Raw genomic sequence first — 484,339 nt, 5'->3', positions numbered from 1 at the left:
AGGACATTCTATATGCCTCAGTCAGCCTCCTCCACTGGGCCTGGCTCAACCTCTTGCCCCTGGTAATGTTCAATCATTACTTGATGGTGAACCCACCAGCTTGTAATCTCTTCTCTCCCTCGCTTTTTACAAGGTGTGGGCACCAGGATTCAGCTGAATGAGATTCCTACAACAGCAAGAGGGGTGTTATTATTTTGTTCCAAAGATCTTTACAAGTGTAAGGCATGTCTAAAGAGGCTATAAATCATATATATTATCCATAACTCAAGCTGATCAAAATAGACCTCGTCACAGTGATGCGGCAAAATCTGGTACAAGCCGCTTTTCCGCTGCCTCCAAACCAATTACACATTCCGAGCAGATGAAAATCTGCCTGGATTCCCTCCCGAATAGGATTAAGGCCCTGTCCGCAATCACATTAATCACAATCTGTCCGTGATTAGACATCGGATAATCCCATTGGACAAAAGGTGACAACCCAGATTCTATTATCTCACTTATTATCTATTTTTGGAAGTTGCTGGTAACTCTAGCCTCCAGAAGATGTTTTCCAGTGAAAGAGGATCCTCTGTAGGTTCTTTTGAAAAAATTGTTGCTTGATAGGCTTTGACTAGAGCCAGACATTCGGTGTCATTTTATATTTCCTATTTTGTTGCAAGGTGTTGAATAGACAAAATAGGACATGAGTCTGTGGTCCTTGTTAGGAGAAAAAAAACCACACATATTTAGCCTCTTATGAATCTATGTTGGAAAGAATAAAAGATATCCTTCAAAACCTTTAAAAGATTATGACAATAACTTTATGAGGAAGCATTCTGACATTTGAGAATATATGAGAAATCGTTTTCCGTGTGTTTTACTATCATAACAGTAAGCAGCTATGATTGACAAAGGGGCTGTAACCAGCCCCCCAAAGTCTGCAAAACCTAAACTGACACACATCTGTGTAGGATGGAGGAGCTTATTACAGTATTCCGTTTTCCTGCTGGGGAAATAAGTTGAAAAATAGGCATCGTTAACATTCAAGTCAAACTGAACTCTCACAGGTGATAGTTCCTCTCATTTGCATCTAGAAATACTGCTAAAGGGAAATGCTAGGACCACATGGGGAGTCCTGGCAACTCTGATTCCACACCCACCTGCCCCGACTCGTGGGCCCTGGAGTGGTGTCGCACAGCAGAAAAAACCTGAAGTCACTTCCACACCAGGAGGATACAAGTCACAAAGCAGGATTGTTCCCTACAATACTGGTGTCTGTATCTCACCACAGGTGGATTTTTCAGTATCTTTAACAAGAAAGTTACCAGTGAGTGCTATTCTTTTCCTCTTTCCTCAAGATTACAAGCAGAAATTCTTCCCTTCACCCATGTCAGTGGCTGAGAGTAACTGATCATCATCCACGCCCTCCTCCAAACCAGTCTTCCTCCTGACCTGCCCATCTCTAGGGAGGAGAGAGAAGCGGCCATAAAGACCACATGCACACCTTCTTCCTTTGCACACACACCCCCCCCTCCAGCCCCCAACTCACATCCCTGTGACCTCCTGCCTCGCTGTGCTCATCCGTGTGTTAATCTTTCCACAGCACAGCCATGTCCATGCCATTTTCCCTTCTGAATCTCTTCAGCACCACAGCAGGATCGCAGAGGTTCCCCTTTGCCAAGAGAATTCCCTCAGAATCCTCAGCCTGGCATTTGAGGCTTCCCATGGTCTGACCAAACTTCCCTTTCAGTTTTTTGCTCATACTGTGCCCTCCATGACAGTCCAGCTGCATGGACCTGCCTGGGATGGCTACGGGGTGGCTATGGGGTCTTCCCTCTCTCTATGGCTTTGCTTGTGTCACTGCCCATATTCATTTCTTCCTCCAGCCTCTCCCAGCGGCTCACATTTCCCCCAAAATGCACTTGACTCACATATCTCATCCTTCTGTCTGTGAGACCATTCCCTCTTCCGAGCAGACTTTCCTGCTCCTTTTCTGCCTAGAAGACTCACACTCATCCTACAGGGCATAGATGAGACGCTCTGGGCTCCAGGAAGCCTTTCCAACCATCCCAGTCTGGGCCCCCTCCTATGTGTTCCTGTTACAGCTCTAGGTCACGGCTCTATTGTAGCCCCCTTCACAGTGCTGACCCTAAGCCACAGGTAAACAAAGCCAGACACCAGGTAAAGTGGCAAGGACAGATTTTAATCAGTAATACACTACTGCAAGAGGGAAAAGAGTTCTGCGTGAACTGAACTCAACTTCAATTTGTACAGAGGTCACCGGGCCTTTTAAAGGGAGAATAAGGGAGTAGGGAGGGGGTGAGTGGGGGCTCAGTAGAGTTAGGCAAATGAAAATTGCAAAAAGCAGGGAGCAGGGGTGGTCCATGAGAAACCCATCTGAGTTTGCTAACTGGTGCTTATGCCACAGGGGCCCTATCTTCAGGTGCTGGCTGGAACAAAGAGTAAATTCTTTTGGCAGCCTTGAGTTTTCTCAAGGAGGCATTTTAAGAGGGGCAAGGGTCATCCTATGGATGCAGCTTTGAGCTGTTAGAAACTATGTTAGCGTTTGGTTCAAGTCTTCATGGGCCAAGGTTCAGCCCTGGTTGAGAAGAGGGCTCAGAGGAGCCTGGCTAGAGTTTGTCAAGGAGAGAATCTTTGTCACCTGCCACCATCTTCTTCTCCTCCCCACTGGGCTGCCTGTTTCAGTGGAGGGCACCCTGTCCATCCAGGGCCTTAGCCCAAAGCCCATCCCCATTTGGCGAGAGGCTGGCCTCTCTGCAAAACAATCATCCAGTCCTGGTTTGGTGAATCTCTTCCCTTTGGAGCTCATTCTCCCTCCCCCGCACCCCCCCCCATTTCTTTCTCATTTTGCCCATTACCCGGATCTCAGCAAGGGAGTGACAGTTCTAGAAGAAAACTGAACACTGGAAAGTAGGCCCTGCCCTGTGAGGCTGCAAACTGGCAGAAGCTAGCCAGGAACACCCTGGGCCAGACTGCTCAGAACCACTCCCAGGCCACGCTGAGCCGGCTGGGGTGCCCCCTCCTGGAAAGATAGGAAAAATGCAAGTGTTCCAGGAGCCACCAGGCACAGCTCCTTCCTACAGCCCCCTCCCCTCCCAAGATCTAGGTTTGGTGGGCTATCCCGGCAGCTACCTTCAGGGTGTGATTTAGAAAGAAACAAAGGCTCCCACATGTTTTTTTAAAAGTGTTCATTTTTCTCATCCTTCTTGACGATCCTATTGATCCCGCAAGGACAAGAGTGCTACAGACTGTAGATTTCTTAATACAGAATGACCTTGGTGCAGGTCCACTATAAACAAAGTAACAAATGAACAAACAAGACCATTCCCATCTGGATAGACTCAAGTAGCACAAGTTCATAACTAGTCTCGTGGACTAGTGGGTTTGAGTCTAAGTCCCACCTTTTACTAGTTGTATTAACTTGTGAAGGTTATTGGTTTATTCATCTCTGAGAGGCTGAAAGATAATAATAGCACCTGCCTCACTGCCTCAGAGGCAGGGTGGGCTTCATGGGCGTGCAACCTGTGCAGTCCACAGGGCCCTGGGCTTCAGAAGTGCCCCACACTTGGTTTAATTCTCTGCCATCACTGTTTGAAATTCTTAATTTTTGAGCAAGGGGCCCCACATTTTCATTTTGCACTAATATCCGCAAATTACATAGCCCATCCTGCTCAGGGAGTCGTTGGGAACTTTAAATGAGACCACCTACGACTGCTTAGCCCAGGGCCTGGCCTACAGCTAGTGCTCAGTGAATTTTAGAAAGAGAGAAAGGGGCTCAGGAAGGAGGGAGAGGGGCCCAGCAGTGCCACTGGGTACCTGTTTGCTCAAAGGGAGTCGAGTGAGGGGCAGGCAAGAGAGCCTCGGGAGAGAGCAGGGGCTTGGATATCAGACCTGGCGCCTGAGCCTGACTTGCCAAGTTTCTTCCTCTTCCCAGGCCTTAGCTGTTTTCTCTGAAACATAGTGCCCAGCCCCCACCCCTAAATCGAGCTCTCAGGAGCCTATGGCAGGTGATGATGTGAATGCTGAGGCCCTTTCTGGCCTGTTCTACACAAGGTCTCCAACTGCCTTTGGAGAAAAGTAGAGTCCTGTGGGTGTGGGGTGGGAGGAAAAGGGAGGCTGGAGCCAGAGGAGAGGCCTGGTCCTCAGGTGGGCAATGACAGAATCCCATCCCCAGGGACTCCTGCAGGAAGAGCCCTGGTCTGGGTCAGGGGACCTGGCTTCTAGCTCCTTCTCTGTCACTTACATGCTGGGTGACAGGTCCTTGGGTGTCGGTTTCCTTTCTGATACTCATGGTGAAGATTAATGCTCCTACCACTGGCAACAGCTTCCTCTGTGTTGCGTGGGCTTTGTGTCTATGGCACCCCTTTTGTGAGCCATCAGGAGGCAAGGGTGTGTGATGATTCCACAAGCAGGCTCTGGAGGCAGAGAGCCTGGTTCGAATCCTGACTCCACCAGCTATGTAACCTGGGACAAATTACTTAACCTCTCCAAGCCTCAGTTTCCTCATCTGTGAAATAGGGATAATTTTAACAATAGTAACACCTTCTGGAATTGTTGTGAGGATAAGGGCAGTCATGTGTGTGAAGATGGCCCCAAGTGAGAGTCCAGTGTGTTAACCATTACGATGATGATACGGAAGATGTAGGGGGTGCCCAGCATTCCTCCTCACATATGGGATTCCACGAAAAACAGGAGAAAAACACCTCCGTGCAGGTGATGGTCTCCCAAGTGGGTAGGAACGGGCAGGCAGTTAGTGGGGAAGTCGAATGTGTGTGCATGTGTGTGTGCATGTGTGGGCCCGGAGGAGGCGTCTGGGCCCCCCAAGTGGGGATCTGTGCTGCACGGGCAGGCAGGGAGAGGATGACCATCTCTTTGGGCTGCAGTTTCTTCTCTGTCAAACAAGGGCCTGGAAGAGAAAGTCTCCAAAGCCTCTTCCAGTTTTCTGGTTCTAGAGTTCTAGAAGGAAAGAAGAAAAAAGGAAGGCTGGGAGGACTGATTAAGCAAAATGGTAAAATAATAAAGGCCGGTCTGTTTCTGGTGACCAGGCCTGCCTTGGTGATCCTCTCCCAGCCCCAGGCCCCCAAGCCTCATGCTCCCTGCTCTTTCTCTCAGGTCTTGTTTCCGGAGCAGGAGCTGCTATCACTATAGTGTGAATGACTACGTGTTCTTCCGTTCTTTCTCAAGGATCTCTGCACAGTAAGCCTATCTTTTAGGGGAATTGTGAGCAGAGTTTTAAGCAGCAGTGATGGGGTGGGGGAGATTTAGGGAGAAGGAATCCAAAGAGACTTCTCTGTGCTTCTGAGATCTTCCCAGGAGAAGGGGCATGGCTGGGGCTAGTTTTATGGATAATGCAGAGCTATGGAGCTCAAGCTGCCATTCCCAGTAAGGGCAGAGGGCACTCTAAAGCCCAGGAAAGGAGGCATCCAGGTCTCCCGTGGGCTGCAGCCTGGGACCCTGGGACGTGGAGAGCAATGTGGCCCCTTCCTTCCCCAGAAGGGGACCTTGGGAGCGGCCAGGAGGCAAAGAACCTGGGCAGGGCCAGATCAGTGGCACCCGTGGCTGTGCTGGGGGGAGAGGTTTTCTCTTCTCCCACACCAGGGCTGGTCTCCCAGGGGTGGCTGTGACCTGGGAGACCCACATGGAGGGATCTTGAAACGGGTCCCTGGTTTTACAGCTCCAGGGAGGTGAAGGGGGTGAGTGGTGGAAGCACACCCATGTGGGTCTTCAATGGCACCATAAGAGACAGAAGAGAGATGGAGCCAGGCAGACCTGGCTTTAAATGCCAGCTGACTGACCCTGTGACCAGAGGCAATCACGTCACCGCACTAAGCCTCAGTTGCCTCAGGGATTGAATGAGTCTAATACTACCCACCTTATAACATTGCTGTAAAGACCTGATAGGATAATAATAGGGGCTTTGGACATGGTGGGGACTGAACAAATATTAATTCTTGACCTGGGGCTTCCTGGCCTCCACGGAGAGGTGACCCTCTCCCCCATCCTCCCTAATACAGCCTTATAGGATTGGTTTTTCTGGGCAGTAAGGAGGAGTTTCCCTTTTTGGTGGGAGGGGGTTAAAGGCTGGCTGGAGCCACCCCCTCTGGCCTGCTGCACCCCTGAGTTATTAATTCACTTGCTCCTGGCCTGTGCAGGAAGTCAGGCCAGGCCCAGGGTGGCCTGAGGGGGAGGCCAACGCCAGGCACACCTCCTTGCTCAACAGGAGGAGAGCACACTCACCACATGCCCCTCCTTCCAAGGCTTTGCACACACATCATCATCAACATACACAGACATCAGCTGTACCCAAACTCCACACTCAGACCACACTTTCTGATCGTCCATCCCCACAGCAGATGCACAGAGCAAGCACACATGGAAATACACAAAGAAATCATCAGATGACACACACGGAGATATACTTAGACCTGTCCACCCCCAGACACACGCAGGCACCACATACTGAAAAGGCACAGCGTTACACAGCGCCTCCCAACACAAAGACACAGCCATAATGATAATTATCATAGGTAACACGGATTGTGCACTTTCTGTGCGCCAGCTATTGTTCTAGGCCTTTTTCAGAGAATAGTTTAATCTTACAATAGTAGAGGTAGCTACTTTGTTTAGCCCCCATTTTACAGACAAGGAAACTGAAAGACAGAGAAGTAAAACATGATGCCTGAGGTCCCAGAGCGGCTTGGCACAGCCGCCCCCTCGCTCCTCAACCTCCTGTATTTACGCAGACGCACTCATTCAAACGCAGCATTCTCCCCACCCCTGACCTGCTTCACACACTCAGGGTGAGAGCTGTTTGGGACACTAATGGCCAAAGATGCAAGAAATGGCCTGTTGGCGGAGCAGTTGGTAAGCTGTGCGGACGAACCGGACCAGTGAGAAGACTAGACGTTCCAAAGGTGGTGGCGGTGGTCAAAAGCCTTAGGATACAAAAGGGACCGAGTAGTGATCTTGGGGTGCACTGAGGACCTAGCCCCAGCTCTACGCAAAGCCTTTCCCTTCGCTCTTGGCTGCACCCATTTCCCCCCCGAGCAGCCCAGAGCCTGAGGCCGAGCAGCCTCAGGCTTTTAGCAGAAGGGCCGCCGCGCCCGAACGCGCCCTCAGGCGGACCGGCCCGCGGAGACCTGGGCCCGGGTCTGAGATGACGGGCGGAGACATTTTATCCGCAGGCACTCACCCGCGCCCCACCCAGGCGCGCACCAAGTCCTTGGTACATCTTTTAATGGGAAAACAACAGCAGCCGCCATGGTCGGATAAATGTTATTTATAATTCATGGGCCAGTATTTGAACCCTTTCAAACAAAACCCAAAGCGATTTCTTTGAAAGAAACAAATGCCTGGATTCTGCTCAGAAATCGCGGGTTTTCTAAGGACCGAGAAGCCGCTGCACAGATAGTAAATTACTCCGTGTGCTACATTTGTTTCTGATTATTTGGGTTGCAGTTGGTTTGTGAAATGAAACACAAGAGTTTATAAAAATCGTTTATTCTGGAAGTGGGACACAAATTCGACCCAGCATTGTTCCTAGAAGGAGCTGTGCTATTCGGGTGGAGAAGGAATGGAGCGAGTTCGTGTCAAATTACCCACCCCCCACCCCCCCAATTCAAGTCAAGTCTCGAATCAGGATTCGGTGAGCGTCTTCGGATTCTGCGTTCTGGAACTACCCACCTAATGCTCCAACTTGGAGAAGTTTTCCACAGGCAGGCGGGTGGGGGAAGTCTAAAAAGAGTTTATCCAACCCCCCGGTGGTCGTCTCCTAACCTTTCTAGCTTGGACCCAGAAAACAAAGGCGCACGAGAGGAGAAAGGTGACCGACTGGACCGTGATGGTCACGTCCAAACGGACACCCTTTTCCCCCAGCTCTGGTCCCAAGAGAGTGAATTTTTAATTTTTTAATTTTTAAAACAAGAGAGCTTTTAAAGGAGAGGCCCCCCGGCACTCCCCAGGTATCCATCACCCCGCTCGGGCGCGCCTGGACAGACCGCCCCGCAAGTCCAAGAGAAAGCTGAGAGCTGCAGCGGCCCCGGAGCCAGCTTGGCGGTGACGCAAGGTCCAGCCGGGATTACCCGACCCGGGGCCAGGGAGAGGATTCTTGTAGATTTCAGGGGAGGGGGCTGCGCTCCATTGTTCACTCCGGGCCTATCAGGGTTTGCCCATTTCCTTCCAGCCAATCCCCCGTCACCCCCTCCTTCCACCCAACCCACCCTGCTCGTCAGCCCCCAGGTCCCCATCACCTCCCCCGCATCCCCAGCGGTTCGGGAGAAGCTTCGTGACGCCACAGGTCCCGCCCCCAGCTCCGGCCCCGGGCGAGTGCGTGCTGACGTCATGCTGCGTGCGGGCCGGTGCGGAATCGCTCCTTCAACTCCGCGGGGCAGGAGGAGTTAGTTAGCAAAGAGCCAGGCTGGGCGCGCGACCCTCGTCCTTCTGCCACTGGCCGCACACTTGGCGCACATCTTTTTTCTGCATGGTGGATATTATTTTTCGTTGTCCTTTTCTGGGTGCTATGGGGGATCATTCCAAGAGTAAGTCTTTCTCTCTGTGTGTGGGTGTGTGTGTGTGTTTAATATGCAATATTTCTAATACAGAAGAATGTTTAGCGGATTCTACAAGTGGCTTCTGTTTGACAGGATAGTGGGAGAGAGAAAACAAAACGAATGCATTTGTCCTGCAGGACCGCTTATCCTTTGGAATCCTGTTGTTTTAATTTATAATTAAACACTCTTTCTCAAGCCTGCTAGGCTGACCCCAGGCTGTGAAATCTGCTTCTGTTTTGCGCTAAGGCAGTTAGGTTTGATTTAGGGATGTGGGGTTTTTTGGTTTGCTTGCTTGCCTTTCGGTCTTTCAAATAAAGGAGATTTCTCTAGCTTGATCTGGGATATTTAAACTAAGAGATATCGGAGAGGATGAGCGGAGACTCCGCTGAAAGCTGGTGTGTCTGTGTTAGGGTGGGAGGGAGCCGCTGGGAGAGGGATTGTGCGGACGGAAATGCCGGAACATCACCGTTCAGTATTGATGCGGTGGCGTCCGCAGTGCTTAAATGTCTATTTACTCTTTTTTCGCACCTACATGTTAGCTTTTAGTTACAAGATATATCGATAAAACCACTGTGTCCACGTGAATGTAATAGCGAAAAATTTTTTTTGAGGGGTGGGGGACAAAAAACCTTTGCAAATTCAGAAGATTTTGTTTTTTCGTTTCCAATTGTCTGGATCTCTTTAGAAAGCGCACTTCCTTTGCCTTGTGGTCGCAGTTCTTGAAAGAGAGCGAGAGAGCGGTTGGGTTGGGTTGGGGCTGGAGCGGCCGAGGCCGGCTGGGGTCCGGGCAGACAGGCCTGACGCGGGCCCCGCGTCCTTCCCCGGCAGAGAAGCCCGGGACCGCCATGTGCGTGGGCTGCGGGAGTCAGATCCACGACCAGTTTATCCTGCGGGTGTCGCCCGACCTCGAGTGGCACGCCGCCTGCCTCAAGTGCGCCGAGTGCAGCCAGTACCTGGACGAGACGTGCACGTGCTTCGTGAGAGACGGGAAGACCTACTGCAAGCGGGACTACGTCAGGTGAGGCCCGCGGGAGCCGGGGCTCGGGGATGGCGGCCCGCCTGCGCGCCCCGGCCCGGGAGAAGGCCGCCTCCACCCCGAACGCGTGCCGCCGCGCGCCTCGGGGCCGGGAAGTCCCCGAGGGCCGGTCCCCGCCGCCTCCCGTGGGCCGCAAAGCGTCCTGGGCGCGCTTGCCCCTAGCCGATTAGCCCAGGAGGCGAGGCCGGCCGCAGGCCCGCGCTGACACCGCCCGCGCCTTGGGCCCGCAGGCTGTTCGGCATCAAGTGCGCCAAGTGCCAGGTGGGCTTCAGCAGCAGCGATCTGGTGATGCGGGCGCGGGACAGCGTGTACCACATCGAGTGCTTCCGCTGCTCCGTGTGCAGCCGCCAGCTGCTGCCCGGCGATGAGTTCTCGCTGCGGGAGCACGAGCTGCTCTGCCGCGCCGACCACGGCCTCCTGCTCGAGCGCGCCGCGGCCAGCAGCCCGCGCAGCCCCGGCCCGCTCCCTGGCGCCCGCGGCCTGCATCTACCAGGTAAGGCGCGCGCCGGTGTGAGTGCGTGTGTGTGTAGGGGGGTGCTTGTGCTCCGACGAAAAGTTGTCACTCGTGTGTGGTTGGGTTTGTCAGGATTGTGTGTTTCTGTGTGAGTGCAGACCTGTGTGCTAGGAACCCGGCTGAGAGTGTGTGTGTGCGCCCTGGGAAAAACTGTGGATCAACGTGAGCCAGGATTGAGTGTGTTTGAGTGTGTATGAGTGTCTGAGCGTGAGGGAAGTGTGGAGAATTGTGTTCCCCGCGGTCGGGAGTAGGTGGGACACGGCACTTGGAGCAGGAGGGTGAATGACAGCAGGGAATCTGAAGTGGTGCCTGACTGGGGAACTTGTACTGGGAATTTCAAGCAGGATGTGTGATGGCCAGAGAGGCAAGATAGGTTTGCCTGGGGGTATTGTGTATGGGTGTAAGGAATACAGCTCCCATCCTAGAGCTGGGCCTGGGCTCAGCAGCCAGGAGCCCACTGGTAAAGACGGCTCTTGAAGGCCAACCACCCAACAAAGAGCGGGTGTCTGTGTTTGTGTTTTGAGGCCCAGTTTGGTGAACAACTTAGCCAAGTGCTTCTTGGTGGGGAGGGAGTGGAGGCACAGTGGACTCCGGGATCAGAGAAAACACTTCAGAGGATGCTCTGGTCCTAATCAGGGGCTGCTCAAACATGGGGTCTGAGTGTGTGGTTAGGGAGTAGGGTTGGTGCCCCAGGCCTGGCGGCTCTGGCAGGCAGACGCAGACCTGAAGCACCAGTCTCTAGACCAGGCCGAGCCTCTGGGTGCTGTGTGGTCTTGTAGTGCTCCTGCCCTCTCTGGTTCTCCGTTTCCTCCCCTATAGAATGAGGAAATTGGGCTGGATGGGCTATTTGTAAATATTTATCCAGACCTAGAAATGCCTGGAAGGGGATATAAATTTAAACAGTGCAGCGTATAGCGCTGGGTACGTAGACCTGGTTAGGATAGGGGTGTGAAAGAGGATGAAGCTGGTGTTGAGTGCACGCAGGTCTCGGATCTCCGAGGGGCTCCCTTTTGTTTGTTGCGGGCTGCGGGCAGGTCGCGGGAATCAGGCTATATTTACCCGGGGTTGAGAGAACCCAAGACCAAGGGAGGAGAGTGCTAGCGGCTTCTGGGCCGAAAATCCTGGAGCCTTAAGGGAGGAGACCTGGGGGCTGAGGCCCGAGGGCTGGCAGGAAAGAACCGTTCCGGTCTCTGGGGGCCCATCCGCGCCCCAGGCCCGGTCTTTGAGACACATGGTGCGGCCTTGTCCGAGTGGCCTCCGAACGAGGGGGAAGGGCTCTCGCGGGCCCCCGGGAGCGGGAGACAAGCCCCCCAATCCCGAAGCAGCGCGGCGCTCCGGGTCTGCGTCGGTTCCCTTCCCCCTCCAGAGTCCGGGGCGCGCCTCCTTCCTCTTCCTCTGAAACTCCGACTTCTTCCGGAGGGCTTCCCTAGTCCCGCGGGGCCCAAGCGGGCATTCCTAGGGTCCGGTCAGCCGGGAGCCGCTACTCCTGTCCCGCAGCGGCCTAGCGCGGATCTCCCACGCGCCGCTTGCGCTTCGGGGAGATCGCCGCCGGGCAGGCCGCTTGGGGAACTAGGGAGGGACGAGAACGCACGCCTCTCTCCGGGTAGGGCGAACAGATGGAAAGGGAGACGAACAACAAAACGAAATAAACGGAATAAAAGAGAAACGAAATCGGGCCTCGGAGGGCTCGGCCGCCGCGGGGCGGGGCACTGGGCGGGTGGGTGGCGGCCCCTCGCTCACCTCTCGACCCCTTGTCATCGCAGACCCCGGGTCGGGCCGGCAGCCGTCGCTGCGCCCGCACGTGCACAAGCAGACGGAGAAGACAACCCGCGTGCGGACCGTGCTCAACGAGAAGCAGCTGCACACTCTGCGGACCTGCTACGCCGCCAACCCGCGGCCGGACGCGCTCATGAAGGAGCAGCTGGTGGAGATGACCGGCCTGAGCCCGCGGGTCATCCGCGTTTGGTTCCAGAACAAGCGTTGCAAGGACAAGAAGAAATCCATCCTCATGAAACAGCTGCAGCAGCAGCAGCACAACGACAAGACGGTGAGGGACGGGGCACCGGATGAGCCGGTCGGGTGGAGCCTCGGGTGCGCGCCGCGGCAGCTGCATGCCCTCTTCTGGGGGGGCTCTGAGGAGATTCAGGGGGAACTGGACTTTCCAAACAGCGTGTGTTTGTGCTGGCAGAGCAAGGCTTACCTTGAGGTTTAAGGTTCCTTCATTACTGTATCTGACGTCGAGTCTTCTTGTCCCAGCGGCAGACCTGAGTTGGTCGCCCGTGGCGCAGCTCGCAGCGCCCGCAAGTTGGGGCGGGTTGTGTCGTTCTCTTGGCATGACTTGGTTTGAGCATTTTCCTCTGCATACCTAGAGACGGATGGGAACGCAGGCCTCCGTGTTCCCTTGCCCTGTTGGCTCTCAGCACTGAGGCTGGCCTGGCCTGTGGTGGCGGGTTTTCGGGCTTCGGGGCATTCCCAGTGGAGGAGGAGGGCTTACGCGGGTGCGGTCGAGTGTGCGCCTCCCCCAAACCGCTTCAGGCCCCAAATGATACCCCAGGGCCTGGGGCCCCAGTCTCAAAGCTGGTGGGAAACGCAAGACCTACTCGAGCGTCCCTCACCCCCACTTCTGCTTGTCCCGCAGAGCCTCCAGGGACTGACAGGGACACCCCTGGTGGCGGGCAGCCCCATCCGCCACGAGAGCGCCGTGCAGGGCAGCGCAGTCGAGGTTCAGACGTACCAGCCGCCGTGGAAAGCTCTCAGCGAGTTTGCCCTCCAGAGTGACCTCGACCAACCCGCCTTCCAGCAGCTGGTGAGGCTCTGCCCTACCGGCCCCGACCTCAGGGCTCCAGGGGCGGTGGGATTTAGCTACTTAGCCACAGTGGGAAGGGGGAGACTTTACATGGGCTGAGGGGCTGGGGACAGCCCTAGGCGAGGGTGGGTGGGTGGTAGGGGGTGCTGCAACTGTACACAGCCCATAACTTGCTCTAAACCAGGTATCCCTGGATTAAAGCGCTCGCAGGAGAGGTCGAGGGATTAACCGACCCTCGCCCCCGCTCTAATACCCCTGCGTGTGCTTGGGGACCTGGCCGACTTCTCTCCCAAGGGCTTGCTCCCAGCCAGCGACACGTCCCCATAGGACAGCCGACTGGGAGCACGCGGTAGGGGAGCACCAGCTCAGGCGCGTCTTCACCTGCTCCTTCCTGTCTCCGCCGCCCCAGGTATCCTTCTCCGAGTCCGGCTCTCTAGGCAACTCCTCCGGCAGCGACGTGACCTCCCTGTCCTCGCAGCTCCCGGACACCCCTAACAGCATGGTGCCGAGTCCCGTGGAGACGTGAGGGGGACCCCTCCCCGCCAGCCAGCGGACCTCGCATGCTCCCTGCATGAGACTCACCCATGCTCAGGCCATTCCAGCTCTGAAAACTCTCTCGCCTTTGTCATTATTATTGTTGTTATTTAAAGTAAGAGGACTGAGAGAAGCGGTCAGACAGCCAAAAGCGCCAGGACGCACCCTGCTTTTACCAGACCGGAGAGCCCAGCTCCGAGGACTTTTATTTTTTCAAAACCAGAATTTGGGATTTACTAGCGTTAGCTCTGCCCTCTCTTCTCCCTCGCTACGCGCCCCCCCCGTGCCCACCCCGGCGTGGAGAGCATGGGGGGCCCGGCCCGCGCCCCCGCCGGCCCCGCGCTCCCGGGCGGCTTCGCCGGGGCTCTAGTGGGGCAGAGGACGGGGACAAGCCAAAGGAACAGACACTCAATCCCCCAAAGCGCATGATTGCCGGAAAAAAGTAGAAACGAGACTTTCTTTGAAAATGTTTTAAATTATCAGTCGACGGAGGACAGAGTGTGTGAGCCTTTGCCGAACAAAACGTAAGTTATTGTTATTTATTGTGAGAATAGCCAGTTCATAGTGGGACGAATATTTTGATCTTAATAAAAAAAAATAATAAGCCGATGCGACGCTGCTCCTGTGTGCTGTTGGCGCAGCGGGAGGGCCGGCCGCACGGAGGTTGGGGTGGGGGCTTGTTTCCACGACAACGAGGCCCAGCGGAGTCTGCGGCCCGCGCCCCCGTGCAGGGCCCTGCGCTCGTGCCCGCGCCTCGCGCGCCTCCGGCCCGCCTGCTCCCGCTCGGCCCGGGCGGGCCGGGCGGGGATTGGGCGCCGCGCGGGGGGCGGGGCGGGGTCCGTGCGCCCCGCGCGGCCCCGCGAGGCGCGAGAGCACCGCGGCCGTCCCGGAGGCCGGCGCGCTGCTGGGGGCCGCCCGCCGCTCCCCCGGCGCCTCGCGGCAGGAGCCCGCCAGACGCGTGGTGCGACCGGGTTTGGGCGGGAAACCTGCGATGTCGCATGAAGGCCGTTCGGCGGACTCCAGCCAGTGGTCAGGCTCACGAGGGCGAGTCTCCGTCCCTCTTAGCCTTGCCTCAGCTCCTGGAGCCGCACCCCGCCTGGCGCCCCCCAAGGTCCGGCCTCTACCCCTCGCTCCATTTTCGCCGGTGCACTCGGCCCTCCCGGCGCTTCTTGTCCCGTCGGCCGGGAGGCCCGAACCCCTATCCCGGGGGCCTCGTCCGCCTGCCACCCCGGCTCTGCTGCCGAGCAGCGAGGCCAGCCCGCGCGCCCGGGGCGCACAGAGGGCCGACCCCGGCCGGATCCGGCGGCCGTGACAGCACGTCCTCCGCGCTGTCCCCAGAGTGGATGCGCGACGTGATCAATCTCGCTGCATTTATTAATTCCCCCGTCTAGACAGAGGAGAAGGCCGGGCGGCGGCTCCTTATCTGCATTTGGCATCACCTGCAAGCGATACACTGAAAGAGCCGCAACAAGCCCCCGCTAGGATCGCGGCTGCTGGGGAAAATAAGTCCACCCAGAACCAGTCTGGCGTGTCCTTGGTTTATTTTCTTTACAGACCCGAAATGCAGGGGGCGGGGGATGGCCCTGGTGGGAGGGGGCTGGGAATGGCCCCTGGATATGCCGTGCCCAGGTCACTTGGTGTGACATTTCAAACCCCTGCGACTTGTTTTCTTGAAAACTGGCTTTAGAGATCGCAGGAAATAACCGAGAGATACTGAATCTCCAGCAGGGCCCCGGGCAAGCACAGAAAACGCGAGGCTCAGGTTTACCCTTCACAAATATTTAACCCTTTGGCAGCCTGGGACAGTTCTCTTCCCAGACCAGCCCTCGCTTGGTGAACTCACGAAGCTGCCAGCCTACTAGTCAATCCACTACTCTCGAAGAATCTCCGGCATGGGGTTTCCATTTCCTTGTCGCTCGAGTTAAATGACCTACAAATATATCCTTCTTTGTCCAGGATTTACTTTCAAAGAGGGCAGTGCCCTGAGTAGGGGATAGTTGCCATCTTAGCTCAGGTAGAATCTGGTGAGGAAAACTGTGTCTGAGGGGCAGCTGTGGTCGCTGGGTAGAGTAGATGTCTTCTGTTAAGAAGCCATGGCTGCTTGGATGGCCAGAGGCCACTGTAGGGTTTTCAGCAGAGCTGATGGCAGGATTCTGTCCCCTCATAACCCCTCCCCCCCATTAGAGAAAGAAAGCTGGAAGACTGACTGGCAATTATTGAAAGAAAATGGGAGGAGGTGGGAAAATTGAGCCACATTTATATTTTACCTCCTGAAAGTCAAGGTGATGCTAGCACAAAAATTAAAGAGAACATTCCATTTCTTTGGGATTTAGGAAACGGTGCCGCAAACTTAGAGATAAGGGAAGAGATATGTAGGGTTAATGAGGACCAGCTTTACCACTCAAGTGCCCAGAAACGGTTTTAATAATCAGAGTTAGGTTCGGGGAGGCTGCGTTCCCTTAACGTAGACCATTCCCTCCCAAACAGAAATATAGGTATTTCCTTTTACCTTCTGGCTGACCATGGGATGGGGGCTAACCTTCCAAAAAATCTTACTCTCAAAAACTTTTGATTTATCCAGAATATTGGGTTTTGTCATTTTTAAGAAGGAAATAACAGGTTGTTGAATAAAGAATTTCATTAATGGTTGTTGTTAACTCTGCATTTTTCCTTTTGACAGACTGCAGAATTTTAATGCTACGAATGGAAACATCTGCCTATCTAATTACAGTCATCTCTTCCCTTATCATCCACAGATCAAAAATCTAATTCCTCTTTTTGATATTTATGGGAGTGTGTCTGTTTTTGGAATATTGGGAAATTACCCAGAGAAAAGTGGTGACTGTGTATCAGGATGCCTGCCTCTATCTGTATTACTGTAGAAAACATCACAAGCTCTTCTCTTGTAGTTTGCAACTAGCCACCCAAAGAGGTGCATCATTTTCCTTGTGGGTTTCAAAGGGCTTGACTTTGAAGCCTTATTACAATGGTCCCTGGTGAGGTGTCAGATCTACAGTTGGTTAGTTACATTAATAAATATCAGTTTTTACTGGATCGCAGATCACCTTTAACCATCTTCTGTAATACAGTTGGGATTTCCTTGTAAATTAAATTACCTGTAACAATTACAAGTGTTGTATTTTATGCTTACTGAACTTTTATAGTGAGATACCCAATTGTGTAGTAAAAGTCAGTTCAATGAAAGAGGCCATAGGTGGAAAATGGGAGTTAGTTATTTAACTAGATTCACTTTAGAATAAGATTTTCTCAGAAGATTTATCTAATAATTTGGATAGCTCTGTGTAATTGAGGCAGGAAAGGGATTCCCAGAGATGGAAAAGTTTATGGCTATTATACCACAAAATTTAATACATATTGAAAGGCTGTATAGTTCTGGGAAATTCAGAGTCCCTTTTCCCAATGAGCTTTAGTATTTAATGGGTTGTGGGACAGAAATCAGACTTTCAGTTTTGAATACAGAATAGCTTAAAGCTTAGTTTTGTCAGAGCTGCAAATACTGGGTTTAAATGAGGCATTGTCTAAAAGATTGTTCCCTAGAAAATGTGAGATTCTGCCACTGCTTCCTAGGGGGGGGCATAAATTGCCACGCATTTAGCTGTGTTTTCCCATACAAGTGTTCACCAAAGAGAGCAAGAGAATTAGCTGAATAGCAGCATGCTGGAGAGAGGAAACAATGAATGAATGATAAACTATTTGCAGAGAAGTTCCCAATGGAGTTGTGATAAAAGCAGGAAATTCACAGAGTTTATTAAGCTGATGTAGGGAAGATTAGAGGCTTTTAAATATGGGTCTGATTGATGTAAAGGTAAACTTTCTTCAAGATACTGGGATTCAGTGCAATAATGAGGATTGTGTGACCAATTATAGAGTAGCACCTTGTTGATGGAGACTGTGCATGGAAGATGCAGATAAATGGAGCTAGACTGAGAGGAGTGTGTAATGGGAGAGAGGGCACAAAGAAACACTCCACTGGGAGCCAGACGTGGAGTTGGGTGGGAAGTAGCTCAATTCATAAAGAATGTTTGGGGCCCCACAGCAATCATGCCAGAGAGGCGGGAGTGCTAGGTGAGTTCAGCCTTCGGATCAGGGCACCTCCTGGTCAGGAAGGTCAGCAGCCAGCTGGAGAGTGGGTCAGGGAGTGAGCGGAGGGGTAGGAGTTCAGGAAGGCTGCGAGTTTCCCGATTTTATAATAAACAGAATATTTAAGGGGGTGGTTTGAGTACAGAAAGCAGGAGACCCCTGTGTTGGGGGCATGGGAGCAGGGAGAGGGAAGTGGAAGAATAGAGGTGGCGAGGGGTAATCCTTTCCCAGATTATTGAGACCCAAGAATTTAGAAAGTGTGGCAAGGAGCTCTGGAAGAAATGCCCCAGGTGGTTTGCCCAGACGCACTGGGAAAGGACGGAAAAAATAGCAGGGGAGGCGTGGTCCGGACCTAGGCTCAACAAAGGCCAGGTTCAGGGGTCGAGGTCACAGCGCCCCCGACTGCCTGAGGGAGAGAGAGGCTCCGGAACTCGGCAGGAGGCGGCTCCAGCATCCTGTTTGTTGGGCGTCCGGGGTGACGAGCCCTGCAGAGCTCCCGGGAAAGCGAGCTGCCGCCTGGAGCAGGAAATTCGGTTGGGCAACGACATTGGGCGTTCAAATGTCGCTGCTCCCGGACCTCGGGCAGCTTTTCCTATTTGGCTCAAATTGTGGGCTCTAAGCCCGGGAGAAACTGTTGCTCTGGCCCCGTCTGTGCCCAGTCGCATCGTCAGCTTTACAGGCCGGACCCAACAGAGGCCTTTTGCCTCGGCCCAGCGTGGTCCACCTGTGGCCCCTGAGCCCCGGGAGACTCAGGATGCGACCCCCGCCCCAGGAGAAAGCCAGTGGGTGGCACTCGTCCCCGCAAATTGGAGCAAGATGTGCCGGCGCTCACCTGCGCGCGGCGCTCTCCCCATCCGCGGAGACTTTAGAAGTAAAAGCCAGGGGAGTTAGAGCCTAAATCAGTCTGGGCGAGCGGAACGCACATTAAAGGAGAGAACTGGAGACCTACAGACACCGCGCGCGTCGGGAGTCACCGAGGCTCCCCAGCCGGGTGGAGCCGGGGATTGTCTTTGTCACCCCTTCTCCCCTCCTGGACGAGGGGGGAAAATGAGACCATTCAATTAAATGTTTGTGAATTCTGGTATGGTTTCTGGGAGGTCAATCCCAGCTATCTCAATTATTTATGGCTTTTTGGCAAAGTTCCGACCAGATAAAAAGTATATTCTATAGTGGAGCGTCTTGCAGGAAATCTTATAAATATTTGATTATTCCTTTCAGCTACAGGGATTCTGCGTCCACACCGCAAGACGCTCGGGGCAAGCGGGATTCGGGAACTCTCTCCCGGTTGGGGCGCCCGGGGCGACTGCTGGTCGCCGAAGGAGCCGGCACAGACACCTGCCTCCTTCCCTCCGTCACCTCGGGCCGCCAAGGAGCGGGGCCGTCGTCCGGGAGGAGGGTGAGGGCGCCGGGGCCCGGCCCTTCGGCCTTCCGGGGCGCGGCGCACAGCCCGGCCGCGCGGCTCCAGGTGTTTCTGCGCGCGCCGCGCCGGGAGTCCTGGGTCCTGCGCCCGGGCCCCCGGCCGAGTCACCGGCTGAGCCCTGGGTGCGGGCTCCGCCGAGGCGGGAGGGGCTACCAGAGCGCTGGTCCCACTGGCTTTGGAGCTGGCGGTCCCCGCCCGCCAGGCCGGGCGAGACTCGCGGGTCGGGGCCCCAGCCAGGCTGGGACCCCGCCGCCCGAGCGTGCGGAAGACGCCAGGGTCCCGCGGGTGCGGGAGCACGGAGCGCACAGGGATGCGTTCGCCTTTTTTTCTTTTTGAAATTTATTTTCTCTCGATTTGCAAAGAAGTAAAAACAGCATATATATAACTCGGCAGCTTTGTGAGGCTCCAAAAAGAAGTGTCCTGAACATTAGGTAGGTAAGTTTGCTTTTAAAAAACAGATGAAACTTGTATTCCCGCCCCCACCCTTGGTCTTGAATCTGATACATATTCAGACCAATTTTTTCCAACCAGATCTTTTTTCTTGGTAATGTTTGATCCTTATCCGACAAGAATTATTACCGATGTCACTCAGTGAACGGCTTAGCACTGACCATCCGCTTAAGGTGGAGAAACGATGAGAACAAGATAGGAAAAGGTCAGCATCTCCCGGGCAGGCACTTCTCATGTTCACCGTGAGCCGTGCACAGGAGTGGTTTAAAACTTTTATTCAGAGCCATTGTGCCCTTCTGTTTTACTTTTACTTCAGCGTTTCTTCATTTTACAATTATTTGAGAAAATACTTTAAGGTGATTCACTATGGTTGATCTTTTTGGGTCACTAATTTTTATTCTGGAGAATAATTTCAGTTCAGCAATGCTACAGGAGGCTCTCAGAATTGTCTGCTCTGAAAGTTTAGGCAGTCCAACCAATACAATGCTCTAAATTCATTTCAAATAGCCCCCAAAACATATTACGTACTAGAATGTAAAAGTGTTGTAAACATCTTTACTCCAAATCTTAAAAAGGGAGATTTATAGCAGGTTAACTTTAATTAAGTCCTTAATTAAGATACTTCTGGAGTTGGAGTTAACATTTTGCTTTCAAAGTTGTATTGTCTTAACAAGAAAAGTCACCACTGCAAACAGAATAAGTTATTTTATTACAAGAACAAAACAAATTGCTAATTTTATGCCTAATTTCACCCATATTACAAATGCAAAGTATATATTATCATAGAATGGAAGTTACCAAACTCCAAAATATTGTGCATAAATGAAATGAACTCAACTTGCAGAATTAGAAAGAACATAAAAGTATCTACAGTCATTATAAATAGTGCAAAGTATATACCGTATCTACAGTGCCAGGGGGAAAGTATAAACATGTGAAAATGAGTTTCTTAAGAAACGGTTAGAATGTTTGTTTGAACAATTTAAAATATTAATGAGAGTACTCAAATACAAAATGGACCAAAACATTTATTTTTTCTCTTTCTTTAAGAAAAACTGTCGAGCTTCTTCCCAGGCCTGCTGAGGAAATCTGTTAGCCAGCTCAAGATAGTCTTGGGAACCAAGGCATTTTCCTGAGAGAAAAAAAAGAAAAGAGTTAAATTAAAATGAGTTAAGTTCTTCAAAGTTTAAGAAATTAAAATTATTTTGATATCTGAGTACAAAATGGAGACGTACACTTCAAATAAATCATGATACGAGTTGATGTAAACAAGGTAATTGATGTATCTGTATCTATAGTATAAAATACATATTTTAATCACAATCTATTCTGTGCTTCTAACATATTCAGACATTAACCCCTATGTAAAACATTACACAAAAAAATTGGTTTTGGACTCTAGAGTAAGAAAATAGGGGAAAATAAGTATGTTGAACAAAATAAAATGACAGTCATATATTCCATCCTTAAGTTAGCCTTGAAAGGGTAAATCTGTAAACTTCACATTTGTTTTCTAAAATATTCTATTTAATTTAAAACATGATTTTAGTTTAAATGTAACTTTAAGAATGCTCAAATCTGGCATTCAGGAGGAACAATTAGGAGCTTTATTGGCTATCGATGTAGGCAAAGCAAACACATAGCTGGGCAGTCACGAGTGTCGAGTATTTGAAAACCAGAATTCTTCCTCCGCAATAAGAATATGCTGCTACCAGGAGCTGCTCTTTAACACTTAGAATTTAGAGGTTCACCTGGGCAATGAACTCAAAATGTCTTGCAACATTTTATGGGGACTTACTCTAAGCAAAAGGGGAACAGATGTCTAAGGTGCAAACTGGCAACTTAATGAGGCATTGTCATTTTTTTTAAGCAAGTAAGCATATTATGAGCTGTCACCAATATAGTGATGACTCTTTCTGAGCAAAGCAGAGACCAATTCCCCATTTGCTATTTTGTGGATTAAGCTACTGTAATGGAGGAAAGCACGAAAGTCAGAGAAGACGGTCCCTAGGAAAAGAAAGAAGGTGGAAACTCCCACAAGCCTTGGCCCCAGGACTCTGCCTGCCAGATACGCAGCAAATGGTGACTCATCCTTACGGTCAGGAGAAAGAGAAAGAAAAAAACAATGTCTATACGTCTTACTGGCAAAAAAAGTGCTGTATAATTAAAAATAAATACATTAGAAGAAGATTTTTCTAGGTGTTTTCACATATTAAAAATTTTAAAAATTGTTTTGTAAGAAATAACAAATTATGCTGATTTCTCCCAAGTAGCCTCCAATAGCTTTAAAAAAAAAAAAAAAGAGGCTTTGACTGAGGGCAGAACTGAACTTGCACACTAATTCTGGCTTAGACAAATGGTACTGACTATGATGTTGACTTGAATTTCTAAAAAGGAGCATAGCTTTCTGTTTACTTCTCTGAGTACCTGAGTCAATAAAACATGACAATTTTTCATGATTATTGTTACAGCTTTAGTTATATTCTCTTCTATGTACTTTTTAACACCTGCTCACTATAGATAACTATTTTTTGAAGGTTTTTAAAAAAATTTATTATTTTATTTTTTTTTTGCTGAGGAAGATTTGCCCTGAGCTAACATCTTGTTCCCAATCTTCCTCTATTTTGTACGTGAGCTGCCACCACAGCATGGCCACTGAGTGGTGTAGGTCTGTGCCTGGGAACTGAACCCAGGCTACCAAGGTGGAGCATACCGAACTCAACCACTAGGCCACAGGGGCTCGCCCTAGATAACTTTTTTTTGGTGCATGTGTGACAGAGTCCAAAGCGAGCCCCACCCCGCCCCAAAAAAGTAAGGGCTACTTGGTGGGTGCCCCACAGGGTCCTGCTGCCTCTAACTGGCCACTTTAAAGATCATCAAACTAATGGAAGAATTGGGGAAATCTGGATTAGGGTCTCATTAATCAGAGATGCTGTCATGCAGCCAGACAAAGAGCAACTTGTACTTCTCAATTACAGTCAGGGTAGCAGAATATTTAAAAAAATAAAAATGCACTTTAAAATTCTACATTTCCAGCTCTGATCACAAGAAACACCTCAGTAGGAATGCTATAGGAAAAAAAAGCTTGTAAATTTTTTGGCCTCTGAATTCTGCTAATCTGATGGCTTTCTTCTCCATGTAAAACAATTTTACATTTTTCCTTTTCAATTAAAAATATCAAGTACTTGAATTAGGGGTAAAATATGGGCTACTATTATTGGTAATTTTATTCTGAACATGGACAGGGAACCAAACCTATGTGATTTCAGCATTTATGTGAATAATGTAGGCCAATATTAATGATCTGATTGTCTCCTGTATTACAAAGTGGCTCTTTAGTAATTAGTCACCATTTATTAGATCTTGCATGAGATGAGTATAAATTACACAAAGATGTTTTGTGCTTTTCTTTTACTTCCATAGATTTCTCTTATATTCTGATGTACTCATGCTTGATGACAAAATTGATTTTTTACTCACTGAAATATACTTGGTATCCGAATTTCAAATATTTTAGGTGATGTAATAAACTGATTTCTCTAACAGTTCCAGAGGGTGGAGTGAGAACTCGTCCATTCAGCTAACAAACACAAGATATTTAAAATCAACAGAGACGTACCTTTGGGCTGATAAGACTGGTTATCTGCCTGACCTGGAGTCTGTGCAAAATCCTGTGTGAGATGAAAAAAGTGTTTTTATACCAGTGCTAGGAACAGAGAATTTTGCTGAGGGCAGCTTTAAAAATGCTTCTGAATTCTGCAACAACTATTTTTGCATGAATATTCTGGAGCCCAAATATAAAAGCTGAAGAAACTGATGTTATGTAGTTTAGGTTCTCACAAATTAAAAATAAATAGTGATGACTCTTAAATCTTGCAAAGTATCACCAGGGGCCAGGTTGCTGCCTACTGTGGAAATTACAACTTTATTTTACATCTAACAAACTAAACGCTTTAGCCAAATTTATTGTCTTAGACTATTGACAGATTTTTAACATTTTTAAAAGCATAACTATAAAAGCCCTTATGTATTCTGCAGCTAAATCTTAAAGTCTGGTAATTTTACTTTTAGATGGAAAGTGAAAAATGTCTTATATAATGTGTAAATTTTCAGAAACCTATGACCAACTACCAGCTCATATTTTTAATATCATTTTCTAATGACTATTAATATTCTAACACATGCAGACCTTGAAGAACCATTTTATAAACTAAAATCCAATGTATATTCATTCCCTTGAGCACAATTATTTATAGAAAAAAAACACGATTTAAGTCCACTAATCTAACATGCTACCTCAAATAAGCATTACAAGAAATTTCTGTAGCATTTACAAAATTTGTGTGTTAAAATGTATGTTAAATGTGTTACATTTACCTTAAATTACATTTAAATGTGTGTTAAATGTAATACAAAAGAGTAGGTTTAGACGTACTTTGAGAGCAATACCAGATGAAAACAGTAATATATATGATCTTTACTTTAGATTCTGATATCGTTTGTATTTTTATAAATTGTTTTCCAAGCAGTTGAAAATGTAAGGGACTAAGTTGGTACAGATGCAGAGCTGTCTGTGCTCAGCTATCACTGTCTTGGTTGAGGTGCCTCTGCACATCGCCGCACTGGCAGTCTCTAGCCCCCTTTTCTGCCTTACTTTTCTCCACAGCACTTAAACCATCTGACATGCTATTTGTTTTACTTATTTATCTGTTTTTGGTTTCACCCACTTTAGTGAAAGATCTATAAAGGCAGGAATTTTTATCTGTTTTATTGATTGCTGTATCCTCAGTGCCTAGAGCAGTGCCCAGCATACTGCAGGCACTCAAAAATTACCTGTTGAATGAAAGAATGAATAATCTGAATTGAAAAAGATCACAGTCTTAATAAAGTTTTATATAACCACCATATCAACATTTAGGATTCTTCATATATTTTTAGAGCCTTAGGAGTAAATTAAATAGAAAATACATTATAAATAATTTTAAGATTTTAATTTAACAAGACATTTTTTGAAAATCCATACCCTACCTGTAGATCCGAATAACTCTGAAAATTTTTTCGGAAAATGGAACCCAGACTCAAACAGGACAATTACGCTGAAAATAAAACTTTCTAAACATAATTGATATAGTTGTGTTTATTCGTTGATCACTGAATAGAGGATAGTTTAAAAAATGTAAACCACTAAGTGCTAAGGTGAGAAAGGTTTGGGGGACTCTTTAGCCATCTCAACCAGCGGGGCAGGCAACACCACACCCTTTTAGCAGTGATATAGGGATATTAGCCAGAGTTAGGAACAGTCCTAATACAGAGATCTGCTTTCTGTTTCATTATTATGAACAGAAAAAACGTTGTCTATCAGTCACGTGTGTCATGGAGCAAAAACACATTGGTTTTATGGTGCAACATTTGAAAGAAAATGGAAGATTTTCAGCAAATAATGATCTACAACAACAGGAAAAAAAAATCATAGGGTTAGCTAATTATTAGCAAATGTTAAAGAGTAGTCAACTTGATTTTTCTACTGTCAGTTGACTGAGTTAATTTAGATATGAAAATATTGCTTTGCTACAGCATTATTCTGATTCCAGTCCTACCGAATTTAACTGGATCAGAAAAATATAAGGCCGTACTTAAAAGTTTTAGATGTTTTAAAAAAGCAATATGACAGGTTTTTATTACACATATACACAGACATATGTGTGTATATATATATGAATCATATTTGTTTAAAAATTTACAAATAAACTGGTTTCAATTGATCTTTCTTCAGCAATCATTATCTATTCCCTATAGCTATTTTAAAAGCAAGATGAGGGGCCGGCCCCATGGCTTAGCAGGTAAGTGCACGCGCTCTGCTGCTGGTGGCCTGTGGTTCAGATCCCAGGCGCGCACCAATGCACCGCTTGTCCAGCCATGCTGAGGCGGCATTCCACATACAGCAGCTAGAAGGATGTGCAACTATGACATACAACTATCTACTGGGGCTTTGGGGAAAAAAAGGAGGAGGATTGGCAATAGATGTTAGCTCAGAGCCGGTCTTCCTCAGCAAAAAAGAGGAGGATTGGCACGGATGTTAGCTCAGGGCTGATCTTCCTCACACACACACACAAAAAAACCAAGATGAATGTAACGGTTAAAGACTTAAAGAAGTCTGGCAGTCTTTTAAAAACATTTCCTTAGTGCGTGTTTACCATTTCATTAACTGGAAAAATATCCTTTTCTTGAAATCCTCCAAGTAGAAATTATACAACACATCAACCCCAGTTTTACTATCCTGATATTTTAGAAATTAATTTTCAAGCACAGAAATATCCGAAGTTTTTAAAAGGTACTGTGGATGGCAAGAGTAAACAGCTGGTTCACTTTTAGTCTTCAATCACATCAGCTCACACATAAAGCCTGAGAATCAGGCGTAACACAGAAGGTACCTGAATGAACGTGGCCAGCAAAACACAGCTCATCTCTTGCTCCAGAATGACCTTGTTCTGAGGGTTGTTGTAACAAGCAGCGATGAGCGAAGGGAACAGCACTTTGATCAGCCGTGGGTCACTGAAATACTGGAAGGGCAACTGGCAGAGCTTCTGCAGCACCGTGGGGTGACGGCCAGACTGTACAATTACCTGAAACAGAGGAGGAACCCTGGGTCAACTGGCAAAAAGCCCCAGCCTACCCTTCACACCCCTCACCACCCCCCAGCACAGTGTCAGTAAGAACCAGGGAAAACACGCTGAAGAAGTGTAAGGAGCAAAAAAAAAAAAAAAAGACTCCTAACTCCTTACCAGAGCTTAATTTAAGTGATATTTGAAAGCAGGAGAAAATAAATGAATCTCATTTCCTAACTTACGGAAAGGACTCCAAAAGTTCTGCAGCCATTTAAAAATTATTATAATCCGTGATAAAGGGTACAGCTACCATGGAGTGAGGATGCCTATGAAATGGATTCAGGATACACACTGCTTTAACAAAGTGTACCCCACCCCCCCCTTACAAGAGTAGCCATATTCCTTAAAACCTGCAAAGAGCTCACTCACAAGAAAGATACCCGCTCCTCCAGCCCTGCCCATGGCCATCTTCCCCTAACCTAGCTCATGAAATAAACTGAATGTAAATAGATCTATTCTGTATGCAGACAAGCCCTGGAAAGAAAAGGGGATTGTGAGGGGAATGGGAACAGTTTCAGCAAGCACAGGCTCCAAAGATCCTTCCTCCAATCCATACTCCTTATCTGTGCTTCCATCAGTGCCATTGAATCTAAAAGTAGAATTGTTTAGATAAATGAGACCGTTGTCTTGAAGCAATCTAGGTTTACAACTGTGTACATTTTAAGAAATGGGGCAATGCAATTAATGGGCTTGCAGGGAAGCCCTCCTAATTTACTCCCTAGGCCTACATGATAAACTAAGAAATGTCAAAGTCAGATCTGTTTCAAGTAACCCCGATTAGACGGTTCTAATATGAAAGAGCTGGGTGACCCAAAGCCCACTTCTTAGTATAGGAGGAAGCTCACGGAAGGTTAGGAACACTGTAAAATCTAAGGTCAGGACTGTAAATTGTACTTGGAAAAACACAATTTTACAGGTACACACCCAGACAGGACTGCATTCAAATTAAAACCAGAAGGAAAGAATGAAACAGCAGAGGCAGGAGAAACATAAATTACAGGGATTTACAAGTTTTCAAAGTACTTTTAACAATACTTTAAGAACATACTCTCAGATGATAATGCAGTTTGGTTTAAGAACAAAATCAACAAAGTAATAGTTCACATATTTTAGTTCAATAGCTAAAATGACATCAAAAACCTTTAGAGAATGTTGATAGGGACTTGTTAATACTTTCAAATCCAGCAGGAATTTTAAAGACTCACAGTGTGACAATTCAGCACATGGCTATGTGCTGCCATTTCTGACACTGGCTGAGAAAAATATGCCCTATCATCTACTTTATTGATAAAGCATTTACTTAAATCTTTATTTTAGTTATTACCTACAAATTTTGTAGCACAGCCAAATGATCACCACTTTAAAATTTATAATGATACTGTTATTAGAAGTCTCTTTCCCCTCTTTGGACAAAAATTAAGAACAAGTTTTTCTTTGGAACTTCATTGTTAAAATGCTATTATTGGAAGATTCGCTAATTGAAAAGATGTTAAACTGGCCAGTATGGCTGGCATAGGCACAATGTTAACTCAAAGACAACTCCTCGTTCCCAGTAAATGAGCACACAACATGAGAGCTTAACTGGAACTTATTCCATCTGGACTCTGGACCCTTACTGGGGTGAAGCAGTGCCCCTAGGGGCCTGTTAGTCCCCTCCAGGAACAGAGCTGGCTGTCAGTTGCCTGTTGAAGAAGTGAGTTTACAGAGGTCACCAGCAGTGCAGTGAGATGATCTGTCCGAGGCCACTACTTTTAAGTACCTGGGCTGCAGAAGACACAAATGGAGGTAGGCAGTTTGGTTACCTTGGGACAAGGAGTTCTACCCATAGGACCACCTATGACAGAACTTAACCAGGTAACAGGTAAGGGTCCACCAGGGGTGGTGAGAGCTGTGAGCTTAGCTGTGAGCCAGAGTGGGACAGAGGGGTGGCAGCTTGATGTCATGAGCATAGCTGAATGGTCAGCTGAGTGGAAGCAAGGCTAGGATGCAAACAGCCTGACCTTGATGCTCAGGGCCTTGGGCACTAGGAAAGAGTTGCCTGAGAGGCTTCTGACAGATAGGGGGTGAGGGCAGGGCTCAGTTTTATTTCATCTAGTCATTCACTCGCAGGCCTCAGAGTGGTCAAATATCACTTCGGACTGCTCAAGCCTTCCAAAATCAGTAGAGAGTCACCACAGGACATGAAAGTCTTGCTGAACAAAAGGAATATACACAATTAAGGGAAATCTCAGATTTACAATATGATGTTTTCTCTCTATTTGCCTTCCTGACGGAGCTGTAACTAAATCAATAACTGCTGGTCTGTCACCTTTGTCCGGACAAAAGGCTGCCGCTAAGGCCTAAGGTGCGTACCACCCTGAGCTTGGCTAGGCCAGCTGCCCCTCCTTTCAGGGCACACAGGCCAACATAGACATAAAGGGACTTCCCACAGAGCCCCTTTCCAGAGCACTGCACCAAGGGGAGGGAGATGCCTGGCTCTAGATTTCTTTGGTGGCCATAATCATCAGAGATAGCAGGTGGGCAGCTGGTATGGCCCCAATAATGAGAAATCTCCTCTCAGGTGTGATGTCCACTTACAGATGCAGAGCAGGGCTCCAAGGAAACCAAGGGAACTTCTAGCAACATTCAGATAAAAAGAGATTGAAACTGAACCTTCCACTTTCTCTTAGGTCCAATTCTAAAATAGGTATTAACTAAAGAACTAAGAGATCTGGCTTCCTGCCTTTACTCTAGTCACCAACTAGTTGTGCGACCCTGAGCAAATTGCTCAATTGCTCTGGGTTTTAAGGTGGTGAATTAAAAAAAAAAAAAAAACAACTTTGTACTGAAGTATAACACACACACACCCCTTAAGCAATTAAGTGAATAGCTCAATTTTCACAAAGTGAACATACCTGTGTCACCAGTACCCAACTAAAGAAAGAGAACATGACCAAGGGTGTTGGATCTTTAAAGATATTCTTTTTCACTGAAAATAAGATTCCTACATTTTGAACTTAAGACAAATCATATAGGAAATATTTGACTGTATTCGAATATAAGAGAGAGTATGTCAAGACCTTCTTGGATCCATTCTTGATCATTCTCTGGAGAGAGGACCACGGGCAGCAAGGCCCTTCCTTTGGTCTTCTAAGCAGAGGCCAGTGGGCATAATTCCACAATCACTGAAGAAGGGCACCTTTTACCCAAATGCCCTGGTACTCACCACTTTTTTCTTTAGTATCATTGGTGAGGGGTTAGGGGAGGAGGGGAGGGAGGGAAGGAAAAGGGAGGGAGAGGGAGAGGGAGAGGGAAAGACTCCCATTTCTTCTTTTTGAAACTATCAACAGTTCTGGGAAGAAGGGGCTTTAGAAAAAGGAAAGTTGCATGTTGCCAATGTGTGCTATAGCCTGGTAGAAAGAGAGCCAGGAGGATCTGAATGCTGGCATTAAAAAGGAATCTAGAAAAAAAAAAAAGAATCTGGAGTGGACAAGTGGACATGCTGATTCTTTCATCTGCTGACCCCTGACCACCCACTAGGCCTTCTGGCTCCAATCTTTGTGCTTTCTATCAAGTGAAGTATAACTTGGTAAGCATAAATTGTACCAAGAGAGAGAGCCAAAAGAGAGCTCTAAATTCAGCAGACATTTACTGAGTGCTTCCTGTGCCAAGTGCTATAGAAGACACAGAGAGGAATCATGCTTTAGCTCTCAGGGAGATGAGGTATGTACACAAATGACAATAATACAAAGGAGCCTAGCTCATCAGAGAGGGAAGAATAAAGTACTAGGGGACCCCACGGGAGGGAGAGATTACTCCTTACTTAGGTGAATGTGGAAGGCTGCACTGAGAAGGTGGGTTGGACTTTCAAGGCTGGATAAAATCTGGGCACCTGGCAAAAGTACGTGGAGGAATTTTAGGCAGCGAGAAGAGGCTCCTAGATTCAATATCAGCCTGTCTTAGTCTGCTCAGGCTGCTATAACAAAATACCATACGCTGGGTGGCTTAAACAACAAAAATTTATTTTCTCACCATTCTGGACCCTGGAAGTCTGAGATCAGGGTGCCAGCATGGTTGGGTTCTGGAAAGAGCTCTCTTCCTGGTTTTCAGATTGACACCTCACTGTGTTCACGGCCTTTCCTCAGTGAGTGTGCATGGAAAGAGAGATCTCTCTCTCTTTCTCTTCTCGTAAGGCCACCAATCCTATTGCATTAGGCCCTCACCCTTATGACCCATTTAACCTTAATTACTTCCTAAAAGCCCTATGTCCAAGTACAGTCACATTGGGGGTTAGGGTTCAACATATGAATTTTGGAGGGACACATTTCAGTCCATAGCACAGCTCTGATTCCTCATTGCGCCCAGCCAGAATGTTTTCTTAGAAAGGCTATCCTCACTAACCAGGTGTATTTCAGAGTTGACTGGGTCAACTGTCTCTCAGTGGCCATAAGCCGTGAATCTGCAGGTTCAAGGATGCTTGGAGTTAGGTAGCCCTGGGCTCTAGGACTGGCTCTGGTCAGTTAACCAATCTGAGCCTCAGGGTCCTTTCTATAAAACAGTGGTAGATGGCAGCCTTCAGGGTTTAGATGAGGATCAAATGAGAAAGCGTCTATGACCACAATGTAAACACCAATGTTAGTTATAAGCATTCGGGTAGCTCCCCAGCTCTGCTGCTGAGTCTTCTGCCAGATCTAGCTTCCATACACTTGCAGGACCAGAACTCCCCTCCCAGTGTGAGGTCTAATGAACACTTTCCATCGTCCCATCCCTATCTCGCCATAAGGGCTGCTCATTAGAACAGGGGGTCTGGCAGCAGCAGGCCCTACTCTGGCTGGGACTTATCAGCAAGCTTCATGCCATCTGGGAAGCCATTGCTGTGGCCTCTCCCTGGCCCTCCCTGCACAGGAGAGAGCTATGCAAACAGTGCTGGGGATACTCGCCAGGATCTTGTGGCGGCGGCGTAGGAAGTGCATTCTGACAGCTCTGAAAAGAAAATCCCAGCAGAGGCACGATCCAAGAAACACAGGTAAGTGGCAGAGAGAAACAGAGGCTTAGCTTACTCTATGTGTGTTTTAAGGCTGTTGTGCTAGACTTGTCAATCTGAAAACAGCAGGAAGGCCCAAAGCTAACAGGCTGGTGTTGTGGGCTCCTGATTCAGACCCAGGATGAGCTTCCCTCAGCACTTAAGGAAATCCTTAAGCCCAGGAAGTCTTCCCAGGCAGCACAGCCAGAGACAGCCTCTCCTTGTCAACCCAAAGACGTGGCAGCAGCTATTACATATTTAAGTGTGTGTAGCTTAATAACCAGTTCCAGAAGGGCAGTGTCCTTTACTATTGTGTCCTCCATTGCTCTGCTGGAGGGCTAGGCACATCAAAGTTACTGGAATGAATGAATCAAAGTGACAGAGGGTCCCTAGTTAACAAACTCATCTGTGCCTTGCCTTGGGGAAGTATCACACCACCTCTCTTCTCATGAGGTACAGTTACCATTTTCTCACTTGGAGGTCTCAAAATGGTCTCCACATCATGTTGCCCTAGGTCTGCATATCTAGTCCCTTGCTATAGACTGAATGTTTGTGTTCCCCCTCAATTCACATGTTAAAATCCTAACCCCCAATGTGATAGCATCAGGAGGTGGGGCCCTTGGGAGGTGATTAGGTCATGAGAGTGGAGCCCTCATGAATGGGACTAGTGCTGTTATAAAAGAAACCCCACAGAGCTCTCTAGTTCTCTTTCTGCCATGTGAGGATACAATGAGAAGCTGGGGTCTGAAACCTGGAAGAGGGCTCTCCCCAGAACCTGAACAGGCTGGCACCCTGATCTCGGACTTCCAGCCTCCAGAACTGTGAAACACTTTGGAACTGTAGAACTTTGTTATTGCAGTCCAAGCTGACTAAGACATCCCTAAAGAATGGATTTTGTGATAAGCTGTCTCTTACCCTAGAAGGAAGTTGGGCTTGGGATCCTGAGGGTCCTGGGCCAACTCAGGGCTCTCTGGCCTGGTTATAAGGAGAGGTCTGGAAAAGATCTTCCCCCTTCGTGGGTGGTAGGTGACACTGGTCTCTCACTTGGTTTGAAGGAGTCTAAAGTCTTCTAGAACAATGCATTGCCAGAACCTCAGCAACACCTAACACAGCAGAAAGCCTGTCACTGGCAGAGACAGTACTCAATAGTCTGTAAGGTCCCTCTACCTACATTATTCGAGGCTCTAAACACCCTCTGAGGTGAGCAGACAGGGATGACTATACTCTTGTATAAGAAGAAATCTAATGCTCAGAAAGTTTAAGAGACTTGCCCCAGGTCTCCCAGCCAGTCACTGGTGGAGCTGGACCTGGAAAATTCTTACGACTCTGAGTGCTGGCTTCTCTCTCACCTCTCAGGCCCATCCAGGGTATCAGATTTACGAGGCTGCCCCTTCCTGGGCAGAGGGGCTCTCTGTCGCTGGGCCTGAGCTCATTCTCATGACTGGCTGCCAGCCAGCTTCTCGCACGACTTTGCCAGCCCAGATGAAGATGAGTATGACATACTTCCATTCTAAACAGACTAAACCAACCGACATACACAGATTAAACCAACACAAAAGGTCTTTCTTCAAAAACCTATATTCTACTTGGCTAGGTATCAAATAACCAGTTCTTAGTTATGTGTCGGGCTGTGCCAAGCGTTTGTCTCAAACTATCAGTCATAAGAACTTGAAAGAGAAGAACGGTTGGTGATGGGGCTAGATTTTCAGGAGTGAACTGTTGGAACATGTGACTGAAATGAGCACCGTCTTGTGATGGTCTTGCAGTCGGCTGCCTTCTGGGTTTTGAGTGTCTGCAAATCTGGTTTTATATTTTTGAAACAAATGCTATCATGTATAATATATTTATAACGTTAATCCCTGGTATGACCTGAATAGTTTTTCCCAACAGGTAAATTAAAGAAGAAAAAAAGGAAAGTGGAGGTTGGGTACTGAATAGTTATAAGTCTGGTCTAGAAATGCAGTAGGCCTGGGGAGAGTTTGCAGGTTTCACATCTGTAAAATGACAACTGCTGTACTCACTTCATCCCAAGGAGAGTGGCTAGGAAGGCCTGTGGAGAGTCTATTATGTTATATAAATGGAAAACTTCCATTCTCCTCACTCAGAGGGCCCCTTTCCTCCAACTGTGACCACCTGGAATGCAGCCAAGAACCAGGAAGTGAGCAAGCAGGCTGCTGAGCAGACAAATTAGTCCATTCATCAAATATTCAATGAGCATCAACTCTGGCAAGTGCGGCATGAGGCACTGGGAATGGGATACTGAACAAGTCAGCAACATCCCTACCCTCACAGGGTGCCCAGTCTTTCCACAAAACTCATGTCAATTACTCACAGAAAAGTTCTGCAAGCTCCACTTCAGTACACCAAGTCACATTGCAGAAGCCAGTCTAATAAAAGTGGTTTTCCAGCCTACAGTAGGTGGTAATCAGCAAATTAGAAGGAGACTGCTGCAGACAGGTAAATTGACAACAGGACGAAGCATCAGCTGACACTAATAAGTGAAGGGGTGGGAATTAAAATTTTTTCAAGAAGAAACGAGAATTCAAAAAGTTGCCTGGAACCATTTAGTGTAAAAGTAAATATCTCTACCCTTTTCAATTGGTCTTGACAGCATTACTGTTGTAGTAAAATATCTTACTAATTATAACCCATTACTTTTACTTAGTACCCTACAATTTAAAAATTTTCTTCCACATATATGATAATCTTTATGTGCCTAATACTAGAGTAGGCACTCATTTCTTAAGGCATCAAAAAACATATAATATATTAAGTATAATTTAACAAGGCAGGAAACTGTAATATTTAAAAAATGATCACAAATAGTTAATGTTAAATAAACATCATGTTTTAAAGGTAAGTTTGGTCATCTGCAAAATTCACTTATATGGGAACAGCCCATTCCCTGACCATACCAAAACCATAACACCAAATAATAGAAATAAACTAAAAAAGGTTTTGTAGCAGTTTCTTGCTCCCTCTCCAAATCTATCCATCCATCCATCCTTCTACTGTAGACGCAACCATGGTGTCCTATAGTAAAGTCTCCAGCTCTCTAGAACTCACCTACATTCAAGAAAACAAAACAGAAAATGGTCAAGTTCTGTTTTACCTACTCATACTCTGTGAATGCTGCTGATTCTGTGAAGATCTAAGAGTGATCCTGAATACCCCCCTTAGTTAGGAGGAACTCTATTAGTGGTTTTAGAAAGCTCTGCATTTTATTTTATTTTTTTTTCTCAGAATGCCCTCTGGCAAGTTTCTAACTACTTATGTCCCTGGGACCCCAGCTCTGTGTCTGCCACGGACCTGAAGACAGAACCACACATGGCCCTGCCCAGCTCCAGATGCATGAGCAGTTGTTTAGGCTAAGACAGACAGATGTGAGACAGTTTTCAACAGTCTCAAGGCTGTAAGCTCTGTGGGGACAGGGGCTATGTCACTTTTATTCCCTGCTGTATCCCTAGTATATGGCATAGTGCCTAGCACAGTGCCTGACAAATAACAGGTGCTCAATAACTATCTGGGGAATGAATGAATGAGGACTGAGCTTTGGTTCCCAAACCTGACTCCAGGGGGCCTATACCTACCAGTGAAGGCCCTTACTCATCCAAGGGCCTTCACTGCCCTCAGATGAGACTGTCTTTGGATTTGCAAGAACAGCTGAGTGGGTACTTTAGCCAGCCCCTATCAAATCCAACAGCCTCTTGGCACAAGGGTACAGGGAGTAGGGGTAGGGTGGGGCAGGGGCAGCTTCTTTCAGCAAGCCTTGTGAGCTAGTCTGTCAAACCTAAGGCTAAACCAGCTCCATTGGTCAGTGTGGTAGGGTGAGTGGAGCCAGACACAAATGGATACAAATAGTTAACTCTCAGCAATACAAATTCTTTATGCCTAAGAATTCTTGTTTTGTTTTTTTCCTTTTCTTGTCAGAGACCAGATATCCTCAACAGAGGGGCAAAAACAGGCATCTAGACATCTAAATTTCATTAAAAGAGACAGCCGAGAGAGTCTGTAAATCATTGGAACAAAGAATATTTTTGTAGCAGAGCAGAAACAAAGCAGTTATTGCATTCCTCCCCTCAAAACTGGTCCTGCTACAATGCTAGGGTGAAGAGGTGGCCAGCCCAGCGCACAGGCCAAGCCTCTCTGTCCACATTGCTCTTGACAAGTCTCATCACACCTGAAGCCTGGACTCAGGACAGAACAATATGACAGGAGGGGACTTCAGGCCAGTGACCTCTACAAATCATACAAAGAAAATGGCATGCCCCAAACACACACACTTTGTTTCTCTAATCTGATGCTTTGTGGGAAGAGTAGGGAGGGTGTAGAAGTGGCTTTATTTAAATATTACGGGCGAAAAATTTGAAGAGTCTGTCCACATACGTGATCAAATCAAATTCAGAGCACAGAAACACAAAGATTCCCTTGGCTCACACTGCAAATTCCTCTCCTCCCCAACTTGCTTCTGCCATAAGATAGACTTCCAGGCTGAGATTAAATGCAGAGATCTTGGCAGACTGTGGGGGAGATAGGCCCTTTAAGTAATAGTCGTCTTCCTGGTGGTCTCAGGGATTCACTGCTGTCTAGCACCAGCAGAGCGTCAAGGAGGAAGGAGAGAGAGGGAAGAAAGAAAGCAGGGAGGAAAGCAGCCAGGGTGACGAGGAGAGTTTAAAGCCAGTAGTTGGGGGCTTGGCCTCTCACAGGCTCCTGAAACCAAATGATCCTAGAGAAACAAGGGCTTTCCTCATGTAGTAAGGGGTGAATGGCTGTCTGCTGTGTTCCTCTGGGGAAACTGGGTGAGAAGGTCCCTGACTTGCTGTTCTCTGCTTCCTGTGGGTAACAGGCTGTGTGCTGCGTACCACTAGCAGAGGGATGCAAAAGAGGCTTCTGAGCAGGCCTCCTCCTCAAACATCATTCTGCTCCAGCAGGAGTGAATAATGCTTCAGAACCAGGGGCACCTGCTCACAGACATAGGGCTCCAGGATGGATGTCCTAATGCCTATATTCCCATTCTCCACATACTGGAGTGGACTTTGAGACATAGGTCGAGGATGTCATCCTTTGCTAGTAACGTATAGGGCTCCTCATCATCTCCCAGAGGATAAATCCCCAAGTTCTTGGCCTAGCACATAGGTCCCTTCGTGACCTGGGCTCAGTCTGCTTCTTCACTCTTAGCTCTTGTTCTTTCCCCCACCTCCTAAGTTCCAGTCAGAAGGAACAGCTTGCAGTTCCCTGAACCTGCAAGGCTACTTCACATGTCAGTACCTCTGCTCATGGTCTTTCCTATGCCTAGAATGTTTTTCCTACCTTGCCACTCAGTAACTATCTGCTCTACTTTCAGATATCAGCTCAAGCACTGCCTCCACTGTGAAATATTTCCAAGAGGAACCTCCAGCACAGATCCAGGTTTATTTACTGTCTGTCTCTCCATTACCTCCTAGAACGTCAGCAACTTGAGGGCAGGGACTTTGTCTGTTTTGTTTCCCACGGTATCCTAGGTGTCTAGAACGGTGCCTGGACCATTGCGGGCACTTGTTGAATGTTTGTTGAAGGAAGGAATGAGTCTCAGCACTGACAGCACCGCTTCTAGGCTGTGGGTTCCACAAGGACAAGATCCGGGTTGTACTCATTTCTGTATCTCTCTCCCCGCACGTGGCTTGACACATAGCGAGCATTTAGTGAAAGTTGATAAAGGAGAGAAGGAATGAGTGATGAATGCTCATATGGACACAAACCTCATGATACTGGCATTTCCCCAAGAATAAGTCACCTCCAGCTTTCTGTTCTGTGTTAGAGCTTCTTTTTCCTTCTTTCACATTGTCTATTCTGTGAGAAGAGTTACCTTTTAAATGAAGCATGTTCTAAATTCCCTTCAAACACATCTTGCAGCACAAGAAGGTTGGGCTAGATTATCTCAAACACTTGGCTAACCCTAAAAGTTACAGATTCTATAATTTGTTAAGGACTATACCCAAAAGTGCTGTTTCCAGCTTGAGAAAGAACATTTGAGAAAGAACCTTGTCTAAACAGCACAGACCTTGGAAATTATACAGACTCACCATATCATCATAAATTTGAGGGACTACTTTATTTTGGATTTTCTGTTTATTTGTATTATGTGTGTCACATAATAGGGGAGGCCAGGAGGAAGAAGGCTGGTCACAGAAAGGCCTAGATAAAGTGCCAGGAGGCCTTGTCCCAGTGACCTTAAGCAAGTCCTTCTCCTCTCTAGCAATGAAAGGAGTTGGACTAGATGATCTCTGAAGGCCTGTGAGCTTGCAGAAATAATGTAATCCTGTGCTATGAGCATTCACACAGATAAGCACCTTATGCTGCCTATACCTGGACAGATATTACATTTAAATATGGGGGAAAAAAAGAGCTTAGAATATTTTTTTCTTAAGAATGAATGAAAAAAGACACCATACAAAATATGCCACCCCCAAATTCTCAACTAGCAGCTATTCTGACTTTCTAATCCAGCTTCTTTAAGAAAAGAGAACTTTTAATTACACACACAGAGTCCTGGAAAGATTATGTCCATTACAGACTAACAGGATATGTGTGTGCGCGGGTAGGTAGGTGAGTAGGTGGATAGACAGTACTTACTAATGCCTTAAAACACAAATATTCCTAGTGGTCTTTGGACCTTTCCTGTGAGGAGAACTTGGGTCAAACCTTCCTCACCGTGGAGCCTTAGTGTGGTGTGAGAACAGTGGGATTAATAAACGCAGAGCATAGGCTGACAGATTTTCTGGCCACATCCTAACAACAGCCAGAGAGCATGGATGCATTCCATGGAGCATTTACGGGCTCACTAGCACTAGTCTATGACAATTTTATTTAATCATAAAATTATAATAGTAGTCAAATCTTTTTGTAGTTTCAGTTTACTGCTTTCTCAAGTGAAATAAATGGTCTCTCAGATTTCTTTTGCTTTCATCTCTCTGCTCTAAGTACAGTAGGATAAGGTTCCAATTAAGGCCCATTAAATGTTCACATTGATTCATGTGAGCCATTTTCCAGTTTCTTTTCCTAACACAATCTCAGTGCACCTCTGAGTTATCTCTGTGGTGTGTTTCCAGTTTAGCAGTTGCCCATACAGCAGAGAATTATTTGGGTGCAAGGGCTCCCTTCCTCCTACTTCTGCAGCCCAAGGTGGTGAATGGATATTCTCCTTCACTGCCTTCCAGACAAGCATATGTTTATCACCTGTCAAGTATGTTCAGCTGAACTAGGCATGCCCCTTGGGAAGGGGAGGTGGCAGCTGGCCAGAGCCAGACTGACCCTCCCAACCCCCCTTGGCAGCTGTGCCAGAGGAGCGCGTTGAGTGGCAGCTCAAATACCACTACAGGAGGACCCCCTGATGCTTCTACATCTTTTGGGTCCACAGAGGAATCCTGTAGACAGGGGACACACAGAGCTTTCTCCAGTTTCTCAACAGGTGGGGAAACACACTCTGACAGCGGAGATGGCCTATTTTAGGTGCTATCAAGTGTCAGAGCGGACTGAGTGGAACTCCAGGGCTTTTCCCATTAAGAGAAGGAAATTTGGAGGCAGACAATGATAATTTCAATAACATCACAGTTAACATTTCTTCTGGCCCAGGGAATGTGCTAATCATTATGTGCATGATCTAATTTAAGTTGCCCAACAACTCCATGAGGTGTCATCAATGTTATCCCTATTTTATAGATGAGGAAACTGGCCTGAGGAAGGCAAGTGGTTTGCGCAGGATCACAGAGCTAGTAAGTGGTACAGCAGGCACCAGAACTTAGGTCGCCTTGCTCCAGAGCCCATGTACCTCTCATTGAGCTATCAAAACATACTCCCAATGCCTCAAAGCAGAGGCCAGCCCATTGACTGCTGCTGTGACAGGACTCCCACATACCAGGTTCTCTGATGAGGTGTGTGGCATCTAAAGGTGCATGATCCCAACGGAACTACATGTGAAGAGATTTCAGAAAATTATTTTAAAATGCTCTCAGGAAACTCGCTATTAAAATGAGTGATATTGTGATTTTGGGGTGTTTAAGTGTAGATTTTCCCACAGTGTATTTTCTTAGAGTGGGATATACTTGTCAAAAAGCATTTTTTTTTTAAACCAAATCATAATAAGTCAGAGTAGATTTGCTGTGACAATGCCACCAACTTGGTAAGCAAAGACCCCAAAGGCATCCACTCTCATAGCTGATTGTCAAATAAGCTTTGGACCTGCGCAATAAGAATGACATTTAATCTTCACAACAACTCTACCAGTTAGGACTTCTTGTCTCTCTGTTATAGCTGGGGAAAGTGACACTCAGGATGACCTGCCCAAGTTTATCACCCAAGTGAGAAGAGGGGCTAGGACATGAACCTAAGCCTGCCTCCACAGATTTCTCTCACACACCGTTGTTTCCTCAAATACAGGATTTGCCAAACCTTAAACACAGTAGTTTCCTTTGGATCTCAGAATGACTAGCTCCAGCAAAAACAAAATTAAGAAGTTTCTTTTAGAATAGATTCAAAGATAAATAACTTGGAGTGCCAAAGAAATGGTTCTTAAATTTTCAGCTAAAAGTCAGTTCAGGAAGTTTGGTCAGTAAAATAGAAGTGCTGTATCTTTCAAAATCTGGGGCCATTTTAACCTTTTCAGCAGTATTATGCTTAAGGAGAGATGTATCATCTCACCACCCAATCATTCACTCAACAAATATTTATTAGGTAATTGCTACGTGCCAGGCGCTGTTGTAGGCAGTAGAGACAGACTCTGCTCTCAAGGTTCTTACATTCTAGTGGGATGGGGTGGGGGTGGAGAGACAGACAAAATCAACAAATGTCAGGGGGGTAAGAAGTGTATGAAGAAAAATAAAGCAAAGTAAAGGGAAACAGTAACTATGGGGCTGATACACAATTTTAGATACTGTAGGGTCAGGGAAGGTCACTTTGATAACACGACATCTGAGAATAAAACCTTTGGAAGCCCCCCCAAAACATGCTGATTTCTGAGGGAAAAGATTTCCAAGTAGAAAGCAGCAAGGGCAAAGGTTTGAGGTGGGAGGTGTGCAAGGTGTGTGTGTGGAATGGTAAGGAGACCAGTGTGGCTAGAGTGGAATATTTGTGATTACTGTACTTAGAAATGAAAATGAGGAGCCGGCCCCGTGGCTTAGTGGTTAAGTGCACGTGCTCCGCTACTGGCGGCCTGGGTTCGGATCCCAGGTGTGCAGCGACGCACTGCTTGTCCGGCAATGCTGAGGCGGCGTCCCACATACAGCAACTAGAAGGATGTGCAACTATAATATACAACTATCTACTGGCGCTTTGGGGAGAAAAAGGGAAAAAAAAAGGAGGAGGATTGGCAACAGATGTTAGCTCAGGGCCGGTCTTCTTCAGCAAAAAGAAGAGGATTGGCATGGATGTTAGCTCAGGGCTGATCCTCCTCCAAAAAAAAAGAAATGAAAATGATTAAATTTATCTACTTATGTTGCTCTGGGCATGACTTCCCACTTCATCTTAGAATTATATATTCATCCTCTATCAGAGCCAGAAGGGCCCTTCAGAGCATCCAGACTAACTCTTAATGTAGACAGGAAAGCCCAGAGAAGGGCAGTGACTTACCCAGGGTCACACAGCTGTGCAGCTGTGAAAGGACTCACCAATCCTGACTGCTGCACCAAGATTTATTCCATGGTGATGGGTTTTTTGTGACTAATGAGGGTCTTACATAAATTTTCCTATCTCAGGAGAGGTGTTTTTCTCTGTGATTACAGATGAAGTCTTTATAGTCTACCTCAGTGATTTTCATCTTTGAACTTTGGTCAGAGGATCTGGGTTTGGGTACCCTGGGAAGAAGGTGCTGACAGATTACTGTCTGACTTCCCCGTGTGTGTCTTCTGCTGCTGTGCCCAGTCTTGGGATGGAGCTCAGAAGGGAATGATTAACTTCATGTCACCTTGTGGCTAAACTAAGCCCTCAAAATGACCCTACCTGTGCTCTTGGTCTCATAGCCACTGCTGAAGGAGCTTAGTGGATTCCCAACTTTTTATAGCCCAGCTGAGATGAAGCTATGGCTAGCTTTCAACTTCAAAGTTTTAATGTTAGGTTTCATGACAGTTATTTTACTGGAAGGTTCTGAATCTGAGTTCCCCAAAAATGAGACACTGAGAAGACCGGGAAAGGAAGGATAGTTTATCTGTACAATCCCATTTTTTTGTGATCACTATGCCATAACTATGAGTTTAGCCTACTGCTGAATCAGGTGTATCATTCAGTGCCTTGAAGATGATGATAATAGGACAAGCAGGTATAGCAACAGCTGTCTTTCATGAGCATTCACTATGAGTAGGGCCCTATATTGTCTCTCTTAATTCATGAAACAACCTGGGAAGTAGTGGTATCATGACCTCCATTTTCACAGAGGAGGAAACTGAGGCTTAGCATTCAGTAATTTGACCAACGACACAGTGCTAGGAAAGAGCTGAACAGGGATTTCAAAGCCAGCTGACGTGAGAGCCTATGCTCTTATCCTCTGTGACATCTGACTTTTAGTACCATCAGAGACCAAGTTCAAAATCTCAACTGCAGGGCCGGCCCTGTGGCTTAGCGGTTAAGTGCGCGCGCTCCGCTACTGGTGGCCCGGGTTCGGATCCGGGCGCGCACCAATGCACCGCTTCTCCGGCCACGCTGAGGCCGCGTCCCACATACAGCAACTAGAAGAATGTGCAACTATGACATACAACTATCTACTGGGGCTTTGGGGGGAAAAAAAAGGAGGAGGATTGGCAATAGATGTTCGCTCAGAGTCAGTCTTCCTCAGCAAAAAAAGGAGGATTAGTACGGATGTTAGCTCAGGGCTGATCTTCCTCACAAAAAAAAAAAAATCTCAACCGCAGACTGATTCAAGATGTGAATCTATTCAGGTGCCACCTTAACTACTGCTGCACCAATCACAAGCAGGAGGATCTGTGGGAATTATAGCGAGTCACGGATCAGGAAGCAAGTCCGTACAGAAGCCACTGGGTCAAGCAAGGAGTTCCTTATAATTTCTCAGGTGGTTTGTGGAGTAAGGAAGGTAGCTGGTGTAAGCATGTGATACTTCAAACTACCCTTGTGTTGTAAAATTCACCACAGATGAGGAAAGTAAGAGATGTCTTTTATCTGGATTCTGTGAAATTGGTGACTTTTAATACAATTGACCAAAATTGCTAACTGGCAAATTTCTCCATTCTAATACCAGCCAGGTCACTCATTGGAAGTCTTAAAATCAATGTTTAGAAAGAAGTTATTTTTAATTAGGAAATTTATTGTTCTACTTTTGGGGAAAAAAACCCACATTTTTCTTTGGTACTGTAATATTGACAGTAACTCCAAAATGGTTATATTGTTGAAATTCTTATGCTCTTCCTTAGACTTGATACATTTTTATTTTATGAAAGGAACTGTATCTGTCACACAAAGAAAGAAAATACAGAAAGCTGAATGCTTGTGTGACAGCTAAAGAACCAGCTGCCAACACTGGGAGAACAGAAAGGCCTTGAATGCTGGAGCGGCCACTCCCAGCCCACCACAGCAGACTCCATTCACGGACTTGGATGGGGCAGGGGGAGTTTACCAAATGGGTGTGACCTAGACCATCTGCCTTTGAGAAAAACAAAGAGCAAAGTAAGAATGTTTGAGCAGGAATTAGGCCACCTCTGAAAGTTCTAAAAGCTGGAATGAGGCTCTGGAAAACTGCCACTCTTAAAACACAAATCTGCTTCCCTCACCTACAGATGGTATACAACTAGGAAAATGCCCTGTTTTTGTTTGCAGGGAAACTTCTGAGGCGAGTACAACAGATACATTTTAGGAACTTTTAGTCCATTAACATTTGGGTTTTCTTACTAAGTCATCAAATCACAAAAGACCTGAAAAATGCGTGTCACCCAGCTCAGGCGGAATCTAGTTTCAGAGCCTCACTGTCCAGCTTGCTCCCCTGTTCTGATCTCCCCAGCAGCGTTAAGGCACCTTTGTACAGTGCAGAGCAGATGATGACATGATCTGCATGGACGTCTCTACAGAGAAGCTGGGTGGGGAGGGTGGGCCAAAGGGATCCTTCCTTTCAACAATCACAGGAGACTCCACCTCTCATAGCTGGAATCTAGGGGGTCTTTCCAAATAAACAAGTCAGTCACTAACTAAAATGAATATGCAAAAGTGCTTATTCCCAATACAGTAATATGCAGACTGTCAAATCATCTGTCATTCGAGTTAATTTAATTATCAGGCCACATTTAATTATCCAATATAAAATGTAAATAAAGTGAAGGGCTGACAGCACACACTAATTATGTTTATTATAATAATTAAATGGGAAGGAATTTAGAAAGAGTCATGAAAGTGCCATAAAATACAAGGAAGTTTTTGATTTAAAAAAACAACGTTTTAATTAGAAACTACAACCCTATAGGAAACAGATGATTCGTTCTATCAACGATGGGGCATTACTTTTATCATCTAGGTTTCTCTTCTGAAGTCATCCTTGGTATCATGGGGCTCAGTCCTTTCAGTTAATAGACTAAATGGTGGCAAATAAAAAGTGCTAACCCTTTATGCAAAGCAGTTACCTAATAAAACAGCTTTAGGCGGCATCAGGAGTTCAGGATCTCGTCTTATGAAGATACAAGCTGTTTCCCCAGTAGAAAATAAAGGATCCCCTTCGGACAAACAGGCCCTGCAAATTAGCATGACTTCTGACTAATGATATGGAAACATTAAATGAATTGAGCATCATAATTTCTCCTCTGAAATTCCTCTAATTTAGAGAAAGTGGCATCAGGTTAAATAAATTCACTTTCATAAGAACAGAAGTGAGGTGGAAAGGGCACTAGCTGGACTGCCAATTGTGAGGCTGGGCCCTGCCAGTTCTTGCTTGGCAATTCCTTTTCCTTCTCTGAGCCTCAGTTTCTCCATCTATAATTAGAGGGAGCTGGACTAGATATCTCAGAGCCCTTCCAGGCTGAAGGCTCCATGAATCTGATTGAAGATGGGATGAGAGCTTAAAACTGCACTTACCACATCCCCTCAGCAAACACCCACTTGGCAAATTACTGGGTTTTGCAGGGAGCAGAGAAAGAATTTAATAAAACAAGTTTTTAGAATGAAAACAAACAATCTGCTTTTTAGTTATAGAGAACTCCTCAATTCTACTGGAATATGAGCAATTATCATCTCAGCAAGCTTGAGGCTATTTCCCCTACCCTGCCCTTGCCATGCAGCCTGATGGCCAGGGAGCCCAGCCACGAGCTGGTGAGCACAGCCCTTTGGCGCAGGTGAAACAACTGGGGCCAGAGATAGCATCCGAGAACAAGCACCAGACATCTCACCTGTAAGTCTCTGCTTCTGAGTGAGTGTCTGTCAATGGATCCCCTCTATTAGTATAAGGGAGCCAAGGTATATTCAGCTTTTAAGGATGAGCTGCCATGGAGTGGGCAGGCAGCTCATGAAGCCATCTGGTGCTGACAGAATCTGGAGTAGGGCAAGGGGGATGTGAAAAACCACTAAACATCCCCATGAGATCAGAATGCTGTTCTGTCTGTGGTGTCAATCTCAGCTTTTAAAACATCACAGACTCATGGAGCTCACAGGGGATCATGTAGTACAATCCACTTCTTTTTTTAAAATTGTTTATTGTGGTAAAATATATATAACATATAACTTGCCATTTTAACCATTTTTAAGCCTACAATCCACTGGCATTAAGTACATTCACAATATTGTGCGACCATCACCACTATCCATTTCCAGAACCAATCTACCTCTTTGTGTAGTCAAAAATGCTCAAGCCTCAAGAGGAAAGTGATTTATCTAAGATCAAATGGCTGGTGGCAGAGCTGGGGTTAGAACCCAGGCCTTTTATTTGCTAGATTGTGGTCCATTTTGTGCTCATAAAACATACTCGTTTACGCTTTCCCAGGATCTTTACAAGTCTCCCTGAGTAAGGCACACAAGTATGTCCCAGAAGCTTCCCAGTCAGCATTCAGAGTTGCAGAATGGCAGCTTCTCAATGTACTGTCTTGGCAAATGGGCATCCTCTTCCATACCCGCCATCCCTGCTCAAGACACACTTCAGAGATCACTGGTAGATGGGGCCTGTCACATATCTCATTTTCTTAAGCAATGTGAAATGAATGGAAAAGTACACTGAGTTGGGCTTTGCAAGACCTGGGTTCTAGTCCTAGTCATTTAGCGATTCTTGATGTCATTTCAGGGAGCTTACTTCACTCTCTGAATCCCAATTCCTCACCTGTCTGTGAGGTGGGAATAATTCCTGTGCTTAGAGCCTCACTGAAGTGCTAAAGAGGTCCAAGAGACAACAGATGGGAAGAACAGTATAAAGAATTCTACAAATATCAGAGGTTATGCTTAGAAACAGCATCTCCATAAGGTGCAGTGTCTCAGTGTATAACAATTACTATGATTTCTATCAATTTCTGATTTCTTCTCTACTTTTTATTATATTCTTTCTTCTTATAGATTGTTGCATTTCAGCAATCGCTTCAGGGCTGAATCGACTTCTCCGATCTTCCCCCAAATCAGAAGTGGATGTCCAGTTTAGCATTCAAGCCTTCTGGGAGGCAAGGTATCGTAGTAGAAGGTCTGGCTTTTTTCACTTTTCTAATTTCTTCCTCATAGTGACCTTACTTCTCAACAACTATCTCCAAACATCACTGCATCTTCTTCTTCCCCAACTGACAAGCCATAGGGTCTCTGTCTCCTGCTTGTATTGCTTAACACTCTCTCTGCCCATTAATCTGCCTTTTTCTTGCCCCAACATGCCCAGTCATTACTTTGCCATCAGGTGCAAGTCAGTTCTAACATGCCATCTCCAAATACCAGTTCCCTCGACCTCATTTTCCATTCGCTCTGGTGAGCCTAGAGATACTTAGAGCGTGTGTTTTATCTACAAGAAAGGATTAGTCTGTGATCCGGCATCAGCAGAAAAACTCTCTGAAATCCCACGCAATTCTGAGTTCAGTAAATTCATCACAACAGAGTTAGTTTAAGCAAAGAGGTTCAAACCATCCCTAAATATGGAGGTGCTAAAGAAACTGAACTTTTGGCTGTAGAACTGAACATAGCAAAATATTATCATACACATATATTACTCACCTCTTTACAAGTGCAGTAGATAGTGTCATGATATATGGTAAACAACTTGAGTAAAAAACAGGAAATCGTTAGGTAAACCATGGGCTGTCTACACAAGATAATGCCATGCAGCCATTAAAAATGATATTCACAAAGAATGATTCTCATATAATGTTAAATATACAAAGCAGGACATAGCCGTATGTACAGTATGATCTCAGCTACGTAAAAATTTCATAGAGGGGTGGGGGGTAGGCGAAACAGGTGAAGGTGGTCAAAACGTACAAACTTTCAGTTATAAGATAAATAAGTTCTAGGGGCCGGCCCCATGGCGTAGCGGTTAAGTGCGCATGCTCCGCTGCTGGCGGCCCAGGTTCGGATCCCGGGCGTGCACCGACACACTGCTTGTCAGGCCATCCTGTGGTGGTGTCCCACATAAAGTGGAGGAGGATGGGCACGGATGTTGGCTCAGGGCCAGTCTTCCTCAACAAAAAGAGGAGGATTGACATCAGATGTTAGCTCAGGGTTGATCTTCCTCACACACACACAAACACACTAAATAAATAAATTAATTAATTAAAAAGAAAAAAAGATATGTTCTGGGGACGTAATGTACAGCATGGCGACTAAAGTTAACAATACTGTATTGTATATTTGAAAGTTGCTAAGAGAGTAGATCTTAAAAAGTTCTCATCACAAGAAAAAAATTTGTAACTATGTGAGGTGATGGCTGTTAACTAAACTTATGGTGGTAATCATTTCGCAAATATATACATATGTCATCATGTTGTATGCTTAAAACTAATACAATGTTATATGTCAATTATATCTCAATAAAACTGGAAAAAATACTCATAGAAAAGACACTGCAAGGGAACCTGCCAAAATGGTAACAGAGGCTATCTCAGATGGTGAGATCAGGAATAACTGGGATTCCATCTTCTTTACACTTGCCTGTCTTTTTCACAATAAGTAAGAAACACTTTTGTATCAGAAAACTAAAAACAAATTTTTAAAGGGAAATAAAATGCAATTTAGTAGGTGGAATGGATACACATGAAGAAAAGAAAACCACACAGGAGATTTCCCTCAACTTTCCTTCCCTGAACAGCTTGTCAGAAACTCATGAACCTACTGGGCCTGGTCCATGAAAAGAACAAAGCATCAGTACCTGGGGGTGCTGACAAGGTGAGAGCACTGCCTGAGCGCTGCCGTGGTTGGAGGTGAGAAAGATCTGCCCTCCTGGCAACAGGGTCTGCGAAAGGGGAACTTTTCCATGTATGACACTTGTTCTGGTAAGGATCCACATTTTGTTTTTTTTTGAAGAGGAAGATTGGCCCTGAGCTAACATCTATTGCCCATCTTCCTCCTTTTTCCCTTTTTCTCCCCAAAGCCCCAGTAGACAGCTGTATGTCATAATTGTACATCCTTCTAGTTGCTCTATGTGGGACGCCATCTCAGCACGGCTTGATGAGTGGTGTGTAGGTCCGCGCCCAGGATTTGAACCCACGAACCCCGGGCCGCCGAAGCGGAGTGCCCAAACCTAACAGGTACACCACCAGGCTGGCCCCTGTATTTTCTATTTTTTAATCAGGGAAAGCTTTCTAGAATAGACTGCATGTTCCTCAACCTTCTTAAAGGGAATGCACAGAACATACATTTTGCCTCCAGGCTCATTCAGGGTCAGCACTGGAGGCATCAAGAATCATCTGGGAAATAAAATACAGGGCTTAGTGTCCCTTTGAACCCAGACGGCTGCAATTTCTGAGTTCTTGGGCCTGCCTTATTTTTTTCTATCTTCTTTCTCTCATCAGGTAGGCAGTTTTATTTTTTTTATATTTTTTAATTTTTTTAAATTTTAATTTTTTAAATGGACTTTATTTATTTATTTATTTTTTTGTGAGGAAGGTCAGCCCTGAGCTAACATCCGTGCTAATCCTCCTCTTTTTGCTGAGGAAGACCGGCTCTGCGCTAACATCTACTGCCAATCCTCCTCCATTTTTTCTTCCCCAAAGCCCCAGTAGATAGTTGTATGTCATAGCTGCACATCCTTCCAGTTGCTGTATGTGGGACGTGGCCTCAGCATGGCCGGAGAAGCCGTGGGTCGGTGCGCGCCCGGGATGCGAACCCGGGATGCCAGTAGCAGAGCACGTGCACTTAACCGCTAAGCCACGGGGCCAGCCCAGGTAGGCAGTTTTAGCTTTTAGTGTGCAGGTTCTCACCTTGTACTTGGCTCTGGCACTAAACCATCTCCTGTCCTTCTCCTGCCCTGGTCTAGTTTGCTGTAGGCTAATGAACCTGGTAAGCACACTTGTTAAAGATTTGCCTAAAATAAAAATTAGTAAGCTTAGAGCGAGGGTTAAAGGTTGTTCAGAGGCCTTTTTCTCAGCTATAATCCGTAAAATTAAGGTTGTTGAGTAGGAGGCTTTATACAGATGAGGTTGCCAGGAATTACTATTTGATATGTTAGTTATGCCATAACTCTGGTTTTAAAAATAGAGAGAGGGGCTGGCCCAGCGGCGTAGTGGTTAAGTTTGTGCACTCCACTTTGGCGGCCTGGGGTTAGTGGGTTTGGAGCCCGGTCACGGACCTACACACACATCAAGCCATGCTGTGGTGGCATCCCATATACAAAACAGAGGAAGATCAGCACAGATGTTAGCTCAGGGACAATATTCCTCAAGCAAAAGAGGAAGATTGGCAACAGATGTTAGGTCAGGGACAATCTTCTTCACCAAAAAAAAGAGAGAGAGAAATAAGGTGCTTTATTATTACTATTTTTTTTTTTTTACAAAACCTGTAACAGATTTCCTAACTTCTTAAAGCAGCAGAAAGGAAATTTTGCTCAGAAACCTGATAATCAAAATAGTTAAAAGCAAAACTACTCTGGGTGACTCAATGGGGAGAGGCCCAAGTTCTGCCTTCTCAGGCTCCCCTCCAATACCATCTGGCAGCCTCCAAGAATCTAGGCAGAAGTCAAGGGCCAAGAGCAGTTTCATAAAGCACCAAACTCTAATACTATTTGCAAAGTGGCCCAAATTGAAAGATGCAACCCACCTCATCCAAACAAAAAAATATATGGATAGAGCAGTGGAATCTATGTGGTAAGGGAGTAGATGCTTCTGTGTGGCTTAAAAAGAATATTTTATTAAAAATATTTTATTTTTATAGCTCTAAGAGGAGGCCCTAGTGCTAATCTAGTGCTGATCAAATCTCTTTGGAGAGAAGAAGTCAGAGACATATCCCTGGAGCCCAGTTAAAGGGCCTCACACAGGACAGATGGGTTCCAGCAGGCTAGCCTGCCTTGTCTCACTCCAATACTCACACTCTCAGTGCTGAGGGAGCAGTCTAAGGAACTTTCCAGGGCCTCTTACCTGGTTATCTGGGTGGTTGACAGTGAAGTAGCCCACACAGACGATGATCTCATGAAGAAGGCTTTCACAGGAGACCTGGCTGCAGTGGCCCAGTAGGGAGCTGGCGATGTGCCGGAATGCAAGGGACAAGCCCTCTGCCCCTACAATAGACTGACAAAGACAAGGAGCAGTTAGAACTCCCCAGCCCAGGGAGAGCCAGGGCTGCAAATCATAAAGCAAGACTGGGCCCTGTGCACTTTCTGCCATGATGCCAGAAAAGCATATGAAATTTCTAGAGCACTAGGCTTAACAGTTCATTGAGGGGATTCTTGCTGTAATAAATGACCATAATAAATGCAACGTTTAACCTGCAACGGGACAGAAAATAGAGCATAGCAGACAAAATGCTTGTACTACAAAGATGAAGACATTATCCACCTAAAGCATGCTTATTTATTCCATTTTTAATATGTTATTTTTTCTCATTATACAAATAGTCTCACGGCAGAAAATTTGGAAAAATATAAAAATACTAAAATTCACCTGTAAATCCACCATTTCGCTAACTTCTAATACTTTTTTTTTCTGAAGGAGAAAATATTTTCTTGTACACAGGGATACAAATACAATTCTAATTATTTACTTATGTTTAAATAGAAAAGAAATATAGATAACAACTAGTTATTATTCAAATAGCTCTATAAACCCAAGGCTCCCAGAAGAACACAAAAAAACCCAACCACCACCCCTCTTCAAAAAACACAAAAAACCATGAAGCCCCCTTAGCTATGAGTCTTCTGGGATCCTTTCTCCAGACAGGCAAAGGGCTGTCAGTGGTGGGCGACGCAGGAGGAGAGCCTGAGTCTGTCTGTGCAGCCTGAAGCTTCTATTTAATAAACATGTCAAACAGACAGAGCGACAGGAGGGCAAAGGGGAGAGGCGAAGCCCACAGAATATACTCGCAGCCCACACTGGAATCAAACACCACTGCTGGCCTGTGGGAAAAGGAAGCATTTTAAACCCATCTCTTGATTTGAGGTCTTGGCGGGCTTGAACAGGTCAGATATGTTGCAGCTTGGAAGTTGCAATGAATTCACTTTGCCTAACAGCGGGTACAACACAGTCCTTTTAGCAAGTATTACTGAAACAAAATTACTGCTAAATTTTAAGAGTGCCTTCTGTCTCGGTTTCATTGCCCTGAGACAAAATGTTTTTCAAGCCCCAAAGAGACTTTAGGAGGGCTTTGCTCCTTTAAATCAAGTAGTGACACCTTCTCAGCTCAGCCCTTATTTAATTAGTTGCGTCCAGCATGCTGTGACCCAGTGCCCTCTGTTTAACCTTCACTGATAAGAGCAGGTCAAAGGGCATGTAAGTTTGAGTATAAAAATTAAACCAATTTTTCAAGGAAACTATATTTCCTTTTTAGCTGGAATTAATTGCCAAGGCAGTACATTGATTTGTTTCTTGAGACCACCTTCAATTGTAAAGACTGTCAAAGTGTATGCAATATACAATATCCGGGATCTCAAGGCCATCTGTGCCAATATGAATTCAGAGTAAAATCAGACTCTTTGTTGAAGTGAAAAAAATATTTTGACAGCCTTATTAGTATATGATGAAATGGAACCAGCTAAGAAAATATTCTAATGGATAACCTTTTGTTACTACTACATGATGAGTTCTCACACAAAACAAGCACACAGGTTTATTATGGCTTCGAAGAAGGGTGAGGGAGCACTGGGAACGCTGCATTCAAAAGTTAGCTTTCTGACTCAACATCTGCAAGGTGGTTCCGGTAAATTCTTCATTTTCAGGACCTGAGTCAGTCCACATTTCTTGAGGGCCTATTATGTGCTAGCTAGCACAGTGCTTTTATGTGATCTCATTTAATCCTCAGACAAGTGAGGTAGGTGTTTTTAATCTCTATTCTACAGATAAGAAACTGAGTTTTAAGGGTTCAAATGACTTGTCTAAGGTCATACAACTTGGTAGTATGATGGCTCAAAGTCATGTCAGTCTGAACACAGATTCAGACGTCTGATGAGGATGCCTTTCTGTAACAGTTCTCCATTCTTGTGATGCACTGGGACTCAAACCATCAACAACATGTCTTACATCTAGTCTGACTCTTCAGCAGGTCAGACCACTTATCTCATTTCAATTTTCTTCCTCAGTTCCTTTGATCCTCCCAGGCAATTCATAAATTGTCTCCCAGATTTTTCTGAGGTCAGACCCATGCTGAACCTAAAATCTCTTTTCCTGTCCTTTATAAACATAGTTCCTGAAATCTCACTTTGGACATGTAAGTTGTTTTGATGATCTAGAACATGAGTTTCCCTGGCCACATCTATCATATGTCATAAAAATAGTACTTTTCTCCCAAACTCACTCATTGCTTTACAATGCAAATATTGTTATCTGTATTGTATTTACTTGAGCGTTACGTGCTTGATCAGATGTCCCTCTACACCAACGATGTCTGTGTGGACAGATGTTTTGCTTTAGCTTGCTAAACAGAGAGTGGTGGCTAAAAAAACAGACTATAAATCTTTGACAGTCCTCCCACTGAGAGGTGGGGCCTTTGTCTTCTCCCTTGAATGTCAAAGCTTATGACTGATTTAACCAATGGAATATGGCTGATAGGTAACTAATATGACTTCTGAGACCAGATCATAAAAAGCCATGCAGCTTCTGTCTGGTTCTCTTGGAATACTTGTTTTCTAGAAGCTTCTTCTTAGGACCCTCTCATTCAGAACCCAGACCCAAGATGTTTTGAGAAGCCCAAGTCACACAGAGAAGCCATATGTAGAGTCTTTGGCCAACAGTCCTTGGTGAACCTAGTCTTTGAGTCGTCCCAGGCATCAAACATGAGAGCGAAGGAGCCTCCAGATAATTTCAGCTCCCAGCTACTTGAGTCAACCTGCCTCTCCTCTCCCCTCCTCCAGTCATTTGAGCCTCTCAGCTGAAGCCCTACATCAGGGAGCAAGCCACTCCACTGTGATGAGCTCTGTCTGAATTCTGGACCCAGAGAATCTGTGATCATAATAAAATGGTTGTTTATCCCACTAAGTTTTTTTTGCTGAGGAAGATTGGCCCTGAGCTAACATCTGTTGCCAATCTTTCTCTTTTTTGCTTAAGGAAGATTTGCTCTGAGCTAACATCTGTGCCAATTTTCCTCTATCTTGTATGTGGGTTGCTGCCACAGAATGGCCACTAATGAGCGGTGTAGGTCCACACCTGGGAACTGAACCTGGGCTGCCAAAGCAGAGCACGCTGAACTTAACCACTAGGCAATGGAGCCAGCCCCAGTTTGTTTGTTTTTTAAATGCATAAAAGTAACTGGAACAATAAGGTAATCATTGGCAGATGTATTAAAAGACTTGATACTAGAAATTCTGGGCATTTGGATCCCGATACATGCTGATGAGGAGTAAGAGAAAAACATGTACAGGACCGTGGGCACCAAAAAGATGGCAGCCAGGAGGAAGGTCCTTGGGGCCCATGCACTGGTTGAGGAGAAAAGGGTACCTGGGAACAACATCTGAGGAGAGAATGAGAAACAGTGATGGCAAAATTGACTAAAATAAAAGAAGACAGGAAAGTCAGAACAGAGACAAAAAAAGAAGAAAAAATAGGAAGGAAAGAATTAAGAGAAATATGGAGCTATGTGAAAAACAGAGAAGAAAGAAGCAAACATACTGGAGAACTGTTAAGAACCAGCCAAAAAAGGACATTCCACTTGGGAGGCAGGGCATTTGATTCTAAGAACGGCTTCAACACTTTTGAGACACCCTGGTGTTTTTCCTGCTGTTTTTGGCAAGTGGCTCAAGTAGGGGATACATTTCAGGCTGGATATGGCAAGGGGCTGTAGAGAAAAAATCTTGGTTTTTATCTTAGTTTGGCATAAAGGGCTCCAGAGATAAGCTTTTGGTTTTTCTAACATGACTGGCCATTGTGCCTAAAGGCCACTAGGGAGTAGGGCTGGTTGGAGTTTAGTGGTGCTCCTTTTGAGTGAGGCCACACAGGCCGAGAGCTCATAGGAGGGGTGTGTGGAAAGCAGGCACCTGGAGTTCCCTGACATTCAGAGTAACTGATGCAATGGCAGACTTAATATAGATGCTTGTTTATGGTGTGGAGTACCCCACTGCAGTATAAATCCTGGTCAGAAGACCCATGAAATTAGAAGCTAAGAGAGTTTTTCCATATTTGCTTTTCATAATCCCTGGTGACAAAGGAAATCATTTTAGTTGGACCTAGCTGTTGGGTAGAAGATTGGTCTCTATATTCTGGGGACATAAAATTAGCATCTCCTGATTTCCAAGCTATTTCCTGATAGAAAACAATGGGCTTGGGTCTTCATAAAACAGAGATGTTATGTTTAACCCAGAGGCAAGAACCACTGACATTTTCTGGAGCAGATATCTCCTGTTTTAGGTGTGGCTGTAAATTCTCAAAAGTTTACATATTGTGTAGTTACTACCTAAGGCTAGTTCAATTGCTTTGGAAACTGAAAAGCATTTACCCTAAGAAAGAGCTTTCTGTTCTTGTGATGGATAAACTAACCCTACAAAGTTGAAAGATACTGAATTCAATGATACAACTTACTCACTAATTTCCTGTTGTGAATAGAATGACAGGAAGACAAGAATTGCACATCTGTCATCAGCTACAAAACAGAAGCATTTCTTCCATCTTGGAATAGCCAAAGACCACCATTTTCATACATTTGTATCTCTATAATCTTTTTCCCTCTGAGCAAAGCAATTCATCTAAATTATGGGTTCATTATCTGCCAAGTTTGTTCCTTTTTTAATGAAATCACTTGACAGTTAATAAACTGAAAGAGAAAGTCTACTCCTTGGGGCTTGCTCTGCTCCAAAGGTTCAGTGTTTTTGAAAATTAAATTTCCTACTTGAAAAAAAATCTGTTTCTAAGCTTACAGTCTGGTGTTATAACATAAAGCAATTTTTCTTTCTTTAGCTATAAAAACTTAATTTATAGGGGTTTGCACATTTAACTATACATGCACTTTACATTGGACACAAATCAGTTAAATCATCTATAGAAAGTCATATCAATCAAAACAATTTATCTAATTTTGGTTCTGTTTAAATAAGAAACCATTACTTTCCTTAATATTTAAAAGTTGATGGGATGATAATGCCTTTCTCTAAAGAATCAAGACAGAAGATTTATAAGTAGCAGAGTGGCACAGACTTTGGAGTTAGAGAATCACGGTACCAATCCTGGCTCAGCCATGTGTAACCTTGGGCAAATTACTTAATGGCCAGCTTTTCCGTCTGTAAAATGGGTATAATAATATTTTGCAGGGTAGTCATGAGAATAAATGAGAAAGCATATGTAGAGCATCTAATATAGCTGCCAGAAGATAGTAGCTTAAAAACCGGTATGTATTATAATTTCCTTTATTGTAGTTTATTCCTTATGCCCCAATCCAGGAGAAGAATCTCACAGCATATCTACACTAAAGCATTAACTCTCATTTGGTTAACACTAACACTAACCACTGCTTGGTACCTGAAAAGCAGGCAGATCAAGAGCTGCAAAGCTGTTGAAGAAACGTAAACTCTGAATGGCCACTTGGACTGTGTTCTGGGCGTGACTCTCCTTGGGACTGGCAGTGCTGGGGTCCGAGATGGTGCCGTGGAAGAGGACACAGTACAGCATGTGCAGAACTCCAGCCAGGTCTGTGGCCTGAAGAGCAGCTGTCAGTCCTGTGGGATCCTGGCGATTATTGTCAAATACGCTGTATGACCTGACAAAGCAACATGCAACTCTTTAAATCTACTTAAAGGATGTTAGCATTTTTATAGGTCAAATGGAACAAGACAAGCAGACCGTTAAAAGCAAACCACCTGAGTTGTATAATAAGGTAATGAGAAACCTCAAGGAATAAATGCAGCCCTCCCCCACACAAGTGCACTGTGGCTTGTCCTTTTCTCCCACTGGGAGACCAGGCTGCCGCAGCAGTGACAAATGAGCGCTCCGCAGCCAGTGCTGAGGCTGCCACCGCCATCCCCACCCTTTGCAGCCTAGGCCGCCACTCTGCTTAGATTCTAGGTCTGGGCAAACTAGACAGAGTCCATAGATTCAGAGATCAAAAACACCATAGCTTCCTTTCTGGATACACAAAGGAAATCTCAGCGGAGGAAGCTACTAGGAAAGCATGAGACCTCAAAAATCCAGTCATGTGTTGGTATACTGTGGTAGAGAGACACTTCGACTGCTTTTGAAGGCACAGTTTGGTTCCACCAAGGATTATTGGCAGGACAGATTGTGGGGCCAGACTCCCAAGGACAAGCAAGTGCTGGATTAGCTGTATACAAATCACCACGAAGTCAGCTTAGCAACTGTGGCAGGCGGTGCTACGGAGGAGCAAAAAGCAATGGCAGTGGCAAAAGAATTCCTAAAATCAATAGTAAAGTCAGCAACGGTTTGCTAAATCCACCTCACTCCTGAACTCAGGTATACATGAAGCATCTACTGACCAAGAGGCTGCAGTTTTAGTAAATGCGGCTGCCAAGCATTCATTCACCCTTTTTTCCTAGAAACTGCACCCAGATTTCTCTCTGAGGAACCACTCTCCCTTTCTCATAGCCAAGGTACTTCAGGTGGGGCCTCCTCCATCACTCCGGCTCAAGGGTGCGCAGGCCTAAGGTAAGCTGCACATTTTATTTCTCTGGCTATTCAGCACGGTTCAGGGACGGCACATGTCACAGTCAGAGCTAATGGAATGGAGGGAGATTTTTTTGCTGAAATACTTGGAAAGAAGCCTTCACTTTTTCTCCACTGGGTTTGAATCTGAGAAAATGTAATGTCTACAGCTGCTGCAGCCACTTGTTTGTTCTAACCACTAGACAAATCCTCAGGTCTCTCAGAGCTGCTCCAAGTGGGCCAGTTGTCCTCCTTCGTGGGACACAGCTTTCTCTCAGGAAGGGAAGTTACAAGTCCTTGCTTAGTGTCTCCTTTAATCTGGTATGATCTACACAACACTGAGCAGGAGTGTCTTTATGTTTCTAGCTTGGGATGATACTCTTCCCTATTTTTTTTTAAATAATTTTATTTTATTATTTTATTATTATTTTTTTTGTGAGCAAGATCGGCCCTGAGCTAACATCTGCCAATCCTCCTTTTTTTGCTGAGGAAGACTGGCCCTGGGTTAACATCCATGCCCATCTTCCTTTACTTTATATGGGACGCCCCCACAGCATGGCTTGACAAGCGGTGCGCTGCTGCGCGCCCGGGATCCGAACCGGCGAACCCCGATCCGTCGCTGCAGAGCACACGCACTTAACCTCTTGCGCTACCAGGCCAGCCTCACTCTTCCCTATTTTTAACACTAATACAGGTTTTCTCCTCTCTTTTTTTTTTTGTTGTTATTCCTCTCAGCTGGAATCTGGAATGAGAGAGAGGTATTAAAGATCTATGCTTGTCTCATTAACTTGCCTAGAAGCACTCAAGAGACACCACTAATTAGATACAAATTTGGAAGTGCTGGCTGGCAAGTTTCTAGTATCTTGTCTTGTTTTCTAATTCACAAGTTATTTTTTCCAAAGGGATTATTTTTTTCATTTTAATTTGCTAGTTGCATCAATACAGAGTTTTATTAATAACCATGGTAAGTGTTTATTTCCTGAATGTGCACTATTTCTGATACTGCTAAGAATGTGAGATGACATTGTATACCTTGTTCTCAAGAAAGCAGCTCTCTTATGAAATATTGTCATCTCATTTATATGGCAGGATCTGCTAAGTACATTCACATCTTGCACCTCATCTCATTCTTAGTTTTTCATAGTTGGTAGAGAAGGTGTTGTTTTCCTCATTGCACACATGAAGAAACAGATCTAGAGAGATTAGGTGAGATGTTTTAGGTCATATAAATTTGTCAGTGGCAAAGGCAGGGGCACCACCAACGACCTCTGACTCTTTAAGGGCAGTGCTTTGTTCAAGGACCAAAACATCCAGGCCAAACAGGAGGTGATCCCTTCTTTTCTCTCCATGCTTTCTCTTAAGTCAAATTTTGGGATTAACTGAATTCTGTTAAACAAAGTACATAGAGACTATACTGTAATCTTGTATCATCATGGATAGATACTTTTTGTCTCACGGTACTCAATAAAAACAAAAAGTTAAGATATGACATTTATTTGCTTATAGGCACATCTGAACCTTTACACAAACTGTTAGCTAATGTCAGTTGGCCCTTCTTCCTTCCATTATAGCCATAAGAGTTAGGGGTCAGGCTCTGACTAGAGACGTGAGTTGAGATTAATGTGTCTGAGTTTATTATATAGGTTTCAAAAAGGGGTCTGTGCTTGTTTAACACTGACTGCCTTTCAGAACCAATGACAAGTCAGAAGACATTTTTCCCTAAAGCTAATTTCGAATAGTCTTTCAGAACCTTGGGGATGAGTGACATCATTGCTAGTGACAACAGTTTTACTGCTCTGGGATTCAGAAGGCTGACCTACTCCCCTACTGTCTGTGTTGTTTTAAACTAATTATCAGCATATTCAAATGCAGATATTCAGGAATATAGCTTTATCATTTAAAACACTTTGTAATACTTAATCTTTCTAAGCACTTATTAAATGACATAAATTCACTGCTATTAATATTACTCAAAAGAATAAAAGCAAAAAAAAAAAAAGTAAGTGAAAGTCATCAAAATCGTTCCTCATTTCTCTACCCCACTCCATTATTTAGGAAAATACTAATCATAGATTATAAAACAACACATTCCAGGGTCTTTTGCAATATTCTCCTGATGAAATAAACATGTTTCAGAAAAATCAATTAAATAAGCATTCAAGAACTCATATGTGGAACTGGTTCAAAATGCATATAATATTGCTTCATGGAAAAGACTATTTATTCATTTTAAAGAGAGCCCACAGAATATATGGGGCAGAGACATGGGGAGAGGCCTTGTCTGCTGCATTTGGCTTCCACAGGACTAAAGCAGACCTGAAGGGACTTCACAGAATGTTTACTTTTGATTTAGTCTGAAATACAGATAATTTGTCCATGAACAGGCTACTGGCTCCTGTTGGCCTTAACTGTCAGTTATAATTACTTTAAGTCTAACTGCTTATAATAAACAAGTAAAAGGCCTTATTCATATCAGGCACGGGTTATAGTTTTCTTTTAAAAAGATATGAAAAATCAGATCTGAAATTTTGCATATTACACTCTGGGATCTTCTCAATTTCACCAGATTTTAAAGTGGTTTTGTTTGGTCTCTAGGACTAGAGATCTCAGTGGTATATTCATCTCTGTTCATTAAAAGTTAGATTCAATTAGGAAAAACGACAACTGGGCCATCAACACTCCTGCACAGCATCTGAAAACCCTACTTTGCCTTAAAGGAGAGTATAACTGGGCAAAAAAGAGCAGTGATTTGTGTGAGCATGAATCAAGTGCCACCCATTCCATCTTTGGTATTTTGGACCACTTATGTACGAGGCCTTAGCTGGCCTCAAAAAGCAGCTGGGCCAGCCCCAGGCTCTACAGCCTCATGTTCCCTGTTTGTTCCTGGCTTGTTTGCTCCAGTCTCCCCGGTCCCCAGATTTCTGGCTTGGTAACATCCGCCCTGATCTCCTTCAGTGCTGGTGATCTTCCAGACTGCTCTCCTAGCTTCTTGGATTTTGGTTTCGTTAATTCCTTGAGTTCTGGAATCCCTAAGGCATCTTGTGAGAACCTCCCATTTTAGCCCCTGAACCCAGAGAACTCCACTCAAAGGTCTGTATAGTGTTGGGAGTGGGTGGGATTAAATTACTGTTTTTACCAATGATGGATGTGAACTTCACTGTTCAAGGAGAAGTAAATTATTTCTTAGAGGTATTCCAGCTGTGGGCTCTTACATACTGGGCTATTCTGGGAAAGCTCACCTGCATCCAGTGATATATCATCTCTCATCAGGCTTTGTGGTGAGCACAAGGGGCATGATGATCTGTCAGGTACTCGCTACTTAAAAAGCCAAAGTACCTGTGCTCCAGGAAGAGTGACCACCTGTGATGTGCAAAGTCAAGGAAGACCTGTCTTAGAGGAGGTTACAGTCTAATTAGGGACAGGTGGGTATATCATTTCCTATTGCTGCTGGAATAAATTATCACAAGCTAGTTGCTCAAAACAATACAAATTTATTCTCTCATAGTTGTGGGGGTCAGAAATCCAAAACAGGCCTTACTGGGCTAAAATCAGGTCACCAGAGCTATGTTCCTTCTGGAGGCTGGGGAAAATTCGTTTCCTTGCCTTTTACAGCTTCTAGAGTAAGATGGTATTCCTTGGCTTGTGGCCCCTTCCTCCATCTGCAAAGCCAGCAGCATAGCATCTTCAAATCCCTCTCTAATGCTGACTTACCTGCTTCCTTCTTTCACTTACAAGGACCTTTGTGATTACATTGGGCCCATCTGAATAATCCAGGATAATCTTCCCATCTCAAGATCCTTAACTTAATCATTTCTGCAAAATCTCCTTTGCCATGTGAGGTAACACGTTTATAGGTTCTGAGGATTAAGGTATAGATATCTTTCGGAGGGGCATTATTCTTTTTTTTCCTCAAATTTTTTTTATTGTGGTAAAATACACACAATATAAAATTTACCATTTTAACTATTTTTAAGTGTAGAGTTCAGCGGTATTAAATACATTCATAATGTTGTGCAACCATCACCATCAACCATCTCCAAACTCTTTCCTCATGTAAAACTGAAACTCTATACTCATTAAACAATAACTCCTCATTCCCCCCTCACCCCCCAGCAACCACCATTCTACTTTCTGTCTCCATGATTTTGACTACTCTAAGTACCTCATATAAGTGGAATCATCATATAGTATTTGTCTTTTTGTGACTGGTTTATTTCACTTAGCATAACGTCCTCCAGTTTCATCCATGTTGTAGCATGTGTCAGAATTTCCTTCCTTTTTAAGGCTGAATAATATTCCATTGTATGTATGTACCACATTTTGTTTATCCATTCATCCACAGATGGACACTTGGGTTGCTTCTACATTTTAGTTACTGTGAATAATGCTGATATGGGTGTGCAAATATTTCTTCGAAACCCTGTTTTCAATTCTTTTGAGTATATACCCAGAAGTGGAATTGCTGGACCATATGGTAATTCTATTTTTGATTTTTTGAGGAACTGCCATAATGTTTTCCACAGCAGGTGTACCATTTTACATTCCCACCAACAATGCACGAGGATTCTAATTTCTCCAATTCCTCACCAACACCTGTTATTTTCTAATTTTTAACTAGCAGTCATCCTAATGAGTGTGAGGTGGTATCTCAGTGTAGTTTTAATTTGCATTTCCCTATGATCAATGATGTTAAGCATCTTTTCACATGCTTATAGGCCATTTGTATATTTTTGGAGAAATATCTATTCAAGTCCTTTGCTCGTTTTTTAATGGGTTTTTTTGTTGTTGAGTTTTAGGAGTTTTTCATAGTTTCTGGATATTAATCCCTTAAAAGATATATGATTTGCAAATATTTTCTCCCATTCTCTGGGTTGCTTCTCTACTCTGTTGATATTGTCTTTTGATGCAAAAATTAAAAAAATTTCCAATTTGTCTACTTGTTCTTTTACTGCTTGTGCCTCTGGTGTCATATGCAAGAAATCACTGCCAAATCCAATGTTGTGAAGCTTGTGCCCCTATATTTTCCTCTAAAAGTTTAATAGTTTTAGGTTTTACATTTAGGTCTTTGATCTCTTTTGAGTTACAGTGTAGGTGAGTGTCCAGCTTCATTCCCTTGCTTGTGGACATCCAGTTTCCCTAGCACCATTTGTTGAAGAGACTGTCCTTTCCCATTCAAGTCTTGGCACCCTTGTCAAAAATCACTAGACCATATATGTGAGGGTTTATTTCTGGGCTCTCTATCCTATTCCACTGTTACATGTGTCTGTCTTTATGCGAGTACCACACTATTTTGATTACTGTAGCTTTGTAGTAAGTTTTGAAATCAGGAAGTGTGAGTCCTCCAGCTTTGTTCTTCTTTTTCAAGATTGTTTTAGTTATTTGGGGTCTCCTGAGATTCCATATGAATTTTAGGATGGTTTTTTCTATTTCCGCAAAAAAAAAAAAGTCATTGGGATTTTGATAGAGATTGGAAGAAATCTATAGATTGCTTTGGGTAGTAATGACATCTTAACGATAATGAGTCTTCCAATCCATGAACATGAGATGTGTTTCCACTTATTTATGCCTTCTTTAATTTCTTTAGGCAACGTTTTGTACTTTTCATTGTACAAGTATTTCATCTTCTTGGTTAGGTTAATTCCTAAGTAATTTATTCTTTTTGATGTTATTGTAAATGGAATTGTTTTCATAATTTCCTTTTCAGATTGTTCATTCTTAGTGTATAGAAATGCAACTTATTTTTGTGAGTTGACTTTGTATTGTTACCCTGTCAAATTCATTTATTAGTTTTTAATAGCTTTTTGTGGAATCTTTAGGGTTTTCTACATACAAGCATACCTCAGAGACATTTTGGGTTTGGCTCCAGACCACTGCAATAAAGCAAATATCACAATAAAGCAAGTCACATGAACTTTTTGGTTTCCCAGTGCATATAAATGTTATGTTTATACTGTAGTCTATTAAGTATGCAATAGCACAACATCTTAAAAAAATGTACAGACCTTAATTAAAAAATACTTTAGAGCCAGCCCTGATGGCCTAGTGCTTAAAGTTCGGCGTGCTCTGCTTCGGCGGCCTGGGTTTGGTTCCCAGGCAGGGAGCCACACCACACGTCTTGTCAGAGGCCATGCTGTGGTGGAGGCTCACAGAGAAGAACTAGAAGGACTTACAACTAGAATATACAACTATGTATTGGGGCTTTGGGGAGGAAAAAAATAGAGAGTAGGAAGACTGGCAACAGATGTTAGCTTATGGTGAATCTTCCTCAGCAAAAAAAAAAAACTCCAAAACTTTATTGCTAAAAAATGCGAACCATCTTCTGAGGCTTCAGCAAGTCATAACCTTTTTGCTAGTGGAGGGTCTTGTAAAGAATGCAATATCTGTGAAGTGCAATAAAGTGAAGTGCAATTAAACAAGGTATGCCTGTATAAAATCTTATCATCTACAAACAGAGATAATTTTACTTCTTCCCTTCCAATTTGGATGACTTTTCTTTCTTTTTCTTGCCGAATTGCTTTGGCTAAAACTTGTAGTAATGTTAAACAGAAATGATGGAAGTGGGCATCCTTGTTCCTGAGAGGAAAAGCTTTCATTCTTTCACCATTGAGCATGATGTTCCCCATAGGTTTTTCATATATGGCTTTTATTATGTGGAGGTAGTTTCCTTCTATTCCTAGTTTTTTGAGTGTTTTTATCATGAAACGGTATTTAATTCTGTCAAATGCTTTTTTTGTATCAATTGAGATGATTGTGTGTTTTTTCCCTTCATTCTGTTACTGCAATTAACGTTCACATGCTGAATCATTCTTACATTCCAGAAATAAATCCCACTTGATCCTGGTGCATAATCCTTTTAGTATGCTGCTGAATTCAGGTTGCTAGTATTTTGTTGAGGATTTTTACATCATTGTTCATAAGGGATATCAGTCTGTAATTTTCTCTCTTATAGTGCCTTTGGCTTTGATATCAGGGTAATGATGGCCTCAGAACAAGTTAAGGAAGTGTTCTCTCTTATTCAATTTTTGGGAAAAGTTTGAGAAGGACTGGTGTTAGCTCTTCTTTAAATGTCTGGTAGAATTCACCACTGAAGCCATTAGGTCCAGGGCTTTCCTCTGTTTGGAGATTTTAAATTACTGATTCAATCTCCTTACTAGTTATAGGTCTATTCAGATTTTTTATTTCTTTGTGATTTAGTCTTGGTAGGTATTGTGCTTCTAGGAATTTGTTCATTTCATCTAGGTTATCCAATTTGTTGGTGTACACTGTTAATAGTACTCTCTTATAATCCTTTTAATTTCTGTAGAATCAGTAGTAATGTCCCCACTTTTGTTTCTTTTCTTCTCCCAGCTTTAAGGTACGATTGACAAATAAAATTGTCACCTATTTAAAGTATACAACATGATGATTTGATATACGTACACATTGTAAAATGATTCCCACAATCAAGTTAACACATCCATTACCTCACAGTTAATTTTTTTTTTTGGTAGAATGCTTAAAAATCTACTCTCAGTAAATTTCAAGTATATAATACTGTGTTACAACTGTAAAAAATATGGAACACTTCAAGAATTTATGGGTCATTCTTGCATAGGGCCCATGTTAATCTTCTCTGTAGCATTCTAATTTTAGTATATGTGCTGCCAAGGTGAACACCCCATTTTCATTTCTGATTTTAGTAATCTGAGTCTTCTCTCTTTTTTTCTTAGTTCATCTAGCTGAAGGTTTGTCAATTCTGTTGACCTTTTCAAAGAACCAACATTTGGTTTCATTGATTTTCTCTACTTTTATTTTATTCTTTATTTCATTGATCTCTGGTATAATCTTTATTATTTCTTTCCTTCCCTAGCTTTGGGTTTAGTTTGTTCTTCTTTTCCCAGTTCCTTAAATTGTACAGTTAGGTTGCTGATTTGACATATTTCTTGTTTTTTAATGTAAATGTTTACAGCTATACACTTCCCCCTTAGCAGTGCTTTTACCATGTCCTGTAAGTTTTGATATGTTTTTTTTTGGTTTCATTTATCTCTAAGTTTTCAAATTTCTGTTGTGATTTCTTCCTTGATCCATTTGTTCTTAAGAGTGTGGTGTTTAATTTCCATGAATTTGTGAATTTTCTAGTTTTACTTCGGTTATTTATTTCTAATTTCATCCTGTTATGGTTGGAGAGGATACTTTGTATGATATCTTTCTTTTTTTTTTTTTTTGTGAGGAAGATCAGCCCTGAGCTAACATCCGTGCTAATCCTCCTCTTTTTGATGAGGAAGACCGGCTCTGAGCTAACATCTATTGCCAATCCTCCTCCTTTTTTTCCCCCAAAGCCCCAGTAGATAGCTGTATGTCATAGTTGCACATCCTTCTAGTTGCTGTATGTGGGACGCGGCCTCAGCATGGCCAGAGAAGCGGTGCCTCGGTGCGCGCCCAGCATCCGAACCTGGGCTGCCAGTAGTGGAGCACGCGCACTTAACCGCTCAGCCACGGGGCCGGCCCGATATCTAGCTTTTTAAATCTACTGAGACTTAATCTGTGGCCTAACATCTAGTCTATCCTGGAAAATGTCCCATGTGCACTTGAGAAGAATATGTATTTTGTTGTTGCTGGGTAGAGTGTTCAGGAGCGGCATTATTCTGCCTACCACAGTGGGGATATTCATTCATGATTCATTTATTCAACAAATATTTACTGAGGACCTACTTTGTGGCAAGCACTGATCTAGGCACTGGGATTCAGCAGTAAAATCTATGCCCTTTTCCTCATAAAGCTTACATTTTAGTATGGGAAGATATAACAAACAAACAAGTAAATATAATACATAATATATAGTATGTCAGGTATGCTAAGTGCTATAGAGGAGCAGGGGATATAGCTGGGGAATGAAGAAGTAGGTGTGTGTGTGCAATACTCTTTTATATAGGGTAGTTGGGGAAGCCCTACCTAAGGTGTTATTTAAGCAGAATTCTACAGAAAGTGAGGAAGGAAGCCATGTGGATATCTGGGGCAAGGGTGTTTTAGACAGAGGAGTAGCAAGTCCCAAGGCTTGGAGCTGGGAGCACACATGACATGTTCAAGAAACAGCAAGAAAGCCAGTGTGGCTATAGCAGGTTGAGTGACTGGAAGAATAATAGGAGATGAGGTCAGAGAGGGAACAGGAAGATCAGGTAGGGTCTTATAGACCACTGTAAGGACACTGGAAGGATTTTACTGAATGAGATGAAAAGCCACTGTAAGGTTTTGAGCAGAGGAGGCATGTAATCTGACTTAGGTTTAAAAATAATCACTATAGATAACTGGTTGAAAAGTTTTTAGAAGAGCCAAGGTGAAAGCAGGGAGGCCAATTAGGAGGCTGTTTCAATCATCTAAGTGAGAGATCATGGTGGATGAACCAGGATGGTAGCCATGGATGTGGTGAGAAGTGGTTGGATTCTGAAAATATTCATAAGGAAAAGACAACAGGATTTCCTGATAGATTGAACGTGGGTGTGAGGGAAGGAGGAGTAAAAAATGGCTCAGTGGTTTTTGGCCTGGGTAATCAGAAGAATGGGGCTGCCATTTATAGAAATGGAAAAGAGCATGGATAGAGCATGTCTGGGGAGGAAAACCAGGAGCTCAGTTTTAAACTTGTTAAATTCAAGATGCCTATTAGACCATCTAAGTGGAGATGCTGGATTGGAAATTGGATAAGATGAGATTCACAAGCGTAGAGATTTTTGTCTGTTTTGTCCCCAGGGCTTAGAACAGTGTCTGACACATGGTAGCCACTAAATAAACATCTGTTGAATGACTGAATAAATATACAAGTGTGAGTTCAGAGGGGTGGTCTGGGCTTGAAATATTTGGGAGTCATCAACACATAGATGGTATTTAAAGCCAGGAGCTAATCTAGTGAATGAACACAGATAGTAGCCTGAGGATTGAGCCTTGGGATACTCCAACATTTAGAAGTTGGGGAGATGAGAAGAAATTGGCAAAGGAAACTGAAAAACAGAAACCAGTGGGGTAGGAGGAAAACCAGGGAAGTGTGGTGTCCTAGAAACAAAATGAAGATCAATTTCAAAGAAGAAGAAGTAATCAATAAAAAAGTTTAATTAAAAATAAATGAGGACTGGCATGGCCCGCTGGCATAGTGGTTAAGTTTGCATGATCTACTTTAGCGGCCCGGGGTTCGCAGGCTTGGATCCCTGGCGCAGACCTACGCACCACTCATTAAGTCATTCTGTGGCAGGCATCCTACATATAAAGTAGAGGAAGATGGGAACAGATGTTAGCCCAGGGCCAATCTTCCTCAGCAAAACAAGGAGGACTGGCAACAGATGTTAGCTCAGGGCTCATCTTCCTCACACACACAAAAATAAATAAATAAATAAAGACTAAAAAAAGGATGAAATTTATAGAACTGACCGTTAAATCCTATTTTTAGATTATAAAAACTAACTGCATATGTTTAGGATGGGAAGAGGGTGAGTGACAGGGGACTGAAATACAGCTTTCAACGATAAGTGGGGAAAAAGACTTAGCAAATTAGCTGCCTTACACTTCAAATGAGGAAACAGTGTTGCTTGATTACCAATGAATATAATTCAATTTTGACTGAATTAACAGGAGTATGATGTACACAACCAGAAAGATTTAGTCCTACTCCACCACACTGTACGACTACTCTAGAAGTACTGGGTCCAGCACTGGGTGCCGCACTACATTCAGGACACTGATGTATCAGAAACTTCCCAAGGAAAGTGATTTGTGTGGTAAAAGTATCTGGAAACAACGTCACCTGAGGAATATTTGAAGGAATTGGGAAATTTATCTCAGAACTGGAGGACATACAGGTTATCTTCAAACAGAAAAGGTATTACACTGTTACTTATGACCCCAGAGGAAGGACATTACCTGAACGCAGATATTAGACAAACTTACGAAAATTTCTCTAAAATTAAAACACCAAAAAGTTAAATGGGCTGCTGGTGAGGTATTACATTCTTCCCTATCCTGGAATAAGTGGAGGATCACAACCACTGAAGTGGCAGAGGGCACTCAAAACTCAGCTTGGCATGGGACAGGATGATGTCCAAGATTCTGTTCAATCCTGAGATGTTGTAACAGATGTGAATCTACTTTGAAAATTATAGTCTCCTACACACACACACACACCCCGACCCTATATTTTATGTATACAATAGATGTTAAAAATAGCTTGTTTAATGCACATCTAATTTGGAGCCCTGTTGAAGGGAATGGGGATGACTTAGTGTAGATGTGAGAGCAGGAGAAAACTCAAGGTAGAAAAGATGTATGTGTAAGCACTATGTGATAGTCTGGACATTTTTTTAGAGAAGAGGAAAGAAAAATATAGGGACAATTCAAGAGTGAGAATATTAGACAGAGTGAGGCTGGCTTATACTTTGGAGGATTTTCAAAATACCTGATTATGAGTTTCAATTGAACTCACAGAGAAATTTTTTTTTTTTTTTGTGAGGAAGATCAGCCCTGAGCTAACATCCATGCCAATCCTCCTCTTTTTGCTGAGGAAGACTGGCCCTGAGCTAACATCTATTGCCAATCCTCCTCCTTTTTTTTTTTCTCTTTTTCTCCCCAAAGCCCCAGTAGATAGCTGTATGTCATAGTTGCACATCCTTCTAGTTGCTGTATGTGGGATGCCACCTCAGCATGGCCAGACAAGTGGTGCGTCGGTGCGCGCCCGGGATCCAAACCCGGGCCGCCAGTAGCAGTGCGTGTGCACTTAACCACTAAGCCACGGGGCCGGCTCATCAAAGAGAAACTTTTCAGAAGGAAACCTTTCTGGGAAGAGAAGTGATAGATGATGAAAAGAGATAGACATCCTTGCTGTTTGGGATCAACAACCTGGAATAGGCTGAAGAAAGAGGAAGACCAAGAGGACACCAATGAGAATGGAAGATAAAGAGTGAGGCACTAAGAAACTCTGGGCTCTAGCAGAGGTCTAAATGGAGGCTCAAGAATGTAGAAGATAAAGAGGTGACGGGCTCAAGACAGTCTGGGGACAACGAAAGGTGAACAGAAAAAAGGGCAGGGAGGAGCCCATGAGGTGAGAATGCAGGCAGCTCTGGGTGACTGACAACAGGATATAGTCCTAGATCTTGGAATTGCAGACTAGGGCTGCTGTCCAAGAATGCCTCTCAGATGGACACTTCTGACCTCTGTGGCTTTGGTTTTCTCATACTCACTGCAAACAACAAAGGGGCCTGTGCTGATTTTGGCTAGTGTAGCTGATATTTTGGGCTTCTCTTATCTTTAGGATTTGGCAGTTCAGGTGAAGGATCTCTGCCAGAGGCTCTGCTGTATTGCCAAGTACAGGCAACTGCTTCTGCTGGGTGAGTAATTGGGAGGAAAACACTGTCATATCAGGGGCTGCATGGTGACTGCAGTACCCTCCTAACCTATTTTTCTTGCTTCCATTCTTGCTCCTCTAATCCATTTTACACAGAGTAAACAGAAGCTTTTTTACTTTTTAAGTAATCAGATCATACCACCCTCCTGCTTAAAATCCTCTGTGGCCTCTCATCACACTTAGAATAAAACCCAAACTTCCACTCTCTCTGTCCTCATCTCTTGGTCCTTACTTCTCTGACTTCATCTCCCAGCATTTTCTTTCTTGCTCATTCACATTCCAGTGTACTGCCTTCTCTGTTTCTGGAACACACCCCCTTCAGATATTTGGGAGTCATCAACTTGCTATATAATCTTTACATGGTGGGCTCCTTCTCAGCTTCAGTGTTTTCTCCCCAGAGGCCTTCCCTGACCACTCCATCTACAGAAGCCCCTGCCCAAGTCACTCTGCTATATCACCCTGCTTTATTTTCTCATATCACTATCACTAGCTAAAATTATCTTATTTGTTTATTGGTTTATTGTCTTTTTCTCCTGTTAGACTGCAAGCTCCATAAGAGCAGGTGTTTTGTTCACCGTTGTATCCCCAATACCTTGACAAGTGTCTACCAGATAGCAAGTGCTTAATAAATATTAATGAATAAAGATTTGCCAAAGCCATGGAAGGAAGGGAGGGAGAACTCATCTCAGCAAAGCATGCCAAAGGAAAGAGGGCCTTGGACATCCCTTTCTTACCTAAAAAGCAGAAAAACATGAGATGTGCCCAGCGCTTCATCCTATGTGAAGAGTAGGCCCAAGAAATGGGGCCCTGGCATAGGTCAATGGTACACACTGGTATCTGCTAACTGCCAATCAACAGCTATTTTCTGAGTTCTTATTTTGTTTCTAGCCTGATGCTAGGTGCTTGAGGGGGAGGTGCTAGGATATTTCGTCTCTTTCTTTAGAGAAATCTTTTCATTTGAAGACATAAAACATACACACAGGACAAGGAAACTAGTAAATTAGAAGTAGACAACTATCAAGTAAGAGGTATACATAGTAGGTGCCACCTCATAATCCTGAGGCAAGCAACCCTTTGACTGAATTGGATAGGACTGGATTGGAATCTGCCTGACAGAAGTTATAGATAACTAAGGTTTTGGGTCTTAAAATCTGATCAGATGACTAGAATTATGAACAGAATAAAATAGGAGGAACAGCCAACTTTGGATGAAAGCCAATTAGCTTAGAATCTGGCATATTAAATACAAGTTTCTGGTAGAAATTGCTAGTAGGAATTCCAAGAAGAAATGTCCATCAGGGCCTTGTTATGAATATGGTTTCTGCCTTAACTTTACTTACTTCTGGCTTGACTTACTTTTTCCTACATATTTTCTTTTGTTCTAATTTTTTCATCTTTTTAAAAATAAAAAATGTATATACTCTGTAAGCCATCTCAAATCTTTTTGCAACAAGGTGGGGTATAATAAATATATATTTAAAAAAGGACCTTAGACAAGAGGTCAGGGTGACAGATGTGTTAGTCCCCATTTGCCCCTGTCCTGTCTAACCCTGTGAGGGAAGAATTATCAAATTCACTTTTATAATGTGAGGAAAATAGGCTTTGAGAAGCCAAAGAATCTGCCCACTGCTCACAGAACTAGGAGGGCAGAAACCGCATCCACATTTTTCTTTTTTTTCGTGAGGAAGATCAGCCCTGAGCTAACATCCATGCCAATCCTCCTCTTTTTTTTGCTGAGGAAGACCGGCCCTGAGCTAACATCTATTGCCAATCCTCCTCCTTTTTGCCCCCTCCTCTTCTCCCCAAGGCCCCAGTAGATAGTTGTATGTCATAGTTGCACATCCTTCTAGTTGCTGTATGTGGGACGCGGCCACAGCATGGCCGGACAAGTGGTGTGTTGGTGCACGCCCGGGATCCAAACCCGGGCCGCCAGTAGTGCAGCGCGTGCACTTAACCACTAAGCCACAGGGCCGGCCCCACATTTTTCTGACTCCCAAACCTGTGCTCTTCAACACAACACTACATAAGGGTTTTCCTCTTGAGATTCTGCCCCCCAAAGTCCTAGAACCAGTGAGAGTCCAGCTGCAAGTGTATCCTGGACATACTCTGTTGCCCTAAGCCTGGTGAGCCTGCACCTGTATTGACTGTTTTCCTTCATCACACCCTAACCCCTCTGGGAGTGGTAAGTCAGTGAAGCTGTTCCTAAACTTTGGCCCTGTGGGCTAGAGCCCAAACAGCTCCTTCTCTCTGGCATAGTGCCTACCACATAGCAGACACACAATCTGAATTATAGCAATGAAATGGTCATCTTTCTATCCCTATAAGTCAACTAAGGCTTTATTACCACCTGGGATGAATCTTTTTTTTAAAATTATTTTATTGAGGTCATAATGATTTATAACATTGTGTAATTTTAGGTGTACATTATTATATATCAGTTTCTGTACAGACTGCATCGTGCTCACCACCAAAAGTCTAGTTTTTATCCATCATCATACATATGTGCCCCTTTACCCCTTTTGCCAACCCCTCCACCCTCTTCCCCTCTGGTAACCACTAATTTATTCTCTTTATCCATGTTCCATGTTGTGATGAATCTTTCAGAAATCTCTATACTAGCATTTACCCACTTCTGAATACAGAGACAGCCCAGAGGTTCCTGCTCCTGTATGCTCTCACCTCCCAGATCTGAAGGATGCGGACAGTCACCCTTCCTTATCAGTCTAGAGGCTGTTGTGCTCCCTTGCACAGTGTGGGCAGCACTGGCTGGGAGGTAACTTATAAGGAGCACTTACCCCGGGCACATAAAAGGTGCTCAACAAATGTTACTTCCTTTGGTTCCACTTGCTTAATCCTATTACAGTTACTTCATTCCCTATCTCCCAATACCAGCAGGTCTTTTGTCCAAGGACAGTAGCTAATGACAACAAAAGATTTAGGAGTTAACAGAGACGATGCCAAGAGACAAATATGAGACTGCAGAGAGAATAGAAGACAGATAACAGGATACCAGGAACACATTTATCTTTAGGGTAGGTTGGAATGTGGTGGATTGTATTTTTCAAACATAACCATAGCAATATTTCTGGTCCAGTATGCTCTTCTAGAACTTTTATATTTCCTATGAAGAGGTAAAGGCTATTTCACCTCCCTTTGAAGCTGGGCAGGATTTTGTGACTGCCTTAACAAACAGAATTCAGTCAAAGTGATGTTGCACAACTCCTGAGGCTAGGTCATAAAAGGTGATGTGGTTTCCACCTGGCTCTCTTACTTGTCAGGAGGCTCCTTCTTGGAACCTGCCACTATGCTGTGAGGAAGCCCAAATCAGCCTATGCAGAAAGACTACATGGAAAGGTCCCCAGCTAACAGCCAGCATGAACCACAGACATGTGTGAACAAGCACTCAGATGACTCCAACCTCCAGCCTTCAAGTCTTTCCACTGAGGCCCAGACATCGTGGAACAAAGATAAGCCATTCTCTCTGTATCTTGACAGAATTCCTGACACATAGAATCTGAGAGATTAGTAAATTGTTTTTTTATGGCATTAAGTTTTGGGGTAATATGTTACATAACCATCGTAACTGGAACAAGAAGAAAAGCAAAAGAGAATATATGGTAGGATGAGACCAGTGAAGTTCAGGGAGAAGAGCAAAGTTAGAATAGTCTGTGTGTTGCCAAGGAGCAAGTAGGACTATGTGACAGTAGGGAGACAGATTACAGTTAGGTATACGGAGAGACTTTTTAAGCATTAAAACTGATTAATGACAGAATAGGCTCCTTTAGTAAGTAATGAGTTCCCTGTCAATGGAGATATTCAAATATAGACTGGATTAGGTTATTGAAGAGATTCAAACCTGAATGGAAGACTGGATTACGGTGACTGTAAGGTTCCTTCCAGTCAACAGAATGTGACAGCAGATTAGATCCGGGGTATAAGGAAGAAAGATGAATAGAGATGATGATGTTTGGAGCCTGATACCTGGGAGACTGGTGATACTATACATAAAAAGAGAGACTATGAGAGGATTTAAAAAAATTCTTTTCCATTCCTTTTCCCTCTTTCCCAGATGACTGTTAATGGTCCCTTCCACTTTCTTCCTCCTCTCTAATAGATTCTTCACAGGATACCTGATTAATGCTCCCAAAATGTGGTTCTTAGCATGTCACTTCCCCCATCAAAGGTTTTTAATGACACCATTGCCACCATCACATCTCAGCAAATCATTTACATAGTTCACACAGTATTTTTACATTTATTATCTCATTTGAACCTCATAACAATCTGCAAGGCACTCAAATCACCACTACACACATCTCAAAATCCAGGGAAAGTAGTCTATTCATTCTTCATATTTTTCTGCTTGATGTCTTTGCTTATGCTATTTGTCTACCTTTTCCTCAACTCTGAATGTTCTAACTCTATCTTTCAAGGCCCACGCTAAGTTTTAGTTGTTCTAGAAAGCAGCTAATTTCTACAACTAAGAGTGATCTCTCCCTCCTATGAATTCCATCGATGATGATGTGATAATAGTAGCCAATATTTATTAAGCATTTACTACGTACCAGGCAATGTGCTAAGTGCTTTTCGCGTATTATCTTCTCTCCTCTGTATCACTCTTTGCCTTACACCATGGATATTTGTATATGCATCTTCTTTCCTCTACTAGCTTACCAGGCTTTGACGTCTGAGTCATTTCTGCTTTCTCCCAAGCCTAGCACAGGGCCTGGCACAGAGCAAGTGCTACATAAATATTTGTTTAATGAATGAATGAATACTTCAGGCAGGCAGAGTTAAAGTTTACCTTTGCTTGAACAAATGGTTTTCAAGCACCCTTAAACACTTGAGAAACACTCATCTATATCCACATAATTAATGGGCTAAATTACAAATCATTCTTATCTTTTTATGACACAGATTCTCAGGGATCTTGGCCAGTACCCATTTTGCTGGTGTAGTTTATAGATGAAAATGAAACCCACAAATACATGTAACAACAAACTTTTCTGTGTAAAAATATTCTAAAATTCAGAATAGTCATCTCCAACCAATCAGAATTAGCTAGGTTTTACAAGCTCCGATCTTTCTTCTGTGCAATCATAAGAATTGTAAATTCTTTTACTGTGGGCCTGCTTCTTGGCCCTCTCGCTATAGTGCCTAGTACAGCTTTGAATCTAGTAAATGACCGCTGATTAAGTGAAAGCCCCGTGTTAGCTGTAATTTATAATCACTCATTACTGTTTTGATCCTATTAGTTTGGCTAAGGAGCCAGCACCTTAAGGGGGCCTCAGTGAATTGTTGCCCTGAGATCTGAAAACTCTCCTTTTCTCTTTACTTCTTGTAGGACCAAGAATGGAAAACTGGTAAAAGTAAAGGCCAAGGAAATAGGCATTTCTGAAAGTCCTATTACAGATTGTTGAATTTTGTTTAAGTGATTAAGAATTATAGTTTGTGAACAATTCTCTTATTAAAATTCTGGAGTAATCCTAACATAAAATTAATCCTTTCACCAGAGATTACCATTTCAATTTTTACTTAAAGAAATGCAAGTTCATTGTTCAAAACCAAGCCTGGTACAAAAATGATCAGAGGCAAAGACTGACAGCATAAATTGTGACACCCAAATTGTCTTTCAGAAAACCTAGGTAAAAATTAGAAGATTAAAGGTACAATAGGAGAGCAGTGCAAAGGCAGACCTGCTGTAATCACCATCACAAAGGGCAGGCCACCGCAGACTGCAAAGTGTTTACTCAAAGCCCTGCGCTATCAATTAGTGTACTTAATTATCTCAGGGTCTGCCAACTCACAAGAGGCAATTTTTGAAGGCCTCTCTGGCTCCTCTTTGTCTTTTATTCCTGCTGGTCACAAAAGGACTTCGAAGACAAGCGTTCCTGGACTCTCTGGCTCTGGCTGGCTTCTCTTGATAGCCCAAACAGGCATTATGTGAATTACTCCAATATAACAACAACCATACTACCTTTCTCCCCAGATATGGCTGTGACCTTGCACAGAAACTCTATTTAACACACGTAACAAAGTGCTTTCAACAAGTCACTGTAGTTTATAGTTTAGAAATATAATTTCCACAAAGAAATGGGAAGTAGTATGAAATGGTGTGTAAATATCAGAGGTAAACAAATCTGAAGAGGTAGAAAAAACTCCCTGGATTCTTGTGGTTTGGTGGTGTTCAGGAAATGTTGGAAGACTGAAGGGTGAGAGGAAGAACAGTAATCAGGGGTCATTTTTCTCTTCTCTTTCAGAGAAGCAGCCAAGATACTGCTAATTCTGATACTGCTAAGAATTTCCTAGGTAAATTAAGCCAGGAAACCACCTGGACCTTTTTTCTAGAATAATCTGCATTTGCAGTAAGACCTACTAATAGTAATTTGCTGAGCAATTGAGGTTGGAGAAGGAAATTATATTGGGAAAAAATGGATTAAGAATTCTTAAAAACCACCATGAGTTAATCATTCATTTATTTAAAATCCAATTGTATAGGTACATGGAAACAATTATACTTCATTTTATATAAATATATATAAACCATGGTTTTATATATAAACTTTATATATATATATACACTTTGGTCTACTTGGATAACCCTTAGGCATGTATAGGACCAAACTCATACGTCCGCTATGGAAAACTGCTTATATTCCCTAATTTGGAGACTATATAATCTACCATTCAAAAATGTCAAGTCGGAAACCGGGGAGTCATTCTAGATTCCTCCTGTCCTTCTACCTCCTCCTCATCAAGCTCTATGCCACCTCCCTTACATATACTCTGTCTCCCCTTAATGTATTTGCTCCTCTCTATTTCCCATTGTCCCCACAGGCCCCCAACATTTCTCACTTAGATCATGCAAGAGCCTCTTTACTATTTCTTCTGCCTCTGTGCTCATGCCATTCCAGTCACTTCCACACTTTCCAGGAGTGATCATTCTATAACAGAAATTTGATCCTGTTACTCCCTCTTAAACAACTTGCGTGGCTTTCCACAACTCTAGTGTAGCACATTGAGCTCTTGTCTCCCTTTCAGACTCCCAAGAGCTAACATTTATGGAGCTCCTTTAATACTTCATCTCCTGCCAATCTTCACAGTCACCCTATTGAACAGCTACATCACACTGAACATGAGACAATGTCTTGTATATCCATATCTGTTAGTTTGGGGTTGCCCCCAAAGCAGACTCTGAAATAAGGATCTGGGTGCAAGTAGGTTATTTGTGAGGAAGGAGAGAAGGGAAAGAGGGAAGGCAGAAAAGCCAATCAAGGATGTATTAATGAACAGGTTACCACTGGGCTCCCTCTGAGAGAGTGTACAGAACACACTTCAGGATTGTCCCACTGAAGGTTAGGGGAGCTGGGATATTATCCACTAATTTATTGTTGGAGGGTATTAACACTCCTGCACTTCTAACAAATAGCTACTTGTCCGGAGAATATCCTCAGGCACAGAAATACAGGTAGCCACTGGCAGGTGGGCCAAAGGCACCAATAACATCTGCTATATCATACAGTGCACATATTATGCCCTTTTTCTCAACTGTATTCTTCCCTCCACTTGTCTTCCTGGATCCTTTAAGATTTAGTCCATTGAAGCCCTTCTTGACCTCCTCTGGGACTGCTTTACTTCCTTCTCTGTGCACATTCTCTTCCGCTGCAGCTATTATGCTGTAGCTATTAGTTTACAAGTCTGACCCCACACCAGACTCTGGGCTCCCTGAGGGCAGTATCTTTAGTGCTTAGTGTTGTGTCTGGCACAGGGCAGATGCCCAGTCAATGTCTACCGGACAAGGACATGACTGTGTGTGTTAACGAGAAGAGGATCTTGTTTTCTATCTATGTAATTGAGAAAATCTTCAAAGAAATTAAATATATGCTCCTATATTTTGAATAATATAAAGTCAAATGTGTAGAAGGGAGCACTGAGGTAGGAATCTTGGGTCCTAATTCAAGTTAGTTTGGCTCAGTTGCTTTCTCTATAAAAATGAGTGGCTGTGAATGACCTTTAAGCTTCTTTCAAGTTCCACAGATTTCAAGTGAGTGAATCTGTGTGCAAGTGAAAGCTAAAGCCCACAAACTGTATAACAATCACATATGGAAATGCTTATGTGTGTGATATTCATCTGGATTCAAGGAAAGAGTACAGGTGACAGACTTGAGATGCTGGCAGGTTTATAATGCTGTGTATACAAAAGAGCCAGTGTCAGAAGGGATCTCTTGGGTGAGAGGATACCTCCCAGGGAGCAGCGTGGCTACTGCACAGGAACCAGCTGGGCGGCATGGCAGCGTCCAAGCTGGCAGGTGCCAATGCCCCAGATGAGCCCTGCTACTGCTGCCGGTCTCTCTCTAGTGTGGCACCAGCCGATGTTACTTAGCACAGACCCATAAACAGCTACTTCCTTACTTCTCATCTAATCCCTCAAGGTAGGCTCCGTCTGCATTTCCAGAAGGAACAGACTAACTGGAACACTGAATACAGGCCACGCTTGGCTTCCCTGACACTCAGACAGTCTTAATCTTCCTAGAAAGACTGGGAGTGGAGGGATTGGGTGACTGGGAGTGGAGGGACTGGGTAACAGTAAGAAAGAATAGGTGGGTTTAGGGGTCCTACACATAACAGACTAAAAAATGTTGAGGATGTTCATTTTAGAAAACAAATTTTCTCATTTAAAATATTCTGAATATAGTCACTGCATTCTGTGTACATTGCATATGGATGGATATTTCTTTAAGCAGTTAGACTTTAGAAGTTTCAAATAATTAGTTTTCTTCTTGACACATCCCTAAAAAAATACATAATTTGTACATAGTGCTGTTTAGAATTGTAAGAAAATTATTTCACTGAACAGCCTCAATATGCCTGAGGGATATGTCATATTCCTACCAGGAGCACTGTGTCACTACTGCAAATGATTCTTACGTGGTAGAAGGGGAGAGAAAAGAACACGAGGGTTCTGCCCCTCCTAGAAAATTATTGTTTTTGAGGACAGTCCACGGGCTGGAGTTGGGGGTCTAAAGAGCCAACCAGGGCAGTAGAGTCCCTAGCACATTGGTTATAATCGTATGCATGGGTCATGTGTGACTTCAGGGAGCTACTGTTTTTGCACGGCTGCTTTCCCTTATTCATGGAGGAAGCTTGGAAGAGAGACAAAGGGGAAAATAAACAAACCTAGGAGGCTGTAATTGAAAGATGTGAACATGATCATGGGCACTGTGAGGCTGTGCTGTATTGCACTGAGGCCCTGGCTGAGGGGCTAGGCTTTGTCACTGACTTAAGGAGAATCACTTAATTCCTCTGCATCACAGTGGAAGAGACACTGGATGACCTCTAAGGTCTCTTCCAGCAATGATAGTTATCTTTATGACACCAAGAAAGAAGACTCTGACAGGAGCAGGTAGGCAGGGAAAATGAGAAATATAAGACAAGTCTCAATATGGGAAACCAATAAGGACAGAGGTAGGGCAAAGAGGAAAAGAGGCCTAATGACCACCTGCATCCCTAGGAAATGACCCCAAGATGGGCAAAATTCAAGAGATGTTTCAAAAGTTGAGTCCAGACTGACATCAAATAGAGGCCTTACCTTCCGGTGACAGCAAAGCACAGGGTGCACATTCCGTGTAAGAGTCCTGTGGCATACTGCAGAAATGTAGCCATCTTGGGGTTCTCGTCCACCGGGCCTTGCACCGAGAGGAAGCAGCCACAAAGCTTATCAATCAGACCTATGTTCACCACGTAGCTAGATGTAGGGAGAAATGTGTGTTATCAACCTGCATGGGCTGGCAACATCTTCACTTTCAAAGAGAAATCTTATCAAACACAGGCTGAGACCTCTCAAACAAGCAAACACAACATAGGTTTGAGTAAAGCATCTCAAGTAACAATTTCCTTAGATCTAGTCCCGAATAATCAGCTATTTTTGTGATTCTCTTCTCTTTTGGTTATTCTGATGCTATTTTTCAAGAAAGATGAATGAAAATGATTATTTGATCATTCTTACTGGTCTAAAGAGTCTAACAACAGTTGAAATGATCTATCATGACCTCTGCACTCTTGAAAAGCAGCACTTCTTAAAGTACTAGGGAGCCATATTCACCAGAATGCAGGGATTCAGAAGATAAGATGATGCTACCAGACACTCCTGTTATAACTTGAATGCCAACTGTAGGTTCTCTATTTTTTAAAACTCTATCACCACTAAGAGTATAACAAACAGTGAGAATCTAATTGCTTTCTGTTATGAAAAGTACCAGCCCTGACAATAACACTTAAGAAGTTACTTTCATCTTTTCAGTCCATTAAACAGTTTTCCAGAGCTGTTTATTAAACTGGACCAATAATAGTAGCAGCTCTTTTATTAGTCTGCAAAGTAGCAATCATTGCAAAGAATATTTTAAGACTATAAATGACCTTGTAGATAAATCAGCCTTAGAGATTTTATACTGATTCAGTGCTACTGCATTTACATGTATGAAAAGAGGAGGACTTCGAATACAGCGGTTCTGAAAATCAACATGTTAACTTGCAACAATACGTGCAAAAGAACTGATGCTTCTGCTCATAAGTGCACTAAATCCCCATCACTATTCATTTACCAATACACTTTTTTTTGTAAAAGGAAGGAAAATCTGATGAATAATTCTTATTTGGAGCCTCTTCCAAGTTTACTGCTTAGAAGGTACAAAATAATGCCCCCTTTTCTCCTTTTACATTAGGAAATGTATTCACCTGGGTTACTGAGCATCTCCTACAGTTTTAAAATTGGGAAGTATGAAATGATGACCACCAGCCCTATTCTCATTACTTACAATGAAGGAAACTGACAGATTGACATATGCACATACTGAGGATCTCATTATAATCTGATTTAACAGAATCAGACTAAAAAATTGGCTCATATTTGCATAGAACTTTTCAATTTAGAAAGTGTTTTTACATTAACTATCCCAATGAATTATCCTAACAATCTCATGAGGGAGCAGATAGCGACTTTTGGTTTTTGTCTACCCAGCATATTTTCCTTTCCTATTCCATGTGGTCCTAGTGGGGCTGTTAAATGTTGTACCCTCCTGCGAAAGCAGGAGTGAGCGTGTGCTCTAGAATAGTTAAAGTATTCATCACCTTGGCCATAACAACAAGTTTCAGGATGGGTATATGACCTAAGTAGGACCAACCAGCATCTTCTGTGGGACTAATATACGACCATAGGAAGAATCCCTTTCCACTGGGGGTATCTAAACTGAGAGATATGAGTCGGGGGCTTGCTGGTAGCCAACTTACTTGTTACATGGTGAATGTATAGAATGAAGCCAAGAAGAGACAAGTAGCAGTGAGAAAAGAGACAAAGCCCAGATGGTGTAATTGGAGCCTTAGTATCTAGCTCCAAACCTCAACCTTTCCAGTTATATAAGCCATTTTACTATCCTTTTTTTGCTTAAGTTATTTCCAGTTAGGTTTCTAAAAGAGTTCTAACCATAGAAAGTGGAAAATTATTTTTTCTGATTATAAAAGTAATAAAGGCTCATTATGGAAATTTAAATAGTATGGAAAAGCAGAAAAAGTTGGCCATAATTTCACCAAAGACAACCACAGTTTGGTATGTTTCATGTTTTTCTTTTTTTTTGTCTTTGCTGAGGAAGATTTGCCCTGAGCTAACATCCATTGCCTATCTTCCTCTTTTTGTATGTGAGTTGCCACCACAGCATGGACACTAACAGATGAGTGGTGTAGGTCCGCACCTGGGAACCAAACCTGGGCTGCCAAAGTGGAGTGCGCTGAACTTAACTACTAGGCCACCAGAGCTGGCCCTGTTTCATGTTTTTCTATTTGATTCTTTCTCCACATGATTGATATTACACTGAATTTCATTCATCTGACTATTTTAGGCTCCTTCTATAACATGAAAATATCTTTGTAAGGATTATATTTTAATTCTTTAAAAACTATATTATTGAAAAGTTTTAACATAAACCAAAAATAGAATAGAATAACAACTCCCCATGTATTTATCATTCAGCCCTGACCACCATCAACCACGGCCAATCCTATCCACCCACACCTACCTTGCATAATGTTTAAGCAAATCCAAGACATTATATCATTTCATTCATAAATGTTTCAGTTTGTATCTCTAAAACATAAGGACTTTTAAAAAACATAACCACAATACCATTATTACATCTGAAAATAACAATAATTCCTTAATATCATCAAATAATTAGTATTCAAATTTCCAAATATACCATAAATGTCTTAACATTTTTAATAGTTTTTTAAAAATTAGGATCCAAATAAGAACCACATGTTATGATTGGTTGATGTATCTTTTTAAGTCTCTTCTTAATCTGCAGGTTGACCCTCCATCTTTTTTTTCCTTTGCAAATTTATTTGTTGTTTACACAGTTTCTCACAATCTAAATTTTGCTGGTTATATCTCTGTGGTGTCATTTAATATATATTTTTGAACTATGTATTTCCTATAAAATGATCTAGATTCTAGAGGTCTGATTGCATACATAAACATTACTTTTTAATGGGTGAATAATATTCTACCAGTGGAATAGTTTTTGAACTTTTGGTAGTTTTCACTATTCACCATTATAAACTATGTTGTGATGAACATTTTGTATAGAAATCCTTGCCATATTTCAGATTACTTTCCAGAAATGAAATTACTGAGTCAAAGAGTATGCAAATTTTTCGAGTTCTTGATATGGATAGCCCCATGACATTCCAAAAACCTTGAATCAACTTACAGTCCCACCAGTAGGTATGAGAAAACCAAATTCACTATGTGGGCGTTGATATAACCATCCCCATTTGACAGACGAGGAAACTGAGGCTCAGGGAGGGTGAAGCACTAGCCCAAGCAGGAGAGAGGGAATATCCTAAGATCTTCTGACTCCTGATAAGAGTGTCCTTTCCACTAAATACACTCCTTCTCTGTGGTGCTTTTTTGGTCCTTACTGAGGTCTGAGTTTTTTAAACAAGGATGGAAAATTTTTTCTGAGACCATTCCTGAGACTAATCGTGACCACACAAAGCTTCAAAACCACCCAGTCTCAAGATGAAAATGGCTTAAATGGGTTTCCTGTACTGGCCTTGAAATAGCCAGAAAGGAGGAAAGATTCCAAAATGAGTAAAGAGATAAAAAGTATAGAAAAACCAAACCAAACCAAAATGACCTCTGTTGAGCAGATGGTCCTTTCTGAGTATGGTCTCTTTTGGTTATTGGGGACCATCTATGGTGCCTACCAATGAGTCAGACTAACGTTTTTCTAAACTGCTGGGGTCTTGAATCACTGCACTGGCAATCTTTAGATGACTGCCTAAGAAGATGCTGAAACTAAATAGCTCCAAAAGGTCAAGGCAGAGAAAGTCATTTTGCCAACTTCATAGCTTTGAGGGAAGAATGTAGAATCTTCTAATGGATATTGGTATCAGTGGCAACATATCTTTTACATTGCAACTGTTAGGTTGAAATTATAATGTTGAGACTGTTACCATATCCAGAATGAAAAGCTTTAATGTAGAAAACCTCGTGGTCTTCTTGGAATGTGCATCCTGGGAAACATGCTGCTGTGAATGCTCCAGTAAACAGGCCTCCTCATTGCTTTACCTTTCGAGATTTAAAATGAGTCCCTCTGTAGCTTTTTGCGATTGGAATTTATAAACTGAAAGGGATATACAGGGATATATAAAGTGATACATAAAGAGTTATTGCCTCTTCTTTGTCTATTCTCGTCCAGCCACTCATTCTCACCTCAACAGAAATATTGTTCCATAGGGTTCTACCTTTGAACTAGGTTTAGTAAACTCATGAAATCCCACGGTTTCAATTATCCTCGCTATGTTAATAACTCCTAATTATCCCCAAGGCTACTTCTTTCCTAAAGTTCTAGTTTCTGGATATTTTCTCTTGGGGGTCCTAAGACATCCCTCCGTGGATAAGTTCAAACAAAAACTCATTATCTCTTCTCCTGACATCTCCTCCTCTGAATATTGCTTAACTGAATGTCACCATTTATCCCATAAATAACGCAAGAAGTTTGGGGCTAACTATTTGTAACCATGCATTCATCCATTCAATTATTTCTAACTATGACACTGATGCTAACCTCAAGGACCTCATGAGGTAGAGACTGACACATAATAATCTCTGTAAGAGGTATGTTCAAAGTATTACTACAATTTAGCAGGAGGGTCTAATTTTGGCTCAATGGGTCAGGGATAGTTTTTTGGAGGTCTTCAAATCTTTAAGTGCATTCACCAGTATTTTGGAGGTTGACAGACAGGATTTGGAGCATGTATTTTTGATGGGTGGCGATCTAGCCAATGAAGTATGGTCCTGGAAGCAATATCTGTGATAGTGGGAGTTTCTGATCCCTGGGCCAGGCTAAGGCAGTGAGCTACTGGACTGAACAATTCCCATGGTTCAGCACAATTCCTGATTTTGATAGATATAGTAGCTCTTGATTGTGAGAGATATTACAGCTATTCAGTTACGTAGCGTTCTTCCGGGAGTCATTCCTGGAGATCTAGTCTAGAACCTGCTCTTTCAGTCTTTGCAATAATTTTGTAAGCACCTAATTCTGTGTATTAAGTCCTTGCTGCTTCAAATAGTTACAGTGGCTTCTGTTTCCTACAACTGCATTCTGATTGATACGAAGACTGATAAACAATAACCTCAGTAGTGATAAACACAATATAAATGAAGACAACACAAAATGCCATTTCACATACATCAGATTGACAAAAATTAATAAGTCTGTTAACGTAAAACACTGATAAGGATATAGGGAAATGGAACTCCTATCCTTTGCTGATGGGAAGTAAAATTTGTATAATTACTTTGGAGAACAATTTGGCATTACCTGGTAAAGCTGAACATGCATTTATCATAGCATTCATAAATTCCTAATATAGGCACATAAACTTGAGAAACTCCCATACAAGTACAAAAGATTTCTACAAGAATGTTCACTACATCATTGCTTGAAATAGTGAAAAAGTAGAAACTATTGCCCTCAGGTGGAAAATGAATAAACAAACTGGGAATTGATTCATTTCATAGAATCTGTAGAGCAGTTAAAATGAATTGATCCAACCTATATGCATCAACATAAATAAGTCTCAACAACGTTAGGTGAAAACAGAAATTGACAAAATAGTATGATAGCATTTATGTAAATTTTAAATAGACAAAATATAGAAAATAGGTATGTTGTTTATGGATATATAATATATAAATATACATATAAACATAAAATTTATATACATAAATATATTTATATATACATAAATATATATTTTGTTAGGTGTATGTTGATATACTTCATAATAAAATAGAAAATTTAAATATTTAAAAAGGCAATAATGACAAACAGAAAGCATAATCTTATTTTTCCTCCAGGTTTATTGAGATGTAGTTGATATATAACGTGTAAGTTTAAGGTGTACAATGTGATGATTTGATACATGTATATATTGCAAAATGATTACCACAATAAGGTTTAGTTAACACCTCTATAACCTAACATAGTTACAATTTTTGTGTGTGTGTCTGTTGAGAACTTTAAAGCTCTATGCTCAACTTTCAAAGATACAATAAAGTATTGTTAACTATAGTCACCATGTTGTACAGTACATCTCCAGAACTTATTCGTCTCATAAATGGAATTTGAACCCTTTGATCAACTTCACCCATTTCCCCACTCTTCAGCCCCTCACAACCACCAACCTACTCCCATTTCTGAGTTTATTTTTCTTAGATTTCGCACATAAGTGAGATCATATGGTCTATGTATTGACTAAACATGACAAATATATCATATTTGTCTATGTCCAACTTATTTCACTTAGCATAAGGTCCATCCATGTTGTCACAAATGGAAGGATTTCCTTTTTTATGGCTGAATACTATTCCATTGTGCATGTGCGTGTGTGTGTCTGTCTGTCTATCTATCTATCTCACATTTTATTTATCCATTCATCTGATGTTGGACACAGGTTATTTCTATATCTTAACTACTGTGAATAAGGCTGAAATAAAAATGGGAGTACATCTATTTCTTTGAGACAGTGATTTCATTTCCTTTGCATATACACCCAGAAGTGGAATTGATGGATCATATGATAGCATTATTTTTAATTTTTTGAGGAACTTCCATACTGTTTTCCACAGCGGCTATACGAATGTATATTCCTACCAACAGTGGACAAAGGTTCACTTTTCTCCACATTCTTGCCAACACCGTTATTGCTTGTCTTTTTGATGACAACCATTCTAACAGGTATGAGGTGATATCTCATTGTGGTTTTAATTTGCATTTCCCTGATGATTAGTGATGTTGAACATCTTTTCTTGTACCTGTTGGCCATTTGTGTGTCTTTTTTGGAAAAATGTCTACAGGTCCTTTGCACATTTTTTAATTGGATTATTTGTTTTTTTGCTACTGGTTGTAGGAGAGCCTTATGTATTTTGGGTATTAACCCCTTATCAGATATATCATTTGCAAATAATTTCTCCCATTTTATAGGATGCCTTTTCATTTTGTTGATTGTTTCTTTTGCTGGGCAGATTTTTTTTTTTTTAATTTATTTTTTTCCCCCAAAGCCCCAGTAGAATGTCATAGATGCACATCCTTCTAGTTGCTGTACGTGGGACGCGGCCTCAGCATGGCCAGAGAAGCAGTGCATCGGTGCGTGCCTGGGATCCGAACCTGGGCCGCCAGCAGCGGAGCGCGTGCACTTAACCGCTAAGCCATGGGGCCGGCCCTGGGCAGATGTTTTTAAGTTTGATGTAGTCCCACTTGTTTATTTTTGCTTCTGTTGCTTATGCTTTTTGTGTCATATCCAAAAAAATATTGTCAAGACCAATATCAAGAAGCTGTTTCTCTGTTTTCTTCTAGGAGTTTTATGGTTTCAGGTCTTACATTGAACTCTTTAATCCATTTTGAGTTCATTTCTGTGTGTGGTGTTAACATAGGGGTCCAGTTTCATTCTTCTGTATGTAACCACACAGTTTTCCCAGCACCATTTAATGAAGAGACTATCCGTTCCCCATTGAGTATTCTTGGCTCACTTGTCAAATATTTGTGGACTGTATATCCGTGGGTTTATTTCTGGGCTCTCGATTTTGTTCCATTGGTCTGTGTGTCTGTTTTTATGCCAGTACTATACTGTTTTGATTACTATAGCTCTGTAATATAGTTCAAAATCGGCAAGTGTGATACCTCCAGCTTATACTTCTTTGTCAGGATTGCTTTGGCCATTTGGAGTCTTTTGTGGTTCTATGTGAATTTTAGGATTGTTTTCTCTATTTCCGTAAAAAATGCCATTGTAATTTTGATAGGGATTGCACTGAATCTACAGATAGCTTTGGATAGTACATATATTTTAGGAATATTAATTCTTCCAATCCATGAACATGGGATATCTTTCCATTTATGTGCGTCTTCCTCAATTGTTTTCTTCAATGTCTGTCTTATAGTTTTCAGACAGATCTTTAACCTGTTTGGTTCTATTTATTCCAAACTATTTTATTCTTTTTGATGAAACTGTAAATGGGACTGTTTTCTTTATTTCTTTTTCAGATAGTCTGTTGTTAGTGTATAGAAATGCAACTGATTGTTGTATGTTGATTTTGTATCCGGCAACTTTACTGAATTTATTATTTCTAACAGTTTTTTGGTGGAATCTTTAGGATTTTTTATATATGTCATCTGCCAAGAGAGACAATTTTACTTCTTACTTTCCGATTTTGATGCCTTTTACTTTCTTTTTCTTGCCAAACTGCTCTGGCTAGGATTTTCAGTACTATGTTGAACAGGAGTGGTAAGAGTGGGTGCCCTTGTCTTGTTCTTGATCCTAGACGAAAAGCTTTCAGCCTTTCACCATTGAGTATGATGTTAGCTGTGGGCTTGTCATATATGGTCTATATTACGTTGAGGTATGTTCCTTCTATACCCAACTTGCTGTGAGTTTTTATCATGAATGGATGCTGAATTTTGTCAAATGCTTTTTATGCATCTATTGAGGTGATCATATGATTTTTGTGTTTAATGCTATTAATGTGATGTATCACATCTGTCACTTAGCATATGTTGAACCATCCTTGCATGCCAGGAACGAATCTCACTTGATCATGGTGTATGATCCTTTTAATGTGCTGTTGAATTTGGTTTGCTAGTCTCTTGCTGAGAATATCTGCATTTACATTCATCAGAGATATTGGCTTGTAGTTTTCTTTTAGTGTCCTTTTCTGGCTTTGGCATCAGAGTAATGCTGGCATCCTAAAAAGAGTTTGGCAGTGTTCCCTCTACTCCAATTTTTTGGAAGAGTTTGAGAAGGACTGGCATTAATTCTTCCTTAAATGTTTGGTAGAATTCACCAGTGAAACCCTCTGGTTCTGAGCTTTTCTCTGTCGTGAGGTTTTTGATTACTGATTTAATCTCCTTACTTGTTATTGGTCTATTCAGATTTTCTACTCCTTCATGATATATGGTCTTGGTAGTTGTATGTTTCTAGAAATTTATCCATTTCTTCTAGGTTGTCTAATTTGTTGGCATGTAGATGTTCATAATAGTCTCTTATTATCCTTTATATGTCTGTGGTATCAGGTATAATGTCTCCTTTTTTTATTTATAGCTTTATTTATTTGGGTCTGCTCTCTTTTTTCTTAGTTAGTCTAGCTAAAGGTTTGTCCATTTTGTCTACCTTTTCAAAGAACCAACTCTTAGTTTTGTTAATCTTTTCTATTGTTTTGATATTCTCTATTTCATTTATTTCTGCTCTAATCTTTATTATTTTTTTCCTTCTACTAAATTTGGGCTTAGTTTGCTCTTTTTCTAGTTCCTTGAGGTGTAAAGTTAGGTTGTTTATTTGACAACCATTGCTGCTTCTTGATGTATGCATTTATTGCTATAAACTTCCATCTTAAAACTGTTTTTGCTGCATCCCATAAGATTTGTTATGCTGTGTTTCTGTTTTCATTGTCTGAAAATATATAATTTTTGATTTCTTCTTCGATCCATTGATTGTTCAGGACTGTGTTGTTTAATCCATGTATTTGTGAATTTTTCAGATTTCCTTTTGTTACTGTTTTCTAGTTTCATACCATTGTGGTCAGAAAAGATACTTCATATAATTTCTATGTTCTTGAATTTTTTGAGACTTGTTTTGTGGCCTAATATATGATCCATCCTAGAAAATGTTCCATGTGCATTTGAGAAGACTGTGTATTCTGGTGCTGTTGGATGGAATGTTCTATATATGTCTGTTAGGTCCTTTTGGCCTGTAGTGTTGTTTAAATCTGCTATTTCTTTATTGATTCTCTGTTTAGAAGACCTATCTATCGTTGGGAGTGGGGTATTAAAGTCCCTAACTATTACTGTAAAATTTAATTCTGTCTCCCTCACTTTTTGTTTGGGAAAGTCTTTATTTCTCCTTCATTTCTGAAGGACAGCATGGCTAGGCAGAGCATTTGTGGATGACAGTTTTTCCTTTCAATATTTTGAAATGCGGTGCCTTGATGCTGGGTGGGGCTGCAGGCTGGGTTTTGTGATCAGGTAGGCTGCCGGCTGTGCTTTGATGTTGGGCAAGGTTGCTAGCTAGGCTCTCTGGTTGTGAGGGGCCTCCAGCTGTATTCTATAGTTGAATGGGGCTAGAAATGGTGCTCTGTGGTTTGGAAGGCCTTTGTCTGGACTCCTTTGTGGGGTGGGGCCACAGGCTATGCTCTGTGGCTAAGCAGGCCTGTAGGCTGGACTCCGAGGCTGCCAGGGCCACTGACCAGGCTTCCTGGTTATGTTGGGGCGGAGGCTATGCTCAGCAGTTCGGTAGGGCTGATGGCTTGGCTCTTCGCCTGAGGAGAGCTGTAGAACAGGCTTCGTGGCAGCCTGCGTTCTCTGGCTAGGCTTCCTGGATGGTCAGGACTGGAGGTAATGCAGAGCAGTTGGTCAGGGATGTGAATTTGCTTCTGTGTCCAAGTGGGGCGGGAGAATGGGCTCTATAGCCAGTACGAGCTAGAGACTGGGGACCCATATCAGGCCTAACTGCCACCCGACTCCCCGGCCAAATGGGGCTACCAGCTCAGCTCTGCAGATGGGCAGAGCTGCTGCCTGGGATCTCTGCTTGGGCACCACTGCAAGCAGGAACACAGTCTGCCAAGATCTGAGTGCTGACTGCTGTCAGCCCTGACCCCCTTCTCCCTTTCTATTTGGTCTCCAGTGATCCCCAGGAGGCAACACCCAAGTGGGAATCCTGGGAAGCATCTCACAATGCTGGGAGAGCTGGATGCCACCTTGGGCTCTCTTTTCCTGCTGGAGAAACAATAGGCTTACAGAGGCCCTCTCAGTGCAGCACTGCGCTGGAGTGGTAATGTGGTCAGAGTGTAGGTGCTCCTCTCTGAGGTCCAAGGGGGGTGCTTCAGCCTCACCCACCCCCACATTCTGGAATTTTTGTGATAGTGTCTTACCTATGGATAGTTGCTAGCTGGCGTTCTTGTGAGGAAGACTGAAGTCTGGAATGACTTCTGTCACCATCTATTTGATGACACAATCAGTTCCACAGTAACAAACTCAGATCTTATAAAGAGAAAATTAGCAAAGGGAATCAATACTGTTCCTGACAAGCAGGAGCATCATCTGCAACATGTGGCTTCCACTTCATAGTATAGGATGGTTGGTAGTGCTTTAGCACATTCCATCCACATCTCAGCAAAGTTTTGGAGGCTAAAAGTCCAAGACCAAGGTGCTGGCAGGGTTGGATTTCTCTGAGACCTCTCTCTTTGTCTTCCAGATGGCTGTCCTCTTGCTGCCTCTTTCTTAATATATGAAAAGCTTTTACAATGAAAAAAAGTCAGCACCTCCAATAGAAAAATGGGCAAAGTACATGAACAGATAACACAAAATAATAAAAATGGCCATTGAACATTAAAAAATGTTCAGCATCACTTCTAATATAAAAATGAAATCTCATTTTCACCTCTCAGTTTGGCTACAACTCAAAAGAATGATGATTAACATTGTCTAGGCTGAAGGTATAAGAACATACTCATAGGTAATCTTTGTGCAGGTCAATTTGGCAATATAGATCAAAATCCTTAATGCATATTCTTTGACCCAGAAATTCTACTTTTCAACATCTACTATAAGAAAACAATCAGCTGGGGCCGGCCCGGTGGCGCAGCAATTAAGCGCGCATGCTCTGCAGCGGCGGCCCGGGGTTCGCAGGTTCGGATCCCAGGCGCACACCGATGCACCGCTTGTCAAGCCATGCTGTAGCGGCATCCCATATAAAGTGAGGAAGATGAGCACGGATGTTAGCCCAGGGCCAGTCTTCCTCAGCAAAAAGAGGAGGATTGGCAGATGTTAGCTCAGGGCTAATCTTCCTCACCAAAAAAAAAAGAAAAGAAAAAGAAAACAATCAGCTGTAGGGAAAGATGAGTGTATGAAGATGTTCTTCACAGTGTTATCTGTAACAGTAAAAAACTAGAATAAATCTATCTGAATAATAATAGGTTACCTAAGGCAAATCATTGCTATGTAATGAAATACTTGGAAAGCCAGTAAAAATTAATCTGCAAGTTTTTACTGATTTGGAAAATAAAAAAAACACACAATAAAACAATAGGTATGGGCCGGCCCGGTGGCTTAGCGGTTAAGTGTGTGCGCTCCGCTACTGGTGGCCCGGGTTTGGATCCCGGGCACGCACCGACGCACTGCTTCTCCGGCCATGCTGAGGCCGCGTCCCACATACAGCAACTAGAAGGATGTGGAACTATGACATACAACTATCTACTGGGGCTTTAGGGAAGAAAAAAAAAAGGGGAGGATTGGCAATGGATGTTAGCTCAGAGCTGGTCTTCCTCAGCAAAAAGAGGAAGATTAGCACGGATGTTAGCTCAGGGCTGATCTCCCTCACAAAAAAGAAACAAAAAAACCAATATATATAAGTATTACAATATTTTTAATCAAATAACCACATATATGTACCCCAAAACTAAAACCAAAACAAGCCCAGTTATTATCTTTGGGTGGTGGAATTAAAGATAATTTTTTGTGTCTTTTAAAAAATATCCACTGTACTCTTCTGTGTTTTCCAAATTGTTTTTCTCACTGAGCACATATTATTTTTATAATTAGGAAAAAGAAGTTATTTTGTAAAGGGGAAGCGGGGAGAGAGACAGAAAGGTAGGCTATCTGCTATAGAGATAGCAAGAGAACCTGAACACTTAAAAGTAAGAGAGTAGCAATGGAGTGAAGGTTATAAATCTGAGAGATATTTACAAGGCAGAATCATTAGGTAATAGAGACTTAGCTGAATATGGGTTTGGTAAAGGATTGTGAGGAGTCTTTGACAATGCTCAGATTGCTGGCTGGCTTAAGTAACTGAATGGGATATTGGTATCACTGATAAGAACAGAGGACAGAGGAAAAGGAGCTCTTTTGAATGGAAAGATTATGTGTTCAATTTTGAACTCGTGGAGCCTGAGATGCCTGTGGTACATCTGGTAGCTAGATATGTGGCTAGGGATTGTTGGCCAGGAAAGTGCTAGGCTAAAGTATAATTTTATAACTTCTCGTTGAATAGTTGCCTTATATTTGATCACTTTTGATTCCAAAAGGCTGGTTATCAGTGACTTGGACTCATCTATTTGCCTCTTGGTTGTACTGTTTGATTTCTCTGTTTTGAGAGATAGAAATTTCTAACTGGACATGATGAAAAGAATTGTGCTACAGCAAAAGACTGGGAATAGCCAAAGCAATCTAGTGAAAGAATAACAAAGCTGGAGGCATCACACTTGCTGGTTTTAAACTATATTACAAAGCTATAGTAATCAAAACAGTATGGTACTGGCATAAAAACAGACACATAGACCAACGGAACAGAATCAAGAGCCCAGAAATAAACCGAAGCACATACAGTCCACAAATATTTGACAAGGGAGCCAAGAATACTCAGTGGGGAAAGGATAAAGGATAATCTCTTTGATAAATAGTGCTGGGAAAACTGGATAATTACATGCAGAAGAATGAAATTGGACCCTATCTTATACTACTCACAAAAATGAACTCAAAATGGATTAAAGACTTAAATGTAAGAACTTAAACCATAAAACTCCTGAAAGAAAATATAGAGAAAAAGCTTTTTGATATTGGTCTTCACAATATATTTTGGATATGACACCAAAAGCACAAGCAACAGAAGCAAAAACAAACAAGTGGGACTATATCAAACTTAAAAACATCTGCCCAGCAAAAGAAACAATCAACAAAATGAAAAGGCATCCTATAGGATGGGAGAAATTATTTGCTAATGATATATCTGATAAGGAGTTAATATCCAAAATATATAAGGCACTCCTACAACCAGTAGCAAAAAACCAAATAATCCAATTAAAAAATACACAAATGACTTGAACAGACATTTTTCCAAAGAAGACATAAATGGCCAACAGGTACAAGAAAAGATGCTCAACATCACTAATCACCAGGGAAATGCAAATCAAAACCACAATGAGATACCACCTTCACACCTTTTAGAATTGCTATTATCAAAAAGTCAAGAGATAATATTTTTGTAAGGAGAAAAGTGAACACTTACACATTGTTGGTGGGAACATACATTTGTATAGCCACTGTTGAAAACAGTATCGAGGTTCCTCAAAAAATTAAAAATAGTACTACCATATGATCCATCAATTCCACTTCTGGGTACATATCCAAAGGAAACAAACCACTATCTTGAAGAGATATCTGCTCTCCCATGTTCACTGCAGCATTATTTAGAATAGCTAAGACATGGAAACAATCTAAGTATCCACTGACCGGTGAATGGATAAAGAAAATGTGGTGTGTCTATATACACATAGATAGATACACACACCCACACACACAATGGAATATTATTCAGCCATAAAAAAGAAGAAAATCCTGCCATTTGTGACAACATAGATGGACCCTGAAGGCATTATGGCTGTGAAATAAGTGAAATAAGTCAGAAAGGAAAAAACAAATACAATATTATCTCACTTATATGTGGAATCTAAAAAAGCTGAACTCATACAAATAAGAGAGCAGAACAGTGGTTACCAGGGCCTGGGGGGTAGAGGGAGAGGGGAGATATCGGTGAAAGGGTACAAACTTTCATTTATAAGATGAATAAGTTCTGGGGATGTAATGTACAGCATGGTGACTATAGTTAACAATACTGTATTACATACTTGAAAGTTGCTAAGAGAGTAGCTCTTAAATTTTTCACCACACACACACACACACAAAAGGCAATTACGTGAGATGATACAGGTGTTAACTAACCTTACTGTGGTAATCATTTTGCAATATATATATGTATCAAATCATCACATTGCACACCTTAAACTTACACATGTTGTATGTCAACTATATCTCAACAAAGCTGGAAAAAAATAAAACTGTGGAGTTTCAGGGTTGGTCCATTTCCTGAACGAATTTCAAATCAGCATTTTTTCAAATTGCAATTTGCTTCTATCCTACAAACAATATTCTTTCCTAAAACTATGCTAAACACTATAACTGTCAATATTTTCATTTTATAGAAAAAAATTCTGATGTTTGACAGCCAAACGATATTATTTGGATATTCTTTTTTTTTCCCCATAAATTTATTTATTTATTTATTTTTCCCCAAAGCCCCAGTAGATAGTTGTATGTCATAGCTGCACATCCTTCTAGTTGCTGTATGTGGGACGCGGCCTCAGCATGGCCGGAGAAGCGGTGTGTCGGTGCATGCCCGGGATCCGAACCCGGGCTGCCAGCAGCGGAGCGCGCGCACTTAACTGCTAAGCCACGGGGCGGGCCCTTATTTGGATATTCTATCAAAGGTCTTTTTATTTGTTTTTTTCCCCAGGACCTTGTGCAGTGTCTAGCACAAAGTGAGTACAGGTGACCATACCTTGAACTGATAAATATTTCCAAGAACTCCTTAGATCTAGAAACTTGACTGAACCATGTAAAATATTGAGAATAAATACTGTTATTTCCTCATCTCTGTTAGACACCCTCTTGCCTCTTCTATGCCAGATGAGGAGAAGGAAGGGACACATGTCAGGGTGGTATGCCCTGCTCCAGCTCTACCTCATGGGTACAGGCCAGAGAATAGCACCAAAGACTGTGTTGGAACTCTTTCCACTTAACTTTACACCACTAGAGATATAAACTGACAAAAAATGCCCGGGCTGTGGCAGGGAGTAGAGTAAGATTTCTTGTTAGTTCATATCTGAGATGGTGAGAAAGGAAGCATGGAAATAATTAAACATGTTCGGTTTGCTTCATTAGGTAGATTTGAGATATGGTTTGTGGCTCTACATATAGGCATCATCAAGCCAACTAACAATGCATACATTACCTGTAAGAAAACAACTTTCACCAAATGTGGTTCAAGTCAGAAAAAGAGTGACATGGTTTTGTTCTAAAGTACTGTAGTTGTCAATCATCCTTTTTAAGTTACATGAGTTATTTGGTTTGGCAGATTACCACTGTTATTTTTTTTTTCCAATACCTTTCTCCTTTACGAAGGATCTGGTAACTATAATAATGTATGTGAAAATGTATGTACTTTCTCCTGGAAGGCCCACTGGAATTGCACTGAAGCATTTGGCTGGGCCTTCCACCTCATCACAGTCAAGGCATGTGGCTAAGTTGTCTGAACGACAAGAATGCAGGGTTGCTGCATCACATGGGCCCAAGGGAGAATGCTGGGACAGAATGGCATTCATCAGCAGAGAGGGCTAGGTTCTACGATGACCAAAAGGACGTGGGGAAATTGAATGGGATCAAGCAACCGAGAGAAAGGCCAGGGAGGGTAAAAGTCAAGTGCTGTATGATAAATGGTTGTGGACCCACAGGGCCTAGTACTCTCCAGCAATAAATATGCTTGGGGAAAGAGGGCAGGCAGATGGAAAGGATAAGTGAACAAAGTAATCAAGGCTAAGAAAGATACTGAATGAAACAACTGTTCACAAGAAAGCACTACAAGAAACCAGAGGAAATTTATGAACTGTGAGAGAAAAATGCAGAAGAGCGCATTCTCTTTTTCCCATCAACCTCCAAGCTTCAGAGAGCGACAAATTGCATGGATTTTGGAAGCCAGAGATCAGCGCAGATCACAGAGGAGTTGCTGATACGTGGGACAGGTAATTGATTAACACCAGATGGAATCCTGTTGGGAAATTAAATGTCCTAGGTGATTCAAGATTCACAAGAGAAAAAGAGATCAGATGTCAAAGTAGGAGTAAATTTCCCTGGAGAAAAGGTGACCTTAGAAGGAAGTAGAGTTGACCTTGAACAGGTGTCAGAAATTGCCACATGTGTGTAGTGGAAAGCATACAGGTGTTGGAGTCCAGCTGGACCTGAGTTCTAGTCTCAACTCTCCTATCTGCTTTTAAACTTATATTTATTACATAACCTTGGGCAAAGCACTTAACCTCTCTGAGCAATTTCCTCACCTACAAAGTCTGAATTAGAAATCTTACACTTATAGGGCTGCAAAGCCTCTACTATAACACCTTACACATAATGGGTGCTCCATAAATGGTAGCTATTATTATTAAGTCTGGACCAAATTTATAAACTCTTTGAGTTGGAAAGAGTTGACAGCAAGAAAGTTATAAAAGCTTGGACACTACATATATTAATATCAAATATCTAAGTATCAAGAATGACAGATGAGGTCTACCTATATTGCTTTTCATTACTAGGATTTTCCTTCTATCTACAAAATGTGGTGTATTCTCTACCAGGAATTTGTGGATAGTGTTGTGAGAACCACTGCCATCACATGGGCCCTGAGATCTAAATTATTTTAATATAATTTTTTTTAACAAAGAAGAAAGTTCTAAGATATCTAGTAATTTTACCTGATGAGGTCCTGAACTCGACTGTTAAAAGCATCACCTTGTGAGGGTTTGTTTTTCATTTCCTGTGTTGATATTTTTGGTGTAGCCGGCCGGCTGTTTCCATCTGGTCGATTGGCAATCAGACAGCCAAAAACCACAGCACTGACTTTGAGAAGTCCAGTTGTCAAGCCTTCAAAAACTTGCTTATTTGTATTTCTTCCCAAAATAGCATTATTTTCATCTGGAACATAAACCTAGATGGAAAAAAATACAGTAATTGTGTTTCAATAAAACCACCAAAAATGGACAGAGACGATTTGGAAAATTTCTGGAATCATAATTCATTTTGAAATTCTAGAGGTGGCTATCTGAATATTCGAACATTGTTTCTGAAGTCAGATTGCTGAGTTCAAATCTCAGCTTTGCTCTTGCTAGCTGGGTGACCTTGGGAAGGTTACTACTTCCAAGCTTCAATTTTTTCATTTATAAAACAGGGATAACGACAATACCTATATCAAGGATTCTTGTGAGGATTAAAGGAGCTAATACACATAAAATGTTTAGCTCATGCCAAGGCTTATAGTAAGTGCTCAATAATATTACTTACTCAATTGAATAAATTATATTAAAAACTTGTACAGGGGCCGGCCCCATGGCTTAGCGGTTAAGTGCGTGTGCTCCGCTACTGGCGGCCCGGGTTCAGATCCCGGGCGTGCACTTGTCCAGCCATGCTGCGGCGGCGTCCCACATACAGCAACTAGAAGGATGTGCAACTATGACATACAGCTATCTACTGGGGCTTTGGGGAGAAAAAGGGGGAAAAAAAGGAGGAGGATTGGTAATAGATGTTAGCTCAGGGCCGGTCTTCCTCAGCAAAAAGAGGAGGATTGGCATGGATGTTAGCTCAGGGCTGATGTTTCTCACCAAAAATAAATAAATAAATAAATAAAAATACTTAAAAAAAAAAAAAACTTGTACATATTCAGAAAATGAACCAACTGGTAGACTCAGAGCATTGTTTCTTGTTAAAGTGAATTTTTAAAATATCTCATCTAGGTCCGGCCCCATGGCATAGTGGTTGAGCTCGGTGCGCTCCTCTTCGGTGGCCTGGGTTCATGGGTTTGGATCTCGGGCTTGGACCTATACCACTTGTCAGCCATGCTGTGGTGGTGACTCACATACAAAATAGAGGAAGATTGGTACAGATGTTAGCTCAAGGCGAATCTTCATCAGCAAAAAAAAAGAAAAAAAAGTATATATATATGTATATATATACACACACACACATATATATATATATATATCTAATCTAAATTCCTCTATTGGGATGAAATTTGCATTTCTCATTACAAAATAGCAAAATAGTTTTTTCCTAATACATAGGGTCATATTCAGCTCTCTGCATACAGTTTACAGAAGTAATGTCATTGTTAAAAGTTGGGACTAGGAGACAGAACCTGGGTTTGGGTTCTGACTCTGTAGCTATATGATCTTAGAGAAGTTCCTTAACCTTTCTGTGTCTCAGTTTCCTTAATTGTGAAATGAGGATAATCTAATGAATCAACATATATAAATTCTTGGAACAATGTCTGGTACATAGGTAAGCCCCATAGAAGTGTTACCTGCTACCACAATTGCTACTCTTATCATGATTTCTATTACTACCAGGAGTGGATGCTATGGTGTATGAACATCAGCTCTCACAGAGAAGGATGACTAGAAGTACAATGGCTAGATATGTAATTACCAGGCTGGGAGCTTTGTGCCTTGGCCTGTGATACCAGCTACATAAGGGCTCACTCTTTCCAGGGAAAGAAGTGGCTCCTTCTGAAAGCCTCACTACCAAGAAAGGGGCAGAGACAATAAGCCAAGGGTGGGAAGGAAGGAGGTCTAGACTTGGAATCAGATGGCATTGTATTCAAGTTCCAATTCCTCCTCTAGAAGATCACATGACTTTAAATAATAATTTCACATTTCCAAGCCTTGGTTTCTTTATCTGCCTACCTGCTAGGACTACTCTGAAGTTCAAATAAGATGAATGGTAAAACACTTGGTAAACTATTACACTTCACAAATGCACTTACTTAGTAACAACCAATCTTTGCCTCATTCTCACTCTTTACTTGCACCAATTCTATCAAAAGATAGAGAAATAAATGATCACTTGGGTTCAAAAGGAGGATCTTTATAAACATAAGCAAACATTCTCTCCATTATTTTTTGTTGTTGTTAATTTAGACATTCCATGAAAGTCATTTTTCTGAGAATAGCCTTGTTTAAGACTGTTGACCACAAGTTATCTCTGACCACTCAGCCGTTACTAAGCCAAAGTAATTATAGCAGAATCTTTCTGCAGTGTGTGCTCCAATTAATTGATGAAAGGTCCCTTTGAAACTCTATAGTAGTTACAGAACGTCCACACAAGCTTCTTCAGATTGTAACTAGCATCACCTAGCCTATTCCAATGCAGAAGGTGGTATCAGGAGTGGAGTTTGAACTCAGGAATTCTATATAAGTCAAGATGAGCTAGGTTATGCTATAGTGAATCATTCCTCAAAAATTTCAGTGGCTTCAAACAATAAAGCTTACTTTTTCATTCAAATGACATGTCCATCTCAGGCTGGCTGAGGCTCCGCTCTGCATCGTTGTTGTCCTTACTCTGGAGTCCAGGTGATAAAGCAACCACCATTTAGAGCAACACTGTCCAACAGAACTTTCTAAGACAATTGAAATGTTTCAGTTTATGTTCTTCTACATCTGCACTAGTCACACGTGCCTATGAAACACTTGAATGTGGTTAGCGCAACTCAGGGACTAAATTTTTAATTTTAATTTAAATAGTGCCTAATGTATTGGACAGTACAGAGCACTGCAGGTCACAGTGGCAGAGAGGAAAAAAGATCTCTGGAAGGTCTTGTGTCAAGATGAAATGCGTTACCTGGAAGTGACACACACTTTTGCTCACAACTTATTGGTCAGAACTAATCATAGTCCAACTCAATCACAAGGGAGCCCAGAAATGTCATCCTATTGGGAAAGAGGGTGAGAATCAGAACATCTGGTCCACAGCAGTATTGACTGTATAACATTGTTTCTTCCATTATGACTATACAAATATTATTCACAGCTAAGCTATTTAGTAAATAATGATATTTACTTTCTTGTATAATTTTTTTTGTTTTTTGGTGAGGAAGATCAGCCCTGAGTTAACATCCATGCTAATCCTCCTCTTTTTGCTGAGGAAGACCAGCTCTGAGCTAATATCTATTGCCAATCCTCCTCCTTTGTTTTCCCCAAAGCCCCAGTAGATAGTTGTATGTCATAGTTGCACACCCTTCTAGTTGCTGTATGTGGGACGTGGCCTCAGCATGGCCGGACAAGCGGTGCGTCGGTGTGCGCCCGGGATCCTAACCCAGGCCGCCAATAGTGGAGCACGCGCATTTAACTGCTAAGGCACGGGGCTGGCCCCTCTTGTATAAATTTTTTGTTTCACTCAGATAACTTTTTTCCTAAGTTGAACTTCCTATTTATGTATCATTAATTCACTGTCAATCTTTCTGGTTATTTATGGTTATTCTATCTGGAATTTCCTCTCAAGTTCAAACACATCAAGAACTGTTGATTCTTTTTCTCTGCTAGAGACATTCCTCCTGAAACCCACCATCCTCCTGCTTTAATCTGAACTGGCTGCTCTCTAGGCCTATAACACAGCTCTAATTTTGAGACTGCTCATCTTCATCCTAAGAATTTCTTCCATTCTTTCCCTGGATTTGATGCCCTTATTTCTTGGATTCCATGTCTTTTCTTCCCATGTAATTCTCTCATTTTGTTGTAGGATATATTCCAACAACTTCCTAGGAAAGGGTGAATGGGAAGAAAAATTTTGAGACCTTGTGTGTCAGAGAATATCTTTATTTCATCCTTATACTTGACTTATAGTTTGGCTGGATATAGAATTCTTGGTTGGAACTAATTTTCCTTCAGAGTTTTGAAAGACTGCTCCATTGTTTTCTACTTCAAGCACCGTTGTTGAAAAGTCTAATCTAATTCCTAATGTTTTTGTGCATGACCTGTTTTGTCACCTCTGGAAACTTTTAGGAACTTCTCATCCCTGATTTCCTGTGTCTTGGTACAGGTCTTACTTCATTTTTTTGTGCAAAAACTAATGGTCTTTTCAATCTGGAAGCCATGTGTTTCACTTCTGGGGAAATTTCTTGCATTATTTATTTGCTAATTTCCTCTCATTCCTTCTCTGTTAGATTTGGTCCTGAACTGAGCCTCTAATTTTCTTATATTTTTTTCTTTTGCTTTTCATCTCTTGGGATTTTGTCCTACTTAGGCAATTTCCTTAACTTCATCGTCCAGTCCTTCTCCTGAGTTTTTAATGTCATCAATTATATTTTTAATTTTCAGGAGCTCTTTTTGGCTCCCTGTATGTTTTGTTTTTATAGTATCTTGGTTTTGTTTTATAGATACAATATTTTCTCATCTCTGTGAAATTATACTTTCTAAAGATTTTCTTTTGTTTCCTATATGATCTCTGTTTTAAGTTCTTTGTATTTTCAGGCTTTCCTCAAATATGTGGCAATCTGGGGCTTTCTGTTGATACTTAAGACTGATGCACAGATGGATCAAACAATGTATCACAATCTTGATCCAATCACAAGCTGGATACAAACTCTGTGTGAGAGGTTTCAATATAGATGACTAAGCAGAGAAGACTCAGCTTTTCTACTGGGGAATCCCAACTGTCAGTATTTATAGGTCTGTTCTCCTGGGCCAGTTAGTTTCACAAGAATTCACAAGAATGGAATCCTATATTCTCCAAGCCCGGAGTATGTAACATGGCCTGCCCATTTTCTCAGAGGTTCATAGGAGAAGGGGGCTGAGTGTCTCACTGTTTAAGGAATAGATTTTATTTAATCATTTTACTTAATCAATCACATGATTTTGTATGGCTGTACCTGGTGTCTCCATGTCCTAAGTAACTTTGGTTCAACCTCCTATCTTCTGCAGGGTTGCGGGGGCAGTCACTTGGCTGTACATGTAGCAGATGGGATCTAGGGCATCTAAACTGCCTCTCATTTAGACTCTCAACCAATCCCTCTCTTTCCAGCCCTATCTTTACCCTCATTTTCTGAGATACCTGGTAACTCTAATCCTTGAACCTTTTGGGGTTCTGTGGCATAAATTTTCTTCTGGCATTCTTCTTCCTGCTAATTTAGGTTTTAGCTTTCAGGCAACTGTCTTTCAATCATCTGCTTTCCAGATTAAAAAATATTTGCTCTCCTTCCCTTCCCATTCTCTTTGTCTTTTATTATAATATTAGTGGGGCCTCTAGGCAGAAAGAATGTAACTTATGTATTCAACTGGCCACATTTTAAAATTAACTCAATAAATCCCCTAAAGACACAACTTTCTTTACTCACACACACTAAAGAAAGACTATGAGAAATACATTGCTGGGTAATGTCAGAGTTCTTCATTCATCATAAATTTTCATATTCCTTTCTTTTCAAAAATCTTGTACTTATTTTTATCAAGTATTTCAAATAAAACAATACACATATCTATTACATGCGTATATATAACAATACTCTGATCCCTTGATCAGAGTGATGCTCTCCTCACCCTAAGGGTCATTCAGACCCTACAGACTCTGATTTTACAAATAACTGTAACAAGCTGTCTTTTCTTGGTTTATAGAAGAACAGAAAGAATAATATAAAAGAGGAAAGTGCTAACCATTTTAGAGGCAGGCAGTAGCAAAATGTGACACTAATTCTGAAAGCACAAGAAAAGACAGGTATAAGAGTGCAAAAGGCATTGCAACATGAGACTCACATGATCTTTATTGGACTCACTCATCTTTATTTCTTCTGAAATTATTATTTACTACAGATCAGTGTAACTGCTTATGGTCAAAAAAACAACCTTATATATCAAGAAAAGGCTAAATAATGAGCCATACTTATTTGGGGGGAGGGGTGGAGAAGGAAAGATAAAAACTAACATTTATTAGGTTTTTCCTCTATGCTAGGTGCTTAAGCATTTTCCTTATAGCATCACATTTAATCTTTTACAGATTAGTAAATCAAAGTTCAGAGATCTCAAGCAACATGCCCAAGTTTCACAGCTAGTTAATGGAAGAGCTGGGAATTCAACCTGAGATTATTAGACTCTAAAGTCCATGTGCTTTCTCTTACCCGGCACTGATCTCCTCCCATTGGGCATCTTTTTTACCAAGGATTCTGGAGAAACTTTGTATCTGGTGGAGGGAGGTGAAAATTGTTCACAGGCCAAACATTGCCTTTGTGATGTCTCTTCCATTAAACAAAAAGATTCCATAAGAGTTTTATTCTTGACCAAAGGGCAAGAAAATATTATATTTAAGGGTTGTTGGGGTAATTCTGGGTGAAATATACTAATCTTATTATTCAGAAACTATAAATGTGATTTGAGGACAAAATGTCACTTCTTCATCGGCCCCAAGAAATAAGCTCAAGGTAAATAAAGTAAATCAGACATACTTTCATACTATTCTTATATTCTCTGTCCATTTAGCTGACAACTTTTGATTTTCTATTTCATTGGGGCTTTCTGCTTAACTTTAGAATCACCATTTTAGCAGTTTCTCATAAAGTAAACACAAATTGAAAAACTCTAACATCTGGCAATTATACGAAGAACCCTCATGGCCTGCAGGAGCCAAGTCTCCCTCGTTAGACTTGCTGTGGTGAATCCTGGGACCTCAGACCTGGGTCTAAAGGCCCTCACTGTACTGAAGAGTCTTCCTTTCTCACCATGATTTCCTATTGTCTAACAGTCTAAGTTAGCCTCACATTCAAGTCAATCACCTCCTCATATTTTTCCATAGAATTTGTTTTTTTCTCTCTGATTTCCTCATTTAGTATCAATCCTGTCACTGCTGAGAATAGCATTTTTTTTTCTTGTAACCTTTTTAAGTCTTTTTGTCTGTCTCATCAGGACATCATTTTATTCAAACAGTCACAGAAATTCTCCTCATGTTTCTATACAGATTTTTCTTTTGCTGGTTTTAAATCATTTTACACCAATGTTTTCATAGGAAATCAATGTTTCATCTAGGAAAGAATTTTAAAATTGCCTGAATTAAGGTAAGGAGGAGTTTATCTTCAGTGAGACAAAAGGTTCTTTCTAGTCTTCAAAAATGAGATTTTATAAAAGGAAACTTGAAGGAGACGGTATCCATACTGTAAAGGATATTCCATTCAGAGCAGTACTCTGCACTGTTGTCTTTTGTCTAGTTAGATATCATCATTACTTGCCAGAGGTAAAATAACTCGTTAGTAGCTTGCTCTTTTGGGACATTTAGTAGATGAAATGCACAGCTAGAGTACTGATATATGCTTATAGACCAACACTTAAGTTTGAACTTCCTGCCAGCACAGCTGCTGGGCCAAGGGCACATTGCAAGTTGAGGGGCCTGTCCTTTAGGAAAGGTGTGCAAGCAACATCGTCCCATCTCCCCTGCCCACTGCCTTGGTCTACTGCACACCTGGTTTACCTGAGTCTGAACCACATTCCATCCTGGGGTGGGTGGTCTGTGGAGGGCAGGGGGAGGTTACCTTTCCAGCACACAGCAGTGCTTGTAACTACCACCTGCTGGTATGTACCAGGCCTGGCCTGGGAAAAAACAGAGCTAAGTAGCTTTTGGCTCTTCTGAATCTGTCACTCCAGAGGCAGAAATCTAAAACAACAATTTCTCTTCAACAGATGAAAGGTACTTCCTTTGGTATATTTCTTTAGACTACACTGGTGTGGTCATATCTTACTCTTATAGTAGCAGCAAATTACAAGTTGACTTCATGTACATATTCTTATTACAAAATGTCCCCTTCCTCTCAAATGATATTTGACCTTCTTAAAATTTTCAGATATTTCATATAGTTTTAGATCTAGAAAGAACCTTAGAATCAAAATTTTTCATTTTATATTTGAAGAAACCACGGTCCAGAGGAGAAAGAGACTTTCCTGAGGATAAAGAAACCATCAGGGCTGGAATAAGTACTGTGTTGCTTCTCTAAACCTACTCCAAAGGGAAACCCAATATTTATAGGATCAAGCCCTGAGGCAAAGTGGTTTAGCAAAATTAAATTAAAAGTCATTATCACTTTTTAAAAACAAGCTCATACTTTTTTCCCCCACTATCTACTCCACTGAAGTGGTTTCAAAAACTTTCTACATTCTTTTTTGCAATATAGAAAGATGCCTTCCTTAGTAGTACAAATCCATCCTTCTGTAAAGTGATTCCATGAGAGAGAAAATTAACTTGGTAACCAGTAGTAATTCTATCCAACTAATTTGAGTATTGTGAAGTTGGGTTTACGTATTTTAAGTTGTACAGTGTATTCACAACGGTCAGAATATGAATTAAATTCACTGAGAACCAACAGAAGACTGTTTAGAAAGCTCCTGTTAAGACAGTGTCAGAGTACAGGGAAAGAAAGAAAGCAAAAAATGTGGAAGGGCATCAGCAGCAGACACAGGTTTCTACATTGCTGGTACCATCTTATTTCCTTTAGCCAAACTGTTGTTAGACATACAAGTCTGTTCGTCATTGATATTTTATAAAACATCTATGCTCATGTTGTATTATGCATAAAAACAGAACTCATAAAAGATTTTACCCTAATGATTTACTTGGCTTGAAAGTATAAAAAGAAATTACATAGGAATGGCTAATAGTTTTTCAACATTATCTTTTTTAAATTCTACAAACAATATTATGACAATATAAAGGAGGACATTACATTTTATCCCAATCATCATTACCCTTTCTAATATATTTATGCCTTCCAGTCTCTGTTTATATATTTTATGCAGCCAAAATCCTAAATAGTAGATTTTTAGCAAACTTTATAGTGCATGCCTTAGTGGTCATGATGCTTGGAAATTTCTTTGTTATAAATTTTGAATCATATCATTCTTCTGCTCAAAATACTCCCTGGCTTCTCATCTCCTGCAAAGTAAAAGCCCCAAACCTCAAAATGGCCTTCCTGACCTGTCTACTGCCCCAAGTACCTCTCTAAATTCATATACTACACTCTGTCTGTCTCTTGTTCTTGCTCTGCTCTTTCCTCTGCCTGGAATACTCTTCTCCCAGGCATCCTCACGACTCATTCTCCCACTTCCTCTAGGTCTCTATTCAAATGCCATCCATAAACTTTTCTGGACTACCTTTTTAAAAGTAACATTCCTCTCCCCCAAACTCACTTTCCCTTTCCTGTTTACTCAGCTTTATCTTTCTTCCATAGCAATGGTCATCTCCTAAAATATACACCTCCTTCTCTCCCTCAACCAGAATATAAGCTCCATGAGGACAAGACTTCGTTTTGTCCACTGCTCTGTTCCTGGCGCCTAAAACATTGGCTGTGTAGTAGGTATTCAAAAAATATTTGCTGAATTTGTCTAGACATTAATTTTCAATTAAAAAAACTTTGCCAAACCAATGATTGTGACTTATTCAGGAGACCCAAGTTAAAAACAAAACCAGCGGGCCGGCCCCGTGGCTTAGCGGTTAAGTGCGCGCGCTCTGCTGCTGGCGGCCCGGGTTCGGATCCTGGGCGCGCACTGAAGCACTGCTTCTCCGGCCATGCTGAGGCCACGTCCCACATACAGCAACTAGAAGGATGTGCAGCTGTGACATACAACTATGTACTGGGGCTTTGGGGGGAAAAAAAAAAAACCAGCACTTTTTTTTTTTTTTAATGACTAATGTACGTAGTCACCCTGGATAAATTTGTGAATAAAAGGAATAAAGGAATTTTGCGTGTTACCCCCTTCTCTTTGCAACATCCTACTTCTTCTTCACCTGTTATTCCTCTTTCAGTTGTTGCAGTCTATGGGATACGTTTCCTGTTTTCCCCACTTGCCAACATAAGTTATGTGCCTCACTCAAATCCCCAAACACCCTGTGCATGCTTTGCGTTTATCACAGCACTAATCACAAGGCATTTTAAATATGTCTCTTATTTGTCTTTCCTACTAAACTGTAAGCTACTATTTGTCTCTGTAATTCCAGTGTCTACTATCTAGTTGGTGCTCCTAAGTATTTGTGCAATGAAAGAATGAGTAGGTTCTAGAGGCATTTACAAAGCAGCTTTGGTACACTGAGAATACTGTGCTAGGAGCTAGGAGGCCTAGGTCTCATTCTAGCTTAGGCATTATTACCAACATGACCTGTGTGTCTCCAGTTCCTCAACTACAAAATGAGAGCATTCAGCTTTAACTAACATTTACTGAGAGTCTACTGGGAGTAAGATGGTGAGCTTTTAATATGGTACTTTTAATATGCATTTATCTCATTAAATGTTTACAGCGACCCTCTAATATATCTATTATTATCTCTATTATGCAAATGGGAAAACAGAGGCTCAGAAAGGTTAAGCAACTTGCACAAGATGGAGAAGTCAGTAAATGATGGAGCAGCTTCACAAATTCAGGACTGATTCCATGTTTAGTGATTTATCCCAACATCACTGTATCTTTCTTGGTAGGAGGCTGGACTGGTTAATTTCTAAGGCCTCTTTTAATTCTCAGATTCTATGATTCTGTAGGTCTTTATTTATGATCATGAAGTTATCTAAGTCAAGTCATCTATCTGGAATACAAGTAAGAACCAGGAAACAACAAAAAACAACGAAAAGGAGATGGAAACAGAAATATTGATAACAGTGAGAAAATATTTAAGCAGTGAAAGTTGAGGTAAAAAAATAATGTCACCACCACTGAAGGCATTATCATATTATAATAATAATGCTGGAGGGAGTAACTTAAAGAACAGAAAATCAGAGACTGTCAGACTTGGAAAGCTCCATGGTTAGATTATCATCTGGTTAATCCTCCCAAACAATGTAGGAATTTCTTAATATGGGTCTGACATCCTCAGCCACAGGGTGCTCACCAACCACTCTCCAAGGGAGGCCTTTCCAATTTTAGACAGTTCTAATTATTAATTATGTTTAAGTCAATGTCCGTCCCTGCCCTCTGCCCTATAGTTCCCCACTGACCCACTGGTCATTGATCTTTTTATGCCTCTGTGGCAATCAGAACAGGAGTGTTCCCCTATCCCGAGGAGAACCATTCAGAAATTTCAAAACAGCTCTCACATATACTGAGGCCCAGTTTCTTCATTTGTTTCTTACACGGCATGATTTACTCTCTTTCTACCCATCAGGTTACTCTCTATTCTGCAAAGGGACTGTCATCCTCTTGTTCTAGATACCATTCAACTACACAACATAAGTTTTTTCTGAAGTCATGTCATCATCCTGACATACTAAGTTCATAGTCATCTAAAACCTATAGGTCCATCCTCCAACCTTGGGTTTTTTTCCACTGATGCAACAAAAAGCTAGGTTACCACCACACCCTGCACTCTGTAGCTGATTTTTTTCAACCTAAATGCCTGTCCATTGAAATCTTTATTAGTTTTGATTCTTTCACTCCAAAAGTTGTCTGCCCCTTCCACTTTTGTACAAATTTGATATGCCTGTCTTCTATGCCTCTCATAACCAGATTCTCTACCAATATAAGGCTTAAGCCCAAAGGCTCTGAATGCTCATAGCCAACCAAGGAACCCATGCTGGGGCACATCTTACCAAAATGGCTTTCGTTCTCCTTTGGAAACTGAAACCATGCCATTTATAAAATGGAAGCCGCTGGGGCTAATGGGCTGGGGGTAAGCAGAGTGTGAAAGGAAGAAGTGTGTGTGTGCACATGTGCATGCCCACATCTTCATAGATGGTAAACATCTGTGAAGGCAAAACACTTGGTTTCCTATCACATAGGTGGGGAATTCCTAAATAAACTGTTTGGCATTTTGCAGCAAATAATGTCTCTTTTGCTCAAAGCTGCCATTTAAAAATCCCATCAATAAAAAAATCATCCTTAACTACAGGGGGCTCTTCCCTTACAAACCTGTCCTCTTCTAATTTTTCCTATCTCAAGTAATGGCACTACCATCCATCCAAGTGCGAAATCCAGAAACTTTGGCATCATCCCCCTCACCCTACATATCCATTACCAAGTCCTATCAGTTCTACATCCTAAATGTTTCTTGACCCCTCCATCTCAATGGCCACCCTAATAGTCAAGTAACCATAATCTCTCTCACAGACTACTCTGATAATCTTCTAATTGGTCTCTCTGGATTCATACTTGCCCCCTCCAATCTACTTGAGTATGCATATCTGATGATATTTGACACCCTTCCTGAGCATATTACTATATTTTTGCTTATAGTCACAAATCCTTAACCTAACCTACAAAGTCCAGCATGCTCCAGCCCCAATCTACCTTACTTGTGGAAATCAACTGCCTTCATCTCTTGATCACAAAGCTCTAGCCTCAGTGGCCTTCCATTGGTTTACCGAATTTCACACGCTTTTTTCCACCTCAGAGCTTTCTTAGGAGCTATTCTCTCTGCCTGGATCATACCATTGCCTCCCTTTCTTGCTTAGCTAATAACCACGCATCCGTTAGGATTTAGTTTATTTATTTATTTATTTTAATAATTTTATTTATTTATTTTTCCCCCAAAGCCCCAGTAGATAGCTGTACGTCATAGTTGCACATCCTTCCAGCTGCTGCATGTGGGACGCGGAGAAGCAGTGGGTCGGTGCGCGCCCGGGATCCGAACCCGGGCCGCCAGCAGCGGAGCGCGAGCACTTAACCGCTAAGCCACGGGGCCGGCCCAAGTTTAAATAGTACTTTCCTCAGGGAGGTCTTTCTTGACCCTTCTGATTTGGTCAGGTGCCATTTATGCTTTCCTAGTACCCTGTACTACTTCTTTGCAGCATGTATCACAATAGTAATTACACAATTAATTTCATGATGACTATTTCTCTTACCCAGTAAAATATAAGCTCTATGAAGATTAGGACAAATGTGTTTCATTTTATTCACTGCTCTAGCCCTAGTACCTAATGTACAGTACCTTATATACTACAGGGGCTTAATAGATATTTTTAAAAAGAGTAGACAATTCTGTGAAAATGATACCATCATTTCTCCCCAAATTACAGGTAAGGAAATTGAATTTTAGAGAAGTAAAGAAATTTGTTCAAAATTAGAAATTAGTTATTTATGGAGTTAGAATTTGTACCCAGGTGGTTTGATTCCATAGCCTGAGCTATATTGCCTTCCAAGGTATACGAGATATTTTTCAGGAGGTATCTTCGCTTGTATCATTTTTATGTCTTTTTTTTTATTGTGGTAAAATACACATAGCATAAAATTTACCATTTTAACTATTTTTAGGGGTACTGTTCAGTGGTGTTAAAAACATTCATGTTGTTGTGCAACCATCACCACCATCCATCCTCGTAACTCTTTTCATCTTGTAAAACTGAAACTCTATTCCCATTAAACAACAAATCCCTGTTCTCTCCTCCCCTAGCCCCTGGCAACCACCATTTGACTTTCTGTCGTTATAATTTTGACTACTCTAAGCACTCACATAAGTGGAATCATACAGTATTTATCTTTTCGTGACTGGTTTGTTTCACTTAGCATAATATCCTCGAGGTTCATCCATGTTGTAGCTTATGGCAGAATTTCCTTCTAAATTGTTGAAGGCTGAATAATATTCCATTGTATGGATATACCACATTTCGCTTATGCATTCATCCACTGATGAACACTTGGATTGCTTCCATGTTTTGCCTACTGTGAATAATGCTGCTATGAACATGGGTGTACAAATATCTCTTTAAGACCCTGCTTTTGGGGGCCGGCCTGGTGGTGTAGCGGTTAAGTTCGCATGCTCTGCTTCGGTGGCCCAGGGTTGTCCGGTTTGGATCCTGGGCGCGGACCTACTCATCGCTCATCAAGCCATGCTGAGGTGGCATTCCACATAGAGCAACTAGAAGGATGTACAACTATGACATACAACTATCTACTGGGGCTTTGGGGAGAAAAAGGAGGAAGATTGGCAACAGATGTTAGCTTAGGGCCAATCTTCCTCAAAAAAAAATGATTAAAAAAAAAAAAGACCCTGCTTTCAATTCTTTTGGGTATATACTAAGAAGTGGAATTATGGATCATATAGTTAATTTAATTTTTATTTTATTTTTTTTGGGTGAAGAAGATTCGCTCTGAGCTAACGTCTGTTGCCAATCCTCCTCTTTTTGCTGAGGAAGATTAGTCCTGAGCTAACATCTGTGCCCCTCTTCCTCTATTTTTTGTATGTGGGACACCACCACACATGGTTGATGAGTGGTGCATCGGTCCACGCCCGGGATCCAAACCTGTGAACCCCAGGCCGCTGAAATGGAGTGTGCTAACTCAACCACCACACCCTTGGGCCAGCCCCTAATTGTTAATTTTTTAAGAAACAACTCTAAGGAAAACACTGTTTTCTACAGTGGCTGTACCATTTTACACTCCCAACAACAGTGCACAAGGGTCCCAATTTCTCCACACCCTCTCCAACATGCTGTTTTCTGTTTTATTTTTGGATAGTAGCCATCCTGAAGAGTGTAAGGAGGTGGTATTTCTTGTAGTTTTGATTTGCACTTCCCCAATGATAGTGATGTTAAGCATCTTTTCATGAGCTTATTGGCTATTCATATATCTTCTCTGGAAAAATGTCTATTCAAGTACTTTGCCCATATTTTAATTGGGTTGTTTGTTTTCTTTGTTTTTGACGCTTAGGAGTTCTCTATATATTCTAGACACTAATCCCTTATGACATATATGATTTGCAAATATTTACTCCCATTCTGCAGGTTGTCTTTTTACTATGTTGATAGTGTCTTTTGATGCACAAATTTAAAAAATTTTCATGAAGTTCAATTTGTCTATTTTTCTTTTGTTACCTGTGCCTTTGGTGTCATACCCAAGAAATCAATGCCAAATCCAATGTCATGAAGCTTTTGCCTATGCTTTCTTCTAAGCGTTTTATTGCTTTAGCTCTTATATTCAGATCCTTGATTCATTTTGATTTAATATTTGTATATGGTGTTGGGTAAGGGTATAACTCATTCTTTTGCATGTGGATATCCATTTTCCCCAGTACCATTTGTTGAAAAGATTGTCCCTTCTCTGTTGAATGGTCTTGGCACCCTTGTCAAAAATCACTTGACCATATACGCGAGGGTTTATTTCTGGGCTTTCTGTTTTATTCCATTGGTCTATATGTCTGTCTTTATGCCAGTACCACACTGTTTTGATTACTGTAGCTTTGTAGTTAGTTCTGAAATCAGGAAGTATGAGTCCTCCAGTTCTGCTCTTCTTTTTCAATGTTGTTTTAATTACTTGGAGTCCCTTAATATTCCATATGAATTTTAGCATGGGTCTATTTCTGCAAAAAAAATCATAGAGATTTTGATATGGATTGTATGGAATCAGCAGATTGCTTTGGGTATTACTGACATCTTAACAATATTAAGTCATATATGTCTTCTCTAATATCTCTCAGCAATGTTTTGTAGTTTTCATTGCATGGTCTTTCACTTCCTTGGTTAATTCCTAAGTATTTTATTCTTTTTGATGCTATTATAAATGGAATTATTTTTGTAATTTCCTGTACAGACTGTTCATTGTTTATGTATAAAAATGCAACTATTTTTTGTTTGTTGACTTTGTATCCTGCTACTTTGCTGAATTCATTTACTAGTTCTAACAGTTTTGGGGTTTTTTTGGTGTGCTTTAGAGTTTTCTACATATAAGATCATATCAGATGCAGAGATAATTTTACTTCTTCCTTTTCAATTTGGATGCCTTTTATTTCTATTTCTTGCCTAATTGTTCTGGCTAGAACTCCTAGTATTATGTTGAATAGACGTGTTGAAAGTGGACATTCTTGCCTTGTTCCTGATCTTAGAGAAAAAGCTTTCAGTCTTTCACCGTTGAGTATGATGTTCTCTGGGGTTTTCATAAATCAATTTTATTATGTGGAGGCATAATATTCTATTCTATTCCTAGTTTGTAGAGTTTTGTTTTTTTTTTAAATCATGAAATGGTGTTGAATCTTGTCAAACACTTTGTATCAAGTGAGATGATCATGTGTTTTTTCCCCTTCATTTTGTTAATGTGGTCATTATGTTGATTTGTTTTGGTATGCTGAACCATCCTTGCATTCCAGGAATAAATCCCACTTGGTCATGGTTTATAATCCTTTCATATGCTGCTGAATTCCAGTTGCTAGTATTTGGTTGAGGATTTTTATATCAATGTTCATAAGGGATATCAGTCTGTAATTTTCTCTCTTGTAAGTGTCTTTGTCTGGCTTTGGTATTAGGGTAATGCTAGCCTCACAGAATGATTTAGGAAGTGTTCCCTCCCCTCCTTTTTTGGGAAAAGTTTGAGAATAACTGGTATTAGTTCTTTAAATATTTGGTAGAATTTGCCAGTAAAGCCATCAGGTCCATGGCTTTTCTTTGTTGGGAGATTTTTGATTGCTGATTCTATCTCCTTAGTTATAGCTTTATTCAGATTTTCTATTTCTTCATGATTTAGTCTTGGCAAGTTTTGTGCTTCTAAGAATTTGACCATTTCATCTAGGTTATCCAATTTGTTGTTGTACAATTGTTCATTGTACTCTCTTATGATCCTTTTTATTTCTGTAGAATTGGTAGTAATATTCTCACTTGCATTTCTGATTTTAGTAATTTCAGTCTTGTCTTTTTCTTGGTCCACCTAGCTAAAGGTTTGTCAACATTGTCGATCTTTTGAAAAACCAACTTTTGGTTTATTTTCCAAATTGCTTTTCCATTCTTTATTTAGTTTATCTCTGTCTACTCTATATTATTTTTTCCCTTTTACTACTTTGGGGTTCGGTTTGTTTTTCTTTTTCTAGTTCCATAAGTTGTGAAGCTAGGTTGTTGATTTGAGATCTTTCTGGTTTTTCAATACAAGCATTTATAGCTATAAATTTCCCCCTCAGCACTACTTTCACTGCTTCCCTTAAGTTTTGGTGTGTTGTTTTTTTCCATTTCATTCATCTCTCAGTATTTTCTAATTTCCCTTGTGATTTCTTCTTTGATCCATTGGTTGTTTAAAAGTGTGTTGTCTAAACGAAACCAGAATCAAGATGAACAGACAACCCACCAGCTGGGAGAGAATATTTGCAAAACATACATCTGACAAGGGGTTGATCTCCATAATATATAAAGAACTCACACAACTGAACAATAAAAAAACAAACAACTCGATCAAAAAATGGGCAGAGGAAATGAACAGACACTTCTCCAAAGAAGATATACAAATGGCCAATAGGCACATGAAAAGATGTTCAACATCACTAATCATCAGGGAAATGCAAATCAAAACAACACTAAGATATCACCTCACGCCTGTTAGAATGGCTATAATCACCAAGACAAAAAACAACAAGTGTTGGAGAGGATGTGGAGAAACAGGAACCCTCATACACAGCTGGTGGGAATGCAAACTGGTGCAGCCTTTATGGAAAACGGTATGGATATTCCTCAAGAATTAAAAATAGAGATGCCCTATGACCCAGCCATCCCACTACTGGGAATCTATCCAACGAACCTGAAATTAACAGTCCAAAGAGGCTTATGCACCCCTATGTTCACTGCAGCATTATTCACCAAAGCCAAGAAGTGGAAGCAACCTAAGTGTCCCTCAGCTGACGATTGGATTAAGAACATGTGGTATATATATACAATGGAATACTACTCAGCCATAAAAAAAGACAAAATCGTCCCATTTGCAACAACATGGATGGGCCTGAAGGGTATTATGTTAAGTGACGTAAGCCAGAAGAAGAAAGACAAACACTGTATGATCTCACTCATATGTGGAATATAAACCAACAAATGGACAGAGAAAACTGTATTGTGGTTACCAGGGGCAATGGGGGTGGGGGATGAGCACAAGGGGTGAAGGGAGTCATATATATGGTGATGGACAAACAAAAATGTATAACCCAAAATTTCACAATGTTAAAAACTATTGAAATATCAATTAAAAAAAAAAAGTGTGTTGTCTAATTTCCACAAATTTGTGCCCAGTTTTCCTTTTGTTATTGATTTCTAACATCATCTCGCTGTGGTCAGAGAGATATAATATCTATCTTTTAAAATCTATTGAGATTTAAGTTGTGGCCTAACATATGGTCCATCCTGGCAAATGTCCATGTGCACCTGAGAAGAATGTGTATTCTGTTGCTGTTGGGTAAAGTGTTCTGTATATGTCTGTTAGAGCCTGTTGGTTTACTGTGTTAAGTTCTTTATTTCCTTACTTATCTCCCACCTGGTTGTTCAATTGATTATTCTGAGTGGGGCACTGAAGTTTCCAACTATTATTGTAGAACTGTCTATTTCTTCAATTTTGTCAGTCTTTGCTTCATATATTTTGATGGTCTGTCAATAGGTAAATGTTTATAATTGTCATATCTTCTTGCTGTATTGAACCTTTTATTAATATATAACGTCCATCTTTGTCTCTTGTAAGCTTTTTGATTTAAAGTCTTCTTGATCCAGTTTTAAGAATCAAATATTCTCTTTTTTTTAAATTCTCATTGCTTTTTATCTGCATCCTCATATTTTATGACAAAGAAATAGGAAGAGTATTAAAGATAACATAGAAATGAAAATGCAAATCATATAGTTAAGATATATAATTCCAATCTGAAAACTTTCCCTTTTGGTCTAGTATGTTGGAAAAAAACAGCAAATAGAGTGAAACTATCTCAAGACGGCCTCCTTCCAAGGGATCTGTTAAGAATTTTAGGGTCAAAGTCAATTGGTCTGGAATAATTTTAAAGGAGTTAACACTTATACTGTTGTTTTCTCCTTCCTTGTTTGAACAGGTGCTATGTACATATCTCTAGTCCGACTCTGATGTAGTATTGTAATTACTGATTCTTATGTCAGTTGACTTACTATATTCTGAATTTGTTAAGCCCAGAAATATATTTTATGTCTTTTTAAAAGAAAAATTATATATATTTCAGGTGTACAACATGATGATTTGATATATATATACAGAGTGAAATTACTAGTCAAGCTACTTAACATATCATCTCCTCACATAGTTACCATTTTTTTTGTCATGAGAACACTTGAAATCTACTCTCTCAGCATATTTCCAGTATATAATATAGTATTATTAACTATAATCATTATGCTGTACATTAGATCTCCAGACTTATTTATCTTACGTAACTACAATTTTGTACCCTTTAAACAATATCTCGCCATTCCCCCTGACCCCCCAAGCCCCTGGTAACCACCATTCTACTCTCTGCTTCTATGAGTTTGACTTTTTTAGATTCCACACCTAAGTAAGATTATATAGTATTTGTCTGTGTGTGCCTGGCTTATTTCACTTAGCATAATGTCCTCCAGGTTCATTCATGTTGTCACAAATGATAGGATTTTCTTCTTTTTCAAGGCTGAATAATATTCCTGTGTGTGTGTGTGCACGTGTGTGTGCTTGCATACACATCTTATATATATCTTAGCTATTGTGAATAATGCTGCAATGAACATGGGAGTAAAGATATCTCTTTGAGATACTTATTTCATCTCCTTTTGATGCATACCCAGAAGCGGGATTGCTGGATCATAAGAATCAAGTATTTTCAAGTCATTTAATTTCTAGCAGACAATTAAAGGACTTTCTGGAAGATAGCCTAGTAAATGGCAAAAGACCAACACAGCTTAAATAAAAGTCAAACAGAACAGAAAAGAACATTTCATTTGCCATGATAGAAGTGTCAAGAGTGAAAGGAGTGAGGTACGATGAAAAAAACAAATGTGCATCATATATATGGAATGCTGGCCTACACACACCTGCATATCTAATTAGGCCCTAAAATGATTCCCAAGGCAGCACAGAGCCGCAAGGCAGGATGTTGAAAGAATGCTGGATTATGGCAAGAAGAAATGAGTTCTGGCTGAGTGGGGTGCATGAGGTGTTCTCTTTTTAAACTCTTTATTTTAAAATAATTATAGATTAATCGGAAATTGCAAAAAGAAGTATATCGAGTGGTCCTATGTACGCTTTACCCAATTCTTCCCAATGATTATATTTTATAAAACTGTAGTATAATATCAAATCCAAGAAATTGACATTGGTACAATATGTATGTATAGTTCCATGCCATTTTATCACACGTGTAAACTGGGGTAACCACCACCACAATCCAGATACAAAACTATTTCATCAACACAAAAACATCCCTTTATAGTCACACATACATCCTTCTCATCTCCTATTCCTTACTGCTGGCAAGCACTAATTCATTTTCCATCTTTAATTTTACTTATTTAATTTTATTTATTTATTTCTTTTTCCCCCAAAGCCCCAGTAGATAGCTGCATGTCACAGCTGCACATGCAGCTGCTGTACGTGGGACGCGGCCCCAGCACGGCCGGAGAAGCGGCGCGTCAGTGCGCGCCCAGGAGCCGAACCCGGGCCGCCAGCAGCGGAGCGCGCGCACCCAACTGCTAAGCCATGGGGCCGGCCCATTTTCCATCTTTATATAAGACTTTATCATTTTGAGAATGTTATATAAATGGAATCATTCAGTATGTGACCTTTTGAGACTGGCTTTTTTCACTCAGCATAACGCCCTTGAGATCTATCCAAACTGTTGTGTGTATTAATAGTTCATTATTTTTTATTGCTGAATAGTATTCCATGCTACGGACGTACTAAAGTTTAACTTTTCCCCATTAAAGAACATTTTGGTTGTTTCTGTTTTTGGCTTTTACAATAAAGTAATCCATTTATATTTAATGTAATTACTGACATGTTAGGGCTTAAGTCCATCATTTTATTTTTTGTTTATTCTGTTTGTGGCCTTAAAACCTTTTTGAATCTATACATTTATATCTTTTGCCAAATTTGGGACAATTACAGACATTATTTCTTCAAATACTTTTTCAGTCCTGTCTTCTCTCTCCTCTCCTTCTGGGAATTTGCTAATATTAATATCTGATCTTCTGTTTTAGCCCCATCAGTCCCTGAGGCTCTGTTCATTTTCTCTTTTGATCAGATTGGGTAATTTTGATTGTTCTATCTTAAAAATCATTGATTTTTTCCTCCTTTCTATTTGGTTGTTGAGCACATTCACTGAGTTTTAAAATTTTGGTTATTATAGGTTTCAGTTCTAATATTTCCATTTGGTTCATCTTTATATCTTCTATTTCTTTGTTGAGACTTTCTATTTTTTCATTTGTTTATGTATATTTGTAATTGCATGTTGAAGCATTTTTATGATGGCTGTTTTAAAATCGTGTGAGATAACCGCAACATCTGTTGGCTGTCTTTTCTCATTCAAGTATAGCTTTTCCTGGGTTTTGGTATGATGAGTGATTTTTTTATTATGTCTTGGACATTTGGGGTATTACATTATGAGATTCTGGATTTTATTTAAATCTTGTATTTTAAAAGGTATCCTCTGACACTGTGCTGGAAGCAGATAGGGGGTGCCACCTCGTTACTGTCAGGTGGGGATGGAAGTCCAGGTTCCCCACTTGGCCTTCACTGACACCCTCGATGGGGAAGGGCATCTATTATTGCTGGGTGAGAGCAGAAGTTCAGGCTCCTCACTTAGTTCTCAACTGATACCACACTGGTTTGGAGAAGGAGAGGTAGCATGTCACTGCTCCCCATGTGGCCTCCACAAGAGGGTGGTGGCGCTTGTTACCACAGGAAGGTGGTAAAGGCAGAGGGGCTTGTTACTACAGGAAGGTGGTACGTCCTGGCATCCTACTTGGCCCTTTCTGACACCACTCTGCTGAGAGGGAGGGGGAATCTCACTATTTCTGGGTGGAGTGGAAATTCAGGCTCTCAACATTGTCTATACTGACCCTTGGGGGTGTGTGTGTGTGTGTGTGTGTATGTGTGTGTCTGTGGTTCATTACTGCTGGGTGGAGATTAAAATCCTAGCCTCCCACTCAGCCTTCTCTGAAACCACCGTAGTAGAAGGGCATTGCATACGTGCTTAACTCCTTCTTAAAGACTCTGATTCTTCCAGAGAGTAATATCCATTATCACTGCGCAGGGATTTTTCTTGTAGTAGTAACAGTAGTCATGAAGAGGCAGTAGTAATAACAGTAGCAGCTAATATTTAGTGAGCACTTAACCATGTGAGATACCATGCTAACAGCTTCACTCGGATCATCTCATTTAACCCACACAATACTCTCACAGAGCAGTATTGCTACTCCTATTTTAAGAACAAAAAACTAGGGTTTAGAGAGGTTAAATTACGGCAGAGTTAGGATTTCAATCCAGGCAGTCTCAGTGCTGAGCCTGAGCCTTTAACTACTTTACTATACTGTAAAGTGAGGATTAATCAAGATGACATGTGAAAGTGCTTGAAAATTAGAAAGCACTAAACAAGTGTAAGAGAATTTTTATTACCACTTTCCAGAGTACTTCGACAAGTGACCATGACTAGGTAAATGAAAACTCAGGCTTCATCCAATGCTAATGAATCATTTAAACATTACTTCCCTTTGTAACAGCTACCCAAAAGGATATGTTCCATATTCAGCAAAAGCACCTCTGAAAGTTTAAAGGTAGAACTTCAGGAAAATATATGTGCATATTACTTTCTCATAGGTATTTTTACATTTTGCACATATAGAAATGGGAGCTGAATTTTTGTTTAATCTCTTCAGATAGGTTTAAGTAGAAAGTTATGAGGAGAAAAGTGTTATAATCACTGAGCCATGTGGTCTACTTTACAGAAAGGAGATTAACATTCTAGAGGAACCCCTTCAGTTTAAAGAAGTAGTTATATATGGATCATTAAATAAACGAATTCATATGAAAAAGGAAACGTCATTTCACCTATATTTGAAATGACAGTATAATTCTCTGATTCACAAAACACATTAGCTTGCAACAATTTCTTTCACTCATTTACCAAACGTTTTTTGAATACTATGTCCTAGGCTCTGTGATAAGCTCAATGGGTCAAGATAAAGACAGAACGCTGCTCTCAAGAGTTCATAGGTAAGTAAACCGTAATTAGAATTCCATGTGGTTAAGTATAACTTTAGAAGTAAACTGATGGCACCGTGAGGACTGGCACAAAGAACACTGCACCGAGGAGGTAACTCCTGAGCTAAGTCTCACAGGAAGAGAAGAACTTAGCGTGGTGGGGTGGTAGTGGTGTGGGGCAGTAGAGAGTCTACAGGAGAGACAGCTGCTGAGAGAGTGTGGACATTCAGGGAGCTGCAGGTTGCTGGGTGTAGCCAGAGCAGCAGGAAATGAGTCTGTCAGATCACACAGGCCTCATATGCCTCATCAAGGATTTTGGCTCTTAATCTTGAAGGAGATGGGTAAGCCAATGAAAGATTCATTTTAGAAAGAGGACTCTTGTCACAATGTGTAGGCTGTTATGGAAGGCTAGTTAAAACTAAAGGCAGAGAAGGAAGCTACTGTACTGCTACAAATGAGAGATGATGAGGAATGGAGAATAACCTGATTGATTGCATGTTTGGGAAATGGGGAGGAAGAGGAGTGAAGGGAGAGTCAGGTTTAAAATATTTCCTAGGTTCCTGGCATAGATGGTAGTGTTATTTACCAGAATGGAAAATAAAGGAGAAGTGGGAAGGATAGGCCTCGTTTTGGGTATGCTAAGTTTCAGGTACTAGGTATGGAGATGCTGATTTGGGGTCATCAGTGTGTGGACAGTAATTGAAGTCACAAACATAAAACTGTCCATGAAGACTGTACAGCTTGAGGGGGAGAAGGAAAACTCAAAAATGAACCCTAGCAAACATCAACATTTGCAAAATAGCCCACTGGGAGGAAAGTCCGGAGGGAGATTTTACACAAACCAAAGGAGGGGAGATTTTCAACTTGGAAGTCACTGGTGATCTTGGTGAAAGCACTCTGAGTGGAATGGTGGGAGAAAAAGCCAAACTACAGTGGGTAGAAAGGGAAGGTGTTGCGTGGAAGTGAAAAGAGTAGATGCACACAGCTCTTTAAGATGCTTGACTGTGACAGAAAGGGGTCGTTAAGTACGACTAGAAGGCAATGAGCTGTCATTTCTCTTCTACTGGAAATGGAAGAGCGCCTAATGACAGTAATACAACAAAGCTTGACGACGCTGGCATTTTACAAACGATAGCTTAATTTTTGGCAGCTTGGGCAAAACACATGCAGGAATGAAACTGTTAGAAAAATACAAAAGTCCTAGTCTCAGCATGGGTAATCTGATCCAACATAGAAGCAAGATTTTCCCAAGTTAATTATAGGCAACAAAAAGTTGTTTTCAAAGTTATGTCTTTTATTTGTTTTTCTGGAAATACCTATCAAATATCTATTAAATTGTATGTGAAATGTACAATTTTAAAAAAAAAGTTTTGCTCTTCTTTTTTCACAACATTCATCTGGGGAACATATTCCCATAAGTGACATTTCTCACTGCATGCAGTAAATCGCAAAGGAAGAGAGAATAAGTGTGACTTGAAATAAGTCTTCTAGAGAGTCTAATCTGTATTCCCATGCCTTAGATAAGACTCCTTGCCCTAGAAAGCCAGTTTAGAAAGGCAGTTCAGTTCAATTCAGTAAATGTTGGTTTAAGTGCCTCAGTGTGCCCAACACAAGGTATAGAGGCAAAAGCAATAGGTTTTAGTATGGCTCACCCACTAATTTTGTACATGGCCTTGCATGAGTTATTTAACCTCTTTGAGTCTGTTCCCTTACCTGAAACTTGAAAGGGTTGTATGAGAGAATCTTTAAAGTTCTTTACAGCTCTTGATAATTTATGATTCGTTGACAAGTGGGTCTAAGGTTGCTGAATTAGCCTTTCTTTTCTCTCTTTGGTGATTTTCAAGAGCATGTGGAAGGTTTTCCTTCCATGCCTCCTGCTCCAGCCACTTACCACTCTCTTCCCACCCACCTAATTCCTACTTAGGTTTGGCTTCCAACACCACTTCCTCAATGAAGCCTTCTCTAATCTTCCTATTTGGAAGGAATCTCTCCCTCCTCTGATATCTCAGAACAGCTGGTCTTTACTTTGCTTATAGCACTCTTTGCTTTGGTATCCATGTCTTATTTTACTAGACCAGAGGATGGCAAACTTGTTCTATAAAGGGCCAGACAGTAAATGGTTTATGCTTTGCAGACCATACAGTCTCCATCACAACTACTCAACTCTACCACTGTAGGCAGAAAGCAGCCATATGTAATAAATGGCGTGGCTGTGTTCCAATAAAACTTTATTTACAAACAAGTGGTGGTTTGGCCTGTGGGTCCTAGTTTGCCGACCCTTGTGCTAGACTATAAGTTTCTTGAGAGCAAGCTCCACATCGTATTGTCTCTGCATTTCTTGTGATGCCTAGCATAGCATATTCTTGCCTGAAGAAGGCACACAAATAAATCAAATAAATTATGTTTGCTTAAAATATGAGGAAATAAAATCAACAGCCATTCCCTTGATGTTATCCATATCAAGAAAAAAATGAGAGAATGGATACAAAAGCATATGAAGATGGTGTTGTCCTTAGCCCGCTGGCTTCTCTCCTCAATAACCCAATCAGTGTCTTCACATCACTGCCTTTTGGACAGAGTATTTTTTCCCTTCTAAATCTAGGGCAAAAATAAAATTTCACTTAGCTTACAATGCTAAAAGCCAAAGAACCCTTTTGCGTGTAAACAAAAGCACATTTCCCCCAATCTTTTGTTTTGAAAAATGTCAAGCTGTCAGAAAAGCCAAAGAATAGTATACAATGAACTATACTCTACGTAGATTCATCAATTGATCATAATTTTGCTACATTTCCAAAAGTACATTTTAAAAATGAATTTTACTGTAAACTGCATCTATTTTCAGTAAGTTTTGACAAATATATGCACCTGTGTAAGAACCATCATAATCAAGGTACAGAACACTTTCATCACCCCCACAAGTTCCTTTGTGCTCCTTTGAATTCAATGTTCTCCTCCACTCCTGGGGCCCTAGGCAACCACTGATCTGCTTTGTGTCATTATAGATTATTTTGCATTTTCTCGAATTTCAAGTAACTGGAATCATACAGTAGTAGTACAGACTTTTGAATCTGGCTTTTTTCCACTCTGAATAAGAATTCTGAATAATTCATCTATGTTGTTGAGTATATCAACAGTTCATTTCTTTTTACTGCTAAATATTATTCCATTGTATGGCTACACCACAATTTATCATTTAACTGGCTGGTGGACATGTATGTTGTTTAGGGATTTTAGTTATTTATGAATAAGGCTACTAAGATAATTCTTGTCCAAGTCTTTTTTTTGTGGAGAAATATTTTCATTTTTCTTGGGTAAATAGCTAGGAGTGAGATTGCTGGAATGCAGGGTAGGTGTATGTTTATAAGAAACCGCTAAACTAAAAAGCATACTTTTTAAAACCCAGGGATTTGCTCAACTATATTGTCAAGATTCAAGAGAAAGCAAGTTATCTTTCAAGAAACACAACTACATACTGAAGTGTGGTCTACATTAAGACTCTTATTTGCTGCAGTCAGAGGTGTTAATGAGACCTAATATTGCTGATTTTTCCTCTCTAAACAGACTGCTTTAACAGGTGAGAAGGAACTGAGCAAGAGCAGAGGCCAACCATAAAGAATGCTTTTAGTCCATTTGCCACATCTCATAAAACCCGGAGAGGAGTGGGAAAGGGCATAGAAACAGGAACTTAGCTGGGTGTATGACCATTTTAATGTCTGGTGTTACTGTTCTCCTTCATTTACCGGGCAAGCCAGAAGGCCTTCAGCTTGATGCCCTGCTATGTCTAAGTACAAACATGAGGATGCTGGGATGTAAGCTTCAGGAGGGCAGGCAGAGACTGCAATATTACAGGGTGCTGGGAAAGGCCAAAACAGAGTTTCTCTGTATTCACCCTTCCAATTTCTACCCACTTCTCACACTTCACCCACTAGTAGTTTCTTTTCCTCTCCATTCTATCTCCTTCCTTAGCCCTCCTATTGTCTGTCTCGTTCTCTTCCTGGGTCCCACTCTTGTCTTCCTTTTAGTCTCACTCCTCCACTTTCTGAGTATGTATGTAGATACATGTGTATATGTATGACTCTTACCCTTGCTAGGTTTCTTTATCTCAGGCTTCTGTTCTCAGTCTCTCTTCCTCCTCCAAAACAGAAGCTACCAAGTCTCTATCTCCAGACTTGTTAGACATAGGAATAGAACTATTCCCTTGCCATTGTTGATGATGGCCTTTGTGCTTTTCATTTGTGCTGTAGTTTTCTCCCTGAAGCTAGAACATTCTACCATAGGACACCTAGGATAACAAAGGTTCCCATTTGAATACTGGGATCACCCATTTTCCTGAATCTCTACGTTAAATGACAACATATTGTGTTCAAATTGGCACAAAATGTACATTGAATAGCTGTCATCCCGTTAAGGAATTTTCATAAAATGAGTTAAAGAGCTGTTTTAAAAATTCCTCTGCAAGTATTTTAAACGTGTTTCAGTTATATAGCTACACAGTCTACAATGCAAGTTTCACTTTCCTTTCATAAGAACAATCATTTTTCCAATAAGGAAATCTCTTTAAGTTCAAGGCCATATCTAAGCCCTAAGAAATGAGCCCTGGTATTTAAATTATCAAGTGTTTCCGCTACTGAGGTCAATGTATGTAGCTGAAAGAAGCCAAATAACTCTTATCAAATCATTCCAGGTTTCTAGAACTTTTATTTCTGTACTTCTTTAAAATATATGAGTGTTTATGTGTGTATAAAATCTTAAACTTCAGAAAAGTTGCAAGTTTAGCTCAGAATCCTGCTGCATCTAGTTGTAATGTCTCTTTTCTACCTATCTAGAAAATTTCTCAGTAACTCTCTGAACTTGCATGATTTTGAGACTTTTGAAGATTACAGGCTATTTTGAAGAATGTCCCACAATTTGGGTATGTCTGAGGTTTCCTCATGATTAGATTCAGATTATGTAACTTTGGCAGGAATATCACAAAAGCGATGCTGTGTTCTTTTCATTGCAGCCTGTCAGGTAGCAGACAATTTTGATTTGCATATTATTGATAATGTTCACTTTGATCACTTGATAAGGTGGTGTGTGCCAGGTTTCCCCACTATAAAGTTACTTTCATTTTGTAATTAATAACAATTTTATAGGGATGTACTTTGAAACTAGGTAAATATCCTGATTCCTCATTACACTTTCATTTTTCTTAGGAAATGAGTACAGTATGAGTATTTCATAAACAAAATAAATATTTCTCTTTCACTGGTAAAAAGTGGCAAAATGATACTTGGAACAGGATTTGAGATACAGGTCATCTTGCTTAAATTGACAAATCAATTACCACTTGTATCTATTTAAAATACAGGCCATTATTTTACAAAATGTAGCAGTACTATGAGTGTCTTCTTTCTCACATTTGAAACCTGAGAGGCAAGCAAGCTTCTGTAGGGCAAAAGCTAAGGCCATGTCATTTCACCATTAACTCAGCATCCTTTATAACCGGATCCTTGCTTATGTCCAGCCAGAGCTCTTGCCACTGAGTACTCACTCCCCTTTCCCCTGCCTTTACTTAGGCTGTAAGTTTTGCTAAGGCTGATATTTTCTCTTATTTCCCCAGATAATGATCACATTACTTATCCTTCAGGTCTCAGTTTAGACATCATCTCCTCTAGGAACTTTTCCCTGACCCTTGCAAATCTCAGCATTCTGTCTTGACTCATCATATCCCTTAAAATATTACATGTACTTGTCTGTTTGCTTGTTTGAACTGAACTATTCACAAGACTGTAAATTCAAAGAAGACTGAGACTGTGGCTTTAATTTATTAATTAAAAATGTAATAATTTAACCAGAACAATCCAATAGATTTAAACTTAAAACAACAGATTTTGGTTCTTCTGCTATCCCATCCCCTGCCTTTCTACCAAAATTCACTATGATGAATTTTGTGTTTATCACTCCTTTGTTGAAAAAAGTTTTTATCTCATATGTCTGTGTCCCTAAATAACATAATATTTAGTTTTCCTTTCTTTCACACTTTATAACAATAATATTAAAAAAATAAATCAGTGAATTTAATTTACTCACTTTTTAAGAACTTTTGCTTTTCAGTTCATGAGAGACTAGTCTGCAATTTTTTTCTTGTACCATTCTTGTCTGGTTTTCTTATCAAGGTTATACTGGCCTCAAAGAATAAATTGGGAAGAAGTCCCACTTTTTCTCTTTCTGGAATAGCTTAAGATTGAAATGATGTCTTCCCTTGAGTGTTTGCTAGAAATTGGCTGTAAAATCGTATAGGCCTTTTGTTTTCTTTGTAGAAAAATTGTAAATAACCAATTCAATTTCTTTAAAGAACTAGTCAGGCTTTCTATTTCTTCCTGAGTTGGTTCGGTCAGTTACATTTTTCTAGGAATTTGTTAAATTCATTTAAGCTTTGAAATGCACTGGTATAAAACTGTTCAAAGTATTTACTTAACTTTTAAATTTCTCTTCAATCTGTAGTTAATTCTCCTTTTTTAATTCCTTATACTATTTGTTTTTCTTGATCATCTTGCCAGAGGTTTATCTATTTTATTAGTTTTTATGAAAAACCTAATTTTTACCTTTTTGATATTCTCCAATGTTTGTTTTCTAATTATCTTTATTGTAATTTCCCATCTCCTCTCTCTAGATCAATCTGGCTTCTCTTTTTCTAAGATTCTTAAGTTAGATACTCAACTAATTATCCACATACTTTATTCTTTTCAAATATAAGTATTTAAGGCTATATATTTTTCTTACAGTTTTGCTTTAACTGCATCCCCCAAATTTTGATATGTATTTTCATTATTGTTCTAAGTTTAAAAATTTGTAGTTTATTTTATGACTTCTCAGTTTGTTATAAGTATCTCTAAATTTCTAAATGTATACAGATGTTTATCTTTCTGTTATTGATTTCTATCTTAATTGCATTACATTCAGAGCAAATGTTTCTATTTAAAACTACAAACTCCTCTTTAAGCATTGGTTTTGGATATGCTGTATTTTCATTATCATCTGTTCAAAAATATTTTCTAATTTCCCTTGTGATTTTGTAGATATATTATTGATTTCTAATTTTATTCCATTGTGCTCAGAGAACACATGTTGTCTGATTTCAGTCTTTATAAATTTACTAAGATAGTTTGATGGCCCAGCACGTAACCACAACCTATCTTGAACATACTACGTTAGAAAAGAACGTGTGTATTCTACAGTTGTAGAATTCTACAGTATGTTAGAAAAGAACGTGTTTATTCTACAGTTGTTGGGTGTAGTATGTATAAATATCAATTAGATCAAGGTGGTATCATCTATATCTTTACTGATTTTTTTTTAAGTTGAGTTGTTTTATCAGTTGCTGAAGGAAGAGTGTTAAAATATCCATGTATGAGAATGAAATTGTTTATTTTTCCCTTTAATTTTGTTAATATTTACTTCATGTATTTTGAAGCTCTGTTATTAGGTGCATACACATTTACGATTGCTGTATTTTCCTATTGATTCATTTGATCTTTTATCAGTATGCAACGTCCCTCTTCATATCTTCTAATATAGTTATATATTAAACTCCTCTTCATTTGATATTAATATAGCTACTCTAGCTTTCTTATGCTATTTCAGTCTTTTTCATCCTTTTACTTTCAACTTACATAGGTTACATGTCTTTATATTTTAAATGCATCTCATGTAGACAGTATATAGTTGGGTCTTTCTTTTTATCCTTTCTGAAAATTTATGCCTTGTAACTGGAAGATTCTGCATATTTCATTTAATGTAATTATTGATATATTTGGTTTAGGTCTATAGTTTTATTATTTGTTTCCTGTTTGTGTTTTGTTCTCATTCCTCCTTTCCTTCCTTCTTTTGGAATATTTGGATATATTTTAGAATTCCATTTTAATTTACATATTGGCTTCTAAGCTATTTTGCTAGTAGTTGCTCTAAGAGATTAAAATATATAATCTTAACTTTTCAGTCTACTTAGAATTGATATCGTATCAGTTTGTGTAAAATGTAGAAACCTTGTAACCTTATAGGTTCTGCTCCTGTCTTCCTCATCCTTTATACTATAGTTTTCATATGCAGTATATCAACACGTGTTATAACTCTACAAGACAATGTTAAAATTTTTGCTTTAAACCATCACATATATTTAAAAATTTTGTTAAATATAGGAGGAATTTGTTAAATGCCTCTTTAATTTTGTTAAATAAAGAGGAAAAATTTTTCATTTCCAATCCTCTTCATCCTCTCCTAAAGATGGGAATTTTCATTGGGTATCATTTTCCTTCAGCCTGAAGAAATTCTTGAGCATTTCTTGTGGTGCAAATCTTTTTCAACAAATTCTCTTAGCCATATATTTTAAAATATGCAAATGTATTTATTTTACCCTTTATTCGTGAAGGATTTTCTTTTTTTTTGCTGGATATAGAATTCTGGATTGACGATGTTTTCTTCTTTCAGCATTTTAAAATGTTCACTGTCTTCTGGCCTCTGATGAGATGTCAGATACAGTTTGAATCATTTTTTGCCTGTATGCAATGTGGCTACTTTCAAAATTTTCTCTTTATATTACATTTGGTCTTTGGCAGTTTGAATATGATTTACCTAGGCATGACTGTCTTTCCGTTTATCCTTTTTGGAGTTTGCTGAGCTTCCTGAATCTGTATATTTATGTCTTTCATTAAACTCAGAAAAATTTTAGCCATTATTCTTTCAAAATATTTTAATGCCTCATTCTCTCTCTGTTCTCCTTTTGGATGTCCAATAATATGTATATTGTACTGTTTGATATTATCCCACAAGTCTCTGAGGTTCTGTTCCTTCTCTTTCTTTTTTTTTCTGGTGTCCCCCCGCAATCTTCAGACTAGATACTTCCTATTGATATAACTTCAAGTTCAATGATGTTTTCCTCTGTCACCTCCATTCTGCTGTTAAGCCCACTATTTGAGTTTTTAAACTTATTTCGTAAATATTTTACACTTTTCCCAGCTTTCCCTAATGTTAACATTCTACACAACTATAGCACAATTATCAAAACCATAAAATTAACACTGATATAAAACAATGAACCAATCTATAGACCTTATTAGAATTTTGCCAGTTTTCTCATTAGTGTCCTTTTTTTTGGCCCCAGGATCCAATCCAGAATCCCACATTGAATTTAGTTGTAACATCTCTTGCCTCCTCTAATCTGTAAGTTTTCAGTCTTTGTATTTTGTAGACTGTCCTCAATTTGGATCGTCTGATGTTTTCTCATAATTAGATGACAGTTATGCATTTTTGGCAAGAATACCACAAAAGTGATGCTGTGAGCTTCTCAGTACATACTATCAGAGGGTAAATGATGTTGATATGTTCTGTTTCTGGTGATGTTAGCTTTGATCACATGCTTAACGTAATATCTACCAAGTCTCTTTACTGTAAAGTTTCTATTTTCCCTCTTTGTAATTAAAAGTCTCTTGGGGGGAGTTATTTTGAGACTTTGAAAATATCCTGTTTCTCATCATACTTCTGCTCACTAATTTTTGCATCCATTGATGATTCTCTCCTGCAATTATTATTACTGTGGTGTTTGTCTAATGGTGATTTTTTATCACTCCCTCTCATTTATTAATTCATTCAGTGAATTTTTTATTTCAGTTGTTGTATTTTTCTAGTAACTTCAGGTATTTTGTTTTTTTTATAGTTTACCTAGAGTTTATATTTGTTATTTGCAGGAGGGTCGGTCTCATAGGAGCTTATTCAGTCATATCTGAAGCAGAACTGGATCATCTGTCTGATACTGATTATTTAAATTTTTTAAGACTTGCTTCTAGGCCTAGTGCATAGTCAGTTCTTAAAATTTTCCATGCGTGCTTATAAGGAATGTATATTCTCTAATATTGCACATAGGGTTTTATCTATGAGCATTACACCAAGTTTCTTAATTTTTTTATTCAAACCTTTTACATATTTAATAATTCTGTTTGCTTTACCTACCATTTGGAAGCAGTGTGATAAAATCTCCACTATGATGCTGGATGTGTCAATTTCTCCCTCAAGCAGTCAATTAATGAGTTTAGTTGATAGTAATAATGATGGTAATGATATTATTTCATATGACTGCAGTGGAAGGGCAATTAGAGCTATAATCTAACCCATATTATTTCACTAGATCAATTTCTAATGTAGCTTTGAGGGTAAAGTTCTACATTAGTCATAATATGCCTTAACTGTTCTCACCAAACTTAAACTAGCAGTGTGTCAAGTAATAAAGGATAAGAATGCTAGGTTGGGAATAGAAGACCTGAATTTGAATCCTCGTTCTGTTGGTAACAGGCTGTGAAACTTTTGGCAAGTACTCCACCCCACACATCTCCCATCCCTTCCTCTTTTGAGTTCCATTGTCCTCATCTGTAAAACAAGAGGACTGACCTAGACCAGACACCATGAAGGCCTCCTCTCTGGTTCTGATATTCTCTGTATCAATAAGATATATGGCCTATTAGACACAGAGTTCACATTATTGATGAAGAAAAGGACAAGGTGTCCTTGACAGGCTGAGCAAGTGCCACATAGTGAGGAAAGGAGGAAACAAGATGCAATTGGCATCAGGAAGAGTACTATTATCTGCAGAGGGTTGAAGGATTTCTGTTCCCACGTAATCAACTATGGAGGCCATGTTTTGGCTCCTTAGTACAAAGAAAATAATGTCGTGAATGGCCAGTTCCAGGCCTTTGCTGCTATAATGAAAATCAAACTGGCACCTGCAAGGCTCTGCACACGACTCAATGAAAAACAATCCCCTCGCTGTAAGGTTGCACTTATATTTTCTTTGTTTGTATACAGGGCTTTCTTGTCACCTCTGAAGTGCTCACCAACAGCCTCTTTGATCCAACAGTATCATATCAATTATTTAAGGTTTGTACATCACTTTTCAATTAACAATCTTCTTGACTCCAGAAAATACATACACACAATTTATAAGTGCATTCTTTAAATATTCCATGAAGAACAGGTCATATGAATTAAAAATAAGAATGCTATTAAAATATTTAATGTCTTTTAAAATGCAACAAAACATCAACAAATTATAAATCTTTTAATTAAATGCTTCTTCAGCATATCCTACCTACCCAGGTGACAATATGAAACATGTATAAAATTAAAGTCACAAAAATGTTGCTTTGTCGCATTTGTCAACTCAATAAAGTAAGGACACATCCATTTAAGTTATAGGAAGAGAAGTCCTGAACAGGGACTCAGGAGACTAGGATCCAGGTCACGGTTCTATAACTAGGTAGTTGTGTGATCTCTCTGCCACATCTCAATTTGCTCACCTGTAATACAGACTATTTAGCATCTGTCCAACATTAAAAGTCTATCAATCTATTTTCAGAGCACTCAGTAGTACTTTCATTGAACATTTTTTTTATTATGGTAAAAAACATGTAACATAAACTTACCCTTTAACAATTTTTAAGTATACATTATAGTCTAATTAACTATATGCATAATGTTGTAAAACAGATTTCTAGAACTTTTTCATCTTGCATGACTGAAACTCAATACTCATTGAACAGCAACTTCCCATTTCCCCTCACCCCAGCTCCTGGCAACCACCTTTCTATTCTCTGTTTTACGATTTTGACTACTTCAGATATCTCATATAAGTGAAATCACGCAGTACCTGTCTTTCTGTGACTGACTTATTTCGCTTAGCTAATGTCCTCAAGGTTCATCCTTGTTTGTAGCATATGACAGGATTTCCTTTTTTTTTTTTTTTAATTTTATTTATTTATTTTTTCCCCAAAGCCCCAGTAGATAGTTGTATGTCATAGTTGCACATCCTTCTAGTTGCTATACGTGGGACGCGGCCTCAGCATGGCCAGAGAAGTGGTGCGTTGGTGCACACCCGGGATCCGAACCCCGGGCCGCCGGCAGCAGAGCGTGCGCACTTAACCGCTAAGCCACGGGGCCGGCCCTCCTTTTTTTAATGGCTGAATACTATTCCATTGTATGTATGTACATTTTCTTTATCTCTTCAACTATCAATGGACATTTAGGTTATTTCCACCTCTTGGCTATTATGAATAATGCTACAGTGAACATGAGAGTGCAAATAACCGTTTGAGATCCTGATTTCAATTCTTTCTGGATAAATACAAAGAAGTGATCCCATACGGTAGTTCTATTTTTAATCTCTTGAGGAACTGTCATACTGTTTTCCAAAATGGCTGCACCATTTTACTTTTCCACCAGCAGTGCACAAGGCTTCCAATTTCTCCACATTCTTGCCAATCCTTGTTATTTTCTGTGCTTTTGATTGCTTTAAAAAAACTTTTTTTTAATAATGACCATCCAAATGGGTGTGAGGTGATATCTCATTGAGGTTTTGATTAGTATTTTCCTGATGATTAGTGACGTTGAGCATCTTTTCATATGTCTTTCGGTTGTTTGTATATCCTCTTTGGAGAAATGTCTATTCAAGACCTCTGCCCATTTTTTAATCAAGTTATTTGTTTTTTGGCTATTGAGTTATAGGAATTCCTTATGTATTTTGGATATTTACCTCTTATCAGGTATATGGTTTTCAAATATTTTCTCCCATTGCATAGGTTGCCTTTTCATTTTGTTGATTGTTTCCTTTGCTGTACAAAAGCTTTTTAGTTTGATGTAGTTTCATTTGTTTATTTTTACTTTTGTTGCTTGTGCTTTTGGTATCATAGCCAAAAAATCATTGCTAGGACCAATGTCAAGGAGTTTTTTCCTTATGTTTTCTTCTAGGAGTTTTATAGTTTCAGTCTTACATTTAAGTCTTTAATCATTTTGAGTTAATTTTTGTGTATGGTGTAAGGTAAGAGTCCAGTTTCATTCTTTTGCATGTGGACATCCAGTTTTACCAGTAGCATTTATTGAAGAGACTATCCTTTCCCCTTTGTGTATCCTTGATGTTTTTGTCAAATATTAGTTTACTGTATATGCATGGGCTTATTTCTGGGTTCTATATTCTGTGCTGCTGGTCTGTGTGTCTGTTTTTAAGCCAGTTTGCTCTAATCTTAATGATTTCCTTCCCTCTACTAACTCTGGGCTTAGTTTCTTTTTCTTTTTCTAGTTCCTTGAAGTGCAAAGTTAGTTATTTGAAAGCTTTCTTCACTTTTAATGCAGGCATTTACTGCTATTTTTTTTTCTTTTTTTTTTTTTGTGAGGAAGATCAGCCCTGAGCTAACATCTGTGCTAATCCTCCTCTTTTTGCTGAGGAAGACCGGCCCTGAGCTAACATCTATTGCCAATCCTCCTCCTTTTTTTCCGCCAAAGCCCCTAGTAGATAGTTGTATGTCATAGCTGCACATCGTTCTAGTTGCTGTATGTGGGACGCGGCCTCAGCATGGCCGGAGAAGCAGTGCGCCGGTGCGCGCCCGGGATCTGAACCCAGGCCGCCAGTAGCAGAGCATGCGCACTTAACCGCTAAGCCACGGGGCCGGCCTCGATTTACTGCTATTTTAAACTTCCCTCTTAGCACTGCTTTTGCAGCATCCCATAAGTTTTGGTGTTACAGTTTCATTTGTCTCAAGATATTATCTAATTGCTCTTTTGATTTCTTCTTTGACTTACTGGTTTTTCATGAGTGTGTTAATTTCTACATATTTGTGTTTAATTTCCACATATTTGTATTTCCAGTTTTCTTTCTGCCATTAATTTCTATTTTCATTCTATCTTGGTCAGAAAACTTACTTGGTATGATACCAGTTCTGTTAAATTTGTTGACTTGTTTTGTGACCTAATATGTGATCTATTCTGGAGAATGTTCTACGTATGCTTGATAAAAATGTGCATTCTGTTATTGTTGGGTGAAATATTTTACATATGTGTGTTAGGTCCACTTGGTCTATAGTCTTCAAATTCTCTGTTCCCTTATTAATTTTCTTTCTGGATGTTTATCCATTATTGAAAGTAGGGTATTGAAATCCCCTACTTTTATTGTATTGCTGTCTTCTCCCTTCAGTTCTTCCAATGTTTCCTTCTTATATTTGGGTGCTCTGATGGGTGCATATATATTTACAATTGTTATATCTTTCTGGAAAATTGACCTTTTATTATTATATAATGTTCTTTTTTATCTCTTCTGAGAGTTTCTGACTTCAGGTCTATTTTATCTGATGTAAGTATGGCCACCCCTGCTCTCTTTCGGTTACCATGTGCATGGAATATCTTTTTCAATTCTTTCAGTTTCAGCTTATGTATGTCCCTGAATCTAAAGTGAGTCTCTTGTAGACAGCATATAGTTGGATCTTGTTTTTTGATTCATTCAGCCACTCTATGTCTTTTTATTGGGGAGTTTAATCCACTTACATTTAAAAAAACTATTGATAGAGAAGGACTATTGCCATTTTGCTAACTGTTTTCTGCCTTGTAGTTACTTCATCCTTCATCCCTCTCCTGCTGTCTTCCTTTGTGTTGTTGATTTTTCTGTAGTAACATGCTTTGATTCCTTTCTCATTTGCTTTTGTGTATCTTCTACAGGACTTTTCTTCATGGTTACCATTGGGCTTATATAAAACATCTTAAAATAATAGTTTATTATTATAATAACATTGTAGTATATAATAATGATTATAATAGTTATAATAATCTATTTTAAGCTGATAACAGCTTAACTGCAATTCCATACAAATGCATTACACTTTTACTTCTCCCCACATTTTATCTTACTAATGTCATAAAATACATATTTTATATTATGTATCCATTAACATGTTACAATAGTTATAGTTATTTCTCTACTTTTGTCTCTTAATCTCTATATCAGAATTGAGTGATTTACACGCCCCATTATAGTATTACAGCATTCTTTTTTATTTTTTTATTTTTACTTTTTTTGTGAGGAAGATCAGCCCTGAGCTAACATCCATGCTAATCCTCCTATTTTTGCTGAGGAAGACTGGCTCTGAGCTAACATCTATTGCCAATCCTCCTCCTTTTTTTCCCCAAAGCCCCAGTAGATAGTTGCACGTCATAGTTGCACATCCTTCTAGTTGCTGTATGTGGGACGTGGCCTCAGCATGGCCGGAGAAGCAGTGCATCGGTGCGCGCCCGGGATCCGAACCCGGGCCGCCACTAGTGGAGCGTGCGCACTTAACCGCTAAGCCACGGGGCCAGCCCTACAGCATTCTTTATTTGTCTACATATTTACCTTTACCAGTGAGCTTTATGCTTTCATACGGTTTTGTGTTGCTATTTCACATCTTTTTGCTCCTATTTGAAGGACTCCTTTAGAATATCTTGTAAGGCAAGTCTAGTGTTGATGACTTGCCTCAGCTTTTGTTTATCAGGTAAAGTTTTTACTTCTCCTTCATTTTTGAAGGATAGCTTTGCTGGATACAGTATTTTTGGTTGGCATTTTTTTCTTTTAGCATTTTAAATTCATCATCTCACTACCTTCTGGCTTGCAGGGTTTCTAGTGAGAGATCCACTGATTATTTTATGGGGGTTCCCTTATACATGACAGGTTGCTTTCCTCTTGCTGCTTCCAAAATTCTTTGTCTTTGACTTTTGACAAGTTGATTATAATGTATTTCTGTGTGGAGTTCTTTAAGTTCATCCTAGTTGAGGTCTGTTGGATTTCCTGAATCTGGATGTCCATTTTCTTCCCCAGGTTGAGAAATTTTAAGCCATTATTTCTTCAAATAAGCCTTCTGCCCTGTTCTCTCTCTCTCTCCTCCTTTTGGGGCTACCATAATGTGTATATTGGTCTGCTTGATGGTACTGCATAAGTCTTTTTCGTTCTTTTTTCTTTTTGTTCCTGTGACTGGATAATTTAAAATGACCTGTCTTTGAGATTGCCGATTCTTTCTTCTGTTTGATCAAGTCTGATCTTGAACTCCTCTAGCTAATTTTTCAGTTCAATTATTGCATTCTTCAGCTCCAAAACTTCTGTTTGGTTCTTTTTATATTTTCTATCTCTTGTTATTATTTTCATATTGTTTTTTGAAAACATTTGTCATATTCTTGAGCTCACAGAGCATCTTTATGATGATTATTTTGAATTCGTTGTCATGTAATTCATATATCTGTTTCTTTAGGACTGGTTTCTGGAGATTTATCTTGTTCCTTTGTATGGGCCATGTTTCCCTGTTTCTTTGTGTGTCTCATAACTCTGCTGGGATCTGCACATTTGAAAAAACAGGCACTTCTTCTTGCCTTTATATACTGGCTTCATAAAGGGGAAGACATCAATCACTTAGGCTAGGGAATCTGGAGATCTCTAAAGCTTTTTTGTGGGGAGTGCAACTTCTTGGGCCTGTGTGTGCAATTTCTCAATTGGAGAGTTTGCTGGTTTCTTTTTCAAGAGATCATAATCTCTTGCTCCCTCTGGTGTCTGTCTGCGGCACTGCAAGTTCTCTGGTTCTACAGCAGCCAGTTGTCCTGCTCTCTCTTGTTCTCAGCGGCTGCCAGGCACCCAAAGTATGCCAGCTCCCCATCAGTGCCCTGAACCAGGGGAGACAGATACAAGTTCCTCGGGCAGCCCATCAAAAAAGCCAGAATGCCACACTCACATGTTACTTTTCTCTTTCTCTCCTGAAGGAGAACCCATGAGCCAGTGGCTGAGCTGTGCTGGCTTGGGAGAGGGGTGATCAACAGTAAAGTGAAACAGTTCTTCTTACCCATTTCAATGTGGCTGTTTTTGGCTTTGAGATTGCCTGGGGTACTGCAACATCTTAACTATTTTCTGGAGTTCTCATAATGGTATTTTGGTCTGTACACTGTTGTTAAGTTGATGACTCTGTAGGGGAACAACGGCTGGGACTTCCTATTCTGCCATCTTGCTCTTTTCACTGGTCTTTTTATTGCCTTCCAATATGCATGTCTGGTCTCCTCAAGGAGACATTTTGAAGCTAGACACCCACTGTTCTACGATTTAGGCACAGAGAAGATGCTTAACAATTACTTACTGAATGAAGGAAGAAATCTGCTTTAATATATATCAAAGCTTTCATGCTTCCTGGAAGATAATACATTTGTGTTAGCCTTCATCCTAGATCACGCCTGTCTAAATATATTGTTTTTGCAGGGCTCCAAACAAATTCCCAAAAGAGCTTATCCTAAAAATTCTACTTTGACTCTACACTGCAAGAAAAAGCACATACTTTTATAGTGCCACGTGTGCTAGTTTATCTTTTGTAAAAAGCATAACCTAGAATTATAGAATTTCCACCCTTCCTCAAGGCATAGTCAAATGCAGTTTCTTCCCAAAAGCCTCTCCAACGCTCCAAGTTAGAATTCATTCATTCATTCATCAAATATTTAATGTCTTAAGTATGTCTTATGTGCCAAGTACTCTTCTAGGTTGCTTGGGCTACTCTATAGCTCTGATTGTGTTACAGAACTTCTCATAGCTTTTCTTTAACATTTATATATGCAAGTTCTTCCTTCCTTAACTGTGGGCTTCTAGAGTGAAGGAAATGTGTTCAATCCACCTCTGTAACCCTGGCATCTGTAGAGTGCTTTGTGCATAATTGAAATGAAATACAAGAAATGCTAAAACAAACTCTAAGTAGCTTGACTGGAAAAAAAAAATCTTCTTATCCATCTCAGTTTGCTAAAGAACCAGAAAGGCTGAAGTGCCTCACAATCAGGTGTCTTATAAATGCCATCAGGTCTCATTTAATTAGCTTCTTTTATGTTTCTTTCTAATCCTTCTGGAAAAATGTCTTGATGACTATTTTCTATCCTTCACTTAAAGGGTACTAATAAGTTAGTGGTCCGTATTTCAGTTACTGTGTATCAAAACCAGTTAGCAAGAAAAATGGAAATGCACTCAAGTGATTTCCAGAAATGTAAAGATCACCATCACTAGCCACCACCACCCTCCACCTCCCCAAATTAGGAAACACACCCTCCTCTCCCAAATGTCACAAACTCAGTCACAGCAGTATTAGAACTGACAGCTAGAGAATAAAGAGCCTAAAAGGAACTGTAAAAACCAGGAAGTGCCACGTATAAGGACAGGTGGGATAAAACGTGTTTGGCAAACAAATGTCCCAGGATCCCAGTTCTAAACTGAGCAAAATAAACACAGAATATGATGAAATCCATTGGTTGGGAGATTAAAAGCTTTTCTGAATGTCAAGAAACCTTGAGGTCACAAGCAAGGAAATATTATTCAAAGGAAACTGGGGCTTTCAAAGAAAAGGGAGAGGATCAAACTACTTACAAACTCCTGGCACATGGTAGGCCCTTAATAAATGATAGCTATTATGAGGAACTGAGGTCTAGCTCAAATGTCCCTCCTTTGTGATGTCCCAGGCAGAGCTACTGAACTCCTTCCTCTCCTGTATGCTCCTCTCCACCATACTCTGTACAGGCTGCCATCTCACCATTTACCATATGCAGTCTATATATCTGTTTCTACTCCTAAGCAGGGATTTCCTGGAAGGTTGGGATCATATCCTATGCTTCTCCAGAACTGGAAATAGCAGGCGCTTAATTATTAAGTGAGAGAATAAAATAAACTACCTCATATGATCTCTCTCAATAAGAACAGGTTTTGACCAGAAAAGAATGAAGTGCTAGGATGTAAGATCCTGTCTGTAAGTCTTCTTGCTCATCTTCCACATTTCAAATGCCATTCTCTTTCGTTACTTTTCTGTTCAAAGTACATTAATGTCTCTTCCTCCATTGTCAATACAAAATACATTTCACAGAGTAAATTCTTTCAGGTGATGCAGGGGGAGAGCATGGGGTTTGGTTTTTTATTTTTCGTTTCTTATTTTGAAATAATTTAAAACTAACAGATATGTTGCAAAAATAGTAGAGTTTCCTTCACCTACTATCCCCTACTGTTAACATCTTACAAAACCCTAGTATAATTATGGAAAGCAGGAAATTTACATTAAGCCAATAAAATTGACTACTCTACAGACCTTATTTGAATTTCCCAATTTTCCTACTAATGTCCTTTTTATGGTCTAGGATCCCACACTTCATTTAATTGTCAGATCTCGTAAGTCTCCTCCAATCTATGACAGTTCCCCAATCTTTCTTTGTCTTTCATGACATTGACACTTTCGAAAAGTATCAGCCAGTTATTATGTAGAATGTCCCTCAATTTCGGTTTGACAGACCTAGGTTTGACTCTTGTCTCTGTGACTCACTATCTAAGTAGTCTTACGCAAGCCAACTCATCTGGGACTCAAGTTTCCTCATCTGTAAAATGGGATAATAATAGTGACTTTATGTTTTAAAAATTAAATGAGGCAATATATGTTAAAGTGCCTGGAATACAAGGCCATACAACAAATGCTAAGTCTTTTCTCCTTGTCCTCGCCTTTCAACTATTTCTGATAGAATTTTTTGCTAAAATGTCCTACCAATATTTTAATCCCTTCTTTTATAGATAAAAACAAATTTAGCCCTCAAGTGATGACTCAGTATCATCACTATAAAGAGCCATTGTTGTAACTGTGTAACAACAGTTCTATGTGTGTGTCTTTGTCCTCTCTCATTGCTGTCCCCTCTCATTGTCAGTACACCTGCCTGCAAGGGCTTCATCATTCCCTTTCTGATTTTCAGCTTGAGACACATGGGGATCCATTTAGTCACTCAAATATTCATCAACGACATACTGAATCTACTGTCAGGCCCTGTGTTAGGATCTTGGAAAGAGTGATAAGTTACCTTCTGTCCTTGTTGATTTTATGGCTAGTAGGGAAAATGAACAAGTAAATAGCTAATTACAATTCAACGTGATTAATTCTATGAAAGATGTAATGCCTAGAGCACCTAAGAAGAATAGCTAGGGCCGGCCCCGTGGCTTAGCGGTTAAGTGCGCGCGCTCCGCTGCTGGCGGCCCGGGGTCGGATCCTGGGTGCGCACCCACGCACCGCTTCTCCGGCCATGCTGAGGCCGCGTCCCACATACAGCAACCAGAAGGATGTGCAGCTAAGACATACAACTATCTACTGGGGCTTTGGGGGAAAATAAATAAATAAAATTATTAAAAAAAAAAAAGAAGAACACCTAACCTGGACTTGGGGAAAGAGTCAGGTTGGGGAAGGTTTTGTGAAGAAGGTGCCAGTATGTCTCAGTTAAGGTCTACAGAATGTGTAGAAATTAACCAGATGGAGGAGGAAAGACAGCAAAAGGCATGCAGTTTAGGAAGAGCTATTACAACTATGTGCTGAGTAAAAGTAAATCGGTTCTGAAAAATAAATCTCCTATGTTGTAAACTTGCAGCTTGAGAACGATTTTGTGCCAATACCTCAGGGGCTCAGAAACTTCACCAGGAAACTTCTGGCCCCAGGGCTGTGTTCTGGAGATTGCAGTTGACAGACCTAAACCTTTAGATATTATACTGAGCTTACCTCTTTCAACATCTGTGAACTAAAGTAAAATTTAAGGCTACAATTGGCTGCTTGTTCCTATTTCAGAAATACAACACGTTTGTCCCTTTCTGACAGAGGAGTTTCTTGCTTAAAAAAAAAAAAAAATCAATGGCCATCAAAAAGTCCTTTTTAAACTAACCCTTTTAACTGAGCTGGCAAGAGAGGTTCTGAGGCTTTCCCAGCTTTCTTCCCTTCTATAGCACTCATGCCTGTGGCTTCAGAGGTTTGGCTTTGAGTCCAGCTGATTCCAAAGCCTCAGTCTAACCACATAAATTTGTGATCTTGGCAAGTGTTACAAGTATATTATCCATTAAATATTGGAACTTAGGAGAATCCAATATGAGATTTTCAAGTTAAGAGGTTTCTTTGCCAGTCTCTATTTTACTCTTCTACTCATCTTTACTCTTTTTCATCTGCAGAGTAAATAAGCTAAATTCTTTAGTTTTCTCCACAGAGAATATGTTTCAATACTTAACTGCTTCTAACTCAAAGCAATAATGTTACATACCGTCAACTGGTGTATCAGGAGGTCCATTAAAAAGGTAATCTTGTTACTAAACAGAACATCAGTGCAGTTTTCTGAACAGTTATTGCAGGTGAGGTTGTAAACATTGATTGCATTGCAGAGAGACCTAACAGAAGGAGAAAAATACCATTTATAAAACCTGAGCAGCTTTTCTCTAAACAATTTAAAATACATAAAATGAATAGTACAAAAGCAAGAGGCATGGGATGGAAGACACTCAAAAAATCAAGCTAAAACTATTAGGTGCAAGGACCATCAGCTAGACATAAAAGCTTATAATTTTTATCCAAAGCCCAGTTTTCATTAGTACCTAATACTAGCCTCTTATTAATTTCTTAGCTCCAGCAGCAGACAGTGGAAACATATTTACCAGTCTATCTGATATCTTAATAACCTAAGATTAGATATTACCCAGGAACTTTGAGATCTAGAATTCTTTGAATAAACCCAGAAAAAAGGGTCTGTCAAAGCTTCCATTGCCAGATCTTCTGGTCCAAGATAAGGGCAGGTGACGGAAGAAGGGAGCACACATGAGGAGGAACTAGAGGCTTTCCCTGTGAGACAAGAACTGCAGAGGAGGACCTAGAGAGTACAACAGTCAAAGGTCAAACTGGTCAAAGAGATGTTTTTCTCTTAGGGATTAAAAAAATTATATGCCATTGTTCAAAGAAACTTTTGGAGCAACAAACTCAGTGGGCACTCTTCTGGGTGCTCTGAAGACTGTTATTAAAACCTGTATTGCCTGAGTGTTCAATGTTGATTCTAGCCTGAATAAATCTCCTGCTTAAGTCCCATGTACAAATGTTTTGATTTAGTCCCGTCCACTCAGTCCTCTAGGACAATAATTCTTAAAGTATAACCCATGGATGAGTAGCATCAACTTCAACTGGGAATGTTTTAGAAATGCAAATTCTCAGGCTCCACCCTAGACCTACTAAATAGAAACTCTGGGGCTGAAATCCAGCAATTTGTGTTTTAACAAATTCTGCAGGTAATTCTGATGTACCTTCAAGTCAGAGAGCCACTGCTCTAGAATAGAGGCTCTACAGTTTGACTGAGCATTGAAATCACTTGTAGATCTTTAAAAATATATACTTGCCTGAGTTCCTCTCCTAGAGATGCTAGCTGGGGGATGGGTGAGCTCCAGACATCTGTGTGTTTCCAAAGCTCTATGTGCAATTCTGGTGTGCGCCCAGAGTTGAGAAGCACAGGTCTAAGAACCACCATGTGAATTTATTCACTCAAAAAATGTCTAAGTGCCAATGGATTTTCCAGGCACTGTGCTAGTTGGACAAGACTTCATGGAGGCTCTCTGCCCTCATGGAGCTGATGCTGTCCTGGGAGAAATGGTGAAGAGAGCCCCTGTTGTATTTGTAATCATCTGTTTGTCTGATATAGTTGTACCTTGCTTCACACAATTGACAGTTCTGAAAACTGGGCATAATAGAGTATATTGGTTAAGAGTAGAGACACTGGAATAAGATATATCTAGGTTAGAATCCCAGTTCTGTCATTTGAGATTTTAGTAACTTACTCATTTAACATCTTAACTCATTTAACATCTTAGCATCCATTTTCTCACCTATAAAACTGGCATAATAATACCTAAGCTTCACATGGTCATAATGAGAATCAAATGAGATAATAGATGTAAAATACTTAGGGCAGTGCCTGGCACATGGTTAAGTACTTAATAAATGATAGCCTTTATTAGGGTTATTAATGTTATTATTCTTGTTATGAATAAGGCACAAACGAAATGTTAATAAACTAAACCGAATTAAAGCATGCTATAGAAGCTATTATTCCCAGGTTAATAAAGCACAGTGCTTGCCAAATTTTTTCATGGTATACTGGCATGAACGATGAAAGGACTCTAAGTTGAAGGAAGCAGGGAGGAGGCTCAGCTCCATCTGGCCTCACTCAATCCCTGAGGACTGTACAGAAAAACCTTGGCCCACAGGTAACCCATTTATGACACATTGGCTGCAGGCTCTACTAAGCAAATCCTTCATAAATGCAAATCAGCACCATTTCACTTATTAGATAACACAGATTTTGCAAAACAGTGCTTTTCTTTTTAATTTAATGAATAATATGTATTTATGATTATAAAAATAATTGTAAAAAATCTGGGAAAGTGAAGCACAAAGAAATAGTAAAAAACTATCAAGAGATAATTTGATACTTGTACTTCCAGTCTTTTTTCTATTATTATAAATAGATATTTATTTAACAAATACATAATGAATATTTCTCCATGACATTTAATCTTCTGTAACACTGGTCTTCAATTTTTTTTTTCTTGTGAGGAAGATCGGCTCTTGTGAGGTAACATCTGTGCCCATCTTCCTCTATTTAGTATATCTGAGATGCCGCCACAGCACAGCTTGATGGGTGGTGTGCAGGTCCGTGCCCGGGATCCAAACCTATGAACCCTGGGCTGCTGAAGCGGAGCGTGCGAACTTAACTCTTATGCCACTGGGCTGGCCCGCAGGTCTTTAATTTTTTAAAAAAGTAGCAGAATGCTGTCTTACTCAGAAGCCTAAAAGCTTACAAAATCTTACTCAGAAGGCTAAACCATAGGACAGATAAAATCAGAGCTGCTCTGACTCTGATTTTAGTGGGGGACCCAGGGCCCTACTCTCTTCCCTCCTCTCAAAGAGCTTTGAGGGTTCCTCAGAGGTCTGGGAGTGTGTTCCTTTGGAGTACAGTAAAAACTACTGAGCTTTGATTTAAATTTAAATAATTTAATAAAAATAATTTAAATTTAAAATTATATTAAAATTTAATTTGGTAACTTTTTGAATAGGAATGATGACCATAGTACAATATACACAAAAAAGGGTATATGGTGAAAAACATCTCCCTCTTATTTATGTCCATCAGCCACTCAATTTCCCACCTTAGAAATCACCATGGTTACTAGTTTACATATCCTTCCAGAGATAGTCGATGCATATGCAAGAGTTTTTTCTGCCTACACAAATAGTATCATACAAGATTTGGAGGCTGAATGAATGAAGTCCATCTTCCTGTGTCTCTTGGCTATTGCTGCTATTAAGCAAGGTTTGGAAATGTCAGGTTTTCCTGCAGCAGCATTCCAGGTTCTATTTTCCAGCTTCTGGGTGTCAAGAACCAGTGGGATAACCTGTGCTACTTGATTTGATTTCATAATCTCTGATCTGCAGCTTCAGGTACCCATTCTGTGGTTTCCCAGGTGTGAGAGAGAGTTGTGTGTGGCATTAGCTTATTTTCTTCCTTACTTATGTTGGCCTCAGAGGGAGCAGCACCCCCAGTGGATATGTTTGGTATTGTTTTGGAGTCAATCCAGGTCTAGAACCTCTTCCAACAATTTTGTAAGCATCTACTGTCTTATTCTAAATTCCTTTTCTGATTAAAATACTTAAATTGAGAAATATCGCACCATTTTAAAAGGCTGAACAGTGTCATCCCATGAATATAAAATTTTACTTCAACCAATCCCTTACTATTGTGTCTAATTTTCAGTGTTATAAATAATGCTGTTTTAACAGAGTTCTTAGTTACAAGACATAGGAAGAAAGCTCTGGTTAGTTTAAACAGAAAGGAAATTAACTGATAAGTTATTGGGTATATCACAGGACTCATAAAACACAGGTGTACAAGTTACACTGCCAGGACCAATACCCAAATCACACACCACCAAAGTGATCTGCTGAAAAAACCACTGGGTGCCATATGCCACAGCTTGAACTCACGCTGTGACTTTGCACACTAGATGCACCTGCCTCCAATCATCAAAAGAATAGAGTCTGGGATGTCCTTACTTCTTTACTTCATTATCTTCAGAGTAAAAGTCTGGAATGGGTATGCTGGGTTGTGAAGCCTAAGTCACAAGCCTATATCCTAGACACAATGAAGACTGGGAAGCAAATATCTGGCATTCTCAGCTTCTATAGTGGGAGGACCACTTTCTATGCTTGGGAACTCTGCAAACATAGGATGTGCTCAACAGCACAACCCATGTTCACACCAGCTGTACTGAACAAATCATTCTGCTTCCTTAAGACAAGTGTCTAGTAATGATAATTTGGGTCAAAGGACATGAACATTTTTAAGATTTTTGATAGATACTGCCAAATCCAAATTGCCCCCCAGAAGAAAATATTTTAAACCTATTTATACTCCCAGAAAAAGAGTTTCTCTATGCTTTTACCAACACTGGATAATCTCATTTTAAAAAATCTTTACCAGTTAGACAGTTAAAAATGGTATTTTTCAAGGTTGCATTTCTCTTATTACTAGTGTCACTAAAGAGTTTTTCATGCACTTATTAGCCATGTGCATTTTTTTTCTTTTTTTGTGAGGAAGATCAGCCCTGAGCTAACATCCATGCCAATCCTCCTCTTTTGCTGAGGAAGACCGGCTCTTAGCTAACATCTATTGCCAATCCTCTTCCTTTTTTTCCCCAAAGCCCCAGTAGATAGTTGTATGCATAGCTGCACATCCTACTAGCTGCTGTATGTGGGATGCCGCCTCAGCATGGCCAGAGAAGCGGTGCGTCAGTGCGCGCCCTGGATCCGAACCCGGGCTGCCAGTAGCGGAGCGCACGCACTTAACCTCTAAGCCACGTGGCTGGCCCCAGCCATGTGCATTTTTATATTTTCTTGAATTATCACTGTGAACCTTTTAGCCATTTTTCTATTGGGCGAGGTCGTCTTCTTCTTATTGATTTATAAGACTCTTTACCGATAATAAAGATGTTAACCTTTGATCACTGTATGCTGCAAATAAACTTTCCAGTTTGTTGCTTATCTAAATTTCTTTTATTTTTTTGTCATAAAGAATGTTTTCACTTTTATTTGATAAAATCTGTCTAACTTTTCCTTTGGTACATCTGGATTTTGCATCAGACTTAGAAGAACCTTCTCACTTCAAGATTATAAAAATATTCTTTTAAATTTCCTTCTGATATTTTCATAGATTTTACATTTAAATCCATGATACAAAATTGATTGTGGGATAAGGTATAAGGTAGGGGTTTATTTTTTTCAAAATAAAGTTGTCACTTATCTTTTTGTTAATTATTCATGTCCTTTACTTAAAATTTTTTTGGGAGGTTTTCATCTTTTGCTTAATGATTTATAAGGATCCTCTCATTATAAACATAACAAAGGGCTAATATACGTTGTTAATATTTTTTCCAGTTTACCTATTGCCTTTCATTTTGCTTATGTTATTTTTAAGATATTTTTTATGTACTGAAACTAAACAATTTTATGTAGTATAACAATTTTTTCTTTATGGTTTTATTTTTCTCTTCCCTTCCTCTTATCCTTTAAAAAGTTCTTCTTCACGGGCCGGCCCCGTGGCACAAGCGGTTAAGTGTGCACGCTCCGCTGCGGCAGCCCGGGGTTCGCCGGTTTGGATCCCAGGCGCGCACCGACGCACTACTTGTCAAGCCATGCTGTGGCGGCGTCCCATATAAAGTAGAGGAAGATGGGCACGAATGTTAGCCCAGGGCCAGTCTTCCTCAGCAAAAAAAGAGGAGGATTGGCATTGGATGTTAGCTCAGGGCTGGTCCTCTTCACAAAAAAAAAAAAAGTTCTTTTTCACTACGAGATGAGGTAATTATACATTTTTATCTAGCCATTTGATTTTTTTTTCCTTGAATTATCACTGGGTGTGGTAATTTTATGGTTTTATAATTCACTATCAAATCATTTAGAATTTATTTTGGTGTATGGTGTGAGGCAGAAGCCTAAATTTATTTCCCTCCCAAAGAGGTTACTGAATAATCCACTTTTTCTCTACTGGTTTGAAATGCCACCTTTATCATAACTGTATAAAGGATATATTCCCTGGTTTCCTAGTCTAACTGATAATTTTGTCAAGCATTGTGCCAATATCACATTTTGTGTATTGTAGCTGTATAGTAGGATTAATATATAAAATTGTAGATCTCTAAAGGCTTAAAAAAGAGGAGGGTACTACATTTAGAATGATGTGTGGAACCTTACAGCTTTATAATTGTATCCTGTTTTCCTTTTGATTTTGATCTATAATTTTTATAGCCTTGATTTTTAATTTCTATTTTTCTTTTTTATTCAATAAAATCTCTACAACTTGTCTAAAATCTTTTGTCAATTATCATAAGGCATAATTAAACATACATATAAAAAAGCAAACAACACATAGGATTTTGTCCTAATGTTCTCTGTGCCTTACATTACAGAAAATGCATTACTGGTAAAGCATGGAATGTGCATCTATATTATCTTATGCTCACAAAACTCCCCCAAGAAACTTCCACAAAGAAACTACTTTCTGATGAGAAAAAAAGGAGGGGGACCAAAAATCTCTGGGTCAGGAAAAACTTGTCCACTCCGTAAAACTTGTTTGAAAGACAACCTCTATTTGAAGAGCACCTGTCTTAGAAAGATCACTTCTTTGAACCCAGCCTGGGTGGTCTGCCCAAGGAGCTTTCTCTGTAATTTAAAACTCAAACGACTGGAAGTACTTTTTAACATCAAACAGAAAGCCCCAGATTTTAAAAGTTTCTTCTAAGAAGACTTGAAAATCTTACTGTCCCTCTGTCAAAAGTACACTGTGGCTGGGTTGAGATAAAGGCTTTCTGCCTCAAATAATCATGACTACAAAAGTCGATCTTGTGTCAGTGTCTTCTCACTGAAAATGTTTCCTCTGAAAAACACAGGACAGAAATGGCATCACAAAACTGAGTAGTCTGGCAATAAGTACAGGAACATATTTACACACAAAAAGGATAGTAACAGAATGCAAGTGTAGTACACCTCAGATAGTAAGATCATTACCTAAGAAATTATGAAATAGTTAAACAGAAAAGCCCTAGGTGGTTGCAGCCTAAGAGGACTTGATAATATAACTTAGGAAGTATATAGTTTATATCCTTGCAGTCTGCAGTGGTTAAGACTTTTCAGAAAGCACTGTTCACCAAAATCCACTGTCTTACACCAGTGTCAAGAGGGCAGACAACTCATTTTAAAACAACTACCACTGGCATTTTAAAACCAGAGTCCCAATACATACTATAATTTACCAAATGCTTAATGGCTTGCATTAAGCATTTAATAAATGGTATATAGTTTATATACATGGGGGAGAGTGTACAGCTTTCCCTTCCTGCAGAATAAAATTCTGTAACAAGTAGGCACAGCAAGTATCATAGTCACGTTATTCATACAGCTGCAAAGAGAAATTTGGAATTTTCACTAATTACTCTTTCAGCTCTCACATAAGAAAGCGATTGGCCTGATGTGGGTAAGTGTAGAAAAGGGACAGATTCCCACAAAATACAGAGGATGGTTAGCAAATGACATAGAATTAGTTTGAGGAAAGATTATCCAGACTGAACCAGAACACACAGACCTGGAGTAATATCAGTTCTTTAGGGAAGGGAGAAATCAATGTTATAACTAGAATCGCAATACATATCATAAGTTATTAAGTACATTTGGTTTGCATTAAGCATTTAATAAATGGTATATAGTTCACACACATTGTCATTCTCAAATTATGTCCAAACGAAAAGAACTTCTTTAGATATTATGAAAAATAATTATCTGAAACTAGGGAGATCTAACTGCAGTTAGAATTCTAATGCCCTAATTGCAGCCACCAAATGAGTGGCCCCCTCACAGAATGGGGCCTGTAATCTAGGCCTGGCTCTGCAGGTGGCCCATCTAAAAGCTGCATATGCCAATTCTAGAGGCTGAAAACTGAGACTCATGTCAAACCACTGAAAACTCTATTCTATATTACATAACTACTCTAAGTTACTTCTAGGTAAGGTCCTTGCCTGATTTATCCTTTTTGGAGCCCTCAGAGTGTGCAGCACAGAGTTGGCTGAGCACAGAGACATCTAAGGAAGGGACAACTGTCTTCCTTGTTTCAAGCAGAATATACAAGAATGTACAACTGTGGAATACATTAACACATTAATTAATCACATTTTCCACTATTCTCCTTTTTAACACTCATTAGAATGAACAGAGGTAGGAACCCTGCCCCTACTTAAAATATCTTATGAATTTACATTGATATTTCAGATTCAAATTCAGGACTAAGGGATTTTTTTCCTTTAAACTCGTCTATATAGGAGACGAGGAAAGGAGAGAGGAGCTCTCTCTCCTTTCTTTGACACCGAGAATCCTGGTCTTCCAGGGCTCCAAGAATGACAGAATTAGAATATCTATAATTTCTCATTTGCTTTATGCTATATTACAACACATAACAGTTTCAGGATAATAAAATTAACAGTACCACCACTAATTATGATTACTAAAAACAGTTAAAAATATTTTGGCATATGCCATACCCATTCATCACTTCCAATGAGGTCGTACAAGCTATACTGTCAGAACATATACTCATTTCATACTATACTCTCCCTCTTAATCTTCTTTAGTTTTAGTGCTATAATTATATATTTAATGCTCACTACCAGTCCATATGTAAATGTATCTGCAGTCATTTGTTTGTCTCAAGCTTGTTCTCTACTAGATTCCTTAGGAGGGTCTTGTGGGAACAATATTCCCTGAGTTCTTGTATGCTGATAAGTGTCTGTGCCTTTTATAAGGGAAGGTCAGTTTTGCTGGATATAAAGTTCTTGGCTTATATCTTCTTTGCTAGAGTATATTAAAAATGTTACTCCATTTTCTTCTGAAATAAAGCATTGCTATTGAAAAGTTGGATGATTAATTTTCCTTCCCTTATAAATCATGCGCTCTTTCTGCTCTTTCAATATGTAATTTTTAAAATTGAAGCACAATTTATACATAGTTAACATTCACCCTTTTTAGTGTACAGAGTTTTGACAAATGTGGTGAAACCACCATCACAAGAAAGATAATAGAACCCTCACCTCCCAAAACTCCCCTGGGCAGCTCCTTTCTAGTCAGCTCCTCTCCCAACCCCTGTCATTCATATATCTGTTTTCTATTTCTATAGTTTTGCCTTTTTCAGAATGTCATATAAATGGAATCATTCCATATGTAGCCTTTTGAGCCTGGCTTCTTTCACTTAGCACAACGCAATAGAGATTCATCCATGTTGTTGCATGCATTAGTAGTCTGTTCCTTTTAATTTCTGAGTAGTATTTCATTGCATGGATATTTTCTATGCTTATGGATTGCTTATTCATTCACCAGTTGAAAAATATCTGGGTTGTTTCCAGTTTGGGGTGATTATGAACAAAGCTGCTATAAATATTCATTTACAGGTTTTTGTGAGAACATATTTTTTTATTTCCCAGGGGTAACAATCTAGGAGTGGGATTGCTGGGCCATATAGTAAGCATATGTTAAACGTTACAAGAAATTTACACATTGTTTTCCAAAGTGGCTATATCATTTTGCATTTCCACTGCTAGTGTAAGAGAACTACAATTGCTCTGTATGCTTATTACCACACAAAGGGCACAATATGCTCACCACAAGACAAAAGCCAATTGTCAAGAGGCAAGATGGTGGAAAAGAAAGGGCAGTTTATTACAGCTTGCTAGCAAGGGGGAAGATGGCTGACTAATGTCTCAAAGAACCATCTTAAGGGGAGCACAAAATCTTACAGCAGCTATATAGGCTGGTGGATTATAGGGGAGGAGGTTAGGAATGTTGACTCTCGGGTGTTACAGACTGGGAGTGCCACACCAGATCTTTCAGTTTTTATTAATGATGGCTATCAGCATAGACTCTCTGTTTGGGGGTCATCACATTCCTAAGGAACTCAAAAGTACAAAGTCATCATCTTATCGCAGCTGGGAGGTGTGTGCACAAGCAGGGGTCATAAAATCTACAGAGCAGTTAGATCTCCTGGAGGGTGCATATCTAGCTGGGTTAGTTTGTCAGGGGTCATTCAAAGTTACAATAGGGTTTCTTTTCTACAATGGCTTCCCTCATGTCAACCTTGTCTTGAGCTGGTATCATGCTCAACAGCACTTGGTAGCGTGAGTGCTGTTTCTTTTTTAGGAAGATTGGCCCTGTGCTAACATCTATTGCCAATCTTTCTCTTTTATTTTTTCTTTTTTTCTCCCCAAAGCCCCAGTACATAGTTGTGTATCATAGTTGTAGAGTTGTAGCTCTTCTATGTGGGATGCCGCCTCAGCACGGCTTGATGAGCAGTGAGTAGGTCCATGCCCAGGATCCGAACCAGCCAAGCCCAGGCCACCAAAGTGGAATGCGTGAACTTAACTGCTATGCCACTGGGCCAGCCCCCTGAGTTCTGTTTTTAAAGCAATTTTAATAGGTAATGACGAAGTATCTTATTGTGGTTTTAATTTGTACTTCCTAATGATGTTGAGCATCTTTTCATATACCGATTTACCATCTGTATATCTTCTTTGGCGAAGTATCTACTCAAATCTTTTGCACATTTATTAACTTTCATTCCGCGATGTATCTAAAGCACCTAAAACACTTTCTGGTCCATAGCATGAACTCAAAAATATACACCGACCAACACAATAAATGAATATAATACTCTTTTCCTCACCCAAAAGAGGTAAGGAAATCACACTACCCAGCTCAGAAAACATGTGGAAAGTTTATGATCTTTAAAATTTTAAAACAGGTAAAATCCACTCTTATTTACAAACACAAAGGAAAGCAACAGATCTATCTCTTAGCTCATCTCTACAGAAAGTGTAAAGATTCTAGTGTACATTATTGAACCAGTGAATTTCAAATTATAAAACAACATGGAGTGTTTACAGACTGTTGACAGAGAGTGTTAACTGATTACGTTTATAAAGTTAGTTATGGTGGCAATGGAAAAAATTTTCCAATGGAGTCTCATTTTAATAAAGTTCATTGGATCTAATGTACCAAATATCTTAGATATACAGTACTGATAAGAATAAAATATATTCAACAAAAGTAGAGAAAAACAGTATTTGATATGGAAAATGTATTTGCAAGAAGTCCTGTATGTGGTCTTGCATATATGGACATCTTTAAGTGTTATTATTTTATTGATAAAATTACAAGATATTAAATTAGTACAACTAGATAAAAAAGTCTTGATTAATAAGAAAAATGTCTTCTCAGCAAGAAATTTGGAGACATAATGATGCAGAAAATTTAACAATGAAGTGATTATTCTTTTTGACATTTTTGTGACCAAAGAGAAGGTGGACTTGTGACAGAATTTGGGAGGTTTTTTTTTGCAGTGGATAATTGCACATCTGGATCAGTGCAAGCTGTGGATGAAGAAGAAAATTTCTCCCACTGGCACTGTGATGAGTAGGGTAAACCCACACTGCCTTCCCTGCCTTCAGCTCCATCCTTTCTGATGCCAGAACACTTAGGGTGGTCAGGGATGGTGGGGAAGCCAACATCCAGGAACAGCAAATCTCAGCTCAAGGCAGGGGTCTTTAAGAGATGCTAATTATGCTGCCTGACCAAACAATCTACACTGTGGGGATGCAAATTATATGCATCCTATACTTCAATTTGCATCAAAACTCAATGTAACAATCACAAGTGATTGTTACATTGCATATCATATTCTACAATGTAACATTTTAATAACACCAAAATTAATTTTTAAATTAAACAATTTTCTTAATTATAATGATGCCTCAGAGCAAGGAGTAAGAAATCTTCAACTAGATGTGTTATTTCAAGGGTTTTTGTTTAACTGGTGAATTTGGTACAATTAGAATAGGCAATTTAATTATTCCACAGACATATTATAATTTTAGATGGCAAACCATATATATTTTAAGCACCAACCTAATTAAACTTTCTGCATTTCCTAAAATTAATCTCCCACTGAGGTGTTATGTTTCAAAGATTACAATAATCATTTAAAAATGTAGAGTGAGCATCAAATTAAAACATTAATTTTAAACTCTAGTGCAATAATTCATTTAAAAATGTAGGGTGAGCATCAAATTAAAACATTTATTTTAAACTCTAGTGCTAAACTTTATAACAAGACAGTTATGATTAGCAAGTTTTTAGATATGTTCTTAAGTAGGATCTGGTTATGTAATTTTAAATTCACAATTAAATATGTTGGCTGTGGAGAAGACCCCAGGTGGTTTGCAGTGTTAAACACCAGATTAAAGTCGACACAACTAATTTCTTTACTTTAATCTTATTAGTGGTATAACAGCTGTCAACTGTAACCATCTATGTGCAGCCTTTTGAGACATAAACAAAATGCCTCAATATGTCAAATGGAGAAGAGTATTTATCAACCACTATAGCTAATTAGCTTGCAAAACAATTTTTTACTTTTATTGTCTTGGGGAAAGTTATTCACTTTTAATAAACCTTGATCTAAAAATAGATATTTAGAATTATATTAAAATAATCCTGCCTAGAAATAAGGAATTGTTTATTAATGATGGATTGTATTCTAAATTTTACCCACACTGGCAAATACCATTTTATTAACATTTATTGAGGGCCTACAACGTAGGAGACACACGAGGCAGCACAAGGTTTCCAACTCCCTAATATCTACATCTGTTACTGATGGGAAGTAAATCTTATGATAAATTTACTTCATATTAGCCACCTGATTTAAGTTCTGAAAAGGAGGTTTAAGTTAACACGGAAACATTGTATTTCTTTTTTAGACTTCACTGCTAGATCTTCCCTGAACATTTTGTCTCATGTATACAAATAGTTACAAGTGGTTTTGGCTCATCTTGCCCAATATCTGTTAGATCAGTTCCTCTTATGCCTCTTTGGCCTCTAGCCTGTTAGGTGGGAAAAATGATTCCACAACCATTTCCTATATCCACGCCAATAAACCACTACAAAAAACCCTAAACTAAAACCCCCAAAACAATCAATCAAACAATATCCGTTCCATCGAAAGTCAAAAACTAAATAAACAAAATTAAAAAACCCTAGCAACTCACAGGAATGATGACAGTAATTTTTTATAAGATAGCAATGAAACTTTTATTAAAATAGTGAAGTTAAATGTTTACATATAAGAAACAAAATTATAGCCATCATCACCCTGTAAATACCAACTTTGTAAGAGATACACCAAGGACCCTCATAGACAAACTCTGAATTAAAGAGCACTTTCTGCTCATACTTTCAATAATTTAATTTTGTTGTATAGTGTAGAATAACTTATTGATTAGTCCTAGCTTTCCAATTGTGATGTAAGCTCTTTGAAGACAAAAATCATACATATCTCAGGATAGAAGAAATTTAACAAATACTTGCAGACTGATAATACCTCTCTTTGACGATATCATGCAGGCAATAAGGTATAGAAGGAAGAATACCAGAATAGGATGCTCAGTCCTAGCTGCCAATCTGATGACTGATGATCAATCATTCAGTCTTTTGAAGCCTTAGTTTCTTCATTTATATGTGATAAATTGGTGAAGACATGCCAAAGATTCTGTTAAATAAACGTAATATATTTATAAAATAGTTTTACTACTCTTGTTTTTGATAATGCCAAGTGTTTTGCAGGGGTTCAGAACAACTCCTTTGCAAAGGTTCTCCCTCTCACTCATCTTTTACCCACAATACTAAACAAAGCGCTAAGTACATGGCAATAAAAGTGTGTTAAATGATTGATCGTTCTTTGTGTTTGGTTAAAACAGCATAAGCAATGGGGCTTAAATTAAGACAGTGGCAGCAATAAAAGAAAGATGACTGAATGAAACTGATATGAACTTTTCTCCCTAAAATGTGAAATAAATAAGGAATAAATACCTTTTACTTTTACCTGAACTAGTCATTTTGCCTAATTCATTCATACCTAATTTTTTTTTTATATTGTTCTGACAGTGTTCCAATATTTTTCTTCTTCTTAGAACATCTGTGTTCTTTTCTTTTTAATTATTTTATTGAGGCCATAATGGTTTATAACATTGTGTAATTTCAGCTGTACATTATTATTTATCACTTTCTGTATAGACTGCATTGTGCTCACCACCAATAGTCTAATTTTTATCTGTCACCACACATATGTGTCCCTTTACCCCTTTTGCCCACCCTCCCACCCCCTTCCCCTCTGGTAACCACTAACATGTTCTCTTTATGTGTTTGTTTACCTTCCACATACAAGTGAAATCATGCCGTGTTTGTCTTTCTCTATCTGGCTTATTTCACTTAACATAATACCCTCAAGGTCCATCCATATTGTTGCAAATGGGACAATTTTGTCTTTTTTTACAGCTGAGTAGTATTCCCACTGTATATATATACCACATCTTCTTTATTCATTCATCAGTTGATGGGCACTTGGCTTGCTTCCACATCTGGGCTATTGTGAATAGTGCTGCAATGAACATAGGGATGCATAAATCTCTTTAAATTGTTGATTTCAAGTTCTTTGGATAGATACCCAGTAGTGGGAGAGCTGGATCATATGGTACTTCTATTTTTAATTTTTTGAGAAATCTCCATACTGTCTTCCATAGTCACTGTACCAGTTTGTATTCCCACCAGCAGTGTATGAGGGTTCCCTTTTCTCCACATGCTCTCCAAAATTTGTTTTTTTGTCTCGGTATTTACAGCCATTCTGATAGGTATAAGATGATACCTCATTGTAGTTTTGATTTGCATTTCACTAATAATTATAATATTATAATAATTATATACTATAAATTATATATAATTATATTATATATAATTACATATTAAATATATATTTATATGTTATAATTATAATTATATATTTATATATAACTATATAATATATAACTATAATAACTATAAATATATGCATAATACAAATATAAATGAATATAATATATAATAATATATAAATTATAATATATAATATTTATTATATATAATTATATACTATAATAATTATTTCCCTCATAATTAGTGATATTGAACATCTTTTCATGTGCGTGTTGGCCATGTGTACATCTTCTTTGGAAAAACGTCTGTTCACATCCTCTGCCCAGTTTTTGATTGGGTTGTTTGTTTTTTTGTTGTTAAGTTGTATGAGCTCTTTATATATTTTGGAAATTACCCCCTTGTCAGATATATGATTTGCAAATATTTTCTCCCAGTTGGTGGGTTGTCTTTTCATTTTGTTCATGGTTTCCTTTGCCTTGAAGAAGCTTTTCAGTCTGATGCAGTCCCATTTATTATTTTTTTTGTTTCCCTTGCCTGAGTAGACATGGTATTTGAAAAGATGCTGCTAGGACCAATGTCAAAGAGTGTACTGCCTATATTTTCTTCTAGAATTTTATGATTTCAAGTCTTACACTCAAGTCTTTAATCTATTTTGAGTTAATTTTTGTGTATGGTATAAGATAACGATCTACTTTCACTTTTTTGTATGTGGCTGTCCAGTTTTCCCAACACTATTTATTGAAGAGACTTCCCTTTCTCCATTGTATGTTCTTGGCTCCTTTGTCGAAGATTAGCAGTCCATAGATGTATGGTTTTATTTCTGGGCTCTCAATTCTGTTCCATTGATCTGTGTGTCTGTTTTTGTGCCAGTATCATGCTGTTTTGATTACTGTAGCTTTGCAGTACATTTTGAAGTCAGGGATTGTGATGCCTCCAGCTTTGTTCTTTTTTCTCAGGACTGCTTTGGCTATTCGAGATCTTTTGCTGTTACATATGAATTTTAGGATTCTTTGTTCTACTTCTGTGATGAATGTCACTGGGATTCTGATTGGGATTGCACTGAATCTGTAGATTGCTTTAGGTAATATGGACATTTTAACTATGTTTATACTTCCAATCCATGAGTACGGAATATCTTTCCATTTATTTATGTCATCTTTGATTTCTTTCAATAATGTCTTAGAGTTTTCAGTGTATAGGTCTTTCACCTCCTTGGTTAAATTTATTCCTAGATATTTTATTGTTTTTGTTGCAACTGTATTCTTGTATGTTGTATTCTCAACACAAATTCTTGTATTCAATTTGTGTTGTCCTTGTCTGGTTTTGGTAGCAGGGTAATGTTGGCTTCATAGAATGAGTTAGGAAGCATTCCGTCTTCTTCAGTTTTTTAGGAATAGTTTGAGAAAGATAGGTATTCATCTTCTTTGAATGTTTGGTAGAATTATCCAGTGAAGCCATCTAGTCCTGGACTTTTTGTTTTTTGGGAGGTTTTTGATTACTGCCTCAATCTCTTTACTTGTGATTGGTCTATTCAGATTCTCTATTTCTTATTGATTCAGTTTTGTGAGGTTATATGAGTCTAAGAATTGATCCATTTCTTCTAGGTTATCCAATTTGTTGGCGTATAGTTTTTCATAGTATTCTCTTAAAATCCTTTGTACTTCTGTGGTATTTGCTGTAATTTCTCCTCTTTCATTTCTAATTTTATTTATTTGAGCCTTCTCTCCTTTTTTCTTAGTGAGTTTGGCTAAGGGTTTGTCAATTTTGTTTATCTTCTCAAAGAACTAGCTCTTAGTTTCATTGATCCTTTCTACTGTTTTTTTAGTCTCTATTTCATTTATTTCTGCTCTAATTTTTATTATTTCCCTCCTTCCACTGACTTTGGTCTTTGTTTCTTCTTTTTCTAGTTCTGTTAGGTATAGTTTAAGATTACTTATTTGAGATTTTTCTTTTTTTTTTTGTTTTTTTTAATAATTTTTATTTATTTATTTTTCCCCCAGAGCCCCAGTATATAGTTGTATGTCATAGCTGCACATCCTTCTAGTTGCTGTATGTGGGACACGGCCTCAGTATGGCCAGAGAAGCAGTGCATCAGTGCGCGCCCGGGATCCGAACCCGGGCTGCCAGCAGCAGAGCGCGTGCACTTAACCACTAAGCCACGGGGCCAGCCCCTGAGATTTTTCTTGTTGGAAGAGGTGTGCCTGTATTGCTATGAATTTCCCTCTTAGAACCGCTTTTGCTGTATCCCATAAGAGTTGGTATGATGTATTTTCATTTTCATTTGTCTCTAGATATATATATATACTTTGGGGGGAGGAAGATTAGCCCTGAGCAAACATCTGTTGCTAACCCTCCTCTGTCTGCTGAGGAAGACTGGCCCTGGGCTAACTTCTGTGTCCATCCTCCTCTACTTTATATGTGGGACGCCTGCCACAGCATGGCTTGATAAACAGTGCACAGGTCCATGCCTGGGATCTGAACCCGCGAACCCCGGGCCACTGAAGCGCAGCATGTGAACCCAACCACTACGCCACTGGGCTAGCCCCTGTCTCTAGATATTTTTTATTTCTCCTTTGATTTCTTCATTGATCCAATGGTTGTTCAGTAGCATTTTGTTTAGTCTCCACATATTTGTGACTTTTCCAGTTTTTTCCTTGTAGTTGATTTCTAGTTTCAAAGCATTGTGGCTGGAAAAGATGCTTGATATAACTTCAATCTTCTTAAATTTGCTGGGGCTTGCCTTATTTCCCAACACATGGTCTAACTTTGAGAATGTTCAATGTGCACTTGAGAAGAATGTGTATTCTGCTGTTTTTGGATGGAATGCTCTCTATATATCTGTCAAGTCTGCCTGATCTAGGGTCTCATTTAAATATACAATTTCCTCGGTGACTTTCTGTTTGGATCATCTATCCATTGATGTGATAGTTGGGGGGTGTTGAGGTCCCCTACTATTATTGTGTTGCTGTTAATTTCTCCTTTTAGGTCTGTTAATAGTTGCTTTATATACTTTGGTGCTCCTGTGTTAAGGTGCATAAATATTCATAAGTATTATGTCCTCTTGGTGGAATGTCCCTTTTATCATCATATACTGTTCCACTTTGTCTCCCATTGAGTTTTTTATCTTGAAGTCTGCTTTGTCTGATATAATTCCTGGAGGCAGCATATTGTTGCGTCTTCTTTTTTAATCCATCCAGCTATTCTATGTCTTTTGATTGGAGAATTAAATCCATTTACATTTAGAGTGATTTTTGACATATGAGGGCATTATACTGCCATTTTATTTCTTGTTTTCCAGTTGTTCTATATTTCCATTGTTTCTCTTCCCTTGTATTTCTGACTGCTGTTTCAGTTTGGTGGTTTTCCGTGATGGTTTTCTCAGTTTTTTCTTTATTTATGAGCTGTGGCTCTGATTTTTTGTTTAGTGGTTATCATGAGGTTTGTATAAAAGATCTTCTAGATGAGACATTCCATTTTCTGATAACCTCTTATCTCCATTAGCCTAAGTAGGTTCCATCCCTTTCCTCTCCCCGCCCCCGAGTTACTGTGGTCACAAATTATTCTGTTTTGTGGTGTGAGTTTGTGACTAAATTGAAGTGTATATTTTTGATGCTTTCACTCCCCTTATCTTTTATGTTAAAATTAAGTGTTTGCTAACCTGTTTTTATAGACAGCTGCAATTTTCTGATTTTGTCTATTTCTCTCCTTGCTCAAAGCTTTGTAAACCATTGCCTTTTTGTTTCAGGTAGGAGGCCTTCCTTCAGCATTTCTTGTAAGGCAGGTCTAGTGGCGATGAACTCCCTCAGCTTTTGTTTATCTGGGAATGCTTTTGTTTCTCCATCATATCTGAAGGATAGTTTCGCTGGACAGAGTATTCTTGGCTGAAAGTTTTTGTCTTTCAGTATTTTGAATATATCATTCCATTCTCTCTTAGCCTGTAAAGTTTCTGCTGAGAAATCTGCTGAATTCCATCCAAAAACCGAAGAATACACGTTCTTTTCAAATGCACATGGAACGTTCTCCAGGATTGATCACATATTAGGCCACAAAACAAGTCTCCATAAATTTAAGAAGATTGAAATAATACCAAGCATCTTTTCTGACCACAAAGGCATGAAACTAGAAATCAACTATAGGAAGAAAATCAGAAAAGCCACAAATACATGGAGATTAAACAAAATGCTACTGAACAACGACTGGGTTAATGAAGAAATCAAAGAAGAAATCAAAAAATACCTGGAGACAAATGAAAATGAAAATACGACATACCAGAATTTATGGGATACAGCAAAAGCGGTTCTAAGAGGGAAGTTTATAGCAATACAGGCCTATCTCAACAAACAAGAAAAATCTCAAATAAACAATCTAACAATGCACCTAAAGGAACTGGAAAAAGAAGAACAAACAAAGCCCAAAATCAGTAGAAGAAGGGAAATAATAAAAAACAGAGCAGAAATAAATGAAATAGAGACCAAAAACAATAAAAAAAATTAATAAAACCAAGAGCTGGTTCTTTGAAAAGATCAACAAAATAGACAAACCTTTAGCTAGACTCACCAAGAAAAAAAGAGAGAAGGCACAAATAAGTAAAATCAGAAATGAAAGAGGAGAGGTTACAACAGACACCTCAGAAACACAAAAGATTATAAGAGAATACTATGAAAAACTATATGCCAACCAATTCGACAATCTGGAAGAAATGGATAAATTCTTAGAATCATACAATCTTCCAAAACTGGATCAAGAAGAAGTAGAGAATTTGAATAGACCAATCACCAGTGAGGAGATCGAAACAGTAATCAAAAACCTCCCCAAAAATAAAAGTCCAGGACCAGACGGCTTCCCTGGTGAATTCTACCAAACATTCAAAGAAGACTTAATACCTATCCTTCTCAAACTCTTCCAAAAAATTGAGGAGGGGGAAGCTCCTAACTCATTCTACGAAGCTGACATTACCCTGATACCAAAACCAGACAAGGACAACACAAAAAAGAAAATTACAGGCCAATATCACTGATGAACATCGATGCGAAAATCCTCAACAAAATACTAGCAAATCGCATACAACAATACGTTAAAAGATTATACACCATGATCAAGTGGGATTTATTCCAGGTATGCAGGGATGGTTTAACATTCGCAAATCAATCAACGTAATACACCACATTAATAAAATGAAGAACAAAAATCACATGATCATCTCAATAGATGCAGAGAAAGCATTTGACAAGATCCAGCATCCATTTATGATAAAAACTCTGAATAAAATGGGTATAGAAGGAAAGTACCTCAACATAATAAAGACCATATATGAGAAACCCACAGCTAATATCATCCTCAATGGTGAAAAACTGAAAGCCATCCCTCTAAGAACAGGAACCAGACAAGGATTCCCACTGTCACCACTCCTATTTAACATAGTATTGGAAGTCCTAGCCAGAGCAATCAGGCAAGAGAAAGAAATAAAAGGGATCCAAATTGGAAAGGAAGAAGTGAAACTGTCACTATTTGCAGATGACATGATTTTATATATAGAAAACCCTAAAGAATCCACCAGAAAACTTTTAGAAGTAATAAACGAATATGGGAAAGTTGCAGGATACAAAATCAACATACAAAAATCAGTTGCATTTCTGTACACTAACAACGAAGTAGCAGAAAGAGAAATTCAGAATACCATCCCATTTACAATTGCAACAAAAAGAATAAAATACCTAGGAATAAACTTAACCAAAGAGGTGAAAGATCTGTACACGAAAACTATAAAACATTTCTGAAAGAAATTGAAGAAGACACAAAGAAATGGAAAGATATTCCGTGCTCTTGGATTGGAAGAATTAACATAGTTAAGATGTCCATACTTCCTAAAGCCATCTATAGATTCAATGCAATCCCTATCAAAGTTCCAACAACATTTTTCACAGAAATAGAACAAAGAATCCTAAAATTTATATGGAACAACAAAAGACCCCGAATAGCTAAAGGAATCCTGAGAAAAAGAACAAAGCTGGAGGTATCACACTCCCTGATTTCAAAATATACTACAAAGCTATAGTAACCAAAACAGCATGGTACTGGCACAAAAACAGACACACAGATCAATGGAATAGAATCGAAAGCCCAGAAATAAACCCACACATCTATGGACAGCTAATCTTTGACAAAGGAGCCAAGAACATACAATGGGGAAAAGAAAGTCTCTTCAACAAATGGTGTTGGGAAAACTGGATAGCCATATGCAAAAATGAAAGTAGACTCTTACCTTACACCATACACAAAAATTAACTCCAAATGGATTAAAGACTTGAATGTAAGACCTGAAACTGTGAAAGTTCTAGAAGAAAACATAGGCAGTACGCTCTTCGACATCAGTCTTAGCAACATCTTTTCAAACACCACATCTGACCGGGCAAGAGAAACAATAGAAAAAATAAACAAATGGGACTACATCAAACTAAAAGCTTCTGCACAGCAAAGGAAACCATCAACAAAACGAAAAGACAACCTACCAATTGGGAGAAGATATTTGCAAACCATACATCTGATAAGGGCTTAATCTCCAAAATATATAAAGAACTCATGCATCTCAACAACAAAACTACCAACCCAATTAAAAAATGGGCAAAAGACCTGAACAGACATTTCTCCAAAGAAGATATACAGATGGCCAACAGACACATGAAAAGATGTTCAAAATCACTAACTATCAGGGAAATGCAAATCAAAACTACAATGAGATATCACCTCACGCCCGTCAGAATGGCTATAATTAACAAGACAGGAAACAACATGTGTTGGAGAGGTTGTGGAGAGAAGGGAACTCTCATACACTGCTGGTGGGAGTGCAAACTGGTGCAGCCACTATGGAAAACAGTATGGAGATTCCTCAAAAATCAACGATAGAACTACCATATGATCCAGCTATTCCACTGTTGGGTATTTATCCAAAGAACTTGAAAACACCAATTTGCAAAGGTACATGCACCCCTGTGTTCATTGCAGCCTTATTCACAATAGCCAAGACTTGGAAGCAACCTAAGTGCCCATCAAGGGACGAATGGATAAAAAAGCTGTGGTATATATACACAATGGAATACTACTCAGCCATAAGAAACGATGAAATCCAGCCATTTGTGACAACATGGATGGACATTGAGGGCATGATGCAAAGTGAAATAAGTCAGAGGGAGAAGGTCAAATACCGTATGATTTCCTTCAGTAAGTAGTAGATAATAACAACAATAAACAAACACAAAGGGACAGAGATTGGATTGGTGGTTACCAGAGGGGAAGGGGGGAGGGAGGAGGGTGAAAGGGATAATTGGGTACATGTGTGTGGTGATGGGTTGTAATTAGTATTTTGGTGGTGAACATGATGTAATCTATGCAGAAATAGAGGTACAATGATGTACACCTGAAATTTTTACAATGTTATAAACCAATGTTACTGCAATAAACAAAAAATTTAAAAAAAAAAAAAAAAAAAAAAAAAAGAAATCTGCTGAAAGCCTGATAGGGCTTCCTATGTAGATTATTTTCTTCTGCTTGCTGCCCTTAATATTTTTTCTTTGTCATTGACTTTTGCCAGTTTTACTATTCATATGCCTTGGAGAATGTCCTGGAGAATGCATTGATATAATTAGGAGTTCTATTAGCTTCATGTACTTTTAAGTCCAGTTCCTTCCCCAGGTTTGAGAAGTTCTTGGCTATTATTTCTTTGAACAAGCTCTCTGCTCCTTTCTCCCTCCCTTCTCCCTCTGGAATACCTATAACCCTTATGTTGCTTTTCCTAATTGAGTCAGATATTTCCCAAAGAATTTCTTCATGTTTTCAAAATCTTAGCTCTCTCTCCTCCTCCACCTGAAGCATCTCTATATTCCTATCCTTTAAATCTCTCATTCTGTCCTCCATAACAACAGTTCTATTTCTAAAAGATTCTAGATCATTTTTTATCTCATTAATTGTGTCCTTTGTATCCAGAATTTGTTTGGTTTTTTTTTTTTAGAGTTTCAATCTCTTTGGTGAAGAATTCCTTCTGCTCATTAATTTTACTCCTGAGCTCATTGAACTGTCTTTCTGAGTCTTCTTGTAACTTGTTGAGTTTCTTTATGACAACTATTTTGAATTCTCTGTCATTCAGATTGCAAATTTCCGTGACTTCAGGATTGGTTTCTGGTGTCTTGTCATTTTCCTTCTGCTCTGAAGTGTTACTGTAGTTTTTCATGGTGTTTGATGAACTGATCCTTTGCCAGTGCATTTGTGGTAGTATCAAGTCACAGATTCCACCAGCCACCACTGGGGGGAAGCAGGAGCTGTGTTGTTGATCACACCCCATCTGCTGGAAGTTGTCGGGGTATAGCTGCTCTGTGTTTGTGCAGGCTGGCCACAGCTGCTTGGCGGGTTGCTCTTGTGGAGGCAGGGCCTCTGTGCTTCTGAGCTCAGCAGGTGGGTTGTGCAGGCACAGGCCGGTACTGTGCGGTGGGGAGCGTTCCCACTCGCAGGGTTGCCATGGCACGGTGGGTGCTCCCACAGACAGGGATAGCATTTGCACATGCTACCCGGGCTGCCCCGCCTCCTCTTACAGTCACACTGGCTGCTGTGCTTGGTATGGGGGCCGAGCCATGGCTACTCAGTGGAGAGCATTCCCACTGGCGGGGCTGCTGCAGCATGGTGGGTGCTCCTGCAGGCTGGAATAGCATTTGTGGTGCACTGGGCTGCCCCCGCCTCCTCTTACAGTTGCGCTGGCTGCTTTGCTTGGTGGGTGGGGCTCCTTCGTGGGGGCTGAGAGCTGTGGCCTCTCAATGGAGACTGTTCCCACTGGCAGGGCCGCCACAGCACAGTGGGCACTCCTGCAGGTTGGGATAGTGTTCTTGCACAGGCTGGACTGTCCTTGCCTCCTCTTAGAGTTGCTCCGGATGCTGTGGGAGGCTCCACGAGCTGGCTCGCTGCTGCCGGGGAGGAAGAGGGGTGCACTCACCTATCTCCACCGTTTCCCCGGGAATCCAGTCCCTCCACCTTCAGACATATAGCTGCATGGGTCTCTCAGGCATCCTGTTGTGCTGTGTGGGTATCCTCCATTGGTCACTGAATATCCATTTAGTTGTAATTCAGAGGGGAAGAGACAAAGGGAACAGCTCACTTCGCCATGCTGCTGACGTCACTCCTCAGAAAACTTGTGTTCTAATAATACTAAAACGTTTATAGCTCCCCAAGCACATCCTATGATTTCAGGCCTCCACGATCTTGCATGTGCTATGCTCTCTGCCTAGGAGAATTTGTTAATCTGGCAAACTCTGAATCTATTCTTTAAAACCCAGTTCAGATGTTATAGCCTCCAGGAAAGACTCTGTGTCCTCCTCGGGCAGTTAATTACTCCACCCTTTGTGCTATCTCTGTGCTTGGTGCATACTTCTATAGTTACACTTAGCACATTGTACTAAATAACTTCTTTTCCTGTTTAGTTCACCTCCTAATGAGTGAGCCCCCTGAGGGTAGGATGATGTTTTATTTATCTCCAGAACTCCACTGACGCACATAGTTCTCAATAAGGAATGTACCAACCTCCTAGGTGACATGTGGAAATGTGTAATGATATATTTGGTTGTCACAATGACTGGTGGCAGAGGTATTTAATGGGTGTTTAAAGGTATTTAATGGGCTAAGGGATGTTACACATCTTGAAGTATGCAGGACAATCTTGCATTCTGCTCCAAATGCCATTGGTGTCGCATGCTAGATCATGACAATTCACAAAGCCCCTTCACACATATTAGCGTTTCATCTTCACAACAACCCTGTGAGATAGGAATCTTTTCTCCATTTCCCAAATGAAAAATACTATAGTTCAATAAGGTCTTAAGAGACAGGTCTCACGTCAAATACTGGCAAGCTGGTATTTGAACTCCAATGCTCTGACTCTAAATCCCAGCTGAGTTTAATCCATTAATGCATTATATTCCCTTTTCTCTAATTCTAAATACAGATATTTCTGGCTTGAGTTCTAGAACTAACCAAGTGGGAAAGTGAATACATTTACAGAAGTAAATTTTAGCCTAAAATACATTATGTGTTAGTCTGTGGTTGTATTTGTAAAATGTGATACTATAATCTTCATCCTATGTAGATGTTTCTCAAGAATCCAAGTCCCAAAAGGTGACAAGAGAAAAGAGGTTACAAAGTTAGGAAAGTGCTACATAATTCATAATTCTGAAAGTGCTGCAGCCTGTTTTCAATAAGACTGCTGTGTTACAATGTCTAGAATACCAAAGGACTTGGCCACAAGCTCTACATCAATTGTCTAACGCATCAACACTTTCCCCATAGAAATATATTGCTGATTTTATAAAGGAAATTAAATAAGAAAATTGGATTCACTTAATAGAAATTATTAGCTTTACAACCATCTTTGCTGGACTGCATCACTTTGAAAAAGTGAGAGATTTATATTTACATTAACTCAAATGTCAATGCAGAGAACTATTTACATGATTTTGATTTTCAATAAGGCAATAACCTGATCTCTCAATCAATAGCTAGGCTTGATGAAAATAATTCCCTGAAGGCATCAGTGTAAAGGAAATGGCAAGCAAGTTAGAGCCTCAGATAAGTTGTGAGAAATGTCCCAGGAGTGATAAAACATTGATAGTCCAAGTTAAAGATTTTCATAAGTAGATATGTAACCAAAAGTGTTCAACCAACGAAATATTACTTGAGAGCTTTCTACATGGAAAGCAAATGCCTTAATGTAGACTGGACTAAGAAAAAAACGTTCAAAACTGCTAATTTTATCAGAAAACATGAATCCAGCATCTACCAGTGTACTTTTGGTAAAACAACAACTCCATCTAGAACGAAGTTTTGCATTTCTTATTGAGTGAGAGAGAAAATAAGAGATGATGCAATGCTCTGAAACTTTCTTCAGGTATTTGAGTATGTCATGCTTTGGGATAGATGTTTAATAATAGGGAGATACTGCTTAGTTTCCCTGTGAGAAACAAAACTGCAATTCCAAAAAAGCTTGCCCTGAAATAATATAAGCCAACGCTTTTCTTCCTTCTGTACTATAAAATGATTTAACAAACAAAGGATCATTGTCTTTTACCAATGCTGTATATTTCTCCTAGCAGTTGAAACTGCACTGTTCAATCTAATAATAAAGGCATATTATTCAGTTCTTCAAAACATAATAAAGCTTTATCTTATAGTGCAGGATTAATGTTCTGAGCTGCATCATGCTGCTAGGATTTGAAGGGGTGGGGTGGGATAACCGCTCTTGCAATCTTCTCATCTTCTGAACATCTTAATGTCATCTAAACTTCCTCCTGAACAAACTTATTTTTTATTAAAAAGTTAGACTATGGCCCACTATAATCAAATCTGAGAGAGCAGGGTCTAAAGAAATATACTTTTCAGTTGTTTGTAAACATAAGACAATGTTACTGGAATTCAAAGTAAGTCCTAATTATAAAATTAATGATGAGGTAACCAATCTGGGACTCAAGGGCCACCAATAAACTTAACACTTGAAAGCTATAAAGAATATGAGTAGTACCGTTACTTGTTCTTATAGAACTTACGCATTGTTCTTGAAGAACAATACATATTACATTTTCCTATCTTTGATTCTGAAGATACGTTACTTTAAGTGTGTTTACCTTAGCATCCAGGAACAGCAAGTTTAATGTACATAATTTTCTATACATATTCTCCAAACCGGGGTTAGTAGAAAAAAGAAAAGTTCAGCCAGTCCCAGCTTGTAGAAACATTTAATGTTCATAAAAAACTATACCCTAGAGAACTTGTAGCGTGTGCTTTCTCTCTTTATTTCTACTTTAAACTGTGGGCATTCATTCTTTTCTTGATATGAAAGAATTTATAAAAACAACTATGAGGTCACAAGGAAGGCTCTATAACACAGTCAAATATTTTCAACCCAATCTAGAGTTTAAAAAATTTTTAATATTTGTATTTAAAAGTATCAGGCTCTTTTGGTTGGGAGGGACAGAAACTCACTCAAAATATTTCAAGTAAAAAGAGGCATTTATTGTAAGGCTATTGGGAACTTTCACATGAATTCAGGAGAAAATGAACTACCAGACCTCAGGAGGGCAGAAACAATGCCAGCTCTGTGGACTAGACCTGCTCTCATTTCCAGCCCCCTTCTCTCTCATGAAGCAGTTTTGGTCTCCTTCCTTTTTCCCAAATGGACTTTGCTAGTCCTGCTAAACTTGGAGTGAACATATAGCTCTGTAATGGCTATCCCAGGAGTTACTCTACATGATTTTTCAAATTCAAATACATACACACAAAATGAGTTGGAGTTTTATAATTTTCCAACTGCAAATTTCTGAGAGAGAAACTTGACTGGCCCAGTTTAACTTTTTAGGCTGGGTTTTAAGTCCCATATTGCAGGCTGTTCTATTGATTGGTTGCTCTTAAGTCAAATGTCCACTCGGTTTAATCAGCTATGGCCATTGAGGGAAGCATCACATGGCATAAAATATAACTGCTTAGAGGAGGCATTGGTGCAACGCCTAGAACATGTAGTATTCATAACATCCAGAAAAAAGGAGGACACAACAAATAGGAATGGAGCTGAGGTGGATATGAAGTGAACATGACAAGCCAAGACGAGAGATGAAAAGGTAATAGGGAAGGAAGCTCATGGTGAAAACTGGATTAACAGTCTGGATTGTGTTGCAAATTGAAGAGAAAGGCAAAGATTTAACAATAGATGAGCCCCAAAGAGAATAGACAAGTGAGTCAAGAGACTGGAATAAGAAGGAAGCTATAGAGCATATGAGGCCAGGCATCTTAGGAAACTAAGCTTGCAGACATCAGGTATGTAGCAAAACATTCCTTTTATGAAGAGTTTGTGTATACCACCAGAGTGACTGTTAAACAAAGGTAACAGAGCAGGCTACTACTAATAATATTTAGAGTTTAATCCATCTCATTTTCCATGACTGTAAATTTCCTAAGGACAGGGCCTATTTCAAATGGTTCTTATATGTCGCAATCCCATTCCCATGTCCACATGTGCATACAATTGATTCCAAGAAGGAAATTCCTAGAAAATAGTTTCCCTGGGCATCAGGATTGGGAGCCCTAGATCATCTACCTGCTTCTGGAACACAACAGGATATCTCTTCACCACTATAAGATGAACTGCATCAGTCTCTACTCTGTGACTATCACAAGACCAAGAGAAGGGAACAGAAACCTTTAGGGACAAAACCTCAACATTCTCTCTGAACATTCCCTCTGCCATTTGAAAAGAACAAACACTCTTTCAAAAGGGATATCATGGCTCTCTCAGGTTGCAGCCATGCCCCAAACATGATTGCTCCCAACCTCCATTCTGGTAATGGGTCACATAACATGGCTGCTGGTGACTATGAGGAGTAAACAAGGTGATACGTGCAAAGCATCTAGCCTAGCGACTGGCACGGAGGACGCATTCACTGAATGTTAAGTTCTGTCTCTTCACCAACTCAAAGGATTGAGTAAATGCAACATTGCCAAGTGGATCAACTGCATAAAGTCAAAGTTTTATATTATTTTACTCTGGAGAATAAATTTGTGATATCTATTTGTAAATGATCTTCCTAGTATGCAAAGCTCTATCTCACATCATTCTAAATTTATTTATTTTTATTATATTCAGTGACTATTGTTTTACCTGAGTAAGATTGATTTATTATAGACATATAAATGTATATACTATAAAGAAGCAAAAAAGCAACATAATTAATTTGTTTGATATGAATAGATAGGTATACTTTATAAAGGCCACAGCAGTGGGAAAAATCTCCTTCTCAGCATAGATTAAAACAGGGTCAATCTTATATAAACCAGTGTGCTCTGATTCTAAAAGTGTGATAAGGACAAACAACCAAGAATACAGTTCTAGCATTCCCTTTGGCCTTCTGAGTAAGTAGCAGTTATAGATATATGACATGCTCACAAACTTAAAGAAATTTAAAGACAGAATTATAAAATATATATATTGCTTAAAGCTTAGCTAACAGAGTGGTCAGAATCAGGCGGTCCCCCCTTTTGGGCTGAGATGTGATCATATTTTAAGTCCACAGAGTCAAATATTTGGCGTAGTGTGTTCTTTTACTGCTTTACTTCTATCTATTGTAAATAGAATTCATTCATCTATTCAAACAATATTTGTTAAGATGCCATATGATTTACAAAGAACGTATTTACTATGGTCTCTGATCATAGTAAATACATAGGAATTACAATCTATTTGAGGAGATGACAGTACAACAAATGGAGTACTTGGCAAGATAGTACATTAATAAAGTGCCAACTCTCACTTTTATTATCATTGCCACTACATAAATATACTAAAAAACACAACACAAAGTTTTGGCCACAGCTTCTAGTCTTAGCAGATCCCATCTTCTTATTTACCTAATATGCAGTGTTCTTTATGCCCAAAGAAAATGACAAACCACTATTTATTTTCAAATATTAAAAGCTACATTAACCAACTGTTATTAGCCTAAACCAAAGAAAAGGCTAGAATATGTTAAAGTTAGGTGGCAGGATAACATGAGTCATCCCAAAAGTAGATACAACATGAAAAGAAAATTGCCTTATTTCAGGGTCATCTTTCTTTATTCTTTTGCATTTGTTTTCTGCAACAAAGCTGGGAGGCAGAATAACATGAGTCATCAGAAAAGTAGATAAAACATGAAATAAAAATTGCCTTATTTTGGGGTGATCTTTCTTGGCACTGAAAACAATTTTATTGGAGCGTATTTGTTAAGAAGGTTGATTTTGGAATACCACAGCCTAAGTTCTCTCAATGATAATTTGACAAGAATTCAAGCAGTCTTATGGGCTTTTCCTGGTTCTAACAAAAGAAAAACAACCCACGGAAGATGTGGAAATTAATTAATTCAAAAATTTACATTTTCAGAAGTGAGTATAATTTTCAATTTCATGTTTAAAAAAATCTGCTGGAAGCAAATATTCACTCACAGGAAGTTACCTAGTAAGTTGTCCTAGAATTATTGCTATGTGGAATGAAAAGGGAGATGGGCAGGGTGGTGAGAAAAGAAGAGCAAGGAGCCAGTTTATCCACTCACACAGCTCAGGGCTGCAGGGGCAGTGAAACATCAGGTTTGTAGTCATAGGTGATTCACAGGGTAACTGTCTAGATGATCCACATGCTAAATGTTACTAGACAGTAACTGAAACTTCTCAAATCTTCTGCTGTTTATCACTGAGAAAAATTACCTAATGCAGGATAGTAAAAAACCAGCCTCTAGGTAAGAGCCATGAAATGCCATAGGAGGCAGAAAACAAAATGAGCTAAGGTGGCAGAAGGTTCACGGAGGCAAGAGGTGGGAGCTCATCAGGGATGGAAGGGGAGGATCTGGGCAGGCTGAGAGCAAACGGAGTACCCAGGGACTAAGGAAGGCCCAAGGCCAGGGCAGAGGTTTGTGCAGAAGAGTAGTTGGAAGGAATATGAGAAAGAATACTTTCAGAATTAAGCCAATGACTCATGCCCACCAGTGTGCTCTGAGTCTACATCTAAATCTAACATAGTTGTGGAATTTCTCTTTCCCCTCTCTGAGTAAGCAGCATAACACTTGCATAGCCTTAATCCTTTAGCCCTGAGAAGTAAGTCCTGTGCTCAGGACAGGCAAATCTTAGAATCAATGCTGGATGCCCACAGCTCTGAGTGCTGGCCTCACTCCGTAAGCAGTGCCTGGATGAAAACACAAATCTATTGGCCTAAGGTGAGAGGAAGAAACAAACACTCAGTCTTGGCACTGTGGTCAGCTGGCGGCCATCAGAGGAGCACTGGTATGGACTCTCAGGATTCCATGGCTCCTTTCCAAAGTGGGTGTGCTAATTTTTGCTTAGATCGTTTTAAGAACCGTAGAAACCTCTTCTGTTCCCTAAAGGAGAGGCAAAGATAAGCACCAGAACATGCTCTTTGCCACAATGACAAAAGCAGCTTTTAGGAAACAGGCATTTAATCTAGGTTACCAGTCACAGAGCTCGGTGTCACGCATGTTGAAGACTACCAGAAAACAAACAAAAAAAGAAACAAAACAAAAAACTATAGGTGCATTTAAGATGAACAATATGAATTAATAGTTATCAAAGCACTGTCCCAAAGAATCAAATGCCATTTGCTTTCTTATCTGAAATATTTATTGTATGTTTCATTCTTTCCTTCATTTCTCCCTCCCTGCCAATTAACACTGAGCAATGACAACATGCCAAGCAACATATTGTCAATAAAGCCCATTTTGATAAGGAATACCAACTCTCCTGGGCTAAAACCCTCTATGTACGCTATAACTGCCTGCTGTGGAGCCTTCTGCTCCACAGAAAGATACCCTGACTTAAAGGATACCTATACCTTCTTTCAACAATCTCTCCTTTGTCAGTAGAGCAAAGGAACTCAAACTAACTTGAGTATCAAAGAGTTTGTACTTAGAAATGTCTAATGTCAAATAGACAACACTGTCTTAAACCAGGCAAGACTACAGTCATGCGCACATAATGACGTTTTGCTCAACAACAGACCGCATACATGATGGTGGTCCAATAAGGTAAGTACCATATAGTCTAGGTGTGTAGTTGGCTATACCATCTAGGTTTGTGTAAGTACACTCTATGATGTTCGAACAATGACAAAATCGTCTAATGACACATTTCCCAGAACGTATCCCCGTTAAGCGACACATGACTGTACTACTTTGAAAACTGCCATTTAATATTTACATAACACTTTAAAGTTTACAAAGAACTCTCACATACATTATTTCAACTGATCCCCACAGTAGCACTGTGATGTGAATATGATTACCCCTGTTTAACCAAATGAGGAAATAGATGCAACAAGATTAAGGCACTTGCCCAAATTCTCCTGGCTAGTAACTGGCAGAGATAAAACTGGAATCCAGGTTTGTCTGACTCCAGAGCCAGTGCTATTTCTATTTTACCAAAATGTCTCTAAGGAAAAAAGATAACATATTCTTGGAATCTTTTTCCTGTTGTATCCAATGGACAAATGAAGCACTTACTTGTTGGGCTAACTAAATAATTAAAAGTTTTCTCAGTGATATAAATAAACTTTTATCAAAACCTCTCATTTAAAATCTGTAAATAAGAGTCTCCACAAAATATCCAGAAATTGTGCATGTTACAACTCAGGAATATAATACTTCTGAAATAATGTTGTCTGTTACTACATCCCAGGTGGCCAGGGACCAAAGGGTGACTTCAGAGAATAAGAAAGTGGATCTTAGGTCTAAAGGCTGCACAGGATCCTTATGACAAAGAGCAATTTGCAGTTAAAGACCAAATTGTAATTCAGTTCCCAGCTATTTGGCTGGGACTCTAGACTACGGCAGTCTTGGCCTCAGACTGCTCTTCCTATGTATCAGGGACTGCAAATTTCACAGCTCAGGACTCTATTAATGTACTTACCTCTTTTTTGTATGCAACACAAAAAGTTAGCTTTCTGTTACTACTATACATTTCTGTTCAATTTCTGTAAGCAGTTAGAACTGCTCAAGAGTTCATCAATTCTTCTTGATTTAGGATTAGAGAAGGGCATAGACCAAAGAGATTTCCTTTATAAGGCTTTTTAGGCTCAATTTGAGTTTTGTAAGTGAAGTTGAGCACCTATGTTTTTCTCTCTAATGGGGAGTGTAAGCTTTTGCTATTCAAGCCTGAATATACATACAATTTTCTTGTGGTCCTGCATATGGAAACCATAGGGCAGAAATGACTCACAAATGAAACGTGAAAGACAGATTAAAAAACTATACTTACTTAGGAGGGATTCGTGAAACTGTGTTCACATTTGTGGCTGGGACCACTACTTGAAGAATGTGTTCAAGCGCTGTTAATCCACCAGCAACTTGAAATGCAATCTGATCTGCCACATTCTAGACAGAAATACAAACAGAAATTAGCCCAATTTCCCAGGCATAAAATTATAATCAAATGAAATATTTAGCTGTAGTGTGAAACCTTCTGTTGGTTCAATTATTCTACAAATATTTATTGAATGCTTCCTCAGTGCTAGGAACTGCAGGTCAAAAGCAGTGAACATAAAAGACATGGTTGCTGCTTCCACGAAGTCTACAATTTAGTGGATGAGACCAACACTAATCAAATAACTATAAATAAAACGATTTCAATTATGATAAGTACCTTGAAGAAAAAGCAAAGGTGATCTATGAGGAAAATTGAGGAACCAACTATACATTGTGGAAAGGGTCAGCATAGGCTTCTCTGAGAGAGTTGAGGTTTTAAGACAGGTAAAAGAAAAAGGAAAGGGATGGTGCACTCTAAGCAGAGGGAAAAAACATTTTATACAGAAATTTTTAGCAATACTTTAAAAAACCAGATCATTTTATAATATTAATTACCACCTAATGAGACAAATTGACTTCCACAAAGATTTCCTCTCCTAGAAATTATTTCTTCAGTAATACAAGATAATCTAATATCTAACCATTTAGCTATATAAATATATATATATATATTTTTAGCACTTCAGCTATTTTAGGGAGAATATTAAGTAAACATTTTAGAACTCAACCTATGATTATCTCTATACAATTCCTGAATTGTTTACAATTCTTGTAGGAAGGAACTTCTGCACGCTCTTTGCATTCCTTCGGCATGAGGAGGGAAAGAGTGATTTTATGGTACACTGTATCAGTTTTTAAGCATACCCAGAATCACTGTATCATATATGTAAAAAATAGGATAGCAACCTTTTATGGGCTGAATTGTGTCCCCCCTGAATTCTTATGTTGAAGTCCCAGTACCTAGTACCTCAGAACGTAACTGTATTTGAGGATAAGGTCTTTAAAGATGTGATTAAGTTAAAATGGGGCTGTTAGGGTGGGGCCCTAATCCAATATGACTGATGTCCTTACAAGAAGAGGAAGACACCAGGGATGCACATGCACAGAGAAAAGGCCGTGTGAGGACACAGTAAGAAGACGGCCATTTATAAACCAAAGAGAGAGGTCTCAGGAAAAACCAAACCTGCCAACATCTTGACCTTGGACTTCTAGCCTCCAAAACTGTAAGAAAATAAATTTCTGTTGTTTAAGCCACCCAGTCTGTGGTACTTTGTTATGGTAGCCCTAGCAAACTAATACATAACCCCTCTATTACAATACCACCTTACACTTCTAATAGCATTCTACAGTTCATCAAGCCCTGAAATTTCTTTGAAATGCTGAGGTGTTTTTTTGGGGAGTAGGGTGCATGGGAGCGAGATATGAGTTATACACAGGCTCTGTAAAATATGCTTGCCTGATTCTTCTGAGGTTCTAAGCACAATGCTCTGCCTGCTTGATGTAGACTATTGGCTCTAGTACACGTCTGGAGTTTGGTAGTGAGTTTCAATTACTTTGTGCACAATAAAATACAGTTTGAGAATATAATAAGCTCATTGTGAATTTTAGATGAGAACTTGCCCTTTTAAGATTAACAATTAATAATTTATTTTGTTATCAATGAAAAAAATATTTCTTTGCAACAGAACTAACAATCAGAATACTGAGAAGCCCAGGTACGTTCAGTAATTTATTTAAAACCATAATGCTGTTACCATTCTTTCTTCTTATGTTAGGATGTCAATATAATTAGAAAATAATAATAACTTTTGTATTAACACATAACATACACAGAGAAAACTGCACTAATCATATTTATATAGCTGGATGAAGTATGGCAAATTGAATACACTCTGTAACAACTCCAGAATTAAAAAATAAAGCTTTATAACATGCCATAATATCTCTGGTGTCCATCCCACTCACTCTCTCTCCCTCCTTCCCAAATGTAAAGGCTATTCTAACTTTTAAAATCATAGATTCCTTTTGTCTACTTTTCAATTCTATAAAAATAAAATCATATTTTAAAAATTCCGTAGTATCTAGCTTTTCTTGCTTGATTGGTTTTTTTCCCTAAACTTATCCATATTGCTGCCTGTAGCAGTGTTTCATTCATTTTCCTTGCTGTGTAATATTCCTTCATCTGATCCTATACTTCAATTTAAATGTTTCACTGCTGATTGATGTTTGGGTTGTTTCTACTTTGAAACTCTGGACAATGCTGCTTTAAACATTTTTGTACATGTATCTGGGCACATGAAACATGCAGTTGTGTTGGGTATATGCTTAAGAATGGAACTGCTAGGTCACAGAGTATGCATAGGTTCAGTTTTCTTACGACCCAACAGCTTTCTAAAGTATTCAAAACAATTTGTGTACACACTGCAGTGCAGTGATAATTTCAGTTATTCCATACTCACACCAAAACTTGGTTTTATCATTTTTTTTTAACATTAGTCATTCTAATGGGTCTGTACTGGCATTTTATTGAGGTTTCCATGTTGCCTTTTCCTGAGAATCAGTGGAGTTAACACTTCATGTTTATTGGGCTATTTTTTAAAATTGGGGTATACTTTACAACTGGGTGAAAGGCTCAGATCTCAAGTATACCATTCAATTAAATCTGACAAATGCTTACCAAGACCTGAATGTTTCCACCACCCTAGAAAGTTTCCTCATGCCCCTTTCACAGTCAATCCCTCCTGCCTGAAGCAACCACTTATTTGATTTATAGTACCATAAGTTAGTCTTGTCTATGGTAGAATTTCATATAAATGGGATCATATAGTATGCATGAATATTTTTGGGATTTAATTTGGTAGTGATTGGTTATCCAAGCAGCAGTTTTACCAGAGCCAGGCCTACAGTACCATGGAAGCATCTGAAGCCTAGGGAAAATGGCAGAGGGACTCTGAATCAAGACAGGAAAGTAAAGACATACATACAGCTCCTTTCTTCTTATACTCAAAAGAAATAGGAATTATAGATAAAATATTTAATAATATTAAAATGCATAATTATACTAAAAAATAAATGAAAAATTTCTGTGAAACGGATGGAAAAGCTCATTATAATTCAAAGGGCAAGGGTCCAACTGTCAGCAGATTCTTAAAAGAACATCTGCCCTCCTAGACTGTCCCTTCTTCCTCAGCTTTCATACTGATTCAGGCTCCAAGTTCTGAACACTCCACTTCTGTTATAGCTCTTAACTCTTGCCTCTTCTATCAGTGCCTACTCAGAAGAGTTCAGGCTCTCATGGTCTCTTGCTTGAGGTACTGCAGCAACCTCCTAATGAGTATGTCTGGATCGAGGCTCACCCCACACCAGCCCCCTCTAGAGCAATGCTCTTAAACGTTGTAAGATCAAAGTCAGAGGTTTTTTTCATTTTTTAAAAAGATTTTCACTCCATTGTAGACCAATATTTTGTGAAATACAATACAAATGAAATAATGAACAAATGAGAAAAAAAAGATGTACTAAGTAGGAGTCCACATTTTAAAATATTAGATGCAACAGACATAAAATTACTCTGTCAATTTGCTAAAACTTACTCTTCATTTGTGTATTTATCTCACCATGTTCTAGTGACAGTGGCCTGGCCCTGGCCTGTGGACTCTACTTTGAGTAGTCCTGCTCTAGATAGCCATATATACAATGAGGATAATATTCTCAAGAGTAAATGTGATCATGGCACTCTCTGTGTAAAACACTTGAATGACTTCTTCTTCACTGTCTACAGAATGAGGCCCAAATTCCTTCGTACAATTCTTTAGAATCTGATCCCTCTCTAACAACCTCTTTCCCTGCCATGCTCCTGCCTCTCTCTTAACCAAATTCCCCATATGGCCCATGCTCTTTCATGCCTCTGTGCTTCTGCATATACTGTTCCTTCCCAGAACGGATAATCCTCTCTAGTTTTTCATCTTCATATCCCCACTAAACTCAGAGGTTCCTGAGGTCAGGGACCATGTCTGTTTTATCACCACACCTCCAACATTTAGCAGAGGGGATTGGACTCAGTAAGCGCTCCATTAATAGTTGTTGAACCACAGTTTTGAGAAAGAAGGCTGACAAAGATACTTTTACGTGATTTTAACTGCGAAAACACAGATAGTCAATAATTTCTCTGGTATGATCCAGGATAAAATCCTCCATTTCTCTTATTGTGTGTGCCTTATGGAATAGTTTTTCACTGGAATTCAGCTTCATTCAAAGAATGAAATTTGGTTTTTAAGACTGAAGGACATGTTCACCTTGAACCTCCTTAATAACCATCAAGGAAGGAACTACACTCCCTAATCGCACTCCATTTCAATGTAAAGCCTTTACATATTGATATCTCTCAGCTCAACACCAAAGTATATCATACCTCAAGCCAAGCAGATGCACCAGTTGATGCAATCTGTCCACAGGGAAACTAAGCAGTACCACTGCTATTCTTTGTAGACCTTTCCACAATGGGAAAGAACCAGGTCAACACTGCAGAAGTGGAGGGGAAAAGGACTGAGTAAAAGCAGACCATTTTAATGTATACATCTATGCCTTAAAAACAAAACAAAACAAAACAAAACTCAAAGCCTTTTATGCAGTGCCAACAACATGGATGTAACCTCTTGAAAACTTAAGACATAGGCTCTAACACATATTAAGCAGGAAAAAATAAGCCAATTTCAGGAAGATAAGGGCCATGCAAAGCCAAATTTTTACTAATGTATTAATGAAAACTGAGGTTTTAATTTATCATTTCTAGATTTTCAAGGAAATAAAGCAAAAAGCAAAACCAACTACAAAATTAAAAACCCCAAAAATCTCCTCCTGGGATCAAAGAGGATTCTGGTTATCTGCACTTCTGGTTTAGAGATGCAACAAGCCACTTCTGGATTCTCTTCCATAGAATATGGCCAGATGGAAACATTGTTCAGTATCCTCCTAACTTCTCCTACATGTCCCACATCAACTCCTATTCATCTAATCATTTCTGCCCTGCCTCAGGACCCCATTCTCTGTGCCTAAAAGCTCCTTTAGACTGGTGGCTGATTCATCTCTGCAGCCCCAGTCCCGGCACAGAATAGGAATGGTAAATACCTGATGGATGAGTGACTGAACAAAAGGATGAACAAATGAAAAGATTTTTCTCAGACAGCAAAAATGTCCTGTGAGATATGACAAATTAACACAATATAGAGGCCTATGAGCATAAGAAGGAGAAACCCCTCTCCCTGGATCCCGTTGCCTAACTCAGCGCAAATGAACGGCTCTTTCCCCTCTCTATAATAAAGGTAGATGAAACAATCCTATGATATTCTATGACTTTTTCAAGTCGGGAGGACAGAAAGGGAAACTCAAGCTGGCTCAATGATAAGCTGTCCAAATGTTAAAATTAAGAGAAGAAACCACCTTCTTAACCATGTGGCATTAAACACTCTATATGCAAGTAAAAAATAGAAATTACTTTCACACACAATCCAGGTAGACTTAAGGATGCAAAGAGCCTCCCATTTCCTCTTCATTTCTATTCCCACCACACTAACTTCTTGTGTCAACCACTTGGTACTTCTTATACACTGCTCCCTTTATATTCCTGGACGTCTAATGCCATGATGAGACTGGATGCTCCTCAAATACATCATCTTATACTTGTTCCTCTCCCTCTCAGTGTCTAGAAAAAATCAACTATGCTAAAATGCTTAACCAAAATTATTCTCTCCATCCAAACTACTACCTTCTCAACTTGTAATGTTCAAATGCTAGCTCTCAATCTTTAAGACCCAGATCAAATATTGCTTCTTTCATGAAGCCTTTCCTGATTCCCTCCAACTAAAGTCAAAGGTCTCTGTATTTAACTGTATTTCTCTTGTGGCACTTATCACTGTTAAAAAATAAAATTCAACTGAGTAAATTTGAAGGTCTAATTGGCTTTATCAAATGATGCATGAATCGGGCAGCCTCTCATCCAGCAAGCACAGAGATACTCTGAGGAATTATACAAAATGGAAGGCTTTTATAGAAAGGAGGAAGGAGCAAGGAAGTCATTAGCAAAGGAAAAATGAAAGTTTCATTGCAGGAAAGTAAAAGTTCATGGTGACGACGGTTTCTAACTGGCTGAGCTGCGGTGTTTTCCCTTGGTTATGCAAGAAGAAAATCTTCCTTCCTCCTGTTGGGGTAATAAAGTAGAGGTACCTTCCCTTTGGAGATGCAAGGTATATCTCTTCCTGTTTGGGATAACTGACAACGAATGTAGTGCGTGAGAGCTCCCTCTACAGGCCTTCCTGATTCCAATTTTAGTTGAAGTTTCCTTTATTAATTTTCACATCACTTTCTACAGCATCCCAGAGTTATTTATGTTCATGTACTAGACTGTAAAGCCTAAACTCTCCTATCTTTGCATTCCCTATCAGGGTCAAGCACAGGATGCACACACTATAGGCACCAAGCAAAGTCTGTTCAATGATTGAAAATATTTCATCTAGAAAGGTGAACTAGGTACCTTTCCTTTTTCTTTTTACCCCTTTTCCAAATACTTTGCATTCAGACATGTGAAATTGGAACTTTCATAAAGAGCTTTATCATTCTGATTTGAGTGAGGAAGAAATACTTCTAAAGATGAAATGTGTGGCTTTATTTACCTACCTGGCATAACACCTTAATAGCTCTGCCTTCTTCTGCTCTGTCCTACTGCGAGACTGACAACTGACTAATAGGATTAGCAGCTCCATTCTAATAACCGAGCTTAGCTAAAGGCCAGCAAAAATGACAGCTTGAATCTGAATTACATGGCCTGGGAATCCATTCAATTATTAACTAGAGTAACTGTTATTACCTCTCCCATTCGAAGGAGAGGCAGCTGTTAATCTTTGGTGGCCTGCAAAGGCTGGTGGCCTTTGTACCTGACTTCTCTATAGACAGTAATTATGTCCTTTGTGATCAGGGAGGAAGGCCTTCCCAGCCTTTTAGACAGAAATGGCAGATGGGGAAAATTATTTGCATGTTCATTAGCAGGATAGGCTAGATTTGTTTGGAGCATCTGTTGGTACCTTAAGACCTGTTTAGAGATACAAGTATGTTTTGGAAAGTCCGTAAATTTAGAACTCAGTAGCCCAATTTACAGAGATGAGAAGATCCTGGAGTAAATTTTTTAATGGTTGTTTTCCCCATAAGAAAAACTTTCCTAACACTTAAAGGACATCATCTCTACTCATCTACTATCTTCACCTGTTATTGTCAGCTTAAAAGAAGCAAGCATAATGAGCTGATATTCTTTACTGTTTTATAATTTTTCCCTTCTAAGCCTTCTAATGTTGTCTTTTTCATATTCCCATAATCTACATAAATGTCTAGGCTCAGCTTTTCAGCTGTAGACACCCTTGAAAGGACTCAGGTTCCAGCGTCGAGAATATCACAAGGAAATTATAAATTTGTGGGAGTGTGGTCCCAAAAAGAGTAAAATCATAATGTACAGTTTGAAGGCTTAGGTAATGAGGTAACTGGCGATGAGAGAAGCTGGAAAAGCTTTCCTAAGATTAGAGGAACAAGTCCTTTGTGATGCTAATCAGAACTTGGACCCTTTGGAGGGCTCTCCCTGAGGGAGCTGAATTGTGCCATTTTTGACCTGTTAGGACTAACTGAAATGAGGGCAGGGTGAGTGAGGGGGGTGGTGCAGGAACCAAAGGATGAAAGCAGGACACGAGATCTGAGTGCTCTTGTTCCTTCTCTTTAAGCAGCGAAGAGATAAATGACCAAAGATCAGCATATAGAGTTTATTACTTCAAAACTAACAGTGAAGTTATTTTGATCTCCCTCATCCTCAAGCTCTGCAAAGCTGCCAAGTGGCAGGCACTGGTCCAGGCTCACCACTCATAGTGAGAGAGAGACTTAAAATAGATAAATGCAATACAGTGAGATAAGTGCTATAATGAGGGGATGTACACAGAGCTGTACGCACATAGAGGAAATGGTTCCTTTGACTAGTTCTTCACGACACAACGGGTGTCAATGTAAACATCTTTCTGAGTTATTGTGCTATCAAATTAAAAGACAAAGGACCCCAAGTCAAGGACCTACATATGAGGTTCCTTGTGCAACTCCTTTATTCTCCCACCTTTTCCAACTTCCAGGCTACCTGTTGGTTTACAGCAGAACCTGATGAGTCTTACCACAGCAGTTCCCCTTTTTCCCTTGTCCTTCCATGTTAAGTATCCTGGATGTTTTAAAGTTGGGAGGCAAAAGAAACTCCGGACCATGAGACCAAGGAGAATCTGTTTTGGGCAAGGCAGTCATACGGACAAAAGCCAGTAACATGGACAAATTCCTTTAGGTTCAGCAACTCCCAGGGAGCAGGACCTTAGAGCTCAGAGGCTCTTCTCCACCAAGATGGCAAGGAAAGGGAGAGGAGTGTTCCTAAAGCACTCTGTTCTCTCTCCATCAAAGCACTTGATGTTCTTGACTGATTTTTCTATTATTTTACTGTAAACTAGATCACACTGGTTATCTATTTACTTAATCACAAAGTGGACTATGAACTCTCTGACAGCTGGGATTATGTTTATATAGGGTCTAGCAAAAAGTAAGTATTCAATAAATAGTTGCTGAATCAAAGAATAAAAGTACAGTCTAATTTCTGGGGCTCTAACATCAGAAATTCTCTTACGAGTAGAGAAAACTCATCAATTCATGAAGAGAAAGAAAAGGCTGAGGAACACCCACGTGCCTGGGAAAGTCAAGGCAAGGGTACAAATAAGCTAGAAACTGTGAAAGAGGCTTCTGGTCCTTACCTATGCTGACAAGGCAAGGCAAGGCAGGCCCTGGTCTTAGGCCTGCCTGAAGGGGACAAGCCCAGAGAGGAGAGGCCAGAGATATGAAGGCCAACTGCAGGGTCTTTGCCAAACATCTTTGCTTATGTCCTGCCCTACTCATCTTGGCATCAATTTTATTGCCCTATTCTCAAGGAAAATAGTGACCCAGATCTTCTTATGTCCTTAAGAAGGGAGGGGGAGAGCACTTTTAAGGAGTGAAAACAAACTTAAGGAGGGAATAGGAACACAAACTTTACTTTTTTCCAAGTGCCATCCTAGAGGGCTAAGAGTGACATTTCAAAGGTTTACCATGTGGTAGGCCGTGGGCTATCATATAAGCCCTCACAACAACCCTACGAGGTAGGAATCACCATCCCATTATCCAGATAAGAAAACGAGTCTTAGAGGAGTCGTAACTTGCTTAAGTTTTTATAACTAGTAAGTGGCAGAACTAGGTATTGAGTCTAGGTTTATACGACTTCCATGTGTATGATGGATCTACGCAGAGAATGCTGTGGGAAAATCCAGTATGTGGCTATAAGAATGTGCTTGATATCTGGCACACCAAATATCTCAATTTTGTAAAATCCTGGACTTGATATTACTTAAAAGTTTTAAATAAAATTTTATTTTGAAATAATTTTAGATTTATTGAAGAGTTTCAAGAAGAGTAGAGACTGTCTGCATGCCTTAATCCAGCTTTCCCTCATGGTAACATCTTACATAACATGGTACATTTATCAAAACTAAGAAATTACATTAAAACTATATTATTAACTAAACTGCAGCCTTTACTTGGATTTCCCCTAGCTTTCCCACTGGTGGCCTGTTTCTGTTCCAGGATCCAATCTAGAATACCACACTGCATTTAGCTCGATACTATTTTGAAGACAAGGTGAAGTTACTTTTAGCATTAGAGGAGGGATCCTGAGCTCTCTTATATTAGCATTCACTAGCAGCAACTAAAAAAAAAATCTTGAAATAATCCAGACTCAGAGAATGTAAAGGAATGCCAAGTCTGACCATCACAAGTAAATAAAAAAGGAAATGAGAGCTAACCAGATTCTAAGGGACTGAAATATGAGTAGTTCTTTTAATTGCTGGTGCAGTTCTTGAGACTGTCAGGAAATGGGAAGAAATGTGCACACAGCAGGAGGGAAGTAGGCCTTGGGTGAGGAGGGAGGGAATGTGGGATCAGGGTTAGAAGAGACTCCAGGTGGCCCAAGATGAGCTCCCCCTGCAGCTCCAGTCCCAAATGGCCTTCAATTCTTTTCTCAGCTAGGGCAGTCTTTCAAAATCCTTTCCTTTCTGAATGTCAGTGAAATCTCTGGAGGCTTTGCTTCCAACTTCAGCACAGATACCGCTTCTAAGTCTTTAGCGTATGCCTGCTCCACCTGTGCCCATGATAGGATATTTATCGCAAGATTTTTTTTCAAGAAGCAGCTAGGTTAAAAAGCCTTGTGATGGGACACTAGGAAAGTCAAGTATAGCTGATTTTAGAAGTGATCCTGCTAGGAAGCACCGGGTCTGCTTAATCTAGTGCAGAGGAAATGAAAGGAGGGAAATAGCTAGCGATAGGCAATGTTTCCTCAGATGGATTATCTGGAGCCTGCACTCTGGTTCATGCCCTTCTGTTCTCTAGCACCTAAAGGTATACAGGGACATCAGAGGAGACAAAAACAGTGCAAATTCTGTCACTTTATGAGACTATCTGATAAAAACAATGTGGCAAGGAAGAAGGCAAAAACGAGCAGCCCTTCAGATTTTGGACTTCAGGATGATCATGTTAACTTATACTTTGGTCACGGATGAAAACTGTTTAACAATGCAGAGCTTCTGTTCTCCATTAAAATGTTGCAAACAATACCTTCTAATGTGGAGAACAGTGTGAAAGGCTTTTTCAGAATATCTGGTCTTTCTTCTTAACTTTCCTACAGTAAACATGATCAAATGTTTACTGAAGAGTTAATGCTGCCCCACTGAATTCTAACATGAGAGCCCCTCTTTGCTACTGCTTTTAGCTAGTAAGAATAAGATAAGACCTTTATTAAAGATGAACTAAAAGCCTGCTTATTCAAGGCAAACAAAACTCAGAGGAGTCATTAAGTCTGGAGAACAACAGGTCATTATAGAATTTTATTTCTTTATGAAAAGGTAAATATAAATCCCTTTCTCTTTACAAGGAATACTCAATTTCATTTGAAGAGAAATTTGATGATCAATTCACATTTAAACAAAGTCTTTAGTCTGAAGTCCAAAACAGGTTTTAGTTTTAAGTCAGCATGCAAGTCCATATCCTCCCAATATGGGGAAGAAAAGTTATCATATGGAAAAGAAATGTAAAGATCCTAAAAAGAATCTGTACCTCTGAAGACATTCATGCATAAACCTTAAATGGCACACAATGTTAAGAGGCCTTTTTAGCAGGGACGGGGGAGGTAGGGATCTGAAAGATAGGCAGAAATGATGTACTATAGGGGGGGAATCAGGTAGAAAGACCATTTAGGGTTGTAAACTTTGTGATATAAGGGAATGCGAAATAATTCTTGCCCTAGCAGCTGTAGCCCAGAAAATTACTGTCCTCTAGACTGTGAGCTCCTTGCGGGCACAAATTGTGTCTTATTCATTGTTTGGAAACTCTTAGCATGGCCTATGGAATAATTCTGCCATGCTCTGAATCCCAACTCTTCCACTTATTAGCCACATAACATCAGGCAAGTTACTTATCCTCTTAATGCCTCAGTGTTCTTATTCATAAATTAGGGCACATAATTCCCACCTCAAGTGGTTGTTGAGAGGATTAAATAAATTGATCTGCATAAACGTTAGTGATCATCATCGTCATCGTCTTTGTATTGTTCCTCCTTCTCTAGCTAAGTACCTAACATATTGTCATCAAATAAATATTAGTTCCCACCCTCTAAGTGTTCTTCCTTTTTCTAGACTTCACATTTCACTTCCACTTCATTCAATTTCAATGCTAAGTAATACCCATAAGAGTAGATCCCTAATGTTCTTGAGGGGGCATGACCCGGGATCTTCGTGACATCTCAAAATTGCACTAAAATATGATTTCTCTCATAAATACCTATATTTTAGCTAAGAGTCTACCTTCTCACCCTATCAGCCTCAGCTTCAATGTTACTTCTTGAAGGGGCCTTCTCTGACCTCTAGGTTGTATTCAGTCTTCCTACTACACCCTTGAATAACTCTGTATTTCCTCAATCATTTCCTCAAACACTCATCACTCCTTACTGTAATAACTTGCTCAGTTACCTAGAAGGGCAAGGCCTATATCTGTCTTAAATACTGCTATTTCCCATGTGCCTGGCACATAAAAAAATTACCAACATTTGTTGAGTGTGCGCACATACATGCACCAGGCATTCTAAGCACTGTCTCATGTAATACTCACAACAACAGCATGAGGTTGATATAACTACCATTCCCATTTACATGGGGAAACTAAAGCTCAGAGAAAGAAAGTAACATGTTTAAGATTATGTAACTAGTAAGGGCTGATCTAGGAATCAAATTCAGGTATGTCTGACTCTAAAATCCGAGCTTTAACCGTCACACTATATTGCCTCTCTGCATGGTATGCACTGAAAAACAAAATTTTTTCACTAAACTAAAATGTCTGCAAGGTGAGTGTAATGACACACAGTTAGTGCTGGGAAGTTTCCTTAGACAGGATGATAGCACTACAGACATAAACTTCTAGATTAGAGATGGCTCTACGTTGTTCTTGAGAGAAAGGCTACTGAAGCTTTGAAAAAGGGCCATTATTCAAGTAGCTAAGAATATATAGTAAGAGACAGAAAAGAACTACAGAACATAAGAATTTTAGATTAGGAAGGCGCTCGAAAATGATTGAATTACCTTAGGAAAGTTAGATGAGGCAAAGATGTGCCACAGAATATTTTAAGGTAGTCATTTCAGGTAGTTTGGCAAATGTTATGTGCTCTATAATCTTATTAGGCTTTTATGGTATATTTTACAATTCATTGTCTTGGATTCATATATGAACATGCTTGTTATATCAATTCAGCAAACAATCTATCTAGTATCTGGAATATATAAGAACTGTAGTTGTTGCTTTAGAAGACCAAATCTAAGGAGAGCAAAAAACCAAATCTAAGGATAATTGATATCTGTACTTTGGATTTTGTATTCAAGAAATAAATGATATAAATTAGAGGGTTTTTTTGAGATAAAAACTTAATTTTCCAGCTTCCTCTGGTCCTTGATATAAGTACAATAAATGGGATATGTAAATGAAAGCAAACACAATGAAACAATGAGTCACTGTTAGTACTGCAACACTTAAGATAACTCCAATGTTTCCCTCTGAAGAGACTGACTTTGTGATGTAATTCCCAGAACTTACTCTTTCCTGGTATCACCAAATCTGCCAAGCTGGTCGCTTCTGTAAAGTAAGCTATTTGGCCCAGACAAGCATCTGTCTTGAATGTTTAGGCATCTGCTTGCCTTAAGGCAAGGAATAGACTGGAAGACAAGCCAAAAAAAAGCATTTATTTGAACAAACATTTATTGCCTGCCAGCTATGTGCTTGGTGCCTGCTAAGTGGTGGAAATACAGACGAGGATCAGGACCTGCCCTCAAGGACCTCACATTCTACTGAGAAAGAAAGATTTGAAAACAGATTAGTGATAAGTCCTATGTATGATGGAGGTACAAGGTATACCTTGGGCTTACATAGTAGGTACCTAACCTGGTTAGGGGAAGATCAGGGGAATGACAGGGAATACTTCCTAGAGGAGAGGACAGCATAGTTGAACCTCAAAAGACAAGAAGCCCTCCAGGTAAAAGTATCATTTATGTGGTAAGGGTAGATGTGTGTGTGTGTGGAGGGGAGGCAAATGGATTGAGTGGGAGAGAGCTAGGTGTTCTAGGGTATGAGATGTATGGAGATAAGAAGATGCAGGGACTATAAGCCACTGAAAATGGTTAGAGTGTGAAAAGTGAGGATGGAAATGTTGAGAGATGATGCCAGAGGGATAGGAAGAGAACAGATTTTGCAGGTGACCTTGTATACAAAGATAAAGAGTCGGAGTCTTATTCCAAAGCAAGAGAGAGCAGCCAAAAGGTTTTAAAAAGCAGAGTGTGACACACCCAGAATTTCACTTTTAAAAGCACACTCTGAAAGCCAAATGGAGGATAGATGAGAGAGAGTTAAGACAAAAAACAAAGAATGCAAATAGGAGGTTACTGTATTTCAATTGAGCAATGATTAGGGACCAAACAGCATCAATGACAATTCAAAGAGAGAGGTAGGATGGCAGGCTAAAAGCTGTATTTACAAGTAAAAGCAACAGGCTTGGCTACTGAATTGGATGTGGAGAGCAAGACGAGAAAGAAGAGTCAATTTACCAATTATGTTTTATGCATAAGGCATAAATGATACAAACTGGCCTGGTACAGAATCAGAACCTCCTGCACGAAAGAGCTTAGAATTCAGTTGGGTAAACTGGGCACAAAAAGAATCTAATGATTTTCAAGGTAATGTTAAGTGCTAAATGAGTATGCAGGGCAGGAAAGGGAGAGCTTTCATCCCTCCTTTTCATAAAGCCAAGAGAAAAACACCTTTAAAAACCACTTTAACTTTTTAATATATAACCTTGGTGCATGGAACAGCGGCTCAAACTGGGTATGTGCACATGGGACTGAAAATTGGACAGATTTTACTGCATTTGTCATTAATTAGCCATCACTGTTCAATAATATTAATTCCATGGAAGAGATAAAGGAGCATCTTTTCTCCTTTAGGAAGAAACAGAAGATACACTGCTTTCCTAGGAAGGCTACTTTTCTTCCAACGGATGTCATATATTGATTGCCACATACTCTGAACAAAAGAGCCTACTTTTCTTTCTCCTTAATTTGAACTTATAAGGATTCCTGTGGCATCACCATACAGGTGCCATTGTTTTCTAAAGGTTTTGTAGATATTAGTTTGGTATCTCTTCTCTGCACACAGCAGCAGGGGCTACATCACAGGCCACTATAATCTGTACCAAAGCACAGAGCATGGAACAGTTTGAACATGGAACAGTTCAAAGAGGAGGCTAGAATCTAATAATAATTTTTGTATGCTTTTATGCTCATGTTTTCCAAGCCCTAGCCAGCACCCATAAGCTCAGAGGCAGTGTATTTTTAAGCTCTGTAAGCTATTAGCTACCCACAGACATGATTTTTTCTTCTCAGAATGCGCATTTTATTAAGTAAAACTCTTTCTGCCAAGTCACTTTTTCTCTACTCTGGCAAGAAATACAGTTATCTTATTTCAGTTGGCCTGTGAGTGGCACTGCCTAACAATCAGTAGACTGCAGCAGACATGCAGTTATTTTACCCTTCTTTTTTAAAAAGAACAATACAACTTGATAGGAAGAATTAGGACTATTTCAAAGTAAACTGACAGGTCAAAACTGTTAAGTTAAAAATTTCTATACAAGCTCAAACACTTTATATACAAGGTCTGAATATATTTACATGAAGATGTGAATGTAAATCAGATAAATTTACTTATATATTACAAGTTGCACTTTAAAAATGAATTTTTATAATCCTAATATCGAACATAGTGCCTGGCACTAAGAACTTAATTAAATATTTACTGAATTAATAAATGCATAGTTTTGTACTAATAAAACATCTCCCAGCCTACAAAGGATTAAATGAGAAGACTGTCGTCCCTAAATACATGAAACACCAAATGTACAAGCTGCACAGGAGAACCATATTCTACACAGACTGCTGCCCAATAAACATTATACCAGAATTTAAAGTTGCAATTTACAATACATGCATACAATGCATACGTTTTAGCTATTCAGAAATATTAATTTTTTAAAAAGGTAGAGGTAGAGCTCCAGCATTGCCAGTGGTCAGTGTGGACTTAAAGGTTCTGGGCAATAACACATTTCCATTTTTACTCCTCCAGCTCTGGGTGGTGGGGGGGTAGAGGGGAACAGCTTCCTGCAGTTATTACTCTCTGGGTACCATTAACCTCTTCTTTTTGCTTCTCTAGCCTGTCCAATGATTTCTGTAACAAAATCCTCGTTTTAAATACCCCTCTTTTTGAAATACCTAGAGTAGTTACTATTTTCCTGACTGGATACTGTCCAAGACATTAAGTATCCAGTACTTGAGTCCTTTCTTACTGCCCACTGTTGCTTAATATTTTCATTCATTTATTCAACAAACATTTATCAAGCGACCATTATGTTCTTATGTTAGGGCCTGGGGACAGACAAAACAGACATGTCTGTACCTTTACGGAGGTTACCGTCTAGCATTCTAGTCTGGTATAATTAGTCTCTATTCACAAACAGGTAAAGATTATAAACTCAAAGAAAGTAAGATCATGAAGTACTACTTAATTCCTACCAGTGAATGCTTTAATCAGAAAGGACCTCTAAAATTAAATTTATTGCTTTGTTAACCAAACTATAAAAAGTAATTTTTACTAGTAATAAATCAAAGTGATAAGAGGAGTCAACCCTCCATAGTTGTAGTTTAGTAATCCATTCTGTCCCTGATGTTATAATTAGGTATCACAAGAATACATTAATGATACAATTTATGCAAAGTGTATACAAAGGGTACACAAAGCATATACAAAGAAGATCTCAGAGAAGCTGCATTGACTCATCACAGATTTACCTAAATCCTCATTTGAGTTAGACAAGAAATTTATTAAATTTGTTTTTATGGCACTCAATACAAAGATAGTAGACAAGTCCAAAAAGCCCTATATCAAATGGACTCAGGAGTCTAATGCGTCCCCAGACACTAGGCTACCAATTTGTTTATCACTGATCTTGACTATAAGGCTGTTAATGTATTATTCATAAGTACATTATGCATTTTACTGCTTGTCTACAGAGACTTTAATTCAGAAAATGCTCTGTGCCAGCAAGAATTTAGTGTAAATGACACAGATAAAAAAATCATCTCATGTGTTTCTGACAAGTGATTTATGTAACATTTCTGTTCATCAAAATAGACTATTTAGTGTGTAACAACTTGTCATTCACGTGGAGTTTTCTATTCCGAAAAATCCAAAATGCTTTGTGACTAACTTTAATTTTCTTATAATTGTATAAATCTATGAAAAGGAACAATTTAGGTCAAGAAGTATGAATTGAATACAAATAATTCAAACTAAGAGAGAGATTCACCCAGTATGACTTATTCCAATTTGAATTTGGTGGCGAGATATCTTTTCAATCACTGTACAATCACTGATTCACTGGTACTGAGTCAGTTAAAAGATTGCTGATTTTAATTCTGTCAATAAAGCAATGGTTGCTCTTCAAACAATAAACTAATTTTTAAGTTTTATACTTGGAAAGAAAAAGAGTAAAATGATAATATTCAAATTATTAAATTTGGAGCTCATTTAAACATGAACTGTACAAAGAAATAGATGGTTGAAAGACACACACATACAAAATGTGAACCTTTGATTTAAAGGAAATAAGGATTTAAATCATAAGTGTAAATATTAACAAAATACTAGAGGGATGAGGGGATTAGCAAGTGACCACTAATGGGTGCAGATGGGGTGATGAAAAGGTTCTAAAATTGATTATGGTCATGGCTGCACAACTCTGTGAATAACTAAAAAACAGTGAACTGTACACTTTAAACGGGTGAATTTTATGTTATGTGAATTATATCTTAATAAAGCAGTTAAAAATGGTAACAAAATCGTCTAATTAAAAAACATGCAACTTACTGAAATACCGGTCTCCTAAACATTTACAGGAATTCCAAAATAGACTGATTAGCTTAACCCTCATTCAGTATTAACGCCTTTAATAAAAGTAGCACAATGCTTTAAGTAAACCTGCTACATACAACTCAAATTAGAACACTATTTTATAAAAATATTTTATACTTTACAAAAGATTCAGACTCAGTTGACAGGACTGGAGTTATAAAGTCTTAAATAACAGATCAGAAATATGTATTTGCACAAAATGAGGAAAACTAAGAATCAGACAAAAGTCTCTGATTCTAGGTTCCAATATGGACTAAGTTGTTTCTCTCTCTCACAAAAGCCAAAACATTTCCAAGATTGAGGCCATGGAAGTACTAAGTTACTGGCTTCCAGGACAGTCACTGATTATCCTTTATGGGAATCTGACAGAACCAACTAATAATCAACAAAGAGATTCAGAATTTGGGTACTTCAGAAAATGTGATAATATAAACAACCTTAAGGACCTGAATTTCAAAGGCTATTAAGCTACATTCAGGGACTCATTCATTCATTCAATAAACAGTTTTGGGCATCCATCCAACGCCAGTGCTGAGGAAGTTTTAGGAAGACAAACAACTCACTGTAATTCCATGGTAGATGCTGCAACAGAAGTCTGATCAGAGGGCAGAGCACAAAAGAAACTGCTGCTTATTGTTTTTTTTTTTTTTTTAAAGAAAATACACGCTTTATACATGAAAAATAACAATTACAGTATGTTAATCATATATGCCGGAGAGGATGATATACTTTCCACTTCAGTGTCTTACGCAGTAAAAAAAAAAAAATGGTGCATAAATCAACTATCAAAAATCCCAATTCCTGTATGTGATCAGGGTGAATTCACTTAACCTCTCCCACCTTAGTTACTTCAAATATGCCATCAATTCCCGACTCTCATAAGACTGAAATGACTGTCAGGACTTAAATAAGACTCTTTTATGTTAAACTAAGGTTTGAAGTTCCTTCAAAGCATCAACACAATCAGCTTTCTTAATGGCCCAATTATTCAAACAGAAACTTTATTTACTTTACCAGCAAATCTGTAAAATTTTCATAGCTATGCAAGATAACATACTATAAAATGCTTTGCCGTTATACTAAAAAACAAAAAACACCCTGTCAGATACATGAAATGGACATTCATGCAACATTTGTGTGCTGTGTGTACAGACTGCTAGTCTACCCTGTGGAAGACAGAGCGCCATGGTCTGAGACCTCGAGAAGACTAGTGTCTATACGAGCAGATAAAAGTTAGGACAAGTAGCTATAAGCTAAGGCAAAAATTGGTACTTGTCCTAAGAGAGGTGCAGACAAAGTATTTTAGAGTTCAAAGAAGAAAGAGATATTACTCCTGGGGAGATATTTGCACTTGGATGACTAGGCTTTTATGGATGATTCCATTAGAAACAATCTATATCTAAGTGCATATTTTTAAATATATCGCTTATTATTTACACCTTGCTGCGTACTTATTTTTGCCTCTGTATTATTTTTACAGTACTAGAAATAGGAAATGAGGACCGTCCCACATTCTGCTTAGAAATGTTCATTCTGTACTTCTGGGGATATTTAAGACAGCTGTTAACAGCTTCTGGAGTTTTTGTTATTATTCATATAGAGACTTACCAATATATGAGAGTGTATCTATGAAATGAAATGCGAATTGCAACTTAATTTTGAAAGATCTCAGGAATAAATATGAATGCCTCTGCTAACTATCGGTTTACACGGAGGGAAGATCTTCTAAGAGAGCTACCATTCAAATAATCCATCACAGGCCCCCTAAATTATGAAAAATTAAACATAATTGCTGGTCATATTACTGACTAAGCTAATATATGACTGTAAGGTAGAATTTATTTTTTGGTAAAGTTGGATTTTCTATGTGTACTTAAAAAAATATAGGAATCACTTATCTAGGTGCTTATTTAATTAACCACTATTAGAATTTTATCCTGTTAATGATTTTCAAGGCTCGATCAAGTAATTTTATCTTTGCCTTATGACATCACTGGCCTTGTCTACGATTTATCTGATTTTGAATCCTTGGTCTAGAATACAAACTTATAATTATGACATTATTCTCGTGCAGTAACTCTGATTCAAAGGAATAGAAACCTATTGAAAATCTTCACTCTCCTCAACTATTATTTTACCATTTCTATCATAAGGTCCTTAGCACACTTTAAACTCTCAACTATATACTCTCCTCCTATCTTGTTATCATAAACTAAAAGATTAGTTTTTCTTCCTTTTTCCTTCTTTTGTAAATAAAAAAGTAGTTTTTTTAACATCGTCAATGGTTAATGAAACAAACTGACGCATTTTTACAATTTCTAGGTTCACCATATTTATGTATTCCACGCCTTCTCTCTGAACTCATTTTCTTCTTGTTGAAGTATACCTTTTAATTGCTCTTTTAGTGAGGGCCTATAGTAGTTCTATTTCTTTGTCTTTGAATGTCTGAAAATGTCATCATCTTGCCTTTATACTTGAATCATATTTCACCAGGCATAGAATTCTTGTTTGATATTACACATTTTGAAGATACTGCTCTTGTCTTTTGGCACCCCTTATTGCTGACAAGAAGTTTGATATCAGTCTAACTGTACTTTTTAGATAATCTGACTTTACTCTGGTAGTTTTATATATTTTCTTCCTCTTTGACCTTCTGCAGTCTCACTATAATGTGAATTCATGTCTCTTCAATTCTTGAAAATTCTCAGGTGTTAAGTGTTAATACTAACTCCACTTTTCTTTCCGTCCTCTCCTGGAACTTCAAATAAATGCTAGAAAACCCCTCAGTCTACATTCTGTGACTCTTAACCATTCTTTCACCCTTCTTATCTGTGTTTCTGCTGTGTTTTGGGTATATTCCCTAATACTATCTCCCAAGCTACTGTTTAATTCTCTCTGTCCTCTAGTCTAGACTTTATGCTGAGATTATTTTTAAGTCCAAAAACTATATTCTTATTTCTAGATTTCTTTTAGTTCTTTTCATATTACCTAGTATTGCATTTCTGCCTATTTTTTCACACTTTTCTGTTGATTTTAAATGAATGCTTTCATTTATCTCAAGCATACTAAATACATTTCTTTAAAAGTCTTTTTCAGATAGTTCTGTAAAATTAATTCCATCTGTTATAAATTCTTGTTCCATTTTAAAAAACTGTTTCATGGCTGTCTGTCCTAACATTTGATTTATTCATGTCTGTAATTTTGGTTTGCGGGCACACTTTGAGTGAGAGGTGTTCTGTTTTATTCTATCACTTTATGCTCCCTTATCTAGCAGCTTCATAGCTGCTTCCCCTGGGCACCCAAGGTTCCAGGTCACATAAAAGGCAATTCAGAGGCTGGAGCTCCAGCAATGACACTGGAGATACGGCAGATTTAGTCACTGAGCAGGCAAGAGGGTTGGTTCAATTCTTGGTTGTGAGGCTGTGTTCTCTTCCTCCCTAGGCCTGAAATTTCCTATAAGCTAATGCACTGGGCAGTGGTCAGCAGCAGTTTTTATCCAACCTCTTTTCCTGAGTGGAAAAGTCCCCACCCCAAGCTCTGACCTTAGGTTGTGACCATGGTTTTGTATGGGGCACTTAGCCCTCTCTGAGTCTGCAGGAGCCCAATCCTGGTCCCCATGCACCTCTGGATCGGGAGGACCACAGATTTGTGACTTCTGCCCTTTTTACTACTTTGTGTTTCTATTCATTTCATTTCTGGTCCACAGAAATCCCAATTTTGTTTTTGAGCTGGCTATGTTTTCTTTTTAAATATTTTTTATCGTTGTTATGTATTGGAAGCAGAAGAGAGCGTCAGCACATAAACTTAGAATGCCAACATGACTCAAAGTTTCCTTAACTATCTGAGAACCCTGTCTTTCCCCTTGGCTTACATGGCACTTCACTCTTGATTTTCCCCATCATTCTCACTAACATTTATCTTTGTATTTGAAGGCCTGTCTTCCATGGCCTAAATCAGGGGTCAGTAACCTTTTTTTTTGAAGGACTAGATAGTAAATATTTTAAGTTTGCAGGCGAAGAGGCAAAATCAAGGCTACTACGTAAAATGTAATCATTAATAAGTGTAAAGGCCATTAAAAAACTGGCAGTGGGCCAGCTTTGGTCCATGGGCTGTAGTTTGCCAAACTCTGCAGTAAATAATAATATTCCTCAGGTTTCTCTCCTCTGTTCTATCCTTTCCATACTGTATAGATTATTATCCATTTCTACTGTTTCCTTCACTATATCTAAGCTGATGATCCCAAATCTTTATCTCTAGCCCAGGTTCCTCTCCTAAGCCCCATATTTTTATAGCTTACTTTCTACTAGCTATCTTACCACCATCTGGATATCCCACAAGCACATCAACATGTCCACAATAGAATTTGTTTTTCTCTCTTATAAACCTGATCCTGAAAGGCACCATCATCCACTCCATTTTTAGCTTCTTCCTTTCACAGCCAATATTGATTCTGTCTCTTAAATACTTTTAAATGTATCTATTTCTCATTCCTACCACTGTCAGATTATTTCAGTCTGCCACCATTTCACTTAAATATCTAAAATAACCTCCTAAAAGGCTTTCCTGCTAGAAGCTTGGCCTCCTCCAATCTACTCATCACGCTGCAGCCTGAAGGATCTTTACAAAAGAAATAGCAAACCTAATCACTTCACTCCTTGTTTGAAATTCTTCATTGGCTGTCACATTGTCTTTATCTGACCCTTCATTATCTGGTCCCTGATTATCTCTCCAGCCTCCCTGCTTACCACACCCCATCCTTGCTATGCTCAGATATGATGAATGACTAGAGCACTATACGCTCTTCTGTGCTTCTCTTGGTCTTTGCAAATGCTGTTCTCTCTGCCTGAAACACTCTGTTAAAAACTTCCTACTCATATGTCAAATCTTAGCTTCATTGTAAATTAAAAGTCTTCTCTGATATCTATTACTGGATTATGTACTCTCAGAGCATCTTGTATTTAACTTTTATTCATTGATTGATTCAATAAGTATTTATTAAGCACAGACAAAAATCCCTACTTTCATGAAAGTTATTTTCTAGTTGGGGTAGAAAGTCATTAACAATACAAATAAGTATGTTAGACGGTGATAAGGACTACAGAGAAAAATAAAATAGAGAAGAGGGGCTGGGGGCTGTGGAGGGAGAGGGGGTTGCAATTTTAAGTAGTGTGGTAAGAGAAGGCCTCCTAAGATGACATTTGAGCAAGGACCTGAAGGAGGTCAGGAATAGCCATGCAGCTATTTGGAGGAAGAGGTTTTTAGGCAGGAAGAATAGCTGCAAACGGCCTAAGGCAGAACAGAAGAGAGCCGACGTATTTGAGCAATAACAAGGCCCATGAGGCCAGAGTGAAGGGGAAAAGTAGTAAGAGATGAAGTCAGAGATGTAAAGAGGAGGCAAATCTACAGCTTTCTCGGCCATTGTAAGTACTTTAGCTTTTGCTCCAAACAAGCTGGGAAGCCACTGGAGGAGACTGAGTGCGGAAATGATGTAATCTGACTTATGGATCACTCTAGATTCTGTGTAGAAAGCATACTGGAAGTAGCAAGGATAGAAACAAGGAGATCTGTTATTGTACAGATTATTATCTTGTATTTTAACTGCCTCTTTAGTTTTCTACAGTCAGCTATTAGACTGAAGCACCTTGTGGGCAGGGTCTAACACACAGTTTTGGCATTTATATTTGTTGAAAGAATGATATACTTCCTAAGGATCTGTTTTTTAACATCATTTTCAGGAATGGAGGAACATGCTCTCATAGGAACATATTGCATAAGAAACACTGTATGCTTTTTAGTAAAGACGAAATATCCTTCCAAGATGAAAGGCAGGCTACATCACAATAAAGTTTGCATCCATCAACTAAATTATCTACATGCTATAAATTATCTTTATGTTTCAATGACCATATGACTCCTTGGTTTTCAATGACCAAGTGAATCCTACTCTCAGGCACCCTATTTACTTTTTGTTCACTGTGCTCTTTTGAAAGAGAAGTGGGTACTGCCAACTTGTAGCTCATCTTCTGAACGTTTCAAACCCAAATTATCTAAATGTGGTCTGAAAATGAAAAAAACTTAAAGGCATCATGTATTGGGTTCCACTGTCCAGAAAGATCTGTTCCAAAGACACTATGGCAAATTTATCAACCTCTGTATAGTCATACTTACCTATGAGGATCTTGTTCTTATGGTTTTTCCAAATAACTTAATGTGGTGAGTGGGTGTACCTGTACATGGTTTCTGAGCTTGCACCAGGGGAACTAGAGAGCACCTGTTTCCTGTGAATGGGCTGTGTATCTGGAAATCATCACCATCATATATTAATTATGTACCACTGTTCACAGAACTTACAATGCTAGGAAGGAAAAAGAGAAAAGGAAAAAAGGAAGGGAGAGACAGAGGGAGGGAGGAATATATAATGATAGAAGAAAACACCCAGAAGACATATTTCTTGTAATCAAAGAACATTCAAGTTATGTGTGTGTATATATATTTAACCCAAACCACAAAGAATACAATTGTAAATCAATTTTCGACTATAGAGATAAAAGCAATTATTTAACTGAATGTAACACAAATTTAGGGTAGAAGTTTGTAAATCCCAGAATAAAAAAGTTGATTATAAATATGTTAGCCTTCAAGAATTCTCGGGGCCGGCCCCGTGGCTTAGCGGTTAAGTGCTCGCGCTCCGCTGCTGGCGGCCCGGGTTCGGATCCCGGGCGAGCACCGACGCACCGCTTCTCCGGCCATGCTGAGGCCGCGTCCCACATACGGCAACTGGAATGGATGTGCAACTATGACATACAACTATCTACTGGGGCTTTGGGGGAAAAATAAATAAATAAAATCTTTAAAAAAAAAAAAAAAAAAAAGAATTCTCGTATTTCTCATGAATATATTAGCAAAAGTTGAGGGCATGTAGATCCTGAAGTAAAACCCTCTAGAAGAATCTATAAAAGTTGGTAAAGGAAATCAGATCAAACCACTTGGGATGAGATGCTTTTTTTCCCTTACTGGGCTGGAAGAACACTTCCTACAAAAAGATGTCTTTCAGGGCCAGCCTGGTGGTGTAGTGATTAAGTCCGTGTGCTCTGCTTCAGCAGCCTGGGGTTCACAGGTTCGGATCCTGGGCACAGACCTATGTACCGCTCATGAAGCCATGCTGTGGCAGCATCCCACATACAAAGTGGAGGGGGATGGGCACTGATGTTAGCTCAGGTCCATTCTTCCTCACCAAAAAAAAAAAAAAAAGAAAGAAAAAAGATACCTTTCTGAGAATGAAATATGACTCGTATAGTTGTGGCTTATGAGTAACTATGAAGACAGTCCCAATGCTCTCTGACAAGCGAGTTAGGGACAGTCACATCCAGATGCAAGCTCAGGCAAGCGAGAGGCAGCAAGATAAAAATCAACTTGCTTTAGTCAGTACACAGTAGCGATCAACAGCATGGACTCTGGCAGCAAGCTATCTGTTTTCAACTCCTGGTTCACCATTTACTTGCTGTGGGACCTTGGACAAGTGCCTCAGTTTCTTCATTTGAAAAATGGGGATAAGAAAAGCAATAGGGTTGCTGCCAGGATTAAATGTGTTAATATATCTTAAAAACTTAAAATGGTACCTGGAAAAAAATAAGTGTTAATTTTGCTTATTAGTCTGTACCTATTTAATCATATTGCTGAGAGATGTTTTCTTCTACCTCCCCGTATCTTCTGGCTCCGAGTAAAGGAAGCCTTCAGCATCCCACAAAGAGCTAGTGGCATATCTACCAATCTTTAGTAAAGTCAATGAACTGGATGAGTGGGTTGTGTCCATGTTCTTTTATTCAGCAGATTCCTTGTCCCTTTGGCATCAGGGCATGGTAGAAAACACAGACTATCAAAATCATCCCCCAGCAACAATACACATCTTCTCTGTGATGGAGTAAATAGAACATAAGGTTTCTCCCACCTGCCACCCCCGACCAGGTACCCTTGGTTTCCTTGTCTTCATTCCAACTCTTACTGGCCCATCAGCTTTGGTCTAACTTGTGTAAGAGAATCTGCTCATACAAAGAATAGAGTGAAAAAGATTATTTGGAAACCATGATACAGTCTGCAAATATAAACATTATTACTATAAATATTATGGGGTTGGAGAAATGGTACATCTATTTTGAGATTCCACCAACTTCTAAATCTGGTTACTGAAAACTTTCTAATTCATATTCTACTTCTCTATAATTGTGCTTTGAGGCAATCAGAGCAAAAAAATATTTAAATTCTCTTTGTATGATGTTACCATTGTCTTGAAATCCTACAATGCTTATCTTCTTTAGTCAAATTAATAACTAAAGTCCCCCCTCTGCCACCATGACTATACAACTCTTTCAGCAGGGAAGTAGCTTCCACACTACGGTTCCAAAGACACACACTAAGTTTTAAGCAGTCTTCCAAATAGTTCTACCCAGAAAACAGTTTTGCCACTCTCACTTATCTGTAAGAGTCTAAGATTGGAAGGCTGGAAGAATTCTCAAAACAACTGCTTCATAGATAAGGAAATTGAGGCTAAAAGGTTTTGTCATCCCTAAGCGCACACATTCAGGTAATGGCACATCTGGGGCAAGAAGCTGAGGCTTATTATTTCTGTGGCACTGCTCTCCCTTGTCATAGAGATGACTACACTGGTAGTAAGAGGAATATATGACTAATATTCAAGCTCCATTAAGATTATGTTTCCCATCACTTATTTTCCTCTTTGTTTACCATATTTTTTCTCTCAAGTCTGCAGGCTAATGTTGACTTTTCATTCATCAATTTATCTATCACTCATTCATTTTTTTTCAGTAAGTATCCTGAGGGCCTATATTGTTCATCATATTCTCTAAGGCATCAAGGATTGCGTTAATCACAGGTTTTCTAAAGCGAATATATCTTGAATGTGATCTTGAAGAAAAGAGTAGACAGATAAGCGAGGAAATGGTCCTATTACAGAAGCAAATCACAAGGAAATGCAGAAAGGAAGGATGGTGCAGGCACAATATAGAGGATGCTGTTCTGATCAATAAGTGATGATGTTGGAGAGGGGAGAATGAAAACAAAGTGAGGGAGGCCATAAATGCTAGGACTCTAGAGCAGGAATATGTAGTCCTAAATTAAATAGTTCAACATTTATTTAGCACCTACTATATGCCAAACATCCTGCTTTGCACTAGTAACACATGGTTACATAAAACAGTCCTTATCTTTCAGGAGCTTTCAGTTTGTTTTTTATGTGAGGAAGATCAGCCCTGCGCTAACACCCGTGCTAATCCTCCTCTTTTTGCTGAGGAAGACCGGCTCTGAGCTAACATGTATTGCCAATCCTCCTCCTTTTTTTTCTTCCCCCCAAAGCCCCAGTAGGTAGTTGTATGTCATAGTTGTACATCCTTCTAGTTGCTGTATGTGGGATGCGGCCTCAGCATGGCCGGAGAAGCAGTGCGTGGGTGCGCGCCCGGGATCCGAACCCGGGCCACCAGTAGCGGAGTGCGCGCACTTAACCGCTAAGTCATGGGGCCGGCCCTAGGAGCTTTCAGTTTTAGCAGGAGAGACAAACAAGAAAATCAGTAATTATGTTATGTAGTAGAAATGACAAATTGTATTATGCAGCTGTGACAAAGTTGGGCAAGGATGTTAAAGTCGAACAGTGGACTAGGGTAAGGCTTTGTAAAGGTGGAGATCACTAAGATTAATTTTGAAGAATGAGTAGGGGTTGGCTTCAGAGAGTGGGTATTTCAGAAGAGAAAATGGCATGTAGGCAGTCAGGAAGGACATGTACTGTTAAAAATTCAGTATGTCAATATTTATATAGATATATGTGATCTATGAACATATCTTAAGCAATATGCAATTTATTTATACACTGCCCCTCACTCCTGCTCAATAAATGATTGAGTGAATGCCTGAAATTGAGAAACAGGCTTTAATTGGCTGTAATAGTTAACATGATCACAGTGCAAGCAAAGGGCCACACCCCCTTTTTAAGAACTCCTCCTCTGTCGTCAGCACATTTTTCTGACCTAACTTGGAGATGATAGGAAAGAATATCACCATAGGAAACACATTCTACACGTGAGTTTCCACATTTCACTTTTGGAAGAGGGTCATTAACCAAAATAGTAATATTATCATTTCCAAAGCTGGAATGGCTTCTTCTCATCCTTCAGCCATCATCTGTAAAACACATTTTTTGAAAAAACTAACTCAGAGCGATATATGGCAACTAGTATAAAAATTCTGTGCTATTCATCTTCTCATGCTGCAGTTGGTCACTATAGTGAGCAGGCCTGACAGTTTGCAGATTAAAATGTAAACACTGAGCTCAACTCAGTTATGTTGAGGCCAACCATTTCTGACAGTCTCTACAACGTGATAAACACCGTCTGTCTACAGTTCCCCTGTATTTGAAAGTTACGACAAACATTTTGCTGAAATGTAAACAACTGACATCATGACTGGTGAAGCAGTGGGCTGCAAATTTATCTAAAATCAAGAAAACAAAGATCTTGTTTGACACTAGATAAACCATTAGTGGTCACCAAGGGAGCAGCTTTGGGAGGTCGTAAGTGTTGTCATCAGTCTTCAAAAAATATGCATCAAAGATATTGTCGCAACTTAGTTGAGGCAAGAATAAGTAATATGAGAGACACAAGAATTAGAAACAGTAGAAAAATGGTAAAATTTTTTCTTTACTCTAAAGGATAGTTATTAACCAGTAGAAAAAGGGTAAAATTTTCTCTTTACTCTAAAGAAGAATTTTTAATTGGAGCAGAATTTTAAAATCTGTTAACCTTATTTTCTGTTTTTCTTTTAATGATTTTAAGTGGAAGAATATGGAATGAAATTTATAATTCTAATTTTCTATAAAATTTAATGAATCCTATTCTTTCATTTCCTCAATTCTATGGGAGATAATTGTTAATACTTCTTTGTACAGCTCTCCTGAAAAATCATGCAAGTTCAGTGCATAAAAGTTATACAAGTGCAGTCCAGTTCTTTATAAGACTTCAAGTTATCTTTTAATTAAGATGGCACTTCAAACCAAATTCTATTATTTTATAATTACAAATTATAAGGTTAAATTATATTTTTATTCATAAATTAAAAGGTCAGAATATTGCTGACTGAATTTTTATGACAGTCCAGACATGTCTACAATTCTTATATCTGTATTCTTGGGCTGCATATACTTAGAGTTTAATAATGACTTTTAACATGAAGAACAGATATTTTAAAATTTTTTATTTCTAAATATGTAAAAAAAGTGTTCATAAAATGGAATGGAGGTCATTTCAAGACTTGGTAACAAATATATATATATTTTTGTGTGTGTGTGAGGAAGATCAGCCCTGAGCTAACATCCATGGAAATCCTCCTCTTTTTGCTGAGGAAGACTGGCCCTGGGCTAACATCTGTGCCCATCTTCCTCCACTTTATACGGGACACTGCCACAGCATGGCCTGACGGCGGTGCATCGCTGTGCGCCCGGGATCCAAACCCAGGCCGCCAGCAGCGGAGCGCGCGCACTTAACCGCTATGCCACGGGGCCGGCCCCCAAGACTTCCTAACAAAAATATTAAGTCAGAGTCCAAAACCAAGTGCTTGGCTTCTTACAGTCTAAAATAAATATCAATTAAATTATTTTCTACATTTTATATAAGGCAATTCATACTGCGCTATAGAGCAAATTAAAGTCAATTTTTTCTAGTGGATTTATTAGATTAATCTTTATTCATTCTGCCAATATTTTTAATATGTAAAGTGCATTGCAAAGAACTCTTTTTTAAAAAAGATTGAAGAAGGGAAATATTCCTACTATGCAAACGAAAACAAAAGAATCTGTATATTTTACCTTGATCATATCAGCTAAAATAAAAACTGACACAGCTTTATTCATATTGTATCATTATATTTTAAATAAAAACCACTAGATTCATTTGGTAAAACATGCAATTATAAAATGAAAGACCAAGGCAGAAATTTGTTTATCTAGTCTAGTTCTTCCCACACTGGTTAGCTCAGTCTTGTTTTTCATAGAATATTAGTTATATGTTAAGCCCTCTATAGTTTCTTTTAAACTACCATGGCTGTCGCTGCACACACCCAATACCAGAAAAAGAGGGAGCTCAACAATACTCTCTAGCCACAGCCTAGTTCCAACTTACTTCTTGACCCAGTCTGCTTGCCAGTTTCCATCTGCTTCTGCTTCTCCCAGGTACAGCCTTACTATTTTTCTTCTGTTTCCGCCCTGCCTCTGCCTTTTACACCAGGCAAAATGCTCAGCCCCATTTTTACACCTAAGACACAGGCTACCCTAGAACAGCCTCAGGTAAATACTTTATAGTCTTGGTTTGGTTCATCCTGGGACCATATTATTCTAACTTTTCCCACCAACTTTGTCCTGGCCCCAAAGTCTAAATCTCCAGTGTACAGGTCAAAATCTCTAGTTAACATCTCAAGAAAGGAAGTCCACACCCTTCATAAATTATCTATTTATTATAAAGCTTAGTAACCTTTATAGGCAAGAACGTCTTCCTAATGCATAGTCTATAAAGCTGTGTATTTTGGCCTATTTCTCATTCTATCCTCAAAGAAATTGGAATAGTGTATCTTAGACCTTTTTATGAAAACAATTGTGGTTTCTTTAGTAATTCTTTATTGAGTATCTAGTAATATGTCAGACACTGGGCTAGGTTCTAGGGATAGAGAAACAAAAGGATCCTCAAGGACTCTACAATCCTATAAGACGACAAACGAGCAAATGAACTATTTTGGTACAGCAATGATTCTCAACCATGGCTGCATCTCAGAATTACTCATGGAGGTTTTTATTTAGTAAGTCTATGGTGGGCCCAAAGCATCTTTTTCTTTTTAATTTTTACGATAAAAAACTTCAAACACAACAAAAAAGAAGAGAGAATCACCCAGGCATCTGTATTTACTTCTTAAAAATTCTTAAGCAATTCTGAGGCACAGAGTTCAGAACCACTACAATACACTAATGATAAATGCTATGAGAGGTAAACATGGATGGACAGGATTATAAAGAAAGGGCACCTCATCTGGACTGATGACAGACAAGGTGTGTGTGAGTGTATGGGTATAGAAGGGGCCGCCTGCTAGGGAAGGCTTCCAGGGGATATGACATATAAGCTAGTCTTTAAATAACAGAATTTCCAATCTTTTATTTTGCTATAGAGGCTGCACTCCTACAGCCTTCTTTTTCTTGGCTTGGCCAGGATTCCCAGTGGGGAAGGGACTATAGCCCTCTCCTTCGCTGCCTAGTTGAATAGCACGTTACATGTTTTAGGACTTAATTCTAACCTGGGGTCTCAAAAGACAAGGAAAGAAGAAGTGTTTCTCACAAAAGACTGGATGCAATGTGCATTTTGTAATTCTACTTCTAGAAATGTGTCCTACAGAAATACTTATACAAGTAGTCAGCAAGATCTGTAGATCATTTTTATTCAAAAAACTTTGCCATTTACTAATACTTTTTCTTCTAGAAAAAAACTTAAGAGCACAGGGTAAAATCAAGAATAACTTTTCTTCTTTTGAAATTTCAATGCCAAAAACATCATCTTGGGGATGGAATACATGAGAATTCAAGGTAACCCATAATTCAGAGAATTATCAAATAAAACATTTTTCAGAAACTGTGGCCTAGAAAGTTGGTGTGTGGCTCTGTCTCCCTCATTTACATTTGGATACCACCTATAATAAAAGGTAAAATTCAATGTAAAGAGAAATACAGGTCTTAACCTGTGCTATGAAAACATGCTAAAGCAGACACATTCAGTAGGTCTGTAGACATGAATTTGACATTTATGATTACAGACTGATTGGTTTATCATGCCCATGCCAGGACCATGTTATCTTCTTCTGCTAAGAGTGTAGGAAATTCCAATTTTAATCTATAATGTTGAGGCCTTTATAGACTTAAAGCATCAGCACACTTAATTCATATATTCCACAAATAAGAAAGTGAGCAAGTTGGCTAAGTAACTGTTAAGATCCCTTAACTTCTGACATTCTATCATTCTCTTCCAATAATTTGTAAAAACAGGAACCTTGTAGGCTCAATTTGTACTTATTGAATACATTTTATAAACCATTCTGAAAGTATATGTCATGAAAGGAAAATACATTTCAATACCACAGAGAATACTTCTATATTCTGCCAGAATGTTTTAACTTCTTGTGCGAATATATGACATTGAAATACTGAATATCTCATTCATGCAGTAAACTTATTATATCAAATAAAAATATCTTAAAAATATTTTTGAATCTCAGCTTTGCCACTTACTATATGACCCTGGCCAAGTTAATCTGTCTCTGTTTTAACATCTTTATTTTTTAAATGGGGATAACATTAGATAACATTACAGAGTTACTAAAATGAGTTAATGAGATAACACTAGAAATTGTTACAAGAGTAGATGCTCAGCAAATGCTAGGGTTTTGTTTTTGCTGTTCACTGACAAACATTTTCCAGCTTTCAATTGCCTTATGGATTAATAATGCCTAACGTCGGCAAGGATGAGTAGAAATGGACTCTTGCAAACCATGAATAGGCGTATGAATTAGTATAGTACGAAACTCTTTTAGCTGATCTCCACTTACCCAAAATGATGGTTTAAGGGACATTCTCCATTTCCTCTGTAAAACATGCAGACTGATGCCTATATCCCAGTGAACATTCTTGCCTCTGAGTGATATCATGAGTAGGTTTTATCTGTTCCCAAACAAGTTTATGTCAACTGACTCTTTACCATGCTATGTAACTTAGCTAAATGTCAAGTAAACTTATGACATATTAGAAAAAAAGTTTCCATGAAAACTAAGTTGAATGCTTCAGAAAGATTCAGTAATAGCAAGTGCCATACTAAATTTCCAGCAAATTAGGTGTAATTAAGACAAATGAAAGGACTATGGAAAAAGGTAAAAATCTAGAGGACCAATCATGAATTCAGATTGTTTTACACTTAAAAAAACGTGAACATGTAATTTGTAGATATTATATTATAGGTATTACTTGTGTAAGAACAACTAAATGGAATACCCAAGAAAAGCACTATTTACAAAGAAAAGCCTTGCTCCTATATCAGAAGATTGGTGACTGAATATAAACTTAAATATTTTACGTTAAAATAAAATATTTAAAGTACTTAGGTGTCATTTATTATGATTTCCTTAGTTTGACATTTGGGCTTAACTGACGAACTACTGATCCCAATTATATTGGTTAAGAAGGTTACTACTTTTTAACAAGTCTGAAGGATAATCTGGCTTTTTTTATACCAAAATTTCAATTCCACCTCTAGTAAATCTATCCTGGAAGATAAGCCCAAGTCCAGAATGGTATATGTACAGGGATGTCCACTGAAGCATTGTTTGAAAAAGCAAAATTCCAAAAACAATCCAAACAAATGTCCATCAATAGGAAAAGAGATAAGTTATTGGCACAACTATTCCATGGAATACTATGCTATCTTTAAAAAGAATTCTCAGGGCAAAGTAAAAAGGAATTTCTTTTTCATTGTATTCTCTTTTGGATGGTTTAATTTTTTTAAGCCATGTGTAGCCATTTTTTTTAATTAAAAAATAAACCCAGCTAATCAAAAAGGAGAGAATTTGGTAGATCTTCACGAGCTGACATGGAAAAATATTCACAATATGCTACTAACTGAAAAGAAAGGACTAACAATACATATAGCTTGATTTTTTTTAATAAGAAAAAATGTGTGTATGTACATGTACAGGAATATGCAGACAAACACAGAAGGATATTTTCCAAACCATTAACAGTTACTATGTCTAAGGAGAAGGACCAGGAGGGAAAAATGAGAGGGCTTTTACTTATTCTATTTATATATTCCTGTACTGCTTAATTTTGTTTTTAACAGTGAATATGTATTATAGTAATAAAAATTACTTTTCTTTAAAAAAGGCTTTGTAAACCTAAAAGTCCCCCAAACAGAGGATTAGCCAAATAAATTATAGTACTCTCATATGATAGAATATTGTATGGTCCTTAAAATCACGTTCATAAGAAGTAAGAAGAAAACGTTTAAATGTTACACATTTTCTACAACACACATTACTTTAATAGAATAAAACTAAAATGTTTTATTTTAAAATTATATATATTTAAATACATATATTTTTGTTTGAAACATTGGTAGCTGCAATTCTGAAAGTCTTAAGTAGAAAGGATCTGCTGTAATCAACTTTATATTTTCTGAGGACAATTCTGTATCTATCCCAGGCCATTAGCAGAAGAAAATCAATGCAACCAACTCATACATATTGGAGACTTGTATGGATTTGCTCCTTCTCCTCTTCCCCCGACGATGCTATATTTTTGTTCTCTTTAGAGAAATTCAATTAACAATATTAGTCTTCTCCTCTGTCAGTGATGGACACCATTGAGATTCTCTTCACCACCTAAAGACATGTAAGATGGGCTTACTGATTCCCTGACTTGCTAGTTAACAGGAGAATTACTGCCTACTCCTATAAATGACTCTATATGCTTCTTGTCATAAACACAGTGACAGCTCCTGAAATCAATCTTTCATGACCTTATTGATTAGGACACTTAGAAATAATGAGACTTCACTGGTGGCAGAGTAATGCTTGGAAAAAGAAAAAAATACTCCAATGAGGGCTTGCCTATTAACACTGCCAAATTTATCTTCCCATTGCCCTTTTCCTATTACAGACACTCACCTAGAAACACATACGATAAAAAGTTAATCAATTTTGTGGTTCATGTACTTTTTCTTAATACTTGCTGGTAACATTTAAAATTAACAAAATAGATACAAAAGCAATTTTTGATCACTGTCTTCCTACCCTGTAAGATTAGTATATAATTTCTAAATAAGGGGAACACCTGGGTTTTTCTGAGAGTGATTGCAGTATAAAAGTTATTTAGGAAAAATCTGAACATTCTAGATGGGAGAAGCTTTAAGAACTGTTTCACTCACCTGAATATTTTCTGCTTATAGGATCCGCATATATGATGTGTTTGAAGAAAAACATCAAATAATTTTAGAGCTGGACAGAACCCTAGAGATCTTCTAAATTAATCTACTTAATACTATAAAGAAATTGTAGCCTAGGGAAGGGAAGTGACTTGCCCAGGGACATGCCCGAACAGAGCTAGGATTAGAATCCAGAACTCATCTGAGGAGCTGTTTTACAATTTTCCACCAAGTGAGAGGAGTAGGTAGAGCTTAGATGGTTAAAGAAAAGGTTACCCTCTATATAAGTTTTAGGTATCTAGGACAGGATTAGGAAACATAACCATATTTTATTTAAAATATGGGCTTGTAGACAAAAATTGCACCCCTTCCACAGTACCCAGCATGTTACACGTGCTCAATAAAAATAGGCATACCTCTGAAGAATGTTTCTATGGACAACATTTTCTTGGCAGAATGCCTCTTAGATTTTTTTTTTTTTTTTTTTTTTTAAAGATTTTATTTATTCATTTTTTTTCCCCCCAAAGCCCCAGTAGATAGTTGTATGTCATAGGTTCACATCCTTCTAGTTGCTGTACGTGGGTCTCGGCCTCACGTTGGACGGAGAAGTGGTGCCTTGGGGCGTGCCCGGGATCCGAACCCGGGCCGCCAGCATCAGAGCGCACGCACTTAACCGCTAAGCCACGGAGCCGGCCCAACCTCTTAGATTTTAATACCCAAACTTCATAGAACATACTTATCTCTCAATAAAGTTTTTCAGTTGATACATATACACAAAAATTTATGTATACCCCAAACTCAGTACATTTTAAATACAATGATATGCAAGTTGGATTATACTCCAAAGAGAACTGGTACGACATCAGGATCCCAGGTAGACATTTTGAAAATGGCATTGTCAACAAAGGGGATGTGTAACATGCTACTGCATGCAATGTAAAATATTAACAACCATATTAATTGTTATGATGTTTTAAACATTTTACATCTTACCATGAGTGTCTATTATTTATAAATACATTTTATTGTGTTTTAGTACAGTTTAGGAAATTGGTTAGGGTTTAAGATGGACATTCAATGCATTTTTTTCTCATTTAAAATAATGGGAAGTAGGCTCCCAGTTAGCATTCTCAAAGATCATAAATTCATTTCAGGAATGGATCACTGATGGTAAGATGGAGATTTTCAGTATAGACACTGTGCTTGCAACAGCTGGGCACAGCACTGTAGTTTGCACTGTGACAGAAGGAACTGTGTACCACCTCTAACTTCTGTCAATGTTGAAATCCGGAAACCGGATGTTTCTGCTGCTACCCTTACTGGAATGGATTCTTTGTAGTGCCTTTCTTTTTTACCTTCCTAGATTCTGATTCAAAATCTAGCGTGGGTGCTTCTAACTGGAAGAATTTAGATTATATGCCTGTGCCAAGGTGCAAGAAAGGCTGGAAAAACTGTTTCCTGGTTTCTGTTTTGGGAAGGCTTGTGCTCATAAAGTAGGGAATTCCCTAATGCCATGAATACTAAGACTTCAACCTCATGACCTTGGATTAAGACACCAAAACCACAAGCAACCAAAGAAAAAATAGATAAATTGGACTTCATCAAAATTAAAACTTTTATGCTTCAAAGGGCACCATCAAGAAAGTGAAAAGACAACCCAAAGAATGGGAGAAAATATTTGCAAATCATATTGCTGATAAGGCACATACACCCAGAACAGACAAAGGACACTTACAACTTAACAATTACAATAAATAACTCAGGTTAAAAATGGGCAAAGGATGTGAATAAACATTTCTTCAAAGAAGACAGACAAATAGCCCATATACACATGCAGATGTTCAATGTCACTGGTTATCAGGGAAATGCAAACCAAAATCACAACAAGATACCACTTCACAATCACTATGACGTCTATTTTTAAAAAGAAGAAATTAACAAGAATGTGGAGAAACTGGAATCTTCATATGTTGCTAGTGGAAAAGTAAAATTGTGCAGCCACTTTGGAAAAGTCTGCCAGTTTCTTGAAAGTTAAATATAGAATTTACTATACAACTAAGCAATTCTACTCCTAGACACATATACCAAAGAAATGAAAACATATGGCCACACAAAAACTTGTGCGTGAATGTTTACAGCAGCATTATTTATAATAACCAAAAGGTAAAAACAACTCAAATGTCTATGAACAAAATAAAATGTAGTATATCCATACAACGGAATATTATTTGGCAATAAAAAGAAACAAAGTACTGATGATACATGTTACAATGTGGAAGAGCCTTGACAATATTATGCTAAGGCAAAGAAGCCAGTCACAGAAGTGCACACGTTGTATGATCCCATTTATATGAAATTTCCAGAAGAGGCACATCTATATAGACAGAAAGTAGATTAGTGGTTGCCTAGGATGGGGAGACTAGGGGGAAATAGGGAGCGATGGCTAGTGGGTACAGGGTTTCTTTCTAGGGCGATGGAAAAGTTCTAAGATTGGTTGTGGTAATGGTTGCAAAACTTTGTGAATATACTAAAAAACACTGAACTGTATGTTTTAAATAGGTGAATTGTATGGTATGTGAATTATGTCTCTTTAAGGTTGATGTGTGTGTGCGTGTGCGTGTGTGTGTTTACGAAAGACTGCAATTAACCATACACCTGACGGTTTTAGTATCCACTGAAGGTTGTTACCTAGATTCATGTCATTAGAGGATTTCCAAAGTAGTGATTTTCTATCTTCATCATTCTTTATGAATTTATTAATATCAACTACTTGGTAACCCTGAGATACTATCAATATAAGAAAGGCAGAATAAATACTTGATTCCTTCCCTTAATTTACTGATTTTCAGAATAATGAAATATGTCAAATATACACAAAACATAGAGAATAACATAACCAAAATCTATGTGCCCACTGCTCATATTTAATAAATGTTATTTTTTCAAATTTGCTTTATTTTTAAAAAACAAAACAAAACAAAAAATAGGGTATCATTCCCTCAAAAGTAATGACTATCCTGAATTGGTATGTATTCTTCCTAATGGTGCTTTTATACTTTTATCTAACTTTCCCTCCCAGCCTCCCAAGCAATATAACATCTCTCGGAGTATTTTAAAATGTTACATAAATGGTAGTATATTGTACGTAGACTTTTGCAATTTGCCTTTTTTGGTCAACATTGTTTTGACTAGTTTTTTAGGGTAACTGTTCTACTTAAGTATACATACAGAAAATGCATAAATTATAAGTACATAGCTTGATGATTTTTCACAAAGTGAATGCACTTGTTGCCTCCATTCATTTTAAATGCCAAAACTTAAGTTTGATGATTTAAAAAACTTTGTTTACCATCATATCTTCAGTACCAAAAATGTTTAGTACACCCTGGAAAGTTCATTAATGTTTCTTAAATAAATGAATAAATAAACTGCTCCATAGTATTCTGTTATATGACAATGTTGCAACCTATTCATTTTCCTACTACATTTCCCCACTGACGAACATTTAGATTGTTTTCAGGCTTTTGCTATTAAAATGATGGTGTAACACACATCCTCGTATAGATCTCACTTCACTCAGGTATAGGAGTTTCTCCAAAGTTTAAACCTAGAAATAAAATTTTGGGGGTCAAATAGGGCATGCACAGCCTCAACTTTACCAGATCTTGCCAAATTGCTCTACAAAGTAGTGTCTCAATTTACACTCCGACCAGTAGTGTATGAAGGATTCCTTTCACCACGTGCTTTCCCACACCTAGTATTTTGTATTTTCAATTTTTGCCAGAATAATGGGAGTGAAATGATATCTTCTTTAAATTAACAGAAATCTAATTATTAATGAGGTTGAGCATCTTTCTAAATAGTTAGTGGCCATTTGGATTTCTTTTTACATAACTTCACTCAATTTTCTAATGAGTTGACTTTTTTCTTATTGATTTATAGGATAATTTTAACATATTTTTCTAGTCCAATTGCCAGTTATATGTGTTGCAAATATCCTCTTTTCATTCATGGCATGTAACTTTGTTTATGACGTATTGTTTCTCGAAGAATTTTATTTTTTACTTTAATGTGATCAATCATGCTACCTTAATTATATATACTTGGAGGATCTTAAATTATATTCTAACTAAGTTATAAAGATATACTATATTTCTTCTAATTTATAAAAGTTCTGCTTTTTCACAAACAGGTCTTTAACTTATCCTGGAATTAATTTTCAAGTATGGTGTGAGATAGGGATCTTATTCATCCATCACTCACTCTTCACTTACTCATATATCCATTCATTCATTGATTGATATGGAAAAATAAGTGTCCCAGTCCCATTTACTGAAGGGTCCATTCTTTCTCCACTATTGAATATGCAACTTATGTCATATACCAAGAGCCATACTGTACGTATGTATACGTGTACATGTAGGTGTTTTACATATATACATATACATATGTACATAAAACAGTTTATGGGCTAATATTTTCCACAAATGTATCTGTCTATTTGTACCAACATCACCCATTTAATTACTACAGCTTTAAAAAAAGTCTTCTTTTTTCTTTTCTTTTTTTTTTTTTCTGGTAACTACCCTTTTTAAAATTTCTTTTCCAGCTTCATTGATATAATTGAATATAACATTGTGTAAGTGTAAGGTGTATCATGTGACGATTTGATACACACAAATATGACAAAATAATTACCACAATGAGGTTAGTTAACTCCATCACTTCACATAATTACCATTTTGTGTGCATGTGGTGAAAACCTTTAAGATCTAATCTTTTAGTAACTTTTAAGTATATAATACAGTATTGTTAACTATAATCGCCTTATTATACATTAGATTCCAGAACTTATTCATCTTATAACTGCAGGTTTATACCCTTTGACCAACATCTCCCCATTTACCGTACCCCCCAGCCCCTCGCAACCACCATTCTACTCCTTGGTTCTGTAAGTTTGACTTGTTTAGATTTCACATATTAGTGGGATCATACAGTATTTGTCTTTTTCTGACTTATTTCACATAGCATAATGCCCTCAAGATCCATCCATGTTGCAAATGGCAGGATTTCCTTCTTTTTTATGGCTGAATAATATTCCATTGAATATGTATACACCACATTTTCTTTATCCAGTCATCTCCTGATGGATATTTAGGTTGTTTCCATTATTCACGTCTTGGTTATTGTGAATAACGCTAAAATGAACATGGGAGTGCAGACATCTCTTCAAGATAGCTATTTCATTTCCTTTGACAATATACCCTGAAGTGGGCTTGCTAGATCATATGGTAGCTCTATTTTTAATTTTTGAGGAATCTCTGTACTGTTTTCCATTATGGCTATACCAAGTTACATTCCCACCAACAGTGCACAAGGGTTCTCTCTTCTCTACAACCTTGCCAACACTTGTTAATTGTTGTCTTCTTGATAATAGCCATTCTAACAGGCGTGAGATGATATCTCTTTGTGGGTTTGATATGCATTTTCCTGATGATTAGTGATGTTGAGCACCTTTTCACAAACCTGTTTGCCATTTGTATGCGTTCCTTGGAAAAATGTCTATTCAGGTCCTTTACCCATTTTTTAAGATTCTTTTTTTGCTACTGAGTTATAGGAGTTCCTTATATATTTTGGATATTAACCCCTTATCAGATATATGGTTTGCAAATACTTTCTCCCATTCTGTGGATTGCCTTTTCCTTTTGTTGGTTGTTTCTTTTGCTGTGCCGAAGCTCTTTTTTTCTTTTCCTGCTGGGAAAGATTTGCCCTGAGCTAACATCTGTTGCCACTATTTCTCTCTGTTTTTTCTCTCCCTCGCCAAAACCCTAGTACACAGCTGTACATTCTAGTTGTAAGTCCTTCTAGTTCCTCTATGTGAGCCACTGCCACAGCATGGCTACAGACAGACGAGTGATGTGGTTCCACATCCAGGAACCCAATCCAGGCCGCTGGAGCAGAATGTGCTGAACTTTAATCACTAGGCCATCAAGGCTGGCTCAAGAAGCTTTTAAGTTTGATGTAGTCCCACTTGCTTATTTTTCCTTTTGTTGCTTGTACTTTTGGTGTCATATCCAAAAAATCATTGCCAAGGCCAATGTCAAGGAACTTTTTCCCTATATCTTCTTCCAGGAGTTTTATGGTTCCAGGTCTTACATTTAAGTCTTTAATCCATTTTTAGTAAATTTTTCCCCCAGTTTTAAGATATAATTGACATACACTACTATATAAGTTTAAGGTGTACAGCATAATGATTTGACTTTGAGTTACTTTTTGTGTAAGAAAGACTCCAATTTCACTCTTTTATATGATTATCCAGTTTCTCCAATACTATTATTGAAGACACTATCCTATCCCTGTTGACTATTCTTGGCTCCCTTGTCAGATATTAGTTGACCATATATGTGTAGGTTTATTTCTGGGCTCTCAATTCTATTCCATTGGTCTATGTGGCTGTTTTTATGTCAGCACCAAACTGTTTTGATTACTACAGCTTTATAAGACAGTTTGAAATCAGGAAGTGTGATGCCTCCAGCTTTGTTCTTTCTCAGGATTGTTTTGGTTATTCAAGGTCATTTGTGGTTCCATACAAATTCTAGGAATGTTTATTCTATTTCAGCAGAAAATGCCATTGGAATTTTGATACAGATTGCGTATCTATAAATCTATAAATAATCTATAATCTATAAAAATCTATAATTTATATATAATTTATATAAATTATAGATCTATAAATCTATAATTTATAGATAGATCTATAAAAAATCTATAATCTATAAATGGCTTTCAGTAGTATGGACATTTTAACTGTATTAATTCTTCCAATCCATGAACATGGGATTTTTCCATTTATTTGTGTCCTCTTCAATTTCTTTCATCAATGCCTTACAGTTTTCAGTATACAGATCCTTCACTTCCTTCATTAAATTTATTCCTAAGTATTTTATTACTTTTGATGCTGTTGTAAATGGGACTGTCTTCTTTATTTCTTTTTCAGATACCTTCTTGTTAGTGTGTATAAACACTACTAATTTTTCTATGTTGATTTTGTTTTCTGCAACTTTAGTGATTCTGTTTATTAGTTATATCAGTTTTTTTGGTGGAGTCTTTATGATTTTCTCTATAGGAGATCATTTTATCTGCCAAAAGAGACAATTTTACTTCTTCCTTTCCAATTTGGATGCCTTTTATTTCTTTTACTTGCCTAATCACTCTGGCTAGGCCTTCTAGTACTATGTTGAATAGGAGTGGTGACAGTGGGCATCCTTGTCTTGTTCCTGATCTTAGAGGAAAGACCTTTCACTCTTGAGTATGATGTTAGCTGTGGACTTGTCATATATGGCTTTTATTGTGTGGAAGTATGTTCCTTCTATAACCAATTCGTTGAGAGTTTTTATCATGACAGTATGTTGAATTTTGTCGAAAGCTTTTTATGCATCTATTTAGTTGATCATATGATTTTAATCTATTAATGTAGTGTATCACATTTATTGATTTGTGTATGTTGAACCGTCCTTATCCCAGGGATCGCACCACTTGATCATGGTGTATGATCCTTTTAACATGGTGTTAATTTGGTTTGATAGTATTTTGCTGAGATTTCTTGCATCTATATTTATCAGGGATATTGGCTTATAGTTTTCTTGTAGCGTCCTTATCTGGTTTTGACATCAGGGTAACGCTGGCCTCATAAAATGAGTGTGGCAGTGTTCACTCCTTTTCAATTTTTTGGAATAGTTTGAGAAAGACTGGCATTAACTCTTCTTTAAATGTTTGGTAGGGGCCAGCCCCATGACTTAGCGGTTAAGTGCGCGTGCTCCGCTACTGGCAGCCCGGGTTCGGATCCCGGGCGCATACCGATGTACTGCTTCTCCAGCCATGGTGAGGCTGCGTCCCACATACAGCAACTAGAAGGATGTGCAACTATGACATACAACTATCTACTGGGGCTTTGGGGAAAAAATTGAGGACTGGCAATAGATGTTAGCTCAGAGCCGGTCTTCCTCAGCAAAAAGAGGAGGATTAGCATGGATGTTAGCTTAGGGCTGATCTTCCTCACACACACACAAAAAAAAGTGTTTGGTAGAATTGACCAGTGAAACCATCTGGTGGTCCTGGGCTTTTCTTTGTTAGGAGGTTTTTGATTGCTGACTCAATCTCCTTCTTTGTTATCTTTCTGTTCACATTTTCTATTTCTTCATGATTCAGTCTTGGTAGGTTGTACGTTTCCAGGAATTTATACATTCTCATAGGTTGTCCAATTTCTTGGCCTAATTGTTCACAGTGGTTTCTTATGATCTCCTGTATTTCTGTGGTTATCAGTTTTAATGTCTCCTATTTCATTTCTGATTTTACTGGAGTCTTCTCTCTTTTTTTCTTAGTTAGACTACCTATACATTTGTCAATTTTGCTTATCTTTTCAAAAAATCAGCTCTTAGTTTCATTGATCTTTTCTATTGTTTTTCTCCGTTTCCTTTATTTCTGGTCTGGTCTTTATTATTTCCTTCCTTATACTAACTTTGGGCTTTGGGCTTAGTTCCTTCTTTTTCTAGTACTTGAGGTATAAAGATAGGTTGTTTATTTGAGATCTTTATTCCTAATGTAGCTGTTTATCATTATAAACGTCCTCTTGGAGCTGCTTTTGTGGCATCCCATGAATTTTGATATGCTGTGTTTCCATTTTCATTTGTTTCAAGACATTTTTAAATTTCTCTTTTGATTTCTTCTTTGACCTATTGGTTGCTTAGGAGTGTGATGTTTAATTTCCACATATTTGTGTATTTTCTAGTTTTCCTCATGTTAAGTGATTTCTAGTTTCATACCATTGCAGGCGAAAAAGATACTTGGTGTGATTTCAATTTTCTTATATTTGCTTTAAGACTTGTTTTGTGACCTAACATACGACCTATCCTGGAGAATGTTCCATATGTGTTTGAGAAGAATATGTATTCTGCTACTGTTGGATAGAATGTTCTCCATGTGTCTGTTAGTCCACTTGATCTAAAGTTCACTTTAAGTCCAAGGTTTTTTTTGTGTGTCTCTGATGAAGATTGGCCCTGAGCTAACATCTGTGCCTGCCTTCCTTTATTTTATGTGGGATGCCTGCCACAGCATGGCTTGATAAGCAGCGCTTTGGTCCGCACCCGCGATCCAAACCTGCAAACCCCAGGCCACTGAAGCAGAGTGCACAAACTTAACCACTACATCACCAGGCTGGCCCCTCCAATGTTTTTTTATTGATCTTTTTTCTAGATGATCTATCCACTGTTGAAAGTAGGGTATTAAAGTGTCCTACCATTATTGTATTGTTGTCTGTATCTCCCTTCAGATTTGTTACTATGTGCTTTATATATTTAGGGGTTCCAACGTTAGATGCATATATACTTACAATTGTTACAGCCTCTTATTTGACCCTTTTATCATTTTAAAATGACCTTCTTTGTCTCTTAGTACAATTTTTGACATAAAGTCTATTTTGTCTGAAATAAGTATAGCTACCCCTGTTGTCTTTTGGTTGCCATTTGCATAGAATTTCTTTTTCTATTCCTTCACTTTCAGTCTATATGTGTCTTTAAAACTGAAGCGAGTCTCTCCTAGGTACCATATAGTGAGGTCTTGTTATTTTTCATCCATTCAGCCACTCTATGCCTTTTGATTGGAGAATTTAATCTGTTTACATTTTAAGTACAGCCATATGTCACTTAATGATGGGGATATGTTCTGAGAAATGTGTTATGAGGTTATTTCATTGTGTGAACATCATAGAGTGTACCTACATAAACCTAGATGGTATAGCCTACTACATAGCTAGGCTGTATGATGGTATAGCCTATTGCTCCTTGGCTACAAACTTGTACAGCATGTTGCTGTACTGAATTCTGTAGGCAATTGTAACACAATGGTAAGTATCTGTATGTCTAAACATACGTAAACATAGAAAAGGTTATAGTAAAAATACAGTATAAAAGACAAAAAATGGTACACCTGTATAGGGTACTTACCATGAATGGAGCTTGTAGGACTGGAAGTTGCTCCGGGTGAGTCAGTGAGTGAAAGTGAAAGCCAAGGACATTACTGTACACTACTGCAGACTTTATAAACACTGTATATTTAGGCTACACTCAATTTATTAAAAAATTTTTGTTTCTTCAATAATAAATTAACCTTAGCTTACTGTAACTTTTTTACTTTATAAACTTTTAAATTTTTTAAAACTTTTTGACTCTTTTATAATAATTAGCTTAAAACACAAATATATTGTACAGCTGTAAAATATTTTTTCTTTATATCCTTATTCTATAAGCTTTTCTCTATTTTTAAAATTTTTAATTTTTTTTTATTTTTTAAACTTTTTTTGTTAAAAAGGTAGAACAAAACACACACATTAGCCTAGGTCTACACAGGGTCAAGATCATCAATATTGCTATCTTCCACCTCCACATCTTGTCCCACTGGAAGGTCTTCAGGGGCAATAACACACATGGAGCTGTCATCTCGTATGATAACAATGCCTTCTTCTGGAATACCTCCTGAAGGATTGCCCGATGCTCTTCTTGAGGAGTTATCACTCTTTTCAGAAATATGTTCATGATGGTTTGCTTGATTTCTTTTTGCATCATAGATTTGCTTGTAAGCAGATAACGTACCATGAATGTTCCTCTTTATTAATGAAAACCTTTCAGTGTTAGAAGTCTGTGCTTTCAGACTTTTTAAGGAGCTTGCAGAAGTCTGCAAAAGCTTGTCCTAAACCTTTCACTGTGAATTTTCTTGTGGATTCTTTTTTCTCTCCTGCAGTTTCCTTTCTTTTGCCTCTTCTTCAGCTATGTGTTCCTGTTCCAGTTCCAACAACTCCTCATTAGTCAATTCCTCAGGAACCACGTCTAGGAGCGCCTCAAAGTCAACCTCATCCACACCCAGGTTCAAGTTTTTTGTCATTTCAACCATAGCCTTGTTGAATTTTGCAACCTCCTCATCCTTGGCAAATCCGTTGAAGTCATGGATGAACCCCTTGAGTGTCTTCTTCCAGATGCCATTCATACACTCCATGGTGACATCACCCTAAGCCCAAGCGAGGTTCTTGATGCAGTCACAGATGTAATCATTCCAGAATTGCATCAGTGTCTTTTCAGTTGCAGCAATAGCCTGTGCAAAGGTCCTCCTCAGGTAGCAGGCCTTAAAAGCTGTTATAACTCCTTGATCCATTGGTTGGATCAAAGAGGTGGTGTCTAGAGGGAGAAACACTGCTTTGGTATCAAGCTGAAGATTATCAATAAAAGGAGGATGTCTGCGAGCATCACCAACAATAAGTAAAATCTTGAAAGATAGTTATTCTGCAAACAGTACTTCTCCATTTAACTGGCAGAACAACTCAGGAGGATATCTTGGAAGAGGAGCTGGCTCATCCATGACTCCTTATTGCTCCTGTAGCATACTGGAAGTGTGTGCTTATTATTATGCTTGAAGGCCCTGGGGTTCTCACTGTGCCAGATTACAAAGGATTTCAATTTGAAGCCTGTAACTTTGAAGCCCCAAGCAAGACTGTTATCCCATCCTTAAGATCCTTGAAACCTGGTATTGACTTGGCCTCCTTATGGATGAAAGACTTCTTAGGCATCTGGCTCCAAAATAGGGAGGTTACACTCATATTGAATATTTGCTCTGGCAAGTAATTTTCCTCCACAATCAGCTTATCTAAAGTTTCCAAAAATTCTTTAGCTGCCTTCACATCAGCACTTGCAGACTCACTCATTTCACATTATGTAATGGATAATGATTCTTGAATCACTTACATCACCCAGAGCTAGCAGCAAATTCAACATCATAGTCGGTCCAGCCTTTTCTTTTAACATCACAAACAAATTTTTTGCTTTGGCCATGATCATCCTGGTGCTGGGAGCGAAACGCTTCTGTTTCTGGTCTTCAAGGCAGGTCATCAGAAGTTTTTCTAGGTTGGATATAGATGCTTCTTGAATTTTTGTTAGTCTCATTTTCTTCAATGAAGCAGATCCTTTAACAGCTTCCATCACTTTGTTCTTGTTCTTCAAGATCATAGCTATGGTGGAATGAGACATGCCTGACTGGCAAGAGATAACCATCACTGATACAGGTCAATTACGTGACATGACCTCTTACTGGCAACATGAGCAGTGGATTCTGTATGCTTGGGGGCCAAGATGAAGAAAAGAAAATGAGATTAAATCAAGCACAAGAGAAAATGATGCACTTGAGACATTGTAAACACAAGATGTATGAGGCTGCTGCTGGTGTAAAATGGCATACTGTTTTACAGTAAACTTTTTTTATAAGTAGAAAGAGTACACTCTAAAATAAAGATAAAAAGTATAGTACAGTAAATACATAAACCAGTAACAGTCATTTATTACCATTATCAAGTATAAGGTACTGTAAATAATTGCTATACTTTTACAACTGGCAACACAGGTTTGTTTACATCAGCATCACCACAAACACATGAGTAATACATTGTGCTATGATGTTATGATGGCTATGACATCAGTAGGTGATACGAATTTTTCAGTTACACTATAATCTTATGGGGCCACTGTCGTAGATGCAGTCCATCGTTGACTAAAATGTCATTATGTGGCGCATGACTATAATTATTGATAGGTAAGGACTTACTAATGTCATTTACTCTTTTCTGGATATTTTCTAGTTCCCATGTTCCTTTCTTCCTCTTTTGCTGCCATCCTTTATGAACTGATAATTTTTCACAGTGGCATGCTTCTATTTATCACTTGTGTATGCACTATTTTCTGGTTTTTGCTTTGCAGTTACCAGGAGGCTTACATAAAATATCTTATAGATATAACAGTCTGTTTTGCACTGAGAATAACTTAATTTTGACCATATACAAAAACTCTACCCTTTTACTCCCATTCCCCCATTTTATGTTTTTGACGTCACAATTTACCTCTTTTTATTTTGTGTATCAAGTGACAAATTACTGTAGCTATAGTTATTTTTGATGCTTTAGTCCTTTAAATTTTATACTAGAGATAAGTGATTAACACTCCACCACATTACATTATTAGAGTATTCTGGATTTGACCTTATACTTACCTTTACCAGTTTTATATTTTCACGTTACTAATTAGCATCCTTGCATTTCAGCTTGAAGAATTCCTTCCAGCATTTCTTATAAGGCAGGGCTAATGCTTATGAATTCCCTCAGCTTTTGTTTATCTGACAAAGTCTTTCTCTCTCCTTTATTTCTGAAGGATACCTTTGCTGGGTAAAATATTCTTGGTTGGCAGTTTTTTTCTTCGAGCACTTTGAAAATATCATCCCACTCTCTCCTGGCCCACAAGGTTTCTCCTGAGAAATGCACTGATAAGCGTTATGCGGGTTCCCTTGTATGTGAGGAATTTTTTTTCTCTTGCGACTTAAAAATTCTCACCTTTGATTTTAGACACAGTTTTATTATTTTAGACAGTTTTATTATAATGTGTCTTGGAAATGATTGTGGGTTGTAAGTTCGGAGGAACATATGAGCTTCATAAATTTGGATGTCCAAATCTCTTCCTATATTTGTGAAGTTCTCAGACATTCCTTCTTTAAATAAGCTTTCTCAAGAGACCCTTTCCTCCCTATCTTCTCCTTCTCAGACTGCAGTGATGCATGGACTGTTTCTTGTAACGGTATCCCACACTTCACATAGCTTTCTTAACTCTTTTTCGTTTGTTATTCTCTAATTGGATAATTTCAAATGACCTGTCTTCTACTTCTTAGATTCTTTCTTCTACTTGATGAAGTCTGTGGTTGATACTCTCTCTTGAATTTTCCATTTCATTCACTGCATTCTTCAGCTGCAAAATTTCTGTTTGGTTCTTTTGCATAATTTCTATCTCTCTGTTACACTCTTCATTTTGTTTGTGTATCATTTTACTGGTTTTGTCGATTTGTCTGTGTTTTCTTATAGTTCTATAAGTTTCTTTAAAACAACTATCTTGAATGCTTTATTGGGCAAATCTCAGATCTCCATTTCTTTGGGGTCAGTTGCTGGAAAACTGTGTTCCATTGGTGGTGTCATATTTCCTTGATGTTTTGTGTTGCTGTTTTGAAATTTAAAGAAGCTCTCACCTCCTCAAGTCTTTACTGACTGGCGTCAGAAGAGAAATACAGTCGGTCAGCCCTGTTAAGGATTCTAAGGCTTTCTCAGACCATTTTTATAGATATGTTTGCTCTACACTTTTTGTTCCCTCTTCTGAAGGAAATGTCAAAATTATATTCCTTCTCTCAATCCCACAAAGCCACAACTTGTGCTGAGAGTCTTCTTTTTGCTTTCCCTAGGGTGGTGCTGAATGTTCAAGTTTTTTGGTTTCTCCCAATGCTCCAGAGTTGGGCTGGCTTTCTGTAGATGCTCACTAGCCATCTGCAAAGGCTCTCTGTCTTGCTGCTATCAGGGGCATGCACAGAGGGAACTGAACATGGGGTAGGGGGTGTGTGGATGAGGTGCACGAAGTACTGGGGTTTCCACAGGCCAGGAAGAGGAGGAGTCGCAGCACCTCATGGGTGGGTATCCTAATGGAGTCTGCAATGTGGTTATTAGGATCCACATCCCATGATGTCGTCAAAGAGCCCTGGCTCCTGTTCTCCTAGCCATACCCCATCACCTAGTCAGGAAGCACACCACCATATCCTGGAAGGGGCGGGAAAAAGTGGGTCTCTTTGGCAGCATCTCGCACAACTCAGAGAGCTGGGCTCTAACATGTTCTCAGTTTCCCCCATTAAAGAAATCAGAGGCTGAGAAGGTCTCTTGTGAAACCGAGCTGTGCCTTCTTGGGGGGGGGGGGTGACACTGGTAAAGTGAAAGTGTTCCTCTTATCCTCTTCAATGTGTCCTATTTCAAATTTTCTTGCTCCAGGAGTGTGCTGGAACCTCTCCGCTGGACTCTTGGAACGGGTGATTGTCTAAATTGGTGTTCTTTGGGGAGAAGACCGTAGAAAATGCTTATCCCACCATGTTGAGGATATCACCAACTTTCATTTATATATTATTTAAAATTTGGCTAGTTATACTCACCTTTATTTTTCTAAAGGACTTTTAGGATCATCTTGTAGTATTCTATGAAAAAGTTTATTGCAGAGAGAGAAGTCAAGATGGCGGCATAAGCAGACTCTGAACTCACCTCCTCCTGTGGACACAGCCAATTTACAAATACTCGTGGAAAATTACCCCTGAGACAGAACTGAAAACTGGATAAGAGGAACTCCTGCAACAAAGGACAACCCTAATTGAGGTGGAAGAGGCAGAAACTCCCTTCTGGAGAGAAAAAATGCCGCCTTCACAAGCTGCAGCGCCTCACAGCCGCCGGGGAGCAGCCCAAACGTACGCAGCCCTCCCTGGAGGAGTGGGGCCCTGAGCCGGGGAGCGCCCCCGCTGTGGGCATTCTGTGGACCCAGCACAATTGAGACCAGTGGCATAATATCTGACTTTGCCTGCTACTAAAACACTGGGGAGTATCCCCCAGAAAAGCTGGTTCACAAAGAAATTAAAACCGGCTCTTAAAGGGACCACGTGCAAACTCACCCATTTCAGAAAGCAACCTAAAATCACCAGAAAGAAAGGTGCACATGCTTTGGTGAAAAGAGACTCACCTGATAGGCCCTGAGTGCATCTCAGTGAGAGGTGAGACCTCTCCAGGGAGTGGGACATTGGTGGCGGCCATTGTTGTGGCCTGGTGTGGGCGTGCTGACACAGATGCCATCGGAGTTCTCCCTGGGGCCTGTTAGCCCAGATCTGCCCCACCCACTAGAGCACTGATTTAATCCAGCTCAGCTAGGGGCAGGCAGCCCACCCTAGACTGGCCCCACCCAACAATAAGCCCTCAGGCAACTTGTGGGCCTGCATAGATTGGTGACTGGATTCTCTGTAGCCTGGCAACTGAGCCCACTTCAGAGGGGCAAGGCATGCACAAAGAGTGCGTGGAGAGTGTGGGGCAGTGGTGGAGTGTGTGGGGCTCCCGCCGTGGAGAGACTGGGTCCACTTCAGGAGGTCGGGGTGCGCACACGGGGCAGGACTGTGTTGACTGTGTGCGTGCACCTGTGGGTGGCAGGGCTTGTCACCTGCAGAAGACTTGTGCTTCTCAAAGACCCACATAGGGAGTTTGCCCCACCTTCCAAAGCCTGAAACAATTGGGTGCTCCCGAGCCTGAGGCCAGCCCCACCCAGCTGCAATCCTCAGAGAGCTGACAAGAGACCTAAAGGCTGGAGGCTTATAGCAATTGTAAGCCCCTGAGCCTAACACCCTGCCACCCTGGGGGCCTACTCACTTAAAAGAAATACTGCATCACAAATGTGGTATTAGAACTTGCAGCCAACTGTGCTGGGGCTCCCCACACCTGATAAAGAGACTGAAGGGCCCACAACAACTACAAACAGCTGAGCATTACAACAGCTGGCCAGGAGCATACCTCGGCCTCCCTGGGCGCCTCCAGGGAGAGCAAACAGGCCACAACAGAAGGACACACGCAGCCCACATAGGGGTCACCCCTGGAACATTGAGAGCTGAGGGAAGGATACTGCAGGCCTCCTAAGGCATCATTTATATAAGGTCACCTATCCAAGAGCAGGAGACGTAGCTGACCTACCTAATACGTAGACACAAGCACAGAGAAAGACGCAAAATGAGGAGGCAAAGGAATACACTCCAAGTAAGGGAACAGGACAAAACCCCAGAAAAGGAACTAAGTGAAACAGAAATGAGCAACCTACCCGACAGAGAGTTCAAACTAAGAGTGTTAAGGATGTTCACTGATCTGGGGAGAAGAATAGATGAACTCAGTGAGAATGTCAACAAAGAAATGGAAGATATAAAAAAGAACCAATCAGAAATGAAGAATAGGATACTGGAAATGAAAAATTCACTAGAGGGACTCAAAAGCAGAGTAGAGGATACAGAAGAATGGATCTGTGAGCTGGAAGAAAGACTAGAAGAAATTACCCAAGCTGAACAGGTAAAAGAGAAAAGAATTAAAAAGAGTGAGGACAGTCTAAGGGACCTCTGGGACAACATCAAGCGCACTAACATCCGTGTTATAGGTGTCCCGGAAGGAGAAGAGCAAGACAAAGGGGCAGAGAATCTATTTCAAGAAATAATAGATGAAAAATTCCCTAACCTAAGGAAGGAAACAGACATCCACGTACAGGAAGCACAGAGAGCCCCAAACAAGAGAAACCCAAAGAGGCCCACACCAAGACACATCATAATCAAAATGTCCAGAATTAAAGATAAAGAGAGAATCCTAAAAGCCTCAAGAAAAAGACAAGTTACATACAAAGGAAACTCCAGAAGGCTATCAGCTGACTTCTCAGCAGAAACCTTACAGGCTAGAAGAGAGTGGCACGATATATTTAAAGTGCTAAAAGGAAAAAACTTACAGCCAAGAATATTCTACCCAGCAAGGTTATCGTTCAAAATGGAAGGAGAGATCAAAAATTTCCCAGACAAGCAAAAATTAAAGGAGTTTGTCACCAAGAAACCAGTGCTACAAGAAATGTTAAAGGGACTGATTTAAGGGGAAAAGAGAAGACCACAAACAGGAAAAATTATCTATTTCCATGATACAAGGGTAATGGATACAAATGCACAAAAAAGAGGTTAGATATGATATCAAAAACATAAAATGAGGGAGCACAGCAGTTAAAGAGTAGAGCTTTCAGACAGAGGTCAAACTAAAGAGACCATCAATTCTGTACAGAAGAAGAAAGGAACAGAGAAGGACGACTAAAACAGTGAGGAAAAAAAAAAGTTAAAAAAAATGGCACTAAGTACATACTTGTCAATGGCTACTTTACACGTCAATGGACTAAATGCTCCAATTAAAAGGCATAGGGTGGCTGATTGGATAAAACAACAAGACCCATATATATGCTGCATACAAGAGACACACTTCAGACCTAAAGATACTCACAAACTGAAAGTGAAGGGATGGAAAAAGATACTCCATGCAAACGGCAATGAAAAGAAAGCTGGGGTAGCAGTACTCATATCAGACAAAATAGACTTTAAAACAAAAACTGTAAAAAGAGACAAAGAAGGACATTACATAATGATCAAGGGAACAATCCAACAAGAGGATATAACACTTGTAAATATCTACGCACCCAATGTAGGCGCACCTAAGTATATAAAGCAACTATGAACAGAGATAAAAAGAGAAAGACAGTAACACAATAATAGTAGGGGACTTCAACACTCCACTTACACCAATGGATAGATCATCCAAACAGAAGATCAATAAGGAAACATTGGCCTTAAATTACACACTAGAACAGATGGACCTAGTAGATATATACAGAGCATTCCATCCAAAAACCGAAGAATACACGTTCTTTGCAAATGCACATGGAACATTCTCCAGGATTGAGCACATATTAGGCCACAAAACAAGTCTCCATAAATTTAAGAAGGTTGAAATAATACCAAGCATCTTTTCTCACCACAATGGTATGAAACTAGAAATTAATTATAGGAAGAAAATCAGAAAAGCCACAAATACACGGAGATTAAACAAAATGCTACTGAACAACGACTGGGTCAACAAAGAAATCAAAAAATACCTGGAGACAAATGAAAATAAAAATACGACATTTTATTTATATCCCAGAATTTATGGGATACAGCAAAAGCGGTTCTAAGGGGGAAGTTTACAGCAATACAGGCCTATCTCAACAAACAAGAAAAATCTCAAATAAACAATCTAACAAGGCACCTAAAGGAAATGGAAAAAGAAGAACAAACTAAGCCCAAAATCAGTAGAAGAAGGGAAATAATAAAAATCAGAGCAGAAATAAATGAAATAGAGACTAAAAAAACAATAGAAAAATTAATAAAACCAAGAGCTGGTTCTTTGAAAAGATAAACAAAATTGACAAACCTTTAGCTAGACTCACCAAGAAAAAAAGAGAGAAGGCACAAATAAGTAAAATCAGAAATGAAAGAGGAGAAATTACAACAGACACCTCAGAAATACAAAAGATTATAAGAGAATACTATGAAAAGCTATATGCCAACCAATTCGACAATCTGGAAGAAATGGATAAATTCTTACAATCATACAACCTTCCAAAACTGGATCAAGAAGAAGTAGAGAATTTGAATAGACCAATCACCAGTAAGGAGATCGAAACAGTAATCACAAACCTCCCAAAAAATAAAAGTCCAGGACCAGACGGCTTCCCAGGTGAATTCTACCAAACATTCAAAGAAGAATTAATACCTATCCTTCTCAAACTCTTCCAAAAAATTGAGGAGGGGTGAAAGCTCCCTAACTCATTCTACGAAGACAACATTACCCTGATACCAAAACCAGACAAGGACAACACAAAAAAAGAAAATTACAGGCCAATATCACTGATGAACATCGATGCAAAAATCCTCAACAAAATACTAGCAAATCGCATACAATATATTAAAAAGATTATACACCATGATCAAGTGGGATTTATTCCACGTATGCAGGGATGGTTCAGCATTCGCAAATCAATCAACGTTAATACACCACATTAATAAAATGAAGAATAAAAATCACACGATCATCTCAATAGATGCAGAGAAAGCATTTGACAAGATATAGCATCCATTTATGATAAAAACTCTGAATAAAATGGGGATAGAAGGACAGTACCTCAACATAATAAAGGCCATATATGACAAAACCACAGCTAATATCATCCTCAATGGTGATAAACTGAAACCTATCCCTCTAAGAACAGGAACCAGACAAGGATGCCCACTGTCACCACTCCTATTTAACATAGTACTGGAAGTCCTAGACAGAGCAATCAGGCAAGAAAAAGAAATAACAGGGATCCAAATTGGAAAGGAAGAAGTGCAACTGTCACTATTTGCAGATGACATGATTTTATATATAGAAAACCCTAAAGAATCCACCAGAAAACTTTTAAAAGTAATAAATGAATACGGCAAAGTTGCAGGATACAAAATCAACATACAAAAATCAGTTGCATTTCTATACACTAACAACGAAGTTGCAGAAAGAGAAATTAAGAATACAGTCCCATTTACAATTGCAACAAAAAGAACAAAATACCTAAGAATAAACTTAACCAAAGAGGTGAAAGATCTGTACACTGAAAACTATAAAACATTGCTGAAAGAAATTGAAGAAGGGCCGGCCCTGTGGCTTAGCGGTTAAGTGCGCACACTCCGCTGCTGGCGGCCCAGGCTCAGATCCTGGGCGTGCACCGACACACCGCTTCTCTGGCCATGCTGAGGCCGCATCCCACATACAGCAACCAGAAGGATGTGCAACTATGACGTACAGCTATCTACTGGGGCTTTGGGGGAAAAAATAAATACATTAAAAAAAAAAAAAGAAATTGAAGAAGACACAAAGAAATGGAAAGATATTCCGTGCTCTTGGATTGGAAGAATTAACATAGTTAAGATGTCCATACTTCCTAAAGCTATCTATAGATTCAATGCAATCCCTATCAGAGTTCCAACAACATTTTTCACAGAAATAGAACAAAGAATCCTAAAATTTGTATGGAACAACAAAAGACCCCAAATAGCTAAAGGAATCCTGAGAAAAAAGAACAAAGCTGGAGGTATCACACTTCCTGATTTCAAAATATACTACAAAGCTATAGTAACCAAAATAGCATGGTACTGGCACAAAAACAGACACACAGATGAATGGAATAGAATTGAAAGCCCAGAAATAAACCCACACATCTATGGACAGCTCATCTTTGACAAAGGAGTCAAGAACATACAATGGAGAAAAGAAAGTCTCTTCAACAAATGGTGTTGGGAAAACTGGATAGCCACAAGTAAAAAAGTGAAAGTAGCCCCTTACCTTATACCATACACAAAAATTAACTCCAAATGGGTTAAAGACTTGAATGTAAGACCTGAAACTATGACACTTCTAGAAGAAAACATAGGCAGTACACTCTTTGACATCAGTCTCAGCAACATATTTTCAAGCACCATGTCTGACCGGGCAAGAGAAACAATAGAAAAAATAAACAAATGGGACTACATCAAACTAAAAAGCTTCTGCACAGCAAAGGAAACCATCAACAAAACAAAAAGACAACCTAACAATTGGGAGAAGATATTGGCAAACCATACATCTGAGAAGGGGTTAATCTCCAAAATAGATAAAGAACTCATGCATCTCAACAACAAAAAAACTAACAACACAATTAAAAAATGGGCAAAAGACCTGAACAGACATTTCTCCAAAGAAGATATACAGATGGCCAACAGACACATGAAAAGATGTTCAACATCACTGACTATCAGGGAAATGCAAATCAAAACTACAATGAGATATCACCTCACGCCTGTCAGAATGGCTATAATTAACAAGACAGGAAACAACATGTGTTGGAGAGGTTGTGGAAAGAAGGGAACTCTCATACACTGCTGGTGGGAGTGCAAACTGGTGCAGCCACTATGGAAAACAGTATGGAGATTCCTCAAAAAATCAAGGATAGAACTATCATATGATCCAGCTATTCCACTGCTGGGTATTTATCCAAAGAACTTGAAAACATCAATGTGTAAAGATACATGCACCCCTGTGTTCACTGCAGTGTTATTCACAATAGCCAAGACTTGGAAGCAACCTAAGTGCCCATCAAGGGACGAACGGATAAAGAAGATGTGGTACATATACATAATGGAATACTACTCAACCATAAGAAACGATGAAATCCAGCCATTTGTAACAACATGGATGGACATTGAGGGTATTATGCAAAGTGAAATAAGTCAGAGGGAGAAGGTCAAATACCGTATGACTTCCTTCATTAAGTAGTAGATAATAACAACAATAAACACATAGAGACAGAGATTGGATTGGTGGTTACCAGAGGGGAAGGGGGCGGGGGCGAAAGGGATAATTCGGCACATGTGTGCGGTGATGGGTTGTAATTAGTATTTGGGTGGTGAACATGATGTAATCTATGCAGAAATAGAAGTATAATGATGTACACCTGAAATTTATACAATGTTATAAACCAATGTTACTGCAATAAACAAAAAATTAAAAAATAAAAGAAAAACTGTAACAAGAGACAAAGAAGGGCACTACATAATGATAAAGGGAACAATCTAACAAGAGGATATAACACTCGTAAATATCTACGCACCCAATGTAGGCGCACCTAAGTATATAAAGCAACTATGAACAGAGATAAAAAGAGAAAGACAGTAACACAATAATAGTAGGGGACTTTAACACTCCACTTACACCAATGGATAGATCATCCAAACAGAAGATCAATAAGGAAACATTGGCCTTAAATGACACACAAGAACAGATTAACCTAGTAGATATACACAGAACATTCCATCCAAAAACTGAAGAATACACATTCTTTTCAAATGCACATGGAACATTCTCCAGGATGGATCACATATTAGGCCATAAAATAAGTCTCAATAAATTTAAGAAGACTGAAATAATAGCAAGTATCTTTTCTGACCACAACAGTATGAAACTAGAAATCAACTACAGGAAGAAAATCAGAAAAGCCACAAATATGTGGAGATTAAACAAAATACTACCAAACATCTATTGGGTCAATGAAGAAATCAAAGGAGAAATAAAAAAATACCTGGAGACAAATGAAAATGAAAATACGATATGCCAGAATTTATGGGATACAGCAAAAGTGGTTCTAAGAGGGAAGTTTATAGCAATGCACGTCTATCGCAACAAACGAGAAAAATCTCAAACAAACAATCGAACAGTGCACCTAAAGGAACTGGAAAAAGAAGAACAAACAAAGCCCAAAATCAATAGAAGGAAGGATAATAAACATCAGAGCAGAAATAAATGAAATAGAGACAAAAAAAATAATAGAAAGGATCAATGAAACTAAGAGCTGGTTGTGTGAAATGATAAACAAAATTGACAAACTTTTAGCTAAACTCACCAAGAAAAAAAGAGAAGGCACACATAAATAAAATCAGAAATGAAAGAGGAGAAATTACAATGGACACCTCAGAAATACAAAAGATTATAAGAGAACACTATGAAAAGCTATATGCCAACAAATTGGATAATGTAGAAGAAATGCATAAATTCTTAGAATCATACAACCTTCCCCAAAACTGAATCAAGAAGAAATAGAGAATTTGAATAGACCAATCACCAGTAAGGAGATCGAAACAGTAACCAAAAACCTCTCAAAAAATAAAAGTCGAGGACTAGACGGCTTCCCTGGTGAATTCTACCAAACATTCAAAGACGACTTAATACCTATCCTTCTCAAACTCTTCCAAAAAACTGAAGAGGAGGGGAAGCTTTCTAACTCATTCTATGAGGCCGTCACTACCCTTATACCAAAACCAGACAAAGACAACACACAAAAAGAAAATTACAGGCCAATATTACTGATGAATATTGATGTAAAAATCGTCAACAAAATACTAGAAAATCGAATACAATAATACATTAACAAGATGATACACCATGATCAAGTGGGATTTATTCCAGGGATGCAGGGATGGTTCAACATCCACAAATCGATCAATGTCATACACCACATTAACAAAATGAAGACTAAAAATCACATGATCATCTCAATAGACTCAGAGAAAAGCATCTGATGAGATACAGCATCCATTTATGATAAAAACTCTCAACAAAATGGGTAGAAAGGAAAGTATCTCAAAATAATAAAGGGCAAATATGACAAGCCTACAGGTAATATTATACTCAACAGAGAAAAACTGAAAGCTATCCCTCTAAGAGGAATCAGACAAGGATGCCCACTTTCGCCACTCTTATTTAACATAGTACTGGAAGTTCTAGCCAGAGAAGTCAGGGAACAAAAAGAAATAAAAGGCATCCAAACTAGAAGAAGTGAAACTGTCACTACTTGCAGATGACATGATTTTATATACAGAAAACCCTAAAGAATCCACCACAAAATTTTTAGAAATAATAAATGAATACAGTAAAGTTGCAGGATACTAAATCAACATACAAAAATCAGTTGCGCTTCTATGCTTTCTATACACTAACAACGAAGTAGCAGAAAGAGAAATTAAGAATACAATCCCATTTACAATTGCAACAAACAGAATAAAATCTCTAGGAATAAATCTAACCAAAGTGGTGAAAGAACTGTACATTGATAACTATAAAACATTGCTGAAAGAAACTGAAGAAGACACAAAGAAATGGAAAAATCTTCTGTGTTCTTGGATTGGAAAAACTGCATAGTTAAAATGTCCATACTTCCCACAGCAATCTACAGATTCAACGCAATCCCTATCGAAGTTCCAACGACATTTTTCACAGAAATAAAACAAAGAATCCTAAAATTTATATGGAACAATAAAAGACCCCGAATAGCCAAAAGAATATTGAGAAAAAAGAACAAAGCTGGAGGGCCGGCCCCGTGGCTTGGCGGTTAAGCGCACACGCTCCGCTGCTGGCTGCCTGGGTTCGGATCCCGGGCGCGCACCGACGCACCGCTTCTCCAGCCATGCTGAGGCCATGTCCCACGTGCAGCAACTAGAAGGATGTGCAGCTATGACATACAACTATCTACTGGGGCTTTGGGGGAAAAAATAAATAAATAAAAATTATTAAAAAAAAAAAAAGGACAAAGCTGGAGGTATCACAATCCCTGACTTCAAAATATACCACAAAGTTATAGTAATCAAAGCAGCATGGTACTGGCACAAAAACAGACACACAGATCAATGGAACAGAATTGAGAGCCCAGAAATAAACCCACACATCTATGGACAGCTAATTTTCGACAAGGGAGCCAAGAACATACAATGGAGAAAAGAAAGTCTCTTTAATAAATGGTGGTTGGAAAACTGGACAACCATATGCAAAAGAATGAAAGTAGACCATCATCTCACACCATACACAAGAATTAACTCAAAATGGATTAAAGACTTGAATCTAAGACCTGAAACCATAAAACTCCTAGAAGAAAACATAGGCTGTATGCTCTTTGACATTGGTCTTAGCAGCATATTTTCAACTGCCGTGTCTGACCACATATAGAAAACAACAGAAAAAATAAACAAATGGGACTACATCAAACTAAAATGTTTCTGCACAGCAAAGGAAATCAAGAAAAAAACAAAAAGACAATGTAACAATTGAGAGAAGATTACTGCATACCATATATCTGATAAGGGGTTAACATTCAAAATATATAAAGAACTCAGACATTTCAACAATAAAACAACCTAATCAAAAAACGGGGAAAAGATCTGAACAAACTCTTTTCCAAAGAAGATATATAGATGGCCAACAGGCACATGAAAAGATGTTCAACATCACTAATTATTAGGGAAATGCAAATTAGAACTACAATGAGATATCACCTCATGCCCGTGAGAATAGCTATAGTTAACAAGACAAGAAATAACAAGTGTTGGAGAGGATGTGTAGAGGAGGGAACTCTCATAGACTGCTGGTGGGAATGCAAACTGATGCAGCCACTATGGAAAACAGTATGGAGATTCCTCAAAAAATTAAGAATAGACCTACCATAAGATCCAGCTATTCCACTGCTAGATATTTATCTAAAGAACATGAAAACATGCATGGGTAAAGATATACCCACTCCTATGTTCATTGCGGCATTATTCTCAACAAGAAGACTTGTAAACAACCTAAGTGCCCATCAAAGGACAAATGGATACAGAAGATGTGGTATATATACACAATGGAATACTACTCCGCCATAATAAAAGACGAAACCTTGCCATTTGCGACAACATGGATGGACTTTGACGGTATTATGCTAAGCGAAATAAGTCAGAGGGAGAAAGTCAAGTACCATATGATCTCACTCATAAACAGAAGATAAAAACAACAACAAACACACAGATACAGAGATTAGATTCGTGGTTACCAGAGAGGAGGGGGGGAGGGAAGAGGGTGAAAGGGGTGACTGGGCACATGTGTTTGATGATGGATGGTAATTAGTCTTTGGGTGGTGATCATGATGTAGTCTACACAGAAACTGAAATATAATGATGTACACCTGATATTTATATAATGTTATAAATCAATGTTACCTCGATAAAAAAAATAAAATGAAAAGAATCAGTAATCACAATATCACAAAAAAACTCCAAAAAAAAGTCTTGTTTATTTTTTTAAAAAGATTATTCCTAGGCATATATTAGTTTTTGTTGATATTAAGAGTGACAAAATTTTTTCTTTTTTACATTTCTCATTGGTGGTCACTGGTGTCTAGGAACACTATTTTGGTATTTGGATGCTGTAACCAAGAATCTTTATCGCCTTTTTGGTTTTAAGAATTTGTGTATTTTCTTGAATTTTCAACATAGAGAAGTCCATTATCAGCAAATACATGCAACTTTGTTTCTTTCCTGCTTACCTTTTATTCAGGTATGATGTTCAGGTATGTTAGCAACATACCTCACAGATATCAACGAATCAGTGTGGAGCACTGGCTTTAAATAATCCATATGGCTGTACTGGTGCATATCAGCTAGTTATCATCACAGCTTTTTCATGTTATATTGAGCTGGCCAGGCCCTCCAGGACAGCGCATCAATGTTTCATTATTAAATGTGATGTTTGTTGAAGGTTTTTGGTAACCACCCTTCTTTACTAGATTCTTCTTCTTAAAATCAAATCTTCAAAATTGTTAAAAATTAGGAATAACTGTTGACTTTTAATTTATGCCATTTCTGTTTCTATTGATATTGTTTTTCTCCTTTATTCCTCAAAAAATCAAGGATAGAACTAATTTTTAAAAATGATGATTTGTATTAATTTACTTTTAGATATTTTATCACCCTTTCATTTTTGTAATAAATAGTACTTGATTATGTTGCTACTAAACTTTAATTCTCACAATTGAAATAGATATACAATCCATATTTTTCAAAGGAGATAACTGAAGTTTCCTACAAAGGTTAATAGTCTGGCTAAACTCACAAAGCTACTACATGGCTGATCTGAAATTTGAATTCAGGCCCTTAACTACAAAGCCTGTGGTCTTTTTTTTTTTTTTTTTTTAAAGATTTTATTTATTTATTTTTTCCCCCCAAATCCCCAGTACATAGTTGTATGTCATAGCTGTACATTCTTCTAGTTGCTGTATGTGGGACACGGCCTCAGCGTGGCCGGAGAAGCAGTGTGTCAGTGCGCGCCCGGGATCCGAACCCGGGCCGCCAGCAGCAGAGCGCACGCACTTAACCACTAAGCCACGGGGCCGGCCCAAAGCCTGTGGTCTTAATTGCTCAATTATATTGTATCAACATCTGCTGACTGCCTACTGCTCACTAGGAATTTAACATAAATTATTTCATTTAATAGCCACACAATCCTTTGGGACATGTCAACATCACACATTTTACCGATAAGGAAACTAAAGCCCAGAGAGAGAATTTGTCCAGGGTCATACAATAAAGAGGTAGCAGGTTCTAGGTCCCTGCTGTCCACACTGCTCTCATCTGTTCCTTAAATATTTTCCCATTGATGGTCCAGTTATAACCCCAGCACATGCAATTTTCAACAATCCTGTTTCTTCACAGTTCCTGGGAATCGAATGGAAGACAAGCTAGACGATTTAATTTATTCTAAGGCAGAGTTTCTCAAACTGTCCATTTAAGATTCTATAATGTCAGAAAAAGTGAATTTCCAGGGACGTCAGGGGTATACACTTAGTAACAGCAAGCAACATCTTTAAGGTTTCAGTATTTTCTTTCAAAAATAAAAAAATTTTGCATTCTTTTCCATGATATCATCTATGTTTATTTTAACCAGAAAATAATGTTTTATATCATATACTATTGAGGAAAAAAGAGAGTTTTCTACCTGCCTCATTTAACACACAAGGTATTTGTCATGGAGTCTACTAATGTAAAAGAACTGAGCTGAACTGAAGACAGCTAGTATCAAGATCCTTTTACAGGCAATTTCTCGTCTTTTAGTGTCACTATTTCCGAGAACCCAGACTTATATAAATGTGGTTAAAAACAGTAAGTGTTTACTCACTGCATCAAGTGATCAATCACTAAGGAGAGCCCGAGAGCAGAATATTGCCAAAGAGGTAGCATGATGGAATACTGTCAGGATGCTATGGGCAACTTTAATAAGCACATCTCTTTACTAAGAGGTGAAATCATTCATGTCATATGCTGGGCTAAAACAGTCTCTTATACACTATTATCCATTTACTTATTTATTTTTAATTATAACAGTGATGTATTCAACAAGTAACTTTATTAGTGAAGAAAGAACTCTTAAAATTTTATTCTTAATTTTATCAGTAGCATTGTCATTTTTAGCAATGTAAATAAATTAAGATTAAAAAATTCAAGGTCCTACTTTTGGCGCTCAAACATCAATTTTATGATACTTCTTGCCTAACATAATAATTGACATGCCTTGTTGAAAATTTCTTTATCAATGATTTTACCACAATATATTTTATAAATTACCTTTCTTCAAGAGATAATAAAATGGTCTTTTGTACAGGTATGGCCAAAAACTTTAGTGTAAAAATTTTTTTAATGATTTTTTTCCTCTAACGTTTGAATAAAACTTACACTCCAGGGAAGTGTAGTTTTGTATCTAGTAGCTTTAAGTAACCTCCCTTAGCAATGTTCTAGGGAAAGGTGGTTGGTTAATCACAATGTATAGGCATTCACCTAGCTAGGTGAGTAGTGAATTTGGTTTTGACTTCTCATACTTAGCTCTCTCTAGGCATGCCATAATCCTTCTACTTATAAGAAGAAATAACAAATAACCACCAACAGGTGTAGCTGGGATTTAGTTATAAAGTCAACTCTAGTCTAATGTTCTACAGTTCTAGTCAATGAACTGAATACTTTTCTGAATGAGGACCTGCACTATGCTCAGTTAGCAAAGACAGACCTCATTCTCTTGTTAACTAATTTCTCTATGTGTGATACTTTTCTAAGTAGAAGATATACAGCTGTTTTCCAAGATTTGCAACATGGCTTGATATGAAACCAGTTGATTCTCAGTTACACAACTAGCTAACAACTGGAATAGCCATTTCCCAAAATTCTGATGTTACAGACATTATTTTAATATCCTTCCGCCCTATTATATGTTTTATTTGGAAAATATGGTTTAAGATGATACTAGAAGGACTATTTCATTCAAAAATGGCAAATCAGGCAATAAAGATAAGCCCTCCTGCTGAAAACAACTAAAAAAGTTGAATAAAACATTTTTTTAATATTCTTAAAAGAATTAAAGCTTTTTGCAAGTCAAAAATACAGGAGAAGGTTAAAACCAAGAGACAGATACACAGCCCTCAAAGTTGCTTTTACTGATCCATGAGAACCATATACAAATGACACAAGGTAAACCATTCCAAACAAGACTCTGAAGAGTTTCATCCTCATGATAAGTATGAAATGGAAGTCAGCCAGCCAACTGATATACTTGCAGCCTGTGTTTAGGACACTCAAGTAGCCTAGGGAACCCTAAGCCTTGAACTTGGATTAATACAGTTCCAGAAACACTAGTACTCTTAGCAGCTACCAAAAGTAAATGAAAATATTTCCAGAGGACGGCACCATCATACTGTCTCCAAGTATTCTTAAAAATTGTTCAAATATAATAACCATAAAACAAGTGTAAATAAATTTCAAAAGATTCAGATTATAAAAAGTATCTTCTCCAACCACAAAAGAACGAAATTAGAAATCAGTTAACAAAAGAAAATCTGGAAAATTCACAAATATGTGGAAATTAAACAATACATTCTTGCACAACCAATGAGTCAAAGAAAAAATCACAAGGGAAATTAGAAAACACTTCGAAATAAATGAAAATGAAAACACAATATAACAAAACTTAAGGGATTCAGTGAAAACAGTGCTCAGAGGGAAGTTTACAGCTGTAAAGAGCTGCATTAAAAAGAACCAAGATCTCAAATCAATAACTTAACTTTATACTTTAAGGAACTAGAAAGAACAACAAACTAAACCCAAAGCTAACCCAAAGCTAAAGGAAATAAAGAAGATTAGAGTGGAGATAAACAAAACGGAGAACAGAAAAATAATAGAGAAAAATCAGTGAAACCAGAAGTTGGTTCTTTGAAAAGATCAATAAAATTGACAAACCTTTACCTAGACTAAGGAAAAAAAGAGAAGACTCAAATGACCGAAATCAGAAATGAAAGGGGGGATGTTATCACTGACCTTACAGAAATACAAAGGATTATAGGAGCATACTATGATCAATTATATGCCAACAAGTTAGATAACCTAGATGAAATGGACAAATTCCTATAAACATGCAAACTATTAAACTAACTTAAGAAGAAATAGAAAACTGGAATAGATCTGTAACAAGTAGTGAGACTGAATCAGTAATCAAAACCTCCCAGCAAAGAAAGGCTCAGGACTAAATGGCTTCACTAGTGAATTCTACCAAACATTTAAAGAACTATTAACACCAATCCCTCTCAAACTCTTCCAAAAAACAGTAGTAGAGGGAACAATTCCTAACTCATTCTAGGAGGACAGTATCATCCTGATACCAAAGCTAGACAAAGACATCAGAAGAAAACTGTAGACTAGTATCCCCTATAAATATAGATGCAAAAGTTGTCAACAATTATGATAATCAGCATGCAATGAGAAATTAACAGGTTAAAAAGGAATCAAGACATTATAAGAAAGAACGTGTAAAAACAACAGACAATGTCAGGGCCGGCCTGGTGATGTGGTGAAGTTCACGTGCTCTGCTTCGGTGGCCCAGGGTTCACAGGTTCAGATCCTGGGCAGAGACCTACACACCACTTATCAAGCCATGCTATGGCAGGGGTCCCACATATAAAGTAGAGGATGATGGGCACAGATGTTAGCCCAGGGCCAATCTTCCTCAGCAAAAAAAACACGCAGACAATGTAAACAGACACTCAAAGACATGAGGTACTGGGATTATCAGACTCAAACTATAAAACAATTATAGTTTCTAAGTTTAAATAAAAGATAAGCTTGAAAATATCTGTGAAGAACAAGAAATTATTAAAAAGGCCACAGCAGATTTGAAAAAGAACAAATAGGCTTTGTTGCCATGGAAAATAAAATACTGTGATTAAAGAATTCAATGGACTGTTTTAAGAGCATACTAGAGACAACTGGAAAAAGAATAAATTAGAAGAACAGAGAAACTAGAAAAAACTCACGTATTTACAAACCTTTGATTTATGATAGAGGAGGCACCAAAGAACAGTAGGGAAAACTGTTTTTTTCAATTAATGATGCTCAAAAAAATCAAGCATCTAGATGGGAAAAAAATGAAATTAAACCTCTGCCTCACAATAAACACAAAAATTAATTCCACGTGGATAACTGACGAAAAGTAAAGGCAAAACTATAAAACTTCATGAAGAAAATACCAGAAAAGATCTTCTTGACTCTAGAGTGGCACAATTAGTTTATAAAGAAGAACAAAAACTATTAACAATAAAATACTGATAAATGTGTACACATTAAAATTAAGAACTTCTGTTTCTTAATTTTAGAAACAAAAGAACCAAAAGAGAGTAAAAAGATAGCTGAATAATTGCAGTAGATAGATATCTTTCATATATTTGAAAAACCTAGGACTGTTGTCCAAAACATACAAAGAACTCCTACAAATCAGTAGAAAAATGAACAAAAGATTTAAACAGGCATGTCACAAAAGAAGAAATTCAAATGGCCAATATAGAGGAATAGGTGCCCAAACCTATCTGCCAATAGAGATGCACATTAAAACTACAGCAAGTATACCACTACATACCCACAACATTAGTAAAAAATTAAACAGTCTGATAATATCAAGTGTTAGAAAAGAAGGAAGCAACAGCACTTTTATACTCTGCTAGTAGTAGTGCAAATCGGTACAATTTCTTTGGAAAACAATTCAGCCTTATCAATAAAAGTTAAAGATATATATACCCTATGACCCAAGAATTCCACTCCCTAAAGAAATTCTTGCACATGAGTAGGATACATGTTTAGAAGCACATCTTTCATAAAAACAACCCAAAAGTCCATCAATGGCGGAATGGATAAATACCATTGTGGTAAATTTATACAATGAACAGTATATAGCAATGGAAAAAGAAAACCTCTACAACAACATAAATTCTTAAATACATAATGTTGATAGAAGCAAGACACCGAATTACAGAGAGTAGCATTCCATTTACATAAAGTTCAAAAACAGACATGTTTAAACTAACATATATTATTTATGGATGGACCCTTAGGGGATAAAACTATAAAGAAAAGTAAAAAGTAGTTTCCAAAAAGTTAAAGTAATAGTTTATCTAAATATTAGGAGAAAGGTATGATTGGCAAAATAAATGTGGGTAGGTCAGAGGGTTCTGGAATGCTGGCAACATTCTATTTCTCAACTAGCCATCACTGGAGTTTTTGCCATTATATTCATTATTCTGTGTATGTTTTATGTAAATGTCTGTGTGTTATATTACATAAAGAGGCTTTAAAAAAATTTTTAAATAGTCCACAAAGAGTTAATTTGCATAATCATAATAGAAAATATCACAAATTGTGTGAAAAAGTTCCTATAAATCAGCACTGTCAATATTTATCATCAAGTTTTTATAACAGATTTATTTGCTTTCAAAAGAGTACTTTTCACAAAGAAGCCACAATAGCTGATTTCAAATGAGAGGACTAAAACTGTGTTTTATAAAGTCAAGCCTCACCATCTTAAAAACAACATCAACTATTTTGGAATCATTATCATCTATTTGTATTTTTTTTTGTTTTACTGAGATATAGTTAACACACAATAAAATGCACAGATTTAGGTATTCAGTTAGATGAATTCTGGCAACTGCACACACCTATGTAACCACCACCTAAAACAAAATACACAAGCACTTCTTCCTTTCTTCTCCTTGTTTCTCTTTTAAAAGTACAAACCATATATAAATTAAACCTCTGTCAGATTCTTGAAATAACAATTAATTCCATTCTCCTTATACTAGTCTTCTAATGCAAAGTAGCTGAAGAAGGTACGAGAAACATTTTCATTTTACTTGGGACCATATAATATACTTGTCACCTTCCGACAAAATGTGGGTGTCATACAAGATATATACAGTTATTTATCAGCTGCTATGAGGAAACACCTACATAAACAGAGAACATAGTAAGTGAGGGGATCAAAACAAGAGGTTTCTAGGATTAAATGTTTTCCAGTTCTTCTCAGCTGAAGAATTCCAGCTGAAAATAAGAGAAGCAAAACCAAATGAAACCATGAGGTTTGGAGAATAGGTAGTGTGTGGCAGGACTTGAACACAATTAGGGTGAAAAAGCTGTCAGGGATTAATGGTTTATCTCCTCTGAGTCTAGGCATGTGTTAAATAGCCACAAACCTCAGCTGGCAAAAAGCAGAAGAAAAGAGGAGGTGGGGTGGGGAAAGAGTTTCTACCTTTCTACCTTCCATAGTTGCCTCTTGGTGGAATTTTGCAACATAAATTTCGAAAACACCAAAGCATGGCATTGCTATAGGTGTCACAAAGTCAACTGTGATTTGACATCTCTCAACTCAGTTCAAATTATGAATGTTGCCAGCTATGTGCCTTGCTTATTCAGGTTCAAGAGATTCACAGCTGAATCTCTATTTAAATTTGGCAAGATTCTAAAAAAAAATGTCAAGAAAGGCAATTGGAAAAACTCCATGTCCAATCCATCTGCTTAAACTGTTTACTTATAGTAACAGCATACAAATGTCTCATGTTTCTGATAAACCACAGAATGCTTCTGGGATGCTGTTACTATCCAAACTTAAATGTAATGTTCATCATCACAGAGTAATGAGAAAAGTCAATGCAGATACAAATGACGCTCACTTGGACCAAATTTAATACAATGGCAAGAATGAGTAAAATGCCTTTGCATATACAAGATGTTTCAGAAACTCTTACTTGAAATAATTAAACATGTCTGCAACAAAAGGGTCTTTGGAGCATTTTAACTTGAATTTTTAAACATAATTTTATTGTGAAACAAACATACAGAAAAGTCAGAAAAATTAGAAAACCCGTAAGTACAATTTAAAGAATAATTATAATTGGAACATTGTGTAATCGCCATCTGTCAAGGAAAAGACTAGAAGCACTGAAGAAGCCACCTAGGTAAATCTTCTTTATCATACCTACCACCCTCCTCTCTGAATAATCATTATCCTGATTTTTACGAGAAATATTTTCTGTATCTTCTTTATAGTTTTACCACCAATGTAGACATTCCAAAACAATATAGGAGTTTTGTCTATTCTTGAACTTTATATAACTAGAAATGTAGTAGTGTATGTATATATATATTTAAATAAATATATATTTATTTATTTATTTTGGTGACTTGTTTTGCTCACTAAACATTGTGAGATACATCCATGTTGTTACCCAGAGCTATAGTTCATTCATTTTTATTGTTGAATAATATTCCATTATATGAACATACCATAATTTATATATTCAGTTGTTGATGGGTACTTAGGCTGTTTTCCATATTTGGTAATTATAAACAATGCTGCCATTAAATATTTGAGTACATGTTTCCTGGTGGATATATGCATTGGTTTCTCCAAGGTATAGACCTAGAAGTAAAATATGATATGCATGTCTACAACTTTAGCTGATAATAGCAAACTGGTTTCTAAAGTGGTAGTACCAGCTTATGTTATCACAGTGTATGAGCATTCCCATTGCTCTAGATCTTCGTCAATACTTAGTATTTTCAGTCTTTAATTTCTGCCATTCTGACAGGTGAATCACAGTATCGCAGTGAGTTTTTAATTTGAATTTTTCTGATTATTAAAGAGATCGACTATCTTTACATTTATTTATTGGCTATTTAGATTTCTTCTTTTGGAACGCCTTTCTCCTGACCATTTTCCTCCTGGATTGTCTTTTTCTCATTAACCTGTAGGAATTCCTTATATACTCTGGATACCACTTCTTTGTGGGTTTTACATATAAAGACCTTCTCCCATTCTGCTGTTTGTCTTTTTACTCTTTTTCTGGTGTCTTTTGAAGAATGAAAGTTCCTATTTTTAATGCAAATTTATCAACATTTCCTTTTATGGTTACTGTCTTTTGTGTCCTTTTCTTATGCAGGCAAAACTCCAAAGTCAAGAAAATATTCTTCTATGTTATCTCCTAAACGTTTGTTTTTTCTTTGTACATTTAGGTCCATCTGGAATTAATTTTTTGTTTATGATGTGACATGGGGTCAAGTCTCATTTTTTAAAAATGAGGATATTCAATAATTATAGCATCATTCACAAAATAGACCAAAATAGACTAACGCTTTTCAGTGCCTCCTTTTCCATATAAACATAAACAAGTGTCTCACATGTCATGTATCAAGCATACATATTTGAATAGAACTATTTATGAATTCAATTACGTTCCATTCTTTTTCTCCATCTTTGCTCCAATAGCACACTATTTTAATTACTGCAACTTGACAGTACATTTTGTTACCTCGTAGAACAAATTCTCCCATATTATTCTTTTTCAACAATATCTTGGCCTTTACTGCTTCTTTGAAATTCCATATTTTAATTTTAGAATCTGCATTTCAACTTCCACAAAAAAAGTTGTTTTTTGTTTTTTTTTTTTTTTAAAGATTTTATTTATTCATTTTTTTCCCCCCAAAGCCCCAGCAGATAGTTGTATGTCATAGGTTCACATCCTTCTAGTTGCTGTACGTGGGACTCGGCCTCGCGCTGGTCGGAGAAGTGGTGCCTTGGGGCGCGCCCGGGATCCAAACCCGGGCCGCCAGCATCAGAGCGCGCGCACTTAACCGCTAAGCCACGGAGCCGGCCCGTCCACAAAAAAAGTTTTAACTTCACAATACACAGAATTTTAATTAGGATTGCACTGAATCTATAAATCAGTTTGAGAAGAAAAGAGATATTTACTATAGTGAGTATTCCAACCCACGAACATGATAGATTCACTCTTAGATACTTAATGTTTTGATGATATTAGAAATACAATTTATTTTTATATACTGTCCTTCTATTTAGTAGTCTTGTTAAACTTATTTTTTAGTTTATAATGTTAGCTATATTCTTATTTGTAGATACAATTTGTCGTATTAAGGAAATTCCTTAATAATAATAATGTCTACTATCATGAATTGATTTGACGCTGAGCTTACCAAATGCTTTTGCTGAAACTTTTGAGATGATTATGTTTTTTTTTCTTTTGTTAATATGATAAACTATGACTGATTTTCCAATGTTAAACTAAGCTTAAATATCTTAAATAAATCCAACTTTGTTGTGATATATAGTTCTTTTTATACATTGCATGATTCAGTTTGCCAAAATTCTGTTGAGGAATTTCGAATCCCAGTTCATGAATGAGATTGGCTTGTAATTTGATTTTCTCCAGTTTCACTGTGATGTCTGTGGGTATGGATTTCTTTTTATTTGTCCTGCTTGGGCTTCATTAGGCTTCTTGAATCTGTGGGGTTCATTTATAAGTTTCAGAAAGTTCTAAATGATAATCACTTCAAATACTATTTCCGCCCTATTCTCTTTTGTCCTCTCTTTCTGAATAATTACACATAAATTAGGCATTTTCAATATATATTATATGACTTAGACTCCTATATTTTTCATATCTTCTCTCCATGTTTCAGTTTGGATTCTTTCTTATGATCTATCTTACAGTACACTAATTCTTTCTTCAGCTGCTTTATTCTGCTGTTATCTCATCTACAGTTTTCTTAATTTTGATTAGTAAAATGTTCAGTTCTCAAATTACTATTTTCTTTCAAATGTGCTATACCTTTTAAAAAATAACTAATGGTTATTTACTTGAATACAGTAAGTATATTTCTGGAGCCCCCCTTGGTCTGCTCCTATGGAATTTTATAAATGTTGTCTTGCTCCTTTATATGCCTAGTTATCTTTCTCTATCAGACACTGTATTTGAAAATTATTTTGTTGAAACAGTTTGAGACTTAGGTTGATATTATCTTCCTCCAGAGCAGATTTTCCATTTGCTTCTGTTAGGCACCTGGAGATAGCAGCAATTCAAATCACTTCACTATTTTTCCAGTAATAGGGATTTTTCCCAGCCACTCAGATGATGTGAAGTTGAGCAGCAGTCTCTGCAATGACTGGTGTACTTCCTGTCTACCCTCTCTCCTTGTTCAGTCCTTTAAGATCCCAAAACAAAACATGGGTTTTTTGCCACAGTCTCTACCACTGATAGTCCTAGACTCCAACATTTTCCCCCACCGGTTCTGCAACAATGTCAAAAGTACAACTCAGCTTCTCATCCACCTCTTTTGGATCACCAATTGTACCCAGCCCAAAATGTCATGTTCCTAGATCTTGACCCGGTAATTCTTCACTACACTGTTACCAATTCAGTTCCAGTTTATATTTTGTCTAGCTTTACTAATTGTCATCAGTGGGAGGACTGTTCTGAATTACCTACTCCGTCACTACTGTTAGGTCCATAATTGTAGATACCTTCAAGCTTGTCTTCTATTCTCTTAAAAAAAAAAAACATAATTTTATGATCTGTGACTGGTATTTACAAAGCCTTGCAGTTCTATTTCCTGCATGCTCTTACTCATAATGACTTATTTACTTTTGTGCTTATTTTTTGACTCTGGCTACTTGTTCTTATAAAATTATTTGACAGAAATTACCTAAGGTCTAGGATAAAGGTGTCTTCTTCCAATGAGGACTTGCATTTCTTTCTGCTAGGTTCCTAGGACACCACAATCAGTCTGGGACTACTTTAAACTCAATTCACCATTTGAAATAATACGTGATGTGAATTTGGGCTGCAAATCTACTCCAGAGTCGGATTATGGTTCTAATTTCTGCACTATGCCAAGGTGCTTTCTTTGCAGTCCCTGAGGGTTGAGGTAAGAGAGTTCATAATTATGTCAGGGAGTAGGCTGTGGTGGTCTCAGTGTTGGTGAAGGGCAAATCTCCTAGTAGACTTCATATCTCAGGCAGCCCTTAGACTTTTACTTTTGTCTCCCTACCCCACGAGGCTTGGAAAATCATAATCACATTTGCCACCCTGGCAAAGCTCTTGGGGCATTCAGTTATAAGTACAGCTTTCTAAATTCTTGCTTTTTCTTTGGCCTTGTAATTATTTAATTTCTTCTTAGCTCTTTGACGCTTTTAAGAAAATTACTTTTTATTTTTCCCAGCATTTTTAGATGTTTTTATTGGTAGAGTTCGTACAAATACTCCAGACCACCATATTTCTTACAGAAGTGGCTGAAGTTTGTTAAAAAGCATAACATATGCCACAAAGCTTACAAACTTTTTGTTTCTAAACAGAATCAAGAGAACTCAAAAAGCCAGAAGGTACCTGAGACACACAGTAAGCACTACAAAACTCAGGTCTCCTCAGTTTCCTGATCTCTTCCATTACAGGAGTTTTTGTGCATCATAAGTTTAACCTGTTAGCTGTAAAGCAGTTGTCAGAACTTCAGAAAAACTATCTAAGGATAATTATGTCAAAGCAATAACAGAAATCATCAGTGTATTTGGGTCTAAATTAAGAGGATAAAGACCTCAAGATTCATCTCTCACCATTCCTTAGTGAGTGCCTGCCCAAGTTCCACCAGTCTCACCCTTGTAACTTCTAGGTTGTCTTAAAATCCTTCACTGGGTACTTGGCTTTGGCTCTAATGATTTTGTTACTCCAGGCAGTTTTCCAAACAAAAAGGAATGGTTATTTACAATTCCTAGACTGAAATCATAAATATCATAAGCCGAATTATACTGAAACGTCAGTATTACTCTATGAACAGAATTCCACATAAAGTGAGTCTGTCTTGGCTAGGTAAAAAGGATTTTAGTTATAAAAGTAGCAAAAGGATCTTATTGTAGGTAAGTTTAGACTCTTAGGTGGTCCTGCAGTATATACTCTAAGGACAGCTTTACAGCAAGGTTCCTGACACAGACCATTTAGACTGGGAGCCAGACTACATTTTTCTCCCTAAAATTATAAGGAATCAGTGGTATTCCAGTAAATTGCCCCCTTGTGAATGAAATAACTTTACTTAGATTTTACATACTAAATACCTTTCTTATACAGATCATTTTACTTTTTCCTCAAAAATTCTGTGATTATTTCAATCTAAAACAATATTCATGAGATAAGGTGCACATGGTGGTATTTTAGGCAAATGCCTTTTAGTTCAAAGTATAAGTGCTCTTTATAAAAATAAAAATAATCAGTATGTGCTAATTTTAAAATAATTAAAGATTTTCCCAAAATAAAAAGATTTTGGAGGCATATCAAACCCCCAAACACTCCATCTAGCACATGTCTGACAACTATCAGTTTCTTCTGAACTTTCTAACTCTGAAAGGGATGTGTTATACAGAAGAACTGACTCTATGTGGCCCTGCCACGATACTACAGTGAATATGCTGCTCTCAGTTCCTACAAAGGATTATACTGTCTGATGCCAAAATGCAGCTGACCACTATCTTGTAAAGTTGGTCATTTATATGCCTGAGAACCCAGGAATTCTACCCTTAAGGCATATGCTCTAGACTAGAACAGTGATTCTCAAAGTATGGTCTTGGTCATTTGGGAACTTTTTAGAAATACAAATTATTGGGACTCACTCCAGACATACTGAATCAGAAATCCAAGTGGGGCCCAGCAATCTGTGTTTTAACAAGTCCTCTAGGTGATTTGGGATGCAGACTCAAGTCTGAGGCTCCTCGCTTTAGAGAAATTCTTGTTAATTTGCTTGGACACAAGAATGCTTGAGCAGCACTGTCTCTAACCCACCCCCTACCCCCCACTCTCACACACACACACACACATCTGATCCTGAAAATGAATGTCCATTGTCAGGAGAATGGATAAAAAAATTGTAGTATTAACACAATGAAGTACTCACTAGACAACAGAGAAAATGAATGAAAACAGCTACATTTATAAGCTTAAATAAAACTCTGAACCATAATTTTGATTGAAAAAAATCAAAGAAGTCTACAGTATGATATTTTACACTGGTCAAATATAAGCAAAACTAAATAATACATTACTTAACAATACATTTGTGTGATAAAGCAATACAGCTATTTTTAAAAAACAAAGAGAAGACACCCCTTTAATTCTGTACAGTATTTTCCTCAGAGGGAGCAGAGGCAGGGAGATGCAGTGAGGAAGGATCACACTGGGAACCATAAATGTACTATGAACAGTCTTGTTCTTAAGTTGGGTGGTGAGTTCTCAGCTGTTCATTGTATTTACGTTATTTTAATCACTACGTTCTTTTGTATATGTCAAATGTTATATAATAAATTTTAAACCCAGACAACAAAAAACAAATGCAGCTAATAAACAAAGATGGTCATAACCTTAAATAGAAAAATTAGAAACCACCTAAGTGATATAAATTGTGATATGTTCGTTTGGTTACAAAGAATTTTTAAAGATATTACAAAATATTTATGATAAAATTAGCCATATAAAAGAATGTAAAAAGTGTACAGTGAAAGGATTAGAAGAAAACAGAATAAAAATGTCAATAGCAGGTATTATAGGGAGTTTTATTTCTTCTTTGTACATTTAAAATCTTCATAGATTTGTGGAAATCTATGACTTATGAGCTTTATAATTCAAAGTTTTATATTTTCTGCTGTAAAACTGTTGATCTTTATTACTATGATTCCATTTAAAATAAGTTCATTTTGTTTGTGTGGGTATAAGTATGACTAAGAAAACCATGACCTAAAGAACAAATTTTTGCTATTGAGGACTTCAATTAAGGCAACTGAAAACAACCTCGATTTCATCAACAAAAGGAAAAAATATCCATCAAAAGTTTGACCAGCTTTTGGAAACAAAGAAGAAACGCATATACTGAGAGTCTACCTTATAGCCCTATGTGCTGTCACAGTGAAAAAGAACAACCAAGATTAAGGCCAGAGGCCAGAGATTAGTTACATACCTCTTTTTCCAATATTCTAGCAATCTCTCCTAGGGTCCGATCTAAAGCAGAAACCTTATTGTTTGCCCATGAGCCACTGTCTTGTACTTGTAGTTGTTTTAGAAGATCTTTGGCTAATCGCTGAAGCCTTCAACACGAGATGAAAGGGAAAAATGACATTAAGGAATTAGACTATAATATTTCATTTTCCTAAACATTTTGAAACAAAAGTTACTTTCATTATTGTATTAGCAACTGCTTCACAGAGCACTTGAGGGGAGGAAAAAACAAACCACTCCTAAGGCTTGTATTACTTTATATTCACAAACACCAATCTAGTCCTCACGACACAAAATAGAACTAGAGGACAGTATTGTCCAACCACAGGATTAGCTGGAGCAATTGCTGCCATCAGTTTCCACGTGATGCTTAAACTTGAACAGAATTGGAGATGGGAAGAAGGTGCGAGTATGATGGCAGAGAAAATGAGTGTGAGAACCTGAGCACTTTTTCATATTTTGATTTAAATTTTCAAGGTAGACTTAGATATCATGTTATAAGCATTATAAACTCTCAGAATGTCAAACTCCCCATGTTCCAATTTACAGGCAAGTTGGGGATTGCCTGCCACTGCTGATATCATTTACTTAGACAACAGAGGAATTATTAGCTTTTTACCAAGCAATACCACATATTACCTAGATTGTGGGATTCTTTAGCAAGGGGACTGTGTGTAATATTTCTTTGCAGTCCTTACTTCTTCTGTTTCATACATCTCACTCTTTGAGCAATCATCCTCTCCTTTCCACTTACTTGCTTGAGCATCCCACCAACAGATACTCACCAGACACTCTCCCAGATCTCTCCACTTTTCCCCTATACATCATCCCCCCGTTGCCCCCTGTTGTCTTACTCCTATTTTTATCTATGAGAGATTCCGTAGGCCATCATTATAATCACTTCCTTGTAAACGTGTTACATTCTCTCTCTGTTTTTCTGTTTATTACTCCTACTAGCCAAACCCTAGCAGTGGTAATAATCACTAATGCTTGTTTAGCTCTTACTGTGGGCCAGGCACACACTGCCTTGTGTGCATTAATTTATTTAGCTGGATTAATGAACATCTGCCAGTCTTTTTCATTTCCAATCCTAAGAACAAGTCATACCATACAAAAGATTGGTATGACTATAGACTCAGGATCTCACTAAATCTGTCTAGTCTGCTCACTCTCCCACTGTCCACAAAGACTTGCTTCATACATTCCCCAATCTCTTCAAAACTCCACTCTTTCCTTTCTCTCTCTTGCTTTCATAAGATCTTACATTTCATAGAGAAAATGTAAGCATTAAACAAGAAAATCCTTACTTTCTGCCACAAAATCTATAAGCCTATCTGCATTTTGCCTATATTCTCCTTTGTTTCTCCTATTACAATCAAGAAAGACTGATTCCTCCCATTTAGGGCTAATCCTGACACAACAGGCTCTGTATGCATGAGGCCTTTCTGGATCTAAATCCCTCTCTTTTTTCTGCTTCAGTGTCTTTGCAAATGCTCTTCATTCATTCCTTCTGAAATGCTTCCTCCACCTCCACATTATCTAGAAAATTCCTACTTATCTGTTAGTTTTTAGTTTAAACTTTACTTTTTTGATTTGATTATTCCTTCAAATCACTCACCACAAGTCTCTCCCATGCAGAGTTTTACAACATAACTTTCTGCAGTAATGGAAATTTCCATATCTGTACTGTCCAACATGTGGCTGCTAGCCAAATGTGGCTATTGAGCACTTGAAGTATAGTTAGCGTGACTGAGGAACTGAATTTTAAGTTGTATTTGATTTTAATAATTTAAATTTAAATAGCCACATGTGGCTAGAAGCTATCATACAGGACAGTGCAGAAGCACAGTATTAATTTCATGAGAGAAGGTTTTTGTCCACCTGTTCAACGCCTTATTCGCAGCACCTAACATGCTACCTCTACATAAGTGTACTCAACAGAGATTTAATGATGAATGGCCTAAGAAGAAATTTCTTCTTTACATTCATTTTAATAATATCAATAATCTCATAGGTTACAAAAAATACTTTCATGTACATATTATTTAATCCTCTGAAAAATACTGTCCATTAGTATTATTCCTGTTTGAAAAATGAAGAAACTAAGGCTCAGGCAAATTAGGTGACTTTCCCAAGATCTCACAAACTGGTAAAAGGTATTACTGGGCCTAGAAACTTAGGCCTTTGATCTTCAAATCTCATGCTTTTGTCTCCACACCATATTAGTCAATTCAAATAAGGAAATTTTATTCACAAATGAATAATATCATAGAATACAATTTAATCTAAAAATTTATTTATGTAAAAATTTAAAACTTCTCAAAGAATAAAACAGCAAATAAAGCTCAAAAAGGCACTGTTGAACTCCAGGTTAAATGTAAGCTATCCAAGCTATCCATATGAAGTTTACTTTCATAAGTCAAAGAATGAATACAAACCCTAAAATCAGAAATACCTGTGCTTGAATTCTGGCTCCAGCTCATACCACGCATGTAAACTCTGGGGAGGTTTATTTAACTACTCTGCATTGCAGTTTCTTCATCTTACAAGTGGAGATTATACACATCCTTTCAGAGCTTTTGAAGATCAGAGATAATTAATGTAATGTACCTAACATCATTCACTAAAGTAAACACTCAATAAATGATCAACTATTATTGCTATTCATTGACAGAAGGTCTCAATCTAACAAATGGAAAAAGGGAATATAAACAATACAGAAATAGAATAAGAGCAACATACTTCTTTTCGCTTCTAATCGAATACGGGCTGGAGTCCCATCCGATTAAAGTTACTGACCTTATCACGTGGAGGAATATTGGCAGCGAACTTCGTTGTGTGATAGATAAGCAGCCACTTCAGCATTTGGCTGAATAAGGCCTGCACACCATGTAACTAAATATCCAGCCATAGCAATGGATGCATATGAATCTAGCAGTATTCTTACCAAGAATGCTCACATTCCCCTGAAAACCAGGGGGTACTTATGGAGGTAAAAGGACCATTTTAATTCACAGAATACAAGTGGCTTGTATTTCACCCTGAGGTAAATCAAATCTGGGATTCATATGAACCTACCAATGCCAAATCAAGGGGATGCTGTGGTAATATGAGCTAAACCTGTTTCATTCCCCGCCTCCACAGAAATACCACAAATAATATAGCCCCTTTCAAGAAAAGAGCATCAGATTTTGATTTATACTATAAATAATTACAGAATGCCACAGGACTCAAGCCCTGAAAGCTATATTTTCCCTACAGGGCAAGAACAGCAGCTGTTTAGAGGCTGCAGTTTTTTAACACAGAAATTGTTATATGAGTTACTTCTGGCAGATAATTTTTCTAGCACGAAAAGAAAAAAATGGAGGCTTCGTAACTCCCAGCCTAGAACATGAGAAGAATCTGTCAGGTAAATGGCTTTGTGGAGAATGTTGTAGGGTCAGATATTTTCTTCTCAAAACTTGAACAAATTCCAACAACAACTAAGTTCAAATCTGTCACGGTAAATGTGAAATATAAAAGTATCTCTGTAAGGGGCCCTAATTTTTATCACGGTAAAGTTTTGAGGGGTTCATCAGGATCATTGGGAAGATGTGGAAAGTGTAAGAAAGGAGACTGGGTTCATTTTAGGAAATAACATTGTTCTTTAGTGAGATGGACAGGAAGACATATATATATTAACTTTTTTTCTTTCATTCTATTTCAAAGGTATATGGCCTAAATTTAGGACTACTGGTTCCTCTTCTATTTTTATTTATTTATTTTTTTATTTTATTTTATTTTTTTTTAAAGATTTTATTTTATTTATTTTTCCCCCCAAAGCCCCAGTAGATAGTTGTGTGTCATAGCTGTACATCCTTCTAGTTGCTGTATGTGGGACGCGGCCTCAGCATGGCCGGAGAAGCAGCGCGTCGGTGCGCGCCCGGGATCCGAACCCGGGTCGCCAGCAGTGGAGCGCGCTCACTTAACCACCAAGCCACGGGGCCGGCCCTTCTATTTTTAAATAATATGCTTAAGCTAAATATAAGAGCTTAAGAAATCCCTATATAAGATGAAAAAATCAGTATATATATATTGCCTCCTACATTGGACATCTTTCACTTTTGCCTGCCAGCATCCCTTCCTGTGGAAAAAGAACCCTCAATCCCTCTTAGGGAACTACCTCACCCCCACCCTTACATGGGTATATTAGATGTACTCAATGCTATCAGGGTGTTGCTGTACCCTCACTCTCAGTGGAAAGAGCTGGAAATGTGTATATTATTTCATAAATAAATATAAAAAATATGTAACATTATAATATATATATCCCTACACATTTATATCTATATTTATTTCTATTTATATATATTGGAAAATACGAGTTAAAACTGATACCTACAACTCCAATTCATCACCATAGGGTTTTTCTCTTCTCCTGCTAGAGAACAGAGTACATTCTCCTACCGGAAAAGAGAGTATATTTTTAACTCTCTTCTCCAGCAATGAGCAACCTGCCTTCCATCATCCTTAATATATTTACTTATTTGACCAATACCCCTACACGTAACACACCACCCATCTTTGTTTCTGTAGGGAATTATCTCCCTGCTTGGGCCCTGACTCCCCGTTCCGGGCTCTTCCACCCTTCTCACCCTGCCTGGGTTTTGACACCCTTTGCCAGGCTCCCCTCTTCACTTAGGCTCTGACAGACTGTGCCAAGTTACCTTTCCACAGAGATGCCCTCCTCACTCTGCTCTGATCCCCAAACCAGGCCCTAGTGCCCTACCCCACACGGACGCTCCCTTCACTCTGCTTGGGCTCGGAGCTTCCACACCTGGCCACCCGCCTCTCCCCCTGCATAAACGTCCACCTCAGCCCACTCAGGCTCTGACATCTCCCATTGTGCCACTGTTGCCTCCAGCCACCCCTCAATGCAGATGCTGCTTGGTGCTCTCTCATCTAATGGCTTCAGGACTGAAGTTTTCTGGAAGGGGGTGGGGTAACTGGAGGATGAGGGGAAGAGTCATTTTCATTTACTAGCTAGAATAATTTTATAAGAAGACATTTCTTTTCACTTACCATTTGGTTACCAAGTTCAATCAGTTAAAATAATTATCCTTTTTGAAGATCAAATTGTCCTATCTTTGTTCAGTAGGAAACTCTTCAAGTTGGCTCCTGAGTCCTTTGACAAAGACTAGAAGTCTTTGAGAGCTTCCCTGCCATCTAGCGTGACAGGACATTCAGATCTAGAATTAAGCATTTTTCCAAGAAGTTCTTGCTTTTTTCAGTGAGAAACAACATTTCAAGTCCCAAATCAGTGAGCACAAGGGATGCTCACCACTATTGCAATGGTCATTGTTTCTAGGTCTCTTCAATGGACAGAGTGAGGAAATAAATAAATGTGTGTATACAAACATAGACACACACACGTGTATACATGTATGTACACACACAAATATGTATACACACACACAACACTTTTTAAAAGATAAAATGCCTCATAAATTCATTTAATTCAAATTCAGTCCTACAGGGATTTTACCTGATCTCTACTACATTATATCTATCTCCTTTCTTCCAGACTGAGAATTCAGGTTCTCAGGAACACAGGGGATGAAAGAATTCTAATCTCCACAATCTTTACTTTATCCCATATTATATACACAACAGACTCAGAATAATATTACTAGAGGGCCAGCCCGGTGGCGCAAGCAGCTAAGTGCACGTGCTCTGCTGCGGTGGCCCGGGGTTCGCCGGTTCGGATCCCGGTCGCGCAGAGATGCACCGCTTGTCAGGCCATGCTGTGGCGGCATCCCATATAAAGTGGAGGAAGAGGGCCATGGATGTTAGCCCAGGGCCAGTCTTCCTCAGCAAAAAGAGGAGGATTGGTAGATGTTAGCTCAGGGCCGATCTTCCTCACCAAAAAAAAAAAAAAAGACTAATATTACTAATAATATCATCACAAATATAATTACAGAATGGGTAATTTTTTAACATATGTTTTCTCCATTCTCCCTGATCTTTTTTGTACAGTTATACTATAAAATTATCTGAGATACAGCTATCATGTAGTCTTTTTCTTCTAGCCATGAGTTAGCCTTAGTTCTACAAGAAACTATAACTTTAATGTTCATCACTAGTCTTTATGTTGATGTCTCTTTAACAATTTTGATCGCCTAAAGTTCATTCTCTATTAGTATTTAAGATCCTCAAGAAAAGAAAATGTGGGTCAAGGGTTTTGTAACTGGCAAAACTGATATTTGAGGGCATAAAATTATCAACGTGTAAGAGCAAGAACTAAGGAAACAGTGTTCACATGAGCCCTTCCTGAGGAACCCACTTGAGAATGAGGTTCAGATGCTTTTCTCAGATTGGTTCCCTGCACTTTCCAGTGAAAACCTGTTAGCTATTTTGGGGTTCTCCTTTCCTTCCATCTGTTAGGTAGGTTAGAATTCTTACTATGGAGGTAACGAATAGCAGTCAGATTCTGAATATATTTTAAAGATAGAGCCAACGGAATGTGTTGATGGACCGAAAGTGAGAAAAAGAGAGGTTTACTCTAAACATTTTAGCCTCAACTTAAAGGATCGACTTGCCATTTTCTACGATGAGCAAAAATATGAGGGGCAAGGTTTGGGAGCAAATTTCAGGAGTTTACTTTTGCACATGTTCACCTGAGGGGTCCAAGTGAACAGACAGACATCCAAGCGGAAATGCTAAATAGGAAGTTGGATATGTCTGGAATTCTGGGGAGAGGTCTGGATTGGAGACATAAATTTAAAATCCATCAGTGACGAGATGTTTAAAGCCATGAAACTGAATGACATTACCAAGGGAGTAATTCCGTTTTTGAACTCTCGGGACAAAAGCATGCTAATGTTAAAGGTTAAGGAGACAAGAAAGAACCAGGCATAAGATACTGAAAAAGAGCAACCAGTCAAGTAAGAGGAGAATCCAGAGAAAGTTATTTTGTAGACTGTTACATTAAAGGCCTCCCTTGAATTACGCCTTGCTAGCCATGACTTGTATGGTCTCCTCATACAGTGACTCCGACCTTGGCAAAATAACTTGCTTTGGCCAATGGGACATAAGCAAATGTAACAACACAAGCAGAGGTTTGATAAGGCTTGATATCCCCTATGAACACTGATGCAAAAATCCTCAACAAAACAAGCAAAATGAATTCAACAGCATATTAAAAGAATTATATTCCATGACTAAGTGATCTCTCATCCTCAAGGGGGCTGACCCAGGCTTCCCTACATGGCAGTCACAGGGGAGCAAGAAAGTGAGGTTAACAGCAGAAGCCTCAAGATCTCTGAGGCCAAGGCTCAGAAGTCACATATTGCTTCTGCAGTCGTCTGTGGGTCAAAACAAAAGGCCAGAACAAATTCAACAGGAAGGAAAGTAGCGTTAACTTCTTGATGGAGAAGTGGCAAAGTTATATTGCAAAGGAGCATGCTTCCAGAAATGGCTCAACTTCTTCTGGCCATCTTTGTAAACACTATACTACAGTCATATACTAAATTTCCTCAAACATTTGGATCTATTTCTAGATTGTTTTTTAAAATCTCTTCCATTAATTTGTATTGTTATTCACATGCCAAAGCAAAACTATTTTAATGACATATCTGTTAACTCAGTCCTACCTCATTCTCTCTTTAAAAATTTTTTTTCTTAGAAATTCTCATGTATTTTTCCATATGGTCTTTAAAAAGTTTTAAAAAGTTTGTTATTTTATTGGGATTATATAATATTTGTAGGAGAATTTATAGAGAATTTACTATACTGTGTCTTCTCTCCAAGAGTATAGTTGGTCTTTCCATTTATACAAGTCTTCTTTTATATCCCTTGTTAGCATTTTAAGGTTTTATTTTTATAGAGCCTTCAGATTTCTTGTTGAGTTTATTTTTAAATAGTTTACTTTATTGTTATTGTAAATGATATTTATATTTTCTAACTGATTATCAGAAAGAAAAGCTATTAATTTTTGTATCCTGGATATGTTGTTGCATAACCTCAAGCAAGTTACTTACTCTTTTTAGGGCTTCGTTTCCCTAATGAAATTCACTGAGTTGTTGTGAGGAATAAATGAGTCAATACATGTAAAGAGCCTGGCATAAGGTAAAGGCTCAGTAAACATTACCTATTATTAATATTATCACATTAATTCGGTAATCAGCCATCTGATTGAATTGATTCTCTTTTTTCTACTAGTTTTTCACTTGATTCTCTTGGGTTTTCCAGATATGCAGTATAATCATAATTTTGATAATTTTGTTAACTTCTTTAATATTTTATATATATTTTTCTTTTGGAATAGCAATGGCTCATAGTTCCTGAACAATAATAAATAAAAGTAATTACCTGATGGGTATTTTACTTCTGACAGGCAAGAATATTTCTATTGTAAATGTAAATAATTGCTAAATTAAAATGCTATAGCATATCTACATCAACTGGTTATAGATAGTCCTCAATTTGTGGCATTTAAGTTGTTTCTTGACTTTTTCACTATTAAAAATAACATTAAAATAGTCATCTCTATATATAAGTATTTGGGCATATTGTGCATATTTCACTGAGCAGCCTCAAGTCTAAAGCGGACATCCTAAGCTCTGGATTCACATTGCCTTTCAAAAAGACCACACCAATCTGCACTCCCATCAACAGTGTATGTGAGTACCTTTCTCACTGCACCTCTATTGGCAGTATATTTGAGAGAAGCAAAACGACGTTTTTGTTTACTCAGCTATTGTGCAGTTACACTTACCCAATGGTGGAGTCTAAATCATTTTCTGTCACCAGTGGTGGAGTCTAAATCCTTTTCTGTCAAGTGACCCTCACAACAATCCTGAAAGAGATCTCCTCAGAACAAGAACCAGCACAGCCTTGCCAGAACCTGTTCTGTTAGAACAGGGTTTCTCTACTTCAGCTCTATCCACATTTTTGGATGAGGTAATTCTTTGCTGGGGGAGACTGTCATGTGCACTGAGGAATGTTTAACAGCATCCCTGGCCTGAATGCACTTGATGGCAGCAGCACCATCTCCCCAAGCTGTAATAACCAAAATGTTATCACATACCCCAAGACAAAGCCAAATGTTCCCTGGCAAAATCATCCCCAGCTGGATACCACGGTGTTAGGAGAATGAAATTCTAGGCATCAAATACAAAGCCTACAATCACAGGCATACAGTAATAGTTCAGATAAACTTGTTGTAGGCAGAGACTGAAGAGATAGAGAATGAAAATATAGGATAAAATACTCACTTTGCTTTATAAGGTGAGTCAGAGCCAGAATTTTTTGTTTCCATGAAACTCTCATATTCCTTGGCCCTGAAAAGAAAAAAGTTTTATAACTATTATTTTGCTGCTAATTTTTATAATAAACTAAAACTGAGGCTGTATTTTTCCTATCCCAGTATTAGAAACATTACTACATTAATTTTAATACTTTGATTTCTGAGACTGCTTCTTTAAAATACTATAAATGCTATCAAAAAAGACTGAAAAACACATATTTCCTCATAGGATAGAGAGTAGATTCACAAAAGCGCTTCTGAGTTTACCGACCTCGTACAGAATGGTGCTTATTTTTCAGAAATGGTAAAATCATGACAATTAAATTTGAAACCATATTAAGTTTCTGCAAGGTATTGAGGTGGCTGAACATCTACGTACTTCAAGAGGTATATAATGCAAAATTAAATACAGGTAAAGAATAGTCATTTAACTTCAGAAATAATTTAAAAGACAGTGGAAATAACTTGACCAGACATTCAAATATTTGTTTTGCTTTGCTTTTGTTATTTATATTGACTAAATACCAAAGGTCTGGAAAAATCTAAGATAACACTTCTCTGCCATTGTCTATCTAGGCTCTACCTTGCCTGAACCAGTAGGTGATAGCCATCAACAGGTTATCAATCTAAGACAGGTGTCACTACAGCAATCCATTTATATTGACTTAATTTGTCAATTTTTCTTAGGGTCCTAGTCTTAAAGAATTAGTTCGGTGACCTATGATAGAATTAGTCACAATGTATAGAATCCAGACAGCAGGTGAAAATATAAACACTGCTTCATAAAAAACGTGAAAGATGCAAATTATAACAGGTCTAATGAGGAAAAAGCAAACTAGCAAAGGTTATGCTTGAGAACGAAGAATAATTAAATTAGAATTAAACATTAAATTATGTAGTGTTTCAACCTACGCACGCTCATTGCTATCAGCCAAAATATTAAGGCATATCAAAATGGGGAACCAACCACTTTGTAGTTGCAAGTAATTGTGACCTCATACAAAAGCTGGAAAAAATAGTAATTATGCAGAGTTGAATATGTTTGCCGCACTGTGTCAGGAGCTACACATTCATTGTCTCATACAGTCCTAAAAATCTGATATGGTATTATCCTCATCTTACAAAGAAAAAACTGAGGCTTAGGAAGATGCCTGTTATATTAAAACACACCTTTATCTAGTAGAGCTTAAAGTGGGAAAGACTACATCCATTCTCTCATTCATGCACACATAACTAGAAAATTATCGTCCAAAAAATCCTAACTTTACCTGAAATAGCAGTTAACCACTTTTTCCTCACTTGAATCTTGATTCACTTTTAACAATCAATTAAATATTCATTTTCCAGAGTCCCTACTCTGTATAAACTAAACTAGACGATGGGGGATAAGAAGAGGTATCTACATAGCAGGGATGAGGTATACACATAGCGGGAATATTAAAGGTATTTATTCTCCATAAGGAAGAGGAAGACATAACAGCATTAAAAGATACGTAATTCTACAAAGCAGAATAAGTGACAGACGAGTATTGTCATAAGTGCGCATTTCCAGCTAAGATGCTACAGTAAGTTTCCTGAAGTAAATGGAATGTGTACTTGTTTAAAAGATAGGTAGCATCTGAATACATAAAAAAAGAGAAAATGGCATTAATAGAGAAAAGTGAGCAAACGATGCTGAACACGTAGGAAAATATGAGTTATGCTAAGGGAACAGTGTACAGATCAATTTTGTTGGAGCAAAAGATCAAAATATGGGAATAGTCAGAGATAAGACTAAAAAGAATCCTTTCAGATACCCTATAAGTTCTCATGATTTACTTTTTAGATAATGACTCGCTTTATTAAGATTTTAAATTTTATTAGTGTAGTGTTATATACTACATTCCCTCATTTTCTTTTTTTTTTTAATCATTTATTTTATTTTATTTTTTTTTGTGTGTAAGATTGTCCCTGAGCTAACATCTGCCAATCCTCCTCTTTTTTGCTGAGGAAGACTAGCCCTGGGCTAACATCCGTGCCCATCTTCCTCCACTTTATATGGGACACCGTCACAGCATGGCTTGCCAAGTAGTGCGTCAGTGTGTGCCCGGGATCCGTACCGGCGACCCCCGGGCCGCCGCAGCGGAGCACACGCACTTAACTGCTTGCACCACCGGGCCGGCCCCCTACATTCCCTCATTTTCAATGTCCATGTCATCTTGATTATACTCTTTCTCAGCCATAATGTGGGATATTTTTGTTTATTCCATTTTATTTTTTGTTAGCCTTTCACAGTTTACCAGTATTCTCAAAGAATTAGATCTTATCAACCTCTATTTGTTTTTATCTTCATAAAGATATAATACATGGTAAGTGCCACATGTATAAATAAATAAATACACCTACCTTATTTCCCATGAGGGTGATGTGAATGTTGTTCTAGCTCCCTGAGTTGTTTAGGCCATTTCTACTACAACTGATAAAATCATTTAAGGGTAAAATTTCATTCTGAGTAAAGTTTTGGCCATATTCCAGAAGTTTCATGTTCTCACTGTCACAAATTTCAAATAGTTTCTAATTTCTATTTTGATTTATTCCTAAAAAACTCTTGCTTCAAACAATGTGTGATCCCTCCCCCCAACCCCTTGGTTCCAAAGTGTTAATTTTTTTTATCTTTTTAATTTTTAAAAATTTTTTGGTCAGCTTTATTCAGGTGCAATTTACATAAAATAAAAAACTTTAAATTTTAAGTGTATAATGTGATGAGTTTTCACAATCAGGTTTACCAATACAACTGGAACCACAGTCATGATATAGAACATTTCCACCACCCTACAAAATTTTCTTGTCTCTTTGTAGTCACTTTCTTCCCCTGGCCCCCCCCTTGCTCCTAGCAACCATTCATCTGCTTTCTACCACTACAGCTTTCTGAATATCAAATTACTACACTCATACATATTCTATAATGTCTGAATTAATTCATTTAGTATAAATCTCTTGAGATTCTTTCATACTGTTGACTATATTATTAGTTCATTCCTTTTTTACTGCTTTGTAGTATTCCATTGTTTGGACACCACAATTCGTTTATCAATTCACCAGTTGCATACTACACTTCTTTCCAGATTGCGGCTACTATAAATAAAGCTACTATGAATATTTGCAGACAAATTGTTGCACAGACAAATGTCTTAATTTCCCTTGGATAAACACCTAGGAGTAGGATCACTGGGTCATATGACAAGCGTATGCTTAACTTTAAACTACCAAAATATTTACCGAAGGGGTCATTCCAATTTGCATTTCTACAAGCAAAGTATCAGAGTTCTACTTGCTTTAGTCCTTTGAAGAGTGTCTTGTTTAATTTCCTTATATTTGTGAATTTTCCAGATTTCCTTTTGTTATTGATTTCTAACTTCATTTCTTTGTGGTCAGAGAAGATACCTTGTATGATTTCAATATTTTAAGATTTATGGAAACTTATGTTGTGGTCTAATATATGGTCTATGCTGGAGAATATGGCATGTACACTTGAGCAGAATATGTGTTCTGCTGTTTTGGCGTGGAATCTCTATACATCCGTTGAGTCTAGCGGTTCATAATGTCGTTAAAGTCTTTTATTTCCTTGTTGATTCTCAGTCTAGTTGTCCTATCCGTTATTGAAAGCGCGGTATTGAAGTCTCCAACTATTATCGTTGAACTGTCTATTCCTCCCCTCAATTCTGTCAGGTTTTCCTTTATATTTTTGGGGGCTCTGTTAGGTGCATATATGTTTTTAATTGTTACATCTTTTTGATGGATTAACCCTTTCATCATTACATAATATCCTTCTTTCTCTATTTTACAATTTCTGTCTTAAAATCTATGTTGTGTGATATTAATATAGTTACTTTGGCTATATTATTTTGCAGAGGGTACTCTTTGCATGGAATATACTGTTTCCATCTTTTCACATTAAACCACTTGGGTCTTTATATTTGAAGTGAGTTTCTTGTAGAGAGAATACAATTGGATCTTTTTTTTTTTAAATCCATTCTGCCAATCTGTGAGTTTCACTGGAGTCTTTAATGCACTTATATTTAATGTAATTACCTATGAGGATGGATTTACTTCTGCCGTTTTGCTGTTTTCTATGTATTATATCTCTTTTGTCCCTCACTTCCTCCATTACTGCTTTCTTTCGTGTTTAGATGTTTTCTAGTGTACCATTTTCATTCCCTTCTCATTTCTTCTAGCATATATACATATTTAGTTATTTTCTTGGCAGTTGTTCTGGGAATTATAATTAATATCTTAATTCATAATAATCTAATTAGAATTAATACTTTGTTTCAGCAGTATACAAAACATTGTTCCTATATAGTTCCGTACCTCTTTTATGCTATTATTCCAAATTACATCTTTATATATGTGTGTCTATCAGCACAGGTTTATAATTATTGTTTGTACAGCTGTCTTTTAAATCAAATAAGAAAAATGAGGAGTTACAAACCAAAAATACATTTATACTGACTTTTATATTTATCTATGTATTTACCTTTACAAAGGTATTCTTTCTTTGTGTGGATTCAAGTTACTGTCTACTGTGTTTTCATTTCAGCCTGAAGGACTTCCTTAAGAGTTTCTTCAAGTGCAGGTCTACCAGCTACAAACTCTGTTTTTGTTTATCATGAAATGTGTTCATTTCTCCTTAATTTTTGAAGTTTTGCCAGATACATAATTTTTGATTGACAATTTTTTTTTGTTTTTTTCTACCAGGAAACTGAATATGTTATCCCACTGCCTTCTGGCCTCTACAGTTTCTGATGAGAAATAAACTGTTGATTATATTGAGGATATTTCATATATGAAGAGTTGCTTCTCTTTTGCTGCTTTCAAGATTCTCTCTTCGTCTTTATCCTTTGACAGTTTGATTATAATTTGTCACAATGTGGATCTCTGAGTCTCTCCTACTTAGACTTTGTTGAGCTTCTTGGATGTGAAGATTCATATCTTTCATTAAATTTCAAAACTTTTCAGCCATTATTTCTTCAAATATTCTTTCTCTCCCTTTCTCTCTTTACTCTCCTTCTGGGACTCCCCTTATGTATATATCGGTACACTGGATGATGTCCCACTGGTCTTTGAGGCTCTGTTCGTTTTTTTTCATTCTTTTTTCTTTCCCTTCCTTGGAGTGGATAATCTCAACTAACCTAACTTCAAGTTCACTGATTATTTAATTACACGTTGAACCCTTCAAGTGAATTTTTCATTTCAGTCACTGTATTTTCAAATAAAAAATTTCTGTTCTTTAAAAAAACTTTTTTTATCTCATTATTAATATTCTCCAATTTATTAGACATCATTCTCATGGTTTCCTTTAGTTCATTTAGCATATTTAAAAATTTTAATTTGAAGTCTTTGCCTAGTACGGCCAATGTCTGGGTTTCCCCAGGGACAGTTTCTGTTTTATTTTTTTTTCCTGTGTATGGACCAATTTTCTTTTTCTTTGCATGTCTTGTGACTTTTTGCTGAAAACTAGACATTTTGAATACTATAACTTGGCAACTCTGGAAATGGGATTCTCCTCCCTCTCCAGGGTTTGTTTTTGCTACCTGATGTAGTCGTATATTTGTTTAGTGACTTTTCTGAACTAATCTTATAGTTTGTATTCTTTGTCATTATGGCCACTAAAGTCTCTGGTCCACTAGTTTAGGGATCAACTAGTGATTCAAGAGGTTTCCTTAAACACTAGGAACAACAACAACAAAAGTTTCAATCTAATCTTCGCAGACAGGCCGTGTGTGCGTTGGGGCAAGCCGACAAGACGCAGTCAGGCAGTTCGCAACTCTGCTTTAGCCTTCACTTCCTGCTTGCATAGAGGCCTGATGGTCGCCCAGAGAAAAGACTTCAGGGCCCTCTTGGGTCTTTTCTGAGCAGGCATCCAACCCTGGCAATGCGGGTGGCCTTCTAGATTTTTCAGAGGATATAGCCATCCTAGTTGTCATGAAGTAGAATCTCATTATGGATTTGATTTGCATTTCCCTGATGACTAATGATGTTGAGCATCTTTTCATGGTTATATTGGCCATTTGTATATCCTGCTGGAGAAATGTCTACCCAGATCCTTTGCCCATTTATTACTGGGCCATTTGTCTTTTTATTAGCGAGCTATAAGAGTTCTTTATATATTCTGGATATAACTCCTCTATTAGCAATATGATTTGCAAATATCTTCTCTTACACTGTATGTTGTCTTGTCACTTGATGGTATCTTTTCAAGCACATTTTGAATTTTGATGTAATCCAATTTATCTTTTTTTGTTATTGCTTGCCATTTTATTTTATGGTTTCTGTTCAGTAAGGTCATCTCTTTTTTTTCCCTATAATTTCATTTATTGATCAAATCTTCTATGCTTTTTTTCTTTATCTGAATCAGTTTTACTCAACCAGGAGTCTTAACAACCATAAATAATGACTGTTTTGTTTCTCCCTTTCTGATCCTTATATTTTCCTGAACTGAATATAATCTCCAGTACAATATCAAACAGAAGTGAGCAGTGGCAGATGTATCCTTCTCTATTCTTGAATGAGAATGCTTTCAATAGTTCATGACTAAGTATGATATTTTCTCTAAGGTTTTGGTTGATACCTCATCAAATCCCAGATATTTCCCTCAATAGTCTTATTCTGCTAAAGGTTTTCTCTTGAATGAATATACTGCTTTTTCTAGATCCATTGAGACAATCAAGATTTTTCTCCTTATTGTATTAATATGGTAAATTATACTGATTCATTTTTAAATGTTCAACCAACCCAGCATTCCAATAAACCCAAACTGGGATTTTTCTTCAAGCCTATGAACTATATTAATGACAAATTATTAGGTTATTTCTTATTCTTAAATTAGGGACATTTATGTATTTGGCTATATCCTTTAAAAATATTCCTAGTGTCATTCTAAATTCTTATATACTATTTACTATGAGCACTTTACATGAATTAACTTGATTTAATCCTCATAATAAAGTTATGAGTTAGTTAACCATCTTACAGATGAGAAAACTGAGGTACTGAGAAGTTAAGAAGCTTGTTCAAGGTTGTATGACATAGATGGATTCAAACTCAAACTCAGGGTATTTAGAGCCAAAGTCTAATAGGAAACACCCATTTTGTTTTTGAAAACAGGAAGGAAGGGTAAAGAGGAAGAAAAACAGGGCTCTTTTGCCAGAGAGAGACATTTTATATGTTAGAATAAAGAAACTGATCACACACTGGAATTCTACTTTTAACAGAATTGAATCAAACCTATACTGAAATTGTCTAAGGACACCTTTCCTTTCAAATTCTTGTTTAACTAAAAACTCTCCCAACATAAACAAGACTTTGGATATTTGGTTACCCAGCAGGAACTAGAAAAGGCAGCTTTGGGGATCAAAGTAATTATCTTCCAGCACAGAACAACATTTGCTGTTTGGTAACACCAATTGGAATTAAAACAAAGATGCGGCATGATAAAACTTGCGAGTTAGGCAAGGAAGAATCAGACAAGGGAAATGGACGACCTCTCTTGAGTGACCATCTTCATAACCATCATCTCATCATTGTTACTTTTTAAATTACTTTGTCTAAATGAAGAACAACGTGGTGTCACGGAACACGGACATTAGAGACAGACAAAACTGAATTTGACTCTACCGCCTGATAGCTACAAAGCCTTAGTCAGGTCGCTTCTTTGAGCTACAGTTTTGTCAAAGCTAAAATAAGCAGGATAATCTTAACCTCCCAGAATTATTATAAGGAATCAATGAGGAAATGGTTGAAAAATATTCGCCTAGAGAAAAACCAAATAAAAGTTAGTTCTCTTTACCCTTGAAATCTTATAAGGGCCCAGACAAATAAAATCTATATTCACATGTAAATATGCAGACATCAAAGACAATTATAATTGATTTCTTGATTATCCACATTTCTTATTGAAGTATCTATCTTCTAACCTATTCTAAATTTCCCTTCACATTCCATTTATGGCTTTTAATAATAATTATTCTAAAAGATTACTGATATTACTTTTCCCACATATTTCAAGGTAGCCTCATTATACACAACATAATTTAGGCACTGGGAAGGATTATTCAATAGCAATTTAAAACTAGTAGAAAGTTCATGAAAAGTATAATGAAACATAAAGATTTGTCTTTTTCCTTGCAATAGCTCAAGGTCTAAGCTAATAATTAGGTTTTTTATCTCTCCTTTCCAAAAGTAAATCTTGAGTTCCACTCAACTGAAAGCTAGCTGTTTGTTCTAAGAAAAGGAGCTGACCAAAACAGACTCTAAATCAAATTATTCAATTTCTCACCCCCATTACTGGATATTTTAGGACCCAATAGTATACGATTTTGGATATTTATAAAATATGTCACAGGTTTATATGTTTTGTTTTGTTTTGTTTTTGTGAGGGAGATCAGCCCTGAACTAATATCCGTGCTAATCCTCCTCTTTTTGCTGAGGAAGACTGGCTCTGAGCTAACATCTATTGCCAATCCTTCTCCTTTTTTTCTTCCCCAAAGTCCCAGTAGATAGTTGTATGTCATAGCTGCACATCCTTCTAGTTGCTGTATGTGGGATGCGGCCTCAGCATGGCCGGAGAAGCGGTGCGTAGGTGCGCGCCCGGGGTCCGCACCCGGGCTGCCAGTAGCAGAGCGCGCGAACTTAATCGCTAAGCCACCGGGCCGGCCCACAGGTTTATATGTTAAATGCAGTCTGAAATGTCTTTCAGAACATGAGACAAAAGTTTTTCTATTTATAACCTAAGTGATATCTTAGATAATAAGTATTATTACAGAGATATACAAACAATACAAACATTATTACAGAAATAAAGTTTTGCTTAGAATTAAATTTCCTGTGTCCCACTCTTCATTTTTAATTTTGCCAATTTTTAAAATACCCAAATCACTTTAATTTCACAGAAAACTAAATGAAATCTGATTTAATACTATTATTTCTTCTTTAGATAGCTTCTATATATTTATTTTTTCATTTATTCATTAATTCAAATATTTACTGAGTATCTACAATGCGTCAAAAATTATTCTAAGCATTAAACACATAGTATATAAAAAGGTCAACAAGGTAACTGTTCTTATATGAGAGTTTACAGTAGGGGAAATAAACTAATAAGGTAATAGCTGAGAATAAGAGATACTATGAAGAAAATAGGATAATATAAAGTGACTGAATATATGTACATGTGTTGAGGAGTTGTGGGATTTACAGAGAGCATAATGAAGCAATGTCCTTGAGAAGTAAGTCTTTAAGCAGAAACCTGAATGATGCAAAGGAGCTAGTCCTAGGGAAATCTGGGGACAGCTCAGACTGGGTACAGGGAACATCAAGTGCCAACAAATTAAGGTATATTCAAGGAACAGAAGGGCAGCAATGGAAAAACAAATACAGAATTATGCTTATTATATAAACATGCTACACCATTAAAAATGCTTTCTTGAAAGTCATCAATGATCTCTGTTAGTACCAAATATGATGGTTTTGTTTTTTTTTTTTTGTGAGGAAGATCAGCCCTGAGCTAACATCCATGCTAATCCTCCTCTTTTTGCTGAGGAAGACCGGCTCTGAGCTAACATCTATTGCCAATCCTCCTCCTTTTTTTCCTCCAAAGCCCCAGTAGATAGTTGTATGTCATAGTTGCACATCCTCCTAGTTGCTGTATGTGGGACACGGCCTCAGCATGGCCGGAGAAGCAGTGTGTCCGTGCGCACCTGGGATCCGAACCCAGAACCCAGACCGCCAGTAGCGGAGCGCGCGCACTTAACCGCTAAGCCACGGGGCCGGCCCCTGACGGCTTTCTCTCTGTATTCATTCTCCTTGACCTTCCTGCCACTATATTTTACATCTCACTATCACTGCCTTTTTCAAGTTCTCGTCTCCTTTAATATCCATTTAACAACTGTCATGTACTCTCACTGTTGCAATTTTAATATTATAATGATGAATACTAGATACATAATTAGAAGTTCAACTTTCACCTTGTCCTCTATATCTTTAAAACCAAACTCATTCTTACCACCGTACATCCACTTCACTTCATTTCTCAAATAGTACCTTGGACTGAATTCAAAGTTGTTTTCTATTCTTCATTTTCTTTTTTCAAATAATATAGCACCAAAAATATTAATATTACATTAAAATAGTTGATTACTTTCTTTCCTCTTAATTTATCCTACAGTATACTGTAATGTAGGCCCTATCACTACATGCCTGGATTAGTTAAAAATAATCTCCTATTCACTCAAGTTCTCAACCTTCTAATCCTATCAGCACAGCACAGGTGACAAATCTTCCCAAATCACTAATTTCCCTTGGATATCTATCTATGGTGGCTCCTTTCCAAAAAGATCTAGTCAATCAGCTAACTAGCATTCAAGGCTCTCTGTAATTTGACCCTATTCTACCTAATCAATTTTAAATTCTTTAACATCATCACCTGCATTTTATAAATTTGGATTTGCATATTCCACTTCTGAGACATTCTGAGACTCTTTTTCTTGAGATTTTTTTTGAGACATTTCACCAGTTAGGATATTACTGCCAGGTGGCAGTATAGCTTGATTAATACCTGCATACACTAATGCAGAAGGCAAGGAATAGGAGGAAATTATTACTTTTACAAAAACAAATTTCAATTACAAAGGATAAGTACAGGCTTACACATGGGAACACTGTCTACCAGTTCCTCTGGGATATCCCTTGGAGAGCTCAAACCCACTCACGGTAGCCTCAGCCAAATTATCCCAATCTGTGCCCCTTTTTCTTTTTTTTCTCCCAACTTCAGTGAGATATAATTGACATACAGCATGGTGTAAGTTTAAGGTGTACAACGTGATGATTTGATACAGGTATATACTGCAAAATGATTACCACAATAAGGTTAGCTAACACCTCCACCACCTCACATAATTATCATTTTGTGTGGTGAAAACATTTAAGAACTACTTTCTCAGCAACTTATCAAGTCTATAATATACTATTGTAACGGCGGGCCCTCCAGGGCCAGTTCAAGTGACTCCATCTCTTATCAACAGAGTGATTAAAAATTGCCTTTCAGAAAATCTGCAGTCATGAAGCCAGGGCATGCGCAAAGAAGAAATTGTGACCTGAAATGATCAAGGAACCAAAGATCCTCCATCTCATGGAACCCAAGGACTGGGACATGACCGGAACTTGAAAGTCAGACTCTTATCAGAAGTGAAGGGTCCCTCATTCAGGAAGATCTGGTGTTAAAATTCCTTCCCCACCTCATCAAAAATGTTTAGAAACCTATCATAAAAGTTTAGAACCTCATCATAAATGTTTAGAACTCTGTCACGAATGTTTAAAACTTTACCATAAATGCTTGAAGCCCACCAATCAAAACCTAACCCACCAGCATTTCTGTTATGCCAGCCTGTTCTCCCAATCTCTTAAATTTTACCACAAATCCTGAATTGGGGAGACAGATCTGAGGGCACACACACCCTCGTTCTCTCTGCAGATGGATCTCGCAGAATAAAACTGATCTCTTTTCCCAAAGGCTGATATCCTAATTAATTGGCTTGTTTATGTACATTGGGCAGAAAACCGCAATTCTGTACAGTAACAATATTGCTAACTATAGTCACCAACCTGTATATTAGATCCCCAAAACTTCTTCATCTCGTAGCTGTTAAGTTTGTACCCTTTGACCAACATCTCCCCACTTCCCCCACCCTTGAGCCCCTGGCAACCACCATTCTACTCTCTGTTTCTATAAGTTCAGCTTTTTTAGATTCCACATATAAGTGAGACCATACAGTATTTGTCTTTTTGTCTGACTTCTTTCACTTAGTATAATACCCTAAAGGTCTATCCACGTTGTCACAAATGGCAAAATTTCCATCTATTTTATGGGTGACCCTTTTTTAAGTCAAGGATACCAGCATGGGGTCACCATCAATTTCTTCCTGTCTCCCTCTCCCACATAAGCATCCGTGAAACCAATAAACAGCCATTGATGATTAAGTAGCTAGTAACTAAAGTTTTTTTTTTTCCTTTTTGCAATTACCGATTATAGCTTTTAGTTGTTTACCCACCCATTGTTAACTGTGCCGTTTAGGCAATATGCTAACTCCTACCAGGTTCCTATAGATAACATCTCCCTGGTGCCTGGGTCACCATGGTAATGGGTGTTTGAGCTGTTTTTCAAGAATTAGAACCCCTTGTCCACTTCAGGACAATTGAGACCACGAATCCATCAATTGGGCCTGCACAGATGTCCGTTAAGTGACCTTTTGACATCAAGAGGCTAAAAACTCCACCCTCAGATCATGCTAACACCACCAATTTGTGAACATGCGTCCTATGAAGAGGCATGAAGTCTACTATGCTTGCGCAGCTCATCAATTACCTCACCTCTCCTGACCTCCAATGATCTATCTCCACATTTCGGACCCCTTGGCCCCCCTACTCCATAAATATCCCTGAGTCCCCATTTTCAGTGAGGCAGATTTGAGACTTGTTCTCCCATTTCCTCACTTGGCTGCCTTGTGATTAAAACCCTCTCTCTGCTGCAATCTCGTCTCTGTGTTTAGCTTTCTGGGCGATGGACAAAAACGAACCTGTTTCAGTAACATCCACATAATCTATCTCAGATTTCTTTCTCCTATCCACCTCCTCCACCACATGTCTGTGACAAACACTTTGACATTTAATTTTGGTCCTTACTGAATCACTGTCTAATTACTGTATGTGAGGAAGTTTGTTTACTGTAAGTGTGGCTTTTAGAAAGTCATTATATTTTGTGAGCTTAAGCTTTCCCCATTTGTAAGAGAAGGGAATAGAACTAGTTAAATTCTTAAGGTCTTTTCTAGCTCTAAGATTCCATGATTCTAAATTCCTACAAACAATGGGTATCAAATGGTAGGTATATTAACAGCAGTTGAGCGAGTTTGTTAAAATGCAGATTCCTCACCTAAAACCAAGTGAATCAGAATTAACAGGCTGAAGCCCAGGAATCTACCTTTTGAAAAAGATCTCAAGTGATTCTGATGTAAGGGGTCTAAGGACTACAGTTTGAAAAATCACTGTCCTGTTTCATGATTTGAAACATATTAACAAAGTAGCACTAAGATTGGTTATCACTCATTGTGTTTTTTTCTTATGTAGTAGGCCAGTAGTTTTTACAGTATAGTCTGACCCCAGGGAGTCTCAGAGAGTCTTTCAGAGGTACACAAGGTCAAAACTTTTTCATTCTCATTCTCTTACAAGCATACAAAGGAGCTGAGGCTACCTGGCATGTGATATTACAACACGAAAGCAGATAGGAAAATCCAGCTCTCTTTATTAAGCCAGGCATTAAGGAAATTTGCAAAAATGTAAAATAATGTGACTCTCCCCACTAAATTGTTTTGTTTTGGAAAATAGTTATTTTTCATAAAAAAATATGTTATTCATGTGAACAATGGTTTTGTTATTATTTTTAAATGATTTAATAAATATTTTAAGATTTTCTCAGCTTTAATTTCTAATATGATAAATATTGATAAGTACAATCCAGATAAACAAAAGTTGTTTAGAGTCCTCAATAATTTTTACCAATGTAGAAACCAAAAAGTCTGAGAACTGCTTTAGTAGATACAGTATGAGTCAAATTACATGTTATCAGAGCCTAACAATTCCTGCCCAAAAAAGTTTCAAAGGTTCCATATAGGCCCCAGAAAAAACCTAAACTGCTTATGGGTATTTGAGGACATACCTACTTTAAAACTTTCATAATTGCTTTGCTCTGCTTTATTTTTTTGTTACAAAAGCAACACAGCTCCATTAAAGAAACTATGCAAATATATAAAAATAGAAGAAAAACATTTTCTAATTCCTATTGTCAAAATACACACACAGGGGCCGGCCCGGTGGCGTAGTGGTTAGGTTAGCGCCCTCCGCTTTGGCAGCCCGGAGTTCGCAGGTTTGCATCCTGGGTGTGGACCTTCACACCACTTATCAAGCCACACTGTGGCAGGCGTCCCACAGATAAAGTAGAGGACGATGGGCACGGATGTTAGCCCAGGGCGGATCGTCCTCAGCAAAGAGAGGAGGATTGGCAACAGATGTTAGCTCAGGGCTAATCTTCCTCACCAAAAAAAAAAAAAAACAACAACAACAACACAACAAAACAAAAAAACACAAAAAACCATACTTTTGTGTTTTCTTTTAGCTTTTCTCTCTATATACAGTACATGAATTTTTAAAAACTTTATAATACAATTTATGATTTATTCATTTCCACATTACGTATCATAAGCACATGCCCAGGTTACTTATTCTTCTGAAAACATCATGTACTATACTGTATTGATCATCTCCTTATTACTGGCTATCCAAACTGTTATCTAAGTTTTTGCTCTTATGAATACCAACACAATGAACACTCATAGACTGTTTTCTTCTTGCTCATAATGGGTACTCCCTGTCTTAGAACAGTATCTAGGGCATAATAAGAGCTTAATATAACATAAGCCATATTTTGTTTCTATGTATTTATTTTTATTATCATCATTATTATAAATAGTCTTCACTGACTAAACCCCAGTCATAACTAAGTTTATTTTCCCTAGAATTCACCTAATAGTTATTTGTACCTTTCTTCTTCTACTTTGGACATTCTGTAAGGGTTATTTATATACATAATTTACCTCTATGAAACACTGTAAATAATACAATGTAATACCTTATAAACTTCACAAGGGTAGAAATTATGTTCTATTCACTTTTTTATGATGATAATACAGATATTCAAATAAATGTTGAATGAATCCTTAAAACCACAAAGTAAATAGTGAAGACACAGAAAGGATGCGTAAATCAGTGTTAAAAACAGATTTAAAAATAGATTTAACATTAGGTTTCACCTTAAAGGTCTAAATCAGAATCCTGTAATAGTTGTTAGCCCTTATCTCTTTCCCCTGCCTCTCTTCTGCTCAACTTAGGTCTCCATCTCCATGGTTAGGCTCACTGGTCAATTCTGAACCAAGGCTTAACTCTGTTCAATTATCAGACCAATACAAATTCAAGACAGACTCTGTGTGTGTGTAGCTATATCTAAATTTATATCTATATAGATATATCTACACACACACACACTCACACCAGGTAGCTATTCACTTTCATTTCTCATATATTCATTTATACGTATACATATCTATATCTTTAGATATAGATACACACTCACTCCTCATAGTCCCATTTCTCTCCATGCCCAATTTCCATATATCTTCCTGACAATCAATTATTCTCAGAGATATGGATTCTGTTAGCTTAGTGATTAGCACTGGACATTGAAGGTGACATCCTAGCTGCCAATACTGCAGACACAGGTCTGGCTATATACAGTGAAAACCTATGGATTCAAATGTTGCTCTAACCAGCAGTTCTCTCTTTTCCCCCATTCCTACCTCCACTCAAACTCCAGCTCAATGACCATCTGTTCCACAAATCTAGTTTCTTGCTTAATCTCTTCATCCTCTGTCCTAAAACTCAGTCTAGTGATTAGAGCTTTACTGCCCTTCTTGTTTCTCTTAGTCCTCTCTGCCAAATTATGGATCCTTTCCACCTAAATTCCAGAGGCAACCAAAGCTCTGACTCCTATGGACTCCTCTTGCAGAACAAATCTGCCTAAAGTCAAAACTTTCAAGGAACCACATACATGCACTCTCAAAGTTCTTCATTCATGTATAGGTCATATAGAATCCTACTAATTAGTTTTAAAACACATACCCACAGTTTAAACCACCTGCTAATTCTGCCTTTGCCATTAAAGAGTGTCTCACATCCCACTGGCTGGAGAAAGACCAAGTATCTCTGGTTTTAAGTCATCTTGAGTCAGGTGCCTAGAGCCTATCTTCACTACCTGTACCATGAAACCTGGAACAGATCATCATTTCTTGAGCCTGAACTCTGATTTATGACAGTAATACTCATAGTTCTTTTCTCCCTTTTTAAAAAGCCAAAGAAATCCCAGTGATATGAATCACGAAGCTCACAATCCAATATGATCTAATTCTTTAACAAATATATGTTGAAAACCTACTAGGTGCCAGCAGTAGAGACAAAATTCTCACGAAATTTATATTCTAGTGGGAGAAAGACAATGTGTAAACAAGTAAACAATTAAAATATATCGTACTTTATATGATGGTAAGTACTACAGCAAAAATAACATTAGGGAAAGGGAATGTTCATTTCAGTTAAGGCCTTGACAATTTTTGCTTCCAGTCATGACAGATTAACTGGTATCATACTGGCCCTTCTGTTATAAACTATAAAAATTCCTAAAGTACTATATGAAATCACTGTTTTTCATGTATGGACAACTGGTAGCCTGATAATAATCCCTGAGAAAAAGGAAACAAAGTAAGTAAACCCCAGGATCACCTCATCTTTCTGCCCAAAGGTACTTTCCAAACAGCTATATATGGGGAGGGGGGAGAGGCAACCAAAACAGAGGACGTAAGTTTCTCTGGGACAAGAAGACAGTGGAATTTCTGGGGCAGAGTAAGAGAGAGATGTGTGCAGAGGAGGTCCAGAAATCTTCAGAGATCCTCTTAAGTCTTTGGCCATATTAATCTATGAATGAGCATGAGAAGACTCCCCACAGCTGGGGAAAGAGCACCTACCAAGGAACTGTAAGCTGAACAACTAAAGAGCTTGCATAAAGCTGAGTGACAATTTGAGTTTCAAATGCTATATTAGAGAATACCTAGTGAACACTCTAGTCATTCAGTAGAGACTTCACAAAGGCCAAACTTTAGGAGTATGGCCCATCTAGCTCTAGAATTAAAGGTTACTCTAGACCCACCTAACAAACCTTAAAACCTAGACAAGTAAAAACATCTGCATGACAGAATAAAATTCCACAATCTGTTGAAGAAAACAACAAAATCCAGACATACAAAAATGTAGCATTCATACTGTCCAATAAATGGATAAAAATTAAAATAGTAATAACAAAATTACTAGGCATAAGTAGCAGGAAATATACTCAGGAGAAAAATCAGTTGAAAAACCAGAGAGAGAAATGACAAATACGATGGACTTCAAATAAACTCGTAAATATGTTAAAGAAAGTGAAGGAAAACATAAACACAATAAAAGAACAAATAGGAATTATAAATAGATAAATTGAAACTATAAAAAAAAACAAAAAGGAACTCATGGAGATGTAAAATGTAACACATGAAATGAAAAATTCACTGGATGATTTTAATAGCAGATGAGATACAGCAGAAGAAAAGATAACATAGGACAACAGAACTATCCAAATTGAAGCAGTGAGAAAAACGGCTGACCTATGGAACAACATCAAACCCTCTATTTTAAGTGCAACTGGAATCTCAGAAAAGAAAAAGAAATAGCTGGCACAGAAAAAAAATTTTTTTCAAGAAACAGTGGCCAAAATTTTTCTAAATTTATGGTAACAAATAAACTCACAGATTCAAGAAGCTTAATGAATATCAAGCAGGAAAAAACACAAAGAAAACCATACCAAGGCATATTATAATGAAATTACTTAAAACTATCATATGAAAAAATACATATAAAAAGCAGCCAAAGAGAAAAAGAAATTTTACATATAGTAAAACAGGATAAGAATGTGTGCTGCCTTTTAATCAAGCATAAGATAACAGAAGAAAGTTTTCAAGTGCTAAAAGAAAAAAACTGTCATCACAGAATTCAACATCGATCAAAAATATCCTTAAAAAATGAAGGTCAACCTGAAATTTTTACAATGTTATAAACCAATGTTACTGCAATAAACAAAAAATTAAAAAAAAAAAATGAAGATCAAATAGACATTTTCAGGCAAACAAACGATAAGAAAATCTATTGCCAGCAGACCTGCAAAAAAATGTTGAAGTAATTCAGGTAAAGAAAAATTATACCAAATGGAAACTCAGAACTATGTGAAGAAATGAAGAGCACAGGAAATGGTTTCATAAATTACTTAAAAGATAACTGAATAATTAAAGCAAAAATTAAAATAATATCTTGCAGAATTTGTAGCATAAGTAGAAGTAAAGTATATGACAACAATTACAAAAAAGACAGGAGAGGGGAAAATGGAAGTCTACTATTGTAAGGTTCTAAAATTATAAATTGAAATGGTATTACTACTGTCTGAAGGTATGCTGTGATAGTTTAAGGATGCATATTTCAAATTGAGCAAACACTAAAAATTAAAAAGTGGTAGAGATAATGAATCAATAAAGGATATAAAATGGAATACTAAAAGATACTCAATCCAAAAGGCAGGAAAGGAACAAAAAAGGAACAAACAACAGATGAATAGACAACAGTGAGACAGTATACTTAAAGCCACCCCAACAATAATTTCATTGAATGTAAACTGATTAAAAATTGCAAATAACAGACAATAACTGTCAGATGGATAAAAAAGGAAGACTCAGGCCGGCCTGGCAGTGTAGTGGTTAAGTTCACACACTCTGCTTTGGTGGTCTGGGGTTCACAGGTTCAGATCCTGGTTGTGGATCTACACACTGCTCAAGCCATGCTGTGGCGATGTCCCACATACAAAATAGAGAAGACCGGCACAGATGTTAGCTCAGGGCCAATCTTCCTCACCAAAAAAAAAAAAAGGAAGACTCAAACATGCAACACTTATAAGAGATGCACAAAAATATATAAAGAAACGCACAAAAATATATAAAGAAACAGTTATAAGTTTAAAACAAAAAGAATGGAAAAAGATTTATCATGAAAATACTAAGTGGAAATGGTGATGTTAATATCAGACAAAGTAGACTTCAGCATAACGAATATTACCAGATATAAAGAAGGACACTTTATAATGTTAATGGAATCAATTTGTCAAAAAGATAAAATAATACTCAATTTGTATATTTCTAGCAATAAAGCTTCAAAATTTGAAGCAAAACTGGAAAAAGTGAAGTAAAAAATAGATAAATCCATAATTACAGTTGGAAATGTTAATATTCTTCTTTACATAACTGATACAATATGAAATAGACAATATTAGAGATACAATATAGAAGATTTTAACAACACTATCAACCAACTAGACCTAATTGACATTACAGAAATTACACTAACACAAGCAAAATATACATGCTTTTCAAGTAAACATGCAACATTGACCCAAATAGACCCGATGCTAGGAATAAAACAAATCCCAATACATTTAAAGGAATTGAAATTATACACAGTATCATCTCTGACCACAGAGTAGTAAAAATGCCCTGAGGTTCTGAGAAGAGAAGTGACATGATCTGACTTATACTTGAACAGGCTCCCTCTGGCTAGAGTGTTTAGAATACACTGCAAGGAGGCAAGCGAGGAAACAAAGAGACTAGACAGAGGGATACTGCAATAATCCAGGTAATGGAGGCTTGGTCCAGGAGGGAAGCAGTGAAGTTAGAGAGAGGTAGTCAAGTTCTGAATATATTTTAAAGCAAAGCTAACATCATTTGGAGTTGGACTGGATGTGAGGTATAGGAGAAAGAGAAAGATCAAGGATGACTTCAAGGGTTTTGGCATACACAACTAGAATAGTACCTGCTTACTGAGACAGAGAAGACTATGGGACCACGAGAGGTTGTTTTGGGGGTGAGGGGGCAGAGGAGAGAGCAGGAGCTTGTTTTGGACATACTAAGTTTGGGTAAAATTGAAGATATAAAATTGGTAGTCACTGGCAAGTAGAGGATATTTAAAACCACAGGACTGAGTGAGCTCACCAAAGGAACGTGTACACAGAGCAAAAAAGAGGTCCAAAGAACGGGCTCTATAGCATTTCAGTGTCAGGAGTTCAGCAAGTTCGTAGTACAAACTAGTAATGAAGGTTAGTAATGCTCTGAAGCACACTGCGAAACTATTTTTAAAAACTTGGAGAGACCTCAAAAAATACAATTAAAAAAGCTTTTCTATTCTTTGCTTGAATGAGTACACTGAAGTTTTCACTGATTCTGTAAGACGAAATGGACACCTTCTTTGATTATAATCTGAAATTGGAAACCATAGATAGATAACCATCATTCACCATTATTCTAGACCTATATTTCTAATTCTGGATCAAGCTTCTCCATCTTTCGAGACACTTGGGAATAAAGGTATAACAACATATTCAGACCATCTTTCCTCGAACAGCAAAGAACTATCTAACAAGGAGGAACTACATTTGAGTCCTCGAACAAGACTCATCAGTCATCAGACAATGCTCAAAGCTTGTGAGGTAGTGATGTACTACTACACAGTTGTGTGATCCTCAGATATCACTTTGGAGGCTGATGATAAACTACAGGTCTGACAACTCACTTTCCATTTCAAGATATTTCTTGAATTTTTTTCTTGTTGTGACAGGCAACCAAATTGATTAAACCTAGTCATGGGATTTGACACTATAGCCAGCAGACTTCTATTTGTTGATTGCTATTGATTTTCTTTGATACTTCATTTAAAAATCAATAGTTGGAAAGAAAAATAGGCTTGGTTTACACATACTTACATATACTATTGTATGCTGGAGGAGGCACAAGTTTGGCAGGGCTCTGGCATCCAATTACAAGAAGAGCTCTTAACAGGTGAAAGCAAGGGCTTTAGATCGATATGTAGTTTTCCTTCTCAATCAAAGAAAGTGGCTATAAATTAGGCTCATCAGTGTTATTTCAAGGCTTTCTTGAAGCAAACAACTTTAAACTTTTTGGGGGCAGAGGGTCTTCCTTGGTCTTACATTAAAAAGGATACATCACTAAGAGTTTTTCTTTTGTTTTGCTTTGTTTTTAAGGATATTTATGGTACCTGGAGTTCATCCGGGCTTTTATCTTTTTGGCTTTTTTTTTATTTTTTTGCCGTTCTTCTCCATCTTTCAAAGGCTCTGGTGGAGCTGCACTTTCAACCACAATGTCAATAATATATTTCTTTAAGGAAAGATGCTCCTGCAAGATAAATAAATAAAATAATGATGATGATGATTAAAAAATAACAGCATTGCTACAGACCACAGTGAGTATAAAAGATTATATAGATGAAACTAAAAGTAATCTCTATGAAATACTGGTTTCCACAATTGCTTTGGAAAATACCGAAGAAATTGTTTTACTTGAGATCTTCATTGACTCGTCAAATCTTTGCTGCACACTGAATTGTGCTAAATGCTAAGGATACAAGGACTTATCCCGGTCCCTTGCAACCACACAGTGTAGTAGGAGAGGTAAAATATATTCACAAATCTGTAACACCAAGCAATAAGTGCCTATTAGAGAGTTAAAGTTCTGGTCAAAAGAGAAAACAAGTTCACTGGGGGTGAGGAAGAAAGATTTCAAGAAGGAAGTACCATGTCTGTTATCCCTTGAAGGATGGAATGAATTGAAGCACATGGATACCAAAGTATGTATGTGTTTGTTTGGGCTAGGCGTTGGGAAAGGTGGCAGGAAGGAGAATGAAAATGGGCATCCCAGAAAACACAGGCAGAGATGAGAAAGTGGAAGGTGGTTATTGGCAACAGAGATTTGGTCTGGCTGGAGCACACAGAGTTTGGCCCCACTTCTCTTCTTATCCATCTTAGATTTTATGGCCCATGACTATAATCACTCCCTTGCATGTACACAACTCCCTTGCCCCCTCTTCTTCTTTCATACTTGCATGGCAAAATCCCAACCCTAAATCCAACTCTGTCCCTACTCTGTGCCCATACCTGAGCAGATTAATGTAGCTACAATTACAAACCATGCTGACTACTCTCACTTCAAATTTATGACACAACATCTCAAATGGTCTCTAGTATTGCCAGGCAATCAAGCAATCTTAGACTATTTTATCCATACTCTCCTTCCTAGAAATTATTTTAGACCCTCTCCTCAAACTTCCAACACCCTTACCCCTGGCAATCACTTCCTCCTCCTTGACACTTTTTTCATTAGGCTTCCAGACATCACATTGTCATCCTAACTCATCAGCTGCACCTTCTAAGTCTTCTTTACTGGATCCTTTTTCTCTTCTTGACGGGTAAATGTTGAACTGTCCCAGAGCTATCCTCAGATCTTCCCTTTTCTCTGTTCAAACTCACTCATCAAGTAAAGTGACTTGAAATACTATTTACACACAGGCAACTCCCAAATTTATCTCTCTAGCCCTGAACTCTTCCCTGAACTCCACTCCTATATCAAACTGTCTCCTGAAAATCTCCACTTAGGTAGAGTATTTCCACCATAAGCATTTCCAAAATAACAGTCCACAACAAAACTCTTACACTTTCCATGTACATTAAGTTGCTCTTCTCAGAGTGTTTCCATTTCACTAAATGGTACCATCATTTGCACAACTGCTCGTATCCAATACATCAGCAAATCCTATCAGCTCTACTTTCAAATATATCCCAAAATTCATCCCAAATCCAATCACTTTCCCCACCACCATCACCTAGTCTAAGGCATCATTAGCTCTCATGCGTATTACTGCAATAGCCTCTTAACTGGTCTCCCAGCTTCTAATTTGATTCCCAAGTCTTTTCTTTATAAAAGCAGCCAGTGATTTTTTAAAAGATAAATCACATCATATCACTCCTTTTATCAAAATCTTGCCTTCTTATCAGACTTATGGTAAAGTCCAAAGTCCTGAACATGGCCTACTAAGCCCTATATCATTGACCTCTCTGATCTCATCTTACACTACTCTCTCCTTTGTTCACTCTGCTCCATCCACAGAGGAGTGGATGTTGTTATACCTCACATTCATCAGAAATGTTACTGCTTCAGGACTCTATATATGTTGTTCCCTTAGCCAAGAATATTCTTCTCCCGGATATTTGCACGGTCTCAGCTAAAACGAACATCCAATCTTAAGTAAAACCCTCTATTATTTGCCATCTCTTTATTATTCATAGGACTTGCCTAACATCAAATATTCATTTGCAATCTCCTGCACTAGAATACAAGTTTCATGAGGGCAATGACTTTGTCTGTTTTGCTCACTGATGTTTCTGTGTCTGGTACTGTGCCTGGCATATGGCAGGCACTCAATAAATGTCTATTAAATAAATGAATGAGAAGAGGGTAACGTAATAAGAGCTAATAATAGTATTTATGGTCAAGTGAGTGAAGATGGTCAAAAGGTGCAAACTTCCATTTATAAGATAAATAAATCCCGGGGATATAACGTACAACATGGTGACTATAGTTAACAACATTGTATTGCATATTAGAAAGTTGCCAGGAAAGTAGATCTCAAAAGTTCTCATCATAAGGAAAAAAAATTGTAACTATGTGTGGTGATGGATGATACCTAAACTTAATGTGGTAATCATTTTGCAATATATACACATATCAAACATTACGTTGTACATCTAAAACTAATACAATGTTATATTTCAATTATATCTCAATAAAAAAGACAAAAAAATAGTATTTATGAGGGCTTATTATGAAACACACATTGAGCTAAGTACTTTACATATAATCACTCATTTAGTCCTTTGAACTATTCTTAGAACATACTTAGAAGGTATGTATTTTTATTATTCCCATTTTAACTATGAGAAAACAGACACAGAGTCAAATAACCTGCCCAAAGTTAGGTCAAAATCACGACTGAGCGACTTTGTAGATAGTAAAGTGACAGAGCCTATAAGTTTAAATCCAGACACTATGGTTAGGGGTTCTATACTCTTGACTACTACCTTAAAAAGATGGCTGGAAAATGAGTTCGGGCCATAGACTTTTGCTCATTATGAAACCTTCCAAATCATAAACCTACCAAAAAAAGAAAACAAAAACCTCACAGCCAAAGGGAGAACATATTCTCTCAAAAGCAGAAGCAATTATTTTCTTTGATAAACTAGGCCTGTTGTATAGGAAGACATCTTTATACTTTAGCACTAATCAAAAGCAATGACTTAAGTCCATACATATATATATATACAAATGCAACCTGAAAAAATAACTCAGGTCTCAAATCAAATGAAAGCAACAATATAAACAAAGATAACCTCCTTACTTGTATTTCCTAAGGATATAAAGCAAGTCATATATGAACTCACCATCCATGTTACCATCTATTGAATAGTTATTATGTGATCAGCAATGGTCTAGATAAATCGCATACAGTATTTCCTATAATCTTCACAACCCCACAGAACAGGTGGCAATATGTTTACTTTTACAGATGCTCAACAAAGGCTCAAAGAGGTTCAGTATTATGTCTGTGGTCACAAAGCTCAAGGTCAAAAGCACAACTGGCTGACTTCACAAGACAAGGCTTTTTCACTACTCCACATTCACTCCCCTCTAACACTGCTCATCTAGGCTGAGTCTGACATGTAATTTCTACCACTGCACTAAGGAAAAGGAATATTCTAAATGACACCTTCGATGTTGTGAAAGGTCCAATTATACTATTTTAAGTTGTATATAAACATCATTTACATATCTAACAGAATCCATTAAGAATCCTTATACACAAATGCAGACAGTACATAGAAAAATTTGGACTCTATCCAGAATTATCAAAAATTACATCTTTTTTTTTTTTTTTGGTAAGGTAGATTAGCCTTGAGCTAACATCTGTTGCCAATCTTCCTCTTTTTGCTGAGGAAGATTGGCCCTGAGCTAACATCCGTGCCCATCTTCCTCTACTTTATATGTGGAATGCCTGCCACAGCATGGCTTGATAAGCAGTGCGTAGGTCCGTGCCCAGGATCCAAACCTGCGAATCTGGGCTGCTGAAGTGGAGCGCACAAGCTTAACCACTACGCCACTGGGCCGGCCCCAAGAATCACATCTTTTTAAGACGATAAACATCTACTTATACATTCAGACAAACACACACACACCTCATGCATTAATTAACTCATATTAATGTTAACTTTTAAAAAAAATCTCAAAACAAAAACCAAATGAGAATACATTTATATTTTTTGTTTGACTTAATAGTAATTTTTTTCTTAATATAAAATCAATAAACGTTAATTATAGAAAATATAAATAAATTAAGAAATTAAAATATCTTATAATTCTAATACCTAAAAATAATTATGTTCTTCCAGATGTTTTTCTTTGCATAAATATTTTTATAAAAATGGGATATACTAGTTTTAATAAAATTTTATAATCTGCTTCTTTAATATTGCAAATATATCCATACCATTAATTAATATTCTACAACATAATCTAGTGACTGTAAGGTATTCCATTTCATGAATATACATAATTTTACTAAACGCTTTATTGTTAGATATTTGGATAATTTTTTAATTTTCAATATAATAAACACCAGTGCAACAAACATTCCTATAGTTAAAATTTTAAACACATAGTTCTTTATTCCCTTATGAGCAAATCACAGAATTGAAATTCCCGGGTCACAAATTACACATATTTTTAAGGCTTTTCATAAGTATTCCCAAACTAAACAACCAAAATGGGAATTAATTTATGTTCCCACAGTGATTTGCCAGTACCTAGTGTTTCTGTTTTGTTTGTAAATCTGTCAATTTGTTAGCTGAAAAACTGGTATTAGTATGCTTGACCATTTGTTTGTATTTTGTCTTCTTTCGCTTAAAATGTGTCTCTTGTCCAGTTTTCTATAAACACATTTGAAGTTTTTATATATTTACTTCTAGCAGTTTGCATTATGTTTTTACTTTTTGTAAGAGAGATCACCTTTTGGTGATAAAAGAAACACGTTTTTGGACGTGACACAGGATAATTAATAGTCATTTTTCCATGAAAACTGTGAAGACTTTATACAGGAAGAAGGTTTGAGATGGTTTCCAAAGACAGAAAGCATGTACAAAGAGTGTACAACATTGAGGAATGGTTGAGAAAATTATAGTATATTTCTATGAGGAAGTATTAGTCATTAAAATGCTTCTAACAGAAGATTCTGAGAAGATGAAGGCAGTGATAGCCTTCATATAAAATAGAATCATCATATAAAATAGAGCAATTAGATAGCAAAAGTTAAAACCCATAGAAACTATTTACAACAAAAGAAGGTGACAAGGTATCCCTATTTAACCCCCAAAAAGGAGTGGATGAAGACAAACTACCAACAGATCAGCAAGGTTTCAGTGTCTTTGAAGGAGAAATCAGAGGGAAACAACAGAGTGAATAATGAACTTGAGAAGAGAACTCTAAAAAAAGGAATAATTTTTCACTGGAGAGTTCAACAGGCCAATTTGAGAACAGCATCTAAAACTGAAAGGGGTTTGCCCACTCCAACAGCAGTTGAGTGAAAAGGTACCTGCATTAAGAAAGTCTGAACAGTATGGTGAAGGCTAGACCCTATGAAGTCTCGAAACTGAGCCATGGGAGAAACTGCCGGAAAAGGAATTTAATTGAGCAAACTAGGGATAATAGAGACAAATGGAAAAAATGCCTAGATAAAAGCAGAGCAGGGAAACAAAATTAGGGAATTTCAGAAGGCAAGTCACTATATTTTTCACAAAAACAATAGAAGAGAGAGCTCTACGAAGTTAGAATAGTCACCCTGAGTCACAACTCATTCTAAAAGTCTTATGAAACTAATTCCACTTGAAAATAAGCAACACAAAAGTATCAAAATCAAATGTCAAAATTATTAAAAAAAAAAAAAGAAAAGAAGTAGAATAACAACACCATACACAATGAAAACACACCAAAAAACCATGCACAGAATAGATCAAAATGTGGCCTTCTATATCAAAATAAGCTAAAACGAATACAGAAAATGGTATAAAGTATGAAAAAACAACACAAATCACCATCTTAAAAACTCAAAATTTAGGTCATAAAACTCAAAGAAGATTGCAAATGAAAAAAATCATTTAAGAAGTAAAGATAAAATAGAAGACATATAAGAGTGAATAAATACAATAAATAATGACAGACAAAAGATAAAAAGGAGAAAAAATTTTAAGAATAAATAAAATGATTTGAGAGTAAGTAGAAATACTGGAGATAAGCGAGGATGCAACATACAGACAATAGGAGTCCCTGAAAAAGAAATCCAAGGCAAAGGAACAGATCAAACATTGAAAACTATAATTCAAGAAAACTTTCCTGAAAAGAACATAATTAAATACTGAAAGAGTATACCACATATCTGAAAACAGTGACCCAGAGTGGCTAATACCAAGAAATATCCTATTACAATTTCTAAGCTTTAAATAAAAAGGAAAAATTCTTTGGGCATGTAGCAAAAAAAAGCAAGCAAGTTACAAGGGATAAAATTAGATTATCATTAGCCTTTTTGACATCAACATTTCATGCCAGAAGAAAATGAAGTAATGTATTTAGTATTTTCAAAGAAAGAAATGTGAGCTAAGGATTTTACATCTAGTAAACCCAACTTTCAAGTATAAAAAACATAGACAAACTGTTATCAACATAAAAAAAACTCAGACAATATTATTCTCATAAGACCTTCCCAAGGAATCTACTAAAGAACAAGCCTCAGAAAACCAAAATGACTATAGAGACATAGACATAATGACTAGTGGTGAACATTATACATAAACTTACAGAACTAAGACTAAACTCATGGTTAAAAGCTAAAGAATATAGTACACAATGACTATCTCATATTTTTCATAGTATTACTATAAAAAAGCTGAGGAGAAGAGGGAAAACATGAAAAAAATTTAAACTGTTCTCAGTAATTACACTGGTGGTGGGAGTATGAGGAACGTTATACTAAGACTGCTGTGTGTAATGTGGGATGAAGTAAATAAGATTATGGATATTATAATTCTATCATCCTCTGTGTTCTTGCTACTGTGAATGTTTGGTATAGAAGAAAAGAGACACACATACAATACAGAGGAGGTTAAGTATAACCTTTGCAGTCTTGAATTTGAATTATAAGAATTCATGAGCCCATCATCTTTAAATAAATAATAAATAAATGTATATGTACACACATATATGAGCACGTATGAATACACACTCACAGACATATCTCATACATTTTATTTATTTCCTAATGTCATTCACAATGACCAACCCAGTAGCAATGAGCATCCCTGATTATGCTCTTGAAATACCATTTCTCAGTCAAAGTAATCAGGGCTTCTTAGCGAAATAGCTGATCAGAAGCCTAAACATCTTGCTATACCAAGTAGCAAGGTAACTATCACATTCAACTAGGCTCATGTCAAAAGAACTTGAGAACAAACTTTAAGAGGCTCCCACTGACCAAAAGATGGCATAATTTGAGCTTCAAAAACGGAAATTTCAAATGCCTAAAACTCATCAAAAGTATTTAAATCCATGAGTTTATAATGATATATATATTTAAAAAATAAATTGGACACTGTTGGAGGATAATATGGAACCAACTCATCATTATCTTGAAAACTGGTAAATCAAGAAATTAGTCCTGCACTCCGTAATCAAATAGTAGATGAGAGAAAGCATCTCTTTATAAATGGATCCCAAATAATAAAATAAAATGAAAGTAGAATTGGAATATCCCCGTATCCATTAATCAACAGCTAATAGCATCAATATAGCTAATGTGTCAATACCACAAAAAGAAAGACAATCAGACATTATGTTCACCGTGATGAAAGAACTTAACACCAATTATAGTTTTTGCAAATTGATTGAACCTTAGTCTGATCAAGCCTCTAGATCCACCTGCCCGTGGGTAGGTAATAAAGAGAACAGAGAAATATATTGCACTGCAGCAGGATGCACAGTAATAGAGCTTTAGCAAGTCACATAATTCCTTTGCTAGGGACTAAATTTCCCAGTCCCTCTTAAAGCCAGAGGTAGCCATGTGACTGAATTCTCATCAATGGAATATGAACACATGCTCAATGTTTGAAGCCCCATTCACTTTCTTCCCCTTCTGCAAACTAAAACACACAAGAGCCTGTAACACAGCTCTGATCCTGAAGGGGAGGGCATATCTTAGGGGATGATAGAGACAGAAGATAGGTCCCTGAAAAACCCATCTTCAGGCATAAAGCTACGCTGACAACTTAGACTACTTACCTCAGGACTGTACTATAAGAAATAAACTTTTATGTTCTTAAAATCACTGTATTTGTCTTGCCTTTATCACAGCAGATTAGTCTTTTCTCTAACACAATTACATACAAAACTTATATATATATAATAACTATATATGTATCTTTGCATATTTACATGTGTATACGTGTGTGCATAAAGTAACTAAGAAAATAAGGCAAAATACTAAAATTTTTCACTAGATGATTCTGATAGATTTAATTTTCTCTTATAATAAGCATGTATAATAAGCAGAAAGTAAATCTTTTAAAAAGTAGCTATTATGAAATGATATCTAGAATTGACTTCAAAATAGTATTTGGGAGGAGTGGATGGAATGTCAATAAGGCAGAATTCACCATGAGTTTATCATTGTTAGGGCTGAGTGATGTGTATACGGAGATTTGTCACACTATCAGTCTACTATTATGTATGTTTCAATTATTCTATTTATTTATTTATTTATTTTTGTGAGGAGATCAGCCCTGTGATAACAGCTGCCAATCCTCCTCTTTTTTTTGCTGAGGAAGACTGGCCCTAGGCTAACATCCATGCCCATCTTCCTCTACTTTATATGGGATGCCACCACAGCATGGCTTGCCAAGCAGTGCGACGGTGCACACCCAGGATCTGAACCGGCGAACCCAGGGCTGCCGCAGCGGAGAGCGTGCACTTAACTGCTTGTGCCACCAGGCCAGCCCCTATTATGTATGTTTTAAATTCTCCATATACCAATTTAGAAAATAGTCATCTTGTAAGGAAAAATAATTCGTACATGTGAATCTTAAAATTCTATGTTTGGCTTGCCAAAAGAAGTAAATGAAATTAAAATATTCCTATCTCTGAAGCATCTAAGAGCTGAACTTAAAATAAAATTAAAACATTTGAACACTATTTGAGTGCTGAAAGTGTGCACTGCAAGTATGAAATCTATTGTAAGGACAGAAGGAGGCAATCTCCTGCAGAAAAGTAGAAATAATAAGGAGGTGCTTTACCGAAAGAAGTAGTGATATATTTTTACTCATCCAAGCATCTTCCTTACCTGGTCCTCTTATGTCTGAGGCTACTGTACAGGGCGAAAGTTAACTGGCAATTACAGAATGATGAATAACCTAAGCCCCCTAAGAAACAGTGCTGACCAAAAAGAGGCAGGCTCTGCTTTATGGAGCCGGTTAGAGATGAAGGTTCTAATGCTCTTCACCTAATTCCATAGCCAAATCTGTTATGATAGGAAGTACATCAGCAGGATCCATCCATTAGCTGGTAGGTTCTGAAATTAATCTTGCTGCTCAAGGTTCAGCATCCAGGATACTTGAGCAATCCCTGGGCACCTGTGTATACAGGCAGGCAGTACTCCCTCTCTCTACCCTCAACAGTAGTCCATTCCATAAAATTTGGTTCCTTAATTATTTTTCCTCCCTACTCATTGTTCTAGATTCCTGCTATGATTTGAGCCCTCCCCTGAACCCTAGAACCTAACCTTTGGGCTCTAATTCTTAAAACCCCAAAGAACTGGCTAGGATCAGAAAAATACAGCAATCTCATCTCCTTTTACTTGAAATGTTGCTTGCTTCAAGTTATCTATAGCTCTTGCCATCCCCAAATGGAGCTTTTCAGATATTGGTATCTCTGCCTCTGTTCTATATGAACAACCAACTAGTCTCGTAACCCAGTCTACTTAATACTTAATAAAATGTTCAATAAAAAAAAAAAGATACTTTAAATAATTTTACTTCTGCAAAGTTACCATGAGGAAATACAGAGGTACAAAAATATTTCTCTATTTCACTGCAGTGAGATTTACAACAAAATTATCAGCAGTACAGAATTGACTACATATATTATGGCACATGTATTAAGATGATACTATACATATTTGATTAATTTTAAACAATAGTAATGATATTAAAAACATTCATCATATAATGGTAAATAAAAATTCAGGTTTCAAATCTATGCAATGCAGTTTATATATAAATAAGTGTGTAAGATTTATATATTGATATATAAAGAGCAGAAAATAATTAGATCAAAATGTTAACAGTAGGTATTACTTTATTTCTTCTCAAGTTTTCTACAATTAACATATACTAATATTTTAATTATTGCAAAATTAATGCTAATAAGGAAATGCAAGGAAAAGCAAGCTCTTTAAAGAAAAGAGAGTTGATTTGCACAAAGTTACAGTTGCCGTAGGTTTATTTGTGCTGCAGAAGAAGGAATGTAAAAATACACTCATCTTTTTATATCTACTCACAATTCTATTATGCCACACGCACAAGGAAAAGCAAAACATACTCTTTAAGACACAGCATCTATGATCTACTTTCAAAATATGAATCAATCAGGACCAAAAATCATTTCAAAGGCCCCTGGAACTCTTTCCTTCCTAATATAATTGAAAAAACACAACTCCTAGCCTCATGGAATCATGCTCAATGCAAACCCTACTCTCCTACTAACAAGTCAGAAATGAGTCTTAATTGACCATTCTGACTATTTGATACTATTAATTCTAAATAAGCATTAATAGGAGACACTGTTTTTCCTCTAGACATAGAAAAGCAGATTGATGCAGTAGAAACAGCACTGAACTGTGAGTCAAGATACCTACACCAGGATAAATTCCTCAACTCATGACTGAGTGACTTCTCTGGGTCTCTTTTTCCTCACTAGCAAAATAAAGGGATTAGATAATAAATCTAAAGTCTCACTTTTTCTAACATTCTAAATATCAACATAACAAGTCTAAAAGCTAAGTAATGATGGCTAATTCCATACACACACACACACACACACACACACACACAAATTAAGTCTAGTTTTTAAGTCACAATTGTGATTTAAACAACACTACTACAATATGAAATACTAACAATGTATACAAGGAAACTAATATCTATACAGACATATCTCATCAAAGTTTATACCCTTCTTATTCTTTTTTTACCTTTTATAAAAGCATACTAGACCAAAGCTCTGGCCTTTCTAACATAATTTACTATATTAAATGAAATAATTCACACCGAGGTTTATGACCTTGATATTCTATCAGACTCCTCCCAAAGGTTCTCATAATTCCTGATTTTTTAAAGGAGACATGAAAAAATTAAGCTACAGATAGGTTCGTGGTCTTGGGGAAAGAATATATAAGTTCTAAAAATGAGATAAGCAGAAAAATATAAATGACACAATATAGGATTTTATTAAACTGCCATTTTTAGAGCTCTCTCAAGTGTTACCTCAGAATAAATGCATTTCATAAAATGTGGTACACACTGAAGAAAATAATCTATTTCCCATTATTTTAAAATATTATAATACAGAGCAGAGAATTTTTAAGCATGTCATTCTTCCTAGATCATATGGGTTTAAATATGTCTCCTTTGAAAAAAAGGACCAAAGTTTCATTACAATAATACAAATGTATTTTTATTTGAAAATCAAAAGTGTTTTTTATAGAAGTCCAATGTCATGCTCAAGAGGCTTATTTCTCTGGAGCCAAAAGTATACTTTCAAGAGCAGAGTAGACGTGAAGTTACTAATCTAAATAAATGAGGAATTAAGGCAAGGGTTTTCACCTTTTGTTTGGAAAAACATTTTCCTCTCAATCTCATCCTCTACTTTGTCAACTTTGGAACCTAAAACCCAATGATATTAGTCTATTCCAGAATCAAATAATGTTTTTTCTTAAATTCCACTCTTTTAAGCCTGCCTGGCACAATGACAAAAAAGATAAATAGGAGGCATTTTACATTTTCTCACTGTCTTCTACAAAAATTGGGAAAGGGTGGAGGCCTGGAGGGTTGGAACTTGTTTTTCTTGCTTCTCTGGATGATGAGGGTAAGAAAAGTGAGGAGTGAGGAAGAAGTGGAAGAGTGGAGAGATGAAGGTGACAGAGAAGGGAAGAAGAAAAAGGAAAATTAGGAGAAAAAGAGGGAGAAGTAGATGAAAAAGAGAAAAAATAAAGGAAAACTCAACTAAAAACAACCTGGTATTTTTAGACAGCACTTTACTATATATTTTGAATACCACCCTCACAGACATAGCATATGGAAAATAATAAATTATAGTTTAGCTCATTAACAATTTATTAACATTTAATTCAGTACTTACTATGTGCCAAGGGCTTATGCTAACTGCTTAAGTTAAAGAGGTACGATTCTCTGGGTATCAGAGTTTTACTCAGAATAAGACCAAAAGAATCTGTAGTAAACTATTATTTTGACTGATATCACTCCTCTATAAAACTATTCCAGCAGATTATCCTCTAGAAAGTGTTCAGAGGAAAGTTGATTTGTAATTACTGATAATCTTGGATGGTATTAGCCATATCAAATAAAGTATCTACAGGTATTATCCAAATACTATTCAAAAATAAAAGCACCATATAGAAAAATTAGTTCATTTATATTTAAACGAGTATGTTTAGAGAGCTATGAAACTGAAATTTATCAGAGAAAGTGAAATTTATCAGAGAGACAGCATAAAATGAAGGGACTGGACTAATGCAGAGTGCATAAGCACATACTGAAAAAATGCTTAAAAAAGTTTGAGAGTTCCATCATATGTAAATAAAATTTAAAATTTTGTAAAACAGTAAATTTGAGAAAATCTGAAATGTAAATATCTTTTATCAAAACAATGCCCTTGTGACAGCATCATTTTGAAAAATTAAACAGATATGACAATGACAACTTTTAAAATTTGATAGGCTATTTTAATTATATAAAAGATTTAACTCTACCAAGATACCCTTCTACAGGTATAGGATACACTTGTTTATATCTAGTACAATCCATGTATTATTTTGTTTGAAGTGACAGATGAGAAAAATGAAGCTAATGAAATATTGCGAAACAGACACCATGCAAAAGACAAAAGGCCATCTTCTGATAAGGATGATAGTCCACCATCTGTCCCCCTGCCACTCAGTGACAATTACAAATACTCCATCAGTTTCCTGGTAGGTGGAGATGATAAATGAGGTAAAGACTTCTTTTGCAGATTCTGACGTTCCTTTCTAATCTAATTTGAGTTTTAACAGATGACTCCAAAAAAAGCCTAGAATTCAACAAGCTTATTAATTTATCATGCTGTGAAGACAGAGAAAGGTCTGAGCTCAGTACTGCAACATGGAATGGTTCAGCTGTATTGAACCAAGCCTTGTAATGAAAGGTCTTTTCTCAGAATTCTCAGATTTCAAATACAGCAAGCTAGATTACTATCAGGCTTCACCCTTAGAAATCATTTCAATATTATCCCAATAACAATATTACCATAGATCACAAATAACATCATCCTTTCGATACAAGATCAAAGGGACAATAATGCTCAGAGACAGAGCCAGAACTCCTTGGTTGTTAAGTGGCTTTCACGGCCCTGGTTGACAAGGGTTTGAAATACTCAATGGCTCCAAAATAAACATTCCCTTTAAGTCTATTAACTTTTTTAAATGTTTAAGGAAAGGATACATGCCAAAATATAAATACACAGGTTAAAGTAAAAGGATAGAAAAAGATATACTACTCTAACACTAGATAAAAGAAAGGCGGAGTGGCTATATTAATATTAGACAAGGTAGCAATGAATATTACTTGGACTAAAGAAGGTCATTTCATAATAATAATGAGGTCAATTAATCAAGAAGACATAACTATCATTAGCATTTATGCACCTAATAACACAGCTTTAAGTTACATGAAACAAAAACTGATTGAATTGCCAACAGAAATTTAAAAATTCACAGTTAAAATCAAAGATTTCAACAGCCCTCTCAAAAATTGATAGAAAAAAAGATGGCAGAAAATCAGCAAGGATATAATAGATGAGGAAAATTTTCGAGGCAACAGATACGTTCACTATCTTGATCATGGTGATGGTTTCACGGATATATGAATATGCTAAAACTTATTAAATTGTAAACTTAAAAGAAGTGCAGTTTAAGATATGACAATTATACCTCAAAGCTCTTTAAAAAGAGCAACAAATTCCCAATGCGTATGCATCTAGGCACTATGATATTTCGTGGAAAAGAGTTAAGTCCAAAAAGATTATATATAGCATGGTACTTTTTTATAGAGCAGAAAACAACTAAAATAAAAGTATACTTTTTAGGAATAGACCTAGATGCAAAAATAAAACTATAAAAGGAAAACAGGAGAAAAAGGAGGGAGAGGGAGGAGAAGAATGTAAAGGACATATCAAGCAACAATAAGCAATACTAGGTTTGCAATATTAATAACATACAAAAATACTATTCAAAGAGAGAGGCATTAAATAAGAAAGCGGGATGTTTCATTTTCTTAAATTTATCAGTAAGATAAAAAATATGGCCATGATAATAAAACTTTGTGATATATATATCAAAAATTGATTTAAAAATAACAAAAAGACACGAATAAATAATAATAATAGCATATTGGCAGTCTTTCCATTTTTGAGAAAAGGATATTAATGAGCAAAAAAAATAGATTAAAAAAATAAGAATATTTGCATAACAATGAACAAATTTGATCTAACATATATGTACCCAAAGGGAGAAAACATATTCTTGTTAAAATTTTACAAAGTATTATGTACAAAAAATTATGAAGGAAATGAGAAAAGATTTAGAAGCGAATAAAAATGAAAATACTTTGTTTCAGAGGGCCTAGAAATTAATATCTTTAAATACCAACATTAGAAAAAAGGCTGAAAATTAATGAGCCAAGCATTCACCTTAAGGAGTTGGAAAAAGAATGGCAAAATAAACTCCAAGAATGAAGTAAAAAGGAAATATAATAAAACCAAGAAGTGACATTAATGAAATAGGAAACAAAGAAGCAATAGATAGAATCAACAAAACCAAAACCAAATCTTTGGAAATACTAATAAAATAGACAAACTTCTGGCAAGAATGCTCAAGAAAAAAAAATAAAGGAACAAATAAAAAACACTAGAAATGGGAAGGAGACACAGTTAAAGTAGAGATTTCTGTAAACATCATGGAGAATACTAAGAAAAATTTTTTGCCAAGACCTTTGAAAACTTAAGAAGAAGACACATAATTTCCTAGAAAACGAAAATTTACCAAAACAGATATAGTAAATAATACAAAATCAAAATACACTCAAAGAAATAATTACTAATTTAAAAATCTAACCAACCCATTAGGATGGCTACTATCAAAAAAACATAAAATAACAATGTTGGTGAGGATGTGGAGAAATCAGTACCCTTGTGCACAGCTTTCTTTGTATGAGAAAGTAAAATGATGCAGTGCTGTGGAAAACAGCATAGTGTTCCTCAAAAAATTAAAAATAGAATTATCATATGATCCAGAAATCTACTTCGGGGTATATATCCAAATAATTGAAAGCAAGCACTTGAACACATATTTGTATACTCATGTCCACAGCAGCACTATTTGCAACAGCCAAAAGGTGGAAGCAACCCGAATGTCTACTGACGAATGGATAAACAAAATATGGTATATACATACAATGCGGTATTATTCAGCCCTTAAAAGGAAGGAAAATCTGACACATGCTACAATATGGTTGAACCTTCAGGACATTATGCTGAGTGAAGTAAGCCAGTCACAAAAGAACAAATACTGAATGATTCCACTTATGTGAGGTATGTGGGGTAGTCAAATCCTGAGACAGAAAAGTAGAACGGCGGTTGCCAGGGCCTGGGGAGAGGAAGAACGGGGAGTTATTGTTTAAAGGTACAGAATTTCAGTTTTGCAACATGAAAAGATTTCTGTGGATGGATGTTTGTGATGGCAGCAGAACAATGCGAATGCACTTAATGCCACTGAACTGTATACTTAAAAATGGTTAGGATGGTAAATTTTAAGTTATATGTATTTTGCCACAAATAAAAGAAAAAATAGAAAAAAATTCTTCCCAAAAAACACATACTCGGAACATACAATTTTATAGACACATTAAACAAAACCTTCAAAGAAGAGATTATTTCTATTTTATGCAACTTGACTCAGGAATAAAAAAAAAAAAAGGAAAAACTAGCAAGCTTAAATTATAAAGCTAATATAATCTTGAAAAAAGAAAAATTAGGAAAATCCTAAATATATGCAAAACAAATTCAATCATGTGTTTTTAAATCATGACCAAATAAGTTTAATACCAGAAAAGCCATTAATGTAATATATCACATTAAAAAATCAAAGGAAAAAGCAACCTTTCCATAAGATCCAGAAAAAATTCAATAAAAATTAATACTTATTTATTAAGATCTTACAAAACTAGGGATAGAGGGAACTTTCTTAACTTGATAAAAGCCATTTATAAAAATTTGCAAATTTATTAAAACTGCAAATCAGAAAATAGACAGGGTAAAAAAAAGCAGCCAATTTCATTCAGCTTAAAATGTCAAGTTACTGAACTAGCTACCTGTGTAAACCTAAGGTCACTTTGTACCCCAAAGCTTACAGCTTAATTAACACAGCTGAAAATCTGCAAGAGTCAACTATCCATGCCTTAATTTATCTGTTCTTCGGGCAATTCTACAAAGCCAAAAAGCCAACATGAACTTAAGAATACATGCACCTACCTGAACAAATTTCATCAAAGTGATCCTAAATAGAATCTAGTATTTGGTCTCTTTATAATGACATCAAAAAATATTGCAACAATTTGAAAGAATAAAGAATTAAGGATGTAACTGGCCAAAACAGCCAACTTCACTATGAAGGCCTTTTATGGTTGCAGATGCATCCATTTATCTAATTTTAACCCTAAACCAAAAACAATGGACACGATGCAGAAGAGTCCTGAGCAACCCAGACATGTACACAATCTCCACTGTTCTATTTCTTTCTTTAAATTTTTTACAGCTTTTGCTTTTATCAAAGTTACTTATGCACATAATTTATATAGTCAACGGTTCAAAGAAAGTAGATTCCCACTGCTCTCCCACTTCTTTCCCCAATCCAGAGGCAAGGATTTTAGCTGATTATTTTATCTTTTTTCTCTATATTCCTTAATATATATTTGTACTGCTACTTCTTCATTTTTCAGTTTTAGAATTATCTATTGACTTCTCACCATAAAACATAAGGATTTAGCTCTATTCCCTGACCTGGGCCTCACTACCCACACACTATAGCCCTTGTATCCCTCCATACTTCAAATATGGAGGGAAAAAAAAGAAGTGTTAGGGGTCGGCCCAGTGGTGTAGCGGTTAAGTGTGTGCTCTGCTTCAGCGGCCTGGGGTTCGTAGGTCCGGATCCCGGGCGCACATCGACGCACCGCTTGTCAAGGCATGCTGTGGCAACATCCCATAGAAAGTAGAGGAAGATGGACACGGATGTTAGCTTAGGGCTAATCTTCCTCACACACAAAAAAAGTGTTATCATCTAATTATCTTAGTGGCAGAAATATGGGGTTTACTACACTACTTTCGGACGCTGAAATACATCATAATCTAAAAAAAATTTTTTGACAGAGAGAACCAAATTATGGGATTGTGAAAATTCTGTTTTATAGCTTTGTGATTTTCCTGACACAACAGATGTGCCTCCTTTGCTGACTGCAAGAGATGCCTAACTGACAAAATAATTATTACTAAAACTCAATAACTCTGATCAGAGATGGGCATTTCCTGCTCCTCTATAAATATCTACTTTGGAACTAAAACAATGGTCACTAAATTTCAGATAAAGAACCTAATAAAGTTAATTAAAATAAAAGCATTTATAATCAATAACTTATTAAGCAAAATTAGGAGAATTATCTAAATTAGGCAGGTAAAGTGCTAAACTTGTCATCTATCCTCATCAGGGCAAGAGTGTTCCCACTCATAAACTCCTATCAATAAATCTTTCATTTCCTTTATTCCTCCTACATGAAATTGTCATATTATGGATTTCAAGATTAAGTACACACAAAATTTCTATATAAAGAAGTACATATTGCAAAACTTTAAGAGCATTTTCAAGTAGAAGCAGCCTGAGTTATATAAATTTGTCCCACTGTAACCCTGTTTCTGATCCTTGATCATCCAACTGAAACAGAGCAGCTGTGAAATAATCATCACAGTTGCTCCAGTCTTTTAATAACACCCATGACCACAATTCTGCATCTCTTCACAACTGACACAAAAGAACCAGATGAGAAAGTATTAGTCTGTACTCTGTGGATGTATAAAAGTAGCCACAACTCTAGTCATTCCAAGCTACCATGATCTGGACTAAGAGTTTGAGGGTTTATGCCTTTTATAAAGCAATAGTGTTTAGGTGTGTAAATAACTTCTTAAAAGCAATGGGTACCAGCTATGAACAACTACCAAAAACATACTGAAACTTTTAACATTTAAAATATCAGCTAGAAACACTCCATTCTAATCCCCAAATAGATGCCAAAGGAAAAAACAGTCTTAATTATTATAAGTAAACTGTAAAATTAAGCAACCACTGTAATGCAAACAAAAAGTAGCATATACTACAGCATATATGCTCCAAGGACTCATGCAGAGAAATATGGTTGAGATGGCTTTTCACATTTGTTTAGTTTAATAGCATTATGAGAGCTGTCTAGGAGTCACAGAATAAAGTTTTATCAAAAACTAAATAGCTTAGGGGCCGGCCCCGTGGCTTAGCAGTTAAGTGCGCGCGCTCCGCTGCTGGCGGCCCGGGTTTGGATCCTGGGCGCGCACCGACGCACCACTTCTCCGGTCATGCTGACGCCACGTCCCACATACAGCAACTAGAAGGATGTGCAACTATGACGTACAAATATGCACTGGGGCTTTGGGGGAAATAAAGGAGGAGGATTGGGAATAGATGTTAGCTCAGAGCCGGTCTTCCTCAGCAAAAAGAGGAGGATTAGCACAGATGTTAGCTCAGGGCTGATCTTCCTCACAAAAAAAAAAAAAAAAACAAACTAAACAGCTTAAGTTTCTAAACTGCAGGTATTTGTTACCTATTTAAAATTGCATTTAACAATAAAGCAACTATTTAAAAGAAAAGATTCACAGAAGAGAACTGTATGCAGTTGTAATTCACCAACCCAATGACACAGACTCTGCAAAAACCATGAGAAAATTATAGTTCTTTAGGTTTCTGGTCCTGAATCATGGATTAATGATCAATATCTCCAAAATTGAATGTTTAGCAAAAGAAAACCAATACAGAAAAGAGATTGTGATGACTAGTAGTGAAAGTGCAATGGTCATATAACATCAAAAGAAGTAGGAAAAACAGGTATGACTGGAGTAATATTTCAAAATTATTAATGTGACTATCTATTTTACCTTTCTTAGCACATAGTCTTTGCCCAACTCAAACCAACTAACAGGTGATTAAAATTTATTCTAAAATAAATACAAGAAAAAAGCACTCTATAACAATCAACTTTAGAAATGCAAAACAAATATATGCAGCAAGACAATAGGTTTATAAACCAAGCTAATATTCTGAGATTTAATAAATTTATTTACCTTGCCCTTCAGCATGTCAATAATCAAGCCTGGAGGACTGACATTAACAGCATTTATTCCAGAGTATGGAGAAAGTTCCCTTTTCCAACCTTAAGGTTTAGTTACTTTGTTAGAATAAGGAGGAGGAAGAGGTTAAAGTAAATTTTATTTCTTTCCAGCCCCAAAAATTTGGAAATGGAAGGAGGAAAATAAAATAAACAATGTATGTCCCAAGGGAGATTAGGTGTGTCAGCTAAGGGAGAGTAATGCCGAAAGTGGTATTTTGATTCTCAAAAGAAACTGTCTCTCCAGCTGTCCCTGGCACCAAACAGGATGTGGTCCATTAACAGGGCCATGCTACGTGGTCAGAAAGAAGCCCTGTGGTTTAGCTTTCTCAAAATGCCCTTAGTTCTTATGTGGTGTGAACGCTGTGGTAAAGCCAGTAGGTCTGCCAGGGGCCAGAATGGAGATTACGTCAAAGACTCAGAGGTACGTAGACAGAGACGACTGAGGAGTGGCCTGGTCAGGAAGATGTAAATAAATGACTGATGCTCCAATGGAACACTGTCCAACTGCAAAGAACAGAACAAGAGTTCACTAGCCACTCTTCAGGATTGGTGGCCCACAGAACACTAAGTGAACAGTAAACAAGGGACTCACACTGGAAATCAGAAAGGACAGAAAACATCATGTAGTATGATCCCAATTTTTCCTCTCAACATGGGGTCATGTAAGCCACACTCCTCTGATACACACAGGTGCCATCTTAAGGAGATAAGCAAGTGGATGGAGACCAAGGATTGTTATTTAAAAGAGGCTGGGTACCAACTACAGAAACTGTTTAAATTATTGGATGAAACTAAGGTTTAAAACAAACTGGTTACCTAGTTACAAAGTTTTCCTTGAACCAATGAAGAAGACTAAATCAGCTATGGATAGACAGCTACATCTTCTCTGCACATCCTAGTTACAATGTGAATGAATTTACCACCATAAGAATTCCAGAAGTTAAAAGAAATATAAAAATTAACTTTTAACATTTAAAATATCAGCTAGAAACACTCCATTCTAATCCCCAAATAGATGCCAAAGGAAAAAACAGTCTTAATTATTATAAGTAAACTGTAAAATTAAGCAACCACTGTAATGCAAACAAAAAGTAGCATATACTACAGCATATATGCTCCAAGGACTCATGCAGAGAAATATGGTTGAGATGGCTTTTCACATTTGTTTAGTTTAATAGCATTATGAGAGCTGTCTAGGAGTCACAGAATAAATTGTTTTATCAAAAACTAAATAGCTTAGGGGCCGGCCCCGTGGCTTAGCAGTTAAGTGCGCGCGCTCCGCTGCTGGCGGCCCGGGTTTGGATCCTGGGCGCGCACCGACGCACCACTTCTCCGGTCATGCTGACGCCACGTCCCACATACAGCAACTAGAAGGATGTGCAACTATGACGTACAAATATGCACTGGGGCTTTGGGGGAAATAAAGGAGGAGGATTGGGAATAGATGTTAGCTCAGAGCCGGTCTTCCTCAGCAAAAAGAGGAGGATTAGCACAGATGTTAGCTCAGGGCTGATCTTCCTCACAAAAAAAAAAAAAAAAAAACAAACTAAACAGCTTAAGTTTCTAAACTGCAGGTATTTGTTACCTATTTAAAATTGCATTTAACAATAAAGCAACTATTTAAAAGAAAAGATTCACAGAAGAGAACTGTATGCAGTTGTAATTCACCAACCCAATGACACAGACTCTGCAAAAACCATGAGAAAATTATAGTTCTTTAGGTTTCTGGTCCTGAATCATGGATTAATGATCAATATCTCCAAAATTGAATGTTTAGCAAAAGAATCTTATTAAAGAGAAAATGAAGACAATGAAAGCTACGTCCTATAAGAAAGGGTAAGATGTTTTTAGATCATTTCTCTAACTTAAAAGGTACCCCATTGAGGTATCGGGGGAAAAAAACACAAAGATTTATTCTAAATGAGTTCTAGTTGGTTCATTCGACTTGATTTTCTGTTGAAAGGCAAACAAGATGTTTTCCTAACATGATTATAAGAAGAGAGTAAATACTTCTGCAAGGTAAGCAAGGTAGCAAGGTAGGGTAAGGTTTGCTTACCTGCAAAGGTAAGCAAGGTAGGGAAATGAAAGAATCTATTAGAAATTATCTATTATTTCCTAGATTGTCATCAATTCTGGGAGACACCTACTACTTCTTCTACCTCAATGTCAGGCACACTCTGGCCAAAGAGATCAGCGTGTAGTTCCTTAGATACAGTGATGTCTTTATGTTTTTGCTAATTTTAATTTTCATTTTTTTCTTCAATCACTTAATTAACATAAATTTTTCAAGATGAAATACTAATTTGGGATTTGTAAAATCACACTTGGTTGTAAACATCCAATAAATTATAGTTAATTTAAGATCCTTCATGAAAGTCCTTTTCATACTTTCCATGAATCAAATGAAAACAAACTATTACCTTCTCTCTATATAAGTGCACAGATTAACAAAGAGAGCTTGTATAATTTATATGCTTTTAAAGCCAAGGAGTCTCACAAACACAGAAATACATGGATTCAAAATTTTTTAAAAAACACTTTTTAACTTCATTCTCTACATAGGATTAAATGTACTTCATCCAACTTCCACAAAAATCACTATCAGCTTCTTTAGATAGTGTGAAAACAGGATCACAAAGAAATCAGGGTTTTAATTAAAACTAATACTTTAACATTTCTCTAGTAATAGATTAAAAAAATTAAATATTGGAACATATTTAAACTACTACCCATTTGGTTTGACCTTTAAAAATCACATACTTTTATTATTTATATTCTACGATAATGACAGAGAAAAAAAATCAAACATATAACAGCTCTTTTTGTGAAGCCTCAAGAAACACAAGAAAAATTTCCTGGTCAAATTACAATAAAAACACAAAACATTAAACCTTTCTTGCTGGGCAGCTACCTATTACGTTTAACAGGCTTAAAATAAAATATGTCAAAGATCAAGAGTAAGTTATCTGATATGTCAAGTGCATAAGGTCAAAGGTACAAATTTTATTAGGTCAGAGGTGGTATAAATAAAATCTTATATGTCAAAGAAGAAGGGTCACAGACAAGATGTATATAATATAAAGACATCACAGATGACAAGTAATAACTTTAAGTAGAACAAGTATGTTTACTATAGATACCTTCACTGATTAAAAATGAAACTTCCATGTGAGTAAATATAAAATTGTCTTTCTATACCACATAACTCATATGCTATATTGCACACTTGTTTTCAGAAAGAAGGGGCTATAACCAAAAACAGCTACATGAATTAGGTGAGAACTTAAAGAAAATTTAATTCTTTTGAATTGAAACAGTACACAAAATTAACACATCAATCAAATCTCAAACCACAACAGCTAAACATCAGACTATGCTATGATAGCTACAAAAGTTAGACAATATTGCACATTTTTCTTCCGAAGTGCATGAATGAAATATTCTTTCCTTCTCAAGTTTTCTTATTGACATAAAAACACATAAAATTTAGATTTCAGTTTACATAATAGCGGTGCTCCAGAAAATTTTTAAATAATTTTTTGTAAATTAAATAATATATTTAGTTTTTTTATTAAGAGAACTTAATTACAAACAATTTTTATAAATGGAAGAGTTTCCTAATGGGAATAATTAAATTCTAGTTAATGAAGTAATTTAGGATTTTTTTCAAACTGGGGCACACATACACGTGACTCTAGTTCTAAACAGCAAACTTAAGTAGAGAGGAGGAATAATTTATATGAATGATTCAAGTAAAAAAAAATTCCATACTATTTTTTTAAAATATCCATACAATTTGAGAAAAAGGCAAAAAATTATTTGAGGTAAACAAAATAGATGATTAGTTCCATTTTTTTTTCCCACTTTTATTAATAGTACCTAAAGCCATTCTGCATAACCTTTCGGTTCAATTCAACTCAACGGGCTTTTATTAAATACCTTACTATGAGTCAAGTATTATGTCAAACAATGGATATATAGGAATTAAACATAAGGAGACTTCCAGTTCCAGCCACAGTGAACTTAACTTATACTGGACTAATCTTCCAACTCCAAAAGTTACACAAAATATACAACACATCTATTTGATGGCACTAAATGATAGCCAATACAGCCAGGACTTGAGAGACCATGAACCCTAAAGAAAGGGAAACACATGAGGTGAGCTCCACAATCACTATGGATTTTTCCTTAAAGGTTTATGATGATTTCTGGCATGGAAGAACAGTGCAAGCTGAAAGGGGCAGTCTTACTGAACTGAGAAAACAGAATTTGGTTTAGAACTGTCAAAGTGATGGGAACTTGAGGGGCAAAAATCCTCAAAAGGAGGAAATCATAGAGAAGTGAGCCCAAATAACTGTGTGTAATTTCCCCTCAAGCACTGGCCACATCCAGAAACTCAGGAGAAAACCTACGTAGGTAAGATTTATTAAGAACTAACCATAGAATTACCCTTACTTCCTGATAGCAGCATCCAATCTAGCAAAGGTCCAAGTCCTTGAACAACCCCCCACCCCCTACAAAATCACCTAGCACAAGCCCAAATCCAGGAAGGCCTTTCTAACACCTTATTGAGAAGTCACGTAACTCCTCATAGTGTGCATTTTCTCTTCTTTTAACAAATCAAGAAACCCACTTTTATTCAACTATAGATGTGTTTCTGATGGTCTTTGCCTAGAAAGCACTGACAAAAACCTAAGAAAAAGAATGAACTATAGCTTTACATAAACATTAGGGATCAATCTCACAGACTTAAGGATGAGTGAAAGAAGCCAGACACAGAAAGTACAGAGTCTATGATACCATTTATATGAAGTTCAAGAACAGGCAAGACTAACTAACAGTACTAGTAGTCAGAGACTAGTTACCTTTTGGGGACACGACTGAGAAGGGATATGAGGGAGCCTTCTAAAGTACAAGAATTGATCTATATCTTGATATGAGTGGAACATATGTAAAAATTCATCGAGCTATATACTTGAGATTTGTGTACTCTACTAATATATGCTATACTTCAAAGAAAAAAAAGAGTTAACACACGTGCACAAACACACAGGTACTGCCCTCAAAGAACCACAGTAACCTTTCCTGGGCATCTTAAGAGATGCATGACAAACATGAATTTCTCATCTTTGGTTAGCTTTAGAAAAAACATGAATTTCTCATCTTTGGGTAGCTTTAGAAATTTGCTATTACAAATAGAAGCAACAAATTCATAGATTAGCAATGTCATCTACGTCTCAATAACAGTTGAATGAAAAATACTTATAAAAATCTAAATTCCATGTAAACAATAATTATAGGTGGATAAAGAAGGCATTTCCAAAAATTTCTAAATAGTACACTGATATAAAATTTATATGAAATTTATTTGGTTAACTTTTCCATGAAATGTACAGCATGACTAAATAATTCTTTTCTTGTACTATTAAAATATCAAAATACCACAACCTTTTTTTGCACTGCAATTTTATAAATCATAGTATTAAATTCTTATTTTTAAGTTTTTTGTTAAATTAAGATGTATATTAAAATGATGACACATTTGTATACTATATTGTAGTAGTAATTAAATGTTAAATATAGTTTTAAATACTCATGGAAATACATATGAACATGGAATTCTTCATAATAAAAGAGAACACACTAGATACTCAATATGTGTAAATGAACAAAAGTAAAGCTCACCACTTCTTCATCTGAAAGTTCACGCCCTTGGATGCTACTATTCTCTCTCACAGCTTGCTGGTGTTTTTTTCCTTTAATGTGGCTAAAAAGATACACCTCTGAAGAGATCTAAAAGCATAAAATCAAAGCAATGTAATCAACATATAATTATATCCGATTTTAAATATTACACATTCAATTTGCAAGTTGAGATCACTCTAACATTTACATATTAGGCATAAAAATATTTTCTTTTCAACACAATTCTCAGAATCCTCTAGAACATACGGTCAAAAAAGGCATCATAGCCAACCTTAACAGGATATCATTTCCTCTAAGTATCAAGTTTCAGCTTTACAAATGTTCCTTTTCTTTTTTGATCCCAAGACCCAAAATATTGACTTGGGCTATAATTAAGCAGGTATACAGCCATTTTAGCAGCACATGCTTTGGCACTTTGTGCTGCTACTCCTAAATGCTGAGACTATTTTTGTACTACTTACGTTGCATAAAAATCATGAAAGAAATCCACGGTACTCAGCAGATGCCTTAGTATAAGTTTTAAAAGACTGGGAGAATATATTTCCATAGTTTAATAAACTTTAGTAATAAATTATAACACATCATCACAATATTGATAATGACAACCTACCAGGACATTGCAGAGAGAACACTGTTTTTTTCTTTCATAAGGGGTCAGTTTGGGGGCATAATCAGTATTCGCATGTCGTCCACTGCTTAACTCAGCAGCTTTTTCTTTTCTTTGTTCAATCTGCTCCATGTGCCTTCGAATGCTTTCATCATGCTGTAGATGAAGTTAGAGTGTGAGAATATCAAAAATTATACCAAGAACTTAAAAAAACAATATTTCTATTAAATTTCTAAAATAATAGGAGAATGTCATAATTCAATGTTAACTTGAACACTGAGGACAAGAATTTACATAAAGCCCTTTAATATCTCCCACATGCACAGCAACCTTTCCTAAAGTGTGCATCATAGAACTACACCATGGGATATTAATAAATGTTTTCGTGGAAGAGGTTCTATGGTCAAATAAATTTGGAAAGTAGTAAGTTAAAGATAAACAGGCGGTTAACATAGAACTTTACAGAGCCTCTAGTATTTCACTGTGCAACATGACTCAATAAACCCAGCTTATATTAAGCAACATTTTACACACTTATCTGACCACAACAAACTTTTGAGTAAGACTTCCTAGAACACACTATGGGAAACAGCAGACAAGGCCCATCATGACACAGACCTCTACCCACATGAACTCCATTCTAGTTGTTCTACACCTCCAGGGACTTCCCAGAAAAGAAATAAACCAAAAACACTATTTCAGACTTCTGACTTCATGCTCATACTATTTCTGGAGTGTGGCTGGAATGCCATCCCACCCACCTACTCATTCTCCTACCCATTTAACTCATCTTTCTTTCAAGATTCAGCTCAGGAACTATTCTCTAAAATTATTTCCCTGACCTCTGAAACCTTTCAAGTTAGATTAAGTGCCTTCCTCTGTACTTTCATAGCACTCCATGTATATCGCTACCATATGGAAATTATCTGCTTCGTATCTGAATCTCACACTAGATTATAAGTTTCTTGAAACTTAGAATCATGGCTTACTCATTTCTGTATCCCCATGCCTACCACAAGGCTCACTAAATACTTGCTGCATTAAATTTAAATGAATGATAAAGTTCTAAGAGTATACAAAGAGTAACATATAGTCCTCCACCTTACGGAATTTACTATCTCTGTGAGGAGCCAACATGTAAATAATTGTGACATAATGTGAAATATTCATACTGGTGGAAACTGTAGTACTACTGGCAAAGATTTTCTAGAAAATATCAGTTTATTATAATCTCCCAAGCAACAATTGTACAATTCCTAAGCACTGAAATCAAGTGAAACAAATTATAATCATCTTTTAGTATACTTCTAAATAATTAAAAGTCTATGAATATCAGAGGCTAGTAGTAATGCCTTCAAGTCATTAACAAATTGCTTGGTAAAAACAAGAAATGTTAAAATTCCTTTAATTTTTTTCCCTCAATTGCTTTATGTTATTAAAATAAATTTAGGTTTCAGACCGTTGAGTTAGAAATAATTGTGTAGCCAAATCATATAAATCTCGTTACCCACAGATTAGGAATACAAATTAATTCAATTTTTCATACATTTAATTCAATAGACAAAATTTTAATCTCATGCTCCACTGAAAGCTCTAAAATTTCAAACTGAAATATATAATTATCCCTACCTTGAGCTGGATCTTTTTCTGTAGCTCTTCCATGGCTTCTTGTTGAGCAGCTGTGAGTGCTGCCAATCGTTCTTCCCTGTCTCTGTAAGAAGACAGCAAAAATTATAAACTCAACTGCTTGGAGTAACAAATCTCATGAGGATAAAAAATACCATTAGGACACACAGGCTTATATATTCTAAATGGTTATTACAGTATGTGCTGCATAATGACATTTCAGTCAACAACGGACTGCATATATGACCCTGGTCCCATAAGATTGGTACCATATAGCCTAGGTGTGTAGTAGGCTATATATACCATCTAGGTTTGTGTAAGGACACTCTATGATGTTCGCACAACAAAAAAATCACCCAACGATGCATTCTCAGAACATATCCCTGTTGTTAAGCAACATGACTGCATTTTTTTAAATTATTTTTTTCTTAATAAAATAAATTATTTTATACTGCTCATTAAATGTTTGGGGAGCAACAGAGATTATTAGTTATGAAAACAGGATTCTGGACCCAGGCATGGGATTAAATACCAGCTCTGGGACTGTCATTTAAATATGGCATGTTGAAAACCTACACTTATGTCTGTTCCCTTCCCGAAACCCACTAATACCACAAGAAAGGAACAGAAAAGGCATAAACTCACAAAGATAAAGATAATAGGAAAGGAAACAATCACAAACAAATTATGAGACATACAAAGAAGTATGACCTAGTATAGGAAAAAAGCAGTCAATTGAAACTGTCTCTGAATGAGGGCATATGTTGGATTTAGTAGACAAAGATGACAAAACAGCTATAATAAATATGTTCAAAGAATTAAAAGAAAGTATGCCAAAATAAAGAAAAATATTACAACAATGATTCAACAAATAGAGAATCTCAACAGAGAAACAAAAGCAGTTTTTAAAAACAAGTTTCCAATAAAAGGAACCAGAAGTCCTTAAAACAAATGGCTGATTCTAGGCGTGAGGCAGAAAAAGTACAAGATGAGTCTGAAGCATCTTGCAGTGCCAGAAATTAAGGAAGTGCTCAAAAAAACAAAATGATGAAGCATGTCAAAGGGACACAGGGGCCAAATGAAAGAGCTCCCAATGTCCAAAGCTGGAACAGTTTAAGCAAAACAATAAATAACATAATATTGGTGTATAACCCAAAGTATAAAATAAATGTAAATGAGTCCACACTAACTAAAAAAAAATAATTAAATAAATAAATGGGAGAGAAAATACAAATGTCCTATACAGAAAAAGAACTGCAAATAATTTATGTAGAAATTCTTCTCTCAAGGAGGTGCAGACTAACTCTCTACCTCTTCAGTGTGGGCTATGCTTAGTGGTTTGCTTCGAAGGAGGATAGCATAGGGAAATTTTAAAAGCAACTATACAATGGAGAAACCTAACAAACACTATCTTAGCCAGTTGATCAAGGTTAAAAAAAAATCAGTGATAAGTCAAATTGATAGCATGAACCTTTGACATGTTAAGAATGGTAATTCATGGGGCCGGCTCGGTGGCACAAGCGGTTAAGTGCACGCGCTCCACTGCAGCGGCTCAGGGTTCACCGGTTTGGATCCTGGGCGCGCACTGACACACCGCTTGTTGAGCCATGCTGTGGTGGCGTCCCATATAAAGTGGAGGAAGATAGGCATGGATATTAGCCCAGGGCCAATCTTCCTCAGCAAAAAGAGGAGGATTGGCAGATGTTAACTCAGGGCCAATGTTCCTCACAAAAAAAAAAAAAAGAAGAAGAAGAAGAAGAACGGTAATTCATATTCACTTCCATGGTCTGCCTCCCAAAAACCCATAACCTCAATCTAACCACGAGGAAAACATCAGACAAATCCTAACTGAGAAACATTCTACAAAATACCTGACCGCTACTCAAAACTGTCAAGGTCATCAAAACTACGGAAAGTCTGAGAAACTGTTACAACTCAGAGGAGCTTGAAGAGAAATAACAACTAAATACCTGAAGAATAATGGCCAAAAACTTCCCAAATTTGATGAAAAACATTAATGTACAGAGTAGGATGATCATGAAGAGACTCAACCTAGACAAATCATAGTCAAACTGGTGAAAGACAAAGTCAAACAGAAAACTTTGAAAGGCAGGAAGAAAAAATAACTCACCATATACAGAGGAAAAACAGTATGATTAATGGCTGATTTTTCATCAGAAACAACAAAAGTCAGAAGATTCAAAGCACTGAAAAAAACTCCAAAAATTCTATATCCAGGAAAACTATCATTCAAAATGAAGGTAAAATAAAAATATCCCCAGACAAGTAAATATCAAAATAAGTCAATGAAAGCAACACTCCCCTATAAGAAACACTGAAGGAAGTCCATCTGGCCAAAAAGAAATGATGTAAAAAGGTAGCCATAGAAAGAAATGAAGTACAGCAGAAATACTAACAATGTGGATAAATATAAAAGAATGTATAAATATATTTTCTCTTTTATTCTCTTAATTTTTTTAAAAAATGTGGGACTACATAAAGAAATAATTATAACACCACACTGCTGACCTTATGACATAAATATAATATACGTGACAATAATAACACAAGAGGAAAAGGACATAGAGTTATATGGGAACAAAGTTGCTCTATTTTACCAAAATTAAGTTAGTTTTAACCTGAAGTAGATTGTGATAAGTCAAAATGTATATGGTAATAAAGAGAGCAATCACTAAGCAAATCATTAAAATAATACAGTTTTAAAAATCAAGAGAAAAATTAAAATAATGTACTAAAAAGTATTGGTTTAACAAAAAAGAATGTAGTAAAGGAGAACAAAAAAAATCTGAGACATACAGAAAACACATCAAAATGGTAGACATAAATCCAATCATATCAGTAATTACATCAAATGAGAATGGACTAAACACTTCAATGAAAAGGTAGAAATTGGAAGACCAGACAAGAAAGGAAACCTCAACTATATATAGTCTATAAGGGACACACTTTAGATACAAAGACACAAAAGGAGCAAAGTAAAAGGACAGAAAAGACATATCATGTAAACAATAACCATGGCTATATTTAAAACAAGAAAAAACCTGACTTTAAGACATGAAATATTTTTTAAAAAGCTCTAATATTGAGGCACCAAAATAAACGAAGCAAAAATTGTCAAAACTGAAAAGAGAAATAGACAATTCAACAATTATATTTGGAGATTTCAATAATCCTCTCTCAAGAATTAATACAACTAGACAGAAAATCAGTAAGTACACAGACAACTAGACAATACTATCAACTAACTTTACTTAACTGACATTTAGAGAACACTCCATTCAACAACAGCAGAATATACATATTTTCCATGAGCATGCAGAATATCCTCTAGGATGGTCTACATCCAGGGCCATAAAATAAGTCTTAATAAATTTAAAAGGACTGAAATCATACAAAGTATATTCTTCAACCACAAAAGATTTAATTAGAAAACAAGAGAAAAACTGGGGATATATCCCCAAACAATTTGAAACTAAACAACATGCTTCTAAATAACTCACAAATCAAAAAATCATAAGAAATATTAGAAAATATCCTGAATTAAGTGAAAACGAAAACAGGACATATCAAAACTGATGGGATGAAATTAAAGAAGGGTTAAGAAAATTTATACCTATAATGCTTACATTAGAAATGTAGAAATACCTAAAATCAATAAACTAAGTTTCAACCTCATAAAAGTAGGAAAAGCAGAGCTAATCAAACTCAATGTAAGCAGAGGAAAGAAATAATAAATGTCAAAGCAGAAATCAATGAAATAGAAAACAGAAACACAATAGAGAAACTCAATAAAACCAAAAGTTGGTTCTTGGAAAGATCAACAAAATGTATAAACTTTTAGCTAGACTGATAAAAAAAAAGGAGAGAGAAGAGACACAAATTACCAAATCAGAAATGAAAGAGGGACATCACTATAGATCATACTGAAATTAAAATCCTTATAAGGAACTATGAACTACTTTATAAAAATAGACAACCTAGATGAAAAGGACAAATTCCCAGAAAGACACAAATTATGAAAGCTGACTCAGTAAGAAATAGAAAAATCTCAAGAGACCAATAACATGTTCAAAAAAAGAACAAATACAGGGGCTGTCCCAGTGGTGTAGTGGTTAAGTTTGGCATACTCTGCTTTGGTGGCCCAGGTTCACGGGTTCGGATCCCAGGTGCAGACCTACACCACTCATCAAGCTATGCTGTGGCAGTGACCCACATACAAAATAGAGGAAGATGGGCACAGATGTTAGCTCAGGGCCACTCTTCATCAAGCAAAAAAAAAAAAAGAGGGAGACTAGCAGCAGATGTTAGCTCAGGGTCAATCTTCCTCACACATACACACGAAACCCCACAAAAATTGAATTTGTAATTTAAAATCTTCCAAAAAAGAAAAATCCAAGACCAGGTGGCTTCGCTGGCAAATTCAAAAACCCAGCAAGAAATAATACCAATCCTACACAAACAGTTTCTGTAAACAGTGCAGAGAAAACAGTTCCCATCATGATATTCTATAAGGCTAGTATTGCCATGATATAAAAGCCAAAGACCTCAAAGGAAATTACACACCATTAGCTCTCATGAACATATCCTTAACAAGAATTCAACAACATATAAAAATGATTATACATCATGACCATGTGAGAATTAACCCATAAATGTAAAGTTGGCTTAATTTCAAAAAGTGAATTAGTGTTATATACTGTATAATAAAATAAAGAATAAAAACCACATGATCTCCTCAATGGATACACAAAAAAGAAGCATTTATTTAACCAAACTCAAAGTCCATTCATGTTAAAAACTCTCAAGACACTAGACATGGAAGAAAACTTCTTCAACCTCATAATAGGGATTTATGAAAAACCTACAACTAACATCATAAGTAATACTAAAAGACTCAATGCTTTCCCCTTAAGCTCAAGAACAAAATAAGGATATGCAATGTCACAACTTCTATTAACATTAAACTGCAGGATCTAGCTAGTGCAATAAGGCAAAAAAAAGAAATTAAAGGCATTCATATTAGAAAGCAAGAAGTAAAACAATCTTAATTTGCAGATGACATGAGCCTTTATGTAAAATATCCTAAAAAATAACAACAGAAAAAGAAAATACTACCAAAACCAACAAGCAAGTTGAGCAAGGTCATAAAAAACAAGGTTGTAGAATTAAATACATAAAAATTAATTGTATTTCAATATACTAGCAAGAAATACTGACAAAAATGAAATAAAGAAAATAATCCCATTCACAATGGCTTCAAAAGGTGTACTGAGGAATACATTTAAGAAAGGAAGTGCAAGACCTATATGCTAAAAACTACAAAACACTGTTGAGAGAAATTAAAGGAGGTATAAATAGAGATACACATCATATTGTTAAAGATGGCAATTATCTCCACAATGATCTATAGATTCAACGCATTTCCTATCAAAATCCCTGCAAGCTATTTTTTAGAAACTGGCAAGCCTACTCTAAAAATTATACGAGAATGCAATTTTGAAAGACAACAAAGTTGGAGAACTTACGTTACTTGATTTCAAAAGTTGTTACAGAGCTACAGTACTTAAAACAGTGTGGTGCTGGCATAAGAACAGACATATAGATATCAATAGAACAGAATAGAGTTGGGAAATAAACCCCTACATCTATGATTAATTGATCTTGAATAGGTGGCAAGGCAATTCAATGGTGAAAGGATAGTCCTTTCAACAAATGGTGCTGTGATAATGTATATCTATATGCAAACAAATAAATTTAGATCTTTGTCTCATACCATACATAAAAGTTAACTTAAAAGGAATTATAGACCTAAATGTAAGTGCCAAACTGAAACACTTCTTGAAGAAAACATAGAAAAAAATCTTTGTGATTTCTGAATTAGACAAGATTTCTTAGATATGACACCAAAAGCATTACACATAAAAAAAATTGATATACTGGATTTTATCAAAATTAAAAACTTTTGCTCTTCAAATGACACTATTAATAAAATAAAAAGATAAGCCACAGATTGCAAGTCACATACCTGAAAAGGATGTGCATGCATCTAGAATATATCAAGAACTCTTACAACTCAATAATAACAAAACGACTCACTTGAAAAATGGGCTGAAGATGTGAGTAGACATTTCATCAAAGAAGATCTATGAATAGCTAAGAAGCACATGAAAAGATATTCAATAACATCAGTCATCAGAAAAATGCAAATTAAAATCACAAGGAGATAGCACTATACACCCACTAGAAGAGCATACATTTAAAAAACTGATCCACCAAATGCTGTCAAGGGTTTGAAGCAACTGCAACTCATTCACTACTGGTGGGTATATAACATGGCATACATCTACCCTATAACCCAGTCTTTTATTTCTTAGCTATTTACCCAAGAGAAATGAAAGCATATGTCATACACAAACATTAATAACAACTTCATTTGTAATAGCCAAAAAACTGGAAGTAACCTAAATGTCCATCAAAGAAAAATGGATAATAATTTGTGGTGTATATATATCAATATCACTCGGCAATAAAAAAAATGCAAGCTATAGGTGCATATAACAATATGGAGGAATCTCAAAATAATAATGCTAAGTAAAAGAAAGTAAAGACAAGAGAGAAAGTAAATCAGTGGCTGCCTGGGGATGAGGGTGGAGGGAAGGACAGACAGATTACCAAGCAGCACAAGAAAATTTTGGGGGGTGATGGATATGTTCATTATCTTGACCGTGCTGATAGTTTCACAGGGATTACATATGTGAAGGCTCATGAAACAGTACACTGCTATAAGTGCAATCTTTTGTATGTCAATTATACCACAATAAAGTTATGAAAAAAAATCTTTTAAAGACTCAATTTCAATTTTAGGCAAGGATATAGAACACCTAGAATACTCAAAATGCTAGCAGAAATGTAAATTGGCACAACTACATTGCTTAACAATTTGGCAGTATCTACTAAAGCTGGAAATTTGCATTCCCTAGGGACAAGCAATTCCATTCTTAGGCCTAAACCCAACAACTACACCACGGTGGATAGTGATTACTGTTGAGGTGGAAGGAGGGATAGTGATTTGGAAGGTATACGGGGGGGAGGTCTTGGGGTGCTGGTAATGTTCTATATCTTGACCAGGTTGGTGGTTATAGGGGTATGGTGATAATTTACCAAGCTGTAGATTTATTCATTTCTGTATTATTCTGTTTATATTATAGTTCATTAAAATGTTTATTGATTTAAAAAATATATGGTTATCCCACTCTCCAGGTTAAAAGCCTTAAAAATTAGTTAACCAAATCCAGTGATGATTTATGTAAGTACATTCTAATACATCAAAATCAAGTTGGGTTTATCCCAGGAATACAAGCTTGAGTGAACGTTAGAAAATCAATGAGCATATTAACAGATCAAAGGAGAAATTTTAGATAATCATTTCTATATAAGTAGAAAAAGCATTTGATAAAACTCAGCTCCAATTCATGATTTCAAAAAACTTACAACCTAAGAATAAAAGGCAGCTTCTTTATCCTAATAAAGGACATCTGTAAAACTTAAATATACTACATGGTTAATTGCTGAAAGCATTCCATATAAGGTGCCCACTGAAGAAATAAAAGGAATAAAGATTAGAGAAAAAAAACCAAACTATTGTTATTGGTAGGTGATCAGGTTAGTTATGTAGAAAATGCAAAAGAACCTACAGAGTAATTATTAGAATTTTTAACAGAGTTTATCAAAGTGGCTGGAAAAAAAATCAATGGTATTTCTAAACACTACCCACACAAATGTTCAAAAAAATTTTAAAGAGATTCTATTTACAATAGCATAATATAAAAGAATAACTAAAAATAAATTTCATAAAATGTGTCAGAAAAATAATCAGAAATAACTAACAAGGGAAAACACTTGTAAACTGAAAACTATAAAACTTCATTGAAAGAAATTAAAGAAGACGCAAAAAAATGAAAAGATATTTCATGTCCATGAATTGGAAGACTTAGTATTGTTAAGATGTCAATACTACCTAAAGCTAGCTACAGATTCAATGCAATCTCTATCAAAATCTCAATGATTACTTTTGCAGAAAAAAGTAGAAGAAAACAGAATAGAAAAAAAAAAAAATCTATCCTAAAATTCACATGGAATCTCAAGGGACACCAAATAGCCAAAACAATCTTGAAAAAAAAGAACAAAGCTGGAAGATTTCTGATTCAAAACTTACTACAAAGCTACAGTAATCAAAACAGTGTGGTACTGGCACAAGAAAGCCATATATACCAATGGAATAGTATAGAGAGCCAAAAAATAAACTCTCAAATATGTGGTCAAGTGATTTTTTGACAAGGGTGCCAAGGCTACTGAAGGGGAAAAGGACCGACGGACTAGAAAAGAAAACCAAGAAATAAACCCTCAGATATACGGTAAAATGATTTTTGATAAGGGTGCCAAGAGCAGTGAATGGGGAAAGGACAGTCTTTTCAACAAATGGTATAGGGAAAACCGAATATTCACATGCAAAAGAATGAAGTTGGGGGGCCGGCCCCATGGCGTAGCGGTTAAGTGCACACACTCTGCTGCTGGCCGCCCGGGTTCGAGTCCCGGGCGCGCACCAAGGCACCGCTTGTTAGGCCATGCTGTGGCAGCATCCCACACAAAGGGGAGGAAGATGGGCATGGATGTTAGCTCAGGGCCAGTCTTCCCCAGCAAAATAGAGGAGGATTGGCATGGATGTCAGCTCAGGGCTGATCTTCCTCACAAAAAAAAAAAAAAAAAGAATGAAGTTGGACAGTTACCTTATACCATATAGAAAAATTAACTCAAAATGGATCCAAGACCTAAAAATAAGAGCTAAAACTAAAACTCTTGGGAGGAAACATAAGGAGAAAGCTTCACATTGGATTTGGCAATGATTTCTTGGATATGACACCAAAAGTATAGACAACAAATGAAAAAATAGATGAACTGGAATACAACAAAATTAAAAAATTTTGTGCACTATCAACAGAGTGAAAACGCAATCCACAGAATGAGAGAAAATATTTGCAAATCAAATATCTGATAAGCATCAATATCCAAAACACGCAAAGGAAGCGTTCCTACAACTCAACAAGAAAACAACCCAATTAAAAAATGGACAAAGGATTTGAATAGATATTTCTCCAAAGAAGATATACAAATGGCCAATAAGCACAAGAAAAGATGCTCAACATCATTAAGAAAACGCAAATCAAAACCACAAATAAGATGCCACCTCATACCCATTACAATGGCTATTATAAAAAAAAAAAGAAAAAAGCAAGCACTGGTGAGGATATAGAGAAGCTAGAACCCTTGTGCACTGCTGGTTGGAATGTAAAATGGAGTAGCTGCTATGGAAAAAAGTAATGGTGCTCCTCAAAAAATTAAAAATAAATTTACCACATGATCCAGCAATTCTACTTCTGGCTATCTACATACCCCAAAGAATCAAAACCAGGAACTTGAGCAGATATTTGTACACCCATGTTTATAACAGCATTATTCACAATAGCCAAAAGGTGGAAGCAATCCAACTGTCCATCGACAGATGAATGGATAAACAAAATACAGTATATACATAGAATGGAATATTATTATTCAGTCCTAAAAAAGGAAGAAAATCCTGACACATGCTACCACATGGATGAACTTTAAAGACATTATGCTAAGTGAATAAGCCAGTCACAAAAGACAAATAGTGTATGATTCCACTCATATGAGGTATCTAGAGCAGTCAAATTTGTAGACAGACAGTAGAATGATGGTTGCCACCGGCTGGGGGGAGTGGGGAATGTGGAGTTTTTGCTTAATGGATACAGAGTTTCATTTCTGCAAGATGAAAAGAGTTCTGGATATGGACGGAAAGAGTTCTGGATATGGACGGTGTTGATGGTAGCACAACGTGAATGTACTTAACGCCAATGACCTGTAAACTTAAAAATAGTTAAAATGGTAAATTTAATGTTATGTATATTTTACCACAATAAAAACGATGTACAAAAGCTGTCTATAGAAAAAAGTTATAAATCTTATATAAAGACTTTTTTTTAAAGATTTAAATACACTGAAAAAACATTTAGTGGTATGTTCATAAATTGGAGGACTCAATTTCAAAAATAGCAGTCTCCCCACATCAATTTATAGATTCAATGCAATGTGAATCAAAATTTGACAATTCTTTTTTAATACAGAATTGAGCAAGTTGATTCTAAAACTAACATAGAAATGCGAAAGGGCCAAGATAGTTCAATTAAAAATAAAGTGAGGGGAGGCCAGCCCCATGGCGTAGTGGTTAAGTTCACCCAGTCTGCTTCGGCGGCCTGAGGTTCACAGGTTCAGATCCTGGGTGAGGACATATGCACCGCTCATCAAGCCATGCTGTGGCGGCATCCCACATACAAAATAGAGGAAGATGGGCACAGATTTTAGCTCAGGGCCAATCTTCCTCACCAAAAAGAAGAAGATTGGCAGCAGATGTTAGCTTAGGGCCAAGCTCCCTCACCAAAAAAATAAATAAATAAAAAATAAAGTGAAGGATGGTAACAGACACCAATAATTACTGTAAAGCTTTGATAATCAAGGCAGAGGATAGAAAAAGTGACCACTAGACCACAAGATAGAGCCCAGAAATAGACGCATGCATCCATGGAAAGTGATTTATGTTAGAAAGCTTTGTAGATCAGTAGGAAAAAAACCTGATTTTTCAATAAAGTGTGTTAGAACAATAGGGTATCCACATAGAAAAAAGATAAACTGGATTCCACCTCAAACCATACAATAAAATCAATTCCAGGTAGATAAAGACATACTTACTATTAAAGAAAAACTACATTTTTAAGAATATCTTATGACTGGATAGAAAAGAATTTCATAAACAAGATCAAGAAGCATAAATCACAAAGTTTGCTCAGTTTTACTACACTGCAATGGAGAATTATGTTAATCAAAAGACATCACAGAGTGAAAAAGCAAGCCCCAACCTACAAAAACATTTGCAATATATGTATCTGACAAAGAATTAGTATCTAGTAAAGATAATTCCTAAACATCAAGAATAAAAGATCCCAATAGGGAAATAGACAAGAAACTTGAATAGGTACTTTACATGAAAAAAAACCTGAGTAGCTGATAAGTATGTGAAAAGTTGCTCAGCTTTATTATTCATCTTGGACAAGTAGAAAAGCAAATTAAAACCACAAAGAGCTATCTTTTCACATCCACCAAATTTGCCCCAATTAATAGGTTGGAAAATATCACATGTCAACAAGGCATACACCAACCAAAAGGAACTTAGGATTGGTCAATTAAGTGCTTTTTCCCAGGTCTCTGAATCTTAAACAAATAATTTTAAAATGTCAGGATGGCTGATAGTCATTCATCATAATCAGAATGGCAATGTGCTGACCAGACTGTTGCCATTAAAAGACCACTGCTGTGGCTCTTGTGACCCAACCTTTGATGATTAACCATTTCCAAACCTGGTCCTCTAATCTCCTAACACTTACACTTCCAATATTTTTCTAAAAGTTTCCTTTGCTTAAGCTAGCCAGAATCAATTTCTATTCCTTGTAACCAAAAAAATCTTAAAGGATCAAGTTTCCCATCCAACAGAAATGTTCAAAAGGTTTCCATTCTGAGTATAATGTCATAATTCCTGGAAATCAAAATTCAGTACATTTCTGTACTTGTGACTATTTTTAAAAAATCTATATGACAGCAAATGGCTTTAGGAGTTGATTTGAATATTCACTCACTGCAAAATGTTCATGAGGATCAAAATCAAGACAGCAAATGAGGTACCTAGCTCTTTCCCGGGCTGCATCCTCACGGGCCTTTTCCTTTTCTTGCCTCTGTTGTTCAATTCGGGCTTCTTGTTCTTTCCTCTTCATTAACAATTCTTCAACACGGGCCTGTCGTTCTGCCTCAAGAGCTCTCTTGCGTTCCTAATGTCAAACGTTTTAAAAGATGTCAGGATTATGTGTAAAATGAAAATGATTAAAGGTGACATAGTTTTGACATAAACTTAGATATTCAAGTAGACCCCTGGCTTGCCACTAGGTATGCTTCTCAGAATTTAATCAAAAATTAAATATCAATGGGGGCTGGCCCGGTGGCGCAGCAGTTAAGTGCACGCGCTCTGCTGCAGCGGCCCGGGGTTCGCAGGTTCGGATCCCGGGTGTGCATCGCTTAGTAAGCACTGCTTACTAAGCCATGCTGTGGCTTAGTCCCATATAAAGTAGAGGAGGATGGGCACAGATGTTAGCCCAGGGCCAGTCTTCCTCAAGAAAAAAGGGGAGGATGGGCATCGGATGTTAGCTCAGGGCTAGTCCTCCTACCAAAAAAAAAAAAAAAAATTTAAATATCAATAATATCTGGTTTTCATGTCATTTACCAGTGTTACACATAATTATAAGAATAAACGCTATTTTAACCAGATACTATGTTATTCATATTCTGTGAGAACATAATATATATTTTATGGTTAATCACTTCTAAAGCCTTGTGTTTAAATATTGTTTTAGAAATAGCAGAACATGATGAAGAAAGCATAGTTAACAGATTTTATTTCTGAACTAAGCTTTCATAAAGGAACTAAGTGAAGAAAAGCTTTGTGGCAAGGAGAAAGAGGTATTATAACACAGCATGGTGGGTAAGAGAGTGGGCACTGGGTCAGATTCCCTGATTTTGTTTCCTGACCCCATTATTTACTGGCTAGGTGACTCGGGTCTAGTTACATTATATCTGTGTGTCTTAGTTTTCTGGAAGACAACGACTGTACTTATTTCTTAGGATATTGTGAAGAAGAGATGAGATAATACATGAAAAGTACTTACCATAGGGCCTAGCATATAGCAAATTCTCAATAATTACTTATCATCATCATCATTAAGGCAGAAGATACTTCACAAAATAGGGTTAAACTTCAATGTGAAATACTGTGTCCTGTGTATATTTTTGCCTAATAGGAGTACTCTGCTAATCTTCACTATATTACTAGCTGTATTAATACATTTCTTTCAATTTGTCCCCATTCCCCAGATAGCTCACACAATCTCTCCCTGGCCCCTCGAGGCTCTTTATGATTAACAGAATACAAGGATCTAGGCTCCGGTAACTACCACTTACATAGCCTTGGGCAAGTCATTTCACCTTAAAAGGGCCCCAGTTTGTTGTGAGATCTAAATTACTAATATAGGTAAGTACTCAGCAAAGTCTTCAGCACACGGTAAATGTTCAGTAAATGACAGCAGGAAAAAAAATAATAAAGTAGTTTCTGTTTAGAGAACACTGCAGAGAGATGTGACTATTTCTTTTTCTTTTTTTTCCCCGCTGGCAAAGATTCGCCCTGAGCTAACATCTGTTGCCAATCTTCCTCTTTTTTTTTTTCCTCCCCAAAGCCCCAGTGCATGGTTTTATATCCTAGTTGTAAGTCCTTCTGGTTCTTCTATGTGAGCCACCGCCACAGCATGGCTACTGACAGATGAGTGGTGTGGTTCCGCAACCAGGAACTGAACCCATGCTGCTGAAGTGGTGAGAGAGCTGAACTTTAACTACTAGGCCATCAGGGCTGGCTCGAGATGTGAATATTTCTAATAGTTAACTCAGCTCACAATGGTAACTTCATATCTACAACAAGCCCTATCTACCCTAGGAGAAGAAAATATATATATTTTTTTGTGAGGAAGATCAGCCCTGAGCTAACATCCATGCTAATCCTCCTCTTTTTGCTGAGGAAGATCGGCCCTGAGCTAACATCTATTGCCAATCCTCCTCCTTTTTTTTCCCTCCTTTTCTCCCCACAGCCCCAGCAGATAGTTGTATGTCATAGTCGCACATCCCTCTAGTTGCTGTATGTGCGACGCCGCCTCAGTATGACTGGACAAGCGGTGCGTCAGTGCGTGCCTGGGATCCGAACCTGCGCTGCCAGTAGCGGAGCTCGCGCACTTAACCGCGCTAAGCCACGGGGCCGGCCCGCAAGAGAAAATATTTTTAAAGTAGTAAGCCAAAGGGATCCTATTCTTCTTTTTATTTGGGGGAGGAGAGAAGGGACTGAGAAATGGAGGGAATGCACTGATTTCAGGTGGGCATTTCTGGCAGATGCAGACTGTTGGAGACCTGCCATTAGATTTTAAATTTATTCTTTAGTGTCTGGCATACTATTCATGAACTGGTTATAGCTATTTCTCATTACTAAGTAAGCATAATAGGTAGAAACTTGTTCAGCTGCATAGGATCTCAAAAACTCTTCAAAAACAAATCTGGCACACAAAATTTTCTCCAATGAAGAAAATATAAACCAAAAAGTTTTCCCTTAAAGTCAAATTTATTTGAAGTTTAAAAAAAATCTGTATTATATCTGAAAACACAAGTTTCACAATGAAATGCAAAAGGCTTAGGCATTAAATATAAAGAATTAAACCGGAACTTTTCATTTCATATTTTTATAAAACCAAAAGCTGAGAAATATACTTTAAAAAATTCTAAATTGGTCTTATAATGAAATATAGTAATATAATATAAAATAATTACTTCATGTGTATGTGCAATGTAGCCAAGTTGTATGCATAAATATAATGTCAATTTGCTGATTGTTTTCATGGATATAAGACATAATCCAACATTGTACTAACAGAAATAACTGGACTTCAAAAAATATCCAGTCTTTTAATTTCTGTTTTTAATAAGTGGGAAAGAGAATAGGTAACTATATAGTTAATGAGTAAAATTAGTAAAGTTAGCTGGTATTTTCCTTTCTAAAATTTAAGTTTCCTAAACATAGGCAACTTTGTATTTCACAAAAGCATCTTGCACGGGGTGGGAATTCCATAAATATCTGTTAAATAAATGAAGCATGACTTTATAAAATAATATGCATCATAAATCCATACATTTACAAATAAAGAATACAAACCCACAACAAATGAATTAGAAATCTAACTCTTAAGCTTCCTGAAACCTCTCAGACCCCACGTACTTTGCTTCACAGTCAGGATGTGATTTATGGCAACCTAAGAAAGGATTTTACAAACTCTGCTTTACGCCTATAATTAAAATGTTTAGGGCAAGAAGACAAGACAAAATATGTAAAGAAATTGAGCTTAAAACTAACCAATCAATAATTTACATAACAAAAATGGCAAGTTGAGAATACATGATGGCAGCACTAACTTAGTATTTCACTTAAAAGAAACAAGGATCACAGTTGCCTTTAACACTTGATGAGAATGTTTCAACAGTAAAAGTAAAGCAGATGAAGGGCCTTTGAATTCTATATTAAGTTAGGATCTTAGTATTATTGTATTTACAGAATGCTTGGCATTACTGCCTTGCACATCTAGTTATAACTACACATTTTTTGAAAAAATTTAATTATATGTATGTTTTATAATACCAGTGGATTTTTCTAACAATATCAGTATATCTTAATTAAACTTATGTAGATAAGTTTGAATTTTTCATTGAAAATTAAATTGTAGGAAATTTCTACATTTTTAAAAAGAAAAATAACTCTGAGTGGTCAAAACAGTTTTTAAAGTGTTTGTTAGTACAGAAAATTCCTTACCACTTTCAGAAAAGAACTGCTTTCCTGTAAGCTTTAATAAATGTTCCAAATTACGAAACAAGAGTCATCATTTTTAAACAGAAGATAACTATTATATTTCAATTCTGCAAATGAATGCAGAAAAAACCAAAGATGTCTATTTAAAAATACAGACTATTACTCATATAGTTCCCCCCAAAACCCAGCTAAGAAGTCATCTCTTCCAGAGAAGTTTCCCTGACATTCCACTCCCACCAGCAGAGCTGATTATTCCCTCCTCTGTGATACCTCTGTCTTATACAGACTTCTATTACACTCTTTCACACCATGCTGTATTATTTACCATAAAGGCAAGGATCGTGTCTTATTTATCTCTGAATTATTAATGCCTAATAGTTGCTAAAAACTAACACAAAATTTACAAAATATAATTATTTTTATAAAATGGTCCCACTATAGAGAAAGACACAGCAATAAAATGCTGAAGGGAAGCTTCAAATTAAAAATTCAAATATCCCCTTTTATTTAGTCATTTAAGTGTATTAGTTAATAGAGAATTAACTTAAAATGACTAAAATGAAAATTTTTGCTGCTCCTTGGAGAGGAAAAGCTAAAGATTCTCTAATAGAAGCATTCTGTATTTTTAAACATAAGTTAGCTTGGCACTCAGATTAAAATAAAAGACTGAACTCAAGTTACATACAGATGAGGGACGAATATGGGATCATAATGCTTAACGCCCACAAACAGCAAAAAGTAATCAATAAACTTTAAAAATGTATTGATATTTTAGTTTCCTAAAACTACCAATGACACGAAAAAGATGAAATATCAGCAACATCTCTAATTTTTACCATCAAGTTCTTCATGATCTGCTGTTTAACTCTACATGCAGTACTCTCTCCTATCTCCCTCTGCCATAGAATGCCTACTTCTCATCATTTGCATCTGTCTCATTTTTCAAAACTTAGTTGAGGTATCACGTACTCCAGAAAGCTTTTCCTGACTTTCTCATGTCCTGGTCACTCCCAATTTGAGTAAGGTGGTCTCCTTTGCGCTTCCAAGAATCCCTTTACTGTTGCACTTATCCTAATGGATTAAGATTTGTTTACATATGTCTCCCCACTGAGAACAAGGATATATCTTTTTCATGTCCTTGCGCCTAGCACAGCATATGGCTTAGAGTAGTAACTCAATAAATGATCACTGAACGAATAAACAAATAAGTATTAGTCATAACAGATAAAGTATGTCTGCATTTATATTTAAATATTGCAAAATTTGTTTTCTGCATCAAAAATGTTAGGGCCTAAAAGAGTCTTATGGGCAAGGCTTTCTACTGAGGAAAACCTAAAATAGTTTATAAACATGGGTACAGTTTATGTGTTAACTTTTCCCATCCTGAAAATGGTAGCTAATTTAGGGTTACCTACAGAGGTTAATAGCTGAGCAATTAAAGTATCTGATGACATCACCCAATAAATGACAAGTCCTCCTTGTCATAACAATAAAGAGTGCCCAGTTCTTTAAGGCTATACTGGTTCAGAACAATCCTTTTTTAGCAGAGGAAAGGAGCATATTCTTACCCAACCCAATTAGAAAAGAGCAATTTAGTCCTTCACTTGGTTGAAACTAGAGCTTCTGACTCTGACTGCAGTCTACTGATGAAAGCACTGATTACCTTAGCTGAAGGAGCACACACTATCTTTTGGCAACCACACTTCATGTTTCTAAACACTGCTATACTAAACCATGCACCCTTGGGAACAGAGACAAGGTCTTACTCCTTTTTGGATTCTCAGCATCTAGCTCTGAGCCTAGGATATGGCAGGTGCTAAATAAATGCTTGCCAAATAAAATTCTACCTGAACAGCTTCATCACGTGCTTGCTTTTCTTCCTGTCTTCGCTGACGCTCTTCCTGTAACTCATTAAGCCTCTGCTCATATTCCTTCAATTTCGATAAAACATCATGGCGTTTATTCTGGGCTTCAAGGGTATTTATGAAGGCAATTTCATTTACCTTCAATAAAAACAAAGAGAGTGAATTTCAAATCAAGTTAATTCTAGGGCACATCACAAAAATAAGAAACTTAACAGTTTTTACATTATAATGTAAACCAATAGAAGGCAAAGAACAAAAACTGAATGACTTACAGGTCTTTTCTTTCAATAATTCACCTCAAAAATGGATAATAATCCAGTGCAAAAAACAAATCCACAAGCCTTAGTAGAACTGATTTAGTGTAAATAAATGTCTGCCATTGAAAATATTTTTAAGTCAAGAATGAAATTAAGATTCTTATAGAGACCATCTTATAAAGTTCTCTATCTCTTAACATGACTGTAATTTGCAACTATAGAAATTACATTAAGATTTAAATAGGTATATACATGTTATTGTAATGAGTTTGAGAGGAAAAAAACAACAAATCATTTTTCTTCAACATATACTGAATGAGTGACAATTAGGTACAAAGCACTGAACTATACACTGCATCCTCAATTTCACATTTTTGATTCTTAATAGCCAAGTTTTGATACAGAGTACAGTTTTTATGAGTAACGTGTAGCTAATGATAAAGCTGGAAACACTCAGTTGGAGTCGAATTACTCATTCTTGAAAGTCAGAGGAAGGGCATGCTACAGCAAAAATAGTAGAGTGAAACAGGGAAGTTAATACTGGGGCTGATGCTCTTTGAAAGAAGCATAGACTCCAGAAATCCAGGCTGGATAAAATAAAACCTACCACTAGATATGTTATAATTCTCAAACAAGAAAGTCTGAATACAGTTCAAAGATTTCCCTATCTCACTTTAATATTTTAATAAGTAGATTAATAATATAACCATCTTTCAAACAATACTGAAAGTACAGAACAAATAGGTATGTTCAAAGAAAATTATATTGTGTCAGGTGTCACATGTTAAGCATAATCAAGATGAGAGAAAAAGGAATGGGACCTAATGTTCGAGTCAAAATAAAATTCAGAGGGAAGAGTGTACAAAAGTCAGATAAAAAAATTAATCTGTGATGTTGGTCAAAGGGTACAAAGTTTCAGATATGCAAGATGAATAAGTTTTAGAGATCGTAATGTACAGCATGGTGATGACAGTTACAATACTGTATGTATACAGTATAACAATACTGTATTGTACCCTTGAAATTTGCTAACAAGATAGATCTTAAAATAAATCTTCTCAGTACACACACACACACACACACACACACACACAAAGGGTACCTAAGTAGAGGTGATAGATATGTTAATTAGCTAGAATGTGGTGATGATCCCACAATGTATATGTATATCAAAATATCAAGTTGTATACCTTAATATATACCATTTTGCTATGTCAATAATATCTCAATAAAGCTGTTAATAAATAAATGAGAAAGAAAAAAGAAATTAATTAACTAGAAAATATGATGATAAAAGAAAAGATAATAAAACAGCGTGATGATAAAATAAAAGAAGATTGGAGAGCTAAGGAAACAACTGGAGACAAAAGTAACACTATCACAGAATTAATTAAATTAGAAAAAGCACAGAACAGAATAAAGATGATAAAAAAATCAAATCATTGATACAGAAAGGCTTGTGATAATCATAGATAATGGAGATTTTATAAATGAAAATTTATGCATAAGTAATAAGCTGTGAATATGGATAACAAGTCAAGATGACCTAATATAAGGAAAAATAATGTCTAAGAAGTTGAGAAAGACAAAAGAAAATGTTCTAATATATAACAGAAGAAATTTTCCCTGAAAAAAGAGAAAGAAATTGAAAATTGAAAGAGCCCACTTTATTTCATGAAAAATCGATTCAGAAGACCAATATCAAGAATATCCTTATTAGACTACAAAACATTAAGGAAGAAAAACACATTTTTTTAAGCTTCCAAGCAGTAAATGCAAGTCACCCAGCCTCAGGCTTCACCACAGAAATAGTTAATGCTAGAAGAAAATGAAATAATGCCTACAAAATTCTCAAGGAAAGATATTATAAACCATGAATCTGCTCTCTAGCCAGGATGTACTCAGGTAGAAATGCCACAGACCTTAGATATTCAAGAACTCAAGGAATAGAGTACATATGAGCTCTTCCTGAAAAAATTACTTGTTAATAAAATTCAGCCAACAAAGAGACAAATCAAAACAAAGAACTCATGAATGGAGAATTAGTTAAGCTGTGAGTCCATTTATATGTAGAAAGAAAACTCAACTGAAGAATTTATAGTTACAGAGCAAAGTGTTATAAACCTTAACAATGTAAAAATAATAAAACTATGAAAAGTTGTTGAGAGGAGTTAGGAAGACCAAAAGAAATATGTGCTAATTTTCTAATTGTTTTTTAGCAGGGACTCCCTCAAAATTGTAAGAAATCGAAATGGAATTTAGTAAATATAATAACTCCAAACTTTTTTCATAATTTTTCATAACATTAGAAGAATCTTATGGGACATAATGCCTAATAAAGAAACATTTATTACAAATTCAATAATTCCCTCAATTTTACTTACATTTCACTTTGTTCTCTTAAAATGGAACTAAAATAGAGATTAATACTTCTTATTAAGAAGTATCATGTATATTGGGGGCCAGCCCAGCAGTGTAGTGGTTAAGTTCATGCACTCCGCTTTGGCAACCTGGGGTTCTCGGGTTCGTGTCCCGGGCGTGGACCGACACCACTCATCAAGCCATGCTGTGGCTCTGACCCACATACAAAAATGGAGGAAGACTGAACAAATGTTAGCTCAGGGCCAGTCTTCCCAAGAAAAAAAAGAGGAAGACTGGCAACAGATGTTAACTCAGGGCCAAGCTTCCTCACCAAAAACAAAAGAAGTAGTGTCATGTACAGCATAATTCTATTTTATAAAGTTATCTATGCATGCAATCTGAACATTATTCTGGAGAGATATCTGAGCGAGTATTTACCTAATATAAATGGTGGCTATTTCTGAGGGTAGGATTTTCAATGTCCTTTGCTGCATTGCTTGAATTCTTTAAAATGAAAATAAATCATTTTTACAATAATAATATAGCCATGACTCTAAATATAAAATAATACTAAAGAAAGCTAGAGTATAATGCATCCATACTAAGCCTTGAAGACAATGCAAAGTCCCTGAGGGTGTTTAAGCTGAGAGGTAATATAATAATGCCCCTCAGAAAGATTAATTTGAAGTGAGTAGGGACAAAAGGCAAGAACATCAACTGCAAATATTTAGGAGGGAGATAAAAAGAAATAAACAGGTGGCAGCTGCAATAGAAAGGAAAACACACGAGAAATTACAAAATTATAAAATCTGCAGTTGAATATATAGATGGGACTGTGGAGAAGAAGTCAGAAAAGACTAGCTTATCTTCATGCCTTATACACAAAAACTGGTAAAAAACAAAAACCCCAAAACAGTGAATTAAACTAAATGATCAAAAGTTTTCCGAGTCTAGGTTAATGGGAGACTGGTGATCCCATTATCTGACATGGATTTCAGGAAAAGCAGATGGTTTGAGATAAAGGGGAGGTGAGCTGTTGAGGTCCACTGCATAATGCACAATCACCAAGCAACAGGTAATAGAGTCTGGAGATCAGCTGAGAGGATGGGCCTAAAGATGCAGATCTAGGAGTCACTGCAGAGAGGATAGTTGAAGCAATGATGATGATTGTGATACTCAAAGAAAAGAATCAGTGAAGTGGACTGAAGGCAGTTACATTTAAGAAGCAAAAGAAAAAGGGAAGATAAGTAAAGGATTGGTTGGAAATGCAAAAGGAAAATCAAAAGAGTGCAGAAGAATGTATTCTAGAAAAAGGTGCCTGTGAGTGTTCATAATGAAGAGATTCAGAAAAGCTTTTTAAACTTAGTGATAACAGAGCAATATTCTGAAAGGCAAATACAGTATAGCACAGAGGGAAAATGGTATTATAAGGAATTAAAGAAGACACGGGTGATGAGGTAGTGGAAATGAGCTCAGACCATTCTTTCCAAGGAATCTGGTGACTCACAAAAGAGCAGATTAAGTAATTTACAGAATAGGTATACAAAAGTAGTCAATCTAGAAGAAGATGGCAAAGAAGCAGGCACAAGAAGATAACTGATGAAGCAAACTCCAAGAGCAGGCAAGAGGACACAGCACAAGAAAAGGGCTACTGCCATAAATAAGAAAAACTATGTCTTTTCCTCAAAAATAAGATAAAAATAAAAATAATTATGAGTAGACATGTTGCAAATGCAAATGAATCAAGAAGATCAGTAAGAAACTGAAAATAAAAGTCAATTTTATACTATTAAATAACAGACCATGATCTTAGATAGAGTTAGGTTTTGAACAACTCTGGCTGCAATAATAGTCACTATCAACTAAACACTAGATGACTTATTTTCTTTTTTTTTTTTTGTGAGGAAGATCAGCCCTGAGCTAACATCCATGCTAATCCTCCTCTTTTTGCTGAGGAAGACCGGCTCTGAGCTAACATCTATTGCCAATCCTCCTCCTTTTTTTTCCCTCCTTTGCTCCCCACAGCCCCAGTAGATAGTTGTATGTCATAGTTGCACATCCTTCTAGTTGCTGTATGTGAGACGCGGCCTCAGCATGGCCGGAGAAGCGGTGCATCGGTGCGCACCCGGGATCCGAACCCGGGCCGCCAGTAGCGGAGCGTGCGCACTTAACCGCTAAGCCACGGGGCCGGCCCTAGATGACCATTTTCAAACATCTATGTACCCAAGAAAGAACTAAAGAATTTGAAATGACTATTAATTTACTCCAAGAACTCCAAAAAAGTATATAAGGAAAAAAAATAATTATATCTTGATTATATAACAGGACTGAAATGAATATATTTGGTACATGTCTCAAGAAAAGTACAGTTCTAGTGGAACTAAAGTATATTTTTTTAAATCAGAAAAAAAAAATCACCGGATTATTAGCACTTTGGGATTAGTAAAAAACAACAGAAATGCATTAGGAATTTAAGGAAAAATTAGGAAGTGGAACACAAATAGGATGTGGTATTCTATAATTCTAATAGTTTACAGGGTATCTACAGTACACCAGAGATGGCAGTAACTGCTTCACAACATGCATAATCTAATTTTAATCCTTTCAGCAATTCTTTGAGATGTAGGTAAGATTATTCCTATTTTATACATGAACAAATAGGCTGAGTGACGCCTAAGGCCATTCAGCTACTGAGTGGCAGAGTCAGGACCTGAATCCAAGTTTATCTAACTCCAGAGACTTCAGTTTTCACTATTATGATAAAAAACTACTTTTGAAGAAGGAGCAACTCTTTGATATTGTATGTGGAACCAAGTTTCCTGATCACAAGAATCACCTGGAGGACTTATAAAAAATAGAGTTCCCCAGATCCCACTCCAGCATTACTGAAAAGACACTGCAAACAAAAAGCTTGGGAATCTCTTTAACAACTCAGATGACTGTTATTATCAGGCTAGATGGGGGAATATTGGCACGTGACAAAACCAAAGGCAGGAGGAGGTTTTGTCTTCTAAGTTAAAATGTCTGATCATAAAACTAACGGTCAATGTTTCATACAAACTTTTAAGATATTTATGTAATTACACTAAGAACAATTCAATCATAAATTTTAACTGAATGAGAGAATCAGAAAAAAACTGGAATGTCTATTTCTTTGTAATACATTTCAAAACAGGAATTCACAGATTGAACAGAAAGCAATGAAAATTAAGAGAACCAATAGGGCAGCAATTGATACCAGGGTTTAAAGCAGTATTTCTTATTAGCAAGAATTTTAGTACAGACTCAAATCAGTTAACCTTCGTTATTAAGATTTTTAAAAACTACAAATGGGGGCCGGCCCGGTGGCGTAGTGGTTGGGCATGCGCACTCCGCTGTGGCAGCCTGGGGTTCGGATCCCAGGCACACACCAACGCACTGCTGTTCTCCCTACAGAATGGGAGAAAACATTTGCAAATCATATATCTGATAAGGGTCTAGTATCCAAAATATATAAAAAACTCTTACAGCTAAACAACTAAAAGACAAACAGTCCAATTAAAAAAATGAGCAAAGGACTTTGAATAGAAATTTTTCCAAAGAAGATACATAAATAGCCAATAAGCACATGAAAAGATGCTCAATATTATTAGTGATTAGGGAAATGGACAAATTCCTTGAAAGATACAAATTATACCAAAAAGATAAAAAATATGAACAGCTCTATGTATATTAAAGAAATGGAATTCTTAGTCAAAAACCCATCCACAAAGAAAATCTCAAGTCCAGATGGCTTCATTGGTGAATTCTACAAAAAATTTAAGAAAGAAATTGCACCAATTCTACAAAAACTATTTTAGAAAACTGAAGAGGATGGAACCCTTTCCAACTCACTTTATGAGGCCAGCCTAACCCATTAACAAACCAAAGACATTACAAGAAAACTATAGACCAATATCCCTCACAAACAGTGATGCAAAAATTCTTAAAATTTTAGCAAGCCAAGCCCACCAAAATATAAAAATGATAACACATCATGACCACATGAGATTTATCCCAGAATTGCAAGGTGAGTTTAATGTCTGAAAATCAACCAGTGAAATTTACAATTGTAAGATTAAAAAAAAAAAATGATTTAAAAAATTTTTTTAAACATTTAAATTTTTAAAAAAGTTTTTGAAGATTAAAAAATATATATGATTATCACAGTAAATGCAGAAAAAGCATGTTACCAAATTCAAAGTCCATTCATGGTAAAAAAAATTTCCAGTAAGCTGGAAACAGAAAGAAAGTTCCTCAATCTGATAAAGAACATCTATGAAAAATCTACAGCTAATATCATACTTAATGGTGAAAGACTGAATGCTTTCCTCCTAAGAATGGAAACAAGGCAATGATGCCAGCTCTCATCACAACTAGTCATCATTGTACTGGTACTGGTCAGTGCAATAAAGGGAGACAAAAAATAAACATACAGCAAAGGAAGAAATAAAACTAGAACTAATAAGTTTACCAAGGTTCTAGCATATAAGGTAATACACAGAAATCAATTTTATCTCTACATAATAGCAGCAAACAATTAGGAAAAAACTTTTAATCAGATACTATTGACAACAGCATTAAAAATATGAACTACAGGTACATTTCACAAAATACATGCAAAGACAAAGACCAAAATAAATGGAAATATATGCCATGGTCATGGATCAGAATACTCAATAACATTAAGATGTCAGTTTTCTCCCAGATTAATCTATAAATTCAATGCAATTTCAATCAAAATCCAGGCAGGCTTTTTTTTTGTAGAAATTCATAAGCTGATCCTATAATTTATATGGAAATGCAAAGAATCTAAAATAGCCAACACAGTTTTAAAAAAGAACAAAGTTTAAGAATTTATACTTCCTGATTTCAAGACTTATTCTAAAGGTACAGTAATCAAGACAGAGTGGTATTGGTGTAAAGATAGGCATAGAAATAAATGAAACAGAATAGACAGTTAGAAACAGAATCACACATATATGACCAATTGCTTTTCAATAAGGGTACTAAGACAATTCAATATAAAAAGAATAGTCTGTTCAACAACTGGTACTGAAACATTAGATATCCATATGAAAAAAAAGAACTTCAACCCTACCTCATACCATATAAAAAATTAACTCAAACTGGAACATAGCCCCACTGCAAAATTAAAAACTTTTAGAAAAACTTAAGAGAAAATCTTAGTGACCTAAGTTTTAGGTAAAGATTTTTCAAAGAGGACATATAAAATACAAAGTATAAAAGAAAAAAAGTCAATATATTGGACTTTAACAATTTTTAAAACTTCAAAAGACACTTTTAAGAAAATGAAAAGGCAATCCATACACTGAGAAAATATTTCCAAAACACAGATCATAATATATAAAATATGTAAAATCCTCTAAGAAATTCTGCCATCTGCAATAACATGGATGAACCTAGATGGCATTATGCTAACTGAAATAAGCCATATAAAGACCAATACCACAAGGTATCACTTATATTTGAGAATTTTTTAAAAAGTCAAACTCATAGAAACACAGCAGAAAAGTAGTTGCCAGGGGCTGGGAAGTGGGAGAAATAGGGAGAGGTTGGTAAAAGGGTACAAACTTTCAGTTACAAGATGAATAAGGTCTGAGGATCTAATGTATAACACAGTGACTATAGTTGATAACAGTATACTGTATAATTGAAATATGCTAAGAGAGTAGAAATTAAATGTTCCCATACACACACACACACACACACACACAAAGATAAATATGTGAGGTGATGGATGTATTAAATGGATGAGGGGAATCCTTTCACAATGTATACGAATATCAAATCATCATGTCGCACACTTTAAATATCTTACTATTTTATTTGTCAACTATACCTCAATAACGCTGAAAAAAAGATCTCAATAATAATAAAACAATCTAACTTTAAAAAAATGAACAGATGTTTGAACAAACAGTTCAGCAAATAAGAGATGGAGGTAAGAAATAAGGACATGAAAACATGTTCAAAAATGCAAATTAAAACTACATAAAAAACACTATACACACATACTAAAATGGAATGGCTAAAATTACAATGTGTAACCATGTCGGGTGTTGGTGAGAACGTGGTTAACTAGAACTCTCACCCACTGCTGGTAAAAATGTATAATAGTACAACCACTTTGGAAAATTGTTTCTTTAAAAGTTAAACATGAATCTGTCATAAGCCTTGGCCAATCCACTCTTGGGTATTTACCCAAGAAAATGAAAGCACACATCTGCACAACGACTTGTACATAAGTGTTCAGAGCAGCTATATCTGTAATAGCTAAACTGGAAAAAAAACAAATGTCCATCAACAGGTGACTGGACTAACAAGTTATGATATTTCCATACAATGGTATACTTCTCAGCAATGAAAAGGAACTGATATACACAACAGCATGGATGAAGTTCAAAATAACTATGCTGAGTGAAAGATGCCAGAGGAAAGAGTACATACTGCAACGACTCCATTCATATAAAATTTTAGAAAATGCTAACATCTATAGTGACAAAAAGCAGATCAGCAACTGCATGGTAACAGAGTTGGGGGAAGGAATGAACTACAAAGAGGCATGAAGAAACTTTTGAGGGTGATGGAATTGTTTATTATCTTCATTGTACTGCCGGTTTCGGGAATATATACATGTCAAAACTCATCAAATTGAAGCTTCACATATGTGCTATTTATTGTCTGTCAATTATACCTCAATAAAGCTGCAAAAAAAATAATATATATCTCATAGGATTATTGTAAGGATAAGATACTGTACCTAATAAGTTTTAAATGAGCCTGTAAAAATGCTCTGTTACTCTGGCACAGAGTAAACACTTGATAAACATTAGCTTCTTATATAACAATTGAAAAAAGCACTTGGGTAACTAATTCAATGTTCAAAGCACCTAAGATATACCTTAGCTTCCTCCTCTTGTGCTTTTTTCACAATTGCTTGTAATTGCACCTCTCGTTTAAATTCAGCATGAAGTAACTTCTCTTCCATCATCCTACGTCGTTGATCTAGTAATTCTTCCTTCCACTTCCGGACATCTTTCTCCTATAGATAGTGAATTATCACATCATTAATCTCAGCATACATAGTCATTTAACAGAAGTGCAAACAGATAAACAGCTTAGGAATTATAAAGTCTAGAACCTGGAAAGACCCAAAGAAGCATGAATAATGATTAAGAACACAGACTGTGAAGCCAGACTGCTTGAGTTCATAATCTACCTTGGTCACTTGCTAGGTGTGTAAACTGGGCAACTTTTTTAGCCTATGTTTCAGTTTCCTTATCTATAAAAAGAGAATAATAGTAGTACCTAACTCATAGGGTTGTTTTCAAGATTGAGTCAATATATGTAAAACTCTTAAAACAGTGCATTAGACATGGCTCAAAAGAAATATTTGCTGTTATACTGCACTGTGAGTACACTTAAAATTAAAAGTGTACATTTCTTATCCTTATAAATCTTAAGGTCTCTCTAACCCAAATTCAAGACAAATAAATAATTTTATCCTAGAGATTGGAAAATGGTGAGAAGTCTGAAATGTCACATTTATTTACATAAGAAACATTCCCTGAAGGAACAGAAAAGGTTTTGCCTACAGAACAATGAAGATGGATATGACACCTGCCTTTAACTTCTTAAAACAGTATCAAAAGAAAGAAGTAAAGACTTGTTCCATGCTCCAGGAAATCAGATCCAGCACCAATAAGAATAAATTATAGAAAATCAGATGTTGCCTTAATATGACCAGGATAAAAACTACATTTCAGTTGAATTTTAGCTACACAATCATGCGTTTAACCACCTAAAAAAGTATGATGCAGAAACAGTGCTGGATTAGGAGCTAGAGGACAGGTCCTTAAAGCCCTAGCTCTGGAAACTGTTTGTCATGTGACACTGGAAATAGCACTTAGCCTCTCGCAGGTTGAGTTTTCACATCTGTAAAATGGGGTTCAGTATCTGTTCAACTCTGTGTACCTCACAGTTATTGTGGTGATCATATGAGACCACATTTGTAGAACAGTGTTGAAATAATAAGACATTATATACACAGAGGAAGGAATTTATCACTAAAATTAATTGAAGGAATAACTACATAGACGGGAAAATTAAACCAGAGATCCTCTTTGTTGTGTACAATTTCAAGAATGTATTATTTGGTTTGCATGAATATTTGGAGATTATATAGGGAGAAAATAAAATATATAATTTTATTTGTATTAAAAAACAATAAGAGGGGAAATTGTGGTTGTGTTAGAGCATTTCTCTAAAGCTGAAAATGAAATAATATATTAACTCTTATAGGGCCCCACAACATGGATACCGTTTTTTCATATCTGATCTATTCATTCTAAATGATTAAAATTAAAATAATGACAAATTCTTGAGATTCAGGTAAAGAGAAAAATCACAGATTTTCTTCCTTTCCCAGTCAACTTTTCTACTGCACTAAAAAGAATCTTACGCTACTTCATTTTTATAAATATTTGGATTATTTGGACCAATTATCTCTCCCAAATTTAAAATACAAATTATAAGTAATGCAAATAATATATTTACCTATGCATATTAGTACTCCTTTCTAGTACTACAAGATAACAAAGGAGTTCCCCTATACTACAATAGTCACATATCTTTTGTCATGCTGTGGTAGTTACTTACAGTACACAGACTCCAAGATGGTTCCCAATGACCCCAGCCACCCGGTACTCAGATCCTTGTGTAATTCCCTCCCACACTATATCAGGATTGTGATTAACAGAACACAGCAAAAGTGATGATATATCACTTCCAAGATTAGGTTATAAAAGATAGTGCAGCTTCCATTTTGGCAGCTCACTTGTTTGTTCTCTCTCTCTTTTCCTCTATCTCTGTTTACTTTCTGTGGAGAAGTCAGCAGCCATGTCATGAGGACACTCGGCCTGTGGAAAGGCCCACATGGCAAGGAATGCAGGTCTACAGCCAACTGCTAAAGAGGACACGAGGCCTGCCAATAACCACAGAGTGAGTTTGGAAGTGGATCCTTCAGCTCTAAATGACTGCTGCCCCAGCCAACAGCTTAACTGCAACCTCATGAGAGACTGAACAAAAATCACTAGGTAAGCCACTCCTGGTTTCCTTACCCACAGAAATTGTGAACTAATAGATGTATGTTGTTTTAAGCTACCAAGTTTTGAGCTCATTTGTTACAAAGCGCACATCACTAATACAGTACTCACTTACGTCTGCCATGTGTAAGCAACAATAAGAATGACTACATACTGAGCAACAGCTATCCTAGCGCTATGCTACTGTTTCACATACTTGCCACATTTAATCACCACAATAGGTTAATAATTATAATTGTCAATTACAGATAAAGAAATTGAAACACAATATTTTTAAGTAACTTGCCCAGGAGATCATATCTTATTATGTGTAAAAACAGGATTTGACCTGGTTGGCCATCTCCAGAGCCCATTTCTTTACACTATACCAAACTAATCAGAAATTTGTTGCTGTTAGTGCTGTTAAGTCGATTCCGACTCCTAGCAACCCTGTGTAGAGCAGAGCGGAACCCTGCCCAGTCTCTTTGCACCATGCTCTCCTCTCACCTTCTGGCACTATATCAGACAATGCTCTACTGCTATTCATAGGGTTTTCATAGCCAATTTTTTGCAATTGGGTGTCCAGGTCCTTCTTCCTAGTCTCTCTTAGTCTGGAAGCTCAGCTGAAACCTGTCTACCATGGGTGACCCTGCTGGTATTTGAAATACTGGTGGCATACCTTTCAGTATCACAGCAACAGTCACCACAGTATGACAAGTGACAGACAAGTGGTGTGGTTCCCTGACTGGGAAGGGAACCCAGGCTGCAGAGGTGAGAAAGCCAAGTCTTAACCACTAGACCACCAGGGCTGGTTGATCAGCAGTTACACTGCTCTAAATACTCCAAGAATCTGTTCTTTAAATCTAATTAGTGCCTCACTTATTCAAACCTGATAATCTGAGGCTCAAAATTTTCCTACCAAGTCATTCTACACTTTGCACAAGACTTCCCAAGGAAACCCCCCAATGAATATAGCAAAAGACAAAGTGCAGATTTAATAATCCATGCCAACTCTGCAAAACATCAATATAATAGCTAATTTAGGAATGACAAATTCTTTTTTCTTTTTTTACAGATAACCTTCTATAACTCAATAGATAGAAATGCTTTTGTTTCCTAGACAATTTAGTTATTTCTATAGTTCTTTTAGCTTTTCTCAGACCAGAAGGAAAACTCAAGTTAAAAATAAGCTCATCAATTTAAGGCCATCATAATTTCCTAAAATTTAAAAACTCACCCTTTCTAACAATTTCTGAAGCTTTAATGTTTTCTCTTCGCGTAACTTTTCCCTTAGCTGCTGTGCTTTCATTTGTTTTTCTTCATGTTTCTTCTTAGATTCTGCAATTGTTCTATTAATACAAACAAATGGACAGAAGACAGGAATGTTTACATGATAAAGCCAAAAATATTTTCTTTAGTCTTCAAAGTTCTTAAAGTAAATATAAAAAGTATACAAAACTAATTTTCGCCTAACATTTCAGGAAAACATTGTCACTTTTCAATGGATCTGGAATTGTCCTGAAGTAATGTGCCTTAACATGTTATGCAGCAGCTCTATTTAGTAGTCAAGAGTGGCTAGTTTCCCGCCTGTGAAACATTTCCAATTAATTTTCAAAGGCCAGACCTTTTACGAGATGGTGAAGAAAGTTTTTCATGCATGTGAATCCCATGTCCAGGAGGTCTAGCAGGTTCCTCCTCTACAATATCCCCCCAGGATGTATTTTGGCGCCAAGATTCACGAGCTGTTCAAAAAAAAAGAAAACCACTGTTACTATTTAACTACAAAGTTCTATAAAACCAGTATTTGAAAACTGACTTTTAAAAGGCATTAGCATTCCCACTCCAAATTATTTATTTTACACAAAAACTCCATGTAATATATCTATTTTATACCCCTCTACCTATACATGCAATACACACACATAATACCTTCATAATCTGCAAGGACATCGTTCCAGTCCATAGACATACCACAGAAAGATACACTCCCACTGCCCATGCTAGCCTAAAATGTAATAAAAAATTGAAAAACGAATATTTAGACATAATTATAACCTTAAGAAATGAACTATATATGAAATTTTCCTTCCTGTTGCTAATACATTTAACAAACAGTTCAAAACCAGAAAAAAGCTATCTACCTCTTGTCACCACAACAATCACCAAGTTAAAAATACCATAGCCTATACATTTTAAGAGAAAGACAAACCTACTTGCCATTAACAGCAGAGACAAGTCAAGTAAATTTAAAAGAAACTAACTGGCCTTATACTATTCCTAAACAAATTCTGACATATTAAGAGCATACATCAGAAGAGCTCAAGATTATTTGATGAGCATTAAAATTTAATAGAAAAATATTTGAAACATTTATGGTCACTTTTATTCTTTAAGAAATCCCTCTCATCAACATATATATCCTGAGCACTTAGTGACAGCAAGGCACTGTATAGTTTGCTTTTTATTAGAACAGAAAAAAGTAAAATACCTTAGATTCTCCCTCAATCGCTACAATTACGATCTGAGTAATGCTGAGTTCTTACTTTCTCTGAGATTCAATTTCTTGATTTGTAAAATGAGAATAACAACAACTTCCAACTTGTCAACTGCATTATATACAAAAACACTTAGTAATGGTAAAGTGCTACAAAAGGATTTGGTATTGTTTACTGTGTAAGCTTCAATCACATTAAGAATAATAATAAATATTATTATTAAAGATAACTTTAAAACAATTTTAAACAGGACTAGATAAACTCCAAGTCCTTCTGGCCCTAAGAATTTTATTCCCGAATATAATTTTTTGAACAATTATGTTAAAGATTCTAAAAGCTCACAGAAAAATCGCTGTCGTTGTCAGTTTCGATGTTAATATCATTGTTTTCTTCCGCTTCAATTTCTCTAGTTAACTGTTCCTCTTCAGCAATAGCACTAGCAATGGCTTCTTCATTGGCCTTTTCTAGACGATCTGCTAGCTCTTCTTTTTTAGCAAGAACTTCTGCCATGGACTATAAAGTTAAAAACAAACAAACAAAAAGAAGAATCATCACTTGACTGAAAAGTTAAACAATCATTTCTTTATTTTCTCATTACACTCTCAAAAGTATACATAAAAAATAGCATTGATCTAGAATTATAAAACCTGGGTTCCTGTATAGGCTCAACTGCGTGATAGCTGTGTGACTTGGAAGTTTCTTAAAACCAAGAGCCTATTGTGTATTCCATAAAACAATACAATAATCCATGACTTCCCTTCTTTACCAGACTGCTGTGTATGAGAAACTGTGTATATAACAGGCATTATTATTAATGACAAAGTGTGAATTTCATTTGAGTCCCAAATTCAAAACAGTTATAGATGAAGTATCCTAAAAACAAAAGCACATTATACTAAAATAGAACATAGAAAGAATTTATGCTGTCATGATGATGATACCTTCTGAACATACGTACCTAACTTAAAAAATATGCATTAGAAATAATACAAACAATATGCATCAGAATCATTAATTCATAAATCCCTATGATAAGCTAAATATGTATACTATAAACCCTAAAGCAAACACTGAAATAACAAAACAAAGACTTACGGCTAATAAGCCAACAAAGGAGATAAGATGGAATTATAAAATATAATTAATCCAAAAGAAGAGAAAAAAGAGGAAAAAGGGGACAAAAAACAGATGAGTCAAAGAGAAAACAAATAGGAAGATGGTAAATTAAAGGAAGCATATCAATAACCACATTATATGGAAATAGCCTAAACACCTCAATTAATAGACAGAGACTGTCAAATTGGATAAAAAGCAAGACTGAACCATATGCTGCCCATAAGAAACCTAATTTAAATATGAGAATACAATGAGATCACAATAAAAGAACTACCACACTAACACTAATCAAAAGAAAGCTGAAGTATTAAAATCAGACACAACAGATTTCAGAATAAAAAATATCATGAGGGATAAAGAAGGTCCTTTCATAAAGATAAAAGGGTTGATTCATCAAGACGACAAAACAACTCTAAATGTATATGGACTTAATAACAGAGCTTTAAAATACATGAAGCAAAACCTGATAGAACTGCAGGGGGGTAGAAGTGGGAGAAATGGGTGAAGGGGATCAAAAGGCACAAACTTCCAGTTATAAAATAAATAAGTTGTTGGGAAGTAATGCATAGCATGGTAACTACAGTTAATAATACTGTACTGCATATTTGAAAGTTGCTAAAAATCTTAAAAGTCCTCATCACAAGAAAAAAAAATTTTTGTAACTGTAAGATGACAGATGTTAACTAGACTTATTGTGGTGACCATTTCACAACGTATACAAATATCAAATCATTATTTTGTACACCTGAAACTAATATAAAATTATATGCTAATTATACTTCGATTTTTAAAAAAGAGAAAAAAAAAACCTTATAAAATCACAAAATAAAATAAACCTAATGAGAATAAAAAATGGTGCAGCCACTTTGGAAAACAGTCTGCGAGTCTTCCTCAAAAAGGTTAAATGTAAAGTTACCATATGACCCAACAATTCCATTCCTAGATATACAGCCAGGAGAAATGAAACCATATGTCCACAAAGAAACTCGTGTATATATATTTAAAGTATCATTATTCATAATAGCCAAAAGGGGGAAACAACCTAAATGTTCATCAACTGATGAATGGATAAAATGTGGTATATCCATACAATGGAATATCACTTGGCCATAAAAAGGAATGAAGTACAAGTATGCACCGCATAACAACGTTTCAGTCAACAATGAACCACATATTCAACAGTAGTCCATGAGATTAGTACCATATAGCCTAGGTGTGTAGTATTATGTGTGTATAGTAAGCTATACCATCTAGGTTTGTGTAAGTACACTCTATGATGTTCACACAATGACAAAATCGTCTAACCACACATTCCTCAAGACATATGCCCATTGTTAAGCCACACATGAATGTGCTGATACAGGTTAAAACATGAACAAACTTTGAAAACACTATGCTGAGTGAATGAAGCCAGTCACAAAAGACCACATACTGTATTCCATTTCCATGAAACATCCAGAACAGGCAAATCTATAGAGACAAAAATCAGATTAATGGTTGTCTAGGGCTGGGATGGTGGAGTGAAAGAGAGTGGCTGTTAATGGGTACTGGGTTTCTTTTTGTAGTGATGAAAGTGTTCTAAAACTGATTATGGTGATGCAAAACTCTGTGAATACACTAAAAAACATTAAATTGTACCCTTTATTTTTTTTTTGTTTTTGGTGAGGAAGATTGGCCCTGAGCTAACATCTGGAGCCAATCTTCTCCTTTTTGCTGAGGAAGATTAGCCTTGAGCTAACAACCGTGCCCATCTTCCTCTATTTTGTATATGGGACACCGGCATAGCATGGCTTGATGAGCAGTGTGTAGGTCCGTGCCCGGGATTTGAACCTGCAAACCCTGGGCCGCCAAAGTGGAGCGTGCGAACTTAGCCACTACACCACTGGGCTAGCCCAAAATTGTACGCTTTAAATGGGTAAATTGTATGTTATGTAAATTATATCTCAAAGTTGTTTAAAAAAAAGAAACAGTTCCACAGTTATATTCAGAGATTTCACTACCTTTCTCTCAACTGATAAAACAAGTACCAAAGATTGGCACGAATATAGGAGACCTGAACAATATTATCAACAAAATGGACCTGGGTATTTTCCCAAGAGAAATGAAAACATATATTCAAAACAAAAACAAACATCCATGGCACCTTGATTCATAACAAAGAAACTGGAAACAAATATCTGTCAACAGCTGAATGGATGAACATATTGTGTCACATGCATACAACAGAATATTCCTAAAGACAATAAAAAGAATGAACTATTAATACACACAACTACATTGATAAATCTCAAATAATTATGCTGAGTTAAAGAAGCCAAACAAAGATTACATAATCCCGTTTACATGACGTTCTGAAAATGCAAATTAATATATAGTGACAGCAGAATAGTGATTACCTGGAAGGGGGATACAGGGCAGAAAGGAGGGATTACAAAGGGGAGTGTGAGAACTTTTGGGGGCAATTTATATGTTCATTATTCTTGATTGTAGTGATGATTTCACAGGTATAAACATAGGTACCAATTTGTATATTTTAGATAGGTGAAGTTTACTGAAAATCAATTATACTTCAATAAAGGAACTAAAAAGTGCAAATGCTTGAGCCCCAGCTTATAACTGAATTGGTCTAGTGTGGAGCCTAGGCATTGGCATCTTTTTTAAAGCTTCCCTTTCTGCCTTCCACCTTCCCTCTGGATACTCTGCCCCCTCAAAACACACAAGGTTGTCCCTGGGGAATAGAGTGGGATGAGGGAGTCTAGAGGAAAGACTATTTCTTTGCATCATAAGCCTTTTCTCTATAAATCCTAGAATATTAGAGAAACTGTTGTTAAAGTGCCACACCAACACTACAACTAATAACAATTAGTTATTTTTAATTGTAAATAAATTACAATTTATTTGTAAATTTAAATTTGTAAAGTTAAATATTTAACTTTGCACAAAGTAAGTTCTCACATGAGTCCATTTCCTCCCTCAATTTTATCTTTCCCAGAGTACAACATTTCTATTTAGTCTCTGAAGACCTGAAAAGATTTTAACCTAGTAGTAGAGATTATGGATGAAATAATGATTAAATTATCCATATGCAGTTTTCACTCTGTGAAACAAAAATAAACATCTGCATACCTCATTATTTTTTAAATTTCCAAATTTTCATTAAAAATTGATCTTTTAGTAAATCTAAAAAAATAGATCCATGGTAGCTAGGTTTTATATCAGTACATTTTTACAATGTTGGCAAAAGCTGAACTTAAAGTGAAAGACTGTCATAGTCATTTTTTGCTGAAGTTTTCTGTTAAATAAGAGAACTACAGATTTTCTTCCCTTTAACCAGCTATGTGGCAACACTGTACTGAGAAAGAAAAGAAAATAGTTCTGCCATCACCGCAGCATTCCCCCCATTTAGAACTTAAACAATGAGGTGCTTATTTAGAACAACACACAGAAGTATCTGCCAAGACAAATGAAAAAAATTTTTTTTCTTTAAATCTTGGTTTAGTTAAAATTCCTCTAAGACTTCTAAGAATATACCAATATTCATATTTAAAGCAGAACTTCTTTTCTTCCGAATATAACCCTCAATAACCATGGATTTTTAATATTTTACCCCAAACTTACGTATGTGATTAAAATAAAAATGATGACAGGGCCCGTGATGACAGGGCCCGGCCCGGTGGCGCAAGGGGTTAAGTGCACGCGCTCCGCTGCGGCGGCCCAGGGTTCGCCGGTTCGGATCCCCGGGCGCGCACCGATGCACCGCTTGTCAAGCCATGCTGTGGCGGCGTCCCATATAAAGTAGAGGAAGATGGGCACGGATGTTAGCCCAGGGCCAGTCTTCCTTAGCAAAAAAGAGGAGGATTGGCATCAGATGTTAGCTCAGGGCTGGTCTTCCTCACAAAAAAAAAAATAAATAAAAAATAAAAATGATGACAGAAGAATTTTTAAATAATGATTTTATGCTTACTTAAGTATGGAATCTTTTTCCTCTTTGTAAATTTGATTCTCACAGAATCAATATGCAAAATAAATAACGTAATATGATATCTAGCTATGAAAACAAAAAATGTAAATATGACCAATTTCTACCCTATACATTAAACCCACTACTTATATGATCATAATTATGTTCAACCTTTAAAAACATTCATCACTCAAAGACCCAAGTTAAAAAACAAATTGCTCTTATTTTTCCCTTAAACAACCCCTATCAAGTTTCATCTACATCTAACATTGTTCTCTCTGTAAGATGTATAATTCGCCCTAATACCATTTGCTGACAGCATCTTTCAGCATAATAAGGCATTAAGTTTTGAAAGAAATTACCATATGTGGTGGGCATTTAAAAAGTAAAATTTGAATAATTTTTCTCAACAACTTTTTATATGTGCCTATCTCTTTTGAAAGTGACTTTTTAAACAAAGCTAGCCTGCTATATTCTGAATTATCCTCAGATCAAGTATCTTAATACTAAACTGGGAAATAGGAAGAGATGAGCAGAAGTAAGTAGTTATCCAAAAACATAAACGTATAACAATCCCAAATCAATGCATTTTTAAAGATTCTGCAATAGAGATAGTAAATAAATGTCATCATAAAGACCAACTCCAAGCAAACAATAGTAGCAGTATAAAGTACTCTGTTAAGGGAATTTTTAAAACTAACTAGGCACAATTTCTCAATTATCAGAGAGCTAGCAGTTGCGTGGAAGACTTTACTGCCATTGGTTTAGTTTTTTAATGCTGGACTAATGAACATTTCATCAAATCACACACCAACTAAATGGTTTTAAGCAAGTTATTTAACTCACAGTTTCATTTTTCTCTCTCTACAAAACAAGAAGAATCTTAATTTTATATCAAAAGGCTGCTATTAGAATAAAATATTAAAACGAAATAACAAAATACTTTGTAAAAAAATGCTTTGTAAAATGTAAACTAATACACAATATAATTTATTGTTATTAGGGTTTTTTCCTCAAATATATTTACTCAGAATTCAGATAAGTTGTTCTTACCAAGTTAGCAGCACTCACATTTGAAATATCTGAAGGGTCCATTTCACTTTCTATCTTTGCTTTCTCTGCTGAAAATTTATCTTCATTTGTTTGCAAAGGAGGTGTGTCAGCTTGCTGAGTAACTGAAACACACTCTGTATCAATGTGAACAGCAGGTATTTCAGGAGTTTGCACAGAACTGTCTTCTAAGAAACTGTTGCCAGAGTTTTTGACATCATCCAATGTACTCACTGTGAACTAACAAAACATATTTACAGAATGAATCAGAGATAATAAAAAATACTCACCAAATACTCCACTCCAGAAAAGCTGATTCTGCTTAAGCTACCAACTGCGAAGCAGCAGCTGACTAACAACTCACTCATCTTTTTTGTATGTTTCAAGTGTAAGAAAAGAAAAAAAACCATTAAGCAGCCACAAATTTTACGTGCACACCTACTATGTATAGGGTACCGTTTGAAGCGCTTTAAGAAATTAAGCACTATATATTGTAATTATATTTTATTTTAGTAGGCTGATTCTTTTTTGTTTTTTTTTTTGCTGAGGAAGATTGGCCCTGAGCTAACATCTGTTGCCAATTTTCCTCTTCTTTTTTTTTTGCTTGAGGAAGATTAGCCCTGAGCTAACGTCTGTGCCAATCTTCCTCTATTTTATATGTGGGTTGCTGCCACAGCATAGCTGATGAGTGGTGTAGGTCCACGGCCAGGATCTGAACCCGTGAACCCGGGCCACCAAAGCAGAGTGTGCTGACCTTAACCACTAGGGCATGGGGCCAGATCCAGAAGGCCGATTCTTGATGAGTACTTCATATGTCTCACAAAAGAAACCTAGTCACAAGTGTAATACTTTGTCTTACACTCAAACAACCACATGTATTCACATGGTTTGTGCGAAGACTGTCTAATATTAAATGAAGGCACTCTTCTCCAAAATATATACTTTGAGGGCATTTTACTCAAAAACATGAAACTTGGTCTCTTTAGATAACATTAATACAACCTCAAAGTATCTTTCATGAAGACCCACAGGGTACATAATAGCAATTCTGAGATATAAAAGAGAAATACACTATAAAAAAGTACAGTATATCTGAGAACGTAGTCTCATTATGCAATTCATATTCTTCAGATTTTGAAATCCTTCCCATTCTCCTTTAAAGTATTTAATATATAATCAACAGAAATGCGAAAATGATCTAAAACAAATACGACATTGGCTTAGGTCAAATATATATGCATTTTAAAAAACCTTTCTGGTTTAGTGAATGGAAATAAGCCTTTATCTTCACTTTCTAACACAGTACAGAAAGAATGGTACTATGTTTCCCAATTATATTCAGAGTAATGAACTCCAAGTAGAAGAACTAAAATCTAAAATTGTGAATTTAAAACTCACATCACTACTTAAATAAACATTAGATAAACAATGCAATGGCCATAAACTCCCAGTTTGATTAATTACGTATTTAAATATTAAACTTGGCCAAGTCTTACAAACTACTTTAAAAATTCTACTTTCGGTCAGAAATTAAAGTGTCCCAAAGTGTTGATTTTAGCATAAGCATTATTTAAATTGTATCACATTGTTTATATTGCTATCAACATTATCTATACATCAGTCACCACAGTTTATAATCTTCTTGGCAATATTTATATTAGCATTACTGACGTTTACAATATTGTCAACCCTGTTTATTAAAAAAGCAATATCATTTATAAAACAAAATCAAAGCTAAACTATAAAGTAATGCTAAGAAAAGATATAAATATGCTAATTACATTTTTAAAGTTTTTTTTTTTTTTTTTTCCCCCCAAAGCCCCAGTAGATAGTTGTATGTCACAGCTGCATATCCTTCTAGTTGCTGTACGTGGGACACGGCCTCAGCATGGCCGGAGAAGCGGTGCATCGGTGCGCGCCCGGGATCCGAACCCGGGCCGCCAGCAGCGGAGCGCACGCACTTAACCGCCAAGCCACGGAGCCGGCCCCTCCATTTTTAGAATGACAGTGGAGAAAACAAATATTATTATTAGCTTGGCAACCATCAAGCAGCATAAAATATTATACTGAAATATTTTAGCAATGTTTCATTACTCAAAAGGTCTATGTATGGCTTACTCCTGAAATCCCCAAATCATATAAGTTTATTCATTATACAAAACCAGAATAATTTTTATACTGTTAAATTTTATAGCTAAAATACATACTAGCAAAAATGCTAGACGTCTGTTAAGTGATATAAAAAAAAGTGATTTCTTCAGAGTTTACCTACATTAACAAAGTTTCTTAAAGTTACATCCAACAAATATGTACTCATTACTTCCTATGTGTCTAGGACTCTGCTCAATATTGTGGGAAATTAAAAGGTAACATAAGATTCTGCCCACAAGGAGATTCTAATCTCACATGGGCATAAAACATACATTAAAGATTTATAGAACATCAAGAACAATGTAGGATTAAGAGCCATTATCATCATTAAGAAGGAAAACATGGAAGTTGAGTACAGCTTCCAATAAAAATAAATATCCTACAGGTAAAAGGAGAGAATTTTAAAAAGCAGATACTATTCTAGACTGAGAAATGTTACAACTATTTTACAACTTTTTTACTTAGTCCCTGTACCATATCAAAGAATATCTCATATTTCATTAGTTTACATAAAATTATACTAATTGAACATAAATCTTTATGTAAACAATTATCTAAAAAAATGTATTCCTTCATCAAATAAGTCAAATAAACTTCAAATGGACTACCGAAGAAATACTTGGAATATTAACTTTAGAGGATTATATTAAATATTAGCATATTGCTCTACACTTGAATTTCAGGAAGTAGAAGCAGAGGAAGTTCAAAATGATCCTTACTTCCATCACCATTTTTAATAACACTCTAAATGAAGCAGGAGGACACCACTTTAACCAAGTAATCAAAGTTAACAACAAACTTAGGCAAATTGATATCATATGTCTCTAGATATGATGCTAAGGACAATCACTTTATTTCTGTCAAAAATGCATAAGCTAAACTGAATAATGAACAAGCAAACTGAAGGATATTCTACAAAAAAAAATCTGCAATGTATTCTTCAAAAATATTAATGTCATGAAAGACAAAAATGGGCTGAGTAACTGTCCCTGGAGAAAGATCTTAAAGAAACAAAGCCAAATATAACGTGTGATTCTACATTGGATCCTGGATCGGGGGAAGAAACACTACAAAGAAATTATTTAGACAACTGTTAACTTTTCAATATAAATTACAAATTAGATAATATTATATAAATGTCAAATTCTCTAAATTTTATAATTATAATGTGGTCATGTAAAAGAATTTCTTCGTTCTTTAGAGATATGTGCTATAGTATTTAAAGGTGAATGGTAAGAATGCCTGCACATTACTCTCAAATGTTTAGCATACAATATGTGTGTGTGACATGTAAATACACAGAGGAAAAAAAATGTGGCAAAATGTTAATCTGTGAATCTAGGTAATGGTATAGGAGGGTTCATTGTTCTATTCTTATAATTTTTTTGTAGATCTGAAATTTTCCACAGCAAAAAGTTAAAAATGAGGCAGAAAAATAAGACATTCCAGCATACACATATCCCTTATAAAAAGGCAGTAAAAGGATTTTCAGAATGTACTACCTGGGTTCTTTCGGCAAGAGGATGGTCCCAAGACTGGAATGAGCCTTTGGGCCGAGATTCTATAATATTAGAAGGTCCATCTCCAACAAATTCACTTTTCTGTATGCTTTCATCAGGTAAAAGACGCACATTTTCTTTATCACTGTCATCCTTTGACATTAATGCTTCCGTTGCTAATGAAACTTTTGGCATCACTGCTGTTGATCGTGAACGAACAGGCCTTCCTCTCTGAACAGTCTCCCATCCTTCGGCATCTTTCCGTTCTACGCAATTGAAGGAAGAAAATAAATTAAGATTTCTTTAGGTAATAAAAATTTTCAAAAACATATAAAATTAAAACATTTTCCAACCTAATTCCCATTAAATTTAACTAATATACAAACATGACACTAATTACTATACAAGGTGTATCGCATGTGTGTGTATATATATAATCTCTAATCTCTACAACTACACTATGGGGTAGGAATAATTATCCCTATTTTACAAATGACAAAACTGAGATTCACATTAAGACTGACACAGTCAAAAAGTAATAATAAACATTTATATACTGTATACTACTATACTATACTAGCACTGTTCTAAGTGCTTTACATATAACAACTCTTAACTTCACAACAACTCTGTAAGATCAATACTATCATCCCCATTTTATCAATGAGGAAACTGAGACAAAGAGAGGTTAAGTAATTTGCCTAAAGTCACACACCTAGTAAAGGTAAAGCCCAGATGCAAGTCCAGGTAAATTGGTTTTGGTGTCCATGCCCCCAATGACTATGTAAAAAATGCCTCCCTATCTTTCAGAATCAAAACATAGGCCTAGCTCTAAAGTCCAAGTTCTTTCCTCTATCCCAGTACTAATAACACACCTTGACTTTAAAAAAAACATTTCAAGGATCCTAAGATTACAGAATGTTAATTGAAGGAATCCTAGAAAATCCAGTCCAATATTTCACCACACAAACAAGGAAATTGATGACCTGTGTTCAACGTCACACAACAAACTAGCTTAAAATACATAAGAATCTTCCACTAAAATGTTTCAAAATGTCACAACCTGAGTTATAGATGTATATAGTGATGTATATAGCCACAATTTTAAAATTTTATAGGCTAATTGTAGTCTTTCAAAATTAATACAAAGACTTGCAGTTCTGGACAAGAAGGAGCAGCCCCACCTTCACATCCAGGTCCTCTTCCTTACAACTAAAAACCCTCGGGCCGGCCCAGTAGTGTAGTGATTAAGTTCACACGCTCTACTTCGGTAGCCCGGGGTTCGCAGGTTTGGATCCTGGGGGTGGACCTACACACTGCTCAATAAGCCATGCTGTGGCAGCATCCCACACACAAAATAGAGGAAGATTGGCATAGATGTTAGCTCAGTGACAATCTTCCTCACACAAAAAGAGGAAGACTGGCAACAGATATTACCTCAGGGCCAATCTTCCTCACCAAAAAAAAAAAAAAAACCCACTAAAAACCCTGGACAAAACACACAAAATAAGACTTTAAGAGAGAGAAAGAAGTAGGTGGACTGCCTAGGGATCCTGGGACTTGATAAGCAGTAGAGCAGTGAATTCCTTAGGTTTCCTTATTGCTTCCTATATATTCCAGACAGGACGTTGTGCAAACCTCCAACCCAGAAGGACCAACAGGCACAGACAAAATAGGCATCAGCAAAACCTGTTTTGCCAAGCCAAAGGACAGGGAAAAGGATGGCCTACCAAAACAGAAAATCCTTTTGGCAACATTCACTATAATCCAGCCAAACATCAGTGGAAACCTCACTCCCCATGGTTTCAATAAGGGTAAGAAGGGAGCTGAACTTCCATTGGCCAGCTAGCAGAAGCAGATGGTGGTCTAATTCCCCCATCAAAGTAGTGTCAGCAAAGTCAAATGGCGAGCTGAGCCTCCGCCTCCAATTGGCATTAATGAGACTAAACAAGGCAGTGGGAATTGGAATTACTCAGCATTCCACTTTCCCCCACTCTTAGCGTCAGAGTGTGGCCCAGTGGGAAGTTGAACCTCCATACCCACTGAGCAGCAATGAAACTGAATGAGGCAGTGTGAGTCAGAACTGGTAGACATTGGTCCTTCCTATACACAGTGTCAGCAGGGCCCAATGGTGAACACAGCCTCCATCTCCATTCAGCATCAAAGACACAATATGAAATAGGACTAGTCAATATTCTATTCTCCCCCTCCTCCAGTGTCAGCAGGTCCCTGTAGAAAGCTGAGCTTCCACCCTTATCAGCATCAATGCAGCAGAACAAAGTGGTGGCAGGCAGATTTACTTGGCACTTGGATCCCTTTTCCCCTTGCCATGATGTCAGGAGGACCCAGCAGGGAGCTAAGACCCCACCCCACCCTACAGAAACAAGACGTGTGAGTCAGTCCTCCTTTCACTTTGCCCATTCCTTGTGTCAGTGGGGCCCAGCGGAAAGTTGAGCCTACACCACCAGTAGGAGACAAGGAAGTGGTGAAAGTTGGTGATTCAATTTTGCTGGAAAGGTGTCACAGGGACCAAGACCAGAGTTTCAGGAACCTGTGGGCCACCAATGAAAGAGGTAACATTTGTGTCATCAGAGTCCCAGGAGAGGAGAGAGAGTGTAGGACTGAACAAGTATTTGAAGAAAGAATGGCTGAAAACTTACTAAACTTAGTGAAAGACATAAAACTACAGATTCAAGAAACTAAGAAATAAATCCAAATAAATCCATGCTAAGACACATCATAATTAAACCTCTGAAAACTAAAAACAAAGAAAAATTCTCGAAAGCAGCCATAGAGAAAAGATATATTATCTAAAGAGGACATCAATTCTAACAACAGTAGATTTCTCATCTGAAACACCGGAAACCAGGAGGAAGTGGTACATTTTTCAAGGACTGAAAGAACCATCAATTGCAAATTCTATATCTAGTGAAAATATCTTTAAGGAACAAAGGGTAAATAAAGGCATTCTCAGAAGAAGGAAAAACTAAGATAATGTGTCACTGGCAAACCCGCCCTTAAAGAATGGCTAAAGGAAGTTCCCTGAAGAGAAATGAAATAATAAGAAAAGAAAGTTTAAAAAATCAAAATAGGTTTTTGAAAAAAAAAATTTAAACAAGTTTTTTTAAAAATTTAAAAAAGTAGGAATGGGTAAAAAGAGGTAAATATAATAAACTACCCTTCTCATGAGTTTTTTGAATCATATTTGACAATGAAACAAAAATTATAATAGTATTTGATGTAGAGCTCAATATATTTAAGACAATTATGTTTAAAAAGTACAGAGAAGGGCCGGCCCCATGGCGTAGCGGTTAAGTGCATGTGCTCCGCTGCTGGCGGCCCAGGTTCGGATCCCAGGCACACATCGATGCATTGCTTGTCAGGCCATGCTGTGGCAGCATCCCACATAAAGGAAGATGGGCACAGATGTTAGCTCAGGGCCAGTCTTCCTCAGCAAAAAAAAAAGAGGAGGATTGACATGGATGTTAGCTCAGGGCTGATCTTCCTCACAAAAAAAAAAAAAAGTACAGAGAATGAAGGAAACCAATTAGAAGTTTTCTACGTTTTGCTCACAGTGGTAAATACCAAAATCAGTAGACTATAACTTACATATGTATAATGTACTACCTAGGGCAACAAATAAGAAGACTATACAAATAAATATACTCCAAAACACTATAAATAAATCAAAAGAGAATCATAAAAAATGTTCAAGTTATCCACAAGAAGGAAAGAAAAGAGAAACAGGGCCAGCCCCGTGGCTTAGCGGTTAAGCGCACGCGCTCCGCTGCCGGCGGCCCAGGTTCGCATCCCGGGCGCGCACCCACGCACCGCTTCTCCAGCCATGCTGAGGCCGCATCCCACGTACAGCAACTAGAAGGATGTGCAGCTATGACATACAACTATCTACTGGGGCTTTGGGGGGAAAAAAAGAGAGGAGAATTGGCAATAGATGTTATCTCAGAGCCGGTCTTCCTCAGCAAAAAGAGGAGGATTAGCATGGATGTTAGCTCAGGGCTGATCTCCCTCACAAAAAAAAAAAAAAAAGAAAAGAAAAGAGAAACAGTGGAGAGAGAAACATAAAAATAATAAAATGACAGACTTATGCCCTAACATATCAATAATTTCCTTAAATATAAATGGTCTAAATATACCAAATTGTTTAACAGAGACTGGCACAGTATATTTAAAAACATAATTGAACTATAAGTTATCTACAAGAAACTCAAATACAAAGACATAGTTAGGTTCAAAGTAAAAGGATAGAAAAAGATACACTATGCAAACATTAATAAGGAAAGCAGGAGTGGTTATATTAATATCAAATAAAGTAGAGTTCAGAGCAAAGAAAATCACTAAAGACAACAAGATACATTATATAATGATAAAACCATTCCACAATGAAACATACATTTCTAAACATGTACATACCAAACAACAGAGAATCAAGATACACAAAGAAAAAACTGATAAGGCTGAAAGGAAAAAGAGAAGCACACACAATTACAGCTGAGGACCTCTAAATCCCTCTCAAGAACTGACAGAACTGCTCGACAGAAAATCAGCAAGGATATAGAAGACCTGGACATTCCAGTCAACCTACAGAATGTAACAGCATATACAGAACAGCTTATTCAGCAACAGTAAAATAGTTTTTTCAAATGCCTCCCTAACATTCAGCATGACAGACCATATTCCAGGCTACAAAATAAACGTCAACAAATATAAAGTAACTGAAATCATACACAGTATGTTCTCTGACCATAATGGAAGCAAATAAAAAACAAATAGACAACAGGAAAATCTCCAAACACTTAAAAATTAAACAATACATTTCTAAATAGTCCATAGGTCAAAGAGGAAGTCTCAGAAACTGTTTTTTAAATACACAGCAATGAATTAAAATGAAAATATAACACATCAAAATACATGGGATGCAGCTAAAGCAGTACTATGAGGGAAATTTACAGCATCAAATATTTACAGTAAAAAAAGTCGCAAAGCAATCACCTAAGTTTCTACCTCAAGAAACCAGCAAAAGAAGAGGAAAATAAACCCAAAGAAAGCAAAAGGAAGGAAAATAATAAAGACAAGAGAAGAAATCAATGAAATTGAAAATAGGAAAATCAATGAAATAAAAACCTGGTTCTTTCTAAAAATCCAAATTGTTAAACCTCCAAGCAAGACTGACAAAGACAAAAAGAGAGAAGACCCAAATCACATCAGGAATGAAACAGGGACATCACTACAGATCTTGCAGCCATTAAAAGTATGAGAAGGGAGTATCAAGAAACTATGCTCATAAATTTAACAATATAGAATAAATGGACCAATTCTGCAAAAACCACCAACTACCAAAACTCAACCAAGATGAAACAGACTATCTGAATAGTCTTGTAACTATTAAAGAAACGGAATTTGTACTTTAAAAGCTCCCAAAAAAGGAATCTCCAGGCTGAGATGGCTTCTCTGGTAAATTCTACTAAACATTTTTAAAAGGATAAACACCAATTTTACACAAACTATTCCAGAAAATAGGAGGGAACACTTCCCAAGTTATAAGGCTAGTATTACCCTCATACAAAAACACACACAGTGTGTTAAAACTAAATACCAATATTTCTCATAAACTTAGATGCAAAAATTTTCAACAAAATATCAGCATATCAAATCCAACAATGTATAAAAAGATTTATAAACAATGACCAAGTGGAATTAATTTCAGCTATACAAACCTGGTCCAACATTCAAAAATCAATAAACATAATCCACCATTGTCAATAGGCTGAACAGGAAAAATCATATGAGATCAATTGACCCAGAAAAGTATTTCACAAAATCCAACATCTACTCATGAGAAAAACTTTCATTAAACTACAATAGAGCGGAACTTACTCAACTTGATAAAAAACATCCACAAAAAACCTACAGCTAACATATACTTAATGGCATAAAACTGAATAATTTCTCCCAAGATTTGGAACAAGGAAAGGACGTCTTCTCTCACCATGCTTCTTCAACATATTACTGGAAGTTCTAGACAGTGCAAAAAGGCACAGAAAAGGAAAAAAAAAAAAAAAAAAATATATATATATATATATATACACACACACACACACAGATAGGAAAGGAAGAAATAAAAGTCCCTATTTTCAGATGACATGATTAACCATGTAGAAAATCCCAAGGAATACACATAAATACTCCAAGAATTATTACATGAATTCAGTAAATTGCAAGATACAAGATGAATGCAAAAATCCACTGCATTTCTATATACTAACAGTGAATATGTGGAAACTGAAATTAAAAACAATTGACAACTGCACTAAAAAAGTGAAATATTTAGTAATAAGTCTAACAAAAGAGGTATAGAATGTGTATCCTGAAAATAAAAAAGGCTGATGAAGGAAATAGAAGAAGACCTAAAAATAAATGGAGGGTCATACCATGTTCATAGATTGAAAAATTCCACATAGTAAAGTTGTCAGTTCTCGATCAACCCTTGTAATTTCTATCAAAATCCCAGCAACACATTTTTTAGACATGGAGAAGCTTATTCTAAAATTTATATAGAAAGATACATGATCTAAAATAGCTGAAAACAATTTTTAAAGAGAAGAATAAAGTGGAAGCAACCATTCTACACAATGTTAAGGCTTCCCACAGAGCAAGAGTAATCAAGACAGTGAAGTATGGGTGGAGCAACAGACATACAGATCAGTAAAATAGAATACAAAACCCAGATATAGACCAACACAAATATACCAATTAATTTTTGACAAAATTTCAAGAGAGAATTTCCAATAAATGGTAATGGAGCAACTGGACATCCATAGGCAAATAAGTGACCCTCCATCTAAAACTCACACTTTACCCAAAAACTAATTCAAAATGGATCACAGATTTAAACGTAAGATGTAAAACTGTAAAACTTTTAGGAAAAGAGAAAAATCTTTTGAACTTATGGCTTGGCAATGAGTTCTTAGACTTGATACCAAAAGTATGATCCATAAAGAGAAGACCTCATGGACTTCAACAAAATTGAAAATTTTTCCACTGCAAAAGATCTGTGAAGAGAATGAAAAAGACAACCAACAGACTGGTAGAAAATATCCAACAAAGGACTGGTGTCTAGAGTATACAGAGAACTCTCAAAACTCAACAGTAATATTACAAACAATCCAAGTAGAAAATGGGCAAAAGACGTGAACAAACATTATGCTGGAAAATATTTACAAATGACAAATAAGCACATAAAAAATGTTCAACGTCATTAGCCATTAGAGAAATGCAAATTAAAACCACAATGAGATATCACTATATACCTATCAGAATGGTCAAATTAAAACATAGTGATAACACTACACTCTAACAAGGGAGGGGGGCAAAGCGGGGATAGAGGGGTGTTAAGGGTATAATATTTCTCTTTTTTCTTTCCCGTTTTATTGGGAAATAATTGACATATAACATTGTATTAGCCTAAGGTGTACAATATAATGTTTGATATATGTATACACTGCAAAATAATTACCAAAGTAAGTTTAGTTAACATCCATCACCTCACACAGTTATAAATTTTTTTCTTGTGATGAGAACTTTTAAGATCTACTCTCTTAGCAACTTTCAAATACACAATACATTCATTGTTAACTATAATCACCATGCTATATAGTATATCTGCAGAACTTATTTATAACTGCAAGTTTGTACCTTTTAACCACCTTCACCTACTTCCCCCACGCCCCAACCCCCCACCTCTGGCAACCACCAATCTGTTCTGTTTCTGAGTTCAATTTTTTTTAGATTACTAATATAACTGAGATCATATGGTACTCATCTTTCTCTGACTTATTTCACGTAGCATAATGCCCTCAAGGTCAATCTATGTTGTCACAAATGGCAGGATTTCCTTTTTTATGGTTGAATAATATTCCATGGTATATGTGTGTGTGTATGTGTATATATACATATATACACATTTTATTTTATTTATTTATTATTTTTGTGAGGAAGATCGGCCCTGAGCTAACATCCATGCCAATCCTCCTCTTTTTGCTGAGGAAGACTGGCCCTGAGCTAACATCCAGGCCAATCTTCTCCACTTTACCTGGGACACCACCACAGCACGGCCGGACAAGCAGTGCGTTGGTGCGCTCCCGGGATCCGAACCCAGGCCGCCAGCAGAGGAGCGCACGCACTTAACCGCTACGCCACCAGGCCGGCCCCCTATACACATTTTCTTTATCCATTCATCTGTTGGCAGACACTTAGGTTGGGTTGTTTCCATGTCTTGGCTATTGTGAATAATGCTGCAATGAACATAGTGGTGCACCTATCTCTTTGAGATAGTAATTTTGTTTCCTATAGATATATAGCCAGAGGTAGGATTGCTGGATCATATGATAGTTTTATTTTAATTTTTTGAGGAAACTCCATACTGTTTTCCACAGTGGTTGCACAAATTTACATTCCCACCAACAGCGCACAAGAATTCCCTTTTCTCTACAAACTTGCCAATACTTGTTATCTCTTGTCTTTTTGACGACAACCATTCTCACAGGTGTGAGGTGGTATCTCATTGTGGTTTTGATTTGCATTTCCCTGATGATTAGTGATGTTGAGCACCTTTTCATGGCCCTGTGGGCCATGTGGATATCTTCTTTGGAAAAATGTATATTCAGTTCTTCTACCCATTTTTTAATTGGGTTGTTTTTTGCTATTGAGTTGTATGAGTTCTTTATATATTTTGGATATTAACCCCTAACCAAATATATGATTTGCAAATATTTTCTCCCATTCTGTAGGTTACCTTTTCATTTTTTTGATGGTTTCCTTTGCTGTGCAGAAACTTTTTAGTTTGATGTAGGCCCTCTTGTTTATTTTGGCTTTTGCTGCCTTTGCTTTTGGTGTCAAATCCAAAGAATCATTGCCAAGAGATTTCTTTTTGAGGTGTTGAAAATGTTCTATAATTGACTGTGGTTACAGCTGTGCATATCTGTGAATATACTAAAAATAGATGAATTGTATACTTTAAATGGGTGAATTGTATGGTATATAAATTGTATCTCAACAAAGGTGGTATAAAAAATTAATATGAAAAAGTAAGCTGATTTCAGAAGCTTATTTCTGAAAAATTGAAAATGTACATTACTGCAAAAACTACAATTTGTCTGAGTATCACAGACCATACCATCACAAGATTCACTAAAAGGAAGGAATTTTATTTTAAGGAAAAAAAATACTTACAAAATGCTCATTCTTATAACTGGCATATTAACTCTTTATACTATTTTTAAAATACAGTGACTATGTTAATATATTGTGTATTATATTTTAAAATAAAGATTTGACAGAACTTGTAATCTTTTACTTCAAAGGTCTGGACTTTGAAATCTGTAAGGGGAAGGTATGTTTAACTTCATTTTGTGTTTTTTTTAACTTTTTATTATGAAGATTTTCAAATACACAACATAGAGAAAATAGTATTATGAACCCCATATCCCAATCATCCAGCTTCAATAATTATCAACTATTATCAATTATTCTGCCACTCTTGTTTCACCTATTTCTCCTTCCCTATTGTTTTTTCTGAAACAATTTAAAGCAAATCCTAGACATCATATCATTTCTCCTGTAAATACTCAGTATATGTCTTTAACAGATAGGAATTTTTTTAGTATAAAAATATCATTATGATAACCAGCAAAATTAATAATAATGCCTTAAATAATATACTATCCAGTCTATGTTCAATTTTCATCCATGTTTAACTTTTTAAAAACTTATCACCTAATAATGTTATACATTACTGCTTTATCCTTTAGATATATATATAAATGAAAAGAAAAATTATAAAATCAACTTTATAAAACCACACAAACCAAAAGAAAAAACAACTAAATTATGAAATTAAGTTTAACAAAAGATTTTAGTTTCCAGTTAATTTAACTGGCTTACTCTTAAGAGTAATATGATTAATAATTTTACTTTTTAAAGGAAAGAAAAACGCCCCTCTTTGAAAGTTTTCTTATAGAAAGGAATACTGCTTAAAACTTGGACCTAATCCATTAACCAATAAGATGGCCAACACAAATACTATCATGTAATTTAAAAAAAAATTGAAATAACTGAAGCAAGTCAAAAGAGTATATCAAATAGAAACTACAACATAAGTCTCTTAGACACTAAGAAATTAGTTATGGACAAATTACATTTTTAATGAACCTTCAGTAAAAACTATATTGAAAAATTATTCCCATAACGAAGAAAGTTTTTTGTGAATAGAAAATCATGCTATTAAACTGCCAGAGAGCTTCTAAATACTTAGAATAATCTTCGAAGTGTACAAACCTCAAAATTGCATTTCATATCATAGTTTTTACATTCCAGAATTTATACAATATTTTAAATTTTACAAATGTCATTAAGAAAGTAGCACTAAATTCAAGTCAATACAACCAATAATTGAAAAGCTCTGGAATAATCCCAACTTGAGTATGACTTCTTATTACTTTTATTTATCACTGTATTTAATTCACTAATATTTTGTTTAGGATCTTTACATCAGTGTTCAAGAGAAAATGCTCTATTAGAATATCCTGGTTAGGAGGCGGAGTCAACATGGCGGCGTAAGCAGACTCTGAACTCACCTCCTCCCGTGGACACAGCCAATTTACAACTATTCATGGAAAAATTACCCCTGAGACAGAACTGAAAACTGGGTAAGAGGAACTCCTGCAACAACGGACAATCCTAACTGAGGCAGAACAGGCAGAGACCCCCTTCTAGAGAGGAAAAACGCCGCCTTCACAAGCCGCCAGCTTCACAGCCGCCAGGAGCAGCTCACAGGGATGCAAACTCCCTGGAGGCGCGGGGCCCTGAGCCGGGGAGCGTCCCCGGTGTGGGCATTTTGTGGACCCAGCACAATCTAGACCAGCAGCATAATATCTGACTTTGCCTGCTACTAAAGCATTGGGGAGTACCCCCAGAAAACCCGGTTCACAAAGAAACTAAAACTGGCTCTTAAAGGGCCCGCGCGCAAACTCACCCGTTTCAGAAAGCATGCTAAAATCACCAGAAAGAAAGGTGCACAGTGCTTTGGTGACAAGAGACTCACCTAATAGGCCCTGAGTGCATCTCGGTGAAGGGTGAGACCTCTCCAGGGACTGGGACATTGGCGGCGGCCATTGTTGTGGGCCGGTGTGGGCGTGCTTACACAGACGCCATTGGAGTTCTCCCTGAGGCCTGTTAGCCCAGGGTCTGCCCCACCCGCGAGAGCACCGATTTAATCCAGCTCAGCCAGGGCAGGCAGCCCACCCTAGAGACTGGCCCCACCCAACAACAAGCCCTCAGGCAATTTGTGGGCCTGCATAGATTGGTGACTGGATTCTCTGCAGCCTGGCAACTGAGCCGACTTGAGCGAGGCAGGGTGGGCACAAGGAGCGGGTGGAGAGTGTGGGGCGGTGGCAGTGTGTGGGGCTCCCGCCGTGGAGAGACTGGGTCCACTTCAGGAGGTTGGGGTGCTCACACGGGGCAGGACTGTGTTGACTGTGTGTGTGGACCTGTGGGCGGCAGGTTTTGTCAGCTGCAGAAGACTTGTGCTTCTCAAAGACCCACATAGGAGGTTTGCCCCACCTTCCAAAGCCTGAAACGATTGGGTGCTCCTGTGCCTGGGGCCAGCCCCACCCAGCTGCAATCCTCAGAGAGCTGACAAGAGACCTAATAGGCCAGAGGCTTACAGCAATTGTAAGGCCCTGAGCCTAACAACCTGCCACACTGGGGGCCTACTCACTTAAAAGAAATACTGCAACACAAATGTGGTATTAGAACTTGCAGCCAACTGTGCTGGGGATCCCCACACCTGATAAAGAGACTGAAGGGCCTGCAACAACTACAGGCAGCTGAGCATTACAACAGCTGGCCAGGAGCATAACTCAGCCTCCCTGGGCACCTACAGGGAGAGCAAACAGGCCACAACAGAAGGACACACGTAGCCCACATAGGGGTCACCCCTGGAACATTGAGAACTGAGGGAAGCACACTGGAAGCCTCCTAAGGCATCACTTACATAAGGTCACCTATCCAAGAGCAGGAGACATAGCTGACCTACCTAATACGTAGACACAAGCACAGGGAAAGAGGCAAAATGAGGAGGCAAAAGAATACATTCCAAGTAAGGGAACAGGACAAAACCCCAGAAAAGGAACTAAGTGAAACAGAAATGAGCAACCTACCTGACAGAGAGTTCAAACTAAGACTGTTAAGGATGCTCACCGATCTGGGGAGAAGAATAGATGAACTCAGTGAGAATGTCAACAAAGAAATGGAAGATATAAAAAAGAACCAATCAGAAATGAAGAATACAATACTGGAAATGAAAAATTCATTAGAGGGACTCAAAAGCAGAGTAGAGGATACAGAAGAACGGATCTGTGAGCTGGACGAAAGACTAGATGAAATTACCCAAGGTGAACAGGTAAAAGAGAAAAGAATTGAAAAGAGTGAGGACAGTCTAAGGGACCTCTGGGACAACATCAAGCACACTAACATCCATGTTATAGGCGTCCCGGAAGGAGAAGAGTGAGACAAGGGGGCAGAGAATCTATTTCAAGAAATAATAGATGAAAACTTCCCTAACCTAAGGAAGGAAACAGACATCCAGGTACGGGAAGCACAGAGAGCACCAAACAAGATAAACCCAAAGAGGCCCACACCAAGACACATTATAATCAAAATGTCCAGAATTAAAGATAAAGAGAGAATCCTAAAAGCCGCAAGAGAATGTCAAGTTACATACAAAGGAAACCCCATAAGGCTATCAGCTGACTTCTCAGCAGAAAACTTACAGGCTAGAAGAGAATGGCATGATATATTTAAAGTGCTAAAAGGAAAAAACTTACAGCTAAGAATACTCTACCCAGCAAGGTTATCATTCAAAATGGAAGGAGAGATTAAAATTTTCCCAGAAAAGCAAAAATTAAAGGAGTTTGTCACCAAGAAACCAGTGTTACAAGAAATGTTAACGGGACTGATTTAAGGGGAAAAGAGAAGACCACAAATAGGAAAAATTATCTATTTCCATGATTAGAACGTAATGGATACTAATACACAAAAAAGAGGTTAGATATGATATCAAAAACATAAAAGGAGGGAGGAGGGGAGTTAAGAGTACAGTTTTCAGACAGAGGTCAAACTAAAGTGACCATCAATTCTGTATAGAAGAAGAAAGGAACAGAGAAGGACTACTAAAACACTGAGAAAAAAAAAGTTAAAAAATGGCAGTAAGTACATACTTATCAATAGCTACTTTAAACGTCAATGGACTAAATGCTCCAATTAAAAGGCATAGGGTGGCTGACTGGATAAAAAAACAAGACCCATATATATGCTGCATACAAGAGACACACTTCAGACCTAAAGACACTCACAAACTGAAAGTGAAGGGATGGAAAAAGATACTCCATGCAAAATGGCAATGAAAAGAAAGCTGGGGTAGCAGTACTCATATCAGACAAAATAGACTTTAAAACAAAAACTGTAAAAAGAGACAAAGAAGGGCATTACATAATGATCAAGGGAACAATCCAACAAGAGGATATAACACTTGTAAATATCTACGCACCCAATGTAGGTGCACCTATATATATAAAGCAATTATTAACAGACATAAAAACAGAAATAGACAGTAACACTCCACTTACACCAACGGAAAGATCATCCAAACAGAAGATCAATAAGGAAACAATGGCCTTAAACGACACACTAAAGCAGATGGACCTAGTAGATATGTACAGAGCATTCCATCCAAAAACCGAAGAATACACGTTCTTTGCAAATGCACATGGAACATTCTCCAGGATTGAGCACATATTAGGCCACAAAACAAGTCTCCATAAATTTAAGAAGATTGAAATAATACCAAGCATCTTTTCTGACCACAATGGTATGAAACTAGAAATCAACTATAGGAAGAAAATCAGAAAAGCCACAAAGACGTGGAGATTAAACAAAATGCTACTGAACAATGACTGGGTTAACGAAGAAATCAAAGAAGAAATCAAAAAATACCTGGAGACAAATGAAAATGAAAATACGACATGCCAGAATTTATGGGATACAGCAAAAGCGGTTCTAAGAGGGAAGTTTATAGCAATACAGGCCTATCTCAACAAACAAGAAAAATCTCAAATAAACAATCTAACAATGCACCTAAAGGAACTGGAAAAAGAACAACAAACCAAGCCCAAAATCAGTAGAAGAAGGGAAATAATAAAAATCAGAGCAGAAATAAATGAAATAGAGACTAAAAAAACAAAAGAAAAAAATAATAAAACCAAGAGCTGGTTCTTTGAAAAGATCAACAAAATTGACAAATCTTTAGCTAGACTCACCAAGAAAAAAAGAGAGAAGGCACAAATAAGTAAAATCAGAAATGAAAGAGGAGAGGTTACAACAGACACCTCAGAAACACAAAAGATTATAAGAGAATACTATGAAAAGCTATATGCCAACCAATTCGACAATCTGGAAGAAATGGATAAATTCTTACAATCATACAACCTTCCAAAACTGGATCAAGAAGAAGTAGAGAATTTGAATAGACCAATCACCAGTAAGGAGATCGAAACAGTAATCACAAACCTCCCAAAAAATAAAAGTCCAGGACCAGATGGCTTCCCTGGTGAATTCTACCAAATATTCAAAGAAGACTTAATACCTATCCTTCTCAAACTCTTCCAAAAAATTGAGGAGGGGGGGAAGCTCCCTAACTCATTCTACAAAGCTGACATTACCCTGATATCAAAACCGGACAAGGATAACACAAAAAAAGAAAATTACAGGCCAATATCACTGATGAACATCGATGCAAAAATCCTCAACAAAATACTAGCAAATCGCATACAACAATACGTTAAAAAGATTATACACCACGATCAAGTGGGATTTATTCCAGGGATGCAGGGATGGTTTAACATTCGCAAATCAATCAACGTAATACACCACATTAATAAAATGAAGACTAAAAATCACATGATCATCTCAATAGATGCAGAGAAAGCATTTGACAAGATATAGCATCCATTTATGATAAAAACTCTGAATAAAATGGGTATAGAAGGAAAGTATCTCAACATAATAAAGACCATATATGAGAAACCCACAGCTAATATCATCCTCAATGGTGAAAAACTGAAAGCCATCCCTCTAAGAACAGGAACCAGACAAGGATGCCCACTGTCACCAGTCCTATTTAACATAGTACTGGAAGTCCTAGACAGAGCAATCAGGCAAGAAAAAGAAATAAAAGGGATCCAAATCGGAAAGGAAGAAGTGAAACTGTCACTATTTGCAGATGACATGATTTTATATATAGAAAACCCTAAAGAATCCACCAGAAAACTTTTAGAAGTAATAAACGAATATGGTAAAGTTGCAGGATACAAAATCAACATACAAAAATCAGTGGCATTTCTGTACACTAACAACGAAGTAGCAGAAAGAGAAATTCAGAATACCATCCCATTTACAATTGCAACAAAAAGAATAAAATACCTAGGAATAAACTTAACCAAAGAGGTGAAAGATCTGTACACCGAAAACTATAAAACATTGCTGAAAGAAATTGAAGAAGACACAAAGAAATGGAAAGATATTCCAAGCTCTTGGATTGGAAGAATTAACATAGTTAAGATGTCCATACAACCTAAAGCTATCTATAGATTCAATGCAATCCCTATCAAAGTTCCAACAACATTTTTCACAGAAATAGAACAAAGAATCCTAAAATTTATATGGAACAACAAAAGACCCCGAATAGCTAAAGGAATCCTGAGAAAAAAGAACAAAGCTGGAGGTATCACACTCCCTGATTTCAAAATATACTACAAAGCTATAGTAACCAAAACAGCATGGTACTGGCACAAAAACAGACACACAGATCAATGGAATAGAATCGAAAGCCCAGAAATAAACCCACACATCTACGGACAGCTCATCTTTGACAAAGGAGCCAAGAACATACAATGGGGAAAAGAAAGTCTCTTCAACAAATGGTGTTGGGAAAACTGGATAGCCATATGCAAAAAAATGAAAGTAGACCCTTACCTTACACCACACACAAAAATTAACTCCAAATGGATTAAAGACTTGAATGTAAGACCTGAAACTGTGAATCTTCTAGAAGAAAACATAGGCAGTACGCTCTTCGACATCGGTCTTAGCAACATCTTTTCAAACACCACGTCTGACCGGGCAAGAGAAACAATGGAAAAAATAAACAAATGGGACTACATCAAACTAAAAAGCTTCTGCACAGCAAAGGAAACCATCAACAAAACAAAAAGACAACCTAACAATTGGGAGAAGATATTGGCAAACCATACTTCTGATAAGGGGTTAATCTCCAAAATATATAAAGAACTCATGCATCTTACCAACAAAAAAACTACCAACCCAATTAAAAAATGGGCAAAAGACCTGAACAGACATTTCTCCAAAGAAGATATACAGACGGCCAACAGACACATGAAAAGATGTTCAACATCACTATCTATCGGGGAAATGCAAATCAAAACTACAATGAGATATCACCTCACGCCCGTCAGAATGGCTATAATTAACAAGACAGGAAACAACATGTGTTGGAGAGGATGTGGAGAGAAGGGAACTCTCATACACTGCTGGTGGGAGTGCAAACTGGTGCAGCCACTGTGGAAAACAGTATGGAGATTCCTCAAAGAACCAAGGATAGAACTACCATATGATCCAGCTATTCCACTGTTGGGTATTTACCCAAAGAACTTGAAAACACCAATTTGTAAAGGTACATGCACCCCTGTTTTCATTGCAGCGTTATTCACAATAGCCAAGACTTGGAAGCAACCTAAGTGCCCATCAAGGGACGAATGGATAAAGAAGCTGTGGTATGTATACACAATGGAATACTACTCAGCCATAAGAAACGATGAAATCCAGGCATTTGTGACAACATGGATGGACATTGAGGGTATAATGCAAAGTGAAATAAGTCAGAGGGAGAAGGTCAAATACCGTATGATTTCCTTCATTAAGTAGTAGATAATAACAACAATAAACAAACACATAGGGACAGAGAGTGGATTGGTGGTTACCAGAGGGGAAGGGGGGAGGGAGGAGAGTGAAAGGGATAATTCAGTACATGTGTGTGGTGATGGGTTGTAATTAGTATTTGGGTGGTGAACATGATGTAATCTATGCAGAAATAGAAGTACAATGATGTACACCTGAAATTTTTACGTCATAAACCAATGTTACTGCAATAAACAAAAAATTAAAAAACAAACAAACAAACAAAAAAAGAATATCCTGGTTAGGTTTTGATATTAAGGTTATGCTAGCTTCATAAAACGAGCTCCACTTTTTAATACTCAGGAAGAGTTTCTATAAGATGGATGTTATTTTTACCTTAAATGTTGGGAAGAATTCACAAGCAAGGCCATCTTAACCTGGAATTTCCTTCTGAAAAAATGTTTAATTATAGACTCATACTTAAGTTCCTTCAAGTTTTTCTAATTCTTGCTATGTAAGCTTTGTTACATTGTCTTTTTCAAGGAATTTGTCAATTTCCTCTTAGTTTCTAAATTCAGCATACAAGATCGTTCATAATATCTTCCTATTATCTTTCTAATATCTGTGAGATCTCCACCAACACCCCTACTTCATTCCTGGTGTTATGCCTTGCCTCTTCGTTTTCTTAATCAGTATTACTAGAAGTCTGCTAATTTTATTAGTCTATTTGAAAAACTACCTTTTGGCTCTCTTGATTTTCACTATTCTCACCTATATCTTTTCTATCCTTCTATGTCCCTTGAGTTTAACTTGATGTTCCTTTGTAACTTCTTGAGATGGACAAAGAATGTGGAATTTAGGTTTTCTTCTTTTCTAATATGTGCAATTGCGACTAGAAATTTTCCTCAAAGCATAGCTTTACCTTAATCCCATAAGATTTTAAATGTTCATTGTCATCTAATTCACATTTTCTACTTGTTATTGTGATTTGTTCTCTGACTCATGGATTACTCAGAAACATTCTGAAATTCCAAAAATTTGAGAATCGTATGGCTATCTGTTCGTATTTGATTTCTAGCTTAATTCAACTGTGTTCAGAGAGACAGAATGAGTTCAATCATCCGAAATTTGTTGAAACTTGTTTAATGGCTCAGCACGTGTCAGTTTTGTTAAATGTTCCATGTATGCTTGAATATGTATTTGGACTTACAGTTACAGCATGACAAAGTAGCCTGTATCAAAATTAACCCTCTTTCTGCCAAACACAACTATAAAAGCTAGACAAAACATATAAATGAACTGTTTAAAGGCATTGGAAAGCAACCAATATAAGCAAGATTTGAGGAACTACAATTCCTGAGAAAAGGGAAGGAACACAACATGAGATCCACATTCACCGTAGAATTTTCCCTGAAGACATCTGGAATTCACAGTCCAGGGGAAGTGAGCCCTAGCAGAAACCAGCAGTCCTGTCTGGCTGAGACAGATACTGGAGTTCCACGAGTCTAAAGCAACTGGGACTTCAGGGGCAAAAATATTGGAGAGGGGGTAACTGCACGAAAGTGAGCCAAAAAATCTGCATTTAATCTTCCCCTAAGAAGTCTGACAACTGCTAAGCTTTGCACATACAGGGCAAGACTCCAAGACACCCAACAGAAAGCAGCAGCTGAAACGTTAACGAGCCAAGCAGATATTTCAGCAACTGTATAGTGCTGAGGAAACAAAAGCTGGAATTCAGGAATGTAGTGGCCTTGGCAAACACCCCAGGTTTTCAGTGGAGACCCCAAAAGAAATAAGGACAAAACTAAAACACATCAAACTTTAATAAAACCTCAAACCAAACCTGACCAGATTAAGGTGATCTGCTTGTTCTCTATCTTCTCGCCAGAAGAAAAAAAAAATATTTTTAGAAGGATCTATAATTTTTAATACACCATGTTAAACATTCAATTAAATATTATGAGGCATGCTAAAAAAAAACAGGGTCAAATAACGGAAACCCCCCCAAAAATGTTTTTAAAGTAACAAATCCACAAGTAGTTCAGATATTTTACTTTTCAGGTACAGACTTTTTAAAATAGCTATTATTAATATATTCAAGAAAATATGGATCAGACATACAGAACAGAGAATTAGTGGACTAGAAGACATATCAGTAAAAAGTTTCCAGATTGAAGCATCAAAAGAAAAAAGAATGGAAAAGAATAAACATTTTTTGTTAGACAAATCACTTCTGTCAAGTTCATTAACCAGGTTCTTTAGCTATTTTATATCTTTATTGATTTTTGTCTACTTGTACTGTCAGTTGTTGAGACAGTTATGTAAAAACCTCCCAGTAGGAGCACAGATCTTTCAACTTTTCCTTTCAGCTCTGTCAGTTTTTGCTTTATATGTTTTAAATATATGTTACATACATATAAATTTAGAATTATTTTATCTATTTGTTGAAATAACCCTTTAATGATTAAAAAAAATCTCTTTAAAATGTTTGTCTACTTTGTCTTTTTTGCATGGTATTAGAGCAACACTAACTTTGATTTGAATAGAAAATGCACAGAATATCTTTTCCCATATTTTCTGTTGACTTTTCTACATCTTCATATTGAAGATGTATCTCTTGTAAGCAGAATATAGTTGGGGTTTATTTTTAATGCAGTCTTATAATTTGTTTTTAAATTTTAATATTTAGACCAATTACATTTAATGTGGGAATTGATATATTTGCATTTACTTCTAACATCTTACAGTTTGTTTTGGATTTGTCTCATCTGTTTTATGTTTCTTTTCTCTCTTTTCTTGCCTTCTTTTGAATTAATCAAAAATGTTATTAGTTTAACATTCTTTAACTCATCCCTGTGGTTTTCTTGAGTTTACAACATACATCACTGACTTACAACGTCTAATACAAATTAGTACTTTCATAACTTCCCAGACAATGCCAAGACCCTAAACATATAAACTCTACGTATTCTTCTCCTGTCTTTCAGATTATTGTAATAAATTTTCATTCTAAATATATCTCAAGCTCCACAAGACATTATGTTTCACACAGTCAAAAGACATTTAATGTTATCCACATATTTACTCCTTCTGGTGTTCTTCATTCCTTCATGTATTTCTGGGTTTCCATCTGGGATCATTCTCCTTCCATCTGAAAAACTCTCTGTAGCACTTTGTTTGGTGTATGTCTGCTGATTGCAAATTCTCTCAATTTTTGTCTAGAACAGTCTTTATTTCACCTTTACTTTTGAAGGATATTTCTGCTGGATATAGAATTCTATCTTGTCAGTTATTTTCTTTCAGCACCTTAAAGACGCCATTCCACTGTCATCTGGCTTTCGCTAGCTATCCGCTTACTCTTGCTCCTTTGAAAATACTTTTTTTTTTTAGCTCTGACTACAGGCATAACTCGGAGATACTGTGGGTTCAGTTACAGACCACCACGGTAAAGCGAACATCACAATAAAGCAAGTCACACGAATTTTTTGGTTTCACAGTGCATATAAAAGTTATGTTTACACTACAATTTTAGTCTATTAAGTGTGCAATAGCATTATGTCTAAAAAACAACGTACATATCTTAATTAAAAACTACTTTATTGCTAAAAAATGCTAACCATCATTTGAGCCTGCAGTGAGTCACAATCTTTTTGCTGGTAAAGGGTCTTATAAAAAATGCAGTATCTGCGAAGCACAATAAAATGAGGTAGGCCTGTACTTGTAAGGATTTTCTTTCTTGGATTTTCCGTATTTTTATTATATTGCATCTAAATGAGATTTCTTTTGTACTTTTCCTGCTTGGAGTTTATAGTGCTTCTTGAATATGAGACGATGTTTTTTGACAGTTTGGGGAAATTCTCGGCAATTCTCTCTTCAAATGTTGCTTTTGCTCCATCCCTCTCAGACTCCATTTACAGGTGTGCCTCTTACGTTCTTCTCTGCATTTTCCCATCACTTTTCTTTCCAGGATTTAGCCTCAATATTTTCCACTGTTGTTGTTAGCACCACTGAGTCAATTCTGACTCTTAGCGATCCTGTGTACAGCAGAGCAGAACCCTGCCCAATTTTTTTGCACCATCATCTCTCACCTTCCAGCGCTGTATCAGACAATGCTCTGCTGCTATTCATAGGGTTTTCATGGTCAATTTTTTCAGAAGTAGGTGGAAAGGTCCTTCTTCCTAGTCTGTCTTAGTCTGGAAGCTCGGCGGAAATCTGTCCACCATGGGTGACAGATATTTGAATACCACCAGTATTTGAAATACTGGTGGTATAGCTTTCAGCATCATAGCAACGTGCAGCTGCCACAGTATGACAACTGACATACAGGTGGTGTGGTTCCCTGACCAGGAAACGAACCTGGGCCACAGCAGTGAGAGTGTCAAATCTTAACCACTAGACCACTAGGACTGGCTATTTTCTATTATACTTAGAATTAATTCAACCCCAACTCTCCTAAATTTTAAATCTCTTCTTAATATGTGCAAACACATCAGATGTTTTAAGAATTTCATTTATCTTCCTGGATTCCTCTCTTCCTGAGCACTGTGACCATCACAAATCTGGACTGGTTGCTCTCTAGACCCATTACACAGCTATCACCCTGGAATCACCACCACAGAATTATTACCTTTGCCTCTCTTCCATCTGGTTCCCTCCAGCAGTAACTGGGTCCTCAAAGGTAAAAAAATTGTTGAGACCTTGCATGTTTGAAAATATCTTTAATCTACTCTCACATTTAATGGATAATTTGGCTAGACACAAAATTTTGGGGGGGACATAGAACTTTAGATTAAAAATTATTTTCCTTCAGAATTTTTGAAGACATGGCTCAATTTTATTGTGGCATCTAGTGATAGTTTGGCAAAAGCAGATGTCATTCTAATTCTTGGTCATTTGTATATAAACTGATTATTTTCTCTAATTTTTTAGAGCCTCTCCTCATCTGTACTATTCATAAATTTCTCAACATGTTTTAGTGTCAACTCTGTTTTCATCCATTGCAGTGGGCATTTAACGGGCCATTTTTATCTAGAAACTTATATTCTTCTGTTAAAGGAAATTTCCTTTAATTATCTCTTTTGTGATTTCCTCCTTTCCTTTCTCCCTCTTTCTATAACCCACGTTATTCAAATATTGGATACTCCCATTATCTATTTTTATATAACAAGCCAAAACTTAGCATCTTAAAACACTAACCATGTTATTTCCATGCAATTCTTTGAGTCAGGAATCTTAGGAATGCCCACTGAGGAGACTCATCTCATCTCCACATGGTGTCAGCCAGCATGTCAGCAGAATGTTCCCGATGGCTTTACCACATGCTTGAGCCTTGGTACTAGGTGTTGGCTGAGACAGCTAGGTTTCTCCTTCTTGTAGCCTCTTTCTCTTCACATGGTCTGTGGCCTATCCTGGGTTTCTTTACATGGCAGCTGGCTTCCAACAAGGAGAAAATGGAAGCTGCAAGGCCTCTTATGGGCTAGGCTGCCAACCTACTGCACATCCCTCTGGTCACATACTATTGACCATATCAAGTCATAGGGCCAACCAACGTTTCAAAGGGAGGAGAAACAGACTCTACCACTTGACAGTGGGAATGGTATACATGCCTAGGGATGGAAGAAATTTTAAAAATTTCCAAAAAATGAAAAAAGGATAAAAGGATAGACTGGATTATTAAGAATATTATGGAAGAAATGGTTTCTTAAAAAAATAAACATTTTTTTTAAGAAAGGAATTCATTTATATAAAACCACTGTTAGCACCCATCTTTGCAATAATCTGGCCACAGTCCACAATCTGGCTTCAGACTGTCAAAGTCTCCCAAGACTATCAGACATTCATCCAATTACAGTATCAGCCTCAAAGACCAATATCTCATGATCTATATCAAACCTGCATGTTTTCCTTACGTGTGGATTCTCTTGATCTGGAAACCTGGCAGGTCAGTGGGAGAACAGGGCTTCAAGTAGAAGCGATGATGAGGCGTCTCATCTTTATAGACAGTCTTTGACTTAATCTCTTTGTTTTCAATACACTACTCCCACTTTCCAATGTGCCTAGTATCCCTCAGGGTCAGATACCACCTTTTTACCTTCTCTAGAGAATAAACCTCCAGTATTCTGCTGGGGTGAGGGAGATACAGTCATTCTATTATTCAGCGTTGAGGGGAAGAGGGGAGAATTCGGGATGCTTCTTAACATATAACCCCTACCCTTTACCCTCACTTCCAGAGATACCTGCTCCCACCAGTATCTGATCCCTTTGGGAGCAACTGGATTGCTTTACAATTTTGCCCATTCTCTGAGCTTAAGGATCCAGCTAGCTCACTCAAATGTCACCACTGGTCTTTCTGCTTTCCAACTTCCAAAAATTTGTTCATATCATCTCTTCTCCTGTCTCTTTTTCCTTAAGTCCTATTTTTAAATCCTTTTATATCATTTTAGTTGAGTTTAGGGAAAGAGCAAAGTAAATGCATGGGTTCAATCTGTTAACTTTAACAAAAATCACTTTTTATACCATATCATTACAAGTTTCAGTACTATAGCTACTGTTACTATAAATTATTTCAGATATATACCATAATTCACTGTATATAACAATGTATCAAAACCCTAAAACTGAAGACCAAAGTGGTCAAACACAACATTTCCTGACATATTAACAAGAGTATTTTTAAGCCTAGTTATAATCAAGATCTATTATTTCATCTCAATCAAATGGGTCACACTCATGAATAATCTAAGAGTACTGCTTTAAACAAAAGCATGCTATGTGATTCCTTTAAGTTTTTTGCTATTTTGATTTTATTTATTTATTTATTTTTTGGGAGGAGATCAGCCCTGTGCTAACATCTGCCAATCCTCCTCTTTTTTTTTGCTGAAGAAGACTGGCCCTGGGCTAACATCCGTATGCATCTTCCTCCACTTTATATGAGATGCCACCACAGCATGGCTTGCCAGTGCATCAGTGTGCACCGGGATCTGAACCAGCGAACCCTGGGCCGCCACAGCAGAGCACGTGCATTTAACCGCTTGCGCCACCGGGCCAGCCTCACAATTCTGATTTTTAATACATTTCTCTCAGACTCTTTCAAGATACAGAAAGTAAACTTTATGATTCCACATTTTCCTGCCTTTTCCTAAGAGAAAATCCTATTCTCAATTTTCTACTACTAGTCTGTGTAGAGAAACCAAGGACAATATATTGCGTAAAAGTAAGGAATATTACTTGTAAGCCAACAAAACTTACTAAGACCAAGATGGGAAAAAAAGAAAATCCATAATGTGAAGGTGGCAATGCCTTTGTTATAGTCAATAAAACATTTTTTTCTGAACAGAAAGACTCCAAAGAGATCTTTCACTGAAGTAAAAAGAAAGCAGTTTCTGGGCTGGCCCGTGGCATAGCAGTTAAGTGTGCACACTCCGCTGCTGGCGGCCCGGGTTTGGATCCCGGGTGTGCACCAAGGCACCGCTTATCAGGCCATGCTGTGGTGGCATCCCATATAAAGTGGAGGGAGATAGGCACAGATGTTAGCCCAGGGCCAGTCTTCCTCAGGAAAAAGAGGAGGATTGGCATGGATGTTAGCTCAGGGCTGATCTTTCTCACAAAAAAAAAAAAAAACAGAAAGAAAGAAAGTAGTTTCTTAAGTTGTTCCTTAACTCATAACACAAATTCATTATTACTTACTATCATCCTAATATCCAGGCTTCTATAGATGTATAAAAAAATCCACTCCAAATTTCTATACAAAAACATTTTATGAAGGAAATTCTTACGGGATAAATTCCAGGTGGGCCCTCAGAATAACAGCCCTTCTCTGTATTTGTGCCCCTTAATTATTCTGATGGTATAGAAAACAGATGTGTGAGCAAAGATAAAGAGTATTCTTTTAGTACCAAAATAACATTCAAATATTAATGAAATGAAGCAGTGACATGCTACTTAAAAGTGTATACTGCCTAGAGGATGGACTAGCCTATTTTTTTCTACTTTAAGTCAAAAGGGTTATAAAGGATCTTATAAATGAATTGACAAATGAAATCATTCTCCTTAGAGTCTACACAGAGCAAACCTGAGACCAGAATGATCTCCATAAGCTTTCATACAGTTTTTAAGATTATTTTACGATTTTAACTAAGGTAAGTTAGTATCACTTAAATGATGCAAAAAGATAAATATATAAGGTTATTTATTAGCACCAATTTCAAATAAAATAAATACTTCCACAGATATCCACCTGTCTTCTACACAAAAAAGTAGATTCAAAGTCACTTGCCATTTTTGTGAGAAGTCTTCTGCATTGTCATTGGTGGGCAAGATTGGGCAGGTGCTACATCTAAAGAAGCAGTAGAGCCTGTATGATGAGCCTTTACCTTGTCAGCCCAACTGACACCTGTGGGAGCCAGACGGGGAGCAGCCACTGTGCCAGGCGAACTCCTACGGAGAAAATGACTGCATTAATAAATCAATATAAAAGTTAAAAATTTAAATATATTAATATATTTTTATTAATTTATTAAAATTAATATATTTAAATTTTAAGTAAATTGTGTGTGTCCACATTTACAGAGTAACATATTACCATAGCAATTTCAGGCAAATATATTCATAAATTTATCTTTGTCTAATACTTCATTAATTTAATATACTATCACATATTATATGGGAACAAGGATAATATAGAAGACCTCAGTTCACTTTAAAAGAAAATTTCAGTTAAATGGGGAATGTTAAAAAATATGCATATATACCTTAACCTTTTTATTTTCATTTAAAACTCATCTTTTAATAACATAAATATGCATTAATTTGCCAATCTATTGATATAGGCACTATTTAAACCACCTTTTCTTTGTGTACATTTCTAAATTTTATTTATTTTTTTCCCCCAAAGCCCCAGTAGATAGTTGTATGTCATAGCTGCACATCCTTCTAGTTGCTGTATGTGGGACACGGCCCCAGCATGGCCGGAGAAGCAGTGCGTCGGTGTACACCTGGGATCCGAACCCGGGCCGCCAGCAGCGGAGCACACGCACTCAACCGCCAAGCCACAGGGCCGGCCCTGTGTACATTTCTTATAAAAACAACAAGCATGGGGGCAGCCCCGTGGCTTGGCGGTTGAGTGCGTGCACTCCGCTACTGGCGGCCCGGGTTCAGATCCCAGGCACACACCAACACACCGCTTCTCCGGCCATGCTGAGGCAGCATCCCACAATACAGCAACTAGAAGGATGTGCAGCTATGACATGCAACTATCTACTGGGGCTTTGGAGGAAAATAGGAGGAGGATTGGCAATAGATGTTAGCTCAGAGCTGGTCTTCCTCAGCAAAAAGAGGAGGATTGGCATAGATGTTAGCTCAGGGCTGATCTTCCCCCCCACCAAAAAAAAAAAAAAGAACAACAAGTGTGATGTCTCATTGACAATGTCTGGTTTTGGTTTCTTTAAAATGCAGTGAGAATTTAGAGACATCTATTAAATAATCTAAGTGCACAATCCTCCTCAAGTTGAATAACACTTTCCCCAATCTTTTATTGTTGTCCTATCCACTCATTTGAAAGCAAAACTTTATTTTAATAGTTCACCTTTATCAAAGCTTTCCAAAATCTTGTCTTAGTTTTCACAGAAACAATGACTCTCTTTGTACTCACATTACACTGATTTACTTAATATTTATTATGAGTCAAAATAATGAACACAACTTGAATAAACAAGTTTGGTAACTAACTACATATTCTAAGTAAGCATGTAACTCAACCAGTAAGAGCTGAAGTGAGTAGATATACTAAAGGTAGCCTATGAGCCCCAATTTTTCAGCATGCTAAAAGAAACATGTTTCTTACACGCTTTAAAGGCTTCTAGTATTAAAATAAACCATGCACTATACAATACTCTGAACCATAGACCATGGAATGTATTATAGGGGAACTTCCCTTAAAATGGTGCTCGACTATACAAACATTTGGTTTTGTTTGCTTATAAATCTTTCCCCTATTCCACTAAAGTCCAATCATTACAAGGTTCCAAAGTCCATCAACGTTCACCTAAGGCAATCCTATTTAACAATCTCATTTGAAAGCAAAAACCTGGTTCTACTAAATAACACTGAGAGCTCTTAGTAAATGCCAGGTACAGGGCTAGGTGGTTGGGATACAGAAGATATGACAAAGATCTTGCCTTAAAGATGGTCGTAGTATAAGTACAAAAAATAAACATTAAAAAAATTATAACACATTGCAAATATAATAATAAGTATATGCAAAGGTTCAGCAGTAATAAGAGATGAAAATGACCATGACATGGTGGTGGGGGGGTGAGAAGTAGTCAAGAAAGGTTAGGTTTTAACAGAGGAAAGAGAACCAGTGAAGCAAACTACTTACTGACCCTCCCACTACACATCAAACAATAAGACTCACTCTAAAGAATTAGAGTCCAAACAAATTTTTGTCTTAAAAACAAATTTCCCCAGAGGCATTTAAGGAAAACGATACTGATGCCTGTTTAACATCATAGCTACCAGAGCTGGCAATAACATTTGGGGCAAACAAGGGGATAACCAAAAAACTTAAATGGAAAAGCTGGAGAATGAGATATCCACTTGGGGCTTTCAAAAGCTCCAACATATTCCTGGAAATCAAGAAGGCCATACACATGCACAGGGTTGTGTGCACGCCCAGCAAAGATCTGAGAAGGCCCTAATCTCTCACCTCTAATTGACCCTGAGGCTCTGAGGAAGCAGGAAACAACAGTAAAGGCAGAACAGTAAACTGCCAGAGCACTGTCAAATCATTAGTTGACAGGGCCGGCCCCGTGGCTTAGCGGTTAAGTGCGTGCACTCCACTGCTGGCAGCCTGGGTTCGGATCCTGGGCACGCACCGACGCACTGCTTCTCCGGCCATGCTGAGGCCGCGTCCCACATACAGCAACTAGAAGGATGTGCAACTATGACATACAACTATCTACTGGGGCTTTGGGGGGAAAAATAAATAAATAAATAAAATTATTAAAAAAAAAAAATCATTAGTTGACGACTAAGATAACTGAGCAGAGATTTTCGTGGCTCCACAAGACAAAGAACAGAGACTTCAGAAAACTAGTTTAAGAAGGTCACTAAACATACAGTAACAACAATAACACCCCAAACAGCCATAACAAATCCTGGAGAGGGTAGCAATCTGATTTCCAGAGCTGCCACATTACTTAAAATAACTAGTTTTCAACAAAAAATTACAAGACACGCAAATAAACAGGAAAGTATGGCCCATTCACACACAAAAAGAACAGTAACTGAAACTGTCCTCAAGAAGCCCAGACATTGGACTTACTAGACAAAGACTTTAAAACAGCTATTATAATTATGCTCAAAGAATATCAAAGAACAAAAAGAAACCATGTCTAAAAAACTAAGGTATTAGAACAATGTTTCACCAGGTACAGAATATCAATAAAGAGAAAGCAAATATAAAAAAGAACTACATAAACGTTCTAGAGTTGAAAAGTACAATAACTGAAATGAAAAATTCACCAGAGGGGCTCAACAGCAGATTCGAGCAACCAAAATAAAGAATCAGCAAACTTGAAGAGAAGTCAATTGAGATTAGCTAATCTGAGAAACAGAAAGAAAAAAGAATGCAGAAAAATGAACAGAGCCTCAAAGACCTGTGGAACACCATAACGAGTACCAACAGAGGTATAGTGGAGAAGACAGAGAGAAAGGAACAGAAGGAATATTTGCAGAAATAATGGAAAAAACTTTCCAAATATGATGAAAAACATTCTTCTATACATCCAAAAGGCTCAACAAATTCAAAGGAGGATAAACTCAGAGATTCACACATAGATACATCATAGTCAAGCTATCAAAAGCCAAAGAGAAAGAGAGAATCTTGAAAGCAGCAAGAGAAAATTCTGTGAGGCATCTCATAAAAGAATCTTCAATAAGAGTAACAGCTTATTTCTCATCAGAAACCACAGAAGACAGAAGGCAGTGAGAGGACATACTCAAAGTGCTGAAAGAAAAAGACTTTCAACCCAGAATTCTATGCACTGCAAAACTATCCTTCAAAAACTGAAGGATAAACTATGATATTCTCAGATAAACAAAAACTGAGAAAAACTGTCACTAGCAGGCCTGCCCAACAAGACATACTAAAAGGAGTCCTTCAGGCCGAAATGAAAGGACACTAGGCAGTAACTGGAATCCACATGAAGAAATAAAGAGTACCAGTAAAAAGCAATTACATAGGTAAATACAAAAGATAATATAAGTGTATTTTTCTTTATAACTCTTTTCTTCTCCTATCTGATTTAAAAGACAACTACATAAAACAATAATTATAAAATTGTACTGATGGGGGGGCCGGCCCCGTGGCTTAGTGGTTAAGTGCACGTGCTCAGCTGCTGGCGGCCCCGGTTCGGATCCCAGGTGCACACCGATGCACCACTTCTCTGGCCACGCTGAGGCGGCATCTCACATACAGCAACTAGAAGGATGTGCAACTATGACATGCAACTATCTACTGGGGCTCTGGGGAAAAAAAAGGAGGAGGATTGGCAATACATGTTAGCTCAGAGCCGGTCTTCCTCAGCAAAAAGAGGAGGATTGGCATGGATGTTAGATCACGGCTGATCTTCCTCACACACAAAAATAAATAAATAAATAATGTATTGATGGGATTATAATGTATAAAAATGTAATCTGCATGACAATAACACAGTTTATGATATATATTTAGATCTACTGCTGTGAAAGGAATTGCCAGTTCATGTTATGAATCATTTAGCATGAAATATGTTTATGGGTTTTAATTTCTGGATCCTAAGTATGTTTGAACATATTACATTTCCTAAAAGTTAAACTCTACTCTCCTGGACTTTTTTTAACTTTTTTTTTTTTTTTTTGGTGAGGAAGCTTGACCCTGAGCTAACATCTGTTGCCAATCTTCCTCTTTTGTTTTTTTAGGGGAGGAAGACTAGCTCTGAGCTAACATCCATTGTTAATCCTCCTCTTTTTGCTGAGGAATATTAGCCATGAGCTAACACCCATGCCCATCTTCCTCCATTTTGTATGTGGGCTGCCACCGCAGCGTGGCTTGACAAGCAGTGCGTAGGTCCACACCTGGGATCTGAACCTGTGAACCCCAGACGGCCAAAGCAGAGCGCACGAACTTAACCACTATGCCACTGGGCCAGCCCCCTTTTTTAACTTTTTATTCAAACAATTTCAAACATATACACAAATCTATACATGGATATTTCTATAGCAGAATATCAATTTTACAATACTATAAGTATATTATCCACAGAAAATAATTTACTGTAATGCAAGCCTTAGTAGGCTTTTTTGAGTTCATCTCACCCAAAATTTAAGCTTCTTCGAGCATTTGATGTTACATTTATTCTATCTGTTGATGGACTTGGAATCACATGACGTCCTGGAGACATCTTCTTTACTTCCCACGCCAGCGAAGTTGGTCTGCCAATTCAAGACATATGGTGGATTAAATTAACAGAGAAAAGGGGGTTAAAATCCTGATCTTTTCTCTTGGTTGTTAGTGGGTAATAACATAACCACCTCACAATCTTTCTCTGGAGCACTGTTTACCAGAAAGTTACCATATTACCAGTAAGCAATCACAGATGATGTATGGTCCCAGATTTTCCACCCACTGTAGCATAGCAACACAACCCTACTTATCTAAAAACAGCCATTGGGTTACAAAGACATGAGATATACTGCTTATGTTTTAAAAGCCTCCACACAGCCAGCTAAAAACACATTAAAAAGGCAATGGTATCAGTTAAGGCTACTTGTGTGCGACAACATGGAGAACTAAGTGTCTAGAACAGGGATCAAGACAGAAAGACAGTGATAAGGGTTAGGTGAAGAACACACAGGACAATATGAAGTCTCCTTCCTCTACCTCTTAATCACCCATGAGAGTGGGAGCATAAACATTTCATCGCTCTTTGTTGGGAAAGCTAACTACTACTCCTCCTTCACTGGCCCCACAACCAATCACTTGACAGGATGCACAACCTGTACTAAAATGTTTTTCTCAAGTAATGTCTTCTCGACTCCTATGCCCTCAGACAGACCTCCATAACTCCCCAGAATCTCCTTGTCTCTTACCCTCCGTTCAATCTAGTGATTGTGATTTTTTTCTCTCATTAAAGAGAAAACAATTTCTCTAACAATTTATGGTTAGAAAACAAGAAAACTGCAATAAAAGGTTATTAAAATAAAGTCTAAAGCTTTTGACAACTTATTGCCAAATCACCTTTCAAAGGGTTATAATAAATTACACAGTCAAGTGTCACTTGACAGGGACACATTCTAAGAAATGCATTGTTAGGCAATTTCTCCATTGTATGAACATCATAGACTGTACTTACACAAACCTACATGGTGTAGCCTAACTACACACCTAGGCTATATGTTACTAATCATATAGGACCACCATCATATATGCAGTCCACCATTGACCAAAATGTCGTTATGCAGCACATGACTATACTTCCACCAGATGAAAAGTGCTCATTTCCCTTGAACCTTGCAGACAGTTGGTATCTTGTTTTAAAAATGTCATTGGCTCATGGAGACAGCATGCCTGCAAAGTTTAAAATATTTACTCTCTGGTACTTTACAGAAAAAGGTTGCTGATGCCTGTGCTAGAGCTTCAGTCTTATGATGAGTTCTTTTTCCTAAAAGAATTTCAATGAAGGTGTTTAATTTAAAAAAAAATTTCATTGGCAAATAATTGTATTTTTGTTTTTTAAATTATAAATGTTTATTATCACTAGTAGTGAGGCTGAACTTTTTTACCAGCCTTTTGAATTTCTTCTTTCGGGATTTGCACACTGGTATCTTTTGCCCATTTTTTTCCACTGGGATTTGCATCATTTTCTAATTGATATGAAATCGTTTACACTACTACTACTATTATAATTACTATTATGGCTACAAATCCTTTGGCATGGATGATGTAACTATTTCACTTTTAATTTAATTTTTACTTTTTAAAATTTTTATTTATTTTTTTTTGTTGAGGAAGACTGGCCCTGAGCTAACATTTGTTGCAAATCTTCCTCTTTTTGCTTGAGGAAGATTGTCCCTGAGCTAACAGCTGTGCCAATCTTCCTCTATTTTGAATATGGGATGCCATCACAGGATGGTTTTGATGAGTGGTGTGTAGGTCTGTGCCCAGGATCTGAACCCGTGAACCCTGGGCCGCCAAAGCGGAGCACGTGAACTTAACCACTATGCCACCGGGCCAATCCTTAATTTTTATTTTTTGATGCAGAAAGGCATACTTCCTCACCATTTAGTCAAGCCTATCAATATTTTCCTTTGTGATTTCTGCCTTTGTCTTACAAAGCCCTTACTCACAATAAAAATATATAAGTATTGATCTAAATTTTCTTCTCTAAATATGTAGAATTTCAGTTTTTACATTTAAATCTTAAATCTAGGTGAAATGAATTTTGAGGCATGATTTCAGGAATGTAAGATGGATAATGCCATCTACAGGGAATTTAAAGTTCCTTTCTATCTCTAGGAGCTGCCTCAAGAAGCAAAGAGGAGAAATGCTGATAAGTGGTTAAGGTAAGACGAGACGCCTCAGGTATATTTTTGAACCATGATGCCAGGACAGGGATGGCTGTTAAGCTTGGACTTGGCCTCTGACTCTTTCTCAATATAATCCTCAACAAGTCTGAGGAAGTTTGCAAGGTTTGCAAGGAGTTTGCAAGGAAGAAAAAAAAATCTAGTTAGCTTTTTTAATGCATTGATGGTTACACTACAGACCCTTTTTGGCTACAAAAAACAGAAACTCAAGTTAAATAAAAAAGGAAAGTAATAGAGATTATTGTAAGGACATAAACTGTACATGGTCAAGGACATCCAAGGTGGGGGAAAAAGAAGCAGGGCTCATGAGGATTAGACCTGGAAGAGACAGGCTTTAAAGCAACACTCTCCAGCTCTCAAAGACCACATGATTTCTCTCATCTCTGCTTCTCTCTGGACATCTACTCCATTTTCCTTGAATCTGCTTTCCTCTACTTATCTTCACTAGGGCAATATAGCCAACAATCCTAAATCAGCATGATGATCTCTTAACTTGGTTCAACCCAGTGAAGGAATGTACCCCACAGATCCAATCACCTATTATCAGTGGGTAAGGGTGAAATTGCTTGGTACAAACAAAGATAACTAGGCCTGATCTATCCAGGGACTGTGGGTAAAGCAGGCACCATAAAATCACATCAGAAATTTTCATTGTTAGGAACAAAAATGTTAAAAGAATCAACATATCATGGTTTCCCTGGATTTGGTTTCCTGGAGACCAAGCCTTCCTGGATTTGTCTCCTGGGATTCCTTCACTCTCCTGGTTCTCCCATGGGGCTGATGCATTAGGATGGGACCAAGGATGCCTTCTCTACTGGATGGTTCCACTTACTGAGATAGAACCAAGGTTAAATCCAAGGGAAAGAGGCAGCCCAGTCCTGTCTTCTCTGGGTAAAAGGAAAAAGGCATTACTGTAGCTCCATGTGACTTGGCCCAGTTTACAAGGGCTTAGGTTTCACTAATAAATCTAAATTAAATAATAAATTGTTCTTTCGCCTTTGAACATAACCAAAATAATACTAAATCCAGTTGATTATGTATCTCTAGAATCTCTCTCAACTCACCCTACTGCCACTACTCTAGTCTGAGTAGCCATCATCTACAACTATACTGCTGCACCTCAACCTTCCCACACTGAAGCCAGAAAGATCTTTTAAAAACACAAGTCTGATTTGTCACTTTCTTACTTACAAACTTTTTATCGTTCAAAATAAAGTCTAAAGTTTTTATCAGGTATACAGAGCCCTACCTAATCTGGTCCCAGCCCACCTCGCTATAGGTTCATTTCATGCTACTTTTCCCCTTGTTTTCTTCACTCCAGCCCTGCTAAACTCTAAATTCCCTGACTACACTGTGCTCTCTTCCACCTCCAGGATATCACATATCCTGAGATTACTCTTTTCTTCTCTTTGTCAAGCTAACTCCTACTTGATACTTCTATCTCACTTAAATATAACCTCCTCAAGGAAGCCTTCCTGGACTCAGCAAACTGGTTGATGGTGCCTTTTCTTATACTCCCAAAGTACACTGTATTTCTTTTTGATGACACATTGTACATAGATAAGTATTTACCATCAGTCTTGTGAATGTACTGTACACTTCATGAGGGCAGGGACTGCATCTGTTTTCTTCACCACAATAGTCCCAGAGCCTGGCATGTAAGCACTAAGATGTTGTGTGCCGATTCCAAATGAAAGTTTCTAAAGTAGCTTTGATCTCTCATTATTCTCCTAACCAAAAATCATCAATTTTCCTCACTGCCTACCACATTAAGAGGAAATTCCATACCTTTCCCTACATTACTTTCACTTCACACATGCTCTGTACTTCCACAGCTGTCTTCATTTACTCCCTTCATATGAAGGGCCAACCACTTGTTAAAATCCATCATATCCTTTAAACACTTCTGCATCCTCCATGAAATCTTTCCTGATCTACCCCCAAAAGAAAAATGACCATGTCCTTCTCTGAACACCTATAATAGTTTTTTTTAATAATACATATACAAACTATACACAAAATATAAATTCAAGAGAGTAGTAAATGTATCATATTCAACAATTAAATTCTTGTACTGGATAAAAGTGCCTTGCACCAGAAGGAAATAGATATTTGTTACCGAACTGAATGAGAAATGCAGCTCTCAACTTTTAGATTTTTACAGGTTTCAAGTTAAGCTGAAGTCAAGTTCATTATCAATTTCAATGACTGCTTTTGAAACTGCTGGTTGCTAAAAATATAAAGACCAGAGTTCATTACCTGCTTTGAGCATCTGTCTTCTCTAGCTTTTCCTGAAGTTGAATCCAGTCAATCAATGCTTTGAAATCTCTTACATAGTTATCCAGCATCATTAGCACCTCCTAATTCAAAACAAAAAACAAACACTAAATTCCATTCTGAGACTAAAAAGTTTCAAGAAAACCTTTAGAGTGAAAGACTTATGAATTAATAATATTTACATTACACTCCTCATTGAGGAAGCAGCAATATCTACTATCTAGTTTTTTGGGTTTTGTTTTGTTTTCATTCTCACTATTTGGTAAGAAATTAGTGAAGCTGCGAGTCCAAAGACCAAGAGATGGTATTGATATTCCTTCTCAAGACCTCCCCAAATGACCATTCTCTTAATTTTTATTGTGAAGTTTAATAAACAGAAAAGCGCACAGAACATAAATGTACAGATAAATTATTTCAAAGCAAAGATCCATGCAACCACCATCCAGGACAAAAAATATAACAATGCCAGTCTCTAAAGTTCCCTGGTGAGGTTGGTGTCAAGATGGCGGCATAGGCGGACTCTGAACTCAGCTCCTCCCATGGACACAACAAATTTACAACTACACTTGGAACTATCACCCGAGAGAGAACTGAAAACTGGATTAAAAACAAAAACCCACAACAAGGGACAGTGCTGACTGAGGCGAAAGAGGCAGAAATTCCTTTCTGGAGAGAAGAAAGGCACCTTCAAGCCTCGGCTCTTCAGGGCTGGCCGAGAGCAACGTTAAGGTAAGAAGCCTTCCCTGGAGGAGTGGGGGATCTGAGCAGCAGAGCATCACCACAATAAGCAGCTTTTGGAATCAGCACAACCAAGACAAGTGTCATAATATCTTCCTTTCCTGGCTATTCACTAGAACAGGGAATATTCCCAAAAAAGCTACTAGACAGAAGGGAAAAAAAAGCCTGCTCTTAAAGGGCCCACACACAAATTCACTTGTTTCGGAAAGCAACCTAAAATCAACAGAAAGAAAGATAAATAGTCCTTTGGTGAAAAGGGACTCACCTGATAGGCTCTTGGTGCATCTCAGTGAGAGGTGAGACTTCCCCAGAGACTGAGACATTCACAGCAGCCATTACTGTGACCTAGTAAAGGCCTGTGGACACAGATGCCAGCAGACACCATTGGAGTTCTTCCCCTAACCTGTTAGGTGAGGGGTCTGCCCCACCCACTAGAGCAACGCTTTAATCCAGCTCAGCCAGGGCAGGCAGCCCGCCCTAGGGACTGGCCCCACCCAACAGCAAGCGCTCGGGCAACTGGTGGGCTCGTATAGGCAGGGTGCCAGGAACCTCTGAAGCTGGGTGAATGGGTCGGCTTCTGCAGGCCAGGGCATGCAAGAGAGCCTGCGTTGGTGGAGCGTGTGGGGCCTCTGCAGTGGGGCGACTGAGTCCACTTCAGTGGGTCAGCACACGCGCATGAGGTAGGACTGTGTTGACAGGGTGTGTGGTGCTGCAGGTGGTGGGGCTTGTCAGCTGTGGTAGACCTGTGCTTCTGAAAGAGCCACATAGGGGATCAGCCCCACCTTCCAAAGCCTGAAACAACTGGGTGCTCCCATGCCTGGGGCTGGCCCCACTCAGCTACAATTCTGAGAGAGCTAATGATAGCCTTTCAGGCCAGAGGCCTAAAAAAATTATAAGCCCCTGAGTCTAACAACCAGCCACACTGGGAGCCTACCCACTTAACAGAAATACTGCAACAGGAATGTGCTATTAGACCTTGCAGCCAACTGTGCCAGGGCTCCCCACACCCAATAAAGGGACTGAAGGGTCCATGGAAGCCATGCTCAGCTGAGCATTACAACCAGCCAGCCAGGGGGACAGCCAAGCCTCCCCGGGCACCTGCAGCAAGAGCAACCCTGCCACAACAGAAGGAAACACGTAGGCCACAGAGGGGACACTCCTGGAACATCTGGAACTGGTGACGAGAAGGAAGTACATTGCTGGGCCTCAAAAGGCATCTCTTACATAAGGCCACCTCCCCAAGATCAGGAGATGTAGCTGAGCTACTTACTACGTAGATATAAGCACAGAGAAAGGGACAAATGAGGAGACAAAGGAATACAATCCAAGTAAGAGAAAAGGACAAAACCCCAGACAAAGAACTAAATGAAACAAAGATAAACAATCTACCTGACAAACAGTACCAACTAAAAGTCATAAGGATGCTCACTGACCTTGGGAGAAGAATGGATGAATTCAGTGAGAATTTTAACAAAGAACTGGAAAATATAAAAAAGAACAAATCAGAAATGAAGAATACAGTACTAGAAATGAAAAATTCACTAGAAGGACTCAATAGCAGAGCAGATGATACAGAAGAACAGATTAGTAAGCTGGACTAAAGACTAGAGGAAATCACCCAAGCTGAACAGAGAAAAGAAAAAAGAATTAAAAAGAATGAGGACAGTCTAAGGGACTTCTGGGACAACAGCAAGCACACTAACGTCCATATTATCAGTGTCCCAGAAAAGAGAGAGACAAAGGGGCAGAGAATCTATTTGAAGAAATAATAGCTGAAAACTTTCCTAACCTAAAGAAGGAAACAGATATCCAGGTACAGAAAGCACAGAGAGCACCAAACAAGATAAACCCAGAGGCCCACACCAAGACACATTATAATTAAAATGTCAAGAATTAAAGAGAGAATCCTAAAAGCTGCAAGAGAAAGGCAACAAGTTATATACAAAGGAAACCCCATAAGGCTATCAGCTGACTTCTCAGCAGAAACCTTACAGGCTAGAAGGGAGTGGCATTATGTATTTAAAGTGCTGAAAGGAAAAAACCTACAGCCAAGAATACTCTACCTGGCAAGGTTATCATTCAGAATGGAAGAACAGATAAAGAGTTTCCCAGACAAGCAAAAACTAAAGGAGTTTATCACCAATAAACCAGCTTTCCAAAAAATGTTTATTTAAGTGGAAAAGAGAAGACCACAAATAGGAATAATAAAATTATAAAAAAAAAAAGCAATAAAATCATTGGTACAGGCAAATACACACCAAAGGTAGTAGATCAACCACCTATGAAGCTAATATGAAGGTCAAAAGACAAAAGTACTAAAATTATCTATTTCCATGATAAGAGGGTAATAGATACACCGTGCACAAAAAAAGAGATCAGATAGGATATCAAAAACATAAAATGTGGGAGGAGGGGAGTAAAAGAGTAGAGCTTTTAGCAAGAGGTCAAACCAAAGAGACCATCAACTTAATACAGATTGCTATATACATAGGTTATTATATATGAACCTCATGGTAATCACGAACCAGAAACCTATAATAAATACACAAAAAATTAAGAGAAAGGAACGCAAACGTAATACTAAAGAAAGCCATCAAACCACAAGGGAAAAGAGCAAGAGAAGAAGAAAGGAACAGAGAAGAACTACTAAAACACCCAGAAAAAAAGTAACAAAATGGCAATAAGTAAATTCTTATCAACAGCTACTTTACATATCCATGGACTAAATGCTCCAATCAAAAGGCATAGGGTGGACGATTGGATTAAAAAAAAAAGACCCATATATATGCTGCATAGAAGAGACACACTTCAGATCTAAAGACACTCACAAACTGAACGTAAAGGGATGGAAGAAGATACTCCATGCAAATAGCAATGAAAAGAAAGCTGGGGTAGCAATACTTATCTCAGACAAAACAGACTTTAAAAGAATAACTGTAACAAGAGACAAAGAAGGGCACTACATAATGATAAAGAGAACAATCCAACAAGAGGATATAACACTTGTAAATATCTATGCACCCAACACAGAAGCACCTAAATATATAAAGCAATTATTCACGGACATAAAAGGAGAAATAGACAGTAACACAATAATAGGAGGGGACTTTAACATTCCACTTACACCAATGGATAGATCATACAAACAGAAGATCAATAAAGAAATATTGGCTTAAATGACACATTAGACTAGAAGGACTTAGTAGATATATACAGAACATTCCATCCAACAACCACAGAATACACGTTCTTTTCAAATGCACATGGAACATTCTCCAGGACTGATCAGATACTAGACCACAAAACAAGTCTCAATAAATTTAAGAAGACTGAAATAATACCAAGCATCTTTTCCGACCACAACGGTATGAAACTAGAAATCAACTACAGGAAGAATATCAGAAAAGCCACAAATATGTAGAGATTAAACAAAATGCTACTGAACAATGATTGGGTCAATGAAGAAATCAAAGGAGAAATCAAAAAATACCTGGAGACAAATGAAAATCAGATGTCAAAATTTATGGGATACAGCAAAAGTGGTTCTAAGAGGGAAGTTTATAGCAATACAGGCCTACCTCAACAAACAAGCAAAGTCTGAGATAAACAATCTAACAGTGTACCTAAAGGAACTAAATAAAGAAGAACAAACAAAGCCCAAAATCAGTAGAAGGAAGGAAATAAAAATCAGAGCAGAAATAAATGAAATAGAGACTGAAAAAACAACTGAAAAAAAATCAATGAAACTAAGAGCTGGTTCTTCGAAAAGATAGATAAAATTGACAAAGCTTTAGCTAGACTCACCAAGAAAAAAAGAGAGAAGGTTCAAATAAAATCAGAAATGAAAGAGGAGAAATTACAATGGACACCTCAGAAATAAAGATTATAAGAGAGTACTACGAAAAGCTATACGCCAACAAACTGGATAATCTAGAAGAAATGGATAAATTCTTAGAATCATACAACCTTCCAAAACTGAATCAAGAAGAAATAATCTGAATAGACCAATCACCAGTAAGGAGATCACAACAGTAATCAAAAACCTCTGGGGCTGGCCCCGTGGCTTAGCAGTTAAGTGCGTGTGCTCCGCTGCTGGCAGCCCTGGTTCAGATCCCGGGCACGCACCGACGCACCGCTTCTCCGGCCATGCTGAGGCCACGTGCCACATACAGCAACTAGAAGGATGTGCAACTATGACATACAACTATCTACTGGGGCTTTGGGGAAAAAAAAAAAACGAGGAGGATTGGCAATAGATGTTAGCTCAGGACCGGTCTTCCTCAGCCAAAAACGAGGAGGATTAGCATGGATGTTAGCTCAGGGCTGATTTTCCTCACAAAAAAAAAAACTCTGAAGAAATACAAGTCCAGGACCAGACAGCTTCCCTGGTGAATTCTGCCAAACATTCAAAGAAGACTTAATACCTATCCTTCTCAAACTCATACCTATCCTTCTCAACCTCTTCCACAAAACTGAAAAGGAGGGGAAGCTTCCTAACTCATTCTACGAAGCCAACATTATCCTGATACCAAAACCAGATAAGGACAACACACAAAAAAGAAAATTACAGGCCAATATCACTGATGAACACAGATGCAAAAATACTCAACAAAATGCTGGCGAATCAAATACAACAATACATTAAAAAGATCATACACCATGATCAAGTGGGATTTATTCCAGGGATGCAGGGATGGTTCAACATCCACAAATCAATCAACGTGATACACCACATTAACAAAATGAAGAATAAAAATCACATAATCATCTCAGTAGATGTAGAGAAAGCATTTGACAAGATACAGCATCCATTTATGATAAAAACTCTGAGTAAAAGAGGTAGAAGGAAAGTACCTCAATATAATAAAGGCCACATATGACAAACACACAGCTAATACCATTCTCAATGGAGAAAAACTAAAAGCTATCCCTCTAAGAACAGGAAGCAGACAAGAATGCCCACTTTCACCACTCTTATTTAACATAGTATTGGAAGTCCCAGCCAGAGCAATCAGGCAATAAAGAGAAATAAAAGGATCCAAATTGGAAGGAAGAAGTGAAGCTCACTATTTGCAGATGACGATGATTTTATATATAGAAAACCCTGAAGAATCCACCAAAAAACTTTTAGAAATAATAAATGAATATGGTAAAGTTGCAGGATAAAAAATCAACATACAAAAATCAGTTGCGTTTCTATACACTAACAACGAAGTAGCAGAAAGAGAAATTAAGAATACAAACCCATTCACAATAGCAACAAAAAGAATAAAATACCTTGGGAATAAACGTAACCAAAGAAGTGCAAGACCTGTACATGGAAAACTATAAAGCACTGCTGAAAGCAACTGAAGACACAAAGAAATGGAAAGATATTCCACGCTTTGGATTGGAAGAATTAACATAGTGAAAATGTCCACACTTCCTAATGCAATCTACAGGTTCAATGCAATCCCTATCAAAGTTCCAACAACGTTTTTCACAGAAATAGAACAAAGAATCCTAAAATTTATATGGAACAACAAAAGACCCCAAATAGCCAAAGGAATACCGAGAAAAAAGTACAAAGCTGGAGGTATCACAATCCCTGATTTCAAAATATACTACAGAGCTATAGTAATCAAAAGAGCACGGTACTGGCAGAAAAACAGACACACAGATTAACAGAACACAATTGAGAGCCCAGAAATAAACCCACACATCCAAGGAGAGCTAATTTTCAACAAGTGAGCCAAGCACATACAATGGAGAAAGGAAAGTCTCATCAATAAATGGTGGTGGGAAAACTGGACAGCCACATGCAAAAGAATGAAAGTAGACCATTATCTTACACAATACACAAGAATCAACTCAAAATAGATTAAAGACTTTAATGTAAGACCTGAAACGATAAAACTTCTAGAAGAAAACATAGGCAGTACGCTCTTCAACATCGGTCTTAGCAGCGTATTTTCACATACCATGTCTGACCAGGCAAGGGAAACAATAGAAAACAATAAACAAATGGAACATCAAACTAAAAAGTTTCTGCACAGCAAAGGAAACCATCAACAAAACAAAGACAACCTAACAATTGGGAGAAGATATTTGCAAACCATATATCTGATAAGGGGGTAATATCCAAAATATATAAAGAACTCATACATCTCAACAACCAAAAAACTAACAACCCAATTAAAAAAATGGGCAAAAGATGTGAACAGACATTTCTCCGAAGAACAGACATTTCTCCAAAGCACATGAAAAGATGTTCAACATCACTAATTATCAGGGAAATGCAAATCAAAACTACAATCAGATATCACCTCACGCCTGTCAGAATGGCTATAATTAACAAGACAGGAAGTAAGTGTTGGAGAGGATGTGGAGAAAAGGGAACTCTCATACGCCGCTGGTGGGAGTGGAAACTGGTGCAGCCACTATGGAAAACAGTATAGAGATTCCTCAAAAAATTAAGAATATAACTACCATACAATCCACCTATTCCACTGCTGGGTATTTATCCAAAGAACATGAACACATGAATACATAAAGATATATGCACCTCTATGTTCACTGCAGCATTATTCACAATAGCCAAGACTTGGAAGCAACCTAGGTGCCCATCAGGGGATGAATGGATAAAGAAGATGTGGTATACATACACAATGGAATACTACTCAGCCGTAAAAAAGGATGAAATGTGGTGATTGTGACAACATGGATAGAGCTTGAGGGTATTCTGCTAAGTGAAATAAGTTAGAGGGATAAAGTCAAATACCGTATGATCTCACTAATAAACAGAAGATAAAAACAACAACAAACAAATACATAGAAACAGAGATCGGATTGGTGGTTACCAGTGGGAAAGGGGTAATTAGACACATGTGTATAGTGATGGACTGTAATTAGTCTATGCATGGTGAACATGATGTAGTCTACACAAAAATTGAAATATAAAGATGTATACCCAAAAATTATATAATGTTATAAACCAACGTTACCTCAATAAAAAAAATAAAATATATTAAAAATAAAATAAAATAAGAAAAATAAAGTTCCCTGGGGTCCCTTACCAATTACTACTCCATCCCTGCTCCAAGGTAACCACTGCTTTGACTTCTAATAGTTTAATTTTATCTGATTTTGAAATTCATATAAATGCACTCATAGAGTATGTACTATTTTGTGGCTTCTTCTGCACATTTGTTTACTAGGTTCATCCATATTGATGAGTGGACCTGCAATTCATTTATTGTCATTATCCAAGGTCACTACTGAACAGTATTCTACTGCATGAATATTTATTTATCCAATCTATCAACATTTATTAATTTTTATATTTATGTAGTTATTTTAATATTTGTTTATCCAATATTTATTTATCCAATCTACTGATGATGAACATTTAGGTGATTTCCAAATTTGGGATATTACAAATTATATGCTGTTATTCATGTACATGTCCTCTGCACATATGTAGGTATTTCTGTTGAATATAAACCCAAGAGTAGAATTGCTGAGTCACAGGGTAAGCATATGTTCCACTTTAGTACATGATACCTAATTGTTTTCCAAAGTGGCTGCCACTCCCACCAGCAGTATATGTGAGTTCTCCTTGCTCCACACCTCACCTACACTTGGTTTTGTCCATTTGAGGTTTTGTTTGTTTTTAACCCGAGCCATTCTCATTGTATAATGGTTTCATTTTGGTTTTAATATGTATTTCTCTGATTACTAATGATTTTCAGTCCTTTTTCATATGCTTATTGGTCATCCTCTTTCTGTGAAGTGCCTATTCAAGACTCTTGCCCATTTTTATCAAGGGTCAACTGTCTTTTTCTTTTTGATGTGTAGGAATTCTTTATATCTTTTGGATGTGGGCCTTTAGTTGGTTATTATGTGTTTCACACATATACTTGCCTTTTCACTCTCCTAATGCAATGGAATCTTTTGATGAACAGAAATTCCTAATGTTAAGGTAGTCTAACTTAGGACCCTTTACCTCAAGACTGATACTGATATTTATGCCATTTTTAAGCAATATTTCCCTACCACAAGGTCAGGAAGATACTCTCCAACACTATCTTTTAGAGCATGGGTCTATTTCTGGAGACTCTCCTCTGTTATATTGATCTGTTTACCTATTCTTGTACCAATACCAAACTATCTTACATTGCTGTAGCTCTAAAATAAATCTTAAAACCCAGCAAAATAAATCCTCCAACTATATCTTTGACCTCGAGATTGTCTAGGCTAATTCCAGCCCTTTGCATTTCCACACAAATTTTAGAATCAGCTTGTCAATTTCCCAGGGGAAAAAATGGAATTTTAATTGCAACTGCATGGATTCTAAAAATCAACTGGAAGAAAACTGACACTTTTATAATGTTGACTTTTCTAGTCCATGAAGTGATACATGTATCTCCATAGATATCTTATTCAATGTCTCTCAATAATGTATTATAGTTTTCTGTGTAGAGGTCTTGCACATCTTATATTAGATTTAACCCCAAGAATAAATGATAACTGTTTTAAAATTTTTCTTTTTCATTTTCTGTTACTGTTGTTTTTGTATTTTGAACTTCTATCCAGCAACTTTAACTCCCTCAATACTTCTAATAATTTCTCTTTAGATTCTTCTGGATTTTCTAAATATATATACATGCCATCTGTGAATAATGACATATTTATTTCTTCCTGATCAAGTCTTGTACCTTTTATGTCTTATTCTTGTCTTTCTGTGCTAGCTAGAATCTTAAGTACAAGGTAGAATAGAAATAACAATAGCTGGCTTTCTTGTCTCATTCTCAATTTCAGAAAGAAATCTCTCAAAATTTTACCATTAAGTATGATGTTTACTGTAGTTTTTTTGGCAGATTCTTTATATCAGTAAGGATGTTCTCCTTTATTCCCAGTTTGCTAGTTTTATCATGAATAGGTGTCGAATTCCATCAAATATTTTTCCTAGATCTATCGAGACAGTCATATGATTTTTTATCTTTATTCATCTAATTTGGTGAATAATACTAATTTCACATTCAAATGTTAAAACCAACATTGCAGTACTGGAATGAACCTAACTTGACTGTGATGTACTGTCCTATTTTTGAATCACCAGATTCAATATATCAGTATTTGGTTTAGGACTTGTGCATCTGTACTGCTAAGTGGTCTATATTTTCCTTTCTCATAAAAGCTTTGGTTATCAAGGTTGTGCTCAAAAGGTTCTCTCTTTTTCTATATTCTAGAAGAATTTGTGTAACACTGGCATTTTTTTTTTTGGCTCAATTTTTTTTACTGAGATATAATTCACACACTATAAAATTCACCATTTTAAATTACACAATTCCGCTGTATATGCAGAGTTGTGCAGCTATCTAATTCCAGAACATTTTCATCACCCCAAAAAGAAACCCAGTACCCATTAGCAGTCACTACTCATTCTCCCCTCTCTACAGCCCTTGGAAACCACTAATCTACTTTCAGTCTCTATGAATTGGCCTGTTCTGGACATTTCATATAAACAGGATCATATAATATGTGGTCTTTTGTGGCTGGCTTCTTTTATTTAATGTTTTCAAGGTTCATCCACCTGGTAGCAGGGATCCACACTTCACTCATTTTTATGACTAAATAATTGCATGAATAAACATATTTTGTTTATTCATTTATCAGCTGATGGATATTTGGGTTTGTTTCTACTTTTTGCCTATTACGAATAATGCTGCTATGAACATTCATGTACAAGTTTTTCCATGAACATGTTTCTAATTCTCTTGGGTGTACACCTAGAAGTGGATTTACTCAGTCATATGTAACTCTAAGTTTGTTAACAGTAACTACCAAAGTTTTTTCCACAGCAGCTGCACCATTTTACATTCCCATCAGCAATATATGAGGGTTCCATATTCTTCACATCCTCGCCAACACTTGCTATTTCCTGACTTCTTGATTGTAGTCATCCTAATGAGTGTAAACTGATATTACTGTGGTTTTTATTTGCATTTCTCTGGTGACTAAAAATGTTGAGTATATTTTCATGTGCTTATTGGACATCTGTATATCTTCTTTGGAGAAATGCCTATTCAAATCTTTAGCCCATTTTTTAACTGGGTCATTTGTCCTTTTTACTGTTGAGCTGTAAGAGTTCTTACATACTCTAGATATTAGACTGTAATCAGATATATGATATGAAAATATTTTGTCTCATTCTGTGGGTTGTCTTTTCACTTGATAGTGTCCTATAACACACATAATTTTTTAATTTTAATTAAAGTTCAATTTATCTATTTTTTTCTTTGGTTTCTTGTGCTTTGGGTATCATATCTAAGAAACTGCTGCCTAGTCCAAGGTCTTAAAGATTTACACCTATGTTTTCTTCAAAGAGTTTTATAGTTTTAGCTGTTACATTGAGGTCTTTGATCCATTTTCAGTTAATTTTTGTATATGGTGTGAGGTACAGATCCAAATTCATTCTTTGTATGTAGATACCTAGTTCCAGCACCATTTGTTGAAAAGACTATTCTTTCCCCATTAAATAGTCTTGGCACCCTTGTCAAAAATCAACGGCCACAGATGTGTGCATTGATTTTTGGGCTCTCAATTCTAGTCCATGATTTGTACGTCTATCTTTGTTCCACCACAATAATCAAAACGGTGTGTTACTGTTATAGTACCACAGATTTTTATTATTGTAGCTTTGTGGTAAGTTTTGAATTCAGGGAGTATGAGTCTTCCAACATTGTTCTTTTTCAAGATTGTTTTGGCTATTCTATGTCCCTTGTTTTTCCATATGAATTTTAGGATCATCTTGTCCATTTCTGCAAAAAAAGGAGATTAGAATTTGGATATGGATTGCACTGAACCTGCATATTGCTTTGGGGAGTAATGTCCAAATATTAAGTCTTCCAATCCATGAGTTCAGATGTTTTCCCCTTTATTTAGATCTTCCTTAATTTCTTTTAATGATGTTTCATAGTTTTTAGTGTGCAAGTCTTGGACTTCTTTGGTTAAATGTATTTGTAAATGTTTTATTCCTTTTCATGCTATTATAATGGAACTGCTTTCTTAATTTCAATTTTCAACTGTTCACTGCTAACGTATAGAAATACAACTGATTTTTTGTGCGTGGATCTTGTATCCTGTAACCTTGCTGAATTTGCTTATTAGCTCTAATAGTTTTGTGTATGTGCACAGATTGTTTAGGGTTTTCTATATATAGATAACCATGTCATCTGCAAATATAGTTTTACTTCTTCCTTTCCATCTGGATGCCTTTTCTTTCTTTTTCCTGTCTAATTGCCCTGGCTAGAAGCTCAAGTACAATATTAATTATAAGTCATGAGAACAGACATCACTACTTTGTTCCTGATCTTAGGGAGGAAAACTTTCAGTCTTTCACCATTAAGTATGATGTTACCTGTCAGTTTTTCATAGATGCCCTTTATCAAGTTGAGGAAGTTCTCTGCTATTCCTAGTTTGTTGAGTGTTTTTATCATGAAAGGGTGTAGAATTGTGTCAAATGCTATCTATTGAGATGATCATGTGGGTTTCTTCTCCCTTCGTTCTATTAATATGGTTTATTACATTAATTGACGTTCATATGCTGAACCACCTTCGCATTCCTGGGATAAATCCCACCCGGTCATGGTGCATAATCCTTTTTGTGTGCTGCTGGATTTGGTTTGCTAGTACTTTGTTGAGAATGTTGCATCTGTATTTATAAGGGATATTGGTTTACTGGCATTGTTTTTACCTTCAATGTTTAGAAGAATTCACCAGTAAAACCACTAAAGTTGAGAATTATTTGGGGGGTGCGTATTTTTAATTACAAATCAATTTGATTAATAGTTATAAGTCTATGTTACTTTTCAATTTCTTCTTGTGTCAGTTTTGTTTTTCTAGAAATTAATACCTTTCATCTAAATTTTCAAAGTTGTAGTCATAAGGTTATTTGCAATGTCTTCATATTGTTTTTCTTAATGTTTTATTTCAAAATAATTTCAAACTTATAGCAAAATTGCAAGAACAGTAAAAATAACTCTCTTATACCCATCAGCCAGATTCCTCAACAGTTAACACTTTGGCACATCTGCTTTGTTGTTCTCTCCATATATAATTTTTTTCTGAACCATATGACATTAAGTGGCAGATGTGATGCCACATTACTTCTATATACTTCAGAATGTATTTCCCTTGCTAATATGACCACAGCGTAACCATCAAAATCAGGACAGTAACACTGATACAATACTACCAATTAATCCACAGAACTCTTAAATTTCACCAACTGTTCCACTTCTATCCTTCAGAGAAAAAAAAATTAAATCCAGGATCCAATCCAGGATCACACATTGTGTTTAATTGTCATGTTTCCCTCATTCTAGAACAGTTCTTCCTCAGTCTTTTATGATCTAATATTTTTAAAGAATACAGGCCAGTTATTTTGTAATATGTCAATCAACTTAAATTCAAATTAAATTATTAAGATTTGGGTTATGGGAGGAACACCACATTAGTGATGCTGTGTTCTTCTCAGTGCATTACATAAGGAAGCACCTGATATCTATGTGGCCTATTACTGGTGATAATAACTTTGACTATTTGGTTAAGAAGGTATCTACCAACTCTCCCCCTTAAACCTACTATTTTTCCTTTGTAATTAATAAATATTTTGTAGGGAGATATTCTGTAACTATGTAAATATTCTGTTCTTCGCCAAAATTTCACCCACTAATTTTAAGATCCACTGTTGATTCTCACGTGAATCAATCACTATTTTAATGGTTGCCAAATGGTGATTTTCTAATTCCATCATTCCTTCTACACTTATTAGTTAGCATTCTATTGTAAGAGAAGAGCTTTCCCTTCTCTCGTTTGTTTGTTTATCCATTTACTTATTTATATCTGTATGGATTCATCAATTCCTATATTATTGAATGATCCATTACTATCATTATTTTGATGCTCAAATTGTTGCCGATTTAGCCAATGGGAGGCCCTTAATGCTGGCTCCTATGTCTTTCCAACAGCTCCCCATCACTCTCTGAGCACTACCTAACTTTCTATCACAAGAAGATTTTTCAGGCTCATCTTTTATTTTCCCTGCCCCTGCCCTAGAATCAGCCATTTCTTCAAGAAGCTCTGGTTCCTTTTATCAGAGAATGGTATCTTGATCAAGATTAGGTGTTTAATATGCTCACTGGTATAGGTGTGTCAATGCTTCTAAGTCCTCCCAGCAGACAGAAGAATATATACATATACCCACATCTACATCTATTTTTTATATCCTGCTAGTACAGACAATAACAACCATGAGTTCATATCAATGCTTTCAAATTCCAATCAATCACCTAGAGTTCATTCTAAACTTTCCCCTTTCCATATCTGTAAATACTTTCTCTGAAAATGAGAAACCTTCCTCTCTTTATCTTCAGTATATTAACTTATTTTCTAATATCTCTTCTGCAACCAATCCAAACCTGCCAGCCACTTCTAATACATATCTTTTAAATGAAGTGGGAGAAGAAGCTCTTGTGTTTTTAATGTCTGTAGGACCTGTAGTAATGTTACCTTTTTCATCACTGATCTTGGTTATTCATACCTTTTAACTCCTTTTCTTGATTAGCCACAGCAGTGGCTTCTGGCTTTGATGATTATCTCTGATGTACGACAGTTCTATTTTATTAATTTCTGCTCTTTATCATTTTTTCCTTCTGATTTCTTTGGGTTCTGTTTACTTTTTCCCCTAACTTCTTGAGCTGGATACTTAGATCACTGGCTTTCAGCCTTTATTTCATTTCAAATATATGCATTTTAGCACTATAAAGTTCCCTTTAAGCATGATGTAGGCTCATGCTCATGTAAGCTCAAAGACAGAATCCTAAGGATTTCTATCTTTTCCTGGATCATGCCCCTATAATTCTTCAGTGCCTAAGAATTCTTCACTCTCCTAAGCTTTCTGTAGATTTGTTATATATCATCTAGCTCTTCTAGTTGTCTTCAGTGGGAGAATTGACCTGAATTTCCTATTCCATCTCTACAGAAGTGGAAGCCCCTCCACCCATAAATAAACTAGTAAAAAATGTTTATTTTTACTAGTGATTTTGATAAAGAAATACAGGGCATGCTCATCCAATTTACAGATGAAATAAAGCTATGGTAGACAACAGAATCCAAAAAGTATATAAACCTGTACTGTTCAATAGGGTAAGTACTTGCCACATGTGGCTACTGAGTGCTTTAAAGGTGGCTAGTCTGAACTGATTTAGACTCAGACCTAAAAAAACAATGTAAAATATCTTCTTAATAATGTTTATACTGATTACATGTTGAAATATTTTTTGATATATTAGGTTAAATAAAAATATTATTAAAATTAATTTCACCTGTTTCTTTTCACTTTTTGAGAGTGGGGGGGTGGGGGGGCAGGGGGGTGAGGAAGATTAGCCATGAGCTAACATCTGTTGCCAATCCTCCTCTTTTTGCTGAGGCAGATTGGCCCTGGGCTGACATCTGTGCCTATCTTCCTCTACTTTACATGTGGGACGCCTGCCACAGCATAGCTTGATAAGCGGTGCGTCTGCACCCAGGATCCTAACCCATGAACCCTAGGCCGCTAAAGCGGAGCACGCAAACTCAACTACTACGCCACTGAGCCAGCCCGTCATTTTACTTTTTTAATGTAGCTACTAGAAAGTTTAAAAGTATATATATGGTTCACACTATATTTCTATTGGCCAGCACTGCTCTAGACAGTCTACAGTAATTAGGCAAATCTAAAAAGATGGGATTTTAAACTGATAAATTTCCAGGTCTACTCTTTGATCCAGTAACTAACAGCACAAGTAAAGGACTGGGAGAAAGTTGATCTTAACAACACAGGGCACATACAAAAAGACAAGAATTTCATTTGACACTAAACTCAAGCTGAGTAAATAGTTTGCTGAGCCAAAGGAAAAAACAAATATGGTCTCACACTTCCACAATACAAGTATAATAACATCTATGAAAAGGCTGGGGGTCTGACCAGCACAGGGTAAAATGAGACCACCTCCTCTGAGGGTATTCCATTTGTTATTAAACATATTTTTCTAATTTTTTTTATTGCTAACCAGCATTTCCACTCTCGTTCTAGTTTTGGTGATTGGGTTCTTGTACAGAAGTGAAAGGAGGAGATCCTCCTCCTCCCTACCACATGGCAGTAAAGCACAGAAATATGATTGGGACTTCACCAGTCAGACTCACTTGCCTGAGACGTTGAATCTCAAGCAGGTAAGGCAAACATCAAGAGGCAATGGTGTTGTTAAAACACACACACACACACACACACGCACACACGCACACACAACACATCCTAGCCAAATGTTTCTGCTGTAAAACCTCCCTTGGTTTCTGCCTATTTTCTAACCCTGATTCATTGGCCTTACTGGCAAGTCTGTGGACTATCCAATACCCTCCCAATAAATTACTTTTTCTACTTAAATCAGCCAGAGTCTATTTCTGTTGCTGGCTACCAAGAGCTTGACTGATAAGCAATTCTAAGCACAATTTAAGGAGGCTAGATAGATAAAACAGAACACAAAAAAACAAGTCTGACCATAAGGAAGACCTTAAAATCATGTCATAATAGGAACTATACTAAGAACTGGATGACTAGACTTCAAAAGACTAAAGAGATGGCATGACAGCTATCTTCACATATAAAAGGGCTTGTCATAAAGAGACTATACTATTTGTATACAAATATAAGTTAGGGAACAAAAAATACTGGGTGAAAATGACAGCTTTTCACCTGGCAGAGCTGTTTCAAAAGAGAATTAATTACTAGAGGGAATATGATCAAGGGTAATTGTGTAATGCATGGGTGGATTAGACAACTTGACTTACAGTTCTGAGATTCTATGATTTACTCACCAAATGTTTGTTAGGAACCCAATATGTGCCAAAATGCTGAATCTATGAAAACTCACACCATAGAAAAGAGGTATACTATGCTATAAAACACCAATAGCATGCTAGCAAATGCTGCTCTTTTGCCTGAGGGAATTAAACAGATTATTCTCTCAGATGCCCAATATAACATTTATTAGTGGTACTTTCTGAGAGAATAAACTGTCATAATTTACAATCCCTCAGAGTACATTTCTATCCTCTCCAGTCTTGTTTAGAAAATTTAATTCTAAAGAATTGGCTGAATAAGTAAAAGTATTAGCTGCAAAAGATATGAAATAATGAGCAAATCCCAGAGAATTATTTAATGAGTGATGAAGTCACACTGTCTATAGTCAGTCACTTCATTTTAAAGATAATACTGAGGTTTAGTAACCTGCTCTTGGTGGCACAGAACCCAAAGTCCACTGACCCCTGGCCCACTGCTCTTTTTGCTAAGTCATATCTCCAAGACTTCCTATACCAGCAGTAAGAAAAGTAAAAGGAAGAAAAGACAGGAATAAAAATTACTAGCAAATCCACTATCAAAGGTATATTTCCATCCAATGTTTTCTCTCTACGTTTTTTACCTTTTACTTCTAAACTGAAAGTATCTGAAGTAAAAATTCAAAAAATAATAATAATGCTTAGTCCCTTCTAAATACTCCATCTTCAATTCTACTAATATATATGTGAAATCATCAGTTTAAAAAGAAACACGTTTGGAAAAGTGAATGCCTAAAATTTTACCAACATTTCTTATGCAGTTGATACAAAGTTAAATATATCAAACTGACTTAAAACCAGTTTTGAATAATATGATGGGTTACTTGCGTTGTGTTATCAAATGCAACATTTCCACTGATACTGAGCTTCCAAAGATAAAATAAATTTAAAATGGGCTGGATTTCACAAAGAATCATTTCCAAATCAGCTTAACTAGGATAAATAGATCATCTGTACTCTACTGTACACATTCATGATAATTACCAGTACCGCCCTATAATTTTCTTCTTTAGATTATCCAAAATTACATTACTGTGACACTACATTCTACACATCTGGCAAAGATTTTTTTCTTGGCACTGACTAGTTTCACATATTAATGACAATGAAATTTTTATGTAAGAAAAGAGTGTGAAAGCACAGGCCACTGAGATCCACTCCATCGCTGAGAAAGGGAAATTGATCTCAAATGTAACTATGTGTGTAGCTATTGGTTAACTGGCCAAAGTTGTTATTTAAATACTTAAGACAAAGAACTTCAAAGTGTATTCACTTTGCCAGCCTCATACAATTTTCACCTCACTATCAAGACATACCAGCCTCATTTTACTATAAAAGGCAACTTTCCAATACTCCCAGAAGATGACCATCAGAAATTTTATAGCCATCCAGCTATAAAAATGATCATTTGTTTTATAAATACATTACTTCCATAACTAAGTCCTAGACTGACTTTCTAGTATCAGTGGCACTCAAAGACCTCAAAAACACTTTTCATGTATAATGTTTTAAAAGATATAGATACACTTTGGAAATCAGACTCAAGACTAATAATAAATGTATGCCAAATTATTCACAAATGAAGTACAGCACCAACTTCACTTTGTCATAAAAGTTATATTCTACTTTAAAATACTTTTCTGAACAAAGAAGTATTGTTTAGTTCCTTTCAAAGGTAATCCTTAGTGCCAAATCACTGGTAATAAAAGTCTTCAACAATCAGGAAAAGGAAAAATTTTTAAATTTAGTTGGCTTCCTTTTCTCAATTCTACTAATATAATTCAAAGTCTTTAATTAAATTCACTCAACTTAAATCACCCACATTAGGGCACAGAAAGACTTAATTCAGAATAAGTTATTTCAGAAGCTTTCTACTAATTTCCCTTTTTGTTAAAAAAAAGAAGAAGGAAAAACCCTTTAAAGGGCAAGAATATAAGCAGCTATACCTCTGATACTAGTTGACACAGAGAAAGTACATTTGGTGGCTTAAACAACCTATTTTAAGGAATGTTTAGCTCAACGTTATCAGAAATGATCAGAGTGGTACCATACAGCTGTAATCCGAGTCCTGTTTTACGAACAAGGGAATACAAACAAGACAAGCAGCTGGAGCAGCCTTATAGTCACTGATGCACATCTTTCTCCCTACAGCTATGAAGGCAATTTTGTCAAGCAGGATGAAACAGAACAAAAGTGGCTCTGAAAGTAATGTTATAGGCATTCAGATAGCTACATATAGATGTACAGCTAAAATTACCAATTAGTTTACCAATTGGCTGCAACGGATTCGATTGGTTTGTAATTAATTCTAGTTACTGGCGCAGAGAGCAGGATGGTTGGCGCCATCCCTTTGTCCTCCCGACACACAATACTAGCGCACAGGCCCTTGGGCCCAGGACATCAATATAGTCCTCCAATTCAGCTACAGGAATGAGCACAGTGGTGTACTGCTGTGGTGATGAAGGGGTAGAAACACGCATCACCTGAGAAGTTAGTGATAAAGGGAACCTTACAAAAGAAAGAGCTTTACCAAAAGTGAATCAAGTTTTAAAAAGCATTATTTTTAAAGAACAGCTTATCTAGTTTTACAAAAGCTACTAATGGAATTAAATAGTTCAAAAGAGAAATAATCCAAAAGCAAAACGGCAAGTAAACCACTTTCAAAACTGTCTAATAATATCATTCAGTCATTTCAATTCTCAATCATTTCTTTTCAAACATCTCCTCTTAATTTGCAATATAAGCCACCTGGAAAAGAATTCTGGAAAAAGAATACATCATATATTCAATAAATGAAAACCTACTAACAAAAATCTGCTAACGGAAACCTTTCTCCTATAATTTAATCTTCACGAGGATCTTGTGGATAAATAAAATTTGCAGTTGCCTGGGTAGTGATAGAAATATTTTACTGCAGTGGCTTACGAAATTTTATCTCAACTCATTTGCAAGCTGGCTTGACTAGGTGCTTTTCTCTTATGGTATTTCCCACTAAGAAAACTCAGAGACCTATTGCAGCTAAGAATAAGAAGACAAAGATGCGAAAAAATAAAATGTTATAAGGCTCAAAACCAACATACTCAAGTTCAAATTCCCCATTGATGCCTGCACGCTTACCTCTAAACAACTGCTTAAGGAACTTCTTTTGCCTGGAATATTCTCCCAATACCAAAAACTAAATGCTTATATGCAGGCTGAAGGTCCTCAGCCCTCATCCAGATCAAACTCTTCATTTATGAGCACAAAGGTAGAATAAAGTTTGGTCATTTTTTCCAAATTCACACAACTAGCTTAGAGGAAACACTGAAGTAACTACTATTGCATGAGATATACTACTCCCCTTTCAAAGGACAGCACAAATACCACATGCAAAAATTTTTCCACAATCGTACAGCACAAAGTCACCTCTCCTTCTACTAACATTAGCAAGTGTAATAACTAATGTTAACACATATTCAAAACACATAAGTGCTATTTATAAATCTGAAAGGGAGAAAAGACTTTTCTCCCTCAAGACACATATATTTGTAATAATGAATCTCACATCCTAAGAGAAAAATAACCCATTTTACTAAAATCTTACCCTCCATTGAGTCACCATGCATGGAAAAACAAAACTCCAAAAACATAAACTGACTCTCCTTTCTCTTCAGCAATCAAATCTCAAATCCTTTTAACAATCCAGAGGAATAATGTAACAGAATTATAACCTTTGCTGCTACACCTTGTGATCTCCAGATCACACTGAGAAGATCCATGTTCTATGTTGCAGTCATTTTCCGGTAAATTTCTATTATTTCAAATTAGCAGCGAAAACTATTGAAAAAATTTAAAAAACAGAATCCTTCAATAAAAAGTGTAAATAACCCAAGATAATATCCACAGCAGGAGCAGCATGGATGTTCCTTCTTAAAAAAAAAAAAAAAAAAAAAAAGTCTTTAAATAAAAAAGAAAAACTTTGATGTTTAAATCAACATGATATGCTTGAACTAAAACATTTTTGTTATAGTTTTAACTTTTTCAGGCTCATGAATAGCACCTAAAACAGTGCATGTTATAATTAAGTACTCAATGAACAGTTGCTGAATGAAAGATAAGTCCACTTGAGTTCCAGTCTTTAGTTCTGCTGCTAATTCATTATGTAATGTCAGACATATCACTTAGTTTCACAGTTTTCTATTGGTAAAACAAGAGGGCTGGATTATATGATTTCTGATAATATTCAGATATCATGATTTATGATTCTACTTTACATTCTCCTCCACTCTGGTTTCTAGTATCAATCATATGCACACCTTTCATTCCTTTTTCTGACAAAGCTAAATTTTAATGTCCGTTTATATTTCTCTTTTTTTAATGTGAAGTTTTACAACAAAAGAAACACTCTCATTATAAATAGGAACAAGAGCCATACCTTTTACAGAAACTTCTCTATCTCCCAGGATCCTTATAAATTCATCCTTTTGATACTTCAAAGACTCAACTCTCTTAAAAAATATCATGATAAATCTTAAACAGTTCTACTCTATTGTGAATACAGTTGAATTACATTTTTTTTTTTTTTGGTGAGGAAGATCAGCCCTGAGCTAACATCCATGCTAATCCTCCTCTTTTTGCTGAGGAAGATTGGCTCTGAGCTAACATCTATTGCCACTCCTCCTCCTTTTTTTTTCTCCAAAGCCCCAGTAGATAGTTGTATGTCATAGTTGCACATCCTTCTAGTTGCTGTATGTGGGACACGGCATCAGCCTGGCCAGAAAAGCGGTGCGTCGGTGCGCACCCAGGATCCAAACCTGGGCTGCCAGTAGCGGAGCGTGCGCACTTAACTGCTAAGCCACAGGGCCAGCCCAACATAATTAGTTGAGTTACATTATTAGCATGCCTATTAAATTAAATATAAGATTTTTTAAAGTTTTTTATTCAATAACTATCAAAAATTTGAGGCAAATAACTTAATTTTAAAACAAAAATACCTCTTTAAAAAAATCATTGCAGCTTGAGCTAAATAATGATAAAAATGATACATTAAAAATAAACTAATTACCAAGGAAAGATTCTAGAAATACTACCATATTTTTTGAGTCCCTTAAATTTTTACTGGAGTACCACAAACTAGATTTAAGACCCATTTATTACATTTTTAGTGTATATATCCAGAAATGTGGCAAACACAAAAACAGCAGATAACATGGTCTTCACTAAAGATGCTTCCAATTTTATTAAAAATAGAAACCACCAAACACTTCTACACAAGAAACAGATCATGATTAAATTTCAATGTAAATACTCATTAAGAAAGAAAACCACAGAAGATAGCTGAATATTTAAACAAATATATTACTAGGAAATCTCTGTCTTAGTTGTACTTGACTAGGAACAATTATATCTGTAAACTCGCCAAATTGTTCAATTTCACTTATCATTTTATTGGAGGATAATTTGTATAAGTAAATTATGCTACTTAGTTCATACTTTCTCTATCACCTAATGAATAACAAACCAACATAAACACCTCAAACCCATAATCAATAATTACAGCATTCCAACTAAACTGAAAGAATAGCTTAAGAGAATGTTCACCTGAGACAGTGTATATTACAAGACTGCACAGATGAGCAGTATGAGGGCAAATTATTGTTATTTCTGAGTTTATCATCATTATTACCAACGCACTTTGTAATGCAAGCTCAGTAGGAGCACATCTTCATGGATTACCTTTGCAAAGCATCACTTATGTGACTGTGCCTCTATCAAATACTAAAAAAAAATAGTGAGCAAAAGAGGAATGAGAGGAGTGACGTCAGCATTATGGCAGAGTGAGCTTTCCCCATTGAACTCTCCCCCACTAAGATATAACAAAAAGGACATTCATATACCAACAGATGACATTCACACAACACAGAAGACATCTGAAAGGCCAACGCAGCTGTACATCTAAAGCTGAAGGGGCTGGAACCCCCAGAGGAAGTGGAAGCAGGTAGGAAGAACTCCCCTCCTTCCCCAATGACAGTGACCCTGAGACCTTGAGGCTCTCAGAGAGAGAAGGAGAGGGGCGGCCCTCCGCAGGAAAACCGTCGCTCTCCAAGTTCCCTCACAGCCCCTGGGGAACTCCCTCACAGAGGGAATGGAACTGTTGTGGGGGTGTCTTCATCAAGCTGGCACCCCAGGAGAGCAGATAGAGGGGGGGAGCAATGAGCTCCTGGGATCAGGGAGGCAAGAGTGAGCGCCCCTCTGCCCCCCACGTCAGGCACTTCAGCTCAATGGTGCCACAGCCTCAGTTTAGTGGCACTCTAGCTCAGGTGCACACTGGCCCCCACTGCTGCAGGCCTGGGTGCACTCTGGCTCAGCCACGCTTCAGCCCAGCTGCACTTCGGCTCAGGCGCACTTCAGCTCAGCCAATCAGCCAGAGCGCCAGAAGATCACAGTGGGCTGAGGATACACAGCTCTTGACCCCCATCCAGTAGCAGGAGGTGGAAACCACAGATATTTTCAGTATGAGGAAAACTAAGCCAACACCGTCAGGCACTACGCAAAAATATATTAAATCTCCAGAACAGAAGGAAAATGACAAGCACCCAGAAATCAAACCTGAAGGCACAGAAATCTATAACCTAAATGACAGCGAATTCAAAATAGCTATCATAAAAAAGCTCAATGAATTACAAGAAAATACAGATACATAACTCAATGAAATCAGGAATTTCTTCACAAAAGAGATTGAAACTATAAAGAAAAACCAATCAGAAATATTGGAGATGAATAACACAATGGAGGAGATAAAGAAAAATCTGGAATCCCTAAAGAAGAGAGCTGACAATATAGAGGAAATAATTAGCAATATGGAGGATAGAAATGTAGAAATGCTACCGATGGCGGTGGAGAGAAGACTAAGACTAAAAAGAAATGAAGAAATTCTCTGAGAAATATCTGACTCAATTAGGAAATGCAACATAAGGATTATAGGTACTCCAGAGGGAGAAGGGAGGGAAAAAGGAGCAGAGAGCTTGTTCAAAGAAATAATAGCTGAGAACTTCCCAAACTTGGGAAAGGAGCTGGAAATACCAGTGAAAGAAGTCAATAAATGTCCTAAATATATCAACATGAAAAGACCCTCTCCAAGGCATATAGTAGTAAAGTTGGCAAAAGTCAGTGACAAAGAAAAAATATTAAGGGCAGCTAGACAAAAAGAAATAACGTACAAAGGAATTCCTATCAGGATCTCAGCTGATTTCTCGACAGAAACTTTATAGGCTAGGAGAGAAGGGAATGACATATTCAAATATCTGAAAGACAAAAACTTTTAGCCAAGAATACTCTATTCAGCAAAAATTTCCTTCAGATATCATGGAGAAATAATAACTTTCCCAGAAAAATAAAAGCTAAGGGAGTTCATTGCCACAAGACCCCCACTACAAGAAATGCTCAAGAAGGCCCTCATGCCTTAAAAATAAAAGAAAAGGGGATACAAAGCTTCGAACAAGGAGAAAAATAGGTAGACAAAACCAGAAAAACCGCAGCTCTCTATCAGACAGGGTCAGCAAAGGCTTAATTATAAAATCAAAGATTAAGGGAAGGAAAACATCAAAAATAAATATGACCCCATCACTTTAAACACAAACTCACAACAAAAGATCAAATAAGTTGTGATAACAATAACTTAGAAGGGGAAGAAGGAAGGGATCGAATCGACTTAGTCTAAGGGAAAGGGATCAACTCGACTCAGTCTAGAGGCCATCAGGAAACAGACTATTTCCTCCATGAGATTTTTTTATACAAACCTCACAATAACCACTAAACAAACAATCAGAACAGAGTCACACACGATAAATAAAGAGAAAACTAAGAGAATCACCATACAGAACTACCAAACTGAATGGATAGTCTGAAACGCACAGGATGAGAAACAAAGGAAATGCAAAAGAACTGGAAAGCAAGCAATAAATAGCAACATTAAGCCCTCAGATATCAATATTCACCCTAAATGTAAATGGACTGAATTCTCTAATCAAAAGACACAGAGTGGTAGAATGGATTAAAAAACAAGACCCAACAATATGCTGCCTCCAGGAAACACATCTCAGCTCTAAAGACAAACACAGGCTCACAGTGAAAGGATGGAAGACAATACTCCAAGCTAACGGCAAAAAAAAAAAAGCAGGTGTTGCCATACCTATATCAGACAAAGCAGACCTCAAGATAAAACAGGTAATGAGAGACAAAGTGAGGCAATATATAATGATAAAAAGGAACTCCACCAAGAAGATATATCACTTATAAATATATATGCACCCAACACAAGAGCACCGAAGTACATAAAGCAACTATTAACAAACCTAAAAGGAGACATTAATAACAACACAATAATAGTAGGGGATCTTAACACCCCACTTACATCAATGGACAGATCATCCAGACAGACACTTAATAAGGAAATAATGGACTTAAACGAAAAACTAGACAAGACGAGCTTTATAGATATATATAGAACACACCAGATTATACATTCTTCTCAAGCGTGCATGGAACATTCTCAAGGATAGACCATATATTGGGAAACAATGGGCATACGGGTTAAAGGGGCACATATATATGGTGCCTGACAAATAATAATGTACAACTGAAATTTCACAATGTTATAAACTATTATGACTTCAGTAAAAAAATACAACTATACACCAAATGAATTCCACATAAAGAAATCAGGTGGCAATGAATTTCACCCTCCAGTTACTATATTTGTGCCAAAATGACTTGAACAAACATCCACTTTTCAAGATCCTACCCACTTTCTTCTCTTTATCTAAAAGATACAGATGGCTCCTACCAAGATAAAGTCCAACAAAGTCTCAAGGAATAGATTATTTCATCCTATTGCATTATATCAGTTCCCAAGTGAGAAACATTAACCCTTTTTTAATAAACAGTCACCAGTTGGAACCCCAAAGCCTCCCAAATTCTAAGGCAATGCTAGAGTTCAAGTTTGGATCCTGAGAACTCGGCTTTTCTAAACTCCTCTGTAATTCTGCACCCTTACAGAATATACAGGCAGCTTAGCAAAGATTATAACAAACCTGGAAAAGTCAGCTAAGATCATATAGTAGGAGGTTTTAAAAGCCAAAATGAGTTAGCACAGGGCCAATCTTCCTCAAAAAAAAAAAAAAAGCCAAAATGATGAATCTATTGTGGATTCAGAAGGCTATGGAGATAGAACCAATAAAAATTTTACAGCATAAGAGTAATATAATCAGAATTGTACTTTAGAAATAATGTCATTGGTGGGCCGGCCCCGTGGCTTGGTGGTTAAGTGTGTGCGCTCCGCTGCTGGAGGCCCGGGTTCGGATCCTGGGCGTGCACCGGCACACCGCTTGTCCAGCCATGCTGAGGCCGCATCCCACATACAGCAACTAGAAGGATGTGCAGCTATAACATACAACTATCTACTGGGGCGTTGGGGGAAAAAATAAATAAATAAATAAAATTATAAAAAAAAAAAAAGTCATTGGTAAGAAGGACTATAAAAGGGGAAAAAAAATTAAAGAGGGACATACCCAAAAGCACAAGAAAATAGTTCACCAGAGACTAATAAGGGTCTTTAAACAGCAATGAATTGACACTAGGAAAGAGGTAGGGGGGTTGTGAATGGAAGAAAAAAAAAAAAGATGAATGGATAGGAACTTTGCAGCTGACAAAGATGAGAACTTGGGTGACTGGGAGAATGGTGGTGTCATTAAAAGAAAGAAAGAAATTGGGAAGAAATAGTTTAAAAATGAAAGTAGTGTGTAAAATGGTATGAAGAACTAGGCTACCATAACTAAGTTAAGAACGAGGCTACCATAATTAGGAACTTGGCCCAGATAAGTCAGGTTTGACTAACCCCAGTAATAGTTATGACGTGGTAATCGTGGGATCAAGTTATTAAGTTATTCCAAATACCCAAAAGAAAAATAATCTATGCCCTATTGATTATGATATATATGAGAACCAGGTATAAAGAACAAAGATTTGTCAACCAGGAGATCATAAATTAATTGTCATGTTAAATAGACTAAAAAAATGACAGCTCATTTTTTATCTCTACAACTTAAACACTGAATCATAAAATAATGCTTTGGGAATGTTTTATACATAGGAGAAATTAATTTTTTAATCAATCAGCCAAATTTTATTGTAAGCCTACAATGAATGAAACATGGCAAAGAATAAATAACTAGAATAAGGCTAGAAAGATCAGATATGGATAGAGGAAAAGATAGCTATTAATGGAGTGGGAGGTGGGCGAAATGGGTGAAGGAGGTCAAAAGGTACAAACTTCCAGTTATAAAATAATTAAGTCCTGGGGGTGTAATGTACAGCATGGTGACTACAGTTAATAATAATACTCTAGTGTATATTTTAAAGTTGCTAACAGAGTACATCTTAAAAATTCTCATCACAAGAAAGAAAAAAATTGTAACTAGTGTGGTGATAGATGTTAACTAGATTTATTGCGGGGATCATTTCACAGTATATACATATATCAAAGCAATGAAAAGAAAAAATTAAATTTAAAAAAAAGGTAGCTATTGATGTAAGACAATGGTGAGGTAACCGAAGCCTACTCCCAATAACACATAGGGGAACTCTTAGCCTGCTATCCCTGTGCTGAATCTCATGTTCTCTGAAAAAAATTGCAACACCTGAGCTGAGGAGCAATAGGCAAATCAAACCAAAAAAAAAGAGAGATTATAATATTACACAAAATAGAATTCATAAAGAAAAACATTAAACTGGACAAAAAGGTCATTTTTATACTGAGAAAATGTTAAAGTCATAATGAAAACATAACTCATATGATCCTTTATACAACTAATAACAAGGCAGCAAAATGTATTAAGCAAAAATTCTTAGGGCCGGCCCCATGGCTTAGCGGTTAAGTGCGCGCGCTCCCCTGCTGGCGGCCCGGGTTCGGATCCCGGGTGTGCACCGATGCACCGCTTCTCCGGACATGCTGAGGCCGTGTCCCACATACAGCAACTAGAAGGATGTGCAGCTATGACATACAACTATCTACTGGGGCTTTGGGGGGAAAAAATAAATAAATAAAATCTTTAAAAAAAAAAAAATTTTTTGGAAATTCAAAGAGATTGGAGAAATTGCAATAATAGTGGGAGACTTTAAAATATCTTAGTATCTGACACATCGGGAAGGTAAAAAACAAGTATTTGAAGTATCTAAATAATAACTTTAAAATATAAATATAAATATAAACCTATCACTTTCTATCTCTAGAGAACGCGCCTTACCTGCTCCTACCATGTTCAAGGAATATTTGCAAACACTTAGCTTCCCTACTTTCTCCATATCTATCAGGCTTCTCCTATAGTCATTTCCTTCCCCATCCAGCTTAGATCCCATGGTCCACTACTCCAACTACTCTCTTACCCTCTTCAGCTCCTTTACTCAAGTGAAGTACCACTGCATCTGCGTAAAGACTACCAACTCATGATTAATCCCTCTACTCACCACCTTTGAGCATTTTTAGCATGTGACTGGCTGCTATGTATCATTGTGGGAGAGAGGCATCACATAACTGTGAAGACTGGTGTCACTGCAAAAGTGTATGTAGTCTCATTGCTTCACACAGCCATCTAACATCTATTTACTGAGCATTTACTATGTTCCAGTGCCAGTACCAAGAACTGATGATGGGGGCTAAACAAGACAGTGTGGTTTCTGTCCTCATGGAGCTTAGTGTCTAGTGAGGGAGACAGATTAAAACAACTAAATATACAATTATTTAATTTCAATTGTGATAAGTGTTTCTAAGGAGACGTATATGTTGAGAGTACATTAGAAGGGAACCTAGTCTGAAACATCAGGATAGGCTCCCCCGAGGAAGTGACACTTAAGCCGAAACCTAAATTATGAATAGAAGTAAAAGCGAAGAGGGAGGTGAGGAGGTGCTGGGCAAGGAGGAAGGATGAATGTTCTGGGCAGAAAAATCAGAACATGGAAAGGCCTGGAAACATGTGAGCACACGGTATGTTTGAGTAACTGAAAGAAGTCTGATTTAAATGAGGCAGAAGGGAAGAGAGAAAAGTGTGTGAAATGAAGTACGCATGGATCAAGTCACTCAAGATTTGAAGGTCATGCTGAGGATTTTAACGCTCAGAGCAAAGGGAAACTTTTGAGGAGCTATAATCAAAGAAATGAGAGATCATATTTGTGGTTTTTAAGTATCATTCTGTCCATAATGTGGAGAATGGACTGGAAGGATGCAGGGAGTCCTGTTAAAAGGTTTCAGTTGTAATCCAGGCATTTTGTAATGGCAGCTTTGACTAGAATGGCAGCAGTAGAGAATGAGAGAAGTGGACAGATTGGAAAGATTTAGGAGGTAATTCTGAAAGGGGCCAATTCATGGGACAGTGGCTGGCATGAGGTGAAGGGAGGAAGATGAGAGAATATCTGCCCATTCAGGAAACAGAAATACATTCCCAGGTGTGGGGTTTAGGAAGAGATCATGAACTTAGTTTTATATATGTCAGTTTGATATGCTTGTGAGATAAAGATGCCAACTAGGCAAGTTGGATATACAGATCTGAAAATCAGAAGAAAGGTATAGGCTAGAGACATAAATTTAAGAATCATCAGCAAATGAATGGTAAATTAAGCCACGGCCTGGACAAAACTGCAGAGAGAGAAAGTATATAACAGTGAGAAAAGAAGATGGCCTAAAAGGAGCCTTAATGACCTCCCAACAGTTAAAGGTCAGGTAGAAAAGAAAAAGGAGGAGAAGTAGCAGCCAACAAAGGAGAGGAAAACCAGCAGAGGTTGTTCCATGAAAGCCAAAGGAGAGGGTAAGTAAGGAGGGTGGAGTGGTCAACAGTGTGAAATGCTGCTCAGAGATCACGGAAAGGACTAAAAACATCCACTGGACCAAACAATACAGAGGTGAGCAGCAACTTTAATAAGAGCTTAATAGGAGCTCTGATAGGATGTGACACCAGGTTGGAATAACCTAATGAGTACCTGTGAGAAAAGGAAATGGAGGCAGCAAATGTAGAAAGTTCTTCCAAGAAACTTGGCTAAGAAAGGGAGGAGAAAAACGGGTGATGGGAGAGTAGATGAAAGTACAAGTAAAGCAGAGAACAGTTTGGGGATTTCTTTTTGCTGTTCTTGTTGTTGAGGATGGAAGGGAAATAAGCATATTAAATGCTGATGGGAGAGGAATGTAATAAGGAAAACTGAAGACGCAAGAAAGAGAAGAATTTCCAATCTCCACTGTGACCTTCAAAGGGCTGCTGGGCAATCCCGTGGTTTCTGTAAGTCAGCCCTTCCATTATTCATCACAGTTATTTCAGACCTTTTCCACTCCCCTCAAAACTCCAATTCCACAAATCCCACAACTCCTACTTTTCAAAAATAAAAAGGGCAAAGACCTAGCAGATGGAATTTAAAATTCTTACCACAAATTATCACCTTGATCCCATCTGCTCTTGTTCCTCTTGAATGCCAAATTGAAAAAGCTTTCTCTCAATTGCAGTCATTCTTGACCTCTGCAATACTCCTACTTCTACCACGGCTTTCGGGACATTCCTACCCTCTTACTCTTCTTCCTACCTCTATGATCAGTCCTTCTCTGTTCCTGGACCTATATTCCCGTTTCTCCATCTGTGACTCTCCTTTTATCTAATTATAAAGTTTATTTCCTTTTTATTGCATGTCATACATTTCAAAGCATCTTCTCACATCTCATTTTGATCATTAATTGTTGAATTGTGAAGTCTCAACTCAATGAGATATAAACATAGAATACTTGTATGTTTTTCCCCATAACTACGCAGTTGAATCCTAAACCTGCTGAGTATCTCAGTGAAATCTCACAACTTTTCAGTCACATTCAATTATCAAAGAATAGTTTTTAAATACCATCTTCAGACAACCTGCTTATTATCACAAGTGAGAATTACACGGCCTTTAGCAGATGCCTGTGGTGGGGAAGGGCATGGCTTGTTCTCACTGGGTCTTCTCCCTTCCTTCCCTGTACTCCCCTTCCCACTCCCCTACATTCACAATCTTATGTTCTTTGCCACAAGTGGCAGCTGTGGGAACAGAACAATATTCTGCTTACGAGAGCTCACCACATACTAGTGATGGGTCTGCTACAGTAATCAGCTGGTCCTTCTCCAGGGACTATGGTGATGCCACACTGCCAACAGAGTCAAGTGCTGCCCGGCGGAGATGTATCCCTAACCTTTTTCTGACTCAGCCTGAGGTCAGTGGTCTCTACTGATCTCTGTAGATGGTGAGTTCTGCACAGGTAGCATATGTGGTTCTCTAGGCAGTGTTCAGGTTCATCCTGGCTCCCTCTGCCCAAGCAGTATCTGCCCCAAATCCATCAGAGTTTTGCATATTGTCACCTAATCAAGTGTCCTCAGAGGAAGCCCCTATGACTCCGACATCTTCACTAATGTCCACACTCCTTCCCTCACATAAATCATGAGGCTGTGGGGGTCCTCTTTACTTGATCACCAAGAACCCTCATCCTATCTCCTTTCAAAGCATACTACCCTATAGTCCCTTCAACCCCAGCTGGCATGCACTATTCCCACAAGCCTATTGTGCTATGAAATATCAAAGGAAGATGTAGGCACCAGTCTATATATCTGAGGGTGCCCCCAATATTCTAGTTCCAGTTCCCCCCAGGTTGAAACGGTAAACAGAGAAAGGAAAGTACGTGTTCCCAGCATGCTTTCCCCCATTCCAGAGGCACCAAAATCAGTCAGCAGAGATCCAGCCAGAGAATAAAATGCCAGTATCCCTTTCCTGCAGCCACACTCACAAACTTTACAAGCAATTTAAGCCCCACCTCAAACTTTTGTGAGAAAAAGTTGAGAGAATGGAAACCACTTCATTAACTGTGTACTCTCCAGAAAGCAATCCCCCCTTGCCCGCCCTGTAGCCCACTTTATAAGAGAGAAGGAGAAATGTAGTGGTGATGGTTTGAGTGTAGTTTTGCTGGAATGTCAGTTCTTAGCAAGTCATGCAGTGAAGTGGCTGATGGCCTAACAGGCACATCTTCAAACTGAAAAATGAGAAATTTAGCCTCTTTTGATTACAGTGGTGGGCCCTGGTCAGCAACCCTGGCTGAAATAGGAAAGCTACGTTTCACTATCATGCTATACTTATCATATGAATTACATAATCCAGGTGTTATTAACTGCATTTTACATATGAGACAAAGACCTGAACTGTGGTTACTTAACTAAGGCTAAAACACATAAATCACAAATAGGGACAAATTTTGTCAGTACATCCACGAAACAAGGGTTGAATCTACTTGTAGGATGAGGAAAACCCCCTGGGTTATAGATCTTACAAAGGTACAAATCAAATGAGATAACGGATAGAAGTGTTTTTATAATGAGAATAGAGCAAAACAAAAATGGAACTCTAGTTATTATATACTCAGCACATGCTTAGACCAAATGTTAAACTGTACCTTTTTACATCACCACCTGTAAGTCCTGGAAGGGGAGAGGAGTAGAGTTGGGCATGAAATTAACTTTTAAGCTCCCAGATTTTACTTCTCAGCATAAGCCTTTGACCCTCTTGGCACAGTACAAAGAATAGAGAACATAGCTCTACTCCTCTCACTTTGTCAAAATCTTCTCCATTCTTACAATCTTTAACTTGCACAACAAATTTCTATTACTGTTAAACTTTCACGAAGTGTTGGGTAGAAGAGGGACAGAACCAGAAATAAAAGCCACACTGTCTTATGGCCAAGTCTAGCTTCCTCAAATACAATATCAGCGACAGGTGCAAGAGTTTCTGTTCATCACAGACACATGGTTGCAACTGGTCAAACTCACTTCTGTAAAGAAGTACACATTTTACAAACAAATTTGATTTCTTCAATCAACCATTTGTTATTTTTAATAGCAAAGTCAAAGAATCTGCTGATGTGATTGCTCTCTCGAGCTTACCCTGGGATTATCTAGGCCCATATGCTCATTTTACAGAAGAATCTATAACCCAAAATTAAGTCCAATAATGTTTTCTACAACATGCTGATTCATTAAACTCCAAGGATATGATTTTGCTTAAAAATTTTTTTCTTAAAACATAAAATTTTACATGCTGATAGTAACAATATTAAATGTGACAACCAAACCATAAATTTGAATGATTTCAATTACTGTTTATTCTGAAAACTGCTTCTGATGAATCATATTTTTAAGCTAGTCTAAAACCTATTTTGGCTGTTTCCAATTTTAGAGGAAACACAGCTTCTATCTCAACATAACTTTTCTTTGATCCTTCATATATTTCAAAGGTTAAATAATGAATTCCAAGGTTTTTAACCATGGTCACTGTAGAAGAGAAGATATTTCTGTAATATTTCTATGAAGAGAAATCACTCTGGTTTTTCTCAAAATACTTTTACTCAGTATAAATTAATATAGTATATAGTCTGTATTCACTAAAAGGCCAGGCTTGCTAGTGAATTTTTAGAGCAGATTATGCTGTATGTCTGTATGATATCCTATTACAAACACAAGGTTATCTAAAATTAGAAAACACACCTTACAATGACATCCCAATCCCACCCAGGATTGTTTACAGTTAGCCATCAATCTCACTTTTCCCTGACCAGAGTGAATTAGGAGAATGATAAGTATCTCAACGGAAAGGGAGCAACGTCCAATTAAAGACACTAAACATGAAACCAAAGAATGTGAAAATCTCACTAGTGCCACCTACAGTACCAATGGAGAATGCAGATAAGAGATTTTTAAGATAAGTATGTGTGTGTGCATATCTATATCCCTTTGAATTCTTGCTCAGGACTGTACCAAGACAGCTTTCTACAAAATCTTGCACAGAATATAAAAGTATGTAATGAGGCAATGCAAACAACAACAAGAGTACTCCTGAAAAATCAAAACCAAGAAAAATCTGCAGCAGTCACAGAAGCAGAGAGAAAAGTGGTTGCAAGGGGTGGGGGAAATAGGGAGATGTTGGTCAAAGGGCACAAACTTTCAGTTATAAGATGTATAAGTTCTGGAGATCTAACGTACAGCATGGTGACTATAGTTAATACTACCGTATTGTATACTGAGGTAAATGATCAAGACAGGTGTAGCAAAAATTGGACAATTTGGCTTCAAATGGATTACAAAGCCTCACAGAAAGCCTTACCTTACATTCCACCACACTCTGATCTGATTCACAAGTTACATAGATTTCATCTACTGCCCGACGAAGGTTGTCAAAAAGAAATGCCCAGTATCGAGCTCTTAAATCAATTTTCCGAGGGTGCCTTATTTTAGTTGGACTTTTATCAAAGTGTTTATCTCCAGTTGTAGATGATATTTTACAGTCTACTGCAGTGTTCTGGTGAAATAAAACATGAAAAAATATTTTCAAAAAGCCACCAGGGACTGGATTTTTGTATAAAGCACATTTTTCAACATAAATACTTAAAAACAGACATTCTTCTTTTTAGCTTATATCATACATATCACACTGAACTCATCAAAACAAAGCTTCTCATCTTACAAGTGGCAGGTTTGTAAGATCAATTTTTATTTCAGACATGTCTTATTGAAGATTAGGATGACTTCAATGGTGAATAGACCCTCAGTCAAAAAGGAGCACTAAAGTGGCTCCTGACTTACTGGAATACATGTATGGCACATTTACATACATTTACATACAACAAATAATAAATAGCAATTTCAACATTTTTAAATTACTTGCATATATTATTTTTATTTAGAAATGACACATATTGTAGTTTTATTCACTTAATTTTATCTTAAACCAGTTTTCCATTAGAAGTAAAAATTAATATATAAATACAAAACAATTTACCTGAAAAGAACAGTAAAATAAAATAAAACCAAGCGCCAGCTACAGAGCAGACTCACCAAATAAAGTAACTTCAATGTTCATAAGACCCATTTTTTTCCTCAGTTGCATAGGCAGAATTTGAAAATACAAGATTATGTTCTATAGTTTTATAGACTGTACCACAGAATCACTCCACCAAAAACACAAGCATGTAGTTTACATTAAGACCTAAATTCAAAATGTCAACCTGAAGCTTCTCCCTAGACGTACCAAAGGAGTTGCTTACCTCTCTGTGGCTACTTAAACTAATGAATAAATAAATACTAACCTTCTACTACAGTTAGAGCAACAAACAATCTCAGGTTTCTTTGGGTTGTTTTGTAGGCATGTGTGTCATTCCTGTTTGCTTGTTTGTTTTTTCTTTTTCATAGAAGCACCCCAGAGAGGAGAATATCCGAAATAGAGGCTAAAACCCTCCTGCTTTGTTTTAGGTTTCACCTTTCAATATACCAGTGATTCCTACACTTCATAAATCTTTCATTGCCAATCTTTGGTTTCTATAGAATCTTCACCACCAAAAAGCAAGCAAACAAAACACATACACACACACAGACAAACACACTTAAGAAGTTGAGATGGAGCTGCTCATCCTCCTCCCATGGTCCTCCATCCAGACTAGGGTTGCCAGATTTAGCAAATAAAAATTAGTAAACACTTTATCTGACAGCCCTAGTGTGGCACAAATTCTCAACATTCATACAATAAAATTTAAAGTAATAATTAACAACCCACAAAACCTTTGCCTCAATTGCTGTCCAAGTTCTTTCCAGCCCTAGAAGTAAATGATTTAATTATTATGGCAAATACCCTCTCCTTGGATTAAACCAAACTCAAAGTCCCATTCAACTAGCATCTACCCCAAAGCAAAGCTTAATTCTGTCCATTACTTTTCTGATAACTGTGACAACAAGAATTAACAATTTGTACAGGATTATAGATCATAAATCAACTTTACATAACCTTCTAACTTCCTTCACACAACTTTTAAAGTATGTATTATTAGCTCCACTTCACAGCTTAAGAAAACTAAGGTTCAGAGGCTAACTGATTTGTCCAGGATCATATAGCCACAGGAGGGCATCTTTCAGTTAGAGTTCTACAATTACCCTGCTAGCTTCCCATTACAAAGCTGCCCAAGGCCCTGTGCTGACAGCCCTTTATCAGATATCCCAGATGACCTCATTTCTCTTCCTATATACACCATCCAAAATTAAAATTAACTTGGGAATTTTAAGTTTCCTGAATTTGGGGTTTCCTGAATTATACCTCCTTCACAAAGTTTTTCTACACTGATCAGCAAAGGGCTAGTAACTTCCTGTAAATTCAGACTCTAATCTTACTGAATTCTCAAAAATACTTTCACTCATTTTTTTTTCTTTTTTTTGGTGAGGAAGATCAGCCTGAGCTAACATCCATGCTAACCCTCCTCTTTTTGCTGAGGAAGACTGGTTCTGAGCTAACATCAATTGCCAATCCTCCTCTTTTTTTCTTTTCCCCAAAGCCCCAGTAGATAGTTCCAAGTCATAGTTGCACATCCTTCTTTTTAACTGATTTTGTGTGTGTGTGTGTGTGTGTGAGGAAGACCAGCCCTGAGCTAACATCTGATACCAATCTTCCTCTTTTTTGCTGAGGAAGACTGGCCCTGGGCTAACATCCATGCCCATCTTCCTCCACTTTATATGGGACGCCGCCACAGCATGGCTTAACAAGCGGTGCATCGGTGCACGCCGGGATCCGAACCGGCGAACCCCAGGCCGCCGCAGCAGAGCACGCGCACTTAACCGTCTGCTCCACCAGGCCGGCTCCCACTTTCACTCATCTTCACCCATTTATGTATTTTCCACGTCATGCATCCATGTATATATGATTCAAATACTTTATCATCCTTTCTTACAACGTAGAATAGGCAATATTGCTTTCAGGTTAAGATGTTTCTATTCTTTGTGACTGATCTATGTGAGGCTTTTACTAAGAAAGATTCTGGAAAGGCAGAAACTACAGCTAGGTAATCCCATCTAAAAGGCAATGTGCTGTGCAAATCTGACGTTTAACTTTGAAAAAAATAGTAATACTTTTTATTTGCATGCTTATTAATATTTTATGAAGGGCTTTTGTCAACCATAATGTCATTTAATCATCACAACAAACTGTAAAGACAGGACAAATATTATTATCCCTATTTTGTAAATGACAAAACTGAGGCTCAGAAAGACTGAATTTCTTGACAAAGTCAAAGGCTTACAGAACTGGGACCAGAACCTAGTCTCTCAACCTCTGCTCCAATGTTCATAAAGCATTTCACACAGAATCTAGCACACAATAAGCACCCAAACAGTGTTAAGTATGACTATTATGAGACATATAAAGAGGAGATGAAATATGCTCATTAAAAAAATGTAAATAAACTAACGGCAAAATCGCTAAATTTGTGAAAGGTAGAAGAGAAACACCAAATTGTAGAGGATGATAAGTCAGTATAGCATTTCAAAGTATAGGACTTTTACCTACCACCGATAAAAATAATAGCAGTAATAATAATAACTGAGGTAGCATCTAACATTCATGGCATACTTGCTCTGTGCCAGGCACTGGGCTAAGTGCTTTCCATACAGTTATACTTCATTTAATCTTTGAAGCAATTTTATATCACAGGGACTACTATTATCTCCATTTTACAGGGGAGAAAACAGGTTTAGCTAAAGTAAATGATGAACCCAAGGTCTCACACCAAGAAGTGACAAAGCCAAGATTCGAAATCAGGTAACTATCCCATTGCTATGGCTTATTGTGCCTATCTGCTTCCAAGATACTCAGTAGAAGACAAAGCAATCTAAACTTTTGGGAAAAGTTAGACACAACTGAATTCCATGAAGTTATATTGTTTTAATCAATAACTTTTGAAAGAAAAAGAAAGATAAAAAAGAAAGGGAAGGAGAGGGAAAAAGGAAGGAAGAAATTGAGGTTTCTGACTCATCTCTCTCAGAAGGGCTCGTTGACTCCCCTGAGAATGTGACATCTATGGACGTATTCCCAGAAAAATTCATGAGCATATAAAATTGAACATATATTTTCTTGATGTACCTACATTGACACATCATAATCACCCAAAGTCCATAGTTTACCTTACAGTTCACTCTTGGTGTTGTACATTTTATGGGTTTGGACAAATGTATGATGAAATGTATCCATCATTATAGTATAATACAGAGTATTTTCACAGCCCTAAAAATCCTGTGGTCTGCCTATTCTTCCCTCCCTCCCCCCTACCCCAGATCTCTGGCAACCACTGATCTTTTTAACGTCTCCATAGTTTTGCCTTTTTCAGAATGTCATCTAGTTGGAATCATACAGTATGCAGCCTTTTCAAATTGGCTTCTTTCACTTAGTAAAATGCATTTAAGGTTCCTCCATGTCTTTTCATGGCTTGATAGCTCATTTCTCTTTAGCAATGAATAATATTCCATTGTCTGGATGTACCACAGTTTATTTATCCATTCACCTACTAAAGAACAGCTTGGCTGCTTCCAAGTTTTGGCAATCATGAATAAAGCTGCTATAAACACCAATGTGCAGTGAACATAAGTTTTCAACTCTTCTGCATAAATACCAAGGAGGTTGACTGCTGGACTGTACGGTAAGAGTATGTTTAGTTTTGTAAGAAACTGCCAAACTGTCTTCCAAAGTGGCTGTAAGTACCATTTTGCATTCCCACCAGCAATGAGTGAGAGTTCCCATGGTTCCACATCCTCATCAGCATTTGGTGTTGTCAGTGTTCCCAATTTTGGCCATTCTAATAGGTGTGTATTGGTATCTCGTTGTTGTTTTAATTTTCATTTCCCGGATGACATATGATGTGAAGCATCTTTACATACCCTTATTTGCCATCTGTATATCCTCTTTGATGAGGTGTCTGTTAAGGTCTTTGGCCCATTTTTTAATCAGGTTGTTTGTTTTCTTGTTGTTGAGTTTTAAGAGTTCTTTGTATATTTTGGATAACAGTCCTTTACCAGATGTGTCTTTTGCAAATATTTTCTCCCAGTCTGTGCCTTGTCTTCTCATTCTCTTGACATTGTCTATTGCAGAACAGAATTTTTTAATTTTAATGAAATGCAGCTTATCAATGATTTCTTTCATGGATCATGCCTTTGGTGTTGAATCTAAAAAGTGACCACCATACCCAAGGTCATTTGGGTTTTCCCCTAGGTTATCATCTAGGAGTTTTATAGTTTTGTGCTTTACATTTAGGTCTATGATCCATTTTGAGTTAAATTTTTGTGAAGGGTATAAGATCTGTGTCTAGATTCAGTTTTTTGCATGTAGATGTCCAGTTGTTCCAGCACAATTTGTTGAAAAGACTATCTTTGCTCCACTGTATTGCCTTTGCCCCTTTGTCAAAGATCAACTGACTATTTACGTGGTTCTATTTCTGGGCTCTCTATTCTGTTCCATTGATCTATTTGTCTATTCTTTCACCAATACCACACTGCCTTGATTACTGTAGCTTTATAGTAAGTTTTGAAGTCAGGTAGTGTCAGTCCTCCAACTTTGTTTTTCTGTCTTCACTATTTTGTTGGCTATTCTGGGTCTTTTGCTTCTCCATATAAACATTAGAATCAGTTTGTCGATATCTACAAAATAACTTGCTGGGATCACACTGAATCTATACATCAAGCTGGGAAGAAATGACATCTTGACAATATTGAGTCTTCCTATTCATGAACATGGAATGTGTCTCCACTTATTTAGTTCTTTCATCAGAGTTTTGTAGTTTTCCTCATATAGATCTGGTACATATTTTGTTAGATTTATACCTAGGTATTTAATTTTGGGAAATGCTAATGTAAATGGTATTGTGTTTTTAATTTCAAATTCCACTTATTCATCACTAATATAAAGAAAAGCTACTGACTTTTGTATATTAATCTTGTTATCCTGCAACCTTGCTATGATCGATTTTTAGTTCTAGAAGTTTTTTGTTGATTCTGTCAGATTTCTTACATGGACGATTATGTTATCTGTGAACAAAGATGGTTTTATTTCTTCCTTCCTGATCTGTATACTTCTATTTCCTTTTCTTGTCTTATTGCATTAGCTAGAACTTCCATTACAATGTCGAAAAGCAGTGGTGAAAGGTGACATCCTTGCCTTGCAAATGATCTTAGTGAGAAAGCTTCTAGTTTCTCACCATTAAGTATCATGTTAGCTGTAGTTTTTTTGTAGATTTTTTTAATCAAGTTGAGAAAGTTCCTCTCTATTCCTAGTTTACTTACAGTTTTTATCACGAATGAATGTTGAATTTTGTCAGATGCTTTTTCTGTATCTATTGATATGATAATGTGATTTTTCCTTTTTAGCCTGTTGATGTGATGGATTACATTAATTTATTTTCAAATGTTGAACCAGCCTTGCACAAATCCCACTTGGTCATGGTGTATCATTCTTTTTAAATATTGTGGGATATGATTTATTAATATTTTGTTAAGGATTTCTGCATCTATGTTCATGAGAGTTATTGGTCTGCAGTTTTCTTTTACTGTAGTGTCTTTTTATGGTTTTGGTGTTAAGGTAATGCTGGCCTCATAAAATAAGTTAGGAAGTACTCTCTCTGCTTCTACCCTCTGAAAGAGATTGTAGAGAATTGGTATAATTTCTTCCTTAAATGCTTGGTAGAATGCAACAGTGAATCCATCTGGGCCTGGTATTTTCTATTTTGGAAGGTTATTAATTATTGATTCAATTTCTTTAATAGATATATGCCTATTCAGATTGTCTATTTCTTCTTGAGTGAGTTTTGACAGATTATATCTTTCAAGGAATTGGTCCATTTTATCTAGGTTACCAAATTTGTAGTGTAGAGTTGTCCATAGTATTCTTCTATTATCCTTTTAATGTCCATGGGACCTATATTGATATGAATAACTAGGGACATGTAGTTGGACTTTGAGACAGTACTACCCACATGAGATTATGTGGTCATGAATGTAAAAAGAGCCTAGTCGACATAATTGATACTTTTGTCCAGCCATGTTCAAATGCATGGGGTGCAGAGCAGAACAGGCAGAAAGCTGGATTTAATCAGGGCAGCTCAGTCAAGCACGCACTACCCCAAGGAGCAGGGAAGCAAGACGGTTGAATGAGTATGCAAGGAAGTGATTATAACAGCCAAATCATAGAATCTCAGGTGGATTTACAGGGAAGTATGGACATATGAAGGATGAGGGATAGTGAAAGTGTAGTAGGGTCAGTAAATTATAGATTCCATGGAGGTGAAAAATTATTGGAGTCAGGAGATCAGAGAAAGTAAGGTGGAAAGAGAGATGATAGGTAGAAAAGGGACAGTTGAGATTGAGATCCTGGAGGGAGAGTAGTTATTAGTGGGGACAAGGCAAGAGTCTGACCATGGAAATGATTAGAAGACAAGACTGTTGAAGGAGAGAAGTACAAGAAAAATTGAGAGGACAGCAGTCATGGTAGGCTCACTCATGCAGTGAGCCTAAAAGTTATATCTTCAAGGAATAAGGAGAAGTGACCTCAAGTCTATAACTGACTGCAACAAGAAGGGGGAGTAGGTAGTATAGTCTGACGGCATGCACTTCAAACCTCTGGAGTTTTAGAAGATGGGAGGGAGAACTGTCTGAAATACCAGTAAGGAGCAAGCAGGAAATGTAACCCTCCTCTAGGACCAGAGGTAGGAGTCCTGTAGGGGAAAAATACAACTACTACTTAAAAAGACTGTGGAAGAAGCAGTGTCCTCACAGGTGAGTTGGGATTTAGTTAGAACAGGAAAGTAAAGGGAAGGTTTAGAGAAGAGCGAGATATATAAGATTTTGCTGATGGCGAACCTAGTTCTAGAGGGCAATGTGGTAGGGTTGAAACTGAGCATCTTTTCACAGGTTTACAGGCTATTCAGGTTTCTCCTGTTTTTTTACTAGGTTATTTGTCTTTTTCTAATTGTAGCTCTTCATAGATTCTTGATATATGGAATCTTCTCTCAATCAGTCTCATTTTTAACTTTGTTTAGCTGAGTTTTTAGTACGTAAATTTAATTTCAATATAACTTATCCATGAGTTGTGCTTTTTGTCTTGTCTAGGGAACCCTCTCCTAATTAATGGTCATAAAAATATCCTTCTAGATAGTTATAAATTTTTATTTTCACCTTTGGTCTTTAGTCCATCAATAATTTATTTTTCATACATAATGTGAAAATATCTTTTATTTTATTTCTAATTTAACTACATTACAGTCAGAGAATATGTTCTGTCTGACTTCTATTCTCCTGTCTGACTTCTATTTATTGAGACTTGCTTTATGACCTAGTATGCCAATTTTTGCGTATGTTCTCTATGCACTATTTCTTGAGTGTCAATAAATACACACATACACACACACACACGTACATACACACACACACACACACACTTATATGAGATCAAATACAACTGCATTCTTAATTCTATATCCTTTCTGGGGTTTTTCCTGCTTGATCTACCAGTTTCTGTGTATGGGCTATTAATATTTCCCAATAAGATTATGAATGCACTTCTACCCTTGTAATTCTGTTAATTTGGGCTTTAAATATTTCAGACCTATGCTATTAGGTATATAAAGGTTTAGTTTTGTTATACTTCTTGGATGATTATTCTTTTCACCATTATGTAATTTCCATCTTTATGTTATCAATGCTTTTCATGTTGAATTCCATCTGATTTAATATGAATATTGCTACACCAGCTTTAGAGTACACCTAGAATACCTGGATTTTTTTCTATCCCTTTGTTTTAAACCTTTCCTTGAGGTTTAAAACGTGTCTTCTGTACACAGCATATAGCTCAATTTGAAATGAGAGGTTTAATTCAATCACCTGCCTTTTAAGAGGTGAATTTAATTAGTTTACATGTATTATGTTTGTTGATATATTTATACTTAATATCTACCAGAACCTTTCATGTTTTTTACTTACTATGATTTTTCTTTGCTTATCTCTTTCTTTCTCTTGACTTCTATTGAGTTGAAAAGCTTTGGTTTATTCACTTTCTCTTTTCCTCTGTTTCTTTGGAAATCATGGCTGCTTGTTTTATTCTTTCAAATTTTTATCATACACACTTACATTCGTATTTTCCTAACAAAGATGTCTTCCCAAATAAGACAAGGATTTTATCACTCTAACTCCCCTCCAAACTCCCTACAATCCACCTTCCATGTTAATATTGTCTAAAACTATACTTCCACTATTCTAAATTTAATTGTGAGTTCTTTTTAAAAACCATCAATAGTTAATGAGACTTACCAACATATTTTACAGACACCATTTTATCAAGCTCCTTCCTCCAGGTTACCTTCTTGCTGAAGTCTTTAACAGTTCCTTCATTGAGGGTCTACAGGTGGCAAACACTTAAGTTTTTGTAGATCTAAAAATGGCTTTATTTCACCCTTGCACTTGAATGATCATTTGGTTGGGCACAGAATCCTGAGTTAAAAGTTATTTTGCCTTAAAATTTTGAAGATATTGCTTTTGTTCATAAAAAAGCTATTAATCTGTCACTCCTCTGTGGTTTTGTTTACTTCCTGGTATTTTTAAAGATTTTTTTTTTCCTTAACCTTAACATTCTGCAGATTCTCTACAATCTATCTAGGTATAAATCTATTTTTATTTATCCTGCTCAGCTCCACAGTTACACTCTGAAGCTCTTGAGAACTCAGAAAGTGAGGAAAATTTTCAACATTATTTCTTCAAATATTGCATGCCCACTATTTATTCTCTACTTTCGAAAGTCCTAGAAGATATACATTAGAATTGCTCAATCTTAAATTTTCCATCTCTTGTTCTCTGAGCTATGTTCTAAGTCTTCCTCAGCATTATCTTCCAATTCACAAATTCTTTGACTAATCTCTTTGCCCAATATATCATTTATCCATAAATTGCAGGTTTTTAAAATTTCATTAACATTTTCATTTCTAAGATTTCTAATTGGTTCATTCTTATCTACTAATGTTCAAAATTAATATCCATCTATTTTATTTCAGAATTTCTCCTTTTTGCTTTATAGTTATTCTTTCCTTTGAGGAATTTAAACTCATTTACTTGAAAGTCCTCTTTAGAAAAATGCCCTTTTTTCATTACTCCTGGAGCAAATTCTCTCATTTGTGGAAACTGCTATCTATATTTTATGACATTATTTTCCCCATGTGCTTTGATATTTTACTTTGAAGCTTATCTTGAGTCTGAGTTTCTTGTATTTTAGTTTTCACTTTGCTCATCCTCACTCCATGTGTAGTAGTTTTATGGTTAACATCATCTGGCCCACTATGGTCCCACCTCCAGAGGTTTTTTATTGGGAATTTAAAGCTCTCGCCCTTCAAGAATATAGCATATCCAGTCATGAACCAGAGGGCCACTCCCTTTTATTGCTTCAGACATCAGCTCTCACAGGCCACGCCCCCCAGTAGGTTGTGCTTTTATTGTCTCCTAGTGCCGAACCCTACACAAGCCTAAAGTTTTATACCATCAGCCTGGATCTGTTTCCCCACCACAATCAAGGCATTTCAGCCTCCCTTATCCCATAGGACTTATCCATTAAGTTTGTGCCCCCAACTCCACTTATCTGTCAATGTACATCTTTGTTTTATTTCTGATCCACAGAGACATTTATCTTATTTTTGAAGATCCTATGTCCTTTTAATTTTTTTAAAAATATTTTATCATTGACGCCTCTGTGTGTGAGTAGTGAAGGATTTTTCATGAACTCACAATGACATCTGGATTAGAAGTTCAAGTTTTCCTTATGTGAAGTTTTTGGTTTACATAATACATATTGGTATATTTAATAACATCAAACTAAAATAATATGTATGAAAAGTTGAGAGAAAATAACTATGGATTAAAAAGCTAACTATAATTATGTGAAAAACATTTTAAAAAATAAGGTTTAAAAATAAACATTTAAAAAATATTTTAAAAAATTAAAATTAAAAAAGATAAAAAATTTTTTTTAAATGTTACCTAAAATTTTAGCAGAGCAATTTGCAAATTTTTAGAGTCAATATAGCTTTACTATCCTACAACTGAAAGGCAGCATTATACCAAGAAAGAAAATCGTGAAAGAACTCACAAATATGAGATGTGCAACACAGTAAAGAGCATACACTGTGCAAATTGATGGCCTGGTTCAAAACTTGGCTGTGTCACTTAGAAAGTTACGTAACCTCTCTGTACCGCAGTTTCCTCATTTGTAAATGAAGATAATAATAATACCTACATCAAAGGGTTGTTATGAAAAGTATTTAGTACAAGCTAGGCACACAGTATCATATACACATTTGTTAAATAAAGAATGTTACATTAAATTTTTCCATGAAGAAAAAATGTACAATATTCAAATCCTGAAAAACTAGATTTTATGATTGAAATTAAAAGTCAATAAGTAAAAAGGTATATATGCTGTACCTGTTTAGTAGTTTTATGAGCACCTTGAATTGTCCTCTTTGATTTTCCACCAGCTTGACATTTAGATTTTCCTTCAAAGCAAGAAGAAATAGACAAATATACAGATCAACAAATAGATAATACAAAATTGAACTATTCAATCATTCAGGCATACTAACACATAATCTCCTTCTGGAGACCACAGAACAGTACAATCTATACATGGTCAATACAGATGTAATAAAAAAACAAATTTCCAAGGTCCCAAAGACTGCTTTTATGAATGGTTTTCTCAGAACAGGAATAAATCAACTACTTAAAGAAGTCAGATATTCTGAAAATTTAAAAGCAAGGTCAAGTTAGTGATACTTCTCAACTTAGACACAGGTCTGGAAAATACTTCTTTGAATTCAAACTTTATTTCAACAATAAAATTAAGAATATATGTTCTACCATACAAAAACTCAGTATTTTGTTTTGATTAATTTATCCGATTTATGAAATACACAGTTTCATTTTAAAAAGGGAGGTTTTCAGTTCTTTGTATTTTTGCAGTTAGATACATCTTTCTCACTTGTTCTTTTTTATAAAAAAGACATTAACTACTGTTTTATAATCACTCTACTCTTGAGAGCAATTCAAAACAGGAGTAAAATTCTGTAATATACGACAGGATAGTTTTCCTTTCTGCAAAATAATTTGGGGCCAGGACCCCTGAAGAAGTACAAAGAAAGTGAGCCATAATACCTACTAACAACTTATCTGCACATAAGTGCACCTCCTTCACTGTTCTACCAGGGATGAAGGCAGAGAACTCTACACTCACCTACACAGCCCTTTATTCATCCTTTCATTATAGAGAACAATGTACCAGCAGGCTTTTTAGAATATCCAGTAGAATAACCAGCTTAGAACAAGTACCAGAGGAAACAGAAATAAGACAAAGAACAGAAGAAAACTTTTTAAAATTTAATTATTATCCTCAGAAATATCTGAGTATATACTGTAGTCATAAAACAAGAACAAGTTATTTTTTTAAAAAGCAAAATAAAGATTTTCTGCTAAGTAGCTAAGTTTTAACAATATAAAATAATCTTTATCAAAAATTATGAAGTTAACATTCTTTTGTCATCATTATTATAGATATTCAGAAAGTTTTAATTCTCTGTGCTCATATTTTTGTTATTTTGCAATAAGCATAAATGAAGCTTTTAAAATTGTACTGGCCAATTTTTTATGTACTTATATGCAAAATCAGGTTATATACAGATATGTGATTCATTATGGTATTTTCTTTCCTTTTTTTTTTTTATTTTTTTATTTTTTTGGTGAGGAAGATTCACCCTAAGCTAACATCTGTTGCCAATCTCCCTCTTTTTTCTTTTTTTGCTTGAGGAAGATTAGCCCTGAGCTAACATCTATGCCAATCTTCCTCTATTTTATATGTGGGTTGCTGCCACAGCATGACTGACAAGTGGTGTAGGTCTGTGCCCAGGATCCGAACCCATGAACCCGGGCCGACGAAGCAAAGGCGTGCTGAACTTAACCACTACACCTCGGGGCCAGCCCCTATGTTTTTTGAATAGAAGCAACTTTAATAAAAATATCTTCAGATTATTTTGTGTTCTGAATAACCCATGGAAAATGGGAAAATAAAATTTCTTAACATAATATTTATAATACATGGCAACCATAAGACATTTCTAGGTTTTATGTTGTTACTTTTGTAGTAAATAATGTTGATATATATTGTCTATCAAAGAAATGAAGTAATAGTAAGCTCCTTATGAAAATGTTAGCTAGTAAGGAGCTAAATTTAAAAAGATAAATTTAATCCCTCCCTCTATTTGATAGTTCTTGTGATTCAAAATAACTACTCTCTAAAAATATCTAGGAAGACTGACAAAGAAAAGCCACTGAGGTGCTGGCTTGCTTGGTGGTGTAGCAGTTAAGTTCGCGTGTTCTGCTTCCGCAGCCCAGGGTTCACCGGTTCGGATCCTGGGCGTGGACCTACTCACCACTCATCAAGCCATGCTGAGGCGGCGTCCCACACAGAGGAGCTACAACTCTACAACTATGATATACAACTATGTACTGGGGCTTTGGGGAGAAAAAAGAAAAAGAGGAAGACTGGCAACAGATGTTAGCAGAGGGCCAACCTTCCTCAAAAAAAAAGAAAAGAAAAGCCACTGAGGGAGGACTGGTCCAAGCAGATATTTTAAAATACTATAAGGCCTCTATAATTAAAACAGTATGGGGGCTGGCCCCCGTGGCATAGTGGTTAAGTTCACATGCTCCGCTTCGGGGGCCCGGGTTCACATCCCGGGCGTGGACATACACACTGCTCATCAAGCCATGCTGTGGCGGCGTCCCACATACAAAAAATAGAGGAGGATTGGCACAGATGTTATCTCAGCAACAATCTTCCTCAAGCAAAAGTTAGCTCAGGGCCAATCTTCCTCACCAAAAAAAAAAAAAAAAGTGTAGCACTCACATGAATTAGATAAACAGCCTAGCGGAGCAGAATAAAAGTACGTATGGAAATTCAATCTACAATAAAGGTGGCATCTCAAATAACTGAGTCAAAGACAGACTTTATAGTAAGTGATGCTACGGTAACTTATTACCCATATGGAAAAAAGATAAAATTAGATCCATGTAAGAATACATGGACTTCACACTACATGTAAGAATAAACTACAGGGGCCAGCCCAGTGGCATAGCAGTTAGGTTTGTGCACTCCGCTTAGGCGGCCCGGGGTTCGCTGGTTGGATCCTGGGCGCAGACCTACTCACTGCTCATCAAACCATGCTGAGGCAGCGTCCCACATAGAAGAGCTACAACTCTACAACTATGATACATGACTATGTACTGGGGCTTTGGGGAGAAACAAAAAAAAAAGAATAAACTACAAATGGATCAGAAATATAAATGTAAAAAGATAAAATAGGGGCCGGCTCTGTGGCTTAGCGGTTAAGTGTACGCGCTCCGCTACTGGTGGCCCGGGTTCGGATCCCGAGCGCGCACTGATGCACCGCTTCTCCCACCGTGCTGAAGCCGCGTCCCACGTACAGCAACTAGAAGGATGTGCAACTATGACATACAACTATCTACTGGGGCTTTGGGGGAAAAAAAAAAGGAGGAGGATTGGCAATAGACGTTAGCTCAGAGCCAGCCTTCCTCAGCAAAAAGAGGAGGATTAGCATGGATGTTAGCTCAGGGCTGATCTTCCTCACAAAAAAAATAATAAATAAATAAATAAATAAAACTGTTAAAAAAAAAGATAAAATAAAAAATAAAATTTTAAATGAAATAAAAATGTAAAAAATAAAATGTAAACATGAAATAAATAAAAAAAGAATAAAACATGGTGAACTCTTGTATAGCTTGAAACATCCTGCTGTGTAAGGATGTTTTCAAAGACTAAGAACACATCATAAGTAAACAGGAGCCAGTTTAACAGGTCTCCCACTAGACAAATTTAGAACAACTTAAGCATCAAAATAGAGTGATGGATTATAATTCATTAAATAAGAAACCATGAGTCCATACAAATTTAAATAAATACATACATACATATATAAACACAAAGGGGAAAAGAGGAAGCTCTTCCTTACATTAGAATGTCAACTAATAAATGTAGAAAGAACAATGGGGTTAGCAAATCATCATTTTGCAACCACGACAGGAATAACTTATTCCATTGAGAAGTATCAATGGAAGTTAAAAGTAGCCAGGTGGACTGTTTCAAGAGAAACAGGATAGTTAAATAGTCTCAAACTATCTTACCACAAATTACTTATTAATTACAAAAGAAAAAGTTAGTTACTTTACAGTGGAGAAACTTGGAAGATATTAGCCAAGTGATTAAAGTTGACATCACTAGTAACAAGACAACCAATACCATGTGCCTCCTACGATGCACTGAAAAGGATACAACATAATTTCTATAGAACCCCTCCAAAAATACATAACTGAATTTAAGCACGAAAAGACATCATACAAACCCAATGTGAGGAATATCTACAAGCCCTTAGAAAATTTCTAAGTGAGGTCTCCTTTGGCACACTCCAACCTCCTGTTTTCTGCAACCCTATCCAATTTTCTAAATTCCCGAGATCTAGGCAGCGCTCCCACTGCTCCTAGCCATTAAAGTGAAGGGACTGAAGAGAAAAGATATTTTTTCTAGTTCAAATAACAATAATGAGACCTAAAGAAATATACTTATGTTTTCTAAATCATTCATTAAATTGAACCCAATCATGGTAAATACAGTGAATTTTTAAAAACCTATTTTTTTTATTTTTATAAGAAGAATTTAATAAAAGAAAAAAATCTAAACTTTCTGTAACTTAAAAAAAAAAACTAATCTTCCAGTCCTAACAATATAACAAACTCAATTTCATCCTCTATGTGAAAACAGTAAAACAAACAATAACAACTTCATGAAACCACTTATGTATTAGTTAAGATAAAAAAGAAATAAAACATTTATTTCTATTTTAATATATACTAATTGCCCACCAGTTCTAATTGTAAACAGTTTTCAGTCTATCTACTGTTCAGGACTAAATATATCCTTCTTTACAACAAAAATTTACAACAAAAATGGAACTTTTTTTTTTACTACATACCATCATCATCTTTGCTTTCTAGTGGAACACTCCAAGCTATTAGGTTTCTTGCTGTACGACCTTCCTCTGCAACTATTCTCCTTACTTTGTCATGGCTATTGGAGCGCTGGAACGAAGCCTATGTACAGAAAAGAGAATATTTATTAGATTATTAGATTACTCAACATACAAAATATATTTGGCAGACAAATCCATTATTTCTCACATTTTCTCAGAAAGGACACACTTAAAACTAATTTGGGGTTGGAAAGGTGGTTAAAAAGAGAAGAGAAGTAAGTTATAGATCTTGTTTAGTTCTACAAGGACTGAATTTTACGACTTTAAAAATAAACAAATTATTTCCAGAACAAATACAATCTAAGGTTTGAAAAAGTGTCCTAAGGAGCACAAACATTGCTCTGTTTCCATTTCAGCACCACCCCTTACATATCAACAGGTCAAAGTGTGAAAGAGAGCAGTTTTCACAAACACGCTACATATTCCCACTGAAAGCTCTCTGGAGCATAAAATGTTTTAGAGAATCCTATTTTTTCCCTAGAGATAACGCTAAAGTAAATTTCCACTCAGTCGTAAATTTCCACTGCATAATTTTATCTCCAAGTTATTGGGATCTAAATAATAACTCCTGTAGCTGACATATTTAAATTGCAAGTTTTAAAACTCAAACTACTGTGCACAATGTGTGTGTGTATATATGTATATGTATGTATGTGTATGTATAAATATATACATGTACGCATGCCTGTAAATATATACATATGTGAGTACGTGTGTGTGTGTGTGTGTGTGTGTGTGTGTGTGTAACTTCTTGCCTGCTCTAGCCCCACCCGGCTGAAAGCAATACTAGCCTACAGGTTCAGTCCCACCAAGCCCCTGGGCCAACGGGAGCCAGGGGCAGTAACATAAAGGAAATTACCTCCCTGCTAATAAAAGCTATATGAAAATAGCCTGTTTTTTTTTTTTTTTTTTTAAAGATTTTATTTATTTATTTTTTCCCCCCAAAGCCCCAGTAGATAGTTGTGTGTCATAGCTGCACATCCTTCTAGTTGCTGTGTGTGGGACGCGGCCTCAGCATAGCCAGAGAAGCAGCGCATCGGTGCGAGCCCGGGATCCGAACCCGGGTCGCCAGCAGTGGAGCGTGCTCACTTAACCACCAAGCCACGGGGCCGGCCCTCGAAAATAGCCTGTTTTTATAAGCTAAGTATCTATGAAAAGAAAAGGGCTCTAAAGCATCCCCATACGCATGAGGATGCAGCCTCCTTGCCTAACCCTTAACTCCGTGTGGGCAATCTGCCTCTTTCTGAAAAAAGTTCACTACTGGCCCAGCCCAAAATCCCAGTCCAATTAATGGGTGCCTTCATCTTCTCTTCTAGTTTTTGCCAGCCTGGACTTTTAGCATTCCTGGAATCCTTAGGCAACAATACATTTACTGGGCAATTACTACATGCAAGGCACTAACACACTGAGGCAAATACAAAGAACTATAAGATACAGTCACGTGTCACTTAATAATGGGGATACGTTCTAAGAACGTGTCATTAGGCCATTTCATCCTTGTATGAACATCATAAAGTGTACTGATACAAACCTAGATGATACAGCCTACTACACACCTAGGATACATGGTACTAACTTATGGGACCACCACCATACATGCGGTCATTGACCAAAACGTCATTATGCAGTAGACGGCTGTATTGTACTTGTCCTCAAAGAGTTAACAATCTAAATGAGTGAACCAAACATGTAAGAGCAAAAAATAATATATAAATTAATCATTATGGTAGCTAGTCTTCAAAGATGTTCCCTATCCCCTCAATAAACCACACCTACTACAGTGTTCATGCCATTGTGTAATCCCCTCCCTTTGAATCTGGCTCTGTGACTTGCTTTTTGACCAATAAAATGAGGTGGAAGTGACACTGCATAACTTCTCAGACTAGGTCATAAGAAGCTTTGTAGTCTCCACTTGGTTCTCTTGGAATGCTCCCTCTTGGGATACTCTCTTGAACCCAGCCACCAAGCCATGACAAGCCCAAGCCATCAGTAGAGAGACCATGTAAAAGCAGCGCTCTGGATGACAGCCCCAGTTGGACTCCCAGCTAACAGACACCATCCACTGAGCCATCCTGGCTGTTCCAGCCCAGTCGAGCCCCCAGATAACTGCTGCCACCCCAGCACCCCAGGCACAACAGAAGAACCACCCAGTCAACCCACAGAATCATGAGAGATAACAGGAACTATATGCATGCACACTAACCCACAATACACACATCTGTATTTCTGTATTTATCTATACATATCAAAAACCACAAATTACACTGATACCTCTGATTTCAGTTCTACATCTCAAGGTTCATTTTGGCCTTCCCCTTTCTTTATTTGTAATTTCTTTCTCCACCAGTAAGAAAACCAGCTCTCATTATCTAAAATATATTTACTTAGCTTTTCAATTCTAATATACACATAAAGTAGTTTCGGAACTGCTAACCCACATCTCCGTAAGAAACACATTTATTAACAAGATTACAGCATTTCTATAGAGTTCTTATCTTTAGTCTTACAGCATCCAGTCAAACTACTGGATTTTGTTTTCCAAAATTACTTAAATTAGTTCTCATCCTCACCCCTTTCAGTGGGGTTACATTATTCACTTGTAATATGTTACTCTTTGCATTCCATTTTGGGTCCTCCTCACCTACTGGTTGATTTTAATTGCTTATTTATTTGGGGACTATGTGAAAGAAAAGCAACACATTATTCTCAAACAAAGGAACTTATTAATGAGTAGTATGACATCAAGAGAAGAAGAAAGTCACTATACTCTAGAGCAGGGGTCAGCAAATTTCTACAAAGGGCCAGATGATAAATAATTCTTTATTTTAGGCTCTGCAGACCATACAGTCTCTGTGACGACTACTCAATCATGCTATTTTGTGTGTGTGTGTGTGTGAGGAAGATCAGCCCTGAGCTAACATCTGCCAATCCTCCTCTTTTTGCTGAGGAAGACTGGCCCTGGGCTAACATCCATGCCAATCTTCCTCCACTTTATATGGGATGCCACCACAGCATGGCTTGACAAGCGGTGCGTCGGTGTGTGCGCAGGATCCGAACCAGCGAACCCCGGGCTGCTGTAGCGGAGCGCACGCACTTAACCGCTTGCGCCACCGGGCCGGCCCTCAATCATGCTATTTTGTGTGAAAGCAGTCACAGACAATATGTAAACAAATAAGAGTGGCTGTATGGTGAGAAGCCAACTGCGAGATAGATAGATACTAATTTTTATTTCAAAATAAATTCAAATTCAGAAAAGTTACCAAGTAGCACAAAGAATCCGCAAAATACCCTCACACATTTTTTTTCTAAAACATTTGAGAATTAACTGCAGTCATGATACCCCTTGCCCTTAAATACTCCAAAGTCTATTTTCTATATCAAAGGATACTCTCCTATATAACTACAGCTATCAAAATCAAGAAATTATCATTGATACAAATTATTATCTAAATTACAGCAATTATTTCAATTTCACCAACTGCCCCACTAATGCCTTTAATGGTATAAAACAAAGTTGACAGAAGTATGAAAATTAATAAAACAAATCTTAACTAAATCGGAGTTAGGAAGGCCTGTAGGGAGAGCTCTCACGCCCTAGCATACATTGTCAATTACACCAAACAGGAAGAGACATACACTTGTATCTTGGACAGGAAGTAAAATTACTTTACTACTGAAGGAAGATTCTATCCCCACCAGCAACAGCCCAGCCAAAGACAAATACTGCAGCTCAGCCAATGAGAAGCTGTTGCCACCCTAAACTGTTACTCTCCCCCAATGGACTTTTGTTTAGAACAGCCCCTTCCTACTCCCCGTTTTTCTCTAAAAAGCAAAATCCCCTCGTTTGTTTTTCAGATTTGCCTGTGGTTTGCCATAGCATGCACATCCCGAATTGTAATTCTTTTGGCTACTCCCGAATAAACTTATTTTCAGGGTAAAATAACTGGCGAATTTGCTTTTAAGTTGACAAAAGATACAAGCTCAATTGTTCCAGAAGCTCTAAAAACTCCAAGCAAGATAAATACAAAGAAAACCACACATAAGAATATCACAGAAAAACTGATGGTAACCCGAAACAAAGAGAAAATCTTAAAAGCAAACAGAGGAAGAGAAGAAACCACACCTTTAGAGGAGGAACAATAAGACTGACAGCTTTGCATTGTCCAAAAAGTGATAAAAGTAATAATTTATAAAAAGTAATAAATCAATAACTTGTTATTGCCTATTTAGTAGATTAGTAGGGTCAAAATCCTTATTGAAGAGAGTTCAAGAGAATGATGAGCGAGAAAATGGAGATGGTGAGTATAAAAGAACTTTGAGTTTTGTCATAAAGGAGAATAGAGAAAGAAGAAAGTGGAAATGAACAGACAAGGTTTTTAAGATAGGTGATAGTATATCTTTATGCTGATGGTAATGATCCAGTAGAAAGACAAATTGAGTTATGTAGGGAAAGAGGGAATAACCATAGGAGCTAAATCGGTGACTGATAAGAATTGGGTTTCAGTGTACACAAATGAAGGAACCAACCAACCAGTCCAAACCATTAGGAAAACAAAGATTGTTCTCTTCTACTCTAATACGCTGTGCTATGAGGTTAACTCAAATTGTCGTCTTAACTTTTTATATCTTTAAAATAAATACCTGCACCCGCATTCCTTCATTCCTCTGACCTCATCATGGATATCCACATGGCATTCACTTATCTGACTCATAAGTGTTCATTGGAACTCATTAGTTCGTGACCACTGTCCCAGCTCCACCATGTGCAAAATTCTCAAATCACCTCTTCTCTATTCCCATACTTTCCAATCAATGTAACACCATAAAATCTCCTTTTGCTTAAACACATCCCCCAGTGATTATTAGCTCTATATAACTTAGGTTGGCATCTATCATTTAGGTTACCTAAGCATTGTTTAACAAAGAGGTATTGCCATTCATTTCAGGCCAGATGAATAAGTTTAAAAAGGTGGTCTACTTTTCAGCTTTTTCAGATAATTCCCTTATGCAACCATAGAAAATCTTATAGACAGATATATATCATAAAATTCACTACTATACCCATCATATTCTAACTCGAGTCTTCATAAAGTAATGAGTTTCTAGGAACTTAAATGATCACAAGATAGCAATGTCACAGTAATGCCAGACCAGAAAACTTGAAATCCAATATTCTTTTCTTCTATGAACATTTCAGTTCTACCATAAATTTTGTGAAGTTACTTCTTTTATACCTAGTACATACACACACATTCAGAGAAAAAGCCATAAGCTCAAGACTCTGTTTTCATTCTTAATTCCAACACTTCATATACAAAAACATAACACATCTTACTACAACCCCTGACTGAAAACCATTTTTCAATTTAAAACACAAGTGCTTTCTGTAATGTATGCTAAATTTTTGATAATCTTATTCTTATAAAAATGTCAGTAGTAACTTATGTACAGTAGTTTTAAACATTTTAATCTAAGTACTAGGGTTTGAAATGCAATAAATGAGCCTGAGATACTTCATAACATTATAGATGTCTATTTCAAATGGCATTTTCACCTAGGTTCTTTTCTTCAAGGAGACAAACAAAATATATGTATTTTCATCCAAAGTCACAGTGTGCCACCTAGTGCCATACGGAGATTTTACAGAAGCTTATTCAAATACTAAATGTTTCAATAAAAAGCATAAACATCAGTCTTGAGTGAAAGTTTTTATGTTCGACTCTTATAGTATATAATCTAGGAAAGCAAGTGTTGAGAATGCTCACCGAAGAAGGTACGTATTTCTGAGACGTGCTCCTAGACTGGGAATATAAATTTTTAATGTCTTTCACCTAGGTTAAACAAAAAACCTACATAATTTCTACTTTTGGCAACTTTATTCATAATCTTGAAATGGTTTCAAGCATCATTTATTAAATTTTATGTATGTACTTTCATAAAAGTTTCCACCTTACACAAAAGTTCTTCAAAATCCATCTATAATACTGCTTGCCCATAAAATGAAACTCCCTTCGTTTTTTAAATGGCTTTTCAGCAATCCAAATAATTCAGGAAAGAACCTTTCTCAAATTCCCACTATTAAAGCCCTTCATATTCTAAGTAGAATGAAGACAAGATTACCAGTCAGTGAACACCAGGAGTATATTAAAATTCTAAGAATGGTAGCATTTACATATATTTTTACATGAAACTTACCTGAGAAATTAAGTAACTGGTATTATTTCCTTAACATTATAGAATGATAAGCTGGAATTCAGTAACCTATGATAACTTTGTCAGTTCTTACTGATATTTCAAACATGAAGGTAAAGCCCTACATGAACTGACGCTGTCTGGACTATTACAAGGGAAAAAAATAAACTTCAATCTTATATGAGCTACTCTATTTTGGGATCTCTATAGGGCCAAGATCAGGGAAACAGAGAAACTTAAAGAGGTGAGTCCAGCAATAAGGGCTGCCTTTCTCCCAGAGGCACCTGTCAATTTCAACAGTTGCAGACAAAACAGAGAAGCTGAGCAAAGTTTGACAGACTCACAAAAGTATAGAGACAAAATTTGTCCAGCGCCACCCCAGGCTTTAGGTTCAAACCCAGAAGACTTTCATCCCAGGAGTAAGGGTGAACCAGAAATAGATAAGCCCTAGCAAATCAAATACAACAACGCATTAAAAGGATCATATACCACGACAAAGTGGGATTTATACCAGGGATGCAGGGATGGTTCAACACCCAAAAATCAATCAATGTGATACACCACATTAACAAAATCAGGACTAAAAATCACATGATCATCTCAACAGATGCAGAGAAAGCATTTGACAAGACCCAACATCCATTTATGATAAAAACTCTCAATAAAATGGGTAGACAAGGAAAGTACCTCAACATAATAAAGGCCATATATGACAAACCCACAGCCAACATCATAAGCAACAGAGAAAAACTGAAAGCCACCCCTCTGAGAATGGGAACAACACAAAGGTGTCCACTCTCGCCACTCCTATTCAACACAGTACTGGAAGTTTTGGCCAGAGCAATTAGGCAATAAAAAGAAATAAAAGGTATCCAAATTGGAAAGGAAGACGTAAAACTCTTGCTGTTTGCAGGTGACATGATTCTATATACAGAAAATCCTAAAGAATCCACCAGAAAACTATTAGAAATAATCAACAACTACAAAGTTGCAGGGTACCAGATCAACTTACAGATGAACTTACAAAAATCTGTTACATTTCTACACACTAATAACAAACTAGCAGAAAGAGAAGTCAAGAATACAATCCGATTTACAATCACAACAAAAAGAATAAAATATCTAGGAATAAATTTAACCAAGGAGATGAAAGATCTATACACTGAAAACTCAAAGACATTACTGAAAGAAATCAGTGATGACATAAAGAAATGGAAAGATATTCCATGCACATTGATTAGAAGAATAAATATAGTTAAAATGTCCATATTATCAAAAGCAATCTAGAGATTCAATGCAACCATAATCACAATCCCAATGACATTCTTCACAGAAATAGAACAAAGAATCCTAAAATTCATATGGAACAACAAAAGATCCAGAAAAGCCAAGGCAATCCTGAGGAAAAAGACGAAGCTGGACGTATCACACTCCCTGAACTCAAAACATACTACAAAGCTATAGTAATCAAAACAGCATGGTACTGGCAGAAAAACAGACACATAGATCAATGCAACAGAACTGAAAGCCCAGAAATAAAACCCCACATCTATGGACATTTAATCTTCAACAAAAGAGCCAAGAACATACAATGGAGAAAGGGAAGTCTCTTCAATAAATGGTGCTGGGAAAACTAGACAGCCACATGCAAAAGAATGAAAGTAGACCACTATCTTGCACCATACACAAAAATTAACTCAAAATACATTAAAGACTTGAATGTAAGACCTGAAACCATAAAACTCCAGTACACTCTTTGACATTGGTCTTAGCAGCATCTTTTCAGATACCATGTCTGCTCGGGCAAGGGAAACAAAAGAAAAAGTTAACAAATGGGACTACATCATACAAAGCTTCTGCAGAGCAAAGGAAACCATGAACAATACAAAAAAATAACCCACCAACTGGGAGAAAATATTTGCAAATCATTTATCTGACAAGGGGTTGATCTCCAAAATATATGAAGAACTCATACAACTCAACAACAACAAAAATACAACCTGATCAAAAAATGGCCAGAGGATATAAAAGACATTTTTCCAAAGAAGATATACAGATGGCCACAGACACATGAAATGATGTTCAACATCACCAATTATTAGGGAAATGCAAATCAAAACTACAATATATCACCTTACACCCATCAGAATAGCTATAATTACCAAGACAAAAACAACAAATTTTGGAGAGGATGTGGAGAAAAGGGAACCCTCATACACTGCTGGAAGGAATGCAAACTGGGGCAGCCACTGTGGAAAACAGTATGGGATTTCTCAAAAAATTAAAAATAGAAATACCATATGATCCAGCTATCCCACTACTGGGTATTTATCCAAAGAACTTGAAATCAATCATCCAAAGAGATTTATGTACCCCTATGTTCATTGCAGCATTACTCACAATAGCCAAGATGTGGAAACAACCCAAGTGCCCATAAATGGATGAACAGATAAAGAAGATGTGGTATATATCCACATTGGAATACTATTCAGCAATAAAAAAAAGACAAAATCATACCATTTGCAACAACATGGGTGGACTTTGAGGGTATTATGTTAATCTAAATAAGTCACACAGAGAAAGACAAACACCTTATGATTTCACTCATACGTGGAAGATAAACACATGGATAAGGAGAACAGATTAGTGGTTACCAGAAGGGAAAGGAGGGGGGGAGAGGGCAAAAGGGCTAAAAGGGAACATACGTATGGTGATGGATAAAAACCAGACTATTGTGGGTGATAAAGATGCAGTCTATACAGAAACTGACATATAATAATGCACACCTGAAATTATACCATGTTATAAACCAGTATGACCTCAATAAAATAATTAAATAAGAAAAAAGAAATGAATGAGCCCTCACAAAAAAATGGAGCCAGTTTTGAATTATCTCAATCCTTGACAAGATTAGAGTACACTACGATTGCCAGTGTCCCTAGCCATCTGCCAAAAACAAAGGTAAATTTTCTAGGGAAGAAGATATCATCTTAGGCATCAAATTATCTATTAAATTATTCACGTATAATGTCTGCACTCAATCAAAAATTACCTAGCATATTATGAGACAAGTCAAATAACTGTAAATCAAGAAAAATAATAGAAAATAGAAATATACCCACACATGATCCAAACAATGTAGTTATCAAACAAAGATTTTAAGGTAACTCTAATTAATATGGCCCAGGAAAATAAAAAGACAAGATTGAAAGTATCTGCAGTGAAGCAGAAACCTAAAAAGCATCAAATAAAAATTATAAAACTGCAAATTATTTTAAAACTAAAATTGAGCACTCAATGGATGGGTTTAACAAGAAATTAGTGAATTAAATCAGACTAAAATATCTAGAATGAAAACATAAAGTAAAAAATAGAAAAGAAAGCAAGAGACATAGGAAATAAAATGAAAGGTCAAACATAGGAGTAAAAACTGAAGTCTGAGGAGAAGACACACAAAAATGGGATTAGAACATACAAAGGCTGAGATTTTTCCAAAACTAACAAAAAACATCATTCTGCAGAATTGAGAGGCACTATGAATCACAAAAAGAATAAATATTTTAAATAATTAGATAAAAGACAAAGACTTAGACACATTATAGTAAAAACTACCGACAACCAAAAAAAGAAAATCTTACAAGTAGCCATAAGGCCTTAAGTATCTTCAAAGTAGTAACAATAAAACTAACAACTGACTTCCTATCAGAAATAATTAACGCAAGAAGTCAATGAAATAATACCTTCAAAGTGCTAAAAGTAAATAACTGCCACAGAGAAATATGTGAAAATATCCATAAAAGACTAATAAAAAATGAAGACAACCAGGGGCCAGCTCTGTGGCATAGTGGTTAACTTCGCACACTCCGCTTTGGCAGCCCAGGGTTCACAGGTTTGGATCCCAGGCGCGGACCTATGCACCACTCATCAAGCCATGCTGTGGCGGCGTCCCATATAAAGTAGAGGAAGATGGGCACAGATGTTAGCCCAGGGCCAGTCTTCCTCAGCAAAACAAGGAGGATTGGCAACAGACGTTAGCTCAGGGCTAATCTTCCTCACAGGAAAAAAAAAAAGAAAATGACGACAACCAAAACGATACCAATAACAGTTACCTGGGGGCTAGGGAGAGGATGGGATGGGGACGAGGATGGAGATTCGTGATTAATTACCAAGTCCAAGGAGATGTTAGCCTTACCTGTTACAATTTACATTTTTATAAGCAAAATAGATTCATGGATTTCTTGATTACTTAAAAGATATAAAATGCATTTTTCAATAAAAATGCACATTTTGAAAGTTAAAAATAAACAAAAGAGAAAAAAACGATATTCAAATGAATATTCTAAAGGGGAAATAAAATATTACTGAAATTAAAAGCTCAATAAATGGGTTTAATGACAAATTAAATATAGCAAAAGAAAGGATTAGTGAACTGAAAAATATGATAGTAGAAAATATCTATGTGAGAGTACAGAGGAAAAAAAAGAATATAAATACTCAGAGCAGAAAATAAGAGATAAATGGGACACAGTGAACAAATCTAACAGTATAATTGGAGTCCCTGAAGGAGAGAACAGAGAGAATGGGACAGAAAAACAATTTTGAAAGGAAAAGCCTTTCCAAAACTGACAAAAGACAGCAGCCCAAGTCTTCCAGAAGCTCTACAAGCCCCAAAGCAGGATAAATACAAAGAAAACTATACCTAAGCACATCATAGAAAAACTGATGAAAATCTGAAGCAAACATAAAATCTTAATGGCATACAGAGTAGATAAAAACTCATTACCTTGCAAGGAGTGATAATAAAACCTTCAGTTGATTTTCCAACAGAAACAATAAAAACCAGAGAACACTGGAATACCTTTAAAGTGTTGGAAGAAAATTAAGCAAATCTAGATTATCTATCCTGCAAAAATATCCTTCAAAACTGAAGGCAAAATTAAAATATCTTTAGACAAACTCTATGAGAATTTGTAACCAAATCAATTTCATGGAAAGAAATATTAAAGGAAATTCTCTAGGAAGAAAGAAAATAACCCCAGATGGAAGCACATCAACAAAGGAATGAATGAAGAATACCACAAAGGGCAAAAATATGGGTAAAAGTAAGAACATACTCACTATTCAAAAATAATACTATCTTTAATACTATCTTATGAAATATAAAATATACGAAAAACAAAGTGTGTAACAATATCACAAAAGGTGGAAGAAGAGTAAACAGAATTCAAGTGTGGTAAGGTCTTTGCATTGTCCAGAAAGTGATCAAAATAATAACTTGCAACGGACTCTAATAATTCAGTGAGGCATGTTATAATCTCTAGGGTACTCACCAAAAGAATAATAAAATAATGTAAGTAACTTGCCATAGACAGGGAAAAATGGAATAAAAACATTTGAGTAATGCAAAAGAAAGTAAGAAAGCAGTGGGGAAAAGATCAAAGAGAAACTGGGTCTAATAGTAAACAAATATCAATACAGTAGATTTAAACCTAAATATGTCAATAACAACATTAAATATAAAGGATAAAACATCAATTAAAGGAAAAACTTGTCAGATTAGATTAAATACCTAATTATATATTGTTTAAAAGAGACATACCTTAGGATGGAGAAAAAGAACGCACCATGCAAACATAACCAAAAGAATGGTAGCTATACCAATATCAAACAAAGCAGACTTTAAGGCAAGAATTACTGACAGATGAAACAGTGACACTTCACAATGATAAAAGATTCATCAACCAGGAAAACATAACAATTCTAAATGTGCATCTAATAACATATAAGCAAAAATTCAAAAAACCACTATCACTATGGAAGATTTTAACACATCTCTTTAAGAAGATGGCAGAATAAGTAGACAAAAAAATTAAGTAATAACATAGAAGACTTGAACAACATAATTAACAAGCTTGACATATTTGACATATCCAGAACCCAGCACTTAACAATGGCAGAAAACACGTTATTTTAAGTGTATGGAATTTTCCAAACTATCGATATCCTGGGTCATAAAGCAGGTCTCACTAAATTTCAAAGTATAGAAAGTGCAAGGAGAGAGAATCAGAAGAATCTCCATATGTTTGGAAATTAAGCAATACATTTCTAAATAACTTATAGATCAAAGAAAAACTTACAATGGAAATTGTAAAATATTTTCAGGTGAATCATAATAAAAATATGACACATCAATATTTGTAGTGTAGCTAAAGATTTGTTTAAATGGAAATGCATAGCTTTAAATGACATAATAGAAAGAAAAGAGGCTGAAAATGAATGATCTAAGTCTCTATTTCAAGAAGCCAGAAAAAGAGTAGCATATTAAATCCAAAGAAAGAAGGAAGGAAATAATAAACAACAAAAAACAATAAAATATAACACAAACATATGATAGTGAAAAATCAATAAAACCAAAAATGGGTCATTTGAAAAACACTAATGAAATGTAGACACCCCTTAGCAAGAGTGATGAAGCAAAAAGAGAGAAGGCAAAAAATAACCAATATCAAGAATAAAAAAGGAACATCACTACAGATTCTAGAACCTCCAGACATGAAAAAGATAAAAGGATATTATAAATAACATATCAATAAATTTGCAAATTTTGATGAAATGCACAATTCCTTGAAAAGCACAACTTACCAAATCTGGGCATAAAAGGAAACAGAAAATCTGCATATTTATTAAAGAAATTGAATCCCACAAAGAGAAATCCAGGCCCAGACAGGTTTCACTGGTGAATTCTCCTAATCATTTGAGCAAAAAATTACACTAAATTCTCCTCAAGAATAAAAAAGAAGGAACACAGCTCAACTCATTTTATTGAGGCCTGCATAACCCTGATATCAGAACCTAACAGAACAATACAAGAAAAGTAAATTACCAGTCCAACTTCTTTCAAATGTAAACATTTGAAAGTAACACACATACATACACACACACACACACACACACACACACTTGCAAACCAAATCCAGGTTAAGACATCACAACCAAGTTGAGTTTATTTCAGGAATGCAAGGTTGGTTTAACATTTTCAAATCAATGAATGTAATTATTAACAGAATAAAGGAGAAAAGCCTTATGTTCATCTAAACAGATGAAAAAAAACCATGTAATAAAATTCAATAACCATCCATGATAAAATTCTTCACAAACTACAGCAAACATCAAATTTAATGGTATAATATTGGAAGAGAGAAGTGTGCCTACCATCATCACTTCCATGCAACATTGTACTGGAGGTCCTAGCCTGTGTAATAAGGTGAGAAAAAGAATGAGACAGGGAAAATGTAAGATGAACCCAGAACAGCTTGTTACACTAGAAAGTATAGAAATGTTCAAAGAATAATAGAGACATATCAAAAGACACAAGAGTCAGCTGGAAGGAGCTTCCACTGGCTAAATCTGGGACAATTGGAGAATCAAAATAAATTATGACAGTAACAGACTACAACATTAAATAAAATTAAAAATCCAAGAGTTCAGGGCCGGCTGCGTGGTTCAGTGGTTAAGTGCGCGTGCTCCACTACTGGCGGACCAGGTTCGGATCCCGGACGCGCACCGACGCACTGCTTCTCCAGCCATGCTGAGGCCGCGTCCCACATACAGCAACTAGAAGGATGTGCAACTATGACATACAACTATCTACTGGGGCTTTGGGGGGAAAAAGGAGGAGGATTGGCAATAGATGTTATCTCAGAGCCGGTCTTCCTCAGCAAAAAAAAGAGGAGGATTAGCACAGATGTTAGCTCAGGGCTGATCTTCCTCACAAAAAAAAAAAAAAATCCAAGAGTTCAGATAGACAGACTGACAGATAATTGGGGAGAATGTAAACATTTATTAATTAAAGATCTACTTTATCATCAATGGATGCTAAAAATAGTGGGTGACAGTTTGATAAGGTGCAGGGTATTTACCTAGCCTCAAAGTACCCCTCAACAAATTACTTATTAATTTCAAAAGAGAAAAAAGAAACTTTAAATCAAAAAACCTGACGATACTCTATATTAACCAAGGGATCAAAGTTAACACGACCAATAGCAGGACAAATTGACATCACATGCTTCCGGATGTGATGCACCAAGAAGGACACATCATCATTCATGTGATATTTGGCAAAAAATACAAAATCTGACTCTACTCATGAGGAAACATCACCCAAATTGAACATTCTTCAAAATAACTGTCCTGTACTCTTCAAAAATGGCAAAGTCAAAAAAGACAAAGAAAGGCTAAGGCACTGTTCCAGATTAAAGGAGACCAAAGAGACTTAACAACTAAATGGATCAAGAAAAAAAAACAGTCATAAGAGACATTACTGAGATAATGACAAACTTTGAATACCCACTGTGAATTATATAATAGTATTTTATGAATGTTAAATATCCAGATTTTGATAAATGAACTGTGATCACATAAGAGAATGTCTTTGTTCTTAGGAAATATACACTGAAATATTTAGGGATAAAGAAGTATGCTAGCTTCAAATAATCTCAGATGGTTCAGGGAAAAAAGTAAATGCATATATTTATATGCGTGTGCATAGGTATATATGCGTTTGTGTGTATAGGTATATATGTGTATGTGTTTGTATGTGTGTATATTTATATACACATATAGTGTATACAGCGTGGATATGCTGAACAAAAGGATGATTCATGTCCTGGGAGGGACAAAGTGGGACGACTTGAGATTTCATCACACTACTCAGAATGGTATGCAATTTAAAACTTATGAATTGTTTATTTCTGGAATTTTCCATTTAACATTTTCAAACTGCAGCTGACTGCAGGTAACTGAAACCACGGATAATGAGGACTACTGTATGATATCTTTGTGTTCAAGAAAGAGACAGCAATAAATATATACACATAATATATATACACATATACATATATCTTATTTGCTTCTTTTTGAAAATATAAGCAATAAAGGATAAACCAAAAACTGGTAAAAATGATTACTTACAACACACATTAGGATGGCTATTAAAAAAACAAAAAGTAACAAGTTTTGGTGAGGAAGTGGACAAACTGGAACCCTTGTATACCACTGGTAGGAATAAAATGGTAAAGCCACTATGGAAAACAGTATGATGGGGGGCTGTCTTCAAAAAATTAAAAATACAATTACCATACAATCCAGTAATTCCACTTCAGGGTATATACCCAAAAAAAGTGAAAGCAGGGTCTTGAAAAGATATTTGTACATCCATGTTCACAGCAGCATTATTCACAATAGCTAAAACATGGAAGCAACCCTGTCCATGAACAAATGAATGGGTAAGCAAAATGTGGTATATATACACAATGGAATATTATTCATTCTTAAAAGGGAAACTCTGACATATGCTACAACATGGATGAACCCTGAGGACATTATGCTAAGTGAAATAAGCCAGCCACAAAAAGACAAATGATGTATGATTCCATTTAGATGAGGTACCTAGAGTAGTCAAAATCATAGACACAGAAAGCAGAATGCTAGGAACTGAGGGAGGGGGGAATGGGGAGTTACTGTTCAATGGGTATAGCTTCAGTTTTGCAAGATGAAAACAGTTCTGGAGATGACGGTGGTGATGGTTGCACAGCAATATGAATATACTTAATACCACTGAAACATACACTTAAAAATGGTTAAGATGGTAAAGTTTATGTGTATTTTACCACAATAAAAAAAATAAAAAAGAATTTTTCCAAGAGAAGAAGAGGAAGAAGAGAAATGAATGCTAGACTTCTCTAAATGAACACTGTTTTACAGTTTGAATTCTCAACCATGTAAATGCTGTATACAAAATTAAAATTAAGTTAAATCAAAAAGAAAAAGAAATATCAAAAAATTGCAAAACTGAGGACACTGGAATAAAAGATGCTAAGAGCAAAATCTGTCAACCTAGACTTCTATACTTAGCAAGAACGTTGTTTTTTTGGTGAGGAAGACTGGCCCTGAGCTAACATCTGCCACCAATCTTTCTCTTTTTGCTTGAAGAAGATTGTCCCTGAGCTAAAATCTTTGCCAATCCTCCTCTTTTTGCTGGAGGAAGATTGTCCCTGAGCTAACGTCTGTGCTAATCCTCCTCTATTTTGTATGTGGGACTCCGCCACAGCACAGCTTGATGAGCAATGTGTAGGTCTGCACCCGGGATCTGAACCTGTGAACCCCAGGCTGCCAAAGTGGTGTGCATGAACTTAACCACTACGCCATGGGGCCAGCCCCAAGACCATCTTTTAAAATTAGGACAGGAAAAAAAAAAGATATCTTCAGGCAAACAAAAGCAGAGTTTATGACTAAAAGGCCCTCACTAAAGGAAATTCTCAAGCCACAGCAGGCAGAAGGAAAATGATCCCAAATGACAGATATGAAAAATACAAAACCTTAGAACTTTTTTTACGTCCTTAAGACATAAAAGAAATTGGAGTATGGGGAGTGGAGAGAAATGAGACAGGAAAGGAGAACATAGGTAGATATACTACTGCTTTTACACCCAGAGCAGGAGGCCCCTGCCCCAAGCTCTACACTTTAGAAGATTCCACCTACCGAAATATCAAAAATATCAAAACCCAAAGATAATCAGTAACTAACTGAGGCAACAGGAATTAGGAGAGAGGATTCACAAATTGAAGGGGGACTCCCCCAGGTCAGACAATGAGGGGAGGAGAAGGAGGGGCAGCAAATCACAGCCTCTATGCTGGGAATCCAGAGAAAAATAACTGTTTTTGTTTAAGAATGAACACCCTAAATCTACCAAAGAAAGTGTCCAGGCAGATTGGGTTCCCCCATATAACTGCATTCTCTCGTCCTCCTGGGTTTGAGTGGCATAGTTTAAGGAGATACTTAGAACTGCCTGAAAATCTTAAGTTAGAAAAGTAAAGTGTAGGGAAGGGGAACCTGTCTGCCCAGGCTCTCTGGTGAGTTTTACCACATCAGTCCCCGTCCCAGATTCAGAGACCGCCCTGGCCCAGCTTCTACCCTGCCTGCCCCAGGGAGAATATGGCTCCTTTGAGAGCTGGCAAGGTCCTGGGTGGGAAAGCCGGTCAAGCTGTTGGCATGAATTTATTTCTAACTTTTTAAGATAAGACATAAAAACAGCTGGCTTACATTTGTATTCTTGCCCTAAGACCCACAAATGTTAGGAGTAAGTCTGAGATAGAGGCGACAGTTCCTGGGCTCTCAGACTGAACAGTACATTCATAGCTGTTCACTTTATTACTGTGCTTTACAACAAATGTGTTCCACAGAGTATCTTGTATATAACAAATATTATATTTAAAAAGATAATAAGTGAAAAATAGATGGAAGGGAGGAAAGAAGGCGGCCAAAAAAAGTAAGGTTAGTGTTTAAGGCAGCTTGATCACTTACCATCATTCTCTAATTCTCTTCTGTGCCAAGAAGCTCATTGACCATATAAACCCATGGGGTGCAACTCCTACAATAATAAATATATATATACACTATTAGTGATAAAATTGTCATAAAATCATATTTATTCACAAAAAGATACAAATCTCATTCCCCACAGGTTTCTCATTATATTAAACAACAACAACAAAAAAAATCCACTCCTTTATATTGCTTGTTTGGATATATTATAGCATATTTTAAATACACCATGCTGAACACCTCAATGCTCACCAAACAAAAAAAAAAATGGAAGAGAAACAGAGGCTTCAAAGTTTTTTTGCTACAATCGATAAACACACACACACATACTTTATATCTTGACTTAGTTCACACATATGGTTAACTGAAACAAAAGTTTCATGAAGTAATATTTATCCCTATTGTGTGAGATGTATTCTGATATTTCCTTCTCTATTTCCTTCTTTTTTTTTTTTTGTGAGGAAGATCAGCCTTGAGCTAACATCCAATGCCAATCCTCTTTTTTGCTGAGGAAGATTGGCCCTGGGCTAACATCTGTGCCCATCTTCCTCTACTTTATCTGGGACGCTGCCACAGCATGGCTTGACAAGCGGTGCATCTGTGTGCGCCTGGGATCCAAACCTGTGAACCCCCGGCCGCCGAAGCGGAGCACGCGCACCCAACTGCTGTGCCACCAGACTGGCCCCCCATTTCATTTTTTAAATGCTGTTTTGACTGACTTGATTTATAACCCAGTAATAAATCCCAACTCAGTATACAAAACACTGTGTAACCTCTCTTTAAGAACTTGCATAAACTAAGATTTTAGCAGAATATCTTAATTACCAATTACATAAGGCTCTACACAGAACAGATCCTACCTTTCAGGGAACGTATTTAACATGGCCTAACCTTCACTCAAAGAAATCAAAGCAGAGAAACTAGACAGAACACAAACGAACAGGGAAATGGCTAGAAACAATGGCCTAACTCTGTAAGAAGAGCTGACGAACAAAGAAAAGCAAGCAGTAATTGGAACCAAACTGTCTTCTGGGATGAGAGCCTAGGTCATTTATCCTTTGTCAAGTGAAACTGCTCCTTTTAAAATGCAGCACCTCAAATGAAAATATATGTCCACACAAAAACTTAAACACAAGTACTCATAGCAGCATTACTCATAATAGCCAAAAAGTGGAAACATCCCAAATGTCCATCAACTGATGGATAAAAAAAATGTGGCATATCCATACAATGGACTATTATTCAGTAATAAAAAGGAATAAAGTGTTGATACATGGTACAACATGGATGAACCTTGAAAATATTATGCTAAGTGAAAGAAGCCAGTCACAAAAGACCATATATTTAGTAATTCCATTTATATGTAATATCCAGAATAGGAAAATCCATACAGTCAGAAAGTAGATTAGTGGTTGCCTAGGGCTAGGGGGCTGGAGGAAAATGGGAGTGACTGCTGATGAGTACAGGGTTTATTTTTGGGATGATGAAAATGTTCTAAAATTTATTATGGTTATGGCTGCACAACTGCGTGAATATATCGAAAATCATTTTTTAAATTGAATTGCATGGTATATGAATTCTATCTCAATAAAGCTGTTATATTTTTTAAATGCAGTGCCTCTGCTCACAACTCGCCAATGCCTCTCCATCTCACTCAGAGTAAAGCCCAAGTCCTCATGGTAGCTTACCATGCCCTAAACTTTCTAGCTCCCCATACCTCTCTGACCACACCTCCTACTCCTCTCCTCCCTGGTATTTATTCCATTCCAGCCACAATGGCCTCTTTAATTTCCCCAACATGCCAGAACCACTCCTGCCTCAGGGCTTTACACGCATTGGACCCCCAGTAGGAACACTCAAGATTTAATCTTTGGTCACGTGTCACTTTCTCAGTGAGGCCTTCCCAAGCACTCTATTTAAAATCGCAACCCATTTATCCTGACTTCAACCACTGGCAATCCCTATCTCACTTCTTCTCTAAAGCACTTATCACCTTATATTATTTACTTACTTGGTGTACTGTCCAGCTCTCCCCACAAAAATGTAAGCTCCATGATGTTCACTGGTTTTGTTACTGCTATAGTCCCAGAACATAGAACAGTGCCCGGCTTTGAGCAGGCATTAAATAAATATTATTTAGTAATGAATGAAGCCCATGCTAAAGCATCTTTGCTCACCTTGTTCCTTTCCTCTCACCCTCTATATATTCAAAGCCTACTAATTCTTCAAGGCCAGCTCAAAAGTCATCTTCATGAAGCCTACTCTGATATCCCCAGCTGACACAGATCTTCATCTGAATTCCCAGACCACTTCATCTGTATTCTTTACCTCTAAAAAGTGAGGAAAAGCGTGATACGGTGGAAAGAGGTATTGGAGTCAACCAAATCACCAGCTATGTGACCCTGAGAAGTCATTTAACCTCTTTGAGTATTGGTATTCTCATCTATAAAAATGAAGGCTAGGGCCGGCCCCGTGGCTTAGAGGGTAAGTGCGTGCGCTCCGCTACTGGCAGCCCGGGTTCGGATCCCGGCCACGCACTGACGCACTGCTTGTCGGACTATGCTGAGGCCGTGTCCCACATACAGCAACTAGAAGGATGTGCAACTATGACGTGCAGCTGTCTACTGGGGCTTTGGGGAAAAAAATAAAAAAAAAAATTAAAAAAAAAAAAAAATGAAGGCTAGGGGTCAGCCCCGTGGCGTAGCAGTTAAGTGCGTGCGCTCCGCTGCTGGTGGCCTGAGTTCGGATCCCGAGCGTGCACCAATGCACCACTTGTCAGGCCATGCTGTGGCGACGTCCCACATAAAATGGAGGAAGATCAGCATGGATGTTAGCTCAGGGCCAGTATTCCTCAGCCAAAAAAAAGAGGAGGATTGGCATGGATGTTAGCTTAGGGCTGATCTTCCTCACGAAAAAAAAAAAAAAATGAAGGCTAGGTATTTACCCAAGAGAAATGAAAACATATTTCCACATAAAAACCTATATACAAATGTTCACAGCAGCTTTGTTCATAATATTCCAAAACTGGAAACAACCCAAATATCCATCAACAGGAGAAGAGATAATCAAATTATAATATATCCACAAAAAAGAACAGAAAGCAATAGAAAGGAATAAACTACTGATACACACAACAAAATGGATAAATATTCCAGACATTATGCTCAGAAAAAGAAAATAGATGCAAAAGAATACATACTGAATGATTCCATTTACACGAAGTTTAGAAAATGCAAAACTAATCTTGGGTGAGAAATATCGAAAGAGGGTCAACTTGGTTGAAGGAGAAAGACTGGGAAGGAACACAAAGGAACTTTCTGGAGAAATGGAAATGTTCTACATCTGGATTGTGGTAGTGGTTCACAGCTATATATAAATTTGTCAATACTGGGGACGGCCCGGCGGCGCAAGCCGTTAAGTGCGCGCGCTCCGCGGCCGCGGCCTGGGGGTCACCGGTTCAGATCCCCGGCGCGCACCGACGCACCACTTGGCAAGCCATGCTGTGGAGGCGTCCCATATAAAGTGGAGGAAGATGGGCATGGATGTTAGCCCAGGGCCAGTCTTCCTCAGCAAAAAGAGGAGGATTGGCAGATGTTAGCTCGGGGCCGATCTTCCTCACACACAAAAAAAAATTTGTCAATACTTATTAAACTGTTTATTTAAAAAATGGGTGCACTCACTGTATGTAAATTATACCTCAATAAAACTGATTTAAAGAAAAAGACACAGTTTAGGGGGAAAAAATCCCTATATTTACAAAGTTGTTAGGAGGATTAGATGAGAAACATATCTACTGAAATCAGCATGGTACAGTGGAAAAGAATGCACACTGATGTGGGATTGAATCCCACTAGCCAATTATTATAGTTACTAGTTATATAACCTTAGACAAGTCATTTAATCCCTCAGACTTCAGTTTTCTCTTCTGTAAAGAGAATAACATCTACTCTACAGAGTTCAATGGTAGCATGCTAGAGTTTCCATCAGTTAACACAAGATGTAACACACAACAGGTACCCAATTAATTTTCAAAATAATACATAAAACCCAGCACATAGCAGATGCTCAGTAAGTGCTATCCTCTTTTCCCTATTTCCCTTGTCTGCGAGTTTTCACCTCTACTACACTTTAAGATCCTGAAGGGCAGGAGTCATACCTGAATGAGCGTCTCTTTCACCCACTTAAGACGTGTCTTACAAATGGTAGGCACTAAATAAAGATTCTGAAGGAAAGTAAGGAAGTTGGATGGCTTGTTGATTAAGCAGACATACATTCTTTTGGTCATTCCAGAATCCATCAGTAAAGCTGTGTATTTATTAGCCTTTCCAATCAAGACAGCTGTAGCCTAGATACCAAACTTCTTTAAGGCAGACACAAAATTTTATGTACCATGTGATTTTATGTACCATATGATCCATATAGACTGGAAATAGACAAGAAGTAATGTGTAGTAAAAAGCATAAATTCTGAAGTCAGACCTCAATTCATATCCCAAGATTGCCACTTACAATCTATATAACCTTTAGGCAAGTTATTTAACATTTTTGAATCTCAAAATTCACAGCTGTAAAATGGGGGTAAAAATATCTGCCTTGTAGGATTATTTTCAAAAAAATTATGTGTGAAGCACCAAATAGCACAGAACCAGCACTCAATAATTGGTACTGTACACCACTGGAATTGTGGGTAATTTTCTTCTTTGCTATTTTCCAGATTTTGTTATATAATTGCAATGCAATTACAACTTTAAAAGATTGCAATGATTTAAATTTAAATGTGCTCCCAAATTACAGATTAAATTCAGCTTTGGCTCTAAAATTTTCAACCCAGAGACCACAAATTTTAATTACCATGCCTTTTTCTCTCCAAGGGGAAAAAAAAGGCTCAAGATTGAACTATCTCCTAAATCCTACCAGATACTGATTTACTCTAAATACTTACTTCACTACTTGTCTTGTGTACTACTACTCAATTTGACACCTGACAGATTATTGTCTCTACCTCTGAAATGAAAGGCAGTGATACTTAAGATACATTTTTTTTTTAAGTTAAATTCAAGATAGTTCCAAGTGCACTTGGGCAATCAGGTACTGCAATGTGTAGATTAATAAACATAAGTAGAGGATATATGTGTCGTGGTAAAGTATTTAAATACCACAAAGGATTTCTGGGAAGCAATCTACTTAATGATATGAATTAAAAGCTAATAGAGAGTGAGTGAGCACAAGAGTGAGAGTAAGAGCCCATGTCAGGTTAAATGCCATCATCACGTCAGGTGAAAAAGACTACATATCTTCATTTCTCCAAAAGAGATATACAAATGGCTAACAAGCATATGAAAAGATGTTGAACATCATTACTCATTAGGGAAATACAAATCAAAACCACCATGAGATACCACTTTACACCCACTAAGATGGCTATAATGCAAAAGACAGACAACAATAGCTGTTGGAGAGGATGTAGAAAAACTGGAACCCTCATACCCTGCTGGTGGGGATGTAAAATGGTGCAGCTGCTTTGGTAAACAGTCTGGCAGTTCCTCAGAAAGTTTAAACATAAAGTTACCCAGCAATTCCACTCCTAGGTATATACCCAAGAGAAATGAAAACATATGTCCATACAAAAATTTGTACATAAATAATCATAGCAGCATTATTCATAAGAGCCAAAAAGTGAAAAAATCCAAATGTGCATCAACTGATGAACAGATAAATAAAATGTGCTATATCCACACAATGGAATATTATTCAACCATAAAAAGAAATGAACTTTCTGAAAAAGTCAAGACTAAGGAGATAGGAAAAAGATCAATAGTTGCCAGGCGTTGGAGGGAGGGAGGGATGAAAAGGCAGAGCACAGAGAATTTTTAGGGCAGTGAAAGTACTCCGTATGATATATTGGTGGATACAGGTCATTATACATTTGTCCAAACCCATAAAATGTATAACACAAAAGTAAACTCTAATGTAAGCTACTGTTTTTGGGTGATAATGATGTGTCAATGCAGGTTCATCAACTGTAACTAATGTACCACGCTGGCTGTTGACAATGGGGGAGGCTGTGCATGAACAGAGGCAAGGAGTACATGGGAAGTCTCCACACCTTCCTCTCAATTTTGCTGTGTACCTAAAACTGCTCTAAAAAACTAAGTCTACTAAAAAAAAAAAAAAAAGGGAATGAAGTGCTGATACATACAACATGGATGAATCTTGAAAACATGCTAAATGGAAGAAGCCAAACACAAAAGACCACATATTGTATGATCCCATTGATGTGAAATGGCCAGAGTAGGCAAATCCATAGAGAAAAAGTAAATTAGTGGTTGCCTAGGGCTGGGACAGAGGGTAGGATGAGGAGGAGGGAAGGGAGGCCAGGAATGGGGAATGACTGCTAATAGTTATGGAGTTTCATACTGGGGTGCTGAAAATATTCTAAAATGGGTTGTGGTGATGGTTGCACAATTCTATGAACATACTAAAAACTACTGAAGTGTACACTTTAATGGCTGAATTTTATGATATGTGAAATATATCTCAATAAAGTGATTAAAAAAAAGCTAATTCCTTATCCAGAATTTCCAAAATTTCAATCATTCAGCTACTACTTTCAGATTTGCCATAACTACCACCTGTACTATTATTTACATTTTTCTTTAAATAGAACTACATTTTTACCTAAATTTTAAAAGAAAATTTATAACACTACCATAAATAAAAAATCAAATAATATTTTTTAAATGGATATAGCAAAATACTGGCAGTGCTACTCAAATAAATGAAATCTGAGAAACTCTGGGCTACGGCAAAACAATCGCCAAGCAGAATGGAAATGTGAAGACTGGCTCAAGTGCCAGGAAACACCTGCTTCTCTTTTCTTTATCCGAGTTTGGGTACACAGGTTCTGAAAAGACAAGAAATAAATGCCAGACCCAAAACAGTGAGAAGCCTGCTGGTAGCACTACTCTAAAAACTACAGGCCCATCTAACTGAAAGCAGAATACATCTATGAATTGTTCTCGTTTGCCAATAAAATGTAGAAAAATTAAGGTTTGCAATCACAGTTTCTCTCTGATGTTGACAAAATCTATCACCCATGTTTTTGCCTTTTCTGAAAATTAAAAAAATATGAGTATTTGCCTTTCTGAGTCTGGTACTTAAACAAACAATGCTGTTGTCAGCATACTTAAAAATTATCAGTAATTTTTCATGTCTTTGCTAAGTGGAAAATAAGTGTATTACAGTAAAAAAGTATTTTGAAGAGCAATATAGACATTTTATAATTCCAAGTTGTTTAATGAGGTTTTCAGTTCTGATCACTTCTATACATACTGCCATGAATACATCAACCAATAGGCATTTATTTTCTCTGATGAACATGACATGCCTCTTTGAAAATACCAAAACTACCTCTTTTCCAATTCTATATTAAAAGTAGACCTAACACATACAGACGTCTTTACAAATGAACTATCATGTCCGAGATTTGCTTCAAAACAATGGGGGACCAAGTAACTTTTAAGGGACAAGACTGTCCATGCATAAGTAATTGCTGAAATAGATTGGTACATAGCAATCCATGTTACTATTCTCTCTACTTTGCATTATGTTTTCAAAACCACATATAAAGAACTTACTACTTTAAGAAGTTATCATTAAAAAGTAGTAATTATTTTAGTAAAGCTTCATGAAATCTCTAGTGTTTCAGGTCACAGAGGAAAAAGTCTTTCTATAAATCTTTCCTTCTAATAATTTTTTAAGGTTGGCTCCACCAATGGACTGCAGATCTTTTCGCTGTTTATATTCCACAAGAACTACTGCCAAAGCCAAACGTATTTGTGAAAAAGGTTACCATCCCAGCAGAAAACCGGAAACAGATTTTTATTAATGACTTAATTTTTGTTATATGAACCATTTGCAGTTTTCACTTCCACAACCTCAGAAATGTCAATTTCACAATGGATATCAGATTGCACCATTAGAGAGAATTCTGTTTAACTTCCCACTAAATACCACCACCACTTCCTAAGTGTTTAAAGAATGTTCACATGGGATTCCCAAAGAATTTTTGCATCTCCTTTAAAACTAGGTTGGATTGTGGTATAAAGGTGAAAGAAAAGACAGAATCTCAAGCCCCTTCATTTTATCTTTAAAACATTCCTGTAAAGTGGTTAAATAAACCTTTTAGTAAAGTCAATATCAAATCATCCTGTTAGTGATTCTTAAATATTTATGAAGCCGTAAGGACAAACATTTTTAAAGTCTGTCATTAAAACACTATATCCTTTGGATCCCAGTCGCCAAAATTATTTATAAATGCACTTGTATATAACATTGATTATGCTTCCACGCATAATCCACCAGGTAGATTGATCTAAACCACCAGACGGTTAACTATAGAAAATTTAAAATTGCAGCTCAAGGGAGTGGGGAGAAAGAAGGAAAGGAGCAAGCATTTGTTGAAGGCTTACTATGGATCAGGAGCAGTTCTAAATGCTTTACAGACACCTCATTTACTAGCTATCAACAAATTTATGAGGGGGATATTATTCCTATTTTACATATGAGGAAACCAAGGCTCAGAAAAATTAAGTAATCTTCAAAATGACAAGTAGTAAAGCTGGGATTCAAATTGAAACCAGCCTGCCTTCCAAGTCATCATATCACACTTCCTCCCACAAAGACAACTTTCCAAATCATATTAAATATTGCCTCTTTGATGAACCAAAATAATTCTTGGGGCCAGCCCCCTGGCATAGCGATTAAGCACACACGCTCCACTGCTGGCGGCCCGGGGTTCGGATCCTGGCGCACACTGATGCACCGCTTGTCAGGCCATGCTGTGGCGGTGTCCCATATAAAGTGGAGGAAGATGGGCACAGATGTTAGCCCAGGGCCAGTCTTCCTCAGCAAAAAAGAGGAGGACTGGCATGGATGTTAGCTCAGGGCTGATCTTCCTCACAAAAAATATATATATGTTAATTCCTTAGTGGTTATTATTCAGATCATTTCAATATGTGGCATAAATCAACCTGCACCCAACACATTTTTTTTATTTATTTTTTTTCCCCCAAAGCCCCAGTAGATAGTTGTATGTCATAGCTGCACATCCTTCTAGTTGCTGTATGTGGGACGCGGGCTCAGCATGGCCAGAGAAGCGGTGTGTCAGTGCGCGCCTGGGTCCAAACCTGGGCCGCCAGCAGCGGAGCGCACGTACCCAATCGCTAAGCCACGGGCCGGCCCATGCACCCAACAGATTTTGATGAAAAGTCATAGTTAACAGAAAAAAATACAAGGGCCAGAGCACCAAAATAAACTGGAGTGGGATAGTGGTCAGATACCAACCTTAAGTCTGAAAGCTTAATCCCAGATAAACCATTCACCAGCGGGTGACCTGGGGGCAAGTAACGACCTCTTTGAACCTCAGTTCAAAATGGGCATAACGCCTATCCCATCCTTCCACCTCCGATTACGAGGATGAAATAGATAACGTTGGTAAAACCAATATGTAAACTATAAAACTATAATATATATACGGAATTACTATCTATTCAGTAACATGACTATACGAATACCTATTTTCATGGAAAATAACCTAGCACAAACAGAATGAGGGATACAGCTCGCCAGCAGCAGGAAACTGCTCTCAGGCAAGCGGCCCCATCTCGCCGAGCCACTTGACAGCAGCAGGTGCTGCTCCGAGGACCAGTTCCTGTCTGCCTTCTAACAATCCCGTCCCTCACTGGCGGTGGGGACCGCGAATGAAGTGCTAGAAAGGGAGCACCACCAGAGGCACAAGGCTGGGTCCTACTACTTGCAGGTGCGAGGCCTTGGTTCAACTCTTCGCCCCTCCATTTGTAAGATGGAGAGACCGTTCCCGCCCTGCTTCGTGGGCAGAGCTCACACCCGCGTCACGGCGCAGGGAAAGCGTGGTAAACCCCGCTGAGAACGAGAGACGAGTGGCGATCATCTGTCAAATGAAGGGCTGGGAGGGAGGCTCCTCCGGAAGCCCCTTGCAGTTTGGACATTGCAGAAGCCTCGACACGAGCCGCGGGCCCCCCCCCTCCCCCGTGAGGGTGTGAGGCAGCCCCCCGCCCACCCCTCGGCCCGTCGCGTGCGCGGGGTCCCACGTCCCTCACACCTCAGCTGAGCCCGCAGGGCAGGCCCAGAGCCTGCGCGCCCCCGCCTCCAGGCCTCCTAAGAGGACCCCCGGGCCCTCCCGAGCGGCCGCAACTCCCTTCCCCCAGCAGCGATCCCAGTCCCTCTCACTCCCAGGAGAGGGGAGGGGGCGAAAGGGCGTACCCCGCCGCCATTTTGTCCCCGTGGCCCCCCCCCCAACGCATTCTCCCGGCTCCCGCCCCAGCCCGGTCTGCGCGACGCGCGCCCCTCGCGGACACTTACCCCGGGCCGCCCTGCACAGTTTGGGGCGGCTCCGAGCGTCCCGCCGGGAAAGGGGCGGGGCAGGGCGGGGCGAGGCGGCTGCGGAGGGGCGGAGCGCCCGCCGGCGCACCACGTGATTCCCCGCCGCTGCCGCGCTGCTCCCGGCTCCGCGCTCTCGCCGCCCCCACGCAGGCGCCGCCCGCGCAGGCGCCGATGGGCCGCCGAGGCGGGATGCAGTGCGTGGGTTAGTTTTGATTGTCCGGACGCGGCTGGTGCTGGAGAGGTGTTCTCGTTCCTAGGCTGCGCTGACACTGCTGCTCTTGGCGGCCCAGTTTTTTTCTTGGATTTAGTCACGTACCTCCCCCTATTTTATCACTACAGTTAGTCCCCCAGAGATTAAAGACCTCGAGGTCCGCCTCCCAAAAATCTGTACCTGTGCAAGCGCTTCAGAAAAGCACGCAGGACTACGCCAAGCGCAGTTTACCCTTCTCCCTAAGGCTTTATTCGGCACCTTCTATGTGCCAAGCGTGAAAGGCTTGAAGTACAGAAATTTAACAAATGTGTTTTCTCTAATTCAAGGGTGAGATAAACACACGAGTTAAATAACGATATTTAAATCACAGTTCCGAACAAAATAGGAAAGAGACTCAATGCAGACCATTATTATCAAATGAATATTCCCCATCACTTTTCATCCAGCTGGGAATCTCAGGCCCTTTGTCCTTCCCTGTCTCTTGTTACCCACAATAAGCAGAAAGTCATGGAATCCAATAGACCTACCTCATAATTAGACTACAAGCGCTGTGAAGACAGGAACCATATTGTTGGCTATGTTCTGGCTCCTCTCCACTGTTGACTTCTTAGAAAACTTGCCCTTTCGTTCATTTATTTAACAAATGTTTATTGAGCACCTACCATATGTCAGATGCTGCTTATTCTAGATGCTTGGAATTACTAAACTCAAAATTGACTATAGTGGAGGCATTTTAAAATGGAGTCAGAGCTGCCTTTCCAGAGAAACTGCTTTGCTGTCTTGAACCTTGGACCAGGCGAAAAGGGCTATTGTTTTACAAGCAATTGTTTGAGAAGTCAGCAGGAGAACCAACATCTTGATCACAAAGACTGAGGATTGTGGACTTTCTGAAGATAGAATCAATAGTCAATCAATGTTTAGCCAAGACTAGCTCTCTGCCTCCAACCCCAGTTAAAATTATTTGTAACACAACCTTCTTTCTTTGCCTTTATTTTATTTATTTTTTTTTAAGATTATTTTTATTTTTTCCCCCCAAAGCCCCATTGGATAGTTGTGTGTCGTAGCTGCACATCCTTCTAGTTGCTGTATGTGGGACTCCGCCTCAGGATGAACGGAGAAGTGGTGCCTCGATGCGCACCCGGGATCCGGACCCGGGCCACCAGCATCGCAGCGCGCGCACTTAACCACCAAGCCACAGGGCCAGCCCTCTTTCTTTGCCTTTAAAAGCCCCTGACTTTTACTCCCTGGAGGGACACTGGGTTACTACCTGAATCTGTGCTCCTGGAATTGCAATTTCTGAGACCCCCAAACACACTTTTTGCTTCTCTTGCACTTTATGCCTCTTATTTATTGACAAAATAGATAAAAATATCTGCCTTTTTGGAGCAGGGTGGAAACAGACCATAAATAGTGAGCATAATAAATAAGTTACATGATAATAAGGAGGTGATAAGCATTACAGTAAACAAAATGAGTAGGATAAGGAGGATGGAGTAGGGAACATACTGCAGTTTCAAATCAGTTATCCCCTTTCTCTTCTCGCTTTCATTCCCATAAGCTTTTTTTTTTTAATCAGTTTTTTTTTGTAATTTTTTGTTTATTGCAGTGACATTGGTTTATAATGTATAAATTTCAGGTGTACATCATTATACTTCTATTTCTGCATAGATTACATCATGTTCACCACCCAAATACTAACTACAACCCATCACCACACAAGTGCTGAATTATCCCTTTTGCCCTCCTCCCTCCCCCCTACCCCTCTGGTAACCACCAATCTAATCTCTGTCTCTGTGTGTTTGTTTGTTGTTGTTATTATCTACTACTTAATGAGGGAGAGCATACGGTATTTGACCTTCTCCCTCTGACTTAGTTCTGACTTTGCATAATACCCTCAGTGTCCATCCATGTTGTCGCAAATGGCTGGATTTCATCGTTTCTTATGGCTGAGTAGTATTCCATTGTGTATATATACCACATCTTCTTTATCCATTTGTCCCTTGATGGGTACTTAGGTGGCTTCCAAGTCTTAGCTATTGTGAATAATGCTGCAATGAACACAGGGGTGCATGTATCTTTACGCATTGGTGTTTTCAAGTTCTTTGGATAAATACCCAGCAGTGGAATAGCTGGATCATATGGTAGTTCTATCCTTAATTTTTTGAGGAATCTCCATACTATTTTCCATAGTGGCTGCACCAGTTTGCACTCCCACCAGCAGTGTATGAGAGTTCCCTTCTCTCCACATCCTCTCCAACACATGTTGTTTCCTGTCTCGTTAATTATAGCCATTCTGACAGGTGTGAGGTGATATCTCATTGTAGTTTTGATTTGCATTTCCCTGATAGTTAATGATGTTGAACATCTTTTCATGTGCCTGTTGGCCATCTGTATATCTTCTTTGGAGAAATGTCTGTTCAAGTCTTTTGCCCATTTTTTAATTGGGTTGTTAGTTTTTTTGTTGTTGAGATGCATGAGTTCTTTATATATTTTGGAGATTAACCCCTTATCAGATGTATGGTTTGCCAATATCTTCTCCCAATTGTTAGGTTGTCTTTTTGTTTTGTTGATGGTTTCCTTTGCTGTGCAGAAGCTTTTTAGTTTGATGTAGCCCCATTTGTTTATTTTTTCTATTGTTTCTCTTGCCCGGTCAGACATGGTGCTTGAAAATATGTTGCTAAGATCGTACTTAGCAGTCGAAGAGCATACTGCCCATGTTTTCTTCTAGAAGTTTCATGGTTTCAGGTCTTACATTCAAGTCTTTAATCCATTTTGAGTTAATTTTTGTGTATGGTGTAAGGTAAGGGTCTACTTTCATTTTTTTTGCATGTGGCTATCCAGTTTTCCCAACACCATTTGTTGAAGAGACTTTCTTTTCTCCATTGTATGTTCTTGGCTCCTTTATCGAAGATTAACTGTCCATAGATGTGTGGGTCCCATAAGCTTTTAAACAATCTCTCCCATGTTGAAATCTCCCACCCAATGCACCAAACCCCGCTGCAACCTCTGCTTTCTTTCTGTAAAGAGGTATATACCTCCTTACAGATATGTACTTTGCAGCTACATTTCTCCAATTATCTAAACAAGAATGTCTCCAAGAAAAGTCTCTTCAACAAATGGTGTTGGGAAAACTGGACAGCCACATGCAAAAAAACGAAAGTAGACCATTACCTTATACCATACACAAAAAGTAACTCAAAATGGATTAAAGACTTGAATGTAAGACCTGAAACCATGAAACTTCTAGAAGATAACATAGGCAGTACACTCTTCGACATCAGTCTTAGCAACATATTTTCAAGCACCATGTCTGACCGGGCAAGAGAAACAATAGAAAAAATAAACAAATGGGGCTACATCAAACTAAAAAGCTTCTGCACAGCAAAGGAAACCATCAACAAAACAAAAAGACAACCTAACAATTGGGAGAAGATATTGGCAAACCATACATCTGATAAGGGGTTAATCTCCAAAATATATAAAGAACTCATGCATCTCAACAACAAAAAAACTAACAACCCAATTAAAAAATGGGCAAAAGACTTGAACAGACATTTCTCCAAAGAAGATATACAGATGGCCAACAGGCACATGAAAAGATGTTCAACATCATTAACTATCAGGGAAATGCAAATCAAAACTACAATGAGATATCACCTCACACCCGTCAGAATGGCTATAATTAACGAGACAGGAAACAACATGTGTTGGAGAGGATGTGGAGAGAAGGGAACTCTCATACACTGCTGGTGGGAGTGCAAACTGGTGCAGCCACTATGGAAAATAGTATGGAGATTCCTCAAAAAATTAAGGATAGAACTACCATATGATCCAGCTATTCCACTGCTGGGTATTTATCCAAAGAACTTGAAAACACCAATGCGTAAAGATACATGCACGCCTGTGTTCATTGCAGCATTATTCACAATAGCTAAGACTTGGAAGCCACCTAAGTGCCCATCAAGGGACAAATGGATAAAGAAGATGTGGTATATATACACAATGGAATACTACTCAGCCATAAGAAACGATGAAATCCAGCCATTTGCGACAACATGGATGGACACTGAGGGTATTATACAAAGTGAACTAAGTCAGAGGGAGAAGGTCAAATACCATATGCTCTCCCTCATTAAGTAGTAGATAATAACAACAACAAACAAACACATAGAGACAGAGATTGGATTGGTGGTTACCAGAGGGAAAGGGGGAGGGAGGAGGGCAAAAGAGATAATAGGCTCATGTGTGTGGTGATGGATTGTAGTTAGTATTTGGGTGGTGAACATGAGAACATGATGTAATCTATGCAGACATAGAAGTATAATGATGTGCACCTGAAATTTATACAATGTTATAAACCAATGTTACGGCAATAAACAAAAAAAAAAAAAAAGAAAAGAAATGCCACTCAGGGCAGAGAGACTTGTACAAGGACAGAATTCATTTGATGTATTCTAAACCAACACATAAAAACAAATTTAGTGAGAGAAGTATAAATTGGAAGGACCTTTTTTTGTTTTTGAGGATGAAGTGATTTTTGGAAACTCTATTAACCCTGGCATCTTCCAAGCAGGAGTTTGAGAGCACTGGCTAATTTTAGGGACAGTATTCCTCTGTGATTAGATTAATCATATAGAGATATAAATTACTCATTTATTAACTTTAAAAAAATAAAATAAAATAATAAACCAGAATGTCTCTAATTCCTCAACTACTACTCATGTCTATTAACTCATGTTATTGCACTCTGCGTTCTGCCTCACCACCCTATGGAAACCATTCTTCCCAAAGTCACTAGGGATCTCCCTACTGCAGATCCTATGGACGTTATCATCATGACCTAATTTAATTTCTCTGCATCAGTTGACACTCCTTCCTTCCAGAAACACTTTCCTTGCCTTCCATTCTTACTCTCTTGATCTCACTTCTCCATCTCTAACCACTTGCTCTCCATCTCTTTTGAAGTCTCTTATTTCTCCCGTCCCTTAAATGTCGGCATCCCTCAGGGATGAGTGCAAGCCTACCTTTTCCCACTGGACATACACTCTCTGGGTGATTGCTTCCTTTTGTATAACTTCATTTGGTGTCTTTGTGCTTCAGATATCCCAATATGTATCTCCAGCCCTGATTTCTGCTCCTGAGCTCCAGAGCCACACGGTTAACTACCTGGTCATCTCCTTTTGAACCTCTCAAAATCAACAGGATAAAATTAAAACCACTTATTATCTTTCTTATATACATATAAAACAGCTTTATTGAGATATAATTTACATACCCCCAATTTACCCATTTAAAATGTTCAATGGTTTTTCGTATATTCACAGAGTTGTGCAACTATCACTACAAACAATTTTAGAATATTTTCATCACCCCAGAGAGAAACCCCATGCTCTTAACAGTCACTTGCCCATTTCTGCTTAATCCCCTCAGCCATAAGCAACCACTAATCTACTTTCTCTATATATACATTTGCCTATTCTGGACATTTTATGTAAAGGGAATCATGCAGTATGTGGTATTTTGTGACTGGCTTCTTTTACTTAGCATAATGTTTTTAAGGTACAACCACATTGTAACATATATCAATACTTCAGTCCTTTTTATGGCTGAATAATATTCCATTGTGTGGATATACCACGTTTTATTTACCTATTCATCAGTTGACGCACATTTAGGTTATCTCCACTTTTTGGCTATTATGAATAATGCTGCTATGAACATATGTGTATAAATTTTTGTGTGGACATATGTTTTCATTTCTCTTGGGTATATACCTAAAAGTGGAATTACTGGCTTGTATGGTAACTCTGTTTAACTTTTTGAGGAACTGCCACACTCTTTACCAAACCAGCTGCACCATTTTACATTCCCACCAGCAGGGTATGAGGGTTCCAATTTCTTCACATCCTCCCTAACACTTGTATTGTCTGTCTTTTGGATTATAGCCATCACAGTAGGTGTGAAGTGGTATCTCATTGTGATTGTGATTTGTATTTCCCTAATGACTAATGATGTTTAACATCTTTTCATGTGCTTATTGGCCATTTGTGTATGTCTGTTGAGAAACGTCTATTTAAGTCTTTTGTCCATTTTTTAATTGAGTTACCATTCATTATCCTTTGCCACAAAATCTGTTCCTATTATTGTTCTGCCAAATATTCTGGTGCCCACCCAGGAAATGCCCCTTCCTCAGCCTCACTGGTGGAAGGCTTGACCATGTGACTTGCTTTGGCTAATAAAATGTGAGCAGAGGATCAATTCAAGCAGAAGCTTTAAGAGACAAATTGTGGGTTCACCTTGTCTGCTTTCTGTCTACCACAAGACCAGCAATTTTTTTCAGAGAGAAGTTGTTCGATCAGCCTGGGTTCCAGAGTGAAGAAGGCATGGAACAGGACCATAGCTGATCCCCAATGGACATGTAGCATTTGTTTTTGTGAACCTGTCAGATGCTTGGTGACATTTGTTACTGCAACATATCCTAGCCTGTCCTAAAGGATACACTTGTCCTATGTGCTGTGTGACTGGCTACACTATCCCTCCAGTCTCCTTGACATGAGCTACAAGGCCCTGAAGACCTCTCCAGGCCTGTTGACCTCTCCAGCCTCATTTCCAGACCATTCCCTCAACCACCCTATTCTCTAGACAAAATAAAATACATTGAGACCCTGGAATTCACTTCTTCCTCTCTCTTTCTCTCCCTCCCCTGGTCCTTTGTCCAAGTTGTTCCTTATTAGTGGAATAATAATAATAGTTATCTTTGCCTAAGCATTTTCTAGGTGCAAGATGGTATATATATATGGTCTCATTTCATCTGACAACAACTCTGAGAATTAGGTAATTTATCCCATTTTAAAAATCAACAAAGGCCCTAGATTTACTTTTCCTGGAGCAAACAGCTAGAAAGGAGTAGAGTCAGGATTTGAACCCAGGTCTGTTTGAACCCGAAGCCCCTCTTTGAGTCATTATGCTATGATAATAGCTAGAGGTAGTTAGCTTTTATTGAGCATTTACTATTTGGCAGGCATTATGCTGAGGCACTTTGCATGGATTATATTTAATCCATGTAAAGAAATTACATGCAATATAAGTATAGAATAGTGGTATCCTGGGGCCGGCCCAGTGGCGCAGTGGTTAAGTGCACACGCTCCACTTCGGTGGCCCAGGGTTTGCAGGTTCGGATCCCAGGTGTGCACCAATGCACCGCTTGTTAAGCCATGCTGTGGCGGCCTCCCACATAAAGTAGAGGAAGATGGGCACAGATGTTAGCCCAGGGCCAATCTTCCTCAGCAAAAAAGAGGAAGACTGGCATCAGATGTTAGCTCAGGGCTAGTCCTCCTCACACACACACACACACACAAAAAGAATAGCAGAACAGAAGTATCCTACAGCAGTTAAGACTCTGACTTTGGAGTCAGATTATGTAATAGTATGACCTTAAGAAAATTGCTAAACCTCTCTAAACTCCGTTTTCCTCATCTGTAAAATGGAGCAGTAAGATAAACCACAACAGGTTTTTGTGAGTATTAAATGAATCAACTTTTAGAAAGCACTTAGAATAGCTTAGCATATAGCTAGAGCTCAAATTATACCAGCTATAATGTTTATTATATCATCTAACCTCACAACAAATATATGAGGTAGGCACAATTATATAACTGTCTGCTTTCCTTCAGCGGCTCTGTCCTTTTCCACCTCTTGACTTCCAACACACTAGTCCCTCCAGAATGCTCCTGCTCCTCTTTATCACCTGGCAAACTCCCACTGCCCTCTCGGACCTGCCTTAGATATTCCTTCCTGCACTGCTGCAGCAAGCTTGGTTGCTCCCTCCCCTGGGCTTCCAAAGCACGTTGTACAAACTCTGATGGTTAGATCCCTTTGAAAACAAGGACCAAGAACTCTCTCAAGTAAAAGGTAGGGTTTACTCTAAGACTGGAACTGAAACACAGAGAGCTTCGGAACAAGCCACTCTTGCCTCTCTCAGGTGGATCCCCTGGCTTCTCTACTTCTTTCTATTTCCGGCAGTAGGAGAGGAGAAGCCAAAAGATTTCCCCTCTCTTGCTTTCTCTCAGGCATCATCTCCAGTGGCTAGTGCATCTCCTCCATGGCTCTAGTTCTAACTGGGAACCTCTTTCCATGGTTCTAGATTCTGCCTGACAGCCTTGGCTTTGAGGTTCTGTTAACAACATCTCTTTCCATTGTTGACCAGGGGATTAATTTGCTCACCTGTTTAACTTGAATGCCAGTATCACCTCCTAGCAAGTGGAAAATAGAATTCTAGTACTCCGTGGCAGGCAATGGTGCTGAAATTGCTTGAATTAGTATCTGTGTTTGCTTGAAATAAAATGTCAGATGAAGGTAAGGAAATTGGAAAATTCAGAGCTGCTGTACTCTACCATATGTGTTAGCAATGATAATTACAAGAACTGTGGAGTAGGCTGACAACTTCACAAGCATTAGGCAGCTTAGAGAATGAAAATGATAAACTCAGGGATTTAAACTCTCAACTCAAGGCATGGTTAGAGATCCAGAAAGCTTCTACAGTGGCTCAAAGAATCTCTTATTTCTAATGGCCTAAGGACAGATCATGGCTGAGGATCAGAACCAAATTTACTTGTGCAAGTTGCTAGAGCAAAATAAAATTGAATTCACAGCCTTTCTAAGTCACTGCATTCAAGTTAGGACATTGATTGGAAAGTAGTGGGACCCTGAGACTTAGGATGGGGACATTTGTGGTAACTTCAGACTAGCCCCCTAAATATCCCTGAGCCCCCTCTCCTCTCTGAGGAAACTGACTTCCCTTGTTCACAGATTCTGTATGCAGCAGTTACCTTGCAAAGAGATGTCTATTCTCCCCAAATCCTCCCCTCATTACCTCCAAACCCACTTCTTAAAGTCAAATCCAGGGACCCAGGAGAGAATTGTAAGATCTATTCCAGAAAAAAAAAAAAAAACTTACATATCCAAACAATTACAATATCTTGTGTATTCATGTCAGCAGTAACCTGGAAAACTATATGTGAATAGATTCTGTGGGTGTTGTACCAGAAAAGATAGAATATAATAAGGGGCCAGGCTAAATTTAAATACAGGTGTTCTCACCCGAGATTCTGATTTTAATGTGCTAAGTTGAGCAGCTGGAAGCATCTCTAATGGTTTGCTTGGTTGGTTGGCTGAAACTAGGATTCAGTAGTGGCCTACATTCAATGAAGCTGAGATGCCAGAACTTCGCTCACATAATGTGGAGGAATGTAAAGAGTCTTATACAAAAGGATCAAGCCACAGGTTCATATATGAAAGGGTCAAGGTGATGGGAATGTTGGAGTAGATTTATTATATGTAAGCTGCTAACCCTCCTCCCAACTATGTTTCCTGGAAGGGCCCAGAGGGCACTAGGGCACTGAGAAAACGTTAGTGAGAGAAACATAGGCATCTTTGAAAGCTCTGCAATGGCTGTCCTCTCTAGAGCAAGGATGATTGAAATGGGTTTTCTGATTTTGGTGGGATTGTTGGCAGAGTGGCAGAAGCCATGTGTCAACACTTAACCATCAGAGACAAGGGGGCACAATTACCATAAGAGACAGTAAGGGCAGAGTGGCAATCAGAATGTTTTGACCCTCAGGGATCTGTGGTCCATAGGAATGAAATAGAAGGGCAGCCTACTAAAGTATTACTGGATATATACAACTGGGAAAACTACAGGTCTGGTGTGCAGAAACCTGACTTGAGTTGCCACAAAAGGAAATCATAGCCTTTCATTTAGTTCATAGACCTAAGTTAAGTCACATACCCAGGGCGCAGTGATTAAAGGAGAAACTAGGTTCTCTTGAAGAAGGACGTTGCAACATTGTCACAACCATATACTGTAAATATTTCTCCAAGCCTTTCCCAGAAGGATCTATGGATATTAACAGGATGAGTGTGCACTGAGGAAAGAGACACATTCAGACTTTTGAAGGATTATTAGACATTGCTCTGAATTTATGCTAATCCTTGAGGACCCCTGGACAGATTGAGGGCTTTGGGTGATCACATGATAAATTTATATCTGAGTCCATCACACACAGGGCTCAATAGGTCCTGTAGATCCACATCAGGGTAATTTTACTGGGTCCTAAATGCATATTTGGACTGGACACACTCGGCAACTAGCAGATTCCCTGCACTGGCTCCCTGAGCCATGAAGAGAGGACAACTTTGGCACAGAGACCCAAGTAGAAGCCCCTGGAACTGTCCTTCCCTACAAAATAGTAAGCCAAAAGCAGTACCACACCCCTGTGGAAATTGCAGGGATTAGTGCCACCATCAAAGATTTGATAGATGCAGGAGTAATGATTCTCATCACATCTCTGTTTAATTCCTGTGTTTGACAGTGGCAAAACCAGATGGTGACTCCACTTGCAGCTTCTGATCCAGATATGGCATCTTTGCTGGAACAGATCGACATAGTCTTGCCATCTGGTATGTAGCTATTGGTCTGGCAAATGATTTTCCCCTCATATCAATTAGCAAGGAAAATCAGAAGCAGCAAATTTTCACCTGACAGAAACAGCAATACACCTTTACAATCTTACTTCAGCGCCATGTCAACTCTCAAACTCTGTCACAATATAGTTTACAGGGACCTTGATCATCTGGACATCCCATAGAACATCACTCTGATCCACTACATTGATAGCATCATGCTGATTGGCTTGGTGAACAGGAAGTAGCAAATATTCTTAGTAAGCCACATGAATGCCAGAGGCACAAAAATTCAGTGAAAAGGAACGCTGGGGTATCCCTATATAGCAGTGGTTCTCAACCAGAGGCGATTCTGTCCCCCAGGAGACATTTAGCAGGCAATGTTTGGAGACATTTTTGGTTGTCACAACTGGGGGTAAGGGAGTGAATGCCTACTGACATCTAGTGGGTAGAGGCCAAGGATGCTGCTGAACATCCTGAAATGCACAGGACAGCCCCCACGACCAAGAATTATCAAGCCCAAAATATCAAGATCAAGGTAGAGAATCCCTGCCTTAAAGTGAAAGACAAGTCTCCATACCTTGCACATCCTAACACTAAGAAAAAGGCACAATCTTAGTGGGCCCCTTTGGATTTTGGAGGCAACCTATACCACATTTGGGTATATTTCTCTGACCCATTTACTGAGAAACCTATGTTCCCAGAAGATGAAAAGACTCTGCAGCAGGTCCAGGCTGCTGTGCAAGCTACTTTGCTACACAAGCCTAAGAATCTGGAAGATCCAAAGTGTCTGTGGCAAGTAAGGATACTGGATAGACTTTCTGGCAAACCCCAATAAGAGATCCAAAACACAGAACCCCAAGGTTTTGACACAATGCCTCGCTCTCCTCTGCTGGAAGAGCATTGGATTCTGACAGAGACTGGATCTTGATGACATCAAGATTGATGAGATCTGAGCTGCCAATCTTGAACTGCCATAAGATTGGTCATACATAGCAAAAAACTATTATTAATTTAAAATGGTATAGAAAAGATTATGCTCGAGCAAGTCAGGAGGACACAAGAAAGTTGCACAGCCAGGTGACTCGGACTCTAGGGCCTCATGAGGAGTTCTCTGTTACCAGTTGTCGGAGGAAAAAAAGCTTGAGCCTAGTCTAAATGTGGGTTTTCACAATATGTTGGCATCAGCTGGAAGTGGACTGCTGCAATATGACCATTCCATTCAGGGATGGCTCTGAAGGAAAATGGTGAAAGGCAGCTCTCCCAGTGGGGAGAACTTTGGGCAGTACATCTGGATGTCCACTTTGCCTGGAAGGAGACATGGCCTGAGGTGCAGACCTACTTTGCGTCATGGGTAGTAGCTAATTGTTTTGCCTGTTGCTCAAAGACTTGGAAAGAATAATATTGGAATGTTGGTGACAAGAAAATCTATAGAAGAGGTATATAGATGGATCTCTCAAAATTGGCCTATGGGACTATTGTATGAGGATTTTTACTTCTCATGTGAGGGCTCATCAAAAGGTATCCATTGAAGAGAAAGCTCTCAATCATCAGGTGGATGACCCACTCTGTGGACGTTGGTCAGCTTCTTTGTTAAGCCACACACTCCTTGTTCAGTGGGCTTGTGTACTAGTAGCCATGGCAGCAGGCATAAGGGTATCCATGGGCTCAAGAACATGGACATTCCTCACCAAAGTAGAATGCTCCGCCTGCCAACAGCAGAAGCCAATATAGAGCCCCTTCTATGGCACCATTCCTTGGAGCACTGGCGACTGACTATGTTGAACCTCTTCCATCAGAGAGGGGCAGATATTTGTCCTCACTGAAACGGACACTTTTTTCCTTTCCCTGTTCAAAATGGTTCTGCCAGCAACACTATCTGTGGACTTAAGGAATTTCTGATTCCATGAATCATTATCATGATATCCTATATAAGGTTGCTTCTCACCAAGGATCTCATTTGAAAGCAAGAGCAATGGGCTCATGCTCTTGGATTTCACTAATCTTATCACACACCCCATCATCTGAGAACAACCAACCTGGTAAATTGGTGGAATGGGGGACAGACAACACCCTGTGAAATTCAGAGCTGTCCTACAGGATGGTGCACTATATGCTTTGAGTCAGTGACCAACAGATGGTGCTGTTTCTCTTACAGCCAAAATACCCAGGTTCCGAAAACTATTAGACCTGATGACCCACTGACAAAATTTAGTTTCCCTTCTCCACAACCTTAGACTATTCTGATTTAGAGGTCTTGGTTCCTGTCTTAGTTTGGGTTCTTTTCCTAAGACAGGGTATTGGGTGCAGGTAGTTTATCTGAGAGGTGATCCCAGTAAAAGTGTGGAAGAGATGAAAATAAGTTGGAGAAGGGAGAAAAGCCAATAAGGTGTGCGATGATGAGCAGGTGACCGCTGCAGGAAACTGAAGCTCAACCTCACCAAGAATCCTCTGAAAAACAGTGTGGAATAAGCTTCAGAATTATCCTTTTGGAGGGTGGGAAGGCAAGGCATATACCCACCAACTCCAATTCAGGGAACATTATCTCTTTCACATTTCTGCGCTGTACTTTCCTTTGGCAGAGTGCCAGAGAAAGCCCACAAGAAGGAATGAAAGAAGAGGAAAAGCTGTCATTGTGTATGGAATTCTCTATTGCAGATGCAGGTGAACTCAGGTGGGTCGAGGGGCTATAGAGAGAGGCATCTACCGCATCTGCTACAGTCCCAATGGAGGTACGCTTTCATGAGGGTACACAATAATGGCCCAATTGAATGAGAAATTGAAACTGCCACTTGACTATTTGGGACCCTCATACCACTGAACCAATAGCCAGAGGAGAGTTTACAATACCGGATGAAGTGGTCAGTCCCAATTAACAAGGGAAATCTGAGTTGCTACTACACAATGAGAGCAGAGAGGATCCTATCTGGTACCCAAAGGGAATCACTGGGCACCTCTTTGTTTTTCCATCTCCAATAGAAAAGGTTAAAAGAGGAACCCAATAAAGGCAAGACCTAATAAAGGCAAGACCACTAAGGACTCAGATCCTTCAGGAATGAAGGTTTGGGTCACTACCCAGGTAAAGGACCACAACCAGCCAAAGTGTTGACTAAGGACAATGGAAGCATGGAATGAGTAGTGAAAGAAGGAAGTGATAAATATCAACTCTACCTTTTTGATCAGTTATAGAAAAGACTAACAGCTATGCATATTTTTGTTATGTATATTAATATTAACCAATTATTTCTTTTTTTCTTATACTATTTTGTAGAAAGAAGGTCGATGGTATTTAACTTTGCCAATCAGTTCTTATGTCATCAAACCATGAAAAGCACGGTTTATTGGGGAAGACTGTAAATTCCCTAGTGATCTCGGACTTTAAAATGGCCATGATGATCTATTTCACTCATGTTGAGGAGATGATGAGGGCATCTTCATTTGTGTGAAACATAATTGCATCCTGTTAGAAAGAAGCATGAAGTTGTAATATAGGAGGTAAATATTTTGAATAGCAAAAGGTGTGGACTGTGACACTTATTGCCTGTTTGCTCTTGGTTCATTCCCTGATCTTCCCCTGTTCTGCACTGACTCTCAGGGAACTACATTTCCCAGCATCCCTTGACAAATGGCTTCCAGGTAGGTTTGGCCAATGGGAGGCCTTGGCAGAATACTGGAGGGTGGAAGGAAGGGAAAGTCAGGATGTTTCCCTCTCTCATTGCTTCTTCAGGCAGTATCTTCAATAATGGCTGTTTCCTCCATATATCTAGCTCTCACCAAACAGTCCCTTCCTTCATGATCCAACCTCCTTGCTATGGCACTCTTGAGTGGTGCCGATTTCTGACAATGCTACCTTCTCATGTTGTCCCTCCATCACTAGATGTGGTAGCAGCAGTGTGTAATGTTGCTAATCCATGGTTTGTCTCATTGTCTATTGTTTGACTTCTCAGCTCTTTCATCAACTGGCATAATTCCCTAAATTAAAATCCCTCTGCTTTTAAGACCTACAGTGGATTATGTTTTCTTGACTGGAGCCTGCTACATAACCTAATGTTAATCCTGTGCCCCATCTGGTTCTATAGGATGTTTATAACTCACTGGTGGCAGCCATGGCACACTGACAAGTACTTGAGCCAGTTGTCATCACCTCAGTGGTGATATAGGCAGAATGAGGTAAAGGCTACAGCTGATAAAATATGGGTTTGATGTGAGGAGTACATGGTGCAACCTACCCTTGTCTTTTCTAGTTTCACAACCCTCTAGATCTGCACTATCCAATACAATGGCCACTAGCCATATGTGGCCACAGAGCAATTGAAATATGGTTAGTCTGAATTGAGATTTGCAGTAAGCGTAAATTACGTACTGGATTTCAAAGACTAAGTATAAGAAGAAAAGAATATAAAAAATAGTATTACACTACTAACTTTTATACTGATTGCATGTTGAAATGATAGTATTTTGTGCATGTTAGGTTAATAAAACATCATTAAAATTAATTTCACCTGTTTCTTTTTACTTTTTTAAATGTGGCTATTAGAAAATTTAAAATTATATGTGGCTCACATTATAGTTCTATTGGACAGCACTGCTCAAAACACCAAATAGCTTTAAAAAGGTAGTAAATATTGGTGCTGAAAGGAACTGTGGTCATCTGAATAACAGCTCCCAAAGATACCTAGGTCCCTGGAATCTGTGGATGTTACCTTACATGATAACAGGGAATTGCAGATATAATTAAGTTAAGGATTTTGAGATTGGGAGATTACCCTGGATTACGCAAGTAGGCCTTAACTGTAAATCACAAGTGGGAGGCAGAGGGAGATTTGACACAGCAATGTGAGGACTAAAGCAAGATGCTATGCTACTGGCTTCAAATATGGAAGAAGGGGCGAACAGCCAAAGAATGCAACTGTAGAAGATGGAAAGGCTAAAAAACTGATTCTCCCTCTCCAGAGGGCATGTAGCCCTGCCAACACCTTGATTTCGGCCCAGTGAACCTGATTTTGGACTTCTAATCTCCATAAATATATGTTGTTTTAAGCCACTAAGTTTATCATAATTTATTACAGCAGCCATAGAAAACTCATAAAGGAACCAACATTTCTTTGTGTACCTTAATGTACCTGCGCTTTACATGTGTTATCTAATTTAATCCTCGTAACAACCCTGTGAAGTAGGTATTTTAACGATGAGGAAACCAAGATATAGAGAGACTAAGAAACTTGCTCCAGGTGTTACATTTAGTAAGAGGTAGGACCTGGGTTCAAATCCAGGGCCATCTGACAATAAAGTCCGCGCTCTTTCCATTATGTTGCACAAGTCTCCCCATCTCTCTGGTCTTTGGTTTCCCCCAATTTCCTTCTACTGCACTGACCCCAGAAGTCACAGGAGTACCTGGAAAATGAGTAAATATGTTACTGCCACCTCCAGAGGGAGGAAGGTCCAAGCTGGTCATGCGACTGCCACTTTCTCTGGCAGAAACTGCTCAGAGTATCAGTGATTCTGGACCAGTCAAACAAGGTGCACTTCATTCCATTCCCTGGGAGTAATCCTCTAAATTTAATATCATGGAGAAGAGGTGCTACCACCTCCATCCAAGGGGAGCATCTTGGCATCAGGGAGGAGTTGAGGATTGTACACTGGTGTCTGGGTTCAGCAACTTCATGAATGGGGATGCCATTGTGGTGCATACTGGGGATCAACTCAATCTTCACAGGGTGTCTTCTTGCATAGCACAGCCTAGATAGCTGAAAACTACATTTTCCAGACTCTTTTGTAGCTAGGTTTCTGAATATGAATTAGTTTCTGATAATAGGATGAACTCATGAAATATGACAGGCAGAAGTGAGGTGAAGTCCAAAGCCATCTTTTTACTCTTTACACTGTCAAGAACACTTATGAAAATGTGAATTTTTTTCTGCAGTGGGATTCCAGTGGTCATTTTCCAGCTTTCTGAGTGTCTAGAGGCAGTGCAGTCATCCATGGTGGCAGTGGCCCCAGTTTCTTGATTACAGTTTCCTGACCCCTGGATCAAAGCTATGGGAGTGTGTCTTGAATAATACAAATGATGACCTTGGAATATCGCTGATGGTCCAGTTCTATATTTTTCTAGGAATAATTTCTACTGGTCCAGCCTAGATCTTGCTCTCCTAGACCTTATATGCATCAATTTCCTGCAATAAATCTCTCCCTGTAAAAAATACCTGGAGTGGTTTCTACTTTCTGCATTGAAACTTGACAAATATAGCTTTCAACTCAAAGAGAATACATGACAAATTCAACTTAGAACAGATTTCATTTAAGTTGCCACTAAAGTGTGCAGATCCAGTTGTTCAACAAATATTTATGAGTATCTACTATGTTATCAGGAACTGTGCTAGTCAGTGAAGACAGACCAGTGAAAAAGAGACATATCTGCCCCTTTAAGTGGCTTAATTCAGGTTGGAGAGGCAGACACGTAAACAATCAGGAATACAGTGTCATAAATACACTGGTAGGTAGAGTACCTATAGTATAAGTGTGCATAAGAGAGTCACCTAACTCAAAGTTGGGGTCTAGGAACATCCTGGAGGAGGTGAAATCTATCTGAGACCTTGAATTAATCAGAGTTCACAAAAGCTAACATTGATCCATTTAAGCAGTTAAGAAATTTGTTTCAATGATATAGGAATTTGAATATGGAATACAGATTCCATATTCATATGCCGTATACAGATTACCATTCTCCCTTGTGCTTGCTCTCACTCTCTCTCTCTCTGTCTTGCTCAAGCGTATATGGTTCCTTAACTGTTCTTCCAATTTTGCTGTTAAGAAAATTATAAAATTAAAACTTCACAAACCAAAAAAATGATATAGGAGTTGTTCCCAGAATTGCCAGGAGGTGTGGAGAACCTGTCTCAGGCTTAGGGCCACCCAGCCATAAACAATACACAAAATTCACACCCTAGAATTTGTCAGTGAAAGCACCACTGCTGCCCAGGGAACTTGATCTTTCTTGTAATGTTGCTGTTAAGAGTTCCTCAGAGTCCTACTGTGGCTAAATCCTAATATAGAGTATTGGGAGATTGTGTCTGGTTAGTGGTGGGTCCTAGATCATGTACTCAGACCCTAACTACAAGGAAGGTGAGAAAGTGAGTGTATGCCTTTTTCAGCTTCTACAGTGAGAGGCAGACTTTAAGGTGGGGAATTCTCCAATCATCAAAAGGAAAACAGATGCTAGGTGAAAAAAATTGACGATATTCACTAGAGTTCATTTCTTTGCTGCCCATTGCCCAATAGTAACATAAACTCTTCTTCGCATACTTAATCTTCCAGAAGAAAAAATACTGCCAATTAACATAATGCAGCTGTTCCTTATAAAATCAAAATGTGCTCACTCCCTTCCTAAGAGGATGATAAACTCAAATCTCATTGGTGGCTGAATCCAGCTTGTACAGAATCTTTCGATGATGTTCAGTCCTCTTCTGGTGCCATCATGATCCTGTCTCAGAATTTTGTAATCCATGAACAAAATTGTAAAGCTAACCATCACTAGCATGCCCTGGAAGAAAGGGATAGAAAAGAAAAGAAAACTTAATTTAATATACGCATGGCAGAACAAGTGAGAAAATTAGACAGATTCTATAATCTTTATTTCGCAAGCAGTCACAAGGCTCTATCTGACATTTCTAACTTCCATCCTCCAGTACCCATTTCATGTTCTCTTGCCCAGAGCCAACAACTGTTGCTGGTCAGGTTTCATTACTTGGTTGAATGACCCAAACCTTCATTCCCAAGGGATCTGAGCCCTTAATGGTCTTGCCGACGTAAGATTGTTGGAGTCCTCCATTAACTTTACCACTGGAGGTAGTACTAAGAGTCATCCCAAGGAAATCCATGAGTCCCAACCATAGTCCTCTAAGCCTCTGCTGTTTGTCAGTGACACTATCTCCTCTTGAAAATAAGGATCAATCATCCCAGCCGGCACCTTCTTTGGCCTGTTTTCCTGGTGACATGAAGAACCTTAAGCATCCAGGTGGCAGTCTTAATTTCCAGTTCAGTGGAACCACGGTGTGTCCCCTGGCAGAAGCATTCCTCTCATGCATGCGAAGACCTCTACGCCAGCACGTCCTAGAATCATGGGGATGGAAAACAACATTTTCCAGCTTGCATTATGTGTGAAAGGTACACTTCCCACTTCCATCTTGGAACCTATACTTTTCAATGGAAAAAAATAGGACCAAATCTTGATTGCTAACTTAGAGCATTTAGCACATCTTGTAGAAGAGCACCTCAACCTTGGAAAAAATCTCCCTGCTAGCATTATAACTGAGTTTTAAATAGACCATCCTACCTCTCTATAAGATCACTTGTATACGAGTGATGGAATAAATGATAAAACTAGTGAGTTCCATAGATATCAGTTCATTGCCTCAACTCTTTCACCATAAGGTGAGTTTTCTTTATCAGAAGCAATGTTATGTGGAATACCATGATGGTGTGTATAAGATACTTAAGGGCTATGGATAGCGGTATTGTCTGAGGCATGGTGGGCTGGGATAGTGAATGGTACCATCTGAATCATCCAAACATTCCCAAAAATCCCACTTCAATTCTAGGCATCCGACTTTCCAATCAATGCCCTAATTTTCACATAAGAGAAAGGCTGTGAATTCAATAATGCCTAAATTCAGCAATTGAAATTTAAATTTGACTTTCAGCCATCTACAGGTATAGGAAGCCCATGGTTTTCAGTCCACACCTTCAGAGATAGTCACTGCCCAACACAATTCATTGAAGGATCCCACGGGCTAGTGTGGTGGTTATGTTTTTGAACAACAGTTATTACCATAAAGATGAGATTTGGTTAAAGAAAAATGTGTACAAAACCAACGATGGGGTGCCGGCCCTGTGGCGTAGCGGTTAAGTGCGCACGCTCTGCTGCTGCGGCCCGGGGTTCGCCGGTTCGGATCCTGGGCGTGCACCGATGCACCGCTTGTCAGGCCATGCTGTGGCGGCGTCCCATATAAACTGGAGGAAGATGGGCACGGATGTTAGCCCAGGGCCAATCTTCCTCAGCAAAAAAAGAGGAGGATTGGCATGGATGTTAGCTCAGGGCTGATCTTCCTCAAAAAAAAAAAACCAATGATGGATTTAGTACTGGGTAATAGAAAGCAAAACAGACAGCAAAAAAATAGAAAAAGTAAATTATTGGAAATAATAATTTCTCCATTGAATCTTTCTCTAACCAAAAGAAGGTTCGAAATACCATATTTAAGTTCCTGAATATAGATCATAACTATAGATCACCTGCATCAAATAGCTACCAGTCCAATGCTTCCGATGCCTGAAGAGCTCTTTGTTTTGTTTTCACCAAGGAATCATCCAGCTTGTGTTTAGAAGTCTAAGACGAAAGGAAATTCAACCTAACCCAAGGACACTCTAACAGTTAGCAAGTTCTCCCTTGTGTTAAATGGAATTTCTTCTCACTGTATTTTACACTCTTGAAACTAATTTCACATCTTGAAGTCTTTCATATTTCATTGTTAATGAAGTTCCTACAAACACACACAATATTCCATATGGAAAGTGAGTCAAAGTCTATCAAAATGCCTTAAAAGTGTAAATATAGTTATATATACCAATATATGCTGTAACTCAATTTTAATGATTTTTATAACAGTTAAAGTCTTGGAGTTGTTTCCTACAATAACTTAGGGTCATGTGGTCTTCTCAGCTATCAAAAATCAATTGGATGAATGACTTCTTTCTTACTTGGGAGAAGGAATTGGGTGCAGGTAATTTATTTGGGAGAAGTCTTAAGTAAAGTTCCCTAGAACAACCTGAGATGGGTATTTGTTTGCATGTGATTTATTGAAAGTGCACTCAGAAGAGATAGGTAAGGGAGGGAGGAAAGCAGGATAGGAAAGGAACTATGTAAGAATGGGATTTCAGGTGAAATCTAGCTTCAGCCTCATCCTACAAGAAGGAGTATAAATTGTACTGCAGAGCCCATCTTGCCTTGAAGCAAGGGAGTAGAATTTTTGTACCCCTGCCCCAATCAGTTATTGGTCATGGTCTGTGGAATGGGAGGTTGGTATAACTCTTGGGAATCTCCAGCCTCAGAGACTTCAAACATACAAGGGAAACCCTCCAGAGAAAGTTGCAGGTATGACTTATTACCCCGAGTACTTGTGGCAGCTGGGCATCGGACACAACAACCAAAATGGCAAAAGGAATCCCAGAAGATCTGGAAGAAACATCAACAATGTCTGCCAAGGTCCGCCTCTTGCACCATTCAGATCCACGTGCTTTTCACATCAGGTTTACTCCATTATGTCATAGCTTCTCTAGGATTCCGGTCATTTACAATTTCTGGCAAAACGTAAGAGAGAAGGATTTGTGAGATGAGCTACAGCCTCGCTGCTGCAGTTAGACCCAAGGCCATCACTGATATTTATCATTTCTCTCCTCTACCATCCGATCCAGAGTCCCCTCACCGTCAGGTAGTACTTCTGATGGTCTAGGTGGATTTCTGGTGGGGTGACACAGATCCTTACCTCTGAGGGGCCTGAGTTCCTGATTACCATGGCCTTATCAGGCTGTGTTTGCTGAATTTTTCATTTACAGTTAAAACTGGCCTTTGGAGTACCAAGAGACTCCTTAGTAGATCACCCAAGTGCCAAACATTTCTGCCTGCCCGCATTGTGTAGCAGCAGCCCTACCGCCTCATGATTATCAAAGTCAATTTCCCCCACAAGGTGGTAACTCCTTTCCACTGGCACAAAGAACCCAGCGTGGCAGGGTGGCAGTCATAGTATTAAGTTTAATGGGACTCTTTGTTCCCTGGTGGAAGTATCACCTTTCTGGAAAACAGGATCTACAGAACCTAAAGTTGTGGAGACAGGAAGAATAAATTCTTCAGATGGGTTTCTGAGAGTGATGGTGAGTGGGGCCACTCCTACTTCCACTCTTTGGTTCTCAGATCCATGTATTGTACTGACTGGGGACACGGCACCATATAATGACTGTTGGTTTAAGGATAAAGAAGGATAGAGACCCATCCTCACAAAATGTCATCGTAGTCAGATGTTCATTCTTTACCAAGGCACAGTAGCATACCTGGAGATGCTTTTCAAGTGGTTAAAATAGAGTTTAATTCTATTAGAAAGTAAATAAAATAAAATTCTCTGCTACAGATGTCATGTCTTTACTCTAGAAATCAAGTGGTCTGCACTGTGACTCTCCTACTGGAACTTGCTAGGGTAAGTATGTAGGTAATTCTAAATAAATATTGATCTATGTAATAATAACAATAACAATATCTTGTAGAGTTTAATATATAGAAAGAATTATAATACAGGACAACAATAGCAGTAAGGCATGTGGTGGGTAGTAAATGTATGTAAAAGGTTCTAAAATCCTAGCATTGTTCAAGACGTAGCAAAAGTCCTAATTTATATTAGAGAAATTTTCATAAATCAAGGATGCATGTTATAATCTCTTTGATAATACTAAAAGAACAGTAAAACAACGTATAACTAGTAAGCTAATACAAGAAAAAACAGAATAAAAAGAAAAGTAATTAAGTTTAAAAAGGCAAGAAAAGAGAGAAAAAGGAACACAGAACGTATTGGACAGGGTAGAAAAGAAATAGTAAGATGATTTTTGTTTGTTTGTTTGTTTTTACTGAGGTCATATTGGTTTATAACATTGTGTAATTTCAGGTATACATTATTATATATCAGTTTCTGTATAGACTGCATTGTGCTCACCACCAATAGTCTAGTTTTTATCTGTCACCATACATATGTGCCCCTTTAGCCCTTTTGCCCACCCTCCCACCCCCTTTCCCTCTGGTAACCACTAATCTGTTCTCCTTATCCATGTGTTTGTTTATCTTCCACATACGAGTGAAATCATATGGTGCTTGTCTTTCTCTGTGTGGCTTATTTTGCTCAACATAATACCCTCAAGGTCCATCCATGTTGTTGCAAATGGGATGATTTTGTCTTTTTTTATGGATGAGTAGTATTCTATGGTATATGTATATCACATCTTCTTTATCCATTCATCAGTTGATGGGTACTTGGGTTGGTTCCACGTCTTGGCTGTTGTGAATAATGCTGCAATGAACATAGGGGTGCATAGATCTCTTTGTATCGTTGACTTCACGTTCTTTGGATAAATACCCAGTAGTGGGATGGCTGGATCGTATGGTATTTCCATTTTTAATTTTTTGAGGAATCTCCATACTGTTTTCCGTAGTGGCTGCACCAGTTTGCATTCCCACCAGCAGTGCATGAGGGTTCCCTTTTCTCCACATCCTCTCCAACATTTATTATTTCTCGTCTTGTTAATTATATCCATTCTGATGGGTGTGAGGTGATATCCCATTGTAGTTTTGGTTTGCATTTCCCTAATAATTAGTGACATCGAACAAGATGATGGGTTTAAACCCAAATCTCTCAGTCATTATATCAAACAAAAATAGAATGAATACTTCAATTAGAAGGCACGGATTCTAAGACTAAATGTAAAACTTCAACTATATGTTGCTATCAAGAAATACATCTTAAATATAAAAATACAGTGAGGCTGAAAGTAAATGAATAGAAAAATATATACCTGAAAACAGTAGTCAAAAGAACCCTGAAGTAGTTATACTAAGATCAGACAAGGTAGTCTTTAAGATGAAAGGCTTTACCAAAGGTATAGATAATATTTCATAATGTTAAAATGTCAGTCCAACAGGAAGATATAAAAATCATAAATTTGTATTTCCTTAATAACATAGCCTCAAAATACATACGACAAAAATTACCAAAACTTAAAAGAGTAGAGAAATATACAACTCTAGTAGGAATTACGAAACATCTGTCAGTAACTGATATAAAATAGGCTGATAAAATATCAGTACAGATACAAAAGATCCACACCACACACTGAACAAACGTTACCTGACATAGAAAATCGCAATCGTTATAAACCAGTGTTACTGCAATAAACAAAAAATTAAAAATTAAAAAAAAGAGAAAAAAAAGAAAATTGCGATCAACAACTTCAGAATACAGATTTTTTTTTCCCCCAGTGCACTTGGGTGGGAACTCTTTAGAAGGAGGCATGGGCAGCAGGAGTCTGAGATCTGGCCTCTCTCATAGAATAAATAACAGATACTATCACGTCTGTCTTTCCCCCCTGTACATTTGTGTTCCAGTTCCACTCTCTGATTAAGTGAGTGCTAGGTGGGAGTTTGTTTAGCACAGCATGTGAGATACTTCTCATTTTGTGTATTATGAGTAAAATGTGAGAGTAGAGATCAGGAGCCATATTTTTGAGGAGATTCAAAGGTCTAGCTTGTTATACTCAATTCCAAAATAGAATACATGTTCCCAGAGGTGAGATGGATCCAGGTGAAGCAGCATTTATGGCGGGAGTTTGAGACATGCATCCAGGGAGGTAGAAGACAAGGAAAAGCATATCAGGCAAAAGTGAATTGATAGAGAAACTCCTAAGATGGAATGTGGATATTTGCTGAGGATTTTAGGGGTTCCCCAGACCTTGTAGGTCATTCTAGGCTATACTCCTCTGCTTTCTTGAGCTATTTCATTGGTAGTAGTAGCTTTCTTTGTATCCTATTTTTGCATAAGGCATTTTGCCTTTAAAAGTATATATAACGCGTACAGAAAAACTCTGGCAAGTTAAACACCAATGTCAATAGCAGTTATTTATAAGAATGGGATTTATGATCTTTTTTCTTTTTGCTTATTTGTACACACTAATTTTCTTAAAATAAACAAGTAAGCATGCATTTCTTGTGTAACTCCTTTGTTTCTGCACTACATTGTAGTACAAATCCTTTTTTCCTTTTTTAACAGAAACCAACCTCAAAAGCCCACAGACCTAAGTTTGATCCAGAATCCAAAAAACTGAAGCCCAATCACTCACAAGTCCTTTTTTTTTTTTTTTTTTAGCAAGATGATTTCTTTTTTTTTTAAGATTTTATTTATTTATTTTTCCCCCAAATCCCCACTAGATAGTTGTCTGTCATAGCTGCACATCCTTCTAGTTGCTGTATGTGGGACACGGCCTCAGCATGGCCAGAGGAGCGGTGCGTCGGTGCGCACCCGGGATCCGAACCCGGGCCACCGGCAGCGGAGCGCACACACGCAACCACTAAGCCACGGGGCCGGCCTCACAAGTCCTTGAATACCATCTTGTGATGGAGTTGCAATCATAGCAACGGTGTTTTCTCTTTGTTGGCTGGATCTGAGAACATGTAAGACTTGAATGCATGGTGTGATATAGAGCAATCCTGAGTTTTGTTCCTATAAACATTCCAAAACTTATACATTCAGGAAGTGTTGTCTTTCAAAGAAGTCACTCTGCTCATATCAGTTTTGGATGTCCTCT

General features: G+C 37.9%; 2 protein-coding genes and 1 non-coding gene across 9 annotated transcripts; 1 reads left to right on the top strand and 2 right to left on the bottom strand.

Moving 5' to 3' along the window:
* The first annotated feature begins 8,342 nt into the window (after positions 1-8,342).
* Positions 8,343-14,048, top strand: ISL2 (ISL LIM homeobox 2). Its single transcript, XM_004421853.3, has 6 exons — positions 8,343-8,537; positions 9,378-9,567; positions 9,816-10,078; positions 11,863-12,146; positions 12,738-12,905; positions 13,315-14,048. The coding sequence occupies exons 1-6, from the start codon at positions 8,480-8,482 to the stop codon at positions 13,429-13,431; spliced, it is 1,080 nt and encodes a 359-aa protein (XP_004421910.1). The 5' UTR covers positions 8,343-8,479; the 3' UTR covers positions 13,432-14,048.
* A 6,052-nt stretch (positions 14,049-20,100) lies between these two features.
* On the bottom strand, positions 20,101-459,344 carry SCAPER (S-phase cyclin A associated protein in the ER). Of its 7 annotated transcripts, none has more exons than XM_014780959.2 (32): positions 459,256-459,344; positions 448,835-448,901; positions 431,225-431,342; positions 426,612-426,682; positions 415,453-415,647; positions 381,595-381,695; positions 377,068-377,184; positions 371,987-372,147; positions 346,666-346,928; positions 343,016-343,252; positions 337,228-337,398; positions 336,320-336,395; positions 336,015-336,132; positions 335,628-335,739; positions 332,209-332,349; positions 322,630-322,785; positions 317,023-317,165; positions 305,194-305,275; positions 303,568-303,720; positions 302,937-303,044; positions 277,568-277,704; positions 256,719-256,784; positions 247,427-247,553; positions 171,742-171,857; positions 139,316-139,439; positions 95,483-95,715; positions 78,170-78,325; positions 55,083-55,320; positions 49,566-49,715; positions 25,842-26,033; positions 23,030-23,081; positions 20,101-20,542 (listed from the first exon to the last, which is right to left on the bottom strand). In XM_014780959.2, the coding sequence occupies exons 2-32, from the start codon at positions 448,838-448,840 to the stop codon at positions 20,439-20,441; spliced, it is 4,224 nt and encodes a 1,407-aa protein (XP_014636445.1). In that variant the 5' UTR covers positions 448,841-448,901; positions 459,256-459,344; the 3' UTR covers positions 20,101-20,438. The 7 variants fall into 7 exon arrangements, with proteins under 7 accessions (XP_014636445.1, XP_087284881.1, XP_087284880.1 ...); XM_087428755.1 differs by lacking the exon at positions 459,256-459,344 and adding an exon at positions 451,033-451,293; XM_087428754.1 differs by lacking the exons at positions 448,835-448,901; positions 459,256-459,344 and adding an exon at positions 444,686-444,705.
* LOC147917602 (U6 spliceosomal RNA) lies at positions 63,769-63,875 on the bottom strand. The gene has a single exon (XR_015551836.1). It is a non-coding gene; the product is annotated as a U6 spliceosomal RNA (small nuclear RNA).
* Positions 459,345-484,339: the final 24,995 nt, after the last annotated feature.

The sequence above is a fragment of the Ceratotherium simum genome, chromosome 3 (assembly GCF_057802395.1).
Source record: "Ceratotherium simum simum isolate JZ-2026a chromosome 3, ASM5780239v1, whole genome shotgun sequence".
Taxonomy (NCBI): Eukaryota; Metazoa; Chordata; class Mammalia; order Perissodactyla; family Rhinocerotidae; genus Ceratotherium; species Ceratotherium simum.
The sequence above is the reverse complement of the archived record's forward strand: the minus strand, read 5'-3'. Positions and strand labels throughout refer to the sequence as shown.

What these genes read in the sequence shown, in the direction of transcription:
- ISL2 (XM_004421853.3), top strand. Translation starts at nt 8,480, where the DNA reads ATGGTGGATATTATTTTTCGTTGTCCTTTTCTGGGTGCTATGGGGGAT. An exon ending in CCGCGGCCTGCATCTACCAG is followed by an intron (nt 10,079 to 11,862) that starts GTAAGGCGCGCG and finishes TTGTCATCGCAG; the next exon opens with ACCCCGGGTCGGGCCGGCAG. An exon ending in AGCAGCACAACGACAAGACG is followed by an intron (nt 12,147 to 12,737) that starts GTGAGGGACGGG and finishes CTTGTCCCGCAG; the next exon opens with AGCCTCCAGGGACTGACAGG.
- SCAPER (XM_087428754.1), bottom strand. An exon ending in ACAACGACAGCGATTTTTCT is followed by an intron (nt 336,396 to 337,227) that starts GTGAGCTTTTAG and finishes ATTACATTTTAG; the next exon opens with GCTAGCATGGGCAGTGGGAG. An exon ending in GCAGCCCGGGAAAGAGCTAG is followed by an intron (nt 305,276 to 317,022) that starts GTACCTCATTTG and finishes GTCTTCTTACAG; the next exon opens with AGACAGGGAAGAACGATTGG.